Genomic DNA, 410,234 nt, shown 5'->3' with positions numbered 1-410,234 from the left:
TTCAGCAGGTTTCATTCGACTTTATGAAGCAACATTTTTTAATCCTATAGGGGAATGCAAAACTTTAGGCCATAACTGAATGGTATAAGTGTGCAGTAAGTAAAGCACTTACAACCTTGTCAATATAACTGGAAGTTGCATGTCACTATGGTTACTAACAGATCAAACAATTTCCCTCAATACCACAGAAAACACAAAGTACTCTGTGACAGTTTTAAAGGTACTGGAGGGCCCCAAAGTTCAGTCTTTTCCGGTATACTAACTTAGGCTGATGGCTTTTCCTGTATGTGACACACTACACCAGTGCTGTGGTCTTAAAGGCTTGTCTCTGCTTTTCTTTCCTCAGTCACAAATCATTCTGAGGCATCCCTTAAGTGCATTTGTATTTGTTAAGTGCACTGGCCTGATTTGGTGTTAATTCAATTTGAGTGCCCTTAATATCTTGTGGGGGTAAGGCAGTACAAGTGAGCCATACCTTGGAAAAAGAGAGAGCAGGTACCTGTCCCATAGCAATTTACAAACAAAGTTGCTAATACAAAATTTATAAGGAATCCTTTTTAGTCTGACCGTATTGTGTTATCTTACCATTAAGACAATGGGAGTGTGGGACCTATCGTTGTGGTGACAATAGAGCTGCTTATGTACGTTTTGGCTTTTCTGTGAAAGGGAATGAAATGCTATTATTTTATTTATTTATTTATTTATTACATGGCTGGCCTCCCTGCGTCCGCCACCCGTCCGCTCCAGCTCATCCAGAACTCTGCTGCCCGCCTAGTGTTCTCTCTGCCTCGCTTCACCCACGCTACTCCACTACTCCGCTCGCTCCACTGGCTCCCGATCACCGCTCGCATCCAGTTCAAGACTCTTGTACTAGCCTACAGATGCCTTGACCAGTCTGCACCCAGCTACCTCCAGACCCTCATCTCTCCCTACACCCCCACTCGACCTCTCTGCTCCGCCTGCACTAGAAGACTAGCTCTACCTCCGCTACGCTCCCCTGCCTCCAAAGCCCGCTCCTTCTCCACCCTTGCTCCGCAGTGGTGGAATGACCTTCCTACAGATGTCAGGACTGCCCAGTCCCTGACCACATTCCGGCGCCTCCTTAAGACTCATCTCTTCAAAGAGCACCTGTAGAACTCCTCTGTTTGTATCCTGGGTCACTATCACCCTTCATGTAAATGTGCTTTATTTTGCTCTTATCAGCCCCTATTTTACTGCATTTAATCCTGTACTTCAGAATACTGTAATCTGCCAAGTGTTTAACCTGTAGTACTTTGTATTTAATCACATCCTGATGTAACTATCACTATTATCTGCTCTATTATTGAATTTTGCTTTGTCACACTTGTACTTTGCTTGAACAAAAGTTATTGTATTTCTTGCTCTTATTGTATTACTTGTATTGTAACGCTTGAAATGTTTTTGCTTACGATTGTAAGTCGCCCTGGATAAGGGCGTCTGCTAAGAAATAAATAATAATAATAATAATAATAATAATAATAATAAAAATACAATAAAATACAAAATATACAAATAATAATAATAAAAAATAATTAAAAGCTAGCAATTATGTTTCATTAAAACCACTAAGATAAAAATGCCATTTTATAAAAATGTGTTTTAAGTTTAAACTTAAAAATACCCACAGACCTAGCTTCTCTAACACATGGAGGTAGAGCATTCCAGGGGCTCTAAAAGAAAAAGCCCTACCTCCCTCCCATATTGATTTTATTGACCCTGGGAACAACAAGCAGCCCCGCTTCCTGTGATCTAAGAGTGCGATTTGGGAGATATGCGGTCAGTAGCTCCTGCAAATAGCTGGGTGTTGCTCCATTCAAGGCTTTATAGGTCAATAATAACATTTTAAAATCAATTCTATGTTGAACAGGGAGCCAGTGCAAGTAGGCTAAAACAGGGGTGATATGCTCATTTTTTTTTGGTTTTAGTTAAAATTCTAGCAGCGGTATTCTGAACAAGCTGTAGGTGGGACACCGCACATTTTGAGATGCCAGAGAGGAGTGCATTACAGTAATCGATTCTCGAAGAAACAAAGGCATGTGTTAGTCTCTCGGCGTCAGATAAGGAGATAATAGGTCTCAGTTTGGCTATGTTTCTCAAGTGATAGAAGGATACTTTAGAAACTTCCCTAATATGAGACTCAAATGATGGTAACCCCAAAATTTTTTTATTTCAGTTTTAGGATTTATTATGTAATACCTCCTCAGAAAAGTCCACTGTCTACTTTGGGTCACTTCATAAAACATCCCTCTCTGCTTCTCCCCTAGAGCTCCACTTTAAAGTTATTTCTCATTGTACTGTAGGCAATTTTTTTTTTGTTTTCCTCACTGCACTGTGTTCACCTAATTGACAGAACACAGGTCAATATGTTATGGGATTGTATTTTAAAGTGTTAAAAAACGGCTCCCTAATCTAATAACATTCTCTCTACTCACTGCTGTTTGTTATTACAGAGGCTTAGCAGTGCATTTTTATTACAATGCTTATGGCTGAGCATAGTTCTTATACTGTACTATAGTAACTGATTATGAACCTTGTGTATCATCTATAAGCCTTGTGTATCTTGTGTATCGCTTTAAACAGTGACATCAATTTCAAGCATCCTAAGCGATCCAGTCCAAAACCTAAACTCATATTTAAAAAATAAGTCTTCACACACTAAACATTTGTTTGGTTTATAATACAATTATTAAACTATGCAGTTCTCACTGACCTTGAGTGCCCATGTCTTTGGTTCAGGACACCTAACTGTCATCACAGTCAATTGTTCAGTAGGTAATGACTGCTGGGCTAATGTTTAATACATACAGTTACAGTGTTTAGCATGGCTGCCACCAAACTGTGATTAAAAACATCTAAATTTCCTTTTTATCCACAGTCATTCCTCAGCGCTGGAATGGGATTGTTTTAAACATGTTGCAAAATAAAATTACTATTACACATAATGTATTATTTCCAGCTAGTCTCAGCAAAACATTTGTTTAAACATTTTATTTATACAAAAACATGCTGCAATATGATATTCAAAGAAAAAAAATGTCTTTCAAAATTACAAAATTGTACAAGTAGATTTGATTCACATGGGAAAAAAAGAATACACAAATTAATTAATTTCTGTAAATATACTCTATGGTAGTTCCGTTAAAGGTGGAGCAACTTCCACTGTAAATATTTCACTTGTAGGCAAAATTCATTTCTTTAGACCCTTGTCCTTTGACTTGAGCATTGTAAGTTTGTGGAATGCTGAAACCACAGACAACACCAGATAACACACTTTCAGTTACAGTGAACAGCGTCTTATAAAATGTATTAGCGATAATAATAATAATAATAATAATAATAATAATTCAAAAATAAAAATAAAAACATATCCACGTTTAAAAAACAAAAATCCATTCATGTAGCTATGGCTTATACAGACATTTGAGTCACTAATTAACAAAAAGAAAATATTGTGACCTTTGAACAAAATGACTGACACAGGCAGAGAATTAGAAACCTAACCTTCACAAATGTCATGACATACCTATTCAGTATAGGCTATTGTTGCATTCTTTTATTCTTAATATTTTGTCAGTCGCTACTGGTAATTTAATTTATTATATATTGTTATAAAGAGTACTTAATACATACTGTACAAAAATATTGAAACAAACCTAGTTATTCAATGAATTATGGTTTAATGTATCTATTTGGGTATCTTTATTGGTTTCATTATTGTTTTGACATTTATGAGAGTACAAGCAATGTGTTCATTGATCCACGGATGCATCTATATATCTATGTATAAACAACAAGAGACATACAGTTCCCTTTCAACTACGAAATGTAACCATTGCCTAATGGGATATAATATCTTATAGCCTGAATTACCTGAGCACTTACATCAAAGCTGCTACTTTAAGAGCCCCATATGCGTCAAACGTCGTCTCTGCCCCCAGGAGATAAATACAAGTGGCGCATAAGGGTGCTCTTTGTAGCCCCAAAGTGGCTCACAAGAACATGGTTCTCAACACTGGCACAGCTCCTGTTCGGTCAGCCGTGGGAGCTGCCGGCCTGTCGTGACCTGCTGAGCCAGACACGGGGGAATCTGTGGCATCCGGATCCAACAGCTCTGCAGCTTTGGGTCTGGCCCCTGAGCGGAGACATTTGAGCCGTCTCGGGTTATCTGACAAAGTCATTGAGACGCTTCAGAATGCCAGAGCAGCGTCTACACGCTCCCAGTATGGTTACAAATGGGGTGTATTCCTGACGTGGTGTCAGTTGTATTAACTGGACCCCACAATTTGCCCCATTGCAGATATACTGCAATTTCTGCAGGACCTTTTTTTTGTTTTTAATTTTTTAATTTTTATTTATTTATTTATTTTAATTTAGTCGTTGCCAATTATTTTTTATTTTTTTCTCCTAATTTTGAATGGCCAATTATGCGCTGACTTGGGAGGGCGAAGACGAACACACGTTGTCCTCCGAAGCGTGTGCAGAGATTAGCAACCTACAAGTAAAAAGAAAAGAACATTTCAATTAAAAATGCAAAACTGAGATGCACAATAATATGGTCATACTTGTCTCACTGATGTTCACCATTAAAAATACAAGGTTTCTGCCACGTGTTTTGTCTCCATTTCAGTGAATTCATGATTCCTTGGCCTATTTATAAGCAGGTTTTGTTATTGACCATACTCAGGTCCTTTTACCTATGATCAATTGGGTTGGATGTACAGTAATGGATACCACAAAACAAAAGAATGTGTTTAACCATTTATTTACAATTTTACTGATGGCAGCCTGTGTGTTTTTCACCTTTTCTCAACAGTGAAACTCCCTGAATCATTAATGTTCAGGAACAGCAAAAGCCTCTAAGAGAACACTTGCAGTTACACATCCATTCAGAGGCTTGAGCAACCCCAATTTCACCTCATGCTATGCAAATGCAACATTGCAGTGCCTTCTTCACTTGAAACCTCTGAAGGATTCATTAAAACACAGTCAACAAGAGGCTATCAGGAGCTTTGTTCACAAATATGATCACTTGCGTCTCTAACTACTGTGGATATTTGTCATTTCTTAGGAGAACCTTTCAATAGAGGTGAGCAGCAAGATGTTGCAGAGTTTCTCACCAAATTGTCTGAAATTTGTCCTGAAGTATCTTGCATGGCTTCAGTCACAATAAGTCATGACATTATATGTACTAGATGTAACTACTGCTCATCAAACCGAGAGGTGTTGCATGTTTATCCTCTACATGTACCTGATGATACAGATTCCATGTGTTTGGAAGAACTCATTTATAGAAATGACAAATGAGCAATGATTCCTGGTAGCAAATGTAGGCAATGCAAAACTTCTCCAATCGTGAAATGTGAACTTATTCGATCAGCAGGAAGAATGATTGCAGTCCAACTTATGCTTTGTGAAACCAAACCAGACAGGACTGTTACAAAGCGACACAATGCTAAGTTTACTGCTGTTCAGAAGAGCAGAATTACTGTGGACAACAGGAATTACCAGTTAGCTTCCATTATCATACACCAAGGACAGGGTGTTACTTCAGGACAATATGTGTCTGTTCTTGCTGTGGGTGCTACATGAAAATGGGTGCATGCAAATGATGCACTTATTGATGTTAAACCATGGCCAAGAAATGCAAAGGACATATGGCCTTTTATGAAGAGATCTTATGCTTTACAAATGCCTTACATTAGCCTAAGTTCATAACACCACTATATCAAGGAGAATAATGTTTTTTTTTTCAATCATTAAAATGTGTTAGTTGCTACCCTTTAGCACGGACATGCATATGTACCTTTTTAACAATTCATAACATTGTAGTTTTGTACCTACGTAAATATCAATATATCAATACCTACCAAAATAGATAAATTGTTTTCTCCACTGATGCAACTATAAGAATACAGTGTTTACACTTTCAATACTGTCAAAAAGTCCCTTCTACCATTATTTTACTTTCAAACCTTTTCTCATTTCTCTTATATTACTCTACTTATTACTCTCTTGTCTTGTCTGTCTGTCTATTTACCGTACACATTCTCGAATATCTTTCCCTCGCTTTATTCATTATTTGATGAAGTAAAAAAATAAGTGATATCTATAACAAAAACATTGTCAATGTAAAAAAACAAGTTAGAAAAACGCATCAGCCGTTTAAAGTGGTGACATCAAACACAAAAGCCCAAGTTAGGAGAAGCAATTGGGGCAACCTTGTCAAGCATCAAGCAAATAGGCACAATTGGAAAGGTGCTGGGGCCCAACATTCACACAATTGTTGCTTCTAACTTGGCTTCTTTTTTTCATCGCTCCACTTTACATTGAAATGCTCTTTGTACAACTTCAAGGGCATTGTGACCATTCCCTTATCAGCTCAAAAGTCACATCTGCAACAAAAAACACTGACAATGAACAACCAACAAAAAGGCTTGAACACCCCAGCCCTGGATCTGCAATGCCTGCCTCATCAACTGTCACTTCCCATACACTTACCTTGCATTCTCATTATCCCTTGCACTCGTTGCCATTATTGGTCTTGTTCATCATCTTCATTGTTGGAAATATATTGCTTCATACTCTTTCATGTATTCTTTTATGTATGGGCTAAATGTCTGTCCATATGTGCCCTGATCTACCTGTGCCTTACCTGCATGTTGTCCGTGTGTCTTCCCAAGGCATACTTGCTGTGTTGAGCACTTTCCTTGGCACATATGTGTCTCAGCATCTTTATTCTGGTTACAACCCAGCTGATAAGGGAATGAGCATTTCAATGTAAAGTGGAGCTATCAAAAAAAGAAGCCAAGTTAGAAGCAACAATTATGTGAATGTTGGGCCCCAGCACCTTTCCAATTGTGCCAATTTGCTTGATGCTTGACAAGGTTGCCCCAATTGCTTCTCCTAACTTGGGCTTTTGTGTTTGATATCACCACTTTAAATGGCTGTTGCATTTTCCTAACTTGTTTTATTACATTGACAATTACATTTTGTTATAGATACATTAAACCAGACAACAAACACTAAACCTCTTTTTTACCGCATTTAAGTTTTAAGTTTACATAAATACAAATCGATTGATTGACCCACCAAATAAGTATTGATTAGTGGTTTTGCACAAAAATTTATATTTTCCAACATGGCACAAAACAGTTGCACGAAGTTGGAAAATAGCAGTATTTTGCTCAATTCGCAAATGTGTTTGCGCCTTGCAAAACCACCTGCTCATTCAATACCAATATAGCAGAAATGCACAAGAGCTACACGTGAATGCGCAGAATCGAATACTACACGACAATGGACTGTTAACAATATCCTGCCAAGCAGCTATCATAGGTGTACAGTACATACCAATATTCCTCAGACGAGCCTACACTCAAATGTAACCTCCACATGGAATGCAGAATCAAAGCTCAACACACATCGGTAGCATTGGCACCCCCAAAGTTCCATGCCCACCCCCACAAATATATAAATAAGATACCAAATGGAGAAATGAAACAATGGACCACAGGATAGTGTAGGCTATTCAACATATAACTTAAATAAAAATATATTGTAGTGACTTGCTAACTGGATAAGTGTCAACATGAAGGACGGACAAAATATCTCTGTAGCATCAAACTCCAATCTTTATTTTACAGAAACACGCCTGTCAGCCGGTGTTCTGAGTAGCTCCGACCTGTGCTCCTTATATTATACATACACATATTTACAGAAGTGTGGACTGTAAAACAAACCCACAATGCTGAAAACACTACTCTATTCGGAAGCCCCAAAGATGGGAATCTCAGCATGGAGCCGCATCCTGCTGAAAACCCCTTCCAACTGCCCCCCCCCCCACTCACCACACCCCCTGCTCCTACCACATCTGTATGGCATTGTCAATAGCACGGAATGCAGATCGTGGATGTCAAAGTATGCTTCTGATATCAATGAGAAATAAATAACAATACTTTAAAAAAAAGCTAGTTGTGTTCTTATACCTGAGTGTGGAATTACCAGGTGAGTGGCATGAAAAGGAAAGTGAGCCTTTAGAGAATGCAAATACAGGGATATTTTACGGATTGAGCCCATGGGCACTGCAGCCCTTTGCCAATGTTGCTGAGGATAGGGCACTTAGGTAAACGCATGTAATGGAAACATTCTGCGCATTGCAAGCCTGTCACGCTTACAGGGACATGGGAAGTGGCACCCCCACATGCCGAGGGAGGTGTGAGGTGGCGGTGCGGACGTACTGGCAACTTTTCTCATTAACTTTAGTTTATGAATGAACATTTGCACTGCCTCCAAGAAAGTCATGAAACAACTGTTTCAACGAATTAGTATTGCCGTGTCGGTGCTGGCATTTAGTGTTTCAACCAATTAGCACTACGCATTGCTATGCGAGGGCAGGTGTTCATTGTTTCAGCCTATCACTGATAGTATCAGCCCCAAGGACTGTCATGTGAGAGTCAGCATTTACTTTACAGGTCCTGACCTAGCAGTTAATTTCGCTATGATAACAGTGCTTAATAATGTCAGATGGCAAAACATAAAAAATAAATCTCTGTAACTTCCAGAACCACTTTTAAAACAGTCGGGAATAAAGGATATTTAACTGTTAACATATGTCAGTATATTTCTCAATAAACAAACCATAACCTTCTTGTGTTTCTTTATAGTAGTAATGACCAATCCATGTTGTGTATGCCACTTATTTTAATTTAATTAAACCAAAGAATTCATACTCTTACTCTGTATTATCAGTGCTGATGTCTCCTCTGTCATGTTCTTTTTATTTTTTATTCACTATGCCCTTTTGTAACTGTGTTACTGCAACAGCCAAGGCAAGTGAGGCACGATCATTTCTAGTACTAGTAGACTCTTAGTACTGTATTCGGAATTCGTGATTTTTTGTTATTTTTTGTTATTTTTTTACTAATGACTTCAAGTAGAAGTGACATTTGATGTTTTTGGTAAGAACTCACAAAACGACGTTCATTGTTAATGAAGGCAGATTACCAAGACAAGCTTACGTGTGTTTTAATGCATGTATAAGTGTGTTTGTTGCCCCAGCATGACAAACTGCCCTTTTCATTTTTAGCCTCCAGTAGTATATAGTTTTCCCACTGAACAATGTTGATCGTTACATTGATCTGAAAGTATTGTACATGACCGCAAGGGAATGGGGGAGTTCCAAAATACATGTTTTGCATCTTTGCTAATTCTATATTTTTGCTATTTGTTGTTTAACAAGCTGTGTGTATCTAGACAGAATATCTGTAGGCCTATTTTACGAAATCAGCGGTGTGTAGTGTAGCGACTACATCCTCACAGTGAGAGGAAAGCCACCAGTTTTCATTAAGGAATGCAGTAGCTACAAAACATCTGAGCTCGACTGAATCCAGCCCATGGTTTAACAATGCTAAGTACAGCTTTAAAGACAGGTAGAGATAACAGAAATAAATGTAAATCTACCAACCCTATATTAATGAGTAACAGTTGCTACCAAATGCCTCTAGTAGTGCACTGCTTTCATACTAGCCTTTAAAATTCTTGTTTCCCAATGCGTCTACAGAACGAATTTAGTGATTGTTGTATAGAAGGTGGAACTGTCCCGATTAACAGGTGTCTGCAGCATGTTTTCAAGTCTTGTCTGTGATACAGTAGATACGAGCACCATTTTTAATGGTTACATGCTTGATGATTTGAATACTTCCTATAGTTAACTATGTTATGTACAGTTAAGGATGGGTTGATGTTTTATTCCTGACATGACACAGCTGTCTCGTTCCTGTTTTTAAAAGTATGTTCGAAATCAAAATGTAAGCTTTTAGGATATTGTTTTTATATATAGTTGTTGCAAACATTTAAATGCTTGTCGTTTTTGAATAGGCTACATAATAATTGCAAATACACCCACACCTTGTTATATCTCCCCTCGCTATACTGCAGATTCAGATATATCACGGTCCTGGAGTTGGCTCCCCACACTGTCTAACTGCCTATACCTTAGCTGCAATATACATAGGAATTATTGTTCGTTTTATTTCGTACTGCACATCAAAAACAAAAATATACAAAACAATTAAAAACAAAGCATTAATATCGTACTGTTATCATGTACACACATATTGCACAATAACACAAAACAAATTAAATATCTACTTGCTGAAGCGGTTTTTATTTTAGCCAACAAGGTGTTCACGTGTTGCAGGTCGGGCTTGTACGCTTTAGAAGAAGGACTGCGGTTATTGAAAACTAAACTGATTGTGTAATTTATTTTATCATAACGACTATGACTCGAGTGGAGTTCAGTCATTTGAGGACAATGACACGAGTCGAGTCGAGTGGCCGAAAATTGCAGCTCGAGTTTGACTCGGGTTGACTCACTGACTCGAGTCATTACAACTCTGAATTGCAGCTACATCGCCACTGTAAGGGGGTCGAACGGAGGTAAAGTGACCTTGATAGCATCAAATGTCATTTTTTTCTGTCCCTTTACCTTTTTAGGGAGTTTGCAATCATTCTGTGATCCTATCGCAGCTTCTCGAATTGAGACCAGTAGCTGCTCTTCAGTTCAGTAAAATGTAATTTGAAGCTACTGTTTAACGCTAAAACAGCAAATAGTCTAAATACTGATGTGTTTTAACTGCATTAAATACCTATGTGGACCTATTGTGTGTGTTGGTCCCTATTTGGAAGATTAAGGACTTAAGCCAGTTAGGACTTCCACGCTTAAATAATGATTAGTTTGAGTCTACGGTAAGAATAATAGAAAATAATTTAAAACAATCTTGTAATATTGTAGACAAACCACACTGAACATTTTTAAATGAATAAGGTAAAGTTATTGTCTGCCATTCATTGCACAGCTGTAAACAATGTGTTGATCACATTGACTCACCTCTTCAAACAGCACCTGTAGAACTCCTCTGTTTGTATCCTGGGACACTATCACCCTTCATTTAAATGTGCTTTATTTTGCTCTTATCTGCCCCCTATTTTACTGCATTTAATCTTGTACTTCAGAATACTGTAATCTGCCAAGTGTTTAACCTGTAGTATTTTGTACTTAATCACATCCTGATGTAACTATCACTATTTAATCACATCCTGATGTAACTATCACTATTATCTGCTGTATTATTGAATTTTGGTTTGTCACACTTGTACTTTGCTTGAACAAAAGTTATTGTATTTCTTGCTCTTATTGTATTACTTGTATTGTAACACTTGAAATGTATTTGCTTACGATAGTAAGTCGCCCTGGATAAGGGCGTCTGCTAAGAAATAAATAATAAATAATAATAAATACATTTCAAATGGAAATGAGAATAGACTGCACTGCAGTCAACATCATTAGGGGTGGCTTAGGAGGTTAAGACATTATTTATTTGAAAGAATATGTTTGAATTATTTTAGCTTTTATGTTCAAAAACTTGTCTCTTCTTCCCCCATCACCGATGACAGATATGCACCCTGGGAGATATTGTTTTTGTTTTTTATTCAGAGATAAAATACCTCAGGTTACTTAAGAAAAGTCCATTGTTATTGAGAATGATGTATAGGAAGGGTGCCGCTAATATATTAATTTAATCCTCCTGTTCAGTGTCTCTGATTCCCTGAAGAGCCCAATAATCAGTTTGTTCCTGTCTGCTGCCTTTTACCGAGGCGAGGGCTGTGTTAATCGGAACTGGCAACCAACTGCAAGGTGTGGGGAAATGGGAGGGTTTAGAAATTACTTCTCACAGATCAATTACTTTTCTCTCTTTGAGCATTTCATTTACTTGTATAAAAAAGAAAATTAATCAGAAAAAAAACATTTCTCTCACCTTAGTATACAGAGCAAGTGCAAAATGGTCTTCAGTAGCACCTGATATGGTTTGTTTTGTATTCACCGCCTGTCACAGATAGGCTCTGTGGTGACGTCAGACCAGGCAGTACAGGGCACAGTTTGGTGACTGAATGCACTCTTGCACCGGTTTATTATAAAACAAAAGGTTTAACAAAACAAACACTTCACAAAACAAAACGGCACAGTGGCCAAAATAGACAGACAAAACAAACTCCAAAATGTAAAAAATAAAACAACAAAGTCCCAAGAATTAATCTATCAAAATACTGCTTGTTTTCTCAACTAATTGTGTAGCACTGATGACAGTAACACAACACGCTTGCAAACTGAAGGTTATAGCTTCAAATCCCACGCATGCTGGACCTTTTTGTTATGTTTATATTATATATAAAAAAAGATATTTTTGGCATGCAAATGTTCCATTTTAAAACATAAATAAATAATTTAATATAAATCTATAGACGTCACAATAATTGTGTTCCCTAGTATATTTCCATGTTGACAAAACAAGTTAATTGTCATTAAACTTGGATGTCCTGTAATATACACATCCATAGATAGATGTGCCTGGGGTCTGCAAAAAAAGAAGAGGAGAAGGACATTTTTACCTTACTTTGGCGACTTATTTCTCTTACTGTATGACAGGTATTGACTTTTTTTCTACATTTCACTACAAATTAAAAGTGAAATGGTGTTTTGGCTGGTTTACTTTTGCTGCGCCAATACCCTGAAGACACGTAAACTATCCTTGCTGTATAGAGAGTCTGGCAGTTCCTCTCAATTCCAAAAGAAATGTCTTTCAATAGTGGGGTCTCATAATAAAATGTATGCATGACTTTTCCTCATAGATCATTCATATGTGACTTCAATATGTTGAGGTGTGTCTCAAAAAAACGTGATAACCCACAATTTCAGATTCACCTTATATGGCTTAATAATACCATCAAAAACAGTTTCCTGGAAAATGAAAAAAGATGTGATGGAAAAACTAGAAAACTCACTTTTTAAAAAAATTGTATTCCGTTTTTAATAAGAAGAAAGGAAAGGTTATCTAAAGAAAATGAAATTGTGGGTTAGTTCTTTAGAACATTTCTCAATTTTTCCTAATAGAGTGACTATATTAGGTACAGTAAAATATGCTCCATTGAAAGAACATAAACATTACAATTAGTGTAAAAAAAAAAATACTAAAGAGGAGTGTAGCCCACCCAAAGATACTCATCCAAACTGTTGTGTTTCGATCGGGCTAAACCCTGAGGTTGTAAAACGGATGTGATAATCATTTAACTGTGCAGCCACGAAAATTGTTTTTTTTACATGTGGGTGACAGAAGTAGTTACTGTGGGTTGTGGTGGGTTTACAGTGTAGGCTGTGAGGGATACTTTCATGGTTATAGCTTAACCAGCTGCTGTTTGAAGTGGTACTCTTTATTTCTGCATTATAAGATTTGCATTTGAAATAGTCTAAGGAATGGAAACTTTGTCAGGCATTTTCACAAAGTCTAGAATAAGTGAATTAATAACTTAAATCTGTTGATAGGCAAATGCATGTATTATAAAATTACAGTAGCTCTGTGAGGATGTCTTAACCACTGTTAAATGTCTTAAAAAGAGGTGTTATGTAAATAACCACAATATGGAATGCAAAATAACTCAAACAAACTTAAAGCAAGGACCACATTTTTATACTGTAGTGATAAAATGATACTGAGTATGCAGTTGAATAATCAATCTATCTATCTATCTCTCTATATATATTTAGTCCAGTTCGAAATGGACAATGATTTTTATTATTTACACCATGAAGAGAACAAAAACAAATCAAACAAACAAAACCTAACTTCACTTTGAAGTCCTAACACAATAATGTTCCCTAACTAATACAGGAAAGTTGAGGCATTTTCCTGTAACAAAATACAAACGGTGATAAGTTTTCACTTACGTCTATCAAAGTTCCAAAAAAACACAATTTTGGTTCTCTCTTGTAACACACCATTTTACACTATAACCACCTCCATAGCACCCCACACAGTCTTTGAACAAAGGACACCTTTTATCCCTTTGATGCAGACATTCCAACCAATCAACGCACCATTAACAACCAGTGAACATTTAAAACAAAGGTACACAGCTGTTCCTTATTTGTAGGCTAAGTGTAAGGATTTTCAGCTGACCGAGTGCCCCTACTGGTCAGCCCAGTGTAATTACACTTTGTGTTAGCCCCCCCTCCCCCCCATATCAGCTCAAACTCATGGCTTAGAGCAGACTCCGCCAGGAGGCAGTGGACCCTGGCCAGACTATCTGCATTACATGTTTTTGTACCGCTACGGTGTTCAACACTGAAATGAAACGGTTTCAAAGATAAAAACTACCTGTGACTACCATTTTTTTCCTTATTGGTTTTCATCCACTTTATGGGTGTGTGATCTGTTACCAATATAAATTTCCTGCCCAATAGGTCATATTTAAAGGTTTCAATGGCCCATTTTATTTCCAAACACGCCTTTTCTACTACTGCATATTTCTTTCTCTGGGTAATAGCTTGCGAATGAACCTGGTGCTCTTCCCCTTCTATCACGTGGGATAGTACTCCCTATATTAGAAGCTTCTGTTTTCAGTATCATTTTTTTTTTAAAAAAATCAGCAACAGTTTGTCTCCTAAGGCTTTAAAAGTCTGTTCAGCACTTTTTGTCCATCTAACCCTATTTGGGGCTTTAACTCCAGTTAGTTTGGTTAACTGTGCTGCAATGGTAGCAAACTCTGGTATGAACCGGCGGTAGTACCCTATAATATCTAGGAATGCCCGCACTTGCTTTTTATTTATTGGTCGGGACAGTTCTTAATAGCCTCAACTTTGTTCAGTAGGGGCTTAACGAGACCTCCACTGACCACATACCCCAGGTACCGTCCTTCTGTCAACACGATGTGGCACTTTTTGAGATTGGCCGGTAAGCCTGCTTTCCACAAACTGTCGAGTACTGCCTCAACCTTTCCCAAATGTGTCTCCCACTCGTCACTAAAGGTCCATAGCCTCCATGTATTTTTTTCTACAGTTAACAAAAAATCTAGTTTTGTTTATTTAAGAGATTGTGAAGATAGCTGTTTCTTGTTTTGCTTTTGGATGTGCGCCAGTAATGACCAAAAATAAATCTTCACCTGGGGGAAGGGAATTTAAGTGATTCATATGCTGTCGAATGGGTGGAGGCGGATCAATGCTTATTCAATGTGTTGGGTGGGGGGGTTAAGAAATGTGTCCTACGTTACGTTGGGGTGTGTAAGGATTACACATAAAGAATGTACTATGAATACAATGTTTATTTGAACAAATTGCTGGATTTCAAAAATCTCCCAGGTGCACTCACCATCGTATATATGCGCCTGATATTTAAATCTTCTTATCAACTTCTTATCTCCTCAGTGGAAGCTATGCCTCCACAAGGGTTGCATATAAAGTTCTCGCAGTAATGGATCTACCCTTGCTTTACCCCCACACTGGAGCCTACATGTATGCAAATGATGCACATCCATGCATCTCTATAGACTCCAGTTTCAATAGGAACAAATTAGCTTTCATTGCTGCTGCAGCCGCACAGCCAGAGACCTTCCATCTAGGTACAGTGTCATTCACAGTTTTGTTTTGTTATTTATATAGCTAACATAATAATTCCATAAATCTTACCTATCATGCAGTTGTAAAGAAACAAATAAAAAGGTGAGTAGGGTGGATCATTAAGGGCAGGGGGAATAACATAGTTAGCAAAGCAAGCGGTGGTTCAGGCAGGGAACTTACTTTTAAGCTAGATAAAAATCACAAACATCAAGCATATTAGGCAAGAGTTTGTAAGGCAACACTTTCTTAAATATGTACAAACAATTAAGAAAAAAATTATTATGTGTGTGAGTATACTGGTAGCACTTCTAATGCTAAATGAATTAAATTATATATTCACAGAATAGTGCTGCTATACAATGAAAAGTTACTGTACTGTATATGTAATATAGATTAAATACTACTACTTAGCTCTAAATTCTAAAACACATCCATCTTAAAGGAAAGTGTTAATAAATACACTATATAGTTGTGCTATATTGTTACCTCACTGCTGGCACACTGAATATTGTAAAGGAGAGCCATTTGTCAAATAAATGACTGAATCCCACAAATGTCTATCATGATGTTCTTGACCTTCGAGACATCAAGGCTGACCTTTCACCCACTGAATTACAAGGTCTTTGACCTTGTCTTTTTTATGGTTTAATAGTGGGCTAGACACAATTATTGGATGTTATTTAGCACAGTCAGCTGGGATAACTGGAAGGAAAATACATGAGAACATTTTGATTAATTAATTTCCAAACTGAAAGAGTGGGGGATCTGGTTCTTGGTGGTGGACTGGTTTGACATTCTATGTAAATAAAGACAAGACCAAGTAATAACATGTTGACCAGTATTATTTGTGAACGAACACTGATTTCTGGCTGGCTATATTACTACTTAAAAAAAAAAAGCCAGCACAAGTTATACTATCACAGTGGAATTTTTCAGGCAAAGAGCCTGCAAATGTCTGTGATATTCTTTGAGCGCTGGATGCGGAAGCAGCTATCTTGTTTGTTTATGTCCGTGTCATCTCTGTGGTGCCGGGGCTATGTGCATTGCTCAGATCCGCCCCTTTTTTCTTTTTTTTTTGGCTCCTATTGGTCTCACTCGGCCATTGAAAGGTTTTCTCGGCTTTTTCCAGAGAAAAAACGACAAGAGACCAGTGCTTGACATCTTTTTGATGATGTCGGACCTGGTCCGACATAGGACAGCAAAGGGTTAAAGAATGTCTATAAATATTACCTGTTGCGCACTTGTATTTGCTATATGATATAGCAAACAGCCCTTAACTGTCTCCTTTTACGACATTGCTGAGGAGAAATTACTTCGGACATAGGAAGTGAAACAGACTTCCTGACAATAAGGCAGGAAAACTGGGACTTGGTATTGCCCTTTTATAATTTGTTTCTATAGCATGCACTTCTTTTGAAACTGCATATGTAAAAATACATAGCATTTGGAAGAGCACAAAGAGTATGATTTATATAATTATTACATTGGCCTAAACACCTTTATAATTTATTTCATTTATTGTAGTTTACAAATCTCTCAAAAATGCACCAGCCAAAATGACTTGGCTTTGTTGACCCCTGTTCTATATAGTAGACTATTGCGTTTTTGATGTGCATTGTACAAGAGGTGCATGTTATTATTATTATTATTATTTATTTCTTAGCAGACGCCCTTATCCAGGGCGACTTACAATTGTTACAATTGTTACAAGGTTTTACATACAATTAGCCACTTACACAGTTGGGTTTTCACTGGCGCAATTTAGGTAAAGTACCTTGCTCAAGGGTACAGCAGCAGTGTCCCCTACCAGGAGTTGAACCCACAACCCTCCGGTCAAGAGTCCAGAGCCCTAACCACTACGCCACACTGCTGCCCTGATTCCTTGTTATACAAGGAATGTAACCCAAGACATCTCCGTCATGAGCATTATACATAATGTGCAGGTTATAGTCTTAATTTTATGGTGTTGGTACTGACAGATTCCTTTTAATTCGTTTTTTTTTATTTCTTTTTTATGTAGGCTCTATAATAGCTCATTTTAGATAGCCAAGGGACCGACAAGTGACACCCGTTACCCAATGTACGCTAAGTAGGATTCTTGTAAAGGTCACAGTGATGAGTTGAGAAGTCACTCGGTATAATGAACCTGCCAGAGCTATTTATTTTTTTAAATCAATATTGTAGATTTCCCTCTAGAAATAGAATATTTTAGGGCACCCTCTAAAAAGCATTACATTTCTCTTCTGAAACACGATGAAGGAATACATATGTTAAATTTACTTTTGGTGTAATGTAAAAAAACAAAAACATTTAATTGGCAGAATGTATATATTTTCTATAAATATGAAATTTTCATTGGTAGGTAGTGAAGTGTAATGTCCTTATTATTTCAGGTAAAACAAGACATGATTTAATACACAGTCAAGCCATTCTGATAAAGGGGACTGAGCAAAAATGGTGACAATCAGCATAGTTGACTATTTAAGGCTTTTAGCAGTAAGCTTGTAAAATATTGGCAGAATGTAAGTCCTCTATATAATAATGAAAAACAGCCTTCTCTGATTTCGCATACAGTCATTTTAATATCACTTAAAAGGGATCGAGGAAAGATGATAACTATAAGTAGAGTTGACTTTGTTATGAGTTACAGTAGTGTTAATTTCACAAATATGCCTGTGCCAGGTATTACATTGATTACAAAAGTGTAGACTATTCTGATGCTAAGATAAGTGTGTTGGAAATCAGTTGTGTAACTCATTAATGTGAATAATAATAATAATAATAATAATAATAATAATAATAATAATAATAATAATAATAATAATAATAATAGAAGTGATTTTATCAGTAGCGTGTTTCTGTTTAGTCCCAGTATATTCTGTCTGGAATATTTCAAAGTGGTGATAATAAGCAGAGGGTTACATTATCACAAGTGATATTAAGAAGGTTTGGTGCATTTTTTCTCAATTCAAATAATGGAATTGCTAGTGCAAATTAAAATGTGTCCTCTCTGTTTGCTAACCTGATCATACAATAAAGCATGTTTTAACATCAGCGGAACTAGTTCCTTTCCTTATCAACTAGTTCCTTTCCTTATCAACTAGTTCCTTTCCTTATCAACCTGATTTTGCTCCTTATTGTCATATCTTGCCTAGGGCACCCTTAGTTGCATGGCAGGTTGGTAGAAGAAGCCCTTTGAAAGTGTATCTAATTAAAGTTTGAGTTTTCCCACTAACCTAACAGAGAAAGCACTTGGCTTATTTGGTTATTCCTGATGATTGTTTCAGTGTGTCTGTTCATGAGGTAATTTTTTTGTCATCTTGGCAGAGGGAAGCCTGGCTGAGGCCTGTAACAAGTATGCCTCCCGTCCAGCCTGTGAGAAACCAGGCTGTGCCGGATAATCAAATAAATTGTAACACTGAAGAGATGAGCTTTGTATCAAAATACTGCTGACGGAGTTGGAAATCGTGTGTGACGGGTAAGTGCATTAATTTATTACATTTATATAATGGAAATTGATTTGTTTCTTAATACTAGCCCAGTAAAACGTGACTGATGTGTATCTGTTGTATTACATTGAGAGTTAATTGATGAAAAACAATCCAAATATGTACACGGTTGTTTGTAACACAGTGCTTTAATCGGATGTAATTAAAGCAAAAAAGAATATCACCATACCATTTTATAATTATATTTTTAAAATTCTGCATGTCACTTACAGATAACTTTATTTCCTTTTTTTTGCCTTTTTACATGTACCTATTTAGTTCACTTTGTGTGTGCTAAATACCACTCTTGTACTGCTTGACTTTACCTCAGAGATACAGGAGAGGGTAGCATAGGTTCAAACAGAAAATAAATCCACTACAATCCATTTATCCATAGAACGTAATGCTATCGCGGCAGTTGCAGAATCTATTCCATTATGAACCATTTCCAGTAACTCCCCCGGCCGGTGACATAGTGGTCTCCATGTCTATTTTTTGCTGATCTGGAAGGGGACTGTCATCTGTTACCACAGAGTATAATTGCAAGAGACTGTCAATGCTTGCATTTGGACCTTCTTCAAGCCTACATTATTTATTGAGAGAAAATATGGTATTGATTTTGGATACCCAGGGTATAAGTAAAATTACTAAAGAGCTGACAGCACAGCACATCAACTTTTATAACACTATGTCAAACCTGCACTTTGCAGGCATAAAATGAACACAGTAGAACACTATGTAGATATGATAATACACACCGTGAATTTTTAAATTGGTGGTTCAATAACAGAAGCAGCAGCTGAAAGAAGGTTGCATTCATATACAGACGTGCTCAAATTTGTTGGTACCCTTACAGCTCATTGAAATAATGCTTCATTCCTCCTGAAAAGTGATGAAATTAAAAGCTATTTTATCATGTATACTTGCATGCCTTTGGTATGTCATAGAATAAAGCAAAGAAGCTGTGAAAAGAGATGAATTATTGCTTATTCTACAAAGATATTCTAAAATGGCCTGGACACATTTGTTGGTACCCCTTAGAAAAGATAATAAACAATTGGATTATAGTGATATTTCAAACTAATTAGTTTCTTTAATTAGTATTACACATGTCTCTAATCTTGTAATCAGTCATGGATTCCATGGAAGAAGACCCAGGAGGACTCCACTTTTGAAAGAAAAACATAAAAAAGCCAGACTGGAATTTGCTAAAATGCATATTGACAAGCCACAATCCTTCTGGGAGAATGTCCTTTGGACAGATGAGTCAAAACTGGAGCTTTTTGGCAAGTCACATCAGCTCTATGTTCACAGACGAAAAAATGAAGCTTTCAAAGAAAAGAACACCATACCTACAGTGAAACATGGAGGAGGCTCGGTTATGTTTTGGGGCTGCTTTGCTGCGCCTGGCACAGGGTGCCTTGAATCTGTGCAGGGCACAATGAAATCTCAAAACTATCAAGGCATTCTAGAGCGAAACGTACTGCCCAGTGTCAGAAAGCTCTGTCTCAGTCGCAGGTCATGGGTCCTCCAACAGGATAATGACCCAAAACACACAGCTAAAAGCACCCAAGAATAGATAAGAACAAAACATTGGACTATTCTGAAGTGGCCTTCTATGAATCCTGATCTGAATCCTATCGAACATCTATGGAAAGAGCTGAAACTTGCAGTCTGGAGAAGGCACCCATCAAACCTGAGACAGCTGGAGCAGTTTGCTCAGGAAGAGTGGGCCAAACTACCTGTTAACAGGTGCAGAAGTCTCATTGAGAGCTACAGGAAACGTTTGATTGCAGTGATTGCCTCTAAAGGTTGTGCAACAAAATATTAGGTTAGCGGTCCCATCATTTTTGTCCATGCCATTTTCATTTGTATTATAATATTATGTTGAATAAAAAATCAAAAGCAAAGTCTGATTTCTATTAAATATGGAATAAACAAATATTGAAATATAATAAATATTGTCAGTTTCAAGTTATTTCAGAGAAAATTGTGCATTCTTCGTTTTTTGTGGAGGGGTACCAACATATTTGAACACGTCTGTGTAAGTGAATGCAGCAGCATAGTTCACCCCCTGGTCTCTGTAAGTCACTTTGCATTAAAGTGTCTGCTAAATGACTAATTAATAATAATAATAATAATAATAATAATAATAATAATAATAATAATAATAATTCATACATTTACTGCTGTCAGTCAGACAGCAGCTGAAACATGACTACAGTGAATTTCAGAAATACTGTTTAGAGCAGGGGTTTCCAAAGTTTTGGTCAAGGAAGGCCACTTAACAGGTGGGACATTGGGTGCTGGGCCGCATAATAAAGTACACCTATAATTAAACACCAATATGTGCAATAAATATAAGATACCTTTATATATAGACCCAAGACGTACATCTTTTCTGCTGTCATTTCTTTTTTGGTTTCTGAATTTTTAATTTTTTTTGTATTTATACTTTATTGACTGGTTTCACAGACCCAGATTAACACTAATCTTGTTTTACCTTACCTAAATTAACATTGCATAGTCCAGGACTAGTACTATTAGGGTCTGTGAAACCAGCCATATGTGTATGTTTATGGGGACATCCTAAAATGCTTAATGTGGCTTAATGTGCTTAAATGGAAAACAAATGCTTACAAACTTTGCCAATGTCAGGCTTAACACTTCCCAATACTATCCTAAAATAAGTCGTGGCTTTCATTGACATAATAACGTTAAGACCTAAAAATAACCTGCTTAATCTGAACTGCTCGTAATGTGAAAATTAACACGACTCTCTCCATTTCTGTCCGTGCAGTTTGATTACAAAAGTACAATTTATTTTAGGATAGTATTGGGAAGTGTTAAACTTGATATCTACAAAGTTTGAAAGCATTTGTTTTGGATTTCAACACATTAAGCCACATTAAACGCTTTTCACATTACGCGCAGTTAACTAACCTACTTGACTTTTTTGAGGATGCAACATTGAAAATGGATAACTGCAAAGCATACGACATGGTTTATTTAGATTTCCAGAAAGCTTTTGACAAAGTCCCGCATAAAAGATTAATTCTCAAACTGAACGCAGTAGGGATTCAAGGAAATGCATGCACATGGATTAGGGAGTGGTTAACAGGTAGAAAACAGAAAGTACTGATTAGAGGAGAAACCTCGAAATGGAGTGAGGTAACCAGTGGTGTACCACAGGGATCAGTATTAGGTCCTCTGCTATTCCTAATCTACATTAATGATTTAGACTCTGATATAGTAAGCAAACGACACAAAAATAGGAGGAGTGGCAGACACTGTTGAAGCAGCAAAGGTCATTCAAAATGATCTAGACAGCATTCAAAATTGGGCAGACACATGGCAAATGAAATTTAATAGAGAAAAGTGTAAAGTATTGCATGCGGGCAATAAAAATGTGCATTATAAATATCATATGGGAGATAGTGAAATTGAAGAAGGGAACTATGAAAAAGACCTAGGAGTTTATGTTGACTCAGAAATGTCTTCATCTAGACAATGTGGGGAAGCTATAAAAAAGGCTAACAAGATGCTTGGATATATTGTGAGAAGTGTTGAATTTAAATCAAGGGAAGTAATGTTAAAACTCTACAATGCATTAGTAAGACCTCACCTAGAATATTGTGTTCAGTTCTGGTCACCTCGTTACAAAAAGGATATTGCTGCTCTAGAAAGAGTGCAAAGAAAAGCGACCAGAATTATCCCGGGTTTAAAAGGCATGTCGTATGCAGACAGGCTAAAAGAATTGAATCTATTCAGTCTTGAACAAAGAAGACTATGCGGCGATCTGATTCAAACATTCAAAATCCTAAAAGGTATAGACAATGTCAACCCGGGGGACTTCTTTGACTTGAAAAAAGAAACAAGGACCAGGGGTCACAAATGGAGATTAGATAAAAGGGCATTCAGAACAGAAAATAGGAGGCACTTTTTTACACAGAGAATTGTGAGGGTCTGGAACCAACTCCCCAGTAATGTTGTTGAAGCTGACACCCTGGGATCCTTCAAGAAGCTGCTTGATGAGATTCTGGGATCAATAAGCTACTAACAACCAAACGAGCAAGATGGGCTGAATGGCCTCCTCTCGTTTGTAAACTTTCTTATGTTCTTATGTTCTTATGTTATTTTTAGGGCTTAAAGTGATTATCATAGTATGTATGTTAATGAAATGTAAATGAAAGACTAATTATTATTATTATTATTATTTAGTGCTGGGACAAATATCTGAATATTTGAACTAATATATATATATATATATATATATATATATATATATATATATATATATATATATATATATATATATTTAAATCAGGAAATGTCTGGAAATGACAAAAAATACCCTGCACTTATTAACCACCTCACCCAAAGTTGAGCAAAAGTTTCAAAAATGGCAAATGAAAAAGAGCACCGTGTGATATGTGAGATTATAAAATGGCTTGGATAACTTAAGTGATGTGAGTGGCTGAACAAGATCACATGCAGTAATAATTGTTTTACCACACAGCTATGATATCATACCTCTCACTTACCTGATTTATTAATATTGCTACACCTTAAAAATAATAATTAAACATGAATGACTTTCCACAAGTTAATTTTGACCTTTTAGGAGGATTGTCATTTGAACAATTTCTTAATGAGAGTGAAGCAGAACCACCACCTTCCAATTTCAGAAACAGATTTAAACAAAAATCTCTCCTGCTCTCTCTGCTGACAGTTATTGGGCTTTTAAACAAGGTCTGTTTCAACATACAATTCTATTTTGCTCGTCGCGGACGGGAGGGACTGCACAACCTGACACAGAAGTCGTTTGTCATCAATACAGATGAAAATGGTCTGGAGTTTTAATGCGCAAACAAAAAAAAACATAAAGATTTCAACGAGATCAACTGTGAAAGTTCTTGTGGTTACATGTTTGCCCAGCCTGGTGATTCTATGTGCCCTGTCAACAGTTTTAAAAATATTTTACATTTTTAAATGCTTAGTGCACTCAGTGCTCGGTGCCCTCGGTGTGCATAGCACCCCAGTGATTATAGTACCCGTTGCTCGGTGCACGAGGCACTAGGTCCACTCGCTGAGCACGGTGCTCAATGCACCCGGTGCTCACGGAGCTCGGTGCACTCAGTGCGCATAGCACTCAGGTGCTTGGTGCGCTTAGGGGCGCACATTGTTCGGTGCACTCGGTGAGCATACCACTCCCATGCACGCGCTACTCGGGCCTGGCAGGATTCCCCCCGGTTGACTCCACCATCGTGGCCTTGGTTGGCGGTGGGTGGATTGTCTAGGGTGCTTATGTGCCCGAACCCTCAGTGTAGGGTTACGGAGACACACCTAAAGAGGGCTTATGCAGCAGAGGCGCAGGTGACCTGCCTGGCTAACAGTGGGTATTCTCACTGCGTATCTAGATGGAGTGCTCACGGAGATCCCACTCCCAGAGCCTGTGGCCACGGAGCTCTGCCTCTTCTTCCAGGGAACCAGGGTTACGGTAAGTAACCTAACGTTTAAAGGCTCTATTATACAACAAATAAAAACTGCCCTTTTAACGTTTACCATAATTTATTCATAATCACATATGAGAAATCAACCAATCACTATTAAGGATTTTCCAAAATTCTACAACATCTTGTGCTGTGTCATCCCTTGCATAGAATGCACGGCACAATTCTGAACTAAAGTAGTTATTGTGATTTATAATTAGATAATACATTTTGTGTAGTGTTTTGTCATAGCAAACTGCCGTGTCATACCATCCATATCTGTGATTTCAAATGCTAGCATGCAATTTACTATCCTTTTACTTTGCTTTACTAAATTTACTAAGGTACTGTGTACTGCATCACTTTTCGGGTGGCTTCAGAGAAAATAATGTTTAAAGAAACCAGCCACCAGCCAACTTTCTAAAGCTTTTATCTTGTCCTATGGAAACGCCTGATGATTTCATGGTCCTTTGAGAATGTCAAAGATTTGTAGTAATTGGTTGGTTTGAGAGAAACTAAATGGAAGACAACAGAACTACACCACACAATCTAACCTTAAGGTAAGAAACAAATGACAGGCCCTATCTTAATCACTATTGGTAACCTGAACAACATGTATTGTACATTGCTAATTGTTTCTTTTTCTTTTGTTTACTGTACGTTTAATGTAGTCATTTAAAATCACACCAATGTAAAAATCCCTATTGGTGGTTTTAGGTCTAAACCTCTGGGGGTTCCCTCATGAACATTTGATCATTTTCAATGGATACTAATAAGTCTGACCTGGACCTGATGAAAGGAATTTAAAGATACCACTGGCATTGTATTCGTATGCTGTCATTAGAACAGGGCATACTGTAATGTTACTGTACTTCTTGTGTTCAATATAATTGAAACCGGGTGTAAGAGGTGCGTGCTAGGACTTGGCATTACCTTGCAAGATAATGTTTTGCTCTGTTGTTAAAAAAAAAAAAAAAACTAGGATGAGAAGTTGGCTTGGTTCCCAGGCTTTTCTGAACTCTTCTAAAGTCACTGCAGGGGGCATACGGGAAATCGCAAATGCTAAAAATGTAGTGAGTCATTACGTTCCGCTTGGAGTTTTTTTATTTTTTATTTTTTTATTTAGTCGTCACCAATTTTTTATTTTTTTTGTATTTTCTCCCAATTTAGAATATCCAATTATTTTTAGGCTCTGCTACCACCCCCGCGCTGACTCGGGAGCGGCGAGGACGAACACATGCTGTCCTCTGAAGCGTGTGCCGTTAGCCGAATGTTTCTTTTCACACTGCAGACTCACCATGCAGCCACCTCAGAGCTACAGCGACGGAGGACAACTCAGCTCTGGGCAGCTTACAGGCAAGCCAGCAGGCGCCCGGACAGACTACATGGGTCGCTGGTGAGCAGTGAGCCGAGGACACCCTGGCTGACCTTGTTTTAATGTTTTACATTCCTTTTATTTTAAGTGTTTTGTTATGTTAAAACATTTACTTTTGTTTGTTTAATAAAACACTGAGCGCCATAGCGTCTCAGTTTCACCCGCCAGTACTTATGTTTTGGTTTCTGTTTCTGGTCTGATGTCACCCTACAGCCATCCTGTTCACAAGTACATAATGAACATTTTTTAAAAAAATTTTAAAATGTTAATTATGTAAAATGGCAAAGAGGTTCCTATTGTAAAGATATGAACTGTAGCAACTTTAGGTATTCCACTGTTTAGATCATAAATAGCCCAAATTGTCTTTTAGTTGATACCTATTCAATTTCTCTTGAGGTAGAAGGCAAGGGAGCCAGGGGTTAGGGAAAGCCCCATTGATTTTATTTATATATCTTTAATTATTTCCCTAATTTGAGCTCAGCATCTTTACGTTCAATAAAGTCTTTCTTGTGAAGAAATCAGTTTCACGACTGGCAATTGTCAAGCACGGTCTACCCAGTATACCTATATCCAGGCATTGGCAGAAGGTGGAATAACTTCAAGAATCCCCTTTGAAAATATTTTATCACGGAATATTACACACAAAAGGTGTCCAAGAGGACTTTCTTCAAGTCTATCTATTACCTATTAGAAAACGATTCAGTACCATCAACCAATCAGCTTCCAGCTCTAGCGGGTTTATATCAGATGGTAGATGCCTACTGCTACTCCACAGCATCAACTGTGAAGCAAATTTAAAATCAATCCGTGCAAGTGCCGGTGTCCTAGGAAATAAGTTGATCAGGGAAATAAGTTGATCAAGCTCTAGAATTTAAAGGGGAGGTTCAAGTCGATCGAGCCTAGGAAATAAGTTGATATTAACAAACAATAAATAATTTTAAATGAATTTAAGTATAATTTTGAATTTAATCAATATTTTGCCACTACGAAAGCAACCGCACAGCCTGTAAGTTCTCATGGAGCTCAGCATCTTTCAACAACGACAAACCGACAGTTCAGTAATATTGCTCCATTCAGATATCTGGCGCTCTGATTTGTTTATAAAGTTTCTTGTTTTTTTCTCTCATTACGAACATTTTCAGGACTATTTACCTAAATGTTTTCTCAGTGGAAGGGTACCTGATGAACTATTACAAGTTCAGTGTAAATATAGTGTTGTTTTAAAGAAAATAATCATTTTCAAATAGTGATAGTGCCCTCTCGATCAAGGCTCTACATGAGGTAGTGGACCTTGACCTTCATTAGTGTCCTTGCCTTCTGCTCAGGACACATAACTCCCATTGCGGTCAACTGCCACATGGTAGAGCCTTCATCGATGGGCATTATCGCTTATATGGTCTTCAGTGGCAATGGTACTGGGGGACAATTTTGTAGGACATACGCTGTTATAAATGAAAGAGTAAAGCATGAAGCTAGGAACAGTAATGTGTTGTGTTTTAAACCACACAGCCTGTTCAGTAACACTTTAAAGTACAATATTGTCATGCTCTTGTCATGGAATCGTTACACATAGTGCAGAGCTATGTGTGAAACACATAAGGAAACCTGGTCCACAGTAGCCGTCCACTAGATGGCTCGGGCTATTACTACTAGCAGCAGTGTGGAGTAGTGGTTAGGGGCTTTGGACTCTTGACCGGAGGGTTGTGGGTTCAATTCCAGGTGGGGGACACTGCTGCTGTACCCTTGAGCAAGGTACTTTACCTAGATTGCTCCAGTAAAAACCCAACTGTATAAATGGGTAGTTGTATGTAAAAATAATGTGATATCTTGTAACAAATAAATAATAATAATACTATAAAGCCATCAGAAGAAATGTGTTACACATGTCGCGATTGCTAGCAACTAAAGCAGCTTCTGAACTCCGGTTAAAACCACTTTAACACAGATTATACAAAAAAGGAAAAAAAGCAATAATGGAATAATAATAAGATCTGCAAAAATCATAAAAAGGTAAGGGGGCAGTAGAACAAACTGAACAGGAAATGAAAACAAGCCAGTGTCACAACATATTCGTAAACATACATTATTGACCAGTTGTGGGGCTGTGCTAATGACCTCAGTTCACCCAATGCCATAAATCCCTATAGCTGTCAATATTCTATAGTATTACAACCATAAACTAGAACATGTTCCAATAGCAGTGATCCAGATCAATAGGAATCAGCTTTGATTGCCTTGTATGTGCAAAGTAAAAGATAATTGTGACAAGGTGTCAACTGGAGAAATATTCTGTATCTGAAGGGGTCATTTTTCTTCTTTTTAAATCTCCATGACTGGTCTTGGAAGCTTAGACCAAACAAGCTTAAAGTATACATTCAGATTTACTTAAACCACCATCATTGAGAATATGTAGATTTTAGTACCACAGCAGTATTAAATCCTGTGGTAAAATATTTAAAAAGGAGTGTAAAAATGTATACTGATAAATAAAACATTTAAGGCTTGGCTGTGGATCTAAAGCTCAACTTTGAAGTAAACTCTGGCCCTATCCAACTCACCTCCTCATTTAAATCCCCATCCCTTATATATAGTTTAAAGCAACCTCCACCTCACCCTTATGCCACGATGTAGGAAAGATTGTTACTGTTGATGGTCAACATTTTGAATTGACTGCAGTTGGAAAGAATTACCTCAGGTATGATTTTTTTAAAGCAGGTGACTGTGCTGATATGGAGAATGCAGCACAGTAAAACCTGAAAATGTCATGGATGATGTCATGAATAGGCTTTCTCTGTGATGTCATGGAATACAGAAGGCGAAACGTGCGCTCTGATCAGCTGAAAGATCCGGAGCAGCCGATAATAATGGATGTGTATATAGACAATATTATAACATCTTAAAGACCTTGTACTGTGCTGAGAATCTTTTGCTTCTTCACTTGTTTTGGCTTGTCATTTGTTTATCAAGTTTCTATACATAAATTGATGCATCCTGGTACCTTTGCAGTAGGTCACAAGGTCTGATTACAACTAGACCATTGGACTGGAGATGAAGTAATTAGGTAACAGGAAGCTACATGCAGCAATGTAATAATGGGGTTAAACTGAAAAACAATGTAATCAAGCAGTCAGTCCTTAACCATCAAAACTCAAGTATATTAGAAACTGTTTTTCAAAAGGTGCTTTTAACTAAAAACACCATGTTCAAGTGCTGTCTCCTGAGAAAATAAAACATTCCCCCTGACAATGAGAAAGTATTGTTAACACAGATGCTATAAGGACCTTGTTAGCATAAACCTTGCTAATCTAATTTCAACTCTCTATGTGGAGTTATGCTGCATTATATTTGAAACAGATTGTAATAATAAAGATATTGATAATAATATAAGGCTGTATTTTAGTCAGGGGGGGACCACCATGTTGTTTTGAGATTTTCCCACTAACAAGAACAGGACCTAAAACATATGTATTTATCCTACTAACTTTACAAGTGCTGGTACTTTAGATATTATTGTTATGTCTATTATTCTCATTAAAAATACATTTTAAAACTGTACAAATAAACTTTCATAGTAATTGAAAATTCCACCAAGTAGATTGAATCTAGTCTAGAGTGAGGTTTCCTAATGTAAGTGTCAAGCACAGGTTTCTTGGAGAAGAGCTAATACAATCTGTGCCACACCTAGATGTTTGCCCTGCTCTGGCTGATCTAAACTAAAAGCCAGCCTTGTATCAGTATAAATCCCAGCCTAACTTTGACTGATGTCACAGGTCCAGCTGCCTGTAGCGGTCTGTCCCTAGACCAACCCTGTATGCTCCGCTCAAGAGTGACTCCCAAAGCAACCCATAAACAGAAAAGAAACCACAGGGATTTAATTTAGCAAAGGCCTTTCCTGATCACCGGCCAACAAACTCCTCCAGCTGAGCAAGTTCGGCTCCAGAAACAGCAAAAAAACTTGTGCCCAAAAAACTATAAAATGACATCAATGAAACCTTTGCTTTTTTATTATTTGATAACAGACTCTACAATATTATTTGATTTTTTAAAATATACATTTTTCTCTTCCATTTTTGGGGGACATGAAAACATGTAGTTGTGTTGTATTTGATGACTGCACTGATCCCCTGTTTACAGATACAACATATGTTGTTGTTGTTAATTCTGCTTTCATCAAAGGATAGACACTGACAGCCTGCTTATTATGAATGACTCACCCCTGACCAGTAGAGCTCACCCTCTCTCAAGGGTCAAAAGGCTATTCACTCTTGTTCATTCCTGTGACTCAGATGCAGCAACAAAAAGACCCTTAGGTCAGTCCACCCTGCTGTCTCTTACCTTTCTTGATCATGAAGAGGCCAAAAAATGCTGTTTTCTCAGAGACTTTAATGATGTTGTTTTTCTTTCTTTTAGAGTCCCAAAGGTCACAGAAATAATTATTGCATCCACTGATTAACAGTAGATAGAGATGATTTTGAAAGTACTGACGTTTCATGAGCTAAATGTCTTTTTTTTCCTTTTTTTTTGTATTAAATGTTCCCTTAATTATATAACATCATCCCTTAGAACCATGAATTTGAAATCGGATCAGTCAATTGTTCATCCTGTTAATGTAATTACAGCAGAAAATATGAACAAAATTTACAAATAATTTCAAAATAGCTCTAACTATTAAACTAGTGGGCCTTTTTGAACTAATAGTTGTTATAAATCTTTGCACTTCCCAACGGGTGTTGACCTTTGAAAATATGAAAATCATCATGGATAATGTAGGGCAGAAAATAAATAATTTGTATCAGTTACTTACAAGTTATCTTTGAAATGTGACCTTTTCATCTTTAAATAACAGGTTTGAATAAATGAGTGTTTGCATTTGTACTATAAGGGTTCCTGTATAAGTACTGATGTTGACCTTTATGTAGAGGGCAGTAGGAAGTGAGTTAGAGAGAAACATGAGTATAACTAAATGAAAGGCTGCATTAACTCTTTTGGCTATGTACACCTCTTATTATTGTTTGCTCTCCCAATAAAGCATTCAGAACCCTCTTACTAGAACATAAGAAAAATAAGAACATTTACGAATGAAAGGACCAATGCCCGGTTCCTTATGGCTGATGGTTCTCAAACTTTGTCAAGTTGGGTCTTAAAGGAGCCTAGTGATTAAGCAGTGATACTCTATGTTCTGGCAAATAATATACAAGCCTTTTAATAAGAGCTTTGACACCTAATTTATGATTTAAGTACAGTAATGAAAATATAGTGCCTTTTTTTATAACAACATAAAAGTATCAAGAAACTACTTGGAACTATAATTTAACTGCTTAATATGTTATGTGATTTATATGCAACAAACAGGAACAAAAAATATTCACATTATATTTACATAAGGGAGTTAAACAGATATTCAGGAGCCTTGATCTCAGGGATGTCACTTGTCCTGGTTTACTCAGGAATACTACAGTTTTGAGGTGTATGCCACAGGATTCTTAGGGCCTAATTCAAGTTTTTGAACTGGGAAAAAGCACTTTAGGAAAATAGGAATTCATACAATAAACAGCTGTGAAGCAATCTTTATTGTGTTTTGATTAACACACTGTGAGGCCTATTCAATTGATCTAAATGCTGATCTAAGTACTTTAAGAGAGAGGACTTTCTGAATATCAGTTTCAGAGTCTCTATAGTGTATTTTTGTATCTAAAAAAATAAGTAAAATGGAATTTTTTTCTGTTTAATCCAATTTAATATACACCCACCAATTATAAATTAGACTATAAATCGCTCAGGAATTTGTATTTTCCTAAAACACTTTTTTTTTAAAACTAAATATTAATTGAATTGGTCCCTCAGTCTTTTGCAACATATATACGGTGGGATTAAAAACCTTCTTGATTAAGAGTATCAAGTGTCATTAATAAATGTTTACTCCATCTGAATGCAACAGAGTACCATGTGTTAGTTCTTAGATAATTACATTTTAATACTGGTACTGGCACATATTAGGAACAATTACCGGGGCAGTATAAATAGGGGTCAGATAAGCCTATGCTTTTGATTAAGCGTGAACTATTTCATAACATAATGAATACTTCATTGGAATTCAGTAGAAAGCTTATCTCTCCAAGAGAAAAAAGAAAGCAAATTGCTAATTGGTAAAAACGCTTATTTTCTTTCAATTACATTTATAATCCAGATAATTAACAATAAAATCATCAATTCCTGATACTGAAAATCTATTTTCTGTTTTTTTAAAAATACCCGATCCCTGCTTCTGAATTAAAATACCCAATTACGGATTGTATTTGATTTGATTGGTTCTTGTAGTGCTGAAAGTTGCATATCCTGATTACCCACATTTCTATAGCTACTGCTTTTCTCACTTGACTGGAAAGCTACTTTTATTGAGTAGTCGGAGCCCCAAACAGGGCGAAACATGTCTGCAGTTGCTGTGCTCTGACTTTTAAAAACGCTGTGACAGTAGAAGTCTTTTGGGGATTTTCACATGATTTGACTGGCTCTTGTAATGCTAATATATATATATATATATATATATATATATATATATATATATATATATATATATATATATATATATATAATGAGTTTCAATGTAGGATAAGTAATAGAGGTCAGTAGGTTGTCTCTTTCTTTATATAGATTAGATCTTGTGACAGGGTAGCGTCACTGGCAAGGTTGTTTCTACCAGGAAGGAATCTCAAGAGACAAGAAAGCTGAAGGTTTAAACATGATTAACACACTGTATAAATAAAACCAAACAAACAAAACAACAGCGGCACGGTGGCCAAAACAAATAGTTGAACAAAAAAAATATATATCATTTTAAAGATCGCGGTTGTAGACCGAGCTACCGCTTTCAATAAAACATGGCTTCAAAAACTCCCCTACACCCCAACAGTAATTATGTATATACTTATATATATATATATATATATATATATATATATATATATATATATATATATATATATACTGTATATGCACAACACAGCACAGCACACATACCTTCAACACTGACATAAATTCTCAAAAACAATTCTTTTATAAATTACTACCCGTGAACACCTATTTTATACACCCTTGGCTGGAACCTAATTAATCACTTAATCATTTATTCACTTGCCAGCTCCAGCCACATTCCCACATGTTTTAACCCCCTCCCTGCCAACCCAATATTCTGCACGGCAACACGCACACGTGCACCGGCAGGGCTTTCACCCTGCCACACTGCCACAGATCTATTAACTGATTTTTCTGAGCGTGGAGAGTCTTAAGGTGTTTGTCAAGAGTTGACCTAAATTGTGTTTCCCCACAAACAAGTTGATAAGTGCAGGTTGTTGTTCTTCAGGAACGTGGAGGGCCTGAAATAAAGAAAGTTCCAGAAGAGGGTGCCACTGCTCAGTGCCAGAGCTTGTTTTCATTCACAGAGCAACACAGGCACCCTTCCTGGCAGCTAATTCACAGGTACAGTCATACAAATCTCATAAGGACTGACTCCGGAGAGGAGTCAAGTAACCGGGTGTTAATTACGTCTGAGTGGATTCTAGAGGAAAAAAAGAATAGGTATCTGAGGAGGAAGCTACTTCACTGTAAGGAAACTAATGATGCTTTTATCTGGAACAATATAAAGATTGTTTTTTTACTAGTGTGCCTCCCCTAGGAGTTCAGCTATGAGATATTTCTGTATCTGGCTCTGGGTTCCACCGAGCTTTTACATAATCAAATCAATATTGCTATGATTCACCCTCTGGCAACGGCTGATCCTTGTAAGTTGCTGGTGCTGTTTGGCAGCTGAAAAGAGAAGAAACAGTTAAAATCTTGGAAGTATTGACTTTTTTGTTTCCTGACCATGATTTAATTTTTATCAAAGATAATAAATGAAATGATTGCTTTTTCCATGTATGGGATTATCCAGGCTTTTGCAATAATTCCATTTATGTCTGTATATCTATCTTTATATCTAACTATCTAGTTGTCTGTCTATATGTCAGTCTATCTGTCATCCCCAATAAATAATTATTAACTTTGCCATTGAAAGGAATTGTGGGAAGTGCCTGAGGTATAATTTTTTATGAATTAAGCATTAAGACATGACAGGTTGTGCATGTCTTCTAAGTAATTACACATTGTGCATTGTAGGCACAAGTTGAAGTTGATAATAGGCTGATAAAAGTGCCTGGTATTGTTATTAAGCAAAAATATCCTTTTTTGTCCCTAGAACATTACCAGTATGGGATACGCAGATATAAGTGTCTATAATTAGATAATGTACAATACAGAAGAATAACGGTAATAAATGGATAATATACGCAATACCATGATGCCTGGTGGTTTAAATAGAAAGGAATAGTAGATTCTTACTTCATTAGCAATGTAGTAAATTACATCACAAACACATTAATAGATTTAAATAGAAATAAGTGAGTGCAGTTGCCATGGCATTAGAAGCCTATAAGTACCTCCACTGTTTGTTTTCAAACACACTTTCCCTTGACAAAGGTATGTTAAACATATAGAAACATTGGGAAGATGGCTCATTTGAGCAATATATATATATATATATATAAAAAAAAAGAGAGAGAGAGAGAGAGAGAGAGAGAGAGAGAGAGAGAGAGAGAGAGAGAGAGAGCGAGCGAGCTATACGGAATATGTTAGTTGTGAGTTATATTTATTTTCAAAAAATAAGTTTTAATGTTTTACATTTATATACTGTACACATAACAAGTTGTATTGGATTAAGTATATTGCCTTTTTAAAATTATATCGTGAAATATACAGGGCAGTATATGGAACAATGCACAGATTTTCATATTTGGGATTATATATTGATATATTGCAAAATACATTTAAATATATTCATATATTATGACAGCAATTATCTGCATATTGTTTACATACTATATTGTGTTAACATGTTATACAATAAATGATCCATGATAATATATTAATCCCTATATTACACCATACTTACAGTATTATGCACAATACAGTATTACGTTTCTTTAAGGGATTGTAATACCATTTTCTTCCAGACACTGAATAATATGCAGGCATTGAACACATATAATTTTACCCAGATATTATAAATAAATATAATACATTTTATAATTTAGTTTCCAAATACTGTACACAATTATTGAATGGGGTAGAATAACCAAGTAACAGAAACACATACTGTATACTCTATATGTATTTCATTATGTTTATTATATATTTTACATATTCTTACATATTTTAAACACATTGGTATTGCTAGTTGATGCAATTCCTATAAAGTGGCTTGGATTTGAACCAATTCTCATAGTACAAGCTCATGTATCTGGACCTCAGAGGGATTGTATCCATACACCATCACATCTAAGAGCACCGACTATTCCAATTAGTCATTGTTCCATTTGTTTATAATGGATTTGCCTTTGTGAATATCAATGTAGCATCGGAAATCTACAGCTTTGTTATCAGTATGTATTAATGTAAGCATCATTATAAACCCTGAAACAAATTTATAATAGGTTGATATTTTAATGTACAGCAACTACAGTGTAAGACAACCATATGCAGCAGCAGTGTGGAGTAGTGGTTAAGGCTTTGGACTCTTGACTGGAGGGTCGTGGGTTCAATCCCTGATAGGGGACACTGCTGCTGTACCCTTGAGCAAGGTACTTTACCTAGATTGCTCCAGTAAAAACCCAACTGTATAAATGGGTAGTTGTATGTAAAAATAATGTGATATCTTGTAACAATTGTAAGTCGCCCTGGATAAGGGCGTCTGCTAAGAAATAAATAATAATAATAATAATATGCACGTGTATGTGAAGCTAACCAGAAGTAACTTTTTCTTTTCCACCCTGTAAAAAAGTTACCACATTATTAAGTGCAACAATGTAGATACATGTATAGAGGTATGTTTGTTGTATCCATACCATTAATTTAGTCCAAAAATTATGCCTAATCTATAAACTGTAATATTTTCTGTGAAAAAAGTTGCTTGAGAGCTTTATAGATGTCTCAGCATGTTTTTGTGGCCTACAGATTAGAAGGTCTAACTGTTAGTCAATGGGCCAGATTTATCAAAGTATTTACATTAGTGCATCAGTTTTATGTGAAATGACTATAAACAAGCAACTCAGTGAATTGAATTTAAGTGTTACTAGATTTGTAACAGTTTTATTTCCCTTTAACAAAAGACACCCTGATAAACAGTTACCATGGTATAAATCCAGGGGCACTGGACAAAAAGAAGGATACGTACTGATGGGGAATAAAGGGGTAGATTTAAGGTGTGGAAGCAAGTGGAATGTGAACTTAATATTGGGCTGCTCACCATGTTGTGTTGGTGCTGGCCTTGACAATCAGACTACTGGAAAGATAATCCATATAACCTGAGGGAAGTATGACCAGCCAGCACTGAATAATGCAGAGAAAGAATCACTACATCAGCTTCAATTAGTATTGCCTGTTTTGATACGAAACTAGAGGATAATGCAAATTGATAAGGGGACTGCTGTGGAGAATATGACAGGATATTTTACAGTATTGTTTCATGTTCGCTCATAACAATGACTGGTTGTGATGTGCGACCAATGCTATGTTCTGAAACCTATAAAATGAAAGTCTGCATGAATTGGCTGTGGTGGCATGTACTGTACCAATCATGGTTTGCCAACGGTTAACATCAGGGTTTTAACAGTTCATGGTTTAAACATGATACCGATACTGTAAATGCAGTAGTCTCTCTGTAAAGGCAGAATATTACTTAAGATGGCTTGCTGGGGGGTGATGTAGCACAGCAAGTTTATTCAGTAGTCTTTCATGCCTTTCACCCCTGGGTTTCAAAGCAGATCAGTTCACAAGGGAAATCAGTAGTGTACTGTCAACACCCTCAATGGACATTAAACCACGTAACAAATTCCCCAACAATTTGCCGATATTGAAATTGGAACTTGAAAGAGGTCAGGAACTGAATGGGATTGGGGTGTTCAGGTTAGGACTGAGGTGCCTGACTATAACCATTCTATTGTGCTTCTCCTTTTATGAGCACTAAAATATTTTCAAATTGATTGTAAACATACTGAGAAGTGTATTTAGTACAGACATTTAAAAGTTGACAACAGTAAATTTGCTCATTAGTTTTGCTGTCTGACTATGATTCACTATGGTTTTTATAATGCTTCAGCTTACCTTAATTAGCTATGAATTACCACCCTTTCCTTGTGCTTCTAATTTAGTATTCATTACCATGTTTGATAAAGGTACTGCTGTCAGAGTGTAGTGTCAGATGCAGGGTGTGCTGACCATGCTGGGAGTCTTACAGAAGGAATTATACCAGCTCAGCAAGGCAAGACAGGGGAGTGGTGAGATTTAGCAAGGGAAGCAGGGGCTTGACTGAAATAAATGATGTTGCTGCAGTCTGTATGGGTGAAGGTGTGATCTGTGCATGCCCTCAGATGATCAGGCCCCATTACACATCTGCAGTACCTCTGAAAGGAACATTTTGCTGCATCTTTTGTAGTAAAACCATAACCAGTGAAACAGAAGGAATATAGTTGTGTTGAGCATCCCTGTGGAAATGCCCTGGTGTTGATTATTACTCCAAGAATGGAAACTCAAGAATGGTAACTCAAGAATGGTGACCATGTTATTCAACACATACACATATACTGAACTACCTTTGGTGGTTGATACTAGATTCTTCTTGCCTATTCATCATGCCTCCATGTGCCAGGTGTCATTGTTCTGCATTGGGTTTTTTTGTGTTTTTTTTTTCACAGAAGTAATGAAAAAAAGCCCTGTGTTAAAGTTGTAATGGGTGGAAACAAATCACTTTTGTAATGTTTAAACAGCGAGGTAACAACGATACATCTGCCATTTACATATTTTCCTCAATTTAATATATATATATATATATATATATATATATATATATATATATATATATATCAAAACACGTGCTGAATATCATCAGTGGAAAAAAAAAACAAAAAACGATATATACACATTTTGTAGTGTTACAACCTGGAATTAAAATGGATTTAATTGGGATTTTTACCATTTGATTTACACAACATACTTAACACTTTGAAGGTGCAAAATATTTTTTATTTTGACACAAAAGTTAATTAAACAAAAAAAAAAGACATTTGTTGGTTGCATAAGTATTCACCCCCCTGAGTCAATACTTGGTAGAAGCACCTTTGGCAGCAATTACAGCTGTGAGTCTTTTTGGGTAAGTCTCTACCAGCTTTGCACATCTGGACACTGCAATTTTTGCCCATTCTTCTTTGCAAAATTGCTCAAGCTCTGTCAAGTTGGATGGGGACCGTTGGTGAACAGCAATTTTCAAGTCTTGCCACAGATTCTCAATCGGATTGAGGTCTGGGCTTTGACTGGGCCATTCTAAGACATTCAGGTTCTTGTTTTTAAACCACTCCAGTGTAGCTTTGGCTGTGTGTTAATGGTCATTGTCCTGCTGGAAGGTGAACTTCTGCCCCAGTCCCAGGTCTCAGGCAGACTGAAACAGGTTTTCCTCTAGAATTTCCCTGTATTTGGCTCCATCCATCTTGCCCTCAATCCTGACCAGTTTCCCAGTTCCTGCCGATGAAAAGCATCCCCATAACATGATGCTGCCACCACCATGCTTCACCGTGGGGATGGTGTTCTCAGGGTGATGAGCAGTGTTGGCTTTGAGCCACACATAGCGTTTTGCGCTAAGGCCAAAAAGTTCAATTTTGGTCTCATCAGACCAGAGAACCTTTTTCCACATGTTTGCTGTGTCTCCCACATGCCTTTTGGCAAAATCCAAACGGGATTTGATATGGGTTTTTTTCAGCAATGGCTTTCTTCTCGCTTTCTTCAAGCTTTGTGGAGCGTCCGGTTTATAGTTGTCCCATGGATGGTTTCTGCCATCTCAGCTGTGGATCTCTCCAGCTCCTTCAGAGTTACCACTGGCCTCTTGGTTGCTTCTCTGACTAATGCCCTCCTTACCTGGTCACTGAGTTTTGGTGGACAGACTTCTCTAGGCAGAGTCGCGGTTGTGCCATATTCTTCCAATTTTTTAATAATGGTTTAACGGTGATCCGGGGGATGTTCAAAGTTTGGGATATTTTTTTATAACCCAACCCTGATTGGTGCTACTCCAAAACTTTATCCCAGACTTGTTTTGATAGCTCCTTGGTCTTCATGATACTGATTGTTTAGATATGCTCTCTAACAAACTCTGGAGCCTACCAGAAACAGGTGTATTTAATCTGAGATCATGTGACATTTTAATTGCACACAGGTGGACTCCATTCAACGGCATGGAGTGGTGAGTCCGCAGAGTGGGAAAGAAAGCAGTCGGCTGACGGCACACGCTTCAGAGGACAGTGTGTGTTCGTCTTTGCCCTCCTGAGTCAGCGCAGGGGTGGTAGCGGTAAGCTGAGCTTAAAAAATAATTGGCCATTCTAAATTGGGTGAAAATAATAGAAATAATTGGCAATCGGGGGCTCCCGAGTGGCGCATCCAGTAAAAGCACTCGCTAGAGTGCAGGATGCGCTCTACAGCCTGGATGTCGCGAGTTCGAATCCAGGCTATTCCACAGCCGACCGTGGATGAGAGCTCCCAGGGGGCGGCACTCAATTGGCCGAGCGTCGCCCGGGAGGAGGGAGGGTTAGGTCGGCCAGGGTGTCCTCGGCTCACCGCGCACCAGCGACCCCTGTAGTCTGGCCGGGCGCCTGCGGGCTTGCCTGTAAGCTGCCCGAGAGCTGCGTTGTCCTCCGACACTAGCTCTGAGGCGGCTGCACGGTGAGTCTGCAGAGTGTAAAGAAGAGGGCGGCTGACGGCACACGCTTCGGAGGACAGCGTGTGTTCATCTTCGCCCCTCCCGAGTCAGCGCAGGGGTGGTAGCGGTGAACTGAGCCTAAAAATAATTGGGCATTTCAAATTGGGGAGAAAATAATAAAAAATAATTGGCAACGACTACATTTAAAAAAAAAAAAAAAAGAAATAATTGGCAACGACTAAATTTATATATATAAAAAAATTGCAGACGAAACAAAAATAGGAGGAGTAGCAAACACTGTTGCAGCAGCAAAGGTCATTCAAAATGATCTAGACAGCATTCAGAACTGGGAAGACACATGGCAAATGACATTTAATAGAAAAAAGTATAAGGTACACTGCACGCAGGCAATACAAGTCCCTGCCCTGACCACATTCCGGCGCCTCCTTAAGACTCACCTCTTCAAAGAGCACCTGTAGAACTCCTCTGTTTGTATCCTGGGACACTATCACCCTTCATGTAAATGTGCTTTATTTTGCTCTTATCAGCCCCTATTTTACTGCATTTAATCCTGTACTTCAGAATACTGTAATCTGCCAAGTTTTTAACCTGTAGTACTTTGTATTTAATCACATCCTGATGTAACTATCACTATTACCTGCTGTATTATTGAATTGTGGTTTGTCAAACTTGTACTTTACTTGAACAAAAGTTATTGTATTTCTTGCTCTTATTGTATTACTTGTATTGTAACGCTTGAAATGTTTTTGCTTACGATTGTAAGTCGCCCTGGATAAGGGCGTCTGCTAAGAAATAAATAATAATAATAATAATAATAATAATACAAATGTGCATTATAAATATCATATGGGAAATACTGAAATTGAAGAAGGAAACTATGAAAAAGACCTAGGAGTTTATGTTGACTCAGAAATGTCTTCATCTAGACAATGTAGGGAAGCTATATAAAAAGGCCAACAAGATACTCGGCTATATTGTGAAAAGTGTTGAATTTAAATCAAAGGAAGTAATGTTAAAACTTTACAATGCATTAGTAAAACCTCACCTAGAATATTGTTTTTAGTTCAGTCACCTCGCTACAAAAAGGATATTGCTGCTCTAGAAAGAGTGGAGAGCGACCCGAATATTCCGGGGCTTAAAAGACATGTCATATGCAGACAGGCTTAAAGAATTGAATCTATTCAGTCTTGAACAAAGAAGACTATGCGGCGATCTGATTCAAACATTCAAAATTCTAAAAGGTATAGACAATGCCCCAGGGGACTTTTTCAACCTGAAAAAAGAAACAAGGACCAGGGGTCACAAATGGAGATTAGATAAAGGGGCATTCAGAACAGAAAATAGGAGGCACTTTTTTTATACAGAGAATTGTGAGGGTCTGGAACCAACTCCCCAGTAATGTTGTTGAAGCTGACACCCTGGGATCCTTCAAGAAGCTGCTTGATGAGATTCTGGGATCAATAAGCTACTAACAACCAAATGAGCAAGATGGGCTGAATGGCCTCCTCCCTCTTTCTTATGTTCACTATATTTCTTATGTTTTCTTATGTATTATTATATTCACACAATTATTGTTTTGAGATTCAGCTTTTATTAAATATCCCTTGTTTAGAAAGATACAGGGTATTAATATAAAGCTTGTAAGGTTTTAGGCAGGAAATCTAGAGTACAAGTGCCTGGTACATTCATTAGTTAATCTACAAGCCCATTACCAGCAAGTTCCAATTAACCTATAAGGTGTATATATACCCATTTCACAACCTCAGTCTTGCCGTACTTTCGAATTACCACCTCCTCCCCAACTACCACCACCTCACTCCCAGCCTCGTCCTGAGGTGGGGGGGGGGCATATGATGCTCCTGTGCGTAATCATTTTTGTTCACTGGGATGAACACGTCGCATAGATTTATTACTTTATTGTTTGTTTTTTAGCAGGCGGCACTGGGATGCTTCACGGGATGAGACTGTGTTCCAACTATTTTTATTTTTATTCACCCATTGTTTGGGTTCAGTGTTTTTGGAAATCTATAAGATTTTGTATTATAATAAAGGTGGTTATTTAATGCAGAATTGTCCTGACTGAATGCTTGTGACAGAGTAGCCGTCTGCGGTGTGGGTTCATGCATTCTCTGCTGAGTGACAGGCAGGAGGTCGAGACGGAGGTTGAAGTTGATATGCACCGCAGGCGAACAGGATTTATTTACATATTAACACACTGAACAGCTTACATGACACTACCAGCAATGGTTGCGCATGGAGCAAATACAACACAATGTACGAAAGCTTTGGTAGGATCTACAATTTCTGAACTAATCTTCTCTGTTCAATAATAAATGTTGCTGAAGAGATTGATCATGGCGGATAAACGGTTAGGGTGGATACACAACTGATTACTGCACTAAAATCACTGGTTCAGATTCTAAAGAATTTTGTGAATTTGAAGCAACCCCCCCGCCCCCCCACCCCCAAAAAAACAGGAAAACAAACAGGCATGTGGGTTGTTGTATTGTTACAGGGAGTGCTATTTGTGCCCTTTTGTCATTGCAGTGAGCTATCCTGGACAGTTTTTTTAAGTGTTCATCAAGTGTGGGTTGGAAGGAGGAGGGGTGTAGAAAGATATATGATGCATATTGCAACTCATTGATTCGGTCCATTTGGTGGACTGAGCATGAATCCAATAATCAGATCTTGCTTAAGCATGCGCTTCCTCAGTAATTGACTCTCACGTATTGATTAAGATGTTGATGTGTCCCAGTCCTACTCTGTGCTAATGCAACTGAGAATGAGTCTCCCCTGCTCAGAGCACTCCTGTCACTAGCTTCTATCTAATGGATAAAAAAGCTGTCATCCCAAAGCTACTGTGTCTCACAGGAACCCAAGACAAAATTAGCCATTCAATAATTTATGTGCTGGAAGTAAGTAAGAGGAAGACAAGAAATGAAAAAAAGCCCTTACAACGAATGGGCGACAGTATTGTTTCAACTGAAACTTGGCTACTTTGCATTGAGGCACTTAATTTAAGGATGTCGGTCTGGCCTGGAAAACATTCAAGAATAAAGACATTCAAATTAATGATTGACTGACTTTCAGATGCATGAAAGCGTATCACGACATCACCGCGAGTCCAAGACCGTGCAGACATTACAGCAACTGCCCATAACAGTGCTACGACATCACCGCAACAGATATTACAGCGCCAACCGTTACAGCGACTGCCCATAACAGTGCTACGACATCACCGCGATGGGCATTACAGCACCAACCGTTACAGCGACTGCCCATAACAGTGCTACGACATCACCGCGATGGGCATTACAGCACCAACCGTTACAGCGACTGCCCATAACAGTGCTACGACATCACCGCAACAGATATTACAGCGCCAACCGTTACAGCGACTGCCCATAACAGTGCTACGACATCACCGCGATGGGCATTACAGCACCAACCGTTACAGCGACTGCCCATAACAGTGCTACGACATCACCGCAACAGATATTACAGCGCCAACCGTTACAGCGACTGCCCATAACAGTGCTACGACATCACCGCGATGGGCATTACAGCACCAACCGTTACAGCGACTGCCCATAACAGCGCTATGACATCACCGCAACAGATATTACAGCGCCAACCGTTACAGCGACTGCCCATAACAGTGCTACGACATCACCGCAACAGATATTACAGCGCCAACCATTACAGCGACTGCCCATAACAGTGCTACGACATCACCGCAACAGATATTACAGCGCCAACCGTTACAGCGACTGCCCATAACAGTGCTACGACATCACCGCGATGGGCATTACAGCACCAACCGTTACAGCGACTGCCCATAACAGTGCTACGACATCACCGCAACAGATATTACAGCGCCAACCGTTACAGCGACTGCCCATAACAGCGCTACGACATCACCGCAACAGATATTACAGCGCCAACCGTTACAGCTACTGCCCATAACAGCGCTACGACATCACCGCGCCGAACTACAATTCAATTCCCAGACTTATGACTTAGCAGTGTCAGTGAGACTCGTATTGCACAATTGTAAAGCAGCATGTCATACCAGATTTGATGAAGATCTCTTGCAGATCAAAACGTTGATCTTGGGTATAATAAAAAATATAAACACTTTGGAGCATAATATATAAGTGTGCGGATACTGTTTTTTTAACTTTAAAATCTTTCTAACCCTGCACCTCAAAAGACTTCAGATGTGCGTCTCTTTGTTTACTACCAGCCCCCCATCCCATTTCTCAGAGCGTCCATTTCTCAAGGAAGAAATAAACAGTTGTTTGTAGTTCTGCTATTTTGGCTACAAAACTGCCTTTGGTGTGTTTCTTTTATCTGCCGCCGCCACAATATGTATAAACGTTCGTTTGCCCGTTTGGCAGCGCACCTAAAAATGTAATCCTGTAAGCTGCTGGAGAATAGATTTATACAGTGTGTGTGTGCGTATACAGTGGTCGTCCAAAGTTTACAAACCCTAATTTATGGAAGTGTAACACCCTACAATTAATGTTGAATACATATATATATATATATAAGAAATCACCATTTAATGTGTGCAACAGAAGCATACATTGGGACACTCAATAAAGATAAGAATGCACAATTAAATAATAATAATAATAATAATAATAATAATAATAATAATAATAATAATAATAATAATAAAAACTTCTGCTCAGAACTCAGATACAGGGGAATGGGGGAAGAGCTGCACGTCTCAAGCTGTCACTGGAAGAATTGGATCAAGCTTGCCACTGACAATTAAAAAATATTAGAGGCTGTGTGGTCTAGTAGTTAAAGAAAAGGGCTTGTAACTAGGATGTCCCTGGTTCAAATCCCACCTCAGCCACTGACTCATTGTGTGACCCTGAGTAAGTCACTTAACTTCCTTGTGCTCTGTCTTTCGTTTGAGACATAGTTGTAAGTGACTCTGCAGCTGATGCATAGTTCACACACCCTAGTCTCCATAAGTTGCCTTGGATAAAGGCGTCTGCTAAATAAACAAATAATAATAATTAGCGGATGTAAATATCTCAGTGATTTCTAAGGGTCTTTTAATAGACCCTTTTATTAGAAATTGTGTACAGACCCTGATTAGCAGTAGTACTATAATACTATAATAATAATAATAATAATAATAATAATAATAACTACGTGCCAAGCAAGTACATAAAGGGGAATGATCTGACTACAACATTTTAATTTCAAGCAACAAAAGAGAACTCGCTCTGGATAAAAGCGTCATGCTAGAAGGAAAACAGTGGGTTCAATACGGATACGACAGGGCAGAGAAGCAAGGACAACAATATCACGTTAAACTCTTTATTTAAAAAACAAATCTGTACAGAATATACATTTAAAAAAAATATCTAAACACATCATGTCCTTGTATCGGTCCTGTGGAGGAGTTATCATATATATATATCAAAACACGTGCTTAATATCATCAGTGGAAAAAGAACAAAAAACGATATACAGCCCAACTACAATGCTTGTTGAAACACACTTTTATTGCATTGAGGTTTTACTTATCATATTTACCAGTCTAGTTATGATGGAGCTGTATGGGAACAGTGAAAAAAAAAACTATAGTCTTCTGCAATCAGAAAATCTGTGGCGAACCCTGCTCTGACTACGTTGTGTGCCCAAGTTCCTGGTAAGTGACGCTTTTGTGAACTTCGCAGAGTCTTCTGGGAATTGTAGTTCGGCGCGGTGATGTAGTAGCTCTGTTATGGGCAGTCACTGTAATGGTTGGCGCTGTAATGTCCATCGTGGTGAAAGTAATTTATGGTACAGTTGTAACAAAAACCAGGAAGGGACAGCGGCCCTCCACGACCAGGGTTGAGTAGCCCTGCTCTAAAGTGTACATATTGTATAGAAAGCTGCCGGAACTGTCCTGAAAAGCATGCTTACTGCTTTAGAGGGTCAAATGAGTGGACACCTTACCTTATCATCTTTAGCAACATTATCACTGGTTCTCTAATTATTATGCCCAAGATGTTCTTAGGTTGTCTAATGTGCAGTGTTGTTTGCTGCTCTCCTGTTACAGATTCTGTCTCCTGTTGGTGAGATGAGGTTAAAAGCTCTTGAACCACGTATTTAGACAAGCCTAGCTAATTTTTTGCTAATTTGAAAACAAGTGGTTGAACTTAAAATTCCAGTCATTCTTTCCTCAAACCACTCGACTCCACCATTCAAACAAAGACACAATTTCAATACTATAAATAAAACAAAACAGGCAGGCAGCTAGAGTTCCTGAAATGTGCTGTGCAGTTCATCATCAAATGCTGCCTAATGTTAATCCATACCACCTTCCGGGACTGAGATCCCCTAAGCAGACCAATAGTTACCGAAAGAGGGGGTGTCTGTCTCGCCTCCAGGACAGCGCAAGTCTAACACTCCTGTGGGAGGGAGCCTACAGCAAGATGAACCCACACGCTGAACTATGACTCTCAGGAGTGGGCATTGACAACATCGTAGCTGCAGGGAAGCCCACAGCTCCTCGTTCCAATATCTCTTAACAGGAGACATTGTAGGCAGAGGACTCTGGAGAGTGAGCTTGCACAGGGCAGTGTTCAGAATATTATGGCTACATACTGTACGCTTAACATCAGTACGTTTAAATGTATTTATTTTATTGATTTTCCAACACTCTGCGTGGATGCACAAGTGAAGACCATCAGTGTGGAAATTAAATAGGTACTCAGGGTTTTTTGCTATGCTTATTAAAATGCATGAAACATTTATCAATGTTCTTTTGTGTCATGGAGTTATTTTTATAATGTACAGTACACATGACCTACAACTCTTTCTTTAGAGTGCCATGGGGCTCTGTCCATCTATTAATGTACAATACAAATTTTAAATAATCGTAACCAGTTGAATAGAGAACCCAGTCTCAACCCAGGCAACAACAACCCCCATTGACCTTCGTCAGCTCGTCTCTTTTCTGACAATAAGACTCTACTCCATATGCAGTGCTGGGACATTTTTAAATAAAGGGCCAGAATACATGTTCACATTGTAGCCTACAAAACAAGAATGCAGTTATGATCTCAAATTTGCCTTAGGTAAGTCAATATAATATAAAACACTATTAACAAATTCTTGCAAGGAAGTAACTGAAACAGTTGGCATAGAACTGAAGTTTTGTGAGGCAACGAATCAAACCCCGCTGTATAGGGCAGCATTGTGGAGTAGTGGTTAGGGCTCTGGACTCTTGACCGGAGGGTTGTGGGTTCAATCCCAGATGGGGGACACTGCTGCTGTACCCCTGAGCAAGGTACTTTACCTAGATTGCTCCAGTAAAAACCCAACTGTATAAATGGGTAATTGTATGTAAAAATAATGTGATATCTTGTAACAATTGTAAGTTGCCCTGGATAAGGGCGTCTGCTAAGAAATAAATAATAATAATAATTCATGGTACCAAGTCAGAGCAAGTGACTGTTAAAATGACAGCCCTGCAGAAAATTAAAACAGTGCCTTGTTTTAAAAAGGTAACTTTATACATGACCAAACCAATATCCATTAGGGATGCCACTACCCTGACACCCCTGATGTTTCTAGGTTTTACCTACTGTATGGAATGCCCCAAACTTCCCTTTGTCACTTGACAACACACTGTGAAAAACTATTTGACTATAATGGGATGTGTACAGTCCCAGTAACTTTAAGGCTGCAATCCAGCATAATTGGTTGGTACTATTTTCTAAAATGGCAGCATTATTTCTGTGATGTGGGACCCGTCATGTTAATGTCTATTTTATTGACATAGAGCTGCTAAAATCCAATTTAATTGTACCCTGCTTATTGATCTCCTAAATTATCTTTTCACATAGTTTGGGTCTACAGTACAATGTTGGTCATACTATTTATTTAGGTGATTTTGAACCAGGAAGTAGCAGCTACTTTTACTGTGTTGTCTTTGAAATATCAACATATTCATTTTGTAGAATAAAATACAAGGAATGAACAAAAAAAATATTCAGCACAAGAAGATGGGGACCAGCCAGATTGCTTCTAATAATAATAATAAGGATTTCCCTGGTGCTCTACAGTGGCACTAAAATATTAAGAGCTACTCCAGGTTTCAATATTCACAAGTCTGCCCACACTTCACTACTGCAGAGATTTTTAACAGCAAATACCAAGATCAATGTGTCAATGTGTATGCACAATACACAGAAGCAGCCAATTTAATATCCACAAGGCTTGACAAGAAAATAGTCAAACAGGGAGATATACACGAGGACTGATCAGGATCAATGTAGTTTCCTGTTTAAAGCCCCCATACACAAAGTGAGCAGAAGAGAGAGAGAGAAATAAAATAAGAAGTCAAATCTTCACTCCAAAACCTTCTGGAGGTGTGGTAATCAACTAGCAGTAAACAGCTATCAGCTATTTTGTTCTCCCAAAAAGCACAATTATCAAGTGCTAAGCCAGTTCAGACTGGAAGCAATTACAGCCAGCCTCCTAACTCAACAAAAAGGAACACATGCAACCTGAACTATAAGCCTGCCCACTCTCAATCCAAACAGTGAAGAAACTAACTGGGGTCAAATCCACAGAGCCGAAAGCCAAATGACCACAACAACCCACACTGCAAAGTTTCTCTCTGACTCCTGTCTCTCTACCGAGTGATTGGACCCAGCCAGTTTTTAATAAGATAACAATTATGGCAATTTTAAACTATCAAACTAATTAATCAATTAGTCAATTAGGCAATTCTTTAAGATCAACTAAAGTGTAGTGTGCAGCCCCTCTAAACACTAGAAAATGTATAAATGCAGTTTATAATTTACTCTACAAAAATAGCAGCGACATAAGGAGGAAAAAACAGTTTTCCAATTAATTCTACTGAGTAAAAGGGGTTTCCCTGTGACGTTTAATGTCATCACAGCCTAAGTTGCATGTGTCACAAAGTGTTTGGCTTACTCGTATTAAATATATTCGCTAGATGATTTTTCGTTACATGTTTTTACTCGCTTGTTTGTCTTCCAAGTAAACACGCTAAAACGTGTCAGCCCCTATGCCTATTGTAAAGTAGCTGTGCGATTTGTAAAAATACTTTTGTTTCTTGATGGGATGGATCCCCGTATAGAAAATGTGTCAAGAACGTTTCTGTTTGGAAGACTCCCATGCTCTGCTAACTATCACCATTGTTAAAAGTATTAAACAGGGGCTCCCGAGTGGCGCATCCGGTAAAGGCGCTCCACGTGGAGTGCAGAATGCGCTCTATAGCCTGGATGTCACCGGTTCGAGTCCAGGCTATTCCACAGCCGACCGTGGATGGGAGCTCCCAGGGGGCGGCGCACAATTGGCCGAGCGTCGCCCGGGGGGAGGGAGGGTTAGGTCGGCCAGGGTGTCCTCGGCTCACCACGCACCGGCGACCCCTGTAGTCTGGCTGGGCGCCTGCGGGCTTGCCTGTAAGTTGCCCGAGAGCTGCGTTGTCCTCCGACGCTGTAGCTCTTGGGTGGCTGCATGGTGAGTCCACAGTGTGAAAAAAAGCGGTCGGCTGACGGCACACGCTTTGGAGGACAGTGTGTGTTCGTCTTCGCACTCCCATGTCAGCGCAGGGGTGGTAGCGGTGAGCTGAGCCTAAAAATTAATTGCACATTCCAAAATGGGAGAAAATAATAAAAAAAATAAATGGCAACGACTAAATTTTTTTAAAAAAAGTATTAAATAGAGACTAGCCCTGCTGCAATTGTAATTATAATTCTGATTGACCCCCAGTCTGATATACACAAGCTGCAATTGACCAATAGGGTCTATTAAATTAGTTTAATTAAATTCTGAACCACACTTAAAAAAATTGCTCAAATTAAAAAAAAGAAATGTAAAAATGGAGCATCTTGACTTTATAGTAGTGTCAATACACACTGAAATAATTCACACATGACAAAAATTAAGTGTACACCACTTTATTTACTAATGGTCTAATCTTGTTACAAAAAATACATGAAAAATGTCAATTCTATTTACATCTTCATAAATAAAATAACTACTAAAAATAACTTTCTTCCACTTATGCTTTTAGCTTGTTAGAGAATTAAAAAAAAAAAAAGTTTTAAATAAGATAGCAGTACAAAAAAAATTAAATAACTTAAAATATATAGATGCCAACAAATAGAAAAGCTTAACTGAACTTAAAACAAATCAAGGGACTTTTGCCATCATTATATGGATAGTGGATATGTTTTGGTAAAAGTCAGAATATTGGCAAATCTAAAGATTTACTGATAAATGTTGACATTTACCAAGTAAAACAATAAAAGTCCAAAATAAACACGATAACGCTTCATTTCAGACATTTACTCAAGAATAACCACGTGCCTTTGTCTAATGACCGAATGTGTAGCTTTCACTCATTGTAAAGGCATGGACACACCAGCTCTTTGCTTTGCACCTCTTTGATTTTTTTTTGACGTGGGCTTCAGGAGTCCTGTGTAACTCCAAGTGCCACAAGAGTCTACCATGCTGCAATAAGTAAGTAAATATATCTAGTCAGTGCCTGTATTTGTCACGTTTTGTGTCATAACCAAAGTGTGATTTTCTGTTGAAAAAACGAAGGTCCGAAATGATTTAATTTCCATTTAACAGAATGTTATTTTTCATCAAACTACTATGTATTTGGAGTACAATATCCTTCAACACCATTGTGAATTGTTTTATACGCAAATTTACCAGAATGTTGTTTGTTCTACATAAGTGGATCACAATAGTGTTCAGTACCATGTTGAACTAGTTTAAATTTCACAATTGTGCATTGCTGTAAGCTCATTTAATGATGATTTTGTTAATGGAAAATGTGTATGCAGAAATAAATATATTCTTCGACATTAATGATTATTTTGTTAATTAACCATTTATATGCAGGAATAAATACATTCGTCGATGACATACCTGAATTTACCAATACGTTTTGGTAAATCATAAGATTAACCAGTAAATGTCCGAAAACCAATTTATTTATTCATACTTATTTCTGACATTTACCACCTTACCTTTACCTTACCTTACCTTTACCTTACCGGTAAAACTTAAGATTGACCAGATTCTGACTTTACACAAAGCGCATTACCCCCACTGCACAATTCCTAGTCATCAATAAGTATGCAGGCACGGTTTCAATCAATTAATCAACATATTACTTAATGTATTTTATATGTATAAAATAGGTAGATACAACTAGAAGCAGCTTTCCTAGAACACTGACAAAAAAAACTAACTATCACTGTGACAGGGAGAGAAGGAACGTGAGCTGCAAATCTACCTCCCTACCAGGAAGGGCACTAGGTAAGGTTGGTGGTACACCTTCTCCAAGATGTGCCAACTTGATGGATAGAGTGTAGCACTGCACTGATCACAGGGAGGAGTTTGGCAGTACAAAGGGGATGCAGCTACGTGAGTATGCCTCCTTACGCTGATGTTAATGCAGCTGGACTCTCTGTTTTTGTTTTTGTTTGTGTGTTGCAGCCGAGGACGAGAACGGGAGTTGAAGCCGCGAAGCTTAGCACTAACCCCTAGTTCACTTTCCCCTGCACATCACCAGCACTGGACCCTGCACTTGGTGCACGGGTGGATTAGAACAATTGGAAACTGTGTTTATTTTATGTTTGAACTGGTGATTTTGGGACTGCAACCCTGGATATGTGCACCCCTGGTGGTAGAGGGGTCGGAATATGAGCCCTTGTTTTAGAACTGTATTTCACTGACTGGACATTCACTTCTTCCATACACTCACCTTCCTGACAATCACAAATGTAATATGTTATATAATGGAGGAAATAGAAGAGCATTTTACTTTCAATGGAAATCTCAAACAGTAAAAAAAAAAAAAGACGTCGGAGTATATAATGCTAAGTCTCAATATTTAATTTATATTGCAAAATTTTTAACACCACTGAAAAAAAAAAAAAAAAAAACTAGCTGTGAAAATGCGATTTAGTAAACAGTAATACTATGAAATGTACTTTTTTATGACTTCTGTCTGGACACTTGGCACTTCTTTTCTCGCACCAGCGTCTTGATATCTGACTAGAAATCCTCCTGTGGCACTTTGTTGAATTTATCCTTGAGATTCTGTTTGCACTGAAGATTTGGCAGGGCTGTGTCACACATTACAGGTAAATGGGTTTGCAAATAACTGAAAGATGTTTTGATGCGACTGAAAGTCTTTAAACCAACAATCAAATTATTTTATCAGGTTTACTAGTTTTTCACTGCATAACTGCACATGTTGAATACACATAAGAATATAAGAACATAAGAAAGTTTACAAACGAGAGGAGGCCATTCAGCCCATCTTGCTTGTTTGGTTGTTAGTAGCTTATTGATCCCAGAATCTCGTCAAGCACCTTCTTGAAGGATCCCAGGGTGTCAGCTTCAACAACATTACGGGGGTTACACGTGTTACATTAAAGAGGAGGGTTGTTTTAAAGAAGAATTCCAAAACGATACAACACATCAATGCAATTTTAGAAACTAATGGGCCGTATATTTGACACCCCTGATCTAGTCACTTCTGTTAACACTATCAATTACTACCTGTTCACATATATAACAACTATAGGAGGCTGTGTGGTCCAGTTGTTAAAGAAACGGGCTTGTAACCAAGAGGTTCCCGGTTCAAATCCCACCTCAGCCACTGACTCATTGTGTGATCCTGAGCAAGTTACTTAACCTCCTTCTGCTCCGTCTTTCGGGTGAGACATAATTGTAAGTGACTCTGCAGCTGATGCATAGTTCACACACCCTAGTCTCTGTAAGTCGCCTTGGATAAAGGCGTCTGCTAAATAAACAAATAATAATAATAAAATAATAACAACTATGCAGCTTTTACCATGACCCCTGTAAGGACTTACATGCTTTTTTTGTTGTAGTTTTTTAATTTAGTGTACCCAATTATTTTACTCTGATTTTCTCGACAATTTGGAATGTCCAATTATTTTTCTCCTCACTGCATCAATTCCCCGCACAGCTCAGGAGATCCGAAGGTTCAGTGGGTGCCCTCCTATCCCCCGACAAAGCCAGCTTCCTCTTTTACACCCAGGAACTCAAGAGCGGATGTCAGCAAGCTACTGGCCTCTGGAGGAAAAAGGCCAGTCTTGCAGGTGTCCACTCTGAGCTCACTGGGCGCCTGGTCAGCAGGGTTCGCTGTAGCACGATAAGGAGAAGCAGTCCCTGCTGGTTTTGCCTCCCTAACCCACAGGAGCGCAAGAGACAATGTGATGCTCCCTTCGGAATCCCCAGCAAAGACTATGCACAGTGAGGATGCAAACCTGCACTGTATTACTCACCCTGAACACCACGCGGCTGTGCTTTTACAAAGGTATTAGTCACAAACATGGTGTTGTCATGAGGCCCTTCCCCGACCCTGGAGAATAACAGTGCCCTTCTACAGCTTTTATAAGGGAAGAATGCCAGTCAGTGACATCCCCTGGTGAAAAAACACCTGCTGCAGAGGTGGAGGAGAAAGGCAGGAACGCAAAAAATAAATGAAAACAGAGCAGGAAGAAGGTGTACCATTGAATCCAAATGGTTACTTTGTCCATCTGAAAATCCATATACATTCTTATTTCAATGTGGCAGTTGACCTGAGTTACATGGCACTGCAAATCTGCCATGAGAGTACTTTGAAGGCTGAATTTCGGCACAATGTTGAAACAGCATAAGTTTATTCTGTTTGAAGTAAACTAGATCCCACTTTGTTTGCTGTCACCATCTCAGTCAGCACCCAGTAGGATTACCCTTCGATGTTCCAGCAGCAGGTTGGAGCCTAAGGCTGATATTATTCAGAACTGCTGAGTGTGCAACAGTCTCTGTGTCAAAAGTTTCACTAATTATTCGCGTACTAAATTTTTATTCTGCATCACACATCTTTTAAATTTACTTCTAACCATGACTTTAACCTTAAAAGTAGAGGTGAGCCCCATCTTTGCTCGTTTTCAATAAAAAGGCACCCCAGTGCAGACAAACATAATGCTTAAGTTCTTCAGGCAAAGCTGTAAGCTTTCTTCTATTAGAAAAAAAAGAAAAAAAAAGATTTTTATACAGAAACACCACCACATCATACCAAAAAGAGATTTATCTACATTAATATTGTTCCATAATCCCTAAAACACCTTAACAACCCCCTTTCCTTTATCTTTCACCTTTCTATTGATCTATATCATTCAAGGTATATTCAATGCAGTAATACATATTTTATTAATTCAATCTTTTAGCAACACATACTTGCATAACTTGGTTAGTGTTTTACAAAACACATATACAATTATTAGAATAAGCTTCCTAATGTATGTTCACAAAAGGGAAATGTAACAGTTAGTGGGCCTAGGAATTGAAGTCTGCAAGGACTGTTTTTTAATTTTATGGTAAAGCTGAAACAAGTGATCTCTTTTTTTTTTTAAATTAGACTCACTGCAGTTTTGATTGTACATCTTTACATGGAATTCAATTCTCAGCATGGATTGTATACAACTTTTCAAAGCTGTTGAATTAGGTAACAGTGGTTCAGTAAATGAGTAAATGAGTCATACGCATCATACACATGGGAGGAGACATAAGCAAAAACCACTCATTATCATATAATAGATGTATCCCCCCCAACTCAACGCGACCATCATGGCAGTAAAAATAGACATAATGAAGCGTTCTTACCTTTGTATAAGTTAGTGATCAGCAGATGTGTCAGCCGCACGAAGAGCACAGCGTGTGGTTTTCACTAACTCTACTGTGCAGAATATATATATTTTTTTCTATGGGTAAATATCGGGACTTTCTTCCTATGCATCGGGACGCAGGACATTTGCTAGGAAATCGGGACTGTCCCGACCATAGGGACTGTTGGCATGTATGGAGTTACACAGATATCACAACTGGCAAAGTGAAATTAACCATGTGTATGTAAATTATAATCACTCTGAATAGTTGTATATGCTCATGTAGTTTAATCGGCTACCCTCTCACACAAGGCTAATAAGCACAGCTTGTAATGAGGTTAGTCATATAGTCAGGCAGTATCATGGGATTTAATTGGGACAGTCTCCACCAAAGTGAAAATTAATAACTTTTGTCAAGCTCCTGGTACACTGTCTTATTAAACTATGAGGGTCAATTATAAACCATTATGTAATAAAGTCCACAGCAGACAAAGTCAAATTAAATTAGGATGGTGGCTAGGCCAAATGTGCAGAACTAGAAAAAGGGGTTGAATGATTTTATACTGAAAAAAGTGAGAAAAAAAGAAAAAGAAAGGGTAATGCTTGCTTTTCTTTTTTTGTTGTCAGCTTTTCATACAGAATGCAGCGCCAGTGCAGAAACTATTTCCTTTGGCGTTTTGTAGTTTCTTAGTTTGATGGTTCTGAAACAGGAAAACACATACAGTGCATGTTTGGTATTGTCACCCAGACTGACTGCATCATTTGCAAACAGCTAGTGCCCAGAGCAGTTTCTGTGATGCAAATTATTGTGATTGTTTGAGATAAAAAGTGCTGATTCCAAACCTAACTGAGAAACCTTTCTTTCTTTCTTTCTTTCTTTCTTTCTTTCTTTCTTTCTTTCTTTCTTTTTAAAGACATCTTATACTATACAGATTACATGAATTCTTGAGTACATTGTTTCAGGTTAGAGATTAATGAAAAATGTTTGACCTTTTTTTGTTGTTGCAGCTAATCTTTAGTATATGTCAAACAAACAGAGCAATTAAAACTGAATAAATTAGTGCACGGATTTGGCTTTGCACATGTGTAAATGATTTACTGTATCTGGAGGCCTGTGCAAAGCATGTAATTTAATTATCGGCTTGACTTTATGTCAATCTTTATTGTCTACAGAACAAAAACTGTGATTGCTGTCCGAGAACTATCGGTTTTAATGTGTTTCTCAATTCCCATAAAGAAAAATACCATTGAGATAATATTAAAATACCAAACTGAACCAATAGCAAATTAATGTAATACCAGAAATGGTGATATAGAACAGCAAAGGAATACCAGTCTCTATTGATTCATGCAATTTTCTACTTGTATTTTAAAATGCTAGTCCTAAGCACGACATATAGTTATATGGCTGTGTTGGGTATAGATGCTGCAACATGTGAGTTGATTAAGATCGGAAATTGCAATGTACCTGGTCGAGCCAATCAGAGCAAGTGCAGGAGGAGTCGTGTTCCAGTAAATCAGGTTTGTGTGACAGGACTGTGTCGGTGTGTGCTCCAAGGAATAGTTAGGGACAAGGCCTCTAAGTGTTTGGGTTTAGGGCTTGCCTTAAAGTAAAAGTGTCTTGGTGAGGTTAGTTTTTACTTAGTTCAGGTTATGGACTCATTGTTTATCTGTGTCCTGACAAGCACCATCTACCTCTGCTCCTCGTCCCGGACAGGCAAGTACCACAAATTCGAAATGTTGCCACTGTGGTACCATTCTACCAATTGTGTAATCATTACCCCTTAGTGCAGAAGTAATGCAAAGGGCTATTGTTGTGCCACTTACCATTGAAAAGGTTAAGGTTCATTAAGGTTACTTATGGTCTTGCTATTTTTAACCAGGTATGTTTTTAAGACACTTAAAATATATAATATGCAATATATCAACTGTAGTGATGTTTTAGCAGTAATTCGTTTATTTTAGTATTTCACAATCTTTGAAATCCATGGATAAATAGGCAGTCATCTTAAAGAATAATTATTTTAGTGTGTGGAAACATGTAGTTCCCAACTTTTAGTGATATTTACATAAACAGGAATCTGTCAAAAAAAGAATATTCAAAGTCCCATGTTATCTATTTGTAACCAGCAAATTAGTGAATTGCATCAGAGTGCAACTACAGTATAGGTAAACCACTTACAAGTCTCACTGTTGTTGTCTGCTCACTTAAGAAATAACATTGGACATATTAACAACTTTATACTCAGGAACCACATAAGAAAAAAAAAAAAGGAAAAAAACACTTGCATTATAGATAGTAAGAGCTCAAATGATGAGACGTAAAACCAGTCTAATACATTTAAGACAGAGGAGAAGAAACTATAGAATTTCCATGACTGCAGTTAACTCTATTTGCTGGCTCTTTTTTTTAAATCGGAGCTCACTGTGCAATTGATGGTCTATAAGCAATGCTCACCTGGGACTACTATGGCAAAATGTATTCTTAACTATATTGATAGAATATTTCAGTATTTCTGCTGGGTAGTGAGCCACCGGTGTGCCACAGTTGTTCTGTGCAATTCCTGTGATTCAGTGGCAAGACCCAGAGCGCAGATGTATTGAAACTACCCATCCTGTCTAGGTGCCTCATCTATCAAGAGGCCTAATTTACACTGGCCCTTAAGACTAATTGCAAATTTGCAAAAATGCTGATAGTGTAAAACAGTGCTTTGTGAATGTCCCTTGCCATACTTCTGCTAATGGGTTTCATCTGGAGTGCATAAAAAGACAGGGAGGCTGGTTTTCAGACACACTAAGAAGCACTTTGGGAGGGTTACACTGAATTAGCAGGCTCTGGTACGTAAGTCCTAGTTTTCTTGTAACAGACAAAAGCCTTGAAGGCTGCTCCAACAACAAATCATGTCATGTAGAGATCTATAACCTATTATTGAGCACTGTATAACAAAGGAAAAAGGAGTGTGTATGATTAAATGCTATTTGTAAACAAGTGTCATTCAGAAGTTTCATAATTTACAATACATCTCGTCAATACAGCATGGCAGTCTGTGAGATGCATTCTAAAAATGATTCATGAATTGCAAAGACATGAGTGAGTTGTTTCCTTTGTGGTTTCGTAAAATCATTGTATCTTTATTAAGCTTTGGGGCAAATCAAGCATCAGCATGATGACCGATTTATGCACATAGAGGGGTCAATTCAATTGACCGAAACGGTGACAGATCTAAATACTACCACTGCGATAATTAACCTGTGATTGTCGAGGTTAAGAAAATCAAATATCCAACAGTGTATGTGAGACTTTTATGTTCATTTCTGTATGTAAGAATATGTAAAATACCAGAGACGGCCCTATTTAGTGATTTAAAGGATGTTCATATTTAGATCCATCACCTTTTAGATTTGTTTGCATGTGAAACCTTGCATTCAGTCTCCATTCCTTCCTCAACAATGCAGACCAATCCCCCTGCTAATAATGCACATATGTGCTCTAAATATATGTAGCCCAATGTAAACAAACCCACCTCGCCTTTGGTTAAATTAAAACTTCTCGATAATGCAGTTCTCCCTGCCCTGAAGGATTATTTTTCTTATAATCTAGTCACTGTTAATTTAAAAAAAAAACTATCTGGACCACTGATGTTCAACAGTTCCACTGTCCACTGTATTTAATATAATACTTGTCTGCCACACCTTGCCAATTGTCTCCCATATAAAACACCAACCACTAAACTGTGAGTCATTCACAGTGGGAAGGAATTTATGTGAGGGGAGAGGGAGCCAAAGGATTGTGTTCTGCTTCTAATATTTACCTAGCTAGCTTTGAGTTTAGTTAACACAAAATGGATGGATCTATTTATACCAAGAGCAGATTTAGAAAAAAAAAACTTTTTAGCTAAATAATTATTTAAATGTACAAATAAACAAAAACAAACACATACAGTAGAAATCCATTTGTTTCAACATGCAAATAATGCACCTGGGTGTTGGTTGTTGTCCATGATGTAAAGTGGCGAACTGTGCAATATGCATGGCAGCTTCCAACTGGAGTAAAGAGCCCAGAGCTCCCTTGCAGCATTTCACATTCACCAGCTTTACAGCTGTGTTTTTTTTTTTATCTCTCATAAGGACAATTGGTCCCTGGTTACAGCAAGGACTGCCAGAAGCTTACCAAAACTGTTCCAACAGCCTTCATCCCACTTACAAACTGGCCCCAGAAATGGGAGTATTAACGCCTGCACAACAATTCCCAAAGAAACACTCAGAACAAAAGCTGTAAGGGAACCTATAGCCTTCCCAGCAACTAACTGTCTTTCTGTGCCAAGCTTTCTTTTTAGATATAGCAAATGTCTTACAATCATGCCTGAATAGATGTCAGGCTGTCACTATACACTACATTTGAAATGCTAAGAAACATAATAGATTTAAATGTTTCAAACTATATCTTGCACATTTGACACATTTGCCATGACTTAACGGTTGGTCATGACTGGTTTTCGACTTCGGGTGCAACAGAAGTAGGTTAGTTTAGGAGATGTTGAGAGAGAGAATAACAAAGTGTAGTAGGTTCCTGGCTCGTCTCTTTTAATGAGGCTAGGGCTCGCCTTGTGTGACACTATTTTTTTGTGAAATTTGAATTTCAGCTAAAAGTTGGGTGGTTGCGATTGTTCAGACCAGGGTATTAGAATAACTGACCGGCAGATCCATGATTTTTATATATATATATATATATATATATATATATATATATATATATATATATATATATATATATATATATACAGTGCCGTGAAAAAGTATTTGCCCCCTGTCTGATTTTCTGCATTTTTCACACTGTATTTGGTCAGATTTTTTTGTGGGTTGTAGTAGTATATAGAGGGAGTCTGAGAGAAAAAATGACACCAAAGTTTGGTGCTTCTTTCATTTGTTTGGTGTGCAAGGTAATCAAACATGCAATCTTCAGGTGTGAAAAAGTTATTGCCCCCCCTAGTTAACTCAACCCAATTAAAGGGATAATTAGGGTCAGCTATTTGAGTACTTTGGTTAACAACCAGGCCTGATTTGGGCCAGCCCTGCCCAATATAAATCTGACTAACTTTGGCCCTTACCATCAGAGTGAAGTTGTCAGCACACAGGTTCTAGAGGCACATCATGCCACAAACAAAATCAATTCCTGAAGACCTCCGGAAAAAAGTTGTTGATGCCCACCAGTCTGGAAAGGGTTACAAAGCCATTTCTAAGGCTCTGGGGCTCCACCGAACCACAGTCAGAGCCATATCGTCCAAATGGAGAAAGTTTGGGACAGTAGTGAATCTTCCCAGGAGTGGCCGTCCTGCCAAAATCTCTCCAAGAGCAAGGCATAAAATCGTCCAGAAAGTCACAAAGAACCCTAGAACGACATCCAGGGATCTGCAGGCCTCTCTTGCCTCGGCTAAGGTCAGTGTTCATGACTCCACCATCAGAAAGACACTGGGCAAAAATGGGATTCATGGCAGAGTAGCAAGGCGGAAACCATTGCTCACTAAGAAGAACATGAATGTTTGTCTCAAGTCTGCCAAAAAGCACTTGGATGATCCTCAAGAGTTCTGGAACAGTTCTATGGACAGATGAGTCAAAAGTGGAACTTTTTGGCCGGCATGGGCCCCGTTATGTCTGGCGAAAACCAAACACTGCATTCCACAGTAAGAACCTCATACCAACGGTCAAGCATGGTGGTGGTAGTGTCATGGTTTTGGGATGCTTTGCTGCATCAGGACCTGGACATCTTGCCATCATTTAAGGAAACATGAATTCTGCTCTGTATCAGAGAATTCTACAGGAGAATGTCAGGCCATCCGTCCGTGAGCTGAAGCTGAAGCGCAGCTGGGTCATGCAGCAAGACAATGATACGAAACACACAAGCAAGTCTATATCAGAATGGTTGAAGAACAAGAAATTTAAAGTTTTGGAATGGCCTAGTCAATGTCCAGACCTAACCCCATTGAAACCCCACCTAAACTCCCCATAGTTCATGCTTGAAAGCCCACAAATGTCACTAAGTTGAAGCAGTTCTGCATTAAGGAGTGGGCCAAAATTCCTCCACGGCGCTGTGAGAGACTAATCAATAACTACAGGAAGCGTTTGGTTGCAGTTATTGCTGCTAAAGGTGGCATAACCAGTTATTGAGTCTAAGGGGGGTGATTACTTTTTCACACGGGGGCATTGGGTGTTGCATAACTTTCTTTAATGAAATTAAATATGTATCAAATTTTGTGTTATTTGTTCACTCAGGGTCCCTTTTATCTAATATTAGGTTTTGGTTGAAGATCTGATAACATTCAGTGTCAAAAATATGCAAAAATGCAGAAAATCAGACAGGGGACAAATATTTTTTCACGGCACTGTGTGTATATATATATATATATATATATATATATATATATATATATATATATATATATATATATATTTTTTTTTTTTAATTACTATTTTACATTATGTATCATTGGTTCTACTTCTATCTTGAGAATGAGGACTGGCCTGGTATTCCATGATCTTGACATAGAGGTCAGAGGTTTCCCACAATTGTATGTCACTAAGTTGATCTGTGTGACGGTGACCTCCTACTTTGTGAGATAAAAAGTGTGAAGTCTGGACAGACAGAAATCACCAGTCTACTGTGCCTCAGTCTGTGTGGCTGCACATAGCAATAGAAGGTAATCCACTATAATTACTTAGTATACCCCAGCAGGAAAATGCATATACTGGATGTAGAGTTTTGCATACAGCAAAACTACTATGATGAAAATTGCTTAGGACCGTGTTTAGCTCAATTTATTGAGCTTATAATAATCTTGGGGTATGGAGTTTGTACATCTGTCTCCCCATCTGTCTGTATGTCATATTAACATTTTTATATATATTTAGAGAGCTGCTTATCCAAATGTGATGAAACTTACTAAGTGCATTCTAACCACAGGCTTTTGATAGTATTTGATTATTATTATTATTATTATTATTATTATTATTATTATTATTATTATTATTATTATTATTTAGCAGAGGCCTTTGTCCAAGCCGACTTACAGAGACTAGGGTGTGTGAACTATGCATCAGCTGTAGAGTCACTTACAGCAACGTCTCACCTGAAAGACGGAGCACAACGAGTTTAAGTGACTTGCTCAAGTGAGCCGGGATTTGAATCGGGGACCACCTGGTTACAAGAACTTTTCTTTAACCACCGGACCACACAGCCTCCTATGAGGTGGGTAAAAATATCTAGAGAGTCACTTATCTAGTTATTTGAATCTGGCTGTCCGTTTCTCAATCTGTATGTCACATTTACATATGCAATATATAAAAAAATGCTTATTCAGTTGTGATGAACATTAGTCTAATCAAGTGTTTAATTATAATCAAGAGTAGTCCTTTATATATTGTACATACATGTAGTACTTTACATATTTTAAGGTGAGCTGAGTTTTGTAGTAGAATAATAGCATGCATGTAAAAATGACTTGCTATGGTCATGTGGATGCTCATCTTCAATACAGGGAAATAAATCCTTCACTGTAAGCCTTTGAAATTGTTCAGCATACAGTGACATCAGCCACATGGGTATAGAATAGATCTGGCAATGTGGTTCATATCATTTAAATGCCATCTGGAAGTGGCTGGCACTGCACATATAAAACGTCCTTTAAGTGCTGGTGAAAGTTGAAGGATTCACAGCACTGGTGACTGAAGCCCCCTGCTTTTCCACAAGTCAGTTACTGTGAAATGAATGACAGCACGATCTGAGTGGCTGGCACAGTAGTGGAATTGTCCTTGCTTCAAAGGACGCTGGCCTTCAACTCTAAGACTTGGTGTGAATACAACAGGGGTAACAATTATCATAAAGACATGTCTTTCTTTGTCATCACCATTCTGGCTTTTTGATAGAGGCATATTCCTAAAGTATCTTTTGCAACTCTGTGACTGAAATAGGTTTTTAATTTGGATAAGAATCCAAAGCTCCAGAGGCTAAAGTTGAACAGCATTAAGCCGACTGCGCCACACAGCTCTCCATTTTTGGATTAGAATCTGTTAACGACTTTGGATTTCCTCACATTGAAGTTTGGAGTGGTTGTCAAAGAGGTATTACAACAAGCCGCACAAAGTATACTTTTGGCCAGGCTTTTACATTTTTTTTTTTTATTTAACAATGGTGTAACACTTCTGTTTTCCTGATCATCACAGTTTATCCACTATAGTTTTGAAACCTTCCCTCATCCATGCAGGGCTAAAGTGAAACTAACCTGCAGGGGGATTACAGGCCAATGAAAGCTTGCAGGAGAATAATTTACTGCTTACAGCCAAATAGCTTCAAAGTGAAGAATTCTCTGGAGTGAGTGTGAAGGTTCTGAACCTGTCAATGTCAATTTACACTACGGATAGCGAGCCAAAGACTTCAGTAATGACATCACGGAGGGGTAGACAAAGTGCAGGCCTCACTTTAAAAGTGCCAATGCTCCTCGAAACTTTGAAGTCTTTGAGGGTTTATCGGAGGAGTGTTGCATTGCTTGCCTTTTTCACAGGGTATGGATGTGGAACCATTGGAAGATTTAACTGATTTAAATAGATTACTCCAAGGTCTGTGCATGCGTGTGTGTGTGTGTGGTGCATGTGTGTGTGTGTGTGTGTGTGTGTGTGTGTGTGTGTGTGTGTTTGAGACTGCAAGTGGCCAACCCTGCAGAATAATGTACCACCAAAGATGCTGTGCATACATGTTTTTTTAGAAAATTGTCTGCTACAGATCTGTGCGTCCTCATCACCTAAGTCTCATCTGTAGTGAAATCTGACTTCACCCTGTGGATTAATTATCAATCCCACATATTCTATTTATACCATCTGTTATGACACTCCAGCCAGGAGAGATAGAGGAGACCAGAGATAAGGAGTAGTAAAGGGGGGAAATGGGACATGCAGTTTCCTGTCTTGCCTACCATGGGATTCGAGAGGTGTGGCTTCAAATACTTACATATGGAGACTGATGAAAAGAATCTTCACTGAGGTCAAAACATAATTTTGTCCTTATAAAAATTGCCACTGATATTCATATTTCATTTTTCGCATTTTATTAATCACCATTGTTAAGCAGTGATAATGGAATATATAGTATTTTTAATGGGACTTACAATTTTTTTATTTTTATTTTGATGCCTAGTTGTTAAGTGGTTTATCTTTAATCATTCTACATTTGAGGAATGAATAGATAACTGTCTATGTAATTTGACATACCATAAAGAATTAGCCCATTCTGCCTTGCCACATCTACTGTAGCTTGTAGTTTCAATCTGTATATTTTATGCACATGAAAAAAATTCTATGAACCTATACAGTATGTACATTATAGTGCTGAATAGCAAGGTTGTAAAGTGTTTGGTACAGTATTAGCAGAGGGAGAGGGCTTTTGTCATTCCTGTCTGTGATTTCTCTTGGGCAAATTTTCCTTAATATTCCTATCTTGTTTGGACTCATCAGCTCTATTAAAAGCATATCAAGTTCATTCTTCCATGCTCTGAAACAGATATGGAGAATCAATACAGCATTACTATGCTGTGACTGCCAGTGCACTAAAAGGACTTGGGTGACAACTATTGTGTGCATGTTCATGAGCTCATTGAGACAACAAAATCCCATTTTATGCTAGGGAAAGGATTAACCCTTAACCGTGAGGTACACACATGACACAGGTGGTGCTTATTTTAAAGGGATTGATAGTAAGGCTATGAATAAATGAATGAACCTATTGTAATATAGTTACTGTGACACATATTATTAGAGCTGCAAATAACAGAAATGTCCTTAAGTCAACAGTCTCAAACAACCAAGGCTGTTGCATTGTGTGTTGTCAATTAAGTGATAATTACAGGCCGCATCGACTGTACATGGAAAACAGTCTTCTGAGTGGGTGAGACTGTTGTCCCCAAGTACACTACAGTGGGTTCCTCAGAAGATCTCCCTGGTACGGTGGTAGGCACATTAACTGATACCGCAGTGCACTGTGGGTTACTGGTCAGTTTTTTTCAAATCACGCCTCAACTATATTTGTGACAAAATCCCCGGAAGGACTGCCAGGCGGCACGTTTTTTGTTTAGAACTTTTTTAAAAAATGGCTCTTTCAGTAGCGTGCCATCAGGACCTTCAAGGTATTCTCTGCTGACCAGACAGTGCCAAGTAAACCGTCAGTCAAATGACATTACGTTGCCTCACTCACTTGCTTACAGTGTGCTTGCTTATACTATGAAACATACTAGTCTAATTATTATTTGTTCATTTGTCTGATGCCTTTATCCAAGATGACTTACAGGGTTTACTAGAGGTTTTTTAAGAGTCTAAGGGTTTCCTGAAGGGGATGTGATCAGCCAATAAGAGATCTGCATTTCCCCCGCATAAGTCTGAAACAACGACCAGACGCTAGAAAAAAAAACAGTTGAGGGTATTCTCTGTTTCAGTTGAAGGTCTTGAGTGAGTGTAACCAATAGGCGAGTCAAAGGATGTCCTTTTTTTTAGACAGGCAACCAATCAGGAGTGAGCAGAGGCAGGCCATAAATCTCCCAGGGTATTCTCTGCCTCACTTGAAGGACCTGCTTTAGCAACCAATGGGAAAGTCAAAGCTCTGACAGCTGACCAATTATTTGTGAGCAACCCCAAAACATGAATATTCCTTGGTTAGCACTGCAATTAGGAGGATAGCTGGATTTCACACGATATTGCTTATAAATATACATTGATAAATACAAATACCTTTACAACATCTAATTATTTCAATTTTATTTTACACTAAAATAAAAAATAAAAAATATGTGAGAAAACAGAGACATCATAGTCGATTTGGTTACAAATCCTTTTTCAAGGAGAACTTTCTCTGAAAAATTGCAGATTGTTAAAAAAGGGAGATATACACCACAGATCACCGAGCTGACACAGGAACTTTCATAATTCAAATTATGAAAGGTATCGGTGGCTTACAGGTAGCTGCCAATTTAAAAAACGAGGGGGGTGGGGGTTGCGACAACTCTGCTACCCCAGTCCATTTTGTCACGGCACGCCACTGGGCTCTTTTCTAACCAGAGTACTCTCAGATATCTCAGGTGGTATCATTTCAAATCATGTAGCAGTGAGTAAACTAACTCTTCGATCCGAAAAAAGCAAAAAATATATATTGATGTGAAAAATAAATGGTGACAAATACATAAAACCTAAATGTAACATAAAAGCAACATACGATTTAATCTTACTTTGGCCAGAAAAAAGAATTGATATTATCATGACCAAGATTTTTTTTTTTGAGTCAGTAATAATGTTGGACGGGTAAACTAAAGATCATTAAACAGCAACAACAACTGGAATGTTTGTATTTTGGCAAGGTTTGATTAAACAACATTAATACTATACTGTATGTTACATTGTTACAATGTCTGTTGCGAGGTCAGCTCTGTATTGTAACATATAACAAAACATAAGCATACTACCATTAATAATAATAATATATATACAGTGGCTCTCAAAAGTATTCACCCCCCTTGGACTTTTCCACATTTTATTGTGTTACAACATGGAATCAAAATGGATTTAATTAGGAGTTTTTGCCACTGATCAACACAAAACAAGTCCATAATGTCAAAGTGAAAAATAAAATCTACAAATTGTTCTAAATTAATTACAAATAGAAAACAGAAAATAATTGATTGCATAAGTATTCACCCCCTTGAGTCAATATTTGGTAGAGGCACCTTTGGCAGCAATTACAGCCATGAGTCTATTTGGATAAGTCTCTACCAGCTTTGCACATCTGGACACTGCAATTTTTGCCTATTCTTCTTTGCAAAATTGCTCAAGCTCCATCAAGTTGGATGGGGACCTTTGGTGAACAGCAATTTTCAACTCTTTCCACATATTCTCAATTGGATTACTAATTTATAATATGCACATTCTTATTGATCCCTGTGTTAGTTTCTCGATCAAATTATTAAAATACAAGCAAATAAAAAACCAAAAATAAAATCCTCTGTGAACCCTTTATCATTAATCTCTTGAATTTCTATCCGAGGGAAACTGATGCAATTTCGATTCATTTTGTTAGTGGTTTTGTTTTAACACAACATATTGCACTTTGGAAAAAAGACACATGCATGTATGGTCAGGAAGAAAAGTTGTGTGGAGGAATGAAAGACGATGAGCTGCTCTTCTCATCATTCCAGGGGGAGCTGGTGGGGGTTGTGTACTTTCTGATCTCATATTCTAGGGCTCTTCATCCAGCCCTGGAGCGTCAATTAGTTCTGTAACACCTGCCTTCAAAGCAAGAGTGGGGGTGGTGAAATGAGTTTATTCTTTTGTGTATTTCAACATTGTACCAGCCATTGTCATTTTAAAATGTTGCATCTGATTTGTATGGAAACATATTGTATTTCAACAACAGTATTATCTGAGAGTACTCAGGTTAGAAAAGAGGCAACATTTAAGCACTGCATGATTACAATTTAACTGATGAAACATCCAGCTTTAATTATTATCTTTTTTTTTCTTTTTTACTAATGAGTAGTACAACAATTGACCAAAAAAATGCATCTCTTGATTTGAATACCGTATTACTTTGAATGAGCGCCACACTCAGATATCAGATTTGTAATAGACTTTCTTTTTTCCCTACTGCAGCTCAAATAAATGCAGCACTTAATAAAGAAACACATACAAAGCACAGTATGGCAAAACATTACAAATAGAAACAAAATGAATTGAATAAACTTGAATAAAATGTATTTAAAAGAATACAATGACACACTGGAGCATACCGGTATATTACTGTAAAGTTTATGGAACCCAAACAAAACAAAGAATACTGTAGATACACAGCACTATGTACTGATACTGGTGCAGGAGTAAATACAGCAGCACTAAAATTAATAATATATATATATATATATATATATATATATATATATATATATATATATATATATATATATATTCTGTATATAGGAATTAGCAGGAAAAGTAATACATTTTAGTTGTAATGCTGGAGATGTATGATTATTATTTAAGTCTCTTAAATGCATTAATTGTATGCACTGTATACTGCAGAATCCTGATCCAGGCAGGAAGTTTGGAGAGTGGGGGGTGTGGTGTTTTGGAGTGTCATGCAGAAGCCAGTGTAACTCTCACTGTAGCATTGCTGTTTAGGGAATAGCCACGGAATCAACTCATCTTCCTCACTGAAGCCCTGCCTGGATCAAGAGACAGTGTGTGTTCAGTTGTCTTGCTGGTTGAAGAGAAAGAAACGCACCGTATACTAAAGAGTTCAGCCCTGCGACTGAAACTGCTGTAAGAAACGAAAGGGAAAATAAACATATCTCCTCTGTGTTTAAATTACATTTCTCTCTTGTTATTATTTCCCTCTCCACGCTACATTAAGGAAGCTGTGTGGTCCAGTGGTTAAAGAAACGGGCTTGTAACCAGAAGGTCCCCGGTTCAAATCCCACCTCAACCACTGACTCATTGTGTGACCCTGAGCAAGTCATTTAACCTCCTTGTGCTCCGTCTTTCGGGTGAGATGTAATTGTAAGTGACTCTGCAGCTGATGCATCGTTCACACACTCTAGTCTCTGTAAGTCACCTTGGATAAAGGTGTCTGCTAAATAAACAAATAATATAATACACTGGTGTGTGACCTCACCTAGTCAAACATCTGATCTGATCTGCGAGCTCAACAGCTTTCAGTTTAACATGGAGGACTTCTTCACCATCCTGATTAAGCTGTATCTGCAGAAATAGACTTCAATATACGCTTCCCTCAAATACCGCAATAAAAAAATGCGCCTTTCGAAAACCATAGTACTTCTAATTGCCCTTGAATAAGCGCCACGGCTGTTTTTAGCAATTTAAAATAAACGCTGCAGCATTAATTCAAAGTAATATGGTACTTGCAAAAATTGTATAAAGTATGGTAATATTTAGTTGAATAATGACGGCGGTAGAGAGGGAACTCAATTGTTTCAATTGTTATTTATTCTGTTTTAATTATGGTCTTAGTTGGACATACAGGGAGAGCCAGAGAGGTGCTGGACCAGTCCTGGGATGAAGTGCTACAGAGGGAGGGTGACAATTGCCCTCCTGTGAACCAGTCAGGACAGCCTTATAAGAAGTGGACTGTGGCCTAGGTAGGCGTTAACCCTTCAGGTAGTGTTTAATAATTTTTCTTAGATATTTTATGTACTTGTGGCGGAGTGTCCCACCCCTATATATTTATTTATTATTATTTGTATTTTTGTTTGCGGCGCAGTTAAAAGCGCCGCGTATTTGATGTTGTTTTTATATTTAAAAACCTTGTGAGGATGTGTGGCTGATCAGCTACTGATTATTTAACTAGCTGACAGTCACGCATTCTTACTAAACTTGTGCAGACTGTGGCCGAGGGGTAATAAGATAATTAACAGCTAGTTAACCCCTCGGCCAGAGTATAAGAACCTGCAGCTGTCCATGCTGCGGGGTGGAGTGTACAGAGGAGAGTACGGGGAGCAGAGAGAGCGAGGCGAACAACTGCTAAGTATCTGCTTATTTGTTTATTTCTATTTGTTTGGCCAATGTGCCCTTTTGTTTTGTTGTGTTTTGTTTGTTTAAATATTTTGGTTTATTTATTTAATAAAATCAGCTGAACACCATTGCGTTCAGTTTCACCCGCCCATCCACTGTTTTGGTTCAGTTACTTCCTGGTCCGTGACGTCACCACACCTCACCACTGCAAGCCATCCTGCCACAGTACTGTTTATTTACATATTAATAAAAAATATTTTAACCTATCACGCTTTTGTTGTCTGTCCCTGGGTAGGTTGGTCTCTGGTCTGGCTCCTACTGGTCACGTATAAATCGATTCTTCTTCTGTTAAAGTTGTAGTGCAAGTAGATATATCGGGTCCTAGTGCCCTATAGTTAGTCATTAGATGGCGTAGCAGCAGCAACTACAAGTGAGACATAAGCAAGTTGTGTGAAATTATTTATCTTGCTAGCTTGTACAGTGAGAATAGTAATCAGTTTGGGGTTAAAAGTATTACAGTCCATTCCTGAAGAGGATATACCTACAGATAGTTTACAAATGCTTCAGGGAAAAAGGAGAAATTAATGTTTTTTGTATGCAGCCAGAATCTCCATAGACTATCATTGAGTTTGAATGAAGTCAGTTTGCAAATGGCGCCAAGCTTTTGAGAGTTCAATTCAACATTCTACATTTGGGAATTGATTAATCATGTGCTCACATTTTTCAGTATACATTCCCTTAACAAATTATCTTCAAATGCAATGCATTGGTAGTACAATGGTACCACAGGGTAGCTACAATGCTATGAGCCAGTTAAATGGTACCACAGTGGAAACAATTTCATATCTTTACATAACAGTTGTATCACAAAGGTCTGAACCAATACTCACTAGTTTTCCATGCAGTCCCATGGTACCACTACCAATGTGCTACCATGCTAGGACCAATGTGTAATTGTGTAATCCCAGATGGGGGACACTGCTGCTGTACCCTTGAGCAAGGTACTTTACCTAGATTGCTCCAGTAAAAACCCAACTATAAATGGGTAATTGTATGTAAAAATAAATAAATAAATAAATAAATAAATAAATAAATAATGTAATTGTATGTAAAAATAATGTGGTATCTTGTAACAATTGTAAGTCGCCCTGGATAAGGGTGTCTGCTAAGAAATAAATAATAATAATAATAATAATAATAATAATAATAATAATAATAATAATAATTTATTTAAAATTCATTGTGTTGCTGGTTATGTTCTGGTTGACTAGGTTAATCTGCTGGTAATGTGATACTATACTAATGGTCCTCATTTTATTATGTAAGGGTAAAGCCTTCAACATATAAGCTGACATATGTAATGTGTAAAATATTATAGTTCCCCATAATTTGAATAACATATGAGTACTATTTACTTTTTGGCAATACTATAGTGTACTATAGTAGTTTTTCAAACGAGTAGGAGTGCTTCAACAAGCCAAACAGGATTTAAAGAAAACCCTTGATGAAATACAGGTGCAAACTCTCCTGACAAGTGTGTTACAAGCTATTATACTTTATGCTTGTTTAATACTTGTTGGAGGTCTTGCTGTAACTGTTGTTAATTTACAGCTTTCTTTCAAACTTGACATGATTTGCTGACCCTTTCAAATGGAATAGGACCACCTAGCTACCTATCAAAACCACTTCAAGGGTGCTCTCTATGGGTAGGTGACTCTTTTTTAACACGTTGTTTACAAGTCTTTATACAAAAAAATAACACGTTGCCACATCAAAAAATTAAAAAGAACAATAAACATAACTATAGTTAAAAGGTATTTAAATAAATACCTGGTGTGTTTATTTATATACTTGTATCTAAAAAAGGTGTATTTATCATTTTGAAAGAAATGGAGTAATGTAATCTTTGGCAAACAAATGTCATACCAAGATGATTTTAGATTTCTTAAAGTTTGCAAAACTTTAGAAAGATGTTTGAAAACTTGGTTGCTTTTCTGGAAAGGAGAATCCGCCCCTAATCAACATGTCATCACAAAGCGCCATAAAGGCTCCATGTGGCTTTCACTCATGTCGCTTCTTTTGTTTTGGCCTCTCAGTTATGTGCGGTGAGGCCGAAACGGGAGATGACCGTCTTAGAGCCTGGAGGAAGGGCTACCCTAAGCCATGGATTCCCTGAGGCTTCCTCATACCATCAAAAAATGTAAAATAATGTGAGTGGTTTGCCTTACCTGAGTGCTGAGAGGTTCGTATTTAGTTCTGCAGGGTGCGTGGTCAGGCTGGAGAGGCTGGGTTCTTTCCCTCAGTGCAGTCATGCTCTGGGGAGTGGGCCGTATCTCAGCAGCTTCACTTTCATTGATCTTTTTCCATATTTTTTGGGGGGTAGGTGGCAGTGTGCCACTGCGGCTCGTTGCATTAATCATTCATTATTATTTTATCCATTCTTGGTTTGGCGGCCTCGTCTTTTGGGAGGAGGTGGCCTGGAGTGCCACTTCCTATCTGCGGCACTAGGATGCATGATATCCTCGTGTTTTTCATAGCTGGCCTCGCATATGTAGCTGTCGAGCACCCACAAACAAGATCTCCAGCCAAATGTATCATTCATCATTAAATCATCTTTTCAATTGAAAATCAGTGAATCATAACATTGCGGTTTCTCTGTTCTGAATTACAATTTACATCTGTTTTTTTTTGTGGCCGGATTAAAATATTATGCAAAAGAAGCTTCATTTTATGCAGCATTGAAATATAACAGCAAATATAAAAGTGTAGTGTAGACCTGAAACAGCCACAGAAAAAACACAACCAAAAACACAACGATATAACAGATTTGTTTTTAATAATAATACAAAAATGAGTTATAAAGTATGGTTAAAAGTTTCAGTTATAGAAACCATAATGTTTTCTTTTATAGGCTGGGAACATTAAATAGCACTGGGACAGGTCAAGCACCTTGCCGGCAAGCACATTGAAAGCTTCCTCTTATCACACTGCGAGTGCACCTCAGTCCTGACTTGAACGCCCCCCGGCATTTACTCACTGGTGTCTCTGAAGCTGAGGCTGACAATTTTGTGATGTGGACAAGTGTCGACTGGCAGCTTAGTTGAGAGCACCAAAGAGCACTCTGAATCTATGTCATCACTTTTTTTATTTATAAGCAGCTGTCTCTTATTCATATTGTAAGCGATTTTACTGTTTCACGACAAGGGTCATACAAATGAATGATTGAACACTTAGGAAGATCAGCCAAAACATTTCCAGCCAAAACACCTGTCTACTTGACTGATCATTTTACTTTATATTTTATGGTTAAGGGATTGCCGTTATGTTTGTAAAAAAAAAAAAAAAAGAAAGGCATATTATATGTATTTTGATCGGAAAAAAATAATTACAGGAGTCCTTTTCTCATCACATTAAATTCATACAGGCAACTCACATAGATTATTGCTACATTTGTGGGACTGTGCATCGGGCCAAACAAATGCTGCCTTGCTGTACCTCAAGGAACAATATCAGGTTGCAACACTATTGTTACCGTTGGCAGGCCTTGGTCTTCTATGAGGGAATGTTTCTCATTGTGATAGTGTAGCAGCTGAGCTTTCTAAATGGAGCCAAACCATTCCTCAGGTGCCAGCCAGGGGTCAGCTATGTTTGGAAGCCATTTTAGGTTGATGTGATAAGCTTGTAAAGATATCCCAGAGAAACCAAGGTCACAGGGAACCAAACCGTGCCCAGTAGTGAATGAAATATGTAAATACAGTGAATTGAGATGGACTAAATAAATGAAAAAAATATGTCCTGAATACTTTTGCAATCAGAATGTGTATTATATTCCATATAAGTAAAACAAAAATAGCCACATGACCTTTACAGTCCCATTTCTCTATCTTACCAAGATTAATATAGTTTAACTTTTAAATGTTTTGTTTTACGAAGAACTGGTTATGCATGTCTATATCTGTAAGAAGTTTATGTTTTATTTTCTTTAATTTAAAACTTTTTTTAATACAAAGCACTACTCGACATTACACAACATATTTAATTTAATTTTTTAAAAATGTTTTAAGTTTTTAAAAATTCAGTAGTCGACAATTATTTTTTATTATTTTCTCCCAATTTAGAATATCCAATTATTATTTAAGCTCGGCTCACCGCTACCACCCCTGCGGTGACTTGGGAGCGGCGAAGATGAACACATGCTGTCCTCTGAAGCGTGTGCCATCAGCTGACCACTTCTTTTCACACTGCAGACTCACCATGAAGCCACCTCGGAGCTACAGCGTCGGAGGACAACGCAGCTCCAGGCAGCTTACAGACAAGCCCGCAGGCGCCCGGCCAGACTACAGAGGTCACTGGTGCAAAGTGAGACGAGGACACCCTGGCTGACATAAACCCTCCCCCCCCTAGGCGTGCGCCGCCCCCTGGGAACTCCCGTCCACGGTCAGCAATGGAATATAGGGAGCTTCCTGCACTAACCCAAAACCTAACCGTAACCCCAACCCTTTACCGGATGCGCCACTTGGTAGCCCAATATGCTTCTAATTTAAATGACACATTATGATCTATTGTGCACTGAATGCAATTGGTTAGATAATTAAAATATAATTTTTTGGGGTACCAATGATATGAATATTTGTTTATGCACACTTGTCAAATGTTACAAATGCTCAAGTTATTCAAGTACTCGGCACAACCCTTTGCATTAACACATAAAACATCCTATTACACACCTCTATACACGTCATGAATCAACAACTCCATGATCAAGCTACGGTGTAACATTGCGTCTTTAATGAGGGTATACCGTCAAAACTTTTTTTCAAAAGGGTTTTTTATTTGATGTTTTTCTTCTGTTTTAATTTTCTGTTGAATTCTTTTTTTTTTATGTTGCATGTTGTTGCATCCATGTTTTCAGGGGGTTTCATAGTTTTACGTCATATTGCTTAGGGACTGCTTATGGTGGTCTTAATATTGAACATAAAGGTTGGCTTAATATTAAAGGTGGCTTTATATTGCCATCAATAGGAGTCAGTTGGGACTATAAAAATGTGGCCTTAATTGTGAGGTGTCCTTTTTACTGAGATGTCCTTAAAGCAATGTTTTACTCTACTGATATTGACCCATTTTCAACATGGTCCTGCAACTTGTAAAGCTTGGGTACTGGAAAAGTTGAGACTTGGCTGTCAATTATGTGTGGCATGCATGTACTGTACCTGAAAGTGTTGATTGTTATCACTATTTTAAGTTCTATATTTTATTTTGAAGTTAGCACCAGTTAATGATACTATCCACACTTAAATCAATTCATGATGGAGAGGGACACTGTTATCATGACCAGATACAAGGTAAACATTATGAATTATGTTGCATATCGCTAAGCATTTACACCAGACTTTGATTAACTCCTATTTTGTTAAAAGTAGATCATCATATACAGTACGTGAGAAACAAAAAACTAGAGTGCTGAAGAAACCCTGAAGTATATTGACAGTATGTTTTTTTATTTTTTATTTCCCCAACTCTCCTTGCTAAGAATCCTTTTTTGACCATTATGACTCCTGATAATGTAAATTGTACTACTAACTCATTTCTTAGTCTTTTCCTAGATACATTGGTATGCATTACACTGCCTCATATTTGCACTGTAAAAATGTACATTGCAATACCAAGTAAGTTATGTTTCACTATAAAAGTTATTGTCTTGAAATTGTATTACAATAAGCAGGACTTTTACAATTTACTGTCAACATGGTCTAACAGTGAAATAACCAAATTAGAGTTATTGAATGGTAAAATGTCAAGGGAACACAGTACTATACTCTACATAATAAACTTATTTCTGGGTCCCTTTATGTTCATCATAACCTGAATTGTTGGGCTACTGTTTAATGATGTTTTTTGCTAAAAAAATATCTTTCATAAAGTGAGTTGAAGTAAAACGGCATGTCTTATCACTGTATTGTGTTAAACTACTTAAATAAAACACCTGCCTGAGCTCAATTTGACAACAGGTTAAGCAGCTAGTTTGTACATTTAACCTGTGGGTACAGGTGTTCTTTAGGAGCATTTGAAAAAGAAAATCAAACTGTACTGCAACACTGCATTGGTGATAAAGAAGGTCACTTTAATGCAAAATAGAAAAGAAATAGAGCTGATGAAAACTTATAAACACAGGCACTGAGGCTATTACACAGATAGGGTTTTATTTGTCTGGGTGTGAACTAAGAGGTAGACTACAGGCTTCGCTACATCAGACAACAGTCTCCGCCACATCTTAAACTAATTTACAAAGATCCAAAAGTATTCCTTATCTTCAGCTTTGAGGTTCTAAAGGTTGATTAACAGGCTCCTGTCCTGTTTATCAGTCTTTGACTCGGCTCGCAAAATATGTGCGATAAGTACACAGACCATTAAACATCCTATTTCCCTTAATATTTGTCGAAATGATGGACTTAACTGATCTTCACTGTGTTTAATTAAAATTGATTCCCTTCTTGGCAGGGTCATCACTGTGTTGTGGACTTGGGTTTGGGATGAGCTCAGCGTTTCTACCTCTTATATTTCCACCCCTCTTATGTAATTTGCTGCTGCCATCATTTTAGTATTTAACAGTTTGCTGATTTTCTTTTCTTGCGAACGCCTGGACCTGATCAAATTTAAATTAACAGTCGTTCTCAGAGTACAATTAAATGTTGCTAACCAGAGCTTGTGGTTCCAGTAATTCAACCCATCACTTCAAATTGCCATAACAGAATGTGCACAAACTCATAAACATAGACACACAGACATAGATGCATTGTTAATCCAAAGTGTGTTTCTCACCATGTTTTCAGAAAGAAAAAAAAAATGTAAATAAGCAATATATATTTGTTTACTTAGCAGACGCCTTTATCCAAGACGACTTACAGAGACTAGGGTGTGTGAACTATGCATCAGCTGCAGAGTCACTTACAATTACATCTCACCCGAAAGACGGAGCACAAGGAGGTTAAATGACTTGCTCAGGGTCACACAATGAGTCAGTGGCTGAAGTGAGATTTGAACCGGGGACCTCCTGGTTACAAGCCCTTTTCTTTAACCACTGGACCACACAGCCTCCTTTATTTGTTTATTCATTTTGGAGTAAAAATGCTATGAGAAATGGGTCAAAGAGTGACTCACTGAGTTCCTGGTTGCTAGGGGCAGCAGTGTGGAGTAGTGGTTATGGCTCTGGATTCTTGACCGGAGGGTTGTGGGTTCAATCCCAGGTGGGGGACACTGCTGCTGTACCCTTGGGCAAGGTACTTTACCTAGATTGCTCCAATAAAAACCCAACTGTATAAATGGGTAATTGTATGTAAAAATAATGTGATATCTTGTAACAATTGTAAGTTGCCCTGGATAAGGGCGTCTGCTAAGAAATAAATAATAATAATAGTCACATACTAACTGAAAGCAACTAATGAACTGCATTGAAGGTAGATAGTTAATGAACTAGGCATATGTCCTTCAAAGGACATCCTAATACAGACTATTGAAACAGTAATAATATCAGTTTAAGCATTTCACCCAAAAGACTAATTTAAAAATATGGCAGCAGACCTACTGAGGAGCAACATATTTTGATTCCCAGGTTGACTGCAGCATGTTCTCTACTTAATCATTTTTAATCAATTGGTCAAGGGCAGGAACCAGCATGATAGCTATGTTTTAAAATAACAATGCTTCTTGCTTGGTTTCCTTTAAAATTGTGATACATACATGTGCTAAGGTAGGTTCATGTCTAATAGCAAACCATTTACTGTGTCTGGTTGAGTAAGGTAATGGCTGCATACGCCACTTATTTGGAAGCACACTAGCATGCACTGGCAATTTCCCTTTACCTGTTAAGAAAAGACCCTTGTGTTTGCAGTTTGCAAATTAGCTTGGTTGTTTTTACACAGTTAATTGTTTTAATCCATATTTATCAAAGACTTGCCTTCTCTAAGGAAGGTAAAAAAATACCTCCTCCCATTCACACATTCTTCCATTTTTTTTCTTCTTTTTTTAAATGTAGTGTTCCCGAGTCTTGACAAGGTCTGAGTCGCTGTGCTGTGCCTGCATTCCCCCACCCCCCTTTCCTCCATCATTGTCCACTGATATTGTTTGTGGTTTGGAAGGCGCTGCAAGCCTCCACACTTCTGCATGAGACTGATGGATCGTCAATAGCATTAGCCAGCAATATGGTCCTCACTGGTGTAGAACAGAATCAATACCACCAAGTAAAAAGTCTAATAAGTTGACATGCCCATCCTCAGCAGGGCTCACATTACCAGAAATTAGTTTTTGTAAGGGATCAGCGTCAGGCCTGGTTATTTCAGCCCACTCGCTGAAGCCTTGACTAAGATTTATTACCACAGCTTTTCAGAGGCAGGGACAGAAACTAGTCAACTAAACGTGAAAGAATCATTTGGGTTAAGTGGCTATAAAACAAAACATTTTATGTTTAACCTGACTGCAAAATAGGCCGCTACTTTTTGTATATATATTTTTTTAAAGGAACAACTTCATTTTACATTTTTTATTCCATGTTTTCTGTTCTGTGAAGCTTAATCTGGTCACTTAAGTGTACTGCTTTTAATTAAATTGCCGTAGACTCGTAATTAAAACCAATTGTCCCTCAATAAAGGTTTCATTGATGGTATCTCACTTTATTGTGCAGCTCAGGTGACATATACAATGAGAATGAAATAGAGTGCCTTGCTTTAAAACAAGATTGTGCTGTTCTGTTCCTTTTTTTCTGTTTTCATGCAGCATACTGTGCAACTTTTCAGTGCTAAAAAAATCGCCTGAAGAAGATTTCAAACACTGGTATAAGCCAAATGTACGCCTAAAACAAAGTGTGTTTCATCAGCAGGTTTCTTTTTTTTTTATGAGTGCAGTTTACGATCAGATATAAGGAAAGAATGTACAAATGTCATCAGAGAAAAGTTAGGTTTTTGTAATTACTAAGGAAATACTTTAGTTGCTTTAGGCACAGCTCCCATTTTTACTTTAAATAGACTTTGAAGAAGGCATGTTTAGGCATCATTGCAGTAAATTGTAGCAGAATGCACAGGCCCACAAGTTTTGCTCGTGCTGTTTTTATCACACAGTTTAGATTGTGGCATGAACAATGGCAGCCCCTTCTGCCTTTAAGATGAAATTAGCCCTGCATATACAGTGACTATAAAGTGTCTTGGCCATGGTCCAGCTAAAGCTTTAAGGAGATTCCAAGAAGCTTTCCTCAAGACAAATGGTGTTCATATTTAGTGTGGCCAACACATGATTTTGTTTGCTTACATAAATTCATTTTAATGGTATACAGCTCACAAGTAGATTAAAAGAGGTCTAGGCCTGAATTCAAACAAAATTGTACATTATTGTATATGATGGTGCAACAGTGGCATTAAAAACCTGTCTATATTCTCAACATGTCTCAAGAAATGTGATTCAATCTAGAATCTAGAACCCTGCCAAAAATGAATTGTTTTTAATGGTTTCACTTTAAAAAATCAATTTTGACAAAGTTATATTCTTCTGATCTTATGAAGAGCAATATGGACAATTTAAAACTTTGCTTGTATACCATCTGACTAAAACAGTCCTCAACAGAACAAAGAAAAAAAAAAGTATTTTGAATATTTATATGTGCCATTAAATTTGTAGCATATTTTAGAGAAAATAGACCCCCCCCCAAATAAATAAATAAATAAATAAATAAATAAATAAAGAAAGAGCTGGGTAAAGACAGAGTATGGCCACTTTATTAGGAACATGAGAGGTGTTCTTTTCTTATGCAGCTAAGTGACGTGTCATGTGATTAATTGTGCTCTACACAAGGTTTAAGTTGTTTGTTGGTTGTAAAATGGGTAGATGTAAAGATGTATTAGAGTTTGAAAGAGGCATGCAAGTGGGAGCCCAACTGTTACCAAAAACACCAAGACCACTAGCTCACAAGTCTATAAGGAATATGATCCAGGGACCACCGACTGGTCTCTGAGGGCTAACTTTCTATGGAGGAGAAAGGCATGTCATGCCTTTTATAGTAATTTATTGGTTAGTGAAGAAAATGTATCGATTGCTCCTTGCAGATCCGTCAATGCTACACTTCAGGTCAACTTTAAAAGAAGCATTATGGACTATTCAAGTCGACATTCGAAATATGTCAGCAAGTATTCTGGAGAAGTACATATTTAAAAAATACACTTCAACAGGAGTATCTAATACACAGACCTGAACAGGATAAAGTCAATTTTACAAACTCTTCTGTTGTAAAGTCACCTGTCCAAGTTTACTACTTTATTCTGCACCATACAGAAAGCAAGTTTTCCTTGTTGAAGTTTTTATTTCTACTTTTCAAATAGTGAAAAGTGTTGAATTTAAATCAAGGGGAGTAATGTTAAAACTTCACAATGCATTAGTAAGACCTCATCTAGAATATTGTGTTCAGTTCTGGTCACCTTGCTACAAAAAGGATATTGCTGCTCTAGACAGAGCGCAAAGAAGAGTGACCAGAATTATTCTTGGTTTAAAAGGCATGTCATATGCAGACAGGCTAAAAGAATTGAATGTATTCAGTCTTGAACAAAGAAGACTACGCGGTGATCTGATTCAAGCTTTCAAAATTCTAATTTTGTCGACCCAGGGGGCTTTTTCAACCTGAATAAAGAAACAAGGACCAGGGGTGACAAATGGAGATTAGATAAAGGGGCATTCAGAACAGAAAATAGGAGGCACTTTTTTACACAGAGATTTGTGGGAGTCTGGAATTAACTCCCCAGTAATGTTGTTGAAGCTGACACCCTGGGATCCTTCAAGAAGCTGCTTGATGAAGTTCTGGGATCAATAAGCTACTAACAACCAAACGAGCAAGATGGGCCGAATGGCTTCCTCTCCTTTGTAATCTTTCTTATGTATGTTCTTATGTTCTTATATTTGAAGTGCAAAGCAATATGTACAATGTATCATTGTTGAAAATCAATCTCTACCCCTAAATAACATTTTAGTTCCGTTGTATATTTATAGACCTTATAGTTTCCTCCAGAATGGTTTGTTAAATGGACTTTTTCTTGTTCAGGTCTGTGTGAGTATGCTATATTAAATGGGGAAAGCATGAAACTTAAAAATGGGTGATTAGACAAGATAACAAAGGAAAGCAAATTCCATGTTAGACAGGGAAGAATACATATGGATCACGCACAGGGCTTTCACTTCTGGATCCCTACTTTGAAATATTGCACTGAACCTGATGGCAATATTACTATGTGTGCCATGTTTACCCGCTGTTTTTGTACCAAATTCTGTTTTGGGCCGGGATAAATACACATGGATGATGTAGAGGGGTTCCCCTGTGTTTGTATTAACTTTAAAAAGACCAGCCCGAGGTGTTTTATCCCCTGAAATACCCCAGTTACTTATTCAATTTTAGTACATTTGTGCATATTAGCGAAAGAAGCTGGGATGCAAATAAGAAGCTGGCATTAACGTTGCATTAACTTTTTTGATTTGTTTGTTTGTTTTGTTAATTTTGTAATTTTACAAAGTAGCCTATAGTTTGACACATTTGGGGCTACCCTGCAGAATAATTCAAATTAGTGTCACTTTGACACGAAGGGATGGCTGGATCTTCTTCAGATCTGCTTGAGGTAAAGATAATTGTGTGGATTGCAATGGGATTGTATTTCATATTGGGATCGTAATACACACACACACACACACACACACACACACACACACACACACACCTGCTTCTAACATCGGGTCCACGCTGAATGTCAGGGAGACTCGGTCTGACTTGGTGTCACTCTGTTTTTTACTGGCAGATAGTCGAATTGACTGTGCTGAAGCAGGCGGAAAGCTAACTGGTGGACGTTTCCATTATCCAGCACTTTAGTCTTTAGAAAATAGACACAGATTCTTAGATCATTACGTATTCCACCAAATACGGATCTCCTTTGAAAATAACCCCCAATATGTGTATCACTCATTTAGGAATATGTGTGATCTATGAAATTATGGTAAAATATATTAGATAAGATTTACTGGAATCATTTTGTAAGCTCTATGCACTTGAATACATAAACAAAGCATTTAAAACATGTTTGCTATACAGTGTTTCCTGTTTTTTTAAATAGACGCAATAGCAACACAAATGGCAGACACTCTATTGCTATTGGAAACAGGCTTCTTGATGTTCCAATGACCAAAACACTTAAAATTTCTGCCACTCACACAGAAAGCTGGGGCCATATTACAAATGCATCCTAAGTGACCTTCTTATCTTATCTTCAGAGATAGAATGTTCTAACTGAAATGTAGGAGAGCTGATATCACAGAAAATGCTCTTCACTTATTTTCCTATCTTAATTTAAAATAGGAAATAGCATATTACAGAATGTTCCTAACTTGTTAATTTCCTAAGTTTCTTTCTTAACATTTAGGACTTGGTGGAACCTATCCTATCTGTCGGTTAGAAAAAAGAAAATTGTTATTTTGCAAAATCTGAACAATCCATGCAAAACACAAAAGAACGTGTATGTATGTAATGATGTATGTGTATTATTGTTGTTATGCTTTAGATTTTAAGTTTTGTATTGAACTAATATTTGAGCATTTAGGTCTTACTATATACAGCATATTCTATAGTGAACCATAATGATCCATTAGTATATTTTGGGATGTGTACCTTTAACAGTAAGCAAGCCCCATCTTCTTTGAGAGAAGGTGGTTTTCTTATGTACGGAACACGCTCACAAGTTAGACACGCTCACAAGTTACTGTCGGTGATTATGATAATTATGATAATTGATATGTGAACCTTTACTGAGGAATAAGATATGAAGTATTCTTTGTTGATACTGTCGTGTTATTGTATTACACAGCGAGACGCTCCATTGAACTATAACCAGCGGCTCATATATGTAATGTAATGTAAGATAGCAGGGAGGGGGTTAATATCCTCCCTGCATGAAAACCATGTCCAAATGCACATTGGTTGAATTTAATTGTTTAATTGTAAATTGTTTAATTAGTAATGATCCCCTGCACCTGGCTATCATTGTAAATTAGAGCCAGGTGCAGGGTATTTAAAGGAAGCAGCCAGTCTGTTCTGGGCTGCTGTGTGGAGAGCCCTTTTGTTAATGTGCACAAGCGTGTGTAAAGAAAAGGTAGTGTAAACCTGTGTGGTTTTGTATTGCAGGTAAACAGCTTAGCTGTCCTGTTTGATAGTTAGGTTACTGTTCTGTGTTTTAGTTAAGTGCTCAAGAAAAGAGCTAGGTGTTTGTTTTGTTTATTTTCGTTTTTGAGTTTATTATTAAAATAGTGCAAAAGCGCTTAAAAAAAAACTCAAATACAAGTTTGGACTTGAATGTACAAAATTATATTATACACTTTGGCCCTGTCCACACTATGCCTTTAAACCGTATTAGTTGCATTTAAGCCGGCTTAAAAGTGCTAAATACGGTTTACGTCCACACTACGCAGCATTTAATACCGTACTCGAGAACCGGACTCGAGACCACCTCAGGAGGTAGTCTCGAGTCCGGTTCTAATTAGATCGCGTCAGGTAGTGCAGTTTATCAGAAGTGTGGACGCTGTAATACCAAACTACATTTTTTTGTGTAACCTCCAATATCCCAAAATGCTTTGTGGTATGTTTGGCGAAATACGGAGGCGCCTGAAGGACTTGCTATCCGTGTACACTCCGCACTAGATATTCATTTTTATGTTTCAAAAAATCCATCAGGACATCTCTGTTAAACTAGTGGGGAAAATAACAAAAACACAACGTTAAATTAGGCGATTACAAAAATGAAATGCGAGTTAAAAGTAGGATCGGGGATGAACAAATCACGTAATTTGTCAGCTCTGTTTGAAATAAAATTAAGAGGACCAGAATTAGGCTCAGGCAAGATATGAAGGTAAAAACAAAGATTGTTTTGTAATTAACAGCTTTTCTGAGTTTAATTATAAAACGGAATCAGCTCAATTTGTTTAAATGGACTTCACCTGATTAAAAATAAAACCTGAAAACTTCAAGCCCTATTTGTGTGTGTGTGTGTGTGTGTGTGTGTTCGGATTTACTTTTTCCGCAAAACTTGTTATATTTCATTTATGCAATATGGATCTCTGTTAATATGGGGCATAACACATTATTTTAAAATAAAATACAGTGCATGGTGGGATACTATCGTATTAATTTCCACAGTTCATTGCGCTGCTGGGAATTGTAACTGAACTATTCTAATGGTGTGTGGACGCATTAAACCTGACTAAACATGAAAAGGTACTTCAGTGTGGACGCTTTGAGCTGTATTAATTAGAGCGGTTTTGAGTACGGTTCTCGAGATCGGTTATGTAGTGTGGACAGGGCCTTTCTTTCACACTGGAGGCACAGACATCACAGTACTTTTGTTATTTTTAGCTTTACTACAGTCTGTGAGATATTGTTGTGTGTTGGCATTCCTAATTAAAATAAAATTGTGTTTGACTGCAAATGAATAAGTATTGCTTCATTTATTGTTTTTTAAATACTGGTATTCATTTATTATTGCAAACTAGATTTTATTGTCGATTTTTCTCCAAATGTACCTTCAGTATACATGGGACCAATTATTCTAAGAATCCTTTCTTCTAGTTGGTTCAGGGGGGTTTACTGAGGACAGACCTTCTCTGGTTCTGCCTCTTTCCATTTTCAGCATTGCCTCTTCTTTTGGTTTTCGCTTAAGGTGGATAACTTTTCTTTTTTTTACCACATAAGCCATCCGAGGATTACCACAGATGGCTGAAATGGCCATTGCAATGTTGGCCCATGCCTTCTCTTTTGCTTCTAAAGAAACACTTATTATTTTTAGATTTTCTGCCACACCAGCGAGCAAAACCTTATTCTCTTCCCGAGTACAATTTAGAGTGAGTTTAGACTCCATAACTTAAAAACATGTATATTCTGGTGATAGTTATCTGAAGCTCAATCAGTCATTTACGGATAAGACTGATGTTAGATAGGGTTTTTTACCTGAAGTTAGAATTTCCTAATGGCTAGGATAAGATGAGACCCTTATTACAAATTGCTTTTGTAATACCAAGTTAGGAAAAATCCTATCCTAGCCATGGAAGATAAGATAGGAAAGCAACTTGAAATTCTTCTGTAGTATGGCCCCTGATGCCTAGGAATGGATACAAGGTTCACGCTGTCATTTATGGTTCCTATTTGTATACTTCTTCTAAAGGTCAAGTGAGAGACACTGTGTTTCCCAAGTAAATCAATTGTGGGACCCAGAACATAATAAGTTATGTTGCAGGTCTTCTGTTCACAATCATGTGCTCCCTACAGAGACTCATCAATGTTCGCATGCACTTTGGGGAAACCTCTTTAACTACCTCAGCTAATCAATACAGAGGTCTATTATAGTGCCACTGATGCATACTGGTAATGATTGGCTCAGCAACCATCATGTGACTAAGAAAATAGTGTCTAATTCAAGGTCAATAAACTGTTTCTTCTTTGATTTTTCAACATTGTGTTCTTATTTATTATAAAAGCAAATGTGATATATAGGGAACTTTGTAATACATGTGCAATATGATCAACATACAGCTAGATAATAGGTATGTAGTACTGTTGCTTCGACTAAGAAGAGGCAAAGAAGGCAAATGATTGTGAGTACCTTGATAGTCAGTTCATCGTGTCCCTGGCTGCAACTGGAACCATGAAATCCTGCAAACATTCCAGAAGACAACCACTGATAGGTCTACATGGTGCCCGAAGATGCTGGTGACTGACAGAGGAAGACGATGACTGCAGAGGATTTATACAGTCCAAAGATGTCAATAAATACACAGAAACTCAATCATTGACTGCACGTAGTGAGCGATCTGTAGCATTTTCAAGTACAGTACTGAGGGTGACGGTTCTTGGTTTGAAAACTATGTAAATCTGACATACTTTAAGAAGTCGTGGAGTGCAAATGAGGGTCTACAGAAAGTCTGAGCATATCAAGTTGCATACCCATGTATCTAGTTCAACTGGCCAGATCCAGTGTGAATTACTGACATGGTTATCTTTGTTAAAAGGTGTGGTGCTCCATATTGTTTAAAAAAACATTTAAACATTTTTGACTAGTCACAGTCATTATTCAAATGTTATCAAGATAGCAATATATATATACACACACACACATATATTATTTTTTAAACCTACTTCCTGAGTTAAAAAATGTAATGTGTATCTGTCTACTTTCCTGATAACAGCACTGATGAAGGCATGAGCTGATACATTAGTCTTAGGGGCTGATTTGATCAAGCTATGAATGATAAGCCAGAGCTGGAATATTTTAGAGAATTTTACTTCCAGCTGCATCAACCTAAACTACTGTATGTGTGGTTATTCTGGGAATACCCCTTAAAATAAGTGGTTGATACTATCCATGTGGACTGTCAGGTACAGTAAAAGGCTCTAAAAATCAATTTGTGGTTTATCCTGACACCAACATCTACTCCTTAGTTATTTATATTTTAACCTCAGAAAGTATGGTTGAGTGTTTGAAGTTATATATGAACTATACTGTAGCAACAGGAGCATGTCTGTTTATCTCACATAGTAATGTAATGTCCAACCAGCATCAAAAGGGGGAAGGAGGTTTGAATGTGGAACAGCAGACAGGTTACACAGTCCCTTTCACAACTGGAAAAAATGATGCTGAAATGCCAGTGACTGATAAATCTTTAATATAAAAATTGTACAAGAATTCTGATACAAATTACAAGAGGTATTTGGACAAAATATGAATAAAATTCCATTTACATCCCAAAACCCTTATGCATTTTATGCAAAACCATAGACAGTTATAGTACAGAAAATACAAGGAAAGCAAATTGAAATTAAAAAGAGGACCTTTTTTTCTTCCCCCAGACTACTAATGGATAAAACAAGTTTAGGGTACATACATACATATGAAGCTACCAATGTCACAATTATTAGACCAAAGTGATGCAAGCTTCCGATTCCCCCTGGTGCTATGACAGGAATATAGCAGTGCATTAACTTGCATTTATACAGAAGCAAGCTGTAGGATCTGGATAAGAAGGTATAGCATATACAAAAAACAAAACATAACACTAAAACAGGTATATGCAGTGTGAACAAAAACTAAAAACTAAAAATTCAATTTACATAATTACGTTTTCAAGCTTGTTTGCTCACTGCTATTAAAAAAAATAAAAAAAAATACACTCTTTCGTAAACATTTGGGGAACTGCTTTCCGTAATGGACATCAACAAGTCTGTGTAAAAAATAATTGCACTAGGAGTTCCATAATCAAAAAACATATGATAGACAATATAATACTAACTACAGCTTCTAAGATATTGATCCATTTTTATAAGCAGTCTTACTTAAAATATAGGGAAGTTAGTTGACAAAGTCACAATTTAGAGGCATGGTGGCCAGAGAATTTAACCAAAAATCTATTACATTACATTTTCATTAAAATAAAAAGAACAATACTTGTCTTGGTTTACACCTCCCCCCTCTCTTATTTTTCTAGTCCATTGTTTTAAAAATAAAAAGAGCAATGTTAACACACAACAGTTCACATACAGTACTGCACCATTTACAGGATTTCATGCTGAATGTTGCTCTCCAGTGAGTTAAACATAGTGGACAGAGAGTATTTCATTATTAATAGGTCACTCAACTCTTTTTTTTTCCCAATGCATTATTGTCATATTTTGTAGCTCTCTTTCTCAGTTATTCTGCTCGATATCGGGTAGCAGGCAAAGGCCTTCTTAAATATTAAAGACTCACTCAACTTCTCCCAGCAATATGTTTCTAAAAGCTGTTTGTTTCACCTCGTGTTCAGATGGATTCGCCTGGGATGTAATGTTTTCCATTACTTTTACTTTTGGTGCATGAAACTCATGACAGTCAGGATCTCTTTGGGCCATGTGCCTAAAATAAATTGCTTAATGTCTTGCCAAGAAAGACTAAAAAGACAACTAAAACTGCCAAAACTATCACTTATGCACATGACAAACCAAGTATGAAACTAAAACTAGGCCTTCCCACTGACTAGAAAACACTGCTTAGGCATTAAGCAGTACTGCTAAGTGATTTAAACACCACACAAATGCTTTTTATTTAAGTTGGCCTTTGTGGCTGTTAACAGCTATCAGCCCAACCGAGACACATCCCGTTTACAATGAAGCATGTGCAGTTTTATAACTGAGGTGGGGCTCCGAGTCAAAACAGTAAAGGGCAGGCTAGAAGTGGAACTTCTGACACCAGTTGCTAGGCCACCCTTCCATTTCTTAAAAAAAGACACCCAAGGCCAGTAACACTGAGGGCATGTGGACAATTGCCTATCCAGTTCAGATGAACCATCAGTTTGTAAATAAAATGCCATGGGCACTTCCCTGGGGCACCGGTAAGCACTAGTTCTTCATTTGATAAGATTTAATAAAATAAAAAATAAAAAAACACTATACATCTAATATTCAGATTCAAAGCAACTGCTTTTTACTAAACCGACAAGCTTGCCTCCTGCCTGCCTGCCTGCCTGCCTGCCTGCCTGCCTGCCTGCCTGTCTACCTGCAGAAGGCGTTCTTGTCCATCACTTAGGCTCAGTTAACAAGTCATCATGTTAGTGTCATGTCAACAGCCGTCAGAGAGTGAAGAGTAGCAGCCCTGGGCTTCAGATAGTCTCTCTGAGCTCCAAAGTGGCACCTTTTGCTGGCTGACTCGCTGCATTGCAGAGGCAAGCATCATAATGGCTCTGGGGACAGGCTGAATTTCTGTACTCAATTTTCTCTTCACTTGGGATAAACAGGCAATTACACATCCTTTTACACTTGATGGCCGTGTAGTGAACTTAAGCGTACAATATTAGTCTCTGTCCCTGTAGGACTTGTGCAATGAGTAGTAGGGAGAGTGCAACTGAGAGAAGGGAGGGGGAGTAGACAGTGTTTGCTGTTAGTGTCACTGTCTTGTCAGCAACATTCACATCTTTGAAGGTAATAAAGTGACAAGTGAGTTATTAGAAAGATCAGTGGTAAAATTGAACTGGTGCCTCAAGGTACTGTGTAACAGCAATTTTAATGATACTTCCTTGTTGCAGAAATACATTTCCCAGGCCTTCCTTTGCATTACAAAGCACCAAAAGCATGTATTAAAGCAAAAGATACCTGCACAATAGCAGTATTCTAGAAAACCCAGAAATCCAGCATTTAGGAGGGAACAAAAAGATTCCAAGCATCTTTTTCTGCACTTAAATTTGTACATCCATGTGGCTCTTTATTTTAAATTTAGAGCCATCTGAGTACAGGTGATCTATTAGCAGGCGTTAACTGTAAACCAGGTCAAGATGTGTACTCATTACATGCATTGCTACATTAGGTTGTACAATAACATACATATAACATTTACAAAATGAACTGTTTTTGCAAAATAGAATTGAGAAAGATTACAAAATACTGACAACAATGTATAGTACCTTTTAAAAGCCCTGTTCCATGTGACGTTTTTTACATTGTTTCCTGTAACACTGAATACTGCATGGTATAACAGGATTCAATAATTCAACAGTTGTTAAATTATTTTGGAAAATTACCTTCAGCAAAGAGTGCTAATTGGAAAGATGCACCAAACTGCATACATTCTAAACAGCAGAAAAGGGAAAACAAAAGGGAACGCAAGACCAGATTTAGAATTGGTTTCAATCTCCACCTCAAAGCACACAGAGATTGCTAACTTGTTCAGGATTTTTTTTAAGGATTAAATGTCTTAATAATGTCAACTGCATGTTCAGAGGCTTAAGTGGGTAATTGCTTCTGCATTTGCCATTTATATTTTAGTATTAGTATTACCATTATTACTATTATTAATAAAGACATTACTTATTTCACAGTTGCTGTATTTAAATGTAATTTACTTAAATATGGTCTAAAGAATTAAGACTCAAAAAAATACTAAAGCAAAAAAACAACATCATTATTTCTTAAGACTAGCGTACCCCACTCTGCTATGAAGTCTCATTGTTTTAGTTGTTTTTTTTTGTTTGTTCATAATAAAGCTTATTAAGGTAGTTGATCATTGTTGCTCCTGTAATATATATATATATATTTTTACTGAAACACTGCTTTGTAGGACTTGACAGTATACTGAATTGCTAATATTCAATTTTGTGCTACAAACTCTTAAAGGTGCAGTATTCCATGATTGACAAAATCAGTTTTTACATAACATAATTACAAAAGTACCATATAAATCCTGAAATAACTAATGCCTTAATTTGTGTAACATTTTTGACCTTGTTGTTTGGAAATGCAGTATTTACAGATGCTGGTTGCTACTAGTATTCTGTGCACCTGCACACCAGCAAGAGGGATACAATACCTTTAAGGTTGGGTATGATTAATACATTATGTGGGACAAAATACTGGAATATGCCGGAATAATGTCCTGACCAAATCTGGGTCTCCCATTGCAGTTAACAACCAACTTTCTTTTTCATTTTAATACTTGTACAAAGCTGGAGGTTTTTATGCAAACGTGATACTTCAGTTTCCTTAGGTATTATTGTCACCAATTAGGTCCAGAAACAGTTTTTTTTCCCCCAAGGAAAGAAAGATTTGAAGAATGATGGTAGTTTGAAAAGTAATGACATGGGTATATTACACATCCCCTTATAGTGTTGAAAAGTGCATGACAGGATTTATGTACTAATATTAAGAGGGGGAAAAAAACCAAAACAAACTATTATCTGACTGGGGTACCATAAGCATGCCAGCACCCATTTTTATATCTAGCAGGTAGTTAAAACAAGACTTGTGTTTCAGTTTAAAAATATGCATTAAAGCTAGCTAGCTGCAAACTACCTCTTCCTTGTCTATCTAATAGCTGGAAGGACTGTAAAATAAAATAAAAAGCTAACAACCATCAATACAATTGTTTTACATCATAGCCTCTCAGGGCATAGTATTTACAAATGAAGCTGTCATGCTTTGTTAAATGTTCTTTTAAAAGCTATTAGTACACAAAGACATCAAGAAGATATTTTTTATTATTATTTCTGCAGGCAACAGTCACAAATATATTTCAAACAGTTTCTTTGGAAATGAGTAAAGCAAAAGAGTCTTTAATGGAAATGGCGATGGAGTAAGTTGGGCATCGGCTGTTGCTCAGTGAGTCACATCCTATGCTTCCAAAGAAAAAAAAAACTAAAACAAAACAGAAATAGTCACAATGCAAAAGCACTTAGAATTTTTTTAATATATATATATTTTGTTTAATTAATTATTAAAAAAAATATATATGGCAGTTCCAAAAGAGGCCATCCGTGCAAGAGGCCAGTCTTACCGAATTGATGGTCCTGGTATAGGGATTGGGGTAGCTACTCTACTACAGATGCAAAAGGAACGTTTTTGTGGAGGTTAGGGTTCTGGCTGTGTCTGTTGCGGCTGCGCACCGAAGAGAACATCATATTGCAGCCGGGCACTTTGCACTTGTGCATCTCCCGCAGGTGTACGGTTTTGTAGTGCACCCGCAGCGTCCCCTTGTTGCTGTACATTTTGTGACAGATGTTGCACATGATCCCGCCGTTGCTGGTGGAAGCCGAGTGGAGCATGGGAGAAGAGGATTCAAGCAGGCCCTGGCTGCTGCCCACTCCTGTTTCAGCCGTCACTTCCTGAACCAGCCCCTCGGCCTTGTGAGAGGGAGTCTCGCAGTCGCTGGCCCCGTCAGTGTCATCAAGCAGTATTCCCTCATCGCTGCCCTCATCGGACTCCCGTGAGGAGTGGATGCTGCTGCTGGACTGGATGCTGGAAGCAGTGCTGAGGTCCAGCACCATGTAGTCATGGGCAGGGCCTCCACAGTAGCCGTTGGTTTGCGAGTATTCGGTGCCGGCTGGAGAGCTTGCCTCATCCCTGCCTCCGCTGCCCTCCAAACCCATGTGGTGAGCACCATATATCTTGGCTAGGAACTCGTCACGGAGTTCCTTGGGGAGGGCCGTGTGGTGAGTGTCCATCCCCATATCATCCAGTTCTTTGGTCAGCAGTTTGCGGTGCAGGTTGATGTTAGCACTGTGCCTGTTTTTTTTTTTTTTTTTAAAGAAAAATAAATAAATAAATAAATAAATAAATATATAGAAAGGTGTGTTATAATTTGTTAATAATTACAATGTTGTGTTGTTTGTTGTTACAGTATTTCAACAACTGCGTCTAAATAGAGAGCTGCAATGTAGATAACATATTTTTTCCACAAGCATCTACTACTTTAAACACTTCCTTTGGGCCTGCTTGAAAAAAGGGGCCTTATCTGATAAATATATATTTTTAATTGTTATCATTCTTAAAAACATCTGCTTTTTTAACTTTGAGGGGTTGGTCACATTTAACACATACAACAAAGTTAACTTGTTTCCACTTTAGTGTATTTCCTTTAATACATCTAGCTTAAGAAGTTGATTGAACTATTTCTTACAGAAAATCCTGACCACACAATCACTGTAGGAAAATCTCAGAAATCCAGGTACAGTAGATATAATATCTATACTATATGTTGTTCCTCAGAGCCAGACACTTGCTCCATACAGAGAGCTACACATACTTCTCTCAAGGTGTGCAATATGTATATATGTTATATACTGTAATTATTAATATGTTAATTTGTGTATATATATATATATATATATATATATATATATATATATATATATATATACATATATATATGTATGTATATATATATATATATATATATATATATATATATATATATATATATATACATATATAATGTGTGTGTGTGTGTGTGTGTGTGTGTGTGTGTGTGTGTGTGTGTGTGTGTGTGTGTTAACATAACATTATTCAGCTGGTTTAATTTAACTTTAGGAAACAAAATTAGTTAATTCTACAGTGTCATGCAAAACTTTTGGCCCCCAAAAAACATGTGGTGTGCGCCAAGAGCAAACTTCCCTAAGAAAATGATATACTGTACTAATCATGAATAGCTTTTTAGTTAAATGCTTGCGAAGACACATCTTGGTATTCTGTTTACCGCTGTCAGCAAATCTAGTACCCTCCTTTAATTCAGTTGTACTGACTTTTACTCAATTAAATACTCTTCCATATTGAAACAAGTTTATCAATTGATTTCAGCTGTAGTAATATGATAATCAGGAGGAACAGAATAGTACATTAGCATTGGAATGGACAGCTTTATCGCATTTGCTTTCTCTGAAAGGCAGTTTATTTGTGATACTTATTCAAATACAGCATTATAACCATCACTCATTTTGTAAAGGATGTTGTTTATTATACTGGTAGTCCAAGCGATGTCACATGACTTACCAAATGTAAACACTTAATGTGCCCATTATAGCATATTAAAAATATAACTGGGATACCATTACGGTACGCAGAACCATTAGCTGACCACAGAATTACCAGCAATGTCAACACAATGCATCTGTACTGCACTATAAATGTAGTAGCACTCTGCTGCTGATATGGCACCATATTACTTCAGTTGGTTGTATTGGCACATTGCTATTGTGATATCAAAATAACACTTTGTTACCCTTCTAACAATGGCTTATGTCATTGTACAGTAGCTGTCCATGGGTTCCCATTTCCCCTAAGTACAAAACCATTGTGTTGACATTACTGTGCTCCTGCATTTCCATTTTTATTGGTATGAGCATGTGGCAAAGTGCCCCCCCCCTGTGTATGTTATATGTTACGTGTTGTGTGTAAATGTTGGTGTATAGGCATTGGTACACGGGATATAAGCGGGTCTGTGTTTCACGTGCGTGTAAATTGTATATTTGTATTAGGCACGGGGATGGCACATCACATCACGTGCAAATAAAAAGTAATAATATGTGAGCACGGGGAATTGCACTTTAATTAATTCACGTGCAGTTGTACCGAGATTCCAATTGAATGATTGACTAGCAATCGAGTCTCGGTACAACTGGGTGTTCGTGAGTGGAGAACGGGAGAGAGAGAGAGAGGAGAAAGAAAGAAAGAAAGAAAGAAAGAAACGTTTGTTTTGCTCACTCACCGTTTGTCTGTCCATTCACCGTTTGTTAAGTGTCTGTTCGTTTTTGTTTACCTGTTTATTTTGGCCGCAAGTGCCGTGTCCTGTTTTGTGTTGTTTGTTTCAAACCTTTTATTTTCTGTTCTGTTTAATTATTAAATGCTGAGCGCGATCAAAACCCCAAGTCTCTGTGTGTTACTTCCTGGCTCTGGTCTGACACCACCCACTCCGGCCGTTTTTGTGACAGAGCATAATTCAAGATTGTAATGGTGAGGTATCCCATATAACTGTTAAGGCATCCACTGTATTCTGTTTATACTGGTGATGCTTAACATCGGCGGATACTGAGTACTGGGGAGGGGGGCTTTTTTCAACTGTTTTTTATTGCACCATTTTTACTGCAAGAGGAATGGCAATAGTAACATTAGTTTGAAACTACTTAAGACTACTTAAAAGCTCTTAGATTACATTTCAGAGTTGATTATTTTGGGGTTTTTAACTTCTGCAGGTGTTTTTTCCCCCCTTCAGAATAAAACGGTGTGCATTACACACGTTCATTTAGCTTGAATCTATTTTAGTTTACACCCCCATCAGATTGAAATGCCCCAGGCGTTATATAATGGGTGTCAATGGGAGTGAGCTCAACATAGCGATAATGCCAGACTCCAATTCAATTTCACCTCACTTACCACCACTATTATGACATTCATAACATTAAGACACTTTCATGATTATACAGGAGTGAGTCATGTGAGCTGTTGGTGCTTTATCAAAATTGATAGATGTCAAATACCTCTACATAGAATTCAAGGCAAAAAGTATGGTTCTTTCAAAAACAAATTGAGAAAAGAAAAAGTATTAATAAAAAGTAATGCAATGCCTAACAAAGTACAAAATCATAATGAAAGTTTTTCTAATGCTTTTCCATTTTTATATATTCCATATTTTAACAAACTACAAAAGCAGTTTCATTTTGTAACTCAAGAATAGATTAACCATTGTTTCAATAACAGATTAAATTTGGCATAATTCATTTTTTTAAACAACCTTAAAATAGTATAGAATGTGCAATTTCTTTAAATAGCTTAATTTATATCAATGTAATTGTCTATATATATATATATATATATATATATATATATATATATATATATATATATATATGTTTATTATATCTTAAAAGATACTGTAACTCAAACTTAACAACCTTTTAAACATTGCCAGAATCATTTTATTAAGCCTGTTTCTGCTCCCGAAAGATTAAACTCTTTATTTAATTTTGGAGTTAAATACTTTTATCAAAATGAATACTCAAAAATGTTTTCTTTAATCCTACTGTATCATATTGAGTATTACATTTAAAAAAAAAATCCTTTGCTGCAATTATAAAAAGTGAGTAATTAACTCAAAAGGAATACTTAATAAAGTCTGAAATTAAAGGTCTGTGCTGTGTACAAGATGCTGAATATACAGTCATTTGGATCCTTTTCAATATGAGACAAATCGCTCACACCAGTCATGCAGACGGCTCCCTCTCCACTCAAATTATTCACTTGAAGATAAGCTACCCGCTAAACTCTTCAGGGGTTTAACTAATTTAATGCGCAGATACGGCACGTCTGTTGTAATAACAGGTAGGATGTGTTGTGGTCGACCATTTATCAGAATTAGACTTCCTTTTTTTTTCGTCAGTTGTGCAGTGAATTGCACTGCCTACACCGTTCCCCCCGCCATCCTCCCAACATCCCCTCATGGCTGGTAATGTGGCAGGCAAACAGAATTGACGGTCTCATCTTGACAAAAGATGGGGGAAGTCTCCAGAGAAGTCATTTTACTTTGCAGAGGAAGCAAAGTACTGTGCAAATGCGCCTGTCCCAAGAATGTTAATCATCTTTAAGCTTTCTCAAGTTTGACATGCACGTCATTCCCGCATTTGTTTACCAAATTAATCGTAATGTGCTAATTGGGGAAAGGAGCATGGGAAGGTAAATTAAACAGATGGTTGGTTCAGGCTTTTTTCCCTTTACTTATTTTCCTATTGTTATTAAAATAATATCAGTTTTGAAAAAAAAAAATGTTGTGGGTGGATGGGCAGGTATCCCAATGTTGCCTTTTGTCAATCTATAAATGACCCTGAACTGATGCTCCTCTGCTGGTTGTAATGCATTAGATGAGCCCCAAGGTCTTAGCCACTGCTGGGAGCAGTTTAAAAGGAGGAAAGGGGTAATTAACCTATTGCTGGCCAATCACAAAGCATTCATTATTTGTTTGGGTTTTAAGATGGCTCTGCAGACAATACTGGAAAAAAATGCTAAAAAAGCCCAGTACAGGAAAATCTTTACCTTACAATACATTTGCCTGACAACCACACAGCGACGTTACTATAGAAATAGTTTGCAGCAGGGTCCTGGTATTTGACTCCCACACTGCATTTTAATTATATTTTGTTTACGGCTATTTGGACACTAGTATTAAGAAGTAATCACTGTTGCAGTACGCCCGGCTTGGTTTTACTGAAGGCTACAGGGCACTTTAGCAACAAAGTTAGCCTTAACAAGTGTAAAAAGTTGGTAAGCAAAAAACAAAGCAGGTAATTATGTCATTCTGTGACTAAAAGGTTGTGGCCTTTTCAGAGCCTCTTCACCTCTTCAACCTCTTCATGGTTGTACAGTATCTCTAGCCAAAGTCAGCACCCGGCTGCCGTCAATTTAAAATGTCATTTCTTGAAACAAATTCATAATTCATACCGCCCTCCTGATGTTGATATGTGTTTTTAGTTATAGCTATAGCTATCTCGTGTACAATAGTAAATTATCTCCCGTGCCAGTAGTTAAAATGGTAAACTACAGTAAGTGTAATTCACCAGCCATTGTTTTGTAATACAAATAAAAGAATCACCTGCCTTAAGCAAAAGCCAAGTCTCTTTGGTGACCGGTTAATTAATAATAATAATAATAATAATAATAATAATAATAATAATAATAATAATAATAATAATAACAGTGTAGCAGTTGTTTAGGAGTTTGAATGCCCTAAGAATGCCTTCATATAGAACATTACTAATTGGTGTAACTATACTAAACTCGGTATAAATGAAAGAAGTATACAGTCTTTTATCTGTATTAATTTCATTACTTGAACCTTTCACCTATCCAGCTGAACTAACAAGAGGAGTTGAGCTGCAGAGTATTAAAGACTAGCTTACACAACTATCAGTTGCTTACTTTAAAATTCTGTCCCAGCTTGGCTTTCCTTGTGTTTTATATGTCTTTGTGAAACCTCTCCTCAATCCTGACAACAAAAGAACATTTCAATAAAGTACTTTTACGGGTTTAATAGTAGTGAACTCCAGGGGATCGACAAAGTGCTCAGCCTACTCCGAAGAGAGGGGAAATCAGCAGCTCAAATATAATTAACCTTCCATTCTCCATGCAAAGCGCCGTGCACGGGAGCGCACAGCAGTCTATTAACAGAGTTACAACGGGCAACAGACACAGGCAACACTGGTCGAAGAAAGAAAAAAAAATGGCTCCTGTCATTTTTTGGGAATTATGATTAATGACACTAATAATGTGGATGATTACTGATATGGGTGTTTCCAGCAGTTAATCATATTGTGCTATTGCTGCAGCCTGAGTCCACAATAAACACTATCATTTACCTCTTTATTGTAGGCAACCGTGGTCAGGAAATAATGTATGCTAATTGCACAGGGATGTTTTATTTCTTGTTCGTTAACAGATATTGCTCTATCAATATTTAGGACTGAAAGGTGCATTGGACTCAGAAGAACGCGAGGGCTGTGGTGGGCTTTGTCAGGGAATAAAGATGCAACTGTTTTTTTTTCTTAATTTAAACTGCATTATTTAACAACCCTTACTGGAAATGCCATAAGACAAAAGGCTGATCCGCTTTTAAAATATCATGTGTGTGGTCACACAGGATAAAAGAAGGTCATTTAATGGACCTGATTCTAATCTAACAGATTGATTCTCTTAACAGTTTCAGCATTTTCCCATTCCCCCTTCAATCTCCATTTACCTTAGCATACAGTATGTACCCTGTAGATTGCTGACTAGTGGTTACAGTTACAACAATCTTTGGAATATACAGTTTCTTAATTGTGTTTAATTTCTTCATATATAATATATCACTATATATATATATTGCAGTGTAAAGTTAGAGTGCATTTTAATATCTCCACAATCTATATTGATACACTTATGACATATATTATTATGTTTATTTTTAACATTAATATATACCTATTAAGACCAATTTACATATAAAACAAACAAATACAGCAGGTTCAATCAGGTAAACTCATGTAGTAGAAAGAACAATATTTATTAAAGCTTAGACAACATGATACTATGTTATATACATATTTTCATTATATCTTTGGCATTGCCCTTCGAGGATAACTGCCCTCCCCCTTAGATGAAGCTGAAAAACAGGTGGAGGCTGGGGAATAGGAGGCAAACTCTGACACACAACAGGGACAAATGGATTGAGGTAAGATATAAAGCCCATTCTAGCTGATCATTAGATGTGTTGCTAATCGAATGACGAATGTCTGGTAATGGAGGCGCCTGAATTGAAGGAAAATGGACAACAAGATTCTAGGACTACCACTATGGGTGATAGGGGATGCTGCACCTGACACCTGTAAGATAAATATTATGTACACTAGGCAAAACATTAACACATTTGTCCCTGTCTCAGTTAAAGGTTCTGTGTTGTACTAGATAGCAATATGATAAATGCTTAGACCAATAACATGCAATAGCAGTTGTTACCGGGACAGGGATTATTTTGTCTAATGGATTTTAAAACCAGTCATATCTTCATTCACTGATGAAGTTAAGTGTTTCTTTTTTTTTTTAATACCATTACCCGGCAGTGGAAATGAATGCTAATATAAGCAGGGAGTGCTGGTGTTGAGTTGTAGTAATAAAAAAGATGGACTGCTAAATGATAGCATTTGTATGGGATAAAAAAAACAAAAACAAAGTGCTCTCTTCATTTTATTGTAAATGGAGACTAAGACTCAGTTGCACAAAGCGAACCACTAAACACCTCCTGCAAGGTGTAATGAAGCTCCTCCTAGAGGCAGCTGAGTTAATGGTGATCTGCTAACATCAGCATGAGACACATACTTACCTCTCACATAGAGCTTGCTCTTTAGATGTTCGTCTTTAAACTGTAAGGTTAACGGTTTGTGTCCTGCCCTTGCCTCATTATTCAAGCCATGTAATAGTATGGGCCTGGCACAGTAGGTTATATGTACTTAGTTGTTTGGCTTTGGAAAATGAATAGATGTTTTTTAAAAAATAAAAATAAAATAGGGGTTATTAAAAGAATGGAGTAATGTTTTGAAAACATGCTCAACTGACCTTAGTACGTAACTTTAATTCATAAGGAAATAAATAATGAAATACAATTTACACATACAATGTATATATCAAAACCAATTAAACTAATATGTTTATATAAGGCAAGTTTAAGGTATGTGAATATACTGGATTCTGCCAAGTCATCGCCCCGGTTTGATCAATCGCCCCCCCCCCCCCCCCCCCCCCCCCCCCAACGTTTTGCTGAAAGTTACTTTTTCACCATTAATTTCAGGTTTTTAATATCCATGTGCAAATAATGCCTGAGGGAAATATCGCAACTCACGTGACTAGAAAAAACTGCTTAGAAGTATTTGCTCCGTGCATTAATAATTCAGACAATTGCTTGTATCATCAATGATGATGGTTCAGATGATGAAGACGTGGAGTTTGGCGGGTTGAAGTCAAATGATACAGACTCTGCAGACACTGTAAGAGCTTGGAACGCAGGCATTTTTTTGTACTGAACATTGTCATGCTACAGTGTTACTTTGGATGCTATATTAATGTATTATTTCTTGTTGTGTTTTCACACTGGACACTCCAATTTATTACTTACAGAGATCATGTAACGCCATTTATTTTAGTGAACTGTAATTTTCACTTGTTTATATATTTTTTAAATGTAGCTACTTTTATGTTAGCTTTTTTCACCTACAAATGTGGTTTTTCATGACGTGCTTTTGCACTGCACACTGTAGCTTTAAAGTTTAATGTTTGTTTTGTGCAAATATTTGAAATGACAAAACAGTGGACATACTGCAGCAGCTCTGAATTGTATTTCATCAGTCATTAAATATGTTAACTGCACTTCTTGATTCTTTAGCGTGACTGTGTGCTGCGCTCTACATTTGAATTTTAAGCATGCCTAATTGTAAATGTAATCTATCTAGCTAATGTTAATAATGCCTATAAAATTTAAAGGCTCATTTTATTTTTTTCTAAGAAGGCAATATTTTTATAAAGATTTGTCTTTTCTAAATTGGCAGGGGCAAATGATGAAGAAATACCAACACATCTATGTATGTGTTTGTGCGTGCGTGTGTGTGTGTGTCTGTGTAAGACAACAGGATTCTTAGGCCCAAGACAGATCACATCCCTAATGTCTTGTCAAACGTATAGTTCATCATCGAGCACAAGCTCATGAGCTTGTTTTTTGTCACCGCTGCTGTTCACACAGCTGGTGCATGTGATAAGATTTGTACCTTCTTAAAAAATATATTTTTAAAAAATACATAAAAGAGACTTACATTTCAACAATTCGGGTGACACTGTTATTATTTACATTGTGCTAATTAAGAAACAGATGACAGAGAGTACCTGGATATAAAAAGGGATTGAAGAAAGTGCTTCTAGAATTCCACTGATGAAGTGCTACATTAGTTAATGGTTTTAAGTCAAATTGAAAAAGATACTTTTATAGTTTAGCTTTTTTTAAACTAATTTTTAAACTGTATTTTAAAATGTGTACACCTCTGTCTTTTTACTTTTTAAAAACAAATTGTTTTAACATTATACCAAAGTGTTTTTATATTTCACGTTGCTTTCTTTTTACTCTATTTCTCTATACAAACGTATTTGACTTTTCATTCTTTTGTTTGTCTTCTACAGTGCTTTGAGATTTGTATGAAAGGTGCAATATAAATCAAATTTGATTTGATTTGAATATTGTAAAATTTGACCACTTGGTATTCTGTTTAAGAAGACGTTTTATTTGGCAGTACGGGTGTACAGGAGGTACAGAGTTATTACTGTTGCATGTGCCCATGTATTGCAGAACTTTATTTTGTCACCTTCGTCATCTCAATTGTAGATAATCTAGCTGTTTTTGACACAGGCAGCATCACTTGCTATTATTAATGATTGTTAAGGCCATTTTTAGACTCAGTTTTTGAAGGAGTAATATGCACTGCAAAAACACAAGCAAAAATAGCTGAGAACAACTAAAGATTTTGTAACACTGTAAATATCTTACATACACTTATGCGAGATTGAAGTAGATGCACAACACAGTAAAACTTAATTGAACTTGATACTTTGGTGGCTTTGTATAACAGGTGACTGCTTATTTAAGATGTCTCTGTCACTTGATGAGTTTGACAGTTAAGAAAAAGAGAGCCTGCCTAGTTAAGGAGATTGTAATATTGGTTTAAATGTATATAAAAAGGTAATTGGTATAGATTTAACTCAGTTTTTTTTCATCCTTGTTTTAAAAATTGTTTTCTTCCCTAGACTTCCTTAAGGTGTGCTTTTCTAAGTAGGTACAACATGTGCAATGACAGACTGGGTGCTAAAGAAATGCATTTTGGGTACAGATGTGTTAATAAGGTGCAGGTAGTGCATTTCAGCACCTTCACCTTTCCCGTTAATAAATGCAGTGGTTTGCCAGGGGTTTGCATTTGTTAATGTATTCAGACGCACCAGTGTAGGTAATGTACGTAATTTTATATATATATATAAAATTTCAGTTAGGTAGCCATTATCAGATACAATTAACATGGTTGCTTTTCAAATAGCCTGAACTGTTGATTTACTTGTTCATGTGCTTTATTGTAAAACAGGATCTCATTTCCAATCATTTAACTAGTCTGAAGTGCAATAGGCTGCTTGAAACAAAATTGAATATAGAATTGGGTCATTTATTGATTGTCAACAGAATTTGGAATAGCTGACTGACTCCATTTAATCATCCATAACTATGAATCATTCAGTGCTGTTACTAAGAACTAAACTTAATAAATTCAACATAAAACTTTATAAGTTCCATTTAAGACAGACATGAAAATCACCCACTTGAAAACCCCAGGCTTTGGATAAAAAAGCCTTTATAGTTTTGTGTTTAGGAAAACTGCTTCTTTTCTGTTATCAGGGTCAAGAATATATTTAACACTGCTTGGGCACTGCATAGAAATAACCCTGCTGAAAAGAAGACACATTTCATTAAGTGATTGGGAAAGCACTCACCTGTCTCTGCTTCTTCTTGATGGGAAGGCAGCGTTGCAACCAGCCACCGTGCAGACATGCATCTCCTTCAGGTGCACGTTCTTGTAGTGCAGCTTGACACTGTACGAGCTTTTGAAGCTCTTCTTGCAGACGTAGCAGATCTTGGGGTCTCCATCAGATGAGGAGGAGGAGAACTGGGGGCTGCTGCCGTAGCCCATAGAGGAGACAAAGGTCTCATGCAAGGCTGCCATGCTAGCAGCAGCCGCAGCTGCCACAGCACTTCCTCCGCCATTGTACAGCCCGTACTGGCTCATGTAGAACATGTCGTAGGTGGGGTCAGCCAGCTCTTCTTTAATCTTGATGACCGGTTGGTGTGGGGAAGGGTAGGAGTTGTGCTTATCCTCCAGTTTTTCCCTCAGATGGTTCTCCTCTTCCTCCACCTGCTCCTGATGTGCCTTTTTCAAAGCCTGTTTGCAGCTCAGATGCTGCTGGTGGTGGTGGTGACGTTGCTGCTGCTGCTCTTCAATTTCCATTGACTCGTCACCACAGCACATCTTGGTCTCTGAGGTTACCGACTCGTTCTCAAAATCCTGCTCATGGTCCTGGTCCTCGGAGGTGACGCTGTCCATACATCGCATTTCAGAGCCTCCGCCCGTGCTCCTCAGGTCTTCCTGGTTCTGGTGCAGCATGCTTTTCAATGCCAGGCCGGGGCTCATCTCGTCCTGGGAGGAGTGGTGACAGTTGTTGTTCTTACTGTTGATGCTGTTGATGTTGTTGCTGTGATGATGTGGATGATGATGGTGGTGGTGAGGGTGATCATGATGGCAGCCCTGGTTGTTAACAACCCCGTCATCATTGTCATTGTCCTCCTCATCCTCCTCATCAAACTCCTCTACCACGTCTATTACCTCTTTTTCAATCTTCACCGGCATGCTGGACTTTCTAGGCTTTTTCTTGGGCGTTGGGTCAGCAATGGTAGGGTCGTGGCTGCTTGGGAGGGCCACATTGTGTGCTGTTGATGTGGTCTCTGTGGTAAGAGGAAGGTGGCTGGGGGTGGACATCTGTTGCTGGTCCATCAACGCGGTGATACTGTTGGTGGTGGTTGTGGTAGGCATTATAGGGCTGGTGGGCAAAGAAACTGGTGGGCTGACCATCTCTCCCGGCGACATTAGACTTCTGTAGAATGGAGGAACTGGCTGCACTGTCTTCAAAGACGGGAAGACCAAAGGGCTCTGGAGTGACGACTGAAGGACTGGGTCTAGGGGAGGGGTGGTAAAACCCATGGTGGGACGCCCAGGGCTTGTGAGGGTTAGGCTACTCTTGGTGCTGGAGATGACGGAAGTTGCAGACCCGGAGTTGGACCGGATGAGGTCCTTGTCCCTGTTGTTCCTCAGCATTGGCATGTGCAGCCGAGGGTTGGGGTTGGCGCTGTGGCGGTTGCGGCTGCGCAGGGAGCTGAAGACCATGTTACATCCCTCGATGGTGCACCGATGCTTGATCTTCAGGTGGACAGCATTGTAATGGATCTTGAGCGTACCTTTGTCATAGAAGGTCTTCCCACAGGCATGGCAGCATACCCGACCCTTCCGGGAGGTGCAACCCATCCTGCGCATTCGGTTCATCTTGGAGGAGAAAGAGGATGAGATGCTCTTGGACTGCTCCGTCTTCACCAAGTTGTGGTCGTTCATGCTAGTGGATGACTGCTGAGGCGGCAGAGGGGAAATGCTACTGGGCTCTGACTTGGGCTCCACCATGTTGGTGATGCTGCTCAGGGCACTGCGATTGGGGCTCTGGCCATTGCGGTAGGGTGAAAGAGAGATCTCTGACTCACTGCTTTCAATGGGCTCGCTCTGGGCTGGTAGGTTGGGCTCCCGAAGCCTGAGCCCTGGCTGTTCCAGCATGAGGCCATTAGGGGGCAGCCCCAGTAAAGGGGCGGAGACAGGGTTGATGTACTGGAAGGGAAGGAGAAAGGCCAGGCTGTTGGGGATGTTCTCAAAGTGGTGTATACTGGAAGGGTTACTATTTTCCAAGTGTGTCAAGAGATTGGGACTCCTGGTGCGGTTGTTGCTTTCGATAAAAGTCCTGATATCGGAGTCTACCTTTAAAGATGGCACAGTCACGGCCTGGCCTTCTTTTTCTTGAATTGCCATCAGCTCCACAATGGATTTGGTTTCCCCGAACCTCAGGAACTGCTGGAGGGTAATAATCTCTTCTTCCCGGGACATGATGGCCCAGCGGTCCAGCACCTTGCCTGCAGTATCCTGAAGGCCATAGCAAAGAAACAACAAAGACAAATACGAAAAATGATTGATTCTGCAGAATTACAGTCGATTGAAGGTGCTCTGCTGCCTGCTCATGAAACATAAGGTTTAGGGAGCAACATGCACTGTTAAAACAAGCTGACCCACAAAGCAAAGTTTTATTTCCTTACCCCTTGTTTTTCTTATAATCAGTAATGCAAATGCAGTAATTAGGATTAGAGCTAGAGAAACAGACTGAGTTTAATAATGTCAAAAGCAAACAAAGTACAGACCACTGGGGCTCTGCTGTTATAAAGTTCCTGTGATTCTGCTGTTTTTATAATGCAACTGTTTAACAAACAAAACTCTCAAAGATGTGAACTCTTGCTGTGCCTCCCTCTGTAAATACTTGTGACACTGAAACAGTAGAAAAAGCATAATAGATTAATTTACCAGCAGTGAATCATTGTAGATTGGGGTGAAACCTGTGTTAGAACTCAAGCTTGTTACTGTATCTTGAAGGGAATGCAGTGAGTTTAAATTTGACTCAATTATCATTTGCACCACTAACTAGCTCTTATGGGCTTATGGGGGGTTGCTTCTAAAATCAAAAGGGTGCGCTTCAGTTATTTAAGCTTCCCTTTGTACCAGCTACTGAGGTGACTGCTATCTCACATTATGGTCATTAGCAAGGAGGAAAATCAGTATTTATGTTAAAAGTTTTATGTTAATGGTGTTTAGAGGACATACATCATGAACGTAATAAAATATTAATCAGTCCATGGTTTATTTACAGAAGGGATACTGGTTTGGATACAGAGCAGCGGATTAATATATATAGTATATTTTACAAATATGAACAAAATAATAATTACTGCCACAATATTTTACAAGTTCAGTTCTTTGATGTGCTGATCACAAAACCAAAACTGGAGAATCAAGGTTGTATCTTACATTGGCACTGTGTCTAGGAAGTAAGAATCACTGATAATGGAAATGGGAACCTAACTTTGCCAGCTTACTGAGCATAGTGTTATTATCTGCTATCATGTTTGCAATGTGTGAAGTATTTTATGCTGAAAGCAAAGATTGTGATTCTGAAAATGGTAACTTGGCATGGATAAGACATCAGCATTGAGCTCAAGCAAATAACTTAGCTGCACAAAAGGTTAAGTGAAAGCAGACATAAAAACATAAAATACAATACAGTGCATACATGCATGCATGCATACATACATACATACATAAACACACACACGCACGCACACACACACACACACACACACATACATACATACATAAGTAAATAGCTAATCTTGGGCAGTTAATTAAAAACAATGCTGCTGTTGGCTTGCAGTTATGTTTATGAAAAATACTGAATACTAACAGGGATGTCCTTATGTCTTTACTTTACTGTATTGTAGGCATTGCTTATATGATGTTGACCTCTTTCTGTGTAAGCAGCAGCAGCATAAAGACACAGCATACTGGCCACTTGGATGAAGGTAAGTTATTATGAACTGCTAACTAACACATTGTCATTGATAATTGTACAGTGCATACAGTGCAGAGTGTGGCAGCAGCAGCAGTTGATTTAAGTATAGAGTGGTAGTGTGAAAGCTCCTGGTATTTTAATGTGAATTTGTAAAAGTTATTTTTGTCCTAAATGAACGAAGTATATTATATGAGGCCTCAGAAAAAGAAAATCTTCCCCTTGCAGAGACTAGAGAGGCATCATGGAGCAGCTTCAGACTGGTGACAATTAGAGACAGCACTGGAAACCCTGTTTTATACAGCTCAGCAGGACCTAGGAATGATAAACAGCGTTTCTGAGTTCTGTTTAGGAGATGCAAAACCAACACCACAAAACAACAAATTTCTAAGATACACATAGGGTAAATATGTACAAATACTGTCTATAAATATCACGTCTACAGAAAAGGGGAAACAAAAATCTTCAAAGACAACACATCAGTAAACACTGGTGTATTTGTTGTTAAATATACATTACAAAGTATTTTACACTTTCATTTTGTCAGTAAGTATGAGTTTAGCCTGGAGGTAGGAAGCTAAAATTCCAGGCTGTATGTGGCCATTTTTTTTTTTTTGCAGGCACAGTGCTAGAATATGAATGCTTTGAAAGAAATGATACTGAAATTGAAGAAGGAATCTATGAAAAAGACCTAGGAGTTTATGTTGACTCAGAAATGTCTTCATCTAGACAATGTGGGGACGCTATAAAAAAGGCCAAAAGATGCTTGGATATATTGTGAAAAGTGTTGAATTTAAATCAAGGGAAGTAATGTTAAAACTTTACAATGCATTAGTAAGACCTCACCTAGAATATTGTGTTCAGTTCTGGTCACCTCGTTACAAAAAGGATATTGCTGCTCTAGAAAAAGTGCAAAGAAGAGCGACCAGAATTATCCCGGGTTTGAAAGGCATGTCATATGCAGACACGCTAAAAGAATTGAATCTATTCAGTCTTGAACAAAGAAGACTACACGGTGATCTGATTCAAGCATTCAAATTTCTAAGGTATTGACAATGTCAACCCAGGGGACTTTTTCGACCTGAAAAAAGAAACAAGGACCAGGGGTCACAAATGGAGATTAGATAAAGGGGCATTCAGAACAGAAAATAGCAGGCACTTTTTTACACAGAGAATTTTGAGGGTCTGGAACCAACTCCTCAGTAATGTTGTTGAAGCTGACACCCTGGGATCCTTCAAGAAGCTGCTTGATGAGGTTCTGGGATCAATAAGCTACTAATAACCAAACGAGCAAGATGGGCCGAATGGCCTCCTCTCGTTTGTAAACTTTCTTATGTTCTTTCTTATATTGGCATTTTTTTACTCAGTGTTTAATACAATAGCCTCTCTTCAATTCTGTTTAAAATGTGCTAATGATCTATCAGTATATATCAGTAATCACACAGCCAACAGATACTACAGAGCTGAATGGATGTTTGTCAGCTAAGTAGAATCTAAAATTCATATTTTTTGACATATTGGTCTATTTTAAAACCCAGGTGTTAATCAGTATTTCTGTCTATCTCACTGTGTAACTAACATAATCCCTTATTCATAGATTGGCTGTTTTATATTTAGGTTTAAGAATATACACCATATATTTCTCCACCAAACATATTCAAGGGGATGTGATTTTAGCTCTAATGTTCAATGTTTTCACAAATGTATGTATTTGTCGTCTGTTTTTCCAGTTGTGTGCATCTTTTCTTCTCAAAAATATTGAGCTTCTGCTTGCATGTTGTTAGATGCCCCTCCTTTAGATAAATCTGTTTTTTAAAACAATTTTCTTACAAATACTTTACCTTCCGGTTGTTACAATTGCATGTGTGAGATGTAATATACATTACATTGGCTAACAGTGAATATATTTTGATAGTATGAATATAATGCACACCCTGTTTATAATGTACAACCTTGTATAACACAGACCTCTTACCCCTGCTAAAACACTATATAGAATGCTATAACCAATGTACACATTGCTTCTTGCATTTAACACACACCATATATATTATCCAGAAATACTATACAATTCATAAGTCAGTTATACTGATCAAATTATGGAGATGTACAAGAATTTTTAAAATGTTCGGCTATAAAATTAGAGAAAACCATTGGAAAAGCACATGAAACTGAAAAAAATACCATACACATTTACTATACTAAACATTTTTTTTTCCCTTCACATTTCTCCTGGGTTTTCCAAAATATTCCTAGAGGACTTTCCCATCCTACAGATGTAGCCCATCATCCGAACTTATGCACAGGAAGTGCTTGAGAACATCAGAAAGGTACCCCCCCCACCCCCAAAATAAAACAGCTTGTTGTGATTATGCACCAGCTGATGCTAAATTCAATACGCCCAACCTGCAGAGAAACTGTCACTTAAAAGACCTTTCATAAACGTATGATAAATGTTGCATCTGCGTGGGTCAGATTCCCCAGCGTCTAGCGTTATTTCTGCACTTGGAATGGCACATCATTATTACAGAGGATCCCTGGGCAGATGAACATCCTTTGTGCTCGGCATCTTCCTTAGATTGTGAAATTGATAGGAAAGGCATTTTGCAATATAGGGTTCATAACTTTTTTTTTTATGGAAAGTAAGACCTTTTTATTGGTAATGAAAGGGTTTACATAGTATCTAGTTAGCTGTATAATAATATACTATATATACACACCTATATCGCTATTTAAACTAAGCTGATACTCATTAAAAAATAAATACATATTGTTTAAAACGTAAGTTTATCCATCACATATTTCTAGCATATTTAACAAAGATACAGTATAAATACTTAATACTGTCTAACACCTGTCAATGACGTAATCTTCTGCAGGTGTTAAAAGACTAAATCAAGAAACAGACTAAAGCATATTGCATATTTAGTGCATGTGTGTGTAAGTCAGTAGTATATTTTCCATTAATCTCTTTTCACATTGCTTTCAATGATCCTTGACCTGAAATCAATTTAAAATTATTAAAATTATTCACAGTTTGTTAACTTGTGTTGTGCATTGTTATGTATCTTACTGAGTGGGCAGTTCATCCGATAGTTACTGAAAAATAGGTTACATAGCTGGCGCTAGTATTTCATTTATATTCAAAATATAAAACAATTATGTTCAGCTGCCTCTCTAATCACCAAGTTGGAAAACCATAACTTTGTTTAATCTTATCGCCCAGATGATCACACTTAGGAATGTCATATTTACATAAAAAAATACCAACAGTTGTTTAAGAGAAATACTGATGACACAAAAGTTTGCCAAACAGAATTGATTATAAATATCAATATCTGCCAGCTCAATGTCAAGTCACACACTTCAAAGGCATTATTTACAGATTTGTTTAAGCTTACAATACTAGTTTTTGGCCACAGAAGGATTTTACTTGAAACTTGCTTTAATGCAACTTACATACAAATATGTTTATGTCTTTAATTAAACCCAACTCAGCTACAAATAATTCTAACTGAGATAAATAACCTTAATTTGTTTCTACTATTTTGATAGAATTCAGAGTTCAGCCAACTATAAACAGCAGCTGGCTTTCATTTGATCTTTTCAGGTGAATGTTCTGATTCCCTTTCAATTCGTAGAGAACCACCAACATACTTATGGGATATGACTGCCTGAGGTTCACTGAGCTCTTTATATCAGAGCTGCCAATAGGCCCCTTCCTGGGGTGACGTCCTCGGTCCCGCCTACTGAGGGATTAAACAGTCAACCCACAGAAGCCATGTTCTCTTTTGCCTCTCACCTACGGTAAGGTAAGACTTCTGTGTTACTAACTGAGCGTGTTTTGAAAGAGCTTTTCTGGGTCGACTGCAGTTCCCCTGCATTCATGCTGAAAGCTGGCTTACTGGCTTGCATTTACTGTCTGTCATATGTGCAGTATTGATTTAAAGGAATGGGTGTGTGTGTCTTTTCAGCCTACACTCTGGGGAGAATGCAGTTCCTCCTCCGGGGCTAGGATTTGCTGTACTCCCACCGTTGGGCGAAATATAAATAAATAAATATTATTGTGTACTGTTGTTGTTGCACAGCCACCAGTGTGTTGACCCTGTCGCACAACCCCGCTTTGCCTGTGTTGTGCTGTGAATTTTAGCTGCAGTGCAGTTTAAAAAAAACAAAACAAAAAAAAAACAACAACAGCCAGTCAGCCGTGTAATTCCTCCACCGGGGCTGCGTTCTAACCTGCCCCGCTGTAGAGTAGACCTCGTCGGCTGCCTCGGCCCGCCCACCACGGTGTGTTGGGCCTTCAGAAAAAAAAAAAAAGTGTGTTCTTCCACCTGTTGTTTTTCAATTCACCTGCCGCGGCTTGCCACTTCCCTGGACTTCTGTGAACTGAGGTATAAACGCTGCACAACTGCGCTGTGTTTGCTCTTTTTCTTTTCAACAGCCTACATCGCCTTGCAGTTTAAAAAAATAAATAATAATAATAATAATAATAATAATAATAATAATAATAATAATAATAATAATAATAATAATAATAATAAGCGTGATTCCTCCACCGGGACCAAGCTCTGCTGCGCCCCGCTGTTGAGTTGCATCCGCCGGCTTGTTTCAGCCGCCTACTTGGCACGCTGGTTAAAAAAAAAAAAAAATCACTTACCCGCGTTGCCTATATTTTTTTCCTATTACTGCCTTTGCAGTTAAAAAAAAAAATGCAGTACACTTTTTCTTCCTGTCTAACACGCCGCAGCTCCTTTGGCCTGTGCTCCACTCCGGTATACGTTACGCGCTGCCCCGTTGTGTGACTGCACGCGGTCCAGAACCAGGTTATCGCTGTACTGCACCCTGGTGTAGCACCATGCGCTTCCCTGTACTGCATTCCTGATTGCCTACTGCAGACACTCAAGCTTGTGTATCCACCCCGATGTAGGCAATATGCTGTGTTGACTACACGGGGTTAAGGCTAGGTGCCTCTTGGTGCCTCGGTGCTTAGATGCTCCTTGCCTCGGTGTTTCAGTGTCCCAGCATATCAATAACACCTGCACTCGGTGCCCCGATCCTTCGGTGCACCAGTACTGTATTCTACCTCACTCAGTGCCCTTGGTGCTTCTGCACCCTTAGTGCCTGAGTGCTCCAATACACAGGTCTACACCCTCCAGTGTTTAAACAACGCCCTTGGGGCCATACAGACATCAAGCATGGTTAAATTCCATGCTTGCACATCCTGCACAACATCCCCTGCTAGCATGGCTGAGCCGTGCATGGCGTTGGGAGCCCCTCCCCACCCGCTCCTCAATCTCTCCCTGAGCCCTTCACGGAGTATTAAAAAATAGTCCTTGAGTATTTGGCCAGGCAGCAGGCTCAAGCCCTTGCTCTGGCCCCAGCTCAGCCGATAGCGCAGGCCCCGGAGCTGACCCCGCCTGCACTGGTGGTCACCCCTGATGTTACAGAACTGGATGTCAGCATTGCTGAGGAGGACCATAATGCGATTTCGATCACATGAGAAGGTGGCTCCTTCCTTCAGAAGCAGCCTCTACCTCCCCTCACCATTCCTTTGGACCAGCGGTTGAGGAAATGCTGCAGCGCTCCCACCGAGAACGCAAGGCATCTCAGCAGGTAGCCTCAATGCTCCCCTCCTGTACTCTGGTATGGGAGAGAATGAGATGCTGGCGTCTGCCGTACTCGCCAGTCTATCTGGTTGGGTGAATGGTCTACAACAGTGGACCGAAAGGACACGTCTCACCCTCAACGATGCCAGAGTCAATTAATACCGGTACAAAGTACAATCTACTTGGGTCTCTGGCTGGATTCCCTTACGATGCGAGCCTACCTGTCGGACGACAGAGTAGCTGCAATTCGCAACTGTCTGGCCCTGTTGAACAAGAATTCATAGTACAATTGGTGTTGTGCATGAACCCTCCTTTTCTCCCTATGGTGATTCTGGCTTTTCATTTGAATCAATCAGTGGAACTGGAAGCTTTCCACCCCCCTCCTTTTGCGGAGGAGATGGACAGGAGATTGAATACCCTCTGCCCGGTTCGGGCATTGAGAGATTAAGTGGATAGGACGAGAGCACTGCGTCAGTCTGACCAGCTCTTCGTCTGTCATGGTGAAAGGACCCTCGGTCAAGCCCTCTCTAAGCAGCGACTGTCCCATTTGATTGTGGACTGCGTATACTAATACCGACCTACCCCCACCTGGGAGGGTGGCCGCGCACTCTACCAGCTGTGTGGCTACGTCATGGGCCCTCTTTAGAGGAGTTTTACTGACTGACATTTGTACTGTGGCTAGCTGGGCTACACAGCATACATTCTCCAGGTTCTACCGCCTTAAAGTGGTAGATCCTTCCCTGTTCATTAGGCACGAGGGTCCCTGAGGTTGCACGCTCGCACCGTTAACCCTTGGGTTATGCTGTTCTGATGTGTCCCTCATCTGCTGCCGTTCCTTCTCCCTCGCTACGGCTCTGGTATACTTTCCATGGTGGTCGGGTTCGATGCAAAAGGAACCTACGATTTATGTTCTTCAATATGTTGGATTGAAATGAATATGGTTTGCATACAAAGTAAAAGCAATTTCATAGAAATAGAAATGTCTAAAATACTAGTTTTAAGGATTGCCCAGAAGGCAGCAGCTAGTTTCCTCACTGTTTCAGATGAACCAGCCAGACAAATCCTAATCATATACCAAATTCAATTGAATATACTACCTTAACAAATTTAATAACATGTAACATACCAGCAGTTTTATCGAATTAGGCTAATTCAACTGAATTACAAATTGTATAATACTGTCCAGGAACAAAACCATTTACTGGTCTGTCTGTTCTGTTTAAAACAAAGCCGTTTGCAATGCTAACCTCTCTCTCTCTCTCTCTCTCTCTCTCTCTCTCTCTCTCTCTCTCTCTCTCTCTCTCTCTCTCTCTCTCTCTCTCTCTCTCAATTTCAATTTTTTTCAATTTTAATTGCTTTATTGGCGTGACTGATTTTTTACAAGTATTGCCAAAGCAATGATGGGTAAACTCCATCTTTACAATGAACATTTAAAACATATGTAAATAAAACAAAAACAACACAGTACTTCAAACACATCACTGCAACAATAATAATGAGAATAATGATATACATGTATATATGTATTCTATAACATTTATTTATTTATTTATTTTTCTTTTCCTCCCTGTGTGAGGAGCCTCAGTGTCTCTCCCTGTCCCTCAGAAGTCTATGCAGAGATTTTGTATTTTTGGGAAGGCGGCTTCCCTTATATTCTTATATTTTGTGCACTGCAGTAAAAAGTGTATCTCTGTCTCGACCTGATTGAGCTGACAGTGATCACACAGCCTGTCCTCTTTGGGCAGCCATGTCTGCCTGTGTCGGCCAGTCTCGATGGCCAGGCTGTGCTTACTGAGCCTGTACTTTGTTAAGGTCTGTCTCTCTTAACTGTTTTTCACCCTGGTCAAGTATTCAGCCAGGGTGTAGTGTCTTTTTAGGGCCCGATAGCATTCCAGTTTGCTTTGTGTTTTAGTGTGTGTGTCCCAATGAATAAGATATTCTTGTTTGTTTTGTGCTATAATTTGGTTGACTCTGATTGTATGTGTTAGATTGGGGCTGTCCTGAAGCTGGTTGGTGTTAGTGTGTGTTAGTGCAGTGAGCTTCAGGACCAGCTGGCTGAGGGGACTCTTCTCTGGGCTCTCTCTCTCAGCCGCTGGGACAGCCGCTCGTATGGGAAGCACTGGTTTAAAGTTTTCAAACCTTTTTTATGTCCTAGATGTTAAGAATACAGACAAATATTTCAAAGGAAAAATATAAAAATGAAACAAATTATTCTTACAAGAAACTAACTAATAATCACATGTTATTATTGTATCTATTGTATCTGGGTATTTATTTATTCATTGTTGCTACAGCAACTCTGAAGCAATTAAAATAACTGTATATAACAACACAGCTATAGTTTAAATGTTAAACATTGGGTGTATTTATTGCAGATCATAAGAATTCACTGTTTCCTTTCTATTGTCTTTCAAATAAAAACAAAACCTGAATATTAAGTATTAAACATATACTCATATAAGATTGTTTATTTTATTGTTTAATGGCGCTAACAAAAACCTTATACACGATTCTACTGTTGACTTGCTGAGCATGCTGTTACAGTTTTGTACTGTTTTAAAAAATAAAATAGCTAAACCGGGACGATTTTACAATTTTACCGCTTAAGACCGGAAAAAACTAATTTATGCAATTGGGGCAATCCCAGTTTTCCATGGGTGTCTGGTAATATTATTTGTATCTCCTTTCCAACCTAAACTGAAAAAGCAGTTGTTTATACAATATAAAACTATTTTTCTTTGACTATTAAAAAGGTAATGAATCTCCAAACCTAATTTGTGTCCGCATATAAAAAGCATGCACACACAGTCACACAGGTTAATTTACAAACACACATACATGTGGTACACATTCCCACACAATTATAAACTGACCATATTAATACATTCATCACAATCACTAAAACATTTACCTACACAGTATGTACATTCATATACACAAAGGCTATCTCTTCCCAGAAACCCTGACTGAGTAGTCCACTCCTCGGCATTAGCTTCAGTTGCTTGGAGAGCAGCAAATGTGCCATTAGAAGCACTTTTACAAGTGTACACTCATCCCCCAATTAGCTTAATACAGTCTCTTTCTGCATATTTTCAACCCAGGCCACAGCACAAATCTCATTAATATTTCCCCCCAGCGCTTTGACAGATTACCTTGTCATTACGCATCCCCAAGTCTTTCAAACAATATGAGTAAACTACTGTTTGCGAGGTTAATGACAATTATCCCATAATTACTGCATAAGTCACCCGGTCCACTTTATCTCATAGGCAGGGTTCTGCTCTGTGTATCTGCCATTGTGTCACTATAAATGAATCTTGTACAGCTATATTTATCCTGCCGTTGCTAATGCTGCTGCTGCTGCTGCCTTGTAAATTGCGTTGACAGGACAACGAACAAATTATGGCGTTGTCATCACTGGAAAGCTGCTGTTGATAAAACAAAACAGGCCAACATGCTTGGGTCTAAGTACAATTAGTTCAATCACATTTAATGCTTTGTGTTACAGAACAGGGCTGCTTGGGATGGATTGGTGGCAGGCAGGAGGAGGGTTTTTTTAAGGTTCAGTAATCATCATTACTTAATTACTTTTTATGGTGCCATTATTTTAAAAGAAGAAAAAACCTGCTGAGTTGTCGCCTGCATAACGGTATTTTATTATTAGGAATATTACAGCGTTTTTGCCACAAAACCATAAGAGTTGGTGCAGAATACTAGCCCATTGACTTGGAACTGTTGTGTTTTTTTATGAATAGAATAGCTCACATGAAATACATTATACACTATCCTTTCAAATCAGGTGGCCTTATACAGGAAACAGCTAAAAAAAGTGGAAGCACACAGCCAGTCTCCCTCGAACAAGCTACAGCAAATGGACAGTTGAACAGAGGGTTAAAAGGGACTGGCACTGGGTGCACAAGGTGGTCCTAGACTTTCTCCAGTTTGCATTACTCTCTAATATATATAACTAATGTGGTGCTATGTTAACCACCTGTTCAGGCATATAAATGTGCCTAGTTTTGTTGAAGGTTGTGAACTATGTGAAAAATGTGATGTCTAAAAGTGATCTGCTTCTGTTTCCATTGCTGTGAAGGAAATCTGCTTTGTCTTGATCAGTATTCGGCAGGAAAGACCAAATACAAATGTCCATCATACATAATGGTTTAAAGTTATATATCATCTACCCTTTCCCTGGCTTCACAGCACAGCGTAACATTTATATAGTTCCCTACCTCACTTCCTCATATATCATCCTTGAGGAATCCTTTGCTGAAGTGGCATGGAAAAAAAATTAAAAAAAAAAAAAAAAAAAAACCCAAGCGGAATCACTACTGTACCTAACTCACAAAATAAGATATTAAATAGGTAAGAATATAAATATTTGGAAAATGCAGATGATCTTGACACAACTTACTGGTCAGCTGAAAAAAAGGCTAATTCCAGCAATAGGTGGATATTTAATACTGGTGATACATAAATAAAACAATGGGGGGCTAATATCACACATTAAATGAGTTCAGTGGTCTCAACATAGCCCCGTTGGCAAGTAGTCAACTTCTTAAAACCAACAAACATGTAAACCAGTCCAAAACCAAACCACTTGTAGCAGGCATGGTTAATAGGCAGAAGTCATTGTATTAATCAAATGGGACACCATTCCTTTTGCTGTCTTTCCAAAATGTGTGGAGTTTTAAAAGAAGCGATTTAAAAACACCAATGTCAAGAATTATACTTGAAATGCTGGATCGATTTGGAGCGTGTAGTAACTTGCAGGCCTCAGTCCCTTTGGGAACTGCTCTCACTTTCTGTCATGTGTGCAGTCATTGCAGCAGCAGCAGCAACAGCAGAAGGGCACCTGGCACTGAAGTCACCGGAGTACGTCTGCAGCAGACCGTGTCCACTTCAAAGCTCAAGGGAGAAAACTGAGCACACTAATGCTCTGCCACAGCTATTCATCATGACCTGTGTTACGTCTATCGAGCCTGTGCAGTTGAAAAGAGGCCCACACCTCCCAGAAAGGATCACCGGCTCATCTTTCAACAGAGCAGATCCTGGTAACCTTTCTCCCTCCAGGGCTAAACATGCCACTCAGCTCTGATTGAAACAGGCAAGTCGCTGCAATGATTGGTCTGCTATGTGGACAAGTACCAGAGGCTGTTGGTCACATCGTCTGTGTCCAAAACAATGAACTCTAACCCATTCATGTTCTAACACATTTGCTGTAGCTTGTTCAAGGGTGACTGGCTGTGTGCTCCCACTTCCTAGTTTTATAACATTTTTATAACACTTGAGTTAACTGAGATATAACTTTCTGGCATCAAAGGTTTTCATTTTCATACTGATTATTATTTAAATTCAAATTTGAATTGTGTTCCTTCTTACTAGTTGCTTTAAAATGGAACTGTACATAAAACAAAACTATAATACATATAATACTCAATGATCACATAAACCACACAATAAAAATACACTTCCCTCTGTAATTTATAAGAATGTATGTGGCAACACTGTATGTTTTGAAATGTTAACAATAGTCTTAATGAACATCCGATTGGAACTTCTATAGCAATCTTTTGAAACCTCTACATCAGAGAATGACCCCGATTTTATATACTTGTCTATAGGAATAGATAGATAGTTATATACACACTTACCTATCCATGTGTATACAAATATATAGATATACACACTGTTTCTTGCACACAGTGAAGAGTGTAACAGAGATCCCATTATAATTATACCGCTCAGTCCGAGTTGCTATGGTGCATGCAAGAAAAGAGAAGCTAATGGGCTCTCTACTTAATGTGATTAGAGCCATTATTGACATAATGCCAGGACGATGCAAGGCCATTAGCGCAGCTCCCTCCACTCTCGATTCAAACTTAGCATTTGATACACAATTTCACTTTTTATTCAGCTTCAGACATGGGCCAATTAGACCGGAAAACAAAGAATCCAAATGAAAAGCTATGATGGTTCACACAGCGATGTTGTATAAATTAAAACACACTTCAGACGTTTGTCTGTCTTATCCACTAAAAACTTAATAAATTGAATACTGTTATCTCTCTTATCTTAATTCTGTAATCCACTTCAAATTACTTAAGGAGAATAAAACATGTAACAAATACTGGGCCTGGGACAGCTGCCAAAATAAACAGCCAATGTATGAAATCAAGTTATGAGCTTTTTTCTTGAAAACTGGCCTTTTCAGTTATAATAAAACATGGAAAATGTGTTTTATATATATATTATTTGACTGCATGGACAGATTGCAACCAAACCAAACCAAACCAAATCCCTATTGAAATGAATGGTGTGATACCCTCTAAAATCCGGAAACTATTCGAAAATCTATTCTTGAATCCGGCATGATTTTTAAGTCTCTTCTCCCTAAAATCAATGTAAATTTGAACAGCAAATGCATGCTTAAGCATCCACACAAGCTACCTTGAATGAAAATGTGTGCTTATCAAAAAAGCTGAACGTTTACCAAAACCAACACAAAAAGAGTTAAGTAAAACATTCAAATACAAAGGAAACTGCTTCTGACATTGTGAAAAGATGCCTACCTAAAAGCTACATGGAGAATACCTGAATGCCATCAGAAAGCACCTGAATCCTGCATGCAGGTACATTCTTTCTATGGAAATGATTTAAACAGGCTTGTGTTAATAACAGGTATGTTATTGTATGTAATATACTGTTATATGCAGCAATATTTTTTTAAGCCTTCAAATAGTTGTAACTCATATAAAAGTGGACTACCCCAGCTCGTTTGTGCTTTGGTATACAAGGCGAGCAACCTCAAACGTCATTATGAACACATTTTCAGACTTTTGGCAGATGATCCTTTCAGAGTTCAGTAAAGAAGCTTATTTTAACGACTCAAGCGAGTTTTGTATGGCAAGCATGGAATATCACTAGTGCCAAATGTCCTTATTCAGATGAATGAATCTTTTTATAAAATTGGAGTGTTGGCGCTAGACTAGAGAATGCATGTTTACATGTTATAGTGCAGATTTAAAATTAATATTATATTTACGTATCTTACGTCTAATCATGAGCAGGTACTGTAATCCCTTTCAGAATAAATACAGTGCATTTGTCATCCACAAAGCTAACAAAAGTATTTAATACACGCAGCAGTCATACAAAAAAAAAAAAAAGTCTTTTTTTTTTTAAACCCAGCATTCAGATCTTCAAGGGAAGAGCTTGTCAAAAAGAATCCTTACAAAAAATGTGTCTTTTTATGTGAAATCAGGTCAGTTATCGTATAACTATAACTATATACAGAAAACTGTCATAAACAAGCTGTTGTCCATACACACACTTTAATGCAAAAAAAAAAAAAAAGACCAGGCAGGTGAAACTTGATATCTCTCTGTTTTGGCAATGCGATCTTAGGTATCTCTAGCAGCACAGCACTATTGATCTCGTTTAGCCTGTCTCGTGTTACTATCAGTAAACCGATTCTGCTCGGCACACTTCCTTCCTTGCTGAAAGTAGTGTACGTACAATGTAAACAGCCTTCAGAAAAACTCAATAGACAAGCAGACAGTGGGGTACTAAAGTGGTGCCTTCTCATATCCTACACAGAGTTGGTAATGTAATTTATGGTATAATCCCACAATGAACCTGTTACCAGTGCATCGAGTGTTAGGTCTAATACATCTTTCAATACAAATTACAAGATGAAAGAACTGGAAGATGTGATAAGTATAGATTACTTAATGACCAGGCGCTCCTCAGCCTGGGTGGTGCGAGAGCTAAATTAACCACATGGCTTTCACCGGGAAGAGTCCTCTGGGCCAGAGAAGTGCTCAAAATGAACTATTACACAGTTCATTTTCCATTTATTTTCTTCCTGAAAAGGTATTTTCTCAGTTTTGAAATGAGTGCCGGTAAAACTAGACACAGCTGATTGCATAGGTCGAGATGCTTACCTTGTCTGAGGAGGGTGGGGAAAGGATGGTTGGCAGTTTTAAATACATCTGATAAGAGAGCTTGCAGTAGGCCTCATCTGCTTTGATAAACAACTGTACAGTAATAGGAAGAAGGAAAATATCACAGGGATATTTTATTTTAAATAAAGGATGATACTGATAGAAGTAAGGGTGGTAATAAGAGAAAGAGGGGTAATTTTGTTAAAAAGAAATATCTCTGTATATAGCAGTAACAAATGAAAAGGTTCCTGGTGCTCCTGTACTTACACATCCATAATTTAAACTTGCAATCATAACATATGCTGTATTAATAAAATACCTGTAACGGGGGAGAACTGTGCTGACTATCTGGCGCATGCGTGGTATTGCAGGAAGGGGGCAGCAGCCTCGTAGATCTGCCTGTCAGTCATGGCAGTGACACGGAGAGGTGGGGAAGAGGGTGTGTTGGCTTTCCCTCTCTCTGAGTGGCTGAGAGGCGGGTCTTGGGGGATTGCTTGGCCCATAAGTACTGCGCTTGGTTATGCATTCGGGTGGCCGTGATTGGGAATACACAGTGATGCTGGCGGAAGATGCCAGTGTAAACAAAGACCAGGCAAGCACGGCTAAGGGAGACAGCCTGCCTTAAAATAAACTAAAAAGTAAAATAAATAATTACGTACCCGAGGGCACGTGTGTAGTTATACGGGGAACTCTAACCACCCCAGTATATAGAAATAGATAGCTGAGCGTAGGTCGGAGGCCTGTATTGACCGGCTTAGCGGCAGTGGGGGCACTGCGTAAGCAGCACTTTTTGTTTTGTAGTTTTATTACTGTGTTTTATTTTCCCTTTTGTCGTTTCGCCTTGGTTTTCATTATTATTTTTTGAGCACCTGTGAGTGCTCCTGCCAGTACCTGTATTAGTATTACTGTGGACCTGACTACCGTTGTCGGTATTCAGGCCACAGACAACAGCGCCCTCTGTGGGCTAAAGAAAATAAAACCAAAAGAAAATAATAAAACTGAGCACCAGTGCGGTGTTGCAAATAAAAAATCTGTCTCCCGTGTGTGTCAGTGAATTGCCCAACACCCTTCCACAAGACCCAATTCAAGTACAAAGACAAATAAAATAATTTTGAAGATAGAAACAGGAAGAAACAATTCAGATCAGTAACTGTTCCCTCCTTCAACTACGTTCCTTCTTGCTGTGATTTTCCATTTTAATTGTTTTATGAAAATGTGCCATTTCACTTGCACCAACAACAATCTCAGACATATAACATGCCATTCATGGCATTCATTCACAAATTAGACTTGCTTGTGAATGATGCCCGAAATTGTCTAAAATGGGGCTGTTCAACCTCCTCTTTGGGTTTTTAGACTTTGTTGATATTACATTTATTGTTAGTTGTGTTAGATGCAGGATCACGTTAAGGTTTTGTGGTGATGTGTTGATTTATATATGCTGCAGCGTCAATGAGCTTTTTTTCCCGCCAGGCTGACACTGTGAATGAGAACTTGTTACCAAGAGTTCCTCATCTGCCCTGAGGGGAGCAAATATTCCTTGCTCTTGTCCTTGTGCGTGACAAGGGGTCAAGTACCAATTGAAACAGCAAAAGTGTGGAAAGCTGTTGACTAGACACCAGATTGGGATCACATAAGCCCCCTGAAGAGTCTGAAAATTGAAATCACCTTTCTTTATGCAATTCTGATCAGGCAGCACACTAGGCTTTGTACACCATTTCCAATCCACTTAGCTGACCAACCAATGGCAGAGCCCTACAGTCAAATGCCACATGGCTAGGTAAACTGCCAGCAGTTCCAAAACATTTATGTGGAGACCCTGCCAAGGGGTGCTTTACAACCCCTGTGCCTCCCTGCCATTCCACACAGTGCCCCAGCCCAGGCTGGAAGCATTAGTAGTGACAATTTCCCTTCTGGTGACACTGCCCAGTGCTATGCCGAGGAGCAGATGGGCAAGCTGTTTCCACCAAGAGTGTGCCTGTCAATAGGTGGACAGGGCTCAACTCGGGCTGAAAAACCCTGCTGTTAAACCAGGCCTGCAGAGGGCACATGTGCAGGACACCCAAAGGTAGGATCCAAGAAGCTGCTGCCATTGGCAGAGAAGTTTCTGGAACTTCACTACCGTGAGTGCTCTGTTATTATTATTATTATTATTATTATTATTATTATTATTATTATTATTATTATTATTATTATTATTCATTTCTTAGCAGACACCCTTATCCAGGGCGACTTACAGTCGTAAACAAAAAAATACAGTCCTGTTGAGCTAAATAGCCCTTACAGGCGGCTATTCTCTGCATTCTGCCGTTCAACAGAGTGGACAGCATGGACCTGGAGTCCAAGCGCACTCCTAGATAAAAGGCTGTCTGAGAAGGCGTGAGTTGACTCTTCACGTGACTCACCATAAAGTCCAACCATTGAAGGTGGCCAGTGACAAGTTCCGTGTGGGTGTCTGCCTGTGCTGGAGACTGGGCACAAATGAGCCAGTCATCTAAATAACTGAGTACTCTGAAGCCTTGAGACTCAATGGGGCTTCCATGCACTTGGAGCTAGAGAGAGGCCAAATAGAAAGACCAGGAACTCGTACATTGTTCCCTGAAAGGCGAACTGCAGGTACTTTCTGTGCACTGATTTTATGGGGATGTGGAAATAGACGTCTTTGAGGTCCACTCGGGTGAACCAGTCGCCTGGCGTGATTGACTGCAACAGCTGTTGCATCGTCAACATTTTGAACGTCCTTCGGCGCAGATACAAGGTGACCTGTCTGAGGTCAAGGATTGGTCTAAGGCCACCATCCCACTTGGGCACCAGGAAGTACCTGGAGTAGAACTCTTCCTCCAACTGGAGGGGGTGTACCATACGAATAGCCCGCTTTTGCAGCAGAGCTGCTACCTGAGACACCACTGCAGCGTCTTGGGGGTCCGTTACTGATGCTGGAGTCATGCCCCGAAATGGAGGGGCACCGTGTTTAAACTGCAGAGAGTAGCCAGTTTGAACGGTAATAAGCACCTAGATGTCTGTGGTGCACTGATGCCAATACTCCAGATGACTCCCTGAGAACGGGCCCTGGGCCTGTGGCAGCAAACCCCTAGTACCGCTGCTCACCTTGTGGCTTGGCCTGAAGCTTTTACCGCTGCGCTGGGTGGCGGAACTTATTATAGCCTCCACGATGAACAGCCGCAGGCCGGTTCTGAATACCACCTCTGGCAGCAGGCACAGTCGGTTGGGCTGGTCCCTGAGGCTAGTTTGCGCACTGGGGGTGGTTGCTTTTTTGGAAGCAAGTGCACCAGCTCCTTCATGGCTTGACGCTCAACTCCGAAACCCGGCACTGTTTATTGGGAAAGATAGTGTCCTTGGACAGGGGTGTTAAATTAGGCGCCTGTACCAACACAGTAATTGTAGCCTCTACCAGCGTAAATTGGGCCAGACCCAGTTTCTCTGCATTGTGCACCCTATATAGGGTGTCCATAGACCGGAAAACAGCAGGAGCTGTTGACCCCAGGACGACTGGAACTCAAAAAGAAAATCCGGGTGCCAGAGTTGTTGACTCAAGTCAGTGACTCGGACTCGAGTCCGACTCGAGTCGCTTTTTTTGGGACTTGAGAATTGATTTGAGACTTGAACGAATTGATTTGAGACTTGAATGAATTGACTTGAGACTTGACTTGGGACTTGGACTACTTGATTTGAGACTTGACTTGGGACTTGATGAGAATGACTTGACAACAATAAAAATTCAAACGCTACACCGGTATTATGGCTCATGTTGCACCCTCGCTCTCTCTCCCCCTCTCCCTCTCATGCTGTGCACTTGTGTGTGTGTGTCTGCATTACAAAAGCATACATAAGTGCTACATATTTATTAAAAATACAAAATAACACAGGTAAGTAATGTTATAAACAATTTATTTATTTATATATGGGCTTTGCTGTTTCTTATGTGATGAGATCAAATGTGGTAGATCCACGGTTTTTTTTTTTTCATAAGGTGGTGTAAAATGAATTGTCTGCATATAGTCTATAAAACAATAAATACAATAATAAATTCTAATTATATTTGTACTGATGCAGTTTTTAAGTTGTTATAATTAATATATATATATATATATATATATATATATATATATATATATATATATATATATATATATATATATATATCCCTATTTTACAATTAAACAAGAACCCTGGTCAAATGCATACGAGTGTCAATCATCTGTGAGAATCCCCATATTAACCAGTCCTGAGGAAAGGGGTGACTCAAGCTGTCGGCTTCATGCGGGGCACAAGGCCGCAGCGGGATGTAACAAACAGGCTGTAGTGCACAAATACGTGTAATTAGTAAAACTAATATAGCGATTATTTGTAATATCACATATAATTTGTGTAAAACACAATATATGTGAAAATGAATAACAGAAAAAGTAAGTATTTATCTGAATAGGCTCTCCTGTAAGGTCAGTTCTTGAAAGGAATATGACACTGAGATCTGTGCATGCAGTCCTTCATACCCTCGAGGGTGGACATGACTGTGTCACAGAGGATCGGCTGAGCAGTTTTGTAATATCTTATTCAGGTTTCGGGTCTTAAAGAGGTTAATACCCATTCAGTAAGGGTTACATTTCGTACTTGAAAGGCACTCATCACGCTTCAGAACTTAACTGCGTCCTGAAAGCAATGTCTTGAAATATAAATTGTTGCTAATGAGTATGCAAATTGAAGCCTGACGTACTGTGATCTGCACATTAGGGTGGGCTGCTCGTATCAGAACACACGGTCTGCAAAACCCTCAAGTTCATTTGAAATTAAACAAATAAATAAATATGTCCCTTGCCAAAACAAGAAGACAGTGCTATTAAGATGTTGCGCTTGTTCCTTGCTCCCCTTGTGAATTATTTGATCTCTTTTGTACCCCGCCCCAATTTCTTTTAGTAGCTCAATAGGCTTTAATTACAGTGTTTAAACTGTGCAGAATTATTAATTGCTACTGCTTGCTCAAACCCACTGTGCACAGGTCAGCACCGGAGCATTAGTTTCTACCTTTGTGGAAAGCCGAGACTGTACAGCACTAACACGCGGGCAATGCAGTCTCACAACATAAATAGAGAGGAATGGAATCAGTGAAGCACACACATGGTGATTTTCTTTAAAGTGAAAAGTCATGCAAAGGTACAATGGGACCGAGGTCTCTGGTGGAACAGGTGCATCTCTGCCTGCCTAAAATGCACTCAAGTGCTATTAAAGAGAGCTCTGTTCAATTTGAACAGACCCCATCGCTCCTTGCAGGTACAAATGGTTATTTGCTGTACATCTACTGTTACATGCTTACATCTACTAGCCCTGCACTAACAGCATGTAAAACAAAAAAGAGTGCAATTTTAATTCACAAACGGTCCCTTGTCTGGATTTTCTGAATACAAAGCTTTCTGAATGGATAGTGGATGTGCTATTAGGACAATGCTGGGAAAAGCCTGCCTGCATCCCAAAGTCAATAGCCTCAATGTTCCACGAGCGCTAACAAATGTGCCCTCCTTCGCAGCCATGTCTTGTCAAAGAATCAGAGCTGACAAGTGCACAGTCTCATTAATATGGCAGTGCGCCATGTTCGGGTTGGTTTAAACAAGCAAGATCAGACCAGGAGATTGATTTCATGGAGGCTTGTGCTGTCTTTCACTGTGTACGGTATATAAGAAGAGGCCATTTGCAATGAAGACAATGACAAAGGCATTAACCGAAATGTTTGTTTACTTGACTTCAGTTATCTTTCAAATAGAAAAAAAATGAATACATGATTTATTATAGCCAGATACTGCTTATGGTCAAATAAACCTAATGTCAAAAGTCCAAAGCAATTAATGAAATATAAATTACATAAGTCTTACTCCTGATCAGTCTGAGGATAACGTTGAAAGGCAATGTTTAAAAACAAATTTGTAATTTGTAATTACTGCTTAATGAATTAAAAACTGATCATGTTAAATATGTATTTGAAGCCAATGTTTGGTAATGCTAGAATCTGAATTAATTAATAAAGTGTGAACTATTGAAACTGTTTAACAAGTGTTACTTTGTAAGTTCGCAAGTTAAACTGTGCAGACGCCTGAAAATGACTAATGATGGTTGCATGTCCAATATTGCATGACTGGATTAAGCACGCACTGCGCAACCTGGTGTATTACTTTAGTGAACCCTTGACAGAGACAAGTTTGTAAGCTGCTCTGGCTTTGGTAACTGCAGCTGATTAAGCAAGCCGTGTTCTTTTATTGTGTGCCTAAGTTTCAGAATGCTTTTAGAACTTTCATACCAGCGCAATTACCTCAGGCAAGAACATAAACACAATCAGCCCTAGACCTCTGTTAGGCTATCAGATGCAGGGCCCAAGGCAACTCCCAACTGGCCTTGATTCTAGGCCAGAAGTACCCTTCTTTCCATCCAGCACTGACCCTGCCCTGCAGTACATCCCACTCCTGGCAGCCTCAGTTGTGTTGAAGTTAAATTGGTTGAAGTGCTTTTTGCCACTGGGGAACAGCTCTACAGGCTAAGGCAGACTGTGCTTTTGAGTAGTATTGACCAGAATCAACTGATACGAATCTATGAATACCCGTTGGAATGAAATAATGGATTGCAACACTACCTGAAATACAGTACACTGTTGCTGCCTTATTTATTATCACAATTATTATTCTTATTAATGTCATTTTTTTACTTTCATGGTAGAATGCACAAAATGGTAAAATATGTCACAACTGTTACTTGAGTAAAGTAATTAGATTTAAAGCAGGTTACCAGTAACACTATTTTCTACAGTTACCTTAATGCAGCTTCCCCAAAGATGCAGCTTCATTGGGACCTCTGCTGTTACATTACAACCCTATAAAGTCTTTTCTCCTGATGTTTTAAGAGGAATGAGTTAACCATGCTCTCTCCAGTTTACAGATCATGGATTTTAATTATTCCTCATTCCGGGAGACAGATTTAACTTTCAGGCTTTGTCACAATATGTTTTAGTGGAATGTACTGTACACAACATGGTTCACTTAACAAGCAAAGGTATAACCAGCCTTAAAGCAGGTGCTGAGAAAGTTTTTCTTTTTAATCGCCAAGCTGTGCAAAGTAGTGAGCACCTCAATCTTTAATCTTATGTCACATATGTGGTTCATGGAGGCTGCTCTATTCTTTAGTTTGCTCTAACTAAAAATAGCAGTCCTTTAAATGTTCAAGATGACCTGGATATAAGCCCTCTGACTTAGACAGCAATGATTAAAAAAAAAAACACAGAAAAGAAAAAAAACGTTTTCACATGATACATGATATACAGGCTACAGTAATGAATATCTGAATTTTGTTAACTTCCAAAATCACCTTGGGGAAACAATTAAATAAAAAGAAAGAAAATGGAGTGATAGCTGCTGTTTTACACCTTTGTGAGACGGCTCCATGTTGGTGTGCAGATGTGACAGAATGTTTTTATTCTCCAAAACGCTGCCTCTTTTTGACACTCTGGAAAATGCACAGCCAGAGAGTGCTTGAGGCAAAGATGCCACACCAGCCTTACATCTGTCTGCTTTCATTTCTCTACAACTGTGCTTACAGATGAAACAAGCCTTCCAGATGTCACAGCAAGCAGCATTATGTACACTGACTTTACATGAGATGCTATCATTTGCTGTCAGCGTGCCCAGGACAGCGATCTGAAATATTAAAAACTATTTATTTGCTCTGTGAATCGTACATTACCTTCTGTCTTTTTACATTTAATCACTTTCTTAAGGAGTGCATGGCATAAAGATTTTTCAATACCCCCTTGATCTTTTTTCCCCCCTCCAGCACTGTCACGGCCACGAAGCAAGTGGAAACTGTTTAGTTTTGATAGCTGCCCTTTATTTCCTGAGTGCAAGACAGAAAACAGATCCAACATGGCACTAATTTGACTGTCAGCTCCATCGCTACACCTGTGGTGATGAAGGCACTTTCACTCAGGATGGCTTGCAGGGCATTTCATTTTTTCTAAATGAAACTTGTGACATTGAAGACTTACCCACTTAGATGCAATATTGTATTAATGGGGGAATTCCATCACCATTTTTGAATGTATCTCTTTTTCTGGGGTTGTGAGTCATTTCTGTATTTATTTTAAAATCGAATTGTTTGCAAGACAAATTTATTTAGCAAAATAACTTTGGATTCAAATTATTTTTTTACATTCTTTTGCATTTTGATGGATTATTTTCTGCAACAGTAAAAAAAGAACAATATGGGCAAAATAGTTTAGATGTCATAAATGTTATGAATACATTCTGAATATCAAAAGAATATCTTTGGCATCCTTTTGGAATTTAAATGTAATCTTGAACGAATGCTTGTAAGAATTGTGATTTAGGTTATGAGATTCATTGTTGGAATTTAGTAATGGATATTAGGGTTTCCATTTTGGGAATAAAAAGAGTGTTTAAAATCCACACTCTTCACCTAAAAGGCAATACCTTCAAAGAGACAGCAGCCTGCAGAGTCACCAACAACACTTTCAATCAACTCAACAGGGCATTATAGTCCATGCTTAACATTATACAGTAACACTATACAGTATGTATATCAGTATTCCTGATATACATATACTCATGATTTGTTTATTGTTATTGTTAACCCCCCCCCCCCCCCCGCTATATTTCCAAGGAAGCAATACTGATATACATAACTTCACAGTAAACCCTGCTGCTTTTACCGAATGTAAAGCTGAGTGGGACTATGCACAGCAGGGCCTTGTGCTGGGATTCAAACTCAGTATCTCCTGCTATTTTCACAAAATTAATTCTACATTCAGAGATCATCTGGCTTTTTTTGTTTAAGGGCATTTCAGGTTATTACTACAATCCCCTCTTAGGGGTTTCCTTCTACTGTATTTCCACATTTCCAGAAAGCTTTGGCAGGTTTGTGGCATATATACTGAATGTGTTTATGTACCACAAACTAACACTTTAATACTTAACAAAAACATTGGATATGAAGATCCAGCAGAAGGAGACACTGGTTTCTTTTTTTTTTTTTTTAAATAAATTTAGTCGTTGCCAATTATTTGTTATTATTTTCTCCCCAATTTGGAAATGGCCAATTATTTTAAGGCCCCGCTCACCGCTACCATCCCTGTGCTGACTTGGGAGGGTGAAGACGAACACACGCTGTCCTCCGAAGCATGTGCCGTCAGCCGACCGCTTTTTTTCATACTGCGGACTCACCATGCAGCCACCCAAGAGCTACAGCGTCGGAGGACAATGCAGCTCTTGGGCAGTTTACAGGCAAGCCCACAGGCGCCCGGCCAGACTACAGGGGTCGCTGGTGCGCGGTGAGACAAGGACACCCTGGCCAACCTAGCCATCCCTCCCCCCGGGCGGCGCTCGGCCAATTGAGCGCCTCCTGCACTCCACGTGGAGTGCCTTTACTGGATGCGCCACTCGGGAGCCCCCGGAGACACAGGTTTCTATAGTTTACAGTAAAGTAATTAGATACAGTTTATAAATGGGGTGCAACCTTTTTTTAAACTCTAAATCCAAAGTTCTAATAGCCTACAGTACTACTTAAAGAACTACTGGAAACATTATAACTCAACACTGTCAGTTTCCAGAGAGAGTTCATTAAAACCTCTGCTTAGTTAAACCCATGGTTCACAGGGAAGAAATTGCTTGGTACTTATTCCTGTTTAATGTAATCCCTAGATCTGCAGACTGAGAGAACGGGGAGGAAAAACCTCCAAATGTAATCCCTAGATCTGCAGACTGAGAGAACTGGGAGGAAAAACCTCCAAATGTAATCCCTAGATCTGCAGACTGAGAGAACTGGGAGGAAAAACCTCCAAATGTAATCCCTAGATCTGCAGACTGAGAGAACAGGGAGGAAAAACCTCCAAATGTAATCATTAGATCTGCAGACTGAGAGAACGGGGAGGAAAAACCTCCAAATGTAATCCCTAGATCTGCAGACTGAGAGAACGGGGAGGAAAAACCTCCAAATGTAATCCCTAGATCTGCAGACTGAGAGAACTGGGAGGAAAAACCTCCAAATGTAATCCCTAGATCTGCAGACTGAGAGAACAGGGAGGAAAAACCTCCAAATGTAATCATTAGATCTGCAGACTGAGAGAACGGGGAGGAAAAACCTCCAAATGTAATCATTAGATCTGCAGACTGAGAGAACAGGGAGGAAAAACCTCCAAATGTAATCCCTAGATCTGCAGACTGAGAGAACTGGGAGGAAAAACCTCCAAATGTAATCCCTAGATCTGCAGACTGAGAGAACAGGGAGGAAAAAACTCCAAATGTAATCCCTAGATCTGCAGACTGAGAGAACGGGGAGGAAAAACCTCCAAATGTAATCCCTAGATCTGCAGACTGAGAGAACAGGGAGGAAAAACCTCCAAATGTAATCCCTAGATCTGCAGACTGAGAGAACGGGGAGGAAAAACCTCCAAATGTAATCCCTAGATCTGCAGACTGAGAGAACGGGGAGGAAAAACCTCCAAATGTAATCCCTAGATCTGCAGACTGAGAGAACAGGGAGGAAAAACCTCCAAATGTAATCCCTAGATCTGCAGACTGAGAGAACGGGGAGGAAAAACCTCCAAATGTAATCCCTAGATCTGCAGACTGAGAGAACGGGGAGGAAAAACCTCCAAATGTAATCCCTAGATCTGCAGACTGAGAGAACGGGGAGGAAAAACCTCCAAATGTAATCCCTAGATCTGCAGACTGAGAGAACAGGGAGGAAAAACCTCCAAATGTAATCCCTAGATCTGCAGACTGAGAGAACGGGGAGGAAAAACCTCCAAATGTATTCACTCTATTTCAGTTTTATGACTTTCGCAGACACCAACTGGGACAGAGACGAGACAATTTTAATTAGTTTTAGTAAATGGTATTCATTTTTCATATTAATAATATTGTCTTAGTGATAAAATACTACTCTGGAGACTGAATATGACTCTAACTCAGCTAGATCACTGTACATATATATATATATATATATATATATATATATATATATATATATATATATATATATATATAATAAAGGGAGTCTGTGCATTGGCTGTCACTAATCTAATCTCTTTCTAGCCGTCCAATTCGGTGAAGACTTTCAGCGCTCTGGGTCAGGCCCTCTTTTATTATCTCAAAAAAACTTTCTATTATTATCTCAAAAAATTATTTCTATAGAAAGTGAGCAGTGGATTGGACCACGGCAGCCTGCACTGAGAGTTTCAACCTCAAACCACAAATTGCTTTTAGCTGCACAACTGTAAAAGCACAGTGTATCCCAATTCAAGAAAGGATTGTGAACACTGCTGTCTGGAACATTATGTTGGGCAGTTGGCTTTAAGGACAGAAAGCTAATAAATGAATGCAGTGCTAATCACTATTCTTCTCTCAAACTCTTGGTTATAAAATAATCACATTTTGTGGGAAATGTTTACTATGAATCTCAAAATAAACTAGCTAAAATGAATACAATACATTTTTTAAAGATTTTTTTAGAGAGACCATCTCTGTTTTTAGTCTGCTCCGTCATTTCCTCATCTTGGTTGCTTGGAAACAATGCAGTCACATTATTACAGTTGTTGGGAGGGATTTTCAAATGCTGCTGGGAAATCTAACAAAATAAGTTTGAATGGATATTAAATGAATGTATTTACCCAATAATTTAGCCACTTACTTAAAAAAAAATACAATAATTAAAATATATTTTATCAAATCAATGGTATAAATAATCTATTTATGATTCTAAAATTAATTTAAAAAAAAAAAAGAATTAAGAATACAAAACCGGATTCAAACCGCGTGAGGGTGTGTGTCAAAAAATATATACCAAGGTTGCAAAACTCCATTAACTGGTAAATATTTCTCTGCAGAGTGAAAAATAGGCCAGTACTAACATCTGTTGTACTTAGGCATCTTCCAGCCACCAGGCCTGAGCCTTCAGTGCTAGCCACTGTTATCGGCCACATCACCACGCTTCTTGTTTTAAAGTAAACAGCTTCCTACAACAACACGCGAATGTGGTTTTCCAGTAATAGTTGTGGACTGCTTAGGGCCCCGTGCTTGACATTTTGGCTCTAATCTTTGTTTATAGAGAGAGTAAATCATCTAAACAAAGCACGTTCCAATGTGCAGTGTTTGATGGTTAGGCGATAAGGCAGGTCCTGGCACCAACACTGCATCTGGCAGCTGACCGTGAAGAGAGCTCTGATAAATGAGGGTCCTAATATGATGCTATATTTATATAACATACATGCAAAGAAAGTCATGCAGTATGTAGTAAACATTTTTGTGTGCAGAAGCTCATATGACAGATGTTCGTCTAATATTTTGTAATATATGAATGGTACATCTCCCTGTTGCAAATCAGTATCAATCATGAAGAAGAATGCAGATCTGACAGACACTGGTAAAGGGCTTCACTGTCCAAGTCTGTTTCATGAGGATTTCAACAGTCTGAAATGTCATGACTCCATGAGCCGTTCTGGAAAATGGGCTTTGATTTAGATTTTCAAATCCCAAACTTTCCTTGAAGGAATTACAGGAGTAATTACATATGTCAATCATTGAGGACAGTACCATGCATCTACCCAGATGGGACTACAGTATTATCACATGTGTTTCTAATTTTGTGTCCAACCCCAGTACATTTTATGTTTACAGACTGCATAATGTTTGTATTGAACACAATGTTCCCTACCTTTGACAACAGTTTAATAAGTAAAATACCTAACACACCCAAAATAAAAAGATGTGACCTGCAGGGAAATGGTGAATGATAAATTGTTTCATATTCCCAGGGTATTTTTATATTATTATTAATGACTTTCCTCAGAGCTGGGGATTTAAGGTTTGTTCAGCTCTGTGTATCACAAACCTGATACTGCATGTAAACATCATTAAGAATAAACAAACACTTTCAAATATGAAATATAAACTGACAGTACAGTAAGCCACCACTGTCTTTCCTAGAAATAGGTGTCCTGGTTAAAAATGTCATTAAATCAGTTAAACACATGATTTGACACCAACAGATAAGTAACCTTTAGCATGTTACTGTTCCAGTAAGTTACTGGACATTCAGTAAAAAAAAAAAAAAAGTAGAATGGCTAATATTTATTTAACAGCATTTTTACAAAACAAAAAAAGTCCTATCACAAAAAAAAACAAACAAAAAAACAATACCCTTTAAAACCTACCAAACACAGGAAACAGTAAAATTTCACTTGAAACAGACATGGAAAGACATCCAAGAGCTACCACAACCTCAAAAGCCACAGTAAAAAAGGAAACAAAACAAGGACAAGATTTCAAATCTGCTTTTAAACCAAGAAATACACAATATTAAAAATAATATAAGAAAATATATATTTTTAATCCAAATATAGTTTAGAAGCAGATGCTATTATCAGTGCGGTTTCCAGCTAGTTGATGTTCAGCACTGAATAAAACCACTATTTGTATACTATTTAATTTGGATGTCTGTTCAATTGCATTAAAATATAGGTGGTTTCTGTCTCTTTCCTCTTTCAGTAATTGAACATATCTGGTTTTCTCTGTCCATAAGGTACAGTATTTCACAATCGTTGGTATGCTGCTGGGGGTGCAGGAGTTGTAGAGTTGGTTGTTTCTCTTATATAAATTGTGCTTGAGCACTGTCCTGTCTGACTGCCTGAGGGTATGCATATCTGGGAAAGTATATCCAACTGAAATGAAACTGCTGTGAATTATACCATGATCTGGTGCTGTGTTTTTTATTCTTTGGATGTCATCGTCCACGTCATTGTAATATTTTCCTTATCTCATGCTGTTTGATGTTTAGGGCCTGGGAAACCCTATTAGCCTTCTAGAAACCTGGTTGTCACAGGAGGGTTCGTAGAGTGATGGGACCCAGAGTGATTTGCTTTGTGTATTTTTACAGAAATTCTAAAATGTGAAAGGTAAACATCTGTCTGGTTAAATTAAGGCGGACCGAAGTGACTACATTTTTTATTTACATATACTGTGCCGGCCTCTTTTCAATTATATTATTTTGTTTAAGGACATTATTTCCACCAAGCCAGACCTTTTGTGTGTGCTATTTATTTCTGTAGCTGTAGGGTGAAGATGTTTTCCAATAATGCTGGGACCCCTGTTCTAGCACTTAGTCCATTGTCTCTGTGTTATTATTATTATTATTTATTTCTTAGCAGACGCCCTTATCCAGGGCGACTTACAATCGTAAGCAAAAACATTTCAAGCGTTACAATACAAGTAATACAATAAGAGCAAGAAATACAATAACTTTTGTTCAAGTAAAGTTCTAGCACTTAGTCCATTGTCTCTGTGTTCTAGCACTTAGTCCATTGTCTCTGTGTTCTAGCACTTAGTTCTATAGCAATTAGGTCTGTAGGTTGCCTTACTTTTAGCTTTGCTGTAGAGTTTCTTTCCTTCGACTTTTTTTTTAAATGTGTTATTCCACCTGTTAGCCTACTGTAGAGTTCTGTTTTGAGTTCCAGTTGTTCTACTGTATGTTATTACTGTAGTGCCCTTTTCTGTCTGAAGTGAAGTGAAGCCAGACCAATTTCCAAAGAATGGAGAGAATTTGAAAGACACTAGCCCACACCTACATGACAGAATGTCCATTTAATAAACTATTCAATAAAGCAAGCCATACACCACTATCGAAATATACTAACAAGAGACAAAACAGTCAGCATACAAGTGTTGGAGGGGCATGCTGACCATGCACACCTAATGCAGTGGCTTTACACACACCTGGAACACAACTTCACAACCTGTACAACCTACACATTAAGTGGGTCAAAAACCTATTTATAATGCTTTGTTGCACAAAATCCAGCAGACATTTCTTTGAAAAAGTTTTTAGTTTCAATGTCTGTTTGGATTGCAGACAGCATATAGAATTATTATTATTATTATTATTTATTTCTTAGCTGACGCCCTTATCAAGGGTGACTTACAATTGTTACAAGATATCACATTGTTTTTACATACAATTACCCATTTATACAGTTGGGTTTTTACTGGAGCAATCTAGGTAAAGTACCTTGCTCAAAGGCACAGCAGCAGTGTCCCCACCGGGGATATTACCCACGACCCTCCGGTCAAGAGTCCAGAGCCCTAACCACTACTCCACACTGCTGCCCCAGAATGTTTAAAGCAATGTGATGAAGACATACAGTACCAATACCCTGTACTGTTATTTGTTGCACATTAACTCATTTTCGATGCAAATTCAATATGAATTCCCTAATAGAGCCGCAACATACAGTCAGGTTATTTTTGGGGAAAGTTGTGAAAGCCTGTAGACATGTGACTAAAGTTTAACTTCATAATCTTGTCCCAAATTCACTTGCAAGAACTCTCATGTACATGTAGACATATATCAACTGGTGTACTGCATAATTTAAGAAAAATCGAAATCTGCAATAACAATATGTACAGCAGAAAATACTTGAGGGAGTACTATTATACTCTTGCCTCCCCCATAAAATGACAGTTTACATGTAAGTTTTATTCTAGGGAATTGAAGTCGATAAAATATAGAAAAAAAGGAAATAGAAATGTGCATCGAATCGGGGTCTTTAAATGCTTAATATAAGTATAGTTATTTTAAGAAAGGAGGAATGTTATTAACACAGTGAAAATATTCTTTTTCGTCATAATTATGGCCCTTAGGACATCCTGGATGATATGTGTCAGCTTTAAAGTGGTGCCTTGCTTGAACTGTAACCATTTTTTTCAGTTGGGTGAGACAGGGACCCTTGGGAGATAAGTGAATTAACCAGCATCTCAAAGTAAGCTGGGGGACTGAGACGCTGGACTTTGAAGTAACCGATCTTCTGGCTTCTAGGCCTAGCAGTAACAACTAAGCCACACTCACTCAACATTTTAAAACAAATTATATTCATTTTAAAAATAATAAAAGAATATGACCAACTGAGTGGATCAGGTTGAACTGTTAAGCAGACATGGCAAGTCTTACTAATTCGGATTGAGACTCGTCATTTTAGGAAAATGTTGGCATCCATTTTAGTTGTCTCACTCCTAAAAGAGAGGATGAGTATTCTGACCTTGGCATCTCTGGTTTAGTTTTGACAGGGTCCAGAAGTGGGTTTAATAATCTTGTTTCATAGTTACAAAATATTCTGCCACTCAAAGCCTTGAGCTAAACTATATATACAAAAAAAAAACAAGCAGGGTAGCATAAAAAAATGAAAGAACAGGATATACTGTACAGTAGGGTACACCATTTCACAAATATTCAGGCCCTGGCCCTTATTGAGGTTTATATGTCAGGAACAACATATTTTAATTGATTTGGGCTAAAGAATTACAAAAAAATAAGAAAAAATGTAACAGTGATGCTCTGTTGGGGGAGGCGCTTGGATAGTTAAACAAGACGGTTAAGCTGTGAGTGTGTCTGTCTATAACCACTAAGCTGCAGTATAGTTGTATAGAGTGTCTATTTCCAGCATCCTTTTGTCAACAGGCCTATTAAACAAATGTTAATATTTCCAGCGCAGAGAATCCAGAGGGAATCAAGAAGTAGTTAGCAGCATGGAGCACGGGATGGGATCGGAGAGGGACTTGTGTCAGCCCTTGTGTGTGTGTGTGTGTGTGTGTGTGCGCGTGCGCGTGTGTGTGTGTGCTGGAGGTATGTGGCTGTCAGCAGTGTGAAATGGAGCTGCTTCAAAGCCGAGCGGGCCGTGACCTGAATGCGGCACATCCACTCGCTCACTGAGAGGATCAATGACAGCATTTGCCGGGCGCTCGTCAGCCCCCTGGCACTAATGAAAGTGGTGATGAAAGCAGGACCCAGGGCCCAGCTCCAAGCCACTCCTTGAAACTGCGAGTGAAGCAGGCTTAATAAGCTGTGACTCGTAATGCTGAAACACAGGGTGACAGAACCCCTTCTGTATCTTCTATTCCATTTTCCTCTACTGTCAGTGGGATTCTGCTAGAGATGATTTGAATCAAAGAGAGAGGATAATTATGATATGGATGACAAGACAGCAGTCTTCTGTCTCCTTTTTCTTACAAGCTTTAGTGTCACACTATATAATAACTGTGAAACAACTAATAGGAATTGCAGAGTAATGTATAGTAAAACTGTACTGCCCGGTAATAACTGCTAGGGGTTAAATTTTGGGCTAGATATAGGGTACTAAAAGCACACTATTACAGCATTACATTGTAATGACCAATGGTAATTACTGTAAAGTACTGCAGGGTCAGTATGAACCAAAATACTATTCCCCACATGAAGGCTCAGTTTGATACTCTTGGCAACCCATGGTGACAACTGGCACATTGCACAACAGTGTCCATAGTTTAACTTAGAACGGTGTACGTCACAGTATAATGATGGCTAGGTGTCACTGTGTGAGGATGGCTAGAATATATCAGGTTCGTATTGGCACCGCATCTATTCAAGTGACACTCTTGTTCAAAACCCAGGCCCAGAAGACTTTACAGTTAAACAAAAGATTGTTAATTGTCTATCAGTTTAATTTCTCTGCCTTTCAGTTTTGCATGCGATGCCGAAGGACTCTGTCAAGCATCTCTAGGCATGACAGATAGAAGTGACCAGCAGAAATAAGAAGCACAACTAATCACTAGCAAGAATCATAGTTCAACTAATCCAAAATACTTACACAATTTACATCATACTGACAACGTGCCATTAAAGGACCTGTAATAAATGTTATTTACAGTACCTTTTGTATACATATAATGTGCTTTTTCTCAGCAGTACTCCCTAAGGCAGTCTAAAATGACAACCATTATAGAAAGATTGTTTTCAAACTGTGCCTGGACTTCTACCAGTTTTACAGAAAACAGTTACATTTTTCACATTCTGCTGCCTTAAAAATACAATTCAAAATGCATTAAAGTAGGAGTTTGTTTCACTGATCTACACAACATCATCTACACTTTCAACGTGAAAGAACAATTATAGAAATATTCAAAAAGTAATTAAAAATAAAAAAACAAAAAGTCTTGATTGCATAAGTCTTCACACCTTTTGTCATTGCAAACCCAAATTTGCTCAGGTACAACAAATTGCCTTAACAAGGCACATAATAAGTTAAATAGAGCCCACCTGTGTCCAACCACAGTAGTTCAACTGATTTGAATACTCCTGTATGAAGAATCAAGCTGTTTCTGTTGTATGAAGTGAATTTGAAGCAAATGGCAAAACATGCCGAACAAGGAGCTGCCAAAAGAACTCGGGATAAAGTTATTGAAAGGCACAGATTGGGGGAAGGCTATAAGAAACTTTCAATGTCTTTGAATAGCCCTTGGGGCACTGTCAGGTCCATCATTGTATAGTGGAAATAGTTTGGCACCACCAAGACACTGCCTCGATCAGGCCGTCCCTCCAAAGTCAGTAGCCGTAGCTTAAGGAAACTGCTGAGGGAGGTCACTATGAGGCCTAAGATTACTTTAAAAGAACTACAGAGGTCTCTGGCTGAGATTGGGGAAAATGTGGACTGTTCAACAATTTCAAGAGTACTCCACAAACATGGCCTGTATGGGAGGGTGGCAAGAAGGAAGCCACTGCTGAAAAAAAGATATGATGTGCCGCATAGCTTTTGCAAAGAAACACTTAGGGGACTAAAGTGGAACTTTTTGGTCTCAATGCTAAGCGATATGTGGGGCACATCACCCTGCTAACACCATCCCTACAGTAAAGCATGGTGGTGGCAGCATTATGTTTTGGGGATGCTTTGCAGCAGCGGGGACAGGGAGGCTTGTGAAGATTGAGGGAAAGGTGGATGGTGTAAAGTACAGGCAGATCCTGGAGGAAAACCTGTTCCAGTCTGCCAGAGACCTGGGACTGGGGAGAAGATTCACCTTTCAGCAGTGGAGCAACAATGGAGTGGCTGTTATTGCTGCAAAAGGGGCTTGCACCAAGTATTGACACAAGGGGTGTGAAGACTTATGCAATCAAGACTTTTTGTTTTTTTATTTTTAATTATTTTTTAAATATTCCTATAATTGGTCTTTCACGTTGAAAGTGTAGATGATGTTGTGTAGATCACTGAAACAAACTCCCACTTTAATGCATTGTGAATTGAATTTTTTAGGAAGTACAATGTGAAAAATGTTCAAGGGTGTAGAGACTTTTTCAAGGCACTGTATATATATATATATATATATATATATATATATATATATATATATATATATATATATATATATATATTATTATTTATTTCTTAGCAGACGCCCTTATCCAGGGCGACTTACAATTGTTACAAGATAACACATTATTTTTACATACAATTACCCATTTATACAGTTGGGTTTTTTACTGGAGCAATCTAGGTAAAGTACCTTGCTCAAGGGTACAACAGCAGTGTCCCTGACCGGGGATTGAACCCATGACCCTCCGGTCAAGAGTCCAGAGCCCTAACCACTACTCCACACTGCTGCCCTATATATATATATATATAGGGCAGCAGTGTGGAGTAGTGGTTAGGGCTCTGGACTCTTGACCGGAGGGTCATGGGTTCAATCCCCGGTATATATAGACACACACACTGTGGATTACACATAATACACTGATTACATAGCTCAAGCATACCTAAAACACAATATAAGCGTGGTATTTAACCCTTTGCGGTCTATTGTCGGACCTGGTCCGACATTGCAATTATTCCTATCCGGTCCATTGTCGGACCCTGTCCAACATCATCAAAAAAACGCAAAAAACAGGTTTCTAGTCGTTTTTTCTCCGGAAAAAGCCGAGAAAACCATTCAATGGCAGAGTGGGAGCGACAGGAGCCGAGACAAGCCAAAAAAAATAAATAAAAAAAAGTGTGAAAATAAATTGGACCTGACGTTCCTGACGCGCACTTAATAAATGGACTGCAAAGGGTTAAAATATCATAATAAGTTTGAAAATATTTAACAAAGAAGTCACAACCTCCCTCACTGTAATGAACCAAACACACCCTAAAGTTAATGCTGTGCTGTTCACAATAAATGAATAACTTGCTCAGCAAAAGCAATCCTGACCACTAACATTGAGCACTGCAGTGCATAACAAGGCACACAGTTTCACTTACAGAATATCATTTAATGAAAGCCTACTTTGGAGACTTGCAATTTAGTTTTTCAACTTCAGAATTCAGCACTACATGGCAATGCCTAGAACTTGGAATAATGGCAGGATGCACCATTTCTCCACTGGCTTTTACCATGGCAATGGATGTAATCATTAGGGCATCAAAATGGGTAGTGGGAGGAGAGCACTTGGCTTCTGGAATGCGACTACCACCAATTTGAGCATGTATGGATGACATGACAACCATGACTACAACAGTAGCCTGCACTAATCGGTTTTTGGGCAAATTAACCAATAACATTGAATGGGCACGAATGCAATTCAAGCCCACTAATTCAAGGAGCATCTCTATAATTAAAGGTAAAGTAGTAGATTAAATATTCTACATTAATGGTGAGGCAATACCAACAGTGTCTGAGAAGCCAGTGAAAAGTCTTGGGAGATGGTACGACGGGGATCTAAAGGACACAGTTCGTGTGAGAGAAGTTAGACAACAAGCAGTGGAAGGGTTGAAGGGCATAGACAGCAGTGCTTTACCAGGCAAACTAAAACTCTGGTGCTTTCAATTTGGTCTACTGCCGAGGCTGCTGTGGCCACTGACTGTGTACGAGGTTTCTTTGACAACAGTACAGAAGCTGGAAGCTTTAATCAGTTCATACATCAGGAAATGGTTGGGAGTTCCACGTTGCCTCAGCAGTGGGAGTTTATGGTAAAGGAATACTGCAGCTAGCAGTCTCCGTTCTAACCGAGGAGTGTGCCAAGGTCTGACTGGAAATGACATTAGTAGAGTCACGCGACAAATGCGTAAGGGAGGCAGCACCTGTGTTGAAAACTGGAAGAAAGTGGGCAGCAAAGAAAGCTGTGGAAGATGCAAAGGCTGCACTTCGAATCTGTGATATCATGGGGCAAGTTCAGCATGGAAGAGGGGGTCTTGGTCTCAGTTCAGCTCCTACTACATGGCACAAGGCAGCCCCAGCTCAACGGAGAAAACTGGTAGTCAACAAGGTGCAAAAGCAGGAGGAGAGGATGAGGTGCGTAAAGGCTGTTTCCAAGGCCAAGCAGGGAGAATGGATGAGATGGGAGAGTGTGGAACAACGCAAGATCGGCTGGCAAGACCTATGGACAATGGAACAGAGCAGGATCAGTTTCATCAGGTCAACATATGATGTTCTCCCATCACCACAGAACCTAAATCTCTGGGTAGGAGAGGATCCCTCGTGTCCTTTGTGTTCATCACCTGCAACATTAAGGCACATTTTGACAGGATGTAAGGTGGCTCTTAGCCAAGGACGGTTTACTTGGCACCATGACCAGGTGCTGCGATGTTTGGCCTTAGCATTGGAAGACAAGCGTAACATGACCAATAAGTTTCCACCAGTTCCATCAAAACATTACACACAAAAGACAACATTCCTCTGCCCAGGAGAGCAACCGCCAAGAAAAGGTGTTATTCTTTAATACTGTGTTTTTTGGGGGCTCCCGAGTGGCGCATCCAGTAAAGGCGCTCCGCGCGGAGTGCAGGATGTGCCCTATAGCCTGGAGATCGCAGGTTCGAATCCAGGCTATGTCACAGCTGACCGTGACCGGGAGTTCCAAGGGGGCGGCGCACAATTGGCTGAGCGCTGCCCGGGTAGGGAGGGCTTAGGTCGGCAGGGGAATCCACGGCTCACCGCGCATCAGCGACCCCTGTGGCCGATAGGGCGCCTGTGGCTCTGCAGCGGAGCCGCCAGATCTGTGTTGTCCTCCGGCACTATAGGTCTGGTGGCATTGCTGTGGATCTGCAGTGCGAAAAATGACGGCTTGGCAGGAGCACGTTTCGGAGGACGCGTATTCCAGCCTCCGTTTCCTGAGTCGGCGGGGGGGTTGCGAGCGGTGAGCCGGGGATACAGATAATAATTGGGCATGCTAAATTGGGGTGAAAATCGGGGTAAAATAATTGGCGACGACTAAATTTATAAAAAAAAAAATTAAAAAAAAAAAAAAAACTGTGTTTTTTTCCTTAGCACAACTTATTGAGAAGACACAAACTGAAAGCAGTGACTTCTACTATTTTTAAGTTACTTTATTTTCTTCACTTTATACTGTATGTAAAATCCAATGTTTAGCAGCTGAAAACTCTGCCTTATCCAATTCACGGCTGTTCATGATGGATTGGCATGAAATTTTATGTCTTTGCCGTAACAAGCAAATTTGCTGTGGGCTACAACTTGTGACCAGGGACCTCTGCTAACTTATTTTTGCTATTTTCATATGGTCTGAAGCAGTCAACTGCCTAATGAAACCCGGGTAGGCTTTTTGTTTTGTTTTCTGTTACATGAGTCTTGTTAAAAAGGCACACAATACAGTACATGCAGAGAAAGTTAACTGAACTAAACAAAAAGCCATAATTAGTGCAAGCGGCTTCTTTTTAATTGAGTTCAGAGGAGCTGTGGTTTTAAATCATCCAAATGAAAGTCTGGCTGTTGCTGTCATCTCTGCTATTCCAGCGCAAGTCATCCCTAACCTACATAACAGTGTCCTTTGTTTAAAAAAATGATTTTGGAAGCCTGCTTTCTGAACAGATCGCTGCTGCAGCTGGCAAGTATGTGATCAGATGAAAAAGAAGAAAAAAATTCACCTTGATTCAGTGCGCTGCTCTTTGATGTGCCTGAAGCGGAGCTTGTTGCCCAGAGCGAACCTTAAGCCTTAAAACAAAAATCTAGCTTGACATCCTCAAATCAAAACCATATGAATCTGAATTCTATGTAAAAACATGTTGTTCCGAGATTCTCAAGGATGAGGCATTAGCCGATGATAACAGAAAACAGGTTTGAAGATAATGGGAGTCTGAATGGAGAAACACTTCCAAATTTTCAGTGCAAAACTACCTAAAATGGAAGTTTTTTTAGAAGACTGTGAATGGTGACCTTCAGGGAGGACTGGGAGTATGCAGGGGAAAAAATGCCAAGTATTAAAAGACAATGTAAACTGCTGCAAGAGGAACTGTATGCAACTGCAATTTTCCAAGCAGAAGTTTCATAACACCCTGTGCTGCACATTAAACAGTGCAAGATATCTTGTGTATACCACACACAAAGTCTCTAGAGCTGTGGATTATTACCTGCTGTTCATTGTTTCAGTTGCTGCTTGTTTCATATGCAACTGGAAACACCTGGGTAAATGAGGGACACCAGTATATTGAAAGCAAGGGCTTCCACACAGGTGTGGCTCATGCATTAATTAAGCAAATAACATCCCAGCATGCTTAGGGTCATGTATGAAAATGCTGGACAGGCCTGGTTGCCTATAATTATGGCTAGCATGGCTGCAAGAGGAGACCTCAGTGACTTTGAAAGAGGGGTGATTGTTGGGGCGCGTTTGGCAGGAGCTTCAGTGACCAAAACAGCTCAACTTGCTGATGTTTCACAAGCAACGGTGTCTAAGGTGATGTCGGCATGGAACTCCGAGGGAAAGACATCATCAGCAAAGGGCAACAGTGGGCGGAAGTGCATCCTCCAGGATTGTGATATCCGTGCATTAATTCGAAGCGCAAGGCAAAACAGGCGAGCAACTGCAGATCATTTGACTGCAAATTTCAACCTGAGGCACGAGCAGCCAGTTTCATCAAAAACAGTCCGCCGAGAACTCCACAGAGCGGGATACCATAGTGGCCCAAAGCCCTATTAAGTGACTTTACATTGGTGTTTCCATTTTGTTGTCCACTACCTGTATTATTATTATTATTTATTTCTTAGCAGACGCCCTTATCCAGGGCGACTTACAATTGTTACAAGGTATCACATTATACATTATTTCACATTATACAGATATCACATTATTTTACATACAATTACCCATTTATACAGTTGGGTTTTTACTGGAGCAATCTAGGTAAAGTACCTTGCTCAAGGGTACAACAGCAGTGTCCCCCACTGGGGATTGAACCCACAACCCTCCGGTCAAGAGTCCAGAGCCCTAACCACTACTCCACACTGCTGCCCTGTATGTCAGTGGGGTCAGAAATTACTAAGTTGATTATTTCTTGGAAGCCACCTTTTGCCATGCCAGAGTCACATATCATATGTTTTCCAAAACTGAATGTACAGCTATTGCTAAACAAGAGCTTAATTTTTTATTTTGAAAAATATACTATTAGACATTGAAGAACAAAATTCTTCTTAGTGTCATCCCCAGGCAATAGGTTTCAAATCAGAGGAAAGATGACAATACAACTGAGGGCCCATCATATACATAACTAACAGGGGGCATTGCTCAGGGAGGACTGAGTATGAATGTAATATTCCAAATAGCGACAAATTTATACAGCAGGTGTGGCTTGACCATACAATTTGTTTTTCCTCAATTACAGTATATTTAAAGATGACATTTCAGTAAATGCGTCTTCAGTAACTTTCAACAAATGCCAATATGTGACACATCTAGAAGATAAGTATAATGGTACAGTTTATCTTTTGTTTTTAATCAATTTCAAACCCGAGCAGAGCTGTAGAAATGTAAGGTATAAGAAACACAAAGTCAAATTCTACAACAAGTGTAAGGTATGGTTAGAAACCCACAAAAAACAATAACCAGTATCAAATCAACTTACTGTATGGGTAGCCAAAATCAGCCCCTGTGTGTGTCATTATCTTCAATACCCACTTATGTAACAAAAACACACACATTCTGTTCTTGGAAATTCTGTGTAATTAGACCTGAATAAATAACCTCATTTTAGTAATTTTAAAGGCTCATTTATACTGGGCGCGATGCAGATGGCAAGCAGGTTATTTCTGTTCACACTGAACGTCGCACGGATATTGACTCGGGGTGGCACACTGCAGATTTTAGCAGAGAGGGAGTGGGAAAAAATGGACCCGCTTGACAAATTCAAAACCTATTTTAATATGTCAGCTGGCAGCACAATGTCATGAGGCGAGGCATGTTGCCCTCTACATAATTAGATAGTAACTCGTCTAAACATAATGTTAAACATTCTAAAAAATAAGAGTCATTTTTAATTGGTTATTTAAACTGCATTTAAAAAACATTTTTATAATAAAGGGAGTGTGTGGGGATTGTGGGTTTGTATGTAAATCGTTGCTGTATTGGGTAATTATGGGAGGGAGGTCTCTCTAATTTAGAGTGTTTGTCAAACAAGAGTACTTGCCTTTTAATATATTTTGTGCCGATTCAAAAAATAAAAACAAATTGATAAAAAATGAGACATACTTCAATCTCTTTCACTCCAGCAGACAAATGGCTGTATTTTAGTAAGAGCAGTAGCAGCTGGTTGAATTTGTTTCCGGTGTTTGTTAGATTACTGTACACCCAGATCATGCTGTGCATCGCTTCGAATCAAAAATGGATAGATTTCTTACTTGCAAAAGAAAAACAAAGGAAGACAACACAAAAGAGTCTTCAGAAAATGCAAAGCCATGGAAAGTTATACAGAGCCATTTTAAATACTTTTATAGTTTTATCTTGAGGTTAATGTTTTTGATGTTGTGAATATTTTAAATGGCACACAATTATGCTGACATGGGAAGTAAATAGTAACGTGATAAACCTTTACAGTGCAGACTATTTTGGATTATTTATAATAACTGTCGAATAGAAAGCGAATATGCGTGTTTCCAAAGAGAGTCTCAAATAGTGTCTTTCATTTCTGTGCATCCAAAAACATGTAGTTAAACATTTTATGAATTACTGTTTGTCATTCTGTCCTTAACCAGCAAATTGTCAGTCCCAAACTGTTGTGACATAAATGATATATTAAATAAACATGGAAAAATGCATTTGTTGATTAGATTCTTCTTGCAACTGTGGTATCATTCATGTAACCTCCAGACAGAAGGGGTAGATTTGTAAAAAGGATGAAAACCCCTGGCCAAAGCATTTCTTAATTGCTGTAATTGTGTTATTGTTGTTGCAGGGTTGGAAAAGCAAGGTGTCTGCGGTGGGGAATTGTTCCCCACGGGGTGCTGATGTCCCTGTGGGGACCTGCCACCTGCGACTGTCAGTGTTGGCAAGTCTAAGATGCTCTAGTCATGCTGACCGAGCACTACAGCAGTGGAAGACAAGATCGAAAATAAAAAAGCACTACTGTTTTTACAAAAAACGTTCTGGACAATCAATTATTTTTTTGCAACTGTTGCATTTGGAAAATCTATTGGATGGGCGTTACAGATCATTAACCCATGCACGGAGGCGATAATTTTTTTTTTTAATAAGTGTTAAAGGTATGTTGTATGGTTAAGCCTCTGTCTATAATATACTGATGCACAATGAAAATGCAGTCAATAGCTCATTAGGCACATACATAATGTTATTTACATTTTAAATACCGTAGTGATCAGATAGGTTTGTTGATTGATTGAGTAGTATTGTTCCTTGGGATAACAAAATACTGAACTCAAGCCATGTGATTTCATAAAAACTCCAGGTGCTCAGTGTTTGATATATTGATTGTTTGAGTCGAGTTAAAATTGCCAAAATGAGTTGATTAAGAATCTGTATAAATAGGCATGATTCGAATTAACGCAAGAACAGCGAAAGATACGACCATGCCCTGCTTGAGTAATGACGATCGCCTGGTTGCTATCGGCATGATTGAAGGTGGCCTGTCTGTGAGAGAAGACGCCCGGAGAATGAGATGTTCTGCTTCAACAATCAGCAGACTAGTAAATAGTCCACACATCAGCAGAATGACTGTAGCTTGCCGTCTGCGTGAAAATGATTTGCATGCTCGGAGGCTGTTCAGGGGTAACATGTTGACAACTGAGAGATGAAATCGCCATCTTCTGTGGGCCAGAGAACATCTGAGGTGGCGGAAGAGAGAGTGGTGGAGTGTTTTATTCACTGATGAATGCCGTTTTGCTCTTGACAGACCTGACGGAAGACAAAGTGTGTGGAGATGTCGTGTTGAGCATTATGCTGACTGTTGTGTTGTTCAAGCCAACCGGTGAGGCGGTGGAAGTGTGATGTGAGAAGGAATTTACTTCAACACAAGAATGCTGTTGGTACAGATTGAGGGCAACCTTACTGCTCAGCAATATATTGAAGAAGTCCTTGAGGCAGCAGTTTTTCCATTCCTGCAAGACAATCCAAAAGTGTCAATTTTCCAGCAGGACAATGCAAGACCGCACAGTGCTAGGATTACAATTGCACGACGTCGAGGTCTTGCCGTGGCCAGCTTTTTCTCCTGACCTGTCCAACAGAACATCTGTGGGACCAAATCGTCAGTGCCATCCACAGGAGACTACCGTGACCAGCCAACCTTCGCCAGTTGGCTGCAGCTGTACAGGAAGAGTGGCGGAACATCCCACAGCAGCCTATCCAGAGGCTGACCAGGTCTATGCGTCAACGCTGCCAGGATTGTGTTAATGCTCAGTGAGGTCATACCCGATACTAACTTTGTAATTTTTTCATTTTGACAGTGTGTCATGTTTTATACTGAAAACTTATCATGATTCTTTGATCTGTATTTTTGTTCACATTTTCTGTGATTTTATTTGATATCTATTGAGTGTTGCATTTATTTTTGTGCATCAGTATATTTACCAAAGAATGTGAAAAACAAATCAATTTTAGTGTTTTGATCTGTGTATCCTGGGCCTTCAATGTACTGCACCCCCTCCCTGAACGATCCTTATTTTTTCCCATCACTGCGATTGCTACTTACAGGAAATTTTGATAAGGCTAACATTGATTTATTTTATTTATTCAAAGATATATTTCTGTTGTGGACTAATTAAAATTATATCCACATTATTTATCCAAATGGTTGATGTAGTCTTATAGGGTTTTTATGGTGGCTCGCATTTACATTGGCATTTGCAAACAGAACAACTCGTCAGAATCTTATTGTACCGTTTATAGCTAGCGATGCTCTCATGACAACAACCCGATAGAACTTCAGCAAGCGAATGCCAAAACTCTTTAGCCCCCCACTTGTTATTCAAAGTGCAGCATCATGAACTTCTATTGGGAAGTTAAACTAGACTTGGTCAATCACTACAGTAATGCTCCCTATTAGGCATGCGAAACGTATTCCATTTGTGAAGCCCAATGTAATCAAAACTAGTATCCTCCCTCTGAAAAGGGTCCCATCACATCAATATTCTTAGTTCACTTGGTTTATGTGCATAGGTGCCGGGTTTGTATAATTTTTGGTGGTGCCCAGCAGGGGTCAGAGTCCTGCCCTCTATACCTGCAGTTCCATAAAAAAAATTAAATAAATAATAATAATATTATTATTATTTATTTCTTAGCAGACGCCCTTATCCAGGGCGACTTACAATTGTTACAAGATATCACATTATACATTATTTCACATTATACAGATATCACATTATTTTTACATACAATTACCCATTTATACAGTTGGGTTTTTACTGAAGCAATCTAGGTAAAGTACCTTGCTCAAGGGTACAACAGCAGTGTTCCCCACTGGGGACTGAACCCATGACCCTCCAGTCAAGAGCCCTAACCACTACTCCACACTGCTGCCCAGTAATAATTTAATAGTTTCTCTCTATTGCATAAAACCACTACTGTAAGAAAAACGTATTGTGGTTGTACTTAACTTAGACTATCTATTTTATTTTATATATAGTATATATTATTGCTTTCGTATGACATACTGAGTTGGAGTACATTGTCCTATAAAATGGTATATTAGAGGATAAATGACAAAGCTCTGCTGAATACAGTTAACAATCAAGTGCTGATGAGTCCATAACCCACAAAAGCAAATACTTCCTAAAATTAAATTTTAAAAAAAGTACCCCCTACTTCTGCGATGTTGTAATTGTTCCCAAGCAACCTGTCAAAGTTCTCTGTGTTGCTGCTCTGGCCGCCCAAACACTGCATTTAAACTTTAAATGATTAAACCAGCATTTCATTTCAAAAGAGCAAGCAGTGTAAACAATACAGTCAAGTCGCTTTACAGCAACAACACAGACAGAAAACGAAATAAATGATATGGTACACAATAATTAATTTCAATTATAGTCCCATAAATAAAGCAATAAATAACTAATGTATAATAATGTTGGACTGCATAGAAACCTTAGGCCATGTGTAACTTTTGTTATAAAACGATAAAGAATAGTTTAAAACACTACCATTTTGTACATATGTTATATTAAACTATTTCTTTTTTAAAGACTAGAACATATTCAAGTGTAGTGTGAAGGGTTAAACACAATCACACCTCAAACTACTCGCTGAATTGACGTTGCATGATTTTCTTTTCCTCAGGCACTCATATGGACGCCTTTCAGATGCAACGGGGCACAGTGATTTTTTCAGGCTTTTTTTCACACCGCAGTTGCGTATCCTTAAAAACGAGGCACAAGCAACAGCTCCCAAAAGCTAAGCACGCCCCCCCAAGCTGACACTTAGCGGACAGCTGTGAATAGAAACATTGTTCACATCAAAATGTATGTAAAATATAAGCTCAAACATTGGTGGAGCAGGGCCCACGTTCCTGAATATTGGTGGAGCACGGGCACCACGGGCCCATATAACTTGCCGCCTATGGTTATGTGCAATAGTGCTGAATTTAGAACGTTTATTTTAGTATTTCTTACATCAAAGGTCACACAATACCACTTAAAGAACATTTTAAAACAAATAATTGTTAAAAAAAAAAAAGTTACTTCAGTTACACTACAGATGCTGTGCACATTCAGTTTCCCTGTGCTGTTGTCTGTGGTTTCACATCCGGCAGTACCTAATGATATTCCTTGTTAAAGGGCTGCTGCTGCTCTGTAACATGTTCTTAATCAAATCTTCTTTTTTGCCAGAGGCCCTCGTTCATTAAATAAATCAAAATGAGCATATTGTACTACACAAAACAGTGACTAGTAATGCCCTACAAATTCCTTCGCGCAGCTGAGATGATTTGGGCACACCGCGTGCAGATGTCAGGTTATTCAAATAATATGGCTCCATTGTGCAGCCTTGCAGCTCCCTCTGTCGCTGTTGGCTCTCCCTCAGGGGGAAAGGCAGCCGTTCCAGCTGGGGCTTTGGAACCTTGTCTGAGTCAGGAAAACTACCTCATAAAACAGAAAAGGAAGTACAATGTTCTACAAGGACAGAACATTATCGAAAATGTCACTCAGCCCGAGTTCCACATGTTTGCTGTCACGGCCTCTTCCTCCTAGCATGGCCGACTTATATGAATTCCATCTGCTAGGCAGCCAAGTGACAAGGAAGAAATACCGGCATCTGGTCTCCATTGCTGTCAGCTTTTTGTTCCAACTTACAACTTTAGCTGGAAACATATGAGGAGATGAACGTGCTGGTAAGTGACTAAAAAGAGTTGCACAAATTAGACTTTCTTATGTTTTTTACACATCACTTAGGATTTTACAGGGGGCAGGAGAGAGGGGTTATGAAAGACACTGCTAAATTAATCATCTCGGTCCAACTGCCTCGTGGGTTTTAAGAGTGCTTAATACTGGAGCATCGACTGATTGTCTTTTAATTAAAACAAGAACAAAAGCTACAGTAGAATATTAACCTTACAGACATGCTTTTCATGGGATATATAAACAGGGTTCATACACTTTTTCAACATCAAAATTCCATACTTTTTACATGCTTTTTTCCAGACTTCCATTTGTTTTTCCCAGACTTTTAGTTAGTTTCTACTAGTTTTTCGATAGTTATCCACATAGGCGGCTAGCCGCAGAGCATTATAACTTTTTGATCCAGAGCAGAAGTTGCTCCTGGTTTTCTAAAAGTATTTGTTAGAATCTGGAGGGGCATATCTAGCAAAAGACAATGCAAGTATGCAAAAGAGGAGCAAGATACAATCTAAGAAATGTCTAATATTTGAGAACTACGTTGCATTATTTACAAAAAGAATATAAAAAGCTGTATACTCCAAGTATACTTGTGCCAAAATAGGATAGTATAATGGTACCAATAGTATACTAAAACCAGAACATTTTGGCACAAGTATACTTGCACTATATTACTTTTTTGTAAGGGATGATATTGGATTCTGATCCAAACTTCTTTACACCATCTGTTAAATGTTGAACACTATGGGAGGTGAAAAATAACAAAAATGAAATAACAAATGTGCACGCATTATATATTAAAATGTGCAAGTATCGTACTTTAAACATACAAGTTAAATACTAAATACAGCACACCCTTGCTATAACAACCCTGTTTGGGTCCAAAGCTTTTTGTTCACTATAGTAAAAGGACAATCCAAAACCAACAATATAAGCTGCTGGAGTAAGTTAAAGAAGTCACCTTGGATAAAGGCATTAGCTAAATTATTAATAATATTATCAGTGATAATAACTATCGTATTAGATTGTTTTTCCCTGGGTTGGGAAATAATGTTAACGATTTAATAAAGGTAACAACAAGATAACACAATGTGAATCTGGGTGAGCAGAGTACAGTAGCTTGTAATTACAGTCTGTAAGTTTGTTTAAAAAATCATAACCTTCAATATAAATGTATATATTGTGGCTGTTGTAGTGTCCATTTTACCCTTCGTTTTACTGGAGCAGACATGTGACATACACCAGTGTGCTGACTGGATAGGATTGCTTGAGTTGTCAGGGGTGTTACACGGGGCAATCCTCGCTGGATTTTTCCAGACTCACTCAAGACCTTCAACTGAAACTGAGAATACCCCCAACTGTTTTTCTAGCGTCTGGTTGTTGTTTTAGACTTATGCAGAGGAAATGCAGATCTCTTATTGGCTGATCACATCCCCTTCAGGAAAAACCCTAGTAAACCCTGTAAGTCATCTTGGATAAAATGTCAGACAAATGAACAGATAATAATTAGAGTAGTATGTTTCATAGTATAAGCAAGCATACTGTACGCAAGTGAGTGAGGCAACGTAATGTCATTTGACTGACGGTTTACTTGGCACTGTCTGGTCAGCAGAGAATACCTTGAAGGTCCTGACGGCACGCCACTGTTCAGACAGTGAATTTATTTTGAAGAATATCACTTGATTGTTACATCTATGCATCCCTGCTGTAGCGTTTATTGTTCAGGTTCACGGTAAAAACAAGACCTAGACCCTGAAGTATTCTGAAAGTTTTAGTTATTGTTACATTTGTTGCTCATGTTCAATAGTGATAGGATTTACTTGTGGTAACACCAGACTTTACATAATTACACAGCGTCACACACGCACAACCCAATAACCTTCACTGTCTGTGTAGGCTATGCCTCGCTGCAAAGGATCTTAGTCACTCAGTCGGCTGACACCCTTTAAACATAAACACAAAGAACAAAATAGCCAGTCTCTCGTTTCTTCAGTGTAGGCTTTTTAAAAGCTGAGCAATAGACACAGTGCGTCGGATCTCCATGGCAACAGATCAGCCGCAATTTAACATGCAAAACAAGTACAGTAATACCTGTCAACTTATGAAAACACGAGAACCAGGGGTCTCCTTTTTCGGACTTGCTGCACAACTATCTCCGAACAAATCAATATAATAATTTTTACATACTGTATACAGTAAATAATACTTTATTCTTAACGTGTAGCAGTGTGGAGTAGTGGTTAGGGCTCTGGACTCTTGACCGGAGGGTCGTGGGTTCAATCCCCAGTGGAGGACACTGCTGCTGTACCCTTGAGCAAGGTACTTTACCTAGATTGCTCCAGTAAAAACCCAACTGTATAAATGGGTAACTGTATGTAAAAATAATGTGATATCTTGTAACAATTGTAAGTCGCCCTGGATAAGGGCGTCTGCTAAGAAATAAATAATAATATTTAGAATCTGATATGGACTACATCAACATCATAAAGTAGCCTGAGACATTTTCGCCGGTCGGATTGGGAAAATAATACTAAATAAATAAAGTTGAAGTTTATGTTAAGATTGGCGATCTAAATTATCCGAAGGCAGAAGAAGATTTTATGTGGGAGTGTCACGACGAAATCAAGAGACTTCACAGCAATGCAGAACATGTCATAAGGTGATCATTTTATCACATTATTTATTAATAATGTACATGGGAGGTTGTTGGCTATATAATCGTGTCACTGTTTCATCAAACAGTAAGAGATAATTATAATGAAATGATAGGCTCATGCCCTTACCCTCTGCACCTCTCTTTTCCTGGCAGCCACTCGAGTCCCGGTGATTTTACTTTTGAAGTTGCTGCTGTCCTGCAGGTACCATCTGGTTGGCACTGCATCCTTATTTAATTTAACTTTTTTAACAGCACCCATTTTGAACATCATTACATTAATAAAGCTGTCTTCGGTAAAGTGGGTGCTGCAGATGCAGCTGCTGTTGGGCTTAGCATCCCAATCCCTGGTCCTCCTCACGAACTTCACCCATTGCCGGCATTGTACCGGCTTTTTAGAAACTCGTAGAGAGATACCAATGGCCCTGCTGTGTTGGAGCAACCATATATTACACACCTATTTACCATGGTATCTCTCCCCTGGGTGTGCTGTGTTTTGGTGAGCGGTAATGCAGGAAAGCAGCGGGCGGGATGGCGAGCTTGTCCTGGTGTGACATCACGCATAAATTAGCCGCAGCTTCGAGTGTGCTGGACTTTTCATAGAGGTGTCAACTTCAGAGTTGTTTTTTATACACTTAGCGTTAATTAAAACTACAAAGATACTTTTATTGACCTACCAACAGTACTACAGAAGTGAATTCTGAAAAAAATGAAAAATCATTGCATCCCACCTTTAAAATGACAAGTGGTGGTGCAATGACCTTTGCTTGGGGAAGGAGGACTTGTCTTGCTGATATCTTGTTGATCGGTTACCTTGGCAATGGGAGGCGTATTTGTATTGGGGAAGAAGGAAACTGGGTCTGGACAAATGCAGAACCAAAGGGCAGACAGAAAAGGCAACTAGTATGCAAGTACCAGCACAGCTGTATATAAACAATGGAGTAGGAGATACAGGAGAAAAAGACTAGACAAAATAAATGAGGACATACATAGCACTGTTCCTTGAGAATAGAATGCTGATTCAGAAATGTACCAGCAGCCTGTACAGGACATTCTGTTTCAAAATGGAATAATCTGTACATGGCATAAAGAGATTAGTCTACTAATATATACTCTCAGAAGACAATTCAAGAATTTGACCCAACCAGGAACTTGAACTTCAATGTGTGCTTTTAGATACAAATTAATGACTGCCAAGTAAAGTACAGTAAAAAACAGGTATGCTGCAACTTAAGACAGGATTTAACTAAGAGTACAATCTTTCTGGGTACTTGAGCAGAAATAAAGATGATCTCCCTAAGAAATACTATCTAATCTAGGAAAACAAGATTTTTTTTCATTAAAACATTAAACATTAGCTGAATGTGGAGAAATTATACCGCAGCACTGCAATATAACAGGTTGACCTAAAGTCAGACTCTTGCTAGCTTCTCTTCGTATTCATCTGTTTTTAATATGTCCTACTATTTTAAGCTAGGTTTATATCCAGTTTGAGGGAGTCAGAAGAAAACTGACTATACATGATTTAATAGGCATAGAGATTTAACAATACAAGAAGTAAATTCAACAGTCAAACTTTGAGCCCTTTTAAAAAGATGAGAACTTAAGATGAGTAAGTCTTCAGGACCTGAACAGCTTTTGAGGTGATTATCTTTTGAATAGGACCCTTTGGCTGGTTACTAAAGGTATTTTACTTCTGGTAATTTGATTTGTCGTGAAACTTTAAGAAAGTATACAAATATTTCAGATACCACCATAATGTATGTCATACCTTAAGAAATTAGCATGTGTCTATTTGATTAATATTTTTACCTCAAAAGTTTTGTTTCTGTTGAAGGCAATGGATAAGACCCTGATAAGATACTGATAGACCTGCAAGCTGACACTGTTTGCTGTAAACTGAAAGTCAGGGAGCCGAAACAATCCAGCTGCTGAAAAAAATGGGCCTTTGAAGGGCAGGGCATGGGCAGTGGCGCTGCACTGTGAATGACAAGTGATGGGCTGAATCGCCAGGGAGCTGCCAATGAGTTATTAATGATGACAGGTACGCTACCTGGGAGACAGGTTGAGAGGGGAAAAGATTATTTATAAGCGAATGGTTAACAGCTGTACCTACTGCTAAGCATTACATGGATGCCACAAACAGTAGAATTCAAATCTTGAGTTACTCAAGCAAGAACAACTGCCTGTCACCAAAATGCAGTGTTCTACTGCAAATGAAGGTGGGAAAGATGAACTGTGGGAGGAAGAGCCTTAACCAGTAAAGCAATGTCATGTTATAGCCCAAAGGAAGGCTGATGAGCCTATGATCAGGTGCATGAGGATGCAGTGTGTGTTAAATCTTTAAATATGTGGCATGTATAGGACAGAGAGATAGCTTTATTTCCATATGCACTTTCATATACACAACGTATTGTGAAGTATGTCATCAAATGCTCCTTTCGTTGACTAATGTATATCATCATTTTGGGTGTCACTGCACACAAACTGATTTTAACAGACAGAATAACAAACCAGTCCCTCTTCATGTTTTTTCAGTCTTATAGAGCAGTGCACCACACATACAAATGATTCACATAGATGGTAAATTAGTCCATTCAGAATCCTTGAGTTATTGTGGGAAGGGTAACAGTAACAACAAACTAATGTTCACAACTTTTTTTTTTTATTGCACCATATTTTTCTAGTAGGGAGGTGAGGTGACTTGGTTCTGATGTGACATTATTAACATATTAGTAAAATAGTAAATTCATGATTAATAAAGTAAAAAACAACAAGTGCAAAATGTTGGCTATTTCTCACCTAAAAATCCGAAATGTACTGTATATTGAGCAGAAAGGATTTGACTGGGCATGCTTTTCATTCTCTGTAGGTATTAAAAATATATTTGTTGTATGCTTTTGATGTAGACACCTAGCAGCCCCTCTGGAATATTAATGTGAACCCCATTAATGAAAATTATATATATTATCTCAGATAAAGATACCATTACTCTGTAACATGTAAGTTTGGTCTCACCAATTGTATGCTGAATAACTAATGAATGCCATGCCTCAAAAGGAATGTATAGTTACTATAAGGCAATATAATTGCAGTCCAGGCATTGGCTGGCTAGATTCAGCTGAATCTTAAGCAGTTGGATAACAAATACAGCCATGTACCAAAGTCTAAGGAAAACTTGATCTGTATATGAAAAATAAACTAAATAATGCATGGTTGCAGTTAATCAGATTGTGTGTATTTTGTGGTTTCTTTATTTATATATTATGGCTGGAAAATGAAATTGTTTCATTTTTCTTTTAACCACAGAAAACATGGCTTTTAAAGCATGGGCATTTTTTATTTCTGTGTATTCCTTTTGATGCCTGGCATCAGCTTATACAGGTGCAGATACAGTATCTTTTTGTACTTTAAGACTCTTCTGTGAGGCTCTGTAGCATGTATGAAGGCAAGTGGTCAGATATTTAATCAGAAGAGTTTAACACCAAGAAATGGGGGACCAATCAGAATATTGCTAGTGCTAACAAATAAAATACATTTAAAACCTTGGTTATCACTTGATAAAGACATGTTTTTCTACGTTCAATCACTCAAGCAGCTAATCTGCCTATTATTTTCCAAATAGGACAAAAGTGGGACATTAATCAGTAGTTTTTCAAAAAAGCACAGAAAATGTAAGAATGCTGAGTAAAACAAAGTGTGTTAACTTTATATGGAGCCATACTGGACGGTGACAACTGACAATGATCTGCCGATAGTCATTAGCAGCAATCTGCTGAACAGAGCTAATTCTCTAAAAGCCTAATTTTGGCACAAACTCAATTGAAAAAAAAAAAAAATCTACACAGTTTCTGCATGTGGCTTTATACATCTCCCTAGGAAATGACTGGTTATGTATATATGGTCACATGAATGTAATATCTTTTTGCAACCTTTTATATTTAACCCATTCTTCTCCCCCTGTTAAGAATTCCTATTGATTCAGAAAACCAACCATGGACAATAAAAGGCACAAATTAATCAAATTTGCACTTTCTGATGGCTCAGCAAAGCTGACTTCAAACAGCTTCTATGTGAGGGATCTTTCCAGCTATAATCGTAAAAAAGCTGTTTATGTCAGAGGAGATGCTTATTTTTGCTGCATCAAATTTGGCTATTCCAACCCTCCCATAAAACAAAACACACAAGAGCGACACATGTCTTAAACAGCAAGTACAGTATATGAAAAACAGCTGATACTAAACTCTATATAAGGGTATAATATTTCAATTTTCCTGTAGGGCTGCAGCTTCATGTCTGTAATTCTAAATCCGTTACATCTGAAAAATGTTGAAAATACCTATTGCCTTACACTAGGGTGCTGAAACAATCACGGGCTGCTGAGAGTTCAGGGATAAAAACAGGAACTAAATCATTATGTTCTATGTCTATTTCCCCAATACAATTAGAAGTCTGTGTAATTATTATTAAGAGAGAATAGGGGAAAAAACATGTTTGCTCACTAAAGTTGTTAAAACCGTAAAACTGCTAGTATACTTTGAACTGTGCATTCAGGGTAGCATATTGTTTTAGTTATTGATAGTCTCATACGAAATTTATTATCTAGCCCTGTCTGGGACTGCCTTTAGTAACCACAAGCACATGTAAGGTTTCTCTTAACTAATTGTTTCATGGATATTTTGGCTTCCCATAAGACAAAAAATCTGTACCTTGATTAACAATGGTGTCTGATTCTGATTACTAAAGAATAGAAGGAAAGAAAAACAGACTAATGTGGTTTTACAGTTCAGTAATATATATATATAAGGACTCATTACTAACAGGACACATGAAACATTTTACATTTAGATTAGGACTAGGCCCTGCATGTGTAGCAACCTAAACATTCTCAACAGATGTAGAAAGTACAGTATGGTTACTTTATAATTATATTTGTCAAATTTTTTCCTTGGGTTTCGTTATGAAAGTTGAATTTCTTTGCCATGCTTCTATCTTTAACCCTATCCAAATGCTAAATTAACTGGATAAGTTAACGCTTCATTTTAAGGCAACAATTACTACTTTAATAGCTTTTGTAATGTGTACTAACACGTTAAGAAATGTTGGTCATTTTGTATAATAACCAACTGATTGGTAGTTTTGCTTTCTCTCTTGTCATGTATTTGTGGGAAGTGTGTGAAGGGCTCTTGTTCAATACAATACATAGCATGTAACATTTACTGTCAACATGGCCTAACTGTAAATGAAACAAATTCTTCAATTATCTATATATATATATATATATATATATATATATATATATATATATATATATATATATATATATATATATATATATTAATTTAGTTGTTATTATTTTTTTATTATTATTTTCTCCCAATTTGGAATGGCCAATTATTTTTTTTTAGGCTCAGCTCACCGCTACCACCCCTGCGCTGACTCGGGAGGGCGAAGACGAACACACACTGTCCTCCGAAGCGTGTGCCGTCAGCCGACCACTTTCTTTCACACTGCGGACTCACCATGCAGCCACCCAAGAGCTACAGCGTCGGAGGACAACAAAGCTCTCGGGCAGCTTACAGGCAAGCCCGCAGGCGCCCGACCAGACTACAGGAGTCGCTGGTGCGTGGTGAGCCGAGGACACCCTGGCCGAACTAACCCTCCCTCCCCCCGGGCGACGCTCGGCCAATTGTGCGCCGCCCCCCTGGGAGCTCCCGTCCCCGGTCGGCTGTGGAATAGCCTGGATTCGAAACGGTGACGTCCAGGCTATAGAGCACATTCTGCACTCCATGTGGAGCGCCTTTACCGGATGTGCCACTCGGGAGCCCAAACTATGAAATAATTAGACAGCAGCTTACTCACAATCAAAAAACAACAAATTGTATTTAGGTTTTTCTATTAAGAACTGTCCTCTACCAGTATATACACTAATATGGGTTATTTCCCGTTTTGATCAGGCCAAGATCAAACACGTTTTAGGATAATTAAATTAAGGTTTATTACTTCATAATTAAACAGAATGTATTATTAACACATGAATAATTGAGGTAAAAATACATTTCAGCTCATACACCCCAACAACTTCCCTTTTTTTTAACAACACTGCCACATACAGTATATTTCCCATTTGCATGCACAGAAAAAATAAGCCCCTTAACACACACACTCACAATATCTTCGACTCATGCAGTAGATTCACACACAAACACAGACACACACACACACACACACACACACACATCGAACAGAAGTTCATAGATTCATCTATTATGTAGAAGTTTTCTTTGTGTGTTAAAATCCTTTTGTATGTGGATGTTGTGTAAGCTATACCTGCTTTATTCTAAAAAAGACTATGGAACTTTTAAACAGATTCCACTCACTCCAAAGAGTAGTGATGTGTAGGAGGTTAAAAACAAAACCTCAACATACTCAATATTTCACTTTCCAAAATCATCAGCTTTATTTACTGAATGATGTTTCCCAACACATCACACTCCAGTGGTTTGGTCAGGGCTTGATAAACATCCTTCTAATAGCAACACATACTGGACAAGGTTAAGAAATGTTAACAAACATTGATAAAACAATAGCACTATTTTGTTTTTCGATAAATTAAAGGATTATAACATGCTGTCTGCAGTGCTGGGTGTCACATATTTGGCTTGCAAACAAAGCACAATACTAGCCTATGTGATGAAGGATTCCATCTGATTATTTGGATCTGTGACCATGTAGTTTGAACAATGTGGTTGGAAGGATTTATTAACAAATTGTTAAATGTTGCTTGCATCCAATATAGACCTATGCAAATCTGAACCCCCCAGATTTTAAGACATACTTTTATTGTGGCTGCTTTAGCTAATACAGGACTAGAGGATAACATATACTGTATATACTTCTTGGTTTCAGGGTGGCCCTCTGTTAGTGTCCTTTAGTGCCAGATAACACCTGGTCATGGAGTTAATGGAGGTTTGGTCCCGGTTTGGAAAGATTTATAGAAAACCATCTAAATTAACAGATTAACAGGTTGTGGATTTCTTGTCAAGATGATACCATGGTACATGTTATATGGCTCACATCTGGACGCAATGGAAGCCATTGCAGTCAGAGCATTCCTATTCAGAACATCCTTTCAGAAAAAGTTTGTAAAACACCTTTGGGATAACCTTTTAATATCAGTGATTTACTCAAAACTGTCAGGTGAACAGAGAATGACCATAATTTCTAATTTGACACAAATATTCGTGCAGTAGTTCTACTACAGTAGCAACCTGTGATACCATTGGTAGGTAACATTTTGAATATGGTACCACTGCTGTACCATGTACTAATGGACCATTGTACAGCTATGGCCAAACATTTTGCATCTGACTGATTTTGCTTCATAAAGTTGAATTAAACTTGCTGAATATTGTTACGCTAATGTATTGAATTACATACTGCTTCGTAGTTTTCCATATACTTAATGAAAAACTGAAAATTTTTAGAAGTGTGACACTTTGAAATCTAACATGAAATACTGTATTCATATTATGGCTTTTGGTAGACTTTTGTGATATCATTTTGTAGTTTCTTTGACTACATGATAGATTAAAATAAAATATCTAAATTATATATATATATATATATATATATATAAAAATATGTTTTAAAATGATGTCTCAAGTCTAATATTGTAGGTGATGCAGAACTGTTGGCAATTATAGTGGCACTCAAGATGATTTGGTAAAGGGAATCCTTTTCGAGTCCTGAATATGAAAAGTGAGTGGCCGGTGACTGACCTGAAGGATGTATCCCCGGACGTAGTCCCGCAGCGTCCAGCCCAGGCCGTGCAGGATGTGCAGCACCTCTTCCTGTTTGAGCACGCTGAAGAGCCGGTCCAGCAGGATCTTGAGGCGCACAGGCACCGCCTGCGTGCCGTACAGCATCAGGCTGCTGATGTCAAACACAACGTTGGACTGCACGATCTCCACCTGCGTCGGGTGGTACAGGTGTTGGGTGCTGAGCTTGTCCAGCGCTGAGCGGTAGTCAGGAAGGGGGAAGCAAAACAGAGGACAGAATATAACAACGGTGCAGTAACACACTAGTTATGATCAGTCGAGGCACTGGAAAGGAAACAAACTGCTCGGCAGAGGGCATGCCTTTCAAAATAGTTAAAGGGATACTTTATACCACCTGCATTTTTTATATATAATTTCTCACTTGTTCTGTGTGTTCTATAATTCACGTTTTTTTTAAAGAGAGATTTTCAGTCCCCCAGCTGGTCATTTCTAAAGCCACCTCACCTCAAATATTCAGCACACTAGTTAGTAAGCCTGGTAAATAATTGTGATTATGCTGTATATTAAGGTATGCATGTATTTTCTTATCTAGTTTAGTTTCTTTTCTGATCTTGTGCCTCCCTTTCAGCAATACAATAACATAAAAATACAAATGGGCATTAATGTTTTACTGTGTTAAGAAAAAAGTGAATTCAGTCTGCCTGGGGATGTAGGCGATTTATTGTACTATCCTCCACAATGTGCAATTTATCAATATATTATTAAGACTTTATAGATGCTAAACAGAGTTCATATAAAATATATAAAATAAGGCATTAGAGAATATTCACTAAGCTGCATTTACAAATGTTTTATAAACCAAATTTGACCAAATTAACTGCTACATTTTTTATACTGGGGTCTTTGGACTCCACAATCACACATTAAAACGCCTTTAATTGGGAACAGTGTCACACTTACTGTTGCATTAGGCTTTTCAGAGGGCCAAAAAAAGGCATATTGCTTTAATTGAAGAAATAACTACAGTAGTTTATGTGAGTAGTAACCCCTTGTTTAGCTATGTCCAATAGTATAAATATAAATAAAATGTAAACAATAAAAAGATTTTAATTGATGTCATAACATTAAGTGGTTTGGTTTTAGCCACTTAAACTGATACCTTGCTGAAAGCTTCCCAAACTAGTGTATCTGAAACACACCTAACCAAAATATCAAAACTCGAGCACAATCAAAAAGCTGCTGTACACAAAATACAATTAAAACATTTCTCAATGAGATCTTTCATCAATATTTTCTATGATGTGATTCCAAGCCAAGATTGCCACTAGGTTTGTGCAGCCGGCAGCAGAACCACAATTAGTTCACAGACACTGATGTTTACACGTTTTTTTTTTTTCTTCTTCTTCTCACTGCAAACTTTGAACCCCATCCAGCTTTGACACGCACGCTGTCTCTTCAGTTAATAACTATCAAGTTTCCCCTTGTCTCCTGTCTTCTTTTCTTTGAGGCAATTGCACACTCAGCACCATGAGATAATAACACATCTATGAGATAAAAGCAGTGGCATTAATGTAATTGTCTGCCTTTCTCTCTTTAGCCTAATCTCCCCCTCCTTCCCTTCTTTCTTTCTGCAGTTTTGACTGCTTGTGTGACACCTGTTTTTGTCTCCTCAGATCCTACGACAGGTTTTCCGCTGACAAGGTTTTTGCCTGACAACAGCTTCTGCCAGACATGAACATAATAAAAAATGAAGAACTACTTGTCAGAGTTGCTGCAAATGTGCAGATGAAATGAAATAAAAATTCCTGACAGGTCTTTAAAAAAAGGGCCTGTGACGATCGCTCTCTGACTGTCTGGCCAACTCCTGCAAGCCAAACAGGTGTTTTCTTTTATGTTCCTCTTTTTTCATGGCGGAAAACATGAATAGTAAGGAATTTAAAAAGAATTGACTGTGAATTGAAGGATAGACCTTGTGTCGACTGATTTGGGATAAAAAATAATGACAGGTGGCGTTTTTTTAAAACAAAATCCTGACAAAACTGAAAGCTTAAACATTGACGCTAGTTTTCTAAAACTCAGATCATTATTTTTTAATAATACATACACTGCCAGCGCTGTCTCCGCCGTCTAATCAGCATACGATGCCATGAGGGTCGCTATGTTGGGCTAAGTTAATACAAAAATGTGTACAGGGCAGTATTAAATCTGCATACATAGTAATCACCAGTATCTAGTTGTGGTCAGTAATTCAGCCTTAGCAGTGTGCGACACCCAGTCGGGAAAAACTCAATTGTGACGTCAAACCAAAACTGAGCACCACTGATCCCAGAATCTGTGCATACTCTGATGAGATGAGTCGGGACGGCTTGAGTCGGGCTGTGTGCAGCGGGCTTAAGGGACTCATATGTACTTAATAATTTACCTCCCATGCAAACACTATACAAGTGTGGAATAAGACAGTAGGACTCTTTCTCCTGTCCCTGGATCTCTCTGTACTGTACTTGCTGCCACTGTGGAGCTGAGTGGCCAAGGGACAGTTTTACAAACCACTTTTAAGAAGTGATCTGCTAAATGTGGTTTAATATTACAGAAAAGAAATAAACTGAAAGAAAGCAAATGTTTACCTTGTAATCATTTTGACTACAAATCTGTCTTGAAATATTGTTTTGTGAAACAGGTAGAATCAGGTATAACTTGCTCAAACAGCTATTCTCACTGAAAGTTAAGAATCTAGTGGTCTAATGGGGCTTTTGATTGAGCCTGTGTTATACTTTAGAACTACTACACTGATAAAGGCATTAGTTGGTTTCCTGATTTGAGTTTTCTATAGAATAACCATACTTGCTTTGTAGGTTGCAATAAAGAGAGTTTACATCATCAACGTATTCCTAACATGTACTTAATATCATATTATGTGTGTTCTATACGATTCTGCATAGCAAATTGATTTGTCCATAGAAAAACAAAGACATGAGGCAGAGGGTCAGGTTGATTTATCCACCACATTTGTTTCTTTTCTTCCATATATTACATTGCCCAATTATATTTGGCCTACAAATTTATATTATCATTTAAAAATGTTTTCCAAATACAAAGGAAATGGGACGGACATCTATCAGACCAGCAGGTCATGGCTTGATGACATTCAGTGTTAAAAAGGCAGTTTTACTGGGTCTGTAACTGTCTGCCGTGGGTTGGCAAGGAGTAAGTGCATGAGACAAAGCCATACAGGAAGAGGTGTCAGTCAGTGCAGCGGTCCTAAACCGGGGCTGTAGCTACACTAAACCAAGGCTCCCTGTTTGAGGGTTGCAAGTCTTACATGGCAATATAGTGCCTTGTCTATGGCAGCAGACTTATGCTGTGTTATCTCATCACTAGTTGGCTAGACTTTCCCTGGGAAACAGGCAGTCAGCACAATATTACTTACCACACAGAGCTATCTCAAGATCGTCTTAAATTCCCTCAGATCGTGCTATGCAATATAAGTTGTAACAGATTTCAGATGTAGGAATTTAATGTAACTTTGGTCTCCATAACCATGTGTTTTTTTACTTTTCATTTATAGCACCCACATTTTATGGGTACTATATATATATATATATATATATATTTACATTGTCCCAAAAGAGAATTCTCACAGATTTTACCCCTATGTTATATACCAACAGCTTGCACTGCAGCTAAGGAAAAAAAAAAAAAAAAAAAAAAAACACTCCTAATCTTATCATCTGCCAAAAGGTGTTGTTTGCCCCTGTGTTATCTCACGTTTTACTAATGTTGGAGCCCTTACCTGTGACTATCATTTCCATATTAAGCACAAACGCTGCAGGGTATTTAAGGTATGTGGTAATTGTCCATGAATCTTGTTCCTATCAATATGTAATGAAAACCTATGTGTGGCCCCTCCTTGAAAGTCCAGGTGATTTTTTTTATAAATAAATAACCAAAGCACCCAATACACTGTCAGCTAAACAGGAATACTGTTTAGCTGACAGTGAATCAATACTGATATGAATCAACACTTTTATTTTGTTGTTGTATGTAACAAATAGCTACACATAAGTAAAAAAAATACAGAAATAACAATAATAATAATAATAATAATAATAATAATAATAATAATAATAATAATAATAATAATAATAATAATAATAAACTTTTTTGGTGTCTTACCATGTGCCACCCAGCCATGTTTACACTGGTCACAGGTGCGCAGGTTAATCTTCCCAGGCTGGAAACATTCACATGTGCAGTTTACCAGTGTGCAGCGGATGGCCTGCAGAAATACAAGGAAACACCTTGGTCTCAAAATGTATAGAAAAGGAGCAGATTGTGAACACCTTGAAAGTATCCTCCTACACAATTCACACCAACATATTCTGGAGGCCTAGGTTTGAATTGGAAACAATAGTGGTTAGGGCTCTGGACTCTTGACTGGAGGGTCGTGGATTCAATCCCAGGTGGGGGACACTACTGCTATACCCTTGAGCAAGGTACTTTACCTAGATTGCTCCAGTAAAAACCCAACTGCAAAAATGGGTAATTGTATGTAAAAAATAATGTGTAAAAAATAATGTAATTGTATGTAAAAAAATAGTGTGATATCTTGTAACAATTGTAAGTTGCCCTGGATAAAGGCGTCTGCTTAGAAATAAAAAAAAAAAAAAGTGAAATTAGTTGGTCTTATACTTAGTGAATAGCTGTCCACAAAACCACCACACATTTAGGTCCATCTCTGTTTGAGTCGAGAGATTGAATTGCATGTGGTTCTGTCAGACCAAGATTGAAATGTATTGATGAACATGAGCACTACATTCACAAATAACATTGTTTTATAAATGAGTATACAAACAAATAAATACATAAAAGACAATGTATCCTGCAAATGCAGTACAAGTGGCAAGATGTCTACAATTATTTATTTCACCAATTTTTTTTTCAAATCTCCAAAAATGCTAATTCAAAAGTATTCATACCCTTAGATGCTAATTCTAGAAAAGTCTAGAAAATGCTGGATTATAGGTATACATTCTTAGAGAGTATAAAAGGGTTAGGCATAGGATGATTGCTGCCATTACCAATAAGTCAATATGGGAAAAAGTAAAGAGCTACCTGAAGACCTTAGGCAGAAAATTATTTATTGTCATAAAGCTGGAGAAGGATACAAGAAGATTTCCAAGCATTTGAGTATCGCAATTTCAACTATTGTTTCTATTATCATGAAGTACAAGACTCGTGGTACTGTCACAACGCTCCCTAGGACTGGAAGAATTTTGAGGAAGGTTAATAACAATCCAAGATTGACTGCCAAAGATATTCAAAGTGAATTGGCTGCAAGTGGGACTGGGGTTTCCATTTCAACCATAGGTCGAGTATTGCATGATGAAGGTCTCAATGGTCGCAGGCCAAGGAAAAAGCCACTCTTAGGAAAACTTCATAGGGACAATTGCTTAAAGTTTGCAAAACGGCACTTGAATGATGGATATGAGTTCTGGTCAAAGGTTTTGTGGAGTGATGAAACACAAATCAAGCTATTTGGTCACTCTGATAGTCGTTACTTTTAGAGAAAGTCTGGTGAGACGTACAAAGAAAAGAACACCATACCATCTTTCAAGGATGGAGGTGGTAACATTCTTCTATGGGGTTGTTTTTCCTCTAGTGGCACAGGAAATTTAGTTCCAATACATGGTAAAATGGATTTCATAGCATCCCAGAAGTTATTGGCCAATCATCTGAAACCCTCCATTACAGAATTTGATTTAAAGTGCAACTGGACATTCCAATACGACAAAGATCCAAAGCACACATCAAAATCTACTTCAGAATGGTTAAAGAAGAATTAAATCATGGTTCTGGAATAGTCAAAGTCCCGATCTGGAATAGTCAAAATCCGATTGGTATGAGTTGAAGAAGGCTGCGTACAAGAGAAGTCTTCAGAATTCGAATGAACTGGAACAATTTTGAATTGACGAACGGTCAAAAAATCACTAAAGAATCATGCCAAAAGCTCATTGACAACTATCCTTACCCTAGCCCGACAGCCTATACTTTTAACATTTTGGATATTTGTCTAAAGCATGTTTATCCCAGAAATATTCTTATGTTTATTATAATTAGTTTATTTGTAAGTGTAGTTTACTTAATAAGCCTGACCTTAGTTAAATATTTGTAATTGCCAAATAATTGCCAAATGTATCATTTGAATTTATTGAAGAAGCCATTGTAGCAATGCCATGGGCAAGTACAACTCTAACATCAGTACTTGACTTATAGGAGTCTATAGGAGCTTTTTATTTCATGAAAATGCTGGTCTCCACAAAGAGATTATCCTTACAGACATGCACCCTTTCAGGTAATGCAAGTCTACGGTTCCGAGTGTCAGTACAAAGCATATTCAGTTAGTTGCTGTCTGCTGGGGATGCTTGGTAGGTTAGACACAGAGAATGAACTCTTCTAGCAGAAACCTTGGAAGACCTGAAGTTGCTTTTTTTTTAATTACCAAAAAAAAACAAAAAAAAAAAAAAAAAAACAGGTACACAAAACAATATGCAATTAACACAGACTTCGAATCGGGTTCTCTGTACAGATCGATGTCAGTGCTAGCCCTGCAGTAACCCACATGCATTATTCCTCAGATGTGTGTGAGGGAGAATAGAGATTTTGTTTATAATTTACACTAACCCACTGCAGAAAGCTCCCACTTAACATCAATAGATATTGACCAGGTAATACATCAGGGCTGCCCTTTCACTAACATTGTTTTCAACTAATATGTTTATTAATTAATGAGCTATTTGATAATTAATTCATTTCCCTACGTGGAATATGCATACTTTTTTTATTACCATTACATTATACAGATCGACTAAAGCAAAATATTGGTTTATGTTATAGGCATGATGATCATGTAGAGAACCATAAGGACATCAATTAAAGGCCGTCTGGGACAGGTTTTTTAAGCTTTTGTTCCAGCACAAAATTACTATGAGATATGTGGTCATGTATGTAGGAAAAAAAAGAAAGGAAAAGCAAGGCTGTTAATGTCATTGTTTTATTCTTGTTTTGCACCTTTGTTGTTTTTAATATTGGCAGGTATATGAAATGGCACAGCTTCTCTTTTCTCTCCACTTTAAGACAGCATCTAATTGAATGTGTCGGCCTATTTCACAGGCCATTTTAATTGAATGTAACTGCTCTATCTGCACTGCAATCACATGATCTCTATTAAGTTGTATATTTGAAATGAGACACTGAATGTTCTTTTTTTGTAACCAGTTGAGTTAAAACTATAAGCAAAACATACAACTCAATGCTTAGTTTGAAGAGGAACACCCTCTTCTCAAATTTTCTTCATCTTGTTTACCCTTTGCTATTCTCATGTAATTTGAGTTTCTTGAAAGAAATAAAAACACAACTCTTTGCTCTGGGATCCCCTAAATTTACCACACACGCTTAAAGAAACCAGTAAAATACTGTAAAAATGCAGCAGTCTAATCATAACAGTCTTTTTTTTGCTCTAAATTTCTATACATTCTTGCAGTTATCAGTAACAGGTACACTGCTGCATTTTTAAAGAGCAACATTTCATTTATTATTTCACATTAAACAAAATCTTTGAGGAAAAAAAACAAGTTATGCATTACAATTTAAAAATAAGTCAATTATCTTTAAAATTATTATTATTATATATTATTACAGCCTATCTAGACCTAATCTGAAAAATGAAAATGCATCTAGTATGTAAGAATTGCAAACCTTGCTGATTTTAATCATTTGAAGATGTACTGTACATTCAGAATAAGGCTCTGTTATATTTTTTTTAGCACAGATTTAGCTGCAGTGAGAGATGATGATTTGCATAAGCGTGCTCCCAAAAGACTTCTCCACATACTAAGTGAAACAATTTGTATCAAACTGGAAAGAGAAAGGCAAACAGAGTCGACAAGTAACCTACAGGTGTTAGCAATTTACTGACTGTGATAACTGCTTTTTTTTTTTTTTTAAACTTACAGTGGAATCGACATCAAAGTATGTGACGCGCTGATAGCTGTTTAGGGTCCCACAATTAGCTGTAATCACGCAGGATCTGTAAAGCTATGACAGATAAACAAAATAAACAACTGCCTTTTATTTTCTAATTGCCTGTGAATACTGTTCCATGACTCTCCATGTAATCATTAAAAAGCATTCTGGAATGTGTGTTGTACACTGTGCATGCCAGTGTTTCCTTGTGCTGTGTAAAACAAGCGTGTCATTTTCAGGCAATGTGCATGTAAGGGGCTGATTGACATGAAGCTTATTCTATATTAATGCTGTGACTTTAGGGGACGATATAAAGAACGAAAGAAGAAGAAGAAGAAGAAGAAGAAGAAACAAGTGCTGAAATAATACCTAAGTTATTGATTTTACTGTCTATCGAATACAATGACTGAAAACTGTACTGCTTTGTAATATGTATAATTATTATAATTACACTGATAATTCACATTAATACAAAATAAATAAAAAGACCAGAGATTTAAATAATTTTGTTGTAAATGCGTATATTGGTCCTTATGCATTTTGATGTGATTAAAGAAAAAAAAATGCCAGAGTATGAAGTTCGAATAAAAGATTCAGACTGCCTCTGTGCTCATGAGAGACAGAACCTCCCCAGGAAGCCCCTCAAGTGACCAATTAGTAGACTGCATTGACAGGTCATGAAAGACCCTCTCCGGTGCGAGAGAGCTGCTGGGGTAGCAGGGCTGGGAAGGGGACCAGGAACAATCAATAAACACGACAAAAGCAGGTAGGAGTCATAATATGTATTAAAGGATTTGTATTGAAGAGAGGGATTTACATTGAGTTTAAATTCATTTAGCAGCCAAACTGATTTAAACCAAATGTTAAGTGGTAAGGAAATTACGTTGGATTTTGGAGAATAATACACAAATCCAAAAAAATTCTGATTGTGTTTAAAAAGAAATGTACCTAGGCAACAAGAGTTAGAATATAAAAGGTCACTATTAGATTTAAAAGCAAATTAGCTTTTAAGCACATTTTATTTATCACTTTATTTTAATAAAGGTACTCATCACATTATATAGAAAAATCAAGATAACACTTTACTAACCCTGTATAAAGTGAATACATTTAAATGCATTCATTACTAAAATAATATCCTGGGATCTGAGCTCTAACAATATAAAATAAAGTAGTTCATTGTGATTATATATATATTACATGATATAGATTAATGTTATTTATATTGCAAATGATTCAAATTAATTTAATAGACTTATTTATTTAGTATTCTATTTAAGGAGGAAGGATCAAACTATATTTTATGCTTTCCAAAGCCTAAGAGCAAACACTTAAACGAATATTTATTTTATGTAATGTATTATTATTATTATTATTATTATTATTATTATTATTATTATTATTATTATTATGAATAATCCAAAGTTATACATTAACAATAGTTTCACTGGGTGTTATGGCTGTACCTGAAAACATTTTATTTGTGGCTATGTTTAACTGCCCACAGCATCCCCATTATATTCCATTAAAAACAATAATTACTAAAATTATAACCCAGGGTCAGGAAACCAATGCTATAACAATAAAGTACTTAATTTTGACCAGAATTCACTTAATGCACCAGGTACAATATAAGGTTAAAATTACAAATGGTCTATACAGTAACTATGCAATTAACCTGACAGGTTTTATCATTTTATTACAGAGTGAAATATTTTTTTAACTCATTAACCAGTACCTTTAGGGTTCCTCTGTGAAGTATATTTCTATTGTAGATACAGTCAACTGTAATTCAGCCTAAATGGCAACCTGCCCACAATTAAACACAAACACTCAAGCATGGAAGAAACATAAACACATTTACTATTAGTAAAAAGTCCCCATAGTAGGGTTACACTTTGATACATTTTAATTTATCTCTTCTGCTAAAGTACTAACCCAAAAGGAATTTGTGATACAAATGTGTAATTACAGAAGGCTCACTTTTTTTCTCGAACACATTCAAGATAAGCAGAAACCAACAACTACCCCCCTTTTGATCTGGGCAACTAAAACATTGATACCAAAATACAATAAAAAATGTAATAATCTGCATCCACATAAATGTATTTATTTTAGAGTAAGCAGAAAGCACTACTTAAACCACGAAGGTCATCATAACAGCACACGGCTGAAGTACACGGCATTTTAGGTCTTTCTTTGAGGGTGTATATAGTGTATTTCACATCTCCCAGTGTTAGAAAACCTTGCACAAAGACAGGCTTGTTTAAGTGGTTACTAGAGGTTTTAAACTTTGAAATGTGTATCATAAAGAAAAAACAAATACATCTAAAATCTTAATAATGATTTCATTTATTTGGAACTGAACCCATTTTTATTGCTACTTTTTTATTCATTAACAGAATGGTATCTGTAGCCAGCGCTCCAGATAAGGTTTTGGGTCTGCTTGTAACTTACCCTCTAATTTTGACACTGAGAGAGTAAAATGTATTTTCAGGGGGTACAATGCAACATTACCATGAAGTCATGAGTAATCTTGAAAAGTACTGTACAAACTTTAATGGTAATGGGGTAGATCTGTCAGATGTAAGTGTCGGAAAAGCTATTTATAAGAGACCAGCAAATGTCTCTTATAAAATGCAAAATGCTATTATCACAAAACATAAGCAACATCTTTGGAGAACTCCTGTGACAGCTCTGCCTGTCAATCTGATTTGGCTAGGTATCCTTCTGAATAGTCCTTTAAAAAAAATTGCACCTGGGGTTAGTAAATAACTACAAATTTATTGTGATCTGCAATTTAGTACCATACAGTCTACTGTTTCCTTATCTGACACTGTTATTCCAAACTGCCCATCAAGAATTATGATTATCAGAATAACATAAAGCAATAAAGTGGTCTTGGACTACAGTCTAAATATGTGTGCCATTAAATAAAGCATTCTCTGCATTGAAATGCCAGTTTCTGAAATGGCTGTTTTTCCATGGGGAGCTAAGATTTTGTCTTATTTATAGTAACTGACTGGTCAAGCCTTATAGTTAGCTGATACAGGTACTTAGCTTCATGACTGATTTGTGCCGCTGAGATATAGCCTTGGTTTAACATGATATGTCTATGAAAAGCTGAGACAAGCTGTGGTACTGTCCTGTGTAGAGAAGGCTCATCTTAACTGTTCTTTCAAGTAAGGCTACTCAGGCTAGACCCATATAAGTTTTGTACAACTTGGATACTAACTATATTCTTTCATGTCACATTTGCCAACTTTTTAAGAATGACTGTATTGTGCTGGTAGGGGTATGGGGGTATCAATAGAAATATTCTATAAATCCCTGTTCATGCTGATCTATCTTGGACAGCATAAGAATGTTGTGAAAATGTTATGGCTATAAGGTTATAAGCAGTAACACTCGAAAATAAATATTTATTTTGCGAAAATGGCACAGCATTTAGAATTTAAATGGACTATAGATTGCAAACTTTACCTTAACCGTGTAATATTTACAATGGCTTTGTATACACCTCTTTTTTGGCCTGGATCTACACTATGTTAACATCTATCTTAGAATTAGGTATAGGCAAAAGGTTCTGATTTTCTACTCACCTTCATAGTGTATTTAACTACATTTAATCAAAATGTAAAAAAAATATTAAAATCTTGAACAAGGGTATTTACTATCGTTCTTCACTCTATCATGTAATGATTTATTAAAATGCCATAGAGCTAAAGCTCTGGAGTAATTAACAGGTTTATTAATGTGTGCCTTATATTTAGCTCAAAAGTCATCAATTACAACTTAAAGAGAAGGGAAAAAAATCTAAATCTTTGACTCATCCCTGCTTAGCATACCCGGGGATCTCCTTTTGTGAGCTGAGATGTCCTAGTGGTTGACTACATCAACAAAACCCCTTGAGGATTTGCCATTGTGCTCCGCACTCCGTGCTCCCCACAGTTAGCATTCTGTAATGCAAGCTGGCAGGTTTCACATGCAAATTGTAAAAGCAGACAAGACTGCTGAGAGTCTCGCTCTCGGGTTAGGGAGCTACTATTTACTCTTTTGCCAAAGATGAAGTTTAAATAGCAACATGATAAATAAAACAGTATTGCTAATACTAGTCATATATGCCTTTTGAAGTTGTAGCTTGGGCTCCTTGGTTCTAAATTGGAATTCATTTTTCATGTAAAAAATAAATGATTTGGGGCAGTTAATGCAAGCCCTGCAGAATAAACATATATTTTTTCTTACTTCAGTAATGTAATCTTTAATTATAAAGGAATAGTAATGATGTAAAAAGAAAAGCCTGGGATGTTGTTTAGTTCTTTCTAGTTTAATTAATGAAACACCTTTTTATTTTTGAGTTTCTGCCCAGTATTTACCCTGGTTTATATTCATACTGCCGCCTTGAAGCTTGTGTTTATTTACTTTTCTACTTGTCATTTAGAGCTATTAAAGTTGTTTATTTTTGTTCTGTATTGTCTTTTTCAGATATGACAAACAACGACAAAAGGCAAAGCCCCTCCACTAAAGAAGCCTGGCTATAAAATACTGCAGCTTTAAATGGCTTCTAAATGGAGTTTTGAAACATTGGGCCCTTGCCGAGTTCTTAGGAGTGTTTTCTTAAGGACTGTTTTTTGAAGTGTTAATAAACATTATCTTAGGTAAAACAATGTTCTGAAAACTAAGATTACATTTCTAACCAGCAACAGTCTTGAACAGTTTCATGAATATGAGATCAAGCACCATTAATTAAAGTAGTTGCTTGTGACTTTCTTTCGTTTTGTGAAAATGCCTTAAACTGAAACTAAGTTGGTGAAATACAGTGAAATACAGTACATAACCCCCCAAACTGAAAATGTTATCTACACTGCTGAATTATCCAAGCTCACATTCCTGGTTCACAGCAACAAGGTTTACTTCTTTTTAAATTATATGCCAACAAAATATTACCATCAATTGTGCTTTTACCCTATTAACAGGCCGGCCTGACAGCTGATGAGATACTTAACTGTCTAATAAAGCAATTAAAACAAAGCTGTCTGTTCTGCTGCCATCCATGTCAAGAACCTTCTAATAACTTTTTCTTTCTGTAATTATATTTCTCGTTTCTATTAACAAGGTGAAAATCCTGCTTGGTTTATGAATATGTACAATTACTGAAATAATATAACATAAGACCGAACACAAACAGTTCATTTGCTGAGGCAATTACCCACATCCCTGTCAAAAGGATGAAAGAATGAATAAAAGAAACAAAGCAAGAAAGAAAGTAAACATGGGGCCCCCTGATGATTTATGTGGAAGTGTTTCTAATTCCAAAGCTATAATATGGACAATATGTCTGTGGTCGGGTTGGATTATGTTAATAAACATGTTTGTCACCACAGAGAGGAAGGTTGTTATCAATTGTCTTGCCAGATACTTCGAATTAGTCACTCAGGTGTCTAGCCAGGGTTTCCACTATGGCTCAAAGGCAAGTGGGGCAGATGCTCAGAGCTCTTTCCTGAAGGAGCGGGGCATTCTGCTATCAGCGATCTTCAGAACCATAATAGAGATAGCAGGGTCCCCTGAAAGTAAGACTGAACTGCTGTAGGAAATCTACTGCTGACTTCCTAGATGCTACTAATGAATGCCTTTGTGCCTTGTTGTTTTGTTTTTCCTGGACAAAAAAGTATGAAACATCATATCCCGAATGTTGAAGTTGGCTAGAAAAATGTAACTCAGCCCTATTGTTACTGTATTACATATGCTAAGCAGTATGTTTGCTAAGAGGTACAATTACTAAGATCAATTTAACTGAAGGCTTGCTGACGTTCAGATAAACCAAGACAATCATTTTCTCTCCTTTCCTATTCTGAACATATTCTGCTCAAAATGACCTACAAGCGATCACTACAAACACAATACAAAATCTTATTAATATAATATAACATCTTATTGATATGTTATTAAGAACATCTTATTAATATGATCCCGTTCAGTCACTGTGTGAATGACTGTACCATGTTAAGTTTCCTATCTATGTATCTACTGTATAATGCATATGTGTTTTTTTCAGATATGACAGGACAAATGTAATTACAAACGTGTGGCTGAAGGGGGATATAAATATATATATTGGTTTGCTGTAACCTTCATTAAAATACCTTTTTCACCCAATATTTGTATGCCTTCTAGAGTACTCGATCTTGTATTTTTATAAAAGGCATAACATGTACAACTAGTTTATCCCAGTACAGTTTCAATACATAAACCCAAAATAAATGTAATACAGTTTCCTACCAATTTTCCCAATTTTACAAATCAATCAGTTTACAGCAAACCAAAACATTTTTGGGTGGCCCTATAGTAACATAAATAATAATAAAACATTTTTTTGCAGCGATGTTGAAATAATTAGGGGAAACTAAATGTAGAAGCCTGGCTTTATTTTCTTAAGGTTATGATGCTAATAATGTTCTATAATGTGAAGCAGAGTAACTATCATTGGTTAATGTGAAACAAATGGCAAATATGTCCCATGTGTAACAAGGAGAAAGGAGAACATTGAAATACTGGCTTGGAACATTTTTGTTTTTTACTAACACTGTTTAACCCTACAACAGTACATGTTTTTGTTACAACCAGTTTTCTTTTTTTGTAGAGAAAGGCTATTTAAAGTGTCAAAGGCTGGCTATTGCTGTCTTTTGTGCACTGGAAAATAGATAACAAGATAGTTACTACTTGAACACCTAGATTTTACAGGCAGACCATGGTTTCAAACCTGAGCACTACGACAAATAGATATACCCACGTTTTACAGTGGCCTGCTATCAAGGATCTGTTAAATGCTGCCTTTGGGGCTTGCTTTGTGAGAATGTCAGGAGCTGTGCAGTAATTCATCATCATTGGTGGCTGCCTAAGGTGTCAAAAGTCACTGCAAAGGTGAACATGTGGTTGCAGAATACATTCCTGAACAGTAGCATCATTAAATGCAACTTTTGCACCAGGGTGAAATTATCAACAAAAAAAGTGCTCATTTGAGCAGCCGGGTGTAAACATTAAAAAAATGGAGCCAATTTGGGTGCCAATGAATAAATACTTCTGAAATGTGTAGATATCGGTACAGGATCATGTTTTAATACAAAATAAGCCTTAAAAAAATAACTGATGCAATATAATCAATTCACCATTAACAAAGAAGTTGAAAATACTGAAACCTGTGTACCCTCTGCATGTATCATTCAGTCATGTACTGTAATATAGCACTTAAGTTAAACCTTAAATGGCAAGTATTAAGAAATATTACACTATGCGGTAACTGCTGTAAAGAGGGTTTTGTTTCAAGATATCCTAAAAACAAGTCATATTATAAAATAAATGGTATTAAAAAAAACAACTGTGCTATAAAAAAAATGATACATAAAGGTCTTAGTCATATAATGCACAATAGGGGCTGAATTCTGTCATGTAACAGGCACTCCAATTTGAAAAAATGATGTGCTTGACCATTTTAATCTCTTAGTATTATTAGATTATTATCTTAGTATTCTCTGAAATTATCCCGTTATTTTAATTTTTTAGTTATTACTTATCCTGCAGTGATATATTATGTGTGTTTCTCTGTTGTGTTTCTGTCTATATTAATTGCCATGAACTACTCCAGAAAAACATTGCTTTTGAAAAGGCTTCTTAAAGCTGAACAAGAGGAAATGTGATGGAAGTGTTACACATACTGTACCTTCTTCAATTGATTATTCATCATGGCGTGATCATCATCGCCGCACACTTTCAGGATATTTTTTGTTGTAAAATATTTTAAGGAAGCCAAGGTGACTATACCTTTTTCCATCTAGAAAAAGTATCAAAAACAACTTCCAGCTATAAATGCAATTCTGGACCTGCAGCTACAAGATCTACTGATTACTAAAGTGTTTTTCAATTGTTCTGTGTTGTAAACAGAAGCCTTGGTTTCTCTAGTTTTAAACTGGGAAAGAGCACAGGACATTGTACAAGAACAAAAGCTGTAGAACTAGCAAAACTATTTTGTCGTTAATAAATCTGTTTTTCATATCAGATAAATAATATTTTGAATGCTAAACAAGCCCCCTATCCATTTTTCATTTATTTTTCATTGCTAATCAAGGCAGCTTAGATACCAAAATACAACACTCACGGGCACAACCAGGATGGGCAATACTCTGCAGATGTCTAATAGAGTTTGTGTTGGTCCGTTTTAACAGACGTATTCAATGGCTGTTTTAAATCTTTATTGCATGTCGACTGGAAAAAGCATCAGGCATCAAGTTCCATCCTTAAAGAAAAATACATTAAAAATAGATTGGCGATGCCCTTTTAAACAAATGTAAGACTGTACATATCTGCTATATGATCAAAACATTCCTTACAACATATCCATTGGAATAACCAACTAGCCTTCCATGCTTTTCACCAATGGGTTATAATCTGTTCCAGATTACATTTATCCACATCCCAAAATCACCACCGATCTTGACCAGAACTTCATGACAAATGGTGTTTAGGTCATACTTAAAGTAGGCTAGAAGAGAGGACTCATGGCACCTGCCAGAATTGTGTGATTGAGCACTAGATTCAGGGCTAAATAAAAAATTCAAATAACCATAATAAATAATAATACATTTTGCAGTATGGTAATTGTACTGTGCTGTACTTGGTCAAGAATACTGCATTATAACACACACACACAAAAAACACATAAAAATACTTTTCCCCTTTTGTTATGTGGCCAGAGATTCCCAGCTATTCCAGGAAAAATCCTGCTCCCAGGGATCAAACTGAGCCTTGTGACAGCCGGGAGTGTCCGGAGTAATGTTCAAAGCATTCGGGGGGAGCGAGGGGCTGTGACTGATCTTTCCCTTCCCCTGCAGTCACCTGCTGATTTTGTCCAGGTGTTTTATTGCTATCTTGAGGCGCTGGAGTTCAGACAGAGAGAAGACTTTGCCAATCCTTTTGTCTGGGATTGTGCATTCCTAACACAGATGGTGGACAGCCACAACCTGGACAACGCCAGGCTCAATTACACTCACCTATGCAGAAGGAGAGACTTATCCTCTCCAGAATGCCAGGGACCTTAAATGCTGTAATTAAGGGATTAGGGCAGGATGGTCTTGATTGAAAAAAATAGAGGGTTCAATATGTCACAAAATCACAGGGAGTCTGGATTCCAGAACCCGGGAGGAAAGCAGTAAGCGATCAAATTGGATTTGCATGCCTCTTTTATTTTCTGAACATTTGTGCTGTCTTAATTTTTTTGTTTACAAAGATGCAGTTTTTCTAAGGCTTGGCAGTCTCACTGGGTGTTTTATAGTACCTCACACTGGCAAAGAAATAATCATAGAAAAATGAACCGAGTCGGCAGAAAATAATTCTCATAAAATTTAGAGTTGGGGCATACTGCTCACCTGCCAATCAGCATTTTTTTTTATTTTTTTTATTGCATGAAGTTATGGTTATTAATTTATTTTTTTGTTTCTTTTTCTAATTTGTTTTGTGTATCCGCAAGAGAACTGACAATTACCACACACATTGCAGTTTTTAAAATCACTGCACATGTGCAAGGGCTATTATACATAACAAAGCCAGAGAAACATATTTGCATACCGTAGAAATAATTTGTCTCCAAATACCAAGATTTTGATCCTGGTTCAAGTTGCACTAACTGCTGATCCGAAACAAGCTCATATAAACCTTATTATGTATTTGAGGTACTGCTTGATTCCTTCATGCTGCCCTGCTCTCAAAACCTACCACGGTAAAAACTAAGAAGAAAAAAAAAGAAAAAAAAAGAAAGAAAGCAAGATGAAGCATCACCAAGGTAAACAGAACCGAAGAATGTTAAAGAAATGGGACGTTTTACGAAAGTATATGTATTATATTAGAATGTTAAAAACACTAGAACCTGTATTACCTCTGACCCAAATGATCTGGCTGCTGTAAGGAATGCTTTGACAAACACAGAATTAGAATATTTTGCCTAAAATGATTTCATGGCATATTTGTGTTTGCCAGGTGTAAAACCAAAAAGATATAATAACAACAACAGATCCTTTAGTCTCCTTGCCATCTGGTTTTATATTGTATGTTTTAACTGATATCAGAAATAAATAAAACTGAGAAGAGTGTTTTTTAAGGTTATTTGATTAGTTGAAAGTGACTTAAACCATTAACCATTGTGTGGTTTACAGCTACATTCGCACTATGACAATAAATACAGGCCTGAACACGTGTACATATTGTATTATCAATTTAAATATTCATTTATTATTTACAGTACAACACTGTTGTCAGGCATCGTACTGAGCAGCCATAAATGTATCCTATTTGCCCTTATTCAGTCATCCTCTTTCTCTCTCGCTCCGTTTTCCTAATGACAGAGAAAACTCCCGAATGCCAAGGCCACCTGCACTGATTGCTCTTCTCCCCCACACCCACAGATATAGAAAATGAGCCCAGTGATCATTAGTTGTAATTTTTTTGTCGTCAGTGTAACGAGACGTGGCTTTTTTCCGCTCTGAACCTCCCTGGGTGATAAGCAGAGAGCACAGGGAGGAGAACACTTATGGCAGTGAAGGCTAAAGTCAAGGGAATAAGGAGAGGTCAGTGGATTCTGATCACACACAGCTGCTCTATTCAATTTTACTGAAAATGCATTATTCAAAGAGAAAACATCTAGAAACATTATCGACTTTATCTGGGCAGCATCTCAACCACAACGATCTGCGCTAATAGACTAAGTTAATGCAGAGGAAAGTAAACTTATCATTTAAGAAAGGTCCTGTGGCTGTGCAGCAATTGGAGGACAAGAATGGAGATGTGATGTTAGGATGCCAAGAAGGGGGGGCAGCCATATTGTAGGAGAAATACAATCAATTATATTTCTTTTTGCCTTTTAGAGTTTCTTTAACTTCCAGATGTCATCAAACATATAGCCACACCTCCAAAAAAAAAAAATGAAAAAAACGAGAGACGGTCTTAGCATCTTTCTTTCAGACTTTAGAAATCTATAAACCTGCACTTCCAAAGGACAAATGCCTGTTACCTCCCATTCTCTCCATTGTTTCAATTAGCTTCACAAAAATAAATGTCTAGCAATAAAATAATATTACCCTTCCGCCTAAACTTGAATTTCACCATCTCTTTGACAACACCATCTTTTTTTAAATGACTTCCCATCCCATTGAGTCGCATAGCAACTTGAGGCCTACATCATTTCTGAGCTGCAACAAGACCTACAGCACATCTTCTAACTAGCGAGAGTACAACAGGGTTGCTTTGCTAACATTATTTTAAAACTTACAAAACTTTGAAACTACTGTTCAACAAGCATTCCCAACACAGCCCAAATACTGTTTGGAGGGTAGTGTATAAGGCTACTGTATTTTTTATTTCTACTCAAACAACTAGCACCCTGATGTCATGTCCCCATCCCAGGGACAAGTCCTCAAACAATAGTTCAGGTAATATTGATTATAAATAGTTAAACATGCATTTTTTACTTACCAGATTTTTTAGATAAAACAATAACAATTGCTTTTTAATGAGGATATTTTAGGACACACAATTTATCTACCCCTTTAGCTGTATTTCCCATCCTAGTGAAAATGTGATTTTGTTATTTCAAACAATTCTTGGCAGAGGGTCTTTACTTAGCAGTTAGAACGGGATGCTGCATCTTGTGGAATAAAAAAAAAAAAAAAAAAAAAAACACTGCAAACAGTTAACAGTAAAAGTACTACTGTTGCCTCAGAATACAACCAAAGACCATAAAATATGGAAACTGTATACAGTGCTGCCTATAGTGAACACTACTGGGAAGAGCAGAGACTATACATCCCCAGAATCATAGCCGCACTGCAGGCAGAAGCTCAACCCTGACGATTCTTCAAAATATCTTTAAAAACCCCTCCACTGACCACTCAATTTACCTGCATACTTTCACAAATGGGCAGCTTCCCTCCTACGATCTTCTAAACTGTTTTGCTTCCAGCGCGCAACCTTTTCAGAGTATTTCTGCAGGTTATAAAAGTTCCATCACTCTGACCTAGATATGCAATACCTTTAATCTCTGCAAGCGATTTACCAATATGTGAACAGGTCTGGATTTTGATACTCTGACATTAAATATACTTGTGTAAAAAAAAAAAAACATTAAATACATGTTTTCTTGTCTCCTGATAGACACTCAGGGAATAAAAGAGAATAGGCTAACGTTGCTGGCAACTATGTGGACCAGCTCATGGTTGCCTTCAATCGTATATAAACACTCATCAGAAAAGTTTATGATATTTACAAGCACCAACATAGTGAGATCAGAACAACATCTTGTGCAAATGCCTCTCCAGATTTCATTTGTTTAATAAACAGATTTAGGAACATATAAAAGTAATAGATGCCTGTGGTTAAAACTAACTAAATAAGTTGAAAGGCTATTTACCTCAGACTGCATTAGTAGCGGACTCTAGCACAAGTTGAACTTCAGACTATCCCTGCTCACTTCCTTGGGAGGTACAAACAAGCGTGTGTCCCTCTGCAAGCATTCTCTGGCTGCGAGGGGTGGGGAAATTTTGCATTTTCGCTTGCGACGGTTGCATTAAGATAACAAGTCCACTCCTGCGCTCTCTTTATCTGACTGACAAAGTTCACAGATACCGGGCTGAAGTGGAGACATGGCAGTTGAGTGCCACAGGTCATCACCATCATACAAGATACTGGAGGGACGAGTTGTGACACGATGGTGGGGTTCTGATAGTGGTGTTAATGACACCGCTCAGCACTTACTCAGCCTGAGTTACATACCTGCCAGTTTTTTGCATTGCAGTCTTGGCAGGTTTGCAGCTGAGAACTGTGGAGTGGGGACAAGAAGGCCACTTTTATATTCGATAGGCACACAATGCTCAGCTATGCTTCATTCAATAAGTCCTTAAATGGCCCTGCTGTGAAGCACAGCAGCTACAATAAAGTGACCCTTTTATCTCAGCTCCCAAGAAAAAACAAGAACACTGCAGTCACATAAACAAAGTATAATCCTTTTACTCTGACCAACCAAGGGACTGAGTAAAATAGTCTTAATAGGCAGCTTGTCCTAATGTAGGGAGATCTTCAGACTAAAATGATAAGCACTGGACTTACTGGATATTTTGCTTTTAACTCTCTTTCCCATATTGGAATTGTCTGTTTTCAATCACTCAGGAATCGTGTGTTTCCAATGCCGAACACTAGTCCCTTTCAATATGGAACATATTAGTTACTGCGGTTTTCAAAACTTGGTGCAGTTGGTTTTGCTGTAATAATCTTTTAGTCTTGTTGCCATGTCAAAAATGTATGGAGGTTAAGAGCTTATACAATTTTAAAACAATATTTAAAGGTATATGTAGCAGGGCGATTGCCCTGCACATGGGGACATTAGTGTTGGTGTGTTGGTTATATGTGGAAACAGGTTTGTTTTGTGTGCTTTTTGGAGTTGTTATGTTTGATAAAATGACTGTTTACAGACGGGCGCTTGATTGAGACTTGCTGTCTGCTAGGTTTGGTTGAGAGGAAGAGCAGCGAGTGATTGGCTGTGCCGGTCCTCAATCAGCAAATGGGCGGGTCTCGACTGCGTGTCCTTCAGCATAAAAACATCTGGTGGGGACTGCAATGCCATGCTACAGAGGGAGAATGTCCGCTCTGCAGGAACTACAGCTACGCAACCCTTAAACTGCAACATGGTACTTGTGAAGGCAATGCCCAGCCAAGGCCGTATGAAGCAGCAGGAGTCGTCGAATGAATACTGGCTCATAAGTAGGTTAGTTTAGGGCATATTGATCCCGAGTAATGTATAGCGAGGGTTACGTAGTGTAGCATGCTCCTGGAGCAGGACGCCTCGTTCAGTAAGGCTAGCGCTCAGCCTGTGTGGCACCTTTTATTTGTAGTTGTTGTGCTGTGTTTTATTTGGACTTTTGTACAGTCTACTGTATGTGTCCTCTGTGCGTTACCATGGCTGGTAGCATCACATGACCTGTTTGTTTACTTTTTCTTTTGTGTTAATAAATCCTGCGCGCCTGAGTGGTGTTTCAACTCCAACTCCCATGTCTCTCTGTCTCGCATATCAGCAGTGTGGAGTAGTGGTTAGGGATCTGGACTCTTGACTGGAAGGTTGTGGGTTCAATCCCAGATGGGGGACACTGCTGCTGTACCCTTGAGCAAGTTACTTTACCTAGATTGCTCCAGTAAAAACCCAACTGTATAAATGGGTAACTGTATGTAAAAAATAATGTGATATCTTGTAAGTCGTCCTGGATAAGGGCGTCTGCTAAGAAATAAATAATAATAATCAGCAGTTACCCACACATGTGACATGAGTACCCTGTCACAGTATACTTTATGCAGTCTACATTAGTCTATATTACCTTTTATATCCTATTACATAAAGTTGCACGTCCATTAGCGGTCATCAGAAATGTAGCCTCATCTTGCACAAAAAAAAATATGAATGTGTACAAAAGTATCTGAAAATCATTAAACGAAAAAAAAAAAATTATGTTTTTTGTAAATCCCTGACATTGTTGGTCGTTGTTATTTGTTCACAATAATTGTTGATAGCACATTATAATAATAAAATCACTGACTGATGATTGTAACTCATCCAGATATCATAGGATTAAGTCATTAGCACTACAAATTGTGACAGATTTTTTTTTTATTGCACACTATCTTAAGAAACTAGTATTGGCCCATAGTTAACGAGTCACATATTTCCCCCTTGCATCCCCTATTTATGATTTTACCACATCCTAACAATAACATGACCAGAACTAGTGCAAAACACACAGTTCTAGCTAATGAATCACACACTTTACCGCAAACACAGTAAGTATTACCAGCTGTGACACTCTCGCCTTGGCAGTGCAAGGGGTGCAGAACAAGGCCGACACATCTGAAACCAGCTGTACTGGGAAACCACAAACTAGATATTTCCAGCTGCCTTCTCAGGGGCTTATTTTTCTCTGCCTCCGTTTAGACCCTGTCCCTTTTAAACAGTTTAGCCATCTTTGTTTTGACAGGGCTCCAAAGTTCCAGAACATTCTCTCAGATGTGCTGAACTGAGGGGAAAATCAGAAACATTCAGACACACTTACACTCACATGGCTGCGACAGGTTTAGTCTTGAACAATTTAGAGACAAAGCAATTTTTGTCTGTCAGAAACGGCACCCCCACGCTGAGATGTATTGCCAAAAAGGCTTTTCATACATACTTTCATAAATCTTTTTTTTTTTTTACATCATTGTTGTTTAATTTTCTCATAAAATTGAGTTTAGTTAATAAACTTATCTGAACAAGATCATTCAGCCAAAAAGCTAGTTAAACAATGAGGCCCCGCTGCCTTCATTAAAAATAAAAATCCAGTGAAAGCGTGAAACAATAAAATCAGCTCAGACAATAGAGATCTATAAAAACATATTAAACTTTGCAATAAACTAACTGAACACCACTGGCCAAATGCTAAAATGAAATCCATAACCACATTCACTGCCAAAGTTGTGCAACAAATTCTGGTGTTATTAAAAAAAAAAAAAAAAGAAAGAAAAAAGGATACGTTATGATTCCAAAGTAAAACATTTTCAGACCATGAAATCAGTGTCTATACTTCATCTCACAATGTCTTCAATTAGATTTTGCGTCTGTCTGTTTTCAACCACATCAGTGACAACAAGGATATTTTGATAGGATAGTGAACGCTGTTTCCAACAGTTACCATTTTAAGGCCTACATTTGAGCAGCACACCACCTTGCATGGAACCTACAATTCATCTATCTACCTACAGCTGCCAGCTCTGAGACAGGGGAGTAAAGGGACAGCACATTATACAGTTGTACACTTGGAGGGGCAGCCCACAAACGTCCGGGAATATATTGGGCAACTTTTATAATACGGGCCGTTCCTGGAGATCTTGTAATGAAAATTGAACTTTGTTTGATGTTCTGACTGACAGTCAGGTGTTTTTGTTTGGTTTTATCACAAATGAATAATAATAAATGTTGGTTGCTAGATTCAGCAGCTATTTTGCCATGGTACTATTGTAAATGGTATCTTCTATATATCAATGTTTTTTTTTTTTTTTTTTTTTTAAATCCTGGTTATAAAATAAATAGACATTGGCCAGTTGGCATAATATGATACCTACCTTCTATGCTAGTCTAATAGTGCGGTACTGCACCAATCTTACACTACTACAACAGCTTATTTACAAATATCGCAACATGTTTTGGTAAATGTCATTACAGTGGGTTTTACAGGGAAACTACTGAGCTACTCATGACTTGGCTCTGTTATCAACAACACACTACTTGCACCAGCTTGTACTTGCACTGACCTGCTCCATACCTTGCCACATTCAACTACTGCTCCTAACTATAACTACTTACTGTATCTTGCATTTGATTTTACTCTTATAGGTAACCGTACTCGCGTTTTTTGTAACTGCTCTTATTTGAAATCATTCTCATCCATTTATCATACTTACTATGTGTTCTTACCAGACTTCACTCATATAATGTTCCATATAATTTGGAACATTCTTTTTGTCTTAAATGTAATCTCCAGAGTCAATTTTAAGGTTTACCTGAAAGATAACCACAATCTCACTGCCATCTACACACCTGCAGGGGTACAAAAATGGCGCTATGGTGTTAAATTCTAGCGCCAGGGTACCTCATGTAGCGCCAGAAACATTAAATTCTGGCACCAGCAGACATGTTACATTGTTTACATTTTTGTTTTATTTGTATTCCTTAGCAACCATAGATGATGATAGTTTCTCATTGGGTCTGGACTACTCACATGACCAACACACACTCATCCGCATACACAGGAGAGAAGGTTTGTGTGGTGTGGTAAGTTGTGAGGGCGGCTTGATTAGGGTGGGTTTGATAATTTAGCACCAGTAAGCTCTCTGCTGCTAAACTTTCAAAACAGTTTAGCACCAATATACAAAACAATTTGCACCCCTGACCTGACATATATAATGTTGACCCAAATTTTAGAAATATGTATTGCATTAGAAATAACATTCATTCTTATCATACCTCCTTCCACAGGTTTTCCCTCTCAGCCATGAGTGTTGACAGATTGGTATAAGCAGAGTGTGCTAATGTGATTTCTTGTCTTGTGACTATGCCCATTCAGAGAGAAAACAGACGTTAATTGCCTATTACCTTAAAGAAAATGTTTATTTTATTGTCTCTGATAGAAAAACTGTTGAATACCTTCTATAAAGTAGCGTGAGGTTTCCAAACCTGTGCCGTACTCCCATTCCTAACCAATGCATAAAGATAGACTGCAAATCCCAATACAGCTAATTTGTTTTTTAGTCACAGTTTTTATAGTGGCTTGATTCCTATCTTGTCAGCCCCCTGTGATGACTTTGCTTAGATATTTGTATAATGAAGGCAAGTAATTTAAATATTCCCACAGCATTAAATATAATATGTATTTTACACTATGCAGCAATTTACAGACCATAATTGGGCTCTTTGGAATTTACCAATAGAAAGACAAAATGAATTACTTATATCTACAAAATGTCAGAAACATGACTACATAATAATTAAATTGTTTACCAACATTGTTGTTTTACGTCATCCTTATGTATATTTTGACTTTAATCTAATAAACATCCATCAGTTCGCTCCGTTTAACTGATTTAAAACTAATTAGCAATATAAGTTACAAACAGGCTCCATATATTTTAATATTTTATTTCACTCTGGGGAAATGTTGCAAAATGTATTTTCCTGTTTATTAACCAGGAGCTCATGTTTTTTTAAAATATATCTTACCAAAGTACTGTACCTACTGTGAAATGCAAAAAAAAAAAAAAAAAAAAAAAAATCTTCATATTGAACATATAAAATGTCTGACATTAAGATGCCAATAGCTTCAGCTGCACTGAATACTGGATTTACAAGCTAGGTACGGGCTGGAAAGCACTGCATTATGGGTTAGCTCTCACGAGGGGTCCCGAGACTCAGAAGGTGAGTTACGGCAACACTTTTAACAGGGAATCTCTTCAGTGCTCTCATCCACTTTAAGATACTCCTTGAAATGGAAATGAAGACTCAATAGTTACTTGCCCTTTTTAAGCTTTCAAATGTATTATGTTTAAAATTTTAAGGGACATAAACTATAGTGTCTAAAGTCATCATTTCTCCTGCCCACATTTTCAATCAATTCGACTCGGTGGATCCAATCCAAAAATACAGTGCCCCTTTATAAGCAACAAAACAATTTATATTATATATTGAATAACACCACAACCCAGTATAGCCAGTAAACCCTTTAGTGTGTTTATATGTAAGAGATAAACACCGACAAGTGTTGAATCATTAGGCATGAGAAAATGGGGAGTCTTTTCTAACCAATTCAACACTTTGAGTTGTTTATGCCATTATGGCAGGGTGTGTGTCGTTTGTGTTATATGTTGTATGTAGTGTGTTATTGTTGGGGTATATATATATTGGTGCACAGAATATAAATTGGGCTATGTAGCATCAGTGTTGTAATATGTATTTAGGCACGGGGATTGCACAATCACTTCACATGCAGATAAAGTATGTAATAGTATGTGAGCACGGGGAGTGCACAAATTAGTTCACGTGCTGGGATTCAAGTGAATGATTGATTAGTAATTGAATCCCGGCACAACTGTATATATAGATGCATGAGTCACTCACTCGGGGCTGGTGTGTTCAAGGGTGAAGGAACAGGAGAGTCAGGAGAGAAAAAACTAGAATTAAAACAATTGCTACCTGTGCTGGGAGGACCAGCACGATACCCATTTGTTTCGTCCACTGTTCGTTAGTGTCTGTTTGTTTGGCCATTGTGCCGTTGTGTTTGTTCAGTGTTTGTGTTTTGTTAAAACTTTTTATTTTATTAAAACATGCAAGCAAGTGCATTCACATTTCACTATCAGTGCTGTGTGTGTTTCTTCTGGGTTTGACGTTACCACTCAGGTCAGCTTGCCACAGCCACTTAAAACATTTCTTCCGAATTGATACTTTTTCGATAATGAAACTCAGTTGATTGTTTATTTGGTAATTTGATTTGTTTTTTGCTCTTTTGTTACGCTTCAAACAGTTAAAATGTGTGTCTCTCACATTGTGGAAATGTTGTCATGAGTTCCTTGGAGTTTGAAATCCCACTTACATAGACACAATTGTCAAGATAGTAGTGAGGACTATGTGTTAGGTGTAGAACACGAAAGTGTCATTTGAAAAATAAAAATGCAAAAAACAAAGAAATGTGAACCAGCAACGGAAAGTAAAATTATTGACCGTTTTGTCAAACCTAAAACTGATGAAGACCTAAATATCACTGCCAGCGATCAGTTTTTGAGACTCAGGCAAAATGTAAGTGGGCTATGCGTATTTGAATGATGGTTAAATGAATGAAATACAAAAGCTGAGTTTACATCTAACATCTGTGTAATTGATGGAGAATTACTAAGTAATGATGAAATTGCTGTTTTTCCTGAACCTGTCCAGAAGAAATGTGAAAAATTAGAAGGGGGATGTTAATGTGGAAATTTCTTTTTTACATTATGTTAATGTATAATTGTATTGTATATAGAACTGCTAAACTGAAATGGTAAGCCCTTTTCTAAGTGTTACGTTTAAAATGTGTAATACTATAATTAAGTAATTGTTGAAATGATTGTTTTGCGCAATAAATTTGTATTCACTTTTCTGTTGAATTGTTCTGACAGTGGTTTCATTGACAAATCAACAGTTTTCTGTGGATTTGTAGCATAAACTGAGTATTCATTAAATCGACAATATATCTGCCTCACATTCTCCTTCTCTTCAAAGCCACACATCCACTTTCAGTTAGAAGATTTGTAGAATGAATCAATTAAAAGAAACCTGTGGCCTTTTTCGCTGGGAACACTGAGGTGCACACCAGTCACTGGACGCCAGTCTGCTCTGAGAACCAGCAGGACTTGTGTAAGGTATAGAAAATAAACCCTGTGACAGGAACCGAAGCCAAAAGCCTGGTTTTGAACAGACAAGTTGCGTGGGAATTGTAGCACCTCTGACTTAACCTGCAAAAGAGGTCAAATTATTATTGCTAGCCCTCCATCACTGTTACCCTACAGTCTTACTGACGTTCCCACTCCCCTGGGCAGCCTTTTCCTGTATAAAATGACACCCTTAGTGCCACCCAGTCACCTTTCAGCAGCTAGGTGATGCTTTTCAATAATGTCTCTGAAATCTTTCAGAGTGCAACCATGGGGTCAGGGCTGTACACTAAATAAAGAAAAGTAGAATAACTTTGTCCAGAAAAACAAAAACAAAAAATATAAATAAACAAAAGAAAGGTATCACAAATCTCTTGTGCCTGTTTGTTTTTAACCAAGATTAGTTACTTCCAGCCTGTACTCTGACTGACCTAATGGTATCAATGCTGCTGGGCTTTGGAAGATACATGCACAAACTTTGCCAGATTTCAACAGTCTCATTGGGTTTACAAATTCTTAGAAAAGGGGAGCAAGTTAGGTGCAGACACACTGCAAGTTTCTATCAGGATAAGGAAAAAAATAAAAGCAATAGAGTGAAAAAATATTGCCTTTTTTGGGTAGTAAATGGAATTCCCAACTTTAGTGCCCACTTTATACTCAAATCATTTTGTTTGTATTTTTCTGGCAATATTTGATTCAGATGACTGCTCTTAATGAGAACAGTCTCGTGATGACTGCACAATTTAAGATAATCAGATGCAGGAAATTGTAATAAACATATCTGGCCTGTGTGAAAGTTGGACAATAAAAATGACAGTTAGTTGATGCTTTACATATTCAGGGACACCAATAATTTCTCAGCAAGTTACCTAGGGCCTGATTTCCAAAGCCTGGTTAGAGGATTCTGAGTATTGTCTCTTTTATCAATTTATAAATCTGCTTTGATTTAGCTTTTCAATTTTAAATCTGCTGTTCTGTTTTACTTAGTGATGTTATGTTGTCTGTGTAAATATGAAAAAAAAACATGATTAGCTTTTTTAGTTCTAGAGCTTTATTATCAGAGATTTACTCAATATAGTTACCAAAAACAAGCCCTAAGTGTTATATAAATAGCTTGACAGTTAATTCAATTGACATTAATTAGTTTAAATTGCAAATATGTCTAACATTAGTTTATAGCAGAATTTCTTCTTTTTTTTTAAATCAACTCACTTAGCTGTTCTGTGATGTCTGGAATGATATTTTATTATTTTGCGGTGCATACTTTTCATAACATAAATCCAACACATTTAGAAGGGCAGATTTTACTTTTTACTTAGCAAATGTTTAAAAGGAAGCGTGGTTTTTTAAACTCAAACCCAAAGGTTTTCTTGGAAGAAAGTTTTCATTGGAAACAAATTATGATTTTCCGCTATTCAACTTGCTTTAGGATTTAAAGGTGGGGTGCAATGATTTTTCATTTTTTTCAGAATTCATATGAATAGTACTGTTGGTAGGTCAATAAAAGTATCGGTGTAGTTTTAATGTATAGGTTTTAATGCTAAGTGTATAAAAAACAACTCTGAAGTTGACACCTCTATGAAAACTCCAGCTCACTCGAAGCTGCTGCTAATTTATGCATGACATCACACCAGAACAAACTCACCATCCCGCCTGCTGCTTTCCTGCATTACCGCTTACCAAAACACAACGCACCCAGGGGAGAGATACCATGGTAAATAGGTGTGTAATATATAGTTGCTCCAACACAGCAGAGCCATTGGTATCTCTCCACGAGTTTCCTAAAAAGCTGGTACAATGCCGGCAATGGGTGAAGTTCGTGAGGAGGACCAGGGATTGGGATGCTAAGACAGGGGCGTAGCTAGGGTTAGATTTTTACTGAGGCAAAAAAAAAAAAAAAAAGTTGAACAAACCTCTTGCAGATCCTGTTCATGTTACAAAGGTAAAAGTTATCATCTTATAAAGCCTGGAGACTGTTCATGCAAACTGCAAGGCAATATTAAGTCCCTTGGATGATGATGATGTTAATGTTAAAATTTGATGACCCATATTATTTCAAAGATTAAAACTAATTATCTCCCAGCAAAAACACTTATTTTAAAAGGACAAGAATATACATCAATATTAATAAGTAGATGGGTTCATACCTTTATTGACATGCATTTGGTTCACTGCTATTTAAGTTGCCTTACACTGCTGGGACTGGTAACTGCTGCTGACTTAAGACTGGTGCTGACAACACTGTGACTGGTGCTGACACTGTGACTGGTGCTGACACTGCTGGGACTGGTGCTGACACTGTGACTGGTGCTGACACTGTGACTGGTGCTGACACTGCTGAGACTGGTGCTGACACTGTGACTGGTGCTGACACTGGGACTGGTGCTGACACTGCTGGGACTGGTGCTGACACTGCTGGGACTGGTGATGACAAAATAGACACATTCTATCAGTATGTACATCAGTATGTTACTATTTGTTATAATATTAAACTTTTTTTTTGTTCATTAAAAAAGTTGTATTAAACAAGATAACATATTCAAAACATGTTGTACAGCGAAAACAATGTGTAATCCCTCGAGAATGATTGTTGTTTTTGAAGCAAAGGAACTCAAACCAGTATTCTTGAAAGAATGCATCCATTAGCCATAGATTCCAATTTACTGTATTTCGTCTGTGTGTGTGTGTGTGTGTGTGTGTGTGTGTGTGTGTGTTTCTGTATGTAGTACTGTTTTTTTTTTCTTTAATGTGTATAGTTAATTTTGGTAATTTTTATTTTTTGATTGCTTTGTATTTCAACTCGATATTTTGATATACAGTAATTTGTATGGTTACAGCTTCTATTAGTACATTGTTATGTTAGTTAATTCAGTTCGCTTTAGCTGAAAAACGTTTGGGGAAAATACAAATGTAATACCTTAACTGTAAAAAGCAACATGTTTTGAGCTTGAGAGCGTTTTGAAAGTGACTAGTAGTGTGTTTTGAGTGTACACTACAGGTGTATTGCCTGTGCATGCACTGTTTCAGAACGGGAGAGTAAACATCAAGGAACAAGTGACTAAGAAAATGATGAAAAAAAATGTAATAATGGTTCCACAAATGGGGGCCTACAAATCTGTTTGGCGCCAGGCCCACAAACGGTTAATCAGGCCCTGGCTGTGGTAGTTAGAGCTCTGGACTCTGACGGCTGGGTTTAAGCCATATAATGGCTGTTCATGTACAATATTTGTATGACTCTATATTACTTTTGAAAAGGTATTCACCAAAAATAACAATAATAATAATCTTTTGTCAATATAAATCAACGACAGGGAGTAGTACAGTACTTCAAGCGGGGGAAACCGGTCGCAGAGGTCCCGGTGCTGCCTAGTGCACAGGCCGGGTCGCTATACATGCAAATACACAGCCACTATGCTATAATAAAACGCTATGCTATGGCAGGTAGGGTGATACTTGGTCGAGCTGACTGTCCAGTTAAGGTGACGAGAAAAAACAAACAAACAAAAAAAAACATACAGCCAGCTATCCCGGTTTAGCTACACATTTAATGTCATCATAAAAACAGGTACTTGGATTTTTGCTGTGCTGGCGTTAAAACATTTCTACATGGGAGAAAAAAAACAAAATCAAAACGTATTGCAGCTAAACATCACATTGCGCAGGGGAAAAACAACAATATAAATGATAAATTCACTTAACATTGATTCTTATCAAGAGTTGGCTTCTTTAGAAAGAAATGTAATTGGTTGGTTTTTTCTCTGTTTCATGTTAGTGCTGCACTGTAAACCAGAGTACAGTCACTTGGGAAACTGACTAATGAGAAACTTCTTCGTGGCCCGAATTTTACATACCGCAGTGTCTGTACAGCCCGAGATCACAGTAATGTGAAGAAATTAAAAATAATATATATATATATATATATATATATTTTACACTCTTAAAAAAAAAAGTGGGTACATTTTGGTTTTTTTCGTCTTCACAATTAAGAATTGAGCCGATTTTTACTGAGACAACCGCCTCGGCTGCCTCAATGGACGCTACGCGCCTGTAAGCCCAACAGCAGCTGCATCGGCAGCACCCACTTTACCGAAGACAACTTTATTAATGTAATGATGTTCAAGATGGCTGCTGTTAAAAAAGTTGCTGCCAGGAAAAGAGAGGTGCAGAGTGTAAGGGCATGAAATTATCATTTCATTATAATTATCTCTTACTGTTTGATGAAACAGTGACACGATTATATAGCCAACAACCTCCCATGTACATTATTAATAAATAATGTGATAAAATGATCCCGTTATGTCACGTTCTCGGCTGCATTCCTGTGAAGTCTCGATTTCGTCGGGACACTCCCGCGTAAGATCTTCTGCCTCCGGATTATTTAGATCACCAATCTTAACATAAACTTCAACTTTATTTATTTAGTATTATTTTCCCAATCCAACCTGCGAAAATGTCTTAGGCTACTTTATATGTTGATGAGGGCTATATCAGATTCTAATAGGCTACAAGTTAAGAATAAAGTATTATTTACTGTATATGTAAGAATTATTATATTGATTTGTTAAGAGAAAGTTGTGCAGTAAGTCAGAAGGAGACCTCTGGTTCTCGTGTTTTCATAAGTTGACAGGTATTACTGTACTTGTTTTGCATGTTAAATTGCAGCTGATCTGTTGCCACGGAGATCCGACACACTGTGTCTATTGCTTAGCTTTTTAAAAAGCCTACAGTGAAAAAACGAGAGAATGGCTATTTTGTACGGCGTTCCTGAGCTGGGAGAACGCACCTTTTTTGTTCTTTGTGTCTCGAAACAAAGACGGTACAGTCTGTATTCTTTTTTGTTTATTTGTTTATGTTTAAAGGGTGTCAGCCGACTGAGTGACTAAGAACCTTTGCAGCGAGGCATAGCCTATAGACAGTGAAGGTTATCGGGTTGTGCGTGTGTGACGCTGTGTAATTGACTGTACTATTATGTAAAGTCTGGTGTTACCTCAAGTAAATCCTATCACTATTGAACATGAGCAACAAATGTAACAATAACTAAAACTTTCAGAATACTTCAGGGTCTAGGTCATGTTTTTACTGTGAACCTGAACAATAAACGCTCAATTATTTTGCAATCTGCCTCCTTGTTGTTTTGTATACTTCCTATCAGTCACTGATGTTCTGCCCAGTTAAATACCTGTGCAGGAGATAAATAGGTACCTCACCTTTATTGAGGGTGGTGTAGTCAAAACATACAATTGAGAATTTAACCTGTTGTTTGATTAATAACTAAATTCCAGTAACTCACTACAGCAGGGATGCATAGATGCAACAATCAAGCGATATTCTTCAAAATAAATTCACCGTCTGAATATGGATGCTTGAAAAAACTGTCACGTGCTACTCTATCATCAACATGCTACAACAAACCACGCAAGAGAGAGAAGTAAAACAGTCACGTGCTACTCTATCATCAACATGCTACAACAAACCACGCAAGAGAGAGAAGTAAAACAGTCACGTGCTACTCTATCATCAACATGCTACAACAAACCACGCAAGAGAGAGAAGTAAAACTGTCACGTGCTACTCTATCATCAACATGCTACAACAAACCACGCAAGAGAGAGAAGTAAAACAGTCACGTGCTACTCTATCATCAACATGCTACAACAAACCACGCAAGAGAGAGAAGTAAAACAGTCACGTGCTACTCTATCATCAACCTGCTACAACAAACCACGCAAGAGAGAGAAGTAAAACTGTCACGTGCTACTCTATCATCAACATGCTACAACAAACCACGCAAGAGAGAGAAGTAAAACTGTCACGTGCTACTCTATCATCAACATGCTACAACAAACCACGCAAGAGAGAGAAGTAAAACAGGCACGTGCTACTCTATCATCAACATGCTACAACAAACCACGGAAGAGAGAGAAGTGCAAATGTAACAAGCTTTTTTTTTTTTTTTTTTACATTATGAAGCCAATATAAATGAAGCACAAGACCAACATTTCTGATCTGTTTGATTTAAGATGCTAAAACATCCAAACCGGTAACATCGCTTTCACTTCTGTCCTCCATCAACTGCATTTGTTTACACCAGTGAATGTCCTGGTGTGACGTCACACACGCGTGCTCTTCTGGGTAGAGGTCTCAAAAGTTTTTGAAAACGGTCTAACCACCAATCTGCCTTTTTTCCACTTTAATGTGAATGAAACTTTCAGGACAGTACAGAAAGTTTAGCTGCACTCAACACTTTTTTTTTCTTTGTCATTGCACCCCACCCTTAAAGTTAGCTACTGTACTAAACTCTACTGACAAGTTTTCTTTTTACAAAATATAAATAGTGAAACTTTTTTGGATGCCACTGTATATATTATTTTTCATTTCTTAGCTGACGCCCTTATCCAGGGCGACTTAAAATTGTTACAAGATATCACATTATTTTTTACATATAATTACCCATTTATACAGTTGGGTTTTTACTGGAGCAATCTAGGTAAAGTACTTTACTCAAGGGTACAGCAGCAGTGTCCCCACCGGGGATTGAACCCACAACCTTCCAGTTAAGAGTCCAGATCCCTAACCACTACTCCACACTGCTGATATGCAAGACAGAGAGACATGGGAGTTGGAGTTGAAACACCACTCAGGCGCGCAGGATTTATTAACAAGAAAAAGTAAACAAACAGGTCATGTGATGCTACCAGCCAGCCAAGAGTCCAGAGCCCTAACCACTACTCCACACTGCTGCCCATTTTGATCATTACTGTACCTACACAGTATCTCCTTAACAACATTTTGTTTAACAAAAGTAGGCTAACCCACACTTGATGTAAAGTTCCTTCATGCCTATGCTTTGAACACAAAACATTGTATTTACAGTAGGTATTGAAAGCATTGAACAAAACTACTGCTATATCTCCAATGGTTCAGTTCTTAAATCAAAGCAATTTTAAGCTACAGACTTTACATCTCAAAGTTCCTCCAAGGTTTCAACAGCACTGGTAACTCCCAATTCCAACATGGACTTCATTCAAGCAGATAACCCTGGTGTCTGCCCTAGCATGAGACATTCTAAAACGACAGTCCTTCAAATTTGCAAAGTACATCACTCTGGAGCTTGTTGCTCTGTGCTGCTGCAAATCATCAAATCATTTTCCCTCCAATGCTGAGTGGCTGCAGATCATTGATATCACTTTTAACACAGGGCTCTGTGGAAAGGAAAGACTTACTCTTATCTGTGGCATTCCTGTATATTTGTGCTGCGAGAGCCTATTGGCTGGAGCTCAGCTGCACTACGACTTGGCTCCTACCTACTAATCAGCAACAAGTCTTATCAAAATGTTGTTTTGGCCAAGACAAACACGGCCTGGGTTTTATTGCACTGTTTTCACAGACCGTTAATGGAAGATACATTGATTACTTTGCCAGGTGTTTATTGATATATATATATATCAATATATATATATATTGATATATATACACACACATATATAGTGTGGTAAAGTGCGTGGTCAGATAGTGAATGGGATTGAGAACGGATTGTTCAGGGTTCCTGTCCCTACACGAAATGGCAGCCATCAGAAACTACATTTCACAAAATGGCCGACCTTAATAAACTACATCCCAGTTATCCCCAGGTAGAAAGCAGGCACACCTGTCAGTTATTAGACCTGGGCTGCCTATATAAAGCGTACCCAGGGACAGAGAGGGGGTTGGTAGTAGGGGAGTGTTGTGAGAACTGAAATGAACTGTGAGTATTGCTGAAACTTTTACCGTGTATGACCTATGCTTTGGATGACTTGATTGCTAGGCTTTGAAAACCCTGTTTTGTATGAATACCCGATTTGGTAAATTAACTTGGACTGGACTGTTTATGAAATCCCTGGTATGTGGTGTAAAGGTTTGTCTGCGCTTGGAATTTGTGATGAAAGCAACAGACGCTTTGCCACATATGGAGGAGAATGCGGGCATTGCCTAGACAACACAACTGAAAGAATACTAAAATGGAGGCAATTGTACAAGCGCAAGAAGATACACGAGTGCAACAGAAAGCACTGAGGGTCCAACAAGAGATTAATCAATCGCTCAGAGAAGAACAACAAAAGGTAACCCAAAAAATACGACAGGGTATCCAACAGTTGTCTATACAGGTCGGAGCAACAACCCAATCATCGGCCCAGCCGATACGGGATAATTATTACCTACAAAAGATGACAAAGCAGGACAATGTGGACGCCTACTTAATTACAATATAACTACAATAAACTCAAAACCGAGATACTTGCCAGACTCGGTGTTACCAGCACAGTAAGAGCACAACGTTTTCATCAATGGTGGAAAGATGTTTAACCGCAGAAAAATCACCCAGGCCCCCAACTACCCAAGAGTCAACCCGAACAGAGAAAACACAGTTCCTCAGGTCCTGGCGAACCTGCGGATACGGTAAGAATGTTCCAGTAAAATCGGAGGGTTAAGAACAGCCGGCGGCTGAGAAAAAACTTGGGGACTTTGGGGGGATAAAATGGACTCCGGCAAAAGTGAACTAGGACAATTGATAATAAAATCACCTACCAGACCAATTATTTGTTTCCACTATAATAAACCAGGACCTATTTTGGTTTATTGTCCATTGAAAGAAGAAGCTATGCAATGCAATTTAGGGCATGAATATAATGAGGATGCAATGTACTCCTGCCCTGTTGTCTCAGCCATATCCTTGGAGGGGAAACAAAGAAATACACATGTGCAAATTTAAGACTGATGGAAATGAAGTGGCAGCCTTGTTAGATTTGGGTAGCATGCTTACCTTTGTTGCAGCAAAATTAGTTCCACACAAGCCCAAGACCCACATTTGTACCATCCTAGGGAGAATGTAAAAATGATTAATGATGTCCCGGGTGATGAAAATATACCTGCATCATTGCCTTATATCCTTGTGAGAAATGATTTGTTGTACTCGCAAACAGGTGGGGATAGAGGTGATTGAGCAATTACTGGTGCCAGCGACCTTTAAAAAGAAGGTGTTTAAGCTAGCACACGGGCATATACTAGGAGGCCACCTATGAATAGACAAAACCAGGGAGAGAGTGTTGAGGAGGTTTTTTTGGTCTGGGGTGTACGCCGACATTGCAGAATACTGCACAGCGTGTCCTAAATGTCAGCGGATGGCCCATAAGCCAGTTTTCCGTAGCCCCCTTGTACCCTTGCCAATTATAGAGACTCCCTTTAAACAAATCGCTATGGATTTAGTGGGGCCTCTACCAAAGTCCTCTAGAGGACACCAGTACATTTCGGTGATCCGGAAGCAGTTCCATTGCGAAACACAATATCCATATATATCGCTAAAGAGCTTATGATGATGTTTAGCCGAGTTGGGATCCCTAAAGAGATTTTGAGACATTGCCAGGGAGACATGGGAAAAGGAGACCACCCCCTACCATAGTGTTAAAGAACACATCACACAAATGCAGGACTGAATAGCAGCGGAAACCCCGATAGTTTGCGAACACCTGAGACAAGCACAGGAGAATCAGCGATATGCCTATAATCGGCAAGCAACGCTGAGGGTTTTTCACAAACACAAGAAATATGACAGAGAAAAGAGGCAGCACACTTTAAGTAACCTGGCTTCACAATTTGACTGGCTGCAGTAAGTCTACGCCTTCAGAAAATGAGATTTGTGTGCAAGGTTTGTGTCCGGTATGACAAAAGCCAGAGTGGCACATTTGTGACTGGGTTGTCTACCTTTAAGATAGTGGATTTTAAAGTGCATGAAAAATCAAGCAATCATTATAACTGTGTGAAACTGGTGAAGGCAAATACTGCCAGACAAGGCACAGCAAAATTGTAATAATAACTACACACCATAAACACCTCTGTAATTTTAAAATTTCAAGTGCTTTTAGAACAGATCACGCCCTTGCAAAGCATGCACGACAGTATTCTGATTCTGAATGGAGGTGTGACCTGGATGAGGCAAAAGAATTAAATGTGGGGGAAACATCTCCCAACCCCTTGTTCGCTGTATTTATCACATACCTCTTCATAGTCATGCATACTGATAAATCATCTCCTGATCATTCAGTTTATCACCTAAGTCCTCAATAATGCTATCCAAGTCATTATTTTATTACTATAACATCTCAAAAAGCTTGGCAAATGTCCGCGATTTTCTTTGAGTGCTGGATGCGGAAGCAGCTATCTTGTTTGTTTATGTCCGTGTTATGTCTGTGGCGAAGGGACTATGCGTATTGCTCAGATCCGCCTCCATCTCGGCCTCTCTTTTCTGCTTTTTCCAGAGAAAAACCGACTAGGGACCTGTGATTGACGTCTTTTTGATGATGTTGGACAGGGTCGGACATAGGACCGCAAAGGGTTAATGTTTACTGTATCTGTTTGTTTTTAAATTCAATACAAAAATCTATATTTATAGGTGTTAATTTTGTATATTTTAAAATATTGTACAGATAATTGCACACACATATATATATAAACATTTAATTTCTATTGTTTTAAAGAGAAGAGAAAAAGCTAAATAAATAGCTTGGGCTGTGCTGTATTTATTTAAGACATCCACTTCCTGGATTGTAGAATTTAGGAACCAAGAGGAAACTCTTGTCCATGGCTGGGTTTTTTTAATTTAATGCAACGTTAAAGCACATTGTTCCTTTTCTTATCTACATTTCAAAGGACTGTACCAGGGGTTGAGAGAAATATAAGCAAACGTGCACCCTCTGAATGTTCCTTTAGAAAATGATTGCAAGTTTAGCATGGTAAATTTGCACACTAATAATGCATTCATTTTCACGTACATTCATAACCATACTCATCTGTGATTTACCAGGGTAGCGTTCACCCTGGCATTCTGCAGAGTTTTTAAAAGCTATGTCTTACAACACTATCTTACATTTTGAACATCTTATATAGGGCTCAATTCACAAAATGTTAAGGACTGATTTAAAGAATTCTATGCCCCATTTGAATTTATAGTTAAGTTTGTGAAGCCCTTTTCAAGTGTTTTATAAAGAGTTTTTAGTTCCCATTGGATCTATAAATGTTCCCTGTATAAAAGGTCATTTGACCCACACACTGTAAAAATCCCCTGACAATGTGGAGCATGGAAGCCTATCATTCAATATCCACCGGTTCCCTGTCAAAAAAAGACTGAACAGTTTCATTTTTAGGTTTAGGTTTAAGTCATACAGAACGATAATGAAGACTGTTGAAAAAAGTGCTGAGAGAGAGAGAGAGAGAGAGAGAGAGAGAGAGAGAGAGAGAGAGAGAGAGAGAGAGAGAGAAAGAGAGAGAGAGAAACTCCTCCTTCCCTAGTGGCCACACTGAGATCCTATCGGAGCTCCGGCACGCTAATTAGTGCCAGTTTGGAGGAGCTCTGTGATGTGCACTCATCTGCATTAAAGACTGGGTCGGGACAGCTTTAATTAATTCCACACGCGACCTATATAGCCATTAGTCACTCCAGTTTCACAACTTCAAAAGCAGGGTCCCCCATCTAACTGTCGACTATTGCATTTAGAGATGTTAGCTGGCAGAATAATGCACCTCACTTCAACTGAACGGAAAGGGAAAGTTTTTCAAATGAATCAGTGTAGGGGATTGTGGTTTAATAGTTTTAGATTGGTTAAATCCCAGACTTAGACCAACCAGTGAGAATGAATGTCTCTTTAATATTTCCCCTGCTCTAATCTCTTGATAGCAGCATGGTGACAATGCTGAGCTAAGCTGCTAGAGGACACAGAGATAAGCCACTCTTGTCCCAATGAACTCTAAGTACATCAAACTAAACCTGTCACCGTGTATGTTTAAGACTTGGGAAAGAAAGCCACACACTTGATAGCAGATTGTATCTCCTGACCTAGTCTTAAGAGCTGTTTGCCATATAAATGGATCGACTGAACTCAAAGCTGCCTTTGCAAAAAAAAAATTTGAAGTTGTTTAGGCTTTATGACATCACTATATATACGCCCTCGGGGCCACACGTGGTTACTCATGTATTTTCACTGCATTCAGAAGATTAGGATATCTGAAGCGGATATCCCTTTAGACTTTAGAATATTTAGTTGACACCAACTAGTTTAATTAGCACAGTGTGCCCGGTTTACGTATGCGATTTAAAGTGTCGGAATCTTTTTTGTTAATTGTGTTTTGTTTCTTTCAGCCATTTGTGAGTTAAATTGGTATATTTTTTTGTCTTCTTTAAAATTGTTGTTTTTTTGTTGTTGTTTTCTTTCAGGAATAAAAGTACTTTGCTTTACTTTGAACATGGCTTTAAATTTTTTTTTTTTTTTTTTTTTTTTTTTTTTTTACAAAATGTAACCAGGCAGGTACAAAGACAGACAGACACAGGCTTGAAAACATAGTACTCAAAGAAATGAAAGAAGTTATTTACAAACCGCTAACCAAGATCATGCAACAGTCTCTTGACACAGGGGTTGTACCGACAGACTGGAAAATAGCAAACGTAATACCGATCCACAGAAAGGGAGACAAAACCGAACCAGGTAACTACAGACCAATAAGCCTGACTTCTATTATATGTAAACTGATGGAAACTATAATAAGATCCAACATGGAAAATTACCAATATGGTAACAATATCCTGGGAGACAGCCAGCATGGTTTTAGGAAAGGGAGATCGTGTCTAACTAACCTGCTTGACTTTTTTGAGGATGCAACATTGAAAATGGATAATTGCAAAGCATACGACATGGTTTATTTAGATTTCCAGAAAGCTTTTGACAAAGTCCTGCATAAAAGATTAATTCCCAAACTGAATGCAGTAGGGATTCAAGGAAATGCATGCACATGGATTAGGGAGTGGTTAACAGGTAGAAAACAGAAAGTACTGATTAGAGGAGAAACCTCAAAATGGAGTGAGGTAACCAGTGGTGTACCACAGGGATCAGTATTAGGTCCTCTGCTATTCCTAATCTACATTAATGATTTAGATTCTGGTATAGTAAGCAAACTTGTTAAATTTGCAGACGACACAAAATAGGAGACATGGCAAATGAAATTTAATAGAGAAAAGTGTAAAGTATTGCATGCGGGCAATAAAAATGTGCATTATAAATATCATATGGGAGATACTGAAATTGAAGAAGGGAACTATGAAAAAGACCTAGGAGTTTATGTTGACTCAGAAATGTCTTCATCTAGACAATGTGGGGAAGCTATAAAAAAGGCTAACAAGATGCTCGGATATATTGTGAGAAGTGTTGAATTTAAATCAAGGGAAGTAATGTTAAAACTCTACAATGCATTAGTAAGACCTCACCTAGAATATTGTGTTCAGTTCTGGTCACCTCGTTACAAAAAGGATATTGCTGCTCTAGAAAGAGTGCAAAGAAGAGCAACCAGAATTATCCCAGGTTTAAAAGGCATGTCGTATGCAGACAGTCTAAAAGAATTGAATCTATTCTGTCTTGAACAAAGAAGACTACGCGGCGATCTGATTCAAACATTCAAAATCCTAAAAGTATAGACAATGTCAACCCAGGGGACTTCTTTGACTTGAAAAAAGAAACAAGGACCAGGGGTCACAAATGGAGATTAGATAAAGGGGCATTCAGAACAGAAAATAGGAGACACTTTTTTACACAGAGAATTGTGAGGGTCTGGAACCAACTCCCCAGTAATGTTGTTGAAGCTGACACCCTGGGATCCTTCAAGAAGCTGCTTGATGAGATTCTGGGATCAATAAGCTACTAACAACCAAACAAGCAAGATGGGCTGAATGGCCTCTTCTCGTTTGTAAACTTTCTTATGTTCTTGTGTTCTTATATATGGAAAATATATTTAAAAAAAAATGTTTAAATATGAAGAACTATGTTTAAAAATGTCCCTCACAAACACATTGTGTGCGCTATAGTAGTATATTAAAAAGGTACGTCTCCAAGCCCAGTGGTTTTGGTCTGTTGGAAGGTGTTTGTTGATCTGATTGTTATAACTCCATCTCCTATGAGAGTGCAAGTGGCAGGCAGCCATCCACAGAAAAGGAGTGGCTCAAAGGTGATCAGCGGAGCTTGAAACTCTCAGCAAGAAGATAAGAATCAACTTAAAACTGAAGAAGAAGGAGGTGGCCATGCAATGAAATTAAAAACCATTTTGAAAGGGAGCTGCAAACACCCTTTTAACTCATCATAAATTGTCTACGCTGTTACACTTATTGCGTATGGGTTTGTAAAGTGAAAGACATAGTAGGTCCAGACAAGCGAAATCCCAAGCCAAGTTTTGGGACAGAGGAATATATTCACAACTTGCTTTTAATGCATGTGGCAGTGTGGCAGCATGTGTGTGGGGGGAATAATGGGTTGGTAGATCGGGGGTTACATTGCTCCCTGTCAAAACACGTGGGAATGTGCCTGCAGCCGACAAGTGATAAATGATCAAATGATTAATTAGGTTTCAGCCACGGGTGTATAAATAGGGTGTTCACGGGTTAGTTAGATAGAATGATTCGAGTTGGTGCAAGGTGAAGGTGGTGAAAGTGAAGATGAAGGTGGGGAAGGTGAAGGTGGGGAAGGTGAAGGTGTTTTGTGTTCTGTGCTGTCCTGTCTCGTTTGTTTGTTTACATTCGTGACTGTTTTTGTAGACATTTTGTTTTGACCCTTGCATCTGTTATTTTGTTAGTGTTTGTTTCTGTGCTTTTTTTTTTTTGCTATAAACGTGCGCATTAGCACTTCACTGCAAACTCTGTGTCTGAGACTCCCTTCCTGGTCTGGACACCCTGACCAGTGACATGCAGAAGGATTAAGGGTAATTTACCGTACGACTGTTAAGGTACTCCGTTCAAAATGTTGCACTTCTAATACCCCAATTTACAAGAGTGTTGACAGCCTCTCGGGAATACCCAGAATTACACAGTGATTTATTAATAGAAGTTAAGGGATCAGGGAATTCTAATGTATTATTTTAATCAATCAAATCTATATTGATGATGTGCAAGTAAGGCCAGCTTAAGATATTGATTTACAAAAAAAGTTACACAAAAGTGACTTAAAAACTAATAATGCTTGCTCAGTTCTAAATGTTACACAGAACGGATCAGATACGTTTAAACAAAAATAAAAATAAAAATATTGCAGTGTATCATGCATTGTTTGGATTAGATATATTAAAATATAGCAGTTTTCAAGTCATGGAGAAAGGGGGAGTTCTCAATTCAATTCTTTCTTCAATTCTATTCTTTCTTTCCTCTTGATTACTTTCTTTCCTAATACATCCTTCTTAACTATTTATTTTCCCTCTAATAAAAATTGCATGGCCCTTAAAACACTTGGGGGTAGGTATACTAAGATGGGCCAGTCACAGCACAAATATATAACGCATTTTTGTTGAGACACTTAACAAAGTACACATTTTGTCGTATGTACTAAGAGAAAACATGTTAATGAAGACTATACTAATTTAAATATTTGTTTCGTCTTCTTAGCAAGATCTCGAGCATTATACATTGCGAGAGTCATGTGACATTGTTCAAATAAATAGCGGGAGTGGAGCTGTGTTTTGCTGCAGCAGAGGGTGCACGAAGGATAACATCTATACATGCAAGGGTGAAAGAATCTAAATAACATTGTTTTTGTTAAATGTAAATGTCATCTGTATGTTTACATTTAACAAGCATTCTGTTCTGTCTTCATTTTACATATTTTAGTACTGTTATATATTATATAATTATATATATATATATATATATATATATATATATATATATATATATATATATATATATATATATTTAGAACCCTCATTTGCACTCCACCCCCTTTTTGTGAATTTATGCAGGAACGCCTATAATTACATATTCATCTAAGGTTGAACCACAAAGAAAAACTGCTGCTGCAAAGCATTCCCTAAAAAGTTGCTAACAGCATTGCGCTTGTTTAGTACATTTCACCCAAGACTTCCAACTCGTTGGCAACTGGTTTGCAACTAATGCGACAGGTGCAGCACTTTAGTACATCTACCTGTTGGTACGGAACTAATGAACAATGATAACCAATACAACTCTGTTTTTAAGATGTGCCAAGCAGCTAAAACCTTCACATATTAGATTAACTTGTAAAGTAGAGGCTAACTTGAAACACACACGCGCACCAATTTTGATTCCATGTTGGTTTTACGTTCAGTCACAGCCAATAAAATTAGATAATCTTATACGATTAAGAGTGGCTGGAAATATAATATTCTTAGCGGAAAAGAAGTATTTGTATATGAGTTGTAAGAAGTGTTTGATGTACAGCCTGAAGCTCTTTAAAAGGATACTACCTTTGATTTATAACGTTAATGTTAAACATTTCACCTGCAGCCAAAATAACTCTGTGCTGGAGAATTCACTACGTCACTTAGACTAACTAGATTCAAGATTCGAAAACTAAAATCAATACAGGTTTTTGCCACTGCACTTATTTTTTATTTATGCATTTATTTTTTGGTAATATAAGATAGCACTGTAGTTGTCTTTTAATGCTCAATTAGATCTTTGTTCAAAAGGAAATCGGCAGTTTATTTAATCCAAATTCTGAAACCTCTCTATTTTCTGCTCACAAGGTGAGATTGCAGCACTGAGATTTGATATGCATCTCAACAGTGGTCTACAAAAGTGAAACCCGGTCTTTATTTCAAAAGCTACACTCTGGTAAACTGGCAGTTAACACTTCTGTATTTGGAAAAGTGGTAGGGTTTATGAACATGATTTCTTTTACAAATGCTGCAGAATATCACACACTCACAGACAGACTTCACATGTATACATATGGTGCAGAAGTCTGAGACTAGGGGTGTCATAAGTAATAGACTATAGAAGTCTTGCCCTATGACTGCTGTATATGCTGCTTCTATAATGCAGTTGCTTATTTGCTCATGTTATACCTACAGTAGATTTAAATATTATTTATTTATTTATTTATGTATTTATTTATGTTTTTTTTTTTTTTTTAACTGAACACGCCCTAATATTTTATGAACACAAGAAGACACATAATTCAGGTTAGGTTTATTCTCTTTACGTAGAAAAATGTTATTGTCTTTAAAAAACAATGAAGTCCCTGTCACTTAGAACATAGTGGAGACCTGACTTTCACCGTCGACAGGGTTTTTTTTTTTCCACGAAGCTTAGTTGCTTCCTGTGTGTTTGTGTGAGATGAACATTGGCATATGCTTTGTTCCTATGGGCTTCATCTCTTTGCCTGGGTGGGGAATAGTTGTCTTCGCTCTACCAAGGTCAGCCTTCTACGGTTGACAGTTTCTGTCTTTGTACAAACAAGGAATCAATACTTTCGGACTATGGCTGTGCCCTCAGTGTAGAACAACAAACTGGCAGAGACTGACATGCTTCGAGCAGCTCTGTAGCAGAGCCTCCCATCTGATCTGCATCCAAGAGCAGCTTACTTCCCCACTGTCTTCACTCTCTCACAGAGCTGAGGGATGTCTGCTGCTGCTGCTCAGCTACAGCGGCAGTGTGTGTTTTTCCCCTACAGCTACTAGTCACTCAATAAATCACACCTAACGAACACACAGCCAGAAAAAGCACTGATCTGGGCTTCAGCAATGCATCAGAGGGGACAGAGTGCAGGCAAAAGAGATGCTGTAATTGCAATACAACAAAAACATGCAGGCGTGTGAAGAGACGTACGCCTAGAGAGCACGGGGCAAAAGTAGTGCCAGAGGAAAGGATTTTGTAATGTTTTACTTTTGTTGTCTGCAGCCTAAACATGTCTCTCTGGTCTAGTTTCCTCTAAGACGCACCGTCACTTCCCCCAGGCATAGAAATAAAAATACTTTAACCAGAATCTAAGAGACTACTATCTGTTGTTAACACTGCATTGCAGTTTTGTTACTCAATGTTGATCCTTTTGCAATTAAACATCGGAATGAAGTGCCAGGGAAAGCACACAGAGTGTTTTTTTTTTTTTTTTTTTTATGTGAGCACGCAGGGATCCGGCAATACACAGACCCACTCGAAAAAAAACAATATATGCAAAATGAGTAAATTGTAAGCAATGCTTCCTCAGGAAAAGAGATTTCGATCAATCTGCTAACAAGCCTAAAACTTAACACTGGACAAAAGAAGGCACAGGCTTTTTCACGTCATAACTAAAAACAGGCAAGAGGTGCAAATCAAAATGGTTTGTCAATGTTTTTTTTTTTAAAGAATACATTTATAAATACATCTATGACCTACAGTGTGGCTAGCTACTTATAATGACCAGTGTGATTAAGACTACTCTGTCAGCTCCTTTCAATCTGGAGAAATCTGAAGATCTTCCTCAAAAAGGTCTCTTTTAAGGCCATTTCCTACTGGTTGGTGGTTAGAATTGAGGAATTCTGTTGAATTTAATATAATTTACACTTTTTGACTGTGTTTATGTATGAAATGTAGTGTCTCCCATAAAATGCAGGAGAATTGGCAAGAATTAAATGATACATCTGTTTGGGCTAATACCTGTTTTTATCGGCTTCTGGAGCGATGAGTGCTTAAAAACTAAAAAGCAGCTCTTAACACCAGAAAGACCTGTGTGCTTGTTAAGAGAAAAAAACAGCAAGAAGTATGACAAAAAGGGTACTTGTTTATCCTAGTGCCAAATTTATTTAATAATCATTTAATATGCAGACAGCTGGGTAATGATTTCTGGTTATTCTTGATTTGTTTGAGAATAAAAAGGGAGTTTTTTATTCTTATAGCCGTGACTCCTCTTAGAAATGACAGCCTGCAGACATCCATCTTTAAGATTTAGCTATAGCCAGCTTGTACATGAATGAAAGAGGAAATCATTGATTTTCCTATTGCTTAACTTTGCAACTTAATCCTCTAATATGTTGAGAAATGTAGTACTCTGTCAATACATTTTCTTGAGTTAACAAAATGCGTCTGGATCCATGTATAGCCACATATTACAGCTGCCAGTTCTGAGACAGGGGAGCAAAGGGACAGCACATTATACAGTTGTACACTTGGAGGGGCAGCCCACAAACGTCCGGGAATATATTGGGCAACTTTTATAATACGGGCCGTTCCTGGAGATCTTGAAAATTGAACTTTGTTTGATGTTCTGACTGACAGTCAGGTGTTTTTGTTTTGTTTTATCACAACTATGTTGGTCGCTAGATTCAGCAGCTGTTTTGCCATGGTACTATTGTAAATGCTATCTTCTATATCAATGGATTTTTTTTTTTTTAAGTCCTGGTTATTAAATAAATAGACAGTGGCCAGTTGGCATAATATGATACCTACCTTCTATGCTAGTCTAATAGTGCGGTACTGCACTAATCTTACACTACTACAGCAGCTTATTTACCGATATCGCAACATGTTTTGGTAAATGTCATTACAGTGGGATTTACAGGGAAACTACTGAGCTACTCATGACTTGGCTCTGTTATCAACAACACACTACTTGCACCAGCTTGTACTTGCACTGACCTGCTCCATACCTTGCCACATTCAACTACTGCTCCTAACTATAACTACTTACTGTATCTTGCATTTGATTTTACTCTTATAGGTAACCGTACTCGCGTTTTTTGTAACTGCTCTTATTTGAAATCATTCTCATCCATTTATCATACTTCCTATGTGTTCTTACTGGACTTTACTCATATAAGCAAATATTTACAATAACTTTTAACTGCTCTTAGTCAAACTCACTCTTAATTATAATTTACTGTATTCTTTATTTTGCTCTTACTTCAATTTGATCTTATTATACTCTTATAACTGCTCTTATCTTTATTATGATATTCTGTAATGTGATATTTTATAATGTTATACTTTGTACTGTGATATTTTGTAACAATTATAAGTCGCCCTGGATAAGGGCGTCTGATAAGAAATAAATAAATAAATAAATAAATAAATACATAAATAAATAAATAATAATAATAATAATAATAATAATAATAATAATAATAATAATAATAATAATACAGGCCCTTAGTGCAAAGGCATTTTTCTGAACTGAATTAAAAAATTTTAAGACACAGTGTAAAACAAGATAGGAACTTCTGAGAACAATAACTGAGCTGCTCTATTATATTTATCTCCGAAAATGTTCTTGTTCTTATACTGTATGTGTACAAACCAGTGGGTAGTGGGTATGCCCCTGTAACCCCTGTCCCCCTTTGCTTTTCAAGTGTTGCCATTGTGTTGCTGGGGCAACACAACATTGCCAGCAGAGCTGAGGTTCTGGTAGGGTTTTCCTTCTAGACTACTCATACTGATGGGCAGTATTATTTCTGCGAATAAATTTAAAACACACACACACACACTCACACAAAAATAATCTGTTACTGAAAAACAAAGATTCTTTATTGTCATCTGTTTTGAGTTTTGTGCAGATGCTCAGATGTATTGCTTCAGTATAGTATTTCATGGGCGATTTATCAGGCGGTTTCATTTTATACAAACTACATCTTTAATGACTAGATATCTCTTGTAAACTGCAGCATACCAATAACTCATTTCCTGTCGGGTAAAGGAATTTTACACCTCCCTTGTGACCAGTGACCTCGTTACTTTAGACTTTTGATACATCAATAGAGGAACCTGGGTAATTTTTAGGATACTTTAGTGATATGACTGTAAAAGAAAATACATACACACGCGCACACACGCAAACACACAACACATTCCCACATCTGCAGGGAAGACCTAGTGTGTGATAAATACCACATCTTGCTTATTGTTTTTTTGATTGTAGTGTTCATTTTGTCAAACACATTTTAAAGTCATAAAACTACCAGCGAACCGCCTCCGTACTCTAAAAAACGATTTACAAAATTACTAAAATAAGCAACTTAAAATGTTGAATTGCAAAAAAAAAATTAAAAATTGCTCCTACATTTAAAAATTAGGCAGTTAATCAGGCACAGTTCATACCCTACAACTGTTCATACCCTTAGAAAGTGTCTCTGACTGTCTGCATGTGTTTCATGCTAACTTTAAGCTTACAAATACAGTTTGGCTTCAGTTTCTTACATTCGGGTACTCTACCTAATAGTCAAACACAGCCCTGCAGTTACCAGATGGATATCAAATCCCAGTAACTGTGCAGCATTTATTCAAAATCCCTTTAAAAACTCCACAATTTGCTCAGTCACGGCAACAATAATGAGAAGCAGCCTGCTTTATTATATGACTAAATGCAGCAGGGACAAGATTCCGAGCCACTTATTTTGCAACCTAGAAGTCAACTTTCTATTCCCATAGCAGCTGTCTCATATTAGCAAAGACCTCCTTGCATTCCTTGGGAGATACACAGCCACTCCCGTTATTGTAGCTTATTTTATTTTATTATTTTTACTTTTTTTTCACTGTTATTACAGTTCTTCTCTCCATGCAGTGATTTTATTTAATGGGATTCTGGGCCTTATTTTCGCTGCACGCAGTTCTGCTTGACACATGTGCGCACGGCAAATGGAATTTGAACTTAGTTTAACAGCCTCATTTATTCCTGATGGTTTAAATTATTTCATCACAATTAATGACACCCCCTCAGCTTCCTGTGCCGGGCTGCCAGATGTTCCGAGGCCACAGAGCCACTTTCCTGGTTGATGGCTGGTGACAGGTCGTCCTCTGAAGGACGTTCCCCTAGGTGAGCAAGCCGGATGACACCTCCTCTGCTTAGCACCTCTCTACCTCCCCTGGTAGCCTAGCCGAGTGACAAACGGAGCAGGAAAGCAGGCAGAACAAAAAAAAAATTTCTACAAGCTCTGAGGACAATGTTATATAAATTACACAGACTGTGTATCACAAAAGTATTTTTTTTAATTCATTTTTTTTAATTTAAACTCTTCGTATTTCACCATGGCTTTTGCATTTAGTGTAGTAGCCAGTAGAGACTTATGTGAGCTATGCTGTTCAATAGCTAATATAAAATGCAACATACCACACACTTACATACACATATTTTGCAGACCGTTCATTTAGCTATTATAAATTAAAGAAGCTATCCCCATGACATCATTTGTGCAACAAAAAGGGCTAAAATGTATTATTATTACAGTCAATTCCCAGAAGTATTCTCCCTGCACCTCACTGAAGTGACATCAACTCTGCAGCCAATGTTTTAATGAAGCCTTTCATTAATTTTGTGAAGTTTTACAGGAGATGTAGGTCTATGTAATAATATTTTTTTCATACACTGTGTACATTGTATATTTTTTGAATGAAAGTACCAAAAACCTATATGTATCAGAAGTGGTGTCGCATCATTCATTAGCTACAACCATTTTAAAGTCTGATTTGGTTCTACAATTTTCACTGGTGATAGAACTAAAAGTAAATGCATTGGGGCACCAATGACCAAATCTGATTGCCAGATTGTTTACTCACAGATGGCAGTTAAAGTCGAAATAATGACGATCTTCTTTGGAATAAAACATCTTTGTTTGAATCCACCTAACCTCTTGAAATGTGTAAGTGAAAGTTCTTATGTTGAATTAAACTGGAGATTTGAGTGGAGACTCATTTGTTTGTGGTTGCTCTTGTGATTATTATTAAAGTGGAGACTTGAATCACTTGTTTGTTTGTGGTTGCTCTTAAGATTATTGGGGCCTACACACAAAACAACAGTAATTCCAGGTTGCATTATTTACGAGGACTGGAGAGACATCAAATCGAAGGGATACCTTTGTGTAGTTTGGATTTCCTGCAGTGTGTCCTCCTTTGCCAGAAGATGGGGAGGATTATGTTTTAAAATAAGCTTGGTAATTGAAAAGATTAGGTCAATAAATGTATTGCTGTACAACTGAAAATATTGATTCTTCCCAGACCTACAGGCACCCTGTTTCAGCCCCTTTCCTTAAATTAGTTTATATTCTTACTATATTAGCCAGTAATTGATTTATTGATCTGATGAACTGATAATCTGGTGTGTGATAAATACCACCTCTGGCAAAATGTAATGTTTTTTGCTGTTTTATTTTAAATTTTATTTTTGAAACGGGTTAAATGATCACACTCATAAAACCAGAGCTATAGTGAATCGCCTTATAATGTTAGGTATACTGCAGACACATTCGTAGTTTTTCTTTTTAACATATTTGTCTTTATCACAAGACCTTGTCTTTGGAACAGCAGGCACAGGCAAGTATTGCTGCAGGCTTATTTGCATCTTCTGAGGTTTAAAGCAAGTTGTTTAGTTTTTATTGGGAGACAACAAAAAGAAAATGTGTCATCATAAGAGCTTCCACAGGATAAACACCAGAACACTGGCACTGGATTACTGCTTTTATTTATTGACACATTAATTTATTTGTGTTTCTATTTCAAAATGCATCCATTCGTGCAAGTTGTTTCTTGCTAGTTTAATAACGTTACAATAATCTTCCTTTGCCTTTGAATTCACTTTCAAATTAGGATAGAATACTCAGAGAGAATCTGTTCACAGAAGTAAGTTTTGTTTTATTCACTTTGTTCACATAACAAGGTTGTTTCAATGAAGCAATGTTTTTTCTATGGAATTTTTTTTTTTATCACAATATGGCATTCGATCAATTAAACATTTTTCACTGTATTAACATCATAATTGGTTTTTATTCACCTTTTTTTGAAAAATATGTGTTTTTCTAAACTTAATTTTCAAATTGTATTTCCACAACTTGTCTAGTCCTGTTTATTTTCTATCTTTCTGCTTAAGCTGAGTTGCTGTATATACTACATCAATGACTTCTCAATAATAGTTAACTAGTGGACCATTAACCTTTTCAAACACCACTATTTATGTGAATCTTGTGTTTAACCTTAACAACCTATAAAACGATACTTCACTTAAAAAAAAAGTTTCACAGGATAGTACCATGACATATGGTCTAGTTTTATATTGTTCTCCTGTTTAGTCTTGCATATCTTTAAAATACAAACAGTTAGGGAAGCAAAAATCATTCTAATCATTCTAGTATCAGTTCTGAACAAATATTTAATTTGGTGTCAGAACTGTAAATGTTACATTTTGCAACTTTAACTTAAAAATACACCAATGAACATTAATAATTCTACATTGTTACTTTGTATACAATTAAAATTCACTAAAACTCACAATGGAAAGAGATTCTTCTCATGTATTATATACAGTTGGGTGTACATTTCTTTTTTTCATTTAATTGAAGTACTTATCATCATCATTTCGACTTTTACATTTTTATTTCTGTTTCATTAACGGTCAATTTAGTAAAAACAACAATAAAAATAGTGGAAAATCACACACACACACACACACACACACACACACACACACATTGCTTAGTTCAGAGCTGTGGCTAGGGGGTGTCAGTGTCCTGGTGGGCTTCACTGGACAGTCCCTGGGCTGAATCAGAGTACAAAGAAATGAATAAACTTTGCACCCCCACGAAAGCATTGTGCTGCTTGTGTATCCCTGGCAGATGTGGGAAGGAGATGAAATGGAAAGGGGAGAACGGGCTCTCCTGTCACTGCAGGTTTGCTGAGGGGAGAAGGAGCATCGCAAAGATTTTACATCTGGTAATCATTTGTCAAAAGCTGGAAAGAAAATGGCAGGAAACATTCTGGCTGCGGTGGAAGATGAAAAGACAAAATATGTGTCGCACATGTCTGCAGCTGGTTCAATATCTAATATGGATTGGTCTTTCTAGTCTCTGTGCCGTGTTTACAGCTGCGGTACGTGGTAACGCTTTGCAGTGTCCTCCTCTTGTCTTTTAGCCAGCTTCTTTCCGAGGATAGTGCATCTCCTGGACCCCATGAGTTTGGTGGGGGTGTATGAAAGTCTAATTTGCTAAACTTCACAATGCAATCGGATGGGGGTTTACTTTACAGAGCCACCAGATCAGCTGTCGTCTAATTCTTTACTTTGCATGTCCCTGCGCATTGATTAATAAAGCCACTCTATGGCCAAAAGGCAGAGCCGTGTAACATATTATCACACTGGTTGAATTGGTATTTTGAAGAACTTTTTGTTTGAGAAAACTACAGTCCTGTGCAACAGGTGCTATCAAAGTATATTCAGTTTTACATTTACAAGACATTACAACTGACTTCCCTACAGTAGTTCTGTACTGTAGTCAGAAAGTGGAGCTATTTTCGTAAGAAATACTATAGGTCAATAAATAAAGTTTTCTACGATCATTATTATTATTATTTATTTCTTAGCAGACGCCCTTATCCAGGGCGACTTACAATTTTTACAAGATATCACATTATTTTCACATACAATTAACCATTTATACAGTTGGGTTTTTACTGGAGCAATCTAGGTAAAGTACCTTGCTCAAGGGTACAGCAGCAGTGTCCCCTACCAGGGATTGAACCCACGACCCTCCGGTCAAGAGTCCAGAGCCCTAACCACTACTCCACACTGCTGTCCCGTCAATGTAAATGAGGAAAAGAAGCACATTTGTAACACAACCCAATTCTCGTTAAATGAACTCGGATAGACACATTTCCTGACAGTACACATTTTCTACAAGGTCCCGGCCAAATTTAGCAGTCGATTATTGTAAATTACTTCTTATAATACGAATTCACTATACGAATCCCATAGTGGTCACGCAAAAAACGTGCACTGTCCTTGCTAACAAAAGTGGAAGTGTTGAAAGATTGGATAATGCACCACCGTGCGAGAAAAAGAAAGATGTTGCAGCAGATTTCAACATTCCCACACATTTTGTCAACTGTTCTGAAAAAATGGGATACAATAATACAGGCCTATGAACAGCAAAAGTGTGAAAGCAAGTCATCAGCATTTCAAATTTGCATACCCTGATGCTGAGCTTTTGTGGTTTAAAAATCCCTGTGATCAGAATGGGACTTGCAGATTTGAAGTTGCAATGTATACTTCTTAAAAGTTCACTTAACAACCGCATTTTCAATAAAATACACAGTACTTCTAAATGTATAATACTTTCCATTGTTCTTTAATTGAAATTACATTTCAGTGTTACTGTAACTTCAGTACAAATTGACACATGCATTTGGCTTAGACTCCTGATAATACGAACTACTGATAATACAACTTTTTATGCCGGTCCCTTAAAATTCATATTAACGAGAACTGACTGTACATTGATTTTAAAGGTGCTGATGTCCCACAGGGTTTCACATTTTCATGTTTGATGTGGTTGCTACATGATATCCCATGATGAAAATATCTGCAGCAAAGTCTTGGGGAAAAGACCTTTTAAAAAACAAACAAACAAACAAACAAAACTATGCTTCCTGTGCTTTAACCTGGTTAAAAATATGTAGCCTACTACTGCTGGATGTAATAGAGGGAAACAAGGTTGGTTGGCATATACAGAAGTGGCAAGCAGATTTAGGGTGGGAGATGAAGCATGTGTCTCTATGGCTAAAACAACCTTGGGGGACTTTAAGGAAAATGTGGGCAACTAGTGTTTCTAGTCACAACATAATTATAATGGTAACTCTTAAGCAACTGGGTTTCCTAATTCTTAAATAGGATACTGTGATCTTCCATCTAAAACTTTGTTTTCAAGCGGAGTTTAGGCCTGCATGATCACGTTGGATGAGGATGTGTGAGAAAGTAGAATGCGGTGTCTGACAGGACTGAATCTAAACCTTGTGGAGAGCGCCTCAGGTTGTTTGCTATCATGGCTCAATTGCAGCAGCTTGTCAAAGCATTATAGGAACACTGTCATCACTTAACAAGCCTGATCACGGTTAATTATGATGCAGACCAGAAAGCTCCCTCAATTGTTCATTAATTACAGGAAACGCCTCATTTAAATTTTATGGCAATTTACACTTGCACTGCAGTAAGCATGACACAAGAAAGACAAGCAAGATAGAACAAAATATAGTGCTTGCCTTTCTGAACAAGACATGGAAAAGGCACGGTTACTCCTTTGATTGAGAATATACAGAAATACATTATAACAAATGCATTTTTAATTGCATTAGAAATGTACTATTTTCAAATAAAAATATGTAACTTTTTTATTCATCTATACGTTTCTGATGAGAAAGAGCAGAATGCCAATGAGAAAGGTCCAATATTTTGTGTAGACAATCAGTCATAGCAGGATGGTTTTGGCCAAAGACAAAATATAATGTGTAACTTTCCACATTAAATTAAATTCATCATTAAACGCGTATCATACTTAAAAAAAAAATAATAATAATAAAATTTAAAAAAGAAATGTGATCAACCATATGTGTTGAAATAGGAGACTGTTTTATTTTTTTTATCTAATAATAATAATAATAATATTAATAATAATAATAATAATAATAATAATAGCATATTGTACCTAACAGAATATGTTGAAACAACTATAATTCGGTTTTAAATATAGAAATGCTATAATGTCGCTGTATTATCTACCTTTTCAGTTTCAATCACGAAGAATGTGTCTGTATGTGTGTGTGTGTGTGTGTATATATATATATATATATATATATATATATATGTATTACACTCCCATGATCATTATGAGGCTTGCTGAATACACTTAATATGGAGGCTACAGTAACTTGGCTCCCCATCCATATTTAAATCTTAAATGAGGACCTTGTTAGAACACCCAAGGACAGCAGTTTCAATGAAGGTGGTGAAGTATAATTTCCACTCCAGCAGGATTCACGATAGCTCGGAAAATACAAAAAAAAAGAAACAGGGATGAAGACATGGTCTAAGACCTCGACAGACTGATATTGCAGAATTTAGCTTGAAAAGAAAACACAAAACTGTACTGTGGGAGACTACACAAGAGAACCCATTTAGGGAGAAAAAAAATGTTTGAATTACAACCGCTGTTTGACACTCATTAAGTAATTACAGCTTGGTTGATTAATTAACCCCTTACAATAACAGGTGTACACAGTGGCTGGTTGTCTGGCTTCCTGGCATGTCTGTGTAGAACTCAGATTGCACTTCCGTATTTCCAAGTGTAACAACGAAATGCCTTTCTAACATCTGAAAGAATCTGATGAAATATTAATGGCTCCTTTTACAAGTACAAGAAAAACTAAGTTGAAGCTATAATCTATTTATTAAATATGATGAAGAATTTCAAAAAGCTAAGAAGGGGCAGTATTACGAGTTTAAATTCATCAAGTGTATGCTCTCTCAAGGATTAATTATTAATTGTTAATTGTTATAAGCGTAAGAATTAGAAAGGTACAGTGTGGATAGATGTCCTATACCTTTATACATGTTATAGTCAAAAATACCAGTCAACCAGAGCACTAGATTTGAAAATATGTACTGCAAATGATGTACTGTGACCATGAAATCATTCAGCAAAGAATTCTACATTAAAAGTTCAATAAATATGCCAACGATTATTTGCTTCTGTGTGACACAAACAAAAACACAGACTGCTAATAATTATAGTCAATTTAAAAAAATGTACAAAAACAACTTTATATACCGCCTTTCATAGTGGACCACCATCAAAAAGCGCTTTACTGAGATAGGCTGTGAACTGTGCATTATATGCAGAGTCACTTACAATAGGACATTGATTTAACATCTCATCCGCAGGATGGAGCACAAGGAGGTTAAGTGACTTGCTCAGGTCACACAGTGAGTCAGTCAGTGGCAGAGGTGAGATTTGAACCGGTGACCTCCTAAACTTTAACCACTGGACCACATTGCCTCTTAATAGGGAATGTGTGGAGTTCCATCCTCACAATCATAGAACTGTGTGCATGTAGTAAAAAGTAGCAAGTGGTAACAGTGTAACTACATGTATTCTGAAGTGTATACTTTTACAGCAATAAAGACAGAAAAACTCATGTTTGGTTTCTGGCTATTTGTATGTAAAACATTTCTGCAGCCTCAGAATCTCAGTGTGGTTCATTACAGAATAATAATAATAAAAAAGACAATCCCTCATTCAATACATACTGACTACATCACCCTGTCAAGTATGATGCTTAATGGAAATGATAACCCTCACACATGGTACAAGCGCTGTTATATTACCATGCCATATTACAGAACTTAAGAGGCATGAGTATTTTACAGCTCTTTGAAATGCATTCCTATTAAAAATAGATGGCAGGCAATCATTTCAGTGATCTGCCTTAATTTAATTAGTCTAGCAATATGCTCCACTGCAAGGGAAGCGATAGATAACAACATGTATGTGATCTAGAACACTGATACAGAGCATGTGAGATATATATTACCAATCTAAATGGAAAAAACTACAGAATGACTTTTAAACACACAAACTCAAATGTTCATATAAAATTAATATAATACAGTGCACTCTGTTTATAAGAATCACTGATATAAGAATCAACCGCATATAGTGATGAAAACCACTGGGACAAAATCATTCCTATACTAACCAATGTAAAATACTCAGCTTGTAAGAATCAAGTAATCCGCTTATAAGAATAATTTCAGGGCAAATTGACTACATGTAAAAGGTACTTCAAGTGCAATGACGTGTACAGCCAGTAAAGCTGTTTTTGAATTTGATCACATCTAGTGCGATTAGGCATGTATGCAGCGTGGATCGTGCAATGATGCAGGAAACACTGCATTGTTTGTAATCAAATGTGACTGCGCCACTGCTTTGTGCAGGTATGTTTTTTTGTGTTCTCTGTTAGTGAAAATGTGTTTCAATAAAGTGAATACACATTCATTGAATAGATACTGAGTACAGCAGTGTTACTGTGTGATACGCATGTAGAGGGAGTGGGGTTGCGGGGCAGAGCGGTGAGAAGGAGGAGGAGGGAGGAGGAGGGGGGGTGAGGGAGGAGGAGGGGGGGGATGCAAAGCTTTGCATCTCGGCTTAACGAAAAACTGTGAGATTTGCATCACAACAGAAAAAAAGTAAACCAGATGCTTAAATGTAGTGGTAGTCATGACAGTAAAATACTGTACTGTAATGTCATTTTAATTCAAAGGCCATTACACGTAACACCACACGGCAGTTAAACTAGGCACCCTCGCGAGACAATCGCTTCTCAATTATACTGTAGTAAAATAGGATTCTGCAGCCTTGAGTAAGCATAATCATGATCATATAACAGGCTGTTTACCCACGAGGACATGCTTTGATGTATTGTTCTCAGTGATTGAGCACCATTGACATCTGTATACGGTATTTAAACTGCTGATGGCACACTTTTGCTAATTGTAATGCGACAGAGTGGTCGAGGACAGTGTAAATGATCAGGCTGGAGTCTTGATTTACAGTTTTAAGCCGGTGTTGGTTTTATTTTTCTTACACTGCGGTTGTGAAACAACCGCTAATAATGCTGGAGCACTAAGTAAATACGTTGTGTGGAACAAACACTAGATCTCTTACTCACGTTTTGGTTTTGGTTTCAGTTTCAGTTTCGGTTTCTCTTTCTTTCTTCTCTATACCCCCATCACAAAGCTGTCAGCTAAGCCCCTTTTTATCGAGGTGCCATTAACTTTAACAAGCAGACAGTTAACCAATTGACCATTATCCTTCACGGGGCGGAGCTATGCCACCTGATAGTGTTTATTGACAGATGGAGAGAGGGGCTCCGCCTCTTCCAGGCCCAACATTTACTTGATGGATAGACACGACAAACAGGAGGGGGGCCACCATCTTTGAGGTGACCCGACATATGAGAGGGGCACCGTCTCTGAGGTTACCCGACATACGAAGAGGCTCGCGAACCGGAAAGAAAACATGAATTAGTATTGATAACACAAAAGAGGTTCTGGCTCTTCCTGACCCAACATATACAGTAGGGGGGTTCCGTCGCTGAGGAGACCCAACAAACAGGAGAGGGGCCACCGTCTTTGAGGAGACCTGACAAACACGAGGGATGCCACCGCTTGGGGACCCTCACATAGAGGCATCAGACCTGAAAGAAGAATCCCAAAAGAAACATACATGCAGATGGAAGGGTTTGGCCGGGGGTCCCCTCTGACTCATGGAGAACCCTCCTCTATGAGGTAAATGAAGCGGAGCTTAACAAAGGGTTGGAGAAAGTGGACTCACTAACCCCCCAGAGGAGACTGATGCAAAGGCGGTTGAGATGCTAGAGGAGGAGGAGGGAGGAGGAGGAAACGAAAAAACACAAGACAGCGAGGTAGAGGTGACTAATGTTTAAATAAGGTAGATTTAATTGATGACAGCAGATGATAGGTTGTTGGTGCCTAGCTCCGCCCCCTGAACCCCACATATAGGTTAACATTTAAAGTCCATATGTCGCCTATTTCACATTACAATCTGATTAGATTTTATTAAACTACACTATAATAATGTTCTAATATATATATATATATATATATATATATATATATATATATATATATATATATATATATATATATATATATAATTTATACTTTTGCACTGTAACTAAGAAATTTACAATCTAAAGCTAGCTTTGAGAGCTTCTGCCAAAAAGCCCTGATTTCGAATCTTGACATCTGTGACATCACTTGGGGAAAACACGAACCATAAACCATAAACATAAATACAGATGTTTATGGCATAAACAAAACGATCATACATACAGGCCTATTTTATGATGGTTAAACAGTGCCAAAAATACATTTCACCTCAGATAGGTGCAAGGGAATGCATTGCATGAAAAAAAAGTACTATATTCACTGAAAGTAAAATCAGCGAGTTCGTCAGCACACAACGCGACGATCACTTCTACAACACGGAACACGGAGACTGAAGCTTTTGTTTGTTGGCTCCTTGCAGGTACAAATTGTATTTTTTCCCTTTTGTAAGACACTGGTACACAAGTTCACAAACACACGCAGACCTTTACAAAGACAGCTGTTCACGAAGACAATCATCAAGTGACCATTGATTCATTTTCCCCTGACAACAGCGGAACCATTTAGAAACCTCAATACTTTTTTTTTTTCTTTACCATCCTTAATTAAACAATTTCATACCCTTTACTGTTATATCAAAAATACATTTTTAAATAGCTGCACCTATAAGACACTTCATACAGATATAAAAATGATTACCATAGATTGTTCTTTCTTACCCTGTGCACTGGTGCTCAATACTACTAGGCTATCCACTGCGCATAATCAGTTATCTGCAAGTGTTACATTTGTTTTTCAGACGTCAGATATTATTATTATTATTATTATTATTATTATTATTATTATTATTATTATTATTATTATACAATATACCGTTATCAAATAAACTCTGTGGCCCAAAACTACCCAAAGAAAATAAACATGAGCAAGGCTTTCATATTGCTGACTTAATAAAAACAATAACATCGAGTACTATAAACCAGTAGTACAAACACATTGCATGCTCAAGATTTCTGATGCAGAAATCAAAAGAATGAATCCACTCATCCAGCTTTTTTAGGTAAGCTTTCGATTTTCAATTTTATCTTTAAGGTAATGTTCATATATGCACATTACTGGGTAAGGGCGTCTGCCAAGAAATAATAATAATTACATGCAGTTCATAAGGAGGTTAGGCCTATTTCATTTCACTAAATCGGGGAAAGCATACCTAAGCATAAGTGTTTTTTTCATGAATGAAGTTCAAGAGCTGTACGTGACCATGCAAGTCATCTCGGCCCTGTAATATAAACAATGCTTTATTTTTTTAAGTGGATGGGAAACGGTAAACACTATTTGCAAGATATTAATGGTAAAACAAACCAAATATAGAAATACACTTTTTTTATTGCCATAAATAAACTGCTAGCCGGGTTTAACTGTATACAATAACAACATTCAGAATTGCCGACCGGCTGCAGACAAGGGGGCGTGTCGCTTGCATTCCCCATGTCAGCGTGGTTATTTTCTCCTGCTGGAGGTTCAAAACAGTTCAGAATCAGGCCTCAAACCACTTATTCTTCCTCCTCACAATTTCTTTCATTACACACCACACTCCCGCTGTCCTAATTGTAATACAGACTACTCAAAAAATCGGAGAAATTCGTAATTATCGCTTTCACAATCTGAAGCCATGTATATATCTCATCTGTTCCTGGTATGTGTTCCCCTAGTGATGTCACGCCAACGTCGTGCATCTCCGGTGCGTTGTCGGTATTTACCGGAATTATTGATAGTTCTACATCTCTCAGTGCTCTAAAATTGATCATGGAGATTTAATTTCTTGCTCATTGTGAAAGTAACCCAAGTACGACCTCAAAGCCAAAAAATGATTTTCTATGTGATATATGGGCTTTAATTCGTTAAGGAAAGCAGCTGTGGATTTTTCGTGGGCGTGCATACATGCAGGAACTCATGACATCTATTGGTCAACCCATTACACTGCAGCCAGGGAACAAGCTCTTATCATTCTCATACTAACATACTGATTCTGCACCACAGTAATCATATCGGTCCGCTTTTAAGAATCAACCGCTTATAAGAATCAAAACACCTGGGACGGATGTGATTCATATAAACTGAGTGCACTGTATATCAATTAACAACAAGTCAGTGTTATTCTCTAAACCGATACGATGTCATAATGCCTAAACTGAGTGGCGTACAATTATTAATATTCATTGAATAGTCTGTCAGGAAAACATAGTGTGTGTGTGTGTGTGTGTGTGTGTGTGTGTGTGTTTTATTATCATATTGATATGACTTTATCATGTTAGTTTCATTTACTTGACAAAATATGATTTTTTTTTTTTAGTTCACTAAACAGTAATTACAAATTACTTTTTTTTTATTTGCTTGACAGTAACAAATCACTAATAGTTACTTGTCTCTCAAAATGATGGCCTCTCAAAAGTTGTGGGTCATTTCATGTTGAACAGATTATGTTAAAAACAGCATTTCATACTGAAATACAAAAACATATATACAGTATAAGAAATTGGACCAGGAAATGAATCACCACGGTACTTCACCTCCTCTGTTATATTTTGCAGGAGCAGTAATCTGTGTATTCTCTGTTACGCTTGTTCAAAATGTATAGTGTGTGCATGACAAATGGTTAAAAAAAAAAATTATGCAAAGAACAGATAAAAATCCCACTAGTCTTCCAGCTGCTACATATACTGTATACAGGGCATATTTTTCTAGGATATTCACAGCAACCCAGAGCAGGCTACAAGGTACTGCAAAACTGTTATGTAAAGTTCCTATGGATGTTCATAAATGTCCTAAGGTTGAACACAAATCCTTAAGTTTATGACCCTCCCAGACTTTCATAAAAGAGTACATACTGATGATTGGGAGAAAAGAGACACGCCACTTGTTAAGAGACTGAAGACTTTTCTAGATAACCCCCATATGTGTCTTCATGTCATTATATTTCTTAGCACTGTGGTAATAAACTAACTTACTTTGATCAGGCATAAACTAAATGGGTCTATGGTACATACATACTTCTGAAATATTAGCTTACAAGAGGCCTGGGAAGCATGAGTTCTGAACTACATTCTCACCCACAGCACAGCACCTTCTCAGTTTTCATCCATAGCACAGCACCTTCTCAATTCTCATCCACAGCACAGCACCTTCTCAATTCTCACCCACAGCACAGCACCTTCTCAATTCTCATCCATAGCACAGCACCTTCTCAGTTCTCATCCACAGCACAGCACCTTCTCAATTCTCATCCACAGCACAGCACCTTCTCAGTTCTCATCCATAGCACAGCACCTTCTCAATTCTCATCCACAGCACAGCACCTTCTCAATTCTCATCCACAGCACAGCACCTTCTCAATTCTCACCCACAGCACAGCACCTTCTCAATTCTCATCCATAGCACAGCACTTTCTCAGTTCTCATCCACAGCACAGCACCTTCTCAATTCTCATCCACAGCACAGCACCTTCTCAGTTCTCATCCACAGCACAGCACCTTCTCAATTCTCATCCACAGCACAGCACCTTCTCAATTCTCACCCACAGCACAGCACCTTCTCAATTCTCATCCACAGCACAGCACCTTCTCAATTCTCATCCACAGCACAGCACCTTCTCAATTCTCATCCACAGCACAGCACCTTCTCAATTCTCATCCACAGCACAGCACCTTCTCAGTTCTCATCCACAGCACAGCACCTTCTCAATTCTCATCCACAGCACAGCACCTTCTCAATTCTCACCCACAGCACAGCACCTTCTCAATTCTCATCCACAGCACAGCACCTTCTCAATTCTCATCCACAGCACAGCACCTTCTCACAGGGCAGAGGGGCAGATAGGGGCAAACCCCCCATCCCACCCCCCCACCCGCATATCACACAGGTTAATATCAATCAATTCAAATTTAAAATTAAACTGATAGAATTTAACTTGTAGTGTAAAAATTGTTTTACTTTCATGCTAATGCTTGCTTCTGCTCCTTTCACGAGTTATTTTAGTGCTGTGTCAGGCAGTGAACACAGCTCTAGCTTTAAATCTGTGTGCTCATGCACAGTGCAGTTGTTGGCTTAATCCTCTGCAGGTGTGGGGGCGCCTTGTATAAAAGAGTGGACTTTGGTACCTAAGAAAACTCATCACTCCTCACTGCCAACTTCAACTAAATGTTTATGAATTCCATTTTTTAGATGATTAGGGCACTGATTGCAAAAGGTTAATATCAGAGCCATTGTGTTATTGGTGAGCTGGTTAGTGTTTTGGTTAGGGTTAGTGTTTTGGTTAGGGTTATTCAGATGAGTTTTTTGGGATACAGTCAGCACTCACATATCCAACCCTATAAAATTTGGACTTTAAAAGCGGTTAAATGCGCGTGACGCATATCTGATTATTTCATTGTGGCCCGTTCCAGCCCTTGTATCTTTTTTGTGTTCCCTGAAAAATATCAAAAATACATATCTGAAAGGATTGTGTTTTAAAGTAAGTAGGCTTCCTTTTAGATGTACTGTATTGGTTTTGTTGGTACAGTACTATATTTTTAACAGAAGCAGTATTTTAATTCAGAACGATATGATCCTGAAAATATCACTTGCCAAAACTAAAGTGACTACACCATAACTGTAATACAGTACATACTTTTAAATCCGGTACGTATTGTAGTGGTATGTAAAATAGCAGCAAAAATAGCAAAATGAAATCTAAATGCACAGAACTGTGTAAAACGTAAAAGGCAATGCAATTTAGCAAAACCAAAAGATCACAAAAAAAAACCCAACAACACAGTTTCCAGAATTAAAACAGTATCCAAAGTCAGTATTCAAAATTGCAGAATATAGTGCTCGATAAGGCCCTAATGTTACAGTTCACTTGCAAATGAATATGACACAATATAAGACACACTGATCTGGCATTAGAGATTTTATTTTATTTTTTTAAAGCAGGCTGTGATGGATATTCAGATAAATTGTATCATTGAAGAAATGGGCTTTGTATCAGAAAGCTGGTGATGGAGTCGGAAATTGTGTGTGACGGGTAAGTGCATTCATTTGTTACATATATATAATGGGCATTTATTTTATTCTTAATAAAAGGGTGGTTAAAACCTGACTGACGTGTATCTGGGTAACGGATACCCGAGTGCTGACTGTAGTACAGCATGCTTTCAGAGGAATTATTTGTTTATTTAGCAGGCGCCTTTATCCAAGGCGACTTACAGAGACTAGGGTGTGTGAACTATGCATCAGCTGCAGAGTCATTTACAACTACGTTTCACCCGATAGATGGAGCACAAGGAGGTTAAGTGACTTGCTCAGGGTCACACAATGAGTCAGTGGCTGAGGTGGGATTTGAACCGGGAACCTCCTGGTTACAAGCCCTTTCCTTTAACCACTGGACCACACAGAATTCCACAATAGGCGTCAAAGGAAGATGTAAGCAGGCCCTGTTCAAAACATCACAGGTCCATGAGAGATTCTCTGTTAATAAATACATGCAAATTAGATGTAAAATGAAGATAAAAATTGCATCTGTACTCGGTGGGATTACTTGAGGCATTACAGCACCAATAAACTTTAATATATGCACAAACATTCACAGTGTGTATTTTTTAAAAGATCAAATTTTTCCAGTGATAAAATGAATATATATATATTAACCTATTAGGTGTGGAGCTAGCCCCCCCTGCATCCTATCATCTTTTTTAATCAATTAAATCTACCTTATTTAGCCATCAGTCACCCCTATCTAGCTGTCTTGTGTTTTTTCGTTTCCTCCTCCTATATCCTCCTCCTCTAGAATCTCAGTTGCCTTCATCGGTCTCCTCTGGGGGTTAGTGATTCCACTTTCTCCAACCCTTTGTTAAGCTTCACTTCATTTACCTCTTACAGGAGGGTTCTCTGCGAGCCAGAGGGGACCCCTCCTTTAGCATGCATGATTCCTAGTCTTCTTCTCTATCAGGTTCTGATGCCTCTATTTATGTGAGGGCCCCCAAGCGGCGGGACCCCTCTTCATTTATCCGGTCTCCTCAGAGACGATGACCCCTCTCCTGTTTGTCGGGTTCTCTCAGCGACAGAACCCCCCTTCTATTATGTTGGGCTTTTGAAGAGACGGAACACCTCGCTCTGTATGTTCTAATGACTAATAACTCCATGTTTTCTTTCTGGTTCGCGAGCCTCTTTGTATGTTGGGTCACCTCAAAGACAGTGGCCCCCCTCCTGTTTGTCGGGTATCCTCAGCGACAGAACCCCCTTGCTATATGTTGGGCCACCTTGAAGAGGCAGAGCCCCTCTCTCTACACGTTTTATGTTACTACCTCTATGTCTTTGAACACTACATCAGGTGGCCTTGCTCCACCCCATGAAATTATATATATATATATATATATATATATATATATATATATATATATATATATATATATATATATATATATTTTGCAGATGAATTACAACTATAACAGGATTAATTCATATGCTGTCTGCAAACTTCTGCAAAGCACTGCAGCTTGCCCATTGTCCTTATAAAAATCTACCTTGGTGACCATGCTCTCCATGCTTTTGCTAAACCATTTACCATAGTCTATAATGGTTTGGATTTGTTTTTACAATGCTTTACCATACCTCTCTGTACTTAATTATGACTATGCTTTGCTACACCATGGTACAGTAAACCTTCATACTTATGTACTTCTGTACCATCATCAACAGTCAACAATTTATTAGCAGTATAGTTCAGTAGTCATGATCACAAAAAATGACAAATGGCTACAAATGAATTACTACAACTTGCTTAATGTATTGTGGCACAAGGCAATATTTATTTTTAATTGCTTTAAAAAGTAATTACCAAATTTCCTTCACTGTTTGTTTGCCAAACAGTTTACAGATGAACATCCTTTTGTATACTATAAGTGCTGTATTTAAACACAGTCTTAACTCTTATCCCATTTAGATACATAAGATAGATCTGTATTAACAGACAAAACTGAAAACCAAATACATTCATATAAAATACAGCACATTTCAACAAGACGGGGCCAAAACAACTGAAAATTGTAACGGATCTTAAAGCAACAGTAGAAGAAAGAAAAGTAAAATCTGTCTATTTCACAGTACTTATAAGAAATAACTGACACTTAAAAAGCATTCAGAGACTTCTAAATTACTAACACTTCCAATTAAATGGATTATCTATTTAAAGAAAAATCAAAATCATAAAGTTCTCAATATACTTTTTGATTTTTACTGTTGTTTTGGCAATGAGTTAGCCCTGCTCTCTTAAAGAAACAAGCCATGACAAAGGAATGAGGGAGTAATAGTGGTAACATACTGTACCATGAGCTGCTTTTGGCCTCCCAGTCAGTGGTGTACAGTTAACAGATCACTCCTGGCCTTCAAGCAGACTGCACAAAAACACAGCTCTGGGGAAATCTGGCAGTTTACACAAGCAGGAGGCAGCTTCAATCCAGCTCTGGCACATTCCTTTTTTGTCCTCTCTCTCCTCTCTCTTTCTACCTCCCAAACCCGTTTTGCGTGTGTCTTGTCATATTTTCTTCAGCTGCTAATTTTCTGGACTATGTGATTTTTTAAACAGCCACAGTTTAGGAAAAGTGGAATCCTTCTAAGTGACTGTCACAGCAGATCAGCTTCAGACCAGTGGAGTTTTTTTTTTCTCTAAGAGAGAGAGTGTTTCTTCTTCTGATGGTTCCTGAGTCTTCTCTCTTCTCCCCCGTTTGCTCTCTCTCTCTCTCTCTCTCTCTCTCTCTCTCTCTCTCTCTCTCCCTCTCTCCCTAACACACACACATACACAAACCAAACAACCCTCCCCACCTCAACTTCTCGACTCCCCTTGAGGACTAAACACACTTGTGGCAATAAAACATTCATGCGACTTGGAATTTGAACACAATGCAATTTCCCTAGTTTAACCTGAAAGGAATGCACTAGTCACAACAGACTACATCATACTGCCATTAAGGCCTGCCAAGGAACTGCTTTCTTGGCTGCGCTTGGCTGCCTCTGACGGGAAAAGTATACAAAGACCCACACACGCAGAAGACTCTGGGGCCACCTCTGCTTCCTCCTCCACCTTCCCCAGTTACACCCAGTGCTTGACAGCCCCGTTGACCCTCTGCCCCAGCAATGTGACAGCCTTGTGATGCATGTGTCACTGCTTCTTATTACTCCAGAGGCACGATCTGCCGAGTCACCCCACTTTATACACACACGCACGCAAGCACACACGCACACACACACACACGCAAGCACGCACGCACACATACGCGCACACACGCACACGCACACACACACACACACACACAAAGACCGGTCAGTGTGTTGGGCTTATCAGTGGTGCTCTCAACATGCTTTCTGGTGATCTGCCAGTTTTCCTTATTAATAGTTTTTATTTATTTATTTATTTATTTATTACAGAAAATGATAGCTAGAGAAAATTATATTTTGTATGAGGAGAGAAGGATTTTTTTATAAAAAAAAAATGTAATTATTTATTTTGTTTACATTATTTTTATGGACTGATTTGTAAAGCACATTTTCATGTTTCTGTGACTTTTTAGCAAGACTTTGTACCTTTTTTTATCCAGTTTGAAAAGTAGCATGATTGATGAAATTAATAACCTTTTTAAAAGTTACTTTGATGTTTAAAATAATAGTGCATCTGTGTGTAGTTTGCTTTTATATGAAATAGCCAGCTTAAAAGCATATTCTGTATATTTTGAATTTATTTGCAAACAATTATATAAAAAAAGAAGTGTTGTGCAACGTACAATGTATTTTAATGTAAAGAAGATTTCACTGGAAGTGTGTTTGTGTTTCATTTCTCCACACACACTAAAGGCAGGAATTGCTTAGGTTCACAGACCAGCCAGTCCACAAAAGTTAGAATCAAGAATTCATTATTTAAATACTGTAGTTCTATGAGTGGTTAAGTAATTATACATTGCATATTTATTGTACATATTTAATGTTTTCCTTTAATTAAACTAATTCCAATAATATACAAAACCCTAGTAATGTGAATCAAGGAAAACAAGTATGCACATTTGCACCTCTTTAGATTTATTTACACATTATTTTGAAATGTTACAAAGAACAGACAGATATACAGAGAATAGATAAAGTAGGTATTTGATGTTTTCTGAACAGTTTTAGTTAAGATTGTTTAATTGCTCAATGAAAAGGTTGCTATATATTAACTAAGCATTAACAAAAAACACGCAACATTTGTTAACATGCTACTAATATAGTTAATAAACAATTTTAAGACTTATTTTTCTGATAGCAGATGAAAATAAGTTGACCTACGTTTCAGCTGATGTCTTCAGGAAAGTCTTGAAGGCAATAGACCAAATCTATTTCAGCTTGACTTTTCTTATAAGTTATACTACAGTCCAAACATTTGTTTATGTATTTTATGGGCTGTACATACAGACATCAACATCTCACTATCAGTGTCCACCTAAATAAGAATAGATTAAAATGCAAACAACCATGAAGGTCTCTTTCGTTTCATATTCAACGCAAACTTGTTTAATATTATAAAAAAGAAAATAAAAACATTATTTTTACTTTATGTAACCCTACATTTGACATTTTTTTTGCCTTAACAAATAAGGGCGTGTTCATTTGGGCTGAAGTGCAAGCCAACAATTCCTTACTGAACACTTTCAGCTGGAACAGACAAAACTTTTACATTCTTTAAGGTCTCAATGCCCTGAATAATTACGGCTCTGTTTAAAAGATGGACCCGCTCCTAAAATAGGGTGTGTGCGCTATGGGTGTGTGTGTCTTGGTTTAGTCTCAAATTAGAGTTGTTTAAGTCTTTTACACGGGGAGACCTAGTGTCCAGTCCGATCTATTGGAGTGCTCTGTTGCCAAGGGTTTTCTTTTTTTCTGGGTGGTACTGTATTATCTGCCCTCTATTAAAGCCTGTCAGATCAGCTCTCTTACCCATTGTGACTGAAACGAACCAGCAACAAGGACACACTGCATACAAAATACATGTCCGGTATTCCATTTGTGTAACAGTCATTTCATGCTGTTGTTTCTAATTTGACATTCTCTGTATGTGGATATCAGTTGTCTAATGTCAGCCCCACTCCTCTTTGTTCATTAAAAGGTGTGTGAGTGAAGATTGTACAGGGGAAGATTAAAGATTTTTGGAGTTGTAGATACCTCCTGAGAAGCACGGATGGTGTACTGAAATCACCTTTGGTGACAGTGGAAATTAATGGCTTTATCACAGTGTTTCACAAGAAGAATTCAGAAAAGGACACTGCTTTATTTCTATAGGGAATCAATTTAAGTTGATGTGAGGTTTGTCAGATATTTTGTATGTTCACATCATATGCTCATGTTAAAACATTTCCAGTGTTCTTACATCAACTCCAATACCCTGTTCCAATTGCAAATAGGGTTCCCTCCCAAAGCAAAGGACATCATAAAACCTTTTAAGCCAAATAAATAGCATTCTGTATGTGTGTGTTGAGGGATAAGAAAACATTTTTTGGCTCATAGGAAGTGGCTTTTCTACACTTATATACACTTTGGCGTATTCCACTCAACCGACGTGGGTCCTACTACACTTAATGTACAGTATAGGGTGTGGGCACTTTAATAGAAATTGGATGTTTATCACCCTTAATAGGTGTTTAAAATCCTTCTTCCATTTTCATTTGTTAAATGACACAGTGACTTTTGATTTGTACAATTATACTGCTTTCATACTCAGATAAATCATCTCCTGTGTGCTACACAGGTGATTAGATGATGTATTACATGGTTTAGCTTCTTTGAATGATACTGCTTCATTACAAGCCAGCTTTTTTTCTTATTAGTTCTTATTAAAGTGCCACATCCTGGACTATTATTATTTGTTTATTTAGCAGACACCTTTATCCAAGGCAACTTACAGAGACTAGGGTGTCTGAACTATGCATCAGCTGCAGAGTCACTTACAACTACGTCTCACCCAAAAGACGGAGCACAAGGCGGTTAAGTGACTTGCTCAGGGTCACACAATGAGTTAGTGGCTGAGGTGGGATTTGAACCGGGGACCTCCTGGTTACAAGCCCTTTTCTTTAACCACTGGACAACACAGTCTCCTGTTTATCCAGAAAGTCACAGCTGAATCAAGTTTACACAGAGACTATTCTTTGATGCATTTTTATAGTTATTGAGGGGTGAAAGTAGGTAAAATCAGTTGTCGACCCCAAAAAATAAGTATCCATTATTGACAGATATAAAGATCAGACATGTCAGCTCTGTATAACTGCTACCAAAGCCATGCTGAACATATCAATTTCCAGTAAAATGTTATTGACAACAGAAAGTGTATTCGGGAAAAAGACAATCCCCTTTTTAATTTGATGTTTCTTCCTGAGCTATACCAGAGCTGGAAGATGTCATTTACAAAAAATAAATAACATGAGCATGTCGACTTGGCTCTCAGACTGACATACTGTACAGTAGTGGCTAGCAGATTTCAAGGGGGATGGTGTCTGTGTTCCTTTGGAATCAAGAGAAAACTACCTTTTGTGAGATATACAGAAACAACCTGGTTTGTCCACTTTACATACTTCTGGTGGGTGCACGGAAAGCTAATGCTATGACAATGAAAAACATTTTGTATGTCGAAACATAAAGTCTACTCGACTAGATTTTCTTACCTTTGTTTAAACGTATTAAACAATCACCATGGGGTTTTATATTAGCTTGTAAATGATAGTGGGATGCTAAAAAAAGCTGACTACCTTTGAGGGAATCACTATGAAATCAATACATAAATAATAATGAGAGGGTGGCTGGGTGGTGGGGGGTCTGGAACATGAAACCTAATGTAATGTTTTTTTGTCAGAACAAAGCAAACTCTTGGATGCAGTGTAACTTTGATTAGCTTAATAGAGCAGGGTGGGAAGGGAATCACAGGGAGGTAAACTGTATCCTTGTGTGTGGGCCAGGCAGCGCTGGACTGAGAAAGAGCGAGAGGAGATGGAGAGAAAACAAGCCCAACAACTCAACAGCAAAGGAGGCAGCTGGCCTGAGCTGCTAATTCAGCTCTTTAACAAATCAATGCCACTTGAAGAGTACAATGCAAGCCCTCGTTGGCTAGACGTCAGGGGACAGAGAAAATGCATTCTCAAGTATTTCACATTAAGAGGGAATAATGTGTTCATTTATAATTCTTCACCCTATACACTCGGATTATCCATCTGTGTCAACCATTTGACTTCTTAAATTTATCAAAAAAAAAAAAAAAAAAAAAGAAGGAACAGCCAAAAGGAAGGCGTTTTTCTGTCTCCAACTAGGGGGTGTATGATACATCTACTTCTACTTCTCCTTCACCCGGCTCTCTTCTGCACTAACTGCTGTCGTCGGTATCCCAAGGGGAAGCATGCTTGGGCTGCGGCTGGTTGCACAAGGTGCCATCAGTCAAACAGTGACATGGCGATGGGAAAAGTACTGGGGATCAACTTCAGCCAAGGCTGCCATCATCACAATTTACTTTAGGAAACTTGGTGAAGTCCGCAGGTTCCACAATGGCAGAAGAAAAGCTGCTGAAATGCTGCTTTCTGAGAGGGGGCCTGCCACATCGTCACACAATCATGTTGTCTCTGTTGCTAAAAGAAACAGGCCTGTTTATTAGGATACAACTGATCTGTTAATCTGAAACTAATGTTAAATAAAGCAATGCAGATGTAGGAGTGCGTATGTTTCTGAAAAACTTTTTTACAATGTTGTGTTATGTAGTGTGTATATTTCAATCTCCCCCAACAACACACTATACATTTTTTCCAGCTGAATCTGTTTTTACATGTATACTTTATGTTTTCACTTTTTGTTAACTGCTGTGCTAATATATAAATAGAAAAAACAAACAAATCTGTTCCTTACTTAAAGGCTAAAGGGCGACACGTTGGAGAAATCCTCACAAACCGCTCTGTAAACTTAACAACGACTATTTGTGGACGCTGCCTTCATATTATTTACAACACTAATCCGCTTAGCTAATAAACATTATGTTTCCCGTCACCGAGCCAAAACATTACTGTAAATGGAAAAAAAGGTTGTTTTTTTTGGGTAGCGAATAAGTAGAAACTTAAATGGGCCAGGTTCACTAAGAATTTACTGGTAACGTTACAGATACCTAATGGATCTAAGCACTTAATTCCAGTATGAGCAAAATAAAAACTGACAATGCTACAGAGAAACAAATAAAGAAGTTAATTTAAATCTTAAGTCTACTTCAGTTGTGATACTAGTTTTGTAATATTACTGATGTGCTTGGTTTCACAAAAAGTATTCAAATTGGTGGCTCAAAAACATTTGCTTAAGTAGCAGAAATATTTCTTTTTTTGGTTTGTTCTACATTGGAACACAAATAATGTCCAATATGTTTTTATTTTACAGGTTTACAGGCATTGTCCAAAGCAGTCACCCTGGCACTCTGCTCACTGGTGGTGGACTCCTTCAAGCTGTAGTAAATAACGTTGACCAAAGCAAACCCCTGGTCATTTCTCAGCATGTCCACATTTGTTTTGCTTAGGCTCCTTCACAAATCCAAATTCAGGTAGCCAATGTCGGGTCTTCACCCGAACAGATAGAGACAAAAGCCATGGCCTGCAGTCACTCTTCAACTGAGGTTTCTGAGCAGGGCAGCCCAGTGTATTAAAAACAGCGCCCTGCTTGACTGAGTCATTTTCCAGTCCTGTGCCCAAAGAGAACACTTCCCAAAAGAAAAAGTGACACCCGCACAGTGAAACGGTGTCTGCCGTGTCATGGGCCATTGTTCCATTGTTTAAAAGTTGGTGTGAAGTGTTTTTGTATCCCCCTTTCTTCTCTTTCATGCTATTATAACAAATCAGGAAAAATAACCCAGTCTTTCAGAAATGAATTGAAGAAATGCATTGCAAAATAAATTAGATGAACCCTTGTCTTTTTTGTATTTGTTCTAAGCACCAGCCTCCCCTTCCCTAATCATGAGGCTTTCACCTAGTCTATCTCAGTTCAAAAGGTCTTGACAAATCCAATGCCCGCCTGAGTGTAGGCTGTGTGTGTGTAGCTGAACACTCAATACTCACAAATACTCAACTGTTTAATATGAAGCTGTTATAATCACCAAGGAACCTAGTTTTCCGCAATAAAAAAAAAAAAACCTGATAAAAAAAAGAAAATCAACATTATTCCGCAATTAAAATAAAATAAAAGGTGTAATTTTTGGCATCTTTAAACAGGTTGTTGAGTAGTAACAACACACTGGATACTGAAGTAAACTGCAGCTACGTTTCAGCATGAATGTGACAGAGCGCTTTGTTCAACCTTGACCTCTGCACACCAGAAGCAGTTTTATTGAACAGGTATGTTTTTTAAAATTAAAACTTAAATTGTCTGTGCTAATGATTATATATAAGTTGATTTGGTTATCAAACAACCAAAAAAAGCCTTGCATGTTTTTGCCCCGAACCAAGTGTAACACAAAAAATTCTCAGACAGCATAGAAAATCTGTATCGGATTCCTCGGATCCCTGACAATCCCCAAAGAAGTTGGATAAGATAATCACCAGGAGTAAAAAGAAACAATATAAAACCAGACAAACGCTTTAATGAGAAGGGTTTTAAGTCAATTTCTACTACTGAATAACTGTCTGTCAGTGTGTATAATTCAATATAAGTATCTGTTACTGACATTTAAGTAATCTCTTACTTTAATATATATACATATATATTTTTTTTTAGCGCTGGGACGAACACAGGATTTTCGTGTTCGGATATTAGCTCATAATTTAAATATTCGTTCAGATATTCGTTCAAAATTTTTTTCAAAAAGTAATAAAAGCCATTATATTGCTCTGAACGCAGACAAAGTCCGCATAGCAGCAGGGGCAGGGGGCGTGGCCGTGGCCCCTGTGTGTGTGCCTTTATTTTACAGCAAGACATTACAATATGTAACACATTAAAATAGAAACATATTCCAGGAGTAAAGAATAAGTTGTGTAGGACTTACTTTACCCCAATGAATTAACTACAAAACAAACGATGCCAAATAGCAGTTAAAGTTAAACATTGTTTTGTTTATTCCCAAAATAAATAGTACATAAAGTTGACACCGCATTTTATTTTTTGCCATTGCTGTTTCTTCACAGTAAACAGTGGCCATCGACACGTTTTCATAAAGTAATACCATGAGGTTTACTTGTGCCTTTTTGAAGCTGAACAAGCAAACGAAAACTGAAAAGTAACTTTAAATACTTCAAATAAAACAAATGTGGAAATGCCGTTGTAGGGGAAAAAACTCGCCATTTTGGTTCTCGTTTATTACATTCCACATAACAGAAATTCACAACTATATATATATATATATATATATATATATATATATATATAATGCGGTGTCAAAAATTCCAGCCAAATATTTGACTATATTGCCTTCATTTTAGAGGAATCTGAAATGTATCATTATTATTATTATTATTATTATTATGGCAATTTATTTCCATGTAAAGTTAACAGCATACATAGCATCTGCTGTCCAATACCACTACAAAACCACACTGGGCAGACAGAGGGATTTCTATCCCAATCTGTCCTAGCTTCAGCTGTGATTATGCCACACTTTTCCCTTATGTAAACGAGCTATTCTTATCATTCCAGTACAGTTAATCCTTATCCCACCCACCACCCTCCCACTTTCACCTAAGGGGTTAAAGGACTGGAGCACATTTGTGACTTGTCAGTGACATACAATACCAGGGGTCCTTCATGCAATCAACTTTAACTTGACATGTATTTGCTCATCACAGGACCTGCATTACTACTGGGAAAATGAAGAAAACCCTAAATTAACACTTGACATTCAATATGGTCAAGCCCTTAATTGGCTGGGCTTCCTGAGAAAGCAATTTTCTATTCCCCAGACTCTTCATGTGTCATGTGTGGAGTAAAGCACCTTGCCATCACGGCTGTCCCTCGCTCACTCTAATGAGAGCAGATGAATTAGTGCTACGTGACACGATTTTAGCAGGGCTCCCTCCTTCCTTTAACTCCCTCCTCCTACTCCCCTTCCCCCCAACCCTTTCCTCCTGTAGTGACAGCAGTCTGGCAGGAAAAAGCCAAAGCAAACCAGACAGATCTTATGAGAATGTTACCCCCCCCCCCCCCCAACTGATGCTGAAGGATTTTGCTATTTGCTACCTCTATCCCAAAAGAGAAGTTGGACAAAAAAATGTGAACATTTCTTTTGTAAATGGACTATCCCTCAAATGGTCACTGTGTTATGCAAATTCATTTACTGACTTTTAATATTTTGTAGCTAAATCTTGCAAGACAGCAGATCAGATGATGTTTGGCTTAGGGCTGATAGCGGGCTTTTGGTTGGCGGGTGCTTCAACAGACAAGTATGCACCAATTTATGATATTTTCCAAAGTGATGACTTTTTTTTCCCAGAAGGCATCTGAGCCAGTAATCTTTAAGGAAGGGTTACCCATCTCTCCTGAACAATTTCAACACGTTGCAGAATTGTCATGTTAAATCAGTGCCGTCCTGGCAGCCTATGGTGGCCCTACACTCGACTGACAGTGTTATGGCAGGTTTCTGGTTTGTTCCAACCCAAGTATGGTTATATGTATATTACATTACATTATAGTGTGTGTTACTGGCTAAATCAATAAATATATGAAATCCTATTACAGACATTGACATCATTGCCTAGAATGTGTTTATTGCCCCTAACATACATACTTTATAGTACATTAGGGATGTGTAAAAAACGGTATATTGTGGCAAAAATCACACCACTTTAAGGTTCTCAATTTCTTTATTTGTGAAGAGTCTGTCTTGTAGAGATACAGTTACTAACAGATACCAATAGATTCAGAAATATCTAAAATACAACATTTCTATGTAGCATCCTATATAATTACCAAATCCTTATTTATAATAATCTATGTCCTTTGGCTAAGATTGAAGAGAGAATTTTATATTATTTATGAGACGTGGGGCTAGGATGGTGAGTTTATGTGTGGAGAGTGTTGGCAAACAAACATTTAGTTTTTGTGTGATAACTCAGATACAGTAATCGACAAGGTGTATAATCATCTCTGGCAATTTCAAACATCTTTTGCAGCAATACCTAATGGATGAAACATCTCTTAAGTGTTACTTCAGTTATTGTTATGCTCTGGTTAAGATCACTCACTTGTATTGATTTCCACACCACCTAATATCACTTTGGGAAATAATAGAAAAATAAGTTTGACACATGGGTAAGTTGCTGTAAAATATTAAATATTCAGATATATAAAGTACAGTAGGACAATATAATATACAGAACACTGCAATTTATTATTATTATTATTATTATTATTATTATTATTATTATTATTATTATTATTATTATTATTATTGCAAGCACAGCAATACCTAGTACTTTCACAGCAAAACAAGCAGATTTGTTGTATCAACGCCATTTTAATACTTTGCTTAACTCTGCTTATTATGGCGTTTTTTGCTCAGTCCGTTTGAAGTGATATCAAAAGGGTTTGACTGTATATGGTATCAATAACTTTGATTCCCCTGGTGGCAGGGGGGACAGCAAATAACTTTATAACTGACCTACTGGCCCTCTTAATTATATCTGACAGTTCATTTTAAGTCCTTTAGATTGGCAAATGAGGTCATTTGTGACCAAATGGGTACTGTGGATTCCCAGGGTAACAATGTGTTATGTTATTCAATGATTTACATCAAATTGCTCTTTTAACATTATCACTTTCCTTCATTTTTTCTAGCTTGTGAACATTTATCAGTTTGCACGGTTCTTCCCTTTTTGATAAAAGACAAAACGTGTCAAGTAATTTGGGTATTTAATCTTTTAAAATTACAGAGAAAAATAGTTCTGAATGTAGTTATTAATATTAATATATCAAAAATGCTTTTATTTTATTTTAGTCAAAACCTGTTTGCCAAGCACAACCTATTCTTATTATTAAGCCCTTTGTCCCCAAACGGTATCTGTAATTGTACCATTTTAATAAATGTATAAACATTCAGATCTTTTTTAATGCATGCTCCTTTACGACATGTTCAGTATAATTGGCTCCCTGCACAGTGTTCTTAATGAAGAGCCAAAGAAGCTTGTCTGCAAGTTGCACCTTTGTTAAAGAGTGTGATATAGAGGGTATTCTTTACAAAATTAAACTTCAAACTACATTTTATTCTCAATGTTGCCTCAATCTAAAATAAAATACTTCTACTAATGTTCTACCAATGAAAGGGCTCAAGAGTTTTTAGCTTGGTCGCATTCCAGGCCAAATGATTTCTCCCTCCTATTAGATAATGTGTGGTGCCCACCCATAATCCAGTCCATATTAGCTTTCAATTCATTGTTTTCACAGCATACCAGTTACCAGTTAGGAAATTAAATATAGAAGGGGGTGGGGGTGGGGGAGCAGGGATCATATGATGACAGGGTGACATTTTTTGGGGGGTGAACCTGCTGGCTAGACTAAAACCGCAAAAAAACATGGTTTGATGGAACTGAATGCAGCATCTTAAAAAATGGCATTCCCTGTTATCAGGAGACATAGTTAATCTAATTCCCAGTTGAAAGGTTGCTAAAAGCAGCACGTTGCAGCTGTGTTGACACTGAACCTCTTGAACGTGGCTTGCCAGCGTCGCTCTGGCACACTTAAAGATGCTTTGTTACTGCCGGCAGCAGCAGCAGCAATACCTGATTTAGCTGCGAAGCAAAATGCTAATCTCTTACTTTTCCTTTTTTTAAATTATTTTCTTTTCTTCAGCTCGTTAAAACTTGGAAAACAAAGACGTGGCTTCGTTTGGCACAGAGGTAGTCAAGCTCAGTTACTCCAGCACCTTCACCTTGACTTAATGTGCACGTCTACAGCAGGGAACTAATCTCCCTAATCTCTTAACTGCTTGCATTTTTTGTGTATGATGAGGGATTCTCTCCTGTATTCCTCTTTTACAGGAGGGCTTTCGCAGCACTTGATAGCTTTTACATTGATACATACCCCACCCGAGTTAATATAGTTTGGACCACGGTTGCCAAGAATAATTAATGCATAGGTGTGTATTTATGCATCATATTTTAGCACTTCTACAGTTTTACTAAGAAATGCCCCCACATTTTTTTCTTGGTATTAACCGGTAATGTTTTTTTTTTTAACAAGAAAGCACAAATATTGTAGCATAAATACAGGAAATGGTTGGGGTGAGGGCATAAATTTAAATTTCGCACGTAAAGGGGGGAAATCAGGGAACACATCTGTAAAAGTTAGTCTAAATGAGACTCCAGGAGCTAACCTCTTTATTACACAAACAATGGTTTCAAACTGACCGGCTTCCTAGAGAAGGGAAAAAAAGCTCTGTGCTAATATGGTGTGCACTGGCATTCAATGAGTATTGCTACTGAAGATTAGACTTTTGAGACTTCAAAATGGTGGCATTCCTGATGGGTCTCCAAGGCGGTTTTACCAAGTTTCCCTGCTATCTTTGCCTTTGGGACAGCAGGGACACCAAGGCGCACTACCACAGGCGGGACTGGCCACAGCGGACTGAGTTCTCTGTGGGGAGGAACAACGTCAAGTGGGAGCCACTGGTGGACCCCCGGAAGGTGCTGATGCCACCACTGCACATCAAATTGGGCCTTATGAAAGAATTTGTCAGAGCTCTAGATAAGGAGTCGGCAGCCTTCAAGTACCTTCGAGACTTCTTCCCTAAGCTGTCTGAGGCAAAGGTCAAAGCCGGTGTCTTCGTCGGACCACAGATAAAGAAGATCCTGGAGTGCAATGAATTCCCCAAGAGCTCACTAGTAAGGAGAAAGCGGCTTGGAACAGCTTTGTCGCAGTGGTTCGGGGCTTCCTGGGCAATCACAAGGCCGAAAACTATGTGGAGCTGGTTGAGACTCTGGTGAAGAACTACGGCACAATGGGCTGTAGGATGTCCCTCAAAGTCCAAATCCTTGATGCTCATCTTGATAAATTCAAGGAGAACATGGGAGCGTACTCGGAGGAGCAAGGCGAGCGCTTCCACCAGGATATACTGGACTTTGAACGCCGCTACCAAGGACAGTATAACGAGAACATGATGGGAGACTACATTTGGGGGCTGATTCGTGAAAGTGATTTACAGTATAATCGTAAATCTCGAAAAACTACTCACTTCTAAATCTTTTGTAGTCATTTTTGTATTACTTTAGTATAAATACATGTTAATTTGGATTAATATGTTGTTTTTTTCTGACTTTATGTGAACGAAAAGACACAAATTCGCCCGTTTTCTCATTGGAAATAGGTAAATTTCAAAATATCACTGTCCTGGTCACAAAAGCAAAGTTTGTGGGGAATAATAGCCGTTTTCTATACTTTTGAGGCATAAGCAATTAGGAAATAACACTTACTACCCAGGAACAAAAATTGTGTTACATAGTGTAATAATAATAATAATAAACTCCATATGTTAAACTGTTTTTATAAAAAACAAAAAAAATGTTTTAAAAGTTTTGTTGTCTGCAAATGACTGTCATAAGCCACCAGCAGCAGCTGCAGGAAGCATTCTAGCAATGTCAAACGTTCAGGGCACTAACAAGGGGAGGAATGGTGGTAATGTCCCCTCGTTACCGCCTGACAAGGGGTGGTTACATCCTGATTCACAGATTATTGAAACAGCAGTTTCCCTTTTTTTTGTAGACTTCCCTTCGGTTCAAGAAAAAAAAAGAAAATAAAAGAAAAACATTGAAGGAAATTATTATGGTAAACCAATACATTATTAGAGAAAGAGTTAGTCCACTGCAGGGTTACGACATGCTCAACACATTTATAAATTAATTCACTGACAAGATACACATGTTTAACTGCAGTATATTCTGTATATTGTTTTTCATTACACAGTACAAAGTGGTTTCCTGCATTTTTTTTTTTTTGTAATTGTATAAAACTGGTCACAGTTTCAGAAAATGTAGCATGTGTTAACATATTTTTTTTTTTAGCTTGCTAAACTTATATACAAACTGAATTAGTAGAATTAGCAATATAAATGAAAACATGACTTTGTATATCATGATATGTGTGAAAACAATTTGCAAAGGATAAAATTACCTGTCTTAAAGAAAGCACGTTACCCATGTCAGTCTTCTTGAACAGTAATTTCTTAGCTTTCCGTCTACCAGCTACACAGACAGCAAGATAGCACAAAATTACACACATCTTACCATTTCTTTTCTTTTTTTTTTTTTACTTTAAAACCAGATTTTTCTAAATTCATCTTCTCTTCAAATTACTGAAACAAATGGCACAACCTCTCTTTAAAAAGCTATTAAATTCCGAATAAGTAGGAGTCCGGCTTATTTTAAAGGTAAAGAAATCTAGATGTTTGCCACTGAGCTAATATATTATTATTATTTGTTTATTTAGCAGACGCCTTTATCCAAGGTGACTTACAGAGACTAGGGTGTGTGAACTATGCATCAGCTGCAGAGTCACTTTCAACTACGTCTCACCCGAAAGACGGAGCACAAGGAGGTTAAGTGACTTGCTCAGGGTCACACAATGAGTCAGTGGCTGAGGTGGGATTTGAACCAGAGACCTGGTTACAAGCCCTTTTCTTTAACCACTGGACCACACAGCCTCCTATCTTGGCCCACAACCTCAGAATAAACCCTAAACTTTACTTCTTACAAAAAGGAGCACTGTCAATTTTATAAAAAAAGAACCTTAAATCAGAAGGCAAACAAGGCTCAGTTTTCGCCGATGAGCTAGATTTATTTTTTTCTTTGAGCTACTGGTATAGTGCATTGTTTCTACAAAAAGGATAAAAGAAAAAAAAGCAACTACTTGTGACTGATTCTAATACTATCGGCTATCGTATATCCCCAAGCTGTATTTATACTGTGGCACTGCATAGCAACGAAGCTAAAAAGTTCTTGTTTGATCATCTGAACTTAAAATTCTGGAGCTAGCAAGAATGTAAATTAGCCAGTAATGGTTTTATCCACCACCAAAACGTTACTAAGTCTTAGGCCCGCTGTTTGTGCTGTTAGCCCTATGTAGGAATTTCAAGGGATATTTCTGAGAAATCGCAGCTACCTTTCAGCACTCAGGGATGATAAGCCAGGGCATATGGACACACATTTTTATCATGCCTAAACTTACAGGCACACTTACATAGCAAAACAGTGGGCTGACTTCATGCCAACAACTAAATCTTGCCATCACACCACTGATCAGTTACTTCTTGCCAATTTATATGGCAAATGTATTATGGTTTTAAGGTGTTTTAATTTAAAATGGTGGTGACTGTAATATTGTAGTTTCTCCATTGTTGAATGGAGCAAAGACATTTTAAAATAAAAGAAATAGCCTGTATTTATGCACTCATACAGCAAACATTGCCTTCTGTGTCGATTGCACATACTGTTTGTGTAAAAATATTATTTTCAGTTCGAGCAAGACATGCTAAACACAGTAGACCAATGTTCAGAATATACCTATTAAGCTTCTGAATAAATTGCAGCTGACAATATCTATCTATTAATCTATCTATCTCTATGTATAAAATATGTATTCATGTTATAGTAAACGATGGACAGTACATTACACACGGTGCAAACTGCAAGGTATTCTTTTGCAAATGAGATACAGCACTGGGTAGTCTACGAATGAGCTCTCCAGTGCCAGAGCTTTGCTGGTATCAATGCTGGCGCTAGGCATAAGCAGACTAAGCAATTGTTTAGGGCCCCAAGCAGTTCAAGGGGGCCCCGATTCAGGGGGATTTATTTTTTAACTAGAACTTTGATTTTTTTTAGTATTGTACTATAGGCTACAGTATGTATTTATTTTTTATGAACGCGATCCTGAAACACAAACTTAGTAACAGAATGAGACAGGTTTCTCTGGCAGTGCGCATAAACCTCATTTTTAGCACTCGTTAAGGACAAGATTATTTATGTAAAAGGGGGTGTTTATGAGTGACAAGTTTATTTATTATTTGTTTATTTAGCAGACGTCTTTATCCAAGACGACTTACAGACTAGGGTGTGTGAACTATGCATCAGCTGCAGAGTCACTTACAATTACATCTCACCCGAAAGACGGAGCACAAGGAGGTTAAGTGACTTGCTCAGGGTCACACAATGAGTCAGTGGCTGAGGTGGGATTTGAACCGGGGATCTTCTGGTTACAAGCCCTTTTTCTTTAACCACTGGACCACACAGCCTCCTATTTATGAAAAAAGGGGGGTTATGAGTTCACAAGAGGACATAAGGTTGACTGGTACACAACCTTATTTTTTTTTTACAAGTATTTACAATCAAATATAATGTCATCATAAAACTATTAGTGATTCGATTTATAAACAGCACTGTTTGCTGTGACAGCAGGGTCTTCACAAGGTGGTACTGTACATGCACAGTGTGCAGGATTTCTATAGCGGCGCTGTGACGCCAAGGCAATGGCATTGAACATTTGTACTGATGAGATCAGAACGTAGTTATTAATCAGAGTAGATAGCATTGGTACATTGAGAACATAATTTCTGTCAATTTCCTACCAAAATCAACACCGGATTTTAAACCTTAAAAAAAAACAATGGTACTTTGTACATCAGAGGTTCTCAGCTTGAGGCGTCAGACTTTCTAGGGAGGCACAGCGAGCATTCTAATAATACAGTAATTATTGCAATTAAGTTTTAAAAGTTTTACGCATCAGTCTTAATGTGAATCTTACTATTGGGTTCTTTCTTGCTTTTTTCTGTTGAAACGGGATTGACTGCATGTGATAATATTAACTCTGCAGATGTTTGACTAGTAATAAATTAAAATCATAACAATTATCTTTCATTGCATTGATATGGAAAAACTGATATATCTGTGTAACTGGTGGGACTATAGATAACAACTGAACTCTGTGTATTCAACCCATTTGATAGCCTATCCGTTCATGTTGCAAATGTAAGCAAGCCGAATACAGAAAGCAAGTTAGAATTGACTTTAAATAGAAATGCTCTGCTGTTGAAAGCAAGTACAGTAATCTGTTGCATATCCAACTGCAGTGGGACCAGAGTAAGGGTGGATGCATGAATCCTGTTTTAAATACCATTATACTCAGCTGTAACAATTACTATATTCACACAATTATTGTTTTGAGATTCAGCTTTCATTAGGGAGCTGTCCTAAATCCCTTGTTTAGAAAGATACAGGGTATTAATGCTTGTGACAGAGTGGCCGTCTGCTGTGTGGGTGTGTGCATTCACTGCTGAGTGACAGGCAGGAGATCGAGACGGAGGTTGAAGCTGATACGCCCGCAGGCGAACAGGATTTATTTACATATCAACACACTGAACAACTCACGTGACACTACCAGCAAAGGCAGCGCACAGGGCACATACAACACAGTGTACGAAAACTTTGGTAGGATCTTCAATATCTGAACTAATCTTCTCTGTTCAATAAGAAGCTGATGTTGCTGAAGAGATTGATTATGGCAGATAAACAGCTAGGGCTGATATGTGACGGGCGGATACACAACGGATTACAGTATTCAGTCGAGTTTCCATATGTCTGATTAGTAGTATAGCACAACAAGGTGTTGCTGCTGTTCTGCTCTGTATACAAGAACATAGCTAGAATAATGCTATTAAGTAGAGAAAGATTTACAGGACAACTTTCAAACCTTTTTAATCTAGTGTAAAATGTGCTCCACTTTTTCTAACTGCAAATAAACTCCAGCTCATTTTTCAAAACTGTTTTGCTGAAAAAAAATATGAATTTCATTTATCTTTTCCATACCTACATTGCCTCTTGCTAGATTTGCACCTCTAAAGTTTTACAATTACTTTCAGAAAATCAGGAGGAGGTTTATTTATTTATTTATTTATTTATTTTAAATTTAGAGCGACCAATTATTATTTTTTATTTATTTTTCCCCCAATTTAGAATGTCCAATTCTGTTTTTTCTCCTCGCCGCAGCGAGTCCCCACACAGAACAGACGTTCTGAGGGCATATGAGCATCCTCCGATCTCACAAGCCTAAAGCCAGAATCACTTTTACGTTGAGCAGTCCAGAGCAGAGGTGGGCGGGCTACCGATCGCGGAGAACAGAGATCAATCAGTCCTGCTTTTTATCCACTCTGAATGTGCTTGGTGTCTGGCCAGTAGGGTTCGCTGTTGCGCGATGAGGAGAAGGAATCCCTGCTGGTTTCCCATCCCCCACCCCAGGAGCGTCAGAGCCAATGTGACGGCCCTTTCGGAGTCCCCAGCTAAGTTAGGCCTCTTTGCACAGCCTGGACGTGAACTGGTGCTGTCCAAGCTGTGTGACTCATCCTGCACTCCCAGCGGCAGCGCTTCAACTGGATGAGACACTCTGGGACTGCTAACATTTTAATTAAGAATCGGAGTCGGAATAATAGCAATCAATTACAACATGGGTAATAAACCAAATAGAACCCAAAAAAGTGAGGGGGGGCCAAAAAATATTGCTGCTTAGGGCCCCCAATCAGCTAGCACCACCACTGGCTGGTAGGATGGCTAACAACCCTTTTGCTATGCAATACCTGCAGACGAAACTGAAGAGAAGATTCCAAAGGCTCAAATACCTGAACTGAAACAGAAAGGGAAGGGATAAACTCACCACTTCCAAAATTTAAATTATGAAAGGTATCCGTGGCTTACCGGTAGCTGTCAATTAAAAAAACAATACTGCTGGAACGGTCTCTTGTTAATTACAGAAAAGGTGATATGGAACAGCACTGGCTACAGCAATCTATGATATCTAATAGTCAACACAAAAACATGAGCATTCCCAAAGTCACCTGTGAGCCACTGTTGCACTCAAAATGTTTTGGACAAACCCAGATTGATGTTCAACTGGATGAGCAGAAGTGTAGGGATATAATACATCACAATGAGCAAGTAAGAAGAAATCGTGAGGTTCTTGAACGCTTGATTGATTCTGTTGTTTACCTTGGCAAGGAAGGCACCAATTCCTCAAATAGCAGTAATTGTGGAGGCTGTGTGGTCCAGTGGTTAAAGAAAAGGGCTTATAACCTGAAGGTCCCCGGTTCAAATCCCACCTCAGCTACTGACTCATTGTGTGACCCTGAGTAAGTCACTTAACCTCCTTGTGCTCTGTCTTTCGGGTGAGATGTAGTTGTAAGTGACTCTGCAGCTGATGCAGTTCACACACCCTAGTCTCTGTAAGTTGCCATGGATAAAGGTGTCTGCTAAATAAACAACTAAAAATAATTACTTTCTGTGGGAGGCAGCCTGTTAAGCAATCACTTGTCAATAGCCATAGTATTCTTAGGTATTATTATTATTATTTATTTCTTAGCAGATGCCTTTATCCAGGGCGACTTACAATTGTTACAATATATTACTTTTTTTTTTTTTACATACAATTACATTATTTTTTACACATTTTTTTCATACAATTACCCATTTATACAGTTGGGTTTTTACTGGAGCAATCTAGGTAAAATACCTTGCTCAAGGGTACAGCAGCAATGTCCCCAACCTGGGATTGAACCCACGACCCACCGGTCAAGAGTCCAGAGCCCTAACCACTACTCCACACTGCTGCCCCTAACAAAATTCAGAACGACTTAATCTTTTCGTTGTCATGGTTCTGCTAGATGCAATAAAAGCAGAAGTACAGGAAGCCAAGTATGTAGCTGTAATGGTGGATGAAACAACCGATGTTAGAAACACAGGTCAGCTGTCTTGTGTTTTCAGGTATGTGAATGGCAGTGGCCCAAAAGAACGGTTGTTTCGTGAAAATTTGTTATATTTACTAAAATAAAAATAATAATAAAAATGATTTTAAAAAGACCAAATTCCCATTGGGCTTTTTTTTTTTTTTTTTTTTTAGATTCTATTGATTTTTTTAAGTATTACTATGCAGGACAACCGCTATAAGATCATTACCTTTATTAAAAATGTGGACAGATTACCGGTTAATCAACTAATGCCCAAAAATTAACCAATCAAAAATTTGAATCAAGTGACAGCCCTAGTAAAAATATAAATCTGTACAGTAGGCCTATACAGTATACAGTACAGTAATAAAATCAAATGAATGCCTCATGCACTTTCTTTTTACTTTTAGCCTGTATACAGGCAACACAAAATAAATAATGCTTGTGGATGGTACAGTGTACAATGTTTTTAAATTGAAACTAAATGATTTTAGCGTTTAAAATGATTATTATATTTATTATAATTAACATAAAATAGATCATGGTCCTATACAGATGCTAAGAATGAGCTGGAGGGGTTAGCGGCACATGTGTGCAGTCTATTGCTCATGTTAGGGAACACAGAAATGCCATAGAAATTTGTTTTCAAGGCCTGTAAGTACACCCTTTTTTTAGGGAAAACTAGGTACTTGGATGTTTGTCTCAAAAATGCATTGAGCACAGCTGGCAATGCATGAGAAAAAACAACTAGGAAATGCCAGCAACAACTGCGACTGTTTAAAATGTGCTTTCAAATTACTACAATTGTAAGTGTTGCAATTGCCGGCAGCTTTAGTACATCTCATTATATTAGAGAACCCTCATTTGCACTATCTAGAGATGGGAATTTTAAACGTTTAAACGCATACACTCTAAACAAGTGGTAAGACGTTTAATAATATGCTAGACGTATAACCAGTCACGTGACAAATGTCACCAAATGCATATTTTTAGTATATCTGCATAGTATAGTACATCTACCCCTCTGTGTGTACCGTGCGGCAATAACAGCTTTCCTATAATGAGCTGTGAAGTAAGTACTGTAAAAGACTGATGTGCTTAACCTTGTTAGATGCAGCTGCTCTAAAAAGACATTTCTATTAATATGATTATGCAGAGGTTATTAGAATTATGTGCACATGTATGGTGGAATTAGGTAAATAAGCATTACTAAATGAGGTCAATTACTCTGATTAGTGCAGCCTATTAATTAGTATGAATAATAATTACCACCTCTTAACTTTCAGTTTATAATCAAGTTCCAAACAAGCTGAGCACAGGGGTGTCACACTTGTTTTGTTTACCACATTTTTTGTAGACTTATTATAAGCTAACTCCTACTTACCGTATTTTTTTTAATTAAACAACAAAAATTCTTTCTGCTTGTGTAAAAAAATGTGCACCAGTGCTTTTTCTCATTAAATTCCATGACGCCACCGCCACTCATTATCAGTGTACAGCCTGTTCCCAAGAAATCATCACACACAGCCACCCCTACTGTGTCACCACGACCTGGCGATGTGGTTATTTTCACTATCACAGAGGCCTTAAATGATCTGGCCTTCTGCGTGTGACACAGCCACTCTTTCTCCGGCTGCTGCCCAGTTAACAGATGTCTTACTCAGCATCTAATTAGTCACCAAGTTTCTGACTTGGCTCTCACCCTGACAAGCAGTGGGCATTCCCTCAGATATCCCCTTTCAAGGAAATGCTGTTCACTTACAGACAACAAAAACAGAAACAGGTCGACAAAGTCAATATATGAGTAAAATCACAGTTAAAACCATTAGCTGGTGTGCTGTGTCACTGGAAGTTCACCAGTCTCCACAAATAAACAACACAGCTTCAATCACTCACTGAGACTGACAGAAGCATGCACTCACACGAGATTTTATACCGTATATAGATTTACTGCGTACTGCATTAAAAAAAAAAAAAAAAATCATTTAACCTTTTACAGCAAATACATATGTGCAATTCCAATGGCATTCATTTGAAATATACACTTGTGCAGGCTGAGTTTGATTGTTATATTATCACTTCAATTGAAATGCCAGCTTGTGCCTGCAATAAGGTAATATTGTATCAGCATGTATTATGTTCTGCAACAACGAGACACTGCAATGTGACACTTTGTGAACAGTTTTAAAATAATATTTAAAATTGTATTCAATTTACATAGTAGACCAAGTTTACTTGAAGTATATGTTTTATAGGCAGCATAGCCTAGTATAGTACTAGCCTAACTCCCACTAGAATTAACAACCCACAACTAAAGAATGCCATCACTTAAAATATATCCTTAACAGCTGATCCACATAAACCATAACGATCTGATAATCTGAATGACTTTGGAGTTAAATGTGAGTAGCTTAATGACATTGAAAACGGAATTTCCAAACCAGTCCAAAATGTACCTGTCTATATCCTTAATGAGATACCGGTAATTTCATAAGACCTCTGTTTCCTAATTATTCTGACCTCAATTTAGTAATTTCTCAATCAATATGCTTGAAATCAATGACAAAATCTATTTTTGTTAAGTGGGGTATTATATGTATTTTAAATGGTTTTCTGTCGTTTCTAAAGGTGCACACGAACTAAAATGTACAATGTGATAGTTTATTATTGATATACTATTTAAGACACAATTAAAAAAAAAACTTTGTAATATTCCTCACAAAACCCATGCTATGTTTTTTTTTTCGCTACTTAACGCTAATTATGTTTTATTTGTATTATTAATATTCAAGTATGAAATAAAGTGGGTGATTATGTAAAAAAAAATGCCTCCAGGTTTGCTGAAAAAAAGAGTTTGGCGAATAAAGCGAGGTTGGCAGTCATTCTCGACCTGTCACATTTCAAAGGAACAGAACGACAAGGTCTTATAAAATACAATATGAAGAAAAAACAATTAAGGCTATGGGGTCTGCCTGAGCATTAACACTGTAGAGGTATAGCCACTCTTCTGTGTCCGTCTTCTGACACACTTTGAAATCAAAACAAAACTTGCAGCACCATATATATCTTTTAAAGCCACCGAAGCGGTTTCTGTCTTTTGGAAGGGCGACCCTCGATGACTGACTCCCTTAAAACCACACTATGCGTTGCTGTTTGTGATTTTCACTAGATCAAATAAAGGGCGTGAACGCTGTTGCTGGAAAACCCTTTTGTCAAAAAACAAACAAAAAAAACGAACCTGCAACTAACTGGCTGTAAATAAAAGAGTACAGCATTCTTTAGGAGTGTAAGTACTACAATAACCCTGCTTTTTGATTGTTTGCATTTAGTACGGTAATAAAATATTTAGATTTTTGAAAAATATTTCTTCCATTATTTCTTTTTTTTAATTAAAGTTTTCTGGATGTGGATGAATTAAAACGCAATGCGATCTACCTGCAAGTCACTATGACCAACAATAAATAAAAGTAGGCTACACATACGTTCAACGTTATATAATTGCGATTTTATTTTAAAGGCCTACGTTTTATGTTGCCTAATAGAATACATACGAGTATTGATGACATATGCCCCCGCCCTCCCCCAGAATGACAGAAACAATATATGAAATGTATTATTTTTTTAAAAAATCATATTCCAAGTTGTCCATCATTATTAATACTGTTAGTCTAAATTAATTAGTTATTCCACTTGGGCAGGTTCAGGATTGTCTAACATCATACTTTGTATGTCACTTTTTGTTAAATTATTATTTTTTCTTTTACCAGCTGTAGTATTGTCATTACAAGTATTTAATTGGACGTACATTCAATCCTTTAAAATAACATGTCTTTATACAGTGGAATAATGTAGCCTACATCTTCTAATGAGAAGTCTGAAATAAAACCCCAGCACATTCAAATGCCGTGTGTAATGAGTGAATGGATATCAGAGCAAAATTTGAAAAGGTTTTTTTTTTTTTTTTATGCATGTACACAAAAGGTTTAAATGATTCAAAAATAATTTATTTCAGTTCGTTTCGGATAAAAGCCCTTCAGCCTGTATAGGCTATATATAAATGTTACGGAGTTCCTATATAATAATAAAGTATCACTGATCTCACAATTAAAAACACAAGATAAGGTAATAGAAGTATGCTGCTGTTAGTCTAAATAATAATAATAATTAGCGGAAGATAATAAGGAACATATTCTAAACTAAAACATTTTGATTTGATTACCATGACAGCCATATGAAAAGCACGGTCCAGGTTGGTATGTTCAGTCTCGCGACTTGAAAGTATTAGTCGCACTGTTGTTTTTTAGACATTTCCTTACACAAACTAATTTACATTTTTTAAATTACTCAAGATTTTTCTTGGTATAAATGAACCTGTAAAAACTACAACAAGTCTATTGTTCCTCTGTACTTTGTTTTCACTATGATGTTCAAGTGTACCGTATATTGATCACGTTTTATTCTTCAAATTATAAACATTCCTCAACAGAGCAAATACATTGCCTGTGTAATTAATAAAGTAACCTCTTTCAAGTGGTGGTGATTTTAACATTAGAAAACTCACCATCAATATCCACGCATGTAAGCTTTGTAGTTACTATAATATGAAATACACGAAAAATACAAAATACGTTCCTCTTGGTACTCAGTTCAGAATTAAAATTATATAAACTTCAAGACTTTTTATAACTCATAATTATGTTTTTGCAAGGTGAACGTTTTCGGTACAGATTAAATTCCTTAGGTAGGAACCTATTTGTGGATTGTTTCAAGCCAAAAAGCAATCTAACACCACCAATGATATTTATCAATTATCTCATTACCATGGTCTGATTGTGTAACCCTTACCGTTCCTGGGTATAGTGGGGAATTAACTATATATATATATATATATATATATATATATATATATATATATATATATATATATATATATATATATATATATATGGGAAAATAATAACTTTTTGGAGCACGAATTTTAAATTCGAATTCGTTAAAAGCGGATAAAACAGTCGTGCATATAAAATATAAACAGCATCTATCCAAGGATTCCAATACCCCAGGTATATGCGAAGGAACACAAACAAAGTCAGTATCAGTTAGTCTCCAAAGCAGCATTTTGTCAGGTGTTTCTTGTGAGACTTTATGCCAAGCCAACTAAACACGTAAGACCTTGTAATACAAGATTCCGAGGAAATATAAGTCTCCTGGCTGATTACATTGTTACACCAATGCACAGCATCAGCTGTAATCAGGGTCCCTCTACAGGAAATATCAACATTTACCTGATTTAAATACTCACGTCCTAATAAACAGACTCAATTCACTCACTCTTACTGTATTTGGTACGGTACATTGAATTTAAAATATACTCATCTTTTAATTTTTCTTTTTTTCATAATAATAATCTTATCAGTAAAACATTTCATGGTGAAATTACTGGACATGCAAACGATGCCACACGGAATATTTTAAGAAAAAAATAAAGTGAGGATATATAAGGTAAGTCGGCTGATATTTATTTATATAAATCAGCTATGCACAAAGAACACATTGAACTAACTTAAACCCTGGCAATTTAAGACAGTTTTTGCAGAGCAATATGAAAAAAGTGCGAACACATAATTCTGGTCGTCGTACAACATCAACTAAAATAAAATACACTTCAATGCAGTGCCTAACGGTATCCTAAGAAAGCACTGCTTTTAAAAAAGGAAGTTACTCTTATGAAGAACTCCGTTTCAAACTTCCCTCCCCTGGACTGTGCGCAGTCCAAGTAAAAAAATAAATTATATATATATATATATATATATATATATATATATATATATATATATATATATATATATATATATATATATATAAATTAAAACTCAGCCGAGCCAAGTAATTGTGCAAGAAGAGCCGGGGCACGTATCATCGAGTGCATGGTACAGATACACCGACTCCTGTGATTAATTATCAGTTATTATTGGCCCTGCATCACCGCTCCTACTCCCTCCCTCTCCAAGGCAATGCACACCAGCATACCAGCATGCCTTAACGGGGCCCCCCAGTGCCGGAGAACCAGACACCAACACGAAGCTCCGGGGAAGAAACACATTCACACACATATGCGGTGCACAAAAACTCCAGAAGAGAAAGAAAGAGTCCCCACAAATAAAATTGCTTCCACTAATGATCCCTCTGATCAACTTGGACAGCAATTCCTCAACAATTTCTCTCTCTCTCTCTCTCTCTCTCTCTCTCTCTCTCTCTCTCTCTCTCTCTCTCTCTCTCTCTCTCTCTCTCTCTCTCTCTCTCCTGCTCTCTCTTTTTTTTCTTGGCTGCCCAGAGAAAAGCTTTCAGCTTCTACCACATGAAGTCAATTAGGACCCAGAGGGGCCCCCTCTGAAAACTCTTGCTATCAGTGCTTTAAAGTTAAACGCACTGTCTTGCCTGAACAGAAGGGAACATATTGCAACCTAAAAAGTCAGTCATACTGTATGACATACCTTGCTAGATGTATTTTCAAGAAAATAAATAAATAAATAAAATAAAACTGCAGCAGCTGCTTTTCCTCCTTCTACATCAGGTTATTTTATATGGAGGTAACAAATAATTTGATGGCATGTTTATTAGGAGGGTCATGTGACAGAAGGAACAAAAATGCTTAAATACAGTTTAAACCACAAAAAACAGCAATGAAAAAGCATAAACATAAAAAAGAACCCAAAAGCATAAAATAAATAAAAACAACAATAATAATAAAAAATAATAATAACAATGGCAATTTGGATGCACATATGAAAGCAAAACAAAACATCAAGAACATGAAGTGTAGTTATTTAAAAGCAAACTTACCTGTTGGGACATTCTGAAGAGTAGATTATTGTCACTGTTCTGCCATGAACCCATGAAGCCAGGCTCAGCGCTTGTAGTTCTGGTCCCAAACTGCATGGAGTTCTCAGTGCTTGTGTCTCTAAAAGTCAAGTCTCTTGCCCCTTCTCGCTCTCTGTCTCTGTGTGTGTCTCTGTCTCTCACATCCACTTCTGCCTCTTCTGACTGAAAAGTAAAGGTGGATTTGTGTTTTTTTTTTATTATTTTTTTTTTTAAAACCTCTTGGCGGCAAGTAGCAATAAGTGTTTTGTATAGTTCAGAAGCAGGCAGCTCTGTAAGGTTCCTTAGGGGTAGATGATGGAAGAGGGCAGGATGAGCAGACCAAGGAAGGTGGGGGAGGAGAAGGTGGTGGTGGTGATAGTAGAGGGGGGAGTGACGAAGAGGAGGAGGAGAAGAAGAAGGAGGGGGGATGCATTTGCTGTGCCTCGAGCAGTAAGTTAGTTACCCCAGTCGCTTATGCATCAGCTGCTGCCTTCTCCCCCAAACCAACTCAACCCAACCCCCTCTACCAACCACAAAAGCACGCCCTGTGTAGCGTCCGCATCTGCCTGTTAGTAAATCAGCCAGGTGTGCATGTGCAGCACCGAGGAGCCCAGAGCACCAACTAGCCAGCCTGCCTGCCTGCCAGCCGCACACGCTGCACTGCTCTGCTGCTGCTGGTTGCCTTGTCACAGGATAGTATAAGACTGAGCTCAGAGTCAACTGCACTGCTCCTCTCTCAAGCACCAAATGACATCCCACACTAAACCCTCACTGATACTCATGCACTTAAGAACCGCTGAGCAGGATGAGCTATGAAGGGAGGGGAAGGCTGTCCCTGCCTTATTAAGAGCAGGGCTCCACTGTCAGGCTCATCTCGCACTGCCAGCCCCTTGGAATGTGTGCACTTTGTGTTAAACATGCCCCCTTCTTCTTTATCAGCACCAGCACCAGCACCGAAAAAAACTTGGAATTCAGAGTGAAATAAAAACAAATCTCCTGCATGCCTCAGTCAACACACTTTTAAACCTATTTTAGCAGAATTCTTTTTTTCAGCTAACACTGTTAAAGATCTGCAGATATTTACAAATTAAACTAGATTATTATTATTATTATTATTATTATTATTATTATTATTATTATTATTATTATTATTATTATTTTGTCCTTGAACTCATCACATTATACCACCTTTTTTCAAAGATCCAGGACAAATATATTTAAGTGCTAATTGCTTAAGAAGTGAAAAGTTAAACAAAAGCCAAACAGTCATTAGGAAGTGCTGTGCCTTTTTTTCCTTTTGCTGAGGCTACAAGGCACAATAGCATTCAATGACATCACTGCCTGAAAACCTCACCACAGTTATTGAACAGTCACTTAGCAGGACATTGTGCTTCGTCGACTGTAAGAAACCCGATTCGAATGGTTTCAGATTTTAATTAAGAAAATAAAGAGAGAGAGTTGTCTTTAGACAGATCAGTCCTCTTGCAGTCATGCTCCTTTCAGTAGGGAACACAATTTTGCTATGAAATCCTCATGGAATATGGAAAAGAAAAGTGTCTCCCCTTGACATGAAAAAAAAACACTACAATAAAGCTCACAGAGTAATGAGCCAATTTTCATTTTTAGAAAGAAAAAAAAAGACAGTAGCAAAACTTTGACTGATCAGACATTGCCTGGGACAAAATGATGCATAAGTTACTTCTCTCAGTGTGAGAAAGAAAAAGAATTAGAATTCTTAAAATACATTCTTAATAACGATTACAAATCTACCAAGTCACTCAAAATGGGGTTGAAAATTGCAGGAGATAGCAGCTCCTGTCTCTTAAGAGCCCTGGTATGGTACTAATGTCAGCTCCTACTAACCTTTCCAGAAATTATGTGATCAGTAGTAATGTGATTTTTTTTTTTTTTTTAGAAAATAACAAAATGTGCCACTCACTGCCACTTTCTCCAAAACTAAAGAGTTCATAATGGACTTCATTCTTTCTTAGTCTTATTTTCTATTTTTCTTTCTCTAGTGCTGTAACAAAAAAATAAGCCATCCAACAAAGGATCAGTGTCATTAGTGCAAAATGAAAAATAATGAGAATATGTACACAGTGTTGACACAAATGTACCTTCCTATTGAATTTCTGTCTGCTGGTAAAAAGCTTTCCTTTTTTCTTTAGCTTTCAATCTGCCACTAGGAAAAGTATATATATATATATATATATATATATATATATATATATATATATATATATATATATATATATAACACATCAGGACTGAAGGAAGCCACTGAATTAGTGTCTAACATACCACACACACATAATGTCCACCTGTGGTTAACTGGGAAAGCATCAACATTGCCAACAATGACTGTACTTTTAAAGCCAACTATTACCCATTTAAGCTCTCCCTTTCTAAAATGTGCTCGTCTCTTGATTTCTGAAGTGGCACTCAGTGTTTCAGTCAAGCTGCCTGCTCAGCTCCTGACCTTCCCACTAATGGCTGTTATTTGTGGGAGGCTTAAGGACATTGCCAATAGCAAACTCCCTCTCCCCTCTCTCTTTCTCCCTCCTTCCCTCTCTCTATCACCATCTCTCGCTCTCTTTATCTCTTTCTCTCTGTCCTGCAGTGCACTGCTAGTTAGAAGAAAGAAAAAAAAAACAGACACCATGCAGCAGCAGCAGCAGCAGAAAGCACCTGCAGTAATAGACTCCTTTATTAAAACTATTATTCTGCAAGACTTGAAATTCCCCTTAGACCAAGCCATGTCAAAGCCGATATAATTAACTAGAGGCTCAGCAATGGATCAATTACCAGACAAGCAAGTGATAGTGAAATCAATGAAAGATCATCAGCCACATTATCAGTGTTGCAACTCATTAGGGTAAAACTGAAGAAATGCTCTGAGAGTCCTAGCGAGGTGGCATTATGAAACAAAGGGGCTCATTTGGAGGCCATGCTGTGAACAATCTGTAGGACAATTAGCTTTTCAGGTTTTTTTTTTCTTTCTCTCTTGACATTTTTTTTTTTTTTTTGAAACCGCGTCCCCTGTAACTAAATGTGACAGACTGTGTGAAGCAGTTTATTAAGACACCAACTCCAAGTTTATTTAGTTCATAAACTCTACCCTGAAAAATCAATAGACTCTGTACATGGATTATTAGGCTGACTAGCTAATATATCCCAGGGTCTACCCCCCCCCCCCCCCTCCCACCCAGCTTCCAGTCAGTAGCCTTTAGACAAAATGCAACCTAAGTGGACTCAGACCCAGTCAACACATGAAACCAGAGGAGGGAGAGTGGTAGGAGAGAGGATTATAACATTCTGCCTAAATGAACAGCTTTCATTTAATCAACGGCAGAGGCAATTCACAACAGAACATTTAAAGTTAGACATGCCTACATGCTGAACAGTTATGAAAGAAAGAAAAATCTTCTTTTTCCACCAGCAAGGCTGTACGTTGCATAAGGAATTCATCATGATGTAGTCCGTGTGACTATATTTCTTGTCATTACTTTAGACATCTTGTGGTTGTTTGGTTTGAAATCAGTGTAAATTAATGGCAGCATTGAGTGCAGATGTAAGAACACACAATGGAAGTTGGGGCTCATGTAGTGTGACTCATAAACAGCTGCATTAAAGACAATTAGAAATACTAAAAAGAAACTTAAAGTAATGACTTTCTCAATGTCTTCACGTCTATTCTAAATTTGTCATGAGGTTTCTTTTAGAACCAGAATTAGAATGAAATCGAAAAAAGTGCATTTATTTGCCTATTAAAGCTAAAGAGAAGACAATATCATTATAAGGAAACAACACAATATTTACATTGCGCTGAGCAATTTGCAGAACAATAAAGGCCTTATGCCTAAAGCCTAACCTAAACCTAAAACCACACCCTGAGAATTAAACATAGGCCTATAATTGTCACCCAGAAACTAAACTGTGAATACTACTGTCTTTGGTTACATGCGGAGTTGACATCATAAAAAAAAAATAATAATACTTAAAATGTATCAACACAAAGTGCTGTATTGCTTTTTAAATTTCCAAAAGACATCACCCATTATATTATTTTCTGTTAATTAAAAGTCTCCTGATTTGACAAACCAGTTTCACACCGTGCTGTGAACTCCACAGCACACCCGCAATATTGTGTAAAGCTACGCAGACAAAAAAAAAGCTTTCAGATCATCAAAGATACTTGTTTAGCCTAAATACAACAGCCACTGAAATGCCTCATTAGGAATCACAAAAAAAAATTGTTTAGGTCTTTTAGGACAAATAGTTCCTTGTGTAGTATTATAAGCAGTGTGGAGTAGTGGTTAGGGCTCTGGACTCCTGACCAGTGGGTCGTGGGTTCAATCCCAGGTGGGGGACACTGCTGCTGTACCCTTGAGCAAGGTACTTTACCTAGATTGCTCCAGTAAAAACCCAACTGTATAAATGGGTAATTGGATGTAAAAATAATGTGATATCTTGTAATAATTATAATAAGGGCGTCTGCTAAGACATGTAATAAAAAATACATAATAAACAATTGGAACTGAAATTTGGCAGCTTATTTAGGCCACTGGAAAGGAGGATATGTAACAATGACTGTCCCTTGGAGTCATCTGCCAAATGTGTACCCTATTGTTAATTTTAGGTGTTACAATTTGGTGACTGATTTCACAGTTCTGCATAATCATTCCCCGGGACATCATTGTCCTCCCCTTCTCAAGCCTCTTATACAATGTATTAACTCATTCCCTGGCTTGCAATGAGTGGCCTGGAGCAGTGTGTTCCCCTCCAGCCTCCCTGGAGCAGAAAGTGTGCCACTCATACCTCAGCAGGACAAAACCGTCACAGTTTGTGCCTGAGCAGCAACAACAGAGGAGAGAGAGGCCATTTAGAAGCCCCTTTAACTTTAAAAAAATAGTATATATTTGTACAGTGTAACCACTCTTCTGTATAAATACTGAACTTTATACAGTAAGGAATTAATTGAAAGCAAGTGTAAGGGCAAAGATACATTTTGTGATAGGAATAAGATAATTGCAATCACTGTGCATGTTAATGATTTCCTTATTTACTATTGCAATTGTATTAATTATCGCGCGAAATAGTAGGCATATTATGGTGCACACTAATTTTATTGTGCCATACTATGGTAATGAATTGAAAATGTGATTTGTATAGTAGCATGATAATGTATTTAAATGAGGCACCCTGCTCTGAATAATGAGATAAGCTTCATTCACACCGTATTTACTAAAGAGTGATAATCGTATTGTGCACATTAAAGTGAGCAATAATTAGTTTGTTTGGACACCAGGCTTTAACCACTGATAGGTACGCTATTTAAACCTTTTCTGGCCTGAAAACTAGTGATGTGCAGTTCGATTCTTTTTACTGACTCAGTTAATTGGATTCATTCAGTTTAGTGAATCAATTCAACAGATTTGTTTGTTTTTTCACCAAAGCGAAATAAATATATCTTGCTGAATTAGTTGATTATGAAAATTTGTTTGAATGGAAAAATCTGGAAGTAAGGGCCATTTAAGTTAAGACTGTTCACTTGGTGGGCCGCACCGTAAAAAATATATACATACATATATATACATCGTAACGTACATGAAAATGTCTATATGAATTGTATGTAGGCCAATATACTCAAATATACTACTTTACACAAAACACATTAATTAGAAGCAGCTTTTCTAGAACACTGACTAAAATATCAAAAAATGTAATGTAATGGAGAAAATAGAAGAGCATTTTACTTTCAATGGAAATCTCAAACAGTAAAAAAAAAAAAAAAAAAGATGTTGGAGTATATAATGCTAGGTCTCAATATTTAACTTATATTCCAAAATATAACGTTTGTAACAGCACTGCAAAAGATACTGACAAGCTGTGGAAATGTGAAATAGTAAACAGTACCACTTTGAAATTTCCCCTCTCTGTAAATTAGTGTTAATGAGAAGTAAACTAGAATCTTTCTTTAAAATTCCAATTTTAAAATAACTTTGCTCACAGAGACAAGCCCACCCATCGCATTGAAACAAAGAAAGGTAAGAAAGGTAAGTTTGTTGTGTGGTCCGCCGAGATAAAAAACACAGCAGTGTGGAGTAGTGGTTAGGGCTCTGGGCTCTAGACTCTTGACCGGAGGGTCGTGGGTTCAATCCCAGGTTGGGGGACACTGCTGCTGTACCCTTGAGCAAGGCACTTTACCTAGATTGCTCCAGTAAAAACCCAACTGTATAAATGGGTAATTGTATGTAAAAATAATGTGTAACAATTGTAAGTCGCCCTGGATAAGGGCGTCTGCTAAGAAATAAATAAATAATAATAAAAAAAAAAAAATCTTGTAACAATTGTAAGTCGCCCTGGATAAGGGCGTCTGCTAAGAAATAAATAAATAATAAAAAATAAATAAATAATGAAATTTCAATGTACCATTTGTAATTCAGTAATATGAGAGAATTGGTCAGGGGTCTGAATACTTTTGCAAGGCACTGTGTGTGTATATATATATATATATATATATATATATATATATATATATATATATAATTTAACAGCCTAATAAATGAGGGCATATTAAAACAACATTAATGTGTTTGTACACATTACATTATGTTAATATATATATATATATATATATATATATATATATATATATATATATATATATATATTGTCTATCCTACATGTAATAATAAAACAAACCATGCTGATGCTTTGCAGGCTTCACATTGTTGTACCATGCGTAGATAATAAAATATGATTTTAAATTGAGACTAAATTATTTTCTTTTTTATCTTAGTCTACTTACAATTAGCCCAAAATAAATCAGTGTCGCATTGACACATTATGGCTATACAGGACCTTAAATATCTGCCATTTCAAATCAGTACACCCCTTCCACTGCCTATGCTCTCCGCTTTGCAGGAGGATTCAGTCAGCTGAATTTGTGGGTATTTTTTTGTGAATAGCTCATGAATATATGGCAGCTCATTATCTGTGTTTAACATGCTGCTTTGCATACGTAAACATCATCAATTCAATGTAAATGAGGCGGCTGCGCTATTCTCTTTCGTTTTGCATCCGCTAAATCCTTTTTTCCGCACGGAAATGGCAATAGTAAATAGGACGGGGACGGCGTACGGTAAACGCTTCGTAAATGAGGCCCTATGTGCGTAAAACACAACATTACCTTGAAGTCACAAGTATTTCCAATAAATACACTACATACTTTAATGCTAACTTATGGGGTCTGCATTAACTCCAGCATTACATTTGAACGGTAATGTTACTTTTAACTACTGCACAAATACTTGGTCTTACAATAAAAACTGCCTGAAAAAAAATCCAACAAAGTTATTATTTTTCGCAGCCACTTAGTCCTGCCTTAATAATATGAATAACATTATTATTTGTTTATTTAGCAAACGCCTTTATCCAAGGCAGCTTACAGAGACTAGGGTGTGTGAACTATGCATCAGCTGCAGAGTCACTTACAATTACGTCTCACCCGAAAGACGGAGCACGAAGAGATTAAGTGACTTGCTCAGGGTCACACAATGAGTCAGTGGCTGAGGTGGGATTTGAACTGGGGACCTCCTGGTTACAAGCCCTTTTCTTTAACCACTGGACCACACAGCCTCCTATAATTGTAGTTTGGGAAGTTGCTACTCTCAATGTATTTAGCTATTTTTTTTTTTTTTTAAACTACCGATACTGGACTAATGCAAATAAAGAAATGATAATATTGTATTCCTTATTGATGGCCTTTCTATTATTATTATTTATTTCTTAGCAGACGCCCTTATCCAGGGCGACTTACAACTGTTACAAGATATCACATTATTTTTTACCTACAATTACCCATTTATACTGTTGGTTTTTTACTGGAGCAATCTAGGTAAAAGTACCTTGCTCAAGGGTACAGCAGCAGTGTCTCCCACCTGGGATTGAACCCACAACTCTCTGGTCAAGAGTCCAGAGCCCTAACCACTACTCCACACTGCTGCAATATAAAGCATCCTGACATTTGGTTGACAAGAGAGGTATATTGGTAGGTTAGGTTGAGGGGGCATTTGCATGGCCCATTCTCTAGTTACCACTTGCAGTATATTAAACACTAGCCATTGAGAAGTTGGGAACACACGAAGTACAAGAAGCTTGATAACATGCGAACTCAAGCTGTGCAGGAAAATTGCTATGTGTATTCTTTCTGCATTTAAATATCATGCGTTATTCATATTTGTATATGTGAAGCATGCTTTAGGTGTGGCCAGAATTTAAGAATGGCCTTACTAGTCCACAATGTGTAGCTCCAGGCACATATGAAAACAGGTGTATCTTATCCAGTATTGAAGGTTTATGCAACGTGGGACACTAGCACGTCTGTTGCTTGTCACAACATGTTGCACATGTCTGCTGGCTCAATCTGTCATGACCCACTTGAGACCACAGTTCTGCTTTGTTGGTGGTGGTTTACTGCAAATGCTGCCATTCCAAGAACACACCCGGAAGACTGGCTTGATAGACACACTGCTCAGTGCAGCCAATGCATGTGCACGGGCACTCACTCTCATAATTGAGAAGCCACAGAAATCCTTCTGTGTACCCCGATTGTTGGTGAATATATTCACACTTCTCTCAAGCAGTAGATCACTGAAGAGATTGAGAAAGACTTCTTGTCGAAACATTTGTGATTTAATTTATTATGTTTCTTTTTGTATTTCTAAATTTAGCACTATTAAGTGTTTAATGACATGTCAAATTTCGGGAGTTTATAATTGTAATTATTCTTCATTTTTTTTAGCCAGTCAGTATACTGCATATCGGATGTGGACACCACCCTGAGTCACTGTTATTTCGATAAGTCACACAGTAAATAAGGTTTAGAGTTTAATTAGTTAGTTGCCCATAAAATTAGATTTTATTTTTGTTTTGTGAAAGGGGCATGATGGTGAAAAATGAAGGACCACTGTGACCCACATGTGTCTCAGGAGGAAACTAGACTGGTTTAAATTTGGTGGGCAGTGACTGGTGATTCAAAAAGGAAGACAATGGTTGCAGAGGATTGCAACCTCTGTAATCTCTCAATCAATATACATTTAGCCAAACAGCAGGGAGTTATTTACACTGATGGGTTTATTGCCACATTTTGAGTGTGGCTGTTTTACCCCCACTTTCTATTAAGACATAAGACAGTTGAATATTGTAGAAGATTTAATGAGTGAGAAAGACAATGTGACCATAATGGAGTCTGATATCCTATGTGTGCAAGTTACTGTATATACTTCATAACATTAACTAAGTATCACCTTTCAGAGCCAAATGTATACTGTATAAACATACAGTAATACAGCAAACACAGTAATTAGATTTTTTTTAACAGGACAGTTTCATGTGAGGTAATCTATTTGCAATTATACACTTCCAGTTGACTGCAGAATCTATTCACTACAATTCCAGGAAATCTCAGGTACATAAAATAAACAGTCCTGCCTTGTCTTATTATGTGCATATATACAAAAGACTTGGAAGTTGGATGTCACTCCCATACTTCTCCCCCATAAAACAGTCAGTCTTTGCTTAAAACTGACAATTCTAACAGTGCAAGTGTGCTTAGTGTATTTCTTTCTGTTACAATATAATAAAAAAGCTTCATGCCGTTGTTTTTTTTATTAATTTGAATGGCTGCGGTATTAAGACGTCACTATTAATATAAATTCATACATGCCAACAGTCCCTATATGGTTGGGACAGTCCCGATGCATAGGAAGAAAGTCCCAATATTTACCCATTGAAAAAAAAAAATTTATTCTGCACAGTGTGCTCTTCGTGCGGTTGACACATCTGCTGATCACTAACTTATACAAAGGTAATAACGCTTCCTTATGTCGGTCGTGTTGTGTTGAGTTGGGGGGGATACATCTATTATATGATAATGAGTGTTTTTTGCATATGACTCCTCCCATGTGTATGATGCGTAAGACCCCGCCCCCGGTCCTCCCCCGGAGACGATCATCCCGCTGAACAGTTTCCAAATGTTGGCAAGTATGTAAATTGAATAGACGCCATGGTTGTTATAAAGTCAGTAGGACACTTTTCAATTCTGCTGTGGCAAAAAAAATAAAAAAATCGTAACTGATTTGAAGGATGATGCTATCCATCAATACAATAGGTGGTGTGTGTCCCTGTGAGGGCCCTTTATGAACTGTATTGATAGTCCCAAGATTGTTCTTGCCATTCCTTTGGTGCCTACAAGTTTTATTGCTCCCTCTAACATGTATAGGGACACAGGAGGTCCTAATATTTGTTGGAGAGTGCTACAGTACATTACAGTATGTTATTGGGGTGTCCCAATTAGTGGCTAGCTGTATAGTTTAAATGACATGATCCCACCTTCAACTTTTTATCTCAAACTTTATATGATACTGATCTGTAACTAAAGTATGTGCTAAAAAGAAAATCATCAGTTTCTGTATCCCAATACAGTTCACAGTAAAAGAGCTCCAGTGCTCCAGTGACTGAATTATACAGTACCAACACACACACAGTCACACACACACACACCCACGCACACTAAGCCAGCTCAGCATACTCCTGCGCTTTTGCAGGGTTCACGTTAACAAGGCCTGTGCACTTTGTCTCTTGTTTCTCAGGAGACGTGAGGAATGAGTTCCACTGCCTGCCCAGCAGCAGCCACAGAATGACCTCTGGGACTTGGACAGACACGTACATCTGTAGTCTTTCAGCCATTACAGCATGCTCTTAGCAGACACTTACATTAGGCCAAACTGACCCAGGGTTCAGCGAGTAACTGCTAGCCAAGTACTACCTGCCATCTAGCCTGACAACATAACACCACAGACTGTTTGCAAGAATAAAATTTGATCAACGATCCATAACTTTATGTTGGCTATGATATATATGTATAGTGTATATTGTATAAAAGACGAGACCATGAGATTTATTGTTCAATAGCTGTATGAACGATTTTAACCACAGCATATCTTTTCTATAAAACATTTGTTATTTGTCTTCTTTCTAAATGTGCTGTCTACATTTGATTATTTTTTGATGATAATATACGCCAGAAGAGGTGCGTCACGTTCAAGTCTGTACGCTCTAATGACAAATTGATGGTGAATTTCTTTATTTTCTTCTTTAATTATATATTTTATAATGTTTATGGGGAAAACACCTAGAGATGCTACATCGGCTTGCATATTCCAGAGAGGAAAAAGGACACAAATTAAAAATGTGCATCTAAAATAATACGTAATCCAATTATATACACCTGATTCTTGCTGAAGCACTTCAGTATAGCCAACACAAACACCTGACATTCTCATCTTTAAAGGTAACATAATCTAATAAAAAATATATATTCTTACACAAAAATAACTTTTCCAACCAGTCACTTTCAGATTTTAATCAGGGGATCAATAGCTCACCCCCTGCTCTTTACTTTTTGTCTTGCTGCACCAAAATGTGCATTACAATATTAATACCACCAAACATAATACCAATAAAATAATAATGAAAAGAATGTACCATTCTTTGCACAAGTAAAGATTAACCTCAGAAACAGGTTACCCTAAATTCAGCATTTACTTTTTCAAAATTCAATTCTTCTTTCGTGATCAAGCGTACATACTGGGGCTGTGAGTAAAAGTGCCAGGTCTGTGTATTTGGTGCTTTACCCTTTATTTAAGAAACTCAGCTGACAGAATGAAGGTCTCACTGGTTTGCATAACAAGGTCATTGATGCATGCCTGTTGTTCTGGTGATTCAGTTTACAAACTTGCAGACTGTCATTAATTATCCTGCTTGAGGTCTATTCCTTAACGCCGATCCACAGTGTAGGGTAGGCGTGGTGCACAGAGGTCCAGGCTTTATACTACAGGGTGGCTACATGAATTTGTGAATTACACCGTGCATCTACCATGTGCTTTGAAAGCACTTCTCTCTGCCAGTACCCATCATGACCAATTACTAACCACACAGTGGTGTACATCTGTACCTTTGTGGATACAGTACTGGTAGGTTAGTTTTAAGCTTTAAATAGATTCATAATAAAGTGCTTCACAAGCAGCTAGTAATGTAAACCAAATTAACGTTTACTGGAGATGTATACAATACAATATATTACAAAGACAGAAGAATCTTTTAAAATTAGTTTACTTTGACAGTGATACTCTTACAACATCTTTTCAAAATGCAATACACCTCCACCCCTGTTTCCCTAGTTTTTTCTGTTGCCAATATATATATATATATATATATATATATATATATATATATATATATATATATATATATATATATATATATACAATTTTCCTGTAAACAAAGTCGTGTGGCTAGCAGCTAGAAATATCACAAGGTATTATTGTTAATTTATTCCACACATTAATATTAAATAATGCTAGTAAATAAAGTGTTGCTAGTTTTCTGGGATTTCAAACAAAAAATACAATTTTTTTTTTTTTTTTTTTTTTTTAAATCACTGCTGCAAGTCGTTCTTTTGAACCTTGACAAACTCCATATTCTTTTGTTTCAGTGAGGTAAAATATGTTTGCTGGGCTTCATTAAGTAACCGCATCAGGAGAACTACCGGTAATTTAACAGAATCCTTCTGCTGTTCATACCAAGACATGAATCCTCGCATCTTTAGCGCTGCTGTCTTGGCGTCGACTCCACAGGTTAGTCTGATGCATGCGTCTTTATATATATATATATATATATATATATATATATATATATGTGTGTGTGTGTGTGTTCACTGCGGGCATTAAGTTTACATTGGCAATAATGTACTGTATTTCAGAGATAAAACTTGTCAGGGACCTGTGGATAATTTAAGTCGCGGATGAACGCGGTGTGGAAAAATGAGATTCTACTGTACATGTCACAGTAATTGGAAAAACAATTATGTATGTACCAACATATGATTTCCTGTGGAATTCAAACAGCATATAATTAATATGAAGTGTATCCTTATCCAACAATAATTCGTCATGGACAGGCTGTTATTTTAATGTGAGTGGAACAAGAATGATATTCCACATGCAAAATGTGGTTGTTTCTTAGGACTAGTCACGTTCTCTATTTCTTCTTCTTCTTCTTCTTCTTCTTCTTCTTCTTCTTCTTCTTCTTCTTCGTAATAATAATAATAATAATTTTAGTAAAAGTATTTATTGATGTCCTTTATTTTTATTAACAGAGCACAGAAAGCACAAGCTGTGATCTGCTTTCTCTACACTGACCCGCGAGCATGACAGCATGACAGTAAAGGTGATGTGTGTTCTACTGTCGACTACATTTGAGACTCAATTTCCCTTCAGATTCAAACCTAGTCCTTCAGAGCTACCCCCCCACCCTACACACACACATACACACACACACACACACACGCACACACACACACGTGTTTTAATCAAAACAATGCTGCTTTTATGACCAGTCAACTCACCACCCCCTATCACCCACCAGCCAGCAGTCACTAAAAGCGCCTGTTACATCAACAAACTATCCGGCCTGCCAAAACCAGAGGTACTGATGGGAATCGTAAACAAATTCCACATGGTTATTATTAAAAGAAAAATGTAAAAAAAAAAAAAAAAAATGACCAGAATATACCACTCTAATTTACAAGGAAGTATTGACTTTATGCATTTGCATTTTGTAATCAAGAGAGCTACGTGGTGGGCACAGGCTTTGAGACATTTCGGCATGATGACAATAATTAGATTCAACAAGGCCAGTTTATATATTTATTGTTAGACCACGGAAATTACAGGAAAGCCTGAGTCAAATCTAGCCTTTGGTCAAAAACGGCATCCAGTTTGTTGTTATTACTTTACACAAGGATTCACCTATCTCTTGATGAAAGTCCTCGATACAGTACAATAACTCAAATTGTTGCAGTAAAGGCAGTCTGGTGGATGCAAAATTATTATTTTTCAACCATCAGGTTTCAATTACTGTCGTTTAAGTACACAATACATCAAGCCATGTTGAAACGCATGGCCAGTAGTGGCTCTCAGTTTTAACACATTCTTACGTGGAGCCAAGCTATCTTACTCTATTATTGCACAGATCTGCATGGGCTTGGGATAACAATTCACTTGTGTTAGAACTGGTTCCATATAAAACAAGCTAAAATTAGCTTTAGTCAAGAAAGCCTGCTCTACTCACAAGGTTGCCGATCATTAGGAGTGCTTTTTGGGAATTTTTTTTTTTTTGTATTTGATTTGGTTTCTGGTATTTTAGTTTCAGAATATGTGTATTAATGTCTATGCTGTGTATAACTCAAACAAGTGATTACATGGTTTATTTAAATTATTTTTTTATGAACAAAATAAAGTTAGATATTCATGAAATTGCTGTCAGGAAGAAAACCAAATACTGTCTAAAACAGTTTAATCAACAGTGTGAAAAAAGAAAGACAACTTATGAGTTACATTTTTCTTCCATGCAATAATTGCTATAGGTACTTGTGGCAGGATGACAGAGGTTTGAGGCTCAGAGACAGTGGAAGGGGCAAAATAATGATCTTTATTAAACAAAAATAATCAAATAAATAGGCACAAGGGCCCAAACAAAAGGTTTAAACAAAATACAGAAATGTAGGCTGGGCATTAGCCTTCACTACAGTTTCTTTTCTCAAAAAAACTAAACAGCACAGCACGCCAACAAACTAACTCACCCAAAAAAACCCTCCACACAAAAGGTTTCACCTGACTTTTATAGTCTGTGGCTGGAGCCCAATTAACTAATAATTAACAATTAAACACTTAAGGCTCCAGCCACATTCTCACATGTATTTTACAGGGAGGAATTTAACCCCCTCCCTGCCAATCCAAAACAAACAAGAATTCTAAGAAAAACAACAGTAAAAATAACAATAATAAACACCAATTATAGGAGCGCGCTGGCACCCCATCACATTCCCCCCCCCTTGTGCGCAGCACACTTGGCCCCAACGGCCACCTCCCCCCTTTGTCCCAAAGTCCCGGACGAGGGGAAGCAAGTGGCCCATGGGGGCGGCCATGGTGGGAGGTCTTCCTTCTCCCATTGCTGAGGGAGGGTCAGTCCATAGCCCGGCGCCCTCTTGGCGGGACCGAGACCTGGCGAAAGGGGACCCAGGTGCATTGGATGGGGCGTCGGGAGCACAGGCAGGCGACCAGTCGGCTGCAGCCCCAGGCAGAGGTGCGAGCCCAGGTGACAGTGCAGCGACGTCTGGGCAACCAGGGGGAGCGAAGCAGGAGACCAGGCGACCTCCTGTGCCTGGTGGTGCTGCGACCTGGGAGTCAGGCCCAGCGACCAAAGGTCCAGACATGGAGCCTGGGTGTCCGGGAGCCCAGGCCGAGGGATCCAACCCCCAGGCACCGGGCTGTGGCACAGGGGTGGTGGTTGGGGCTGTGGTGGAGGTGGTCTCCTCACCTCCCCCCCCTTCTTCGTGGCCGGCAGCTCCCCTTTGTGAGGCTCAGACACAGTACTTCCTGCTGCCATTCAGGACTGGCAGCGACCCCAGGAGAAGCAGGACCCTCGGGAGGTAAGCTCGGGAGGGGACCCCTGGCCATGAAGACGGCAGCGGGAGCTCCACTTCTCCCTCGTACTCTGCAAACGGTGGCTGCCAAGGCGATGCAGAGCAGCAGGCAACCCCAGGCGAAGCAGGACCCTCGGCGACCCCAGGCGAAGCAGGACCTTCGGCAACCCTAGGAGGAACAAAAGCAGAGCAGCAGGCAACCCCAGGCGATGCGAGGCAGGCATCCTTGGGCGTGGCCAACATTGCAGGAACCTCCGGCCAGGGTGGCAGTAGCCAGAGTTCCTCTTCCCTGTTGGCAGCAGGAGGTAGAGCCCGCTCCAGCTCCTCTGGTGGCGGACGCGGGAACAGCAGCTCGTCTCCCTCTGGTGGCGGAGGCGGGAACGGCGACGCTGGTCCTTCCGGCGACGCTGGACCCTGGCGACGCGGGACCCCCTGGCCCCTCTGGCGACGCTGGACCCTCTGGTCCCCCTGGCGGCGCGGGACCCTCTGGACCCTCTGGACCCCCTGGCGGCACTGGACCCTCTGGCCCCTCTGGCGCTCGGGACAGTAGCTCCACCCCAGGCGACGGCAGACCAGCAGCGACCCCAGGCGACGGCGGACCAGCATCCCTAGGAGAAAGCACACAGAGTTTCTCTAGACGATGCGGGCAGGCAGGCAACCCCAGGCGATGCGAACAGGCAGGCAACCCCAGGCGATGCGAACAGGCAGGCAACCCCAGGCGATGCGAACAGGCAGGCAACCCCAGGCGATGCGAACAGGCAGGCATCCTTGGGCGGTGCTGTGCCTCTTAGCCGCCGGGCAGTTTGTCCCCGCGCTCCCTTCAGCAGCCGGTACAGAGGCTGGGAGGGACCTCCAGCATCTTCTGCTGGCGCTGGAGGGAGAGACAGCGCCCGCTGTTCCCCCTCTGCTGGCGGTGGAGGGAGAGACAGCTCCGGCTGTTCCCCCTCTGCTGGCGGTGGAGGGAGAGACAGCTCCGGCTGTTCCCCCTCTGCTGGCGGTGGAGGGAGAGACAGCTCCGGCTCCTCCCGCTCGGGCCGTGGACGCACCGACTCCTCCCGCTCGGGCCGTGGACGCACCGACTCCTCCCGCTCGGGCCGTGGACACACCGACTCCTCCCGCTCGGGCCGTGGACGTTCGGGCTCCTCCCCCTCGGGCTGTGGACGTTCGGGCTCCTCCCCCTCGGGCTGTGGACGTTCGGGCTCCTCCCCCTCGGGCTGCGGACGTTCGGGCTCCTCCCTCTCGGGCGACGGCAGCGGCTCCCCATCTCTGGGCGACGGCAGCGGCTCCACCCCCTTTTCTTCAAGGAGGGGGATCTCCCCCATGTCTATCGCCAGGTATGCCAGGACCATGACGGCTATCTCCTGGAGGGACCCCGGGTGGTGCTCTCTCTCCCACCTCTCCCCATCTCGATGCCACAGCGTGCTGAGGGCTGTGGGGAGGTCTTGGAAGAGGTCTGCTTCGGGGTGCACCAACCACTCCCAGATCTCCCGTGATGGTGGTGAAGGCGGTGTTGGTGGGGTGGCTGCCGAGGACGGGGTTGGTAGCTGCTCCTGGTCCGGGTTGTGGGGGCATCCTGCCCAGCTGTGGCCATCCAGCTCACAGCGCCCACACCAGTCAGCTGGTGGCCCATCCGGACAGGACCTCCACCGGTGGTCCTCCTTCCCGCACCAGGAGCACCACAGGAACAAGCTCGCTGGGTCCTCCCTCAGGGTTTGGGTTGGTGGTGGCAGCCGCTGCTGCTGCTGCTTTCTTCGCTGCCTTTGTTTTTTCCCCATTCTGCGCACCGCCAAAAAAAAAACCTCAAAAAATCCAAAAATTCAAAAAAATTCAAAATTCAAAAAATACTGCTCTGAGCCTCTAGGTGGCACTATCCCACTTCTGACACCACGTGTGGCAGGATGACAGAGGTTTGAGGCTCAGAGACAGTGGAAGGGGCAAAATAATGATCTTTATTAAACAAAAATAATCAAATAAATAGGCACAAGGGCCCAAACAAAAGGTTTAAACAAAATACAGAAATGTAGGCTGGGCATTAGCCTTCACTACAGTTTCTTTTCTCAAAAAAACTAAACAGCACAGCACACCAACAAACAAACTCACCCAAAAAACCCTCCACACAAAGGGTTTCACCTGCCTTTTATAGTCTGTGGCTGGAGCCCAATTAACTAATAATTAACAATTAAACACTTAAGGCTCCAGCCACATTCTCACATGTATTTTACAGGGAGGAATTTAACCCCCTCCCTGCCAATCCAAAACAAACAAGAATTCTAAGAAAAATAACAGTAAAATTAACAATAATAAACACCAATTATAGGAGCGCGCTGGCACCCCATCACAGTACTGTAAAATATAAAGTGGTTAAAGCATAGTGGGCTAGATTCTCAAAGCTATTTACTCCTAAACGTCATTAGCATTATATGTTTAAAGCAATAACACACCCAATTAAGTTATCAAACCAGAAATAAACACTCCGACATTTGAGGCTGGGGCTTGTGAGTAGCCTTGAGTTGTTTCTTATTCGTTTTAAAATTGTAAATAGTGTTTTTCAAAACAGACTAAAATAATGCTGATGAGGATTTGGAGTAAATACCTGTAGCTTTGATAATCTGGCCCAGTGTACCACTAAATAGAGGAAATCTTCAATGATCATTTTGATTATACTGTAAACAGGGATTCTGACCTTTTTTTTTTTTTTTCAAACTGTGCACCCCGAAGGCGAGTGCTCAAGTTTAGGACAAACAGGCAATAGAGAAAATGTCGCAGGCTTTAGCTAATCAAAGCAAAGTAGTCATTGTGATGCAATGTTTGGGTGAGTACACAAGGAATCATGTGCAAGCTGCGTTTGATTGACAGCTTGTGAGGCAGTTGCCGCGGATCTGTTAAGTCCCAGATGTTTCCATATTCCAACTTTATTTAAAATGTGTAGTTTTTTAAGCAAACTTGCAGGCTAGTAGTAGTGCAGCGGTCAACATGCCAAAATAAATTAATATTTTTTTTTTTTTTTTAAAGACAACGGACAGATAACAAAGCCACAAAGCAACTCACATATCATCATCTTCCTCTGAAGAGGAAGCACTGGAAATGGCAACATTACCAAATTACTAAATTACCACTGTAATTAAGATTTGAGAGCAATGTGGAATCATATTTTACTAGATTTGTGAATTTAACAGCTGCTTTCAAAATGACACATATGATATGATATGGCCTCATGAAAGCTGCGTCTGCATGCTTGCCAACATCAGACACATTCAGCAATAAAGTCTAGTACTGGCATGTACTTTGTTGTACAACATTAATATGGATGAAGTTTTTAGTCTTCGTTCAACAAATAAAGCGCAAATCGACTGTGGGGAAAAATAATCCAACCCTAATTTAAGTTTGAGATGATTTCCACTTGATTTACTTTCCAAATATGCACGCACTTTTAAGGCTCTTCTCCACTATGAACTGGATTAAGACAGCTGAGTGAGCCTCAATGCTAACAAGTCACTTGAACATGCTGTCTCTCCCGTCGATTCTCTGGACTATGATTCTATAATTGCACTATTCAGCAGCAAGCCTCAGCGCCTTACCCTGTTCCTAACTAGGCAATGGTAAGTCATTTACTAGCTACTAGTTTTATTTAATAATTGTTTGATGTCTGTGTTCTCACTGGTTTGGTGATGCTGCCCATTTGGGTTTTTAAAGCACATTCACTGTGGATATATGTAAATGTATTTTTGTGTCTACTTACAAACATCTGAAATCGATTTACAGGGGAAATATTTGATGTATTCAGGGTTTTAAGGGATTTAAATTGTTTTTGCAAACTATTTCCTGTGACGTCAGACCTTTGGTCATTGCCCGTCCACCCAAAGTTGGGGCCCACCCAAATTTTCCAAGCCTAGCTACGCCACTGCCATACACCCTTCATTCCTTTCTACGATCATCCAATCAAAAACATCGAGGTCCATAGCATTAGATATGGATTCCCTGCCTTGATGCAGAGATCGTAATTGTTTGTTTTTCCTGTGACACGGCGATCTCAGCTCGAATTCCTTTTGTACCCACTCACGAATCCGACGGCGGTCAATTTGGAACTCCTGTAATGCAGCTCGATAATTTTGATTGTGTTGCCGCCACCAATCAATGACTTGAAGTTTAGTTTCAACTGTATAGCTTCTCCTTTTTGGTGGCATAATCGAACAATTTATTCAGTCAATGCACAGAGCAACTACTGTACTGCACAGCTTGTTCTACTCACTTGAAGCGTGAGATTTGAAATCTCAGGCATTATTTGCACATGGTTATTATTGTCATTTTTATCATAGTTCAAACATGGGCGTTGACTCGGCAGAATCTGGTAAGTATTATTATTATTATCATCATCGTCATCAGTAATAATAATACTACTACTACGACTACTAAATAATAATAATAATAATAATAATAATAATAATAATAATAATAATAATTTGTTTTTCTATGAAAAATGATTTTACCAAAAAATTACTTTTTTGCGAGGTACTTCAAATACGTCATAGACCCATGTTAACGGATGCAGAATTAGATGTGGTACAGAAATCTGCACTGAAGCGTTATAGTGGGCGTGGATTAAAAGGCAACATCACACTTGACTGTATATCAATTTTGTTTTAAACACAGGCTGTTGCACTAGGTAGTTTGTGAAGGACTATATTATAATAAAAGGTATTTTTTATTCTAATGGGGCTTATGATGTCACTGCACTGAAAACTGTCATTCTGTCAGTACAGAGCCGTGGAACCCGATGGTGATTTACTACTGGCAGCCTACCAACACTGATAGGCTTACTAGTCGCGAATTAATAAATACATTTAAAATTAACACATTGGCTACTTTACCTAGTTATTTATCCTATTATATTTTAATGCCATTACACACTGGTGTCTTGTTTATGAAACGAATGGTTACATTTTCTGTAAATAATATATCAATAAAATGACCGTAGCTCCCCAAACTCATTTGAAGGTACTGTATGGTAATCTATGACTTTTTACAAGGCAATAGTACAGAGCAGGCAGTACGTAGCCAGTCCCTTCTGACCGGTGGGCTGGGTGTGGAGAAGTGCATTCTTCATACCAGGTGTTTTGTCAAGTCTTTATGAAATTCTTCTATTAAAATATCCTTAGCAATAGAAAGTATTTGTGGTGCAGTATGTCACAATGAAAAAAAGATGATTTGGTCATAACAAACAACTCATGGAAATGTAGCCACGAGTGGTATAAATACAAATACTGTACATCACCGTGTCGGTATTCCCTTAGCCAAGTACTATGGTAGGCAGTTTAAGAAACTGCCTTTTTGTGGATGATAAAACTCCAGCTTGAACCATAACTATCCAGTTCTGTAGTCATGGCAATATTCTGTGAAGGACAATCACACTAATTTAGTCTAATAGTAGTTTCACAGAGAAAGACGATTCCCAGAGGCATTCCCATTCCAGGAGGTTCAGAATTTCACGATTCTTAGAATGATTCTTTAAACAGTTCTACTGATAATTCATTATCCTATTGTACTTAAGTAGTATAATTTGCACTTACTGTAAAGTATACTGTATTTAAATATTGACCTTGCATTGTAACCCTGTATTGCCCTGTAACACCTGTAAGTCGCCTTGGATAAATAATCATAAATAATGACCATTTTGCAACCTGCTTTGCCATCCCTGGTTTTAGTGCCAGTTTAGGCATACAGCCTGCTGGTTTTATATATCTGTCTTCAGTGACTGTACTGTATTTTCAAACAAGAGAAGGCAATTGATTTTTACAGGAGTGACAACCAGGTTTTTGTTATAGCCTTTTTAGCATCTGTAACATTATCAATGGCACCACCCTTCTTGTATTTTTTGCTTGCTTTATTTAGAAAACAAATACAAATCTAGATTATTCACAAAAACTTCCATAAAACCCAATCACAAATTCTAAGGTAAAACTAGACTATAAAGAAATGAAGGAGGCATATTACATCAAAAATGATATTGCATATAGAAAGTGTTTTGTTAGCTGTTCATAGTTTCATAGTTTTCCTACCAAATCTAAAAAGCACAGATCCCAGTGAAAACAAATTAAGCACTACCTTACCACCATCTCTATTGGTACATTAACTATTAGAGCTACCACAGATGTCTTTTATAACCTCTCAGTGTTGCAAGTACGAGTATATCTGTTAGGTTCACTGAGTGATGTTGTGGAAAGCAGGTTTCCAAAGGGAGGAAGCTTGTGCCTTCGGGGTATGTAAACAATCATGACTGTCATCAAGTAGAACACCAACCTATGGCAGAATGTATTAGTATAACTAAGAAAAAAAGACAGCAAGAAAGGAAGTATATACATTACAGTATAAAACTGAACATGATAACAGTGGAACGCTGCCACTTTCAAACAACCTTTACTTATCCATTCTTTGGGATTCAGTTAATATAAACTAAATTATATCAGTTGTCTTTTTGTGTACAGCACAAGACTTACATTTACTGCAATCCATTACTCGCAGAAACTAGCTGAAGGGCCAATTGCTCACCCTCCAAAACTTCACATTCCTTATTTACCCTTTACAAGGCTTTATTTGTCAAAGTGCCGGCACAGTGCTGATGTCGCATCCGATGGTGCATTTACACAGTCAGGGTGAGCTGTAGCGAAGCGACAGGCCTGAGAGCACTACGCTACAGAGAGTGTGATTGCCTTCCTGCCCCATGGGACAAGTAAATTATTAACTGACACTTACACAACTGAAAAACTGTCGAGAATAAACCCATTAAAACTGTTAGCCCGCTGAATGCTCCTCAGTTCTGGTTTGTTAAATCTTTGTCAAAGTCATCACTGGACTGTGCTTTTAAAATTTTTATAGGAATTTTATAGGGAGCTTTTCAGCATTGTCATTGTTCAGAATAAATGAATAAAGAAAATAACAGAATAATGTGCCCTAAAGAGACCACCATTATTACAGCAATAAAAGTTAACCAATATTCATTTTAACAGCTTATTTTTAAACAAATCACAGACAACTGACCAACTAACCAGCTCTCGTGTTTCAGCACTCCAGACTTTCCCATATAGACTCTGTAATTTCTTGGCAGCTTTCTATTTACACCCCTTCCCCCACTTTTGATTTACTGGTGGCTCCATTGAACACATACAGCAGTAGTTTTTTCAATTAACCAGACTGCTTGAAAGGGTGATGAACCATTGTGTCATCATTGCAGATGATGTACTTATCTCCTGGGATGTCCACCAATATGTGTTTTCTTATGATCTTGATTTTCTGACTCAGTATACAGATTTCCCTCTAAGGGGTAAAACGCAATAAAAAAGTATTTTGCCATAACACGTGTATGAGGTGACGGGTCATCATGGACAGGTAGAATCATTGAGTAGTCTGCAAGGTGTTTCAGATGTTATGAGATATGTGACCATTTCTTACTGGATTGGAAATATGCAGCAAAGTGTTTTCTCTGAAATCACCCAATCAGAGACATCACTTTTGTGACAATTTCTTGAGAAATATCAGTAATTTGTGCAGTCTTGGATACGGAAGCACATGCCAAGCAAATCGTCTTCATGAAAATTAGTCACACCTTCACCCCATCGTGACTGAAACTAACAACATTTGGTTATGGCTATTGCCTTCATCAGTGTAAAGTTTTTAAAAACATGGAGTGAAGTTATTTATGTTATTGAGGCTGTTTCCAAAATAAATGAATCACTAATGTGACCCAATTTACACAAAAGTGTGTTCTACATATCACTATGTGTGTCCATCCCCTGTTGTAAGGATTCATAGAAATAGTCAAGGTTTAATATCCCAAGCTTCAGGATATTATTAACGAAAGTTACTGCAATAATGAATAACAACACAGCAGAACAAAATGATAATAGTAACCAGATACAATAACAGGATTTACTGGAGATTAAGCATTTTAACTGCTATTAAAATATTCATCTCCTGGGGCATTGGGTTCACACAGTCTAGGTGAAGGTGTTGATTTTAAGAGTCGTTAATAATAATAATAATAATAATAATAATAATAATAATAATAATAATAATAATAATAATAATAATAATAATAGATGTTTAAAATAAAAAATGTGCCCATTTGTTTTTCGTTATTCAAAAAAGAACAATGAACTTTGATCTAACTTCAGCCTCCCCTTCAAATTCTATTTTTATAGTTTTTTTTTTTGTTTTTTTTTTACTGTTCTCTTATCTTTTTGTGTCTGCAGTCATTCTCAAAGCATAACAAATACAAATAAACAAACACAGGATTTTAGCAATTGCATATAAGAACCACTCCAAAGGATCACACAAAAGGAAAGTACAAAACAAAGAAAACTGAAAATGAACATTTCAGCTATTTTTTGTTGCTGATTGTATGGTTAATTTTCTTAATGATGCAATAAAGAGTTTACAGATAACAGTATACATTAGTTGTATAGTGATGAAAGGCATGTAGACCATTGTATTCACTATGTACTGCAACAGGATTAAGCTCATCCGCCTCCTTTTTATAAACTACATTTTATGAGAATACACCTGGGGAATAAAGGCAAGCATTACTCTCTTGTAAAGCATCCTGTACCACCCGAGAGAGGAAGCAGTTTGTTTCACAGAGTTTAGTGTCATATCCAACAAAATCCAAATTTGATTTACACCCCTCGTAGCGTGACAGTAAATAATAGCCATCTAAATCAAATACAAACCTTCAGTGGGTTTTTAGGGATGTCTTGAAACATTTTTCTTTAAAAATCAAGATTTATTTTCTGATTAAAATGTGTTATTTTTATTTTACTACATTAATATCTCCTCTGAACAAAAATAAGAATTCCTACATGGGCATAATTCTAGAATACCATTCAGAACTATTCAAGTACAGGGTTGATTCTCAATTTGAATGCCATAAAATTAACTCTAATCTGTTGTGTTGTTGTTCTACAACACAATGTCTTCTGACAGAATGCATCACTGATAGAGATGTTGTTTAATGATCTAAGTGAGTTTGTCTCCGCCACTAAGTTCAATTCAATATACGCTGAAACCTTAGCAACTGCTTTATATCCAGAGGTCAAAGATTAAAAATAGATTATTCAAAGCTAAGGATTGTATAGCCACAAACTAGACAAGATGTTGTCTGTCTCCATAATGTATTATATAGAAAAATAACCTGGGTTTCAAGGGAAAAGTGCAATGTTGTCATATTAAGGAAAAAAATAAAACTCCCAAGTCTCAGAAGGTGTATTTGTGGACATTAATTTCTGTATTAAGGCTTTTAATCCGTTGGTGTCTGCAATACTGTATTAGACAGCACGGAGACTCATGGCTTCACACAAACCCCTGAGCAGGTAGCAGCATATTGTTATAAGAGTTCCCAAGGGCCTCAATTTGAAAGTGTCGCTAACATGATTAAATCATGACCAGAATCAGCTCTGTGTCACAAGAAACACGTGGCTATCTGAAACACTGATACAGCAGTGTCTCTTTCCAAAAGTAAAAAAACCAAAAAAACTTGAAGGTGTCCCTTATGGTTTAAAATATTTTTAGGAAGGTTGTAAACCTGTGTTGAAAATGTTAACTCTTACAGTTACCAGGATAAACACACAGATCTAAATTATAACATACAGACCTATATATTTTCAACTAATGGCTCACAAATGACCAACCTCTATATAATATATATTGGTAACTTTAATAGGCCACATGTGCAATTAATTTAAAATAGTAACAGAAAAGGAACACATATGGCCTAGTTTACGAAGCGTTTACCGTACGCAAAACCAGTGCCGAGAAAAAGTTTGTGAACCCCTTAGGATTTTCACATATTTCAAACCTAAAATGTTATTAGACCTTAATCTAACCTGATTAAACAAATGACACAAAACATGATACTTTTTCAACATTTATCCACAAATGATTCAACATTCAATATCCATGTGTGGAAAAGTATGTGAACCTTTAGATTCAGTAACTGGTGGCACCCCCTTGAGCAGCAATGACTAACGGCGTTTCCTGTAACTGTTGGTCTCTCACATCGGTTTTGAGGAATTTTGGCTCATTCCTCCTTACAGAACTGCTTCAACTCGGTGACATTTGAGGGCTTCCTTGCATGGACAGCTCGCTTCAGGTCCTGCCACAACATTTCGATGGGGTTTAGGTCCGGACTTTGACTAGGCCATTCTAAAACACCATTCTTTTGTAGATCTGCTTGTATGTTTAGGATCATTGTCTTGCTGCATGACCCACTTTCGGTTCAGCTTCAGCTCACGGATGGATGGCCTGACATTCTCCTCTAGAATCTTCTGATACAATGCAGAATTCATGGTTGTGTCAATGATGGCAAGCTGTCCAGGTCCTGAGGCAGCAAAGCAGCCCCAAACCATCACACTTCCGCCACTATGCTTGACGGTTGGGATGAGGTTCTTTTGTTCGAACGCAGTGTTTGGTTTTCAGCAAACATAACGTTTCTCATTGAGGCAAAAAAGTTCTACCTTTGACTCGCCTGTCCAGAGAACATTGTTCCAGAAGTCTTGTGGATCATCTATGTGCTCTTTGGCGAACTTCAGACGGGCAGCAATGTTCTTTTTAGAGAGCAGTGGTTTCCTCCTGGCTATCCTTCCATGAACACCATTCTTGTTCAGTCTTTTTCCGATAGTTGAGTCATGAACACTCACATTAGCCAAGGCAAGAGTGCCTTGCAGATCCTTGGATGTCACTCTGGGGTTCTTTGTGACTTCCTTGATGATTTTCCGGTTTGTTCTTGGAGAGATTTTGGTAGGACGACCGCTCCTGGGTAGAGTGACCATTTGTAGACTATCTGTCTGACAGTGGATTGGTGGAGCCCCAAATCCTTAGAAATGGTTTTGTAACCCTTTCCAGACTGATGAGGTCCTCAGAGATTTATTTTGATCGTGGCATGACGTGTTTCCACACATCTGTATGGTGAAGACCAAACTCACAAAGTTTCTGATCTTAATATAGGGTGGGGCCTCCCAAACTCACCCCTGAAGATCTACCTAATTATTTAAACACCTGATTCTAATTATCCCCTTAATTGAGCTGGTAAAACCAGGGGTTCACTTACTTTTTCACATACCCTGAATCTTAATTACTCATTGTTTAATGAGTAATTGTCTAATTCATACATCATTTTGTTTCAAAAGACTTGGATTTGGTTAATATAAACCCTATTGGATATTTAAGAAAAACTGGTTTTGATTCAAGAAGGTAAAACTATGGAATTTCCATAATTATCATTGTGGTTCACAAATGTTTTCTCGGCACTGTGTATATAATATATAATATATATATATATAGCCATTGCTTTATATGTATTGACTACTGTGATGGACTCGTTTCTAGTTCTGGAGGCTCGGTGGTTGGGCTGGGGCTGTTCATCACAAAGCCCTCATTAATGCTGATTTTCTTAATGCATGTTGATTCAACACTGGGATGTTCACTCACACGGGTAAGTTATGCAGGCTTAATTTGGCATTGTGTTGTTTAATCAAAGAGAATAGGACCTCTTGTGAATATGAAACCACATGCTCCCGGACTTAAGACGTAAGGAGCTGACCAATAGGTTACATTAAAGAAATCCAAACAGCTAACCCAGAGTTTTCCTTTTCTTTGATGTCTTTGAAAGAAAGGGCACAATGTCACCTGTGTGAAAACATAATGTACAGATTTCAATAATGATACACACTTAAAACAGTATAATCAAAAAGATTTTTTTAGCAGATGTTTTTTTTTTTTTTTTTTACAAGATCTGTTGGGGAGGAATAAATATAATGAAAATTATTGCAAATATATATTTTAAAATAATATTAATAATACAATCTAGGCAAGTTAAATAGCTAAAACTAATATAAAGGGATACAAAATAAATATCACAAATAAAATAAGAATCTCTGCATATACACATATATATATTTTTTTCTTTTCATAATTTATGTTTTATTTTGTTTAATTATACATACATAACCTAGTCAACAAAATCCTCTGTTTATATATAAATCAAACCTTACAGCAGACATTTTTTTAAAAAATTGTAAAGCCAATACTTCACCCCCTTTCTCTCATTCTTATAACATTAAAGTGTTACTGAATAGGCTGTAGGGTTTACAACAAAACAGCTTACTTAATGTTGCTACCTGGTGTGTTGTATGTGTTCCTGCAATATCTTTTTTTTTAAACATAATAACAATTGTTTTGATATTTTTATTCACATGTCCTTGGTCATAAGTTAGTTTTAGTCTCCTGACCGGATAAATGTGTGGCTTTATGAGTGGAATTCTGTCTTAGTTTATTGTTATTCGGTTTCTATCCCATCCTTACCTAGCTAAATAAACCTTATTAATGTTTTTTTCTTGCCGTTTGACCCAGATCAATAATAATTATTTTCATACAATATGTAGTATTGCTAGAAATGAGAGACAATGGCTACAAAGTGTGGGCCTGCTTCAGCATTTCATTGTTTTTCAAGTATTGCATTGTTGTGGGTTTTACAATCCTATTCTTTTAATAGATGCATTTACAGTAGCTTTGAATGGTTCCCTTTAATGCATATTCATGAACCTGTTAACGCCCCCCGTGTACATCCCAGAGTGAGCTGATCACTAAGCATTCTACAAATCCTGATGAACGATCCAATCAAAATGCTGAACTTGGTGAGAAGGGTCTGGAACCAATGACATGTGTCTGATTGGGTGCAAATGGAGGATGATGAAGGCATGTGAATAAAAACTATCAAAATAATTATGCTGATAAAGATATTGAAGCAATACAGTTCATTCAACACAGCACTGAGCAACCAAACAGACTATTCAGTAGCACTTTTAACAGTTTTCTTTTCTTTTTTTTTTTTTATAGAAGCAAAAGCTTTATGGCAAATCAGATCCAATATTTCATTTCTGCAGTACAATACTGGGCTATATTGGCTACAATATTTCTACAACACACTTTGAAACAGATTAATTTTTCAATTCAACTGAAAACTGTGGATTTGTCAAATTAGCCAGCCAAAGAATCCAGTAGACAAGTGGTCCTTTTTCTATCTGTTAATAATAAATGTATTTGGTCGCGGTGGACAATCAATATCAGTCTGAATTAGAAATGTTTCAATGGGATAAACAACTGAAAGTGTTAAATATATATATATATATATATATATATATATATATATATATATATATATATATATATATATATATATATATATATAATCCACAATACATTTAAGCTCTCTCTCTCTCTCTCTCTCTCTCTCTCTCTCTCTCTCTCTCTCTCTCTCTCTCTATATATATATATATATATATATATATATATATATATATATATAGACAGAAATGTAACTGTTCTCATGGCTCACACTGCCTATAACTGTGTTTCTGAGGTTTCGTTCAATACATAACCAGCTTCTTCACAGAGGTCTTAGGATGCCCTCCATAACAATTCAATACATCAAACAGAATATAGGATATGAAATGCTGACAATGCAGTATTGTTTCCAGTATAACTTTATTTGTAATGTTTCACTGATTTTTCAAGAAACGTAGCTAGCCAGAACTTCTAAAAACTATGTGCATCACATCATGAAATATCAGTTATTATTATTATTATTTAGCAGACTCCTATCCAAAGCGACTTACATAGACTAGGGGGTGAACTATGCATCACAACTGCTCCTGCAGAGTCACTTACAATAGGACCTCGGTTTTACATCTCATCCGCAGTTATTCTGTGTTTTAAAAAGTCACCAAGACCTGAACAAAGTGAATCTAAACAAGTAGAAAAATAAATTAGGTAACGCCCATACAAAGTTTCCTGAAGAACCTGCCAGTTGATGTTGGTTACAGGAATGTAAAGAGAAATACAGTGCTGTGCAGGTATGTGTGGAACATGTCAATGGCTATCCTTGAACACATGGCCTTTCTACCTACCCCCTGGTAAGCCAATGAAAAACAAAGATGACCAAACTGAGAGCCGCTGTTTTGTTTTGACATTTCCTAGTTGCCAAACATATTCCACTGAAAAAGCCATTTATCTATTTAACAATGTTTTACAAGTGTCAGCGTCCCCCATATGTGTGGGTTGATTGACGATTTATTACTTGAATAAAGCTGTTTACTTGTAATGTTTCACAATGTCCAGAATGTGATGGTGAGGGCTGTCTATGAAAATTGGAAACGGCTAATAATATGTTTCCATTCAGCAGAATTTATTTTTTACTCCCGTAGAGGATTCTCAAAGATAATTATTTGTAGTTAAAGGTATTGCATGTAACAAAGGTATACTTTTTATCAAAAGAGATGTTTCTACTGGTGTAATGTAGTTTGTTTACACCTTACTGAAAATTGCATTTAAAAAAGGTGCCAACTTCAGTTTTTGGCACTTCACTACCCCTTTGGCAGCCAAGTTATTTAAAGATGATTTACAAGCACAATCAGGCCAAACACAAAAAATATTCCTAAGGCTTTAATTTCCAAACGCACATCAAGACAGAAAATCAAAGGAAACGTCGAAAGGCATTTTGTCTTGTGGCACCAAAGATGCTCAGTATCGAGAGAGGTTTTTAAATGTTTCATAATAAATATTTATTTTTGTAGGGACAGGTTATAGATTCCAGTAAAAAGCCAAGCCTCTGGCCTTTACTGCTTGAAACAAGGCAGAGCCTGGCACTGGCCCCACCTGGTCTCTCCGGCTCGCTGAAGGAGAAGGCAGCTCCTCACGTCTCTGTAAGTTATTATTATTTTATAATTATTTATTTCTTAGCAGACGCCCTTATCCAGGGCGACTTACAATCGTAAGCAAATACATGGCTGGGCTGAGCTGCTGAGAAGGCCGGTGCTGATGTTTGACTCTACCCAGATCCGACAAACATTATTAACGAGCTGCTTTAGCCCTCAGTCACAGAAAGGGGAAGTGCTAAAGCTCTAACATTTTTCATTTTAGCTTTTATTATTTTGTAAAATTATGATTTTTGTGTAAATATGATGGTTTTATGTCTTGTGTCTCTTTAACATTGCTGTTTACTTGGCAGTGTGAATTATGCATTTTATTTACAGCTGCTCAACATATTAAATAGAGCCAAACAAAGTTACAGTCTCAGCATTTTCAAGAATAAGTCCTTCCCATATGGCAGTTTTGAGTGCGCTGCTGCAGCCAAAAAAAAAAAAAAAAAAAATTACCTGTCGAAAGCTGTGTCCACAAGGATCTTTTTTAAAATTCAGTCCAGTTTCAAATCTAGATGTATACATTTTGGGGTCTATTCAATTGATTTAAAACAAATAATTAAAACTGGTGTAATGAAAATCAAACATCTGCACGTGAGTCTCAGTAGTGTGTTTCTGTCTGTAAAATAAGTAAAACACCAGACAGACATTTAGATCTGCCACAGTTTAAATCAACTGAATAGATCACTTTGTGTCTTATCATGGGGTTTCACTTTTTTAGTATAACTATAGTATTTTTCTAACAGTATCAGACTTCATTAAAGATCAGATATAAATAAGGTTGCCATGAATATCATTTACTACTGTATTAACGATATTGTATTGCTATGATAATACTTACAATGTTAATTTTAAAATACCATAGAATACAAACCATTTGATAATCGTGATATGGGAAATGACCTAGTCACATTCATTGCGTTTACATGGCCAGTAATATTCCACTAGTATTCAGATTACTGAATAATCCGAATATATATTCCGCCATGTAAACAGCATATTCGGAATATGAAGAGGAATATTCCACCTCTGCATATTCGGAATATTGGAGGTGTCATATTCCACTAGTATGCAGAATACTAGTGGAATATAAAGCCATGTAAACAGCATATTCTGACTACGAAGTGTAACCCACAACAGACACGGGTAATAACAAATACTCACAGCAGTAAACATGATGGCACGTGTGAGAAAACGCAGTTGATGAGGAGAGTCCTAAAACAGCTTGATGGCAAGAAACAGAGATGAGCAGAAGTGTTTAAAAGGATGGCAGAATAAATCATGAAGGGGGATTTGAGAGAACTGTGGATCAAGTTTGTCATCGATGCAAAGTTTTTAAATTACAGTACTATAAAGCAAAAAAACAAACAAAAAAAAAAAACAGAAGTGTTATGACTTATGAATGAGTAGGTTAATCACCCTTTGGCTTCACCCGTGAGATCGTGCACCCCTTCAGCACCGCAGTGTGCCTTTAACATGCGCACATCATGCGATGTAAGGGGTGGCGATGGAAAAAACCTGGAGTTTAACATTTTAAAGCTATTCAAATGTTTTTAAAAATATTGCAAATTTTCCTCTTTGCAAGCTTTTCCCTCACCTTTACCTTTGCTGTAGGTGTATTTATTCACACAACTTTTTATTCATATTACAAAACTGATGATAAATGTTTAAAAAAATAGATGTTGTATTCAATGTTTTAAGTGTAGCTGTGTATATAACTAGTAAGTAGAAAAAATGGCCCAAAAAAAAATGCACTTTCACAGTGGCATGGTGTGGACATCGGATTTGAAGAAGAAAGTTACCCTGACAAGAACTGAAGGAAAATAACTCCATCAGTATGTCATCACATTGTAATATATTAGCCCTCACATGCATAGTATCTATTTATTTATTTATTTATTTTACAAATTTTCTGAAGTGCCGCTCACCAGTAGGTATCAGAGTGCTGTACAGATACAGTATAAAATGCTCTTACAATTTGAGTACAAAAGAATATATAGAAAACAAATATCAATACATGCTAGATCTGCAAATATGCATCTAAATTTAAAAACAGCATACATTTATTTATTTATGTATATAAAATTTATACACAGTTCTCGATAACAGAAATTCAATCAAATGCTCTTTCAACTATGCATGTGATATGTGATGACATATATATATATATATATATATATATATATATATATATATATATATATATATATACACACACATACACACACACACACACACAGTTGAAACAGGTTTTCATTCGCCACTTTGTGGTTTTATTTTTACACAACCAAAGGAAAGGATTTTAGGCAGCAAGATTAAAAATAAGGGAAGTTCAAGTTTAAAAATAAGGGGGAGGGGTTAGGTTTTTGTTTTTACAATAGATCAACCTGAGGTGGAGAGTGACTGTGCCCGAGGCAGCACTTCCACTGACACAGTTTACACAGGATACAGGAACAGGATCTGCACCAAAATTAAAAAGATGGTGATCCCTGGTTTGGGATTATTTTGGTTTAAAAAAAACAAATAAATAAAAAGGAGATGGTACTTCTATTAATGGCCTGTGAAAAACGACTGTCAATCATCCACTTGCACAATAGGAAATATTATAAAGTAGGTTAATAATCTTCTAACTACATACATAAGATAGTTTAAAACGCTTTAAAACAAAGTGAGTTCTACCTGTGAACTTTAAGTTATAGTAAAATATTTCAACCCAGTTGAGCCTTACCAAAATACACAAGCTTTATATTCAAATTAAAATATGTTTTTTTTTATTGTCATTTGTAATGCTAAAAATGATGTAAACTAATTTAAATATCATATCCTAGATTTCAAAATTTAAATAATCGTAGAATAAAAATGGTTCAAGAATCGGAAAATTTAATTTTGATATCGTGGCAATACCCTAGATATATAGCCCAAAGAAGTTCTGATTGGTATGTATTATGTCAAGCACTACTGGCTTAATAATTAGTCGACATGCATTAAAAAGCCTAATCAGAGTGTTTTAATATTGGCATATTACAAAAGCTAAGGCTTGAAAGTTTGAATGTCATCTTGTATTCATAATCGTGAACCGACATGGGTTATTCAAGTGAAATTTGTCGAGCAGCTTATTATGTTATATTAGTATGATTTATTATTATTATTATTATTATTATTATTATTATTTGGCTGACGCCAAGGCTTATATGTATTGTAAACCCCCCTTATATGTAAGCAACACTGTCATTGCTTTTCCACCCTCATTAGTCCTGAACCTTTGTGATCAAAAATGCTCTTTAAGTAGACTAATTGATTGGAAAGGATGAGGCAAGGTCTGGATTGTAAGACAAACCTTCTAATTCATGCTCTGAAGGGTGAACTGGAAAATGTGTGGTCAAGCATCATAGCCAATATTTTTTAACAGTAGCTCAGACTTTTGAAAAAGCATCTCCATAGTAAAACGTTCAAGTCAAATGAGGAAGTGGATGCCCTGGCTTGTCTGTGGGGTGCAGTGTTCTGATGCACCCAAATTGATAGGAAATACACTGTGTAATAACTACAGTATTACGTCTGCAGTGTTTACAGTACACCCTCTAGAACAGTGAGTGACTCTGAGACTAAGCGCCGGACCAAATCAAACCCGATCGCACTTGTGAAAGAGTGTTTATGCGATAATATCGTAAATTTCCATATCGCATTTTCTTTATCATGAATCCAAAACTATATGTTACAAATGTAATCCCGGTTCCCTGAAAGAGAAGATGACCGCCAAATTGAATACTTTTGGCATATGCCTGCTTGTCAGGTATTCGCTGAGCATTTTATATCAAAGGTGCTGATAGGCCCCTCCGTGGTGTGATGTCATCGGTCCCACCTCACCGAGGTAATAGTCACAGAGCAGAGATCTCAGTCTCTGCTGCATTGAACCCGCAAATGCGAGTGATGCGACCTCACAAAGTTGACGGTCATCTTCTCTTTCAATTCGAAGATGACCGCCAAATTGAATACCTTTGGGAAAGTATACCAGAGCCGTCGTGAGGGAGAATGAGCGGACAGCATCTGAGGGACATCTTGCTGCCGCCATCTAGTGTTGGTGGTGTGAGCGTGCAATCTCAAGGACCCTAGTGCCTATTAAAGGCATAGAGGGATCCACGACATTAAATCGGTAGAACCTGGTAAACGTATGCGGGGTAGTCCAGCTAGCTGCAGTACATATATCGGTCAACGAGGCACCTCTGAAGAGGGGGCTAAGGCGAGGCCGAATGGAAGCACGGAGAACTCGAAGATGCTCCCCTGAAAGGCGAAGCGGAGATATTTCCTGGCGCTGGATGGATAGGAATTTGAAACTATGAGTCCTTCAGGTCCACTGTAAACCAGTCGCCTGGCCGGACAGACTGGAGGATGTGGCGATGTGTGACCATCTGGAACCTCCTCTCCTGAAACCAAGAAATACCTTGAGTAGAACCCCTCTTTTTGAGAGGTGTGTTCTACAAGATGGATGGCTTGTTTTTGAAGTAGTGTTTCTACTTATTGTTTGAGTGCCAAGACCTGGAGAGGGTCGTACTGCCTCTGCTCCCTCCATGGAGGCAAGTGCGGCTGCGCTCTTGGACATGTTGGGCGCTGAGGCCGGGTGTTGCCATGAGGATTTGATCTCCTCCAAGAAGTCCGAAAACAGACCTGCTCTGCACAGAACTTGCCTTTCAGGGTACCTGGAGGAAGTTGGCGGCCCTTTCCATCAGTGCCCTAAACGAGTTAGAGGGCGCTGGAATCTCAGGCTTCGAGGCGAGCTTGGAGCTGGGGGCAGTTACCTGAGTCAGGTCTGGGTCCTTAGTCTCCATTCACAAGAAGGACTCCTCATCCCAGGAAGTCGTTAGGGAGAGCGCATCCTGTTCCTCATTGCTCATCACCATGTCCTGTTGCTCAACCTCTGTAGCAACCACTGGCGAAGCTGGGGTATGCTCTGGGGTAGGCGCTGGTGGAGCTGGGGCAGGCGCAGGGGGAACCTGCTGCCTGCTTAAGTGCTCAAGTATCGGGGCCAATTGGCCCTTTAACTCGGCAATATCCCTTGCCTGGTCCGCATTTCTAGCTCTCTTTCTGCGGTGGCGCTATGAAGCCTGCACAGAAGGAATACTTTGCGCAGGACTTGGAGGGTACGGAGGGGGGGCCTGGGATCCCGAGACCGATGACGGCTCTCCTAGGCTGGCTGCAGGGTTCTCGTCTGAGAAAAGCGCCAGTCTTTTTTGTAGGGTGCTCTCCTTCGACCTGGCACTAAAGGAGCAGGACGAGCAGAGGCCTGCTCAATGCCCAGGCACACAGTGTGTTTGTCCTGTGGAGGCAATTTCCGCCTGCAGGATGCGCATGGGTGGAAATTGTGTAGCTCTGGAACATCGACGGAGCACCGAGGTGTCGAGGCTGTATAACACAGAGATACCGAAAAAAAACCCTGGGGATTGAGTGTGCTGGTGAAACACCGCCGGCGTCGAAGCCCCGAAGCCTCTAGGCACCGAGGGTGTCAAAGCACCGAGGTACTGAGGCTATGGAGCGCAGAGGTCCTAGGCAACCGAGGGCGCAATGCGCGGAGTCCTTGAGGCACCAAGGGTGGCGAAGCGCTGAGGTACCGAGGCTCTGGGGCAGCGTGCCACCAAAGGCTTGAAAAACCTTGAGGCATTGAGATGCCGTGGCGTGTAGCCCTTGAGAAACCGAGGATGCCGAAGCACCGAGGCACCGAGGTTGTGGAGCAGCGGGGCACTCAGGCCACCAAGGGCACCGAAGCACGGGGCTCGAAAGGCTTCGAGGCGTCAAAGCGCCGGTGCGTGTAGCTCTCGAGGTACCAAGGATGCCGAAGCACCGAGGTACCGAGTCTCTGGGGCAGCGTGGCACCAAGGGCGCTGCTGCACAAGGCTTGAAAGGCTTCGAGGCGTCGAAACGCCGAGGCGTATAGCTCTCGAGGCGCCGAGGATCCCGAAGCACCGAGGCTATCGAGGCTCTGAGGCACCGGGGGTGCTGAAGCACCGAGCACCAATTATAGAGGGCAAAGCACCAAGGTAGTGGGATGCGTGTCTGTGTCTGGGCTGCTTGCAGTCACACAACCAGGAACAGCGCATAGCTTGCAATGGTGTGGAGCATAGCCTGCAGACAGTTGCAGTGCAGTCACACAACCAGTGCAGCGCGAAGCTTACAATGGAATGGAGCACCCAAGATGGCGTCCGGACCGCGTGGAGCCCTCAACCGGTGCAGCACGTAGCTTGCAGCGGCGTAGTGCAGTCACGAACCTGGAGATAGGAGAGAGACAGAAGAAAAAAAAAACACACCTGTTCCCTGTTTTTTTTTTTTTTACACACTAACACACCTTCTTTATTTGCAGTATAAAGAGACACTCGACTGTAAGCTGGAGTGTTGTCTTTTTATTTTTTTTTTACTGTAACAGAAAAAACAATAGTAATCGGTGGCCTGTAGGGGTGCTAGGCCGCACACACCGAGTAGGGCATACTGAGGTCACCCAGAGCCCTCGAGTCAACAGCGGCTGCACAGCAAGGCTGGACTCGCTGGAGGGTCGTGTCTCCCGTCTCTCCTTTTTTTTTTTTTTTACAGCTGCAAAAAGCAGAGGAAAAAACAGAAGGAACGTGCAGCAAGCTGCAGAGGTTAGAAAGCAGGCTACAATCGCCGAGTGATGCAGGCTGATGAAGAAAGGTTTTTTTTTTTTTTTTTTTTTTAAACGAAATGCAGTTACGTATGTGTTAGTTCAGCCTTCAGTTGCCGAGTTTCTAATTCCTGGAAAGTGGCAAGACTACTTCCAGCAATTAATTGCAAGGGAACTCAGAAAAACTCGAAGGAGCTCTAAAGAGTCAATCACAAATGGAAAAAAGGGGCAAGAGTAATACTCACCACTTTACCTACCTGTCTGTGAAAGGCTAAAGAGGCTGAGATCTCCGCTCAGTGACTATTCATTACCTCGGCGAGGCGGGACCGAGGACGTCACTCCGCAGAGGAGCCTATCGGCAGCTTAGATATAAAATGCTCAGCAAATACCTGACAAGCAGGTATATCCCAAAAGTATTCAATTTGGCGGTCATCTTCAAATTGAAAGGGAACTAGCCATTTCACAATCCGCGAAATGGGCAGAGAGGGGTTACGCAGGAGTAGGAGGGACTGCCAAAAGCAACATGAAAACAGCTGTTGACCAATCCCCAGCCGGTATTTGTGACATTTTGAAGGGGCGGAAACAAGGCAGTAACAGGGCAGAAAAAAAAAAAAAAGTCTGTGTTGTACTACTGTTTCGTTTGAATATCAGTGAATGAATGCTATTACATACAACTACTAGTAATAATAATAAAAATATGTTTATTAATAATAAAAATAACAATTATATGCTTTTATTTTTATTGTGTAAAATATTGTGAATATGTCCATGGACTTAAAAAAGTGTACCGTCCGTAGTTGTAGCTTACTACAAAGATAAGAAATAAAAGAAAATATATCTAAAAAGCTTTACCATCAGTGAAAGAGACACTGCCTTAAGCAAACCTCTCCGTGAGTAGAAAATAGTTTGTTGTTTGTGCATATTAAAGAGATAATACGTATTCCTTTATTAAACATTTAACTCGAACTGTGGCAAAAAAAAAGTAGGCTGAGATGAAAACGGTCTTGTGCGTGTTTCGTTTAAGGGTGCAGCAAACAACATATATTATGATAACTGGAATAATACATATACTAATATTTGATACTGTAAATTATTCATTTTAAATTATTCAGTGTTATGTGCATGTGTTCGATATATGAGGTCAGTGGAGCTTCTTGAGGTATGTACTTTTTTTTTTTTCCAAATATCAGGATGTTTAGTGTTATTTTTTTTTACTATTTGCTTAATACGTGACAGCTTTAGACAAGTTTGAAGTTGATATAAAATCCGTACCTGCGAAAGTCTTGCGATGTGATTTACAGCTGGATTTGAGTGGACTTGGTCGGGCAGTAGCAAACCACCCCAAACCCTCCCAACCACTAACCCACTTACCCACTAACCCACTTGTAGTCAACAAGCGCCGATAGCTGCTTTTTTGAAAGGCGAAAAGGGCTTGTTTTGGTTCTGCGAGACTTGGCTTGGAATTTTTCTTGTGTTTTATTACCGCGAATGCTTTCGCTAAGTGCTAACTTTGATTTAGTCCTGCCTAAGTGCATATTTTTGCAGGTAAACGGTAAAATTGTACAGTCATTGTAAATAGTACATATGGGAATACATACATAAATGTGAATTGTAATGTTTATCAAACAAAAACACTAAACTAGGGGACGTCTCTTGAGGGCTTATCTTGTAACTGATTCATGCAGGTGTGAAGTAGACTTAAGGTTTTCAATACTGAATAGGCAAACAGGGTCTCAACTCTCTGATGATGCACTATGATATCTCAAACACTATTCCAAGTAGTTGCTGCCTTTAGTTTTAGAATCACTCATCAGGAACAAATTATCTGCTGTAAGCTGCTAAAACTATTATTTTTATTTATGTAAGTGTCATACAACAAACAATATTGCCTTTGTGCGAGAAATAACTTTTTTTCTTGTAAAAAATGAATGTGGTGCCCATTCATTTATTTTGATTTTTTTAAATTGGAGACCTCCTGTTTGTGCCATGCTTTACCTTTCTATACCATCCAGGTAATTTTCTTTCAGATGAACTGGTACAGCAGTGTAGTTTATATTGTTACAATAACTGTATTGTGTACCCTACTGTAAAATAGGCCCCTACAGGTTTTACAATTGGATGCGAATAAGGCACAGAAACATACCTTCAGCTGATCACCAGAACTTAGCTTACAAAAAGACACTCACCATTACAAACAGTTTTAATAAACACATTCATATAAATTATCTTTAACTAAAAGAAGAGACAGGATTAAAAAAAATCAAAAAATGAATAAAAAAATGTTACTAACTTGTGTGTAATTGAATATAAACAGGACCACAAATCAGTACAAACTTGGGTCTTAATGTGACTGATAAAATTAATGAGAGAAGCCAAATCATAAAGCACACACAGCGCTTTTATTACTAATGCTGAAGAGAATGAGGTTTATAGCTGTGTTATTGTTTGTGCTTAATAAAACAAGAGCAGAGTAGAACAGAATCCAATACGGCTGTAAGGAACGGCTTCATCAAAAATGCAATCAGGCCTCCCTTGTTTGCGCTGGCAAAACTTTTGAATTAAAGCTAGAACAAAGCAATTTAAACAAACCAAGGAAACTGAACTGCTTACAGCAGTTTCCTCACAGTTTTTCAAGTTTTGTTTCAGATGAAAATAAGGCACCAGAAGTGTACTTGGACTTTGGCACCCCTTTTATCTCCCAGTACTCACCCACAGGCCAATGTTTACATGGTTCTAGCTTGAAAACAGACTGGTATCTTCTCCAGTTTTTCATAAAAATGTGTTGCTCACACAATGAGGGAACTGTCAGTGTGCTGCAGGAGGTCCCAACACAAGGTTCCATAGTAAAGTGTCTTGCACCACAAGAAACCATTAAAGAGGGGTTTATTTGGGAGAATAGTTTAAGTAATAGTTTTTTTTAAAATTTAAAAAAAAAATAATAATAATAACATGGCTATTGAACAATGAAAGGACTCCTCAAAGAATGTACAAACATATACAGTATACTTGACAAACCTTAAATAAAAATACTTAAACACTGACATTGTATTCATTTTTGAGAATCTATATACCTATGAGGTAATACTAAACTGTAAACGTATATTTCTTTGACATTTAAAAATGTTTCGACTAGAAGTTTTTCTCAATGTCCCAATAACTTCTATTAGAAACATGTATCAAAGAATTTTATAAGTTTCTTTTTTTTTTAAACATATTTTATCAGTTTTTTTTTTTAATTCAGTGTTTAGAAGATTGTTGTACAGAGCCTTTACTTTACTATGGCAATATCGCTAGGTATTGCAATCTCCACCTAGGTTGTCTCATGAGAAGTTAGAATGAGGTATCATATGCTTAGTTTAAATACAAAGTATACATTCTGAACAAAGACACATTTTTATAAAGATTTAAAAATGCTAGCAAAACATCCTTACTTATGCAACATACAGTATACTATAATAACTTTTGAAAAATGACCTTTATATTACCACATACCACAACAGTCCACACCGCAATGAACAATTTCTTCTTTAAAATCAATGCATTTCAATTACTGGGTCACAAAATGCAATGTGCAACAAAAATAGGAACTAAGACACCATTACACTCCGTACTGTGCTAAATTCTCTCTTATACCAGAGACAAATCAATGTTATGAAAAACAAATGCATGTTTCCTTATCTAGATTGTGATGAATAACGCCAACTTTACAAGCAACTGACCTAAAAGGAACCGTGTACACTAAAAATGCCTACAGCAATTCCTTCATAGTTGATAAATTGTGTGACTGATACAGCTAATCAATATGGAATGGCCTGTACCACTTTATATATATATATATATATATATATATATACACACAGAAGAATCATAGTGTGATCCTTCACGTGTACAGGGTTCTCCCTAGGAATTCTGTACAGCCGAGCGGCAGAACATTATAGCCGGGAGCACTTTTAACAAAACAATAAACTTGCCTTACCTCAAATATATAAAACGACAAAGAATTTGAATAATGTGTGGTCTTTCGATGACGATATCTGGTTGCTCTTTTTTATGGTCCACATTTTCTTTTTTGTGACTTTTTTTTATGGTAAATTACCGTGCTTATTTAGGCACTCTAAGATTTGACTGGGGAAAGATAACGTAGGTATACTGGAGTTCCTTTTTAGATTAATTATTGAGCTTATTGCTTCATTTAAATGGTTTTCTTTATGTTAAGTTTTCAGGGCATTTTGTTAATGCACGTCTATTTTTGTTTTTTTGCTGTTCTACATTTTTGGAATGCAACTGTTCATTTTAACCATTTTTTTACACAACAGTACTCACACACGTTTGGTCACTAAACTTGCATGAAACCTGAATGTAATAATCCAGCACCTCTGCACTTAAGCATTTGTATATCAGCTGACAAGTGTTCAGCTGATATCCCATCACGCCTTTCTTAAAGGCATACAGCCTCTCTATACATGAACCCCCAATATCTCTCACAAGCACCTGGGTACATATTTTTACGATATAACAACAAAAGTAATAGGCTGCTTTTTTTGGTGAATATGTATAGCTATTATGTACTATATATAAATTTACAGTACAATAATACGAAAAAAAAATGGACTGAATGATAAAACCCCCAAAATAACCTAAATATTTTTAATAAAGTAGCCGACGCAAATATAGAATTAGGCGGTGGATTGCGCCGATCACCGGGTTACTTTGAAAACCCTGCATTCATTGTCACTATTTTTGCTTTGAAAATAATCGGTTATTTTTTTAGCAGTCATTTTAACGTTTTAGCCTCTAACTGGTTAAATATTTTGTCAAGACGTAACAGAGCTGTCATGTGGTTCCAAGCTTTTTTTTTTCACCTAGCAACGCGCAAGTGATCTAGTCTGCTAGAAGCACAATCAATCCTTATTGTTAAAGGCACAGTAGCATCTGCAAGACGGGCGGATCGGGTTTTTTCAGCCGGGCGGCAACAGCCACTTCGCCGGGCGGCCCGCCCAACTGAAAAGGCCTGAGGAGAACCCTGGTGTATTTCTTGACTTCCTTGTATAAACTTTGACTGAAAAGCACAGGGGAAGCAAACACTCCCTCCATATGGATGCTCCTATGACTGATTTCACATGCTACAATGTTTAAAGCTGGTAGAACCCAGAGGGAAAAAAAAAAAAAATCCTATTTGAGACTTTAGGGGGTGCGTTTGGTTTTCTTTGGTTTGAGCAGCACGTACAGAAGAGTGGCTTCAGTCTAATTTTCCAAAGTATTTTTGTGGCTTGTTTGCTTGTATTTGAAATGTGTGATATGAATTAAAATATTTCTCAGTATTTGTTCCTAATAAAAGTTAACCTTGCCCTCTTCCCTCTCATAAGAAAGTAATTTAGTTTAGAAAACTTACATTTTTGGCCTGCACCTCTTGGTGGGTGTTTGCAACTTTTCAGAGGCAGTAATTGCTTCCATACAAGATGAAAGTTTTACATTATTTCTTTTAAAATGTGAAAGTGTTTACAGGCCGTTTACATGTTTTACTTTAGATTTTTTTTGTTCTAATGAAATTGTTATGAAAAAATAAATAAATCAACATCTGCGATTTAACTTTAGATTGTAGGGTTTGAGGGATTTCTAACCTGACCATGCTTGAACGCCAAATAGCCCTGGGGGCCCCCAGTGTATCCCCTTGTAGAGCCTCATGACTTGTGACTTTATATATAAGCAGATGAGATTGGAATGTACTGCAAGAAACACAGCTCAGACCTTGCATTTGAAACAGGATTCATTTATTCATACTTTTGTATATGCTATTTTTTCAACACCAGTCAATACATTAATAAAATATTTTTTCCCACCTACCTACAGCAAAAAACATTTGAGAAACAGATTTTCTTAGAACAACAATTGATAAAATGAGTACTGTCCTGGCTGTGCCAGAGCAAAATAAGAGGATGGAGTTACATGTTCTGGCCTTTTAGATAGATATAAACACACAGTAAGCCCCCAGGCCGCCCAGTTTAAAGATGGCAAATCTTTTTTTTTTTTTTCCCTTTGGACTCCCAAATAATGCAACACTGACAGCTTGAATAGATTCACAAGATATATAATACAACAAATACAAATACAACATTTCCAAAATACAGAACCTTTTAAAGCTAAGTTGTTGTACTCATAGAGCACACAGACATTGATAGACTGAGCTGGTTTCTCTTTTTTGTTGCTTCAAGTCTTATTGCATTGTTGATTACATTAAATGTTTTTTTTTTTTTTTTTTTTTTAAACAATCGCATGCAAATTTGCGCAAATTTAATAAAAATGCCCGTGCCGTGGTGGTTTTTAATCTCTAGTACTGTAGCCATTATTAGCATTATTCCAGAATGGGGAATCTATTAATTAAGATAGAGACCACACAGGGAAACCTGACAAACACCATCTGTCATTCTAAAGCCCACTCTTAATAAAACAGTAATTGCAGGTTTTATTATAAAATGGGCTCTCCAAAACCAAGTGGTATGATTGGTTTATAGTTTGAATTTACAGGGCTCAGATTTCAGGCCTTAGCCCTACTAAGCTTAAGAAAATCTAGCAAAACACAATATAAACACTTAGTGGCCCCTTGATACAAGCACTGAGTGTCCGGAATATCATCACAAAGCTTGTTAGCAGGACCATTTATTTTTAAAACATGCTTCTTAATCTGTACCCTGCTTTTTAATAAGCATATATTATTTTACAGTGTTATCTTCTAATGAGGACAAATCTCAGCCTTTCAGCTCATACTAGTAATAGTTTATTTTTCAAATCGAATTATTACAGATTTGAGACAATGCTTCTGAGGAAGATTGACCTACAAACACCACAAAATGATTATGTTAACGGCTCTTAAAACATCAGTAGTTAACAGAAAACTTGTTTTGAATTCTGGGTTATACATTCCTGTATACAAATATTTATTTACTCGTGTTTTTGTATTGATTTTTTTTTTTTTTTTTTTTTTTTTTAAGAAACACACATGACACCAGGGAAATATTGGCTTCAACAGAGGAGTCTTGAGCCACAATATTAAAAAAAGAAAGAAAAGTAGAACAAGTTTCATTACAGAGCAATAAGACCTGGGGTGTAAAGAGACTCTTTAGAGTGTCTATGGTGTCTGCAGCCAGTCCACATATCTCTCCTCCATTAGACATGCTGCATTGACCAATTCTGGTCTGATTGCTGTCTCTTCAGTACCAGGGGACTTCTTGTCCAGTCAGCCCAATGGACACACACACACACGCACCAGCACCAGGAGTCACACAGGATGACTGTGAAGGTTGTCAGGCAGGCCTCCTGACTTTTCCACATCAATGCAAGGATTTAGGTTGCACTTTGCTGGTGCTTCCTGTCTGCCTGCCTAACTGTCACTCTGACAAAATACCCTTTTTTTCCACATGGTCTGCAGTCCCTGGACTTTGTTTTTTTTAGTTGTTATTGTTTTCCATTTCCTTCACACAGTGACACTCAAACTCCCCCGGCACATATAGACTTTTCATAACTGCTAACAAGACAAAGGGTCACAATCTCAAAAATGTCCCTTTACATACTGTATGTCTGTATGTCTGTATGTGTTGTTAGTCAAATTTTTCTATGCAATTTTAATGAAGCTGTGGCAACAAGAGAAGCTAAAGTCAGTGTCTCTGTTCCCTCCCTCTTAGGGGAGTACATAAAAGCCTGTCAATGCAGGCTCACGGCTGACTCTTCATTGAAGTGTGACCCCCTGCTTGAGGAATGGGCCCTTTTCTCCTACTCTAGTACCTCTTGCTTCAGAGGCCACTGCTGCCTCAGTGTCAAGACTACTAAAAATCCACCCTGTACTAAAAACCCTGCTCTATTCCTATGTGAACCGGCTCTTACAAGGGACTTTTCAACTGTTCTCACATCAAAGGCATTTGAAGCGCAGATTCCTACTATGGCAGCTTTTGCAAAGCTCATGACTTAGGGGTGCATTAGAAAGAAAAAAAAAAGAAGCATGTGGAATGATGATGTGCACAGAAGGGTGTTGGGACCCCACCCACAGCGGTAAACCCTGCCACGATGCCCTCTTTAAGATAATGAGACATCCCAGGTAATGTCATGCATGTAGATGCTTGCCTGCTATGTCAATGCAATAGAAAAAAAAAAATGGGTCAAATAACCTTTTTTTTTTTGTATCTGTAAACAGAAAATGTTAGATGCTATAAGCTTGGGAAGCTGGTGTGCCATTTCAGATTTCAGCAGGGGGAGGCAGCTTTAAGCGGTAGTCCAGGAAGCACTTGTTTGTTTTTTTGGGGGGGGGTTTTTGCAGATAAAAACTTAAAAATCAGTTTATTACGGGAACATTTTCTGTGATTATTTCCTATATTTTTTATAAATCATACAATAACAAAATTACCAACACAGGACAAACAGGCAGCTTTTAAAGCTAAGCAATCTGCACCTGTGGCGTGCAGACCCATAAAGCCTTATTTTTAAGCTTATATATGTTCAGAACACACAGGAGATAATATAAGAACATAAGAACATAAGAAAGTTTACAAACGAGAGGAGGCCATTCAGCCCATCTTGCTCGTTTGGTTGTTAGTAGCTTATTGATCCCAGAATCTCATCAAGCAACTTCTTGAAGGATCCCAGGGTGTCAGCCTCAACAACATTACTGGGGAGTTGGTTCCAGACCCTCACAATTCTCTGTGGGAAAAAAAGTGCCTCCTATTTTCTGTTCTGAATGCCCCTTTATCTAATCTCCATTTGTGACCCCTGGTCCTTGTTTCTTTTTTCAGGTCAAAAAAGTCCCCTGGGTCGACATTGTCTAGACCTTTTACAATTTTGAATGTTTGAATCAGATCGCCGCGTAGTCTTCTTTGTTCAAGACTGAATAGATTCTATTGGTTTTAGCCCCCTTAGCAATATTGATTTCTATCTTGGCCTTTCTAACTTCCTTTTTGACTTGTGTTTGCAGTTCCAAGTACTCTTTCTGTGTACTTTGTTTTTGGTCCCTTTTAAACGCTCTGAAAAGTGCCTTTTTTCGCTGATTTTTTTTTAAAATTGATCTATTAAACCATTTTGGCCATTTTGTTTTAGATTTAGATTTGTCTACTTTTGGGATGTAATTGTTTTGCGCCTCTAGTACTACATTTTAAAAAAAAACAGCAATCTTTTTTCTGTGGATGTTTTCTCTATTTTACTCCAATCTACTTCTGTTAGTCTCTGTTTCATACCTTCATAGTTTGCTTTTCTAAAATTGTAAACCTTAGCTTTAGTCATTACTTTTGGGGTTTTAAAAAATACTTCAAATGAGACCATGTTGTGGTCTGAGTTTGCCAATGGCTCTCTGACCTCTGTTTTAGTTATTCTGTCATCGTTATTTGAAAAGACTAAATCAAGGCATGCCTCCCCTCTAGTCGGTGCCATGACAAATTGCGTTAGGAAGCAGTCATTTGTCATTTCCACCATTTCAATTTAGTTCGTCGTGCTCCCCACTGGGTTCTCCCATTTTTTACGGGGGAAGTTGAAATCCACCATTAGTATGGCTTCTCCTTTTCTACACGCATTTCGAATGTCATTGTATAACAGATTATTTTGCTCAGCGTCTGAATTTGGCGGTCTATAGCATGCTCCTATTATTATGCCCTTTGAATTTTTGCCCATTATTCTGACCCATATTGATTTGGTGTTGTTTACTTTGTCCAGATTTAACACCTGGGCTTCAAGACTATTTCTTGTGTATAGCGCTACCCCTCCGCCTCTTCTGTCCTGCCTGTCTTTCCTATACAGTGTGTACCCACTAATATTATATTCGTCTCCATCACTCTCAGACAACCAAGTTTCTGTAACACCTATCACATCGTAGTTACTTGTTAGTGCAGTAGCTTCAAGTTCTAACATTTTGTTTCTGAGACTTCTAGCATTAAGATAAATACATTTAATAGTTGTCTTACCTGAGTTGTTGCCCTTGTTTTGATGTAGTCTCCCTTCTGTTTTTTTGTTTTCTCCCCCCTTCCTTTCTAGTTTCAATGCTTCTGGACCTCCTCAAGGATCCTTTCTCTGAGTAGTAAGATATTACTGATCCCACAGCCTTTAATCAATATTGGAGTCTTAACACAGATATCAGTCACACAATTTGATACATTGTGCACTATTCTTAGTAGAGATAAATAATTTTATTTTATAAAATAAAATCTACTTACCCTTGCAATGATTGTTTTTGTAAACCTATGTCCCAGATATAAGCATTTGTGTTCATCCATGCAAGTTCACCCCTCCCATTAGGTCATTTTTTTAATGTATTCTTTTTTATACTGTTGGCTGTAAAAATAAGCAATTACTGTATTAATTGTGTTTGATATTGCCTTGTAATGCATGTTTTACTTATCAGTACTAACTATTCTGCAGTAACACAGGGCAGTGGGGTCGCAAAGTAATGTTTATTGGTAGAAGGGGGTCACAGTGCCACAAAGTGTTTGTTGCCTGGTTTACAAAGTTCTCATGTTTTTTTCAGATGAGACTTGAGTTCATTAGGCTACAAATAGTTTATATTAGCTTTACAAATAGTTCTAGCAAATGGAAGTTTTGGAAATATTTTTTCTAAAACAAAAAGAAAACAATTAAGGTTGCAAAAATGTAAATAATCAGATTGTTTAAGACTTTTTCTTTTTAGTTCTGCATTTTTGTCTTTCAAAAAATCAACAAAACATAGGGGACCTTTTTAAATTTTAGTTAATACTTAATGGATTGTCTACAAGTAGAGTTAACATACTTGATATGGAAAAAAGTAACTGTCAGTAACATTTAATTGTCAACTATCTTCTATTTTAAATTAACACACAATTGCTGTATATCAACACATATTATCAATCAATCGGAATTTCTAAAGCAATGTTGATGCTGAAATTGTAATAGAAACTCTTTCACTATTTGTGTGACTTTTAAGGCCTGATCACACGGACACCTTTTGTCGACAGCAACAAGAGGAACACATTTGTTGCCTGCGTGTTGCCTTGCAGTTTGAGGTGGTCACATAGGAGACAAGCCTGCCGTCGACATGCTGGCTACAACGTAATGCAAACCAATCATAACGCACGTTTTTGTCACGAAACGTAAACATGCGGCAAATATAAAAATGTACTAATTACATTACAATAACATCTTTATTTTTATATAGCGCCTTTCATAGTGAACGACAGTCACAAATATCTTTACAGAGGTAGGCTGTGAACTGTGCATTATATGCAGAGTCACTTACAATAGGACATTGATTTAACATCTCATCCGCAGGATGGAACACAAGGAGGTTAAGTGACTTGCTCAGGGTCACTCAGTTAGTCAGTCAGTGGAAGAGGTGGGATTTGAATCAGTGACTTTCTGGTTACAAGCCCTGGACTTTAACCACTGGACCACACTGCCTCCAGTAGTTCCTTCTTAATTAAATAAAAGTTGTACATTAGTAGAATTATTTAGTTAGGTCTACATATTTAATATACCAAACATAATAAATATATCGGTATTCATTATCCTAAACAATGTTTTCAGTACTGTACTTTTTAATTCTAGGCTTTCGAGAGCAAGAACGCAGACCTGAGATTTTTTTTAAACAAATTTCACTTGTTTCCTGTTAAAATGAAAGATGTTATGATTTGGGGTTAATGTAGGAATGACAGGCTTACTACATACAAGGCAAATGAATTTAGAATAAAACATATTTTTAAAAACACGCTACACGTGTATTTTATCATTGTAGAATTGTAATCATAGCTTAAATGTTATTGTAATCGTGTACATTCGCTTAACATTCACACTGTATTGCATATCTAAAGACTACATATAAATAACTGGATGAAATGCAGTTATCAGAATGTATCATATACGCTGTCTGTCTGACATTATGGTCTAGCCTTATAGTCATGTGACACTACTATCAAATTTGATTGGCTGGTATTGAAAATGTTGCCCTTGTGTTGGCTGAAAAATAGAACATCGTCCTAAGTGGGAGACATATCACCGGCGTGTTATTGAAGCGCTGGTTTTCTGAGCATCACCAGCTTTTAGGTGTTTTTGTGATCTCTCGATACCACAAACATCATCATTATTGCTCCCACGTCCCACCGTTGAAATCAGTCGTGCATAGTTTACAGAAAGTCTTCCAACGTCACTTAGGATTATGTGAAAATATGTTGTGGTCCAAAATGCTTGAAATTTGCATCAATACATATATTTTTTTTTACCGGACGAGGGTTTATCGCACAAGTAGCCATCGTAAATGGTCAACTATGTCAGCTTGCCACATGGACAGTGCATGCCTGCCACAGGGCTCCCCTGGTTTGCTGACATAAATGAGTTTAACAGTAGTTTTGAGCAAAATATGGGAGAAAATCTGTCCCGGGAGTTGTCTGGGAGATGTGTTCAAAAGTCCTGGCAAATAAGGGAGAGTTGACAGGTCTGCATTACTGTATATTGTTCCTAAAATTAAGTCTTATGAAACACGAGGGGGAGGGAGATGTTGCCGATAGCGTTTCCTAAGACCTATTCTAACACTGTACGTCATAAATCCTGTACCACTTATGCTATGTGGTTGTGCATCAAGGGATAATTTATCCAGGGTGGGCAAATAAAAAAGGAAGGGCCTCTATGCAATCATAGGGATGTAAATACTGGTGACAATAACACGCATAAACAGAAACAAATTGAGTAACATCCCTCCCTTCCCATTGCACCTCTTTGTGGCAGTTTTGCACGTGCTAGCAGATACAGCGGTACACCACAGCAGCAGTCTTGTACAGAGTGCATGAAGCATAGCAGAGTGCATAAAGCATACTGGATCCAGGCAGTGCACAGAAGCGCATGGCAAAGTGTGTTGAACAATCACAGATGCGAGAAGCACACCACAGTAAACTTTCCAAAGGACTGAAAAATAAATACTTCATTCTTAACATATAAGGTCACATGTTTATGGGCTTCTGTATACTACATTTTCTCTTTATCTATAGCCGTATTGATAAGATCTATTTCAATGATAAGAGTCGTATGACAACTGCAGGGTTTAATGTAATTGAACATCTGAAATGTATGCAATTGTTTCATTTCACAATATTGCTTGCTCTGACTTTTGACAGAAACAGATGTTAAAACGTTGGTACACTGTTTAACATTTAATGATTGGGGTGAAATTATGTATAAAAAAAAAAAAAAAAAGTAAACAAAATGTACACATGAGAACACACAGGATTACTACTCTACAGGAAAGATTAAATAAGTTTTCATATAGGGTCATTTGAATTCATGAAACATGTAACATACATTTAACATTAGGGCAGCAATACGTTTAATGTCACACCACTGTACTTATCAAGTGGTCAAAAGAAATTAATTTAAGAAATATTAAGATGTTTCTTTACTATTGTAATTTATTTAACATTGAGTTTCCTTTCAAAAAAAAAGAAAAAAAAATGTACACAGAGCTAAAATGGCCTGTGATAATGTTATGCATTTGTTGTACCTATTTCTGTTGAACAAGCCATTTCCCTTTTAGCAATATTCAGCCCATCCCCAGGAATCCTTTCTCCTTTGAACCGATAACTAAAGCAAACTCTGCTGCATTCACCATCCTGGTGCTTTGTCCTGTTATAGCATCTAGTAAATGCTAGCGTGTTTATTGCTTATTGGTACCTCTGTTTCCAATAAAGCTGGTCTCTTCAGACTCTCTACCTCTATAGCCCTCTCAGTGGAATGAGGCCTTGCTTTCCAGCGACCCTGGGAGACTCCTTTCTGCATTAGTACTGCTTACTGAACCATTTCAAGCTGTTCCCTCTGATGCACAATGTACTATATTTCCCTCAAAACATAAGGCCTAAAACAAAGGTAATCTTTCATGTCAGGTCAGTCACCTGACTTACACAGGTATTTAACATAATATTGAAATAGCCGCTGTCTGTATTTGTAATCTAGAGGGTTATTTTCATACCATTTCATAATAAAAATAATAATAATAATGATGATTAAAATTAAATTGATGTTAAAAGCAAATAGTGGTGATACATTTGGAATAAAACATCTTAAATACACTGTACATTTTTTTTATTTTTTTATTTTTTACTCACCTTGAATTTCACAAGCCTTCTGTGTGCCTGGGAATGCAAGGTAATTTCTATTCATGTTCGTATACTGAGATCCACATTGCTGTTTGTCTAGTTCCTGTTTCTGGAGTCCATCTGCTGATGGAGTGGACTTAGAAAAGAGGCTTTGGTAGCTGCAATAATCATTGTGGGGAAAACTATTATAGTTTTCTTTTTTTTTTTTACTCCTGTGTGTAATTTGCACTGTATTTCTTTGAACCTTGTGAGAATAATTCTGTACTCTAAAGTCCCCCAGAACTACTAGCTTTGTAACATTAAATGGTGCAAACTGCACTCTGGAGTAATTATGCGTTGTGTGTTTGAGAAGTCTAATGTTTCTGCTGCACCTGAGAAAGACGTAATTCACACCATGCAAGAACAACTACATTTTTTTTTTTACTTCCTTTTGCTTCTCTGGTATTTTCATTCTGAATGGTTTGGAGATCTGCTGCTCTATGTAGTTTCTTTTTCTATATACAGTAGCTGTCTCTTCTAAAAGGACACAATTTCACTGGTATCAGCAAGTACCGCAACATGGTCAAACATGGGCTTCTCCAAGAAAACTTAAACCAGACATCATACAAGAGGAAGGCACCAAAATCCTACAGTACCTTTGTGGCAAAGTGGTTAACAGTGTGCAGGTGCAGGTGATCAATAATCAGACAAACAACGATAATCCAGGTGCAGTGAAGGGTTAATTGTATAATCCAATGCCTGATGGTTTACAGCAGTAAACAATAACAATGTTAAAGAAGCAATACAGCAGCGTGTATTGCTTATTTATAATCTGTGGGTTTGCCCCAAAATAACACAGTGCATGCTCTAGTGGTTGTGGTGAATACAGTTCTTTAGTGACAACAAAAGTGCAGTGTTGTTGATCCAGGTTTAATGCTGGACTTTGGCGACAGCTCTGGATCGTGTTAGCCGTTCAAAAAATTACAAACAGTATTATTAACGACAAACAAAATACTCACGTTTCACCTCACAGGTTCTCCTTCTGGTCATTTAATGTAACCATTCACAAAGGAACAGATCACATCACTACGTCCCCTTTTTATAACGTCACCCATGACCCCTTGGTCAACGAGCGCATCCACTCCTCCAATCCACAGATGCCACGCCATTTCCCATCCGGGTCATTGGTTTTGTGTACCATAACTCTGCCCCCTTTCTAGATGGCTGACTTTCACCTAACCCTAGGAATAAACTGTCATGGCATTTAGTCCAGGGTATTCTGTTCCCTTTATGCAGCTGCCTCGCAAGTCGGGAGGGAGATCTAACACATCTCTGTCACATATCCCACCGCTCAGAGTGGAGCCGAAGGAACACTCGGCTAAATATGCTTTTCCCATTACTCCCCCCTCCCGGGAAAAATAATCCGCATTTTGATGGTCTTTCCCCGCACGGTGTACCATGTGGTACAGGAGGGTTGCAATGGCAGATACCACAGAGTTATCCGGGCATTGCTGTCCTTCATTGTGCTTAACCACTTGAGTGGGGCGTGGTCAGTGACGAGATCAAATGAATGTCCCAGCAGGTAGTATCGTAAAGAGTGAGTAGCCCATTTAATGGCCAAACACTCCTTTTCAACCATGGAGTAGTTCCCGAGGGAGCATCTTTTACTGAGGTACAGGATGGGGTGTTCTCCTTCTACTGTTTGTGACAAGACTGCATCCAAACCGACATCCGACACATCGGTGTGGAGGATGAATCTCTTAGTGAAGTCTGGAGTGATGACAGCGAGGGCCTGGCAGAGTCTCTGCTTAACAGTATCAAACGCCCCCTGACATTCTACTGACCACTTAATTGAATTTGGAGCGCTCTTTTTGGTGAGGTCAACTAAGGGACTGACCACTGTGACATACTCGGGGATGAATCTTTGGTAATAACCGGCTAACCCCAGTAGAGACCTCATCTGAGCCTTGGTTTTGGGGATTGCCACGTCCACCAAAGCCCGGACCTTGATGACAACGGGTTTCACCCTTCCATTCCCCATTACAAATCCCAAATGCGTCTGTTTTGACAAACGCATATTTTCTCAAGTTGACTGTCAGACGGGCTACCCTTAGACTGAAGGACGGCCGTGATCCTAGCCAAATGATCGTCATTATACGCTGCCGCATATTCACAATGTGGGTGTAAAACCTGCTCCATCTGTCTCTGAAAGGCAGCAGGCGCACCATGAAGCCCAAACGGCATGGTTGTGAAATGGAACAGACCTTCTGGTGCTGAAAATGCGGTTTTCTCTCTAGAACTTTAATAAATTTACATGATAAATGTATCTTTTATTACTGCGATCGGACTTCAACATCATTACTGGGGAGTTGGTTCCATACCCTCACAATTCTCTGTGTAAAAAAGTGCCTCCTATTTTCTGTTCTGAATGCCCCTTTATCTAATCTCCATTTGTGACCCCTGGTCCTTGTTTCTTTTTTCATGTCAAAAAAGTCCCCTGGGTCGATATTGTCTATACCTTTTAGGATTTTGAATGCTTGAATCAGATCACCGCGTAGTCTTCTTTGTTCAAGACTGAATAGATTCAATTCATTTAGCCTGTCTGCATACGACATACCGTTTTTTTAATTATGGAAAAATATGATAAATTAAATTTAAAAAGATGAAAAAGACCAAAAACAAAGCAGAAGTTGTTCAGACATGCACGAGCAAGCGCAGTGCACTGCGTACCACTTTTTATCCGCGTACCTGAAAATAACACGACACCGGCAACCGGAGACTTCAAACTGGGTTCTAATTTGATGCATCGATTCACCAATATGTAATCGAAGCTCGGGAAATTTAAGGACAGATGATCAGTAATTGATGCATCGATTAATTGTTTGTTAGATGATTTTTAATTGCTGTAACAAAACATTTATCTTAATCAAGTTATACATTTTACAAGATTTACCCAAGCTTTACATTAAACAAAGGTTTTAATCATGCACTGGTAAGGACTTACATCTTTACTCTTTCAATGTAAGAAATCTTTCTGTGCTCCATAAATCTTCACATCAGCTTGCTATACAAATTAACAGCAAACCTTAATATAGCCCTCAATTCTGAAATACAGTAATCATGCAACCAAGTTATTTATAGCCTACCAGATCCCACATGATAAATCACTAAACTAAACTACTCCTACACAAATCCACCCCTATACAAGAAGTTTCCTGTGTTTTATTCATTTCCATGTTTTCTCAGTATGTGAACGTGTATCAAAAAAGCCCCAAATCGCCAGACTTCAGATCGACTACACCTATAGATACTGTAACTACATATTCTGATGCCTTTCCAATAATTTGGTAATCAAATAAAACAAATATATTCTTCACATTTGTTTAAAGCATGGCTTTATGTTTCCCTACTTTTTCCAAACTATGAGTTAATTAAGTTTGTGTTGTGATGCCAAATCTAATAACTATAAAATATTTGTATGGCCTTGCTTTACTATTTTTTTGTATATGCATGTGAAATATTTGAAATGTATATTTATTTATATCTAGACAAATGTAATAACAATATAAAGAAAGAATGTTCCCTGCTATTTTTATCGAACTACGTATTTCAGTTTTACATCTACAGTACTACCGGTAGTAATCTACCTTCATATCTTAAATCTGAAATAAATTCAACAGTAAACAGATAGCAAAAACATAGTAAATTGGTACAAACAGCAATGAAAAAAGACTACAATAAAGTTTATTAAGAGACAAATGGTTCAGTTTATGCCATTGTTATGTAATAATAACAATGATGTTTGTCTACCTGATTTAGCTGCTTGTAGTTTTACCTCAGAATTGATCATAGACGTTATGAATGGATTACTAATTTTCATAATGAGAATAAACCAATATTTATAGTATCTCTCACACACAGCTTTCTTAATCATTTGCAAAGAGCATAACATTATTGCAAAGGGCTTAGGTAGGCAAAGCCAAGAGGTTTTTCTACCTGCCTTTGGGCCATATTTTAAAAGCATTTACCCCAGTCTTTAATTAAGTCCTGCTTTTGAAATGTTATTAAATGAGAAACAAATAGCATGAGCGTGCAGATCAGACCTAAAATTATTTTACTTTGTTGTCTTTTATACTTTTGTAAAACTGAAGAAAATAAGGTGTTTTCTCCTGAAAAAAAAAAAAAAGAATAGTGGAGAAAACGCTTTTAAAACAAGCCCACTTCTTACCGTTTCACATTACAATTTATAATTGAGAAGTTACGGACGTAGCAAATCCAGTGCCTAAAACCACCTATTCAAAATAGTATTCATTTTTTTCTGTATGGTTATTGTGTTTCACAGAAGTTTCTTGTGTTTTATTATTTTTTTTAGAACAATTGGTTTAGGTCACTGCCATTGGTGCTGTCAATGTTCTAGCAGTTAATGTCCGCTGCGTTAGATATTATAGCTCAATTAAACACCTAATAATTCTATATTATGCTAATTTGTACAATATCCAAACATATAATACTTGGACATGCCTCACTAAAATAACAAAAGAACACATCCATTAATGTTCTACTTATCATGCTCTGCACCAAAAAAAGTTGAGTAAATTCCAGCACTTTAAAAAAAAAAAAAAAAGACTACCTTTTAAAAAAAATTATTCAAATAAATATAAAAATACATTTTACATTCATATATACAGCTAATCATGTAGCATTTATTTTAAAGGCAAAATCAATCAACGTCTGCTGCCAAGATCACTCAAAAAATACCTTTTTAGTTTTTGTAGCACGTTGGCAGCTACAATCAAAAACATATTTTATTGAAGATTTGAAGACTTTATTGGCATTATTCTCATAAAGTTTATTATCACTTAGAAAAGACAGAATAAAGTCAAGGCATGTATATGCAGTCAAGTTAGTCAATTTTTGCCGAGATTTAAGTCCCTGTGATTCAAGTTTCCATTAACCAGGGTGCAGGTCAAGGACCCGAGGGACACTCTCCACATTTAAACAAAGGGAACTTTTTATATTCTAGTTCCTTGATATTGGATGCTGCTAATGACTAAAATCCGCTGCATTAAAAAGTGACATTTGTGCATCCTTCTGAGTTCCAATGGGACTCTTGATAAAAGAAGAACATTTTAATTGCAACTGAAACTGATCACTATGGCTTAGTATGATTCAAAACCAAATGCTTTTAAGAGGGAGACATAAGAGAAGCAGACACAAAACTAGAAAGACAGAAATTAATTGCATTAGCCGTTTTAACACAATAAAATGGAAACACTCACTTCTAGACACCCTTATGCTCCTCTGTTAGTCAGCTGCTAGTTGAATTCAGTCCATGTGCCTTCATCTAAATCCTCACAAAGCAGACTACCCCTTGTGGAGAATACAGTATCTATCTGAGGACTACTTATCAGTGGGGAGACAGACTTAAACAAATTCATCAGCACAACAGACGTGAAACTTTATTCCCTACAGCCCTGGGATTTGAAAATGCCCTGTGACCCTCAAAAGCATTGCCAACATAAACATCTGGTACCTGGCACATAAAGAAAATAGATTCTGAGAAGTTAAAACCTTTCATTTTGATCAGGTGCTTGAAATGTGTTCCCTACACTGTGAAAGAATTTGTAGCTTATGCGTCCAAGAGACAAAAGGTCACAGCGAATGGTCACTGAGGGTTGCGAATAAGTAAGATAATTACATAATAGGAACAATTGCAGCACTATGGATGTTTCTAGTTTTTCATATTTAATTGCCAGCTGTCTTTGGTTTAAGAAATAAAATAATGGCAAAGTATGAGTGGTTAATTCTGTCTGTCCATAATGAGCCAAAATGGGATCCTTTTACATAATCTAGGAATAGCTATACAAAGTAATATTTAACAATATTCATTTACACAACCACTGCCTTTATTCAATCACTTCAATCAAGTAATGGTTTGAAATAACAATCATAAAGAAACAATGTGCAAAACTATTTGTAAATAGAAACAATGCAGTCCTCACTTCAAAATGCAGGTAAATTACAGAAGCATGATCAAAAGAACTGAACACAAGAGAAGAGTGTATAGCCACTATATCTATATCCACAGACCTCTTTTATCTGTCCACACTTCTGTATTATGCTTTACATATTTGCCTTCCATTAGAAAGCACTTTTGCTGGGGGGTAAAAAAAAAAAAATCCCCTTACCATAACCATCACTTCTTGGCCAAACATAATCAAGGAGACTCCACATTATGAGTTCTTAGAGTGCAAATATATTAGCTGTGACTTCAGCAAGTGCCTGTCATGTTGAATAGTAGGAGAGAGAGTAATTATTGCCGAGAACCCATTAGAAGGATCCTTAGTAAAATAAGCTGGTGGAGCTAACTAATGGACTAACAGGCCACTGCCGTGGCTCTTCCTTTTCCATTTAGCTGCATGCCTATCCTTTCAAATCTGTTGACAAATCTCAAGGCAGGCAAGCAGGCATACCCAGTGCAATTAGCTGTATCTGTGGGACTTTATAAAGAGAGGGGGAGCAGGTAGACAACAAAAAATGATTTCTCAAGTGTTTGTGTGATGCACATGTCTGAGCTTATCTTCAAGGTAAATGTCCACTGGCCTTTGCTGCAGTGACACAAGCTTAGCAGTACTCCAGCTTGTTAGAGCGTTACCTTTTTTTTTTTTTTTTAAGAAATGGAGATGTTTCACAGACATCACTTCTGCAAGTGCATTTGGTTGTTTACTAATACCCCCATGTAGATTTGGCTCAAGGCAAACTCTACGCATAGCCCCTCACCGCTAGAGGAATGACACTTTCTGCAGTATAAATGTATGAATGTAAATGTATGATTTTATGGGTATGTAATAACACTGGCAGCTTTATTAAAAATGCTTTGAGACAAATCAGTATTTGCCTTGCTCGATGCTGATTGCATTTACAGTATAAGTAGTTTTAAGGGGTATCAAGTATGCAATTCAAAAGTAAGCTACAGTCTAAGCTTCATTTACTGTAAACAGCTTCTATATTCACCCTTGTTATGTGGCTCATTGCTTAGGATTTTTCAGTCCATTACCAAGTGCGATATTAATTGTATTACAGTACTCAGAAAAGCAAAGTCAATGTAAATTAAATATACCCCCTTCCCTCTCCCTTTGACCACAATCCTCTCACAGTATCTTAATCCAGGTGTAGAAAATGTTAAACTTTAACCGTATTATTTTTCAAACCACTGCGGGGATGTTTGTTTATTGTAAATTGAACTGTACGATATTAGCATTTTTTTTTTTTATCACAAAGAAAGGTGAATACTGGTAAGCAAGCATTTTTGTGACAGAATATTAGGATTTTGTAATACTGTAGTATAGCTAAAATAACTCCTATTCATGGCTTTAAAGCTATGAGATTTGAGTCTATTCCCACTGTGCTTTTTGAAAGCAATCACTTCTAATCTTCAAACAAGGCATGATAATTCATCATGCTGAAATGTGAGCTAGCATTATTCGAGTTTCGAACTATATAAACTGGGTATACATACTGTATATGTTTTACTCTGATGGTAATTATCCAAACTTGCATAACAAATAACATTTTATAATGACTCATTTTTTTTTTCAGTAATACCCCCCTCCCCCTCACACCCCTATAAAAAATAAATCAACACAGCAGCCTGACACCAACTTTTATATGTAGGGGATTTAAGATCATGTTTGTTCATGCTGATCACAACACACTGCTTGGCAAGAAGGCACACAATGGGTTAACACAAGGTGCTGTGTGAATATTTAGAAGACAACCTTGCTTTAAATGAGACACTGCTGGTAGCGGTAATGGGGAATTTGCAGTGAAGGGAAGGACATGCAATTATAATCTGGCGGGGCCCCACTGGACAAAAAGTGATTTACTTGAAAGCTGTCTTTGCACTCTGTAAATGTTCCTGTTATGGGCTGCTCAGCCTGTGACAGCTTTCCAGATGTCAATCAAATTATCATCTATTTACAGTTGATTTGGTCGTGTCATTTGCAATATTCCCCACGTTTCTGATGAAATTGGAAATCCAGATTCTTCTCTGGATTGCCCTGGCACTCGAGTGGGCAAACCTCTCTTTGCAAATGTCATGTGTCCGCTTATCAGCACTCCAAGGAGAGCGATCTTCCGTTCAGCTGAGTGAATCGCTATCAGATGCAAATCTCCCAATTGTCAGGAGACAGGTACTGCAAATTTTAATGGAGTTTGAGAAAACTCAGTTTACATCAGTGCAGCTAACACCAGGATAACAGTTTTTAATAACAAAGAATTCTAATTAACTATTGGGGGGGGGGGGGGGGGGGGGGGAATTTAGCTGTTTTTTAACTGTTTTTTATTTCTTTTTTGTTCTATGCTATATCCATGTGCAATTTTCTTATGCATTTGGATGAATAACCCTAAATAGGCAACAATGATTTTCTTTTTATTTTTTTGGGGGGGTTCTTTTTCATTGTATTTCATTGTGTTTTGTATGTAATAATGGTCTGGATTTTCTGCTTGTTAACTGTGTTGAAAATGCCCCCACATTAAAGTTAAATATTCAATTCTAAGGGGCATGCAGTGTGACAATAAATGTTATTTCAAATTAAAATGAAAACTTGGAAAATAGAGCATAACCTTAGATTTAAATTTGAATCAGGTGCTGCTATCCTTATAGCACCAAAAAACAAAACTATAAAAAGTGGGCAATTATTCAATCTTAACACTGCATAAAATGTCAGAAAAACTTCAGCACAGCTAATGTTTGTTTTGTGATTTTGAACTTTTTAAAAGCTGCTATAAAAAATAGCGTGGCCATGATTAGAATTTAATCCTCCATTTAATTGGTCAATAAATAACCCCTGTGGTAAAGTCAGGATTAATACAGGGTTAAAATACGTAGATTTCAAACATTACCACATTACTTAGTAAATGGTGACATTTATCAGTAAATCTTGAGATTTGCTAATATTCAAACTTTTACCATAACATATACAGCAGTCTTTAATTAATTCCTATGTTTTGAATTGTGAAAAACACCTGTCACTTGTTCTAATCTAGAACCAAAGAACAATAATTGAAGGCCTCTGTAGTAGCTGTTTGTTTCTAAGTTTAAGAAATGTTTTGTAAAGGAATGTTTTGTAAAATCCATTTAAATAATTAAATCCAGTTTGAAGGGAGGCTGTTAAACCTAAGAGAATGTTTATAAACTCTCTTAATAAAAAATCCTTAGAACAGTCCTTAAAGTTCTATTAAAATGGACTGTTAATTAAAGTCTGGAGTAGCATGTATTAATATGTTTCTTTTTAGTACAACTATATTGTTTCTACTATGTATGCTAAAGAAGGAAGTGTTAGAATTGGCATGCCAGAAAACAGGCCTGGTTTTATTAGGCAAATGGTAATTATTATAAACATCTGCCTTCACCATCACTAAATGTATACATATAAAAATGTACATAGTAGTTAACATTGTATTCTTTTTCTAGATGATATGTGGGCAGGGCACTGCTAATGTCTAACTTATGAAGTTACTGAAATATGCCACAGTACAGCTCATAAGAATATATACAGTACTTCTCTATTACAGTCAGTATGTGTGCGCCACTCTTCCCAATCTATTTTGTATTGCAGTATAGCCCTTGTAAGGTTCGTTTAAAAAATGTAGTGATGTGTTTCACAACAGATGTGGCAGTCTTAGCAGACACTTTAAGAGGCTTCAGGGGAGAGAGAAAAAAAGACACGATTTAAGAGTGATTTTACTTTCAAATACATTTCACAACTTAATCAGTTCCTTTTATCTCTTACGTTATAAAAGCAGCTTTCTACCGTGCTATTTTAATGGCACATAACGGGTATGCTGATGCACACGTCAATGCGATACAGGTCCAATGCATTCAATATTATTATTAGTTGTAGTCGTAGTACTAGTTATATCAATATTGTACAAGTAGGTCTTGAAACCGATATATCGAAGGTCAGAAAATCTCTTTACAAAATACATTTGTAAAATTTTACTGAATTTAATATTAATGAATAGTCAATAAACATATTACTTTGGAACTGTGTTTTTCCAGTTTAATATATTACTAGTAATATATATAAATTCCAGTTTAACATATATTTTTTCACACCAGTATGGTCGCCATTGCAAACCTGGTAAGAAGACAAGTCACGTCCAGTTTTTCTGCATTGGTAGTAACTTCATAAGACCTGGGCACCACCACTGCCCATATTTGGTGTAAAATAGGTAATAAATTGAGGCAAACACTGATGTACAAGAGTGAACTAATGGACTGCGGTAAGACAATAAACCCTTTTCTAGATGATCATTGGACATGTTGTTTATTGAGTGACAAATGAGATACCAGCCATTTAATTGACGATGTTCTGGAAATGAGGGAGCCTGATATGCTTGATGTTTACTATTGTAATCTAGTTTAAAAAGTAAATTCCCTGCCTGAATCACCGCTTTGCTAAATTGATGAGAAAATGTTTGCCTTTATCTTGCAACCTGCTTGCTGATACCACAGCCACTATACTGAACAAAGGACTTTACATGTGCTATCTGTGACTCCTGTGGGAACTGTTTTGTGGCTGAAGAGGTGGTGTGTGTGTTCAGCATGTCGTCAGATAACCAATAGTAAAAGAATGTTAAATGGGAGGATGTGCACTAGCAATATTAAGGAGCATCTGTTACGGCAGGGTGGTAAAGTTGAACTGTTGGGAACTGGCTTTCTCATTCAACTCCCTTTAAAAAGAAACTGTGCTTGAAGCGCTTACAATAAATCTTACTGTCTAGGAAAAGTATATCCTTTAACATCAGCACCATATGAAAGCATACTCACTACTAAACCACTTTCTGTCAGTCCTTATCAATTTTCAATACAAAGGTTACCCTTCTGTTAGGACCAGCACTATAGAAAGACCTTTTAATTCAGAATATAGAGTTACACATCCCAACGTGTTGCTACAACTGTTCACATAACGTACCTGTAATTTTTCTTTTCATTAACATCCTTACATTTATAACTAAAGTCTGTTTCAAAGCTCTTTTCAAAATGTCCGCTCTCGTGCACTGATAGTGTAAAAATTATTGCCCATATTGTCAAACAGGTAACACAGCAGTAACGATCCATGATGTGGTACGGAACAGAAAAGCCAGAGCACTTATGTTTTTTGTTTTTTTTTCTTCCTGCAAACCCCAGTGCCCCCTATTTTGAAAATAACTTTGAAACAGTGTAAAAGTGTAAAAAGTTGTCAGGATGTTAACAATGAAAAGAAAAATTACAGGTACATTATTTAAACAGTAGTAGCAACACATAGGGACGTATAACGCTATATTTTTCAGAACCCCTCTGACACTGGATGGGTGCCTGCTTCTAAGAATTATGATCTGAGGGATTCATTACAGAGGCTTACAAATCAGTTATTGGAATTTAAACAGAGCCTTTATAAGAATGGTTATTGGTGTGGCTCTTCTGTTTCTAGTGTGAGAAGATGAGGCATCTGTGCGCCTGAGGCTAAAGGTGCTCGATTGAAGTCCAAAAAACATGCCCAAATTAGAATTTTGCTCTAGACTTAAAAATCAGCTGACATATAATTTATAAAACAACTGAAAGACTCACTTAATTATGATTAAAGTGAAGAAGAAAAAAATGATGCAATATTGTATCTCTAAGCGTTGCTGCTAACTTAGTTGTTTGAGTCACTCAGTTCAAGGTCCTCTTTAACTGCAAAGGCCTTTATATATTTTCTAACTGCTCACTATACTCCATACTGCTGTAGTGCCTTCCCTGGTCCATTTCAGACCTGTGCAATGCTCTTATCATCCTTACAAATTCCTTTAAGAATAAGCAGTGGGTGTTTACTGTTAAATGTTAACAGGCAGACCTTAAGATGTAACAGAGCATGACTTGATAAATTGGCAAGAAGGTTTAAATGAACAGTGGTTAAGCATGGACTGGTGACTTAGCACACTGCAAGCCAGTGGCTTAACCACTAATCACAACATTGCCCATTACATGAATAAGTAATCGTGTACCATTTCATCCAAAACGACTTATTTCGTGAATGTAAAGAAACTGGACTGTCAACTATTTTCTAATACGATAGTGCGCACAGAAGGCTAAACTATGGCAGAATAACAAAAGAAACCAATGGATGTAACTTTATTGTACTGGATTGTGAGACACTGCAGCATATTGTATTATAGAGAAGACTGGGAAAATAGACTGCAGTGAGTTAAACACGTTTTAGTGTTTTAAAGGGTAGATCACACTTTAACTGGCAGTGTGAAATATCTGAGCTTGATTGTCATTTGAAGTTCAGGATCCTGGCTAAGGCTCACGTCACCACAGGTGTATAATGGTGTACACTTGAGAAGGAAGATGTTCACATCTTAAGCTAACGGATTTGGGGAGGTTTAATTTGGATAAAACCAGACCAAACTTCGCCTTTCTTGAAAAATAATGGCTTGTATGGAAAAAATAAAACCGGGCCTTATGTAACGACTGGTAAAGGCAGGCACATTAACTGCTTAGTTCAGGTGACATTAATACAAGTTTTACACTATGGAAAAAAAAAAAAACAACAACATATTAATTTATATTTGTATTAAGTGGAACTATAATGTTACAGTATTACAAAACACAATGTGTTTTATTATATTGGCTTTCTATTCAAATGCTATTGTTTACTATGTAGCTAGACTGCACTGTGGTATCATTTTAATCCAGCAAGGTCCACTATTTTATTTACTGTACTTCAGATACAAGCGTATTCATATTGAAAATGTAAGTACCAGATATCAGAATCTTTTAAAACACACTTTCACAGTTCCAACAAAGTGCTTCCAGATTTATTTTTCTTGCCTGGAGCGAGAAATTGGGAGCCTTTATAGACTGTTTAGTGCTAGTGTAAATTCAAACCAACCAGCAAATAAAATGGGAGATTTGGCTGAAAAAGGCATATAATGTACTACGGCTATATAAGCACAAAGGGAAATACACAGGAAAGGTACAGTGTACGACCAGACGCAGGAGCAGTCAAGCATAAAAGGGTAACATATAAAAAGAAAGTGAAGTGCTGTCCCTTTTCTGAAAGTATCAAAGTATTTGTACTTCCTACCTTTTTTTTTAAAGGAGAGTCAATTGAAAAAAAATACCGGGTGCTGTCAAAAGCTTTTCACGTTATTAGTTGAGTTCAAAGTCACCCAAAGGACAATGTGACAGGATGAGACAGACACACTCCAGCCATTACCACTTGCCGCTGCTGGAGGTATAGTTGGCCTCCAACTGAGGACATTGCTCTTGCTTAGTTAAGCAGAACATGTTTTGTACGCTTAAACCATTACACAACAATTAGGAGTTGATTTACTGTAAGTACAGTGGCTGGAGTTACATTTTTTATTTCTTGACGAGAAACGGGTACAATAAAAATAGAACACACTCTGTCTTCATATAAAACAAAATTACTCTACAGTGGAAATTTGATTCCATGCATTACCTTGGTTCTAAAGCCATTAGACCTTTTACTGCTAGAAATCAAAGTACTAAGAAATCACAGTTTGCAAGGGACTTCTTTATATATATATAAAACAAGCCCCCACCCCAAAAGTCTTTTAATAATGTAATTTTCAGTAACCCAGAATAAACACCAGTATGAGTAAGAGATCTCAACTTTTTTTTTTAATCCCTGGCACCTGTGTTAGAGTGTGGTGGGAAACCCTAGCACTAACTATAGCTTCTCAAAGTGGCAATTTAGACTACACGTCGGTTCACGTCGCTGTTTTTCAAATTAAAAATAAAAAAATATATATGAAGGAGATTCAGCATAAATGGACAGCATAATTTAGTCATTATACATGTATATGCAAGTAGCATTAATGTACCCATAAATACTTTTCTGACCATTATTAATAACAAAACTAACTCATACCCTATTCAGTTGAACTTGTGTATTTATATAAACTAAACTGTTGGCAACTCTCAATATTTACTGAAGTAGCGTATTACTACTGGGTACAACCGAGTCTCTGTATCATTGCTGCTGTCTGTTGCAAAGGTAAAAAAGGCACTTTTCAAATCTGTGGCCAGTTCGGCACTTGTATCAGATGCTAAAGTTTCAGTAATCGCAGTAGTTTTGGTTCTCCCACAGCCATACTTGGAGGCACATTCTAATTCAAATTCAAAAGAGGCTTTATTGGCATGACAAAATACATGAAATTTTGCCAAAACATATTAAACAACAAACATCAACACAACTCATAAATAAAAACATATCCCCTTCCTCCTATACAACCCCCCCTCCCCCTATATGCCCCTCCACCTCCTGTACCACCACCTCCCCCGCTCCGCTACCCCTTATATTTACAGTACCACAAGAGCAGTTGTGACTGGTCCCAGTGCAGAGCATCTTTGTGACATCTGAGGCTGTGGCAGGCAGCTACATACTGAGCAGCTAGTTCTGTTGTCTGCTGTCCCTCTCCTAACAGGACTAACAGTTCCTCTGTGTGGGAGTCTGTCCTGCCCCTGATGGGCAAATTTGTTAAAGTACATGTCCCTGGTGTGTTTGTATTTGGGGCAGTGTAACAGGAAGTGCATCTCTGTCTTGACCTCTCCCAGTTCTCAGTGACAGCACAGTCGGTTTTCTCTGGCGCTCCAGGATTTGTTATGTCGGCCAGTTTCAATGGGCAGGCTGCGGTCATTAAGTCTGTACTTGGTCAGGATTTGCCTCAGTTTTGTGTCTTTGACCCTGACCAGGTATTCAGCCAGGGTAAAGTCTCTTTTTAGGGTCCGTGACCACTCTAATTTGTTCTGTGTTTTTAATTTGTCTTTCCAATATGACGCATGTTTTTTAAATGTGTCAATTTTTGTCATTATTGAGTTTGGGAGTTGTTTTTCTTGGTGGTGTTCTGAAGCTCACAGGGGTTAATTTGGCTCTGTTGGGTCAGATTCCGTACCAGCTGGCTGAGGGGATTCTGTTCTGGGTGTGTCACTCTGCAGTGCTATGTGGAGGTAGGCATATGGAGCGGCCTGATTTTTTAATTTTGCATGCAAGTAGATATTTTATCATAAATGTTTGTTTTGAACTCTGAAGTTCTCCTTGACCGATTTCATCGCTCCAGATATCAATAAGTGCCTTGATTTTGGCATCTGATCACGTCGCTCCACGACCCACCATTTTATAACAAGCCTCAGAAATTGTATACGGTACAGCAGTATTGATAGTCGTTCTCAGCTCCTTCAGGCGCCTGTTCTGAGTACTGTATTTGTTTATTAAACCCACTGAGCGCCGCAGCGTCTGTTTCACCCACCAGTACTGCCTGTCTGTGCGTTCCTTTCTGGCTTCACAAGCTTATATTGGGTACTTTATTGTAACTTGCATAAAGAATTGAAGGCTCTGAAGCAAACAGTTAGCTAAAACTCTTGCAGGAATTGTGTTACAGGAGCAACGAGTAATGGATGAATCACAGCCCATTGACAATGTATTTTTTTATTGTTGTTTTATTTACTTTTAATATGTTTTAGACAGTGTATTTTCTTCTAATATTTGCAAATTTGATAGTCCTCAGTTCTTCACTTAAATTATTATCATGTACAAACAGCAGAATGTTTTAAAGTTTTTATGTCACATACTTAATATCAGGTTGATTCAAGAATCAGCATGAGAGCATTTATAACAAATAAAAACAAACAAATATTAAGATATACTATAAGGTTTCCCCAGTGTTTTCCATCATTGCTGTATCTAATTTGTACAAAATACACTACAAATGAGTGTGATTTATATATCATTTTAAATTCAACTACAAAATCATTCAGTTAGGGGTAAGGAAGTCAACGAGAGGCCCAAGATGAGATATCAATACCCTGGTTTCCACGGGAGTCCAAATGTAAGGCAGGCCAATTAAATCAAACCAAATACATCAATCTAAGGAAAAAGTTAACTGATCTATGTACTATTCACAAACTCGATTGGGCTACATCCATTGCCTTTACATCCACAATATTGTAGCCAATCAGCCTAAATGCATGTATTTAGATATTCAATGAATATGGGGAAAGTGTGGGGATTTTTTCAACACATACTGTAGCAAGCCATAAGGAAATTTTAAGACCACTTGCAATTATCAACCTAGGAATGCAAACCAATGGTAAGACCCGACTCCAGGAAAAACAATTCCAAGAAAGATGACTGAATTGGAATTTTCAATTTACCCATTCTCTCACACTGAGCTTAACCCCCATCAAGTTTTAAGAAATACTTACAGTGGAAAATACAACATAACACTACAAGGATATGCACCTCACCACATTTCAACCCAGTTGTATCAATGAACTACAGCTCTGTAAAAGCATTCCCCACATTCTAATTACATTTTCATACTGTAGACCCTCACTAAACATGACTACAGACAGACAGGTTGTCCGAATTAACGAGGTGTCCGGTTTAAGAAAAAAAACACACACACACACACATTTATAGTACTCAAATTATTTTAAATGTACTGTATCGCACTGAAATAACATTAATGCATTCTCTGTAAACATTACATTATGTAAAAATATAAATCTGTACAGTAGGCATATAAAGTATACAGTAGTAAAATCAAATTAATACCTAGCATACTTTCTTTTTACTTTAGCCTGTAGGCTCCCGGTAACACAATAAATCATTATGCCGCTGCATTGTACACATTACTCTACAATACGGAAAAAAAGCTTATTTTAAATTGAAACAAAATGATTTCAGCACATTTTCTTTTTTTACCCTAGCCTACACAATTACGGTAAAAATAATTTTATATGTCGTACTGGCGTAAAAGTCGCTCCCCCCTTTTTGAGACTTCAATTTTAGAAAAACACCTTTTTGTGTTTAAAATACTTAATTTATTTTTTTTCCTACATGCTCAACACCGATAAATAAAGAAAGCTACATTAGAAATAACCCTTGTTTGCAAAACTTTATTCCACTAATGATTTTACAGTGTTGTTTTTCGTTTTTAGTTAAACTGCTAGAAACTATTCATTTTTCAAAATTTAAAAAGTAATAATTAACAAAGCGTAAAATCAAGTCATACATCGCACATCACATCTGTATTAAAACTACCGGTATTTTATTTTAGCTTATCAAGCACCCAGACAAGATCAAGAACATATCTTCTTTGCTTTACTGAACATTTCTTTCCAAAACCACACTTGGACAACAGTTCCTGCTGCATTGGCTTTTACAAATTCATTGTATTAATTCAGATTTAAAATAACAGTATTAAACAGTGCTGCTTCATCAATGAAAAAGCAAAAAAGCCAATAAACTAAATCAGTGCACCATTTAATAACCAGTAAACAAAACATTTTACAGTGCAGTACAATTGCATTCAATTTCCAGCTGTGCAAATGTATTCATTTTGTTTTGTCAATCAGAACCATAACCACACAGATACTTTACAAGTGTACCACTGCGTTTCACTGACATGTAGAACAAGCTACAGTATGTATTAAAGTCATTCAAAGTACTCCATTCAAACAAAATGCTTTTTACAGCAGGCCATAAACACTTTCCTCCTATCAGTTTGTTTTTCTTTGTCCATTTTAAGTTTGTCTGTGTTTCGTCTCCAGTCACGTACTGTTTTTTCAGCATTGCGATTAACATGCATTTCGGCAAATTATTTCAAACCTGTTGAGTAGCATTTCCCTCTTTTTTTTCTTACTGTCCTACTTTATCCAGTCTCAAAGTCACCTGCATTATTATAGCACTGCAGTTACAACGACCGGAAGACTTGAAAAGTTTACTACTCGGTTTTCTAACCAATAGCTGTTTGGTATGGATCCCAGGGGCGGGTTCAGTTTGAATGTTGACAAATCAATGGCTCGGGGGGGAGGGAATAAGGAAATTCATGGAGACTGACAGCTATTTTGTTAACAGTAAGTGAAGCAGTATAGCTTTGACATTTTCGTCAGTCAAGAGTCTGAAAGCTTGCATTTAACATTCAAAATGACTAAGGGTATTGAAAGTAAGAAATGCAAACTTTTAATTAGAACAGTGGTTTTGTGTTTCTACCTAGCAACATGACCTGAATGCCGTAGATCCTGAACAAATAAATCGGGTTGTTGACAGTTGTGTGAGGCATAACCGTGGCTGTAGTATTCCCATTGTGGCGCTGGTACAGTAGTTAATATTAGACGCACACTGGTGCATACATCGCACTAGTGTATTAGTCGCTCCCCCTTTTTAAGGGCCCTGCAAAAATGCCTAGAAAATCGACTTATTTACAGTTTTTTACAGTAACACAAAATAGATCATAATGCCGCATTTACATGTTATGATACTGTACAGTACCTTACATATACCGCACACACTTTACAGAAGCAAATAAGTTTGGCTGCAAGTAAAAAACCTACTTGTTACTCTTGTTTTCTGTTGGTATGTCACTTTCTTTTCTTCGCAAAAAGCAATTAAAGACTTTAAAATTTGAATTTGAAAATGTAGTCCACATCTTGCGTTTTGAATTTTTGAAAGATTCTTGTCATTTTCCAGCCACTTGATCACAGAGTATTTGTTTATGTGCCCTCTTTTAGGGATTTAGTAGGCTACTTGTATCTGCTCTTCCGTTTATTCCCTTTCAAGTACGAAATGTAACCATTACCATATGGGTGAGTGTACCAGAGCTGTAGCAAGGACAATATAGCAGATCGACTGGAACGCTACAAGACCAAGCCGAGAGGCTTCCTTGTGTGTTAACATACGGAACCCCAGTAACCAGTAGCTAGGGCTAAAAAATTGAGGGAGAAACTAACCTCTATGTTTACGTTGTAAGGGTCGACCCTGAAGCCACCCTTAATACTCTTGTTCCAAAGACAGGGTTTTGCAGATCCACGACATTCAGTCTGTACAACCTCGTAAAGGTATGGGGAGTAGCCCACACTGCTGCATTGCAAATGTCTGTAACAGATGCATTGGAATAAAGCCCACAAAGTTGCCATGCCCCTGGTGCAATGGGCAGAGAGCTTTTATGGAGGGGGCAAGTTGGCTCGCTCATAGGTAGGGGTGTACCTAAATAGCGATTTTACGGAAATCTGGAAATTGAGGGGTCACCGTGAAATTCACTTTTTAGGGGCTAATGCATACCGGATAAGTACGGAGAGGAAAAAAAGAAACATTGTTTAAATGAACTACTGCACAACGCAAGCGACGCAAACTACGTATCTTTCTTCTGTAAATAGTTCTGCTGTATATTTCTGCTGATAATCTGTACATGCAGATGGAGGTAATTGTTTTGCACATCTTGTAATGTTTCTTTTGGAGAAAATACGATCGATCGCTATTTAGCTTCAGAATCACACATTAAACGAAAGGCTAGAGCGGATGCTGAACAGGAGGATATAGGAGGCTGTGTGGTCATAGGAGGCTGTGTGGTCCAGTGGTTAAAGAAAAGGGCTTGTAACCAGGAGGTCCATGGTTCATATCCCACCTCAGCCACTGACTCATTGTGTGACCCTGAGCAAGTCACTTAACCTCCTTGTGCTCCGTCTTTCGGGTGAGACGTAATTGTAAGTGACACTGCAGCTGATGCATAATTCACACACCCTAGTCTCTGTAAGTCGCCTTGGATAAAGGCGTCTGCTAAATAAACAAATAATAATGAACAGAACGTAAAATAAACAGTTTTCAGAAAACAAACGAAAGTCAGCGCAGGCAAAAAGTATTCCTGTTGGTTGTAGCCAAGTTAAATCAGTACGACAGGTACGATCTAGCACAGCCACCTCGCTTCAAACAACCTGCTGCTAGAATTTTACACCCGAATAGCCACGTTTTCTTTGTTTTAACTCGGTACTAATAAAATAATTTATTGTATGGGACAACTAACATGACAGCGATCGTGCTGCATATATTGCCTTTATTAAAGTATTCCTTACACTTCCAACCAATTCAGTAGATGCAGACTTGCAGTCTCAGTGTATGGGCAAGTCCACACCAGACAGAGAATGTCGACAGCAACTGCTGGGGGATATTGCATGCTTGCTTTACAAATTACAGCACTCTGTTTTAGTAAGGAAGCAAGTACCACTATTTTTAGGCTTTATAGTGCTCTGAAATATTATCTACTTAGGTTTATTTAATGTTTAAACAGGTCCGCGAAATGTCAGCGAAATCCTAATTTTATTCCATAACCTACCCGCGAAAAATACATAAATTTACCGCGATTTAAGTAGACCCCATACTCCTAGGCAGTTCTGACTGTGTCTGCTATCCATTTGAACAGCCTCTGCTAAAACAGGGCTTGACCACAGGACTTCGCCCCATAACAGACAAAAAACAGTTCGGACTGCCTCCAACTTTTTGGGTTCAGCAGGGAAACACCCACACTTGATAGGGAACAACCATTTCTTTTGTTTTGTTTGTTTTTTCAGTGTGTCTCTTTGGATCATGCAATTCACAGTGACCTAGTGTCCCATTTAATTGGTTATTACTGGGGAACATACGTTGTGTCCGGCATATCCAAATGTACGGCATAACGATGTTTGTATTAGCGAGGGACTACTGTCTATACTATTTTACTGTCCTCTAACAATTTTGTAAATGTTCGCAATTGTTCTGGGAGGTTCATGTATTGTGTTCAATTCATTTTTGACATGTGTTAAGGTACTTTGACCTGTGTTCAGAAACAGCTCTCTAGCTCAAGTCAGCTTTTGTTTCAGCACAGACAAATAAACAAGAGTGACAGCGCCAACTAGCGAACATTTATTTTTTATTGACTGCAATACAAAAAGAAACCTGACTCACAGCAGTTCTTCACCAGGTGGCGCTAGCTCTTACAGCGATTAGAGCTGCTCTTGTACTCAACTGCTCTTGAACTCAGGTCAAAGTATCTGAACACAGACTGTGAATTAAAACATAATATTACAATAAGAATCACACAGAATGACGGGAAACATCATAAAACATATTAACATGTAATTTGATGCTATTTACTCTTTAAAACTACAAGTGAAAAACCGAAAAGTTGACCCTGCTTCAAGGAAATGTAATTCTGAGGTAAAACTAAGTGTTTTACTCTATTCTGCAATTTACTATTTTTTGAATGGAGAAAAAACTGTTCATGTTACAAACCCCCCCTCCAAAAGTAATTTAAACAAATGCATTCATTAGTGTTAGAACACTGATATGTCACATTTTTTATATAGTTCTAAGCCCTTATTCCATTAAAAAACGTAGACAGTTATTTAGCTGACTGCCTATCTAGCTTGCTGTACCCTTTCAATGTTTCTGATTCACATCACTCTGTGTAGTGTTGGAGTGCCCTCAAGGCACCTCAAACCTGGGCTGTCACATCTCGTCACTGCTTAACTGGCCCTAATGCCATGCCTGTTATGACAAGAATCAGCCACTTAAGGCACCACACCTCGGCCCCAATACCACATATTTCAAAAGGAAGAACAAAAAAAAGAGTGTGAGCTGTAACAGCCCTGGCTGCACCAGGTGCCAAGTAAGTGAGCTCCCTCTCTCTCCCCCCGCTTCTCTTACAGGGCATTACAATTAATTGTTTTATTCAGCAACACCAATTACAGAACACCTTACTGCACAAGTACAGCATGTACTGTAAAATGAGTCCGCCCTGCTGTCAGGAATCACTCAAGCAGGACATTAGGAGTTATCCCAATTTTTTTTTTTTTTTTACAGAAATTAAAACTGATTTACTGTCCAATGGTTTCAATTTTTTTTTTTTAAAGGCATGAGCACATAATAATGTTACAAATTAACATGTGAGGTATATTTAAAGCTACAGTGTCCTAAAATCTCTGTTTAAGTTTTATACTAAAATATGATTTCTGGTTAACTACATACATTATTTTATAATGTACCTTTCTGTGAACTATTCTTCATTCTGAGTGGTTCTTTATTCAATTACTCAAATATTTGTGTTAAGGTTCTTTTGCCCGAGGTCAGAGATCAGGAGCCGCTCTTCAGTTCTAGTTGCCTACCATAGACATATATTAAGTAGGATAGATCAGCCAAATGGTCTTTATACTAAGAAGTGGCAGCACCATCTAGTACACAGTCGTGTATTGCCACCTAAACAGAAGGAAACTTGATTCAAAGTGGCAGATCACTAGATGGCGCTGGCTGATCTGGACAACATTTTTGCTGGCTTTGATTATGTTACATATATATTGTAACACATCAGGGAGGGGGTTAGTGTCCTCCCTGAAGAAAACATGTGCGTATGCACATTTTGTTTTATCGTTTATTGGTTCATTATCACCCGCACCTGAGCGATATTGTAAATTAATGCCAGGCGCGGGGTATTTAAGACGTGCAGCCTATCTGTACGGGGCTGCTGAGTAGAAGGAAGCAGAAGAGAGGTGCTCTGCTTCCGAGCAGTCGTAAGCGTAAGCGTAAGCGTTGTATTGAACTTGTGTAGTTTTTGTGTTTTTATGACAGGTAAACGGCTTAGCCGTCCTGCGAGCTAGTCAGGGACCTGCATAAAATGTGTAGTAAGTGCTCCAAATCGGAGTTAGGTGTTTGTTTGTGTTTTGTTTATTTTTTGTGTGTTTATTAAAAATTAGCGCAACCGCGCTTAAAACTCCATTTCTTGTGTCCTGGGTCGTACTTTTAAAGGGGCAACGAACCCGAGTGAGTGCCGGGCCGTTACATATGGTGTCAGAGTGTGTGGGCGCCCCTACGACCCGAAAAGAAATGGAGAGTATTGAGGAGTTAATTGCGCGAATCAACCGCAATACTGCTGCGCAGATAGAGCAGACAGCGACATGGGAGAGACAGATGAGCGAGATGGGGTTGGCACGGCCGAACAGACAGGAGCGGGAGCCAACCGAGTTGGAGCTGTTGCTCCAGAAATGGGAGCAGGCTAGCGCAGCTCCACAGTCTCCCGAGCCAGAGAGGGAGGAGCTGCAATCGCCGCTTCCAGAGCCCAGAGGTGAGAAGCCGCCGCTTCCGGAGCCCAGAGGAGAGAAGCCGCCGCTTCCGGAGCCCAGAGGGGAGGAGCCGCCGCTTCCGAAGCCCAGGGGGGAGGTGAAAAGCATACCATCCACCACAGCCCCGACCACCACCCCTACGGTCCAATCCAGCACCGCTGCGTCCAGTCCCTCACCCCTTGCTCCAGGACACCCGGCCGGTCTTCCTGGACCTCCCTGCACTTGGCCTGGAGCCCAGGAGTCTGCACCATCGGCCACAGTTCTGCCCCTGGTTCCCTACTCTGCTCTCCCCAAGCACCCAGACGTCGCTGGGCTGCTGCCAGATGTCACTAGTGCTCCCCCTGTTCGCTGCTAAGCTCCCCCTGGGTGATCGGACATCGCTGCGCCGGTCCCCAGGTGAAGACCTCTGCCCGCTGCTGCAGCCGCCTGTTCCCCGGCCGTCGCTTCGGTCGCCCGTCATCCCGGTGGGGTCCCATGTCGCCGGTTCAAGGTCCCTTCCTGGACGCGCCGGAGGAACCGACCCACCCTCAAGCTCGCCCGTGCAAGAGGGCGAAAATTGACATTTGTGGACTCGAGGGTGGGTGGTTGTGTTTTAGGGGAGGGGGTGGCCTTGGAATGGCCGATCAGTGTTGCACACTTAAGGGGAAGGATGTGTAACACATCAGGGAGGGGGTTAGTGTCCTCCCTGAAGAAAACATGTGCGTATGCACATTTTGTTTTATCGTTTATTGGTTCATTATCACCCGCACCTGAGCGATATTGTAAATTAATGCCAGGCGCGGGGTATTTAAGACGTGCAGCCTATCTGTACGGGGCTGCTGAGTAGAAGGAAGCAGAAGAGAGGTGCTCTGCTTCCGAGCAGTCGTAAGCGTAAGCGTAAGCGTTGTATTGAACTTGTGTAGTTTTTGTGTTTTTATGACAGGTAAACGGCTTAGCCGTCCTGCGAGCTAGTCAGGGACCTGCATAAAACGTGTAGTAAGTGCTCCAAATCGGAGTTAGGTGTTTGTTTGTGTTTTGTTTATTTTTTGTGTGTTTATTAAAAATTAGCGCAACCGCGCTTAAAACTCCATTTCTTGTGTCCTGGGTCGTACTTTTAAAGGGGCAACGAACCCGAGTGAGTGCCGGGCCGTTACAATATATATATACATATAAGGAGGTAAGATGGTCCAGTGGTTAAAGAAAAGGGCTTGTAACCAGGAGGTCCCCGGTTCAAATCCCACCTCAGCCACTGACTCATTGTGTGACCCTGAGCAAGTCACTTAACCTCCTTGTGCTCCGTCTTTCGGGTGAGATGTAGTTGTAAGTGACTCTGCAGCTGATGCATAGTTCACACACCCAAGTCTCTGTAAGTTGCCATGGATAAAGGTGTCTGCTAAATAAACAAATAAAAATAATTACTTTCTTTCACACTGGCACTCCTACCCATGTTCCGACTCAGGTTATGGTCACAATCGCTCATAGTGTGAAACCACGTACCTGGGTCATACCCGGGTTGACATTTGGGCCAACGGTTCAATCCAGAGAAGAGAAGCTTGGATGAAAGTGCCCGTAACAAGCTGCTTCCAGGGCATTGATACACACATTGTGTACTTGCGTCTGTCACCCAGGTCAATCCTGCTTTATCAAAAGCAGTGTGAAATCCAGGTAGAGTATGCAAGTGTGAAAGGGGCTTTAAACTGAAGAGCAGCTCCTAAAATCAGGAGAAACCTTAACACACCTGAACACACATTTATAAAAACAAAATAAAAAAGCATCTGAGTATTGCAATAAGAACTTGATTGGATGGGTCAAACTGGCTACGTCAACTTCTTGTCATGCATAGTGTCTATTGTAGAATGACCTGTACCTCTGTAACACCCTAGTGATCCAACTATAGACGGGCAAGCAGAATGTTTCACTTTATGATGTCACACAAAGCACAAAACACCACCACGGATGCCAATTTGCTTAATTAGTAATTAGGAAAGCATGTATTAGTTAAACTGGGTCTTGCATATATTATCTTTTTTTTTTTAAAGAGAAAGTTAATATCAGGATGGGCCCTTTAATAAATAGAAAGAAGGCCAAGCACTAATGGGAGCTCCTTAAGTAGTTAAGTTTGATTGTAGATAATTGGCTAACCTCTACTAGTAACTGTTATTTTGGGGCAGGAAGGTGCAGGAGCTGGAGATTTGATGTTAAACTGTTTGACCAAGCTAAAGTGGGTTTTTAGCTATCAGCCTAAACCTGCCATCTGGTGTAAAGCTGACTGCACCCCAGATGTGTTCAAACAAATCACATTCTTTTTGTTGTCTGTCAAAAGTGTGAAATGTTACAAGGGCTGGAGCGCTGTCAATTACAGGAGACGTGTAGCATAGGTACATTTTGTCATCAAGGAATGTAATTAGTGTGCTCCGAATCCTATACTTTTTGTTATGGAAAATTTGATGTAATGGTATGCTGTGCGAGTGGGTCCAGCTAGGGTGTATATTAAATCTATATTTCTAAAGTACGTCCAGAATGCCCCCCAGAAACCAAAATTATTTGATACAGGAACTGCATTTCACGTACTGAAAATGGTTTATTTTCTTTCAGCAAAAACTTTCTACAGTTATTTAGGAAGTTCCCCCAAAACTCATTTAGAACTCAAAACAGGGCTATTATATATTTAGTTATGCTATATCCGCCTAGAAAATACCATACATACAAATTGAATCTAAATGGCCAAAAAAATACAGTAGGAGTGAAGATAAGTTTGTTTTCAGATTTTTATTGGTCTCCTTTTTTTTAAAATGATCTGTACCCATTTTTACAGCTTTTTCTCCCAAATTTGACCTTGCTTAATCTTAATACTCCAGATGTAGTAACACTTGAAACTGCTATTACAATTAATGTGTTATTGCGTGTACTGTAAACAGTTCATCTTTCATGTAGTGTGCTTCAGTCTTGTCAGGTATGATCGAGCACTGTAGGTTTACGTTTACTGTTTGCTACCAGCTTCTGCCATTTATAGCCAACTGGCAGTTTTTATTTGAAAAAAAAAAAATAGCTTTCTTTATTGAATGTCTGTGTATTTTGCAAAGTTTAGAACTGTGATAAGCATGTTAGTGCAACATTGTGGAACTAATACAGTTTCAAAACAACAACAAAACTGATTTTAGTGAAAAACTGCTCACATTTGATTTATTAATGTGTGTATATAGTTCTTGTAATAGCAAAACAACATTATTCTGCACTTAAAAATAATTTAAACAGCTGTTTTTGAAACGGGGCTGCAATTTGTGTGTTCCCTGCACTCATTTTAACCCTAATGTACAGTATGCGAGGGTCTTTTTCGTTTACAAAGTTTTAAGCAGATAATCCCATTAGTGAAATATTGTAGTAATACTATTCTGTTTAAACCCTTACATGTATAATTCCAATCGCTTCATCATTGCAATGTGGTTGTGGCATGATTTTATATGTAGCGCAAGGTACAATTCATTTGATGCAGCTGTTTTTATACTGGCTAAGGCCAAAGCTGCCTACATTTCAGTTCATAGTGTGACTATGTATGAAAAGGCTTGAGTATCACAGCGATTATAATGTGAGATAACACCACTTTAAAGTGTGTTTCAATGTTGAATTTCAATGAGACGCTTAAAATGTAAGAGGCTGTTGGTCAGTTGTTAAATACATAAAAGATACTGGATGATCGTTAATGGTGTATGTTTTTTATTTGCCGCAGGAGGATGTCCCAGTAAATCACGAGCCCTGTTAATGGCCTCTTCAACCATCACAACCATCTGTTTAGTTAGAACCTTGAGGTATATCTTCAACAAGTCGGTTCTCATTTTGTGTTGCTGCTAAAAATCGTTGAAAGACAGAGACATCATTTTTTGTTTTCTTTACTGTATTTTGGTTTTCATTGTCTTCAAGGAAACATTACATTTCGTCAGTATCTACTGAATATGTCGTTCATTTTCACTAGGATGGTCTCTCTTGTTTCCTACAGTTACCGGTGTTAATGAAGGGGTTACAGGCTGGGTTACAGTCAGATGCAGGCAGATCAGTAACTGACCTTTCTTGACTAAACTCGTTCTCAAGGAAATCAGGGTCCAAATCAAAACAATAGAATTTAAAGTTGTTTTAAAACACGTATTGGTGTCAGTATTGTTTGAACTACTGAAGAGCAGCTCCATCCTGAATTTCAGCAGCACGACACTGGATAGGAATGTAAACAAGGCACATTCGAAACTAGCCTTGATAAGCATGTTATCCGACTGCATCCCACGTTATATATACCCACACATGGTGTGAACGTTGATACAAAACGTTAAACACGCTGAACAAGTACACCATGCTGTATTTTAGTTACGTTTTACCAATGTACAGTACCAAGACAATCACATTGCTGAGAATTATAAACACCCAGTTTTCTATTGTAAAAATAAACACAAACAATTTGAAATGAAGAAACCTATAGAATAATAACCATACCAAGTTGCTCTTTAAGGATTCTCTCATTGCAAGGTTTACTTTATCATAAAATGTTTTACTGCACTGTGTAAATGAAATTTAACTTAATAATATAGCACATAACAATCCATTCTAGGGTTATTTGTTTAATTTCATAGTGCGAAAATCAGGACCTACTGAAAACTACAGCTGTGCAAAGGGCATCTGGAATGGCACATTTTACATTATGGCTATTTGAATACACTCCAAATTTAGCCTTTCTATGAAGATATACTTTCTGTATTGAACACTGCTGCAGTGTTTGACTATCTATTTAGGTATTTGGAAGAGATTGACTATTTTCTCTCTGGCATCAGCGCTTATACTTTTTCACAAATCAGCAGGGTTTTATTTTGCATCATGTTCACTGAAATGGTGGTAATAATGGGCCATAGTTATAAGCCTGTAATGGACTCTTTTTTGATTAATTAATTCAAGTTTGCAGTTGACAACACTGTTTCTCAACTGTTTTGCAGGCATTTCGAAGTTGATTCTCATGTTTAAAAGCATGTTTAAATGTAAGAATATGTTTATAACCACATTAAAAAAAAAAAAAGTCCTTACAATAGTCTTTAATGTGTTGTGAATAGAGCCTGAACAAATGCACCTTGCCAACAGTACACCTACTGTCCTCTTCCTGTCTTACCAATCTTAATGCAGCCTGGCTTGTAATGGGGCAGTGCACCATTTATCAAGGATTACATTTACATAACAATTTTGTTACATGTAATGTCAGGCACAGCACAGGCCATTTACACAAGTGTGTGCTACATAATGCAACTTGTTTTTAGGTGCCTGAGCTTGAAGTACAATCAGTGTAAACTGATGGGATTATGGCAAGCAATGACTCATGCTTCTAACTGTCTAAAGGCTCATGTACTGTACTTTCCTACACAGTGAATGCACAATGTTATTCTTTTATATCAGTACTGTATGTTATTATATAGTTCCCATTTAAAGAATACAGTATTATTATTCATACAACTATGAATGATCAGTGAATATTCACAGTGAAAACCACAAACAGAATGCTTGTAAGCATGCCACAGACAGAAGACATGAAAGGTTAAAGTTTAGGTGTGTGTGCGACTGATAGCTCCTGGCAGCTGGAACTGTATATTCTGACAAAATTGGCCAGGTGTACTAGGATTTTTCTCTCAATATTTTCTCTGCCAATCACTACCACTACAGTGGAATTCAAAGTGTAATGGCACCCCTATGTACTGTGAAAGACCTTCAGAGAGGTTGTATCTGCATGTTAATGTGATGGTCCTGACCCATTACATTACCTATTCTGGAATGTTAACTGTTGTGGGCAGGCCTGTTAGGAGCAGGTGACAGGTTTGTCTGTTCTTAATCTTCACTCCTGCTTTAATGGTAAGGATAACAGCGAGGGACACAAATCCCCTGGTGGAGCTGAATGCATTCCAAGATCCCAGACCCACTCTGAGCAGTAATCCCCTGCAGCTGGAACTTACTTACCACCATGCCCATCTAATACATTTTTTAAAAGCTACTCACCAGTGACAAATGTAAACTGGTCCGAGTAGCGATTTTCCCTCACCCTTTTGCTAACCCCCGAGATCGACCATTCCAGTGATGGATACCGCCGTCAAACTTTTTTTTCTGTCTCTTCCATTTTATTTAGCATTCTGGCAGGAGCAGGAGAGTAAGGTGCTGCACTAAAAGTGAGTAAAAGCTTTTTAATCCCAGCACTGCTGTCAGCATACAACAACAAACGCTGATCCTAAATACAAATACTACTCCCATGCTGCAGAGTCTGTGATCTAGAGCTGCCACTCATTAACAACACTTCTTCCTAGCTGGTTTAAGACCTCATGTTAGGAATATTCTTAATGAAATTACTCACTTGAGTTTAACTGTAAACTGGTATAGTGTGTTGTTTTTGTTTTGTTTTTTTCCCCCATTTGGCTTAATCCTGTGTAACAAACCTACAACATACTGTTGGTGAGAGGTCTTCAAGGTCAGAAATGAATTTCTCTCATCTTTTAGTCTCTAATAGAAATGTAGGAATGTGCTGTCACTCAGTAGTTGGGGCGGGTTTAAAGTATTCAGAACTAATTAACGATAGATACAAGTCAGGAAGGCGGGACATTTCCCAGCAGTACAGGGAAATGTATTTATTATTATTATTGTAGTAGGTTTTATTTTTTTTTAATGTGAAAAGGGTAAAGTCAACGTGAATAGATTAACCATTCCCACAGTTTTTCCGGTGTTTTCCGGTGTTTATTGGCTATCCACCAATTTAATTTTTTTTTGTATCAGGGGTGTTTTATCGGGTTTTATCAGTTAAAACTGAAAATCAGAAGCCCTAAGCATAAGGTAATCATGATACCATCTTAAATGTTTTCAATCTTGTAATAAACATGGGTTTTCTGCCAGGACTTCCCTTAAACACATACATATTTAAATGTCTTCAACAGAAAACACAGAATTAAATATACTAGGTGGGAATTCAGTTAAAAAAAAGGTAATTGTAGGCCCCAACAGAGTGCCCTCTTAAGTAAAGGCATGATGTGTCAACAGCTGCAATTTTATTTTTACAGAGCTATTATTACAGTAATTACAGACTTGTTAATTGTTTACAGCTACTTAAACTCTTCTTGTCGGCTGGTAATAGTGTAACGCTTTGCAAGACAAAAACAAAAACAAACCTGAAAAACATTTGCCTTAAGTTAAGGTTACATCAGGGGGTCATAATTCTGCCTTGTACCTACCATCTCAGGCTGTGTGTGATATACTTTGGCATCTTTTAAAATCTGCTCTGGCCTCTTGTACGAGGGACTATAGTTAATATTGCGTGACTAGCAGGAACACAGCTAGACAGGACAAACAGCCCACAATAAATGAAAACCTGCTCTAATAATGTGACCTTTAGGTGTGCCCTCCAGCCCTCCTGAGGGCAGGTATTCTGAGCTGCCTTGGTGACCAGTCTCCGTGGTATCCTAGCAAATGGAATGTTGAAATGGACAGTGGGGGTCTGCTGCTGTAAAAGCAACTTCATGAAGAGGTGAAGTAAACTGGATATCAGCTTCAGGGTTTAAAATATCCTTTTGGGGAACGGGGGACGGGGGCACCTTAATGCATTGAGCGTGATGGATATTTAAATTAAACCACTATCAAAACCCTTGTATTAAGATAAAATGTCCTTATCCATTTAACTATAAATTATATTGTTATAGTATAACCGATTCTAACTGTACCCAATTTTAAATCGTTTTACACCTTCTTGAAGTGGATATGAAGTATACTCTCATTTTAAAACATCACTAACTTTAAAAAGTATCTACACGAACAAAAACAGTGCGCTGCAGTTCTGTAAATACCCACATTAAAATACTGTACAACGTGGGGCATTTCAGTCTTGCTTATATGCCTACGAACAATACAGTACATTGTCATATACTGTGTTAGCAATATAATTGTTTTGATATATTTAACTATAATTGCATTCCACATACATAAAGCATGCAGTAACTAAAAACAGCACTGCCGGTCACTAATTTACATACTCTAAATCAAATACATCTGCATCCATTTACCATTTTTAATTACACACACCAGTTAAAAAATGTTTTTGAGTTATGGAATTGCTATTGTGAACAATTTAGGTCATAAAATATTAAACTGACTAAAACAAAGTGATGCACCAAATGCAAAATCATTAAAACCACAAAGCTGTTTCCCAGACTGACTTATCTGGTTGAGAGATTATTTTAGACTCTGCATTTATACAGCAGTCTGAGCTAACCCAAGTCACACCCAGAATACAGCATTTAAAATGTTAAGACATGATACAAGATGCAGCTCTTGGAAACTTTAAAAAGCAGCAAAGAGGGTTCTGGGTGGTTAAGTACATTCAGTGAAACTGTTTGTTAATTTATACTGAAAAAAAACCCCACACATTTAAAGAGACGTCAATGATGTCTCTTTAAATGAATTGATCTACAGTTCTGGTGGTCTTAGTCCACTCCCAAATGGACAGACAATAAAATGTGGCCTAAAATGATCCTGTTAAAGCTGGGAATAAAGTATTTAAAAAAGTATTTCAATAACAACATTTTTATAAGTCCCTGTTTTCACTTTTGACTCTTTTGAGAAACTTTTTTTTTTTTTTAAAGTACTGGTTATTTCACCTTTGAATATCCACTAAATTTAACAATATATTTCTGTGTGCTACTAAATAACAGACTTTTTAAATTAAATTACAGATTATTAAAATATCTAAATATGTGAACGATTTTTTAAAATTATTTTTACATGCATACAAAAAAAAAAGCAAAAACATCCGTCTCCGACAGAATTGAGAAATACTAAATCACAACATTATGCCTTGTACCGTGTTACCACCTTGCCAGAATTTGCACGAGTTTCTAAATTAAGAAGTGAAAAACATCTCTGTCTGTGTGGGATTTCTATATAAAAGAAGATCAACACAGCCGCTCTTGGTCCCTTATTTACCCTGGCTGTCAAAAAACTTCAGTTGCTATGGCCACTTTGTTTATTGTGACGACGCAACAATGGCAGGGATTATATACAAAGAAAAGTGCAGTGTCTACTTTATGTGCTGTTCTTTTACCTGAAATACCAAAATTACTGTATGGCATCCTTTGTTGTGCAGTTCATTCAGTGGGGTGAAGTAAGGGCTTCACAACCTATTCTTACTTCTGCAACATTTTTTAACTTTAATACAGTCTTACATATAACAGCTTTGATAAAGTTTTGAAAATGAATGAATACTTGTCTGAATTTTGAACATATAGCTGAATATGAAAATTCCATGTTCATCACAGCACAAATTAAAGTTAATGGGGTAGCTGTGTGGAGTAGTGGTTAGGGCTTTGGACTCTTGACTGGAGGGTTATGGGTTCAATCCCCGGTGGGGGACACTGCTGTTGTACTCTTAAGCAATGTACTTTACCTAGATTGCTCCAGTAAAAATCCAACTGTATAAATGGGTAATTGTATGTAAAAAATAATGTGAAATAATGTATAATGTGATATCTTGTAACAACTGTAAGTCGCCCTGGATAAGGGCGTCTGCTAAGAAATAAATAATAATAATTAACAGTGGCACTATTTTAAGTAAACCCCTGAGTAGAGTGTGTATCTTCCACCAAAATAACTGGAAGCTGACTTTACAACACAAAAACTGACACAAGACACCACTAACATTTGGGTTCTTTAATCAACATGCTCCAAAAAAGCTATAAGATTGGATTCTAAAAATAAATGATCATGTGACGTTTTTTTGTATTCTGTTCTGCCCAATATTTGAATATTTGATATGTTTGTGCTGCCTTTTCCATAAGGAAAAAAAAAGCCAAATAATATAAACTACTCTCAGCGTCAATTTAACTGTGCCTTAAGTTCCAGCCTACCAAACCATGTATAGCACACAGATAAAACTGTTAAAACACAAATCTGCGTATATGTAACTTTCAAACAGGAAATGTCATGGCTGAATGTTACTGATGCAATAGCTGAACAGACTTCTGGCATTCCCAAACATAAAATGTAATTTCTCGAAATGAAAATTGGGATATCAGACTAGAAAAGTAGCTACCTAACATTGCAAAAATTGCAATTTGTGATTGCATGTGGCCGTGACATTTCCCATTTGAATGCAGCATTTTGGTGGTTAGTGATTATTCTTTTGTTTATATATATATACATACACATATATATTATTTTTGCTGCACATCCTATGCCTGAAGTTGTTTATTGTTAGTTTTGCTTGAACGTTGATTAGTATATTATTGCTCATTCTCTAACCTAAAAGGGCATTTTAACCTATTTTTTATCTATAAAAAAGTTGTAATTTATTATTTTGCATTTAAGCGCTTTAAGACAGCCCCTGTTCTTTTCTGATTCTAAAAACAGATGCTGGTGGGCATGTAGTTATCTTTGCCAAGGTTTGATATTGCTACCCGATGAACAATACAAATCAAATTTCATCCAGCATTCCCAGAGGAAATAGCACTGGATCATATTTGAATGGTATCTGAATACCATGGTATTTTAATCTTTATTTAGAACAGAATGCACGACACACACATCACATTCTGAGTATAGACAGTTATCTACTTGGATATTAGATAAGATATTAGCATTACCCAATATATTAACATTACCCAATATATAATATATTAGCATTACCCAATATGAAAACGATTACTGTGTCAGCACACAGCGTACTGGTTAATAAAGGTGTCCTTTGGGTAGTGAGATTCCAGAGTTGTAATGACTTGAGTCAATGACTTGACTCGACTCAGAATCAATTTTCCGTGACTCAACTCGACTCGAGTCATTGCCATCAAATGACTTCACTTGACTCCAGTCCCTGCAAGCAAAGACTCGACTCGGCTCCCTGCTCAAACGTGACTCAACTCGGCTCCCTGCTCAAACGTGACTCGACTCGGCTCCCTGCTCAAACGTGACTCGACTCGGCTCCCTGCTCAAACGTGACTCGACTCGGCTCCCTGCTCAAACGTGACTCGACTCGACAAACTTATTTCATTTTCAATACATGCAGCCCCTCTAACACACGCAGTCATCTTGTCATTTTGCATATAAACAGGTTCCTGCCATGGTTGTTAAGACAACTTTCTAGTCTATAGCACCGTTCTGTGATCATAATGTCACACGCAGCAGGGAGCCCGGGAATCAAAATGTGTAGTCGGGAAGCAAAGACAGATTTCTGATCACTGATCACAGAAAATCCTGAGGAAAATAGTGATTTTTGAGTTTTGTCACAGACACGAAAAAAACAAAACAACAACAACAGCATGGAGGGTACACTAAAAGTACCTGCGGTGGTGGAGTTCGCTTTTAATAAATATACAATGCAAATTATTACTAAACACTACAGTACACTCCTCAGAAGGTTAGCAAGATCATCCTGGGTTGTTGTGTTTTACACAACATAGCTCTCCGTAATGGACATTGAACTTACAGAGAAAGACTACAGGGTTTGAAGTAAGCAGATGCTGAACCTGAAGCACTAGTGTTGGAGGTTGCAGATGCTGCAAGTCAAAGCCTTTTAGGCAGGGGTTCACAGGTACGCATGTGGACCAATAAAAAAATGCAGACTTTGTTATTGTTGTATAAGACGCTAATGCGTAACGTCAGTATATTTTTAACAGGAAAACATTTATAATAAAGGCAGTGATGGTGCTCACAGTTCAAAGGTGAGCCATACATGCCTAACTTAAGGAAAACTCCTGATTCAAAATTTTTTGCCCCCACCCCTGACCCTGTTGCTCGCTCAGCAAGTGAAACAGAAAAAAGTATTTATGTAACTAAATTTGGTTATAGATTACTTTTTTTTTATTTCGTAAGTATTCTCTGTCCCCCCCAGACTGCTAAAAAAATGCAGCCTTGTTGAGGCGCTTGTGTCTTCCTGTTTTTTTGGTTTCTAAATTCCCTCCATTTGCTATCGGAGACGCACAGGTCCTCTTAAAGGGAATGTTGAATCCTTATTGGTTGTAACCTTACTCCCCCCACTGTGCTTTGATTGGCTGGGCGCATGATTCGCTATTTGATGTGCGTTAGCCCATGCAAGAGAACCGACTTCTAACTCACGTTTTCGTGCGCTATCGCAGCGCTTCGCAAACGCAGTCATTTTTGCCCTAGCGACAACGGCTGCACACATATTTGCTAAATAAGGCCCCATATCTCTTAAGGGAGTTGGTGCTTTATAACTATTTTTAAATTTCCCTTTAAATCAAATTCTGAATAAAACAATAAGTGCGTTTACATGAGAAATAAGAACTCCGATATTTTTCGGAAAACTAATTCCGATATCACAGTTTTCGGAAAATGTATCGGAATAGCATACTGCGCATGTGCACACTTTTGACCTTCATTCCTGCACGTGGTTTTAGAAAACAGAGAGAAAATAATAATAACCTGTAGTCAGTCTGCATGCATCCATTTGTCTAGTTAGGGATAAAGTAATATTTGTTAAAGTCTGTATGTATTTGTTAATAGCCCATACCGAAGCAGCAAATGTTTTCCAGCTTTAAAATGATGTGAGAATTTAAAATAATGTCTGCAAAAGAAACTGGTAATATAGAACAGGAAGAGCTGTTGGAAAGGTTGATTGCACATTTTGGGGAATCTGAATAGAGGAATAGGATAGTAATCTTTGAATTGAAGACCTGACACTTCGATAAAGCACTTGAGTTATTGGATTGGTCTCCGTTCTGTCACAGAAAGGTCTGGTCTGTTCAAATTGTACTTAGGGTACTACAGTACTTTGCATGTGAAAATATCCTGCGTTTTCTGAAAATGTCAATCCATGTATACAGTTGAATTCTAATTTGATTTTCTATCTTTAATCATGTAAACACAGAAAAGTGACGTTTTAAGAAAATCAGATTTCTGATTTCAGTTTTCCGAAAACGCTTTGTCATGTAAACGTACGGATTGTTGACAGTACAGATTTGTCAAGCTAATGCAAACAAAAACATTTGGAAGTTTACCTAAACTAATATTAGGTAGTCCAAGGTCAGTGCTAATCAGGGTCTGTGAAACTAGAGGTCTATGTTTAAAGTCTTACTTAAAGACTTTAAGGCTTAAAGGTTTTTTTGTTTTTTTTTTCTGTCCGGTCACGTCTTCTGTCCGAGGCATTCAGAACAGAAAATAGGAGGCACTTTTTTACACAGAGAATTGTGAGGGTCTGGAACCAACTCCCCAGTAATGTTGTTGAAGCTGACGCCCTGGGATCCTTCAAGAAGCTGCTTGATGAGATTCTGGGATCAATAAGCTACTAACAACCAAACGAGCAAGATGGGCCGAATGGCCTCCTCTCGTTTGTAAACTTTCTTAAGTTCTTATACTTTAACATATACATAAAACTTTAACTTAGTTTTATGTATATGTATATTAAGGTATAAGACGTAACCGGAGAGAAAGTTTAAAATATTAATTTGTTTTTGTACTTTTTTCAGTACAGTATTTTGTTTTGTTATGCTATTAGGACTCAGACACCTTTTTATTATGTTTTGTGCTTTTGTGAAACAGTATATGTTACTTAAAAATGTCTAGTTGACATTTAATGGAAAACGACACTCCATAGCTCAGCTTACACTAAGAGGAGAGATATGTAGTGCAGATTATTTGTTACCTGTGAATTATATAGAACTGAATTATATACAATTTTGCCTCAGGTTCTTTATTTTTCTATTTGTCTCGCGTTAAAACCATGAAGCAATATCTCAACATGAAATTAAATGCCACCAAATTTCCTTTCATTTGGTTAATGTATCTGACACAAATCTATAAGGGAGTGTTGAGAAGTGAGAAAATATTTAGATATGTTCTTTGTTTTGTGGTATAATTCATTACTAAACATCCAATCCAATTGAGCACAGAGAAAGGGGTCTTTATACAGTGGCAAAATGTGCTTATAAATAGATCAAGGAATCAAATTCACTAAAATGGAAAGACGAAAACAAAGCAGAAACCGTGGACTTTTAATGGTGAACATAATTTTGTATTTTTAACAGATTTCTTTTTTTATGTATAGATTGTTAATCTCCTATAAAACTAATCTGATTAAATCAGGATATTTTGAACTGTCAGAACTAATGATTCGAAGTGACTTGAGCCAGATTGGTGACTCAACTTGACTCGAGCAGTTTAGTGACTCAACTCGACTCGAGCTTGACATGTCAAAGACTTTACTTCCCAATGACTCAACTCGAGTCCCAATTTTGGTGATGTGTTACAACTCTGTGAGATTCTGAATCTGATCAATGCTGGCTGGCTGGCTGGGGTTGAACCCTAGCCAAGTGATATGGCTAAAATGTGTGCTCTGGGGTAGACTTGCATCCAGACAGGAGGCCAGGTTAGAAGCAAAACTGCCATGGGACACAGAAGTAGCTGCTCAATTCCACCATCCCTCTCAGCAAACAGACGGGTGCAGCCAACACTATAAACCCACTGTAGAGGATAACTAGACTACACCAGCACACAAATACAAAGTTATGGGGAAAAAAAACAAACATCTCTTCTCTTTGTTCTTCTTTCAGGACTCAGAAAACAGGTGACTTATCTCTGGAGAGCCCCGTTCAAACCAACGACAAGCAGAGCGACTTTATTGGTCCCAGCAAAGTCTCCAATGAATTGTCAGTCGCATCACAAAACCACCTAATCAGACTGCACAGGCAATGTCTAGTCACCCATTGAACTAAATAAACATAAGACTTCTTGGCGATGCACCTCCACTTTGGGGCTGAAGACAAGGAGCTGGGGGAAAATGTGGTACTTTTACCAACAACATTAACACAAAATTGGTAATACCTTAAAAACCTTTGTAATTTGATGGTATAGGATTCTTAGCAAAATAATACTGTGAAATATTTAAAAGCAGAATGAAACATCTAGTGTAGACTTACCTGTTTGGATAATACCATCATATCATCAGTAGATTGCATACTGAGACTTTTCCAATTTCAAATATGATCTTATGATTGTATTTGTTCCATAAACAGCAAAGATACTTGGCCAATATCAGTAATATCTTGAAAAGTGCAAAGTTTACATCGATGTTATGATTCAATCCTAGAAATAAACATCTGAATGTTAATACAAGGCTTATATGTTTTCCAAAGTTCTAACACTACTGTTTTTGTAACATTAACAGCTTATTTTTTTTTTCTTGCAATCTGATACAAACACTAAAAATTATAAAGCAGAACTATTTTTAACTCCTGTTTTACTACAGTGTACAAAAACTGCCATTGCTCAATATTTTGTATTGCATGCCTGTTGCTTTTATGATTGTTTCTTTGAACGCTGCTGCGCTTCGGACAAAAATGAATGGAACCTTTTTTTTTAAGATTATGAATATATTTTCTTTAAACATTTTGACCTACTCTAGTCAAATGCATTGACTCATACTCATACACACACGCACTTAAAAAAAAAAAAGTCATTGCGCTAAATTACTTTCAGAAGTAATTATTTTATGGTTGTGAAGGAAAAACAAAAAAGCACAGGTTAAGGTCCCAACAAGCCCACGGGGGAAGAGATTAAACTGAAAGATCTAGCCCATGTATACAGACATACCTACACACATACAGAGCAACAAAAAAAATGTGTCACTGCCTCACTTCATTAAACCATATGCTCGGTGCCCTGGGAAGAGGGCTGGGTCACTAATTAGTTCGCTCTGTGAAAGGAGCTCTTTCTGATCCTGTTGACTTTTGTCCCCCCCCCCCTCTGGTTAGCGCCAGCTTTTTCTGTCATGCAACTAGAAAATCACTGGAGGGAAGAAGATCGCCATAACAACCGCTGAAATGATCTTGTGGAATGTGTCTAGTGGCACTGAAATAACCTGAATATGCGCTCCAGATGTGTCGGCTGTCATGGAAAAAGTAAACTCATCTGATGGACAACGTATGACTGGATGGTCTCACAGTTGACTCTGGGGAGTACTGGAGAGAGGGAGGGAAGGGGGAGAGAAAGGGGCAGGCAGTAGTCACCCTGTGGACCTGTGCAGCCTGGCAGGCTGAGAGGACGAGGACTGGGCCTGATTGTTCCTTGTCTGTCCCTCCTCCGTGTGGCCTCTGTGGGACTACTGCAGCCTCAGCGAATTTCCATCTGGCACAGACTTGTGAGCTCCTGGGAGCAAACTGAAATATGAACTACAGGAAAGGGAGAGAGAGGAGAGGGCTCTGTGATGTGTACTGGCTAAGCGGTAGCCTTTAAGTCCTCAAGAACACATAGAATGGTAATTTGGACACACCAGTGATTTGAACCTTAAACATGTGTATATGGATTTTATGCTTGTGTTTTTGTGTTTGTTGTTTGTAAGTACTATTTTCGTGTAATTGCAATATCTAGTCTTTGTTTGTTTATTTATGTACTACATTCCAAGACTCACAATGGTGGTAGTAAGCAAAATAAACATATTATATAGCAGCGAAAGGAAAAATATGAGTACCTCATACTGATGTTCCATACAGCAGAACCATCCCTTTATTTAATTAGCTTCTTTTGAGAGGACAAGTACTGTATACTATAATAAACATTGTGCTTTGTACAAAAATTATAATTCTAAATTGTAACATATAACCTTCCAATTGAACATTATAATATATATATATATATATATATATATATATATATATATATATATATATATATATATATATACTGTATATACAGTGTCTACAGAAAGTCTACATCCCCTAGAACTTTTTTCACATTTTGTTGTGTCAGTTTCATGCATTAAATAAGGATTTTTGTCCACTTATCTACACCCCATACTCCACACTGTTAAGGGGAAAAAAGTTTTTATTGAGAAAAAAATTATATATTAAAAATACAAAACTGAAAGATCATAATTGGATAAGTCTCCACCCCCCTGAGTTAATACTTGGTGGAAGCACCTTTGGCAGGAATTACAGCTGTGAGTCTGTTGGGATAGGTCTCTACCAACTTTGCACACCTAGATTTGGCAATATTTGACCATTCTTCTTTACAAAACTGTTCAAGCTCTGTCAGGTTCCTTGGGGAGCGTTGATGGACAGCAATCTTCAAGTCATGCCACAAATTTTCATTTGAATTTAGGTCAGGGCTCTGACTGGGCCACTCAAGGACATTTACCTTTTTGTTCCTTAGCCACTCCAGTGTAGCTGTGTGCTTTGGGTCGTTGTCATTCTGAAAGATGAACTTCCGTCCCAGTCTCAGCTTTCTTGCAGAGGGCAGCAGGTTTTCCTCAAGGACTTCTCTGTACTTTGCTCCATTCATTTTCCCTTCTATCCTGACAAGTGCCCTAGTCCCTGACGATGAGAAACATCCCCATAACATGATGCTACCACCACCATGCTTCACAGTAGGGATGGTGTTCTTTGGGTGATGTGCTGTGTTGGGTTTGCAGCAAATATAACACTTTACATTTAGGCCAAAACGTTCAATTTTAGTTTCGTCAGACCACAAAACCTTTTGCCACATGGCTACAGAATCTCCTGAGTGTTTTTTTTGCATACTTCAAACGGGATTCAAGGTGGGCTTTCTTGAGTAATGGCTTCCTTCTTGCCACCCTACCATACAGGCCAGATTTGTGGAGTGCTTGGGATATTGTTGTCACATGCACACTTTGACCAGTCTTGGCCATAAAAGCCTGTAGCTCTTGCAAATTTGCCATTGGCCTCTTGGTAGCCTCTCTCATCAGTCTCCTTCTTGCTCGGTCATCCAGTTTGGAGGGACGGCCTGATCTAGGCAGGGTCTTGGTGGTGCCATATGCCTTCCACTTCTTAATAATCGCCTTGACCATGCTCCAAGGGATATTCAAGGCCTTTGATATTTTTTTATACCCATCCCCTGATCTGTGCCTTTCAACAACTTTGTCCCAGAGCTCTTTTGAAAGTGCCTTGGTGCTCATGGTTGAGTCTTTGCTTTGAAATGCACTATCCAGCAGAAGGAACCTACAGGAACTGCTGAATTTATCCTGAAATCATGTGAATCACTACAATTTAACACAGGTGGAGGCCACTTAACTTGGTGTGTGATTTTGAAGGTGATTTGTTACACCTGAGCTAATTTAGGATTGCTATTACAAGGGGGTGGACACTTATCCAACCAAGCTATTTCAGTTTTTATTTTTAATTAATTTTCTACAAATTTCTAGAATATTTTTTTCAATTGGAAGTTGCGGGGTAGGATGTATAGATAAATGGAATAAAAAACATTTTAATGCATTTTAATTCCAGGCTATAAGGCAACAAAAGGTGAACATTTTGAAAGGGGGTGTAGACTTTCTATAGGCACTATATATATATATATATATATATATATATATATATATATATATATATATATATATATATATATATATATATATACAATTAGAAACTCATAATTACTCACTATTACTTTGGTTTTATTGTTTCTCTTTCTCTCTTCCCTTCTGTTAAAAGTGCATTTTACAGAGCGAGCAGGAATATCCAGCCAGAACAACACCTACTGCAGTATAGTATCTAAAACCAGACCCAGCTATTTAAACGAGGCCCTGACAAGTCTGGAGCGACACAGAAAATGACAATCTCACAATTTAATACAATATATTTGTGCTAAACACCATACTTTGAGAAATGTTGTTATCTGCCTAATAAAGTTTAATTGGAGATCATTACACCAACAGTTTGCTTAATTACAGCTAATCAAGAATGCTTAAAGGATTTAAGGGATTAAAGGATGAACCTGAGCTAATGATGATTGTAACACATATATGTCTGTGTGTGTGTGTGTATTTATATATATATATATATATATATATATATATATATATATATATATATATATATATATATATATAGTGCCGTGAAAAAGTATTTGCCCCCTGTCTGATTTTCTGCATTTTTGCATATTTTTTACACTGAATGTTATCAGCTCTTCAATCAAAACCTAATATTAGATAAAAGGGACCCTGAGTGAACAAATAACACAAAAATTTGATACATATTTCTTTTATTTATTAAAGAAAGTTATGCAACACCCAATGCCCCCGTGTGAAAAAGTAATCGCCCCCTTAGACTCAATAACTGGTTACGCCACCTTCAGCAGCAATAACTGCAACCAAACGCTTCCTGTAGTTATTGATTAGTCTCTCACAGCACCGTCGAGGAATTTTGGCCCATTCCTCCATGCAGAACTGCTTCAACTCATGACATTTGTGGGTTTTCGAGCATGAACTGCTCGTTTCAGGTCCTGCCACAACATCTCAATGGGGTTTAGGTCTGGAATTTGACTAGGCCATTCCAAAACATTAAATTTCTTGTTCTTCAACCATTCTGATGTAGACTTGCTTGTGTGTTTCGGATCATTGTCTTGCTGCATGACCCAGCTGCGCTTCAGCTTCAGCTCACGGATGGATGGCCTGACATTCTCTTGTAGAATTCTCTGATACAGAGCAGATGGCAAGGCGTTCAGGTCCTGATGCAGCAAAGCACCCCCAAACCATGACACTACCACCACCATGCTTGACCGTTGGTATGAGGTTCTTACTGTGGAATGCAGTGTTTGGTTTTCGCCAGACATAACTGGGCCCATGTCAGCCAAAAAGTTCCACTTTTGACTCATCTGTCCAAAGAACATTGTTCCAGAACTCTTGAGGATCATCCAGGTGCTTTTTGGCAAACGAGACGAGCATTCGTGTTCTTCTTAGTGAGCAATGGTTTCCGCCTTGCTACTCTGCCATGAATCCCATTTTTGCCCAGTGTCTTTCTGATGGTGGAGTCATGAACATTGACCTTAGCCGAGGAAAGAGAGGCCTGCAGATCCCTGGATGTTGTTGTTCTAGGTTCTTTGTGACTTCCTGGACGATTTTACGCCTTGCTCTTGGAGAGATTTTGGCAGGACGTCCACTCCTGGGAAGATTCACTACTATCCCAAACTTTCTCCATTTGGACAATATGGCTCTGACAGTGGTTCGGTGGAGCCCCAGAGCCTTAGAAATGGCTTTGTAACCCTTTCCAGACTGGTGGGAATCAACAACTTTTTTCCGGAGGTCTTCAGGAACTTCTTTTGTTTGTGGCATGATGTGCCTCTAGAACCTGTGTGCTGACAACTTCACTCTGATGGTAAGGGCCAAAGTTAGTCAGATTTATATTGGGCAGGGCTGGCCCAAATCAGGCCTGGTTGTTAACCAAAGTACTCAAACAGCTGACCCTAATTATCCCTTCAATTGGGTTGAGTTAACTGAAGATTGCATGTTTGATTACCTTGCACAACAAAGAAACAACAAAGAAACACCAAACTTTGGTGTCATTTTTTCTCTCAGACTCCCTCTATATACTACTACAACCCACAAAATACAATGTGAAAAATGTGCAAAAATGCAGAAAATCAGACAGGGGGCAAATACTTTTTCACGGCATACTGTATATATATATATATATATATATATATATATATATATATATATATATATATATATATACAATATGTCAATAGAAGATTTAATGAGCTCTAGCCTATTTAAAGTTACAACAGCGTTATCCAAGCTGTTACACATACAGGCCAAGTTTCACACGAGCAGTGTCCCTTTAATGTGAGGTTTGGTTCACGTTGGAGCTGTAAAAGGAATCCCATTTTTCACCCACAAATAAAAGGTTACTGTGTTAGGCAGGTGAAGTTTTCTTACATATATTAACAGATACCACATGTCTCAGCCTCAATATCTATGTAGGCTCAAACAGGTTTCTTTGACTTATTTTTCATAATTTTAACCCTAAGCGTATAAAACATACAGATAAAAAAATAATAAAAAACATACATCCATGTCAGGGCTGTAAGTATAAAATTAAAGCAATCAGTATAATGTAGATCACCATGATCTACAAACACCGACTTACAAATGTAAGCATCTGACTTATAGAGGCAACCAGGTTTTTGGCTAAAATGTCCTCGTACTGGGTAGAGTTCATGATGCCGTTGACCTTAACAAGGGCCCCAGGACCAGTGGAAACAAAACAGATTGTGATACTCAAAATAACATGTAATCGACTTTTATAACAATTGGAAAAGCGGTTCTCTTAGGTAAAAAAAGTAATTGTGACATACATGCGTAAAGAAAGGTACATGGACAGGCATCTCCTTATATTAATAGATTCTTCAGTTACGTATTCACAGTATGTGCCTCCACTACAGTATCTATGTTGCCCAGTGGTGGATCAGAAGAATTCACATTGACCTCATTAAACATAACCCCATACTCCAGACAAATGAATAAACAATAGATCATGTTTTAAATGAGGTGAACTGCTGGGAGTATAATGCACACAAAATATATACGTTCCCATAAAATCCTCCAGATTGGATTAGTTACACATGCGCTATAATTTGTTATGTTGTACAATATATACTATGTACCTTGGTTGGCAGTAAGTAAAGATATATATATATATATATATATATATATATATATATATATATATATATATATATATATATATATATATATATATATATGTAGAAAACCCACTTAACTGTGTGTGCTTAGAAACTCTTAGACAAGTGCAGTATATTGCTATTTAAAGAACACGTATTAACTTGAATTCACAAATATATAAATCCTGTGGATTTAAATAGTTATAGGAAATAGCAAATACAAGCCAATAACAGTGGCAGCTCGTGTATCTACAAGCTGTTCAGTATAATACATATAAATTGACTGCTTTAAGGCTCACCTATTTGAGTTCCTATACCAATTAAGAACACCTAATAAATCTATTGATTTGTCAGAGTTAAAATGTCTTTCTATTATCAGCACATAAAATGCTCAACATCCAGTACAAGTAATTTAGCTAAATTGCTGTAATCTGTGTGGCGTACAGTCTCTCCTCTTTCAGAGTCTTGTGCTATTCTAAACTTGCATAGAACTTTATACTGTTGGCCCAACTAGTAATTGCATGACGTTCCATTTTTAAGTCTCATCCCGGGATACCATTTCTATAGAATATAAAACACGGCACCAGCAGTAAGTCAGAACAAGCTTCAGGAATTTAATTGGGACACTCCTTTAGATCCTAGAAGCCCTACTGTGTCTGTTTAGCAGGCAGGCAGGGACAAGGACCAGATACCTTCATACATGCTGGTACACATAAGACAACTTTCACTCCATTGGCCCTGAGCAAAAAGCAAAGATGGAGCTTGCCACAAGCTTCGAGCATTCTGTGGCGGTGCATTCTGCTGAAACGTTTTAAGGCGGATAGAGAAATAGGCCTGTATAATAAAGTTTAAACTATAGCATTGTTATAACAAAGAAATAATTAATGATAATCGTTAAAAATGCTTTATTCACACAAGGGTTACATAAATAACCCTATCTTTGTGTATATATACTGTATATATATATATTAGTCACCTCCAAAATTATTGGCACCCTTGATAAAGATGAGCAAAAAAGTCTAAAATAAATAATACCAGTACTGAGCTATATTGTAATTTCCCAACATGTGGAATATATATGACTTTATTAATGATTCAATGGAATCAACCAAAATTACACATTTCTCAAATTATAAATTGATTTCCAAAAAAAAGTGTCACAATTATTGGCACCCTTGTTTTCAGTACTTTGTGCACCCTCCCCTTGCAAGGATAACGGCACTGAGTCTTTTTCTATAATGTTTAATAAGATTGGAGAACACATTGGGAGGGATCTTAGACCATTCCTCCATACAGAATCTTTCCAGATCCTTGATATCCTTCGGTCTGCGCTTATGGACAGCCCTCTTCAATTGAAACCAGCAGTGGGCAGCAGTGTGGAGTAGTGGTTAGGGCTCTGGACTCTTGACCGGAGGGTTGTGGGTTCAATCCCAGTTAGGGGACACTGCTCCTGTACCCTTGAGCAAGGTACTTTACCTAGATTGCTCCAGTAAAAACCCAAATGTATAAATGGGTAATTGTATGTAAAAATAATGTGATACCTTGTAACAATTGTAAGTCGCCCTGGATAAGGGCGTCTGCTAAGAAATAAATAATAATAATAATAACCACAGGTTTTCAATGGGGTTCAAGTCCGGAGACTGAGATGGCCATTGCAAAATGTTGATTTTGTGGTCAATTAATCATTTCTTTGTTGATTTTAATGTGTGCTTGGGGTCATTGTCTTGCTGGAAGATCCACTTGTGGCCAAGTTTCAGCCTCCTGGCAGAGGCAACCAGGTTTTTGGCTAAAATGTCCTCGTACTGGGTAGAGTTCATGATGCCATTGACCTTAACAAGGGCCCCAGGACCAGTGGAAGCAAAACAGCCCAATAACATCAAAGATCCACCACCACATTTTACAGTAGGTATGAGGTTCTTTTCTGCACACGCATCCTTCTTTCGACGCCAAATATACTGGTGTGCGTGGCCAAAGAGCTCTATTTTCGTCTCATCTGACCATAGCACCCGGTTCCAATCAAAGTGCCAATGCCGTTTAGCAAACTCCAGGCGCTTACGTTTGTTGGTTGCTCTCAATAAAGGCTTTTTTTCTGGCAACCCTTTCAAATATTTTTATCTTGGTCTTAATTGTATTATTACTTGTACTGTGATTCTTGAAATGTATTTTTGTTTACGACTGTAAGTCGCCCTGGATAAGGACGTCTGCTAAGAAATAAATAATAATAATAAATAGCCTATTGGCATGGAGGTGGCGTCTAATTGTAGATTTGGAGACTTGGTGACCCCACGATGCAACCAAGTTCTGTAATTCTCCAACTGTGGCCCTTGGATTTCCCTTTGCCTCCCGAACTATCTGCCTCACTGTGCGTGGGGGCAAGATACCCTTGTGTCCTCTACCAGGCAAGTTTACCACTGTTCCAGTGGTTTTGAACTTCTTAATTATTGCCCTAATAGTGGTAAGTGGTTGTCACAAAGACGGCCGGAGTGGGTGGCGTCAGACCAGATGCAGGAAATAAACAGACAGAGATTTGGGGTTTGGTGAAGCTGAGCGAATGCTTTCGCTCAGCATTTAATAAACAGAACAGAAAATAAAAGGTTTGAACACAAAAACACGGGACACGGCACTTCACGCCAAAATAAAGAGACAAACAAAACGGACTATACAGTAAACAGACAGTGCACGGACAGACACACAAACAAACACGGTGAGTTTTAAATAAACAAGTATCGTGCTGGTCCTACCAGCACGTAATAGCAATTGATATTTAAACGTATTTCTCCTTCTCTCTCACCCGTTCTCCACTCACCGAACACCCAACCCCGAGTGAATGCTACGTGTCTCTATATATACTGTTGTGCTGGGATTCGATTACTAATTCATTATTCACTTGAATCCCAGCACGTGAATTAATTCTGTGCAACCCCGTGCTCACATATTACATTTAACCAGCACGTGAAGTGATTTGTGCCCTCCTCGTGCCTAAATATAAATCTACCTTTTTAAATCACACGTGAAACACAGACCCGTTTACATCCCGTGTACCAATCTATACACCAACATTAACACACACACGCAACACATAACACCTTAAATAAATATTTGTATACAGGAATGTATAACCCAGAATTCAAAACAAGTTTTCTGTTAACTACTGATGTTTTAAGAGCCTTTAACATAATCATTTTGTGGTGTTTGTAGGTCAACCTTCCTCAGAAGGATTGTCTCAAATCTGTAATAATTTTATTTGAAAAATAAACTATTACTAGTTGAGCTGAAAGGTTGAGATTTGTCCTCATTAGAAGATAACACTGTAAAATAATATATGCTCTTTAAAAAGCAGGGTACAGATTAAGAAGCATGTTTTAAAAATAAATGGTCCTGCTAACAAGCTTTGCGATGATATTCCAGACACTCAGTGCTTGTATCTTTTTGAGAGAAAATGTTATTACTTGTTAATAAAAAACTTTTTCTCTGAGAAATTGTATTATATATGCTCATATATTTGATCATAAAATATAGCTCATTACCTGTGTTGTTTATTTTATACAGCCTTTTTTGCTCATCTTTATCAAGGGTGCCAATAATTTTGGAGGTGACTGTGTGTATATATATATATATATATCTCAAGTTGAAGAGATGTATTGCATACAATTAATATTTATAAGCACAAAGGCTTTGTTTCATATATTTTTCACTCACTGCAAACCATTTTTAAGACATCTATATTTTAGGCAATATCATTTAAAAACATGTTTGGGTTTTGAACTTAAAGTGCAAACTAATACTAAATAATCTCTCTTTATTTGTCTAAACAACATTATCCACAATTTGTAAGAGACTATTTGCGAGGATTTACATTTAAAAACTTAAACATGCCGTCTGTTTACAATTCTGAGTTGTTCTTTCATTGGAGTGTGATGCTATGATATGTTGTGCTGTGGTAGGTCTACTGTTCCAATTATGGCACGGGAAACACAAAGGATGTAATTAGCTATGACACTGGGACTGGCGGATGATCTTCAGCACACACACAGACACAAACAGCAGCCTCAGTGAAGCTTTTGTCAACAAAGGGCAAACTGCCTTTAAACCACACAAAATCAAGGCTATGTGGAGCACAAGGGGAAAATGTGATTGTTATTTGGAGAAGGGTTTTCCCCGAGGGCTTAGAAGGAAATCTAGTGGAAATGGCCTTTTGGAACAAAGGAATATAGCCAAACTAGCAAATCCAATCCTACCAACTCCAGTCAGACCAGATAAATACCATAATTAACAAAATCAAGGGTAAAATTGAGATACAGTTAAACCTTTTTCAACCCCAATTTTTAACCCATGGTAAGCTAATTTCACCACTGAATACATTTCCTTTTTTACTTAGTTTCTTTTAGTACTGCTACATATTCTATCATAGTGTTTAATGGTTATGGATGAACACATGGTTGCTCAGTTACTACTATACTGTAATTTTTAAAACAGTACGGGGGCTACAGTGGCAGGTCTAAATATCGTCATTGTTTTAAAATAAAAAAGGACTAAACGTCGATATTTAGAACCACCTCTATTTAGATCAATAAACCACAAATATTTATAATTTTTACTATTGGTGATTTTAGAGAAACAAGAACACACTTCTGGTCCCATATTTTTTATTGATTGTACAGTTTAGTTTTCTTTATTTATCACAGTGTCAATTGTGAAGCACCGTAAAAAGACCAAATTATTTTAATTGGTGTTATCAGAGAGTGGGTTGTATTCAATTAATCTATATGACAGCGGATCTAAATAATGTTTAAATAGTTCATTAAAAGGTTCAAGGTTATGAAAATCAAACTGCCAGCTGTACATGTTTGTCTCTTTAGTTTATCACTGTCGGTAAAAAAAAAAAAATATGCTGGTTCATATTTTAATGATTTAAGTATCGGCGGTTTAGATAAACTCAATAGATTCCAGTGCCTTTAAAACAATGCCAGGGTCACCATATTAGTTTTTTAAATTACAGAATGCCCCTTGCAGGGTACAGCTGTAGTGCATGCAGACGCTGAAAATACAGTACACATCAAGAGATGTATTCAAAAAGTATTAAGATGCCAGTAAATGGATAGGACCCCACTACAATTATTGGCACGATAATGCTTTATGCAGCAAAATTATTCTCTAGTTTTAATACCCCATTTTTGTACTTTTAAATGAACAGTACACCAAAGATTCAGTAAATTATTATAGTCGATTTTAAAGATGCATTTCCTGACAACTGTCCTGTTTTGGAATATGTGGAAAACAAAATATGGTGATGCGTATCCCTGATCCGTACCTTTTTACTGCTTGTGTAATTTTCAAACTGTGAATAATGTTTGAAGCAGTAATTCTCACTTCTGGCTCTTTTAGTTCATTCCAAACCAGGGCCTTGTTCCAACCAGACTTAATTGGACCCATAGGTTCAATTAAACAATTAAACATGGCTCTGGACTGCTCAATTCAATAATTAGAATATGGTTGGATCAAGGTCCTGGACTGTAAAGAGGACTGAATGAGTCACAAGTGAGTACCACTGGTCTAGAAGATGTGAATACATCTACGTAGCAAAACACTGTATGTACCCTCCACACAGGGGCTGTAGGTTGTTCCCCCATAAACAAAAGAGCAGTGAAAAGTTAAAAATTGATGGTTCTACCACCACGTTGTTTTAAAAGCTTTGAACAACTTATGTATTTTTATTTTAAAATAAGTAATTTATAAATGAGTTCAACTTAAAATATGTTTTGAATTAATAACCTTTACATTTGTTTTAGAAAGGTAGATGAAAACAAACTTTGAAAACATCTGTCTACAGGAAACTGTCTGCGTTAAGAGCCATGTTTAGGGACCTGTACCGCAACCGTATTTATATAACTGCTTGCTTGTGTGCTAGGTTTCATGCCATCAAAAGTGGTCTGAGATGGAAAATGAGTTAAGCATACCTTTGGAATTTTGCAATATTTGCAGAAAAAATACCACATCAAAGTCTCTCAACTAAATCAACACTTGTTGGGACTCTGTGTTTCACAGGAGTTTTTTTTATAAACAATATATTTAAATGTATTTATTTATTTTTAACTTTCTCCATTTGGCATTTAGAGTGGGCGACAAGCATATGATCATGTGACAGAAGGCATTCTGGGCCGTACAGTAGTCTCCGGCTAAAAGAACACCCCTCGGGAAGCAAGCGAAATGTTCTTATAGCCAAAGTGTTCTCTAAGGCGGAGTTAGCCACCAGAAACAATATGAAATCAATCAATAAATAAATATATATGTATTACTTATCATGACGCACATGCATCAACATATGAAATGAACTGCATAAGTAAAAGTAAAACAATAGGCAAGTGTATGTTAATAAACTATAATAATAAAGTAACATACAAACTAACGTTAACTAAAGCAAAACAACACGGTCAAAAAGCTTAAATTGCTGTTATGTACTATGAAATTAGCTGGCTGGTATGTTTCAGGCTATCACAGTGGCAGAGGCAAAAATAAAGGGAGTTACTTAGGGTTAACTCAACGTTAATAAACTACAAACTAAATTAACACAGCACCCCTACACACGTTACAAAATGCAGCAGCACTATACAAGACATACACATTATTTAACAGAATGGTGAAGCAACTCACCAGAACGGGAAACACCAAACTGCTTGGAGACTTGTGTCTGATAAAAATGAAAATGTAGCACAGTGGTAAATGCTTTATTAATGTGGACCACTCTATCAAAATTGCCTGTGGATACAGACTGGAGGAAGACTACAGTGACACAATAAGCCTCCCATATTTCTGGTTAGCCAGGGTCAAGTATGCCCACCACCATTCAACTGCATCGGGAGTACGTGTGTACTGGTGCACTGAAACAGCAAATACCAGGCAAAACTACTGCAAAATGGCAATCATAGCAATAGAAAAAAAATTTAAAAACAGGGCTCAAAGTTGGCCAAAATCCTTAGGGACATCTGGCTCCTAGATTTTAAAATTTGTTCACTAAATAAAAAATTAGGGGCCAAGTAAATACTCTTAGTTAAAATATTTCAGTGACTTCAGTTTCCCCCCATTGATTAAATCTACATTCTAATGGTTTTTATTAAGCAACATGTATTTAATAATTACTTAATACAGCACCCAAAACAATTTGGATTTCAGTTTAGCATTTTATGGTTGCAGAACATGATATTATAACTTACTGTATAGAATATGGATATGAGATTTCCCGTAACCTGATTGGTCAACAAGGGTGCCTTAATCCACCTTAAAGCCGGCCCGAATATACAGTATTCAAACTATTTAATCACCGTTCCAAATCAATCTGCCTGAAAAAACGTAAATACAGTACAGCATGCATTCGCTTGTGTAATTTACCTTTTTCTGGTTTATTAAAGAAAATCTGCGTTCTCATTGTACACACCCTATGAACGCTATCTGTCAGTGTGGCATGCATATTTAGGGTGACCAAATAGCAAGAGTGAAAAATCAGGACACTTTCAGTTGGTGAGGGGAAGGAAAGAAACCTTGTGAACTACTGCACAACGCAAGCGACGCAAAATACGTATCTTTCTTTTGTAGATAGGCTTTTTTGTATTCCATCGCCTTCCTGTGTGCATTGCACTTAGGCAAAAACAAAAACTATAATTTAAAAAAAAAATACTCCAAAGCGGTTAACTTTCTTGTTTACTGTTCAGATGACAACAATGTTTTAATCAGCCTATCAGTGCGTCTGTACAGGCTTTTCAAGACATTTCCCAAATAAACTGTACATGCAGATGGAGGTAATTGTTCAAACAACCAGCTGTTTACTTTTTAAGCGCAGTTAGAATTTTAGACCCGAATAGGCACATTTTCTTTGTTTTGACTTGGTATTGATCAAATTAATTCCTGGATGGGACAAATAACGTGACAACGAACGTGCTGCATATATGGATTTTATTAAAGAATGCCAGATACCTTTGGGTAGCCGAGTTTTGGGACTGTTTCTAATTAATGTCCACATCTGTATAACTTGCAAAGCTTTGCCTTACACTTCCAACCAATTCAGTGGATGCAGACTTGCAGTCTCAATGTATGGACAAGTCCACACCAGAAAGAGAAAGTCGGCAGCAACTGCTGGGGGATGCTGCATGCTTGCTTTTTAACAAATGACAGCACTCTGTTTTAGCAAGGAAGCAAGAACCACTATTTTTAGGCTTTTATAGTGCTCTGAAATATTAGGTGTATTTAATGTTTAAACAGGTCCGCGAAATGCCAGTGAAATCCTAATTATAATCCTAATCCTAACTGGATGACTTGCCCATGCGCATAACATCCTTTTTGCCGATGACATAACTGAAATTCATTTTTCCTTTTGAGCTTCGATTACTCTCGCAAGCTTCAATCCACAGTCACAATAATAATAATAATAATAATAATAATAATAATGTTGCATCCCACCGGCGTGATGCTTCACATCCAACTCGTCGCTGTGTGATGCCACATTCTTTTTTTACTCAATTTACAAAATGCCTTTGTAACACAGTCATATGACCTAATCCTTTTTTTTTTTTTCTTTCCCCACTGTGTTCGTTTTTTTTTTGTTTGTTTTTTAGAGACAGGCTTGTCAACAACACCAGCCACCATGACAGTTCGCCAGTAAAACCAGACGCACCAAGTAAAACACATGACGCATACCGCATAGATGCAATGCAAACAACTCACTCAAACAACACGCCCTGAACCAGTAGAGTATGCTGTTGCACCGCAAGACAGTACAGCAGTCACTTAAATGAAATTTCCTAACGAGAAAATAAAAATTTCACATTTTACGCCTGGGTTTTCAACGTTTACTCTAAGAAATGGGACAAATGGCGTCCTGACAGTACCTCGATCGGGACGCGGGACAATGCCCCTAATATCGGGACGATCCCGATTTTATCAGGACATCTGGTCACCCTATGCGTATTCAATCTATTTAAATTTAGTATAGCAAAGTAAAAAAAAAAAAAAAAAAAAACTTTTGAAAATAATGTTTGCAATCAGTGGCATTAGCAACTATTCTATGGTTTTAATGACAAGTTGTAAAAAATAAAACAACTTGATATCAATAGCTCATCACAGCAGACTGAATAGACTTTATGAACACACTGAAGTAACCGAACTAAGCACAATTAGCAACAACACGTTGGCTGTACCAGATATTATCAATTATATTACTTTTGCTGATATACTTTATGACGTTATAGTAAACACAGTTTACGATACTTTTGTCCTATAACATGTAGTTAAAAAGAAACCAGTGACAAATCGGGACAATTTTTTTGTGTACAAGGTACTAGCTCGGTGTAAATTAAGAATATTTTTCTTAGTACAGTACCTATATATAGGTTTGCGCGGACATCTGGGCAACTTGGTGCGCACGCACATAGTAACCGCATAGCAACCTCAGAGCCGCTGAAAACAAACCAAGACAGAAGCTGTTTCCTTTATTAATTGAAGAGTTGTTACCACCTATTTTTAATACAATGCAGAGGAGTTGTGTGGTTGTTGGATGCCACAACCACGACTAAATGAAAGACAAGCGGCTGTCATTTTTTGAACTTCCGAAGAGGCGTTTAAACCCAGATGCCAAAGCTAGTTTGTATTTATTATTTATTTGGGTCACGAAGGTTGTCAACATAATTAGCCATGTCCACCAGTCTGATGTTACACAGCTTGACAACGGTTTGTTTTCAGCGGCTACCAGTTGCTATGCGGAAGTCACTTGACTCCACGCAAACCTATTGAGTTGTTTACGGCGTCGCTGGGATACTGAACAACTGGCTACCAAACCACGCATGGAATATTGAGGAAAACGTTTGTATTCATTAACAACAAAACTAGTGCTTCATAAAATCGGGGAGGAAAAAAAAATATCAGCGAAACCAAAAATATCACCGCTGGCGACCCACAGCTCACAAATTTGAGCCCTGCAAAAAACATTCAGTAAGCCGGTAGTTATTATGCTACTGACTGCCTGCCTGAATGTACAGTCAATGATTTGAAGGGGATTTTTAATATGGAAGAGTAAAAGCTAAAGGACACATTGGAGAGCATCCAAACTACGAGCCACAATCCCAAAATGTTACTTTATGCATTGTGCACATAATATCAGGGATTTAAGATAGTTATGGCAATGCAGATTGTCTCTGTCACTGATCACAACATGAAGTCCCAACAGCACTAATCAGCATATGATTAATTCAACCCCCCAAAAATAAGTGTCTGCAATGGTGACTGCCGAGACTGATGCAGCATTACAATTCAGGGATAGCAAGATATTTACAAAGCATGGTGAACAGAGTGGAGTAAAATGGGCCACACATACCCAAAATGTCTCTACATGCCTACTTTGAGTTTTGTGCACTGCACAGTTTATAGTTGAAGCCTTCAGTCACATGAAACCACCCTCATGGAAGTAGAAGAAAAACTCCCTTGCACCCACCAACCACAGGTTTTAAATTCTTACACTGGTTTTCTGTAGTGTTAGAGGACCACTGACTGAGTTGCACCATCAGCAAAACCAACATGGAGCAGCTCGTTTTTTGGGGAGGATTTCAAAGGCATGAATGTTTACTTAGCAATATGAATCACTTTTGAAAAAGCAGTTTTAAATATAGACACGCAGGTTGGCTTACATTTGCTCAGGAATATTAGCATCTGCCAAGTTTGGAAAAAATCACCCCGCTTGTTTTTGAGAAAATGTACACTCAAGTTTAAATCAACAGCATCGAATTAAGTATTTACATTTTATCTTTGAAAATTACTTTTCTTTGAGCTCTCAAAATTGTTTTAATAAGTAAAGACATAATGCCCCAGATTAAAAAAAAAAAAACACAATAACAAATACATAATATTTATAATTGAATCAATCAATCAATCTTTATTTCATATAGTGCCTTTCATAGTGGACCACCATCACAAAGCACTTGAACATAATTGAACATAATATATTACTCGTTTTTAATCTTCCTTCACATTTCTAGGTTTTTGTAATACAGTTTTGCAATTAAAAAGCAGGTTCAACTGTACCTTTATAGACACAATCATAAGATCTTGATTTGTAATAAAAATGTGTTTGAAATATTTTATAATCACTTTTTTTACAATGCAATAAAAATAAACACATATGCCTAATTAAATTACCAATAAATACTGTATATTAGAAATGTAATTTTAAATCCAGACACCCTTATGAAAATGCCTCATTATGTGCTGCTGTCTTCAGAAAAGCTCTGTAATCACCAAAATTAGGAAGTGATTTATCAGTACTGTGTGTTCTTTTTTTGTTATATTGAATCTTATTTCATTGCAAATGATTACACTGTAGAATCCACCTAATTATAAGCCTTTAACAGACAGCATGGCATGCTATAACAATAGCTCATTTAAAATATCCAACTGTTTTACTAATGAGTGCTTGTCATCTTCTTCTGTTTTCTAAACAGTTTTTCATTACACTACACATGTTCTGTGTGTCCAAATTGACAGCACTGTAACAGTACTGTATGACCTAAATCAGACAAAGGCAAACAGTACTACATGCCATGAGTAGTGCTGTATACTGCACCTTGTTAACTTCAACATGTTCTGTTCCCCTGATATTGCAATATTGATTGTTTTTTAATGTTTTGTAAAGGTAATTATAAAATTGCTAGGGGCTCGATTATGACACAGGTGTTTTTATTTTTATTTTGGAAGTCCTTACACTCCAGTCACTGTGTAGACTCATTTCTTCTACTGATATGTACCACCATGTTTAACTGTACACACAATAAGGTTTTGCAAAAACTGCATAATTATACTTTACATTGTATACTGAAAACAGTCTCAAAACGCTTTACTCCAAACCTGAAAAAAACACCAATTGCAAACATGAAACTAATCAGAAACCAACAGGGGGGGAAAAGCACAATACATTTACAATAAGCTTTACATGAAAACAAAATTGTTGTTTTTACAATATTTTGGGCAGGTGTTTCAGGAAAACTAGAATTACAGTGAAGCTTCAAGGAAGCATTGTGCACAGAACCCTAGACCGAGTATGAGTATTTATTTACTGCATTTAGATACATGCAAAAAGATGTTATTTTAAAAATGAACAGTTTAAATAATATTTAAATACAGTGTATGTTATATATTTTTACATACACAAAAACCTAGACAAATGGAACATGCCTTACAACTCAATGCTTTTGTCCTTATTGTCTTAGAGCTGTATGTCACAGAAAACCATGTGCAAACATGAACAAAATGGAGATTTTTAGGCAGAGAAAACTACCTTAATAATTTCTTATTTCATTCACCACACAAACTATGGGTTTATTTAATAATACTGATTATATTTAGTTTCTATTGGTATATATTAGGTTCTATATTGTATATTGTATTCTATATCTTTGGCTTTAAATTATTATTTTGTTGTTAAATTTCTTTGGTACATTTTTCCTTTCTGGAAAAAACAAGCAAACAACAATTTTGAGTAAAACATTTGAGAATCTAGTCCTTAGTAAAGAGATGGCGTACTATTTGAACTACAGTACAGACTACCATTCAAAGATCACATAATCCATACTTCCCAACTCTCTGGGTTTACCTTGGAGACTTTTTTTTATTATTAATCCAAACTTTTAGCCCAGGGCACTTCAGTAACTGGGGAGTTCTATACATCTGTGAAGTGTAATTATATGGGATTGATTGGGAATTGCTTGACCATGCTGAAAGCAGGGATATCCAGAAAGGGGCAACTTTTTTAATGATAATCTGGGAAAAACTTAAGAAAAAGAATATGTGGGTTAAAATAAATAAGTCATTGTGGTGGATGTTGTTCTCGTGTTGTTTAGTATTTTCCACTGCAAGTGTTTTGAAGGTCATTCACAGAACAGGAGCAAGGGCTGCATGGAGTAAAACCTGGAGAATTGAAAAAGGAATTACAGGCTAAGTTCACTATAACAAACCCTTCTTATAACGAACACCCGTTTTTTAACGATCCCAACAGCATGAACCGATTTTTTCAATGCAAATTAGCCCTATAGAACGATCACGTACAGGATCGACCTGGATACAACAATCTCAGTACTGACTGACACTGAACTTTTTCCAGTGTCAAGTGTGTTATTCACTCAGTGAAAACAAAAACCATGGTTGACTAATTCAAAGATAACGCTAATTCAGAGATTACCTATTGGAGCATGAATCATGCATCTTGAATGCAATCATTGCCTGTCAGTCATCTTGTCAGTGTGGAGTAGTGGTTAGGGCTCTGGACTCTTGACCGGAGGGTTGTGGGTTCAGTCCCAGGTGGGAGACACTGCTGCTGTACCCTTGAGCAAGGTACTTTACCTAGATTGCTCCAGTAAAAAAACAACTGTATAAATGGGTAATTGTATGTAAAAAAAAATAATGTGACATCTGTATAGTGTATAATGTGATATCTTGTAACAATTGTAAGTAGCCCTGGATAAGGGCATCTGCTAAGAAATAAATAATAATAATAATCTTCACACAGACTGCAACCAGGCAGCAGGTGTGAGGAGCAATCTACGCTGGAGAAAGGACATGTAATTACTGTATTCAGCATGTAAGTGTACATTCGTTCCTTTTTCATTTCTTTACTGTTTTCTTTTAAACATACCACAGGGGGGAATTAGTATTGGTGTAATTTATATGTGGAAGCAGGTTTGTTTTGTGTGCTTTTTGGAGTTTGATCAAATGATTGTTTACAGACAGGCGCTCGATTGAGACTTGCCTGCCTGTCTTCTGTATTGTGTCCTCTGTGCGTTACCATCGTTGGTAGCGTCACATGACCCGTTTGTTTACTCTCTGTTTTGTGTTTAATAAATCCTGCGTGCCTGTGCCGGCATTTCAACTCCCATGTCTCTCTGTCTTGCAATGCGGTTACCCACACATGTGACACGAGTACCTTGTCACAATACTGTTTAGATGTTGATCAATGTGAAGGAATCTTCATAAAAGTACTATATATTGATGTTAAATTCAAATTTGCATTTTGTCATTATTCTGAGACATAAAAATGCCAAACCCTATTATAGTGAACACCCTGATATAACGAACATTTCTCTAGGTCCCAGAGGGGTTTGTTATAGTGAAGTTAGCCTGTATATGCTTTGTAACTTTAGAAAGAGTACAGGGTATCTCCTTGGCTAGCGGAGATCCGCCCTTGCGGTGATATCAGCCTCTTAGGATGGGACGCAACCGATACTTCCCCCAAGGGGAACCTAGAGTGAGAGAGAATGGGAAAACAAAGGATAGGCCTGGAATCCCCCCAGGCTCACGGAGAACCTTCCTGGCAGAGGACGAGGTCAGCATGGCTGGTCTCTAAGGTTGTGAAGTGAGCTTCACCTGCCCCAGAGGGAGAACGTTGCAGAGGTGGAACCGCATAGTGGAGGAGGATAGAGGAAAACAAAAAAAGCAAGACAAAAGAATAAAGGTGCAACCCAGGGTTTAAATGTGGAGATTCACTGACATAACAGAGGAGGAGCCTGCCCCCCGAACCACATTAACCCTTTGCGGTCCCATGTCGGACCTGGTCCGACATTGCAATTATTCCTATCAGGTCCAATGTCGGACCCTATCCGACATCAAAAAGACGCAAAAAACTGTTTTTTAGTCGTTTTTTCTACGGAAAAAGCCGAGAAAGCCATTCAATGGCCGAGTGGGAGCGACAGGAGCCGAGACAAGCCAAATAAATAAATAAATAAATGGGCGTATCTCATGAATAGTCATACTTGCCCCTGGCATCAGATAGGGGCAGTCATAAGGAAACAAGCTGGATGGTACTGCATCAGCGCTCAGAGAATATCACGGACATTTGCAGAGCTTTTTTGAGATGTTATAGTAATAAAATAATTGGATCGCATTATTGAGGCGTTTGGTGATAAAACGAGTGATCAGGAGATGATTGATCGGTATGTACGACTATTATTATTATTATTATTATTATTTATTTCTTAGCATATGTGAAAGCTATAGCGAATGGAAGGGTGGGGCGGGGCTGGAGATGCCTAGTGAATGCTTTGTTGAAATGCAGGGCCTTTTAAACCCGTTTGAATGTGGAAAAAAATACTTTTAAACAGCGTGTCTAAAATTAACTGCGCGTGTGAAAATAAATGGGACCTGACGCGCCTGACTCGCACTTAATAAATTGACTGCAAAGGGTTAAAGGTTACAATTAAAGTATTTTAGTATTAGATGTTGGCTAGTGCATTTGAAATCTTAATTTAGAAACACAATGCTAACACAATATTGGAATGCCGCATAATCAAGGAAGGCTCTTTAGAGATAACAGTTGTTGATATGAATTTTGAATACATAAAACTGAATTACACATTGTATAACATACCGATAAAAATGTGATGATCATGCTAGGATCAAGCAAGACAGCCAAAACCATAAATGTAAGTTTAAAGCAAGGACTATGCAAAGATCACACAATAAGTAAGCCTGTATGCATACCTGGCACAAAAGACCTACAAAGATAGACTGTGTAGTTAAATCAATAACAGTCAATCAAAAGAACTGCAAAAGGAACTACTTAGACAACAATAAATAAAAGACATGTGTTAACGTGAAGAAAAGGAAACTCAGACCATTTAGGGAAAGCAAACACTTCTCCTTCCTGAAGCAATTAGATATCACAAGGACCACAGATTTAAAGAGGCCCAAGATTCAGGTTCGATGGTATTACTCTAACACTACTGTATAATACACAACTCTCGACCCAATATTTGGTGAAAACAGTTAATACAGAACATACATTTAGATACATATAGGTATACATATACATATACAGATGGTTAGCATGGTTGGAACAAGTCATCATTTCAAATTAATGGCTATCCAATGGTTCATGAATTGGTATTAGTGGTAATTTAGGGATACTTTTCTCAGCCAATGCCCCAATTTATAACAAAAGAAAAATTAGAAGTACTAGTTTCTATGAACAATTATATCACCATGAACTACAAGTAAATGTGACACAAGGATGGTCAGATGGACAGACCAGTTCTTCCATATATCCCCAGATTCAGATACGTATAGTAATTTGTGGTAAAAAAAATCCTAACCAACTTTCCTCAGATTTCAAACTGATAAAACACATAAACATGGTATGTGTACATACGTCCACACATAGATAAAATGAATTCCTATTCTGATACTCAATAATAGGCAAAGGTTTACTTTACAAAGCTATAGAGTTGTTCTTAAAGTCAGAAAAATAAATAAAATAAAGAACAAAAATGTCTTTAAAAGATTAGATGACCAGCAATAATGTTAACAATACTAATAAAAGTTAAGAAAAAGTCTTGCTTATCACTCCTTTAGAGAGGGTTATCATATCCTTAGTGACTGACCTACAAAAGGTATTTAAAAGAGCAATAACCAAGGCTTTTAAATCATCTTAATAACATTGTGCTTGGATGTGTTTTGTCATTATTTTTACTTGAATTACGGTACCCTTTTTTAAAATACAACCAGTGATAATGCTACTAAAGCTAATACATTTTTAAAGCCATAAAAATAGATCCAGAGTGTGCACAAGAACATTTGAGCTTTCAATTACTGTATCTATCTATGTATACGTGTTTATGTACAAATATGTATCATATCTATCTATGTACTGAACAAGCTGTTCTAAAATGGGTTACTATGAATTGAACACGCCTTCAGTTTAAACAGCTTACTCAGATGAGGTGTAACAAGCTAGGATGATCGGCAAAGAACTAACAGGCTACAAAGACAACTTTCGAAGCCGCCCATCCCGTGCCTATTAAAACCAGAATTCCTGCACAAACTGTTTGCTTTTGCAATAACTCCTACGAAGCATTATTATTAGCCTAGCCTAGCCCCCATGTTATTCACGGCTCCGCCCGGGGATGCACTATCAACATGTGGCACATGTCCTTGACAAGCACAGAAGAGCCGCACCCTGAGAACTCTGCTGGTATTACAATGGGGTTCACCCTTTTTTCTTTTATCGTTGCCGGGATGGTAGCGAGGAATCCAATAACTGTGACAGTGGGCCTTTGGCTTTGTTCCCGCCTTCCCAGACAGTGAAACTGTGCAGACACTAACGAAAGGTTAAATGAATAGGAAGAACTGACAAGAGGTACAATAAAGAGGGGGGCTTTGGTAATCTGCAGACACCCCAGCAGAGATCCTTGGCTCAAGCAGAGCAAGGACAGCACATCGCAGAGTCACAATATTTAAAACAGCTTGCCCTACAACAGAGGCTTTTTGTGTCTCGGTACATGTCTGGCTTTCAGGAACGAAAAGATACTGAAAAGAATTTCAGCATGGGGTTCTTTGATAAATGTTAAGGTCATCAGAAGAAAGAAGAACAAAATCTGTCTTGTGTACTTTGGTACATTTGCCCTGGAGGAATGTAAAGTCACATGAAAGGCAGCCTCTGAGCAATTTCTTTTTATCAGCTTGCATGTTGAACTGTCCCTTCCCTACAGACTACCTGTCAATTTGATCCTTGTTCTCAAATACTTGCCATGTCTGCTGCTTGTAGTGATTAATTTTCTCATTAAGACTCTAATGCTAGTCTTAATGCTTTCAGCGAAGGGAGGGAATCAGTTTTGCATTTTATTGCTTTTAAGTGGATTTGGAGCACATGTGTCACTGCACTTATTTTTTTATGTATATGTATTAATAGTGTCAATCCGTTTAAAAGTTAGTCAAATGGTAAGCTTTGAATTTGGAAAGGTTTAAGACTTGGGTTGGTTCATACTTCTGTCGCAGATGAATGGGATACGTCAGGCACAGACAGTTCTAAAAGCTGTGCAGCTTCACTCCGACCATGCAGCAAATGTTGAAATCTTTCAACATTATCCACCCCCAAGCAATTTCAGGTCGCAGACGCATGAGGAAAAGCTGTACAACCTTCCAAAAAAGACACACGTCAGAGTGTGGAAGACCCTCAGAGTCTGAAGTATGAACCAGCCCTTAGTGTATCATTTAAACAATCATATTTCAAAACCCTAGGCAGTAGCCTTCTTTACTTGGTTCATTATATTTACACACAGTATGTTTGTTTTGTGTAAGATTATTATTTTTACATCTACTAGAGCTCCAATTTTCTTTAAGTTATTAAGAAATAAACAGAATAAAACACCCCTAATCTGCATTTAGGTAATGCATACATAATTAGCACAGTACATTTATTTTACAGTTTTTTGCAAGTGGGTCTTTCCCACTGAACACAGTGCACCCAATGTCTCCAACTGATGTGGAAATATTAAAATCTGTCACAGCCCGACAAATACCCATCAAATAAACCATCCAATCTCACACCATTCTAAGTGAGATTTCACTTGGATTTAATTCACAAAGAACAGCATTAACAGTCAGATTAATACCAAAGGCAGGGGAGCTGATCTCCTATTAAGTTGCCTCAAGCTTTCTTTGTGTCACATTGTTTAAAATAGTTTGAAAACCATCCATAAAAACTAGTGTACATCAATATGGGATTTCCTTTCTGTATACGTATAAATGGTTTCAATCCATTAGAGTTTAAACATCAGTAAAATGGTAAACTGAAATTTGAAAGGTTTAAGTTTTTGTCAAAAATACCATGTCAAATACCAATGTCATCCTTAGTGTATAATTTAACCATGACCAATGTTGCCTGAATTCATGAAAAAAAGCAAGTCGTTGCACATTGGGCCAGATTCCTTTTATGTTTATTCAGTATTCCACTTTTCTTTTAAAATTGTCTATGCACCTGAACACATGTGATTGACTGGGTATGAAAATGTAAAGCAAATCAAAGTAAAGATAATATTTCCTTTGCTTATGGCTTAAAAAATAAGCAAAGGAACAAACAACATTGAAAGAGATGAAAAACAAAAAAAGATGTCCAAAGCCATGATTCAGGCACAACTGCTACGTAGGGATCAACTTTCTAATCACATTTTGAAATCAAGTTTGGTACTGTATACAACGTTTCTCAAGCTAGATTCCTTCAAAAGAGGATCGTTTTAGCCATACAAGACCTGTGGAAAGAGATACCTGCACTGTGCCTTTCAAGTCAAAGACAAGATAGAACTGTTTTCCTATATCTGAAACCAACACTACCCTGAACATTTCGTACAGCACTGTAAAACAGGTCACTTATACACTGGAGAAAACAATAGTGAGCAGTGAAAATAAAGAGGAGGGAAAAAGGATGCCTGAGTTACATATTATTTTCCAAAGTTTGCACTATTCATTTCCTTAATGCCTTTTACAGGCTATAAAATAAAAATTGATAACATAACCCAAAATCTCCCACTTGAACTATTAATTACCAACAAGCTTGTGTGTGCTTCAGTGCCCTTTCAATTTGAAGACAACCAACAACCATAGTTTTGGGATATGCCTGCCACAGGTCAGGTATTTACTGAGCATTTTATGTCAGAGCTGCCGATATGCCCCTCTGGGGAGTGACGTACTCGGTCCCGCATCCTGAGGGAATAAGTAGTCACTCCACGGAGATCACGTTCTCTTTTGCTTCTCACAATCAGGTAGGTAAGGTAGGTATAAACTAACCTCTCCAGATGCGTGATTGAGTCTGTGTGAAATAGCTCTCACTTTGAGTATTCTGGTAGTTCCCCAGCAATTTATTGCTGAAAGTCGGCTTGCCACTTCCCCGGAATCGGAAACTCGGCTTCTGAGGACTGAGCTTGCACTCCATTTAAAAAAATATATATTTCTTTCCATAGCCTACATCGCTTGGCAACTGTAGTCTGCTTTTTCTAACTGTACAGCATCTGCTGTCTGTGTATTTTCCTCTGCTTTTTGCAGCTAAAATAAATAAAAGAGAGAAAAGAGAGGCACGTATTCCTCCACCGGGACCCGGCTTGCCGCGCTCGCCATTGAGTCGACGCCGCTGGGCTGACTCGGCCCTCCCATGGATACACTGACATAGCCACCTTGGTGCGTTAGGTCTTTAAAAAAAAAAACTCTCTTTCTTTCTTTTCTATATATACTGTCTGCAGGCTGTGCTCAACTCCGCTGTAAACAACACGCTGCTCCGGTTGTGTGACTGCACGCAGTCCAGACTAGACATCCGGCCCAGTAACCTTGGTGCTTACGCCCTTGGTGCCTTGGTGCCTCAGTGCTTCGCCATCCTCAGTGCTCCAGAGCCTCGTGCCTTTGTGCTTCGGCGACCTCTGTGCTTAGACGCTCCCTGCATCGGAGCCTTTGGTGCCTTGGGCACTCCAAAGCCTTGGTGCCTTGGTGCTCCTTTGTGTCAGGTGCCTAATGCAGCACGCCTCCACCTTAGGAGACAAGATGTTCTGCACAGGGTCCCAGCCACAGACCTTGTGCAGGAGGCTCGCAGAGTTCACGGGTGCAGCTTCCTCAGCCAGCTCAGCGGAGCCCTCTGTAGTGTTGGGAGCCCCGTCCTCCCCCCTCATCCATCTGCCTTCCAGCCCTTCGCAGAGCATACTCTGCAGGCAGGCTCCAGCCCATCGAGCTCGCAGCCGCTCAAGGTCTCCTTCAAGGAGCAGTAAGCAGGCGAGACACTCGAAACAGGATAAGGACATCTTCGAACTGAAGAGCCAGATGGCTCAGGTTCTGGAGTACCTAGTCAGGCAGCAGGCTTTTCCCCCTGCTCCTGCCGCAAATCTGCCTTGGCACCCACCTGCCTCGGCACTGAGTGTCTCCAAACAAGCAGCCCCGCTGGCTTCCTTAGAAGGTGCAGGGACGCGGAGTCTAGCAGAATTCCCGCCGGTGGATTCTACCATCATGGTTAGTGAGCTTACAGGCTCTGTCAGTGCACAGCTCCTGTATGCGTGTTTGGAATGATGGAAACAGGGTGTCGTTTTGCACAAACCCCTCTTTCCTCCCTAAGGTGGTTACGGCTTTCCTTTTCCTTCGGAGGAGGATCAGAGATTCTGAAATCCCTCTGCTCGGTTCTGCCATTGAGATGCCATATGGACAGAACGAGAGCGCTGCGTCAGTCTGACCAGCTCTGCATCTGTCATGGTGAAAAGACCCTGGGTCAAGACCTCTCGAAGCAGCGACTTTCCCACTGGATTGTGGACACAGTTTCGACTGCATATACCAATGCCGGCCTACCCCCACCTGGGAGGGTGGCCGCGCATGCTACCAGAAGAGTGGCTACGTCATGGGCCCTCTTTAGAGGAGCTTCAATGACTGATATTTGTACTGCGGCTAGCTGGGCTACTCCACATACATTCACCAGGTTCTACCAACTTAATGTGGTAGATCCCTCTATGCCTTCATTAGGCACAAGGGTCCTTGAGGTTGCACACTCACACCACAAACATTAGTTTGGTGGTAGCAAGACGCCCCTCATCTGCTGTCCGCTCACACTCACTCACGACGGCTTTGTATACTTTCCCAAAAGCATGGTTGTTGGTCATCTTCGAATTGAAAGGGAATGTTTGGTTCCCTGAAAGAGAAGACGACCAACAAACCTTGCGAGGTCGCATCACTCACATTCGCGGGTTAGATGCAAAACAGAACGTGATCTCAGCGGAGTGACTACTTATTCTCTCGGTAAGCAGGACCGAGGACGTCACTCCCCGGAGGGGCCTATAGGCAGCTCTGACATAAAATGCTCAGTAAATACCTGACCTGTGGCAGGCATATCCCAAAAGTATGGCTGTTGGTCGTCTTCTCTTTCAGGGAACCAGGGTTACATCTGTAACCTAACGTTTCTCCAGGATCACAAAAGTATTTTTATTATCAGAAAATAAAAAGTCACTGTTCTGACTGTTGGGAACTTGTATGGATGGATGCCTTTGTTACGTAATAGTTTTGTCATCACATTGTTGCAGGATATAAATACAAGCAGGTGGAAATAAAGAAATATGTCACTGTGGTAAGTTTTGCTTTACTGTTTATTTGTATTTTCCTCCATGAGAATATCGAAGGTCATGTTTATAGATGTTGAAGTCCAGTTTTGCAAATGTTTTTGGCTTTTGAAATCCTAATTTAAAAAAAAAAAAGCTTTGTACTAACGGTGGCATACGATCATGTCATTCAAAATTATCAGGGTAGTGTTTCTTACTCCATATTTATATCTCAAGGATTGCACAAAAATATATATTCTAAATGGTAGTCCTCATTACATGATTAAATTGTGCCTATTCACCTTTCAGCTGGCAAAACACAGGAACAAAATGAATCAATGTAATAAACAGTCAGTGTAGAAAAATATAAAAAATACTGCTTCATATTCACGCAGTCTACTGCATTATTTCTAAACGCTTAAAGCTAATTCAATTGGTACCTTTGAGGAAATCATATTATCATTCATTTTAACCAACTAAAGGTTTTCCCTAAGAAATAAATGACTTTTAAAGCACAACAAACACGCTGGGCTGTTGAAACAAAAGTCAACAGAATAAAAGTAGCCTCCTAGTGTGACTTCTTGTCTTAAAAAGTAACACCCACAGCTTGTATTAAGTGTCTGACTATTAAGCACATTGTGCAACAAACTACTGATAATGTTGTGGTACTGTCTTGGTGCAACATTAACCTAAAGATAGTGAGAGACGCACTGCATTGTAATTCTCAAACCTTACAGCATGAATAAATACCATCATATAAACATTTTTAGCTTTGCTGTTTAGAAGTTTAATTAATGTCTAGATAAGTTTAAGTCTCTTCCTTGATTGTTATCCCTTAAGCTTCAGTTACAGTTTCCTTTTTAAAGGCTTAAATTCAGCTTCGCAAAAAAAAACGAAAAAAAAAACTCTTAAAATATTAGTCTGTACTACCATTGCCAAGAAACACTATTGCTTCCTCAGGATTCATTAAAAGCCCCAACGATCCCATGTAAATAAATTATATGCCTGCAAAATGAAATGATATCAAAATAAACTAGCTCTTCACTGATGCAAGATTTTTATTTCTGAGAAAAATTGTACCAGACATGGCCAGAGAAGAATTCTTCTTTATACTGTTGGGTTAAAGTTTCTCACTGTTCTTGTATAAGAAAGTGTCCTCAGAAGGTACAGATCTTTTGAGCACAGCATCACCAAAACACAAGCAAATAGGTGATTTTTTTTTTTTTAAATTTAGGCAAAAAAACAGTTTTCAGAAAACAATGGTTCTATTTTTAAAATCTAGACAGTGATCTAAGTAAGGCTGTCCTAAAACATACATACCTCTTTATGAGGGTCAATATATTACCCTTTAAAAGCTTAATAGATTGTTAAGGGGTAACAGTACCAACACCCACCACTGCTTAAACCAGGAGAGTACAGCAGGGACTATTCTACCCCAGGTATTTGTTCCAACAATACCCTCCATTACTTAGATAAACCAATTAAACTTGTATCCAGGTTCTAATGCGTTCATTATTCAAGCTATAACCTATAAAACCTGGTGTAGCATGGCCATTGAGGCACGGAGTTCTCATTAAATAATAAACAAACCATGAATAAATAAATAAATAAACCAGACAGGTTTTTTTTTTTTTAAGTGTTTTTCCCCCCCAAAAGGATCATTGCTACTTTAAGTTTAGCACCGTATTATAGGTATAAAAGAAAATGATTAACTTGAAATGATAATTACTTTAATTAGCAGTATTTTAATAAGGTATTACAATATTAAATTAAAAATATAACTGTTTGGCATGTAAGAAACAACTTGTAAGGCTAATTTAACAACTCAAATCCATTTACAGAACTTATCAGGCGGCATAAGAGACTTATTTGTTATGTATTTTATATGTGGAAAAAGTAAAAACAATTGGTGGTATTTTTCAAACATCACAGCATGGGCATAATCATTGTTTAAAATAACACTGATGAATGCAGAAAACTTTTGTCTACTTGACTTACAGATTGATCCTACAAAATACTGATTATAAATATGCTGAACAAATCCTAACTAACGTATTGTACCCCTGCCCTTGCCAACCTAAAAAAACTTAGCCAAACCTTCCTCAAAAAACAGATTTACAACACACCTTATCCCCAGCCGTGCCAAGTCAAAGAAAGTGCCTGTGCTTTTAGAGCTTTCTAAAACGTTTTTTTTTTTAAACTGGTGTCCAATTTCTTTTGAACAGCTGTATTATCCAACTTAAGTTGCTCTGCTAATTTGGCTCCCATAAGGACTAACTTGTAAGGTAAAAAAAAATACTGGAAAAGATCAATTTGCTAGGAAAGATCAAATGAGAAAACTGTGGGGACAACACAGGGGTCAGAGAGTGAAGAACTGAGCAGACACGGTACCTGTCCAGGATTATTCAACCGCCTAACCATCCTCTCTTTTTTCATTCTTCTGGGCCCTAGTGATTCATATCCTGCTGCTGACAAGTTAGCAAGGGCCTGCTGCTGCAACATGAAAGTGCTTCTTTTTTTTCCCTCCCTTGTCTAAATCTGGGCTGATTTCTAAAAAGACGACACCGCATTGACTTGTGACATGGCAAGATGAAATGCGAGGTCTGGGCCAGTCTAGAAGCTGAACAGATAAAAGTAATCAAATGACACTCCTGGAATTCAAATTGGCATTCTTGACTGCAGCACGACCATGAAACATACCTGACAGGAACCGAGATTAGGACAAAATATTATGTAAAGCACTGAACTCATAAACTCTGACTAGAACAGTCAAACTGGAGAACGCAGGCTTTAATGGAGTGAGCTGTGATCTTTTTTTCATTCTATTTTCTGAGAGTATCACAGCTTAACTCCATTATGCCTTAAAGACACACTTTCCATTTCTAGTTCGGTAGAAAGAACTGAAGAGCAGTAGAAAGAACAGGATGTACTCAAGACATGTGTTCAATTAACATTAATATTTTTAATAGACACAATCCAGTTTGTTTCATGTTTAACAAAAAACTGTGTAGTCTTTACTTGATTATGTAACTATGTTGATTTTAACATCATTGTTTTTGGAGTGTACTCTGCTTTTAAAGAGAGATAAAAAAAATAAAAAATAAAACATCTAAGAACACTGGAAGAAAATGAATTTGTTCCTCAATGAAAAGTCTTAAAATGTGGTGCCCTTTTAACTATTATAAACAAGCTTCAAGACTAGATGGATCTTCTTTAATGAGTATTGAAGATAGTGGAGTTTAAAAAAATATATATTCCCATTATCCAATAGGCTACTATGACCACAAAAAACGTTGTACTGTGCAAGCAACCACGTTAAGATTGTATTGCTGCTAAATAAACTTTCACACATTCTTAATATTATTTAATATTTATAACTGAAAATAAAGAAAACAAGCAGTGCTTTTTCTTACCTTTTCAAAACGCCCTTTTATTTACATGTGATGTTAACTATTCTTTGTGTTGTATGCTGATTTAGAATGAATGGACTTGTAACTGCCTATGAATAAAAATCTGATAACACATCAGGCTGTCGCTGGGAACAAAATGTCTTTGCCATGTTATGTTTTATAATGATAATCCCATTGTATCTACTGCAGTTCTCAATAACAGTTTGTCAGTCGAATAACTTTATTTAATCATTAGACCGACTGAATCGTTTATATTTATTTTTATTTATTTATTTTAATGAAATCCTGAGGCAAATGTCTAATTGTCTGAGATCTGATGTCTATTAATGTTAGACATGAAATAACATTGTTTGAATATGTAAAAAAATATTTTCGACATAACGAAAACTAAACCTTTTATAAGAAAACATTTTCTTCTGAGTCAAATTGTCGTTCATATTTCTAAATAAGAAAAATACAAACTTTATGCTGTTGATTAAAGATTAATTAATATTGTTATGATAAATTAGTTTTGGCACTGCGTTCTTCCTGAGTTTCAGGTAACTATATTGAACTGGGTGGCTTTTACACGTTTCAACTTAACTGTGTTTAAACTTAAAGGCAACAAAGGTAATTCACCCACCGCAGCTGGGCACTTCGCCAACTGGCCGGGCATTACAGCAAGTTAAAAGTCTTTCTTCGCCATCCGCCCGGTTGGCTGTGGGCAGCTGACAAACTGCCCAGGCAGATGTCGAAGTGACATAAAATTTGAAGCTAATTTGGCATCTGCCCACTGCAGCTGGGCACTTCACCAAATGCCCGGGCATTACGGCAACTGCCCGATTTCGGCAACGGTCCACAACATATATATATGCACATTGTTCCTGACAAAGATATAATTTGTCTTTATAAAATACTAAGGCATCATTTTTATCTTACTAATAAGGCTTCACAGAGTTGCCTAGTAGCAACCACTTAAGTTTATGGTTTCTTTCATAATGAATGTTTAAGCATAGTGGCCTTAATGGTCTGAATTATTATTATTATTATTATTATTATTATTATTATTATTATTATTATTATTATTATTTTAAATCTGCATAGGACAGACAGTCCTACCCAGAAAAAATAAGCAGCATTGGAATAAAAGTCAGCCAGGCAGGTAACCAGGTTGTCAAACCATTAGCATAGTCAAGGGGGTCTGTCCCTAATTAGCTGTTGTCCATCAACAGAATTCCTCAGTGTAAAAGACCATTGCAAGAGGGAATTGTGTGCCATATTGCTTTTCAAACTAGTGCATTCCTGAAGTGACATAAATTTGACAGTTCAATATGTGGCTTTGATCACTCAAACAAGACAGTAAAATGATAAGGGAAATATACAACATCTTTGAGTTGCATGATTACCCTTAGTAATAGCAGCTTTTTATAGCACATGTTAATGAAAAAAAAAACTAATGCTGTTACATTTTATATCAACTGAAAGCAGTAGAGAGAAAATACTTACAAGACAGGACATACAATTTGCTTCAAAAATACATTCAACAGCACTCAAACATGTAAGCTCCAAAAAACTAGCATATCATAAAGAATTAAGTCAAATCAGATGTGTTAGACTACTCCACCATTGCACACGTCTATCAATACAAAGGTGGTTCTAATACAAATAAGAGAAGCATTCAGCAATGAAACAGGCGTCGCTGATTATTTAATATACTCATGTGAATGTACGGGCTCTCCGTTTCTTAACTATGTAAATAATATGAATTCAACTCTTAAATTCTGTAATAAATATATTCATCATCATCATCATGTATTTATAATATTGAACCATTAGCACCGTATACATTATTCGCTTTGAAATAAGTTAGCCATTACAGTACTTAAAGTTTTCTGGTAGTTCCTTTGCTTTTACCTCACTCTGTTGGACAGCCAGTAACATAGCAGGCCATGCTAGCTTATAAGAAACTTTTCAGAAAGTTTCAGACAGGAATATTTGGAAGGAAACTCATCGAAATGGCTATAGAGACTGTAAAGTTAATACAAACAGATTAAATATTTACCATGTCTTCATTTTGTCTCTGGATTAACTCTGGTCCTCTGGAGTGTGCCTCCGTATTAGTCAGTTTCGCCCTCAGGTGGGTAACTTTTTCACTTTCAGTCCCTGAAGAATTGAAAAAGTCTTTAGGTGTCCCGTATAGCAACCAGTAAACCAAACTGTTTATCGCCAGATAAAACTTGTATTCTTTCACAGACCTGCAGGAATCCTAGATTTTTTACAGATGCATTTCCGTGACTGCAGTTCTCAAGTCTTTGAACTTACTGTTGTCTTTCCAAAACTGAGAGAGTGATAAAATGGGCAAAAGGGTGTGCTATTATGCACTCTGTTTTCCAGCAGCCAAGCAGTAAGAAGTTATCGTTGGAAACCTTGGCGTTTCCCTGTTCAAAAAACAAGATCGTCTCCCTCATTCGCTCCTCTGTGACTCTTCGGTCCGTTAAGTGCTTCCTCTGCTGAAGGCAATCAAGCGCTGCTAACTGGAAAGCTGAATAATCCAATGTTTTCTGGAAATTCGTGTCATTCGGAATAACTCGAGAGATATATATTATTACGTTTTCATCTCTTGTCGCGCACTACTTTCTTCAGTGTGTAATCTGAGTCATTTTAGGCTGGTTTTTAGCCGTCACGGTCTCGGTGTGCAGGGTAGAGTCACATCTGTGTGTGACACTGAGCCAACTAAACTAAACACTGCCCTGCAGGCATATAGTACTATACTTATTACTACTTACTAAGGCACTTAGTTCACTTTCATTGGAGATAACGCGTTGATACTAGTTTACAAATACATACAGATACATACTGTAAATGTCAATGCATTAAATGTTTTTGTGTGGGAAGGTTTGCAATGTATTAATCCCTTTTTCAGAATTTGTTTAAAAAGAGATACTTGTTATTAGCACATGGCGAACATTTCTGATTAAAGTAACCTGTACTTACATAATTATCATTGCCTCTATGTGGAAAATTAGTTTTTTTTAAAACGACCATTAACATCCCAAATATCGCAAATAATTTGGAAAAAAAGACAGTTTGTTTTGAAATCTAAAGCAGTTGTGTTGCTTAAATAACATTATTATTATTTATTTATTTCTTAGCAGACGCCCTTATCCAGGGCGACTTACAATTTTTACAAGATATCACATTATTTTACATACAATTACCCATTTATACAGTTGGGTTTTTACTGGAGCAATCTAGGTAAAGTACCTTGCTCAAGGGTACAGCAGCAGTGTCCCCTACCAGGGATTGAACCCACGACCCTCTGGTCAAGAGTCCAAAGCCCTAACCACTACTCCACACTGCTGCCCCAATATATTTGTATTTTAAAATTTTGTGTGTTAGTCACCTGTAGATTTGCAGAATGTTTGATAAAAGTAAAACAACTGGTGTAGTGTTATTTTCAAGTATAAAGTGATCAGTAGCCTAAACAACTTCCGCCAAGAAAGCACAGACGCGCCCATTCAAATATGGTACATTGTGATGTTTTCGGTCTTTTACATCGTTTCTAATGTAATTGATTATATTTTTCCACCTTTAAGAAAATACTACGTGAATATTTATCATATGCAATGCTTTTTTCTTGTACATTTTTTACTCGTCCAACTCTGCTAGACTTCTCATTTTGTCTTGTTCGTTATGAATTGTTTTTTTCTTTTGAGAAATTGATTGTCTGCTTCCAGTTTAAGTTTGCAAAAAACAATGTATAATTAATGGTAAATCAATCAATCAATCATCTTTATTTTATATAGCACATTTCATAGTGGACCACCATCACAAACTGCTTTACAAGATGCAGTAAAATGTACCTGTGTTTGACAATAGGAAAACACCCATGAGATCGCAATTGATTGCACATGTACTACTTTCAGTCTGACAGCATATCACTTTCTGACATCACATGAGTTAAGTTTTGGTATGTGTATCACATTCTGACGATGTACCACTTTCTAACACTTTCTAACGCAGTTGGTGCTTCATGAAGGCTCTATTGAACCACAAGCACACATGTGAAAATAGCCTTTCCTTATGTAGATATTTTTTTCTACCTTGTAAAACTTGTGCGCTACTATTAAAATGTGAGGTAATGTTTAATATCAAATTGAAAGGTGATGTTTTTTTTATATATATGTATAATTTACTGTACCAGTTTTTTTTGTTGTTTGTTTCTTGACAAGGCCCAGCCCATCATTTAAACGTTGCCATTCCGTTTACTGCAGATACTTTACACGTTTACATAAAAAATGTAAACATGGCAGCCTTACTCTATACATTAAATAGTTAATTTAAAAACAGATCCATTAATGTTCAGTTTGTCCATGGCTATGCTATGAGTAGGCTATACATTGAGCCCCACTTCTTTTAAAGGTTCACCTTTGAGGAAAAGATCCACCTTTGAAGTAATATACTGTAATATACCCAGCACACCAGATCAGGTTTTTGATCATTCAGTAATGTATTCTCCAATTTAGACACAATGACGTCTATTCATAAAGGGTTAAGGGCTGTTAAAGGGGAGAACAGTACATGACTGGATTTCGACCGTAGCCGCTCATTTAACAACTATTGTTATTCATAGAGGACAACTAACATGTATCATTAAGCCCCAAGGACATTCGTTCCTGAAATAATATTTTAAACAAATTAAGATAAAGGTTAACGAATATGTCATTAGCATAACATTTTCATCGGTTCTGAACGTCAACGTCTGGTCATAACCCTAAACGACAGCAAAATGCTCTTGACAACTAGGTGTTATTGAACGCTTCGTGCGGTCAAGTCTAAACTAACGATTTACAAATGTAAAGTGATCACCATGGTCAAAACAAGCAATCTGAACATTTAAAAAAAGGTCCCACACCCAGAAATGTTTAAAATAAACCATTGTACAAATATTCGATTATTATACAATTTGCTGTCCCCAATTAACACTGCCTAATATTTTGAAAAATGAATAGTTATACCGTATAAATTGTCATACTGCTCTGTGTTATGCCAATTTGGACCAACTTTTATGTTGCCTGGATAGGTCGAGAGGTGTACTTCAGTACAAAAAGGTGTGCCGCATCACGACTGCATGTTGTGTCAAAAAATGTAGACACGGGTTTTAGACCATATAGTTTAAGTTCATTTATCAATCAGTAACGAACTTGCATGCACCCGAAAAAGCCCCCTTCCTTTGTCTCTTTGGCATGTATTACTGTTGATTTACCCTCAGGGAACATTTATAGGGCTGATGATGTAATCAGAAGAAGGCAGATTTCATTCAAGGACTGTATGCCCATTCATAAATTGCTTAGCGATAGTTGCCCATCTGCACAGATAATTTTACGAATATCAATAGGGACAATGTTCGTTGATTTTAAACAAAATGTGATTAACTAAGACAATTGACAAGTACTTTTATGATCAGACCCCTATGTGAGTAAAATGAAACATTACCTTGAAGTCATGAGTACTTTCAATAAATACTGTACATACTTTAATGCTAACTTAGGGGTATACATTAACTACAATCTTAGATTTTAACTGTATGTGGCGCATCCTCTCACTAGGGCTATTGTTTTTTAAATGTCACGTATATTCTGTTCTGGGTGTTAGAACCAAACAAGACAACCAGCAAACAATGTTGACAATAATGAAAATTAAAAGGACACAATTCAACAGAAGCAAAACTCAACAGAAACAAAACCGTGACCAGCACGTCTCCTATAATAAGACAACAAACAAAAATGCATGACCACAAAAATAATAACATTCAGACAGTTTACTTAAGACAAAACACCAACTACATTTATTGTATTATTTATTAAAACCAAGTAAACTGTCTAAAATAATTAAAAACAAAAAAACAAAACACACGTTACCTTGGGTGAACCGGACTGATCAAATCGTCTCTCGTTTCACTGTTCACCCTACCAAATACCAATAAAACAAAATAAAAGCATTTAGAAACAGTGGCGATTGGCACACAACAAACAAAGGGAGAGAGAGTGATTCTCTTGTTTTAAATCTTACCGTCAATAGTAGCAGGGAGACCCAAACAAAGCAACCACAGCAAATAGTCTTGATTCGCCAAGTGACACTGCAGCTCTTTATATACAGGTGACACTGCAGCTCTTTATATACAGGTGACACTGCAGCTCTTTATATACAGGTGACACTGCAGCTCTTTATATACAGGTGACACTGCAGCTCTTTATATACAGGTGACACTGCAGCTCTTTATATACAGGTGACACTGCAGCTCTTTATATACAGGTGACACTGCAGCTCTTTATATACAGGTGACACTGCAGCTCTTTATATACAGGTGACACTGCAGCTCTTTATATACAGGTGACACTGCAGCTCTTTATATACAGGTGACACTGCAGCTCTTTATATACAGGTGACACTGCAGCTCTTTATATACAGGTGCACAAATTGCTGGAAAACGGCGTGGCGTTAATTCAATCATTACTTCACCTGCTACATTCTACCCGCCCCATCTGTACAGTCCATTTCTTCAGCGGTAGTGGAAACATTTAGACCAGGGTCACCATTCTCCACCATGAACTGGTGATTTTCAGACAATTGTCTGTGTGCTGGTCGTATCTCTGTGTGGTGCACCTGTTTTGTTGGTCCTGTCCCATCTGCAAGACAAACACTGTAAACGGCCCCTTGCTCACTGGGCCCCTGCACCACATGACACAAGGTTGAATTCCACACATCCTGGATCATATTCCTGCCATCCACACTGTGATCTTTCAACTAGACCAATTGCCCTACCTGCAAGGTAGAATCCCTCACATCCTGGTTGTGCACTCTCCCTCGCTGTGCTGCAGCATCCTCCAAGCGCTGTTTAGTTCCTTCGTAGATGGTCCATAGTCTTTCTTGGTGCTCTCTGACCCAATCCTCAACATCTCCTCCAATTAGCTTGTCCTTGTCAGCTCCCAGCATGAAGTCTATAGGAAGTCAGGTTCTCTTCCAAACATCAGGTATTATGGGGACCGCCCTGTTGTCAGATGCTCTGTGGTGTTTATACGCAAACAGCACCTGGGGAAGAAAATCTGATCAGTGGCGCTTCTCCTCCAGAGGGAGAGTGTGCAACAAGTCATGCAGCGTTCTACTGAACCGTTTGCACTGACCGTTTCCTTGTAGGTGGTAAGGAGTTGAACAGCTCTTCTGGACCGCATACAACTAGCAAAGCTGCTGGATCAATGCACTCTCAAAATTCCTCCCCTGGTCTGAATGGATCCGCAATGGCATGCCGAACCGATAGAACCACTCCTTCACCAGTACCTGTGTGACTGTGCTGGCCCTCTAGTCCTTGGTTGGAATGGCCTTAGAAAAGACAGTTAGTACAAGAATGTTCTCTTTCCCATCCTGAGAAGGTTCCAACACAGTAAAATCAATTGCCAAAATCTCCAATGGCTGTGAAGCTAACAAGTTCCCCATAAAGGTTCGTACCTTTTGCTGGGCTGCTTTAGATAAAATACAGCGCTCACACTCCTCTCACCATCTCCCTGTGCCTCCGTACACTGTCTGTCTCATCAGCATTGCTGTTAACATGACCTGGCTTATTCTTAATCTGAAAATTAAATGAAGCCAGCTGAGCTGCCCAATGCTGCTCTGCCGCTCCAAGCTTGGCTGTATGGTTAGTTTGGTTTTTTTGGGCTGTGCCCAAGTCCACGTGGGGTGTTTCTCATTGGTTGTTCTTGTTCAGAGACAGCCTATTGTTCTCAATTGGTCAGTGGCTTTGCCCCCTGTCGGCTGGATTTATAAGATGGACTGGTTCCTGTCTTCGGTGTCAAAGCTCCCAGAACTGTCTGGATTGCGGAGCCAAAATTGGCATTCAGCAATCGTGAAGATAAGCCATTTGTTCAGCAGTTAGTTTATGACTCTTTTTAAAAGCATTCTTTGTCAGTGGGACCAGAAATCAAGAAGACACAGAGAATGGTTTAAGATTCCCCTCTGTATATTTCAATTCTGTTACTTTCATACACATAATGATATTATGACCCCCTCTGACGCTACACCCAGTTCACACTCATCTGTCCACTGGTCCCCTAGTCTTGCCTCGGTCCGTCTTCCTTTCTTGTGGCTTCCAGATAGCTGAGCAGATGTTTGTAAATTGTCCAATATGGCTGCCAAATCATGTGACCAATCGCGTTCATTCAGCTGTGGACATTAGTTCCCATTGGCATCTACAACTCTGTGAAATGTCAAGAGTTTTTGTGCAACTGTTTTCTTTTTATGCAGCTTTTAAGGTTTTGTTGTCGGAAAGAAAAATAATAATAACTAGGACTGCCAGGTAGTTTTACAGCTTCCAAGCTCAGTACCAGTTGGAAATGTTGTCAAGCTGTAGCATTGCAGCACAAGTGTCAGCAACAGATCAGTTTTATGGAGCAGTTTCAATTAAAAATACTGTATTAGTTAATTATCTCACGATACTTTATAACTTTAAACACCATAGTAACTATGACCCTATCTACAGGTCAAAGGTCACGATCAAGGTAATTTTTGAATAGAGCATATATGGGTTCCTAAATGTGCCGTATAGTACCCATTAAACTATATATTGTAGACTCTGTAAAGAGTTATAAGCTAGTTTTACATTTTAACTTAAGGAGAGGTCAAAGGTCACAGGCAAGGCCATTTTCGGATAGAGCACATATGGTTTCCTATATGTGTTCCATAGTAACCATTAATATATCTGCACTTTGTAAGGAGTTATAATCTAGTTTTACATTTGACCAACGATTTTGAAAGGTTTTTAAAGAAATGCGTCAGGTGGCCATATTGGTTTACAAAAAGTCAATTGTATTGACACAGGGATGATGCTTGTCCACTTTGGAGTTAATCAAATAAACCATTTTGCGCCTGAAGTGGTTTTAAATTTAAGAAGAAAATATAGCTGTGGTGGCCATCTTGTTTTACAAAAGAACACAGTTTTTCCCTATTTGAATTCCATTGTCCCCAGGATAACGCCTACCCTGGTTCACTTGGTAAACAGTTTGCAAACAGAAGCAGTTTGATGTTTGGGCATGTTTTGGCGAATTTGGTGGCAGCCATTTTGATAGTAAAATTTATCGCAGCAATTTTCAGATCAATCGGTTCACTGGTTGCATCTGAACTGTAATCTACACGGGATGATACCTGCCAAGTTTCATGTTGACTGGTTACACCGCATGTGAACAGGAGCAGTTTAAAGTTTTGGGAGGAAAAACAACAATACTAATAATAATTACAAAAAAAAAATTGCCCGTTCTTCAACACATACAGCTTTGAGTTCTGCAATCGACTTTGGTTTCCTTTTTGCAACAGCAGCATTCAAGTCAATCCACAACATCTCGATGAGATTCAAGTCTGGGGACTGAGATGGCCAATCCATAACTGTAATTTTCCTTCGCAGAATGCTTATGGACATTATCCTGCTGAAAAACAAACAAACAAAACAAACCTCCGTCCAATAAGCCTTCCAGCACTGGGTAAAAAATGAGAGTGCAACATTTCTTGATATTCTGCAGCATTCATTGATCCTTCTACAATACAAAGGTCGCCAGTGCCTGAGGAAGAAAAACAAGCCAATACCATCACACAGCCTCACCCATGTTTAACACTGGGCATGATGAACTTTTCTTTAAATTCTTCCCTTCTCTTCCTCCAGACATATTGTTGCTTTCTTGGTGCAAAAAGTTATATTTTGGATTCGTCTGACCATAAAATTTGGTTGACTAAATCATCAGGCTTCTTCAAGTATTCAATGGAAAACTCCAATCGCTTTCTTTTGTGTATTGTTTTTAACAAAGGTTTGCATCTTGGTTTTCGCCCATGGACATTTATCTTGTTAAGGTATCATTGATTGTTGCTGTACTCTTTAGTTTTAACCATTTTTGTTGCTTTTTTGAATCACAAATTTTGAACTTATTTTTCAGTACTTGATGATTATGTGTGTAATTATTCTAAAATTATCATTAGGTGTTGGTTTTCGATCATGATAATGGTCAATGATTAGCAATGAATGGATTTCATACGAAATATGTTGATTGCCCACATACTTTTGAAAAAAGTATAAATTTAGTTTTTACATGTTATTTTTCATTTTATGCATGTTATGTAATAATATGTTGTTTTATTATAAAGCTGAACTTAATTTATTTCTTTCAATAGAACAATTGATAAATCTGGTCGATACAGCCTGAAGTGCAGTCTGAAGGAAGTACTGAAAATTCTAACACTTTTAAAATGGTATTTTATAGGGTAGAAAAACATGAATTTGTTCCCTCCAGGTGCTCAAATGACAGCATTGTTATTGGTGGTGGATTGGCTGTAAACTTTGGAGGAAATTCACGAAACCTTTTACTCCAAAAAATGTAAGCACCACTTTTTCTTATGAGAAAAATACTAATGTGATAAAAAATAGAATGTAACTTACACACATGTAACAGTCTTGTAATATATATAAACCTGGGTTGTTTATGTTTGGCTTTGTAACTTTAATCAGTGTTTTATTCCTTTCAGAAAAAAAATATATGCTAATGACACTTTGGAGAAAAAGGTGCTAACACTGGAGAAAACGGCGTTGTGAATCTATCTCATTATCTAATTAAAAAAATAATTTGTATGGGAAAGACCGAAGTGTAGAATGGAAAATGTGATACAAAATTAAGTGAAACAATAAAAAAATCGTAGTAAAGTGATAATATTTATCTAAAAAGGCCTGCTACCATTTGCTGGGCTGTCAGTGTTTACTGTTCTTTTTTCTTTGTTTTTATTTTGTGGGGTAGAGCCCTTTTTTGTCTGAAACTGGTCAAGCTGGTATATATATATATATATATTAACACACAACCAACACACAAAGACTCACCTGTATGTACAGCAACTTTAAGTTAAATGAAACATTAAATACCAAATATCCAGATTTCACAGACTAAACACTTTTTAAAAAGACAAAACTGCCATATCTAATGAACAAAGGTGTGAAAATACAAAAATGTGGTCCAGTGGTTAAAGAAAAGGGCTTGTAACCAGGAGGTCCCAGGTTCAAATCCCACCTTAGCCACTGACTCATTGTGTGACCCTGAGCTATTCACTTAACCTCCTTGTGCTCCGTCTGTCGGGTGAGACGTAATTGTAAGTGTCTATGCAGCTGATGCATAGTTCACACACCCTAGTCTCTGTAAGTCGCCTTGTATAAAGGCGCCTGCTAAATAAACAAATAATAATAATAATAATAATAATAATAATAATAATAATAATAATAATAATAATAATAAATGTTGTGATGTGTTCTAATGTATGTCACATTACAGTATGCTAATGTGATAAGGACACACACAAACACACACACGACGTTCAAATATTTTCTAACTGTCTTACCTTAAGGGAGAGCAAGTACTTAGAAATACATATAATAACAAACAGGTTGGCTTGTTTCATTTCTGATCCCGTAATAAGCATAGCATAAAGTTGTTAATTTTAATACAGCCTAGGCTTTTTGAAGAATGAGGTCAGCAATCTACAACCAATAAACTTCCTGAGTATAATCTCTATTCATGTACCTCTGAGCAACCCAATAATATAACACATATATAGGGTCTAATTTAGCAACGTTCTTCCCACAAATATTTTGAAATGACCACAACATTTTGAGTTTGGTCAACTCTGGTCATCTGCAATTCCACTCCTACCCAACAGATGGCAGTACACTCTTAACTCATTCAGAACAATGCATGTTAACAAAACTAGTACAGAAGGTCCTAGAACTCTTTTGGAGAAGGGTCTACACAGACCACTATTTGAGAAACACTATCAACCAACAACCTTTAGTGTCTTCATCCTCATTATCAGAGTCTACTTTCCACTAACAGCCTGGACCAATCATTTTGTCAACTGTAAAAGTATGGGTTCAAGATTTTAATAAAATCATAGATCTTTAGTCAGAAAACTAGTGAAATTTCAGTAATAATAATACAAAACTCAGGGACATTGGGGATGCCTAAAAACCAAAATATATATAATTGTTTCCATATTTAACAACATCACATGTTCATGTTTTGGTGTTTAAAAGTATTGTTAGTTGCATTATACCAGATGCCTGATCCACTGGAACATTATCTTTATTTTATTTTATTATTTTAATGTAGGCTACTAAAGAAATCTACTATAAAAAATTATAAAACTATGACAACTGAACAGATACACTCCCAGAGACAGTGTTCATAATTACAGTGTAATAACATTTGTTAAACCAGCTTAATACAAAGCTGCAACAACAATGATGTGTGTATTGTACCTAAAGTTATTTATTTCCCTCCTGAATATCAAAGGTTCTCTAAATACTGAACAGTAAAAGGCCTACCTATCTGAGGTGGCAGGCGGAGAAATTTGTGTTGTCTCAATTCTCTCTGGGTTTGTATTTTTCTTTGGCACTGAGTTCTGAATTCTAAATACACATGGCTGTTTTGTAGTGTTGAGCACCTCTTGTATTCAAAATGTAATGTTCTGATGGGTTAGATCTGGTGACATAATGGACTGGCCCTTACTTTGCTGAGCTAATCTCCACACCAGGTATTGCCCTGTGTTTTGCCAATGTCTACTGCTGTTTCTCCATTCAGGTGCAAAATGCTGGGTGACCATGACATGTCACGATACTGTGTGATATGCATCTTGATACTGTATGACATGCATGTCACAGTACTGCATGATATTCATCATGATACTGTATGATAACATCAACTGATCATTTTATGATGGACTATTTTGTTAAAAGACAACAATTAAAGAAGTTAGGGAGAGTATGTATTCATACCAACTATAAAACATATGTATTTTACATTCAAGAATCATTTGGGAATCTACTTGTGCTTTTGCTCTTGTATGACGATACAAATGATACAAACCTCTGTTATGATACTATATATCAAGAAAGAAAGTATCATGATTCATCGACACACAATGGATCGTTACACTTCTACTCACATTTAAGGCCACTTTTCTACAGTCCCTGATTTGCTCATGTTGACAGCAAGTCACCCTCAATATTAAGGCCATCTGTTTCCAGTACGAAGGCCACATCTGCAATCCCAAACAAATACAACTTCTGTTAAGTTATCTACATGAACAGTGTGCTGTAAACTACCAACAGTTTGCATAAAAGAAAAGTAAAAATTAACATTAAGAAGGATTAGGCTATTCAATAACATTTTAATCACAATTAAATGCATTTTCTGAACTAAATACATTTTCTGAACTAAGACCAGTATTAAGGACACATTTTGTTGGTCCAAAAGTGGGACATTTGCTCAATATTTTCAGCCACTATCATCATTTAAAGAACTGTTGAGCGAACAACCAGCTGTGTACTGTGTTAAAAGACATGCTCAGTTTGGAGAGCAGGCAGACGCATTATATTAATCAACAGCTACCAGAGAAAGTTCATTATCATAACTAGCATAAAGCCCCAAGGGTGGAGTGGCAAACATTCCTGAAGATACTATTCAGAGACGTTACCAGTGTGCAGTGATTGTGGACCAACATCCTACTGAGCATATTGAACAGATTTTAGTGAATAACCCCCATGGATTCAGACGAGTTTCTCATTGTCTTGTAGGCTGGCTTTTTTTAATTTAAAGATCTACTTGGTATGGGTATGTGGCAGGGCGGGGCCCGGCTTGTAAATAGTGTTTGGTTTGTGTATTGGTGGTGGTGGTTGGCAGGGAGGGGGTTAGTTCCTATCCCTGACAAATACATGTGAGAATGTGGCTGTTCCCAAATTAGATAATTGGTGCTAATTGAGAATAGCCACATGATATAAAAAGGGAGCTAAAAACGCCATTGGGGGGGGGGGGGGGGGTGTGGGGTAGGGTGGGAGCTGTATGGAGACAGACAGACAGAGAGAGAGAGAGAGAGAGAGAGAGAGAGAGAGAGAGAGAGAGAGAGAGAGAGAGAGAGAGAGAGAAAATGCTGCTCTGTATATATTTAAGAAACTCACCGTGATAGTGCAAGACTTGGGTGAGGGATTTTCTGTTTCATTTTGTGTTCATGACTTGTTTTGTTTAACCTTTTTATTTTGGCTCTGTGAGCTGTGTTTTTTTTGTAATTTGTATTTGTGAAAAATAAACTTTGGCAGTTCTTCAGCTCTGAGTCTCCTTCGTACTTCCTGACCACCTTAGACACCCGGCTATCCTGTCACATATAGTGTCCTGCGTGGGATTTGAGCGCCACAGAGAGATGCAGAGTGGGACTGTGGTTTAAAAAAATAATAAATAAATGGGAAAGAAAAGAAGGCAGGCCAAGAAGGAGAAAGAAAGACAGCGAGAAAAAAAGCTCCAGCTGGACCCAACCTCGTCCCAAACCGTCTGGGACCATGTGTTGGAAGACTTCCTCGGGGCCATGCAGGACCAAGAAAGGTGTCTGGCCCATGAGGAAAGCGGACACAAATTTGCCTGCTGCCCACTCCAGGAGCAGCGGGGTGGCCACTTCCCTGGGAAAGTTTGGGAGTCCCCGGAGCAAGCAGCGGACTCTCAGCAGCCACTGGAGGTGCTGTTGAAGGAATGTGGGAAGAGGTGGTGGTTATATGTTCCGACCCTACTGGGACCCCTGGACTGGGAGGCAGAACAGGAGCAGAGGAGGACTGAAGGGGCCCCCCTCTGTGACGCATGTGGAGAGTTTGGGCATGCCCGGGAGGACTGCTGTTACGGAGACCCTTGCTACAAGGAGGTGTGGAACAAGGGCCTGATTGGGGATGCTGCAGAGGTTCTAGGCTGTAGACCAGACCCGTCCATCCCCAATGGCCACAAGGGGGGAAGCCCCCATCTCCAGTGCCCAAGAGGGGGGAGGCCGAGCATCTAGAGCCACTGGGAGAAGCCTCGCAGTCTCCAGCGATAGGAGACTATCTGCTGCTCCCGCCTCCACCACCAGAGGGTAACTGGCCATGCCGACCTCAGCAGCCGCTGCATGAGCTGCTGAGGGGAGCGTGGCAAAAGCCAGGGGCTCAACCGCTGTGGCCATCGCCTCCCGAGGGTCCGTTCCTGCCACTTCGCCATCACCTGGAGACGCCACTTGCCATTGCCTGGGGATGCCAGTTCGCCATCGCCCGGGGATTTGTTATTTAAAACAGCAGCAGTTTTGCTGCAGAATTTTCTGTTGCTGGAGCCCCAGAGAGGGAGCCATCAGCTACAGAAAACAGGGGGAGGCGAGGAGACCACTACCACAAGCAACAGTTTCGCTGCCAGAACATCTGTTGCCAGAGCCCATGAAGGGGGAGCCACCGGTTACAGATAAGGGGGAGGAAGGTGAGCAGACCACCTCCACAACAGCCCCAACCACCACCCCTGTGCCACAGCCTGACGCTTGGGGTTGGATCCCTCGACCTGGGATACATGGCAGGGCAGGGCCCTGCTTGTAAATAGTGTTTGGTTTGTGTATTGGTGGTGGTGGTTGGCAGGGAGGGGGTTAATTCTTATCTCTGCCAAATACGTGAGAATGTGTCTGTTCCCGGCAGACAGAGAGAGTTTTTGGGAGCTGCATGGAGAGCTTTGATATATTAATAAAAAAAACTGTGTGTTCTGTTTGTGTGTGAGTGTTCTGTGATTGGTTGTTTATGTTCTGTTAATGTTCTGTTGTTGGCAGACTAGACCTGTAGACCAGTGCTAGTAGCCTTCATCCTATCCTGCGAAAGGACGCTCACAGAACTGTTCACGTGAAGCGCACCATCGGGTCTGTGAACAGCACCTGAGAGGGGAAATAACTGTATTGGGGGGGGGGGGGGGGCTGGCTGGCTGAGGGCCAATAACAATGTATCTGTTCATGTTTATCTGTTCAATCTATCTGTTCAACTCCACCAAACAGGGGAGTTTACCCACTTTTTTATTTACCACAACACCACTGGGTCAGAGGTCTTATTACAGTATATGTAACACGGAAAGTGAATGGAGAGAGTACTTCCATCAAACTTGTAGAGGACATGTGTGTAAGGAATTATAAACTACCTTATAAATTACTTATTTTCAAATAAAAAATACATACCTAGCATTTCGTTCTTCTTGACTTAGTTTCCTATAGTTTTACTTTTATTTTCTTACCATTCCCTGAACTTTTTCTGATGTCTACAGCCATTATAAGTGGTTCTGAGTTGTGTTGCACCCAGCATCGTAACCAGAGCTGACATTCTACCGAGGTCACACTTAGGTTTCAAGCTATAGCTGGCAGTATTTATATGACTGCTTGGTATTTACTATTCAACCTCCAAATCTATGGTACATGGCAAACCAACAGAGAAAATTAAGGAGTATTTTGTACTTTACCAGAATATTTACATGAGTATCAGCATTGATGATGCAAAAAAAATAACCGAGGACACAACATTGGTGTCCTCATAGCTAGTTATGGCCATTGTTGCACCAATATTGAATTTTAATCATTTTAAGGAGTGTATGGGGGGATTGCCAGTTACAAGAAATACTGTAGATGTCTACAATTATTTATGTAAGCAATTACTTTGCAAAACTCTGCTAATTCAAAAGTATTCATACCCTGACAAGGAAAATGAAATTAATATCTATTTGAGGCACCTTTAGCAATAATAACCTCTTTTAAATGATTAGGATATTTGTCAATGAGCTTTCGGCATGATTCTTTAGTGATTTTTGACCATTCTTCAACGTAAAATAGTTCCAGTTCATTCAAATTCCGACGACTTCTCTTGTGCACAGCCTTCTTCAATTCATACCAAAGATTCTCAATCAGATTTAGAGCGGGACTTTGACTCGCCATTCCAGAACCTTGATTTTATTCTTTAACCATTCTGAAGTAGATTTTGATGTGTGCTTTGGATCGTTGTCGTGTTGGAACATCCAGTTGCGCTTTAAACCAAATTTTGTAGCGGAGGGTTTCAGATGATTGGCCAATATCTTTTGGTATGCTATGGATTCAATTTTATCATGTATTGGAACTAAATTTCCTGTGCCATTAGAGGAAAAACAGCCCCATAGAAAGATATTACCACCTCCATGCTTGACAATAGGTATGGTGTTCTTTTCTTTGTATGCCTCACCAGACTTTCTCCATATGTAACGACTATCAGCATGACCAAATAGCTCGATTTTTGTTTCATCACTCCACAAAGCCTTTGACCAGAACTCATATCCATCATTCAAATTCCATTTTGCAAACTCTAAGCGATTGTCCTTGTGACATTTTCCTAAGAGTGGCTTTTTCCTTGGCCTGCGACCATTGAGAGCTTCACCATGCAATACTCGACCTATGGTTGAAATGGAAACCCCAGTCCCACATGCAGCCAATTCACTTTGAATATCTTTGGAACCTTCTTTCTTCCAGACCAAGGGAGCATTGTGACAGTACCATGAATATTGTACTTCTTGATAATAGAAACAGTAGTTGAAATTGGGATACTCAAATGCTTGGAAATCTTATTGTATTCTTCTCCAGCTTTATGACAATAAATAATTTTTTGCCTAAGGCCTTCAGATAACTCTTTACTTTTTCGCATATTGACTTACTGGTAATGACAGCAATCATCCTATGCCTAACCATTTTATACTCTCTATGAGTGTTCACCTACAATCCAGGATTTTTTAGACATTTCTAGAATTAGGTTCACATTATCATATTGTAATTTCTAACACATTGTAGACACATTGTAGCGTCAAAGGGTATGCATACTTTTGAATGAGCATTTATGGAGTTTTGCAAAAAAAAAAACTGAAATAAATAACTGCAGACATCTATCTCTTTTCACTTTTTTTCTTTAACTTGATCATAATATTTTGAAGTGCCTGTCAACATCATTTTTTGGTTTGTTCCTCTAAATAAAATGTGTATTACTCTTTGTCTGAGATCATTTCTTGGCTCTCCATTTTTAAATTTAAGACTGGACCACTAAATGAGCTCACACCTTTGTTTATTTCAGTATTTGGCTAGAATACATTGCAGGTGTTGGAAACCATTGAGAATGAATTAGGAGAGACCAAAGAGAAATATCTGAACCACCTGGAACTAATACTATTTTGACTGCCAATTAACAACCATAGCCTGTATTTATTTATCAAAGCATCATTAAAAAGATTTGGTACACCCCGGAGCTGTATAAAGACAAAAAGAAGAGGACAACTGCATTACATACGTACCATGTAGCAACAAACATAAGAACATAAGAACATAAGAAAGTTTACAAACGAGAGGAGGCCATTCAGGCCATCTTGCTCGTTTGGTTGTTAGTAGCTTATTGATCCCAGAATCTCATCAAGCAGCTTCTTGAAGGATCCCAGGGTGTCAGCTTCAACAACATTACTGGGGAGTTGGTTCCAGACCCTCACAATTCTCTGTGTAAAAAAAGTGCCTCCTATTTTCTGTTCTGAATGCCCTTTATCTAATCTCCATTTGTGACCCCTGGTCCTTGTTTCTTTTTTCAGGTCAAAGAAGTCCCCTGGGTTGACATTGTCTATACCTTTTAGGATTTAGAATGTTTGAATCAGATCGCCGCGTAGTCTTCTTTGTTCAAGACAGAATAGATTCAATTCTTTTAGCCTGTCTGCATACGACATGCCTTTTAAACCCGGGATAATTCTGGTTGCTCTTCTTTGCACTCTTTCTAGAGCAGCAATATCCTTTTTGTAACGAGGTGACCAGAACTGAACACAATATTCTAGGTGAGGTCTTACTAATGCATTGTAGAGTTTTAACATTACTTCCCTTGATTTAAATTCAACACTTCTCACAATATATCCGAGCATCTTGTTAGCCTTTTTTATAGCTTCCCCACATTGTCTAGATGAAGTAATTTCTGAGTCAACATAAACTCCTATGTCTTTTTCATAGTTCCCTTCTTCAATTTCACTCTCTCCCATATGATATTTATAATACACATTTTTATTGCCTGAATGCTGTCTAGATCATTTTGAATGACTTTTGCTGCTTCAACAGTGTTTGCCACTCCTCCTATTTTTGTGTCGTCTGCAAATTTAACAAGTTTGCTTACTATACCAGAATCTAAATCATTAATGTAGATTAGGAATAGCAGAGGACCTAATACTGATCCCTGTGGTACACCACTGGTTACCTCACTCCATTTTGAGGTTTCTCCTCTAATCAGTACTTTCTGTTTTCTACCTGTTAACCACTCCCTAATCCATGTGCATGCATTTCCTTGAATGCATTTAAGTAACTTACTTAAATGCATTTTTCATATTTTGCTTTTGCTCCTACAACCACATGATGTGAAGTTACGTACCTGAATTGTAGTCTCTATTATTAGTTATTAGTTATTTGTTGTCCTTCTGACCATTTGGTCACTGCTCTCCTGTTGTGGATCCTGCTGTGTTTTCTGACAGTTCTGTCTAAATTGAATAAAGCCACATTTCCATCTATACCATGAAACTCATCTGTAAAACTCAATCTGATCTTATTCCAATGTACAGCCGGTTCCAGCTGCAGTCTCCAATCTACAATCCAATCTGCATCTGGACATAGCACAAAAGTCAAAGATCACCTGTATGTATCAAATGTTTGCATAATTGCTATTTATACATTTTTTCACCAACCTTCCAAAATTTCCATTATAATATATTCACAGCATATTCAGCTGACATTTTTTTGTTTTGATTTAAAACCCGTCTCTTGCATCCTGCAGATTATACAGATATTAAATTATACAGATATTGTGTAAGGAACCAGTGTTGGCAGTGCTGGAGTTTTCCCAGCAGTTTATTTTGCAGATGGACGCATCGGACATAGGGGTAGGTGCAGTCCTGTCACAAATGAAAGACGGAATAGAACACCCGCTGTTATACCTCAGTAGAAAGATGTTACTAGAGAAAGACGATACGCTGTCATAGAGAAGTAGTGCTTGGCAGTTAAATGGGCCATAGAGTCCCTGAAGTACTATCTATTGGGTAGGAAGTTCCTCCTAGTTACAGACCACTCTCCACTTAAGTGGATGAAGGAGAACAAAGAGTGAAATGCTAAAGTAACTAGGTGGTTTTTAACATTACAGCCCTATCAATTTGAGTGGGAGTCAGAATGCCAACGCTGGTGGCTTGTCGAGGGTTCACTGTTGGGGTAATAAGGTCGCTCAAACCGGTAGGTTAGAGCTAGGAAGGAGGATATGTGATACAGGTGGGGTTTGAGAGGGTTAGATACCACAAAAGCGGCACAGATACCTGATGCAAATACAGACCGAAGCCCCCACATGTAGTCCGGAAGAGTTCGGGTGTTTAAATATCACACACACCTCACAGTTAGACACTACATTTCCCAGTAGCCCTAGCGAAGCCAATCACTGCCTGGTAGGGACTGGCGGCAGCTTTAAAAAAAGCTGCCCGAGTTAGAGAAAGGAGAGAGTGAGACAGAAACCAAAAACATAATTATGTACACAAAAAGTTAAAATGATTAAAAAATAATTTATTTCGGGCAAAAGCTTCTTCAGCTGTGTAGAAAGAAAAGTAACACAGTGCAGTAAACTTGTTGATTTTAAAAAACAACTCAAGGTTTGTGCATCACACGGCAGTACTACATCCAGCTTTATGGCGGATGGGAGGTAATTTAGTGGTGAAAATGAGAGAATTAATCCTAAAAATATAAAAGATTTATAGGTCTCTTGCTACCGAATTTCTTACTTTAAATTCAAGGACGTTCTGGACTTAATAAACAAATTACTTGGGTGTGAGTGTTAACTGACTATCTGAATGTGATCGATCTTGTTTTCAGAAATTCAAAATGGAGAAGAAAAAAAACTCTTACAAAAGATCTGTTAAGCAAGCAATAATGTACAGCGCTTCAAGTTCTCCTAATAAAACAATAGTTCCTTTGGGCATTGAAGATAACATCTGTTTTGCCGCTGCAGAGATAGATGTTACAATTAATAATACAGACATGCTTCACAATTCAAAGACCGAGGAAACTGAGTTGATGGCGACTCCATTACCTGTTACTCCATTAAAAAGCCCAGACGCAAAAAAGGTCAGATTCAGCGAAAGATACCACGTCCTCTAGAAAGGTCAGCAATATTGAATCCCTTGTTGCAGCTATCAATAACCTTACTTCAAAATGTGAACTAACTCAACAAGATTGTGGCATTGGAATCAGGGATTAAAAGCACAGAAAGCAGCATCAGGGCCTTGTCTAGATCAGTTCAACATCTGATTTCTGAAATCTCGAATCAGAATAACACAATCTTTGCATGTGAATCACAGTTGGAGCTCTTGAAATCTGAAAACGACTGAAACAACGCATTGCCGAAAGTGAACACTACAAACGCCGTTGGGATCTGAAATTTCATGGCGTGAAAGAATATGCAAGTGAAAATGTTCGAGAAGTCACAGCGGATATATTGAAAGGAGGACTTGACACCATTCATAAAATTGGACGTCTTCGGGACGACAGAAGACCCAGACCGATAATTATTCAGTTTGTGAAGAGCACTCTGCGGGATCAGTGTTGGAGAGATGCCAGGTCATCGGCATATCTAAAGGATCAAAAGCTATGAATTTGTGAAGACCTAACTCTCGAAGACAGAGCAACACGGATGAAACTATGGCCCTTGATTAAAAAAGCCAGGGAGGAAGGTAAACATGCATATTTCAGGAGGCCTTTTGCCTACATCAGTGGGAATAAAATTTCTGGACAATCTGATCTTGAGTGAGTTCCTCTGTTAGATCATGGGATATGCAAGGGACCTTAATGATTTCAGTAGTTGAATCTTCATTGCAACTTAGGTTTGTATTTCTGATAGTTCAGAATGGTTGTTATTGTTATTTGTTCTTTGTAGTGTTTTTTTGGGGTTTTTTTTTGCAAATGATTTTTAGTAACTGTAATTTTCTGTCTCTTAATGCAAGGGGGTTACATGATAATGTTAAAAGAAAAGCTATTTTTTTGTATCTAAAGCAAGCTAATTATTATTATTATTTATTTATTAGCAGACGCCCTTATCCAGGGCGACTTACAATTGTTACAAGATATCACATTATTTTTTACATACAGTTACCTATTTATACAGTTGGGTTTTTATTGGAGCAATCTAGGTAAAGTACCTTGCTCAAGGGTACAGCAGCAGTGTCCCCCACCTGGGATTGAACCCATGATCCTCCGGTCAAGAGTCCAGAGCCCTAACCACTACTCCACACTGCTGCAAATGCTGACATAATTTTATTACAGGAGACACATTCTTGTGATAAGGATATTACATTTTGGAAAGCACAATGGGGAGACAATATTATATTGGTGTAACTATTTTATTTAACAAATTGAAAGCTGATATTATAAATATTACTAAATCCAATGCAGGTAAATTGACTATTTTGACTATTAAGATTGACCATTCTTATTTTATTATATGCAACATCTTTATTATTGAGATAAAAAAATCCTTTCCTAATGCATTTATAATTATAGCTGGGGATTTTAATGAGACTCCAAGTAGTATTTTGGATAGATTCCCGCCAAAAACAAATATGCAGGAAACCCATCATTTAGATATTTTACTTTCTTGCTTGAATTTGGTAGATGCATGGAGATTCTACAACCCAAATAAATCTGAATTTACATGAAGCAGCAAAGATGGTAATCGGAATTCCGGATTAGATTTGTGGTTAATTTCTGTAGAGTTATTACAATATGTTAAAACTGTTTCACACCTGCCTTCTCCTCTGACAGATCACAATGCTATTTTTCTGAGTTTAAATGGTAATCCCTTGCTTGTAAATAGTAAATTATCTAGCTACTGGAAATTGAACTCTTATTTGTTAAAAGACAAGAGTTTTTGTGATAAGGTGAAAAATTGGATTAATACTATACTACATGATGAGTCCAATAAGTCATATATTGGTAGATGGGAACTTTTTAAGTTTGAATTCAGAAAAATGGCTATTGAATTTAGTAAAATTAAACAATTATAATTGACAAGTTATCTTCTCTGATCGATAAAGGTTATTGTCTGATGAGGAAGCCTTAGAATGGCAAAACTTACAATTATTAATTGATAATTATTTTGTTGAACTAATGGTACCTATGTACGTTCACATGCCAAATGGTTGGAAAATGGTGAACATTTTTTTGCTATTGAGAGATGCCATTTTAAACATAAATCTATGCATTCTTTATTTATTAATGGAAAAGAAACTGATGATCAAACCCAGATTGCACAATATGTAGGACAGTTTTACTGTAATTTATAAGTGCGGAGACTGAGGTATTTTTGAGTAAAATTGGTGATAACATTCCCAAGCTTGATAGAGATATGATTGATTCCTGTGACAGAGATTTGTCCTTGAATGAATTGGATATAGCTATTTCCAAATTAGCTATAAGTAAATCTTCAGGACTTGATGGTATAATGACTGAGTGTGACGGAAATATGAGTTCTGGTTGTAAATCTCCCTCCCGACCTGTGAGGGCGCTAAGCAGCGAAAGGGAAAGACTTTGGACGGGTTGGCCTGACAGGTCATTTCCTGGGTCGGAAAGTCCGTCAGCCTGGAAAAAGGCAAAGCTCCGTTGCAGGAAAGTATTGACCCGGAAGGTAAACGTGGTAGCAGCTGCAGGCAATAGAGTCAGCTGCAATCGTTTACCAAGGGGTTATGCATGATTGCAAAAGGGGTCTGGAGAATTGTAAATCTTTTCCTTCGATTGAGTTCAGAGACGCACAGAACTGGAAGGACCGGGAGAGTTCCCAAAAAGAAAATAAAAAGTATTGGTGAGTGTTTTGTTTGTTTGTAGCACTGTTAGTAATTGTCTTTTGTTTGTAAATGCACTAGACGGCTAACACGTCTCCGGAGCTGTTGCCTTGGGCCAGCACTACCCGGAACAACAACACCACAGTCACTGTTATTTGTTATCACCCACCTTGAGCACTACTGCACGCACCCGGACTGGTGATTTGTGTTAGTAGTATTGTGGGAGCGGATAACGTGTTATTATTTGTTTTGTTTACAAATCATTATTATTATTATTTTCCTGCCGAGCTTTACACCAGGGGTGTATTGCTGGAGGATTATTGTTTGGTCGCTAGACCAGGATTTGTGTAATAATAAAAATAACATTTCCAAATTGGATTACAGTTTTCACTTGTGATTATTTCTGCACTGCATCACCTCTGCATCTGTTCTTAATAATTACTGTATTCAAATCATTTTGGGATAATCTTAGGACTCCCCTATTTTCATTTTAAAGGAATGTATTAGCAAAAGAGAATTATTTGAATCAACGAAACAAGGTGTTATTTCTTTTATTCCTAAACCAGATAAAGATGTTTTATTGTTGGATAACTGGCGTCCCATAACTCTCTTAAATGTAGATTATAAATTGCTTTCTTTTTATATATGCCTTTCAGGTTAAAGGGTGTTTTAAGTCATATCATTAATGAAACTCAATCCGGCTTCATGAAAAGCTGCCATATTAATAACAATATTCAATTTAACATTAGATGTATTGGATTATAAGCACTTAGTTGATAAAAATGCACAGTTTCTGGACTTTTATAAGGCCTTTGATACTGTAGAACACAAATTTCTCTTTAAAACTCTCAAAATGTTTGGTTTTGGGAACTGTTTTACTAATACATACTTTACATAAAAAATCTGTGGCTACAGAGAGATGTATCTGTATTTGGTAGACCTTTATTATCTAAAGCTGAAGGCATCTCTAGATTGGTATACCCTGCATGCTCACTTTATGTCTCAAAAAAATTATAAAAGATATTAATGATGTATTATTAAAGTTTATTTGGAAGAACAAACCCTATACAATAAAACAAAATCTGTCATTATATCAAATCCCAAATTTGGCGCCTTAAATACTATAGACTTTGATCATCTCAACAATATATTTAAAATTAAATGGTTAAAACAATGCTTGCTCCAGGATAATTCTATCTGGTTTTTAATTCCGAATTTAATTTTCCATAAATTGGGGGATTTAAAATTTCTTTTGGCATGCAATTATTCCTCAGATAAAGTTCCATGTAAACTGTCAAAATTTCACTGGCAAGCCTTAAAGGCTTGGAAACTGTGTCATAGTCATACATTTTCCCCTAATAGAGAGCTGTTATGGAATAACCAAAATGTTTTAAGAAGAGGGAAGTCTTTGTTTTTTGATTCTTGGATTTGTCTCGGATTTACTTGATGATAATGAAAATGTTTTATAATATGAAGCATTTATGAATACTTACCATTTTCCTTTACCATTCAAAAAATGTTGTCATGTTGTTGGTGGTATTCCTCCAGAAACTCAATATCTACTTGAGAATCACTATACTTATAATAATAAAAATAACACTTTCCTTGAACTGGGAATTAGGTCTAAACTTCTTTTAGATCCCACTTGTTCCAATACTAGAAATACTTTTTATTAATGAAGAATATACATTCTCTAAAGGAATTTCCTTTTGGAATGGCACTTTTAATAACATTAATTGGTGTTTATATTGGTCCTTCCCTCTCAAATACCGTATTAATAAAAGATAGAGAAGTTTGTTTTTATACTTTACATAAGATTTACCCTATTAATGAAACATTTAGTAAATATAACCCTGATGTATCAGCCTTATATAGCTTCTGTAATGGTGAAACAGAATCCATTGTACATTTATTTTTTTTGTGTTCCTTTATCAGGAAATTTTGGTCATATATTTGCCTTTTTATCCATACTCATTTGAATGTAACTATTGATCTACAATCTGCGGATATCATTTTCTCTTTTAAACAAATATCCTATTAATTGTAAATTTGATAATACTTTTGGCTAAATTCTACATTCATAAATCAATTTTTAAAGAAACAAGTAATATTTTTACACTTTCAGGCTGAATTAAACAATTATTTTAGATCTCTTAAATCTTGCAAAAATAGCAAAGCCGCAGAAACGGATTAGACATGTTTTTGTTTTGCATCCACTTTAACAACTGTTTTCAAAATCCCAAGTAACCGCACATAAAATGTCACCTTGTACTTTATTTTTCTGGTTCATATTTAAAGCAGAAGACTGGTGATAAAACAATAAATAGTTTACATAATTACTGTGATTTGTATGCAAATTATATTTATTTTGAATGTAAGCATAAGAAGTTGTCTAGTGAAACTAAGTCTTAACAGTGTGCACTGAACGTCATATTTTTTAGATTGTTTGGCAACGGGTCGCGACCCCCACTTTGGGAAACGTTGCTCCAGTTAACCGCCGGTGGCAATCCTGAGCACCAAACCCTGTCATTCTACTTACCTGGTAATCCTGACCTCGCAGTGCCATCTGGTGGTCGATCCTAGGAACCCTGGGGGAAAAGGGAAATTCAAAGTTCAAACACCACCAACTCACCTGGGAACTCTACGGCAGAGGGTCCACGGTCACTGTGGACAAGAACCTGGAACATAAGCTCTGGACTGTATTAGTATTTGATAGCATTATAAAAATAACTTTTGTGTGTTCATTATTATTTTTATTTGAAAAATTAATATAAGTATAATTTTCACTCCTGATCTCCGGCACCTCATTCTGCATTACCCCTGCCAAACAGCAATTCCTCTGGTAAGTGGGCCCTCACGGCTCTATATATATATATAATTCTACTGCTATTGTATGTATTAGCTGCTGGACTTTCAGGTAAACTAACAAAACCACTGACCCATTAACTTCAGTGGATGTTATATTATGCACTTGCTAATGCTTTTGTACTTTACTGCCTGGGACTGAAGCTTTTTTTATGTCTGTCATCCTTATTGCATCATTATGTGTTCTATATTCCCAAGGATGTTTGAATGTTAATTAAAATGATCATTAACAGCAGTGAGATTTAATTATTATCACTCGCATGTGATTTCTGTTGTATGGTACAAGGCAATAAAGGCATACACAGTTTAACAAGCCTCATGCCCAGCTATGATCAGCAAAGAAAAAAGCCTACATAAAGTGCTCAGAGAAGTTATCTAATTCAATTCGAAGATGCTTCTTCATTATTATTGATTGGTACTGAAAAATGCGTATTTTGAAAATAAAGTTAGGAAATATTATCTTGCAATCAACAGGTTCCTACAATGTAGTGTACAGTGTACTCACCTATTTCACACTTTGCATATGATTCGTATCAAATTAGCTTTATACTGGGCTTGTTTGTATCCGAATATCTAAAAAGGTGCTCGAAGCAACCCACAAACACATATGTGTGAGTCTCAATGTGGCTGACGGACGACCCTGCAATATATAAACTATCGGTAAGAGTTCAGAAAATATAGGGGCTCCAGAGTGGCGCATCCAGTAAAAGCACTCGCGTAGAGTCTTGGAAACAGCGAAAGATACGACCATGCCCAGCTTGAGTAATGAAGATCACCTGGTTGCTATCGGCATGATTGAAGGCCACCTGTCTTTGAGAGAAGTTGCCTGGAGAATGAGATGTTCTGCTTCAACAATCAGCAGACTAGTCCTGAGAAACCAGGAAACTAGCTCTGTGAGGGACAGGACATGTCCTGGAAGGCAGAGGGTCACCACACCGGGCCTGGACCGTCACATCCGACTGATCAGTTGATTCAAGCGACTGACCTGCTTAGTATGTGGATTGTGTTGCAGTTTGCAATAAGAAGGAACAAAATAGCGATTGGTAAGTAAACTTGAATGCTTGTTTGCTGATGTAATTACATCAGCTGGTTGAAGGAATTAATTTTCTAAAGTGTTCAGAGCTGTGGTAGATTGAAGTGAATTCTGATAGCGTGTAAACTGGGCCAGCTCTAGACCTGCAGGACAGTATAAATGGGCAAACAGTGTCTTAGAACAGCAGCCGTTCTAAGCGCCAGCCAGTCTAAGAGCCACACATCCAAGGGCAGTCTGAGCTGTGGCAGTCTAAGGGCCACACGTCCAAGGGCAGTCTGAGTTGTGGCAGTTATAGAGAGGACAGGGGGAGCGAGGATCTTTTCCAAATATCTCCCAATGGCTACTAGAGGTCTCATTCTCACTCTGACACCTGGATGACCTGTACAAAGCGTGCTCACTCTTTTTCCTCTCTTTGAATGAACACTGGTAAGTACCTGCTGCAGATACCGTTACTAACTCCTCCTCCCCCTACGCCACATGCTACAAATTTGAAAATCTCCTTTTTCAATTGTCATTCTCTAACTAACAAATCTCTGCTTCTCAGCGAACTTATAACTGATGTCAATCTTGATTCACTTCACTGTCTAGCTGAAACCTGGCACTCTGTAAATGACATGCATTCGCTGCATCTAGCCACCCCAAATGGCAATTCTATCTTTGACAAACCTCGCCTCACTGGCCGAGGCGGGTGCACTGCTGTTATTGCAAATTCTGTGCTTGCTTCCTCAGTTCTTTCTCTGCCAGCTTTTTCTTCATTTGACCATCTCGCCATCGAGCTCCCCTGTCTAATGTCCCTCACCCTTGTTGTTATCTACTGTCCACCTAAGAATAACTGCTTTTATTGCTGAGTTTTTGGAATTCCTCTCTCCCTCGTCTGCACTTCTACTGGCAAAATCCTACTCCTAGGTGACTTCAACATTCATGTTGACTTGCCTACTTCCCCCCTAGTGACCGACTTCAACATGCTCCTGGACTGTCTTGCCTCTCTCAATCTGTCAATGTTCCCACTCCCCACGGTTCCTGCTGCCCTTAAGCTTGCCCATGTTACACCGGTACTCAAAAAACCCTCCCTCGACCCGGCTGACTTATCTAATTTCCGTCCCATCTCCAATCTCCCTTTCCTCTCCAAAACTCTTGAAAGGGCTGTAGCCAGTCAGATCATGAAACTCTTACCTATCCAGACGCATGCAGTCTGTTTTCTATGCTGGATGCAGTGGTGTCGCAAACCCAGTCACTTTTGGTGCCCCTCAAGGGTCTGTTCTTGGGCCTCTTCTCTTCAACAGCTACATGCTTCCCTTGGGTCACCTCATGCACCAACACAGCCTCACGTTTCACTGCTATGCTGATGACACCCAGCTCTACTTAAAACTGGACCCTGGAAGCCCCTCTGCTATGGTCCGGCTCTCGGCTTGCATTCAAGACATCGAGGCTCAACACTAGCAAATCTGAACTCCTTCTAGTAGGATCTAAAACTCAACTTAAGAATCTCAATATAGCTGCCCTGAAACTCGGAAACTGTCTGCTGCTGCCTTCCCCCACAGTACGAAGCCTTGGTGTACTTCTTGACAGCAACCTCTCCTCCGTGGTCAAATCTTCCTCTTACCATCTCCAAAACATCTCCAAAGTCCATCCCTACCTCTCCCTCCTAGATGCGAACATACTTTGTCATGCATTTGTCTCCTCTCCTCTCGACTCGACTACTGCAACTCTCTCTATGGTGGTCTCCCGGCACGCACCATAAACCGACTACAGCTAGTTCAGAATGCCGCTGCCAGGATCCTTAACAGATGTAAAAAAACCATGAACACATGAATCACCCCGCGTCTTGCCTAGCTGCACTGGTTACCTGTAAAGTTCAGGTTCACTTTTCAAATCTCTCCTGCTCACCTACAATGCCCTTCATCACACATGTCCTGAGTACCTCTTCAACCTGCTGACCTGTTATGTCCCTGCCCACAAGCTGAGGTCCTCCAAATCTGGCCTACTTGTTATCCCCAAGCAAAAGTGCACCACACTTGGAGAACGCTCGTTTAGCTTCATGGTTCCGACTCTGTGGAACTCTCTCCCAGCTTTGGTGCGTGATTCTCCCTCCGTCGCTCGCTTTAAATCAACTCTCAAGACCCACCTGTTCTCTCTTGCTTTCCATGCTGTTTAAGCCTGACATCTGTTATTAGCTGTTGTGTTGTTGCTACTTTTTTTCTCTCTCTTGCATCCACAATGTTTTAGAATTATTTTTACACCCTAGCCTTGTATTTAATGTATTATGTATTGTTTTTCACTGTATGTCATGTATTATTCATTTTTCACTGTATTTAATGTATTATGTATTGTTTTTCACTGTATTTCATGTATTATTCATTTTTCACTGTATTTAATGTATTATGTATTGTTTTTCACTGTATTTCATGTATTATTCATTTTTCACTGTATTTAATGTATTATGCTTTTTTTGTTACTGTATCTCGTAAAGCACTTTGTGATGGTGGTCCACTATGAAAGGCGCTATATAAAATAAAGATTGATTGATTGAACCATTTGCATAATCGTTTTCAGACTGCAGTGGCTACAGCATGAGAAATTCCAGGAAGAAATAACCCGCGCATCAGCAGAATGACTGTAGCTCGCCGTCTGCATTGGAAGCCATTCAAGGGTAACAAATAAAGAGTACTAGCAACACATGGGGATGTATTTTTCTGAACCTTACGCTACTTACTGTTTAGTATAATTTTAGACAAAACTTTATATGATAATTAATTTATGAAATACCAGAAAATATTGAAATAGACTCATTTACATTTTTTATAGTCACACTTATAAAGACAGCTGAGTTTCTCCTTGTGGCGCTGGAGATAATGGTGCCTCTACCTGTGGCGCTGGAGACAGCGGGGCTTCTCCCTGTGGCGCTGGAGACAGTGGGGCTCCTCCCTCTCACGCTGGAGGCAGGAGGACTCTCCCTGTAGCGCTAGAGACAGCGGGGCTCCTCCCTGTGGCGCTGGAGACAGCTGGGCTCCTCCCTGTAGAGCTGGAGACAGCAGGGCTCCTCCCTGTGGTGTTGGAGACAGAGGGGCTTCTTGCGGTGGCACTGGAGACAACGGGGCTTCTCCCTGTGGCGCTGGAGACAGCGGGCTTCTCGCGGTGGTGCTGGAGACAGTGGTGCCTCTCCCTGTGGCGCTGGAGACAGCGGGCTTCTCGCGGTGGCGCTGGAGACAGCGGGCTTCTTGCGGTGGCGTTGGAGACAGCGGGCTTCTCGCGGTGGTGCTGGAGACAGCGGGCTTCTCGCGGTGGCGCTGGAGACAGCAGGCTTCTCGCGGTGGCGCTGGAGACAGCAGGCTTCTTGCGGTGGCGCTGGAGACAGCGGGCTTCTCGCGGTGGTGCTGGAGACAGCGGGCTTCTCGCGGTGGCGCTGGAGACAGCAGGCTTCTCGCGGTGGCGCTGGAGACAGCAGGCTTCTTGCGGTGGCGCTGGAGACAGCGGGCTTCTCGCGGTGGTGCTGGAGACAGCGGGCTTCTCACGGTGGTGCTGGAGACAGCGGGCTTCTCCCAGTAGAGCTGGAGACAGGAGGGCTTCTCCCAGTAGAGCTGGAGACAGGAGGGCTTCTCCCTGTGCCGCTGGAGACAGCGGGCTTCTCGCGGTGGCGCTGGAGACAGCAGGGCTTCTCGCGGTGGTGCTGGAGACAGCAGGGCTTCTCGCGGTGGTGCTGGAGACAGCAGGGCTTCTCCCTGTGCCGCTGGAGACAGCGGAGCTTGGCCCTCCGACATGGCAGTGCGGACAGCAGAAGTGCTGATAGCAGCATGGGCACTCCGGCAATGGCAGCGGTACTGGGCACTCTGGACGTGGCATTGGCAGCAGCGTGAGGTACTCCAGCCGCTGCTCCGCCTCGGGGCACCAATTTGAGCTTTTAGGTAGTCATCCCAGCTGCCCTCCTGCTGTGCCGCCTTGAGGGATGCGGAGTATTCCGTCAGCGACGGTAGGTCCTTCTTCTGGGGTTCTGGAGCTGGCATCGGTTTCTTTGTCCGCCTCCGGGGACGGCCGCTCCTCCCCTTCTTCTTTGGGGCCAACAGCTGTTCTCCTCCTCTACATCTGGGAAGGGGCAGTTAAGCACAAAGTGCCCCCACTCTCCGCAGATGAGGCACCAGCTTGAAGCCTCTAGAGTACTGCTGTAGGTGTCCCTGCTGTTCTCCACCTCTGGCACTCGGGCAGGCAGCACCTCCCTCGCTTGCCAATGGGACTGGCCACTCCATCCCTTCTTTCTCCATGGGGCAGGTCAGCACCTGGTGTAGTGCCCAGGCATGGCACAAGCAAGACACCACAGACCACCTTCCATACTGCTCTTTTGGGCAGGTGGCTGGGGTTGAACATCCCCACGGGACCACTCCTCCGCCGTGCTCACCTCACCCAGCCCGTATGCCTTCTACCACAGGGGGGCTCTCCAAATACCTATTTTTCCTTAAAAGAAGCATGTACTTAGAAGCCTTGAAAACAAATTTCTATGACATTTCTGGTTTCCCCAACGTGTTGGGAGCAATAGACTGCACACATATGCTGCTAACCCCTCCAGCTCATTCTGAACATATAAAAAGGTCAATGTCGTGGAGTGGCCCAGTCAAAGCACGGACCTCAATCAAATTGAGAATATGTGGAAAGAGTTGAAAATTGCTGTTCACCAAAGGTCCCCATCCAACTTGACGGAGCTTGAGCAATTTTGCAAAGAAGAATGGGCAAAAATTGCAGTGTCCAGATGTGCAAAGCTGGTAGAGACTTATCCAAATAGACTCATGGCTGTAATTGCTGCCAAAGGTGCCTCTACCAAATATTGACTCAATGGGGTGAATACTTATGCAATCAATTATTTTCTGTTTTGCATTTGTAATTAATTTAGAACAATTTGTAGATTTTATTTTTCACTTGGACTTTTTTTGTGTTGATCAGTTTTGATTCCATGTTGTAACACAATAAAATGTGGAAAAGTCTAAGGGGCGTGAATACTTTTGAGAGCCACTGTATTCTGAATACTGAGTATTCAGAATAATAATGGAATATTAGCCAGCATGTAAATGTACTGTTGTTGGCTTGTTGTCAGAATGATGTGATGCATGGTGCATGTGACCATGGCCCTGAGCGGTGGGTAACATCTGAATTCTCCTTTGGAGTTTCCAGTCCATGTATTAAAAGATGCAGCACTAGGCCTAGATACTATTTTGACTCATGCTGTTCATTAAACCACTGCATGCCATTGAACCTCTTGAAAATAAAACATGCACAACTGGTTATAACTACTGCCAAGTCACACTTTTTGTTTGACATAAATTAGGGACTTAGATTTGTGTGTGTGTGTGTTTTTTTTTTTGTTTACATGTGCACGTGTTTGCACATATGGTTCATTCAGCAGCCTCTTGAGAAGGTCTTGAGATTAGTGAACTATGATGTATCTGGAGCTCTGTTTGTGGCAGCTGTCTTGAAAAGGTCTGGTTCAGGTCTTGTATCAGATTGCATTAAGAAGTCGTATATAAAACCAACTACATCTACTGTCACATCCAAAATAATAAGAACGTTTTGAGTTCTACCAGTCTGGTCGCTAAACTACAGAGACCGCTGTTTCTTACTGTCTGATTCTTTTCCAGACTAGTTATTTCTGTTCCAGCTGTATATCCTAAATTAATTAAATTGTATAAATTAAATCTCTAACCAGGTCTTGAGCAGTTCATTTTTGAAAGATAACCTACACAACCTATTTATGCACTTAGTAAAAACTGTATTTTTTTTTAAACAAATCACTTAAAAAAAACTAATTCAGAAAACAATGGGCGGTGATGCCTATTTCAATTCTATACTTACTCAAAATGCCACCTAAAGAGACCATTTACATTGTGGAAATATTCTACTTCTTCCCTGTTTAATACCATTTTATATTTCCCTTTAAATAATTCTCTGTTGCAGTTTCTGTTATTTACATGCCTATTAATTTAATTCTTATTAAGGTTTAGTCTTCTAAGCGATGAAGGTTGTACCGAATCAAAACTCCATCATGCCTGAAGTAGAGGTGGTGTGTAAAATGAATGCAGGTTTTGTCTTGAAAAGGCTCCAGGAACATCTTGTGTTAAGGGGAATATGGCAATCTGGTTTAGTAAATGAGTTTGTAGCCCACTATGGTCAGTGTACTGTTCAGTCACTGAACAACGCCTACACCAATGGCCTCTGAGGGAGATGGGTACTCTACTCACAATTATTTTGAAGAGTAATTTCATTTATATCATCCGCAGAGCTTCACAAAAGTTTATTTGCAAAGACTAAGGTGATGGCTATCAGATTGTAATGATGTATTTAGTGAATTTGTTAATCCTATTGTAATTTTGTGAACTCCACTGACAGCAGCCCTAGGACTCTTGAATTGTATTCACTGTTTTTGCTAAGGGTGTTTGTGCCAAGGTGAATATGAGCTTTAGTATTGATTTAATAAGTTCAGTAATACATTTCCTATTTTCCTCATTTTCTGTGCTTCTGTGTTTGTTTGTGTCTACAATTTAAAAACAGGCCCTAACAAATGTTATCACTGCACACTCATAACACTTATACAGTATTTATTCTATAACTTCCTACAGATGTCAGGACCGCCCAGTCCCTGACCACATTCCGGCGCCTCCTTAAGACTCACCCCTTCAGACAGCACCTGTAGAACTCCTCTGTTTTTCCCCTGGGACACTATCACCTTTCCTTAAAATGCGCTTTATTTGCTCTTATCTGCCCCCTACTTTACTGCATTTAATCGTGTACTTCAGAGTACTGTAATCTGCCAAGTGTTTAATCTGTAGTATTTTGTAATTAATCATATCCTGATGTAACTATCACTGTCACTGTTATCTGCTGTATTATTGAATTGTATTTTGTCACACTTGTACTTGCTTGAACCGAAGTCATTGTATTTATCTTGCTCTTAATTGTATTATTACTTGTACTGTGATTCTGAAATGTATTTGCTTACGATTGTAAGTCGCTCTGGATAAGGGCGTCTGCTAATAAATAAATAATAATAATAATAATAACTTTAAACACACAATCATAAATTCTAAGGTAGAACAGTAAGAAACTATACCAAGTACCGTATTAATAAACATGTGTGCCTATGTATGAAAAAGCCTGGTTTTTGTCCACAGAAGCATTTTAATGTTTTTGGTTGAGTTGTCTTCTGCCTGTACTATTATTATTATTATTATTATTATTATTGTATACTCTCCCACACATAAGTGCATGCACCTATAGTTGTGCATAAGAGCACCTTTGAGTATAGCCATCTGAGCTTATTTTTGCGAGAATACAGGAGGAGGCAAATGTTTAGGTTAATGCATTCCGTTTTACATTCAGAAAGTGCTTGAAACTGTCTGTTACTGCTTTACTTCCTTAGACATTTCACCCTAGCAGTGTTTGCTGTATCAAAGCATGTCAGTTAATAGGGGAAGCAGTTGTTTGATTATTGACAGGAAAGAAGCCATTGAATGGGGTGAGAACAACTTCAACCTCCAGGTGAAATGACCCAGGATGTGCAAGACAGTCTAAAAGCAGTGCATGCAAACAGTGATTTCTTTAACCTAGTGTAGTACCAGAAATCATGTCTTAAAATTTAAAAAACAGGTTTGCTACAATGTGTTTCTTTTAAAACTACACATTTGAAATCTATATAAAAAGTATGGAACTGTTTGTTAAGATACAATTAAGTTTAGTTTTCTGGGTTCAGTTACTCCAATATTGAAGTATTATCTTTTTTTTTCTGTCTGGCATTATGTGGCTTTGAGCTTCTCTGGAGAATCCTAGTTGCCGGGACTGAACAGCCTTTCTCATTCCATTGTCGTAATGTGACAATTCAACTCTGTCTACCTTCTAACCCATTGTAGAATAGGTGAGCCTGGCAGAATTGAACATATTGCCACATTAATTGAATGGAATAAGGAAGGCTGTTTAGTCCCAGTATTTGGGATGCAATTTGCACATGGCTAGGAGAAACTAAAAGTGATTTTAACTAAAATGATTCCAACTGTTTAGATGGTATAGCTAAAGCAGTGTACAAAGAAACAAATACATTCTGTCAAGCTGTTAAAAGCAAGTTTTAAGGGTATGTTAGGATTGGCCAAGAAAATATTTTAAAAGTTAAAAAAAAAAAAAGACAAAATTCATGAGATTAAACTTTTACACAATGATCCTCGAAACTATGGGTAACTTTTGGTTTTCTGACTATAAATAATAATAAAATAAATAAATAATAAAATTGTAAGTCGCCCTGGATAAGGGCGTCTGCTAAGAAATTAATAATAATAATAATAATAATAATAAACTGTGGGATCATGGCCAGTGCAGGTTGGGCATGTTAGATATAACAGGTCAGAGTCTTTAGTACAGTTCTAAACAGACAGTGATTTTTATTACTTACACAGTGAACTAGAATAGAACAAAAACCAACCAAACAAACCAAACCAAACAAAACATTGAAGTAGCAACTAACACAAACCCCATTCCACAAACACCGTTCAGCTCCATAACACCACACAGTCTTTGACCAAAGGACAGCTTTTATCCCTGTGATCCAAACATTCCAACCAATCAACACACCATTAACAATCAGTGAACATTTAAAACCAGAGTACACAGCTGTTCCTCATTTGTAGGCTACGTGCCCCAGAGGCTTCTGGGAAACATAGTTTTTGAAAAGGTTTTTTAGCTGCCTGAGCCCCTACTGGTCTGCCCACTGTCATTACACTTTAAATGGGGAGCAATGTTTTAACCATTCTGACATATTTACCACTAGTGACTTTATATTATATATAGTTTCATATCCTCTTATTTGTTCTCTTTTTTCTGTCTAGATCATTATTTTATGTATTTACTAGCTATTCCAGCTTATGTCATTTTTACATCACTGGGTCTCCTTCCATTTACTGACTCACATTTGCCTGCAGAGGTGTCAGAAATTACACATGCACAGCCCTAGAGGTCATTTTTCAGACCTCCTCACTTAAGAAATTCAGTTTTAAATGTATTGTTTTCACAGAAGTAGACCCACGTTTGAAAAACAACGTAGTTAGTAAACCTGGTAAATAATGAACTACACAGGAACAGCAGAAATGAAATACAGGTTTAGTTCCTCATTTGTTTTCTAATATTGTGATAACTGGAATAACATCCAATGCAGTTTGCTTTATATTAAAGAAACCTACAGTAAATGAAGGCGGTTTGCCTGGTTTCTTTTGTTTTCACACTACCAGTTACAATAGTCATCTCAATCTTGATCTCAGGCCTGCTCCAGCATCAGTGGTGGGACATACTGCTTATGGCACACCTTATTAATATGTATTGTTGTTTCTAAAATTTGCAATAGTTTTTAATTTAGTGTTTTTTTTTTAATCTTAAGATTCTTGATACCAACACAAAAATTGTTTTTAAGCACAAGTGATTTGGTTTTGTTTAATAGCACAAGTGATTTGGTTTTAACCAACTTTTAGTCATTCAGCTGCCTATACCTGAGATTGATAATCAAATTTGTAAGGTTCAACAAACAAACAGTGAACACAGTTGCTTGGATATTAGTTCTTTTTATCTATTTTGAGTAATTAGGATCGTCATCTGTCCCTGTTTTCCCTGGATCATCCCTGTTTTGAGGAAGGTGTCCCAGAAATTCAATATGCCTTCCCAGGACACTAAATGTCAGCACCATAAAATTGAGCACAAGTTAGATAAATCAGGATACAATATTACTGCAATAGACGCACAATATGAATTGGTTGTCAATACTATAGTAGTAAGTATCAATGTTTCCTGGATTTCTAAAGAGAGTTATG

The 410,234-nt window shown here is 38.1% G+C and overlaps 1 protein-coding gene across 4 annotated transcripts; it reads right to left on the bottom strand.

The window, feature by feature from the left end:
• Positions 1 to 85,561: 85,561 nt before the first annotated feature.
• Positions 85,562 to 375,514, bottom strand: LOC117420412 (basonuclin zinc finger protein 2). 4 transcript variants are annotated; one of them, XM_034033862.3, is made up of 7 exons: positions 375,042 to 375,514; positions 374,849 to 374,949; positions 252,212 to 252,412; positions 163,520 to 163,622; positions 159,347 to 159,582; positions 101,246 to 103,485; positions 85,562 to 90,934 (listed from the first exon to the last, which is right to left on the bottom strand). In XM_034033862.3, the coding sequence occupies exons 2-7, from the start codon at positions 374,849 to 374,851 to the stop codon at positions 90,241 to 90,243; spliced, it is 3,477 nt and encodes a 1,158-aa protein (XP_033889753.2). In that variant the 5' UTR covers positions 374,852 to 374,949; positions 375,042 to 375,514; the 3' UTR covers positions 85,562 to 90,240. The 4 variants fall into 4 exon arrangements, with proteins under 4 accessions (XP_033889753.2, XP_058887706.1, XP_033889754.2 ...); XM_059031723.1 differs by lacking the exons at positions 374,849 to 374,949; positions 375,042 to 375,514 and adding an exon at positions 308,494 to 309,147; XM_034033863.3 differs by lacking the exons at positions 252,212 to 252,412; positions 374,849 to 374,949; positions 375,042 to 375,514 and adding an exon at positions 225,979 to 226,901.
• Positions 375,515 to 410,234: the final 34,720 nt, after the last annotated feature.

This window comes from Acipenser ruthenus, chromosome 1 (assembly GCF_902713425.1).
Source record: "Acipenser ruthenus chromosome 1, fAciRut3.2 maternal haplotype, whole genome shotgun sequence".
Lineage (NCBI taxonomy): Eukaryota > Metazoa > Chordata > Actinopteri > Acipenseriformes > Acipenseridae > Acipenser > Acipenser ruthenus.
Note: the sequence above shows the minus strand (reverse complement) of the source record. Positions and strands in the feature narration are given on the sequence as shown.

Coding starts and splice junctions, on each gene's coding strand:
- LOC117420412 (XM_034033862.3), bottom strand. Junction 163,623..252,211: donor TCTTCAGAATGTCCCAACAG/GTAAGTTTGCTT, acceptor GTATTTCTGCAG/GCCATCCGCTGCACACTGGT. Junction 159,583..163,519: donor ACATGGCTGGGTGGCACATG/GTAAGACACCAA, acceptor ACTACCGCTCAG/CGCTGGACAAGCTCAGCACC.